The sequence below is a fragment of the Sus scrofa genome, chromosome 8 (assembly GCF_054392235.1).
Source record: "Sus scrofa isolate SSC_HxYL_T2T_F1_AM1 chromosome 8, Sscrofa_HxYL_maternal_Yorkshire_Landrace_v2.0, whole genome shotgun sequence".
NCBI lineage: Eukaryota > Metazoa > Chordata > Mammalia > Artiodactyla > Suidae > Sus > Sus scrofa.
In genome coordinates, this window is record NC_139390.1 from 14695397 (window position 1) to 15116784 (window position 421388).

General features: G+C 38.5%; 1 protein-coding gene, 3 long non-coding RNA genes and 1 other non-coding gene across 10 annotated transcripts; 3 read left to right on the forward strand and 2 right to left on the reverse strand.

The window, feature by feature from the left end:
• Positions 1-4609: 4609 nt before the first annotated feature.
• Positions 4610-388890, forward strand: SLIT2 (slit guidance ligand 2). Of its 6 annotated transcripts, XM_084971629.1 has the most exons (37): positions 4610-6707; positions 9460-9531; positions 10665-10736; positions 26275-26346; positions 240711-240782; positions 254229-254300; positions 259918-259989; positions 263291-263454; positions 265762-265900; positions 281993-282064; positions 282550-282621; positions 287798-287869; positions 292203-292346; positions 292459-292622; positions 293742-293765; positions 297523-297673; positions 301716-301790; positions 303352-303495; positions 307530-307673; positions 309517-309683; positions 310539-310671; positions 313270-313338; positions 316173-316244; positions 316695-316766; positions 319653-319724; positions 322873-323036; positions 334843-334967; positions 335100-335197; positions 336719-336858; positions 356645-356738; positions 361351-361488; positions 361600-361840; positions 364114-364244; positions 379052-379206; positions 384891-385182; positions 385389-385600; positions 387110-388890. In XM_084971629.1, exons 1-37 carry the CDS (start codon positions 6529-6531, stop codon positions 387349-387351), a joined length of 4593 nt encoding a protein of 1530 aa, XP_084827755.1. In that variant the 5' UTR covers positions 4610-6528; the 3' UTR covers positions 387352-388890. The 6 variants fall into 6 exon arrangements, with proteins under 6 accessions (XP_084827755.1, XP_084827756.1, XP_084827759.1 ...); XM_084971630.1 differs by lacking the exon at positions 293742-293765; XM_084971633.1 differs by lacking the exons at positions 356645-356738; positions 361351-361488; positions 361600-361840; ... (3 more) ...; positions 385389-385600; positions 387110-388890 and adding an exon at positions 340955-344854.
• LOC146400335 (uncharacterized) lies at positions 61363-66234 on the reverse strand. The gene is made up of 2 exons (XR_014812213.1): positions 63045-66234; positions 61363-62765 (listed from the first exon to the last, which is right to left on the reverse strand). It is a non-coding gene; the product is annotated as an uncharacterized LOC146400335 (long non-coding RNA).
• LOC146400336 (uncharacterized) lies at positions 195756-200971 on the reverse strand. The gene is made up of 3 exons (XR_014812214.1): positions 200760-200971; positions 198475-200550; positions 195756-197598 (listed from the first exon to the last, which is right to left on the reverse strand). It is a non-coding gene; the product is annotated as an uncharacterized LOC146400336 (long non-coding RNA).
• LOC146400337 (uncharacterized) lies at positions 206093-214289 on the forward strand. The gene is made up of 2 exons (XR_014812215.1): positions 206093-207049; positions 210568-214289. It is a non-coding gene; the product is annotated as an uncharacterized LOC146400337 (long non-coding RNA).
• Positions 296854-296937, forward strand: MIR218-1 (microRNA mir-218-1). Its single transcript, NR_038588.1, has one exon. It is a non-coding gene; the product is annotated as a microRNA mir-218-1 (primary transcript).
• Positions 388891-421388: the final 32498 nt, after the last annotated feature.

Consider the following 421388-nt stretch of genomic DNA (forward strand, 5'->3'; position numbering starts at 1 on the left):
TCACTTTACCCCACCTTTACCTCCCTAAATACATTTTTGTATTAATTGTATAGAGAACGAATCATTGCACAAAGTATTCAAATTACAGAATTTGAGAAAACGTTTATTTGATGTTTATAAAATGGGATTTGGTGTCAGACCAGAATACTTATTCCTACTTTGCCAGTTACTAACTGTATGAACCTGACCAGTAAATGAATTCCTTTGAGTCCCAGGTTTTTACTTAACAATGGGAGATTTAAAAAAAAAAAAAAAAGCCTCTAACTCAGAAAATTGTTGTGAGAATTAAAGGAGCTGAAAAATACAAGGTAAGGAGCCCAGTATTTACAATACAGCTATTACTTAACAAATACAGCTACATTATTATTGAAAACTAGATAGCATTATAGTTCATCTGGTTTAATTGCAACATTATATGAATCAGAAAAGCTAAGGCCACAAAATCTAAGTTACATATCCAAAGCATCCCAAGCATTTGCACTTAACAGGATACCCAGATTTTAGACTTTTCATTTTAATTTCACTAAACCACCAACAAGTATTTATTGTAACAGTGGAAAACCAACTTCATTTTTTTCAAAACAGTATTGTGGGACATAATTATCACAATGCTAATTGTATTCATCTCACCTCTTTTGTTCTTTATCTTTATTCCACTCTTAAAGTAAAGCCCCCAGCTCACACTTCCTAGGTTTTCCCAGAGCTCAGTACAGGAAATTCATCATAATAGTTATTGAGAATATCTTACCTATTCTCACAACACAAATAAAAAATATTTTTAAGTATTCTAATTATGAAAATAGACTTCCCTTTATTTAATAAGCACCTAGCTCTATGCTAGGTACTGTGCCATTAATTTGACAGATATTAATCTTCACAATAATCATGAAAAGTAGGCATTGTTATTCCCATAATATTAAACTGGAAAAAAAAAACATAGTGTACTGAACTTTGTAACTATTTGAGACATAACAGAGTGGTTTTACTGAGATGGAAGCTCTTTCCACTTCTCGAGGCCATTTCTTAGGAAAATGAGCCTAGTGCTTGTTACCGCTGTGGCTCCGTACACGGAAACATTTTGGCGCCCCCTAGAGGTCGTCAGGAATGTACTCGTCAAATGCCAGAGCATGAGAAGCTGAAGGGCTACTGATCACTCACTGCGCCCAATTCACCTAAAGTGACTAAAGCACAGCCACGGAGGACCTCTACAGAACAGTGATTTTCAAGCTTCAGTGAGTATCAAAACCACTTGGAGGCTTATACCTCAGGTTTCTGGCCTCCACACCCAAAGTTTCTGATTTTGTGCTGAGGTGAGGCCTGCAAATTTGCATTTCTAGCCACAGCCACTGGTGTTTCAGATGCTGCCAGTCCAGGAACCACACTCTGAAAACCATTGCCCTAGAGAAACATCTCAGAGTTTCAGCTAGCTCCAGACACTGGTCTGGTTTCAGTAACGGGGGCCCTGGTGCTGTGGATCCTAGTTCTCTCCTGCTCCCTTCAAATGTTGACAGATGTGAACATCTCCTGTGTGAAGGCGACAGTTCCTGATGAACCACAGATTCCTTGATCCCTGGGCGATCCAAAGACTAGAGGTACAGTTGGGTGTAGGAGAACTAACTGAAGTATGAGATCAGAGAACTCAGGTTTTGGTTTTCACTGTGCCAGGTAATCAGACTTGGCTGAAGGCCAGGGTCCTCACCTGAACACAAATAAAATAGCAACCATCTAGAATTACACTGTGGTTTTAACTCTTCCAAATAGCCTGGAACCTCGGAGGCATGTAACCAATTTTAATTAAATCTTAAATCTCAGGACATTACGGTTCCATATTTACACTTCCAATACAAACATATTATGAGAAAAAATATGTAATCAACGGGAGCACGTTTTGCAACAATGGAAAACAGTAGATGAAATCAGTAAAATCCACAGAATTATTCTGTAAGTTTCATGAATTGGATCAATGCTATTACTGTTATCTAACTTTGTTTTTTATTAATATTTACCTTTTTTCATCAGTTCTTTTTCATTCCTTTTCCCCATATATCCCAATTTCACAAAATTTTCCTCCATTAAAAATACAAATTGAGAGACTACTTTCTCATGTTTTTGTTTCTGTTTTATTTTTATTTCTTCCTTTATGTCTAAATTGTTTTCTAAGTTATTCCAGCAACTGGATTTTTTTTCTCAAGGTAATAGGTGACTTGAATGGTGACTCTAGTAAAGTCTACCACTTTTTATCCAGGTCAGGATTTATGGAGACCTCATGTGGTGACAAGTGGCACCACAGAAGGGCTTTCTTCAAGATGGGTGTAATAGAGTCAAAGAGAAAATCAGAACTCATTGGGGAGCAACGTAATCTGGAAAGAACCAAGACATAGAAGTCAATGGTACTGAAGCATACAAGGCCTCCAAAAACCTCCTGCAATAATACTGAAGGAATAATATGACGATTTTTTAAATGAGAAGGCTGGTCACTCATGTATAAATTTCCTTTTATTAACTGAAAACTTGTTGACACAAAGAAATCAATGTGCCATGTCTCTCAGGAATTAGTTGCAATCTCCCCCCCCCTTTTTTCTCTTAATGGAATCTACCAGACATATCTTCTCCTTTAAATTTGCATCAAGTTATAAAATATGTTTCTGGAGGCATGTTGCTGTGAATGTTATTTTTCAGCTGTTTTCTGGGTTTTTACACAGAATGGAAAGTGAGCCAGAGAAAGCATCAGACTTGAACTTATGTCTATGACTTGCATCGTGTGATGATATAAATAGCATAACTTAGGCATAGTTGGCATGTGGAATATGTTTTTGCAGTTAAGATACAGAACAATGATTCTATGTGGTAGATAAAGTTGAATATAAATACTCCTATCACAGACAGGGTATTAAAGTTGTGGAATTAAGTTAATTAGTGTGGTAGCAAACATATTTCAACCATATAATTTCCTAGTACAGACCAAAGAAAATTCCCTGGGGGTAGGAGGTGGGGGGGGAGGCTGAGGTGGGAGGAAAGAGTCCTTCATCAATGACAGGTATTTGTTCTTTATCTCATTTTCCTCCCAGGGAAGTGTGACTCCTGCTTCCACTTTCTCCTTCTTCAGGAAGTTACATAACAGACCTTTACGCTAAAATCTGGAAGGACAAATGAGTTAATGAACGTTAAACGTTTTTAAGTATTTAAAAGAACAGAGGAATGTAAGTCTATGGCATTAAAATCCTAAGAGTTCCAATTCAGTTACCTAATGGGTACCCTGTCTTTGGAGGTTTCCTCAAACTGGCTTTAAGTTTTTCAGGGCAGGCAAAATGACATAGGAGAAGCAGCCTTCATGCAAAGATATTTTGGAGAACGAAAATGTAGGTAGGAAAAAAGTTGCAGGAGATATTGTAGAAATTTCAGGTGGAGTACATTCTTGTGTTGAAGAAGTCTGTCGATTTTCAGGGAACCTCCTGTGTGTCAGGCATATTGCTAGATGCTGGAAATAGAAAAATGAATGGGATAGGTCCTCTTGCCTTCAAGGGGGTAGCAGATAATTACACAAATCATTATCACACTGTGAGGCCAGCATTAGGCTGGGGGCTTGCACAAATCCCTGTGAAAGCTGTGTAAGGTGGAATGAGGTGAAGCATTTTTTAATTCAAGCTAAATTGTTGACTCATGTAGATGTCATTTCAAACCAATAGTGGCACTGGTTTTTGCTGGAGGATCGGGTGGGGTGGGGGTGGGAAGTGAGAGAGTGGTAGCAGTTGCCACATATACATCACACTAAGAAGAAACAAGGAAATTCTCTTCCAAGACGTAGTGGGGAAAAAATATCCAGAACTTCTCTGAAATAAAGGAAACATTCTGGTTACAACGTGCGTTGCTAGGGATTTATTTTCTCCCTCCTTTCCTAAGAAAGTAAAATCACACAGACACATTCAAGCCGTAAGAGTTTTGTGAGCAAATCGTCTATTCAAGACGTTCACCAAGCAGGGTGTTAAGTGCATGGCTACAAAGAAAGGGTTAAACGGAAGGGGTGGCTTGGTAATGGGAAGGCTGGCGAGAAGGTTCAAAACCACCATTTTCCAACTTGCAAAAACTCTGAACTTTTAAGCACCCAAAATATACATGTGCGCCTGGGAACGCAGGCAGATCTATTTCGGTAGAATTTTTTTTTTTAAATTTAAAATCATAATCTCTCTCTTGCTGCGCTTCAAACACTGAGCAGCCCCCTTAGGATCGCATGGCAAAAGCTGCAGCGGAGGGGCTGGCAGCGCTATTTATGAGCCCCGTTCAAAGCCGCGCTATCGTCATCCCCTCGCTGCAAACGACCATCTTCGAGCCTGGGTCACCTCTGGGTCCCTGGAGCTGGGGGCGGGGGCTGGGGAACCTCCTTCCATCACCAAACTTTGTCGGGGCGTGGGAGCAAGGACGCGAGCCCGTGCGCACGGGAACGCGCGCCCGCCGCCGCCTCAGCCTGGCGCTCGCAGCCGGGGCCTCACCTCTCCCCGGCGAGGTGCGGGCTCCCCGCCCGCAGCCAGTGGGCGGCGCCCGACCGCGCGGGGCGGGGCCGAGGGGGTGGGGGCTCCGCCGAGTATATAAAGCCGGCGCCGGCTTAACTTCTGACTTGGGGTTATTTATTTGGGGAGCGCGCGGACGGCGGAGGCTGGCGGCGGCAGTGGCTGCCGCAGACGTTGGTTAAAAAAAGGCGGCGGCGGCAGCGGCAGCGGCAGCGGCGGCAGCGGCGGCGAGTAATGGGAGCGCCGTGGCTCCCGGGCGCAGGCGGGAGCTGCCGAGCTTTCTGGGCAAGGCGGGAGTGCTGAGGAGAAAGGGGAGCGTCGAGGGCCCCGCAGCCCGCTCCCGAGGCGCGGGCCGGGTTTTTGTTCGGCTGCGCGGAGCGCCAGGCAGCCCGAACCAACAACTCCAGTTACAACAACAACCCACCTTCCAGCTGCCGAGCGAGAATAGGGCTGCTGCGTCCGTCCTATTGTTTAGACACTTGCCAGGAGCTCGGGAGTCCGCAGAGCCACATAGTCCCCGCTCCTGTCGCCGCCTTCCCTCTCCCCCTCATCACTCCCCAGAGAAGGAGGCGCGGAAAGCCGCCGGGAGAGGGGAAGGGGCTGGAAGGAGACCGGCTGCTCTGGACTGCGGCCGCCAAGTCAGGTGCAGCGCCCGGAGCCGGGCGGCGTCGCGACGTCGGCAGCAGGACCCTCACGGTGGCTGTGGGACTGGATTCAAAGCCTGGGAAAAGTTCCTGCACTTTGAGAAGGAGGACCCACTTGTGGGCAGCTGTTGGGGGGGAGACCTAGGGGCTGCGCCCACCCAAGAGCCCGGTCTTGTCTCTTCCACCTTTGCCATCAGGTGTCTGTTGCGGAGCTGCGGCGTATCCGGGAGACGAGAGGGGCTGACACACGCACGCACACAGGACTGCCGTTCACTGCATCTTGGGGTCTTTTAGGATCAGCAGATTCCACCGACCCAACTGCCACCTCGCCACCCTCCGGAACACCCCGGGAGGACCCAGGACGCGAACACCTCCAGCTTGGCCTTTCCACTCTTTGCGGTCGGCCTGCCAGCCATTCCCTGCTCAATCACAGCAAGAGCTCTCATCCTCAACTTGGCCTCTGGGATTTTCTCTGCCTGGGTTGTCACTAGTGGATATTCCTGCCTGCTGCGGCGGCCCGATTGCCCTTTTGTCTTTTCTGCGTGACCTCGGGGAAGGCCCTGGTGCGGAGCGTCGCCAAGGACGCCGGGCAGAAGGTGGAATTGCCCAGACGTCCTTCGGCGGAGTGCATGTGTGTTTGCAAACCGCCATCGGCTGTCGGTAGACGACGAGGTTCGGTCAGGGCTGCGGAGGAGCCGCAGGCTGTGGGGAGACCGCGTGAGTGAGACACGCCAGGAACCCCGCAGCGACGTCCCGCTCCCCCTAGGCTGCGCGCCAGCCGTGTGCGCCCCCGCACGCCATGTCCGGTAGTCCAGCGCGCTCCACTGCAGCCCCGCGGGGCCCCTGCGCCTTCTAGTTTTGGAGAGCCCACTTCGATCAAGGCCACCGTTCCTACTGAGCCTCCCTCCTCTGTCTCCTACCATCCCCACTGGAATTGGATTTGCTGAGGGGGTCCGTGGAATCCGAGTACTCCTGTTCCACGCGCAACCGGCCCCTGCATCTTCAGAATCTTCACTGCTGTTGGGAGTCCCAGGTCTTTTACTGGCAAGTTGATATCTGCGAGAATAGACGACGCGTGATCTCCTCCCCCGCTCCTCTGGGGTCTCCCGGTAGCCTTGACCAGGGCAGTTGATCTTAAAGTTGCCCAAGGAGCGCCTGCCGAGCTGGAGGAGGGTGAGGGGAGCTGAGAGGCGCGTACCTGTGTCAGCTCTACTGCTTTGAAAATTACTATTACTTTCGTATTATTTTGTGCACATTATCCGGACACTGGATTGCTAGCCTCGCGCTAGGCACTGGGCCTCAGGCGCAGCGTGGTTTGAGAGGAGCAGCGAGCTAAAAGAAACCCCCGGCGCCCACGAGCTAGGAGGCGGCGGGGGAAGATGCGCGGCGTCGGCTGGCAGACGCTGTCCCTGTCGCTGGGGTTAGTGCTGGCGATCCTGAAGGAGGTGACGCCGCAGGCGTGTCCGGCGCAGTGCTCCTGCTCCGGGAGCACAGTGGACTGTCACGGGCTGGCGCTGCGCAGTGTGCCCAGGAATATCCCCCGCAACACGGAGAGACTGTGAGTATGGGTTCTTCCTCCCCCTTCCTCCCCACCATCGCGGTCGCTCAGCCTATAGATTGGAGGGGTCATCGGCACAGTAGGAGGGGTGCTAAGGGTAGCCCTCACTAGCTTTCCAGAACGCGCATCCTGGGTTTGAACTCTCCGGGAGGGCGCTGCCCAGGGAGGGGCCACTGCCCAAAGGAGGGGCGGGCCCGCTGGCAGCTCTGCTTGGTCCCTTCCTCCCGCTCTAGACCCGCCACTCGCAGCCCTTTGCGGGCGAGTTCTCTGAGGCTGAGGAGGCGGGTAGATGGGCGACAAGTAGTCGCGGATGCCCAGAGCAAGGGAGACACGACTTTGTTCCTCGGACTCTGTAAACGGAGTCACCTTGCGGTTGGGAACTCTCACGGGTCGGTTCAGGGCTGAGTCCCTGCTCTTGTCACCGCGGGGTGGCGCGAAGAGGGGGGCTACCGGAGGTGGCATTCAAAAAAGAGTAACCTCAGCTCCTTGGCTTTGTGTTGTCCTCCTGGGGACGGAGGGAGAGGAGAAGGGGTCCTGGGGCGGCAGAATCCACCCGGGGGCACCTCTACAGGCCACAGAAGGAAAGATGCGCCGGGACGGCCGCAGCTCCCTCGGTGGCAGCGCTCCAACCCCCACGACTCTTCCCCCGCCTCCCACTTCCCCCGGGAGGAGGCGAAGGCGGCGGCGAGCCCCAAGGGACCTGCCCAGAGGGAGACTCTGGAGGAAGACCGCATCTTACCAACTAGGCGAAGTTAGGGCTGGCTCTCCAACCGGAACCAGCCAACTTAGGTCTGATCGTTTTGGTGACCCCCGCGGCCCTCCGCTGCCCCCTCCCCGGCCCTTCCTGCTGAGCCCCAGTGCCCCCTTTCCACCCTTCTGGCAGTTTCTGCATCCCTTCTCGTGGCAGCAGCTCCCCTTCCTTCCTCCCTTTGCGCTCTGCTGCCCGCAGATATCCCCGCCTCCCTGTCTCTACGAGTCTCTAATGAAGAAGTAATCGCAGACCCGGGGTTGACGGCCCACGCGCTCCTTGGGGCGCTTCCCGAGTTCAGGGAAGTGGAGCATGGAGGCCGTTCTCTTTGTGAACGCGGAGGCCGCCACCCCGCGCTGCCCGAGCGCCCGGGACGCGCTCCGCTCGCCGTCGCGCGTGGGTCCAGCGGGGCGAGGCAGCCGGGGCCAGCGCTCCCAGGTTGCGCTCCGCCAGCCTCTGCGCCCCGCCAGCCTCTGCGCCCTCGGGGTGTGAGCGTGGCAGGCCGTGGTGGGGACCCGCTCGGACTGGCACCTCTCCACCCGCGCGGCCCTCAGCGCTTGGAGTCGCTCTTCTTATCCAACCCATTGCCCTCGCCCTCAGTCTAAAGGCCTGAGTTGAGCCATCTCTTTCTTTGCAAATGGCTCCCCCATCCCGAGCCTCACTGGACCGCCCCCCGCTACTCCTTCTGCTCCCTCTTTCCCAGGCCCGCAGCGCTGGGCAATTTGGGGCCCTGTTAAGGGCGTCTTGTCAAAGTGTGATCTACCGAGTTTGTCTGCGATGGGGGGACGGGATTCGTGTTATGTCAAGTACCCCGAAGAAAAAGACCCCAGCCACTTTCGGAACAATTCTGTGGTGCTTTTTGCTCAGCACGGAAAGTGGGTTGAGGAGGAAGCAATGCAGAATTCTGTTTTAGCACTTATCATTTCATGCTCTTCCGAATAATTTAAAGTTTAAGCGCAAGAATGTCCTATTAAACAAAAAGGGAATAAATGCATTTAGGAGGATATCAAGTGAATTTTAGGTACTTGAAAAAAATTATCCTTATGAAGGATCTATAAAGAGTTATCAGAAAAGAGTTTACTTAGTGTTGGCTCTATAAAATTCTATCATGGACAACATAAACACATTAAATACGGTTTTGAAACATGATGTTTTAAAGTCAAGGTAAGGTTTACTTCCGTGAAGGAGAACATTTAAACCGCTGTAAAACCTGGTTTTACTTGAAATGATTGGAACCAGGGCAAGTTTAGATCTTGACCTGAGATTCCAGAAAAGGGGGTAGTGAAGGAAACGTGGTGCTGAAATCTGAACAAAAATGTCAGGGCCTGAATGCTCTCTCCCTTATTGCCTCAGCTAGTAGTTTTCACTTTACAGTCACGGCGAGGGGTGGGGTGGGGGGTCCCTGAGCTGCAAATGAAAAGTTTAGTTTTCATACAAACATACAATTGTTGGAAGGTAAATGCCTATAAATACAAGTCTTTGAAGTGCAGTTCTTTTGATGGTACTCTAACTTTATTCTTTGCTTTAGGAAGTTTAGCCACCGTGCCACCTAAGGATAGGGTTCTGAATTTTAAAATTTCTTCCTGAATAGTATTAGAAAATTGTGCATTTAACTTCCTGCAGGTTAACTTTTTGGGAGTATGCCAAACAATAATAGTAAATAGCTAAATACCTGTGAAATTAATATGCACATCCTTAGAAAAACAAAAAATTGGACACACTCCCATACACACAAGAGAACTTTTCTTGATAACATAATCACTTCATTTTCTTGTCATATGCCAGCAAGCATGGACTATGTAAGCTTGTTAAGGATCATTTAAAATTTTTTCTCTGAAAGACTACTTCCTTCTCTCTCTTTTTCTTTTACTTTGTAAACTACTTTAGTAATTGGAACTGATCTTTTATCTCAAAGATCTTATTTAGCTTACTTTTTTTGTTTGTTTAAGCAGGTATTGATAGAAATTAAATGGAACTTTCATATTCTTATTTATTTTCTCCTAGGGATTTGAATGGAAATAACATCACACGGATTACCAAGACAGATTTTGCTGGTCTTCGACACCTAAGAGTTCTGTAAGTATGTTCTGTGTTTTGGAGAATTTTCTTTTGTTTTTTAAGGTTGCGTATTTTGAATTGTTATTGATCTCATTGTTGAAAACTGTCACAATGACAGAAACATAAAAATTTAAAAGGTCTTGGTTTCTATTCTTTTTCACTTATCAGTACTACAATTTTTTTTAAAACCCTAGGCTTTTATTTTTAGGGTGGATGCAGGCCATGGAGACAGTGTTATGGAAATGACCTCAAATGTTAGCTATACCCTAAATGCCCTATGCATATAAAAATGTAGCATAATTGCTTTCACAATATGAGTAATGTGGGACATTTGTTATACTTTTAGGATTTCAGATTAACTAGGAAGAATTTAAGTGGGCCTGCATTTAATTATTGCTAATATAAAAAGGTTCAGACTTTTCTAGCAGAGAACATTTAAATGTAATTTCTAACATTAAAATCAGTTAATCCAGGTTTTCACAGAGTTTTTGGTGAAAATGTTTCTCTATAAAAATATGTTGGTCATATTTTGAATTGTTTTTTGTGTTTTATATCTTACCTTTTACAAAGTTGTCGCACTGTGATTACATCTTTAATGCTTTAAGTTAGTTATGAGTGAATCATCATTTAAGATTCAATGCAATGTAAAATTGTTTTTACCTACAGATTTGTAAATATTTACGTCATAGTAAACTTATACTTTTGATCATTGTGTGTTCACTGTTCATTTTTTAAAAACACTTTTTGGCCTTTATCAGTTCTTCTAAATTCTGACATTTATCCATCAGTGAATTGAAGTATATGTAGGAGGAATTATTGTGTATTGATTCTTGCAGTTAAGAACTCAGTGGAAAAGCAGCCATCACAACTGTAGTGTCATGGATTGCTCTGCAGAATATACTGTAGTTGAAGGTTCAGGACTTCGTCTAAATTTTGTGAGAAACCAAATTAGTATTTTTCCATGGAAGTTTTGGGATGTAGATGCTATTTTCCCTCCCTGGTTTTTCTCAAATATATCCTCATTAGATTTGATATCTCACACCAGAGCAATATTTAACTTTATAAACAGGTCAAGTTTTCAGTTGCTGAACTGAAATTTTTTCAGGTGCTGAGTGGTAACATTAAGACTCCTCTTATACTTTGCATTTCAGTCAGCTTATGGAGAATAAGATCAGCACCATTGAAAGAGGAGCGTTCCAGGATCTCAAAGAACTGGAGAGACTGTAAGTATTTTCAGTTCCAAACTTATGATGACATAACTGTATTTTTAAAAATACTCGAATTTCAAGGATTATCTCTTCAATTTCATGTCTTAGTTTTTGTAAGATTACAGAAACAAGAGGCTGAATAAGTGATTTTCAGACTAATTTACAATTAGAAACTGTAGAGTTTTTGCATAAATAGGATTAACTTGTAATAAAGTTGAAAAATACAGACTTTAACTTTCCTAGACATTTACTTCCTTGAGAACCATTGCTTTGGTACTTTAGTGATGTACATATTTTTCTTATTGTTCACCTAGTTTGTTTTATTTGCTTATGTAGGAAAAAAGGTGGTAATTTTATTTGCATTTATGGTGCATAATGGAAAACTTTTGCTAATGGGTGTTGTAGCTTCCATCCTGTTGCTGTGTGTATCATCAGTGACATTTGAAGAAATATTTAAAATTCTTAGTGATAGATTTGCTTTCTGATATTTAACACTTGTGAACATTGTTGATAATTGCTCTTCATAGTTTTATTTTGTTATTTTATGGTAACTTTTTAAATATTTTTTGCTGGTAAAAACATCTAAAGATTAGTAGAAATGGAAGTAAGAATTATGTTATCAAAGCATCTCACTTAACACTGATTCTTTTTTTCCAAGAAGATCAAATGTGGACTTCAGAATTTAAAATATATTTTTATTTTTGCATACACAGAATCTTATGAATTGATATATATTTCTTGAGGGCATTATTATTTCATGTCTACAGTGTATATCTACAAAAGACAAAATTTCTGTCTGAAGTAATTAGGATAAAATGCACACTTTGTAATTTTGAAATGTAAATTCCATGACTCATATGTCTTGATAATTTAAGTTTAGTGGCTTTGTATTTTTAAGGGCAAATAATAGCTCTATTAAAAGTAGCAGCAATTATTTTAATAAGTTTCCATGCCTACTTTAAGAGGCGCTCTAGGTAAAAATAAAAATTTTATTTAAAATAGTGAAATATGAAGTTCATTTTAGGCATAGCACATACTCAGATTCACTGGGCCCAAGGGCAAAAGTTAATTCTGTGTACCTATAAGTGCAAAAATGGCTTGTCAACTTCTAAGATATTTATAAATATAGGTTACATTTTTACAACCTCGAGTAAAATTAAACACACAAATATCAATTTATTTTGCTGTAAAATTGTATCCGTGATTAATATTACAATATAGGGAATATCATTGTGGAATGCAAAATAAATTTAAAACTACTGCTTAGAGCTAGTTTTGGGAAGGGGATAAAAATAAGGTAAATATTTGGTTAAGTTCATAACAAAGTTCACAAGTTCATAACCTATCTCTTAATATATAAAAATACCCGGAAAGTATTTATTCTTTAATATCTTTCATGAATAGCTAATTTCTGATGAGTATTTGGCAAAAGTATTTTTAATTTATCCATTAAAAAACTAAGTATGAATTTAATTTAAATGTTTGGAAAGATGGATAGATAATTTAAAGTTATCATTAAACATTAGTAGTTTTCCCATGAATAACTTTTAGTTCTTCACATGTATGTGTGTGTTTAGTATTCACATATATACGTGTTTCCATGTGAGACGTGTATATATGTCTATTTTTTCTTAAATGATTTCAACGTCATTGAAGGAATCTTAGCAGCTTTTCATGAATTCTCTATTTTGTTTATATGGTAGTTTTAAATATTTTAAGAATGACTGAGACAAAACACTTTTAATTTTTCAAACTACTTTGGATTATCTCTTTAACTTTCTTATTGAATAAATTAACTTTTCTAAAGATTATTAATCAGATGCCTTATGATCTCCAAGGGATTCAAGTTGCAAGAAGGTACTGTTTTTTGACTTTTGCTTCCCCTGGGAATGCCACTTCATCTCAGCACAACTTTTCTATTCTACTAAGATGCAGTCAGATGTTTCAGAGTGGGAGAAGGATTTGTAAATTTTCAGTGAAAACTAATATATATGCAGGACCTCTTTAAATCACCCCAGCTGTTGGCTGGGAGCAAATATTTCATATTTGTGAGGAAAAGCTGAGAAAATTCCTTTTGTTTACAACTGCCAAGGCCATCTGATGGAAGCACATTGTTATCTGACAGCCAATTCATCTCCTTGGGACTCTGGAATTCAAAACCATTTCTTAGGAACATTGCAGATACACTTTTCAAATATTTATTTTTTTTTTAAATACATTAAATGGCCAGCAGTTTTGCTTAAGAATGTGTTCAAGTTATTCTGGAACAAACTATTTTAAATTTTGTTCATTATATTAATTGAAAAATAAAAATTAGAAAAAGCTTCCCAGAAGGTTCTGCAATCGAATTGCCGTGGCCTTTATAATAATAGTATTATGGTATATATGCTTATTGCAGTAGGTGATGTCGTTAACATCACACAAATTGCCTTTTTTTTTTCCAAAAAGCTGCAGGAGACTGTAAGAAACATGAAGTAATCAATGAATTAACTTTTAAATAATTCCGTCTTGTGTGTGCTTACATGCTTTTTAACAATTTAGATGTGAATTCTAAATTCAAACTCCAAATTATGAAAAGGTGTATATATGCAGGTTAATGTTGTAAATGACAGTTAACAACAGTTATTATAACAACTTAATTTTCATTCCTTGTATGAAGAACACAAAATAAAAACATTAACTTTATTCCTGTGCAATTTATGGTTCTTAGGTTTTTTTTTTCATTTTAAAATGATAAAATCAAAATAATTCCAAGTGATATTGTGACTATTTCAAAATTATAGTTTTTTTCTTTTTCTTTACTTTACTTTCTTTGGTTTTTTTTTTTTTTTTTTAGGGCTGTACCCTGGGCATATGGAGGTTCCCAGGCTTGGGGTTGAATTGGAGCTACAGCTGCAGGCCTAAGCCACAGCAATGCCAGTTTCCAGCCATGTCTGCCACCTACACTGCAGCTCCTGGCAATGCTGGATCCTTAACCCACTGGGCGAGGGCAGGGATTGAACTGGCGTCCTCCTGGATACTAGTCAGGTGCATTACCACTGTGCCACAATGGGAACTCCTCTTTTTATTTTATATTGATAGTGTCTTTACTTGATCTAGAGAAAGAAGACATCTGAAAACAAAAGATAAGATCTGTGCCTTTTAGAAATCCAACTTTTAATCTCTAAGAAACAGGGTCATGTTATTAGGTTGAATTTAATTTTAGCATAGGGTGAGAAAATCATTATTAGTAAATCAGAGCATTATAGCTACAAAAGAAACAGTTTTTCCACTTCAAAGAATTGATGAAATACATGTCAAAATGTAAAGAAGTAGTTGGATATTAAAATCCTCTCTCGAAGTTCCCGTTGTGGCTCAGCAGTAACAAACCCGACTAGTAACCATGAGCATGTGGGTTCGATCCCTGGCCTCGCTCAGTAGGTTAAGGATCTGGCGTTGCTGTGGCTGTGGTGTAGGCCGGCAGCTGTAGCTGTAGACTCCACCTCTAGCCTGGAAGCTCCTTATGCCACCAGTGCAGCCCTAAAAAGCCAAAAAAAAAAAAAAAAAAATCCCCCCTCCCACCCTTTTGCCCTTCCCTTCTTTTCCTTTCATTCTCTTCTATGTATTGGTTGGAAAACAACATCAGATGATGTGATGATCAGAATGTGGTTATGGATCATTATAAAAGGAATATGTTTTAGTCATGCCTGCACACTCTGAGCACACAGAACTTCCTGTTATGACAGTTTGTCATTACACTCCCAGACCTAACATGTGCAGTGGCAGATCCCCATGGATGCTTCGTGTTGCCAGTAGTTCCTGCTTGTCTGGGATGAGAAAGAAGCTTTGAGAATGTGCCTCATATAGATTGTATTAACAGGTCTCATATTGTTTAATCTAATGTTCAAATGAAATCTAATGTAGTTAAGTGACTGGATATTCAGTGGAAATTAAGGGAAAACAAACTACAAGTAAACTTTAGTAAAGAATTGGAACATTTAGAAGTTCCCATTGTGGCGCAGCAGAAATGAATCCGACTAGGAACCATGAGGTTGTGGCGTGGATCCCTGGCCTCACTCAGTGGGTTAAGGATCCGGTGTTGCCATGAGCTGTGGTGTAGGTCTCAGACGCACCTCGGATCTGGTGTTGCTGTGGCTATGGTGTAGGCCAGTGGCCACAGTGCCTATTGGACCCTTAGCACCCTATTGGACCCTTGGCACCCTCCATATACCATGGGTGCGGCCCTAAAAAAGCAAAAAAAAAAGGGGGGGGAGAATTGGAACATTTAAGAATTAAACATCTTTATAGTTCTTGGAAGGTACCTGTGTATGTCTTTAATAAAGTCTATGCAAAATTATTAACTCAGGATTATCTTGGCTAGTGCATAATATGTTAGAAGGTTTAAAAAAACACACTGGGACCCAGAAATTTGGTGTGCTGGGGTAGAGGTCTGTTGTTCACTTATGAGATTAAGCTGCAGTCCTTAAAGATCAATTTTATGGCCTTTTAAAGAGACCCAGGCTGCTTCGGTACTTCACTACTGAAAATCATCTGCTCTTGGAAATTGCTTGATAACACCCAATACAAGAGTATGAGAACATTTTAAAAATTTTTTAAGGTTGTCCAAAAACTTGTCAGGGCATTTTGTTTTAAATGCAATGAAATTCTCCTAATGCAAAATAAAATGCATGTATGCCTAGGTTACATTAATGAGAACCTATAGCCTTCCGTGTAAACCTTGGATATTAGGTTTTCCATTAACTTCACACTCTCTATACTCTTACAATAAGAACATTGCAGAAGTGATAAAGGCGAGGGCTTGGACTGCTTTTTTCCCCCCTACCAATGAAGTGTAAAGGCATTCTTTTACAGCAGTACTGCTTTACACACTCTCAATTTTGGTGTCTTTGGATTTCAGAGTGCATTTTTTCCTATTAACTTTGTCATTGGATATTCATTTTTGCTTGAAAAAAGAATCCTGAAAATATTATTCTAATGAAGCTGTGCAAAACCTTATTCACGTAGCTATTTTAAAGTGTGTGTCAAGTAGATATAAAGACAATTCTCGTTTTAATTTAGAAACGTCTTTACAGTTAAGCCTAAATTTGACCACACACCACTCTGTCCTGAAAGGATATCCAAAAGGCACATGTATTTTTTGAAGATGGTGCAGCGCTAGTTCTCCTGACTTGCTGCATTCGCGTGTGACAGCCAGTGTGAGCCTTAGGAACTAGGGTGCTCTAGAATTTTTATTGTAGATGGCTACACATGAGTTCAAGTAGAGAATATGCTGTGGAACAGGTCTGAGGGAGGCTCCTCTTATCCCCTGTTCATTGAGGATATAGAGAATCCCTCTTCTGACTTACCCTGCAAGTTTACAGGCAACACATAACACATCCTTTTTCTTAAAGTGAAGGCAAGCTAACAGCGCTAATCTCCTTGGAAAAGAATGCCAGCTCATCTCAAAAGAATTGTGCTCTGGCATCTTTGCACCCAAGTTTAAAATCACAGCGGTTATTTTGTTGAGAAAAGAGTCTTTAAAGAACATATCAAACTCAGTAAAGAAGCTCAGTATGTACCTTGCATGAGATAAATCATGGACTTAGGTGATCAAGTGTGTATCCCCTTATCTGTGACATCCATTAAAGGTCACATTATTCTTGCCTGTTTATAAGTGATTTGAACTATTTCAAATTACATTTACTGACTCTGGTCTTATAAGGCTTTAATGCCAGTACACTGTTAGACGTTTAGCAGAACAGTGACTCTATCCGAGAGGGTTTCTCATGCAACGTTTTTTATGGGCTTTGGGAGTTGAACGATGGTGAGAAGGCCTGTTTGCTCTTTGTGGATCGTTTTATAAATTCTGAAGCAGCAAGGCTGTTTATTTTTCCCACATCTGTTTTGGGCTCATCCTTTGTGACAGTGTTTGCTGGATGCTGTGTCCTTTATACCTCCCCTTGAAATGAGTAGTTTAGTTTGCACTGTTACAATGTATTTGTGGAGGCAACGAATGTCAAATATTTTACATTGAACTCTGTCTTTTATTCCTGTTGGCTACCTTTCTAGTTGAATTATGCCTTCTAGACTGAATTACACAATTTTACATGGAATGAGAGACCTTTCTGCATGGATTTTACATATATGTATATTGCTCTTATCTGTTTTCAAAAGCAGTTTATATCTGCCAGACTGGAGGAAATATTGGTGAAAACACTTTCAGAATGAAAGTTTGATAACAATAGGGCTGATCTGTTTTAATGCAATTGGAATATTATTTTAAGGTCACATTTACAAAACATTATTTGACTGTCCTCTTGGCAGTAGCCTGTCCACCCTGGCTGTGGGTGGGATTCCAGCTCTCTGCTGCTGTTCTAAGTTCTGGGAAGGGGCATAGGTGCAGATGATCTAGACTCCACTCTGTAAAGGCACCTTGTACTTTTTTGTTGTTGTTGGATTTTTATTTTTTATTTTTTCCGTTATAGTTGATTTATAATGTTCTGTCGATTTCTACTGTACAGCAAAGTGACCCAGTCATAAATATTTATTCTTCTTCTCACATTATCCTTCATCATGTTCCATTACAAGTGACTGTATATAGTTCCCTGTGCTATACAGCAGGATCTCATTGCTTATCCACCCCAAATGCAATAGTTTGCATCTATTAACCCCAGACTCCAAGTCCATCCCACATCCTCCCCCTCCCTCTTGGCAACCACAAGTCTGTTCTCCAAGTTCATGAGATTTTTTTTCCTGAGGAAAGGTTCTTTTGTGCTGCATATTAGATTCCAGATATAAATGATATCATATGGTATTTGCCTTTTTCTTTCTGACTTCACTTAATATGAGAGGCTCTAGTTCCATCCATGTTGCTGCAAATGGCATTATTTTGTTCTTTTTGTGGCTGAGCAGTATTCCATTGTGCATATATACTCTGTCTTCTTAGTCCATTCATCTGTTGATGGACATTTAGGTTGTTTCCATGTCTTGGCTATTGTGAATAGTGCTGCAATGAACAGTGAACATACAGGTGCATGTATCTTTTTCAGTGAAAGTTTTGTCTGTATATATGCCCAAGAGTGGGATTGCTGGGTCATATGGTAGTTCTATGTATAGTTTTCTAAGGTACCTCCATATTGTTTTCCATAGTGGTTGTACCAATTTACATTCCCACCAACAGTGTAGAAGTGTTCCCTTTTCTCCACACTCTCTCCAGCATTTGTTATTTGTTGACTTGTTAATGATGGCCATTCTGACACTTATAATCAATTAATCTTTGACAAAGGAGGCTAGAATATAAGATGGGAAAAAGACAATCTTGTCAGCAAGTGGTGCTGGGAAACCTGGACAGCCACCGTGTAAATCAGTGAAACTGGAACACACCCTCACACCATGCACAAAAATAAACTCAGAATGGCTTAAAGACTTAAACGTAAGACAAGACACCATCAAACTCCCAGAGGAGAACATAGGCAAAACATTCTCTGACATCAACCATACAAATGTTTTCTTAGGTTAGTCTCCTAAGGCAACAGAAATAAAAGCAAAAATAAACCAATGGGACCTAATCAAACTGACAAGATTTTGCACAGCAAATGAATCTATTAAAAAAAAAAAAAAAAAGACAACCTACAGAATGGGTGAAAATGGCTTAATATCTAAATCATACAACCAACTTAATAGCAAAAAACCAACAACCCAATTGAAAAATGGGCAAAAGACCTGAATAGACATTTCTCCAAAGAAGATATACAGATAGCCAACAAGCACATGAAAAAATGCTCACCATCACTGATTATTAAAGAAATGCAAATCAAAATTACTATGAGGTACCACCTTGTACTTTTGTATGCTTCTGCCTGGTGTCTTATGGAACATCGACAAACATTCAGTTCTACTGGTGATTGTACTGTTGATTATGCTTTCTAAACAGATACAAACTTCTCTCCCTGGTTTTAAAATCAGAAATATTAGTTATGAGGGACTTCAGAAAACCCTTGGTTTAAATTCCATTATGAGATCCTGACCAAACTGCATCATCTTTTAAAACCACAATGTTTTCATCACTAAAACAGAGACATTTTATCTCATGTTGGTGGTACATGATTTGAAAAGATAAAGTACATCATTTCACAAAATGCTTAACATTTAAAGCATATAAATTATAAAATACATTATAATAATAGTTCTTTAAGTTGGCATTTAAAGAACTATTATTATATTTTAACATCTTTCTTGTTTTTCAAAAGCTGTTTAGGTATTATTTTCTTCTACTGAGCTAATAAAATATCTGTAATAAATTTTAGCTTTTCAGTATGCATATTGGGAGTTCCTATTGTGGCTCAGTGGTAATGAGCCCAACTAGTATCCATGAGGACATGGGTTTGATCTCTGGCCCTGCTCAGTGGGCTAAGGATCCACTATTGCTGGGAGGTCAGTGTAGGTCACAGCTTCAGCTCGGATCTGGTGTTGCTGTGGCAGTGACATAGGCTGGTGCCTCAGCTCCTATTTGACCCCTAGTCTGGGAACTTCCATATGCCCCAGGTGAGGCCCTAGAAAAACAATAAGTAAATAAATAAATAATGAATAAATTTCCATATCAACTGTCATTTTCATTCTGATTTTCTTCTTATAGCATATAATTAATAGAAGAGATTTGAAGAAGGTAAAAAACCTTCTCCAAATTGTTTTTCAGAGTATTTGTCATATTCTCTCTGAATATATAGAGAAATAGAAAAAAGTAAGGGGAATGGGAATTCCCATCTTGGCTCAGTAGAAATGAATCTGACTAGCATCCATGAGGATGCAGGTTCAATCCCTGGCTTCACTCAGTGGGTTAAGGATCTGGCATTGCCGTGAGCTGTGGTGTAGGTCACAGATACAGCTCAGATCTGGCATTGCTGTGGCGTAGGCCAGCGGCTATAGCTCCGATTCCACCCCTAGCCTGGGAACCTCCATATGCTGCAGGTGTGGCCCTGAAAAAAAAAAACAAGGGGAGTGAAGAGGAGGCAACACTTTTATTAATGTTTTGACCTTACTACCATGGACTATAAAGGGTGAAAATACTGCCGAAAATATAAAATTTATCTAATACCAACTAAATGTTAAAATATTTTACTTTAAAAATGTTGGAATAGGAGTTCCTATCTTGGCTCAGTGGTTAACAAATCTGACTAGGAACCATGAGGTTGTGGGTTTGATCCCTGGCCTTGCTCAGTGGGTTAAGGATCTGGCATTGCCGTGAGCTGTGGTGTGGATCACAGACACGACTCGGACCTGGCGTTGCTGTGGCTGTGGCGTAGGCTGGCAGCTACAGCTCCGATTTGACCCTCAGTCTGGGAACCTCCACGTGTTGTGGGTGTGGCCTTAGAATAGGCAAAAAGACAAAAAAAAAAAAGTTAGAATAAAAGACAAGTGGAAATTTACCTGAGAAGAAGACAATTACGTGTGAGAAACAGGAGACTGTGAAAGATAGACCTTTTAAGGCAGCTTTTAATCAAATTTGTTACAGACCAGTTGCCTTGTAAGTACCTTGCATTTACAATGACAGGTAAATATGAGACATACATTTTTTACTAGCTTTGGTAAAATTGTATTCATTTTACATTTTGGACTGAGGTGAAGGTTGCAAATATTAACTGAATTGAGGTGAAAGCTGAGATGTAATATTTGTCTAGCAATGAACAAGTTACAGGAGGAGGCAGCAGATAATAATACATGTCAGTAAACTTAGGCTGCCCTTCAAGTTGAGGTTGTTAGGAATCAGCATTTCAGAGGCCAGGGGTGTTTGGTGTGATACAGAAAGATCCTTCGCCCCACCGAAGGTCACACTCAAAATTAACCCATAGCGGATGGGAGACACTTACTGGGATTTCTCTCCTCTTTATCTTAAAAAAATGTGTCTCAGAGACACACATTATGGCCTTTCTGAAACCACGAATTTCCATCTAGAGAATTTTCAGTCAGCCCTGAGATCTTGTGGGCAGACTCCATCCATCTGGTGATGACACAGGACCTGGATATCACTAAATCTCTGTTATCTGTCCTTCCACACAATTGATCATCCTTGCTGGGAACAATTGGTAATTGACCCCCCTGTTCTGCTTAATGCAGCTGAGTTATGTTGGTTCCCATAAATCCTCCTCTAAGATGCACAGATTTTCCTACGTGCTGTTTATCTGTTCTTAGACGATCAGGTTTTAACTTTAACAAATTCATCCTAATTATTATTAGGACACTCTCCTCTTCGAGCCACTAGGAACTATTCTATGGTCTTATAAGAAGTTAGATTACTTTTCCTCCAGCTCTATTTAGAAACGGCTATGCATCTTTATAATCTTTAACTTAATTCCAGCTTTTAAAAAAATCCTCTTTAGTTTAAATATTTAATTTCTAGTCATTGTACAGAAACTCGGATTTCAGTCTTTTTTCCTTCACCGAATGTTTTGGAAGAGTTTCACTTTTTATTTTAATGTTTGTGTTTCCCTTTATTCTTAGTACTGATGGAAGGGGTAATAGAAGAACAGGAGTCAAAAATGTACGGATAGTCTTTTAAAGAAAAAAAATAAAATCATACTATTTTTCCATGCATCTTACCATGTTACCTGTTTTTTTAAGTGTAGTTGATTTACAGTGTGCCAATTTCTACTGTACAGCAAAGTGACCCAGTCATACATATGCACACATTCTTTTTTTTTTTTAATGTTCTTTTCCATCATGTTCTATCCCAGGAGACTGCATATAGTTCCCTGTGCTACACACCAGGACCTTATTGTCAGTCCATTTCAAAATGTAATAGTTTTCATCTGTTAACCCCAAACTCCCAGTCCATCCCACTCCCTCCCCCGTCCCCTTGGCAACCACAAGTCTGTTCTCTATGCCCATGAGTCTCTTTCTGTTTTGTAGATAAGTTCATTTTGTGCCATATTTTAAATTCCGCATATAAGTGATATCATATGGTATTTGCCTTTCTCTTTATGACTTAGTTCACTTAGTATAATAATCCCTAGTTTGTCCGTATTGCTGCAGATGGCATTATTTTTTTCTTTTTATTGCTGAGTTGTATTCCACTGCATGTATGTACCACATCTTCTTAATCTAGTCATCTGTTGATGGACTTTTAGGTCGTTTCCATACCTTGGCTATTGTGAATAGTGCTGAAGTGAACGCAGGGATGCATGGATCTTTCTGAAATATAGTTTTGTCTGGATACACGCCCAGGAATAGGATTACTGGATCATATGGTAGTTTTTTATATTTAGTTTTCTGTGAAACTTCCATACTATATTCCATAGTTGTTGTACCAATGAACATTCCCACGAACCATGTAGGAGAGTTCCCTTTTCTGCACAACCTCTCCAGCATTTGTTATTTGTAGACTTATTAGTGATGGTCATTCTGACCAGTATGAGGTGGTGCCTCACTGCAGTTTTGATTTGCATTTCTCTAATAGTGATGTTAAGCATCTTTTTCACGTGCCTACTGGCCATTTGTATGTCTTCTTTGGAGAAAGGTCTGTTTAGGTCTTCTGCCCGTGTTTCAACTGGATTGTTTTTTTTGTTGTTGTTGTTGTTGTTAACTTATATGAGTTTTTCTTTTTTTGTATATTTTGGAGATTAAGCCTTTGTCGGTTGCATCATTTGCAACTATTTTCTCCCGTTCCATAGACTGTCTGTTTGGTTTTGTTTTTTTATGGTTTCCTTTGTCGTGCAAAAAGCTGATAAGTTTAATTAGGTCCCATTTTTTTATTTTTGTTTTTATTTCTATTGCTTTGGGAGTCCGACCTAATAAAACATTTGTACAGTTTATGTCAGACAATCACATTACCCATTATCTACCTTTTTTGGTATGGTACTACATTGTCTTATTCACATGGATGGTTTAGACACAGTAAGGTCATTCGTAGTAATTTTCATGAAATAGTGGTAAATTACTTGAATCCTGATAAAAATATTTTATACGTATTCTCATTCTTTCTCTCAACTTTAGGTATTTTAAATATATCTTTAAAATAGTGAGCTGACTATAAAACTAGTTTTCTTTTTAATGAAATTTGGTATTTTATTTTCAGGTGATTCATTCATAGATACTGAAGAAGTGGGCTATATAAAACTCTGTTTTTCCCCCTCAAAAAGAGGATGAAAAGGAAAGTTCAGGATTACATCATTTTGATTTATCGTTTAGCAATGTTTAGAGTGTGTCTCTTAGAAAGCAGTGATTCAGAGGGTATGTTCTGGAGTCGCCCCACCTGAATTCGAATTCTAGCTTCATAGTTTCTTTGAGTTGTATGCCTCCCTCCAGAATGGCAATAATAATAGCACCTACTCATGGGGTAGAATGAATGAGATAATTTATGTGAGAATGAATAGGATAATTCATGGAACCTCTCACAACAGTGACTATCACCTAGTAAGCTTAATATATGTTAGTTATTACTTTGGGAATGAATTAAGTACCACTGAGAATATGAACAAAAATTGAGAAAATACACTGACTACACCCTATCCAAATTACCTGCTTTCTTACAATATGTGAAACGATACAATGTAGACCCATTCACAAGAAATCCAGTAGAAGGGAGTTCCTGTTGTGGCTCAGTGGTAAATGAATCCGACTAGGAACCATGAGGTTGTGGGTTCAATCCCTGGCCTTGCTCAGTGGGTTAGGGATCTGGCGTTGCTGTGAGCTGTGTTGTAGGTTGCAGATGTGGCTCGGATCCCACGTTGCTGTGGCTGTGGTGTAGGCCGGTGGCTACAGCTCCGATTAGACCCCTAGCTTGGGAACCTCCATATGCCGCGGGAGAGGGCCTAGAAAAGGCAAAAAGACAAAAAAAAAAAAAAAAAAAAAAAAAAAAAGAAAGAAAGAAAAGAAATCTAGTAGAAGCTCTCAGTCATTTAGATATCTGAATATGTTTCAACACATCAAATGCTTTCCAATTTCTAAATGGCACGGCTGGGGGAGGTGGAAGCAGGGAAAGGAGGCTGTGTAGGGCACACAAAATCAGGTTTGGTGATGGGATCCTAGTTATCTGGAGGGGGAGTAAAACCTAAGGCAGTTTCCTTAGGGAGCATGCCTGGAGAAAGTTGGCGGAACATAAAATGCAAATGCTAGGGTTTGGCTGAACTGTATCAAAATGCAAAGAACAGTTTGTTCTCATTCAGCACTTCCTAAGAACCTGACAAGTGCAAGGGAAGAAGGAAGGGGATACATAGGTAGGACTTTTGCCCTCGAAGAGCTTAACAGCCTAGTGGGAATAAGACCAGTACGTGACTAAATATAATACAGTGTGAGGGACTCGACTGGTACCGGGATAAGGGGGCACAGGCAAGGGAGGAACCAACTTGATGTAGGAGAATCAGAACATTACACAGAGGATGTAAGAAAGCATCCCTTGGAGAAAGGGAAAGGCTCCATACAGAGAGTTGCCTGAAGGACCGTGCGTGTTTTGGCTGGAGAATCCTGGATGATGTTTATTAGTGCATTTGGATCAGATGATGAAAGCACATCTCTGTCATTTTGAAAACTGGGATCGGCTCTTTGGACAATGGGGAGTCTTCCCTAGAAGAATTCTCATGGCCGCTCTTGTGAATATCTGTAATCTGTTTTTTTGGACACAAAGGTAACAAAGTCATAATTAAGTTCTATTTTCTTGAAATTGTATAGCAGTAGAATCTGAAAGTACTCTTTCCTCAGAGTTATGATCGGCAAAAAAAAAAAAAATAAAAGCTTTTGGTTTCACTTTAAATTTGACCTTTATTCATAATTTTATGCTGTATTCATAAAAAGTAGTGTAAGTAAAAAGTAAGCCCACCTTTTCACTGCAAATTTTACTATTTTCCCTCTAATTGTCTGCATATACATTTTTATGAACATGCATTTTTTAAGTGCTTAGATTTTTTTCTGTAAATGATCAACTTCTTAATAATATAAGTTGTGTAACAAAAGTCACACTTATCATCCTCTCCTCATGGCATTTTAGAGCTAGACAGGTTCTGAGGTTCACCTGGTCCAATTTTTCATCTAATATAGGATTTGTCTTTGTTCCATCTGTTGCAGAAAAAAAAAAAAAAAGCGTATGGGCTCTGGTTGAATGTATGTGCAGTAAGAATTTGAGGGTTTCTTACAGCTGATTATTCCATGTCTCTACATCTTTTATACTTTGAAAGATCATCTTTATGATATACTTTCTTAAGACGAGTGCCATTTCTTAATGACTAGTGCCACTGCTGCCCTCCAGATACTAAAGTGTAATGCTGCTCCCATTGATGACCGTTTACAAGTGTCAAGATTGATGTGCCCTCTTTTCCTGTCCCCATAACCTTCTTTAAGACAAGAAACACTTCAAGGAGTTCCCATCGTGGCTCAGTGGTTAACGAATCCGACTAGGAACCATGAGGTTGCGGGTTCGATCCCTGGCCTTGCTCAGTGGGTTAAGGATCCAGCATTGCCGAGAGTTGTGGTGTAGGTTGCAGACTTGACTCGGATCCCACGTTGCTGTGGCTCTGGCGTAGGCCGGTGGCTACAGCTCAGATTAGACCCCTAGCCTGGGAACCTCCGTATGCCGCAGGAGTGGCTCATGTAGAAGGCCAAAAGACCAAAAAAAAAAAAAAGAAACACTTCAACTTTCTTCAGCGTGACATTCATTTCCGGACATCTTTACCCTCTTGTAGAGTTCTAGCAGTTTATACATCATTTAAATGTGTATTCTGCTTCAGCTTGCCATCATTTTATTTAAATTTTGGAAAAATGGAGAGGTCGACATTTATTTTTTACTGAAATGTTAAAGTGGACACTTAAAATGAATGGCATTAGGGGTATTGGTCCATAGAGGCTAGAATGTGTCACTCTTTAGCTAGTGTTCATAGGCCAAAAGAGCTTAGTTACATAGCACCAGGGTTTCCCTTGAATTAGAGTTGCAATCAGATTCTTTTCTAAAATATTTAAAACACCCCAATATCAGTTAAACATTAAAAGAATTACTTAAACATTTTTGCCGTCACTGTTAGTTATAACTCAGCCTTACTCAGTTAAGAGTCAAGAACTGTGGGTTGCAGTTTTCTTCTGATTTTTGCCTAGAGGGACAAATCATACTGATGCTTTCGCACACATTTTTCTGAAACTAAATGAAAAGTGGAAAAAAAATATGAAATTTCCATCTCCCCTCAGTGCCTTGGCTGAAAATTTAGGTCATTTTGAAACAGCATATAAATTATTTTAGGGCACCATTTAATATAGTATTTCTGCTGTACGTTGAATTTGCCTAACCTTGACACCGGAGTCTGAGTCCAGAAATTCTTTTTTATTGCGTCTGTACTGGTTGACTGATGTTGCATGGGATGTGCATTTAGAGTTCAGGCCCCAGTAATCATCATCGGGGTAAGCCTAATGGAAAGTTGCCTTAAAGAGTCCTGTAACAAAAGATGTAACCAACTTTTGATTTGCAATGCTCGGATTCTCCTGAATGTCATTTCATCCTTACCTGAAATACAGGATGAGGCATGACACGACCCAATCACAGACTCTTTGTCGGGTTCTTTCTGTGTAACGTGTGCTTTATTTTTGTTTTTCTCGAAAGGCGTTTAAACAGAAATCACCTTCAGCTGTTTCCTGAGTTGCTGTTTCTTGGGACTTCGAAGCTCTACAGGCTGTAAGTAGACAGAAATAGTTATTGTTGCTTTGGGTAGTATCTTGTGTTTTATTAAATGTATTTTTGGACCTGTTTCCTTGTGCTTTCCTGGAATCTCTTCACCAGTAGATTAATGGATTAAAAGTTTGCCTTTCTTTCTTTCTGTCTTTCTTTTCGGTTTTGGAAATTTATGATTGGTTTTCCAGTGGTTCCGTTTCTTTTATTTCGTTAGCATTTACTGGTTCGTGGATGTGTTATTGCAATTGTATTATTCTTTTCTGGTCCTGATGGAGAGATGTACCTAACTTCTTTCTGGAAACTTTTGATTACGTTTTGAAAGGAAAGGTAGCCTTTTCAGAGGAAGTTGGCAGTGTTTTCTTATAAAGTTGGGGTTCTTCATGTCAGCTTTTTTGATATTGTTTCTGCGCTCAAGTAGGGTTTATTAGTCTGGAAATATTATTATAAGGTATTTAAGGAGGGCTGTAAATTTCCTCTTAAATGTTCCTTTCAAAGCCAGGATTCCAAACTCTGCAATATGAATGACTGTAAGGGTTTCATATCAAATACGTCATCGACTGTTAACGGAAGTACTTCTTTGGAAGGAACATAATGTAAGTTTTAGGCAGAATTAGTTTTTCCTCCCTGGGAATGCTTGTTTGCTGACCTAATGTGCAATAGTGAAAACACATTTTCAAAGCTTTTAAAATTAGATTTTCAGCTGTATGAATAATTTTGTGCAGATGGGAGATAAGCTACAAAGTGCTGGGAAAATAAATAGCAATGATTATTGATGTTCGTGGATGTCATGAAAACATTATTGAGATATATAGAATATATTGCTGAGCTTGGCTCCCACCTGGAGAGTGGGGAAGTCCCCTGTGGTCATGCTTGTGGAAAAAAGCAAGGAGATTGCTTTTCGTCTGTACTTGACTTTGTAGCCAAGCCTTTGTAGCCTGCTTGTTCCATATTGTTGTCAATTAGAGAAGTAGAAAGGCTCTCTTCCCACAGCCCTCCCCTGCATTGTATCTCTGTTAGGATGTGTGCTAGGTCTTCCAGACACCTTAGTTCACTGTACAGAGAATTTTCCGGGTAGTCAAAGGTGTAGCCAGCTACACACCAGGTCTTCATTCTAGAGTCTGTCCTGCCTGATTCTGTTCCTCGAAGGCCTAGCAGTGTTTCTCCTCTGTTTTGCATTCCTTGCTGGTTAATTGGCCCAATTTAAGTAAATTTAAAAGAATCAAATAAAGAAACCTTAAGACCACCTTTTTTAACAGAAATTCTCTAAGGACTCTTTTTACCAAGGAAACGGGATATAGGCTGCTATGAAGATTATATGTATGAATATAAATTGATACTTATTTTGTGCTTTATCTCCAAGAAGGGCTGCAGAGATGTTTTTAATAATATTCTACTTTCTTCTTTAACTTTTTTTTTTGATTGAGGGGATTTTGAAGAATTGACTTCAAAGCTAGTATACAATGAGTGTTGTTAAACTGTTACTTTGCTAATAGTGTGCATATAAAACAATCCATATTGTCTAAAAAATTGTCCACTTTCCACGCGGTTGTGAAAATATAATTTAAATCGGAATGACCATTAGAGCTAGAATTAAAATGATTAAGCTGAAGAGGGGAAAATGTAGGAAGCAATTTTAACACTATCTCTGAGAAACTAGAATGTCTGATTTTCAGTCTAGAAGTACGCAGATGAATTTTCTTAGGGGAATTCAGGCAGTATAATCTAGCGCAGAATCCCCTATTAGCAAATTATATTCTGTTTAACATTTTCCCCCTTTGGCAATATCATAGAGTGGACCACAGTATTTTCCCTTATGTTTTTGTTATGATTTCATAACCTTATGAAGCTGCTGTATGAAAGAAGACTTGAGATCCCTAAGTGAATTGAAGAAACAGAGCCTTATAAAAAACTATAAGGCAGTGTTTTCTAGTTAATTAAAAGCACATTGAAAATGGGAAAATGGGCAGCTAGAAAATGTGTTCATAGGGGTTCTAATCTGCTTGTTTGTCTAAAAGGATTTTCCTAGGAAGTAATGGAAGATTGGACTTGAATGCTTTGATTTTCCTGAAGTTACAGCTTAATGTTTAATACTGACTGGGATTTGACACCTGACCTAGGCACTGGATACACATAGAATCATAGAGTTGTGATTTTTTTTCCCCCGGTGTTAGGAACCTTACGAACCAGGAAGCTTCTTTTGAGTGGAGGCACCGTTGTTTCACCTGAATTAGATTTAGTGGATTCTTACCAATGCTCTTTCTCTTGAGAGGAAAATTATAAGCTACGTATGATCAGTTTTTTATGATGCTGATCACTCATTGAATTAAACAACCACCACTAAGTATCTTCAAGAAATAAAGGAACAAAAGCTTGTGAAGCTGACTGCTTGGCTAGTCTGATTTCCAAGAGAAAGGATGCAAGTTCAAGTTTTCTTCATATGACACAGGTGCCTAGTAGCTAACCTGAAACAAATGTTCTGACAGATGGAAAAATATGCACAAATCTACATACAGAAATGTCCTTTAAAATGTTCATTGAGAAATGAACTTTTATCTCACAAGAAAGATAAGTGACAGGACAAAGGATACAGGATTTTGGATAAATAGCAGGGACAATATGTCATGACGGAGAAAATCGGACTGGCTATTGTATTTGCATACTAAATAATCTACAGTTGCCCTGTTACATAATTTAGTAGAGGCACACACATCAAAAACTCATGAAAGAAACAAATTTAAAATGTATTTTCTCTTTATAAATTGTTTCGTAATGCTACTTAGTATCTCTATTTCTTTTGCGAACTTATTTTATCTTTTACCTTCCTTAATACTATTCTTTCCTGCTAACATAATCAGTGGAAATGCTTACTTGTTTTCATGTATAGTTCTTACACTGATTTTTTTTTATCATTGTTTGCTTAGATTAAATCTTGTCTGATCTACTGGCCATTATACAGAATTTCTTTGTGCTTTTGTAATGAATAATCACCATTTGCCTCTTGGCTGAAAATGAGATGCCAGGTGAAGAATCACACATGCTTTTTTTTAAAACTCTAAATGCAGTATAAAAGAAAAGAGGGTACACTGTATATGAATTATGATTCGACACGGTTGGTTGCTGCTAGCGGCCAAATATGCTTTTCCTTTGCTGTCTGCTCCAATTTCTCTTTGGACGGGTTAGGAGAGAGCACTACATGTTCAGGTCAAGATGTTTGCTCAGAAATAGTAGTACAGTTGCAGCTGTGTTTGTTGGAGCAGGAGACTAGTTTAAATAGCATTACCATTTATCCAGTCCATTAACAGAACTCTGTAAAATAATACCAACTCTGCACAAACTACAGGACAGTGTAATAAAATTACAAGCACTTGTTGACAGATGGAAAGTGTAAGTAAAGAGAAAAGTCAAGTGAAGGGCTGTAGGTTGGAGGTTAAAAGTGCCGGCACATACTTTTCTTATGTCCAGACTCCAACTACCTCTTTGCTTCTCCTTCAAAACCGAGGTTGCATTTTTTATTATCAGTGTTAAGAGTGGAGAACATGATTTTCAGAGCAATTAGGAGCTGGTTAATTAAGAGAAGTTTCAGTGACTTTTGAAATGGTCGATGATAATCGAAACTTATGAGTAGCATATACACATCGTCCTGAAACATGTAACTTAAAGGTGGTTTACCAGTGAGTGATTCACACTCTTCAGCTTGGGTTTGCAGCTACTCATCTGGCTCATTAGAGAGGAATTTCATTGGTAGGATCGTGGTTAGACATTTGGTTATAAATATTTGTTTTGCGGTTTTTAGTTTATTTCTTTGAGTGTTATTATATTTACCCAGACTTCTAACATAAGCTTAAGTAGCCAAACTATGTTGCAGAAACTCGTTTTTCACTTCTATGTACTGAAACAGAACAAACAAAAATAAATATGTAAGTCCTAGTGATTCATTTTCTTTACTTCTTTGAATAAAAGCTCTTTATTTCTGGTTAGCAAGTGGTATTTTTTATTCCCCAGTGAGCTTTGGAGGCACTAAATTATCTAACATTGTAAGTAGTAGTTTTACAAGAACCAAGGACTCTTTTTATGGCCTAGTGACTCCTTACCTGAGACAAATAGATTCTGAGTGCTTAATTCAATTAGTCAGGTTACAATTCATTTACTGTCAGATAGGATCTCAGGTTCTCCAAATTGTTTTTGATAATAATTGTTGAGATTCTTTAGGCAGGAAACTTAATTTTTGTTCTATTAAGGTAAAATTAATTTGTAAAGCATAGCAAATATCATAGTGAAGCTGTTATTTCCTTTTTTTCATAGACGAAGAGCCTTAGTTTTTTATTTTGGTTTTTAATGCATGCTTATTTTAAAAAGGTTTAGATAACTCAGAAAAATAGAAAAGTGGGAGTATAAATTATTCATTATCTCACCACCCAGATATAACCTCTAATATACTTGTCAGTTATTTGTTGATGAGTTTTCTATAATTATGCATATAAATGCTGGTGTACGTGTATTACAAAAACATTTTTTTTTTTAATATCCCCAGGGTTTAGTGTAAGGCTTGACCTTTAGAAAGCTCTCAGTAAGTGTTTGATGTATTGAATTAAATCTCCATCAGGTTCAGAGTTTGTAACTTGAATGAGCAAACAGTAACACAGGGAAGGCATTATGAATAATGGAGAACAAATTAAATTTAAAGGATATCTTGGCTAATTAAATGTTTAATCCCCTTAGGTTTTCTAAACATCGAAGGGTATTGATGGACATAGCAAAATCACAATGATCCATTTTTCACCTAATCAACATATACCTTCATTTAATATGATGCTACCGCTCCCCTGCCTCCCCCCACCCCCCCACCCCCTCAGTTCTCTGATGCCAATTTAGTCTCAGGATTCTTGTATTCAGGGATGAAAGCCGAATACAACCGTGATGCCTATGTCAGAAGTCCTCTTGAATTAAATTCTGCCAGCTCTGATTAAAGGGTGGGCTCCTAGAGGTGTCAGGTGCGTAGTTTCCTGCTTCATTTTACTCTTGGCCTGTTTGGCCCCTGCCACAATAAATCCCACAGTGGTAGTGCAGGAATTGCAGGTTACAGTTGCCACGGTTACCGCCACATCTACATCCTTACTCATGGAGAAAGCTGCCATGATAGCTGCTGCTGATCTCTCTTGCTGAAAATGCCCTGCCAGAGAGCTTCGGGTGCAGAGAATAAAAGTTCTTCAGAAGTGATGTGTCTGTGTTATCATAGGATACATGATTTGTGTCGTTAATACAGATCCCTTGCTAAGGGGAACAGATTGACCCCTTATCTTTAAAAACACAGATCCAGTAAGAGAGATAACCCTTGGGAAAGTGTTAACTGTCAGTGATTAAAACGCCAAGTCTCTTATTATTTATTAAGGAACTTATTAATTACTTATTATTGCGCCCAAGGGACTCTGTTCTTGCCATTTCACAAACAGAGATCTATGAGGAGTTTTTAATTTTAGGAGTTGACTGTCACATAACCAAAGGTTTGTTTTTAAGTAAGCAGACAAAAGACTTGATACACTGATATCTGGACACATTGCACAGTGTCCATAGCCACTTGCCATGGAGGAAGAGAAAAAAAAAGACAAGCCATTGGCAGGATTTATTTTTGATTTTGTTTATAAATCAACATGCAGTACTATGATTTTATAAAAGTAATGAAGATTAAGATTGTACTTGAAATTTTTGCCAGGCCTCCTGTGGATAGTTTTTACCTTCAAGGGATCACTAATAGAAACCTTGTTGCTGGAGGAAGTCAGAAGCTGGCAGGTTTCTGCTGTAGCCAGTCTGCCAAGTAGACTCTCTGAGTATGAAATCCACAGCATAGTTCCTGGCATAGGAAAGTCAAGTGTAGGAAGGCCTTTCCCACTCAAGTGCACTTGTTCTAATGGTTGCTTCCCCAAATGTAAACGTTTCTATCTCCACCAACAAGTACTCACAGTTTGCCAACTTGAATTTGTAATACTGTGATAGATGCTGGGGAGAAGAGCTGCCATGGTATGTGGCCTCACAGAGTATGTGGCATTTGTGGACCTTGGCCATTGCTAAGTATGCATGTAAATTGAAGCCTACAGAGTATGTGGCGAGTGATTGTGCTTTTTTGAAAGATGAATTTAAGTGTATGGTTTTCATGTCAAAATGATATTATCGAATACACATGATCAGGGAATATTGTAAAATATGACTGTCAGTCATAAAATTGCCACTGCCATCTCAAGATTAGAATTTGGTGACTGAAGTTTATACGAATATGAATTCTAGGAATAAGTACCCATGGGGTGTTAGTTCTATTTAATTAATTTTAATATATTTATTTTATGTTTTAAGACACGGAAATCAATTAAATTATTATCGCGAGGGGCGGTATAAAATACTAGTGTTTAAATATCTACTCAGATATTAGTGGCTTTGCTGTCTTTGTAAATCAGTGGACACCTCTGGAGCCAAGTTTTCTTATCGGTAAAGTGGGAATGATATTTACCTCTTGAGAAATTTTCAATTCACAACATAGATTTCGTGTTCAAAGGGTCATTGTCACCTTTCAGGTTTGATAGAAATGATACTTGCAGGATTATCATTCTGTCATTACAAGAGAGGATGAAATAATAATCACACAAATATCCTTGCAAATTGCCCAGAGTCAGCAAATCTCTTGGTTTTCTTTAATGTCTCTGTTGCATTTATTCTCAGTGTAGTAGCACATACATAAGCATAACCACATTAATTTTTTAACACTGCAAATTAACATAAAATGTGCATTTGCACCATTCCATTTCTCCTTACTTGGCAACACAAGGTACATTAAGGCCAGAATGTTCTTAATGAGGTCTCTTACCCTCTCCCAGTTATGATTCATTTAATTTTAAAATTCTTATATAAAATGAATTAAGGGCAGAAAAAAAGACTGTGACTCAGGAACTATTCATGTTAGTCTGCATATTAAATGGTCGTTTTAATGATGTGTTGTCCTGCATAACAAAAGGAAGGAAAAATACAGCTTAGAAGATACTGAGGGAAAAAAAAAGAAAATGCCAAGTAAACTCCTAAAGCTATAGGTAAACTATTCTGAGAGTTATTCAGGAGATTTATATGTGTTGCTAAAGAGCATATTTATCAGTAATTAAAATTTTAGTTTTAAAAACAAGATAAGACAATTATTCCATCCAACTTTTAATATCAAATACAATTTGATCTGTGGGACATTGACACTTCTGCCTCAGCTACATGTATGATTTTCAGTGCATTTTTAGACTATAAACATTTTATCAAAATGCAGTTCAAATTACACACCATTTAGCTTTAGGATTTAAACAGTGATTGATAATGAAATACGTTTGAGTCAGAAGTTGTTTTGTTTTGTTTTTATAACTCCAATATGTACATAAGCTTTGCATTCAGATGAATGTGGCATATGCCCTTTTCTTTACCACTTACCGCCAGGTTAATTGCGATCATGCAGTTATTTACTTGATAAATTGTGACCTAAGAAACTTGGGGCAAGAGTTTAAAAAAAACCCTAAACTCTAGAAAAGGAAGCAACGAAGAGTAAAAAAGCCAATCTTTGGCAATACCCAGGATCTAGGGTATGACATGACTGTGTGAAATGTTTTTAAGAGAACATCTGTGCCTCTTGAAATGCCCCCCGAGTGAATGTGAACAGCTAAGTCTGGCAACTTGATTTAAGTGTTAAAAAAAAAAAAAGAAAGAAAACCTTAAAGAGAAATAAATAAGTCTGGAAACAGAATGGGAAAAGATAGCTTTGCCCCGTCATGATAGGTTTCTTCTACTAGTGAGAGATTAAAGCTTGAAGTATGTGAATAGCTGAGAACAGCACAGAGAAAGGTTGATTGCTTCCCCTCCAACAGTTCCAATGGATTGAAAAAAGCCTAATTTAAAGTTCTGTTTGTTCTGTGTCTTAAACCATCAGAATTCTCTTTTAGGACCAGAGGAATGCTCTGGAGGAAAAGAATCCAGGGATAAAAAGTCATTGCAAGCCAACAATTGTTTCTAATCCTCACAAAATGCTGGAGAAATTAAATTTATTCTTTATTGCTCAAAGTGTTACCTAGGTCACTGGGCGATGGGAAAATTGCACTGGAAGTAGAGTAGGCACAGGCTTTGTTTTGTGTCTAGATGCTTAACCTTAGACACGACAAGGCATCTTAGAGTGTTGTGGGAACTTGGTTCCGAGTGTTAACACCAAGACTTTTATTACCCTGGATTTATAATAGGCTGTGCTGTCAGGAGATGAAAATGTTGTGTTTACATTTCAGTGTTAAATGATCATTTAATTAACACCTAAGGAAAAAAAAGTTGTGAGATTCTTAGCAGCTTTTATTGTTGGTTTCCTGGGAGGTTTTAATATCCAAGTTTCATTGAGATTTCTTTTTGTTAGTAGAGACACAAAAGACATTATAAACTTTTTAAGGAAGACAAACAGTTTAACCTTGACCCTCTTTTCCTAAAATAGTAATTTAAATTACATTCGAAATCTGGTGAGCTTATTTAAAAGGTTTCTAGATTTGTATCTTCAAAATATGTCTTAATTAAACACTTATTTTTGTGCGAACATTTAAATATTATTTAATTTACCTTCTAAGTTTTCTGCTATAAAACATTTGAAGTTGCCAGTTAAAGGACTTTATAATACCGATTATTATATGTATTTTACATCTTTTAAACTACCGCTGTAGTTACATTGTTTTAAGAATCAGGGTCAAAATAAGTAATATTATTTTCAAGCAAATTCTATGGGAAAAAAATTGCTGTTATATTATCATCATCATTATTTAATGAGAGATTGTTACTATTGTGTGATGAAAGATGTTTGTATATGGACAGTAGGAAGAATGATGCCATTAAGAAGAAAATTCAAATTCACTTCATTAATTACTGAAAAATTCAATGCTATCAAATGCCTTCACTTATTCTTGATCTTTTATAAAAAGAGTTACCTAAAAAAGAATGGTCTTGAAACAGATTGATAACATTTGGAAAACATAATATGTACGTACTATCAAGGGCTGCTGCACAATCAGTAACACTTTCTTTTTCTAAAAGTATTATTAAAATTTGTCAGTTATTTGTCTCATTTTATCCAGATATATAATTTCCTATTCCAATATATGAACGATTAAGAGATATTTACTAAGCTACTTACTGTTCAAGTAAAATCTTTCTTAGCTTTTCCAGAAATGAGTATATCATTATAGTGTAGTTTTTTTTATTCATATTGAAACTAAAAATGTTTATCCCCTTTTTTAAGTTTAGGTTCAAATGCCTCAGGATAAAACCTCCTTTCTGTATTATTCATGGTAAAAGACTGCAAGGAGGATTGAATGTTATTAAAATCTCTTAATAGAAAGCCCTGCTTTGAACCAAGAATTACGTTCTAGTTCACAAAATACTGCTGAGCTTTACATAGGCACTTAGTACAATGTTATATGCTCTCCTTACTTCTATCAAGTTTCAGTACTTCTCTAAAACTTTTTTTTAAAACCCACATTGAGTTTTTTTCTTCCAAAGCTGTTTCTCCATCCAGAGGATAGTAACAACAACAAAAAAAACCCAAGTAGGAATATTGCTTTAAGTGTTACCTCCTTTACATAAGTATCCATCTTTTGATTGAGGTACTTACAAGACACAAAATGCTCAGAAGTTAAAATGTATGAAAGAGAAAGGACAAAAAAAAAAAAAAAAAAAAAAGGAGTGGCAATATCTGGTTACCTAACATACTGGATAACTAGTATATTCTAAATGATGTAGTGCATTATACCAGTTGAAATTCCAAGCCAACCAGGTGTGTGTGTGTGTGTGTGTAGGTGTGTGGTTGGTTGGAGATGGGGATTCTGAAAGCTACAGAAACATAAATATTTTGTGAATGTTCAAAATGTTTGAGGAATAAATATTTAGGGAAATTATAGGACATTTCTTTTAACATAGATTAAATATGTTGCTTTGATACTAAGAAAGCCGCTGATATGTTGCTCTTATATTGAGAAAGTCATTGTTAAAATTTCATGCATTAATTGTTTGGAATCTCTAACTGGAAATGAAAGAGAAAGATTTCAAGATTTGTTTTAGATAAAGTTTCCAGGTTTGCATCTTTAAAAAATGGGAATAACTCTTCTAAATATGAACAATTATACTGTAGCAAATATCTTTGACAGTTATTCTATTGAAACGGTTGCCTATCAGGAGATCAGAAGACATGATGTCTAGAGATAGTCTAGTCCACTTTCCAGGGATTAGGTAGTTAAAATTAACTTCCCTTTTTGCACAAAATCCCATTTGCCTGACTTAAAAATACCCACTATCACCAAGTTCTGCATTAGCGCTTTAACTTTCTCATTGCTAGCACATTTATGCTATATCCCAGGCCAGCAGGTTTCCCTGTTGCTGATTAGAAATTCCTAGCACATTCTGAACTCCTTCCTTGCTTCCAATTAGGAGTAGCATAGTTTACTGTCCTCTTGTAAGCCTCACTTCCTCTACCACATTTTTCTCAACTGCTTTAATTACCTCCAAATGATCATCCATTATAATGTAATGGTTCCTAGTACAGGACTGTTGAATCAGACTGCCAGGGTCTGAATCACTTAATGGGTCAACTTAGGAATGTCACTCAGTTGCCTGCTTTGTGTCTAGATTCTCCCTCCTGTAAGAAAGAGGATGATGGTAGAACTTACCTCAGGGAGGTGTTGTGTAAATTAGTCTCTAAAGGACAGTAGTAAGTGCTAAGCATTTTTTTTTGTTTTGTTTTGTTTTTCATTAACTACCGTGATTATTATCTATCTCATGTTAAGTATCATTTTCTATTCATAATGTACGTTAATTTTGCCAAGACTCTTGCTTACATTTGTCTTTGTTTTACATATAGCATCTAGTCTAGTGCAGGTTGCTTAATAAATACTTTGAAACTGATTGCTTGACAGAAATTAAGCTCAGAGAAGTCCATAGTTTGCATTTGGAATAAGATATCTTTGTGTCGCTCAAGAGTCAAAAGACATACTCCTTGTTGTGTTCCTAACTCTGCTGGTCCCTAGCTGCTGATGCTAAGCAAAAGTACTTGATTTAAGGACCAGTTTATTGGTTTATAAAAGTATATAATAGGTCAGGTAAGAGAGGGGCAGTAATTTAGCATAAGGCCTCCTGGTGTCTAGGGAATACTCAAACATAATGGAAGGAAGGAGAGGAAATAAAAATATATCAAAAATTTGCTCTAGCTCTCTTTCAAGAATTTATAGGGAACTCTTCACAGGATTTGCAGGAATTATAGTGGAATTATTCATGGTAATAAACTGGGAATTAGATAATTAGATTGTGGATGAATGATTTTGAGATTTTCTTCTTTCCTATTGACAATCTAAAAAAAAAAAAATAAAAGCAGTTTCAGTATTAGATAAATATAGCCTGCCTACATTTTACATGGCTTTGCTATTAAATATAAATTGTTTGAAGAATTAGCTTAAAAAAAAATTGGAGGAGGTTTGATGGTTACACAGTATTAAGTGGTTATCCTGATACTTGATAATCCCTCACTACGAAGTAAGTGGTGTATAATTGAAGTAGTTTCAATAATCACCTGCCTCTCAAACATCGCTAATGGTAGCATGAAAAATGAGTTATAAACCAAACAAGGCAAATCAAGGGAGAATAATGGTCGACACAGGATTTTATGTTTGTGTCTGTGCTACCACCTTTTGATTTTAATAGGACTGTGAACGGGGACCTTCATTTTCTGTAATTCACTCTACTAAATGCATGGCCCACCCAGGACAGTTAATTTTTCTGACCTTTAAAGGAGAATAGAATGCATAGAACCTGAAAACCCTGAAGGCAACTGAAATCTGGAATCTGTTTCTAAAAGATGGGGGCTCCCTCTCTGAGTTGGTGTGGTTTTTTTTCCCTCTCTTTGAGGAACTGGATTCCAAACCTAATGAATAGTTTCAAGGAAAGTTGTTAATCAGGTACTACAAGTGACCACCCTGGATTCTTATTTTATTACAGAGGAACGTGATGGGATGAAAAAGCGACATAGTTACATTTGATAAAAGGAAATACCTTTTTTCCTCTCCCCACCCACCATGTAATCCTCTGGAATTTAGCTGACGCGGGAAATTACTGCAGCAAATAGTGTGTTTGAAAAAGCTAAGTTGGATGAACAAGACTAATGCATGTAGCTTACAATAATTACATTAAAAATCACCAAGTGTATCAGTCATCAGATTTTAGGGCAAGAGTTTTCACCTGAGAGGGTCTGGAAAAACTTTTTCTTTTATTCTTGTCAATCTTACGCAAAGTATTACACAATGGGCAGTGCCAATATTATCAACATGTTGTTTTGTCATTTTCCGAGTTATCAGATATCCTTCTGTTGCCTAGAATGGGATACTAGATCAAAATCGGATGAAGAATTTGAACTAAATATAACAGAGGGGCAAAAAAAGCTGTAAATATAACAGAATGTTATTTAAATGGTTAAGTGTTATTCTTCATCCATTTCCCATTCAAAAACAGTACTCTAATTTAAAGGAAAGAATAATTTAAATCAATAATAATAGAGTCCAGATATTGCTTTATTTTCTAAATAAAGTTATCTAGTTGAATAATACTATTAAAGTTATGAATAGTTTTTCTACACATTTATAGTGTAGATAAACTTGTTTTGCTAGACTTAGTTATTTCCAGATAAAAGTTTTCTCCATACCATTCATGTGATATCTGTTGCAAGGTACTTACTTTCATTGTATTTTTATAAGATGATTCAGATTTAAATTTTTTTAAGTATAGTTCTTCCCCCCAGTTCTCAACCACAAGTTATTTTAGTGCCTTGAATTTATTGTTATGCTGATTATTTTAGATGCACTGTGTTTCAAAGCAGTGGTTCCTTAAAGTGTGCTCTCCAGGGATCCAAGAGACAAGCATTGTGTGGTCAGATGTGTTGGGAAGTAATGAAAGTCATATTCTCTGCGGCGACTGCAATGCACACTTGTGTGTCCATCTCCAAGTCATCTTGCAGTAAAAAAATCTGTTTAAAATTTTGTCTCTCAAAGTTATTTGACTATACAGCGCCCCCCTCTCTCCTAACCCCTGCCAACACCAGTTAATCCAAAAAAGCAAGAGCAGCCTTTTGCTGTTCCAAAAAAGTAGCTACTTTTCATTAATGCTGCTTGAGGTTTAAAAAATAGAAATTATTTTAGGTATGAGGGGGTCGAGGTTTAATACTATCTTTCTCATATTGACATCATCAGGTTAACAGCTTTTTCAGTGTATTGGACTGATCCATCTGGTCTTTTCAGCCTACCTTAGAAACTAAACTTGGGAATCTTTTGGTAACGCTAGGGATGGAGAAACTTAGATCCTCGTGTGAGAATTTTGGTACTTTAGCTTTGATATTTACATACATATGTGTGTGTATATATACACACATATACGCAGATATTGGTGCTAAGTAAGATACTGAAATTCTTACAAAGGGATCTAAATTTCTCTCTCACACACAGTACCACTCAGCTCTATCCTACTGACTGAGAACATTATATCACTTAACCCTTTCTCCCTCCCCTGCTTCTGGAATTGTAGCACCTGAGGCCTGCTGTGCACCACATGCTTTAGCTACACAGGCAAGTCTGTGTTGTCTCCACTGAGTGTGAACCTGCAGGGATCTTTCCCACTCTACAGAGAGTGTTGAGGCCAGAAGTGTTTTAGGTGTAATTTGGAGATGGGTAATGGCTTTGAGGTCAACGTAGCGTTGCCTGTTTTCAGTTTTTTTTTGTTTTTGTTTTTTTGTTTTTTTTTTTTTGTTGTTGTTGTTGTTGTCAAAACCCATGTCTCTGGGACTCAGTGGCAAAATAACTTAGATATGATGGGGTTAGGGACAGGGGGAAGGGAAAAGAAACCAGTAGTACTAAAATCTCCTAAGACACTTTTTTTTTTTCTTTTTTCGTATACCGATAGGTGCTTCTCAACACAATACGGATACTGATCATTACTGAAAATTGTGGTGCCTTCTGTTACTTGTCCCAGAAGGTTGCTTTGACTGCCAATTCTTATTTATATTGAATATCAAATATCAAGAGAAAATATCAAATAAAACACCAGGTTATGGCTAAAACAAAACTGCTTCAAAGCCTGATGAAATGGGCTTAATAGAAATAATTCACTTCAGATGATCTAATATTTACAGGTATAGTCTTTGGATTTTATTAAAAGCATTAAAAATAATCCATTGTGTCATAGTTGGGGTTCTTTTCTGTGGGTTCCAACCCTCTGTTCCCACTTTCCTGTTTCCTTTTTCTCTTTAGGCTCCATCACCATCGATTCTATTTTGTATTTTATTTATTTATCTGGATGTCTGTCCCTCTCAATTAAAATGTAAGTTTTATGAAGGCAGAGCATAGTCATATGTGCACAAGAAATAAATATTTATTGAATGAATGAATATAGGTTTTGTAGCAAGCTGCCAGGATTTGAATCCTAGCTCCCAAGCTTCCTAACTGTGTAACTTGGAGCATATTACTTAACCTCTCCACTTCAGTATCATCTTCGTTGAGATCAATGTCACAGAGTCATGGAGAAGGACGGAAGATGAAATGCATCTGCCACAGAGTTCAGGTGATGTTAAATATTTTTCATAAGTCAAACCACTCTTAAATGGATTGAGGAAAACAAAACATTTACCACCATTTATTAAAATCATTTGTTATTGTTTTCTAGTTTTTGGCTGTCCCCCTCAATCCCCCCCACCCCAGACCAGGAAGCCTAACTCTTCAGAGTCACATTACAAGCTATCCTTTCCTTTTTCTTCCTGCATGTTTCAGAAGTTCTCCCTTTTCATGGAATTCTCTATCTTCCCCCTCCTGCTTCTGGAATGTTGAAATTTCACCTGGCTTTGCTACTCACCAGTACTGCTTTACTTCCTGTCCATAGAGACTGCTGTCAGTCAGAGGGTGCTACCACCCCACCTGGCAAGTGGGGTTCTTCTTTTGTGTCCCTATGTCATACCAGACAATAGATACCTTTCAATATGCAGAATTTTTAATTACTTTTTAACATGATTAATCCATACACCTCAAGCCTAGGAAGTTAAAGATATTTGACTAAGTAAGTATATTGCAGAAAAGGTTTAATTTTGTTATTAGTTTGTTAATAAACCCCTGGAGGGCTTGGGCATTTTCATCTCTATTCACCATAGAGCCATATTCACATAGAGTGGACTCGCAGATAATTGTAAGCTGAAGTAAAAGTGTAGGCAGTGCAAAAGATCCATAGTCATCTTTCATGGCAGATGCTCTACAGAAAGCATTTGAAGCTTTAACTTCTTAATATCTTTCCATTTGTTCTCCCTTGATAGTGTTTAAGTTTAAAGAGATTGGCAATTAGTAAACTTGTTCAATTAGCATCTCTTATATGAGAATAAGATATGCACTTGTACATAAGTGGCTTTTCATACCAATTTCCTCACTGTGATATTGAGTGTCTAGAAAAGGCTATTCTACAGTGGCTTCGATACTATTTATAAATTTCCGAGTAATATTTTTATACATTTGTGTGTGCAATTTTGTCTAATTTGCAAATAAAGCCATAGGGCTACAAAATTACTACAAAATTAAAATTGTTAAAGTGATACAAAGCAATTGGGGCCGCTAGATTCATCTCATCATTTTTGTATCCTTACTTGAGTTGCTAAGGCACAACCGACATGTTTAGTGTGCTTCCACAATTCTTTGCCATTCTAGAGCATGTACTTCTGACATTTTTATTAGGCTTTTGTGTTTGGTCACTGTATTAAATCCAGCAATTTATTCCTTTCCACTTAAATTGTCTTCCCTGAGCAAGGGGTGGAGAGGAATTCACAGTGCTTGCACATAAAAGGCCATTATCTTATCTTAGCAAATCCAGCCCTACAGAGACAGTGTGAATCATGACAGCTCAGCTGGGAAGCTGGGAGGGAAGTGTATCAAGGAGAGCGAGATAGCGAGCTTGAGTCAGTGATGCGGCTTGTGGCTGGGGTGGTGGTGGGTCCATCAGCAGCAACAAAGGTTAGCATCCCTCTGCCGATCCTGGCCTGATAGACCGTTTAACAGGCAGACTGAAATTTGTACCCAGGGAGTGTGCTCTGCCTATAATCTTGATTCAGTTGTAGCTTGTACAAACTACTCAGGAGACCATACTACACTGTGATTTTTCTTACTTCGAATCAAAACACCATTTTTTTCCCCCATGGGATAAGCACACTGACAGTTCCTGTGTATGGCTGGAGGCAGGCTGTAGAACAACTCTGTAGAAACTTCGATGCTTTACTCTAGCCTTCATCACACGAAGAGGAATACTTTCTGATTGAAGGAGGTGATGTGATGAGGGGGAAATGTTGGGGTCAGCTGAGCAGCTTTCATAGATTCAGTGTACCACACGGGAGATTTATTCGTATTCACTGTCACTCATTTGCTTTTCAGCAATATGAAGGTGAACCAAATTGCAGATGAGAACACTGATCCCAGAGAGATGATGTAATTTGCCCAAGTAGCAGGCTGGCATTTGACTACAGTGCAATGCTTGTTGTCACGTGTATTAACTGGACTGGAGTCAAGCATTTCTTTTAATTAGATAAAAATACTGCAAAAGCCATGATCCTTATAATCTAGTTAAAATCCTCACTGTGTTTGATGCATTGTTAACTGTGCATAGGTGCTTATAGGAAGCTTGTCCCCCTCTGTCTCCCATTCGTCCTGTCACTTATCCAAAGCTGAAGCTTAGTGTCACCTTGATTCATTTCCTCCTTCTTTATCCCCACTCTCAAGTTCCCTTGATTCTGCCTTCTGACAACCACACCCATTCACCCTCTCCTTTCCCTGTCTTTTTTTTTTTTTTTGACTTAATAAAGATTTTATTTTTTTAACTCAATGAATTGTATTACATTTATAGTTGTACAATGGTCATCACAACCCAATTTTATAGCATTTCCATCCCAAACCCCCAGCCCATCCCCCCACCCACAACCTGTCTCCTTTGGAAACCATAAGATTTTCAAAGTCTGTGAGTCACTATCTGTTCTGCAAAGAAGTTTGTTGTGTCCTTTTTTTAGACCCCACATTGTAAGTGATAACATTGGTGTCTCACTGTCTAACTTCACTTAGCATGATAATTTCCAGGTCCATCCATGTGGCTGCAAATGCCATTATTTCTTTCCTTTTAATGGCTGAGTAATATTCCATTGTATATATGTACCACATCTTTATCCACTCCTCTGTCACTGGACATTTAGGTTGTTTCCATGTCTTGACTATTGTATATAGTGCTGCAGTGAGCATTGGAGTACATGTATTCCCTGTCTTTAGTTTACTTCCTAACTAGGGTTACCAGAGGTATCTTCTTAAAGCGCAGTTTGGATTATATCCTTTCCCCAGTCAAAAACTGTTTGGTCTATAAGGAGAGCAGTTTAGATTTAGCAAAGCATTTTCCCATTATATCCAAAGGGACTCAAATACATACCACTGCCTCACTGCCTACATAGATGAAAAAACCATAGCCTAAAATGGTTAACTGAATTACTAGCCCACTGTAATAAGGCTAGTGAATAATAGAACTGTTATTTTTCTCTAAACTTTTACTAATACCAGTGTCTGCACCTTCAAGTTTCCTCAGTAGTCCCACCTTATCCCTATTCCCTGATGGCTTTTTATTTTTATTTTCTTTTGGTGAGTGTGTGTATTTAGGGCCGCACCCACAGTGTATGGAAGATCCCAGGCCAGGAGTCGAATCCGAGCTATAGCTGCTGGACTATGCCATAGCCTCAGCAATGCCAGATCCGGGCTGCACCTTCAACCTATGCCATAGTTCACCGCAATGCTGGATCCTTAACCCACTGGGTGTGGCCAGGGATTCAACTCGAGTCCTCATGGATACTATTTGGGTTCATTGCCGCTGAGCCACAACAGGAACCCCAGATGTTTTCTTATTATACCCTGCACTTGAAGAGTTGCACAGGTTGTTAGCCACTTTGGAGCTTGTGGACTTTTTGCTTTTGTTATTTCTTCTACCTTCTTCACTAAGCAGATTTCTATTTACTCTCCGAGATCCAGACCATGCCTCCTCCACCTGGAAGGCCTCTTTGATTTCACTCGGGAAAATGTGATCCTGTTAACTCAGTGCTGCAGGCAAACAGCGCTCTCCATTTAGAAGTCACAGCAGCCTCACAAGACTATCCCTCTTCCTCCTTCTTTGTTTTTTTTTTTGATAACAATATGCCTTATGTCTCAAGAGTCTGCCATATTTTATTTATCTCCCTATCACCTTAGGTTCTGGCCCCAAATTGGGACTGCTTTGTTGACTAAATGAGCTTACATGAAGACTGTTCATAATGAATTCAAATGAATTCTTCTCTGAGGCTTTTTTGGGAGAGCTTAATCTGAGCCTGCTCCCTTTGCAGCCCTGCTTCACAGTCTTTCTTAGGCCTCTGTTAGTTTTATGTAACAGTTGCCTTTTAACATAGTGCATTTGTTCCTCTTTCTCCTAGAATCCAAGCTTCTGCTGGCAGGTTCAAAGTCATTTTTATTTTTATGCCTCCCAAAACACCTGCCATATAACTCAGCCTGTGGCAGGGGTTTGGTAAATGCTTATTAAATATATTTAATAAGGATTTTACAGTCTTCCTCCAAGTCATATTTCTGTCATTGAAACAGAAGACTCTGGTCAGAAAAAAAAAATTTTTTTTTAAATCAGTAACATTGTATCTGATTTTTAAGCCCTTTGTTTTTGACAAAACCAGAGCATGTTTATGTGTGCAGATTGTTAAATCAATGTCCAGGCAAACAATCCTTACAGTTGTTCTATTTCATTATGTTTATTATGGGAATGTGTTATGTGAATGTATTTTAGGATTTTTAAAAAATGGCACTTGAATCAGCATGCGGTGGTAGAGAAAGCCAAGATTTTGTGGGGTGGGCTTCAAACTCTAGTTTCAGAGCGTACTGGGTGGGAAACACTCACCTTACCTGGTTCCCTTACCTATTAAGTGAAGATAATATACTACCTATGTTGCTGGGTTGCTGTGAAGAGTTTGTGGTGCCAGCAAAGTGCTTATGCTCAGTCAAGTCTCAGTAAATATCACCAATTATTAGGAACGCGAACACTTGCCTAAATTCATGGGCTCTCCACATGTGCTTGGAAATTTGAATATTTCACTTTATTATCTTTAGTTTTTGAAATGCCAGGATGAGGCTCTCTAACCAGGATACTATTTCATGTCAGCCGGCTTATTGTGGATGCTTTCAGAAAAGCTCTTCAATTTTCAAGTGCTGTTCAATTTCTCAATAAGATGTAAACTATTTAAATACAGGAAATGGGTGGTTGTGGTTAGCAGGTTAGTTATATGCGTTTGGTGGCAGGTAACTGACACCTGTCTCAATCTGGCTTCAATAATAAGGAAAACTACGATCACACGGAGCAAGATGTTCAGATAGCTTTTCATTTCTATCTCTTCATTTTTTCCATCTTCAAGAACAGCTTGTCCTAAAGCTTTGCTCCTGGGTTCAAAAATTGCCATGGTTTATGGCTTCATGTTGAAGTCCTACTGGTTCATATGCAGTGAGAAAAAGAGTCAAAAAGAAGAAGGGAGAGACAAATAGAAGGAAAAGAGGGACAGCGAGAAGGGAGGAAATACTTCCCCTTGCCCAATGGATTCTAAATCCCTTCCTTCAATCAACTGAAACCATTTAGGTGAAGTATATAACTTTAGACCAAGAGTTGCCAAAAGAATGGCATATAGTGATTGATTTAAACTGGTTAAGGTATCTCTCTGGTCTTTCAGATGGATGGGTCAGTGAATCAGATTAAAATTCTATCAGGAAAAAGAAAGGGGCACTGATTGATGTGAGGAAATAATCGGCAGTGTCCACTACAGTTAAGAACTTAGATTTTAATTTTTCATTCTATTCTGCTGTAGAAATTTTGTTAAGTTTTTGTTATAACAACTTTTAGTTTAGGTGCATAAAACCTCTTAGAGTTGTTGATTTCTTTGTTGCATTTTCACATGCAGGGATAATAAAACCTACCTTCCAGGTTTTTGAGATGATTAAAAATAAAATCTGTGTAAAGCCCCGCACATAATACAGGCTTGCTTTGAGTAGTTGCACTTAACTGTATTTTCTTGGTCAGAATTTCTTTATTTCATCTTTGCTTCATCTATATTCTGTTTTCTCCTTCCAAATATTTACATTATGAATCCACATGGGTGCTTTATTGCCATATCTAAGTTCATAAACCCAAGAAAAAAACTCATAAAGGTTTTTTTCTTAACTGGATGGTTTACATTGCATAAACTGTATAATCATGCAGTCTCCTGTGATCCTTACAGCAGCCCTGCGATGTAGATATCACTTAGGCCATTTGACAGATCTCATGACCCGCCCCCTCCTCTAAAATGTGAGCTTCATGAGAACAGAGACGCTTTCATCTCCTCTGTTGTATCTGCAGCATCCGAAATAGTGCATCATGCATGTCGTCGGTGAGATGCTCCCCTGGTGTTTGCTGAAGGAAAGGAGAGAGGGAGGCAGGGGTTAAACATGACTTACTGAGAGTAAAGGACTTTCTTAGTTCATGACTTTGCACTGAAGATATGAATCCCCATCTTGGTGGGCCTGACACCTGCATACCCAACCCTCATGCTTGTGCTTCATCTTGCTTTCTTCACCCTCCTCCTCTCTTTCTGTGCTCAGCTCCATAGGCCTGTTCAGTTTCCAAGATAACCCCTGCTTTTCACTTCCACAGGGCCTTTGCATATGCAGATTCCTAGGCCTGTCGGTGGTCTACCTACTCAGCTCCCTGCTGTCTTCCTCTACCTGGTCATTGTCTCATGGTCTCTGTTTAGAGCCTTCGTATCCCAGTTCAAACACCACTTCCTCTGGGAAGCCTTCCACGATCCTCTAGGTTTAATCACCTTCTCTTGACACATCTCCATACTCTAAGGATATAGTTTGTAAATGCGTGAGTATTTGTATGGTTATTTTATGAATGTTCTTTCTTCATTAGAGCTTCTTGAAAGCAGAGCATGGGTTTTTACTCACTATTGGTTCCCTAAAGCCTGAGTAGTGTCTGGCATATCCTAGGTACTCAGTAAATACATGTTGAGTGAATGTCACCAAACATGGTCTTATCAGCCTATTTTCATGTGTTTCTAATAAATTATACTTACAGTTTGCAGAAGAAGGGTTAGTGTTTTGTAGTAATCCCTCATTTTCTTTCATGTATCTTTTTTCACAATAACCCTAATACTGATAAATGATCAAGTCTTCAGGATCAGCCACTGCTTCCCTGCCTCAAATCTGTATCTTCGTTTCCTTCTCTTATTTTAGGGCTCAGCTTAGAATTTACTTTAACTTGGGTTCACATCACTGAAGGCTCTATGATGTGTCCCTCATCTGTGACCTCAGCACCATCCTCCCACCCTTCCCCCCTGTTAATGGTTCGTGCAGTTATCGCTTATCTGTTCTTCTCATCTGTCTCTCTGACGAGCTGAAAATTAGACTGAATCTAGTCTAAGATGTTTGCCCTTTGCTTAGCATGGTAGTTGGCATAGTACACACCACACATAGTCTTCCAGATGATTGAGTGCTTGTCTTGCATGTGTATGATATTCCCCAGATATCAAAATTATTCCTGGAAAAAGCATTCAGTAAACAGTTGTAATTTAATTCAATGTCTTCAGTGTGGCATATGCACCCTTCAAAGATTGCTTAAAATAATCCACTTTTTAGTGATCTTAAAAAGTGCAGTGTGTGTTGGATGCTGCATGCAAGTGCCTGGCTGGGGAGAAGGGTAGGAGATGAAATCCAGCCACCTCTTTCCTCATTAGGCTCTTTCTGCTCCTGAGAGGCCACCTTTAAATTTTTTTTTTTTTTTTCACAGAGATGCTGTGTTTGATAGTATGGCCTTAGATATAGGAAGAAAATGTTAGGATTTTCTTTTCTTTTTTTTTTTTTTTTTTTGGTCACATCCCATGACATGTGGAATTTCCCACCATAGCAGTGACCCAAGCCGCTGCAGTGACACCAAATTCTTAACCGCCCCCCCCCCCCCCCCCCCGCCGCTTCACAAGGGAACATCGGAGACATATCTATTTAAATTTTTATTTAAGTTTTTCTCTTGACTTTGAAAACTCTCTACTTTTTTTCTATATTTGAAATACTCATAGTATAGTGATACTGTAATACTATTTTATAAATACATGAGTAAATTATAAATGGTGGGTACATATGCTCAAAAAACCTGTGCTGCTGGTGATACACAGTGGAAACAATTATGAAGCGCTTCGATTTAACTTGTAAATTCCAATGTCATGGTAGTTTCCAAGTTGATTTGTAGCTTCTTCTTGATGTCATTTTCAGATGCCCTAAGATAGGTGTGCTTAGGGTCATGGCATCCTGGACCTCCCCCACACCACTGCGGGGGGCGGGGGGGCATGTGTGCATTCTTGTGAATTGTGTCTACTCCTTGTTCCATGCTTCTGCTGAAGAGGAGCCTGGAGGGGCTGTGGTTAAGTTTGCCCTCAGCCTTTGTTCAGATCCATCCCAGTACCTTCCTTTGGGGAAAACATACACCCTAATGTGAAAATTCAGTTCCCCTTTCAGAGGAGTAGTTTATGATGAGCCCTCTTTTCCCCATGTGTTGGCATTCTCTAAATCGTTAGATATCAAGCAGTTATTTCATTTCTTTTCTGCCTCTGGGATAGGATAGTAATGAATGAATGGTCGGATTCTGGTCACAAAATAGACAAATATGCCTAGATTCAGGATATCTTAACTGGAATCATGGCCCGGCCACTTTGGACAAAATAATTAACCACTCTGAGCTTCTGTTTCTTTTTCTGTTAGATGGAAATAATAACTAACTCACAGATTTGTTGGAGGAGTAAATAAGCATATGTGAAAGTGGCTGGCAGAGTATGCAATAGACACTTTATAGATTTTTTGAATTTTGAACGTGGTAACTGCAGAATCCTTTTTCATATTTATTCACAGTACTAAAATTGCAGATGCTTATTTGTGAGGTCTGATATGATGGTTGCTTTAAATAAGTGTGTCCCTTCTCCATATTAAACTGGTTATAATGTGACTATTTGGTTGCATGGTTGGCTAATGGATTAATCTGTTTTCTGAGGACATTACAACAACCTCCCAGCCTTTTTTTTTGCTACTCTCAGCAGCCATGATTAGAGGGATGGGGTTTCCATCATTGCCCTGGATATTGGTGAGTTGCATAGGTGCTCTAGAGGAGTAAAAATCACTCTGACTGCAGTATCTAAGAAAGTGACATGGAGATTGCATTTTAAGGGAATTTCTGAAGTTTCCCAAAGCCTAGGAGAGAGAGAGAAAAAAAAATTCACATGGAGAGAATAACATTTGTTGAAATTGTTAAAAGGTATGTTTATTGACTCAGAAAAATTTCATATGTTTGTGGTATTGAATGAAGAAGAAACACTCAAGGAATTTAAATTGAGACCATTTTAAAGGCTCCGAAATGCTAGGCTAGGAACTTCAGATTTTATTTGACAGGCAGGAGTCATCTGATCAAGATAATCTCTGAGGCAATTATGACTGTAAAATGAAGTAAAGAGAGACTTGAAGCCTGGAGATCCGTCACAGAAATAATGCCATGGTCCAAAGTTCTCATTCAGGGTGATATCATTAGGAAAAGAAAAGGACGTATAAAGAGATATTTGGAGTGAAATTGCATAGGTGTTGTGTAGCATGTGGTTTTTGGTAGAGAACAGAATTTTAAACCTTTAAGCAAAGCCTATACATATAGCAAAGAAAGCCAATTTCCAAAGCATTTTGATTAAGTAAGGTACTAAGGATTATCGGAGTTCCTGTCGTGGCTCATTGGAAACGAATCTGACTAGTATCCCTGACGATGCAGGTTCAATCCCTGGCCTTGCTCAGTAGGTTAAGGATCCGGCGTCGCCATGAGCTGTGGTGTAGGTCGCAGACGTGGCTGGGATCCTGTGTTGCTGTGTCTGTGGTGTAGGCCAGCAGCTACAGCTCCACTTTGACCCCTAGCCTGGGTCTCCCCCCATATTGCCTTTGGTGCAGCCCTAAAAATACAAAAACAAAAGGTACTAGTGACTGTCCAGTGAATGAATGTCTTAACCAACAGTAGCGTGAAATAGAACTATGCAAGGGAGAGGGCTACTTTTGGTTCAGGGTTCGGAATACTTCTTACCTTTTTCCCTGGCACATATGCCTTGGTTCCTTTATTCACTTGTTTGAAGAAGTAGAGGCATAGATGTATTAATGTGGCCTTCAGTTTTCATATTAGAATATAGGGATATATGCACAAGTCCATGCTGGAAAGGACCTTAGAAACTTAAGTGAAGAATCAGGTGCCAGAGATGTTACATGACCTGCCCAAGGTTACTCAGCCTGTGGAGGAGGCGTCACTGTGGCTCATGGTTCCAGGCTCCCCGTGTAGAGGTCCTCCTAAGACTCTGTACTGCCTGGTCTACACCGGCTCCAGGAACCTGGATCCTTCTTCCTTCTTTTTCTTACCATTTCACACTGTTTGCATTTGTGCTATTTAAAGGTACTTACCTGAAATTCACAAAAATGTACACAATGCTTATTATTATTATTGTTATTATTATTATTATTGTCTTTTTAGAAAGTACTCACATGTTAAGGATGTTACGCTAGGCTCTGTATAAAGCCGGGTAAATATACACAGCCCTTAGCACCCACTCTGTCTCATATTTCATACATGGGAGTGTGAGTAAATGCCTTAGGTTACTGGAGTAAATGTTTAAGTATCAGTTTTCTCCTAAATTCTCCATTCTCACTTCCATGGTTATTTGCTTTGTTTTGATTTTAATTCTGACTAATAGTTTGTGTTCTAAGGAGGAGGGAAAGGAAATTCACATGTTTTTCTTTTGCAAGAAGCTATATACATATATATTTTTTTAATTTGTATGCATTAACATTCTTTCTAGAAGAGCTGTTCGTTTGTATACCTTACCTTAGTTTACACGTGAGAAAGCTGAAAATTGAGTACCCTAGGTAATAAAAGGTAAAGTCATGATTGGGTTTCATATCTTCTCAGGCCCATCAAATAGGCCATCTCTTATTAGAGGTGACATCTTCATACTGACATTGGCAAATCGAAAGACCCTCAGAGAAAAACACTGAGGATATTAAAAGGCCCGGATGGTGTATCAGAGAAGAATCATTTGAAGAAACTTGAGAGGTTTAGAAGAAAGAGATAGTTAGTCTAGGTGCTACTTAATCAGACTTTCTAAAACATCTGAGCTATCACCCTTTCAAAAAAGTTCTAAACACTAAATAGCTCAAAAGGACCAGGGTTATTTGGCAACAGAATTGTTTGTTTCAAAGTCTTTGCAAAAGGCTTGGGGCCAGATATCCAGTACTACCACTGTTAGGTGGTTGCACAAGAACCTGTCTTAAATGTGTATAATTTTAATTTTTCTGTCACTGAATTCCATTTAAAAGTGAGTTTGATTGAAAATCATGATATAGAACAGAGATTAAGCGTAATTTCTCTGCGTCAAGGATAATAAGATGTCCCCTACTTGGCTCCCCAAAAGCCTTCTCGGAAACACTGCTCTGCTCGTATGCAATACTCTTAATTTGAAAATCCCTGGAGTGAATACTTCCCAATTTCCAGTTTAATATTAATTTAACTTCAGTTTAGAGGAAGATCAGTTTGTGTGCTTGATTCCTGATTTGTACATGAGTTTTGGGGGGGGGGAAAATTCTCACACAGGTTTACATTTGGGCAGAAGACCTATCAGTATCTTAATAGCCAGTCAATCCAACTCAGTGTATTCACTACCAATTAAATCCAGCCCTTGCTCCACCCCTCTTGAAAGGTATATGAGCTGCCTGAGAAGCTATTTAACCCAATAAAATAAAATAGAACCAAACAAAATCTTAAATATTTTCAGAATTTGAAGGAGGTATCTTTAAACACTCTTTCTGTACTCAGTGATCTTTTTCTAAACATCTTAAATCTATGTTCAGTTGAGAAAGCATAATTATGAGTACATCTCCTTAAATTTATAGACTTGATTTTTCTTAACCTGATCACTTTTGAGAAGAATGGAGACTCAGGAAGGACAGATGTTATAAAATAATGCACTAGCAGAGTTACATATTCAGATTATCATGTTCTTTGATACAGAATGCTCTAGGGTAAAACTACATTTTCCCTTTATATGAGCGTCTGTTTCACACTTGAAATCTCTTTAAGAAAATGTCTAAGAAACAGTTGTATGTTCAAACAAGTTTTCTACTGATTGTTGTCTACTAAACTTTTACATACTGTAGACATTCTAGAAATACTGGCAGATCAAACAACTGTCAGTGAATTACTTATGAGAAGTAAGAAAGTTCATAGTCTCTCACTTTGAACTCAGAGATGTTAGTTAAGTTATTGCTTATTTTATTACTCCACCTACTTATAATAATGCCAAGTGTTAAAAAAGATCTAGAGAGTAGAATTTGGCATTAAACAAAGAGAATAAAACCAAAAATAAAAAAGTAACCTGTGCTGTAAACAAGTTAAAAAAAATGTAATTTATTGGTTGCACAAAAGTTACCATGGCATTACCTTTCCTTTTGTGTCTGCTGGTGATTTAATTTAGTAGTTTTAGAAAAAGTGTCTATTGCTGTGTTTAAAAATTCTAATTACTGCAATTGGTAAAGAAATTTGCAAGTACAAGGGGTATTTGTAGAGAATGGGTGAAACTGACAAGTGATTGACATGTAAACAACCCCACTGTGCCCTTATATTCCAGTCTGTGATACTAGACTATAGATACTGAGTAAGCCTCAGGAAGTTACCTCCATCCAATTTTTATTAAATGCTTGGCTCCGTGAATGTAAACAGTATTGGGAGTTAGCTGCCTAAATAAGCCACTTTGGTGCTGCCGCACCACCCTTCCTCAGTGTGGTGGGACAGCTGTGAAATGAACAAATGAAACTTCCCTGTAGTATGGTGAACTAAATTTAAACTCTGAGAAGGAAAAGTCCAAGCGCAGATTTCATCAAATAGATTGAACCCATCTAAATGTGAATGGAAGGATAGCATTTCCAACTTGAAGTTTTCTGTTTGTGACGTACCAGTGTCCAAGTGAAATTACCCTTCTCTACTAATGCAAAGATGACAGCTCAGCATGTACACACAGCATAATGTTACAGGTGCAGTCAGAAGCTCTCGTAATTGTCCTTGAATGTGGCTGACTGTTCATATACCTGGATTTTCTGAGTGTCACTTTTTTCTCTCTTGGATCCAGGCTTTCTTTTCCTGTTTCCTTATGCAGTTTTCTTTTTTCTTTTCTTTTCTTTTTGCTTTGTAGGGCCACACCTGAGGCATATGGAGGTTTCCAGGCTAGGGGTCTAATTGGAGCTACTACAGCTGCCAGCCTACACCACAGCTCAGAGCAACAAAGGATCCAAGCTGCGTCTTCGACCCACACCATAGCTCACAGCAATGCTGGATCCTTAACCCACTGAGCAGAGCCAGGGATCGAACCTGCAACCTCATGGTTCCTAGTCGGATTCGTTTCTACTGAGCCACGACGGGAACTCCATTACGCAGTTTTCTTAATTCACATGCCTTTCTTAATGTACTTCTTAGTTCCCATTTCTTTTTGAAAAATCTTTATTACAGCCTGCTTTGATAAAATATTTTGAAATAGTGAGTAAAAATAGATGAGTGCTATTATAAGTTATGATTCTTTTAAAATGGCTCCCAGCTCTTGTAGTAAATTCAAAAGTAAAGGATTTATCTGAAGTAAAACTGGATGTTTTCCTGATTTTTAAAGTTTGGAAGAAATTCTTCTGTTTGTAACCATCTTATATTTCTAAAATGTTCAAATGATTGCCTCGGAGTTTGGAGACAAAATATTCTTTTTTTTTTTCCCCCTTGAACTTGAATGCTGAGAACTTGGATGTTTTAAATGAGCAATTTGCCAGCAGATGACGATTCATTCCAGATAAAAGAGATACCAAGTACAGTAAAATCTGTGTTTGCTAACCAGCAAAATCTGGAAAATCGCATTTTTGAGATTCCCCAGACAAAATTTCAATCTAATAAATGCCAGTAGGACTAACTGAAATAGGGTAGGGCGAATATGGTAAAATTAGATTAAGGTTGCTAGATATTTAGTACGTATTCTTCTGCTAATTTTAAGAATCCCATAGAGTTTTTGCAGACAAAAATTATATACCTGTATAAATCATGGCATTTTCCTTCCTTTACCAGACTGTGAAGGGAAAGTGGGAGATTTAAAAAAAAAAAAAAATCAACATGAATTGACTCTAAGTCAACTGTAATTTATATACTGTCTTCCTAATATATCTCGTAAGGAAAAAAAATTATATCATTATTTTCCAAACGTTTGTCAAGTTATTTAGGATTTGGGACATGTTTTCCCATAGAAACAATGTTATAAATACTGGTTCGGTTCCCAGGCCAGTACATACAGCCTGTTTAATCCCTGTGTATCTAAGACAAGTACCAAGGCTTGCTTGAGTATTGGGTTTTAAAGGCATATGTGCGGGCAAGGGTGTGGTGATAGATATCTTCTATCCATTTTCTGGAAAAAAATGGTTCGTAGAGTTTTCAGAAGGAACTCTTTTTAGTATTTGTCCCTTTTACTCTGCTTATGCAGTATCCCAGGGCCCTCCTGTGCACTGATAGTGAAGGCCAGGGCCACAGAGGTTATCTCACCTGACCTTTGTAAGGAAAGCAGTCGCATCAACAGATTCACGGTAGGTAATGCAATATTGACTGTTTTATTGTTCTGGAGTTTTGATAAGACTTATTAACCTCAACTTTCTAAATGACCAAATACTAAGACAAATAACAAGGTAACATTATAAAAATTATGAAGGAAGAAAAAAGACAATTAGGGTATGACAGCAGTATCTTGATGTGGTTGCTTTTGCTGAGGATATTTGAGCTTGGTTGTGACTTTTAAGTGTTTTCCATTCTGTCACCCTTCAAAGCCATATTTATGTCAAACTTTGCCTCCCCCCACCCGCCGCTTTGGCCATACCTGGGGTATGTGGAAGTTCTTGGGCCAGGGATCAAATCAAAGCCGTAGGAGTGACAACTGCCAAATCCTTAACCACTAGGCCACCAGGGAACTCCTAAACTTGGTAGTTTTTTTACAGTAGCTCTCAGAACCTGTGTTGAGGTGAGACAGTATCATGGGGAGGTGGATAATGAATTCTTAGATTGCAAACAGGGGATCATAATTTATTGCATTATTTTTCAATTATGTAAAATTGCTGTTATTCATAGTTGTAATTTTACATTTATTTCAGTGGCTTTGTGTATTGGGTTTTCCCTAGTATCCTACATGATAATGAAGTAGAGATTTTATTGTTTTTGTTTTCTTTGCTCTGTATTAATTCCCACCCTTGTCACTCCATTTGTTCTCGGACAGACCTGTTGGGGCAAGCAGGTTAAAGACAACCCACGCAAGGGCTGAATCTTAACAGTGATTCTCAAGAGATATAGGTGTTTCTTAAGAGGTATAAACCTCTGCATTGCTCTGAGCAATAAGAACATATACACTTCAAAACAAAACAAAACCCAACATGTTCTTTCTAATGCATGTATGTATCAAGGGAAAAAATACATTTTATTACCAGAACATTCTTTCTGATAAAACTTTTAGTGAAGCCCAACAGTGGTTTTATTTTCTGTGTGTTCAGTTGAACAGACAATGTGTGTTTTCTAGCTGAGAAAAGAAGACCGTGGCATTCATGAGATTATATACCTTGTTTACGCATTTTACCTGTTTCACGAAATTGAAAATTAATTTCAGTGTTCTCCGATGACTGTGTGCTGATTTTCATGGTTTCTTTTTATCCAGAAAAATGAAAAAAATAAAATAAAATATGAAAATAAAATCTGTAAACAAGTATAGATTTCCAATATGCTCGTAGGTCTTCAATTTTGTTTACATTATTCATGCTGTTCATTTTGGCTTTTTTTTTTTTTTATTTTCCCACTGTACAGCAAGGGGGTCGGACTTCCCGTGTGGCTCACAACATTTTGGCTTTTTTTAAAGGATCTGTTATGTGATCATCCAAAATGTGGACTTTTCAGGCCCAATAGGGGGAGCCAGTTCCATATTCTACTGAAGTTGCTGGACATAATTGCTGTTACCTATTTGTTTAAGCCAAAAATATTTTAGCATTTCCTTGGTCATCTACAGGGCCCCATAACAGATAATCATTAAAGATGATGCAGTATTTTGTGCTGATTATCTTTTAGTCTGTAATACTAAATTTATTAATCTATTATAGTCATACCTAGAAAACTGTGAAACGAAGGTCATTATTTTCAAGTGTATGATATTTTTATTCAAGATAAAGGTAATTTTATACTCTTTTCACAGTAGCAGTCACTGTGGAAAATAGAAACATTTTAATGCTCACAAAAGTCCTGTGGCTACAGTATATTATAGTTAGGTTAATAAAGATGGGAAGTATCTTTTCTGCTTTTTAAGCTAATCAAATTTATAAAAATAGTTGACATCGAATGACTCTATTATATGGAGGTTTAGAAAAACTACATACCTTGCTTTCTTTATTTTTATTTCCTTCTTTCTTTATTCATTTATTTATTTATTTTGTCTTTTTAGGGCCGCACCTGTGGCGTGTCGAAGTTCCCAGGTTAGGGGTCCAATTGGAACTGCAGCTGCCGGCCTGCACCACAGCCACAGCAATGTGGGATCCGAGCTGAGTTTGTGACCTACACCACAGTTCACAGCAGGGCCGGATCCTTAACACGCTGAGCAGGGCCAGTAATAAAACCCTCATTCCCATGAATACTAGTTGGGTTTGTTGCCACTGAGCCACAACGGGAACTCCTTGCTTTCCTTAAAATAAAGAGTTTTGACTAAATGCAAGGTCTACCACAATGAATCATTTAGGGTAGTATTGAATTTCCATAATTGTTTGGTTCTGTGGTCTCTTCTCAAGGAAGGAAGTGGCATGGCTTTGCTTACATTTGTATTGCTATAAAGCGATATTTTGTCATAAGACATTCTCAGAGATTATACAACTTTTCAGTCTGATAGTTACACGTATCTTGACAAAAGCAAGGAGTTATGTTGTGCAAGGACATTGTTTACACAGCTTAGAATACATATTATTTCATAGTTTTCTGTGCAATTTTTTTGACATTTTCAGTCATGAGCTAATTATAATATAATATATGGTTATAATATTTGATGAATGTATTTGTTTATCTCACATTTCGATGGCTGCAGGCACACACACACACACACACACACACACACACACACACACCCTTTGTGTTCTCAACTATAACAGGCTTTGGTCTTTATTTTCCCATATATTTAGTGACTAACATAGTGATGGGCGTATATTTTGTACTTAATACCTAATTAATGACTAATTTTGCTTATTTTATATTTCAAGAGGAGGACATCTCCAGCTTTAAATTTCCAGCTTATTGATTGATTTTAACAAAAGAGAAACTTTACATATTTTTTTTTTCCTCTGCGAAACTCTCCCTTTACTTTTTCTTTGAACTTAACTTCCGTGATGCCTAGAGCTTCACTAGAATATCATTATGCCACTAGGAACCGAAAATACCATAGCACTTAGTGAATTTGGAGTTTTAAAAAATTAGATCTGCTCTATATAATTTTCTAATTAAAACACTGAGCTCACTAATCTTTGTGTTTCCTCAACACGTAGTACAGTGCTTGCCACATAGTAGATGCTTTATAAAAATGTGGATAAATGAATGAATGAATGAGCGGGTGAATCCTTACTGGATGTAAGACCTTGAAGAGTATGTGTGTGTGTGTGTGTGTGTGTGTGTGTGTGTGTGTGTGTGTATAATCTGCTTTCTCCGATGTGGAATTATATGCTCACTGCCCTGTTTGTTCACAGGGTTTTTGAGAGAATCAGAAGAGGTATGGAAGAGCTTTAAAAATCGCACTTTATTATTATGAACTTATGAATAATGATTAACACTGCACTTTTATGATTTAGAATATTGACTCTTTTGGATACATCTTTCTTAGAATCTTACGCAAGTTTCAGTATGAGAATGTCTCCTGTTTTGCAGGACTGCAGTGAATCCTGCTCATAGGCGCATGGCCAAGTAGATTCATGTTTGCTGAAATGAGATCCCTGTTATATCCAATTACCCTTTTGTTCTTCATGCCTCAGACTGTCATTTTACCCCAATAGCCAGACATTAATGGGGCATGCGGACTCTACTGTGCCTGCTCCTTAGGTAGCATTAGTTCCAGACTCCCTGCTTTTAATTGAAGTGCTACATGGTTAAGCTCTCGTGTCATGAATTCTAATTCCCTAGTAGAGCTAAGGAAGAGAACCCTGCCGAAACAGCTCCCAAATAACATTTCTTTCGAATTGCTGAGAGTATTTTGATTAATGAGACATTAGTAGGGATGATGTATTTTCATTTGTAAATAAGTGCTGAGATTTTTAAAAAATTTGTTAAAGAAGACTATTTTAGAATAATCCTATCCCTCATGAGAAAAGTTGTCTTGACAACAGTACCATTTATAATTAGAAGTGATGAATATTTTATTTCTCAAAGGAAAATTCTCCCTCAATACGCGTGACAGTGATTGGGCTAAATGTTCATCAGGCTCAATCATTTCCAGGCAAAAAAAAAAAAAAATACACTGAATATCAGCTTTTAGACTCAATAATACTAAAGCTTTATGGCTCAGCTTAGGGAAAGGTTTTTCAAATGCATATTCATATTAGTATTCTGTGAGGTAAGAGGAGATATTATTGACCTCATTTTACAGAAAGATTTCATGTCTAGTAAGTGGCAGAAATAGAACTAGAGAAAGTTTGTTTCTTTTCATCGTTTTGCCAGAGGGTGCAGAAGCATATGACACATTTCAGAATTGTGCTATCACTCACATTGTAATCAACTTTTTTATATCCTAGAATTCGTAGCTTTTCCATTTGTAATATTTTATTCCGAAGTGTATGAATGAAGACTTAGCTCAAATTAAAATACCCAGTACAAATGTCAGTTGTTTTGTTGAGTGTGCAAGACTTAAGAAAGGAAAAGATTCTGGCCTCACTTTGGGTAGTCCTTTGCTGTATCAGTCTTCAAGCATTTATCCAGTGCCTACTGCATGCCAAGCAAAGCAGAATGTTCAAGTTTAATAGAACACAGTCCCTGTTGGCAGGATGGAAGGACATACCCATGCAAAGCAGGGGCCAGCCTCAGAGTATGGGAATAGAAATTGCTCTATGATGTCAAAGATAGCGTGTTCACGTCCAAAAAGGACCCTTTTTATGAAGGGAGCTTAAGTTGGGGGTGTAACACCCACTAGAGGAAGTGACATGTGTATCCAGTGGGGTGAGAGAACAAGGGAGAAGAGTAGGTGATGGGGAACAAGACGGAATGTTAACAGGACCTGACTCTAAAAGACCTTGTGGTTTTAAAGCAAACATTCATCTCTCAATAAGGTTTGTTGCTGTGAATTTGATGGCTTATTGAATTATGCAACTGTTTGTATCTGATTACATGTAATATGGTTCTTACATGACATAAATTCACAATTGGCATTCTGGTTTGTTTTTTGTTTTGTTTTTTTTTTTTTTTTTGCTTTTTAGGGCCACACCTGGGGCATATGGAGGTTCCCAGGCTAGGGGTCAAATCGGAGCTGTAGCTGCTGGCCTGTGCCACAGCTGCAGCAACGCAGGATCTGAGCCAGGTCTGCGACCCACACCACAGCTCACGGCAACGCCAGATCCTTAACCCACTGAGCAAGGCCAGGGATTGAACCTGCGTCCTCATGGATGCTAGTCAGATTCGTAACCACTGAGCCACAATGGGAACTCCACATTCTGTCATCGTCTATTTGATTATGTTAAAAATCCACCCACTCACTGAAATCTTATAACTACATTATGATTAAAGTTTAATATGAAGCATATTTTGTCATGAGTTCAAATATTATACTTGCAAAAAATTCAGTGGATATATCCTCATGATAAATTTTAAATGGAAGTACTGTTATATGGAATACTTTAGTTTTATACTGTGCAAGATTTACTTTTAATACAGCTTCACTATTTAGATCAGATTCATAAAGATGCAGGATTTCATTCGAAGACTTGGGTGGTCTGTACACCCTACCTCTTACCAGCATCCTTGGAAAGCAGGCATCTTGTTTATTCTAAGGCATTGAAACAAGAATTGAACTAAAGAGTAGTGGCTCTTTATATTCATTTCATTTATTTCTTTATTTTTCATAGGGGAAAAGTTTCTTTATAAGCCCCCATTTCTCACTAGAGCATATTTTATCTTGGAGAAGCTCTGATGTCTGAAATTCAATATGTAATTACAACTGTGATATTTTTCTTTCAAAGACAGTACACAAAAGACAGCCCGTTTCATAGAAATGAAAGAAATTGTATGAGAGGCCTCTTCCTCTCTTTCCTCCTAGGTACCAAGCTGTATTAGGACTGGCAAATGCCAGATTGCGTAACCATAAACATGGTGCCCACAGGGAGCCTACCATCCATTGAAAGGACAACCACACAAACCACAGTGGGATGATTGCAGTCTGTAGAAGCGTATGTGTGTGATTCCTTCTTTCCGTCTTTAGGGAGACCTTGTAGGAAAGTAGTTGAATGTGACTCTGAAAAGAAAATTACACATCCCTGGAGCTGAGGGCTGGGAAAGAACACTGGCTAGATGGTAAGGGCGGGGATAAAGACACAGAGCCACAAAAGAGAATGAGAGGTAAATTAGGGGAAGTGGACCATGAACCTGGCAAGTCTGGCTTGAGTTACCTTAAAGGAAGGGCTGCAGAATTTGAATCTCATCTGGTGCTCAGGGGCAAACACTGAACATGTTTAAGCAGAGTTGTGACATGTTGAAATCTGTAAGCTAGAAAAAGAATTAGAATTAGGAGGGTAGGTCTGTGGCACTTGGGACATATTTTTCTTTATTTTTCCCTGCAGTATTTGAGCTCTCAGGGCAGAGGAAGTATCTTGTTCAGCCATGTGTCACACTCAGTTCTAACTGCAGTGTATTCCTCAGGACTTCTCAAGACATGTTTATCCATTGAGTAAATGCCACTCTTCCTCCCCTCCCCCTTAATTAAAAACCAGCCAGGTATTTACCCAAAAAGAAAGAAAATAAAGTGAAAGAGAACTAATGATTGAAATGAGTAATATAAGTGTATTTGGGGAATATTTCAAAGGAGAACTCAAAGGAACTTGCTTGTGAAGGAAGGAGGATTGAGGCAGACTGTTCATGGGCCGGTGTGTAGCCCCTTTGGTTAAATCTCCATTTGGCCTTGTGGCTGATACTAGTTAATGAGACATTGGTAAGTGAGATGCAAGCAGAGGTTTGATAAATGTTGGCATATTGGTGATCATCCTCCTGGAGTGTTTGCAGTTAGAGTGTACCTTCTTGGAACCGCTTCCGGGCCATGCGGAAGCCCAGGAAGTGCCGTAGAGACTGTGTGGAGTGAATCCAAGATCAGCAGCCAACAGTCCTATCTTTGCTCCCAGCCAATCCCGAATGTTAGGTCATTTCATAACCTCTAGCCAGCTCAGCAGCCCAGCTTTATTTACGTGTGAAGGATAAAAACTTCCCACTCAAACCACAGAATTTTCAGATAGTGATTGTCATTTTAGGTCACAAAGTGCGAGAGTGCTTTGTAACATAGCAGAGTGTAGTTCAAACAGGAATCAAGAATAGCCTTCATATATCTGGGCTGAGTTAGTTAGCAAAGATAGGAAATGCAAGGGGAGTAGTCCCTTGCTAGTGCATGAAACTGAACACCTGAAATGAGGAATAAATATTTTTCCTGCATTTTAGTTCATAAAAGTTACTTGAAAGGGTTTGCTGAATTCAGTGTTAAGAGAAAACCATACTTCAGGTTAATGACGGGACATTTGATCACTGTTAGGTGGAGAACTTTCCAGATGGCTTTCTTTATTTTGCTATTTTTTTTTTCTTTCTTTTTTTTTGGCTGCTCTGCAACATGGGGAGTTCCTGGTCTAGGGATCGTATCTGAGCTGCAGTTGTGACCTAAGACAGCTGCAGCAATGCTGGATCCTCATGCACTGTGCCGGACTGGGAATCAAACCTGTGTCCCAGTGCTCCTAAGACGCCATGGATCCTATTGTGCCACAGAGGGAGCTGCAGTGGCTTTCTTTTTTATTTTTTGCTTTTTCGTTATCATAGAACCTGTGACCTAACATACTGAATGGTAACGGGAGGTATAAACACACACACGTCCAAAGGAAAAGACAATAATTATTCAACTGGAACTGCTTAGATCAAAACCCATGAGAAAAAATTTAAAGTCTATACCATATGTTAAAAAAACACTGAAGGAGTTCCCATCGTGGCGCAGTGGTTAATGAATCCGACTAGGAACCATGAGGTTGCGGGTTCGATCCCTGCCCTTGCTCGGTGGGTTAACGATCCGGCGTTGCCGTGAGCTGCGGTGTAGGTTGCAGACGCGGCTCGGATCCCGCGTTGCTGTGGCTCTGGTGTAGGCCAGCGACTACAGCTCCGATAAGACCCCTAGCCTGGGAATCTCCATATGCCGCGGGAGCGGCCCAAAGAAATAGCAAAAAGACAAAAAAAAAAAAAAAAAAAAACACTGAAGTTAATGAACAAATTTTAGTAACACAGGATAAGCCAGGCTTATCCTTTATATTGCATTTAATCTATCATATACAGAATACCATGCATGGGAAGCCTCTAATTATACAGGTAGCTTGTATACTTGGGTTAGAAAGTTTGGGTTTCCATCTGAATGAGAGGGAAATGATACCTTTAAGGGATTGGTTACTACTTCCTAGGGAACATGTACAGCTCGGAAATCTTAAGCTATGATAGCCAATAGGATTGCCTAACGGTGTAGATTTTCAAAGCTGTGATTTACTCCTACAGAGTTTTGCGTAATTCTTATGTCTTCATTGCTATCAAAATTTCATTGGGCCAAGGAATAAACCCTAGGCCTTTTGGTCATCCTGGAAGAAAAGAAAAATGGTGGAATCAGTTACATCAGTGAAGAATGGTCAAAAGATTTTTTTTTTTAAAGCTTCTGAAACTTAAAACAGCAGGGGGCAGTAGAACATTTGCACAGGGACCCAGTGAAAGGAGGACTGGTCAGTGGAAGACACTGGCATCTCTGAGGAAGTTGTTAATTTTTTTTTTTATTTTAAAAACTTTGTATGCAAGACACTTTTTTTTTATCATTACTCATATTTCCTATTCTCCACATCCTGCAAGCTGGGGATGAATAGCCAGATATAGTTCAGCATTAATAGGAAATGAAACTACTCCTTTAGAAAAAAATAAAGTTTGCTCCTTTCTCAACTACATCAATAAATAGAATTCATTTCCGTGCACAATGTATAAAACCAATTGGTGTTTGAATTCCCTTTTCCTCTTGTGTATAACTTTGAAAGTCGTACTAAGTAGGGGAGAGGGACTCAAACTAGGAAACATGAGGATTACAAACCAGATAGTGAATTGTGTTTGATTTTTCAGTAGGTGTGCAGGGTTCTTTTCTCTGGAGTTTGAGGTCTTTATCCCACTGTACTTTCTCTTGCTTCTTGGGCACTAGCAAGTCATATCCATCCAGTCTTTATTCCTAGAGAAGTCCTTTGTTCTCCTGCCTCTGTGCCTTTGCTCATACTGAACCTTTTGCCTAGGTTTCTTGTATATGCATGACTCCAACTTATAACCAGTTCTTCAAAACAAAATATTCCAGATATTTGGTGACCATTTCTGATATTTCCCCAACCAAAGTAGCTGCACCCTCCACTGTGTTCCTCCAGTGATAGCCATGCATAATTGATAGTACCTGATTTTCTACCTTATTTTCAAAAAAATCATTACTTGCCTAACATTTGTATTTTCCTCACGGGATCCTCAACTTCCCTCTGAGTGCAGATGTTCATCTGGTTTCTTATTCTTGTGGAACATTTGAGTAATATTTGTTCAAATCAGTAAATGCACTTATTTTTGTTCAACCTTACCTCCGCTGCTTTCGGGCATTCAAGAAGGTAGGGGTTGGACTTCCTGTCGTGGCTCAGTGGTTTACGAATCTGACTGGGAACCATGAGGTTGCAGGTTCGATCCCTGGCCTTGCTTAGTGGGTTAAGGATCCGGCGTTGCCATGAGCTGTGGTGTAGGTTGCAGACACGCTTGGATCCCGAGTTGCTGTGGCTGTGGTGTAGGCTGGCGGCTACAGCTCCAATACACCCCTAGCCTGGAAACCTCCATATGCCACGGGAGCGTCCCTAGAAAAGGCAAAAAAAAAAAAAGACAAAAAAAGAAAAAAAGAAGGTGGGGTGAAAAATAGGGAGCCAACATTTATTAAGTACTTAAATGTGTGCCAGGGACTCTAATTTTGGGGGTCAGTTCTCTTGAGATCTTTCTAGCAACTTTTAAGCGGGGCAAGGTGTCCAGGAAGATGAGAACATGGAGCCCACAAGCTATGACCTGCCCAAGCTCACACAGATGGTGTGGGATAGAATTGGAATTTAAGGACACCTCCCCCCAATCTCACTCCACAGCCTTCAAAGCCCATGGTGTTTTTACTACACAGCAAAAAGTTATTACCTACTGTGTGCTACACACTGCTTTATGAACTATTGACTCTCCATTGAATAAAATACTATCCCTGTCTTTGAAAAGCTCACTCCAGCTGGGGAGAGATTAATTATGCTTCTGGTGATAAGTGCTTGAAGCCTGTCCTGTGGGTCCATGGCGAGGGGACAGTCATCTGCCTGGAGAGAGATGCACCTTGTAGAATACAGATTGGAGAGGTGGTGGGGCCTTGGAGGATTAGCAGTTCCCTAAGGAAAAGAGAGAAGGGCTCCTCCAGCAAGGAAGGAGTATAAGGTTAAGAAACAAGAAGGTGGAGTCCAAATAATATCCCTTCATTGGGTGGGAGTGACCAGAAGAGAGTATGAGAGGCTGTCATCTCATTGCAGGGTCCCTGGAGCCCTCTGAGGTCCCAGCAGGTAACCTGATGTGTTAAGCCACAGAAACAGATCCATAGGTTAGATATGATAGAGTAGATGGAGAATGTGGAGTAGATATGAAAGCAGAGTAGATATGACCCTATGACCAAGTCTATAAGGTCAGATTGGAAATACATGAGAGGAACCAAGGTGGTGAAAGAAACAAGAACTTTGAGGTCAAATAGAAGCAGCTTGGAACCCCAGCTCTGACACTCTTTAGCTTTGTGACATGGACCTGACTTCTTTGAGCTTTAGTCAGTCCTTCTGTAAAATGGGGATCTAACCCTCTGGAAGACTAGCGGTGGGGACTAGAGAATGGGTATAGCATCTAGTAGACGGTGGTGGTGCTTGGTAAACACAGGCTTCTCTATGGGCATCATTTCTCTGCATATGCATGTACTGATAAAAATGTTGGTAAAGCACTGTTTCTAAAATTACACACTTTTATATTTTGTATGAAGTAGTGTCAAGATTCTGATTATAGGAATTCCCGTTGTGACTCAGAGGATTAAGAACCCGATATAGTGTCCGTGAGGATGCCTGTTCCATCTTTGGCCTCTCTCAGTGGGTTAAGGATCCAGCAGTGCAGCAAGCTGTGGCATAGGTTGAAGATGCGGTTTGGATCCAGTGTTGGTGTGGCTGTGGTGTAGGCTGACAGCTGCGCTCAGATTCATCCCCTAGCCTGGGAACTTCATATGCTGCAGGTGTGTCAATAAAAGGAAGAAGAAAAAAAAAAAAGATTCTAACTATATACTTATATGTGTGCATGTGTAGGTATATAAAGGCAAACATGTATATTTATTTTTATGTAATATAATGAATACCTGATGCTATAAAGGCATGCTTTTCATTTTCTTTTATTTACTAACATGAAACAAAAATGATTTTGTCATTTTTCAGTAAGTCTTATTTTGGGGAGTTTTGAGAATAAGTCTGAATCGTGCCATTCCTAAGACACTTTAGGCTTGTAACATCATTATTAATTCAGAATTCTAAATGATATTCTTCCAGTTTATAAACCAGTTTCCTTGGTTTTTAGGTTTAGACATTTAACACGAGTGTTGCACCTGTAACTGAAATAATGTTTGCCAAAAATCCTATTATAGTTATTTTTGTTAAAAGAATAAATGTTCTATGTACAATATAGTTATTCTCAAGTATTTCACCAGCAGCAGTGAAAAGGTTTATAGTAAGAATACCAAGGAATGCATGAAGGACCTCTAGCTAGACTCCCCTGGGCTAGAAATTTCTCACATCCCTACTTAACAGTCTTAGAATGAGTCAGCGATCTTCTTGTTTTTATCTAATCTCTTTATTTTTTTTCTGGATCCCCCTCAGTTTATTTTTCACCAATTATTTCCACTTCTCCTATATTTTAGCTTATTGCTTTTTGTTAACCCTTTTCCTCTGTCTGTAAATATCATCAAGATTTACTTGTCCTTAAAAGAAAAAAGGAAGCAACAAATTGAATCTCCTCTTGCTTCTCTGCATGTTGAAATCCTATAGCTCTTCTCTCGTTTCTAAACAGCGAGACATTTTGTTGTTATTATCTATTTGCTACTGAATGTGTCATATCTCAGTCCACTGTGATAACCTCCACCCTTCGCCACACCCCTAAAGATATTTTTACTGAACTTACTGGGAATGGTCTGAATCCCCTTTAACCCAGCGCAGGGGCCAGGCTTAGTCTCCATTGGCTCCACTGAACTGCGTTTGGCACCATCCTTTCTTTGAGCACCAACATGTCCTCAGATTTTTTTTTTCTCTTTCTCTTTTTTTTCTCATTCTATACATGTTTTCTGGATAAACTCACCAAGTTTCCTGTTTTAAACCACACCACCCCCTATCACCCCTCACATTTAGATCTCTATCCCAGAACTTCAGATTCACGGCAGAAAATACCGGCTACCCTGCAAACTTGGTTGAAAAACTAGCAACTCAGACTTACCAGCACAAAAATTTCTCTTTCTTTCTCTACTCCTTCACCCCCCTCAAGTTTTAATTGCTAACACCGCCATCCCGATACAGTATATTCATCAGTATTTTATCACATTTTTAAAAAGTTAATGGAATGGAATGGGTCCTCTTCCCTTTATGTTTTTTTTGAAGTTCCCAGCGTCATCATTTCCTGAGTCATCTAGGATACAGACCTGGTGTCCGACTCGGACGTTCCTCTCATCCTCACATCCAGTAAACCTGGATCCCTGGCCATTTGGACTCCCAAGTATTTCTTGAATCTTTCTCTTCCTTTCCTAGCCTGTTTCCCATGGCCCTGGATTATTACATTAGTCTAAAATGGTCTTGCTGGCTGGAGACACGTTTCCTTCCCATCATGGCTTTGCCCCAATTACTGCAGAATACTCTGTCCCAAACCTAAGTCTCCCCATGTAATTATGCTGAAAGCTCTTTTAATGGTTCTTGGACTCATTCTCTAACTTAGTTTCAAGTTAGCTTTTATTTATAAATCTTCAGAAGAAGGGAATGTGTTTATTATTATCTGTATTCTCAGACCTCTTACAGGAGAGGGAGTCCATACGTCCCTGTGAACTGGACTCGATATTTGATACTTAAAATCATTTTGATAAAAAATGTATATGTGTAGGAAAATTTAGGGAATAAGACAAGTTTTGAAGTTTCAACTGTACATCCCAAATGTTATAAGATTATCCCTCAGATGTTTATGTTTACAGGTAAATATGACATTAACTCATTAACTTTTTAAAAATGAGATAAAATACTGGGGAATATATTGTATTAAGATGGCAATGTTAGAAATTAAAAATGAGGTAGTAGGCTTAGATAGCACATGGTGCATTGTAGATGGGCATTTTGATTGTATTTCCAGTACAGGTTAGTATGGAAACCAATTTATAAAGTTAAAACATTTTTACTAAATTTTTCTCAAACTTATATTACATTCTGTTACTGACAGTGAAGAGTACTAGTTTGGTTGGAGAGTTTTCTTTGTTGTGTTTTACTGTTTATAATTGAAATGGACTGTTCTTTATAGAATATTTAGAAAATTATACAGAATATTGAGGCTTGATTGCTTGCAAAATTAATGTCATTTTGTTTCAAATATACTCTATTAAGCCACTATAAATGTGTATCCAATAAGTTATTTGATGAATTAGTATTCAGACAAAACATATTGAGTTTCTCAGGGCTTTTAATATCAGTTCTATTTCTGTAAGCACTTTAGCTTTCCAATACAAGGAATGCAATTTGAATTGTTTACTGCCGTAAGCCACTGGTTATTTTCAGACGTAATGGAATAATGGTGTTTAGCCGCGATGTGGTATTTTCTAAAAGCACACGAAATATTTCGCGAATAAGATTAGCTAAAGAATTTAGTCTCATTTTTATGACCATGACAGTTTAGGTGTGCAACATGAGAAGTTTGTATTTTCAGAACAGTTTCTCAGAGTGTTATTTTAAAGAAAATGAAACTCTTTCTTATAGGATCAGATATTGGGTTTCCACTGGCTGTGGTAAATATCTGGTTTTAAGTTACAGTATGGAAAATTTAGGTTACTCACTTCTTTAGGTATTTTAATGTGAACCAAGAAGAGTTGAATACTTATCATGGAAAACTGTGGTGCGTATCTGACGGTGTGATGGTAAATGTATTCTTTAGTGAAACACTGAGCATTTTATAATTTCTTCTTCGTCAGATCATCCTGGGCCTTTTTTGTTTCTTGCCATCCGCTCTCCTCTCTCTTCTGTCCCCACCGCACACAGTTTGCTGTGTGGGCGGCTGGGTCAGAAAGTTGGCAGGGATGGCAGAGGAGGGGGCAGTTCTAGGGCGGCTGGACCAAAGGCGAGACTGGAATATTCCCTCCTCTTTTGAGGCAAAAAGAAAACTAACGCCCGGAGGAGCTAAGTTTGATGTTTCCTATCATGATTGGATTTTAGAAATGGCATGTTTGGCTCCATTTAAGTTCTTAACGTCTGTAAAATAAACGTCTTGGTTGTTTTGAAGATCTTTTAAGAACACAAAGAAAGAAACAAAGGACTTGGGTAAAACACATTCTTAAAACTTCTAGAAATAGCTCCTGGGAAAGAATGTTACAGTTATAAGTCACTTCAGGAGTTTATTGAATTGACACTATTTCATGAAAATCAAATGTCATTGTGATAAAACATTAGAATGAAGTTATAAGAAATTATTTATTGTATAATACCAGATAAGCATTTCTTTTCATGATTAAATCATATTGTGAGTTCCTCATCAGGAAAAGGAAAATTCCCTTTAGCTGTTCTCATACAGATTTCCTAACTTTACATTGCAGAGTTATAAAAATGTTGTGGCTGTGTATAATGTCTTTTGAAAATAGAAATGTGTTTGTCTCAGAAAAGTACAATTTTTTTAGATTATCACTTTAACATTCTCCAGATATTTTCATGAGTGATTACCATCCATAGAATGTTATAGAAATTATATGCTATAGTTTTAGATAAATATATATTAAGAGAAAAAAATTCTAAACTATTATTTAGAGTAGGATTTATAATTAATATTTTCATCTCTCTTCAAATGACAAAGGTACAGCAAATTTATTTTGTTTTAATAGTTAACTATCATTCTAGTAATTTTCATGGGTTTCTGTCTATACGAAATTGATAATTGTTGGTGATTCTTAACTTTCAGTAGAGAGGCTATTATTATTTAGCTATCTAAAATATGTTGGGTCACCAACCTGTAAGCTAAGCTTTCTTGTCTTATAAGAATGTTCTCTCACAGATTGACAGAAAAAAAAGAAAATTCTAACCCTAATCATAGAATAATACCAAAGGCTTTAGATTGCCACAGCAAACTATGTGGCTTTTGGGTAGGAGGATTTTCCTTCAGTACTATTAGCCAACTTAGTCTGTGGCAATATTGCCTTCTCCCAGTAATTGAATCTATTAACCCCCAAGCATGATGATGGTATATTAGCTAATAGTTTGTTATTTGTGTCTTTGCTTGCCTTTATCAAATTCTTAGCTGAGAGCTTTGTATTTTGATCTAATTTACAGTGAAAACATACCATGTTAAGTCTGAATGTTAAAAAAAAAAAAATCCAACATTTTTGCCTGAGAATTTTTTTTTTTATCATATCCTCTAATTATAAACACCTAGGTGAACTTGTGATAACCAATCACTAATAATCCCTGGCAGTTTTTATGAGAAATAGCACTTAAAAAATGAAAGAAGAAAAAAAAGCTTCCACTGCATGAATAAGAACATTCTGGAGTTATAGAATACAGTCAAATCAATGCTAATCACATGTTATTCAGTAGAAATGACTAAACTATGTCATTTAACAGCTTAGAAGTGTGTATACATGCATGCACACACACACACACACACACCCCTCCCTAGACAATTGTCCCTTCAAAGAAATGAGGTTTAATTTACAGCTCAACCTCATGTCTAAACACAACACAAACTTGGTTAATAAAGTTTACCTCTTTCTTACTTAAAGTTATTATTAAATTTATTTTGTAGCCTGAAATGCTTTTATGCTTTTATTGTTAAACATTTGTCTTTGACAATCTTTATATGATTGTATTAGAATTTGACATAACTGAGAGACCCTTTGTTTCTGTGATTGGTATAGGTGCTTCTAGACCAGTTGTAAGATGTTGTTCAAAAACCACATTGATTTAGTTAATCATATTCTCCTGTAGTCTCTCGGCAGAATATTTGGCTTTTTTTTAGAAAGTTGCCTTCTTACTGCTTTCTGCTTCCTATTATTTTTTTCTTTTAAAATTTATCCACGTCACTGCCTAAGCGTTTTTAGAGTCCATGTTTTTAGCTATTTTTTGAGTCACAAAAATAAATATTTTAGGTCTGATTAAAATCTGCAAACCAAGAACAGTGAATAGAATGATATTCTTGGTGTGTAGACCTTAGGTTGTTTCTCAGTCCTGGGACAGTGAATGATGGTAAGCATATTTCTGCCAACCCAGGTCAGATATACATTCTGCTAGGCAGGATGACATAGTAGAAAGTGTGGTGTCAGAAAAACCTGGATTTATATCCCAGCTCTCTATTTTTCAGTTGTGTTATCTTGGACAACTTTCCCGGTCTTGGTTTTCTCATCCTTTTTTTTTTTTTTTTTTTTTTTTTTTGTCTTTTTGCTATTTCTTGGGCCGCTCCCATGGCATATGGAGGTTCCCAGGCTAGGGGTCTAATCGGAGCTGTAGCCACCGGCCTACGCCAGGGCCACAGCAACTCGGGATCTGAGCCGCGTCTGCAACCTACATCACAGCTCACGGCAACGCCGGATCGTTAACCCACTGAGCAAGGGCAGGGACCGAACCCGCAACCTCATGGTTCCTAGTCAGATTCGTTGACCACTGTGCCACGACGGGAACTCCCGGTTTTTCATCCTTAATACGAAGTAACAGTATCTGCCTCTCAGGTTTAAATGAAATGTTAAGATGTGCTAATGATTAGGAACACTACTTAATGACAGAGGGCGAACAACTTCCATCCCACTTGGAAAGGAAGTTTTATACATTTATTTTAAAATGTTCTATATCAAATAAATATATAAGTAGATAATTACCAAGTTCCTAGTGTTTGCAAGCCTTTTTTCTTTTTTCTTTTTTTCTTTTTTTGTCTTTTTAGGGCCTCAGCCGGGGCATATGGAAATTTCCAGGCTACGGGTTGAATTGGAGCTGTAGTTGCCCACCTGCAGCACAGCCACAGACATGCAGGATCTAAGCCGCATCTGTCTTTCACCACAGCTCATGGCAATGCCGGATCCTTAACCCATTGAATGGGGCCAGGGATTGAACCTGCGTCCCTATAGATACTAGTCGGCTCGGTTACCCCTGAGCTGTGATGGGAAATACTGCCAGGCTCTCAAGATACATGAATTAACAAAACAAAAACCTCAGACATTGTGCAGCTTAATAATTTAGACAGCGAACATTGAAAACTTTCTTTCAGTGTCACTCATGTTTTAAACCAGTCCAACAAGGTGGGCTGTCCGTTTATTTAGCTTGCTCTCTGTTCATATTCCCATGAAGTAATGGAAAGAAGAAAGAGTAGAACAGGTTAGGGGGTATTTATTTTTCATGTAAAAAGAGGTCTTATGAATTGATTAAAAAAGACAAAGAATATAAAGGAAAGTGAGTAAATTATATTAACAAGTAATTCACAAAAGAACTGAAAATGCTAATAAATTCATGGAAGGCAGCCCAAAGTCACCGGTAAATAAAAAAATATCTGGGGAGCTCCCGTTGTGGCTCATCAGAAATGAATCTGACTAGTAACCATGAGGATGCCGGTTGGATCCCTGGTCTTGCTCAGTGGGTTAAGGATCTGGCATTGCCATGAGCTGTGGTGTTGGTCACAGACGCATCTGGATTCTGGCGTTGCCGTGGCTGTGGCGTAGGCCAGCAGCTATAGTTCTGATTCGACCCCTGACCTGGGAACCTCCATATGCCGTGGGTATGGCCCTAAAAAGACAAAAAAAAAAAAAAAATTGGCAAAAGGGAGAAGTATTGCTTTTGGTGAAGGTATGGGGAAAAGAAGCAAATTTCTATGTAGTGTGTAGTGATAAGAATTGTAACTTTTTTTTGGAAAGCCAAATGTATTACCTAATAAAATTTAAAAAATAAAAATAAATGTGATCATATCCCCTATTTATCTGTTTCACTTTTAGTGATCTATCTTGGAGAAATAAATTTACAAATATGCAGAACCATATATTCAGCACTGTACTACATTACTATGTGTAATAACAAAAAGCTAAGAAAAAAAAAATCAAGTCTCAATAAAGGAACATTCAACACAAATGCACTAACATTTGAAATCCATCTTCAAAGCTGTTCTTCATCAATGTTTGTGAGAACAAAGATCTTGGGAAATCATGAATTTTCATTCATAACAGAGTAATTCAATCAAGTATGGTGAATCCAAAATGTGCTACATTACCTAGATATTAAAAGTGATGGAATAAGGAATTCCCGTCATGGCTCAGTGGAAGCGAATCTGACTAGTATCCATGAAGATGCGAGTTCAATCCCTGGCCCTGCTCAGTGGGTTAAGGATCTGGCTTTGCAGTGAGCTGTGGTGTAGGTCACAGACCTGAGTCGGATCCCTAGTTGCTGTGGCTGTGGTGTCGGCTGGCAGCTGTAGCTCCAGTTCGACTCCTAGCCTGGGAACTTCCATGTGCCATGAGTGTGGCCTTAAAAAGATGACAAAAAAAAAAAAAAAAATATATATATATATATATATGAGTTAGAGCTATCAGCATTAAACTTGATGCATGTCTATGATACATTATTAAGTGAAAACAGGTGGGCTTGCGATGAACTTAGGATCTACATTTTTGTTTCAGTAATTCTGTGTACTGGTTATTTCAAGTTTGAAGATGTTTTGCGAACATGGAGAAAGGGAGGAAAGTACCTGAAGCTCTTACCTCACTGAGGGGATACTTGATGGGAGATGATGGGAAGTCATAGCACTTGACCTTCTCTCTGATTTGTTTTGGGTTATTACAGTTGTCATGCATAATGTGAAAGAAACACAAAATAGAAAAATTAGAATTTTAAGCCATTACAAATTTAGGATATTTAGAATTTCATTGGTATATCCCTTATCAGTGTGGAGGTCAATACAGAATCTACTGTAATGCTTTACATTATAGTAGGTGTTTAGTAAATATATCAGTCATTCATTAATTGAAATGTGCTGAGAACTCTATATTCAAGGACTTTTCACACCTGCATATGTGTGTATGTGTATCTCCCTCTTTCTTTCTCTCTCTATGTGTATGTTTAATATTTACTTATTAATTATGATATATATGTATATATATATACACACACTTTGAGAGCTGTTGTATGCAAGGTGCTTTTGTCTAGAAATGACTTTCCTGCTTAGCATGGACTTCTGTTTTTTTGGTAGTAGAAGTGAGCCAAGCATGGATAGTAACAGAGTCCATGATAAAGTCACCTCCCTCCAACTTCCTCCCAGTCCCCAAAAATGCGAGCTGAGCAAGGCCTAATGAACTTTATGCATTCATTCTCTGGTATTCCAGGGTTTATTGCTTGCTAAGCCTTACGTGGGAAACAAAGATTTATTCGTGAGTCTTTTGCCTACAAGGGGTTTATAGTTCTGCAGGTTCTAAACTTGTCATCAATTCCATGTCACTTTTTTTCTTTTCAGCATAGATTATGGTTTTATTACATACTTATTATCAATGTTTATCCTGAAATAAAAAACCCTTCTATTCCTAACCTTTAAATACATACTTAATATAAGGAGGTGAAGCAGCAAGGGTGTGATTTTGCTGAGGGACCAGAGAAAATGTTGCTTAGGTATGTTTATACATGACTTTTTTATGTATGAAAAACAATGACTAAGATACAGAGGGCAGTTTAGATGTACTACAAAAATGACTACCATGGAAATTATGCTTGATGGACTAAATATTCTAGTTTAACAAGCCTCAGTTACAGTTATCTGCTAAAAAAAACTCTAATAAAACTTCCATGCTTTAAGCCCAGAATGCTGAGCAGAAAAAAGTCATCTAGTAGACCTTTATTCCCAGGACTCTCATTGTGAAAGTGTTAGGTCTTATTATATTTATGTATTTAAATGAAATCTATCTTTAAATATTTAATGATCAAACATAAAATTATATATTTTACATAGTATATTTATTTAAATAATAGATATATTATTTTATATGTTTATACATGTATCATATATTCTCTTTTAATAAATCTACTAGAATAACTGCTGTGCATATTTTTTACCTACATATTGGTATCCATTGGTGTACTGTGCATTTTTAATTCTCGTGAATATTTTTAGGTAGCATTATTCCATTTTGAGCCTCAGTTTCTACATCTGTAAGATGGGCTGTCTGTCACGCACTTCTGAATTTGCTGTGGAAAATAGTACTTAGCAAGTACATGCAGCTTCTGGCCAGGGCCTGTTCCTGTCAGTAACTGAGGGGTTAGCACTCAGTTACCACATACCAGTTTTGTTTGTAATGAATTTCTTCCTCGAAGTGTAAACTATGACACGGGCTGGGAGAATGTATTTTTCAAAGTCATTCTTTTTCTTCTCGTTAGAAGATGAAAGAACAAATGGTGAGACAGTCCTAAAAATGTTCTTCTCCACATCGTGACTGATTCTCCACAAAAGGAAAAAGACATTTAAATAAAGGATTTCTGTTGGATTTCTAACTACAGAGAAGGAGCATTTTCCGAAATGCTGATACGTTATAATTTAATGATGCGTTCTTTGGGGAGATGGTCCATTTTTTTGCACATTCATCATGGCTCTAAAACTGAGTAAGGATGAAAAGCATGTAGTGCTTGCCTTGTTCTTACATCAGACGAATTTTTTCTTTTGTCCATTTTATGCTTGTTTCCAAAGGCTTAAAATGAAAGCTTTGTTTCTGCAATAATGGCTTAGTGTAGGCTTACATTGTTGATCCCCTCAGTAGATGCAATGTAATCCACTTTGGTAATGTGAATTTTTAAACAATCGTCGGCCTTTGCCATTAACCCTTCTCTACTAATGATAATACTCTACAAAAACTACAAAGGAACCCTGGCCCAGCTTAACATTAGACTTGGAGCGCACTTAGCTGAATTTGCATTTCTTATTTTAGCAGCAGTGAATTGCTGAGCATATGTTGAACTTCATCAATACCAAATGTAGAATAGGTGATTGGGAAACTAATGTTCAAGTGCAAGCATTCAAATACAAACACGGGGAACTAGGAGCAAATAATGATGAAACGAAGCAAAAGGGCTTTCCAGTCCAAAATTCCCCTTGAAGGGGCTTCGGCCGCTCTTGCTTTATTGCAATATTTTTTAACTTGACCTGTTGCTTTGCTTAGTTCATTGTAGTGCAAATGTCTCGGATAGAGCTGTACATGAGTCATTTTTTTTTTTTTCTCCTCAGTTCAGTCTACTTGGATAATAGCGTACTTTGAACACAAGCATGGGAACCTATTGAATGTTTCCTGCATAAAGCTTTAGAGCTTGGCTCCGCAGCTTGACATGTTTCTTTAGGAGAGAGAAATGGTAAATTAGCTAAGAGTAATTTTATTCCATGACATATTTCCAAACTCACTTTGAGAACACATGTCCACTCAGTGTTTGGATTCCACTTTGGGGACTTTGAAAAGGTTTTCTGCATTTGGTTAAGGAATATAGTTGGTGGACTGCTAAATTAAGATGTTCTTCAGGGATTTGTAGATATTTAGTTTTACCTAAAGGAGAGAGGACTTCACTGCAATTCGTATTGAAGTGGCGGTACTGTATGCCTTCAGGGCTGTGGATTTAATAAACAAAAGATCTGTCACTGAGCTTGGTGCACAGTAGGGGGTAGATGTAATTATATACTTTGAAGGGGAAAAGGCTGTTGTTATTATTTTACGTTTATTGAGTGCCAACATTTCGCAATGTGCTGTACCTAATATAGAATTAGACACAGTCCTTGCCCAATGGACTATCTATTTAAATTAGACACAATCTAAATATTTCTCTTAAGTAGTTCCTGTGTTTTCCGATTTGTTACACAATCCATTGTACTCGTACAGAAATATTATTGTACTTGCAAATGTTATTTAAAACTAGGAAGGCTCTCCAAGACAGGTGGTAAAATGAGATGTGATTATTAGACTATAAAATTGCTCATGTTTTTCAGGTCTTTTCCTTTCACTCTTATTATAGATCTAACTTGAAATGAGAAGCGGGAGAGGTTAGTACATTAAAAAAAGGATGGATGTATCCTTTTGATTTTCACTTTGGAAAAAAAATGGCTGTTTAACAGTAATAATGCCACTAATTTCTTTCACTGTGTTTGGAGTTATATTTATTTGTACGTTTTAAAATTTTTTATTTGTTTGTTTATTTTGCCTGTGATTTTTAGCTAATTGCAATCTGAAATTCCGCCAGCATCACATTGTCCAGCCCAGGGCTTTCTTTGCACATTTTAGTCACTCACTAAAGATTGTTGAAGAGTTGAATAAAATGGGTTTGCAAATGGATTTTCATGTAAGCCACTCTTTTCTCATGACTCTCTTTTCTGCTTTTCATGTAAGTCACCCTTTTCTCATGACACCCTTTTCTCATGACCAACCCCTCAGGGGTTAGTACTGTACTGCCTTCGGGCCAGCACTAAACAAACAAACAACAACAAACCTGAAAACCCTTCCTGGAAATACCTTCCTGGGAGAGCCCTTGGTTTGGAGTGTCTTCCTTGATAAAGATGTTTCTGTCTCTCAGCAAAGCTTGGCCATGATGGTCCAGCAGATCTTTGAGGGCTTCAAGGGTCCTCAGAGATGTTTGGATCCCCACCAGTGATCAAAGAGCCCTTTCACATCAGATGTCTGGGCTCAAGGAAGGTTGTCACCGAGAACATCAGTCAGCTTATTGGTCAGTTGTGTGGACCCACACCATTTCTCTCCACTGTCTCGTGAGTCAGGCTGGTAATAGGGAACGTGTGGAGGTAAACGTAGAGAAGGAGGTGGAAGTTGGTCTGTTTATGTCTTTGTCCTGTTCATCGTGAGAGAAGTTGGTCTGTTTATGTCTTTGTCCTGTTCATCGTGACTCCCGCCTCCAGCTGCTGCATCCTCAGCTCCTGCACCTCTCTTCAGCTCCTTCCTGCGTTGGCACAGGGCACATCAATTCTCAGGTGCAAGATGTAGCTGGTCTCCCAATGAACAGATGAACAGAAATGAGGATCCACGGTATCATAGTGGAATTATCCAGCCCTGAGTTTGTATCCCTGGCGTGCCATTTACTATCCTTATAACCTAAATCACGTTAACATTGTAGCATTTCTAAGCTCTTGGCTCTTTATACCTAAAAGGGTCATAGTGATGGTACTGAGTTCTTTGTGTGTAAAAATTAATCTAAGCTAGGTACTTGGCACATAATTTGTTATTGTTACCACAATTCCCATTATTATAAATTATAGTCTGTTGATCTTGTAGTGTCTTGGTCAAGTACATATATCGAGAAGTCTGTTGCATATATATTTATTATTTTAATTTAAGATACAAAATATTGGTATTGCAAAGCAATTTTCATAAGCAGTTATCATTCTGATCTAACAGCAGTATAAATGTAAAGCCTAGGAAATAGGGGGATGTCTGGTTTTAACCACAGCACCCATGCCCTCTTCCTTATGCTCACGCACCTGTTCCTTATGCTCCTTATGACTCTGTCCCTTTCCCTTTTCTTCCTATTCTAGTTCTTCTTGCCCTTAAGTCACCTTTTGACCCAGCTAAACCTTAACACTTTTCCACTTAAGCCTTGACTTCTTACTTCAGCAATGGTCTGACTTTCTACTTTGCTAGGCAGCCGACCTAATTTCCTGAAATATTTTATCTGTGTTCCTCAAAATTTCTTCTATTTACCTCTCGACCTTTCTCCTCCCCTCCTGTTGCAGAACACAAGTGTTTCTGTAACACCTGAGATCAGTGAATACATCTTACCCTCTCTATTCTGCCAGTTACTCCTCCAATCTTTGCATAACCTCCATCTTTATTCCCCACCCCCCCTTTTTGCTGGTTTTCTCCTTTTTGTCCCTCAAGGTACTCTTGATCTTCTGTCTTCCACTCAGTGTACACACACATTCTTCTCCCTTCCTCCTGGGTGAGGCTGAGTCCTGAATATTCACTTGCCATGCGTTCTTATCCCCAAATCTGATAGTCTTTTTAATTGCTTGCCTGAATTCCCCTCCTGCTCCCTTTTCCTCGTCCTGTTTTTGTGAACTAATGGAAGGATTTTTTCCTTCTGTGTAGAGCTTCTTCCTCACCCTCCTTTACTAACACCGAGGCCTTCTGTCAGATACTACATTTTGTAAGTGATGCACAGATGTTTTTATCTCATTCCAATCTGTAACTCAGGTTCCCTGCCATTTATCTCTGACTCTGTGCCCCCCATGCTTATCTGTCTCTTTGAGGCAACTCTAGTCAACCATCTAAAACCCAACTCGTCACCTTTCCTCTAGCTTCTCCTCATGTTTTTCCTCTTTCTGTTCATGATCCCCAAGTTCTCCTTAGATGCCCAGGCTACACATCACTGAGACATTTGATAACCAATTAATTTCCAATATTCTGCTGATTTTGCCGTTGTCTCTGTCTTTCAGATCTGCCACTTCTCTTGCTTCCTCTGTGCCTGGCTTGCACAGAGACCTCTTGCCTCAGTTGATAGCAGGAAATTCCTCCCTGGCTACGCCATTCCTAGTCTTCGTAGAAAGAAGTCATGAAATCCAAATGCCTTTCCCAGCCATTCAGGGTGTTGGCTCACAGAGACTGGATTCTGACCCACTGGCCAAAAGACATAAATACATAGAGACCTAGGGCCCAATGAGGCTGCGTAGATGAGATAGCTTTCTGAGAGAATCCACCAGAAACACTGGATAACACTTGATGTCCATTTATGGTTGGAGTCATGAGGGAAGAGCCACAAAACATGGAGTACGTAGACGCAGCCCCCTCTGCAAGGCCAATGAGATGCCAGTTTCATGCTTCCTCTTTTCCTCTTTTCCCTGAACTCTCTCCTTCACAGCTTAGCCTTTTATGATCCCAGGGCCCTCTGGGCATCTCTTAATTGTTCATCATTTTTTTTTCCATTTGTTTAATCCAACCATGTCTCACAGTCTAGGTTTTGGTCTCACTCACATGAAATTCCACCACAAGGAAAACTTAGGGTTGATTTCAGTGGCAATAGCTATTTGCTTAAGAGTGATCATGCATTATTCTCTTTAATCATTATATTTCAGGCCTTCTGCCCCCAAATAAGCTCTTGAAAAAGAAAGTCAATGTCTAAGACCCATTTTAATTCCCCATAGTGTCTAGCCTGGGGCTTCTTTATAGTCTTTGATGGTGAATTTTCTGGACTCCACACACTAATGGTATTGAACACCCTCAAAACTTTATTACCCCCTGTCCATATGACATTGGCTTCTAACCACTGCTCTCAGGGGACAGTGTTTGTAAGAGGAATCTTCTGCATCAGTGGATTAAGTAAATAAGTACCATTTTAAAGATGATTCACAGTTTTGCAAAGTACTTTCATAGAGACGTGTCTCCAGATCCTTATCAAAATTCTGTGATGTAGGTACTTTCATTCTTTCCATTTTGCAGATAAAAGGACTAAATATCTTCCTGTTTGAGAGGAGTCTTCTTCTATGTGAAAGACTGGCCATTAGAGTGGGAATCTCCCATACGGACAACAATACCAACAATTTAATTTTCTCTGTAGAAGATTTAAAAATATATTGTGACCTTGGATTTCCAGAGTATTTACGCATATCAAGATCCTGATATTGTGCTTTTCAGGCAAGAGTCACCTAACCTTTTCAGTCAAATGGAGTTGAAGAGAGTAGTACAGACGGAGAAGAGAATGGATTCTGTGTTGAATGAAGACATTAACATTTAAAGGATTGGAAACAATTATCAGGATAAATGTTTATCTGTATACACATTCATATTCAAAGTGATAAAGTTAGAGCTTTAACTGTATACATTGAATAAACAAGATGAAAAACGTTTTTTGGTACATTACGGCACATACGCAGTGGATTTAAGTCTAAATTTTGTTTCTTTGTTCTGAGTTTTTCTGCAACAGAAGCAGAAGAGGGAAATAATCCCGTATATATATGTAGGTAGTTGAGTTCAGCTAAAATGGAACCTGCCCTCAACATTCTGTGGAGAAGAATATTCCAATTTAGTTAGTTGTTAGAACCCTGCTGGTTATAGAAAAAAAATATCTGGTTGGGCAGAGTCAAGATTATTATAGGAAAAGCAGGTAGACAGAAACTTTTATAAGCTAAATCCAATTACTGTTTCACTTGAATTACCACAAGTTGGTGTACTGTTGATGTTTCCTCTTTAATCCATCCATTGTGTTTTGCACAGTGTGTTGTGTATAGCATGTGTTCCGTTTGTATTTACTGAATCATTTACTTTATACATAAAACAATTCATTGTTAATTTGTAAATTCATGCCATGACCCTTAGGCACTTTGGAGAACTTTTGGTTAATGATAACTAATTTTTGCAAGAGGGGGGAAGAAATAATAAGATGTGGGCAGTGAGACAAAAGGTAAAGTGAGTGAGAAGCACAAGAACAGTGAAATAAAACTCGCTAAAAATATCTAAGGCTGGCCAGTCATGAGGGCACAGGCAAACCAGTCTGAGGCCCAGCCATCTGGTATTTGAGACCCTTGGAGTAGAAGACCAGGTTACTGTCCGGGCTTTATGTTTTTGGTTTCTGCTTTTGCTGCTTCCTTGTTCCCAGTGCATTATGGCAACTTGGATGAACTAGAATGTTGAAACACTGCTCACCCACCCTCATTAGACATTTCCCTCCCTGCTCTTCTTTCTTTTTTCTTTTTTGTCTTTTTAGAGCTGCTCCTGAGGTATGTGGAGGTTCCAAGCGAGGGGTCCAGTCCGAGCCGCCCCGGCCTACGCCACAGCCACAGCAAGGAGGGATCTGAACCACATCTGTGACCTACACCACAGCTCACAGCAATGCCAGATCCTTAACCCACTGAGCGAGGTCTGGGATTGAACCTGCGTCCTCATGGACAGATTTGTTTCTGCTGACCCACAATGGGAACTCCTTCCTGCTTCTCCTGCATTAGTGTTTAAGTAGAGGCAGTGATTACAGTTACATATTTTTTTAAAAGCTTCTTTAAAATAGTGAAAGATGTAAAAAGCACAAAAACAAAACAAAACAGCAAACCTGCATGTCCTCAATAAGCCCTGAAAATAGACTCAAGAATTAAACCAGGCAGCCCAACTCTCTTTTTCTTTCTCCCTCTAAATTCTTCTCCCTCCTCTCTCTCTCCCCCTTTTCGTCTCCTTTTCCCTTTCTTTCCTCTCCTTCTTAAGCTCTTTTCCCCTCCTACTTCCTTCACTTTTCTGCCCTTTTTCTTCCTCCCCCCCTTCTTTCCTTCCTTCCTTCCTCCTTTCCCCTCTTCCTCCATTTTTTTTTTTTTTTCACCAACTGCAAAGAGAAGCAGTGGTAGAAGATGGCTTTGTAACTGCGCTCCAGTTTATCTCCCTATTGTTTAAAGGAACAGCCTAAACTCAATGAGAGAATTTCCGAACAATGTTGCGGTTTTTTTTTTTTTTTTAAAAAGCATCCATTGTATAGGAGCCCTTTTGTCTGCTGTCCACCTCTGTTCCAGTTAACTGTGGCCAGTGGCACAGGGTCATGAAATACAAACCCACCTCTGCATATTGGAGAAGACAGGGGCAAGGTGAGTCAGATTAGAAAGAGAAAGAGGAGACAGAAAAAAAGAAAAAAAAGAGAGAGAAAAGAAAATGTTACTTTCGGCTCAGCAAATAGCCTGAAAAGTATTTGCAACACCATTCTTCCAAATTAGTCCATTAGAGTGCCGAAATGGAGCTTACCTATATTATTTGCTTTTATATAAGTATAACCAAATATGTCGTCCTCAGCTGGATCAGGCTTTATTATAAGCCTTAAGGAGAACATTTACTGTTGTAATTTTGCTAGAAAGGACACTATTCATGCTTTCTAATTTCAGTATCAGATCATTAAAATGGAGCATACTTGCATTATTCATTTTAAAGCATTGCCTTTACATAATATTTATAGTATTTTGCCTTCAGTCTCATCAACGTTTGTTCTAAGAACTAGCCCTAAGTAGAACATTTACAGTTTTTGTAATTTTGACAGAAGGGATACCATTCCTCTTCCTTATGCTGATTGGTATGTCTTGTTTAAATGTCAGACAAAGAATTCCTTTTTAAATTCAAAACTAGAAAAAAATTTAGTTCTTGAAGAACTTGTCTTTTTTTTTTTTTTACATTTGACCGTAATTTTATACATGTTACATTATCAATAAAATTTGCTTCATGATGGCATACATAAAGGAGTGAAAGAATTCACCTGACTTTGCTTTTGCTTTGGCTACCAGAAATTCAGTGTTCAGCTTGCTGTTAAATGGCAGTAGCTTTTCTTAGTTAAGTGTTCCTGCTATATTCTTGCTCACCCTCATTTACTATTTTCATGTTCTTTTATGATTTTACTCTATCTGTGCCCTTCAAAAATCTGTTTTGGAAGTAGCTGGCATATAAATAGCATTAAAAAAAATAAACTACATATTCTGACATTTACAGTTGTAAGGATAATTCCATGTTACGGATGATTCAGTCTGCAAGTAAAGTTATTTGGATATATGTCTAAATATATTTTAGAATTATTTTGATCATCGCATAGCTTTTCTAAGATGCTAGTGTTTCTTGTTTTGTTGTTTTTCCTCCCATCAAAACATTTCTCTCTCTATCCAAAAATGTGTCGTGAGTCAGTTTGGCTAATTTTATCAGTGTTTGGAAGGGCATTTAACTGTCTTGAATCCTCTCATAGGCCCTAAATTTTCTTAACTGTACTAACCCCAATATGGATTTCTACACCCCAGAAAGCATAGCTACTCATCTTGTTCGTTTATATCCGTAAGCTTTTGTTCTTTCTGTATTTCTCTGCATTTACAAGCTTTTTCCTTTTTCTTTTCTTTTGTTTCCTTTTTGACGATTCCACTTCCCTCTTGTCTTTCAAAACCGGGCTGGAGTATAACCTCTTTGGGTATGATTTACTTAATGACCTCTAGATGACTCTTACTCCATGTCTCCTTGGAATTATCTACTCAGTTTTTACTCTGTTAATTTGCTCTTATTTTTATGACATATTGAAAGCATTCTGAAGCCTTTTTTAAAGTGTGGGAATGAGTTCTGGCGCTCCATTTAGGAAATTTTGCTAATCGTTTCTCAGATTGTGTCTTCTTTTCTTTTTACTTTTGGCCTCAAACCCCATAGTTCAATGGGATGAAGTTCTGTGGGATGAAGGAATGTTCATTAAATGATGTTGGCTTTTAGCTTCTCAGATTAAAACATGGAATGTTGATGATGTTTGTCTTTTACAAACATTTTATTAAGATGGTAATTGTTTCGAGGAAATTTAAATATAGAAAAGTGCAGCACAATTTTTGACATAGTTGTACATTCAGCTGTTTCAGACAACAGGTTTCTAAGCTAGTTTCTTTGTTTCTCCTCCTATTATTCATATTCTTTCCAGATTGATGGAGGCATATGGCTTTAATTATCAAGTATATGCTGAGTACATGGAGAGCTACAGCTTTTTCCTGACTTTTCTAATGAAGCAAGTTCCTAACAGTAACATTTGCCAGATTATTTTATTGTATTGTGACATTAAACATGGACCAGCAGAAATCTAGCTAATTGGGAATGATACCTTTTCCCCTAACTGCTTATTTATTTTCCAGGAAGCTAATTTAGTTGGGTTATAAAATGAAACCTCATAACTCAGTATAAATGATTTTGGTCATATAATATCAATAGCAAGGCTGAGAGAAATCCTATAAATAAATAAACAAAACTTCTGAAAAACTTTATTTTAAAATGAATAAATTCAGCTTTATTGCTATCATCCATAACCTTTAAGGCTGGAAGTAACATTAAATACTTGTGTTTGTTCCTTCCTTTGATGAATTGGCAAGCATTATTTGTAATTAGTGAGTTAATTGTTTATAGGCAAAGACTGTTACCAAAGTGCTTTAAAATTAAAAGCAGTTTATTTCATTTCCCTGGAAAAAAGGTAAAACTCACTCCTTATGCTTAAGTGGTATAATTTTAAAAGTATTTGTGTAACTCAAACTTAAATAAAAAATATCCCAAGTATAATTTATAGTTATTATATGTTTAAAAACTTTAAAATTGTATGAAATCATACAGCATTTTCACCAGAAGGCCACTCCCCTAATAAACATCGTCTATCTTATTTGAATCATGGCAGCCTGATTTCTGTCAAAGAATCATCTGTGTTGCTTTTTTCATATATGTTGAAATTTTTAAATGAACGATATTAGCCTGAAAGATGTTTACAAATTTGGAACTTAAGTTTTAATCTTATGACCACCTGTTAATTTTAAAAACCATCTCAATGACTGCCTGGAACATGATGCATCTGGCTTTAGTCCCCAAGATTAGTGAGTGCAGTGGTAATGAAAGTGTGTTTCAGGGAACCTGAAGATTCAATGAAACTACTCGGAATTTCCAGGGAGAAGAAAAGGGGTCGGTGGTCAGGTCGGAATGTCTGCTTTAGTTCTTTGAATGGTTTTTAATAGAGGTGAAGAATTCAACTCATAAATTTTCAACACTGCGAGCCCCCTAGCTTCTTTTGTAGATGAGAAACTATCCAGACAAGTGACGTTACGTGATGAATGGAAGATGAATATATTTTGCTAACTCTTGAATTTGAACCCAGTACTATGAACTCTTAGATGGTTTCTCTTTCACTGAAGTACATTAAAACCCTTTACATAAAGTGGAGGACTCTATTTTTACTATTTTTAATATTAAACAAAGAGTTAATTTTTGAAATTAAAACATGGGAAATACCAGGCTTCTAAAGTCTGCTGTAAGGTCCAGAAACATTAATTAATAAATTGCATTTTCTGTTTGCAACTTAAATATTTTGTCTCTTTATCTAATTCTGATTGACAGTTTTGCCATAATTAATAGGATAGCCTAAAAGGTTTAAAGTCACTTTTGAAAAATTGAGTTTGGGTGTGTAGAATTTTAAGGAAAAAACGACCAAAAAAAAAAAGGCTATTAACTTTCAGTTATTACACTTGGCACTCCAGTAGAAAGTGTGGATTCAAAGACAAAGAGCCAAACATGCACTCTAGGATGAAGGGATTCACAATTCAACAGAAAAAACAACCTGAAAATGGACTGTGACAGAGTGATGGTGATACTTTAATAAGTAAATGACTTTGAGCTAGGCCTTGAACTGATGATGAGAGTGTTCCAGGGAGAAGAATGCCCGTGGACGTGGGCGAGAGCAAGGAGGGGAAAAGAGAAAGATAGAAAGTAGACAGATGGATTCACCAAGTTGTTGATTGGTTGCTTCATGATGGTGTTGCTAAACCAAATTTGGGAAACTGGAGAATAGGGCAGAATATGGGGAACAGATGTGCCCAGTCCCAGATGTCTGCTCCCGGAAACATCCAGCAGAGAAAATAGCTTAGCATTCAGGCAAGAGTCTAAGGCTGGAGGTTTCACTCACCCCCTCATCCATTGATTGATTGATTCATTTATTCATTGAGTAAATATTGGCTGTTTGTGGTGCCTCGGACTTTGTAATAGGCACTATGTTAGAGAAGGGAATACAAGGACAAAAAGACATGGACTATTTTTACTCATGAAATATGTAGTCCATCAGGCAAACTGATATTAAACAAGCTTTATAGTTTAATTATTTTTTGTATATTTCGTTTTCTTTTTTTGGCCACCTCGAGGCATGGAGTTGCCCCGCTAGGGAGCAGATCTGAGCTTTAGTTGCGACCTATGCAGCAGCTGCAGCAATGTAGATCCTTGACCCCCTGCACTGGGCTGGGATCGAACCTGTGTCCCAATGCTCCAGAGATGCCGCAGATCCCATTGTGTCACAGCACGAATTCCTCTAATTCAATTATTAAGAGAATTTTAATGAACTATTTTGTGCAGTAGAGATGTAATTAAAATCTACGATGTCCAATTATGGTAAAATAATTACAATGATTTCTAATTGCATATAACAAAATTATGTTGCATTATAATTCAATAAATGTTTATTGCACAGGAGAAAGAGCAGCTTAGACTGTAAAGCTTCACTGTGGAGGTAACATTTGTACTGAAAATTCGCAGATGGTATCAGAAGTCACTTTGAGCATATTAGTAAAATCGTGGGAGAAAATTTGATCTAAATAAACCAAGTATGTAGATCTGAAAAAATGGATTTTGCTTATACCTTGGAAAGTCAGCTTTTGAAGCCAGCAGATAAAATATCTTTATGGTTCCTGTAACAGTCTGAGCTGGCTTAATAGTACTTGGACAAAACTGCTTCTTGTTTTCATTTGCAATGAAAATAATCAGGCAGACACTAATTGTTTGCCTGTGAATAATGTGCTTAGGGTCATAATTAATTCCACAAGTTGACATTTTTTTCACTGCATCGCATCCATATCCATCGTGAGAAATGACATGAGCTGCCTTACAGATAGACAGGCTTTTCTTGGCTTACCGACTTCTTAAGGTTCTGTCAAGTTCTGTGGCTACTCTAATTTTGTCACTTTTTAATTTTCTCTTCTGCATCTTGCTTTTCCTTTTCTCACTTAGGTTTTTATTTTGTTTTGTTTCCCTTTAAACCTTACACTGTTAACGCTGCTGGACAGACTTTCTCACTTTATACCTCTGTGACCACAACTTTAGCAGTATTGACTGTGCAAATCTAGCTGAAGGATCAGTTTATTTTGTGATGATTTTCTCATCAACTGTTTGCTGTATAGATTTTTCTTTTCAACTAGTTTAGAGTAAATTAATATTCCAGGATACCACATTGGCTTGAGTTCGATGGGCCTACCAAATTCCTCTCCTCATAGAACTTGATGTCAATTCGAGGCCTCCAAATGCCCCTGAAATCTCAAATGTAATTGTGCAAAGCATGAATAAAAGCAAGATACTTGGTGATAATGATGTGGTTGGTGTTAGGTAGCACTTTTGTGAATTATTACTCATTTATAACACTGAGTCAGCTTGGTTTTTGAGAAACGGGTTATTCTTTTCACATGGGTTTCGTCCTAGAAGATTGGGTGAATAGTAACTTACTGTTTTCGCAGCAGTTTGAAGTAAAAGAGTTAATTAATAACTTTAATGCATGTAGAATGCACGATGTGTTATATACATGATTATGTAATCCCTCTATTTTTTGCGTTTTAGAGACAAAACACAGCATGTGGAGGGTCCTGGTTAAGGGTCTAGTGGGAGCTACAGCTGTGGGCCTATGCCACAGCCACAGCAACACGGGATCTGGCTACCATAGTTTTTGTGTTTGTTAGCATTTTCCTACCAATTGTCATTTCTCATACTTGGTTTGGGGATGTCTTCGAATTGGGAAGGGTATTTTTTTCCTTTCTTCAGAAAAATGACCCAGGAACATGTATGGTATTGCAGATCAGTCATTCTTAAAAATCATCATTCAGAAATGAAGATGTCAGATCATGACCTTATGGTGTTAAAAGAATCTGTCAGATTATGTTGTTTAATTTTGGACAGGAAAACAGAAGTACAGGTAAATTTATAAAGTCACAGGGTCAAGACTGATTCCCATACTTACATTAAAACTTGGTCTCCAGTTGCAGCTGTCTTTGAAGTAAGCCTGTAACAAAGTCAGCAAAAACAAGCAAATAAACAAAACTTGCTATAGATAATTAAATTCCTAATATGTAAGAAAATCCAGCCTCTTACTGAGGATAGACATATGACACTGTGTTGTAAATTGGTTCTGCCTTTCTGCAAAAAGCACCATTAGAGTCTGTGGTTGTTTAGCTGTTACTCAATATCTTTTGTGACACCAGGCATGTTTTTTAATGTGTAATTTTCAGTAAAATTCCATGTGGATTTTTGTACATTAACATTAAGGAGTGTCATAGAGAGAGGAAATTATGATGATAGAGGAAAAAAACAATGTTATTTGGAGACAAAAAATTGTGTCAGAAGATAGCACTTTCTAGATATAAAACTAATGAAATCTATTTTACATTTATTGCAATAAATTATATTTATTTACAAAAGCAATATTATGGATTTTCAAGAGTAACTTAGGCAGTGGGGTAAGAATAGTGCATTCATCTTGGAAAATTAAATGTTCTAACTTAAGTTATCATAATTTAAAAATCAATTTTGAAAAATATGTTTGTTTTCAAATAGGAATTACAGCTAATTATAGCTAACATTCCTGGAATGCTATGAGGCCCATCTCTGTACTGAGGATTTCTTAGTGAGTTTTTTCATTAATTTTTTCTTACATCAATCTTTAGCACTAGATTTTTTATAAGAATTTGGTTGAGTATAATTCACATACTATTCTATTTAATTTTTTTAAAATTGTGGTACTCACTTTATTATGGTGGTCTGAAATTGAACCCACAATATCTCCAAGGTATGCCTGTCTTATTATAGTTAGAATAACATCTACTTTGTTGCTGTTTTCTGTTATTTGCTACTCTTCTTCATTCTTTTTTTAAAATGATTTTTATTTTTTTCCAGTAGAGTTGGTTTACAGTGTTCTGTCAGTTTTCAACTGTACAGAAAGAGAAGGATAAATACCATATGCTATCACTTCTATCTGGAATCTAATACACGGCACAAACGAACCTTTGCAATTTAATTTTTAAGGGGTGTAATTCAGTTGTTTTAACATATTTGCAGAGTTGTTCAGTCATCACCACTAATTGTAGAACATTATCTCACCCTTCCAAAAGATACCTCGCATCCATTAGCAGCCACATCCCACTGTCCCTAACCCCATGCTCCTGGCAGTTACTTTCTGGTCCATGTATTTATTGATTCTAGGCATGTTATATTAAATGAAATCATGTAACATGTGACCTTTTGTGACTGGCTTCTTTCATTTAGCATATTTCTTCAAAGTTCTTGCATGGCATAGCATATATGTTATTACTCTTTATTACAAAATAATATTCCATTGCATGGTTACACCATGTTTTGTGTATTCATTCATCAGTTAATGGGCTTTAGGATTATATCCACTTTTTGGTTTTTATGAACAATGCTGTAATACACATTTGTCTATGAGTTTCGTGTGCATCATTGCTTTCCAGTCTCTGTGTATGTACTTAGGAGTATGATTAGTGGGTCATATGTTAACTCTGTGTTTAACATATTGAGGAACTGTTTAACTGTTTTCCAAAGTGGCTGCCCTATTCTACCATCCAACCAGAAATGCATGAGGCTTCCAATTGATCCATATCCTTGTCAGCACTTGTTATCATCTCTCTTTCTGATTTTAGCTACCCTACTCACAGTGAAGTGATATGGCTCTGGGATTTTGACTTGCTTTTCCCCAATGACTAATGATATTGAGAACCTTTCAGGTGATTATTGATTATTTGCATATCTTCTTTGGAGAAACGTCTATACTAATCTTTTTCCCCCTATTCTTTCACTTGGGTTATTTGCCTTTTTTGTGTATTATAGATACAAGTCCCTTATTGGATATATAATTTACAAATAGTTTCTCCCATTCTGTATGCTGTATTTTTATTTTATTGATGGTATATTTTGTAGAACAAATGTTTTAAATTTACATGAAGTCCAATTTATGAGTTCTTTTGGTGTTGCTCGTAGTTTTATTTTCATGTCTGAGACACCATTACCTAATCCAAAGTCAAAATAATTACTTCCATGTACTTTTAAAATGTATAGTTTTAGCTCTTCCATATAAGTCTGTGATCTGCTTTATTTTTGTTTATGGTGAGAAGAGGGATCAAGCTTTATTTCTCTGCTTGTGGAGAGCAAGTTACCCAACACTATTTATTGAAAAGTTGTATTCCATAACTTAATTTTCTTGGCACCCTTATTGAAATCAATTGCCCTTAAACATAAGGGTTTATTTTTGGACTTTCAGTTCTGTGCAATTGATATATGTGTCTACCCTTATGCCAGTACTACACTGTCTTGATTTCTGTGGCTTTGAAGTCATTTTAAAATCAGAAAAGCATAAGTCCTTCAACTTTGCTCTTCTTTTTCAGTATTATTTTGGGTATTCTCGATCCCTGGTGTATCCACAGAAATTTTAGGATCAGTTTGTCAATTTTTCCTCCCCCCAAAAAAAGGAAGCCGGGATTTTGATCAGGATTATATTTAATCTGTAGTTCGTTCAATTTGGGGAATATTGGCATCTTTATAATATTAAGCCTTCTGACCCATTGGACATGGGGTATCACCTCTCCATTTATTCAGGTTTCTTTAGTTTTGTGCAGTGGATGTTTTATTACTTCTAATGCATAAGCTTTTGCACTTCTCCTGTTAAATTTATTCTGAAGCATTTTGTTATTGCGAGTTGAATTTTTTTCTTAATTTCATTTCAGATTGCTTATAGCTAGTGTGTATAAATACAGTTCATTTTCATATATTGATTTATAGCCTGGAACCTTGCTGAATGAATTTGTTAGTTCTAATTGTGTGTGTGTTTGTGTGTGTATTCTGTAGGATTTTCTGTATGCAAGATATTGCATCTGTTAATAGAACTAGATTTCTTTCTTATTTATTTATTTATTTATTTATTGTTTTTTGTCTTTTTAGGGCTGCACTCTCGGCATATGGAGGTTCCCAGGGTAGGGGTCCAATCGGAGCGTATAGCTGCCAGCCGAGGCCACAGCCACAGCCACAGCAACATGAGATCTGCGTCTGTAACCTGTACCACAGCTCACAGCTACGCCAGAACCCACTGAGTGAGGCCAGCAATTGAACCCACCTCCTCATGGATACTAGCTAATCAGATTCGTTAATGACTGAGCCATGGCAAGAACTCCTCTTTCTTTTTGATTTCTTCTATGCTTTCTTCTTGCCTCACTGCCCTGCCTAGCAAACATCTTCAGTACAATTGTCAAGAGAAATGATGAGAGCAGACGTCTTTGCCTTGATCTTGATTGTTTCATAACTACTATAGATGTGAGGCTGCTAGTTTCCAAGCCTGTTAAGGAGATAGGGAGAGGGAGGTAGTAATAAACCGGCTGAAACACTGCAAATCATGTTACTTTTAACAAAATTTAGCTGCTTTTTAAAATAAAGGTTTCAAACTTTTGGTCGATTTTCAAAATTCTCAAAAAGTTGGAGTTCCCGTCGTGGCGCAGTGGTTAACGAATCCGACTAGGAACCATGAGGTTGCGGGTTCGGTCCCTGCCCTTGCTCAGTGGGTTAAGGATCCGGTGTTTCCGTGAGCTGTGGTGTAGGTTGCACGCTCGGCTCGGATCCCGCGTTGCTGTGGCTCTGGTATAGGCCGGTGGCTACAGCTCCGATTAGACCCCTAGCCTGGGAACCTCCATATGCCACAGGAGCAGCCCAAGAAATAGCAAAAAGACAAAACAAACAAACAAACAAAATTATCAAAAAGTTGATCTTAATCATTTTTGCCATAACTTTTTTGCTTTTATTGCATAGTGGATTTCCAGAAGTTTTGACTCCATTATTCTAGAAGTGGCCCTAGGTTTTTTTTGTGGGGCGTATTTAGGGGCAATAAAGGGGAAATTTAGTATAATGCAAGGTCCAACATAAGTATTCTTTCCTATTTTTAAAAGATAGGGAATATTATTTTCCCCCAGAAATATTTCTTAAAATATGATATTTATTAATAAGATAGCTAATTTTTTGAAAATATCGATTTATTTAAGAGTATCTATCAGTTTCTAGTTATAACAGGATTTAATGACTTTTAGAAATCATCATTTTGTTCGAAACAAAAAATATTTACAGGAGAATTTCCTTACTCATATTCATATTAATTTAAAATGAAAGCTGTTATACTTTACAGTGTGCTCTTAAATTCTTCTAGGAAAAATGAAGCTTTTGATGTATTGATAATTGTCTGAGATACCTTTTATGTTTTATTTTGTAAGCTGAGAACTTGGATATGTGCAAACTTTTTGATTATCAGCACACTCTATTTTTAGACAATTGAGTTTCTTTGGGTGGAATAAACCTGAAGATAAAACGCAGTTTTTAACTGTTAATCCAGAGTATACTCTTGAATCATTCCTTAAACAGCTGTTCTTAAGTCATTGTATAATTACGTACTTTTTCACATCTCTTTCTTTTCCCCTCCCTCTATTAAGAACAGATTGACTTAGAAACTCTCTACAGTTTGCTTTTCTAATCACATTCCACAAGATGAGAAACTTACTTTGTTCTGAGTGTATATGAACCAAGAGTGTATGTAGCCTGTTCTCAGAATGTGCTCATGGACAGATATCTCTCAGTAGTCCGCTGCTGCCACATTGGACAAAGAGAAAAGATGCTTTGGCTAGTTGAAGTTGCCAAGAAATTGATTTCTCAATATTTGTTTCAAGCTTTGAGCCACAGAGAGTCCATTTTTCAGTTTGTTTTGAAAAATAATATGGGTCCATTAGTGATAGGTAATGAGCCTTTAGGAGAAGACGTTATGAAGAATGGGTTCAGAAGAGAACTTGATGAGGAACTAATAAAAATATTTAATCAGTTGCATTTATGTTGAAATGTTGCTTAAGAGATAATAAGAAATGGGTGCCTGTTCCAAAGATTGGTGCCAATTGCCCTAATTTATTGCACTTTTGAAATATCATTCGGTTGGTTTTTCTAAATTCATTGATTGGCTTGATAAAAGGAAGAGAGAACTTAGAATTTATATATTGCATGTATGTTTTCCACATGTCTATTTTCAACCATTTTTTTCCTTTGTTAACGCTGCCCAAGGAGAAAAATTATGCTAAATATAATTCTAACTGACTAGAGAAGTTATATAACTAAGGTAAAATATTTTGTTGCATTGCATTGAGGTTTGTAGAGGCATGGATCTCTGTAATGTTCAAGACTTCCACAGCCCCCCAAACCCAATTGCTGTCCCTGTATGGGTGACATTGTCCCCTGGATTATGTATGTCCTATATTCTCTTTATGTAAACTATATATAAAAATTTTTTTATTTAATTCATCCAAACTTTACCTGAATTCAGTTTATGTCACTTCAACTGAAACTTTTTTTAAAATTCACAAACATTTCAGATTTAAAAATAAAGGTAATATATCGGGAGTTCCTGTCGTGGCGCAGTGGTTAACGAATCCGACTAGGAACCATGAGGTTGCGGGTTCGATCCCTGCCCTTGCTCAGTGGGTTAAGGATCCGGCGTTGCTGTGAGCTGTGGTGTAGGTTGCAGACGCGGCTCGGATCCTGCGTTGCTGTGGATCTGGCGTAGGCCAGAGGCTACAGCTCCGATTCGACCCCTAGCATGAGAACCTCCATATGCCGTGGGAGCGGCCCAAGAAATAGCAAAAAAGACAAAAAAAAAAAAAAGTAAATAAATAAAAAAATAAAGGTAATATAGTGTGTGTGTGTGTGTGTCTACATGCAAATATATATTGGGAATTTCTCCTGTACCCAAGGTTGCTGAATTCCATTAAAGATATATTTTGTGCAAACATTTTATCATGGTTATTGAAAATTAATCTTAAGAAACTATCAGTCCTGTTTCTGATCTTACCTCTTTCAAGTCGTATTCCACTTATTTTATTTTATAGTGCTATCAAAATACTAGTACCTTAAAAAGATTTTATGAGGGATGTGTTATGTTCTTAATTTTTATTTATTATTATTATTATTATATATTTTTTTTGTGTGTCTTTTCTTGGGCCGCTTCCGCGGCATATGGAGATTCCCAGGCTAGGGGTCTAATGGGAGCCGTAGCCACGGGCCTAAGCCAGAGCCACAGCAACGTGGGATCAGAGCCGTGTCTTCGACCTACACCACAGCTCACAGCAACGCCAGATCCTTAACCCACTGAGCAAGGCCAGGGATCGAACCCGCAACCTCGTGGTTCCTAGTCGGATTTGTTAACCACTGCGCCACATAGGAACTCCTATTATTATTATTTTTTAATGGTTTTATTTTGTGCAGATGTTCAAGTCCTTGGTACATTTTTGTTTGTTTGTTTATTTTGCTTTTTGGGGCCGCATCCATGGCATATGGACGTTCCCAGCTAGGGGGTTCCAGTTGGAGCTACAGCTGCCAGCCTATGCCACAGCCACAGCAACGTGGAATCTGAGCCTCATCTGCTACCTACACCACAGCTCACGGCAACGCCAGATCCTTACACCACTTAGCAAGGCCAGGAATAAAACCCGCAACCTCATGGTCCCTAGTTGGATACCTTTCCCCTGCACCACGATGAGAACTCCAGGTTCTTAATTTTTAGAGATTCTTGTTTGATAACACAAGGAGCAAAAAAAAAAAAAAAAATGCTTAGCTTTTACATAAAATATGACGGTACTGGCAATGATTAGGAAATTCGTATATAAAAAATAGATATTCTGAATTCTCAAAATCAGAGCAAATAGGGACATTTTCAAATTTAAAGGAAAACAAACTTGATATTCAACCAGTTTGACATGGGTCGCTCTAGATCAGATTGCAGGATGTTGCCAGTGAGGATGGTTGTACCTAGTACCTTCCTGCTACACAGCAACCCTGGATACCCATTGATGATATATATTTATATCCGGTGTATACTTACCTTTACAAGTACATAATAATCCACAAGCAAAAGCAGTCAGCCATTTTAATACCATTTTTAATATTATCTTTAGTCTGTCAAAAACTTACCAGTACCAGGCATGTTCTAAGCCTGAGAGATAAAATGTGAGTAAAACACGGCCCCTTCCCTCAAAAGCTTACCTAGTACAGTGCAATTCACACACACAGTCATCAAAGCGAAGCTCATTTTGGGACAAAGAGAATCAGGAAGAAAACTTTGCCAGAGTGATTATTTAAAAATAATTTTTTCAAGAAAGATCAGGAGGTTACAGAAGACAAACCATAGCATGTATCTCAGCTGAAAATCGCTAACTGAACATTTAAATTTGTGTATCTGATGATGCCTTCTTATTGGTGAATTCTGAATTTATTCATTTCCTGCAAGATTTTTACTATCTACTTTGTTTAAAAAAGCATTGCTTGAGTGTGCTGGATTCTCTGCCAACACATCACATGTATAACTTCATTTAATCCTCCCAACCACTCTGTGAGGTTTTGTTATCCTAATTCTACACATGAGGAAACTGAAGTTCCTAAGGATTTAATTGACTTGCCACATTAACCAGGATTCAAACCCAGGTGGTCTCATTCACAGGATACAACCATTACAAGGAAGAAGAGTGCCCAGGACTCCAAAGATGAATTTGACACAGACCCTTCCCTCAAGGAGTTTCAGTGAATTCAAGGAAGATGACATTTGGTGGACAAAGCAGAAGTGATTTAATGCCTGGAGAAGGATTATCTGTTTTCTCATAACTCAGAGCTTGTAGAGTTAGAACAGGAACAACCAAGTTAAGGTCAAATTTATCTCTTAAACAATTTTAAAGTTAGTTTTATTTTATACTTTCTTGTTCTTCCAAAGCACCTTTTCAGATAGGAGGGTGAGAAGAAAGAACTAAGCCATGAAATATCAAAAGGGTTTATGCTTTCTTGTTTCTGCCGTATGCACACAATACAGCTTCCATTCTCTTCAGATTAATCACTATGGCAAACAAGGAAGAAAAAAGGGCCAATATCAGAGTGCCTAGGAGACTGCTCTGTCCTGATCCTAGTAGAATTAATATGACCAGTTAAAAGGAGCCTGCAAGACTAATCTCACACGATCCTGGGATTCCTTTCTCTCCAGGTATCAGAAATGGGAAAGTCTGAATTGATAGGTTTACCTTCACCTAGAGTCTGCAAAAGATATGGGTATTCTAAAAGAGCTCATCCATGAAAAAAAAAAAGTAAAGTTGACCCTGGAACAACATGGGTTCTTTTATATGCACAGTTTTTTTGAGTAGCAAATTCTACAGTACCACATGATGCAAGGTTGGTTGAACCTGCTGATCGAGAGGAACCATGGATACAGTGGCCCATTTATAAGTTTTACTTGGATTTTCAACTGTGCAAAAGATTAAGGCCAGGAACCTTTGTGTTGTTCGAGGGTCAACTGTATATGCAAATGTAGGGAATTTAACAATTTTGGTAGATGATTAGAACATGTCATTTTGATTTGATTTCTTCTATGTTTTGTAAGATGCCAGTGAAATCCATTAAAATGGTTTCTAGCCTTTGGAAAGGACACATTGAGTTTTAGAATTTTCTGTATTGCTATGTAGACAGCTAACAGTTTATGAAGAGAGGTTTGAATAAATATGAATTGAAATATTAGTGCATTTGTTGCGCCCCAGGCTGCCAAGCTATTCTCAAGGTGAAACACAAGGAAGAAAGACGGATCGTTATAACACAGTTCAGGAGTCTAAGAACCAGCATTGGCTCACCAAATTTCAAATCCGAAAAATAGTGGTTTGTGGCTAAGTATACCAGAGAGGAATAGCAAGACTGCTTAATGATGTCTAGTCTCAGGGCAAAATAGATTTGGATCTGTAGATTGAGGTAAACCAGCAGGTGGGAAAATCAAATAAATATTATTGTCTCAGGACTCCTACTCTGTAGTAGTATTAGTGGTAGAGTAATAAAATCAATAATAACTGTCATTAATGGTGGGCTCACTACATGCCAGGCATGATGCTAGATACTGTGTAATTTAGATCTGGAATTTTTATTTATTTTTTGGCCACCCCTCAGCATATGGAGTTCCTGGACCAGGCATCGGATCCGAACCACAGTTTCAACCTGTGTCACAGCTGTAGCAACACTGGATCCTTGATCCACTATGCCCAGCCAGGGATCGAACCTGTGTCCCAGTGCTGCAGAGATGCCATCAATCCCATTGTGCCACATCGGGAACTCCTAGATCTGGAATTTTTAATTGAGTTTCCCATCCAATCTGGAAAAGAAATTATGTCATTTTCACTATTGCATAGGATAGTAATCAGAGGCTCTGAATAGTTAAGTAACTTCTCTACAACCATACAGTTAGTAAGTGGATGTCAATAAGTCTATCCTGCATCATCTCTGGATATTGTGTTCTCCCTGATGTGCTGTACCTCTTTCTACCTCTTGCAGGCCAGTGAGCTATTATCTTCCTCCTTTCCCAGTTGATTATTTCACTTTTACTGTCAAATCCTACGTGTCCACTTAACACCCCTGCAGTCACTGATCCATTGTAGACTGTCAGGCTATAACTCATGTGCTCAATTATGCTTATCACCTTGAGAAACTCTGTTGCCTATAATTAGAATTAAGGCATTCATTCATTAATCCCAGTATTGATTGATCCTCTCCTGTGCGTTAAGGACGGAAGCTCTGGGCACATTAGATACAGAATATACCAAGCAGAACACTTCTTGCCATGGTGTAGAGGGGTCAGACAGTAAAAAGCAAACAAGTATAAAACAATGTCAGGGAGTGGAATGTATTATTAAGAAAAAAGAAAACAGGGAAGAATACAGATTCGCTGGAGATGCACTTTTGGATAGACAGACGCTGTTCTTCACTGACGGTTTCTTCTCAAGAAGTAATATTTGAGAAGAGAAAGTAAGTAAATATCAGGGGAATATATCAAGGAGCTTTTGAGTGAGGGTGAACAGAAAATGTAAAGGCCTTACTTAGTGTAGGATTTGCTTGCTTTCTTTGCTCATCCTTCAAGGTAGGCCAGCACTGTTCCGGTGCATAGGCACCATGCCCCTAATAACTGACAGGTGGAGAAAGAGATAGAAGACTGAGGTGAGCTAACAACATGTCTTTTGTGATGGCTAGGATAGAGATTATCTGAAAAATCCAGCCAGTTGTACTTCAAGTGCATAGGATGACGGTGTGTAACTTCTCGTCCATCGTGACATTTAGGCATATCATTTTGCACAAAGCTCAAACACAGTCACCAGCATAATGCGGTTTTTGTTGTTGTTGTTGTTTGTGTCTCTAACTCCCACTTTCCTCTGCCAATGAACTGAAATTCATTTCTCCTTTAAAATTTGAAGATGCAGACTTATTTTTTTTAAGCAGTTTTAAGCACAGTTGAGGGATTGTTTTCACACATTCACAGTTGGAAAAGGGTTGCCTGCACCTCATTAACCTTTCAACTACTCGATGCCCCTCCACATTCATGACTGCAGTTATTTGATCAAATCCACAGCATTGTTAATTCAAAGGTATTGCTACCATATAGGATTTTTACATCATTTTCTTCTTAAACAATTAGCACCTTATAAATATTTGTTTTCGTTGAAGTCTTGATAAAGCAGTTAAAGAATTTTGCACAATTTTTCCAGGGGTCTAAGTGCTTTCCTATTTCTTCCGTGAGAGTTTTCAAAGTATTTTATTAGAATCCTTCCAATAAGCTTCTACAATAGGATGTATTGGTATTATGATTGCGTTTGAACACAGAGCAGGTTAACAGCAAAGCTTTTAAGTAATAGCCACTAGATCAGTTGGGTAGTTAGTTGTAGAGTCAGGATTGAAACCTAGACAACTTGACATTTATTTCAGTTGTTCCTCTAGAGCTTAATGCTAAAAGATGATAATGGTACCTCCACATAAACAAGCCAAAAATGGACTACTGGAGTTCCCTTTGTGGCTCAGTGGTTAACGAATCCGAATAGGAACCATGAGGTTGTGAGTTCCATCCCTGGCCTCGCTAAGTGGGTTAAGGATCCAGTGTTGCCATGAGCTGTGGTGTAGGTTGCAGATGCGACTCAGATCCCGTGTTGCTGTGGCTGTGGTGTAGGCCGGCAGCTACAGCTCCGATTTGACCCCAAACCTGGGAACCTCCATATGCCATGGATGGGGCCCTAAAAAGACCAAAAAAAAAAAAATTGGACTACGATACTGAAATTTTTAGGCTATTATATATTTGAGTTGGGGAAGAAGCAAAGACTGATTTCAGGCAGCAAATGGATACCGTATTCTTTTTTCAACTGATCAAACTTTGATTTTTTCCTTCTTTGCTTCTCCTGTGGGTTAAAAAGGACCAAAGACTGTAAAAGGTATGAGTCAGGTATGTTTTAAAAGAAATAAAAGATGCCACTAAATATGCTAGATTTTTTGGTGGATCAAAAACTCTAAGTTCAGACCAATGAATTGAAACCTGCTTGATAAATTAGTTGTTAATGCAAGGGACATGCAAAGCCCTTCCAGATGCCACTCATTTGAAAAGGGATGCTCATTTTGGATAAATTATTAGGTACTTTTTCAAGGATGTCGTTCACAAGTACGGATTGTTTGGTGTATTTAAATGATTCATTTTTTGTCTCATAAATTTAAAAAATTTTCTCATTCACATTGTCACAGCTTGACAGGGTTGCTCATAAGGATTTGTCTGCCTTTGTGTTAAAATTACAGAGGATGGAAGCATTTTTAAATATCTATTGCTCAAGAGGGGCAGGTGCTTTCCTGTCTACAATGGTCCATTTTCCTCCATCAATACATTGTTGGTCACAATGACTCCCTTTCTGATGGCAAAAATGACTTCCATGTTATTAGAGTGAATTAAGCGGGTGCTGCAGTCTGTCCCTAAAAGATTCTGAACATGACCCTTTGATGTCAGCTTTGGAGCAGGATATTCCCAGCATCACATTTAGTCAGAAATATGGAGGGTATGTGTTAACGGGATGTACGTATCTCACTCCTCCGGCGTCTCCTGGTAAATAATAGAAATGAGCAGGGAGCCCCGCATCAAGGCAAATTCACATTATTTCCTGACACACACAGTGAAGCTTATTTTAGGATAATGGCTACATATGTTCCGGAAAATTGGACTCATGAGTCCACTGCCTGAACATTTTCCAGGAAAAAAAAAAAAAAGTATTATGAGAAAACATCAGGGAGGGGGGGAGGGGGCCCCCTGTTATTTATATAATCCCTTTTTATGAAAACAAATTCCAGCCATCTATAGTTCCCTTGATCAATAAATGGACTATTGTGGTTAACTGAATATTTTGACAAAACAACATCCATTATGTATTCCATATGGATTGCAAGTGTTCTTAATATTGAAAAAATAATAACTCTTTAACATGACAATGCAAATGAAGCTTTTTTGTGTGGGGGGGAAAGTAGAATTTCTGAAAAGTCAACTCAGGATTTTAGAGTTTCTCAGGCGTTGACTTGTTCACTTACTCAAGAAATATTTGCTAAAAGCCATTGTATGCTAGAAATCATCTTCACGCCAGAGATGTGAGCAATAATTGAACATGTTCCCTGCTTTCTGGTGGCTCAGAATTTAATAGCAAGACAGGCACATAAATAAGGGTTTCAGGAGAAAAGGGCCATGATGCTACTTCTCCTTGGGTTGTTTGAAGGAATCCTCAGAGAAAATGTTTAAAAGGAGTCTTGGGGGATGAATTTGTGTATAGTTTTCATATGGACTCTGGGACAGAGGGCATTCTAAGAAGGAGCCACAACAAGTATATTATTAAAGAGGCATGAAATGTCATTCCCCTTTTTAGGTGCCACAAGGGATTGGGTGTGGCTAGAGCACAGATTATTTTGAAGAAAGTGACGTGATCTGAACCTCCAGTCTAATGACAGGCCAGGACACTGCCCTAAAAATGGTTTGTATGCGCTGCCAGGGTCTTGGGTTTTTATCCTAAAGTGCTTAAGTCATTGGGAAACTTAGCAGTCAGTGTAAAAATAACTAATTGAGGTTCAGAAATAGCATTCCGTCCCTGGACTTTCTCAGTGGGTTAAGGATCCGGTGTTGCCATGAGCTGTGGAATAGGCCACAGACATGGCTCTCATTCCACGTTGCTATTGCTGTGACTGTGGTGTAGGCCAGCAGGTAAAGCTCCAATTCAACCCATAGGCTGGGAACTTCCATATGCTGGAGGTGCGGCCCTAAAGAGACAAAAACAAACAAACAAAAAAAAAACACAAACACCAAAAATAGAAAACCAGAAATAGTGGTTCTGGTTCTTACATGTCTTTCTAGGGCCCCAGTATCTTTCTAAGACTCTGTTACATATCTTTCTAGGGCTTTAATGGTTGCTAACACATTGTCAAATGAATCTAAGATTGTTAGAATTATACCTGGGTATTGAATACCCTGCCCATCAATCTTGCCTTCTCCAGAGACTTTGCTCCTTTATCCTCTCTCTCTATGTGAGTTCGTCCCTCTCTTGCTCTGTTCTTTCTTTCCTGCTCTTCCAATCCTGAAAGACATAGTAGGAAATGACAACCCCAAAACCCAGAAGCCCTTGACACATTCCACTGTGTGTTACAGTTATGCATTCTTCTGTTATCATCTCTGTTAAGCCAAGGGAGTATCTGTATCTTATTCATTAAAAATTTATTGAAACATTTCCAGTACTGCTTCTTTTCTGGGTGCTTAGGGTATAATATTGAATAAAATAACCAAAAGATTGCCCAGACTCAAAGAATTTACTTCCTGGACAGAGAAGATAGAAAATAAACAGTACATAATTTGTAAGTAAATGTATAATATATGCAAAAAAGAAAGAATCAGGAGGATTGGAAGGTTTGGTTTCATTTTCAAATAAGGTGGCTGGATAGCCCCACTTAGAAGGTAAGATAAAGACAGACACTTGAAGGAGAGCAAAGTCTGTATACAGACACCTGAGGATGGACAGAAAAGCCAGTGGAGAGAAGGGGTCACCCATGGGACCCCAGGTGGTGAAGGCCAGAAGGTGCTTTTGCAAAGTGTATTGAAAGAGCCCGGGGCCCGGGGGGAGCCAGAAAGACAGTGTCCTTCTCAGAGGCATAGAGTTTTGCAAAGGGAAAGTAAAGGAATTGCTTTCCTCTTGGACACCCAGAGAGAATTTGTCCTCTGTTGGGTACAAAAGAATTGGATGAAGCATTAATACTGAGTCAGAGTGTGAATCTACACCCTTTCTTTTCCCGCAAGCTAGCCATAAACTAGCTGCTAGAGCTGCTGCTCGCACAGCTCCACCTGTTGTTCTGTTTATTGTAACTTTTGGTGTTTCCTAAACACATTTTCATGTGCATTTTAATCGGCTTGTTTTCAAAGAAAGGAAATTTCCTTGAGGCATTTGTCATTCCTTATTCAACGGGAACCTGGAGCAGCAGCGCAGGAGGGAGTGGATAAATCCATCTGCAGGTTAATCTAGTGGAACACCACTGAGCATGCTCCTTTGACAGAAGTCATTAGAGCAAGGGGAAGTGCTCGGGCCTCCTCTTTACCCTAAAAACACTGCCCTTTTAAGATTGCGTGAGTTGGAAAAAAATAACACCATCATCAAAAAATTCGCTCCAGTAAATAATTAACTCTTTACTGACAGGTCCACATTTTTAGAGATGAATTGCTATTCACTAATTATAGCACATGCCCCCACTGAATGTTTGAAATAGTTGTAGCCTCTCTTAACGTAAAGTAGGTTTTCTAATGTGTGCTTTTACTCCAAATGTTTTAATGTCTTTTCAAGGTACTGATTTTACATACTGTTCTAGTTAATATTGGTCAAATAGGGTGTTGTAAAATTTGGGGTAACGTTGTATTTTTGTCCAGATGGCTTAATTCCTAGAGCTTGTTTCTAGGAGTCATAATCAAAGATAACTTTATTAGGAAAAATATTAGGTTAAAAAGGCCATAGAACATATTTTGTGTTCTGTGGGTTGAGTACAATTGCTAGATTTCTTTGTGTAAATGGACCAACTGAAACATTATTTTTAGAAATGTGTACAATTTGGGATTACTAATGATTAATCACATTTCTAGGAAATTAGTGTTTTCCCTTAAGTTTTTGTCCCACTGAGCTTTTAAATTATATGAACATCTGCGTAACACTTGTGTGCCAAAATCTGTGGTTAATAATGTAGATTGCATAAGCACCTTTTTCTGTTTAGCAGAAATATATTAAAAATGATGGGAATTAAGGTAAATTTTACGATATTTCATAATCGACAGCTCATGATAACCCAGCAAAATGAAGAGTTACAGTGCCATTTATTTCAGCGTTGATATCAGGAATAATCAGGACCCATCACACATGTTAACAAGTTTGTACCACATCATTCTCCCTTCATAGAGCCTCCACATAGCTTTAGAATGAGGGCGGCGTAGGTATGGAGTTTGAGCCATGCTGTATCTAAATCTGTGCTATGTTTCATAATAAAGTTTTACCACTTAGCACAAGCCTCATAAACCTAGGACCAGAATCTAAATTTAAATATGCTGCTTTAAAATGAAACCATTGATTTCATGGATCCGTGTGTTCCTTTTTGAACCTTTTAAAATAAGTGTCTTATGGACATTCGAGTTGATCCTGCCATTTACCCAGTCATTCAACAAATCTTTATTGAGCACCTGCGATTCATCACTGTTCCAGGTGCTGGATATACAGGCATTATCCACAGCATGGTCGTCTAGCTGTGGAAAGACTGATTTATGATTAGAAGCCTAAATGTTTATGTCAGGAACCCATCAACCCTCTATTTCTGATAATGATTTTGACCTTCAGAACCATAAAGCTTTTTCAACAACTTTTCATTTATATGCTTCAGTGTTTTGTTTGTTTAGGACCTAGTGTATGCAAAGTATCTTTTTTTTTAATAAAAAAAAAATTTATTTTGGGCTGTGCCCTTGGCATTTGGGAGTTCCTGAGCCAGAGATCAAACCTATGGCACAGCAGTGACTTGAGCCACAGCAGTACAACACTGGATCCTTAACCCACTGAGCCACCAAGGAACTCTCAAAGTATCTTTTTTAATACAGTCAAAAACCACAAAATAGAAACACATGATCTTTTTGCCATCATAGCTTACAGTCTAGCAGGCAGAGGATACAGACACATGGGGACACTCCTCTGATCAAGGTGACAGTGATACAAGTGCTATAAAGAGAAAATTAAGAAACCTGCTGGGGGTTCCCAATGTGGTGCAGCGGAAACAAATCCGATTATCATCCATGAGGGTATGGGTTCAATTCTTAGCCTCTCTCAGTGGGTCGAGGATCCGGTGTTGCTGTGGCTGTGGTGTAGGCCACCAGCTGCAGCTCTGATTTGACCCCTAGCCTGGGAACTTCCATATGCCATGGGTGCAGCCTTAAAAAGGAAAAAAAACAAAAAACAAAAACCCATGAGGTTGGGTGGGGGGCAGATAATGCATTCTCATTAGGGTGATCTGGGAAGATTTCTTGGAGAAATTTTCTTAAATAGTATCCACCTTTGCTTTGTCTTCAGTATTTTGATAATATTCTCCTTCCCACACTCCTGCAGTGCAGCATTACTAGTGAAACGTTTGACATTACCTTGGCATACGAGGGTTTAAATGAATAGACCAGGGAGAGTGGGTCTGTAGTCAGCATTTCCTCTTTCTTTTCCTTTTCCTGCCCACACATGGTTTGTATCCTCCCCTTGTTTCCCTCCTTGACGCCCTGGGGATTTTAATTCCTTTCACTCTAGTGAACCATTTTCTGAATGGTCGCCCTTGACCTCCATCTAACCAAATAGAGGCTCCTTTAATCTTACTAATCCTGCTTAACCTGTGGGTTAGGAGGCATTCCTGATAAGCCCTAACTTCCTAAAACCTTTTTCTCTCTTAGGAGGTTATCTTTCACGTGTCTTTTACTTTCGTTTAAACACAAGAGCCTTTTTTCTCCTCTGCTATGATACATTTTTGGAAGGAGTCATGGTTAATTTTATTTCCTGTAATACCTACCTTGCCAGGAGTATAAGAGATGCTCTATAAATACATGCCAGATTCATTTAGGGAGAATTTATATTGGTGGCACCCACCATTAGTTATTGCTTATGTAATGTGTAAAGAATGTAGATAAGGTTACGATAATTTTATGTAAGAAAAAGCCCACTATCTTTTAAATAAAATTAAGTTAGATTTTTAAATTCATATTCCACAGGGCAGATAGGAACTTAAATCTCAGGCGTGATGACATCTGCCAGGACCCTGTAAGGATTGAAAGTGTTAGGTCTCACCCAGAAGATAATGGTGGAACCTCTCTCTTTAGTTCATCTTTGTCAGTGTTGATGTATTTACTTCCCAAATCCCCATGGGTCCTTGAAAACCTGTGGCTCTTTGGCTCTGTGCCTTAATTAGGGCACAGGAATTTTTGCCGAGGCAGACCTGGAGAGTCCTGGGCCAGCATCCCTTTGCAAACTTGGACCTTTTCCCTGCAGAGGTCCTGCTACTCCCAATGGGTGCTTTAAGGACCCTTTCTTCAACTGAAATAAATTCTTCCTGTGTGACTCCTCTTGATCCTATTTCTCCTTTCTTGGTGGAGCCAGCTTCCTGGAAAGAGATAAACCTAGTAGCAAGAGGTCTCTGAATTCTGCCTTTGCTCCTGTGACTAAAAGTTTCTCAATGTCAGCACTGTTGACATTTTGGACCAGATAATTCCTTGACCTGAGCAGCTGTCCTGTTTATTGTAGGAGGTCTAGCGTATCTTTACCAAATAGATGCCAGAATCATCTCCCACTTGTAATAATCAAAAATGTCTCCAGACACTGACAACTATCCCCTGCGGAGGCAAAATCACCTTTGGTTATGAGTCACTGTTAAAATTCGAACTTAACTGAGATATCAAAAGTTCTGTATAAACTATACTGTAACAAATATAAATCTAGGAGTCGTTAGTTCTCCTTCAGGAAAAAAATGAGAAAAATAGTCGGATTAGTAGTCAGGTAGGGAATGGTAATGAAAAGGAAGGGGATGGCACTTATGTGTCAGCAGTTTTTCACATTTTACTGAACACTAAGAAACTATCTCAGAACTGCTTAAATTAGGCAGAAGAGGCAAGTTTTAAGCCCATATGCGTCCAGCCTCAGATTTCAAGTACTTATCGTGATAATGAATACAGTTCTAGCTATGCAGTTCACTTTGCCAAACATTTTAGTGCCAGACATTTTAGTGCATACTTAAGAAGACGGAATTCTTTGCCTTACGTTGCAATGTGGCATTTTGTATTGGACTCCAGGTTACAGGCATAAACATAGTTCACCAAAAATGAGTCAAAATGTGAAATACCCATCAGCTCATTCAAATTTGAGTAGCAGATGTACCTAGAGCTCTTTTTTAAAATTTTATTTATTTGTTTATTTTTTTGGTTGCACCTTTGGCATGTGGAATTTCCTGGGCCTGAGATTGAATGTGGCCACCAAATTCTTAACTGCTAGGCCACCAGAGAACTCCTATCTAGAGTCCTTGCATGTTCTGCCTGTTGTAGACTATCTGCATAAGAAACATCATGATTAACTCAATGGGATTAAACAGGCTATGCTCTTTACTATTTTGCCAGACTCTGGTTATTTTAGGACAAGTACAACAACTAAATGGAATGTGAGAGAATTAAGTCAACAAAGGTGGGAGGGGAAGACTTCTAAAGAAAGAGAAAGAATGGCATAGAGAGATGAAGCAGAGTGTATAGATGCAAGTTTATAATAAGGCAGATGCAACAAATGCAAAGGATAAATGAGGAGAAATGAACCTGTAGATAGTTGGGTATTTGTGGTGAGGTCTTTTTTATACTCTTTTGAGTTTTTACTCTCTAAGCATTTGGACAGGGACATTGAAAAATTTCAAGCAGTAGCATTTCATGAACACATTTATGTTTTAAGGGGAAAAAAACTACTGCTGTTATGTACATTGGATTTTAATAGGCACAAGCTCTCTGAAAGAAAAGAGTTAAGATGCCGTGGCTATAATCCAATCAAGAAAATGGGGTCCAATAAATAAAATAAAAAAATAATAATAAAAAAAAAGAAAATGGGGTCCTACACTAAAATAGGTGACTTTTTATTTATTCATTCATTTTTTATTGTTTTATTTCTATTTATTAAGTTTTTTTTCCTAATTCACAACTTTTCAAACTTTCATGTGCATCCAAATCACCTGTTAAAATGCAGATTCTCATTCATTAGGTTTAGATGAGGTCCAAGATTTTGCGTTTCTTATAAGCTTCCTGATGGTGCCAATGATTCTAGTTCATAGACAGTATTGTGGGTGACCAGGTTCTCGATGGCATCCACTGTGTTGGTTGCTGGAAGAACAAGGTCATGCAACATTGTGTTAAATATGTGATCCCAGGTGACTGCTATGTAAATGCTCCAACTCTGTCATTAGGAGTCGATTTGCCTTCCTCTCCAGCTTTTATCTTCCTATGTTGGTTTCATTTTCTGGCTTCACAAAGTATCCTTCTGCATCTCTGGGAGCTCATCCTCCTGGGTTCAAGTTTGATAGAAATAAATTACTCACCTCTTTTCCAACAGCCCCAGTGAAAAGTCTGACGGCATTGCCTTGGCTCCAGTTAAGTCCTATGTCTGCTTCTGAACAAATCACTGGGTCAGGAGGATTGTCATAGTCCAGTGATCCTGGCCCAGGTGTGTCCATTCTTGGAATCAGTAATAGAGTCAACTCTCTCTGATGTGCTCAGACTACAAATGGGGAAAGTGTGTCATCCCCAAGGAAAATTATCAATCAGGATACTGAGATGAAAAAGTGATTATATTTATCCTGTATATGGTGAGTGGATGTACGCCAGAGGTTTCCAAATGTTCTTGATTTCTTAGGAATTTTTTCATGGGGCTAGAGTCCAAAGAAATTTCTAAAGTTAATTTATTTAGTAGTTAAGTCCTAATAACTTAATAAGGTCGTATGTTCTAACAATATACTGGAATTCTGTTTAGTAAGTAGTTAAGTCCAAACAATTTAAGGTTGATATCCTAACTGTGAAGTAGCTGTCTGATAAAATACCACATATACATTAAGAGAAAAATACTATTCTATTTCATTCTTAAGTAACTACAATTCCTTCCTAAGAGGAATATGCACCTGATGGGCCCCACACAATTTCTTGATCTCAGGTTTAAGTTTGGATACCGCCACCCCCATTTCTTGTTCTACTTTGATTTTTGTACCGTGATTCTGTTTTTGTTGTTGTTTTCTAATAGCAATCCCTAAATCCCAGCTCTGCAAAAGTATGACGTCATCAGAAAGGAATGTAGTGTGAGAATATATTTCTCGAGACTTTGAACTACCTGAAGCTAGTCGTCAGTGTGGTCTCGAAGAGGTTAAATATCATTGTCTTGCTCTAGACAAACAGTATCACAACAGCCCCTGTGAATTCCCCAAGTTGTCTCAGTGCACAGATTGGAAACCATGGTCTTAGAAATTTTATAGTTGAATTTCCTATTAGACATCCATGTAGAAATGGAGCCTCAAATGCTGACTTTTGAGGTTGAGTGTAGATGCAAGTCTCAGCATAGAGATCTGATTCCTTCTGCACTTGACCCAGAGAGCTCTGGGATGATAGTGCCCTTCTTTTCCTTGTCCTCAAGAGTGAAATGACAGATGTCTATCCCGCTACCACATAGCTTCACAGGACACTGAGGTATTCTTTGATCTTGTGAGTCCTGAATCTGTCTAATTAATGTCCTCTAAGGAGGAGCTCATCTCAGCATTTACATTTTATTTTTCGTTTGTATTTAAAATAAACTTCACCAATAATGATGTTTTGTCCTCTAAGCTCTGGATTGTTCCAACATTGGCTTAAATAACCAGGGTGGTGGGGATTCATGCATTTTTCATTCAGATCGTAAACCCTCTGAAGTTTTTGACTTTGTTCCTTTACACTTAACCATGTGTAACAAGGCTTAATAAGGACTGAGCAGAACGTGCCTTTGATCTTGGAGTGATTTTTTTTTTCCCCCTTAAAGTAGTTGATAGAGTATTTTCTCATTGATTATGCTTTTCTCATAGCTTATTTGTCGTTTTAATAGTTTAGAGTTAATGTCTTCCAAACCAACTTTTTAAGTAACTTAAATGTAATCTGGAACCGGTAGATTTCCCAAAGTGTGTGCAAGTTTTGTTTTCCTAGAGTCAGTAATCTTTATGTCTCCCTAGGCCACGTGTGGGATATGACGGGTCATCATTCTATAATCATTGTATCACTGTAGCTCATCTCATAACATTACTCACCATCTTATGAAACTATCAGTCCAACTGTGCAGAATAACTTCTGTCTCAATCTCTTCGCATAGTCCACAAAATAAAATGTCTTAAGAATATTAGGTACACCACTGTTATGTGTTTGTTTATTTATTTATTTATTTATTTTTGTCTTTTTGCTATTTCTTGGGCCGCTCCCATGGCATATGGAGGTTCCCAGGCTAGGGGTCTAATCGGAGCTGTAGCCACCGGCCTACGCCAGAGCCACAGCAACGCGGGATCCGAGCCGCATCTGCAACCTACACCACAGCTCACGGCAACTCCGGATCGTTAACCCACTGAGCAAGGGCAGGGACTGAACCCGCAACCTCATGGTTCCTAGTCGGATTCGTTAACCACTGAGCCACGACGGGAACTCCTATTTAATTTTTTAAATTAAAAAGGAAAAGCTGTTAACAAGTATTCAGTTTCCTCAGTTAAGTGTTTCTCTTTGCATATCCAAGTAATTTCAACTTTTATTTGTAAGAACAGCACGATGTTAGATTGCTTTTTTTCCTGTTAGGTTCTTTTTCTTTCTTTAACTTTATGTTTTCTTTTTTTAATTGGAGTATAGTTGATTTACAATGTTGGTTCTCCTTTTAACATCCTTTAATACTAAAAATGAAATATTTGAAACTGTTAGCACAACCTTGTAATTGTTTACAGCAGTAGACTTTCAACACAGCATAGTTGTACATGTTTATTTTTTGAGGTTTGATGTAGTTTGCTTCTTAAATGGCATAAACATGGCTTGGCTATGATGTGCGTTTCTGACTCTATGATATTTTAGGAAATGTGTTAGTAATGAGTGTCTGTTATATAAACAATGGTGCTTGAATGAGGTGTTGAGCAATACTCCTTCCCTGGTGGCTGAGCTTGTGATCATGAGTGTCAACAGAGTTCCATAAGTGATAATGAAGTTTGTGTTGTGATGACTGTCTTCTTGATGCAGACCCTCAATAGCTTTGCTTAGTTCTTGTCTCAGCAATAATTTATGATGACTGACATGTGACAGTCACATTCCTGGATATAATTTGTATTTTTTTTATCATGCAGATATTCAAATGTCTTTTATAGAGGAGAATGGCATTGTATCTGCTGCTTGTTGAATAGACTCTTGCTCTAGGCTGGCAAAATGTCAGTGCTGTATGCCTCTCTGTATGTGATTTTTTTTTTTTTTTTGTACAATCATTTTCTCTTTGCAGTCTAATGATTGATTGAATGACTGTGTAACATGCTGCTTACTGAACTTAAAACCATCACCATAGCTCCCTGCATACCTCTGCTCATGGTCCACTGATCTGTCACACCTGCTAATTGTGCAGAATAGAAGCTACTTCTCACCTTTTCTTTTTTCTTGTATTTCCTCCCATGTCTTAACTGGCATTTTGTTATCATTTCTCTGGTGTTTATTATTAGGAATTAAGATATTTTTTCACCCTGATTAATATAAGCTAAAAAGTAGAGTGCTTTGTTAATGCACCTAACAAGGCTAGAGATTTGGGGCTTATACATATGCTATCTTGGGTCAACAATACTTAATGTTTTAGCTGTTGGAAAGGAAAAATTAATTTGGGTCTTCAAATTTACTAATTCTCAAAGCATATTAATTTCCTGGCAGATGGTCAACATTTTGCCTTTTATTCTTATTAAGTTCTTATTGTGGCTCAGTGGTAACAAGCCTGACTAGTATCCATGAGGACTTGGGTTCCATTCCTGGCCTCTTTCAGTGGGTTAAAGGATCCAGCATTGCTGTGAGCTGTGTTGTAGGTCACAGACATGGCTCAGATCCCAAGTTGCTGTGACTGTGGAATAGGCCGGCAGCTGTGGCTCAGATTCGACTCCTAGCCTGGGAACTTCCATATGCTGTGGGTGTGGCCCTAAAAAAAAAAATAAATAGTAAATAAAAAGACACACACACACACACACACACACACACACACACACAAAACCCAACCAGGTGCAAAATTTAAAAAAAAGAAAAGAAATATTAGACTTGGTAAACATTTACAGTAATACAGAAAAATACTACTGTTGTGAATACCTTTATGAAATCCACCGTGGTATAATTAGGAGATGCCATTTGAATGTAGAAGTGTAACACGGAGAGTATCAGGTGGATTCTGAGAGTATGTCTCATCTTGCTTTCATTGTAGATCAGAGCCTATTTTTGACTAGAGGTGTTAGAGTAGGAAAAGTAGGTTTATATTGATTCAGATTTGAGGTGCATTTGTAGCAGGTGTAAAATTACATGCCTTCTGGCAGGGAATTAACACCTGGAAAAGGTAAAACTTTAAGCCTTTGTGAAAATTGAAGTTTTAACTTTCTAGGAAAAAAAACTTTTAAAGTATGACAAAATTGTGAAATTCATGCATAACTCAATTATTTCACCTTCAACTTAAAGGTGATATATTCTTTTTGAAAAAATTTTATTGGAGTGTTGTTGACTTACAATATTGTGTTAGTTTCAGGCATACAGCAAAGTGAATTAGCCATATATATATATATATATATACATGTATATATACACACACATATATACACATATTTACATATACATACATATATGTATTCTTTTTTTTTTTTTCCATATAGGAAGATGGGACTAACTACTGTAAAGACGATGTTTTCAAAAGTCGTCTTAAAAGTCCAAGGATTATGACAATTGAAGTAAGCTTGTGATACAATAAGACTTCTTTTTTTTTTTTTTTTGTCTTGTCTTTTTGCTATTTCTTGGGCCGCTCCCGCGGCATATGGAGGTTCCCAGGCTAGGGGTCCAATCAGAGCTGTAGCCACCGGCCTACGCCAGAGCCACAGCAACGCGGGATCCGAGCCGCGTCTGCAACCTACACCACAGCTCACGGCAACTCCGGATCTTTAACCCATTGAGCAAGGGCAGGGATCGAACCCGCAACCTCATGGTTCCTAGTCGGATTCGTTAACCACTGAGCCACGACGGGAACTCCCAATAAGACTTCTTAACCGTATCCAGACATGTTGTAATTTATTTTTTTAATAAATTGCATAACCACAAAGGCAGGAGCTAATGCAAATAATGTACAACATTTAACAACAAAAAAAAGCGTTTTTATTGGGAACAGGCCCATTCATCATTTACTGCACGGAATACAAAATACTTTACAACTCTTTATTATTGACCTTTTTTCCTTGCATTTGGAGAGCAACGCAGGTAAGAACATCAGAACCTTATGGAGCCTGAAAGCAGCTGCAAGTAGTGTCCCTTAAAAGAGTGTGCAGCTGGTCTCCCAGTCCTTTTTGTGCCAGACAAGGAAGTGACTTTCCTTAGAGAAGAGGATTACAGTCATATCCTCAAATGAGGAAACTAGAACCAGATTTCTTTTTAGAACTTGCAGTGGGGATTCTGAAGAATCATTGCACTGAACTTTAGCTTAGTCAAAACTCAAGTTACTAAAATTTTGGTAACGCTGCACATTCAACTTCGGAAGTAGATGGGACCACAGAATAATGTGTACTTTTCGTAACTTAAAAATAATCCACTTCCTTGCATAGGATTAAATGGTTAGTTATTCTAAAACCAGACGACATGGCAAAGAAAAGTGAGCACTGCATTAGCAGTTACTCAAATATCCTCTCAAACGTTTCTTTAATTTTGTAATGAATTTTTGCATTTGTCTTCAAATTAAATACCAGGCAAACATGATTTTCTCATTTTCATACCTTGTATAAAGGCATTTAATACTAAATTAAGATGGAAAGGTAGTTTTACCTTCTCTTTCTTGAAAAAAAAATCAAATATTTATTAACTGCTTTCTGTTGTTGTCTTTCACTTTCAAAAGTAATTTGTGGTCAGTGGAGCCCAGTAGGGAAGCTCCTTTTCCTCCAGATGGCTGTGACATTTGAGAAAACCTTGGAGGATTAAAGGCACTCTAGTGAGCACTCACTGCAAAGTCCTGACACAATTTGACAGTACTAATCTGGAGCCCAAACTGATTGGATGACCAAGGGCACAAAATTCTCATCCAACTGTGTAATCACCACGCACATTTTTAAGGGCACTAAAATCGTCCCAAAGTTTTGGTGACTGTTTAGACAAAAATCTATAAACTTTTTCTTTCTGGCATGTGCTTGGAAAGGCACATGGGGGTACCTTGTATATCTCACCAAAAAAACCCTGGGGATATTTTTGCGTGAATGAGCACAGCATGCTATAAATGTCTTTACTCTTTATTAAGTAGGGTTTGCAAACAATCTAAATGGTTAAATGGTAAAGGAAACTGTAGAAATTGATCTCAGTGAGGAAAGCCTACCAAATCTAATTATATATTGTCACCGTCTGCTGAAATATGATAACAGAATTAATACAATTACCATCAGAATTTCAAAGAAGAAACTTTGGAAAAAAGTTGCATGTGGGTTGTGTGTGTCGTGGGGGTTGGGAGGGAGAGGATAGCAAAAGGAAGAAAAAAATAGCATTGTATATTTTCTGTTTTACTCTCCTTATTTTGTCAGCTATTTAAAATAATCAAAGACTTTTTCTTAATTTTTGTGTTGATTAAAGTTATCAGGTTTTGTGAAGGTGATTTTATTCTTTTGGAATTTTAATTATATCCATGGCAGCTTCCAAAATTACCATGGCAACAGGTGTGTAATTATCAACGTTGCACATAGCTTCAATGTGTAACGCTTTTCTTCCGGCTGAATGAATATTAAATCATACTGCTCACACCTCCTCTACAGTACACAGATAAAGCTTCGGCCATGGCCTGTAAATTGATCCTGCTTCTATAGATTTCTTTGACTACAAAGCCATTGAATGGGGTAATTTGCGCCTTTGAGGGTTTTCTGAATTTGTTAGAGCTTGACAGAAAGCTAGTTTTATTTCATTTAGTGAAAAAGAAGTGATGTTTAATTACTACTCATGTTTCCTTTTGCAGCATTCTCTCCAAAAGGATATACTGCTATATACTGCAGTTGTTTTTGGTTGCAAGGTGTGTGTTCATGATCAGTGACTTTTTTTTTTAAGGAACTTTTTAAAGACGCCTTGAGTTTTAATTGCTGCTCTTTGTAACAAGTGTAGGTGGGCTTTGTATGAAGCACATAATGAAATGAAATCTTTAAATGAAGACATAAATATAGTCTTCTAATATAGTCTAAGAAGATAGTATAGTCCATAATGTTTAGTGAGGTCTAGACTTTACACTGTTTCTAATATTCCAGGTGATTCTTTCAATACTGAGTTCCACCTGTAAATAGGCAAGAGAGTGAATGATTATCAGATATTATCCTTTATCTGTCTCTGAATGTTATAAAACTCAAAATCTTCCTTAAATATCTAATGATAGAAATAATACTTTACTTTTATTATTATTGCTGTTATTTTGGGTCATCCATTATCATTTAATTTATAAACCAATATACACCTTTGACTGCTGGAATTAAAGCTTTTAAGGGGCTAGCATTACAAGAAATCTGTTTATGTTAAAAATACACAAATCAGGTAGTGCCGTAAATAATCTTGTTAAATAGGAATCCAGCTAAATGATTACAAAGTTATATTGATCTTTCCAATATTCATTCTCTGTTTTAATGGGCATTTTATTCTGGAGTGACATTCAGTAAATGAAACAAAAACTCAAGTTAATCTATGTTAGAACAAAAACTAGCATAAGAGGGTATATTTTAAAACTTGGTGTCTAGACACTTGAATTTCCCAGACGGATGATTCTTTCTACAAAAGATTAGAGAAAGGCTATATATGTCTACTCTATTTCTCTCTCTCCATTCCACCCAAATAGCCTACAATATGATATCATTTAAGTATCATCAATTTTAATTTATGTGTTTCCATTTCAAACTAAAGTGGTACAAGATCAGATTGCCTTGTTATGTGTTGGTGCATCATAAAATATTGCATAACAGGTCATAATCATAATATGAATCGGCAACTGAGAAAAAGGTACATGCTTTATTCACACGAATAGGTTAACATTCCTAAACTAGTGTCCATGACATTGAAAACCATGGAAAGAACATGGAGAATATACATCTTTTCTCTAGATTGGATTCTCTGGTATTTCTCTCTTTATTGTTTACTCTCGCTCATGTTTAAACTGTGTGTGTTTTTTAAAGAAAGGATAACACACACACACACACACACACACACACACACTCGCTCAGTGTATTTCTGTAGACTCTCCTTTAATGGATGTCTGCCAGTGTCAGCCATTGTTTCTGTTGCTTGTGGCTGCTCCACTGTTCAAGGTTGCCTGGAAACGCTCCTTCTTCAGTGCAAAGCTCTCCAGCCACTTTCCATACCTCCCAGTCCAGGGCTTAAAGATTCAGGAAATCCAGCTACTGCTCTTTCTTTTTGAAATCTCCTTAGTAAAATAAGCATCTTGTAAATGTAGAAAATAGGAAAATAGCTTCACAGTTGATTGGGCATGTGTGTTTAAAACAAAAAAGTTTCAAAAATTTTTTTAATTATTGTTAGAAGTTAAAACAGAGTGAAAATTTTCTTCTGGATTGAACTTGATATAAAATTTTGTTAAATCCAAGTATTTTGTAGTGTGTGATATTTTTAAGATATTTTTAAAATTACCATCCACCGCAGTGTCTCAGTCTAGAAATTTGGTTCTTTTTCTATCAAGGTTGCATCATATTCCCATGAACCCTTCAAGTTGGGAAAAGCTGAAAGTCAGATATCTTGATTTGCAATTTTGGTGCACAGGTTGTGATCATTATTTACCTTTTTTCTTAGTTTTTGTAAACCTTGAGAGGTTTTTGGAATATAACATTGGTATGATCTTTAATAACGCTGATGCAACTGGTCTTACTTGACTTTGCAATAAAATCATTTTCTCTTTAAAGCATAACTCAGTCATTTTAACATCAAATTAAGAGTTGAATATATCTCTGAGAATAATTTTTTCACTATTAGTCCAAATTCCTAATTTTGAATGGGAATATTGTATCATCATGTGTGAGTTAAATATGTCACTCCGTAATACTCATATACCATTGCTAGCTTTTATAAGAAAGATTCTTTTTAGAAGCAGCACGAGGTGGTTTCAGTCCTTTTCTTTTGTTATAAGTAGGAGGAAATTATTGGCTTGTGATAGAGAACAAGGGGGAAAAAAACGTGTTCTACAGTATTAGAAAGGCATACTGTCCTCAGACATGGCTTACCTACATTAAGATTTGTTAGGCTTTGCTCTCCTAACAGTCTTCTCTTTTCCCAGTTTAATTTTCAAGCTCAGATTGTCAGTAATTCTAATTGTATCACATTAATATTGCCAACAACACACTCTTTATTGGTAGATTACATAGGTTAAGTTGGCTATTAGATATTACAATTTCTTATATCATGGACATCCAAATTTATTCAAATACTTTTGTCTCCTTTATTTTAATAATTGCTTCAACGATTTTGAATCGTTGCTGCAGCAGCATATTTTAAGGTTACCTCTCATGTTAATTTTTGGTTTTAGTTCCCTATATGGCCTGTGGTTGGCCTGCTGATTTAGATTCGTTTATCATGCTGTTGCTGAAGTTAAGAATTTCAATCATTGGTCAGAAAAATCAGATACATTCCTTCTCATTTACTTCCCTTCTATATCTCCTCAGCCCGAGTGTTCCTCAGGAAGGGTCATGGGATCTGCTCGTCAACTGCTGATGACATATTTTAGTAAGATACTTTATATACGGGCATCGTAAAGTGATCAGATTGGTTTGATTACATGGAGTATTGGGAGCAAAACACAAGGATAAAGCAGAGGCATGTTGCTACCAGTCTAACCATGCCTCCACTGTATTGTTAACCCAGAAGAGTTAATAGTGGGCCACGAATTACTGCAGTGACTAGAAGGCTGATGTTCTCCTTGTCATTCAGGGTGAGAGTCTGATTTTCACATGCGTTTAAATTGGTAAGGCAGGTAGAATATCAAAAGAAGCTTATTGTGGTGATTTTGAAATAATTATCAAGGCAAGAATGAAAGAATGAGTTCAAGTACTTACTCCACGTGAGCCAATGTATCCATGGTGCTTTGCATACTTTGCATCACTCAGTCCTAGGAAAGGCCCTATGACTTAGGTAGCTTTTTAGGCCCTATAAATTGAGGAACTCAGGCTTTTTAAAGCCAATTAAACTCGTATTTCTCCCAGTCATTTCTAATGTCAGAGAAAATGCTTTCTTGCTATACTTGTAACTTCCTCATTAATATGGGAACAGATGATGTCTTGTGGCATGTCCCCACCTTGAGAATGGATAAGCATCACTGCCAGGGATTCGATTATTCGCATCAATAATGTACTAAAGAATAATATATTCACTATGTGAAAACAACCACCACTCCCACTAGAGCACCATTAAAGTTTCTATAAAGTTGGGCCGTGTGTTTTGAGCTCTTCATATAAATAGATAAGGATTAAATAGGTTTGCTGATAGTTCCATAGAATCCAGGAAAAACACTCTGGATGTTTAAGGACCATTATGTGCCAAGCCCACAGTAAGAGATGTAAAAAATAAGCTCAGATGAGGTCTCTGACCCCTTGTAACTCCTGCCCATGAAAAATCATAACCATACAAAGTCATCATAGTCCACTGTGGTAATTGTGAAGCCTGTGAGCCCTGGGCTCATGGAGGGCTTCCCTGAGATGTGATGTTGGAGTAGGGTCTGGAAGGACGTGTTCACTCAGGAGGGAAGAAAGGAGAGGGATTTCAGGCTGGTGGAATGGTGAAGATAGGTTGGTGAGCAGCTCCACGTGGCTAATCAAGGAATGTGTTTTGGTGAGTCAGAAGAAGGTTCTGGACCCAGTTTCACAAAATCCCTTTCATGGCGTGCTAAGGAATCCACATGCCACCTTACTGGATAAAGAGGAGATCTATAAATCTTTTTTTTTTTTTTTTTTTTGTCTTTTTACAGCCATACCCACAGCATATATAAATTCCCAGGCTAGGGGTTGAATTGGAGCTACAGCTGCCAGCCTGCACACAGCCACAGCAACACGGAATCCGAGCTGCATGTGTGACCTACACCATAGCTCACGGCAATGCTGAATCCTTAACCCACGGCACAAGGCCAGGGATCAAACCTGCATCCTCTTGGTTACTAAGTGAGTTCATTACCCCTGAGCCACAATGGGAACTCCCTATGAATCAGGTATTAATTATAAACTAGAAAACTAGATTCATATATTGAGAAGATTGTATTTATGGTATTCAAGAGGATATGGTCCAGGAAGAGGGATTATAGTCAATAACATCGGCAGGGACATTACCTTTGTCTAAAGATCTCAGGTTCCAGGCAACCAGTGCTAAGGGCTTGAATCAAAGAGGAGAGACTCAGAGATCTTGAGTCAATCTTTCATATATTTTTAAAAAACATCTCCAAGTCTTGCTTTTAATTCTTTTAGATATATACTTAGGAATGGAATTGCTGGATCATATGGTAATTTGGTTTAGCATTTTGACAAAACTCCAAACTCATTGCCTTTTATAATGGGAAATGAGAGAGCACTAATAAAATACTCACATGTATTTCTCTCTCAAAAAAAAAAAAAAAAGTCTTAGGAACCCAGTCCTCGCTATAGAAGGCACTCAGCTTTTATTTATTTAATTTTATTTTTTAATGAGTTGCATGCATTTGTGGAGGCAGTGAGGAAAAGTCAGCTGTGACATGCCTGGCACTTAGCTAGCCTCGTGTTTAGCAGACTTACAAAGACTTCAAGCACGAAGTAGATTTAACTTGTAGGATGGAGGTGGCTTGATAGGATGAGCAAGGGAAATGGGATGGCTCTTCCCAAGGTTAGGAATTAGCTTTAGAGAGGATATAAAGATGAGGTAATCTGTGAAAGAAAAGAGTATTCAGTGAATAGCACTGCGGAGAAAAGCTGTAATACTTAGGTGTGAAAAGGAGTGAAAGATTCTTCATTTTCTCCTCCAGCTCTGGTCCCCTGACATACTCTGTGCATCCCCTACACAACCTTAAATCAAGCTCCACTGAAAGAGAGCTATAGGAGAGGAAAATTTTATTAACTCTTCACTTTCTCTCTGCATTGTCATCTACATATATGTATATATATACACATATATATATACACACACACATATATATATATATATATATAAAATAACTATTAGTTGTATTCCTCCCCCATTGAGCTGAATAGAGGAGCCACCATGCATTAGTGAGAGGTTAAGATGTGTCTGAAAGTGGAAGAGAACGCATTTCACACTTCAGCTCTTTCTTCCCTCTTGGAATTTCTAAATGGTTTCACCACCTCATTTCTTCCCAGACAAACATGGGGTGGGGGGTAGGGGACATTAGTATGAGGAGATCCTCAGGACTCCAAATTATGGATATAAGCCTTCCTTTTGACAGGTTACTTTTTAAAAGGAAAGAGAGAGGAAAGAAGGGAGAGAAGGAAATAAGGAAGGAGACAAAAAAGGAAATACTTGAATGGCATAACTTTAAAAAAATTAATGTGTCTTCAATGAAAGTAAATCCCAGAATTCTGAGTATTCTATGACCTTCGGTAGCTTAATTAAACTCTCAGGACCTCAGGACCCTCTTTTATAAAATGGGGGTAACAGATTTTGTTCCTATTTTGTAAAATGGGATTTTTCGACTCAATGTGAAGTTCTCAGTGTGAAAATACTTTGTAAATTTTAATGTTCTTAGCCAATGACTTTTCCTTATATAGTGAATCCTTAAGGACTGTAACTTACACTTCTTTGTCATCTACTTTACAGGAAACATAGTTCGCAAAGCAGCCGAAGTCAGCAAAATTGTAAAAATTGTGTAAATTAGATAAGAGTATCAACATTTGTTGAATGTGTAAGTTAGATTTATTAGTGTAAATTAATATGAACTGTGCATGGTAAATTCTATGCCCTTTGAAGCAATCACTGTTGTAAGGGATGCTGTCTTTTCTTATTTTAAATAGGTACCATTTATTTAGTGCCCATTCAATGCTAATCACTGTTATAAACACATAGCATATATGAACGCTAATTCTTACAGTCAGATGTGAGCTAATGTCCCCATTTTATAAACAAAGTAATTGAGGGATCAAGAGTTTAAGACACTTGCCCAACTCATTATGCAAAAATAAATCTATAATCTCATTTTGAATCAACCAAAGATCTCAATAATTGCTAATCAGAGCTGATTAACAAATAGTAGTTGATATGTTGAGTATTTGACATTTTATCTACTTTAGGAGGCTATTCTTAATTTTTATAGATGATTATTTATTTTAGCCTACAGTAGATTTATTATTGTAAAGCCTCCTTAGGTGAGTGGTTTTCAAACTGTGCTTCAAGGATGCCAGGAATTTCTTGAAGACCATCACATCCTTTTAATCCACATTCACTACAGGAATATCTGTTTTATATATTAGGTTTCATTAGTAGAGCCTGCCCTTCCTCCACACCTCCCTCCCTCCCTCCTCCTTCCTTCCTTCCATCCTTCCTTTCTCCCTCCCTCTCTTTTTCCCTCCCACACTCTTTCCTTTCATCCATCCACCTATCCGTCCATGCCCCCGTTTTTCTGTCTATACAAATACCCACCCAAACAACCAACCGGCTAATCAACAGCTAGGTACTGGACTCTCATTATGGATCAAGCACTGTGGGTGGTAGCAGTTGTGCTCTTACAAAAGAAGGCTCTACAAGATTTTTTCTCACTTTCAAAAATCACAGAGTGAGTTTAAAATACAATTTTGCTTACTAAAACTAAGTCCATATGAAACATTTTGGAAAAAAATAGTATTTACGTCTTATGTTATCCTTTCTCTTAGGATCAATGATGTTTCTCTCTTTAGGGGGGGTTGTTAAGTTGTGTCCAACTTTGAGGAGTTACCTGGACTTTGGCTGTGGGAATGCAGATGCACTTTCCTGTATAGTACAAATGATTATTCCCTTTTTAATTTTTTATGAACTTCAAGCCGAAAAGGGTAAAGTTTTTGCAAACATCAGGCCTCGATGGTTTGATTGGCGTGATCTGAGCTCACAACTAATCAATCGGAATTGACATGTGGTAGTAAGGTCATTGTTCAAAATGGAAACACTTTCTGAAAAGGAAAAAGAAATCGATTAACTGTATTTTTACTCTTAAATATCAAAACTACTTAGTATTAAAAACAACAAAACTCCAATAAAAGAACAGGTTATTTAAAATTTTAGATTTCAGGATCTTTCTAGAGCTTGTGCAAACCACTTCATTAATGTCAGCAATATTATTAAATCCAGATTATAAGCCAGCCTGTTAGCGACTAAGTATCAGTACATTAAAACCTGTTGTCTTTCCTGATCCAATGTATAGCGCATTAAAAGGCAATACTTAATTTTAAACTAGATCATATATACCTTTAAAGATTCTGCAACAGAAAAATAATTTCGAGTCATGTTAGATATCATTAAATGATTTTTTTAATAAGTGTGTTCAGAAATTTTAAAGTGATTTCGATGTTGACTGTTGTCTCCCTTCAATTCCAATTCTGCTCCACGATACTAAGAAAGAAATATCGAATAAATGGCTGGTTGCTCCTGATTAAAAGTGCTTCCCAAGGGGCAGCCGAATTAGCTCATGGTTCTCCCTCCCTGTCCCCTCTCCCACACTAGAGGATGTGCTCCCTGAGGTCGGTGAGAGAGCCTGAAACTACACTCAGTGAGATTATAAAGCCAGAACAAGGGACATGTGATTTCTTTTTTTTTTTTTTTTTTTTTTTGTCTTTTTTTTGTTGTTGTTGTTGCTATTTCTTGGGCCGCTCCCGCAGCATATGGAGGTTCCCAGGCTAGGGGTTGAATCGGAGCTGTAGCCACCGGCCTACGCCAGAGCCACAGCAACGCGGGATCCGAGCCGCGTCTGCAACCTACACCACAGCTCACGGCAACGCCAGATCGTTAACCCACTGAGCAAGGGCAGGGACCGAACCCGCAACCTCATGGTTCCTAGTCGGATTCGTTAACCACTGCGCCACGACGGGAACTCCCACATGTGATTTCTCTTCAAGGTTTAAACTCTGAAAGCTGGTTCTCTTCACCTAACTTAAAATTTATGGTGGGGCTTGGAGTCCAGGACTGGTGAAGGGGTAAAGGCAGAGGGCGAGTAACAAGGACACAGAAAAAATCTCAAGGGGATGGAATGAGGATGTGGATGCTTGAGAAATGGTGGCCCCTAATTGAGTGCCTTTACTGAGGATTTGGGGGTAAAATGAGGAACAGCTTATTTTTCATGGTTTAATTTTCTAAGCACATTTACAGATTGTCCTAATTTTGACATGGGTTATGTACATTTCAGTTATATCCTGAGAGTGGGGCATTTTAATTCTTTGTATTTTTGTGTTTTGTAAACTTTTGTATATTTTTGTCCCCAGAAATGCATATATTGTCTTTTTTTTTCCATTTTTTTATTACTCAGATGAATTTATCACATCTGTAGTTGTATAATGATCATAACATATTTTGTCTTTAAAACAGATATTTTAAATATTTAAAACTACATCTAAAATACGCTCTTAAAAATAGGTTTTTAAATATTTAAAACTACCTTTAAAATACATATGCACATATTTTTCCTGAAACTCAATCCTGAAGATTTTACTTCTCCATTTGTAAACTAATATGTTTTAACCACATAATTCTGCTATAAAACCTAAATATCAACAGTATTTTTTAATATTAAATGTTTCCTTTAAAAATTCACTTTCCAAGAGGAATGAAAATCCTTAAATGAGAGATTTTAATGTTTAGAAATTGCTTTGAGACTTGGCCTGTAAGTTAAATATACCTTCAAATACTGAAAAAATAACAGCACTTGTAGTCAGTGAAACCTTGTTAATAAAAACAATAAAAAAGAAATAAACCCTAGAACTAGAGTCTTCTTCCTGTGTATAACTAAAATATATCTGTTATTAAGTGAAACTTAAGAAAAAGTAAATATAGAGTGAATAATCAGGACATTAAAATAAGAGAATACAGATATTTGGGATTTATGTCATTTTCTTAATCTGAAACATGTGCATTATCTTTAACATATATAGCAGAAAATAAAAATATGATTAAGCCATTTTGAATACCATTTTGAAAACAAAACAAAAATATATTCCATTAATCTGCAGTGATAATTTAAACTACAGGACTGTGTCTTCCTTACCGTAATTATTTCTGCAGACAAGAAGAATATGAAGAGAATTTGCTTTACTTTTGCTAATTTTGTTTCTGTCATGGGGTTTCGCTTCTGTTCCATAGTAACATGTAAAAGTAAGACCACCTGTTTTCCACTGGGTTTTCAGTTTGGGTAAATTCTTACAGCACAGAAACCTATTTCTAATCAGAGGTCTGGAAATCTGAGGTAAGTTCATGTTAACAATAATAATAGTATAAAGCTACAGTCAGTAAAATGTAAGTTCTTCCAGAAAGACTGCACCCATTGAAAAAAAAAAAAAAAATCTGCGAACAGACACGCAAACTTCCTGTCCCATCTTAAAAGCTTTATGAATCAAATTTATGAATAGGGAAATCAGCTCACTTTCTGAAGGATCCAGAAAGGGGATATTTAAACATAAATCCTGATAGATAAAATCTAGGCAGCATTATTTTCCTACAACAAATTATAAGAAAACAGATCATTATAATGTTTTTAATGAGCTGAAAAGATTTCTGTCTTTGAAAAGATTTCTGTGAATTGGAGAAGACAGAGTAAAAACTGTTTTTGCTTGAAATTTTGCAAAAGTGTTTTGAATTAGTGTTTCCCTATTTCTATTTTAAGTTAGCAATGGAGAAAGTTATTTTCTTGTATATGTGTCCAAAAAAAAATCAGATCAGAAAAGGCCATCTTCCATTGATTTTTCAACTTGAAAGAAACAAGGAAGGGAAAGTTGGTCTTTGCGCTTGTCCGTCAGGGTATTACGGGTATTATGCCTGTCAGCTTGGGCACAAATGATTTATTCTGAAAAGCAGACTTTATGTTTAGAGAAAATTCCAAGAGGGAGAATTTGTGCCCTGTGGAGTGTTTGCAAACGCAATAATGCATTAAGGAAGCCAGCTTCATGTATCCTGTCTGCTTGAACTTATGCATGTATAAGTAAGTGTTCATTATCAATCATAATTCAGATAATTGAAAAATAAAGGGTGTGTATTTCAGAATAACTGGACTATTCGCTCACTAGCTGTCCATTGCAAAGAGGAGAAGAAAGCTTAACAGCTCAGTGGATCATGTTAGCAGAAGATTAAAAATAAGAAAATCTAAAAAAAAAATTCTTGAATCCAAAATCGTATAACCTAAAATTCAGACAGTAACCGTCTTACTAAAGTTTTCTTTCTAGTTTCCATTTTTCTTCAATTGCAAAATTTTCATGTTTAATATCTTAACTGTCATTTTGTGTAATTATATTTAAAATCGTTTTATGTAAGACATTTGCTTATTCTGAAGGTTATTTTGAGAAATTTTTGAACTTCCTTTTCTCTCGTTCACATATGTAAATTAACCAATGCAAGCAAAGAGGTTCTAGTAGAAGCCAGGTGTTTTCAATGATCTAATAACTAATTCCAGGCTATGTATTTTATAACCCAAATACGCTTAAGTTTTAAAATAAACTTTTCAGGGGTGAGTTGAGGTACTAGGAAGTCACTGACTCAGACTGTTCATTGCAGAATACTGTGAAGTTTCTCCTGGTTTGCATGCTAGGAGAACTAAGAGCTCTTCTCAATATTGCACGTAAAATTAACTCATTGCTGTAGCATATTTCGTCTATATATGTATGTGTAATTTTATATATTCTCTACTAAATAAAGTTGCTCTCCTCTGGGTGCTATTCCAGGTCCTCCAAAATTTAGTCCAAGTGCAATCCTGGTCCTAGTGATGTTTCCACCTTGAACTCTGCCTGCTTCGTACCCCTCATTTGACTAAACATTTCGTTATTCTGAGGGGTCATTCATTCTCAAGTTCTTTAATGACCAGTTCCGCATGGGTACCATCTATTCAGAACATACATGCCTCTGCCCTGCAGTGTTTACCTGCTGGATATCAGCTCTAATGTTTTTCTTCTATGTTCTGTAATTTCCTAACATCCCTGTATCAGTTAAGAAGGATTCATATAACAGAACATACAACTGCTTTCTTAAACCGACTGTTGGTATTTATATAAGAAAATTCCAGAGGGAAGCAGGCAGTTCAGGGCTAGTGTAGCTCCTCAGCAGGGACTTAAGAGACCCAGGCTCTTTCCACATCTCTGCTGTACCATTTTTTGCATATTGCCTTTTGTCCTCATGATTATAGGCTCATATTTACAATGTGGCTCCAACTTTTCATCCATATTCCAGGCAAGGAAAATTTTTAAGTGGAAAGGGGCAGTAGTAAAGGGTTGTGTCAACTTGTATTTTTTTGGTTGTTTCAGTAAGGTAGAAGCCCTACCCAGCAATCTTGGGCTCACATTTTCTTAGCCAGCACTATCATGGCTGCTCCTACCTGGAAGACGGCTGAAGAGAATTCAAGAGGGGAATGGGTCATCGAATGAATACTCTACCACCATGCCTTTCGCTCACACTGATCCCTCCAGTTGGAATGCTCTGCCGTCTCTCCTATGCCTTTCATCCACAGCTTTTGTACAGGTTTCCTGTTTCTGACTGAGGGCGTACCAGATCTTCTTTGTATTTTCTTATGGAATATATAATATCTCTTTTTAACCTTCATAATACAAGCCAAAATGCCTGTGCCTGGCTGGGTGCAGCTGTGTCTTAATCTTGAAGTGGAAGACTATATGACTCAGATGCAAGTGTCAAAAAGAATTTAAACTGGTTTATTCCATAATTTATTGGTTTGTTTAACATAGATGTCCAGGGATTTGCTAGCTTCAGGTATGTCTGGATCCAGAGGTTGAAATAATGTGCCCATTATTATCCTCTATGTCTATTCTCATTCTCAAACCCATCTGTCTTCCCTCCTTCCTCTTTCTATTCCCCTGTTCTCTGTCGCCTACCTTCGCTCTTTCTCTCATTCTTTATTCGACTTTCTTCCACGTTGCTTCATTCTGAAACAGGTTCTCAACACCTTGTGTAAAAGAAGGTGTTTCTGGCTCTTAACTTACCTGGCTTTTCATTATGACAGAGTCAGGGAGCCTCATTTTCTCCCCAATGCATTAGTTAAATGTTTCTGGAAGAAATATGCCACCCTTTAACGAATCACTGCAGAGGAGAATAGAACATTAAGACAGGCTAAGCCGAAGTCCTGTGACCGTTCTGGTGGTCCAGAGGTTGCGAGAACTGTAACCGATGGTCCCACCACAACCATATGTACTGTTGGGGGAAAATGCTGTGCAGGCAAAATACTAGCTGTTGTTTTTCCTATGATTTTTTTCGCTCCACGTGTATGCCTTTAACAAAATATGTAGGTCTCCGTATGTATTTGAAGAAGTGAATGGAAAAATAGGAAAGGAGAACTGAACTGATCCGTAAGCAAGAGGAGAAAACCAGGTAGCTTTTTAGTGTTTCACCAGCTCTATTTAGACCATGCAATACCATTTTGTATTTTAAATTCATATGAATTTTTAGTGGGTAAGTCATTCAGATTTTTTTGAGAATTAGATATTTCAGTGCAGAATGACGGCCAAAAAAATATGTTATCTTACCTATCGCTCTTTCAGCAAATACTTATTGAATGCCTATTCTCTGCCAAGGCACAAAGTGAAGGCGTTTTATTCTTTTAGTGAAGGCAATTGAGATGTTATTCTCTATCCTAAATGAAAATATTAATCTGATAAAGAAAGTAATGGGAGATGACATAGTCAGCAAGTAAAATATATTCTAGGAACAACTGACTTCCTTAAAACTTCTTGTACAACTGTATAGTGCTATATTCAACTCTTTTTTATGAAGATATAAGCTTAAAAAGTGAATTCAGATATTTAATCCCATTTATTTTAAATGAAACGAAGGGATATTTAATACATTTTTAAGTCTCTCATAAAAGCATCCTAAACATAAGCATATAACTCCAAATGAAATACATTTATATTTGCACTTTTTATTTCCCTGCTACCCTGTTGACTGATTCAGAAGATTTCTAGGGTGAAAGATTATAGCATTTATTTCTCCTGACTTTTTTTTCCATGTGCCTTGAGTAACTCAGTTCATTAAAGACTTCTGAAAAGTTCAGTGCTTTTGTCCCCTATCTCTTGACATCAGTATTTGGGATGCGGAAAGGGTGAACTTGAAGCTTGGTTGCCTCTTTGTCACTGCTGCACCTAGCCATTATCTGTCCAGAGAGCAGGCTGGAGCTTCCTAAGGCTGGATCCTTTCAGTCTATTCTCACAGGGGTAATAAGGCTTGGAACTTATTTCTGCGGGCCTTCCCTGGAACAGCATTCTTTTTAGTTTTCTTTTAAAGATTGATTGGTTTGCAAAGGAAGACAGATAACACTACTCTTTTTCTCTCTTTTTCCCATTCTTGAAAACTTGATAGCCATAGACAGTAAGAAGTCTTACTTGACAGATTTTGTCTCCCTGCTTTATGTAGTTCTCTAAACCTGATTCTTGAAGCTGAGGAACTTTTAATGGGACTCTGTAGCTAACCTCAAATCACTTATATAATCCAGCTGTGTATTGTAGTTTTTCTGAGTTTTGGAATGGTGTGATGAGATAGAAAAAGATAGAGCAGGCAGGGGGTGGGGTGGAGGGAGAGATCCAAGAGCATTTCTGAAACTAGTCATTTAACGGACTGACTCAGATTAAAGTTCTCAGTCACATGGTGGAAAGAGAAATTCCGAAACGCAATTTTTGGCCTTTTTTAAAAAAGGTAATTGAAAATAATTATATGTGTTTGTGGTAAACCACAACAATCTCTCTATAGTATGGTGCTCAAAATATACCACTGGAGCAAGTTAATGAAGATGTGTCACAGCAATACCTTTAATTCTAGTCAAGTAAAAATCAATTCTGATACATTCAACAAAACTTAAACACCTCCTCTGTGCTCTGGGTTTTTTCTGGGATCTGGAAACCTCCTTTTAAGTAATTTTTAAAATTGAGGCATTTGTTCTAGTAGTAGGAATTCTAAAAAGTAAAAAAAAAAAATGCTCATAATAAAATTTGACAGGTGCTCAGAGAACAGTAAATCTGAGGAATTAAGGGAATCTTTACTTTTGACATCATATGCTCTAAGGAGGTGTTTTAGATCCTGACTCCGATTTTAGGTGGTCCCCTGTGAGCCTCTTGGATGACAGAAATGTTTTTTTCGTTCTGTGATGGGATATTTACACATCACACTCAGATATACAAAAACAATAATCTGCTTTATTATTTGTCAATGACTCCATCCTGCCCACAGAAATGGAGAGAGAAGGTAACTTTACTAAACAAAGTTATTTCATCTGTGTTTATATTGGTCTCTTTCAGATGAATTCAATTTCAATTGACTAAATTCTCAGACAATTTGAAGTTCCTATTCCATGTCAGGAATGTGCCTTCTCTCAGAGAGTCCACACCCCTTCTGTTTTCTTCCCAAAATGGCACCGGGAGAAGGGCGAAATCCCCATATCCCATAATAAGAGAGCAAGGTGCTTCTGGTGTACACAGTGTCTTTGTCCTCATTGATCCTGGGTCAGAGGCATTGTCAGGTATTTTTAGACATGATGCCTTATATTGTTCCCCAATACCTTGTGTTCTTGTCCACCAAGGTTCAACCATTTGGAGATGATAATGCTTATACAGACTGTGAAAGGAGGTCCCTTTACTACTGGGTTTTGAGATTCTCATCATTTATAGCGGGGGTTGGCAAACGATGGCATGCAAACAAAATCCAGCTGCCGTGGGCCAAATCCAGCCACGCTTGATCCATGTATGCATTGTCTATGTCTGTTTTAGTTTTGCAACAGCATAGGTTAGCTGTTCTACAAAGATTGCCTAAAACCTTTCCTAACTGTCCTTTTTTTTTAGAAAAAGTTTGACTAAAGGAAGGTCAATATCATGGCAGTAGGAGATGCTCTCTTTATCTCTCCCTTTCAATCTACCACTATTTTACATCCATATTTCAACAAAGGCTCCTCTGCCCAAGACACCAGGATGATGGAGAGATCCACACATCTTTATATCTGAAGGTGGGTGGACTGGAACACAAAGAGGAAGCAGAAGCGGGGGAGCATCTGAGGCACTGCCTGTGATCCCAGTCCCCCAGCTGTGGTATCAACAGCCACAGAGAATCCAGTAGTAAGTAGCAAGGGAGGCAGTGCACAAGATTCTGAATTCCTAGCCTCAGAACATCTCTGGCTAAAGGAACCAGTCATCAGGGATGGTGGGGACTATAATCCCAGTTTTTCCAGCCGCAGCAACACCCACAACTCTAGTCCTTCTGCGGTCAGCAGCAGCAGCACCCACCAACCCAGCAATCCCGAAGCATCTGCAATCCTGACTCTGCCCCGTTCTACCCCTTCCCCTATTGTGGTGGAAGCACCTGCTGTCCCCCTGGGCCCAGCAGCAATGCCAGTGACAGCAGCAACACTGGCAGTAGATAACAGCAAAAGTCCAGTGACCCTAAAGGCACAGGCAGCGATAAGGAGGGCACTAGCAACACCTCAACACCTCTGTCAGAGGCAGAAGAGGGTGGAAAGTAAAGATTCTCCAATATAGCCAGAGGCTGCTTAGGTAGGAGAAAAAAAACCAAAAAACAAAAAAACTTGTGCTATAGCGCCACCTACTGAAAAAAGACCTCTTATTACCAACCTGTTAGATTGTTAGAATCCAAAAAAGCTTTACCTAGGTAATAAAGACATTTGCTGCTTCAGATATACTGGCAGAGGAATAACTCGTCAAGCACCATAAAAAAACACAGGAACATAGTATCACAAAGTGATAATAACAGTTCTCCAGGAATCTAACTTAAAGACATGGAATATTGCAGTCTGGTGGAGAATTCAAAAGAGCTGTCATGGAAAAACTCAACAAGCTACAGGAAAATTCAGAAAGGAAGTTAGTTCAACGAGTGCAGGAATAAAATTGATGAACAGAAAGAATATTTTCCCAAAAGATATAAACTATCAGAATGTACCAAACAGAAATTTGGAGCTGAAGAATTCAATAAATGAGATGGAGAAAACACTAGAAAGCATTGTAAATAGAGCAGATCTTATGGAAGAGAGAATTAGGGAGCTCGAAGATAAAAATACAGAAATGATTCAGGTAGAGGAGGAGAGAGAACTGAGTTTTTTTTTAATGAAGAAATCTTGTAAGAACTATTCTAATCCATTGGGAAAGGCAACATAAGGATAAAGAGTATTCCAGAAGAAGGGAGGGAGAAAGGAACAGTGAGTTTATTTAAACAAATAGTAGCTGAGAACTTCCCAAACCTGGGGGAGAAACTGAGTTATACAAGTGCATGAAGCTAAGAAAACACCTGATTACGTCCATGCAAATAGACGTTCTCCAAGACAGAGTATTAAAACTGTCAAAAAGTAATAACAAAGAAAGAATTTTAAAGACAGACAGAAAAAAAAGACAGTAATCTAAAAAGCACCCTCCTTAAGCTATCAGCATATTTTCAACAGTTTTCTCTATAGACCGAGAAAGTCTACTCAGCAAAGTTACTCTTCTGATGTTAAGAAAAAAAAAAAAATGAAGTCTTTCCCAGAAGAACAAAATAAAAAGTTTACCAAATGGGAGAAGATATTTGCAAATCATATATTTAATAAGGGGTTAATATCCAAAAAGAACTCATACAACTCAACGATAGTAAAACCCAAACAATTCAACTGAAAAATTGGCTTGGAAACTAAATAGACATTTTTCCAAAGAAGGAATACACATGTGGAAAAATGTTCAACATCCCTAATTGTTAGGGAAATGCAAATCAAAACCACAGTAAGATATCACCTCATGCTCTTTAGAATGACTTATCAAAAAAAAAAAAAAAACAAGAAATAGTAAGTGTTGGAGAAAATGTGGAAAAAAGTGAACCTTTATACACTGTACGTGGGAAGGTACATTGGTGCAGCCATTGTGGGAAATAGTATGGAGAGTCCTCAAAAAATTAAGAATAGAAGGACATGTGATATAGCTATTCCATTTCTGGGTATTTATTTGATGAATACAAAAACAGTAATTCAAAATGACACATGCACTCCTAATGTTCATTTCAGCATTATTTACAATAGTCAAGATAAGGAAACAGCCTAAGTGCCCATCTATAGCCAAAAAGATAAAAAGAGATATGGTGTGTGTGTGTGTGTGTGTGTATACTTATATGTATACACATACATACATATGTGTATACGTACGCACGTACACACAATGGGATACTCCTCAGCTGTAGAAAAGTTGAATTTCTGCCATTTTTGACAACACGACTGGGTCTTGTGGTATTATGCTAAGTGAAATGACTCAGACAAGAAAGACAAATACCATGTAATTTTACTCATGTGTGGAATATAAAATAAAGCAAACAAACCACCAACAAGAAACAAAACAAACACATAGATACAGAGAACAAATTAGTGGTTCCCAGAGGGAAAGGAGGGTGGGGAGGGAGGTATCAGTAAAGGACGTCAGCTGCCTGGTGGTGATGGATGGAAACTAGACCTTTGGTGATGAGCTTGCTGTCGTGTTCAGCAGAGTCAAAATCTGATGTCCTACACGTGGAACGTATAATATGATAAATCAGTGTTACTGCAGTTTAAACGTGTTCGTCAGCCCCTGATCTCTAATTTATTTGAGTTTACCATTCTTTGCCTGTCCTTCTTGATATGCTTCATCTTCTCCAGCACACAGAAGTGATTGGGTCTCAGGCACCGCAACCCCAAATTGGTGTTGTCAGGGGGATTTGTGTGGAGACCTCCCTCTCCCTCTCCCTGCCCTGTTTCACTGCTTTTGCATCACACTGGGTGTAAAAAGGAAGCAAAGCACCCATCCAGTCGCAGCCTGCCCTTATCACTCATCTTGCCTGTAGGTATTGCAAATGGCTTATTTTAAGATTCCGCGCCCTTAGCTGAAGAACTTTGGTCTCTTTTTAGAGACTCATGCATCATTTTTCCCTTAGTTATTTCCCTTCTAAATCTCTGTTTTTCTTCATTTCATGAAAAGTTTTTTACTTTGTACTGGCTGGGTCCAGGGCAGGGGTGGGTGCTTTCCTTACAGGAGTGATTTTCAGGGCACTCTGTGCCAGCACTGCCACATCATATGAGAAGTTGCGAGGAATGCAGTCTCCAGCCCCACCCCTGTCCACAGAATCAGGACATGTGGGGGGACGTGGGAGGAGGGAGACACAGCAGGCCAGCTGCATTTTAAGTCCTCTAGGTGACTGGGACGTCTGCCAGCGTCTGAGAACCATTGCCGTATATCGCATCTATAGCTCAAACTGGATGATCTGTGTTAACCAGATTTCGTTTTTGGTATGTGACAGAGAACTTTCAAAATGTAGAAAACTTTCTCTCTGAGTAGACTCAAAAATTCTGTTTTGAAAATTGAAACAGATTTCTTCTTGCTTTTCTGGTCTAGTAATTCTCATCTTTCCTGAGGCCCTCAACGCCTCTAGTTAAATAGGGATGCACACACGGGGAAGAATAGACATCTTAGGAGGGTAACGTTTTTCTGGATCCTCCTCTTCTCTGCACTCATGATACACATTTATCTAGATGGTGCAGTGCATGGGGACCAGCAATATGATTGGCTAAGTCAGAAAGGCTGCCCCTAAGTGTAGCAATGGCTCCAAGGTTGGAATCTTCAGCTTGCCTGGACTATTTCCTTTCGACCTGCTGTGGGCATCCCAAACTTGGCAGAGGTGAAAAGTAATTCCTTTTCTTTCCCCTCAGACCACCCTCCATTTCCCACATCTGCAACTGTGGTGACTTGCTATGGGGCAGTGATTACAAGCCTCTGTTTTGGTGATCGAGTGGTCTGGATTCAAATACTAATTTTCTCATTTATTACTGTTGTGATGTTGGACAACTGCCCTTTCTGCATTTCACCTCTAACGTGGAAGTCCCAACTCCCAAGGGTAATTTTGGAGACGTGAAGAAAACATATGCCTGATAAACGGTATTTGTTATCCTAAACTCATCACCTCCTCACCATCCTCTTAATCACCAAGTCACTAGGCAGCACTTCAATAAGTAAATACCTTTTGAATAATACTGCTTTCCTTTCAACAAATCACCACCACTGGCAAAGACCGCCTTCAGTTATTTTAAGGATGACATGATTTTTTTTGTTTGTTCTTCCTTTCTCTTGTTGGTTCACCTCTTAGGGCTGCCACTTAATAGTTTTACAGGCTCCAGAATGTGTAAGACACCCATCCAAGGGGCTCCATTCATATGTCAGGGAGACCTCCCACTCACACACAAACACACTCTCACATAGCCATGCACACACACACACACACTGACATAGACCTTCAAACACACACACACTCACACAAACTCAGAGATCACCTGCCCTATACAACGCTCATTACATTCACACTCATGTATATATAATGGCTGCACCTGTGGCATATGGCATATGGAAGCTCCCAGGGGTTAAATCAGGGCTGCAGCCACCAGCCTGCACCTCAGACACAGCAATGCTGGATCTGAGGTACATCTGCAACATGTGCTGCAGCTCAGAGTAATGCCAGATCCTTAACTCACATCCTGATGGACACTATGTCTAGTTCTTAACCTGCTGAGCCACATTGGGAACTCCCATTTATATCTTTATTATGAAAGGAGAGCAAAACTTTTTTTTCCAGCAGAACACACCTTTCAGTAACTGTATGGAGAAAGGAACACTTTCTGTTATCCACATGGAGGTATCACAGAACAGTTCCGATGTCTCTGTCGTCTTTTCTTCGAGAGCTGCTGGAGTGATTCTGTAAGATGCCCTCACCCTTTCAAGTTCCCTGTACCACCTCCCACAGCAGTTTACGCATCCTGCTCTCTCAGACATGCATCGTTATTCATTGTTCTGGCAGGTTGAAAAGTCCTGTGAGATTATTATTGGTACCCAACATTGTCCCTCAACAAAAGGAGAGGTAGAACAAATTATTTTTCATCCACAGAATGAGCAGTGGGTGCTTTAGGGGGCTCATTTTCGATATAGATAGATGTAGTCACAAAAATACTGTAAGATTTCTTGACTTACCTGGTGACTGCATATTTATGTATTGTAATTATGAGGAAAAAATCTGATTGAACATGCCTAGCTACATTTCATTAATAACTATTCTGTCATACATTTTTTAACAAAGAGAGAAAATCCAGTTCTCTATCGCTGTTCTCATCACCCTTGTCCTTTGAGTGGGCTAAATGGTTCTGGCTGCCTTACTCTTAAACCACTTTTAGAGTCCTGATATCTGACACTTATCGCGAACCGTTTATATGTTCTTCTCACTATGCCGGATACGTTCAATCCTAATTTCATTTAGTCTTCACATCAAGCCTGGGGTGGGGTAATTTTTATTCCCATTCTACATATGCGGGAAATATATGTTGAGAGGAATTTGCTTGATGTCAAATGGTGCAGAAAGGGCAGAACGTGGCCTCCAACCCAAATTTATCAGCTTTCATGGTTTGAGATTTTTATAATGATCACTTGGCTTTTCTAGGGTTCATTAAATTTTATAAAAATGAAAGAGGAAAAGGAGCTCAAAGAGGAAAAGGGGAAATACAGTTTAACCAGACTTTAAATAAACTATTTTTCTTACCTATACTGTATAAAATATACTCACATTTCTATATGAATTGTCTAATTTCCAAAGTTAACAGTATTCTGTTTGTAAATGTAAATGATCGTTGCTAGTTTTTATAGTTTACTCTGATCTGTAGCATGAATCTTGCTAAATTTTGACTTTTACACTGGGGAAAATCTGTGTTTTTCCATTTTTATGACTGATCCTTGTTGGTGTATTTACTCTCAGTTTTACGCATTGCTTCCCCAAATACTGGGTAGGATAAAGCAAAGCATAGATAAGGAGACGTTTAAGGCCGTTCACAGCTTCAAGCATCATGAAACCCAAAGTGAAGGCAATCGTATTTATGTTGGGTAGTGTATCTCCCTAGGGTTTGAAACCATCTCGCAGATTGTATCTCCTATTATGAAGCACCGTTTTGTTTTTAATGTATCTACAATAAGATAAGTTTCTCATTTCATCAACCTAACAGAGAGGAGACGTTGCCTTTGAAGAAACCACCAGCTATGGATGTACTGTCGAGTGTGTTTGCATATACAAATATCATTTCCCCATTGCCTACTCAGTTCCTTGTAAATAATAAGTGTTGGATGCTAAATGTCATTATATGTATATGTGAGGCAACATTTCTAATCTTAAATCACTTCTTTCAACTAACACATCTGTCTCTGACCTCTCTCCCTGTGGCATTTTAGAGTCGCTAGAGAATTTATAATCAAAATGAGTTTGGCAGCATTTTGAAAGATAGAACCAAATGTTCCTGGCTGGAGGAAAAATATCCACTTATTCTGCCTCTATTCTCACACTCAAGAAAGAAAAAAAAAAAAAAAACACTTTTTGCCATTGAGTTTAACTCAGTTTTTGACTTCTGTTGGATTGGATCTCAACAGATTTTAATTTCCAATGATGTGTAACATGAATCTCAATATTTGAAACACTTAACTCATTGATGTATACAACGTTTCATAGTCTGTTTCATTTCTTTGAAGGAAAGTTTTAAAGAACGTCAAGTGTGTACCTTTTCAAAATATAAATTGAATGATAACCAGTATTAAAGTCTTTATGTCATTCGTTCTAAAATCTTATCTGTCCTTTAATATAGCAAAGATGTATGTATATGTGATACACATGGGTGTATGCGTGTAAGTGTAATGAAGTTAGCTCCTCCAGCGCAGAATCCCTTAGGGCTTCTTTTAGCATTAATTTACTCATTTGACAAATACGTATGAATTCTTTTGATGTGCTAGGCTTGCTTCTAGGAACCACAGATATAAAAATGACCAAGTGTGACCCCATTCAGTTCCGCCAGGGGCTCAGATTCTACGGGAGAAACGAGCAATTGAATAGCAATTAAAATACGGTATAGTTAGTGCTTCTCTGGAGTAACATATAAAAGAGGCACAGCCCATTCCAGGAGCGGTTATGAAATAAGGACAGGTTGGCTGGAACCATCTGGGGCAAGAGGGATTTTGGCAGGGGGAACAGCGAGCAGCGTCTAGAAGAAAGAGTAGCAAAAGATGGCAAGAGTTTGTCTCCTAGAAATTGTTCTCCTCTGTGAGAGGCCATGGATGCGGAGGTTAAACCCATGTACTCCAAGGTAAACTGCCTTGGTTTGGACCTTGGCTCTGACCCTGTGGCATGTGAGTCATTAAGCATCACTTCTGTGTGTCTCAGCTTCCCCAGTTGTGTAAAAGTTGGCTTTAGAATAATACCTACCCTGGAGTTCCCATTGTGGCGCAGTGGTTAACGAATCCGACTAGGAACCATGAGGTTGCGGGTTCGATCCCTGGCCTTGCTCAGTGTGTTAAGGATCCGGTGTTGCCATGAGCTGTGGTGTAGGTCATGGATGCGACTCGGATCTGGCATTGCTGTGGCATTGGTGTAGGCCAGCAGCTGTAGCTCTGATTAGACCCCTAGCCTGGGAACTCCATATGCCGTGAGTGCCGCCCTGGAAAAGGTAAAAAAAAAAAAAAAAGAATAATACCTACCCTGTGGAGGTACCATGGGGATTGTATGTGGTGAGGTAGGCAGAGTGCTTCAAGGATTGGGCAGCAGGTACTTTGAGAGTATTTTATTGGTTTGCTCGGGCTGAGTATCAGAGAGTGGCACAGACTGGCTGGATTAAACAACAGCGATGTATTACCTCACAGTTCTGGAGGCCAGAAGTCTGAAATCAAGGTGCTTACAGGGTTGGTTCTTTCTGGGGACTTTGAGGGAAGGATTTGTTCCTGGTATGTCACCTTGGCCATTCTTCTCCCTGAGTCTCTTTGTGTGTCATTCCTCTCTGCATGTCTATGTGCCCAGATTCCCACCCACCATCTTTTCTTTTTAAACAAGGACCCCAGTCATATTGGATCAGGGCCCACCCTAAAGACCTCATCTTAGCTAATTACATCTGCGACAATGCTATTTCCAAATAAGGTCACATTCAGAGGTCCTTGAGGGTTAGACTTCCACAAATGAATTGGAGAGGGCAGGATTCAACCCATAGTAGTGCCTGGTTTTAAAAAGTGCTCCTTTTCTGTTGCATAAAATGTTTGGACAAGATGCGTGGAAAGGGAGGACATTGGTGGGGAAGCAGCTTCCGCTTTGGAAGCTAACAGTCATTGCCCAGCATTACAGAGGTCTATTTGGCATAATTTTTGATACTTAAGAGAAAAAAATGCCAAAGTCCATTTTTTTTTTAATCATGTGTTAGTTAATCTTTTTACTTCTTAAAGTGAAGATGCATTTCTACTCTTGGTGGTTTGCTCTTACTGATCATCACAGCCATATGTTTCTGAGCTGTAATGGACCTTGGAGATAAACAACTCCAACCACCTCACTTACAGAGATAAAAGAAAGTGGCTAAGGTCTCCTTTATTACCAGCTGCTCAGCCCCAACTATCTTTCCCTCTGGCCTCTAAGCCCCTTGAGGGTAAGAGGACATTCATGGCACCTGCCTTCCTTGTGCATCACAGGCACTCAGTTGCTTTTGGCTATATTTACTCTCCTAACCTGCTTATTATTTGTGTGAACAGAAAGATTGCTTACTGAATAACTGGACCAAATTGTGCTCTGATCTACTGCTTTCAGTTTTATCCTAACTACACTTCGTATTTGGACTTTCAATCTAGATTGCTGTGTCTCTGTTCTTTAGTGCTGAAATAGCCTCATCTTAAGCAGTTCAGTCCTTTTATGACCTAAGAGTCAGTTATTTCCTGCTGTCCCTCCAGCCGATAAATGGCGTCTTTTGCTAACTGAAGCCTCCTCTCCCATTCTGATTGCTCCCTTCCTGTCCTGCCTCTCACAGCTTCATTCTTTCCTCTCTTCTCCCACTTTTCTCTCTCCCTCCTTCCTTCCCTTCCCTTCCCTTTCCTTTCTGCCCCATCCCCCTTGTCCTTTACATCTTCATCCTTTATTTTCCTAGTTTCTTTTCCTACAGACAGTAAATAGAAAACATAGTTTCAATTGTGACTGAATTTTCATATATTAATACCTTGGAAGAAATTATTTATGGTTTCTTAGCTGTGACAATATAAACTCAAGAGTTTATGTTCACGCAATACATAGATCACTTTTCTCCCAACTCTAAAATTTGCAAGTGCCAATAAGACAGAGCTGAAATCGGTTAGCATTTTAGACATCAACATGGCTTTGTCAAATGTGAGATCTAGCTTTTTCTTCTACTGCTTTTTCTTTTTCTTACAGAATCATCGACGTTCTAGTTAGGAAGAATTGAATGACAGTACATGGAGAAACAATTGTTACAGGAATAATGTGCATGTGTATATGTGGATATTAAACAATTAGTCATAATTAGTTGTGATTTCTCTTCCTGTGCAGATTTTAGGTGAATTAATAGTAGAACATACATTCACGCATTTTATAATTGTTGAAATAAGAGTGGCATCATCATTTCTTTGGAAGAATTTTGTTCTTCGAGTTCTGCTGTCTCATCACATATGATGGTAAAAAATGTCAACAAAATGGAGGAATAATTAAAATATGCAAATTTTATGAAAATAAACAGGTACAGGTGTGCCTAAATTTTTTTACTGATTTCCTTTTTTTCTGGTATATAAAGACTTGAAAAAATATTCACACTATAAAAATATTTTAATATGATGATTTAGTTTATTTTTCATGTTTTTAATGACCTGGTCCTTACAATTGCTATAACATCTGCATACTAACCCAGAAAAGGGTCTGGTTTTAGAGTTTCATTTTATATTGTGTAGATTTCTGAGGAAGAAATGTGACAGTGGCAAGGATTAAGAAGTCAGACATGCTGTCATTCTTCATATTCTGTGTCACTGTCTCCAACTCTAAGGTAGCAGGATCCCATAAACTCTTAAGACTTACTGATGACCACAGAGAACTTGTGATTGTGTGAAATAGATACACATAGAGCTTTATAAATTAAAATGGAAAATGTTAAGATGTTTATTTTGTGAATTATTTTAAAAAGAATAAACCCAGGTGTTCTCACTGTGGCACAGCAGGTTAAGGATCCAGGGTTGTTTCTGAGGTGGCGTGGGTTCCATCCCCAGTCTGGAGCACTGACTGAAGGATCCAGCATCGCTGCAGCTGTAATGTAGGTCAGAGCTGCAGGTCAGATTCAGTCCCTGGCCCGGGAACGTCAATATGCCATGGGTGTGGCCAAAAAAGCAAAATAAATAAATAAATACACCCATAAATATTATTTATAAAGGAACATACTTTTCAAAACCAAAAAAAAAAATAGTGTGAAGATGATCATTGTTTTACATTTTTATAAATCTCTTTAGCACCTGGCTTATTGGAAGACACCTGGATTCTTCTCCCTAATTATTTAAACTGTTGTGATATCATATAGCAGGTAGCCTTCTGGAAGCTCCACCATATACTCATGAAATATTGAGAATGAAAAAGCCATGACATCCTGGTATTTTTATGAAAATAGTTTGACCTCAGAGACTCACTGAGAAGTACCTCAGTGACCTCTGAAAGTCCCCGGAATATTCTTTGAGAGCTACTATTCTAGTTTTTTTTTTTTTTTTTTTTTTTTTTTAATGTGAGGTAATTTTGTTGTAGGAAATGTGACTTCAAAATTTGGAATTTGGGAGTTCCCATTGTGGCACAGTGGTTAACGAATCCGACTGGGAACCATGAGGTTGTGGGTTCGATCCCTGCCCTTGCTCAGTGGGTCAAGGATCCAGCGTTGCCATGAGCTGTGGTGTAGGTCATTGCTGTGGCTCTGGCGTAGGCCAGTGGCTACGGCTCCGATTAGACCTGGGAACCTCCATATGCGGCCGGAGTAGCCCTAGAAAAGGCAAAAAGACCCAAAAAGAAAAAAAAAATTGGAATTTGATGTATCATTCAATTATGCAAAATTTTGGTTTGACTTTTAATGCTGCAAATCTCTTGCCTATGCATCAGATTTTCCTACTGCCTATATTTATGATGGTTAAAAACATGAGTGAGAAATTCTTTAAATAATTTTCTTCCCTTTTAGCTCATTTAAAAAATCTTATTTCTTTATATATTTGTATCCTTCACTTGACCATAAGCTCCAAAAGGGGAGGGAGTAGTTAATGCTATATCCTATGCACATACTTGCTCAAAAAAGTATACATTAAATGACTGAAAAATTGGAAAAAAAAAAAGGGTAGGAAGGAACAAATGAAGGTATCAACAAAACTTGGATAAAATGCCAAGCCTTTATCTGAGAAAATTAGTTCTTAAAATGTCTCAATCATTCCCAAAGGGGAAAAAAGTAATCAAATTTTAATTTACAGTAAGAATATTTTCTAGTTTCTCAGGTAAATTGAAGAAGCCCACTAAAAGTGAATGTATCTATTAAGAAATTTTAAATAGAGTGAAGGAAAAAACCTCTAACAATGCACAAGTATATGGACTTGCCTAAAATGCTGGGAATATTTATTACATATATTAAGTAAGAGGTATTAGTAGTAGTATACACTACAGAGATTGTAACAAGGGATCCATAAAAAGCAAATTAAGAACTCTCACACCACTCACAATCAGATCTCCTGGATTTTGGTGCTGATGGCACCTTTCAGTCTCATCATAAACTCCTTGTTCCGCCTGGACTTATAGATCCTCCCACAGAAAAATATGAACAGTGGGAACACTTTAAGATGCAACAGCTCCTTGGGAGGTCGTGAATTCCTTAACTGCTGGGTGTTTCAAGTCCAAGGAGGTAGACCAGATTTCCAGCATCTTGTTGACAACATGTAGGGATCCATGCAAGTCTGATCGCTTCAAAGTCCATAGACACAGTTTCTCCCCTTTAGGGCAATAGCCAGGGTATCTACATTCTATAACAGAGAACACATGAATTGGAAAGCCAATCCATGGGAAGTAAGCCTCTTGAAGTGAAGCTTCGATTGAAAGGAAAGGAAAATAGTGTGTCAGCCCAATGAAAGTAGTGTGTGATTTTAATTTTTTTTTCAAGTTTTATAGAATGAGGTAATAGTAAAGGCTGTGCATGTGTGTGTCCAACCAGGAGGGTATAGGAAATCTCTGTGCTTTCTGTTCAGTTTTGCTGTGAGCCTAAAACTGTTCTAAAAATTAAAGTCTATTTTAAAAAAAGAAAAGCTCTCCACCGGACAAAACACAAACAAAAACTCCAAAGCCAGATGTCTTCACTGACAAATTCTACCAACCTCTATTGAAGAAATAATGTCAAATTTATATAGACTTTTTTTCTGAAAATAGGAGAGGAGAGAATACTTCCCAGAACATCATATGATAACAAAATCAGACAGTTGCATTACAAAAAAGAAAACTGCAATCTGAACATATATCCAGAATTACTTTTAAAAAATGTAATTGGTACAGCAATAAATAAAAAGGTTAATAAATCATGACCAAGTGGATTTTATCCTAGAAATGCAAGGTAGCTTTAAATTTTGAAAACTCATTCATTGCAATTGACATATTAATAGATTTTTTTAAAAGAGAAAGCATTTAACATTAAGCACTCACTCATGTTAAAAACTCTCAGCAAACCATAAATAGAAAGGAACTTTTGCAAACTGATTAAGGATATCATTTAAAAATCTTATAGTTAACATCCTCCAGTATGCTAAAATGCCTTTTCTCTAAGTTCAGGAGCAAAGCGGGTATGTCCACTCCACCACTCCTATTTGATGCTATTTGACATTGACTAGAATATCAATGTCAAATAAGTCTTTTTAAAAAATATACAGCTTGGTAAAGAAGTGGAACTAATGTATTAAGGTTTTTTTTATAGAAAATCTTGAGGCATTATCAAAAAAACCTGTCACTTATTAATGTGAGTTTAAATCATTGAAATATGCAAATTGCCGACATTCTTGGATATTTTTCCAAGAGAAATGAAATTTTGTCCAAATAAATTTATATTTGGATATTCAGAGTAGCTTAAGTAGTCAAGATGCAGAAAATAATGAATTCTTTATCATCTGTAACTGTAGTTAAACAAATGCAGTACCCATGGACAATGGAGTTATACTATTCAGCAATAAAAAGGACTGAGTTATTGATACATATGACAACTCTCAAAAGCCTCATTCTCAGTGAAAAAAGCTAGACCTAAAAGACTCCATGCTGCAATTTTATTTATATGATATTCTAGGAGAGGAAAAATTATAGTTAGTATAAATAGATCAGGATTCCAAACAAGATTGTGGAGCAGAAGGACTGGAGCTCACCTTCTCTCACAAAAACACAACTAACAGCCATCAACACAATAGAATGGATTAGAGATCAGCAACTTAACCACAAACCAAAAACGATAGCCTATACTCAATGACAAAAAAAAAAGAAGCCACAGTGAGATGGTAGGGGGGACACTATTGGGATATAAGCAATTTCATTCCTCCTAGTGGGCAACCCACATACTAGAAAATAACTATCTTGTAGAGGCTCACCTACAGGAGTGAGAGTTGTGAACCTCATGCTAGGTTTCCCAGCCTGGGGGTCTGGCATTGGGAGGAGAAGCCCCTGGAGCATTTGGTGCTGAAGCTGGTGGCACTTGACTGCAAGAGCTCCACAGAACTGTGCAAAACAGAGACTCCACTCTTGAAGGGTACAAACAGCGTTTCATGTGCACTAGGTTAAGGATATGGCATTTTCAGTGGTTCAGTTCACTGCTATGGTGTGGGTTTGATCCCTGGCCTGAGAACTTCCACATACTATGGGTATGGCCAAAAAGAAACCAAAGAGAGATCAGCAACTTAACCGCAAACCAAAAATCCATAATAGATACACACACAAATAAGAAAAAGCAATCTAAATGCAACACTAAAGATAGTCATCAAATCGTGGGAGAAGAGAGCAAAAGAAGAGGGGGAAAAGAACAACAAAAGCAAATCCAAAACAGTTAACAAAATGGCAATAAGGACATACATATCAATAATTACCTTAAATGAATTCCTGTTGGGAATTCCTGTGGTGGCTCAGTGGGTTAAAACACAACTAGTATCCATGAGGATCCCTGGCCTTGCTCAGTGGGTTAAGGATCCAGCATTGCTGCAATCTATGGTGTAGTTTGTATGTATGGCTCCGATCTGGTGTAGCTCTGGCTGTGGTGTAGGCCAGCAGCTGCAGCTTCGATACAACCCATAGCCTGGGAACTTCCATGTACTGCAGATGCAGCTGTAAAAAGACCCCCCCACCCAAAAAAAAATCACCATAAATGAAAATGGATTAATGCTCCAACCAAAAAACATATATTGGTTGAATGGCTATAAAAAGAAGACCCATATATATGCTGTCTCCAAGAAACCCACTTCAGTTGTAGAGACACATACAGACTGAAATGAGAGGTTGGAAAAAGGTATTCCATGTAAATGGAAATCAAAAGAAAGCTAGAGTAGCATATGTATATCAGACAAAAGAGATTTTAAAATAGAGTTACAAGAGAAAAAGAGAGATGTTACGTAATGATCAAAGGACCAATCTAAGAAGAAAGTAGAAAAATTGTAAATATATATGAACACAACATAGGAGTACTTCAATATATGAGGCAACTACTAAAAGCCATAAAAGGAGAAATCAACAATAATACAATAATAGTAGGGGATTTTAACACCCCACTTACAGCAATTGACAGATCATCTAGACAGAAAATCAACAAGGAAACATAGGCCTTAAATGATGCCTTAGACTAGATGGACTTGATATTTATAGAGCTTTGCATCAGAAGGCAACAGAATACATTCTTCACCAGTGCACACGGAACATTCTCCAGGATAGATCACATTCTGGGCCACTGTCAAGACTTGTTAAATTTAAGAAAATTGAAGTCAATCAATCGTCTTTCCCAATAACAGCACAATAAGACTAGAAATCAACGATAAGGAAAAAAACTGCAAAAATAAAAAACTTAAAACAAAAAAACCCTGCAAAAAACACAAACATTTAGAGACTAAGCAATATGCTACTAAACAACCAATGGATCACTGAAGAAATCAAAGAGAAAAATCAAAAAATGCCTGGAGACTTATGACAATGAGTATACAAGGATCCAACACCTATGGGACATGACAAAAGCAGTTCTAAGAGGGAAGTTTTATAGCTATCAAGCCTACCTTAGGAATAAGAAAAATCTCAAATAAACAGCCTAACCTTACACCTAAAGCAACTAGAGAAAGGAAAACAAACAAAGCGCAAAGTTAGTAGAAGGAAGGAAAGAAATCATAAAGATCAGAGCAGAAATAAATGAAATAGAGATGAAGAAAACAATAGAAAAACTCAATGAAACTGAAAACTGGTACTTTGAAAAGATCTACAAAATTGTTAAACCCTTGGCCAGTTTCACAAATTAGTTGTAAATTAGCACAACCACTATGTAAAACGGTATGGAGGTACCTCAGTAAACTAAATATAGGCCTACTATAAAATCCAGCAGTTCCACTCCTGGGCATATATCTAGACAAAACTTTCATTGAAAAAGACACATGAACCCCTGTGTTCACTGTAGCACTGTTCACAATAGCCAAGATACAGAAACAACCTAAATGTTCATCAACAGATGAATGAATTAAGATGTGGTACATATACACAATGGAATACTACTCAGCCATTAAAAAGAACAAAATAATGCCATTTGCAGCAACGTGGATGGAACTAGAGACTCTCATACTAAGTGAAGTAAGTCAGAAATAAAAAAATACTATATGCTATCACTTATATCTGAAATCTTATATATGGCACAAATGAACCTACCGACAAAAAATAAACTCATGGAGGCAAGAACATAAAATGGGAAAAAGAAAGTCTATTCAGCAAGCATTGCTGGGAAACCTGGACAGCTGCATGCAGAGCAATGAAGCTAGAACACACCCTCACACCATGCACAAAAATAAACTCCAAATGGCTGAAAGACTTAAATATACGACAGGACACCATCAAACTCCTAGAAGAAAACATAGGCAAAACACTCTCTGACATCAACATCATGAATATTTTCTCAGGTCAGTCTCCCAAAGCAATAGAAATTAGAGCAAAAATAAACCCATGGGACCTCATCAAACTGAAAAGCTTTTGCACAGCAAAGGAAACCAAAAAGAAAACAAAAAGACAACTTACAGAATGGGAGAAAATAGTTTCAAATGATGCAACGGACAAGAGCTTAATCTCTAGAATATATAAGCAACTTATACAACTCAACAGCAAAAAAACCAATCAATCAATGGAAAAATGGGCAAAAGACCTGAATAGACATTTCTCCAAAGAAGATACACAGATGGCCAGCAAACACATGAAAAAATGCTCAACATCGCTGATTATAAGAGAAATGCAAATCAAAACTACCATGAGATACCACCTCACACCAGTCAGAATGGCCATCATTAATAAATCCACAAATAACAAGTGCTGGAGGGGCTGTGGAGAAAAGGGAACCCTCCTGCACTGCTGGTGGGAATGTAAACTGGTACAGCCACTATGGAGAACAGTTTGGAGATACCTTAGAAATCTATACATAGAACTTCCATATGACCCTGCAATCCCACTCTTGGGCATCTATCCGGACAAAGCTCTACTTAAAAGAGACACATGCACCCGCATGTTCATTGCAGCAATATTCACAATAGCCAGGACATGGAAACAATCCAAATGTCCATCGACAGATGATTGGATTTGGAAGATGTGGTATATATACACAATGGAATACTACTCAGCCATAAAAAAGGATGACATCATGCCATTTGCAGCAACATGGATGGAACTAGAGAATCTCATACTGAGTGAAATGAGCCAGAAAGACAAAGACAAATACCATATGATATCACTTATAACTGGAATCTAATATCCAGCACAAATGAACATCTCCTCAGAAAAGAACATCATGGACTTGGAGAAGAGACTTGTGGTTGCCTGATGGGAGGGGGAGGGAGTGGGAGGGATCTGGAGCTTGGGCTTATCAGACACAACCTAGAATAGATTTACAAGGAGATCCCGCTGAATAGCATTGAGAACTATGTCTAGATACTCATGTTGCAACAGAAGAAATAGTGGGGGAAAAACTGTAATTGTAATGTATACATGTAAGGATAACCTGACCCCCTTGCTGTACAGTGGGAAAATAAAATAAAAAAAAAATAAATAAATAAACTCATGGACATGGAGAATAGACTTGTGGTTGCCAAGGGAGGGTAGTGTGATGGACCGGGAGTTAGATAGTAGATGCAAACTATGGCATTTGGAGTGGATGAACAACGAGATCCTGCTGTATAGCACAGGGGACTATATCCAATCACTCTGATGGAGCATGATGGAGGATAATGTGAGAAAAAGAATATATGTATTTGTATAACTGGGTCACCTTGCTGTACAGCAGAAATTGAGAAAACATTGTAAATCAACTGTAATAAAAATTTAAAATACAATATTAAATTTAAAAAGAATGTACAATGGAGAAACGACAGTCTATTAAATAAGTGGTACTGCTGGGAAAGCTGGACAGCTGCATGTAAAAGAATTAAATTAACACTCTCTAACACCATGCACAAAAATAAACTCAAAGTGGATTAAAGACCTACTTGTAAGCATAGACAGAATTCTCTCTGACGTAAAGTGCAGCAATTATCTCTTCATATCCACTTCCTAGAGTAATGAAAATGAAAAAGAAAACAAATAGAACCTAAACTTGAAAGTTTTTGCACAGCAAAATAAATCATAAACAAAACAAAACAAAAAAACAACTCACAGAATGAGAGAAAATATTTGCAAATGAAGCAACTGAAAAAGGATTAATATACAAAATATACAGATAGGACTTCCCATTGTAGCTCAGCAGTAATAAACCTGACTGGTATCCATGAGCATGCAGATTTAATCCCTGGCCCTGCTCAGTGGGTTAAAGATCTGGCATTGCTGTGAGCTGTGGTGTAAGTCACAGACATGGCCCAGATCCCTGTGTTGATGTGGCTGTGGCATAGGCCCACAGCTGCAGCTCCGATTTGACCCCTAGCCTGGGAACTTCCCTATGCCACTGGTGCAGCCCTAAAAAGCAAAATAAATAAATAAATAAATAAATAAATAAATAAGTAAGATGTAAACAACTCTTTCAGCTCAATATCAAGAAAACAAACAACCCAATCAAAAAAAAATGAGCAGAAGATCTAAATAGATGTTTCTTCAAAGAAAATACACAGATGGGCCAACCCCCCCCCCCACACACACACACACAAAAAAAAGATGCTTAACATAGCTAATTACTAGAGAAATGCAAATCGAAACTACAATGGTTACCACCTTATACCGGTCAGAATGGCCATCATCAAAAAGTCTAGGAAGTTCCCATTGTGGCTCAGCAGTAACAAACCCAACTAGTAACCATGAGCATGTGGGTTCTATCCCTGGCCTCGCTCAGTGGGTTAAGGATTCAGCATTGCCGTGAGCTGTGGTAGAGGGCACAGACATAGCTCTAATCCTGTGTGGCTGTGGCGTGGGCCAAAGCTGTAGCTCTGATTTGACCCCCTACCCTGGGAACTTCCATGTGCCTCATGTGACCCTTAAAAAGAAAGAAAAGAAAAATCTACAAGCAATAAATACTGGTACAGAGAAAAGACGACCCTCCTTCACTGTTAGTGGAAGTGTAACTTGGTACAACCACTATGAAAAACAGTTTGGAGTTTCCTCAAAAACTAAAAATAGAACTACCGTCTGATCCAGCAGCCCCACTCCTGGGCGTCCATCCAGAGAAAACCATAATGCAAAAAGATACACGCACCCCTGTGTTCATTGCAGCCCTATTTACAACAGCCAAAACATGGGAGAAACCTAAATGTACCCTGACAGAGGACTAGATAAAGAAGAAGGGGTACAAACATATAATGGAATATTACTCAGCTACAAAAAAGAATAAAATAATGCCGTTTGCAGCCACCTGGAGGGACCTCGAGATTATCATACTAAGTGAAGTTAGTCATAAAGTGAAAGACAAACATCATATGATATCACTTATATGTGAAATCTGAAAAAAAGATACTAATGAACTTATTTGCATAATGAAAACAGAATCACAGACTTTGAAAACAGCTTATAGCTACCAAAGAGGACGGATAGGAGCAGGGATAGACGGGGAGTTTGGGATTGGTGTATGCACACTGGTGTATGAAATGACTGGCCAATGGGGACCCGATGTGTAGCACAGGGAACTCTACTCAAGATTCTCTGATAATCTATATGGGAAAATAATGGGTGTGTATGTGTATAACTGAATCACTTTGTTGTATGGCAGAAATTATCACAACATTGTACATCAGCTATATGTCAATAAAACTTTTTGAAAAGAAATAGATTAGTGGTTGCCAGTGGTTAAGGCCTGGGAGGGACTGACATCAAATGGTCATGAGGGAACTTTTGGGGGCGATGGAATAATTCTACACCCTGATAGGTTTACAAGACTGCATACATTTGTTTAAGACTCTTCGAATTGAGTCCTTAAAATTAGTTAATTTTTATTTCTCATAAATTATACTTCTGTAAAGCTGACTAAAAATAAGATAAGGCTCTATCTTCAGAGAGCTCTTAACAATTGTACTTAGAGAAGTGTCACTTTTCAGTAATTGGTTTAGAATTGTGGGCTGATAAATGGATTAAAGCAAAGCAAAAAAAAATTTAGCTTAATATTATTTTAGAAGCCAACTGTCAAAAGATAACCTTGGAACATGGCCCCTTAAGGAAATCAGGAAATCCTAGCCAAATGTTTAAATTCCATTACTTAATGAACGTGGGCCAAGCTGTAGCACTTGTTAATAATTATAAAGGTGGTGACAAATTGCATGTGTATATGCGTTACCATTTTGAAAGCAAGTTGAAATCTATGACTGTGTTACCTGAACGATCTTAAAGCCTGAGACATTCTGGCCATGAGAGCAAGAAAATATGTCCATGGGTATAAGGAGGCACAATCAAAAATCGCAATGCTGTTCAGAACGCAAAAGAACTCGCCGAGTCTTTACAGCCATTCTGCTAGCCTGTCTGCTTCTGTTGCTCCTGCTTTCTGAGGATCTCTTTTTGGACTTCCCACATTCCAGCTTGCTCAGATGGGATTTGATTTGACTGAATCATCTCCAAGCTGGTGGATACCTACTGAGAAGATCCTCTGGTATCAAATCCATCCATTGCCCCATTTCATCTGATCCCTATGACAGACATGTTATACTTCTTTTTACAGATGAGTCTTTTCTGTTCCTGGTCCAGTGAGTGGCTCTTAGAAGGCACTCAGTAAATATTTGTTGAAAGAATTCATGAAAAAATTAATAAATGGATTGACGAAGAGATGAATGAATCAGTGAGGTCCACAGAAGTTATGTAACTTGGCCAAGGTTACAGGGCCTGGCACACGTTGAAGGAAAGCAGTAGAATGCAGTGAGTAATTAATTGCACAGGCTTTGCAGTCAGATCTGGACCTTAATATGCTTAGCCTCGATTTTTGCATGTGTGAAATAAAGACAAAGATTGCACTTACCCTCCAAGATCTTAAGAAGCTCTGAGTGAGAAAATGTTTGCAGATGCAAGAGCACATGCCAGGCACTTAGGAACTACCAAATAAAATTCAGGATCTCCCATTATAATTTCTGTGGTTCTTGTCATTACATCACACTTGTGAAATTTTTTATTATGCCTACTCAGCAGAAATAAGGCCATATAATTTCTTTATCTTTCTTCTGCAAGTTCTACTTACCGCTGTATATCTATTTGTGTTCTTTTATGTTTTTTGGTCACAATTGGAGAGCATATTTCTCATATTTAATTAATATGGAAACTACTTTTCACTAATTGCAATTCTTGTTAACATGGCCAAGTCTGAGAAGCTTAAAAAAAAAAAGAAAAAAGTAACCAAAAGAGTATATTGACCTCCCTCCAAGTAAATGCCGTAATATGTGTGATGTATGTGTAAGTGTTTAAAAGCTCACAGATTTGACTCATAGGAGAATAATTTGCGGCTTATTCAAAGTTTCTTGACCATTTTTGAATATAATTCTCTTAAGCTGAATTTTCTGATTTTCTCACACAGAGCTGATTGAAACTAGCTAATTAAAATAAGGCGGGAGTTCCTGTCGTGACTCGGTGGAAGTGAATCAGACTAGGAACCATGAGGTTGTGGGTTCGATCCCTGGCCTCGCTCAGTGGGTTAAGGATCTGGTGTTGCCATGAGCTGTGGTGTAGGTTGCAGACACAGCTCAGATCTGGCATTGCTGTGGCTGGCGTAGGCCAGCAGCTGTAGCTCCTATTCAACCCCTAGCCTGGGAACCTCCATATGTCGTGAGTGCAGCCCTAAAAAGCAAAAATAAATAAATAAATGAGACAGGAAAACTGACAATAGTAGGAATTATTCTCAGTTTGTACTCTTCACTAACCTCTCTAATACAATGTTTATAGCTGCATCTGAGACATAAATATCATTCGTGCTAAACCTTTTTCTTTGATAAAGGATTATATTTCTATTAAGCAATGCAAATCTTTACAAAACTTCGCAAACATGAATAACTTAGAAAATATTTCTTCATTAAACAACATTTAAAGTTTTACAAATTGAATTTAACTTACTGAAATGTGGATGATGATGAGCCTGCGATAGAAGAAACTTAGTATGGTCTGCAAACCTCATTTTTCCATGTTTAAGCATAATATCAAAAATCCATTCTCTTGAATTCTCAGACACTGAATTATTGAGAATAATTTATATATATATATTACATAATCATATCTCTCCTAAACAAGTATTGGGATAGAATGATACTGGGCATAATCTGGAAATGTGAAAATAGAATGTTTAAGGGAATAATCTGAGATTTATCACCAACAAGGACCCAGAGAGCAGAACAGAGCGTTGTCAAGCAGTGTGAGTGATACATCGTGACATCTCTTGCGTGCAGACAGTTTTAAGCACTTTGCTGTAATTGGAGCTACTGAAAGGTGGTATATCAAAGCACATTTAGATGAACCCACAGAGTAAATGGTGGGCTTTTGTGATAGTTTCAGCTTCCCAGCCTCTTGCATACTTTTCCTTCAGGGGAAAGAAGTGAGCCTTGGTGGAGGCAGGGTGTACTTTTGTGGTAGTCATCAATATTCTCTTATTATTTCCAGCTCTCTAGCCTATAAGATAGAATTTCTTGGCTGCCCTCTGGTAGGATGGGTCTGTTACTGCTGCTGGCCAGTCAGGAGTGAGCAGCAATGATGAGAGCTTCTGAATCAGCTCATTTCTCTGCTGGGTGAGAGTCACCAGAGTCATTCTTAAACTTTAATTTTTTTTTTTTGCCTCAAGACACCTTTACAGTCACAGAAAATTCTGAAGGTTGTAAACAGATTTGGGTTATGTTGATTATCTATAGCTGTACATTATCTATATGTTATGTTTTTACCCTTATATCTATATTTACTCTGTTAGAACTTGAAAATGAAAAATTTTAATGTGTATTAAATCATTTAAAATAGCAAAACAAATCCATTATATATTACCATATGTATTATGTGTATAGATAGTACATATACTACTATAGTATACTATAGTATACTAAACACATATACATAGATATACTATGTATAGTATTTTCACCAAAAATGTGAAAAGTTGCATTGTTTTATATTTTTGCAAATCTTATTTTTTTGTCTCAGAAGAGGACAGCTAGATGCTCACGTCAGCTTCTGGATTCAATCTGTTGAAATATCACAATGTCATGTAGCCTCTGGAAACCCTCCACTGTATATTAATTATAAGGAAATAAGAGTGCAAAAGGAAAATACTAGGCACAACAGATCAAGAGGAGGCAGAGGAAATATGGCAGCATGGAAAAGAACCCATGTGCCATTGCTGATGCTGAGATCCATCTGCAAGATCTAGAGAGGCCTCTGTGAGCCACAAGCGCCCCCAGCTGACACAGCAAGGAAATGAAACCTCAGCCCTAGAACCACATGTAAGTGAATTCAGCCAGCAGTTGGAAGAAGCCTAGAAGTGCATTCTCCCCTAGTGCCAACTAAATGGAATTCAGCTCTGCTGACACCTTGATTTTGACCCTGAAAGACTTGAAGTTCACTGCACTTAGGCTTAGAGTTAGTGTTTTTAGGTCACCACTCCCCCCACCAAAAAAGTCAATGACTGTAATTCATCATAGTAACAAACTAAAAAATAAAGACCATATCTTTCTATATCTTGACAAAATCCAATATCCTTTCCTGATAAAAATCTCCCTAAAACTAAGAAACAAAGGGGATTTCCTCAAGCTGATGCATGGAACCTGCGAAAAATCCATAGCATGACACTTTTTCAGTCTTTGGACTGAAAATTATGTACAATATCAAAAGCACAGTCCTAAAAGACGGCGTTTAAACAGTGGACTCAATTAAAATTTAAAACTTTTGTTCTTTGAATGACAGTGTTAGAGAATGAAAAGACAAGCCACAGGCTAAGAGAACAGATTTGCAAACCTTACATCTGATGATAAACTTGTATCCAGAATATATGAAGCATTTGCAAAACTCAAAAATAAGAAAATGAATAACCCAATGAACGAAAATGACTTTTGAGCTAGAATTTAAAATACATTTAGGTCATTGTCAAAAAAAACCAGGCTGAAAAAAAGGTAAGTAAATTCCTAGATAGAGGAGCAGCATTAAAATATTGTGGTGATATGAACAAAATGAAAGTTTTAAAAAATGTAATTAGCTCGTTATAGCTTGCACTTAAAATATCTATTCTTGGTGTCCCAGTTGTTAAAGTTTGTGTGTGTGTGTGTGTGTGTGTGTGTGTGCGTGTGTGTGTGCGCTTGCGGTGGGTAGCTATTAATACTTATCTTTCAAGAATATGGTAATCAAGTGAGATCATTTCTGTGATTATAATTTATAACTGTAAATTGCCATAAGAGGTATTATTACATCATTAATATGTTTTAATTATTATTATGGGGGTATTAGCATCATCAATATATTATTGTAATTGGTATTATTAAAGATGAATTTCTATATCATCAAAAGGAAAAAAAAGTAGGAAAATAACATCTTAATCTTATAAGTTTTGAACTTGCAGATCCCCAGGAATCCTTGCACTTCTCTTGATAATCATTATTCTTCCTCTTCTCTGACGTGGCAACTAGATCAAGCGACTGTCCTCATTTGGGTGAGCCCAGCATGTAGCAGTATTCTTGGCTAATGAGTAATGGCACATGTAAAGAGTGAGAAATAAAGGTTTTATTTTAGCCACTGAGATCCTGAGAATGTTTTTTTATTATAACATAATCTAGCTCATCCCAATTACTACACTTTCCAAGACAGAAGTGGAAAGGTCCAGTCACTCACTTTGGTGAAGCTCTAGCAACTAGAGGTAGCACAAGCCTTCTTTGCAGCCTATTAGCTCTTCCTGTCTTGTATTTTGAATCTAGAACAGATTTGTAATAGAAGAGGTACAGGTGAGTTTATTCCGCTGAGGAGCTGGCAGAGACCATTGGCAGCAAAGCCTAGTGGTACCTGAAGCCTTTTTCATACCTCATTGTTCAGCCATGGTGATTTCTTTGACAAGTACTTAGGGATGTAGGACTGTCTTCTTACCTGCTCATGAGCTTGGTTCTCCAGTCTTCTATTAAATGTCCTCCCTGCTTAAATTACCCAGAAGAGTTCTTTTCTATCCGTTGCATGTAAGAGCATCAGCTAGCTTTGCACAATCAGATAAATAAGGTTCTCTGTCAGAACTTAGAACTCAGAACTCTCTGGGAGTCTCCAAACTTCTTTGATCATATCACAAATCAGAAAAAAATGTAAGCCTCTAACCCCAGTATACCTCCCTGCCAGAAAGTTAGATTGCTTTTATAGGCCAGAGAGATCTTGCTTGTCAGAATTCATTATTCTAAAATTTAACCTCACTATTCTAATGAAGTACAAAGTCAGCTTTCTAATAGAAATGCAAAATTTTCTAGGGCCCCATTGATCTTCTCTTCACCAATAAGCATCTTTAAATATAATATACTAACATGGTTGTTGCATATACTGTCACAGAACTTTCCAGGCTAATGCTTTTTGGTGGACTATAGGAAAAATGATACAGTGATAGAGTTAGGATGCAAGTTTTGTAGGCTTTGATATCTTTTGATAGAGGTGTTCCAGGGCATGGATTGAGTTCCCCAAACCACCTAGCAGGTTGAGTTGAAAAGTCTTCTGAAAAATACATCGTAAAGTTACTATGGCACTATAGGCCTCCTTCTGCCTTGAAGAATGAACTAGTTTAGGTTTTTGTGCTATTCTCCATTCTAGAAATCCTGCCTCTTTAATTGACATTTTAAGATTAAAATTTATTAAATTTAAGCATAATTATAACAACTTTGAAAATATCAGCTCATAATTGTTGAGCATTTTGAAAAAGATCTATGTTTCTAGAGTATAGTAATTTAATTGCACTACTCCTAAAATACCTTAAGATAGTGCTTTTGTTTTTGTTATTTCATTGAAAATTGCCAAAACTCATTACTTAGGTATATGCCACGAAATTCTTCCAATAGTACCTGATCACTTTCAAGCTAATTTTCAAGTGAATTGAGACAAAAAGCTCACATTCCCAGAATATGTAATCTTCCATAATTTTGATTCCAGAATTGTAATTTTATAGTACCCCTAAATAATCCATTTAAGGATAAAAAATACACTGTGCCTCGGGGAGTGTCTAGACAAGTTGCTTTTATCACAAATATCTGTTTGGTTCTAAAGGCCAAAAAGCCTTTTTGTAAAATCTATTAGTTTGAGTTGTTGGTACAGTTTTATATATATATATATATATATATATATATATATATATATATATATATATATATATATATATAAATTAAGCCACAGAACTTGTTATGAAAGCATGCATGCGATTCTCCAGGCTTCTCATGTTGGTAATAATCTGGTAGTTTTCTAAAGTGCCTCAGCCGCAATGCTCACAACCCATCTCAGAAGCATCACGGTATTCCTGATGCACGAAATGACTCTGGAGCAATAGGCAAAGTGTGTGAGATGAAAATATGACAGGCGGGGAAGTAACACATGCTCAGAGACCACCAAGAGAACTGCTAGGAATTTCATTGCACCAAATGTTTATTTAACTGTGGAAAAAGTCTTATTTGGTGTAGAGAGTACATTCTTTAGAGAATCTGACTGCATTGTTCAGCAGATAAACTGCTTTTATGGCTGATGCATTAGACAAGCTGGAATTTTTATGCAGCAATTCATTTGTTGAAACTATATTGTTGAAAACCTCAATACTTTAAAGTCTGTTGTTAAAACTATGTTTCAACATGATATACGGTTTATCAACTGCCTAGTACTGATGATAGAATATTTGAATACATGATTAATGACTCGATTATCTTTCTGAATTGTGGGTTCTGATAATTCCTCAGCTGATACTTGTTGTCAGGAGAGGTTTCTGGATGTGGTTATTTTAAAAGTTAGACTCAGTAAAGCTCTCTTGGCATCTTTGTACTTCTTTTCTTCCCTTTAATTGTTTTGAAGACAACTTAATTCCTCTTATAAAAGTAAGTTTGAAACAGGTTATCACTGACAGCACTGGTGTGCTGACCCCTACAGGAAGGAACAGGGTACTGAATTCAGAGATAGGGATGCAAGGTAATACCAGATACTAGCCAGCTCTCACCAGTCAGTCCAATGAGGATTATAAACCTGTGTTCTTCAGGTGACATTGACAGTGTGCCATTTGTCAGCAGGAGAGAAGTTTATCTAGGAATTAAGAAACGAATGCTTCCTTGCTCGTACTGTTTGAATTTCTTCTGATTTCTTCCATTTTTGAGAATCCACAGAAGAAGTAGAAACCTGATTAGATTCCTTTGCTTCTGGTCCCCTCAGAATCCTGAATCTTGGGAGGGAGCTTCAAGGCCAGTGGGGACATTAGCCAGATTATGGGTATAGTCATCTTCTGGCAAGCAAAGTGTTGGTATTATTACCTGCACTTAGCAAGTGTTTTCCCATAGGTTACATTTTTGCTCTTGAATCTTGAAAATCTTTAAAACCCTGCCTGTTTGATTCTCTTTGTGCATTTGTGCCTTCTGGGTTGATTTACAAAAGCCATCCTGGTTTGTTTGGGGTCTCCCCTGACTCAACTTCATATAGTTGGCGTGTGTGCCTATGTTCCTAGGAATGTAAAATAAACGACTGAGCCATTTGAGTTAGGCAGTTTCTAGACCCTGCAGTTTAAGCTTGCATGCTTTCATCATGCTTCTCCGCCTTTCATAGTTTTCTTTTTGCAAGAGCTTTCTACCTAAGAGAATGAAGCCGTCTTCATTTTTTATACTTTGAAAGCTTATGCTCATTACTGACCGTTCATGGGTTGTCAGGGTGAACCAGTATGAGCTGTTCTGCCTTGTCAGACCCATATATTAACATTTGCTATAGTGGTGATCACAAGGACGAGGACCCAAAGCAGCACTCTCTGCTAGGACAGCCAGTGGAGACAAGGCAATCCCATCCCGTTCTGCTTGGATCTGTATGCAGATTGCCTTTGCATGGTGCGACTTAATAAAAGATGGTCAGTCGTGGTGGTATTATTTTATTCTAATTATGATAACTTTTTCTCAGTTGCATTAGCATCAGCCTCAAACTGCACAATAAAATAATTCCTGGTGACTGCCTAGGAAGTGTGACAATTGCCATCATTTGACTACTTCCAATGGTGTATTAACAAACCTTGACTTGAAATTAGGCAGGTATAAAGCGTTTTCAATGAAAAAACATAAACATAAATTTGAAAATATATAACTAGTGAGGGAAAAAAAAACTGACTATCTTACTGGATAAAACCCATTTTTAAGATAGATTTAAATTTTTTAAAATGTGTCTCTCAGTCTTCCGTTAGAAAGAACACAACTGAGTTTAAAAATGTCCTCAAGAAATTTGAAATTCTATAAAATCTCTGTTTAGAGTCTTTGTTGGGTTATTATTTCAAAATGACAAGGTTTTACCCCTGTGGGTATGTTCTGTAGCATTATACCTCTCCAAGCAACCTAATCTTGCCATTCAAATGGGAATTTTTTTAAAAGAACTAAGTTCCCTTATAAATAGAAAACTACTGTACACATATTCTGCTTTTCTTCAAACTGTAGGACCACATGGAGAGAGAGAGAGATCCAAATCCTACCAGGCACTTTAGTTTCCATCTTTTTCATGCTTCTAGAAATTGAATCCATTAGAAGCCAACAAAGCCCGCATGCGTTCCTGTCCCTTCTGACTGTCAGTGCACCTTGTTTCGATAATTCAGCCAGAAGGCATTCTTATGAAAACAGCCTTCAAGATCTATTCTTGAAAAGGCATTTGTATACTCATTATACAATTCTATCATTTGTTAATAGGGAGTTCTATAAATAAAGCACTGAGATCTAAACTGTAGTAGCTGATGGCGGTAATCTTGGACAGAGCAATTTCTTTTTCTTTATATATCTTAATAGTTCACAGCTGATCTTGAAATAATGATCTTAAGGCTTTGTTACTGTTGGTGGCGGTTGAATAGTTGAACAGTAAACCATAATGGCTCAGAGAGTCTCTAGTAAAAACTGTTGGTTTTTATTTGTATAACGACCTCTCCAACTGTCCTGAGCATTTTTTACTCTAAAATGAACAGTATGGAAATCTTTTTACCTTAGATTTATAACTATGCTGTCATATAACGTCATAATTACAATTTCTTTATATCCTCTAAACATTAAACATTTATTAGTGGGTATTTTGCTAGATAATATAATTAGAATGTAATTCCTGAGCTGGAACTTGAAGTACGAGTAGAAATTTGTTGGCTCATCCCAGCATAAGGACACACACACACACACACACACACACACACACACACACACACACAAGCACACGGATTTGGAGGATGGGGGAACATGTATTTGGGGAAATGAGTCATACTTCAGAAGGCTGTTTTTTGGCAGGTGCCTGTAGTGGGCAGTGTTTCTGAAGATAAAGATGCACAGGCAGAAACCTGACTGAGGGCCTGGACCAAAAAATTTTAGATTTTATTTTGGAGGGATCTGAGGCCTTTGAGGGATTTTTTTTAGGAGGTAAATGATGCGATCCAAATTTTCCTATTAGGCAGAACAGTACGGCAACAATATGAGGATGAACCATTATTTTATTCTCTTGCTCGGCTGGTTTAAATAATCATAGCCTCATTGGTCAGATTGCAGATAAAAATGCCTATTGTTCCCTTTATAAGTAGCTGCATACTAGCCCTTGGAATAGAGTATTACATTTTTAAAATTTTAACTGCTTAACTGCTCTCATACGGTCCAAACTTAAACTGTTGAAAATATGAATCTCTTGATAAGTTAAACCCTGATGTTATACCTTCATTAAAACCCAGTTATAAAAACTTTTTAGGAGAAAGCTAGCCACAACAAAACCCCGCACTTTTTAAAACAATTTATTTTATGAAGCTGGAATTCTTGAAACAGCCTAAATGATAATTGTTTTGATTTTTTTAATGTTAAGCATTGTACTATAATTAACTGATAAAAGTAAAATAATACTTTTGAAAGGTGAATATAACAATAAACTATCTATAGAAAATACTTTAAAGTACTCTTGAACTGCGTTTTATTATTCTTACATCCACATGCACACTTTTTAAATAATTTGACCTAGAACATATAATGATAAAAACAAAAGTGGGTCATGACTTTGTTCTATTTTTAGATTCCTGACCTTGAATATAGCAGGTATTTAATAAATGTTTTACTTAATATAAATAGTATAGCAAATACTATGTAGACATGTTTCTGTGTAAGATACTGTTCCAGTACTTATTAAAATTATTCATTAATTTAATTAAATTAATGAAGGAATAGAAATGAGTACAATGTTTTGCTTAAGTGTGATAGAAGGGGTCAAAGTGTTTTACAATTGGTTCTTTTCACATGCAGGTCATAGCATCCTCATAACAATCCTGGGTCTGGATGATGTTGTTACTGGTGAGGTTAATAGAAAAGAAACGCAAGTGAGAGAAGGAACTTTTTCTACTGAAACCTAATCTTTTTACCTTTCTTGTTTCAAGAACGCAGCATGAAATCTACTCTTTTAACCAATTTTTAATTATCCAATATCCAGTACTATTTTGTTGATAGAAGATGCAATTTTGTGCAGTGGATCTCTAGAATTTACTCAACCTGCTTAACTGAAACTTTTTACACCTTTCGGCTAGTAGTTCCCACTGTCCTCTCCTTCGAGCTCCTGGCAAACACCATCCCACTTTTGATCCTATGAATTTGACTATTGTATGTATATACCACATTTTATTTTTTTTTAATTTTTATTTGAGTTGGTTTACAATGTTCTGTCAATTTCTGCTGTACAACAAGGTGACCCAGATATATATATATATTCTTTTCCTCTTATCTTCCATCATGTTCCATCACAAGTGATTGGCTATATAGTTCCCTCTACTAGACAGCGGGACCTCATTACACATTTCTTTAATCCAGTCATTTGTCAATTGACATTCAGGTTGTTTCTCCATCTTGGCTATTAAGAATAATGCTGAAGTGAATTTAGGGGGTGGTGGCTAATACCTCTTTGAGAGCCTGATTTCAGGTATTTTTTGACTAAATACCCAGAAAAAGATCGTTGGATCATAGGTTGTTCTATTTTAAATTGTTTTGAGGAACGTCCCTACTGTTTTCCATAACAACTGCACCATTTTGCATTCTCAGCAACAATGTTGTAAGGTTTCCTTTGTTCATATCCTCACCAAAACCTGTCCTTATTTTTGCTAATAGCCATCCTGACAGGTGTAAGGTGATATGTCATTGTTGTTTTGCTTTGCATTTACCTGCTGATTAGTGATGTCATTTTTTCAGGAACCTTTGGCCATTTGCATGTCTTGTTTGGTGAAATGGCTGTTCAGTTCCTTAGCACATTAGGCTACTAGATATTTTAGTCACTTTTTTAGTGTTTTCGCTCTTGACTTATAGGAATTCCTTATATATTTTGGAGATTAATCTCCTATCAAATATATGGTAGCAAATGTTTTCTCCCAGTTCATACGTTGCCTTTTCATTCTATCAGTTGTTTTCCTTTGCTGCTTAAAAGCCTTTTAGTTTGATGTAGTCTCACTTCCATTGTTGCTGTTCTTGCTGCCTGTGTTTTTGGTGTCACATTCATGACATTATTGCCAAGACCAGTATCATGACATCTTTCTCCTATGCTTTCTTCTGGGAGTTTTGTGGTTTCAGGTCTTATGTTTAAAAATCAATCCATTTTTATTTGATTTTACTTATAGTATAAGAAAGGGGCTCAGTTTTACTCTATTGCATATGAATGTCCAGTTTTCAATAAGTACCACTTATTGAAGAAACTGTCCTTTCTTGATTGTATATTCTTGGCACAATTTGCCGTACACATATGGTTTTATTTCACTCTCTCTGTGTTCTTTTGATCTGTATATCTTTCTTTTTGCCAGTACAGTACTGTTTTGATTACTATACCTTTGTAATAGATTTTGAAATCAAGAGTTGTGATGTCTCCTGGTTAGTTCTTTCTCAAGATTGTTTGGCTATTCATGGTCTTCTATGGTTCCATATCAATTGTTAAATTATATTTTTTATTTATGTAAAAATGCCATTGGGGTTTTGATAAGGATTACATTGACTCTATAGATTTTGAGGGGTATGAACATTTTAACAACATTGTCTTCTGATACATGAACATGAGTTATTTTTCTATTTTTGTGTGTCTTTTTTATTCCTTTTACATTTATTGTATCTAAGGGAGAAAGATGGCCAAAAAAAGACCAGTTTAGGACCATCTAAAGGTGCTCTTTATGAGACTACTTCCAACATACTACTTCCTACTTCCTTTTTTTCTCCTTTCTGTATTCTACACATATTCCATAGGGACAGTTTTTAATATCATATATCTGGCCAAACCATCTGTAGCTTTCTCTCTCTTCTAAACCCTTCATACATGTTTCTGTTGTTTGTTTTCCATATTATTAGTCACTTAATTATACTCACTCTTTGTTAAGACTTAAAAGGAATGGAATTAAACTTTAGATTTATTTATCCATTAGATGGATCAATTAATTTATTTTTTTAAATCATATTTTCTGAATACATTTTGTATGCTAGTGGGTGGCCCCAGGAATAGAAAATCTGTTAGTTAAGCTGCCACTGTGTAGTAACAATTATTTTTAGGTGCTGTATGCAAGGACTTACCTGACTAACTTTGGCCAAATCATGCCACTGTCCAAAGGCTCTTTGTCTTCATTTCCTGTTGATAAAATGAGGAAATAATATTTATCCCCCTACCTAGAAACATAATTTGAGTAGTAATTTAAGAGGATAACAGATAAGGAAAAAATCACTTCCTAAAATAGCGTTGTGTTGAACAAATTATTTAGTAGCTCACTGTTTCTCAGAGTTTTTTGTTTACTAGTTTGTTCTTTTCTAAGAATCTGAAAGCTGCTTCTCTGCAGTTTCTCCTAGTGAATGCTGCTTTGTTTTTATGGCGTCAACTGAATATATCTTCCTTTTTCCTCTACAGTTTTGTAAGGTAGCTACCATGACTTTTCTTAATTTTCTCCATGAAGGTAAATATTTCATGTGTGTATGCCTTTTAAAATTTTTATATAGATAGTTTTAAATCTTGTGCTATTGGCACTCTCTCAAGTGTTTTTTTTAATTAATAGATTTTAATTTTTTCAGAGCAGTCTTACATGTTTAAGACATTGAACAGGAAACTCAGAGAGTTGCCACATTTCCATTCTCCTCTTGCACACAGTTTCAAGTTAAACTTTTCTATCACATGTGGTGTCAGAATTGGACACATTATTCCAGGTGTGATTAAGAACTCAGTTTACATGGAGACTAAGGAGGGAGAGGCCTCAAGCATGGCACTCAGATTTCTGGCTTGTATAACTAAGTGGGCGGTGCAATCATTTATTCGTATGAATCTCTGGGGGGAAAATATCAGAGTGAAGAGGGTAAAGATGAATTCAATTTCTGATCTTATCTTTGACGCATTTGTGAAATACCCATGAAGACATACCCATGAGACAATTGGGTTAGGATAATGGAGCCCATGGGGGAAAAGAGATAGCATGGAAGTAGCTAAGACCCCTGAAGGAATATGGTGAGGGAGGAGAGCAAAGAGGTGCTAGTAGAGGACCTAGAAAAGACTGAAAGAGAGGCTAAGGGGATGAATGTTTCCAGGAAAAAAAAACAGGCCCTTGTTGGATTTGTTATACTTTCTTGCAGAGAGGCCAAAGGAGATAAAGGGTCTTTGCATTAGATATGGCTGTGTTGGCTTCTATAGATGCAGTTGAGCTTTTGCAGCACAGTTTTAAGTGTGTTCAATAGTTATTAAAAGTAAAGAAGTTGAAGGGAAGGTACAGATGGTTCTAGAATTTTGGATTTGAAAAGGAGAACAGAGGATTCAGTGTTTGAAAATATCATGGAAAAATCAAAGAGGTAGAAGTAGCAATATGGCCAGGATGCTTTGTATACTTTAAGTTGGACTATATTTTATCGCCTAGACCTCTGCAGGGGACTTTATTATATAGCTGCCATCCAGTATTCTCTGATTTTTTACCCAAGTATATATCCCATTTCCTAACATAAATAGTGTACTGTTCATTTGCATGTTGATTATGGGTTTCAGTTTTGCTGTATTTATATATATATTCCATTCTGCTAGTCTGTGGATTCTTGTGTCAGTTGTCAATTGTAATGTCCAGAAATCCTAGAACCAAGTATACTTCATTATATTTTGTATAACATCTAGCATATATTTTAATCATATTTATGTATAGCTCAAGCAGTAATATCCATCATTTGTATAATACAAAATCCTAATCATATTATAAATTGATTTAGTTATATTTTAAATTAATTGAAAATTTTAGCCCTGGTAAGATTATCACTGAGTCAAAATACAGAACATTAAGTAAAGGGTTAATTTTAGGATAATACAAACATACTTTGTGGCATAAGTACAATCTTGCAGAAATAATAAGCAGCTTAATGTTAAGCTAAGACTAGTAGGAAAAATATTCAATATGGTAAAACATTATAAGATATGTGTTCTCTATATTAACTGTTTCCTTAATGGGGAAGTTAAACATTATACTCTTCATACTACGGCTGGATTATAAAAGAACAGAAGTAGCAGGCTATCGGTTTTAAATATTATGCTAATGGTCTTAAAAAATATCCTGTTCAAATTGTGGAATACTATTAGTCATCGGAATACTATTAATTGTGGGACTATTATAATGAGGGTACCCTCACAGTCCTAAGTTGAAGCCAGATAGGACAGTCTGGGCTTAAGTCCTGGCTTTGCCATTTATGAGCTGATAAATCCTAAGCAAATTACTAAACTCTCTGACCCTCACTTTTTAAGAGGGGTTAACAGTGGTATCTGCCTCAAAGGAAGTTGTGATTTTTGAGTAGATTAATATATGTAAAATAATCCTGACAGTAATTGAACATGGAAGTGCATTGTGATTGTTTGCCAGCATCATAATCCATTTGCGTCTATACCGAGCTGTTATCAGTGTGCATACAATTATGTAAATATCTTTGGGAATGCCATTTTATCCTTCGGTGGTGCTATTTTCATGATAGGTAGCTCCAACTTAGGTTTAGATGACAGAACTGTTTTACCAAATAGAATAGTGAAATTGAAGATGGAGTTAAGAATAGATCAGGTCCTATTTAAAGCCTATACGAAGTACGTCTCATGTAGGATGTTGACAGTGGACATGCATTATTTGAGTCTAATTTCTTCCTCACTTGTCTTTTTAGGGACTCAGTCAATCAGGGTTCCTTGGGTGTCTAATATATATCAAATAATATACTGTGATTTTTTTGTTTGTTTTTAGTTTTGTTTTTGTCTTGCTTTTTAGGGCCGCACCCACAGCATTTGAAAATTCCCAGGCTAGGGGTCCAATCAGAGCTACAGCTGCCACCACAGCCACCGCAACATGGGATCCGAGCTGCATCTGTGACCTATACCACAGCTCACGGCAATGCTGGATCCCTGACCCACTGAGCAAGGCCAGGGATTGAACCTGCATCGTCAGGGATACCAGTCGGATTCATTTCTGCTGTGCCACAACGGGAACTCCTATACGATGATTTTAATTCTTAAGACAGGTGCAGTTTTTGCCTTAGGGCAGCTTATACATTGGAGGGGGAGAGTTATATCGAATGGATAAATATTACAAAGAAAAAGTTGCAATGATGTCAGCCTCTAAAAGAGGGTGTCTCCCCTGGTACTGAGTTGCAAAAGCCACCCTAATGGAAGTGCTATAATCAGCTGAGATCAAAGAATGAAAATTTTAGCTATCTGAGGAGGAAAATTATTGGACAGAAACCACAGTATATAGGAATTTACGTTGACGTGTGTGCCGATGACAGTGACATACAGGTGTGAGGAAGTGGCGGGGACTGAAAGACAAGCCAGAACTCATAGAACTCAGTGTTCCTGGTAAGGATAGGGACTTGATGCACCCTGAGTCTTTTTGTCTATGTTTTTGTTTTCTTATTAGCATGAAAGTGAAATTATTAGGGTTATATTTTTAAGGAAGTGGCTCACGTTAACAGCATTAAAATTGTATTTTTTTTTCTCTTCCAGTTAGTTCTTAACTACTGTGGAGGAAAGGAAATGTTGAGATGGGTATGTGGTTCTAGGGTGCAGAAGAAAGCTGTTGATCACAATATAAATCAACAAGTCATAAACACAGGGGCAGAAATTGAAGATATAGAAGTAGATTGGGTTACCATGGAGGAAAGGAAATGGAATAATGAAGAAGAGTGCCTAGGAGCACTTTCAGGAAAATAAACAACAACAAAAAGCCAGCATTTAATGATCATTAAAGGAGGAGGAACTGGGAGTTCCTGCTGTGGCACAGTGGATTAAGAATCCACCTGCAGTGGCTCGGGTTGCTGGTGAGGCTCAGGTTTTGTCCCTGACACAGTGGGTTAAGGATCTGGCATTACCACAGCTGTGGCGTAGGTCACAGCTGCAGCTCAGATTCAATCCCTGGCTGGGAATTTCCATATGCCGTGGGTGTGACCACTAAAAAAAAAATAAATAAAAGGAGGAGGAACAAATAAAGGAAACTAAAAAGAGAAAAATGGGAATAAGGTGCCTTGGATATCTAGGAAAGAGAGTTTTGAAAACAGAGGAAATGTCCCACAGGGTGCAGTGCTGCTCTTAGGTTAAGTAAAATGAGAGCTAAGTATGTCTCATTATATTTAGTGAACTGAGTTTTGAGGCCAAATTAACTTTAGTGTGAACAGATTAGGTGAAATGGTAAGAGTAGAATAAATATTAGAATAAGCAGGAGGTGAAGAAACAAAGAGTAAATAGCCCTTGTTTGATATTTGACTTTGGAGGAAATGAGCAAATGTGATGATCTAGAAGAGAAAAGGGAATTGATTTCATTTATTTTATGTGCTTTTGTTTTCGTTATAAGATAGGAGGTAAAGCTTGCTTCCTTAGTAGGGAAAGGAGTCAGTAAAGAGTGGGTGACAAAGTAAGGGAGAAATCTGTGATAGACATCTCCAGGGTCCTGCAGAGGTAAGAGAAAAAAAAGGTGCCATGCAGAAGCAGGTAGATTCATAGATTGATAGATTCTGATGTTGGACATCAAGGGAGTTTCTGTTTAACACCTCTCCATTTCCTTGGTGAAGAAAAGGCAGTAGCTTTTGTAGAGTGTGAGGAAAGACAGTAGAGTGGGGACCAGGAGTTGGGGAAGAGTTGAGAGTTTCAGAGCAGTAGAACCAGAGAATGAGAGAGAGCTGGCTAAACCAGCATGTGAATTGCCACACACTGGTAAATCCTGCTCAGAGGTGGTGGCTAGATATTTTATATGGATGCTCACTGACTCTGAGATTGTTCCATGAGCACTTAGGAGCTAACATGCAAGAATAGAGAAAGGAACAGTTGAATTCGTACAGGGTTGGGGATTTTAGGGCATGTGCAGTAAAATCCCCCAAGTAAGATGAATTCAGGTTACTGGTGAGGGGATATGATTGCAAGGATGAACTGCTGTGAAACCAAAGTGGATGGGCTTCATCTTTGTCGTCATTATCTTCACCCATGATCATCTTCTGAATAAGGATGGAATTGAAGTCATAAAGTCCTGATACAAAGGAAGAATATAGAAGTGGTTGGTAAAGGATGAATGATTCACCATCTCGTCATGCCTCTATTGCCCCAAAGACACTGTCTTGAGAGAACATTGTCTCTCCATCCTATTCTTGGGAAGGACTCTAGTTAATCAACTTGGTCATTTGTTGAAACAAGTCTTGCTTGCAAGCCAGGATTTTGTACCTCAAAAGCCAGAGCCAGTCTGGCTGATTTCTTTGTGACTGTCTGCTGTCTGGCTTTTTCCTACATTTGCTCGCTCTCCTGTTTGGTCAAGCTCTCATGCATCCTGCTTCAGAGTGAGAGGCAGAGCTGAAAGGGAATGAACCTCAGCTGGAAGGCTTCCTCTCTGCAACCTGAGCCTAACCCACTTGTCTAGCAGATCTGCATCCTCTTTTGTGCAGCTGGGGGTGTGGGGTCACTTCACAACCAGCTCTGTGATCTCTCTACAGACATACCCCAGGGAGCAGTTCCAAGATCTAGATTTAGAGTGGAAGGTGAAAGATACCTTGTAGCCTCAAGTCTAACCTGTATTCTCCCATCTGATATAATGGAGAGGTTATGAGTAGAGATTGTTGTTTGCATTTGTCCCTAACTATGAGTTTTTGACCAGTTACTTAAACTCCTGATTTTTCATCTAAAAGTGAGGCAGTAACTACCCATCTTGCAAGTTAGTAGTGAAGACTGAACAAGTTAATGCATGTGAAACATTTACGCAGTGCCTTAAAACATCATATTAAATAAATACTGGTTTTTAAAAATGAATTGCTGTTTTATCAGTGGGTTCTTAATGGTGGGTTAGCAGATGCTTAGATTTATTTTTAATTTAAAATTTTTTTTCTTTTAAAATGCTTGTTTTACTCTTTTCTCATTTGGTTGGTAATCTTAGAATATGTACCTCTTTTTCACTTGGGAGGGGAAGAGGAGAAGTGCGAAGCTGGGGACACTGAGTCTAAAAGCGCAGCAGAAAAACAAACCTTCTGGAGGTAACTGAGTGGAGAAAAGGAAGACATAGGCAAATGGGCCATGAAGAATGGTCATGTGGATAAATAAAATGCTTAGAGTCACATGTCTGGGAAGATGTGGGACCCACAATTCGAATCAGAGCCTCATAAGTCTCCCAAAGCTTAAATCATCCCCTAACGCTATTACCAAGCTGTTTTCATTGCACCTAAGAAAATTGAGTAACAGTTATTGCCCAAGTCAGGGGTGAAAACTAGGGTTAAGTTATTCATATAAAACTTGACTTGTTTATTATATACATGTTATATCACAATATAAGTGGCTATGTGTATTAGAGAAAGCGCAAAGATATGAACACAATAATTCTGCTTCTCATTAAAAAACTAGCATTTAAATATTTCATACTTATTCATTTTTTATTGTTATGTAGTGCATTTGTAGTTATCTGTATGTTCAGTTTATACACTGAATGTGTGTTATACATCGAGTCAAGAAATAAGAGGAATATAGCGTTACTGTTATACTGAGGAAAAAACTGTTTATCAGTTTACAGTGAATAACAGGGATGTTAGTTTTAGCAAATGATTGCCCAACTGATTACCTTCTCCCCAAACTTCCATACTTGCTACACTACCCATTTCACCTTGAGCACCCAGAACAATTCCACACATGCTGGTTTGCTCATTAGAGGGTTAGTACACCTCAATGATTCAAGTAGGATTCTAGAACTGAGAGGGTGCAGGTTTACTCACGCTTTGCCAGTCATCAATAAAGGCCATTTCTCATTGTGGTTTCCCAGTTCTCTTAGGTAAAATAAGGACAATAGCACTGATCCATTTTCACAGTCTTGTAAAAAAAAAAAAAAGGAAAAAGAAAAGAAAAAGAAAGAAATTAAACGCCTACATGAAAAGATGTTAGTATTTTTTTTAAACTTTTAAATAAAGATTTAAATGTGGAGAAATCATAAGAGAGCATCCTTTTTAAGTTAAAATGTGGTGAAGGATTTGACTTAGAGATACATTTTTAGTTTTAAAACAACAAAATACTGAGATATGAAAAATGGTGATACAAGGAGAACTGCTTTGTAAGTGCTAAATAGTCCATAAATGTACAATGGTGTTGTTATGACAGACATAATCATATAAAATTCTTAAATTTCTTGAGACGTCTGTAATTTTCATTATAATAATGGTCTTAATAATTGTTCATGCTAAATTCCATTTAGTTGTAAAATGAGTTGTTTTGTATACATACAGATTTTTTTTAAAATAGTTGAGCTTGTTAAAAATGAAGGCTCTTAGGAGTTCCCGTCGTGGCACAGTGGTTAACGAATCCGACTAGGAACCATGAGGTTGCGGGTTCGGTCCCTGGCCTTGCTCAGTGGGTTAAGGATCTGGCATTGTTGTGAGCTGTGGTGTAGATCACAGATGCAGCTCAGATCCTGCATTGCTGTGGCTGTGGTGTAGGCCGGTGGCTACAGCTCGGATTAGACCCCGAGTCTCGGAACCTCCACATGCCACGGGAGCGGCTCTAGAATAGGCAGGAAAAAAAAAAAAAAAAGAAGGCTTTTAGCTATATTTTATCTTTGGGAGTTTAATATACAACTGGAAAACTGAATTCCAATTGATAGGCAATTGGAAAACTGGAGAAACCATAGTAATTTAAAATATTGGCATTTCATTCCACTTTTGCTTAAGTTGACCCAAGAAATACAAGTAAGTGCCACTTAAAAATATGTATAGATGGTAAGTATATTAATGTGCATATGCAGTGATGCAATGATATTTCTATTTGACTTAACATGGATCTTTGCTTTGTATCATATATTAAAATATCACTGACAAACCACACAACAATTTCTAGGAATTCCACTGGAAACAGTGTTCCAAGAGGCCATGGAGCTTTACTTTTTTGAACCTTTGTTATTGGGGTATTGGTTTCTGGATTGCTATTCTTTTAGCACGATGAACTAATTGACCTAGCAGGACTCCCTATAATAACAGCAACTTCTGCTTAGTTCATCAGGACAATTTGTTGTTTCATTTCCTCTTCTAGTCCCATTGGGGAAGTTGAATTGTGAAAAGACTACCTACTGGGAGCATTCCATGCTCATGACTGAATAAGTAACTATATTTATCTTTATTTTTTGTGTACTGTCTTAATTAGCAAGGAAAGAATGACTTTATTTAGGTAAGAGGGCGTCGTGGTTTTGATACAACAGAGCATTTGATTCACAAAGCTTTCTCGAAGTCAGGGCCTTTTGCAGGTGCAAAACCTATATAAAATTTTAATTTGCAGTGCTAGAACCGTTTGGCATTTTAGTAATTGTTAGTCATCCCTGTACAGAAATTGAAGACAAGTCAATAGCGTTTAAAAGAACAACCCACAGTTGTGAAATTTGGAAGATGTCGTCTTTGGGCCACACACACTTTTAAATTAAAAAGTTTTAATTTTTTTCTCCAGTAAAGATTGTTTGTCCAAACATGGGCTTGAACAACTTACCCTTACTTTTTAAAATGTTCACAACTTTCTAGTTGCAACATTTTTTAAATTAATGTACACACTCTTAAGCAACAACAGAGATCATGAGCTCTAAATACAATGATGAATGAGTTGGGTAACATCCATTTGACAACTTTCTTAGAATTGAGTACTAGTTTCGACTGCATCTTAGCAAGCTCAAGTGTAATAAGGACATTTCCTAAGATATGATTTAAATATCCACTAATTGAAGCCTCAGATGTTTTCTAGAGCTTTCTAGAGCAGTTAATAAGCTGCTTGTCCTAAGAGTAGAGGCAGAGTAGTGTAGCAATTATAGACTCTGGCTCTGGAACAAGACAGCCTTGATTCACATCTCTGCTCTGTCCCTTCCTAGCTTTGTGACCTGGGGCAAACAACTTAATTCTCTGAATTGCATAAGGTTAACTTAATAGGGATAATGAGAGTTGATATAAGGGAAGCTCTTAGAAGAGCTCTTGGCAGAGTGCCCAACACATAAGAATTGCTCAGTGGGTGTTAGCAGTTACTATATAGATTTCTTGATAATCTGGCACTAGTGCAAGTCATGTGCTCAATGAAGAATTCATAAATGAATTCTTTAATGAGTGAATGGACAAGAGGAAGATGTTGTCCAGGAAACTTAGAATCATTTTTAACCCGTATTCATCCTAGGCTTTTAAATGAAACAGCGTAGTTCTCTATAGTTATAAAATTATAGCCAAATGTGGGAAAGGTTCCGAAGAGCTTAAAATCTAAATTTAGGTGTTCCCACTGTGACACAGTGGTTTAAGAATGAGACTGCAGTGGCTCGAGTCACCGCAGAGGCATGGTTTTGACCCCAGGTCCAGTGCAGTGGGTTAAGGATCTAGCATTGCCGCACCAGTGGCTTAGGTCACAACTGCCTCTCGGATTTGAGCCCTGGCCAGGGAATTGCCGTGTGCTGCAAGTGAGGCCATTAAAAAAAAAAAAAAAAAAAAAAAAAAAAAAAAAAAACTCGAATAATAGATCCTTAATATCCTCACATCATTATTACAATTTTTAAAATATTTGAACATTAATTTGCAGTATTCTATGAGTCTAGATGACTAGAATTTAAATAATTCATCAATAAAATACTGTGAAAAACTTGCAAGGATTTGTCAAAAATATGTCCTATAACCTTTGTAAAACAATTTGTATACAGTTCAGTGATGTCTAAATGGGACACCTCATGGTCTGAGTTCCTTATGTTCTGCAGTAGTTACAATGAATCCTCAAAAGCAAAACAACACAAGAAAACTAGGTCATGATCCCTACTCCCAGGGAAGATATAATCAATCTACTTGTGTAGATAGTTGTAGCACATGATAATCTGAATTATACATATTTTACACATACTGTTACTTTACATACGTATGATATGGGTAACACCTATATATACTACCTATTACATATAAAAGCAAATACTCAGTAATAAAATAATACTCTAAGTCTGTGTTCTAGAAGTTTAAGAAAATAAGAACATTTCCTTTGATGGTTAAGAATGTTGTGCTTCCCTTTGAAACCGATTTATGTCAGATTGCTGAAGTAAGAGAATTGTCTCAATCATTTTTAGAACTTTCAGAAAGTTTTGAAGTCTAGGATAAAAGTGAAAATGTCAAATTTTCATTTTGGAAGTTGGTTCTTTTGGGTTACACTAAGAAATATAAACAAGATACAGATATTGCTAGCGATATATATGTTTTTATTTCACAAGCATAATAATTTATGGCAGTGTGGAAGGGATTTTTTTTTCCCCCGTGATTGTTCCCATGTGTGGGAATGCAAAGCAGCAGGCCTGGTATATTATTTTCTTCATACGTGTCTATCTGTTTCTTTGGCTCTCCTTCACTCCTTTTCAAATTATTCTGTGATCATCAACAAGAAAACCTTCAGACGCCTGTTAGTAAATTCAACATGAATGGAAGACGGTATCGATGTCTAAGTAGTACATAAGGGCCATAATCAAACTGTCCATATGATTTCCATTTGGAAACCAACGACTTAGCAAGTTATTCCTGCCTATAGCTAATCCTTAAAAATCCGTCTCTGCTGGGCTCTTTCTTATAAAGGAATATGTTATTGTTTACTCTCTCCAGTGCATTAATGGCAAAATTATTCAGAAAGTATATTTTCATGTGATAGAAGAGTGATCATTGTTTTGGCAAATATTATAGCAACAATAATATTCACCAGTGTTTCATTTTCATCTACCAGTGCTCTTGCCATATGTGACTAGGTCAGGAAATAGCATGTGGTGTATGTTGCTTCTGGGTTGACTCAGCCCATGTGTAATAGTGTGGTCTTTCTTCACTTGCCATAAGGAAACAATTGTCTTTTTAATAGTCATAAGCTAATTGGTTTTCAAAGGAAAACAACTGCCTATTACCCTTTATCTCAGAAATACACAAAAATTAATTTCAGGTAGACTGAAGATTGAAATGGGAAATGCCCAACAATAATATTGCTTGAAAATATCATAGAATATTTTCAAAATCTTTGGTTAGGCACATTTTAAAAAAACATGAGACACATAAAGCACAAACCTTAAATGAGAAGAATGAGAATTTAAACTTTATTTAAAAGCATAATTTATCAGAGACACTATTTTATTAATAAGAACAAGGGGAGTCTTTTGTAATATATTTAACCACTGAAGGATTCTTATACAAATTGTATATTTTTAAAAACTTCTATAAATCAATAAGAAAGAGCAGATAACCCAATAAAACAAAAGAGAGAGGACAAAAGTTTTGGAAAGCACTTCAAATGTAAAATGACCTATAAACATTAAAATACTCACATCCTTATTCTTCAGCACAATGATAATCAAAGCCTCAGTAAGATACTATTACTTACCCATTAATATGGCCATTGACAACAAAAAAACCAAAACCTGATGATACCAAGTGTAGGCAAGAGCTGTAGAACTACTGCCACTTAAGACATAAATCAGCACAATCCGTTTAGAAAACTGTTTTGTAATATCCACTGAAATTAAACTTATGCATTCCTTATGGTCCAAGTCCATTTCTAGGTTGACGCTCAGCAGAAGTAAGTAGATTTGTATTTTAAATGAGGTGTTCCAGAATATTCATAACAGCAGTATTTTTAAAACCTCCCATGGACACAACCTAAATTTTCATCACAATTGGACACAAAAAAGGCATTGGAGAATATTCAAACCATGGATATAAATACGGCATGCATAGAAAATAAACAAACCATGGCTACAAACATCGTAGATTCTTACAAAGGTAATATCAAGCAAAAAAAGGTACATAAGAAACAGGCTGCATGATTTCTTTTCTATAAATAGTATTTATAGAAAGTCTGAAAATAGAAAAAACTGGGAGTTCCCATTGTAGCTCAGCAGTAACAAACCTGACTAGTATCCAAGAGGACATGAATTTGATCCCTGGCCTCTCTCAGTGGGTTAAGGATCTGGTGTTGCTGTAGCTGTGGTGTAGGCCTACGGCTCCAGCTCTGATTTGACCCCTAGACCGAGAACATTCATACGCTGGAGGTGTGGCCCTAAAATAAAAAATTAAATTAAACTAAAATTTAAAAATTAAATAAAATAGACAAAATTAATCTACTATTATAAGAAGAGAAATTGCGTTTTCGTTGAAAGAAATAAATGGCTGAGGAGAATCATGTGGAAGGGAGTTACTGGCAGTGTTTTTGTTTCCTTCCTGTTCCCACATGGGTTCGTTTATTTTGTTAAACTTCATCAAGCTATGTTCTTATGACTTGTGCACTTTTAGTTATATTTGTTATATTGCTAAAAAAAAAAAAAAAAAAACCAACACTGAATCTGTAAGCAACTTCTTTTTAAAAAGACCGTTGGCATAATTACACTAGAAACATCTCCTCTCCTCTCAAGTCAGCCAAATCTCATTACTTTTAAAGTCAGATTTTTGTGTAGTCTAACTTGGGTTCACATGCACACTGCTCATATTCCCAGAATGCCACTGTCTTGAAACATACAGGAATGTTTCCCTGAGACTTCAGAGCCAGGCAGTGTATTACATGAACACCAGTGGCCTTTTTCATGATGAGAAAGATTTCTAAAAGCACAGACTGTCAGACTGCCTTCCACATACTGAAATTTAATTCCCCAGTGCCTACTCACCCCTCTTTAATAGCTGTTTTCGGTTCCTTTTGTCTTTGGGGAAAACAAATGAAGGGGTTGCTATGGGAAGAAAATCGATGGACATAACCTACTTAGATATGGTAACAGAATCACCGGTAGTGTGATCTGGGTCACAATATATATTTTTCAACTTGTGAAGAACAAAAGTGGACTAAAAACATTCTAGGAATGTCTGCCTCTTGTTACTTTTTTTTTTGGTTTTAACCAAATAATGTCCATTTGTTCACTGGCTGTGCCATCTCCTCAACTATTCTGATTCAGCCTTCCTATTTGGCAGGCAGTAACGGAGCATTTGACTTCAGAATCCAACAGCTTAGTCCCAAAAAAGCCGGCAAAACATCAGGACCCCCACTTGGCTGGAGCATGAAAGTATCTTCAGGAGGCCAAGAGATGTCATGTGGAATCTCTATTTGTCCACCTTATTTGAGCAATTTGGGCAATGATTTCAGCACAATATGAGATACCTCATGCTCTCAAGCTTTTTTTGACTGAGTTCTGGATGTGGATGGAGCTAGGGAAAACTAAAAATTTCTTTGCAAAGTTCAAGCTCCTACATATCCAATGAAAAAATTAGCATAATGGAGAAGAGCCAAACACCAAAGATTTTATCTACTGCACTGTGAAAGGCCTGTTCTCTGATCAGAAGCAAAAACAAAACAAAGCTTTTTGATTGGCAGTGCTTATGATAGACAAGTCTTTTCAGGCAGATGGTGAGATGGGACTACAGATAAAGAAAAGCAGAGGAAATCTGAGAACAGTGGTGATCAGAAATTGTTCCTTATCTCCACCTGCATCAAAATGGTATGTGATGTAGTAATTTTTTTCGCTCATTTGTTCAACAGAGGCTTGTTAAACAGCTTTTCAATCTCAGTGATTAGCTTGGGACACAATATCCATATGGCATGGCACCTAGTTCTAAGGGCTTGCAGCCAAATTACAGGAGAAACAAGTTGGATAGAAACAAGTTATTGTACCATAAGGTACTAAAAAGAAATATACAAAAATAGAGTAAATCCACCAGGCAAATGTAATCCTCAACTCCAAGCTTCTGAAAGAAACCGTTTTCAGGTCTCAGTTTTGTATTACTTTCTCTGTTTGAACTTTGCAATCCAGTTTTTGTATTCTAGGGGACAATGTGTAAGACTTCCTTCTGTGACTATTTATGCTCAGTTTGTAGCCTAAGCATTGCTTTGCCCCAAAGCTGACCCCGATTCCCCTTTCCCCTACAGGATAAAATTTCAGTTTACTGACCCTCCTCTGTGCTCAACCCAACCCCCCTTTTGTTCATGGATGTGGCACTTGACTTTTAGCATCTTTCTAGTCCTACCAGTTTATAAATTCCCTTAGGGGCAAGGCCATTCCTGTTTCATTCATTGTGGAAATGCAGCTTCTGACTCTGGAATTTAATTTATACTCATTGAGTAAATAGTGAGTGAGCTTCAATCTAGGAAGCCTAGAAGACACAAGAACTCTGTCTGCTTGGTGGAACCGGGGAAAGATCGAGAAGAAACAGAGCTTGCATCATCGTAGCTTATGATGGTTTTCTCATGTAAGTTTTTGTCTTATATAATATGTAATGGAGAAATAAAGAATGCTGTCTACTATTAAACTCTGAGCTCCTGGGGCTTCTTAAATTTGGTCTGTGTCCCACTGGGAAATCAGATAAAATACGTTGACCCTCTTCCCTTCCTTCCCTCCTTTTGCATGCATTTGTGCTCATACATATTTGTATACGATTTCTTAGGATCCCATGGACCTGTCGAAGCCCATTGAGACTTCAGCTCAAAACCTAGTATTTTGGAGTGTTGTCTCTCTCATGTTTGTGTGCCCAAACACAGCTTGTGGAGTCAGGGCTCTCAGCTTCCTTATATCCTTCATTAAACAACAATATTAATAGGCAACACTTAATTGTGCAACCAGCATATTGTTTCATTTAATCATGATAACCCACTTGTGAGATAGGTCAGCTTACCTTTTTCAGTACACAGATGAAGACACTGCATAGGAGAGGTTGCATAACTTGGCCAGACTTTACCTCTTTTAAGGGGTGGAGATGGAATTCAAAGCCAAGCTGACATCCAATGTTCCATACCACCTCTCTAGAATCTTGATGCATAACATCCTCTCACTGTTTTCCCAGGAAGTGAGCATGCTTATATCCATTTTACAGTCCAAGAAACTGAAGTGCAACAAAGTAGAGTGAATTATTTTAGGCCAATTACATATGAGTTTGTAGTAGATTTTGGATATGAATCCAAATGGATCTTACTCCAAAAACCATGACCTTTACACTATCCAACTTCAAAGCATCTGGCATATACTAGGTGTCCAACTCTGATTAGCAAATGTGTTCTCCCATTCTCTAAATTGTCTTTTCACTCTTTTGAAAGTGTCTTTTGAAGCATGACACTTTTTTTTTTTTGAAGAAGAAGTCCAGTTTGTTTATCTTTTGTCAATTGTATATTTGGTGTCATATCTAAAATACTGCTGACTGGTTCAAGGTCACCATGAACTAAGGTTCTTTAGTTTTAGGTCTAATGTTCAGGTCTATGATTTCACTTGAGCTAAATTTTTTTTATGTGGTGTGAGGTAGGGATACAAATTCATTCCACTGCATGTGGATATTTAGTTGTCCTGGCAACAGTGTTTGAAAAGACTATTTTTGTCTTGAGATCTTGTTGAAAACCAATTGACCATGAATGGAAGGGCTTATTCCTATAACTGGTATCTCTTCTCCCTTGATCTATGTGTCTATGTCTGGGTCAATAACACACTGTGATTACTGTAGTTTGGTAGTAAGTTTTGAAATTGGGAAGTGTGAGTCCTCCAATGCTTTTGTAATTCCAGGTACCTTGAATTTATGTATGAATTTTAGTAGCAGTTTGTCAGTTGCTGCAAAAACACTAGCTAGTATTTTGATAGCAATTGTTTGAAACCATGGATCAGTTTGGAGAGTGTCAAAGTATTTTGTCTTCCAATCCCTGAACATGAGATTTTTTTTCATTTTTTAAATTTCCTCCTAAGGGCTGCTTTAGCTGCATGAAATAAGTTTTGTTTACTGTGTTGTGATTTAACTTCATTCGTCTAAAATATTTCATAATTTCCCTTGTTATTCTTCCCTTGAGCCATTGGCTAGTTAAGAGTATGTTGTTCAATTAACACATATTTGTGAATTTCCTAAATTTTTTTCTTATTGATTTCTAATCTCATTCCATCGCGGTAAGAGAACATACCTGTGTGTGATTTCAATACTTTTAAGAAATGTTTTAAGGTGTAATATCTAGTCTATCCTGGAGAAAGTTGCAAGTGCATTTCTATTTTAACTAGGTGTAGTATTCTATAGATGCCAGTTATAGCTAGTCAGTTTATAGTGAGTCTTTATTTCTTACTGCTCTTCGGTTTATGTTTTCTATCCACAATTGAAAATTGAATATTGAAATCTTCAACTACTATTTTTGATTAGTCTCTTTCTTCCTTCAGGTCTGTCTGTTTTTGTTTCATGTATTTTGGATCTCTTTGATTTTATCCAAATTAAAGTACGTTGGAGCTTCTTGGATACATATAATATTTTTTGTCAAAATTTGGAATTTTTCAGCCATTATTTCTTCAAATATTCTTTCTGCCCCTTTCTTTTGCTCTTCTAGTTATTATACTCAATGCAAATTTTGGTACATTAGTGGCATTTCACAGGTCTCAGAGACTGATTAATTTTGACTAAAATGTTTGTTGTTGTTGAATAGCTAACATATTTGTGGTATCTACAGAATCTCTTCTCAATCACCCAGATTAGACACAACATTCTATTTAAGTGTGTATCATATTTGGAGTGGTTATGATAATACAGAATTGATTAAGTATATTTAATAAAGTTTGGCAACTTTGAGGAAAGGAATGTCTACAAGTATGCAGTGAAAGAAATATCTCATTTGAGCTCATGAGAAATCTTTCTCATTATTTAAAATGCTGGGTAATGCAACTAGTTGAAAGAATTATTTCATTCTAGGAGTGTTTCAGCTATTATAATAATAACAACAAGTATCATTAACAACAGGTATCATTTTTTGATTACTAAGTTTTAGTCTTTTTAAAAATATTACCATTTTTAATCATTTACATAGGTATAATTACAGAAATTTTAAAAATAGTTTAAAATCTCTAAAGCAATTTATATAGAAGCCTATTTATCTGAAAGTCCTAAGTTATTTTATTACAGTTACAACCATCACTATCTCTTGCTGGAGAGCAGAATCAATGCACTCTAAAGTATGGAAGTTTGAACCTTTGTAGTTCATATGTAGAGTGATTCTTTATTCCCATTTTACAGATCAGGGGACAGAAGCTCAAAGAGATTAACAGTTTTACTCAATATAACTTTTTGTTATATTTGTATATATCAAGATAGATGAAATTATTTTTAAGAAAAGCAGATTTATGAACACTTTGTTAGCAAGGGTCTTCCTTTTTGTTATTCTTTTTTTAAGTTTTATGGAAGTATAGTTAATTTACAAGGTTGGGATAATTTCTACTGTACTTTATTCAATTCTTATCCTCCATTACAGAAACAGAGTAAACAGTTGATGAAAACCTAGTATTAAAATCAGTTAATTTTATATTCTATCCTGAACCTGTTTAGTTATGTGTTCCCTGAGTTCTCACTTTAGATTTCTAAATCATCAGAAAAAGAAAGAAACATGATGTTTATGTGTTAAAACTGTAAGTCTTGAGGAGTTCCCGTCATGGCGCAGGGGAAATAAATCCAGCCAGGTACCATGAGCTGGCAGGTTTGATCCCTGGCCTCCGTCAGTGGGTTAAGGACCTGGCATTTCTGTGAGCTGTGGTGTAGGTCTCAGACGAAGCTCAGATCGCCCGTTGCTGGAGCTGTGGTGCAGGCCTGCAGCTGTAGCTCCGATTTGACCCCTGGGAACCTCCATATGCCACGGGTGCAGCCCTAAATAGCCAAAAAACAAAACAAAACAAAACAAAAGCAGGTAAGTCGTAATGTATTGCAGTATTCTTCGGTATTAGTCAGCCAGGGGTGCCGTAACAAAACACTACAGACTGGGTGGCTTAAACAATACAGGCTTATTTTCTCACTGTTCTGGAGGCTAGAAGTCCAGAGTCAAGATGTCAGGTGGGTTGGCTTCTGGTAAGGTCTCTTTCCTTGACTTGCAGACAGCCACCTTCTGTCTGTATCCTCATATAGGATTTCCCTCTGTGCAGCCTGGAGGGAGGGAGGAGGGAGAGGGAGAGGGATCTCCTGTCTCTTGGACTTGTTGTAAGAAGCTAGTCACAGAGGATTGGGACCCCATCCTTGGGAGTTCCCGTTGTGGCGCAGTGGTTGACGAATCCGACTAGGAACCATGAGGTTGCGGGTTCGGTCCCTGCCCTTGCTCAGTGGGTTAATGATCCGGCGTTGCCGTGAGCTGTGGTGTTGGTTGCAGACGCGGCTCGGATCCTGCGTTGCTGTGGCTCTGGTGTAGGCCGGTGGCCACGGCTCCGATTCGACCCCTAGCCTGGGAACCTCCATATGCCGCGGGAGCGGCCCAAGAAATAGCAAAAAAAAAAAAAAAAAAGAGGGACCCCATCCTTATGACCTCATCTAACTTTAATTACCTTCTTAAAGGCCTTGTCACCAAATGTAATCACATTGGGAGTTAGAACTTCAACATATGAATTAGGAGTGGACAGTTTGGCATATAATAGTTTCTTTTACATAATGATCCTGAGATTCGGAGGAAAATGGTTTTCTGAAAATATTTACAAATGAAGAATCATATCATATCGTATCACCTCCCCTCATTTAACTTTTAAAGGTGAAATTAATATTACTGGAGTTGCCAGTATGGCTTAGTGGTAACAAAGCTGGCTAGGATGCCAGTTCAATCCCTGGCCTTGCTCAGTGGGTTAAAGGGTCTGGTTTGCCGTGAGCTGTGGTGTAGGTCCCAGATGTGGCTCGGATCCTGTGTTGCTATACCTGTGGCTTAGGCCAGCAGCTCTAGCTCTGATTTGACCTGTAGCCTGAGAACTTCCATATGCTGCACTTACAGCCATAAAAAGCAAAATAATAATAATAATAAATATCACTGCACTATTAGTTTAATAATGTTTATTCTGGCAGGTTTAGAAGAGTAAATCTCATTGCATTTAACACAAGCTTTAAAGCAATTGAGAAATTTCAGAATGCGTAAAATTGTTCTGATAGCAGTTAGAAAAATAGGATTTTGGCTCAGTTCATCTTCCATTCAGTTCTTCATACAACTCACATAAGACCTGTTTGGAAAAATTTCCTCGTTCAGTTAAGTCTGATCTTAAATATAAATGACTTGTCTTTGATGTTGTGAAAGCCACAGGAAATTCCTCCTGCCAGTCATTAAACTTTTATGGAGTCTTTTCTTCACTCAAGTGTAACAAGTTGGAATATGATTACTTGAGCAGGTAAAAACAGAATGGAGCCTTGGGTTCAAATTTGGGCTTTCCTTTTTACTAATCAGCAAGATGAGCAAATTATTTCATCCTGTCCTTCGTTACAACCTCTGTTGATGGACATTTAAGTTGTTTCCATGTCTTGGCTATTGTAAATAATGCTGTAGTGAACATTGGGGTGCATGTATCAGGGTAGTAACGTCTCCCGCGTGTGGCGAATGTGAAGCTTGAAGAAGACCACATGAATGAGAGCCTGTTGCCTTGCTGGACTCATCCTAGTTTTACATAATACTTACTCATGGTTCTTATTTTTTATTTTTAGGGCCACACCTGTTACGTATGGAGGGTCCCAGGCTAGGGGTTGAATCAGAGCTACAGCTGCCGTCCTACGCCACAGCCACAGCAACACCAAATGCAAGCCACATCTGCAACCCATGCCTCTGGTTGCAGCAATGTGGGATCCTTAACCCACTGAGTAAGGCTGGGGATGGAACCTACATCCTCATGGAGACTATGCCAGGTTCTTAACCCACTGAGCCACAGTGGGAACTCTATTGTTCACTGTTGTTTGCTGATCATTTTTATCTTTGTCCTCATGCTTTGGAGATAAGCCTTCCCCTTCTAACTTATTTACTACCTGCACAGCTCACTCCCTCTTCAAGATTTTATATGTCCTTTTCCTTCTATCTTGACTCTTCTTGCTCCAGATTTGGGCAGTCTTCTTCTCATCCCTTTCATCAGTACAAAAATCACCTCTTCTAGTGGTTTAGAATCCATTTGTCCTCAGAGGCCACATAGCATTCTTCCACCCTGAACCCTAGTCTCAGTAACTCTTGATCCTTCCCCTCCTTTAATTTCCAGCACTTGTCACTAAAGGACACGATCTTAAGTGTTTGTTGCGTCTCTTTTACAATAGAATATGTTACTGGAAGGGACCAAGACATTTTCTGTCTTAACTCAATATTCTACACATAATAGGGTTTAACAATAAATATCTATTGAAGTATATATGAATGAAAGAATCTATACATATAAAGCCAAGTAAATAATAACTTAGGTGCTTTTATCTGACGTAGGAGCATATTTTATCCCTTGAGCTGTTATTAGATGTAGTTCTTTGAAGTCGCACATGGTAGATAAAGTGGTCCAGAAAAGTTCAAGGTGATGATAGAAACTGAGACAAGGAGATTTACCAGGTAGGTAAAACACACATAGTTGGTTAAGACTTGTTATCTGCTGTCTTATGGATATATCCATGTAAGAAAATATTTTTCTCTATTTTGCTGAAAATTTGGTAATGTAACATATTGCTGTCATTCTCATTCCAAAAGTCTAGTTATAGGTTAAGGGTAGCAATTAGATCTACTATGGGATATATTGAATGTTTAGTTTCCTTTTGATATAAGATGTCAGAAGATCCTTTGACAAACAGTAGTGAAAGCTTGAGGATAATTCCACTAACTCAAACCTAATATTAAGTGTTGCACAAACTAAGACATCAAAGACTTTTTAAACACTGGTGAAATTCCTGGGAGAAGTACCTGCCTATTAGCCTTAAGAACAATTCCTCTAACTTGTCACAAACTTGAAATTTGTTTTTAATTGTTAAGTTATCAAATGTTAATAATTAAATATTAATTTTAAAAGTCCCTTTCTCTTAGTTCTGACTCAAGTAAAAAATAATTAACACACACACACACACCCAGAAATGACATCGAATTAAAAGGGAGAAAACAAATGTGAGAGAACTGTAATGGGAACTTTTTGCTTTCCAGGAAACTAACTATACCCTTTAATACCTCCCTCCTGAGTTGAGAAAAAAAATCACTAATTAATGGCATTTCCTTCCTGAAAAGAGTATCAGAGTATATTACTTTGTTCCCATTAAATGTGTACAAGGGTAAAATACCTATTTTCATATTCAATAGCTTCCCAGTAGATGGCACCATTGTGACTCAGTGTGGATCCATCTTTGATAAGGAAGTGTTATGAAACACGTTCAATGTCAAAGCTTTTGTAAATAGTGAGATATAGTAACACTTGCAGTGTTGCCTTGGAAAACATAAACTCCTACAATATCTAGAAAATAAGGCAACTGTTGAAAACCAATAAATGCCACAAGAACTCCCACCATGTGTAACTTCATATCTGATGATTTTTGTCAGCTTAAATTGAAAGTATTAAAATTATTTTTATAAAGGATGTGAATACAAACACAGACTCTCTTCCATCTTGTAAATTCTGAAACCTTCCACAAGGATTTCTGTAACCTCTCACATTTGTGCATAGTTTCCACGTATGCTATAGCCAAGCTTGGGTTGAGAGTATGAGGATAGCTAAAGGTATTTTCCGTGACAGCTGAACTTCCCTCCATTCTGGTTAATTTAACTTTGTCCTACCTGGGTACTTGATGGATTTTCTAGAGTAAAGAAGACTCCCAGACCTGCAAATCTATGAATCTCTAAAAGTTACCAGACGTTATATTTGGTTTTCCATGCTCTCAATTCCCATGGTAATACCCATTCAAACTTTGCTGGTAACTTAAAAGCAATTCCCACGTTTTATGTCTTAAAGATTTATGTGCGAGATTTCTATTTAAAACTGGGAATGTGTTTTTCTCTAGGAACGGTGTTTTTAATGATTGTTAGGTTGTCTGGGTAATCCATCATGACATTTCTCAGCTGTGATCTGATAACTCTGTGACTTTGAGACAACAAGGCACAGTGGTCAGAGCACAAGGACTGGTGTTGAATAAACATCCATGGCTTTTGGTACCTGCCCTGTTAGCTGTTTACTTACTATTTGCAATTATTTACTTACATTATACTTGCTACTAGCATTAAGTATTAAAATCTGGATCAATTGGGGTAATTCATAACTGGTATGGTAACTCAGAGAAACTGAAAATTCTGATGGTCTGCAAGGAATGTGTGGTTCTCGTTCTTGGGAGAAGGGGTTAGAGGATGGTGATTCCAGATCCAAACGTCACTGGTCACCGACCCAGCTCTTCTCCTCGCTACCTGTAAAACCTGAAGCAGTTGATATAACATCTGAGATGCAGTTTTCTCATCTTCAAAATGGGAAAAATGGCCCTATGTGGCAGTGTTGCTGTAAGGATACGGATCCAAGATTTGTGTGTGTCTGTGTGTCTGTGTGTATAAATATCTATCTGTCTGCCTATCTATCTATCTACATGTGTGTACACAAACACATATCACAAATATTTACATGAAGCTTCATTAGTATACTAATTGTATTGAAGTTAAGTGTTAAAAACAGACTGATTACGGTATATTTTATGAGCTCACACAGATGTCTACATTTTAGAATAAGTGCAAGCTTTCAGGGATTTCCTCTGGCCTGTGCTTCTGCTCTTTAAGGAAAACTTTAATCCTGGGAAGCTCCACAGCTTGAAAGTAACTCAATATAACACATAAACATGACTCCTGGAGGTTCTGGTAAGAGTCTGTATGGATCCTTTGAATGAAGTAGGGCCAATCAGGCACTTTGAACAGATTATTCCAACACTAATGAATAACCTCTCTCTCTAATGTCCAAAATTTTCCTGCTCATCCCTCTCCACTAGGCTCACAATTCATTATACTCCCTCCATGTGCTGCAGCAACTGTGGGTGGATGACCAGGCTGAGTTCTAACTTGGCCCCATAGGGTTAAGGCAGACGTAGTTCTGAGGGGCCTTCGGGGACCATACTATGCTTATGGAAGCTCTCATCTATTTCCCTCTCCAAATGACTAGTCTTTCTTTCATTAATTCATTCAACACATATTGATGGAGCATTGTGTATACCAGTTACCACACTAGGCACTATGTTTACCCTCGTGGCCCTTCAACTTTCTAAAAATATTATCCATCATGTAGTGAACACATACTGGGTGTTAAGTGCTTGACAAACATTGCCCAGTTTCCTCTTTGTACAGCTCTGTGAACTAAAGTTTATAGATTACAGAAGTGGAAACTAAGATCTAGAGGATGAGAAGTTACCAAAAAAATGAAGAAAGGGGAAAGGAAGAGAGGAAGGGAGGGAAGTAGGAAGGAGAAATTTAAAAAAAAAAAGTTAAGTAGCGAACTCCCATTTCAGCGGAGGCTCCTCTGCGAGCAAAGCCTCATTTCCTGTGTGGTTGGCGCACTATCAGGTGCTGGCCAGTCAGCCCTTCTGATATTAAATAGGGGGGATAAGCCGTGTTAAATAATAATTAGACATGATACACCATATACATACATAGATAGCCGCAAAGGCATTCCTGAGCCAAGTGTATTAACCATATAAGCTTAAATGTAGTTAGAGAAGTTACAGGAGCTTTTGAAAGTAGTGATTAGGGATGAATAAGCTAATAAATACATAAATCCAAATGATTTGAAAGTTATGTTAGTAAACTGCTGTTGAAAGTTGTAATGCAGGGCCTCATTTTTAATCAGCCAAATTCATTCTCAACATTTCAAGTTAAGTTTTTTGGGGGTGGCAGGGCAAGTTTGAAGGAGAGACAGTATTGAATAAGATATGGGAAAATCACCAAATGGTTCAAGTTAACTGTGTGAACTTTTAGATATTTTGCTTAGCTGGATTCCTTGTGTTAGATAACTCCCTTCGTGACAATGCTGGCTCCTCACACTGTTCTTTTTTTTTTTTTTTTTTACTTTCAGTGGGAGGGATAGAGTTTTCTTTTTTTTTCCTTTTTTTTTATTACTCAAATGAATTTATCACGTCTGTAGTTGTATAATGATCATAACAATCTGATTTCACAGGATTTCTATCCCACAGCCCAAGCACATCCCCCCACTCCCCAAACTGTCTCCCCCGGAGACCATAAGTTTTTCAATGTCTGTGAGTCAGCATCTGTTCTGCAAAGAAGTTCCGTCTGTCCTTTTTTCAGATTCCACATGTCAGTGAAAGCATTTGATGTTGGTGTCTCATTGTATGACTGACTTCACTTAGCATGATAGTTTCTAGGTCTATCCATGTTGCTAAAAATGCTGGTATTTCGTTCTTTTTGATGGCTGAGTAATATTCCATTGTGTATATGTACCACATCTTCTGGATCCATTCCTCTGTCGATGGACATTTAGGTTGTTTCCATGTCTTGGCTATTGTAAATAGTGCTGCAATGAACATTGGAGTACATGTGTTCTGATAAGTCTGAATTTCAAGAAGAAAGCAATGTTTGAGTAGCTTTTTAGAAAAGGAAAAAAAAAAAAAACAACTTTGTATCTGGAGATAGTTGTCATTTTTAAGGTGTGTATTTCAGAATTCCAAAAGAGTGTTACTGGGGAGTTAAGAAATGATGGTCAAGAAACCTGTGATAAAAGGCAGTTACTGTGAAACTTCTTGACTCACTGTTCTTCAATGGCTCTTTGCAGGTCGTGCCAGCACATTCTACCTGCATGGAGGTGATTCTGGCCTCTGCTGAGCTTTTATCTGGTAGCTTCTCATAAATCACAGATCATAAATACTCCACAGTGATGGAATAGAAGCCAATAAAGACATGAGGGCCATTTTTTTACCAGTATTATTTACCATTATCAACTCCTTACCGGACGGATGGTGTATCAGACTACATATTTTACTTTGTTTATTTGACTTCAAGCATCTTAAACTTCCAGGGCCTCAGTTTTCTCATCTGTAGAACAGGGTAAATAAAAGCTTTACTTCACAGAACGATTTTGAAGTATGCATGAACTAATCTAGGTCATAAATAGCTCCATAGCATAATCAATAAATAGCTTCATTCTCTTTCTTTTTTTTTTTTTTTTCCTTTTTAGGGCTGCACCTGTGGCCTGTGGAAGTTCTCAGGTTAGGAGTCAAATCAGAGCTGTAGCTGCTGACCTATGCCACAGCAGTGCCAGATCCAAGTTGCATCTGCGACCTACACCACAGCTCATGGCAATGCCTGATCCTTAATGCAATGATCGAGGCCAGGGATGGAACCCACATTCTCACGGATGCTAGTCAGCTTCTTTACCTGCTGAGTTACACTGGGGAGTCCCACTGCATTCTTGCTCTTGGTGTTTTTGTTGGTGTTTTTTATAAAGTGAATGCCTTGGTCACATTATATTTCTGTGCTCTGGAGTACTTGCAAATCTGAGTTCTTAGAGCCTAACCATATTAATATGTCTGTTTATTTCAGTAAACCTTAAGTAAAATTTCAAGGGCAGTGCAAAGAGTACTTACACCGTGAGCAAACATTGGACATCATAAATCTAAGAAGATTCTTTTTTCCTTTTCATCCTGAGTGGAACTTTTTGCATGAGATTTTTCGTTTCTCCTTTTCAGTGATTCTATACAGCAGAGTGGTTTATGGTACAGATTCTAGTGCCAGACTGCCTGTGTGTGGAGCCCAACTGTGCGTTTGCCAGCCATGTGTCCTTGGGCAAGTTACTGGAAGTCACTGTTCCTCAGTTTCTTGGTCTGGAAAATAAGGGATATAATAGAACATACCTCTAAGGGTTGTGGTAGCAAAAAGTAATTTGCTTAGTACAACACATGGTTAGTATTATAAGTAGGTTAACCATTGTTATTATTTTCTTCTTTTATCTTCTAAGAGTGGTTTATTTTATTGTTTCTCTTAAAAATTCTTTCTGGAACACAGTAAAAATCTATGTTGCTCATAAATGTATCCAGACATTTCAAAGTATTGCCTATCATACATTGTAACTATTATATAATGCTGTTATAAAATTCCCTGTAAGTGTGTGCAAGTCAGATTTTTAAATTTACATGACCAACAGACAGCAAGGTGAATAAGATTCCAGGCTAGAACAGCATTAGCATGAAGATTTCATTTAGCTCTAAGAAAGGGCAGGGATGACTAATCTCTGGGTAAAGACAAAACGGAAATAACAGCATTTTTCGAGGTTGAAGATAAAGTCAATCAAAGCAGAAAGCTGCTAAACAGGTGGCAATTTGGTGTTGAGTCACTATTTCAAAGAATCACCATTTGCCATTATGAAGAATGGCCGGATGCCAGGAGCAGCTTCTAGGTTACATGTTGAAAAATGAAAGCCGAGGGGATGTTTTAGATTGGGTTCCTCTGAAGCATGCTCTGACACGAAGATTTATGTGAAATAATTTGTAGGAGGTGTTTCTAAGAGGGGATGAGGATATGGGAACAGGAAGGATGACATGTCAAGCGAAGTTTAGCAGAGGATCACATTGGCTCAGTCCCAAAGATGAGCAAGTCCTGGGGACATCATAGGTCCAACTAAGACTTGTTCTAGCAGGGACTAGGGAGCAACAGCTCCAAGTCAGTCTCTGGTTAGAGGCCAGCTGTTAGAGATCAGGGGACCCCAGTTCACAGGCACTTCCTGTTCCCTTCTCACAGGCAAAATACATTCTGAAATGTATTTTGAAATGTATTTTGAAATACAGTCTGTTGGAAACAAGGCTGTTGGTTATGGAGAGTGAAAGCATATTGAAGGCTGGAATAAAGAAAAGTGATAAAAGAGTCCATGCAAGGAGACATGGCAGAGCACTAGTAGCTTCTGCTACAGAAGGGGTGGCAATTTATATCTAAGTTTGAGAAGAAAAGCTGGAAAGTACTAAGGAGTCCATTGCTACTGCATTGACCTTTTTAAAAACTGACTTTGGCAACTTTTGTGATGCTGTTTTTATTCCTAGTGCATTACGCGTTCTTCCAATTCTTAAAGTTCCATGGGTTTTTTTTAAGATTTTTATTTTTTCTATTATAGTTGACTTACAATGTTCTGTCAACTTCTGCTGTATGGCAAAGTCACCCAGTCATATGTATACATACACACATACATTCTTTTTCTGCCATTATGCTCCATCATGTTCCATCACAAGCAATTAGATATGTAGGTCTTTGTGCTCTAGAGCAGGATCTCGTTGCCTGTCCACTTCAAATGCAAGACTTTTCATCCACTAACCCCAGAGTCCCAAACTATCCCACTCCCCACGCTCCCCCCAGCAAACACAAGTCTGTCCTACATGTCCATGATCTTTCCTGTTTTGTAGATGGATCATTTGTGCCATATTTTAGACTGCACATGTAAGTGATATCCTATGGTGTCTGTCTTTCTCTTTCTGACTTAGTTCACTCAGTATGAGAGTCTCTAGTTCCATCCATGTTGCTGCAAATGGCATTATTTTTTCCTTTTTAATGGCTGAGTAGTATTCCATTGTACATATATGTACCACATCTTCCTAATCCATTCATCTGCCAATGGGCATTTAGGTTGTTTCCATGTCTTGGATATTGTGAATAGTGCTGCAGTGAAAATACAGATGCATGTATCTTTTTCAATGAAATTTTTTTCTGAATATATGCCCATGAGTGGGTTTGCTGGGTCATATGGTAGTTCTATATTTAGTTTTCTGAGGTATTTCCATACTATTTTCCACAGTGGTTGTACCAATTTCCATTCCCACCAACAGTGCAGGAGGGTTTTCCCTTTTCTCCACATCCTCTTCAGCATTTATTATTTGTTGACTTATTAATGATGGCCATTCTGACGGGTGTGAGGTGGTACCCCACTGTCGTTTTGATTTGCATTTCTCTAATAATTAGTGATGTTGAGCATTTTTTCATGTGCCTGCTGGCCATCTGTATGTAGATCTTATTTTTTACCAGTATTCCCTCTCCCAGAACATTTGGTGTCATTTATGTAACTCTGCAGGTTGCAGAAAAATTTTGTTTTCCCAGGAGGTTTAAATCTACTAGAGAAATCTGTATATTTTGATTGTTAATGATAATGAAAATGTTAACTAAGAGTGTTTAGCATAGACTCTGATAGTCCAACCCCCTTAGGGCAATTGACAAAAGCCATGATTCTGCTAGAAACCAATCACTCAGTAGTAATGTCAACACTTAGGTTTAACAGTAACTTTTCTCAACCAACCAAAAGAGAGGGTAAGGTGTATTTTCCACAAACCTTGCTATAGCTGCCTTTTTAACTGGTTCTTTTCTTAAATCTGTCTTTCTTAAAATTTATGATTTTCGTAGTTTCCTTCAGTCTCTCTCCCCCCAAATTTATATATTGAAACCCTAACCCCCAAGGTGACAAATTAGGAGATGGGGCCTTGAGAGTGATCAGGTTTAGGTGAGGTCGTAAGGGTGGGATTAGAAGACACACAGGAAAGCTGGCTTTCCCACTCTAGCATATGAAGACATAGGGGGAAGATGGTCACCTGCAGGTCAGAAATAGAGCTTCACTGGAAGCCAACCATGTTGGCACCTTGATCTTGGACTTCTCATCTCTAGAAATGTGAGGAGAAATGTTTTTGTTGTTTAAGCCCCTCAGTCTATGGCATTGTATTATGGCAGTCCAAGTAGGCTAGGACAGTTTCCTTGCTCTTCTGGAACGAGTTCCTGGGACTAGAAGAAACTGAAAGTGAAACATCACCAGTGCTTAATCAAGATATTAAAATGGAAGCAGCATTCAGTTCCCTCCACTTGATGAAGAATCTGATGAATACCATTGTACTGAAATATTCATCTGACTTTTGCCTTTTCCACGAAGTCAGGCACAACTTTCAAACAAAGTATGTTTTGAAAGTGACTATGGACTTATCTTCACAGGCAGCTCTCAATTCCCAGTCTTGCTGTTGGAACATATTGGAGTAACATTTAAAAATATAAACATTGTATTTTTCTCCTTCAGTGAAGAGAGCTGATTCATGATGAGTTCCTCTGTCCTTCTCCTCACCATATGTCCTCTCCTTGGTGTTGGTTTCCTGTTGACATTAAAAGGAGCAACATGTATTAAGGAGTTAGGATGAAAGCTTTAGAGTTAACGATGAATTTTTTTGAAAGCATGGGTCAGATTTTCTCACACAGCCATTTAAAATCCCTTGGGAACCATTGCATTCATATTTTGTAGACGGTTATTGTGTTGGAAGCATCAATATTCCCTTTTCCTCAAAAGGCTAAGAAAAGAATCGTAAATAGATTTATTTCTGCAATGTAATGAGAGGAGGGGGATCCTGTGAGAAGCTGATAAGAGTCTTATGATTCAATAACACACAGCCTATCAAATCCAGCTAGGATGTCAAGAGGCTCTAAGCATTTTCTAATTCCTGATGGAATGTTTCCCTTGCAGTCCTCCTTCCTTGTTCTCCATTTGACAGCGTTTATGCACGCCCATGCGGGATGATTTGGCACATCTGTGCTTTGGTTTTATGTTCATTTTTGTTAGATTATTCAGCCTGCATTTATCAGAGATCTACAGGAATTGTTTCAGAGTGGTACTAATGGATCCATGGATGGGATACCATCACCGTGTGTTTCTGCCACCCCTGTGCTTTGTCATGAGGAAATACTCAGATTTCAAAGTTCATTTCTTGGCTCGTTTTTTATCTTCCTTATTCCACTTCTTACCTTGTAATACATTTTGAATTGTCATTTCTAATGAGAGGGTCTAAATTTATGTATCAGTATGTCTGTATCACACAAAGATCTCACAAATGGGATGCTTTTTTCCATTGGGAATTACAGATAACCAAGTGTAAGAAACTTCAAAAAACTTTCTAGTTTCTCCACCTTTCAGTCAGAACATCAGCATGAGATCAGAGGTTAGTCTAGGTGTGTGTTAACATGGTTTGGATATTTAGCATAGCATTTCGTCTTTGCCTATTTTGGGGAAAAATACATGTTAAAGGGAAAATTAGCAGAGGAACTTCTTATCAGTGATGTGTTTTTACTCTGCTACATACATGAGAATATTAGTTTTTTATTGAAGTATAATTGATTTACAATATTGTGTTACTTTATTGTATACAGCAAAATGATTGTTATACATATATATGTGTGTATATATATACATATATTCTATTTAATATTCTTTTTTATTATAGATTATTACAGAATATTAAATACAGTTCCCTTTGCTGTACAATAGGACCTTGCTTATTGATTTTACATATAGTAGTTTCTATTGCTAATCCCAAACTTCTAATTTATCCCTCCCCCCTTTCCCCTTTCATAACTGTAAGTTTGTTTTCTGTGTCTATGTTTTGTTTCATAAATTCATTTGTATCATATGTTAGATTCCAGATATAAGTGATATCATGATATTTGCCTTTCTATGTCTGACTTCACTTAGTATGATAATCTTTAGGTCCATCCATGTTGCTTGAAATGGCATCATTTCTTTCTTTTTCATGGCTGAGTAATACTCTGCTGAGCATGAGAGTGTGTGTGTGTGTGTGTATCACATTCTTCATCCATTCATTTGTCAATGGAAATTTAGATCACTTCTATATCTTGGCTATTGTAAATAGTCTGCTATGGACATTGGGGTGCATGTATCTTTTTGAATTAGAGTTTTCTCTGGGTATATGCCCAGGAGTGGGATTGCTGAGTTATACAGAAGATCTATTTTTAGTTTTTTAAGGAACTTTCATACATTTTCCATAGTGGCTCTACCCATATACAGTCTCACCCACAGTGTAGGAGGGTTCCCTTTTTGAGAATATTAGTTTTAACAGTGGGAAGTTCCCAATGTTTGAGCATTTCAATCTACGAAAACACTTCACAATTTCAAATAGTTTGATATAATGTATGATACCATTTTAAATGTAATTGTTGTGTATGCTCTCATCAGGCTATTTGAATTTTGATATATACCTTTTCTATATACAACACTCATCTTCAATGTTTTGGTTGCTGAAAGTCTCCAATTATAGGAGAATGCATAATTAAAGGTTCTGCAGACTATATGATAGAAATTTAGAAAGGAAGACTGCTGTTGACATGAGTCAATGAAAGCTCTATTTAGTGAATAACTCAAAGAATAATGTAAATATTGATGAGATTTTTGCATCTAACATTAGAAATCATCGGTCCTACCTATTGATTTTTGAGTATTGTTCTTGTTGCTAAAGGAATGTTGAAGATTCCTCTATTTTATTTAGTTTCTTCTCTGTAGAGGTGTAAAAGCATTTGTTTCAATGCAAATAGTATGCATAAAAATCACTATTTTTCTGTGTTTAGTTCTTTATGCCTTCATTCTTATTGTGTTTCAGGCACTACTCCGTCTAAGCACTTAGGGTCCTTGGCACAAGTAGATCACACAGGGTGCCTACTCCCAGGAGACTTACATTCTAATGTAAACAGCCAAATGTATGCATCAGATGGTTTCAGTGTCACGAAAGGTGGTGACATGAAGTGGGTAGAAGAGGCTTTTTCAGATGGACCAGCCTGGGCAGGCCTCTCTACGGAGGAGACAGTGACCTGCATGAGACAAAGCTCAACTGCTGCAGAAGTGACTTTACCTCTAAGGGATCTCAGCCAGGCACAAGACGGGATGTGGGGGAAACAGAAGGAAAGCCAGTGTCTGTGAAACAAAAGAGTGAGAAATGAGGTTGGAGTAGGAAGTTGCAATGAAGTAGGTATACAGAATAGTCAAAATCTTTCTGACTTTGTTGTTGTTGTTCATTTGGATCTGGTAACTCCAGCAATTCTACTTCAAATTATCTGGAGGGCTATAAATAATGTTTATATAATCTACCCCCATGGCTTTTCCTTTCCCCTAAATTTCTTTATGCTTTCTAAGATACTGTTGTCTGAGAATAACAATAGACTCAACTATTGCTCAGCCATCTAGTCACCTCATGTTCCTTTTGTGTCTCCCCACCCCCTAGCCCAGGCCCCCATCATAGGAGTGACTCGCAATTTGCATATAAGACAACCAAATTTAAAAGTACATCTGACGTATATTCACCTGTAGACTCAACAGAACATATTGAAATTGGAGGGATCTTTATTTTGTTAAATTTCTCCAAAACCAACTTAATTGGGATAGAGGGAGGATATCTAAAAACCAGGAAAAAAGACTTGGGGCAATATACACATCCATAGCAAGCACAGCACGGGGCTCATTCTCTACATTTTTTGCAATACTCTTGAATAGGTGCCAAAGTGAAGAACCTAGAAAGTAGCTGTCTTACAATTCATTATTTTAGTGTGACTAGATCCAGAATTTGATAAATACAGTGTTTACTGTGTTTATACAGATTTGTCCTTTGGAATTTAAATTGTATTTCAAGGTAGAAAAAGAGAGCACTTTTCTGATAATAAATGGTTAATGGTAGAATTCTTGCTGACCCATGAGTCTGTATTTGCTTCTCCCTGGCTGCAGTTTCACAGAGGACTTCTCTCTTAAGCCTTCAGTACTGTGATTGGCATTTAATATACATAGTCAGCATTCATTTATGAATAAACAAATAAAATAGGGAAGATAGACCTATTATGTATAAACCTAATACAGAATAAATGTTTAGTTATCATGCTAGATGTTAAAATTATTTTCATGAGTAAGGCAAGTTGTAAGCTTGATATTTATTTATATCGCTAACAAATAATGATTATGAGTTCATTTAAAGATTTGAGTTTTAACTATGGCTTCCTATTACATGTCTTTTCTGAAAGGAATGTAATCTTGGCTCATGGGTTGTTTTGTTTTACCTCTCGTATGGTTAAAGGATCTGTCTCTTTATTGGCGATATCTGTCTTTCTCTTTATGGGTTAACTTTATCAGACAAAGGTAATATTTTTGCATTGCTTCATGGAATTGATAAATTAAATAAATAAATGAAGCGATTTGCTTAATGTCAGGTTACCATAGCTCACATAGAAGTAAGATGCCTGGGACTAATGTTTTTATTAGCACTTTTTCCATTGACTACTGACGTTTTCCAGAAATGTTAAATTGAATCAAGTAAGTACAAACTAGCCATAAAACATTTTTATCTGCTTATCAATTTCAGGGCACCTTAACTTCATGAAAATGACAAAGGCTCATTGTTCTCTGACAGTTCTTGTTTTGAATTAGATTACTTCTCCATTATGATATCTATGGAATTCCAGAATAAAAGTCTAGTAGAGAAAAATATTGAAAAATAATGACAAAGTAAGTCATGAAGTTAAAAAGATTCAAAAGGCCCATGAAATTTGTCATAGCTTTAAAAATACCAACCACACACACTATAGCCATCTTCTGTAATAAAAATTTCAGGAGTTCCCGTCGTGGCGCAGTGGTTAACGAATCCGACTAGGAACCATGAGGTTGTGGGTTTGGTCCCTGCACTTGCTCAGTAGGTTGACAACCCAGCGTTGCCGTGGGCTGTGGTGTAGGTTGCAGGAGCGGCCCAAGAAATAGCAAAAAGACCAAAAAAAAAAAAAAAAATTCACATGTATGAGTTTTTTCAAATATTATAGTGTCCATTTTTTTCACAAACAAGACTTAAAATAGTTAACTATTATCCACATGTACATTATCTTATAAACTGATATTTTAAAATCATCAATGGCATGCTTCATTCTACTTGAAGGTCTGTTCATTTTATTATTTCAGATTCATAGTGGATTTCAGTCTTTCAAATATCCAAATAATTTAAATAACAATGTTAAGTATTTTAGGACAGTTTACTCTTTACAATTTCATGTCATATTATTAGCTACATTTATTAAAATACTTAAGATTAAGAATAAAAATTCAGTAATCCAATATGATTCTATAGAACTCAGTTTTCTAGTTGCCATGGTTTTAATGCAGTATTTGTCACTAAGAAGCATTTAAAGTTAATGTCCACGTCCCCTTTCTGGGGATTTTTTTTTTTTTTAAATAAATAGTCATAGAAACATTGGTTAGGCTTCTGTGAGATGCCTTCCACTTTCAGAGATTTATCAGGTGGTCACTGTCCTTTGTTTCCCATCTCCAGATATTCCTTAACCCCTAATTTCATATCCATCAATCCTCATTTGCTGCAGTTCCATAGTAACTCAAATTTTAAAGTACCAGCAAGTGAGACTGCTAACATGAATTCTGTAAGTTCAAATAAGTTAGGTCTATGTATTTCCCCTTGTTGGCATACTTCTTTATTCTTGCTGAGTACTTTAAGTTGATCAATAAAGTGTGATTTGACTGAGGAAAACCTTTGTCCATTTCCCAAGAAATTGTGTTTGCTTATTTTCCCCGAATTGCCTGTGTATTTTAAACACTGTTTGAAGTTCATTGTAAGTGTTCCATGAAGTTTTGTTTTAGCTCCAGTTATTTCTAGGTTGTTTTTGACCTTCAGACTTTATGGACTTGGGAAAATTTTATGTTTTTAATAGATGGCTTTTCTTTTTATAGAAAAGGATTTTTTATTTTGTCACAAAGTTTGATGCTTCCTTCAATTTATTGTATTTTTGAAGGCTTTTTTGTTATTGCTTTGAGGTTTCTTTAATGTCATTTTTAAGAACCTATGGCTTATTTTTTTTCCCTGAACTTTCAGTACATTTTTTGTTTTCGTTTTGTTTTTAATAAATGTGGTGCAAGCTTCTGATGGCTTTTATTTATATAAATGAAATAGTCTCAGGAGGAAAAAAAAAAGTCTATGGATGTGTGTGTGGGGGGGCATCTATTGTAGAGAGTACACTCCCATTTAAAAACTTAGCATAGTGGTTAGCTACGATCAAAATTTATCAGAAGTTGTTTTGTTTTCTAAATGTATATTTCCTAATTCTTCCTGCACATAAATCAATTTGACAGAAGAAGAAAAAAAAAAAAAAAGCCATCCTCCACCAATAGAGATTCCTTTAGTAAGTTCAATTTTAAGGTCCTAGGAAATGCTTCAAGTCTTATTAAAAAAATCAGAAAAGATAATGTTTTATATGGATACTTTATGTTGGAAAGTACCTGTTTAGCAGAAAGCTTTAGGTAGAAGATGAAGGAAACTCAAGTTTGGGTTAATTTCCAGCTGCACTAAACGACTTGCATTCCCCAGCTGCCTGCCACACTTTTTCATACGTGGCTTCCTTTGCCTGCCAGTCCCTCAGATCCCAGGCTTGTTCACAACTACGTGTTTTTCAGGACTCTTTGGTTAACATCCTTGGCCCCTGAACTGGGTTTTGATATCCCCTTGGGTGCTTCTCTAGGAACTTGTGTTTTTCTCTCTCACACGAATGTGGGAATGAGTGTTCTTGGGTAATGCTCCTTTCTAGACTGTCAGCTTCTTCGGGGCACAGATACAGCCTGCTTGCCCTTGCATTCTCAGTGCCTGATGTGGTAACCAACCGTGCCAGCTGCCAGTGGCTCAACCAACACCTGTGTTAGGTGAAGCAGTTCTGGCCTCCAAATGCAGAGGTGTAGGAGGAAAGGACTTCGCCAGGACTGCTGACAGATGAGAATAGCATTGACTAAAACGTTCACTGTGTAGGAAGCTGGATGGAAGGGGAGGATGTGTAGAATGCTCTATAGGACCACAAAGTGGAGCTAGAAAAAGAAGGAACATGGCGACTGGGAATCCACTTCTTTAGAGAATAAGGAGTTTAGCATAAAGGAAGATGGTAAAAAGAAAAAAAATAGTTTTCTAAAAATCATATTTCATTTGATTTGGCTATGGGTTATCTGATCAGAGATAACTTGGAGAAAATTCACTGTGTAATGTTATATTAATGGGAAAAGACACTGGAGTTTGACAGGTAGGGTTATTTGTATGCTGGTGATAACTAAAACTGTAAGGAACATGTAATTATTGTAGCTTCAATTTTCAGAAATTTGTTGAAGAAGAAAGAAAAAGAGAGCCTTAAGCCTTTAACTTAAGAAAGAAGAGCTGGAGCTTAGAAAGCAGGAAACGAGACTTGGCTGAAATTGACTTAGATAGATAGATAGATAGATAGATAGATAGATAGATAGATAGATAGATAGATAAATAGAGATAGATAGATATAGATAGATAGATAGATAGATAGATAGATAGATAGATAGATAGATAGATAGATATAAAATGATAAATAATGCATAGCAGGGACCAGGTTTACATTACTTCATTTAAACCTTAGCCCAGTCATCTGGAAAGATTTCATTATTATTTCTGAAGGAGTCAATACTGACTGAGAGGTGGGTAACTTGCCCAGGGTCCCCAACCAGTATGTTTTTAGTGTTGGAGATGGAACCCATTTAGAAGGTCTTACTTTTCACCCTCTAGTCTAAGTTTTAACCAGACTCTATGCAATAGTTGTTAAGATAGCTGTCCAGGGTTTAAGAATTATGTTTCTTTTATCACATTTGATCCTTGGAAAGTCTAAAATAAACAGGGAATGTGTTACCATCTTTAAGTAATAGGCAAAGAAACTGGCTCAAAGAGAAACAGACATGTGCCCGGCTGTGTATAGCCTGTGAATAGTAGTGATCCAGCCTAAACCCATAGCTTTTAGTTCTAATAACATCTCCGTTTCCACCAAACTATGCTTCCATTAGGAAAAGGCTTCAAGTCTAGATTTTTATCATAGTACAGGAATGTATGGTGCCCACGCAGGTACACGTACTTCGGCTAGACCCTACTGGATACCATCTCACCAACACCAAAGGTCATAGGAAAGGTTGTATTCTTACAGAGTGGGTCTGTACATCTAGAGAAGCAAAAGGTATTTTGTGCACATTTCATCATGGCGGATTCTAAAAGCTGAAAGCAGATGGCTGCATTTTTAAAACTTCTCTGCATAAGGTACTTGTGAGTATGGCATTTGTGTCCTAAGTTAGTTAAGAACAGCTGCAGGCCAGAGTTCTTGTAGGAACTGCTGGTGTGTTTCAGTACTGACGGTGTCTTTGAACAAGCGAAGGAAAGCTACATGGGGGAAAAGCTATGAGTTTGCATTCTTCTTTTTAAGTGAAGCCTTGCAGCAATGTCAGAGTAACAACAGTCTCTCAAAATTTACCAGTAGTGATTAGATGTGATCAGCAAATTATTATTGCTTTTTCTCTCCAATTCTTTCCCACCCCCAACCACATGTAGAATGTTATCTAAAATCACTTCCCCCAAGCATACATTTCTCTACCATTTTTAAGACGTCTGACTTCAATTACTAACATGAAGGAGTTAAAGAAGCTGCGGTGGGAGGAAGGAAGAAAACCCATTTTGAAGCCATTCCATGATGCATACTGTGCTAATTGCCTTCACGCTCAAATCCACACCACAGCCCTGCAAAGTCAGGATTTTTATATCCACTTATACGGTAAAAAAAAAAAAAAAGCAACGCTAGAAAAATGGAATAACTTATGCAGAATCTCCCAAGGAGTAAGGGAGGGAGGTTGAAATTCATGTTCGACTCTTTAGGCCACGCTTCTTATCTCTGTACCAAAAGACTCTTACATTCAAATTCAGTGTTAGTACATATGTGTAAAGTTCTATAATGAAATGAATGTGATGGTGGTCAGAAGTAAATAATGTCTTGTGAAATACACACATGCACACACACAGAGGATCATACAGAAACACACAGAAAAAATTAAAGCAAGTGCCTAAATACCTGCCATTCAAGGCAGAGACAGAACCTTGTCACATACCACACATATCCCCTCACGTCTTTTCCTCTCGCACCTGCTTCTCGCCCACTTAGAGAAAATACCTTCCTAATTCATGGTAATCACTGCCTGGCTTTTCTTTTCCTTGAAAAGTGTTCTGAAGGTTGTTGTTGTTGTTGTTGTTGTTGTTGTTGTTGTTGTTGCCTAATTAAGGAAACACAGTTGCATCCAGGTTATTAGCACTGATACTCAGTAGGAAGGTAGGCAGAAATAAGCTTCTGATACTTTGCTGTTCTCACGTTGAAGATCACCAGTCTTGAAATTTGGGCTCAGGTGGCCATTTCTCAGGCTTCGAGTGCCCCTAAGTGGCCAAAACAGAAAATACAGCATTTGACATCTGGGACTATCCTTCCTGCCAACAGCTAGACTTTCCTTTGGGTTCCTGGCCTCGCTCCTCCTGCCTTCTGCATCCTCCCTCGTTTTTTTTGTTTTTTTTTTTTTTGTTTTTTTTTTGTTTTTTTTTTTTCGGTTACGCAAGTGTTCCGCCTACTTGAATATGACTCTGCCCACAGAAGGGCATTTGTGCCGTGTTGCAATTAAGTGAGAAATCACCAACGGCTGAAATGACTGTCTGTCCTTTCTCCCCACTCAGGACTCCGCATCACTGCAGTCGTATCAGTTTGGAACTAGGTGGGGGCCGTGATCCTGGACCTGCTGGTCCACAGATATGCCTTGCTTTTCCTTCCCGTTCACAGAGTTTGTGTCTTACAAACAAGTCCCTTCGCTGCGGTTTTGTTCTGAGCTGCCGGGTCCTTGAATGGCATGGATGCACTTTGGATTTTTTCTCTCTTTTGAAGGTACTTCATGGAGGGCAGGCAGCCTCTAGAACACATGAGGTTTGTGGACCTTTACTGGGCATGGGGAGGTACTTCTAATAGAGGAAAGATGGTAACTTAAGAATGTTTTTAAGACTTATCCTTGCTGGGAGTTTATTTGTTCCTCTGCTTCCTAATCAAAGCAGACATTCTTTTTTTCATGTGTTTCCATGAAGTCCCAGAGGCAACCCTACTTTTTCTAAATCTTGAAAGAATGGACCTTAATTTAAATGATTAGCCTCTATTCTGAAAGACACAGTCTTCCCCAGTGGAAAATTAGGTTTATTCACATATTCAGCAAATATTTTTGGAAGGACCTATTAGGTGCCCAAATTATCAGCACCAGTAAGGTGAAAAGATTCCTATTTTCATGACCCATTTTCTAGAGCAGAGAATTAGAGGTGATGATTAAGTTAAGTGAATAAGTTTAAAAAATAAATGAGATGAGACCTCCCGTCGTGGCACAGCAGAAATGAATCCTACTAGTATCCATGAGAATGCGGGTTCGAGCCCTGGCCTTGCGCAGTGGGTCAGTGATCTGATGTTGCTGTGAGCTTCAGTGTAGATCCCAGATGCGGCTCAGATCCCCGTTGCTGGGTCTGTGGTATAGGCTGGCAGCCGTGGTTCAGATTTGACCCCTAGCCTGGGAACTTCCATATGCCAGGCTGGGAACTTCCACATGCCAGGTGTGGCCCTAAAAGCAAAATGAATAAATAAATAAATAAAATGATTTCAGAAGATAATAAGAATTATGCAGAAAATAAAAAGGTTCTTTGGAGAATGCTTGGAAGAGGGAAGAACTGTTTCAGATGAAAGAGTCAGGGAAAGCTTCTCTGAGAAACAAGACCTTTGAGTTTAGGGGTCAGTGCAAGAGGGAATCAAGAACCAGATAGCATTTGAGACAGAGACCAGAAAATACAGAAACCTAGCAGCATAGACATAGATCTGAGAAACAGAAAGATGGTTAGTGGAAGAAGAGAGTAGTCCGAACGAAGTTGGCCGGTGATGAGGGTTCAGGCCCAGCCCCTTCGCACCGTGTGTGGATTTGTTCTGTAAATATCAGCCATTGCTGAAAATGGTGATAACAAGGTACATTTATTTGCATGTAGCTTTTTTAAAAAAGAAAAGCTAAAATCAAATTACCAGGAGGTTTATGAGTTTTTAAAATTGCATCGGTTGTAGAAGGTTGCTTATATCATAATGAACTGGAAAGAAACCAATTGAGAAAGTCCAGCAGAAGAATTATTGTTTTCAGATTAGTTTACAATTTCTCAAAGTTCTTGTTTTTCCCTTGTTTCTTCCATGTGTTCTTTATGGACACCGACTCAATTTCTGAGATTTAGATAGTATTACAAGCTAACCTACTGCCAAGTCACACGCCCATTGTGTTTGGTTCCAGCGTAACTCTTGCCACGATGCCCTTGACTTTCTGGGGGGGGAATGTTGTGGGCAGCTGCTCTTACCCTCACTCTTGTATTTATGCACAAATGGTTTTGAGGCCATTAGGCACCATCTCATTGTGTGACTCTCAGGTAGATGTGTCCCCTGCTGCAGGATCAAGGAAAATAAATGTGTTTTTCCTGGAGAGCTGGAATGCTTTTAATCACAATGACGGGGTGTCTTTTCCTCTTTCCTAGGAACACAGAACTAAGTCCACCTCTTATTTGGGACAAGGGTTTCCATGAATAACACCTCTTAACGTACACTTCACCACAAGGTACTTATCTATTTCTGCATCCTCTTGTATCAAATACATTTCTGAAAACTGCCTGGAATCCTTTCTGCATCAGATAACAGAATATATATATATATTAAAACTTGCTCACCTCACTCTTGTAACTAACCCTCCCCTGACCCCCCAGCCACTCCCAGGCCTGAGTTCTCATTATTTTCAAACTGCTGCTCACAGGTACTTGGCACTTTGATTAACTCCTTTAACTTCCCCAGAGCAGCAGGCCTGGATAGGCGTGTGTACCCTTCCTTTTCATCAGCACCTGCACCTCCTTCTCTGTTCACTGACATCCGTTTGGACCCACCGTGGACGCACACATCCACCTGCACTAATTCTTTTCCTTATGCCAAGAGACTGACCAGGAGAAACCCACCTTCTGCATCTTAACAGACTCTATTGGCTACAAAGATGGCAATACAGTGAATATAGTCAGTTCGTGCCGGAAATTTGTTAGGTTGACAGTCTTGTATCCTTGCCTGAGGAGTCTGCACTTGTCGCTTGATTGTAATATTTTTCTCAGACCCCAGAAAGATAGTAAAGCGGGGACTGTCCCTTACCACATACTGCAGTGTCTTCAAGATCATTCCCAAAGCCCTCCTTGCCTGTGCTACCAAGAAAAAAAGAATGCACGGGGAGACGCACTATTTCATTATTGTACAAACATTGACTTTATATGCCGAGGACATTGATATTCTTTGTAGGCAAGGAAGAGGGGCCTAGGAAGGCTGGGTCCTCAGAGGGAGCATCGTGCCTCTATGTTTAAAGCCAATCTTTGGGGTTTTTTCCTAAGACAGAGCAGCCGACCCAGAGCAGCCTGCCTGGCAAAAGCAGAGCGGGAAGGGCAGAACACATCTTTTCTGGAAGTCAGATACGTTTCATGCTCTTTAACATTGCCTCTGACTGCAGGCCTTTCACCGCCGTCTGGCTCCTTCCCCAGCGGGAACAAAAAAGGAAAAGTGATTAAAGTTCTTTCAGTAATAGACAGCAGGAGGCCACGGTCTTGGCGTCTTCTACAGAGGCAGAGAGAGTCCTTTAACAAGACTTGTGAGCGGCCTTTGAAGAAAAGAAGTTAAGACTCACAGGGCTGGTAGAGGTCTGTCGTAACATTTGTTCATTTCCTCCTCTTCCTATGGCTGCTTTGACTTCCTGGAATAGCGTCACCCTCTTCATTAAAACGTTCCAGATAAAAGAAGGGAAGTGAAGTCGAGCTCCTGGCTGGGGCCAGGGTTCACGGTGCTCTACTGTGTGAGTAGGAGTGTTCAGAACTTGACTTTTACAAGGCAAGCAAAGAGATCGAGGTGATTACTAAATCCTGTGTGTGTGTGTGTGTGTGTGTGTGTGTGTGTGCGCATGTAAATGACAGAGAGATTACAAATGAATGAATGAATGAGTGCAAGAGAGGGTTGTTTGTTTGTTTTCTATGCTTAAGTGGCCCGGCATTTTTGGATGGCCAGAATTGTCTTTGCCTCGATCCAGTGAACTGGCCAGAATCCCCTTCTCCAGGACCAAACCTCTGGACCTTTCTCTCTTTTTCAAAACAAAGGGAGCAAAAAAAAAGAAAACAGGTTTGCAATCAGTATTCAGACATTCTTATAACTAATAGGATTAGGGGCGTTACAAAGGGATTTGAACAAGATAATGAGTTTACTGCTTAGTCGACAGTGGAGCAAGCAAAATCCTTCTGAGAAAAGGCAGACGAAATAGGTCAGAAAATGTGTGGGAAATGAGGTAAGACCTCTCAACGAGGATCCCGATGGGCTTGAATATTATGAAAGGACTCCAGGGCCTTCATTCACTGCCCCAGACTGCTGGCCTTTTTCACCCCCTCAGCTTGGCCACCAGAGGTGTGAAGAAAAGTGACTTAGTGTTAGAGTTAACGGGTGTTGTTCCTGGACCCAGAGTATTCCGTTCTAAGTGCATAATTGCTGCCTTCAAAGGATTTCTCACAACGTGATACAAAGGGAATGTTTGGAACATCTGAAGAGCTCTTATCAGGCATTTTACAAGCTGGAAAAAAGTATACAATTAGGAAACATTTTTTTTAAATCCTTATGTTCTTGAATAGATTCATTACTTTAACTGCAAAAAAAAAAAATCTTGTAAACAGAAATTTGAGAGACATGTTCGATGCCTAATTAAGTACCTGTGCCCTAATATCAACAGTTTTTGCTATGGTAAAATATTAAGGACCACTTAATTTTTTTTGATTACAAAAAGTAAATGTTTAACTTTTTAAACCATAATACCTTCTCTCATCTCTGCCCAACTTCATAGAAACCTGTTATCAACTCTATGAATTAAAGAATACTTCCAAAATAGTAGGGAGAAAATATGTCTTCAGATTATCTGTGTATGTGCATACCATTTACTTTATTTTAAGTTTCTGAATCTTGGTGCCACATCAAAACCATCAGTAGTTGTTAGAAAGCCTTTTTGTCTGGCTTTGGTACAGCCCTGACTTAAGACATGCAGAGGAAACAACAGGCGTTTCTGCCTAATGAACCGTCCAGTGGACCCACAGAAGTGGAACTTTCAACATCTATCTAGAGGTGGAGGAAGGCTAATTAACAAAGAACATGCTGGACAAGAAGAGCAATGAAACCCTCCTAATGACACATTGTTGAAATGTGACATAATAATGAAGTAAGCCCAAACATGGTTTTTTATATCCCCAGAGACTGGTTTGTTTATATTCCTTTCTCCTGTTTAGACAAAATACACTATATATTCTTTTCATGTCACAATAAAACTGGCATGTGATTTCCCCCCACCCCTACCTCAGTAAATGAAGCTGGTTTTTTGCCATTGGATCTTCGGTTTGGGTTCCGTTTTAGGACGATGTGCGAAATGAATCTCCTAGAAGAAGAGCAGTGATTCAGGGCCATTTTGTATGTCTGGGCAAGTGACTCTCTGAACAAGGATACAAAATTGGCTAGAAGGTTTTTTTTTTGGTTTTTTTTTTGTCTTTTTGCTATTTCTTTGGGCCGCTCCCGCAGCACATGGAGGTTCCAAGGCTAGGGGTCAAATCGGAGCTGCAGCCACTGGCCTACGCCAGAGCCACAGCAACGCGGGATCTGAGCCGTGTCTGCAACCTACACCACAGCTCACGGCAACGCTGGATCCTTGACCCACTGAGCAAGAGCAGGGACCAAACCTGCAACCTCATGGTTCCTAGTCGGATTCGTTAACCACTGCGCCACAACGGGAACTCCGCTAGAAGGTTTTTAATGCCAGCTTTCCTGGCAGAAGGAGAGCCTTCATAATTTATCTATAATTTATTTGCTTCTTCCTAGTTTATTCAAAGATGCTTTGTATAGTGTGATGGCTTTTAAATGATGAGAACTCACCTTTGCTTACTGTGTGTGATATGTGTTTGGAGGCTAAAATTCCTTGAATAACTGATTCTGACCAAAAAAAATCATTATTCTGATAGGTAGTTTCAGGCAAAAGTTCTCTTAACTTCACTTAGTAAGAATTTAGGATATCAAATACCTACCTAAAATTTAAATTGATGGTTAGAAAGAGTTTCAGACTCTCTTGTATATACTGCTCTGTTTTGAACTTGGGGAATTACCAATATGAAAAATACTAGCGTTCCTGAACTCCAGAGCATGGCCATCTGGAAGAGGCCGATATTGACTCTGAAAAGAATGGCATGGAGCAGACTGGGCAGCAGGCAGAGAGTTGGGAGGAAGTGGAATGGGGAAATAGGAGAAGAAAGGGCTCTTGAAAGAGGTGGGATTTCAGATCATTGGATTTCACCCTTCAAATAAGAAAAGAGCCTTGCAACTAGGGGTGAATGGATAGGACTTGGGAAGTGTTGAGAGGAAGGCATAGTCAGTAAATGGTTGGATTGGGTCATGGAAGTATGAAAGCTGGTGGGATGTAAGTGACAAGGTAAGATGAATAATTAGAGCAGGGACCTTATCGTCAGGATGTTACTCTCTTTGCATCAGAGAACCACGTAACAGAGTTGGAGAAAGAAGTAATTATACGAGGTCCATGTTAGAAAAAAAAAGTGGTGTCACAATCTATTAGATGCTTTGATTGTGGGGTGGGGGGAGATTGGAAGGAATAAACTGGAGCTGCCTGTTTAGGAAGTTAACACTAAGGTTTAGATGAAAAGTGGTAAAGCCTGACTGAAAGTAATAATGGTGGAAATGGAAAGAAGATTATAGACACAAGGAACATTTTGAGGTTATCCAAATTCTAGAAATTGAGAGCATATATATCACCTGTGGAATTTTGTCTCCATATATTCACTTAACATCTCAAAATGAACATATCCTCATATTACTAATTATTCTTGGAATGTATAACCTTAATTATTTTCTGATAGTGTGAACTAGATTTATATATCCTGCCACGTATGTTATCTCGTATTAAGCATTTAAATCATAGAAGTCCCTCTGAAGTGGTGAAACTTCATACTGTGAACGACCATTTTCTGGAATAAAGGATTAAGTATGTAAATAAACAGAATGACCTCATAGCACAAAATGCCCATTAGTTTCCCCAAAGTCATACTCTCTCCTCAACGATCTAAGTAACAACTGTGTGGTTGCTAAGGCAATTGATACTTCAATGCATGTAGCTGTCCTTCTTCCTTCCATCATATTTCCATCCCTAGAACACAGCTTGTAGAAAATCTGGAGCCCTCTCCGGTGAGGCCCACAAGGTCACCTTTTTTTTTTTTTTGGATGCACTTGCAGCATGTGGGAGTTCCCTCACCTCAGCAGCAACCTGAGCCCCTGCGATGACAATGCTGGATCCTTAACCCACTGTGCCCCAAGGGAACTCCCTGGTCACCTTTTCTAATGAAATTTCCTGGGTGTTGGGATACTCTGAATCTCAAGACCACTGCAATATGAAATCTGAAAGTGTGGTATTATTGAGAGTGCCTTGCTCACTGGGAGATTGTGCACTCCTTCTCTGAATAGTTGTCTTCTGATTTTTGTCAACATGCACCATCACATTACTTCAAATGATTTGTTTAGGAGTTCCCGTCGTGGCTCAGTGGTTAATGAATCCAACTAGGAACCATGAGGTTTCAGGTTCGATCCCTGCCCTTGCTCAGTGGGTTAAGGATCCGGTGTTGCCGTGAGCTGTGGTGTAGGTTGCAGACTCGGCTCGGATCCCGTGTTGCTGTGGCTCTGGTGTAGGCTGGCAGCTGCAGGTCCAATTTGACCCCTAGCCTTGGAACCTCCATATGCCATGGGAGCTGCCCAAGAAATGGCAAAAAGACCAAAAAAAAAAAAAAAAAAAAAACAAACAAACAAACCAAAAAAAACCAGATGATTTGTTTAGATCAAGGTTCTGCAAACTACAGGCTGTAAGACAAATCCTGCCCTTTTCCAGGTTTTATAAATAAACTCTCATTGGACCACAGCCACGCCCATTGTAGTATGTATAGTCTAAGGTTGCTTTCTCACTGCAATCACAGAATTGTAACAGAGACCATATGGCCTGCACAGTCTAAAATATTTACTGTCTGGCCTTTCCAGAGGAACTTTGCTGACCCTTGATTTAGCTGCACAATAATTGTGTTGCACTCTGTTGCTATGATCAGCAATATTTAAAATGATGAAAAACAGCTTTCTTTGTAAAAGTGGACAAAGCCTAAAAATTAGAGAGAATGTAAAATGCAAGCTATTGAATCACCTTAGCGTTAGCTACAGGGATTAATGAGGTAACATATGTAAAACATTTAGAAAATCATCTGGAATGCAGTAAGCACTTAATAAATGTTAGTGTTTTTTGTCAAGTTCACTTAGTGACCTCATGGAATTTCTTGAATTTAAATCCTCTAAGGACTCCCAAATTTATATCTCTAGCCAGCCTCTGGTCTCCAAAATCTAGACTCATTTCCCATTGCCTACCTTCACCTCCATTTGGGTGTCTGATCGACAGATTCTCTGTCTTACCGTGTGCAAAACTGGGTTCCTGGTCCTGTTTCTCAAGCCAGCTTCTCCTCCCATTTTCTCTTCTCATTAATAGCATCTTCTCCTTGCTCAAGTCCAACAACCAGGGTCATACTTGACTTCCCTCTTGAGCACATACTCCATATTCAGTCCTCGAGCAAATCCTATTAGGTCTACATTCAAAATATATCCAGAATCTCGCCACTTTTCATTATCTCCATTGCTTGGTTCAAGCTGCCTACATCACTCACTTGGTTATCAGAATAACCTCTTAACTGGCTTTTCAGTTTCCACTTTACTTCTTTTCTGATGCAAGCAGCTGCCTGAATGATCCTGTTTAAATATAAGTTAGACCACATCATCTCCTCTGCAGTGGTCAGCGCTGCAGTGGCCTCCAGGAAGCTTCGTGGCTTAATCATGGGTCTACTAGTCCCTACCTTATCTTGACTCCCACAGCCTCTCGGGGATCTCCTTCCTACACTTCTTACCTGCTCAGTCTGCTCAGAAGCACCTGCCTGCTTGTTGTTACGATGGTATGTCAGGGGTATTTCCACCTCAGGGCCTTTGCACTTGCTGCTCTCTCTGCCTGGTGTCTTCTTCCCCCAGTTAGCCACACAGCTTGCTGCCTCCTTCGTATCCTATATAAATCTTTTTCTGATTTCATTGATGCAGGCAAGAGTATATAACATTTTATTCCGTCATCCCTTACTTCATAGTTTGCTTCCCGTCTCTGTTTTCCCCCAGAGTTTCTTATCATCTGACATAGTGTATTGTTTACTCATCTGCCATCATCTGTCTTCTTTCACTAGGATGTTAGCTCTGTGAGCATTAAGTCTTAGTAATAGCTATTACCCATAAGCTAAGCCCAGCTGCACATAAAAGGTGCTTAAGGTATACTGTTGAATGAAGTGTTATTTTCCTCCTCATTTACAAAGCTACCATATACTGAGTACTAACTGTGTGTGAGGCACAGTGCTGAGGTATTATTTCTATCTTATAGGTGAGGCTCACGGAGGCTTAAATGACTTGTTTGAGGTCAACGTATTAATTTGCTAGAACTGCTGTAGCAAAATATAACAAATGGTATGGCTTAAACAGCAGAAGTGCATTGTCTTCCAGATCTGGAAGCCTAAAGTTGCAGGTGTCAGCAGGGCTGGTTCCTTCTGAGGGCTGTGCCTCTTGCCCTAGTTTCTGGTGCTGGCGATCCTTGATCCTCTAAGTCCTTGGCTTGTAGGAGCATCATCCCATCTCTGCCTTCACCATGTGACATTCTGTGTGCAGCTGTCTCAGTGCCCAAACTTCCACCTTTTCTAAGGACCCCAGTTGTATCGGATGAGGGCCCATCCTCACAATCTCCTTTTGACTCCATCACTTCTGTAAAAATCCTAACTCCAAATAAGGTCACATTCTGAGGTCCTGGGAATTAGGACTTCAACATAGGAAGAGGAACACAGTTCAACCCCTAACAGCCATTCATTTCACTAATAGAGGGGCTTTGATTCAAACTTGCATTACAAAGCTCACCATGTACCAATAACTACATCCATTTACGTGCATATTTATATAATCCCAACTTTGTGCTGTGGACTCTGCTAGGCACTGTAGATAAATAGAGTTCAGCCCCTGCCCTTGAGAAACTCACCGCAAAGCAGGAGAGAAAGGTGTAAAGTTAAGACCTATGGCTTAAAAACTCACAGAAAACAGCTCACCTGCCATTTTTTATTATATGGAGCTTTCCATCTATTAGCTTTATTTTGCCAAAGCCTTCTAATGAAATAGTTTTACCATTTAATTTAATTGTCAGTGGGGTTGCCAGCCGTGCAATTAATTGATAAAAGTTCCAGCGATGAAATTTCGCTTTGGAAAGCAGTCTGCTATATCTTTATATACCATTAAATTCAATCATATGCTTGTCATCCTGGCAGAACATCTTGATATCCTGGAAGAAACATGGTTGGGGAGGTTAAAAAAAAATATTGTCAGTACCACACCGTAGGGTTTCCAAATACAAATGTTAGCATGATGGGGTTACGCCGATACATCATTTGGTTGCATCTCCCTGGAGTTGAAACTACATCTGGGCTTGGCAAGGATGCATTATCACCAGTCAGAGGGCAAACTGTATGTCAGTCTCCCAAAGAAGATATATAGTCTTGTGTCCTATTAGGATTGGATATGCTTATGTTGCAGACTTTAAATCAATTTCTGAGACCTTTCTACAGATGTTGACTGCTGCGGGTTGGTAAATAGCATAGTGTATTGTGAACTTCAGCTGAGGCGTCCAGCCTAAGAAAACACAGAAATATGGGGCAGTAGAAAACAACACAAAGAATAAAACAGGGACTGCGCAAAATTCACCCAAATGGTCTCACGGTTAATGACATCTTTTAAATAATCTTCCCGCTGAGGTTGAAGTTGCCGTTTTCTCAGATTGATGCAGAATCTTTGCGACTTTTTTTTTCTTTTCTTTTTTTGGTCTTCTTAGTCCCGTATCCGTGGCATATGGAGGTTTCAGAGTAGGGGTCGAATCTGAGCTGTAGCTGCTGGCCTGCACCACAGCCACAGCAACATGGGATCTGAGCTATGTCTGCAGCCTACACCACAGCTCATGGCAACACCAGATCCCCGACCCACTGAGTGAGGCCAGGGATCAAACCTGTGTCCTCATGGATGGCAGTCAGGTTCATTAACTGCTGAGCCACAATGGGAACTCCAGAATCTTTGTGACTTTTAAATTCTCCAAGTTTCTTATGTGGCCTTTATCATTTGATGTGGACTGGATTTATTTGTAAAGTGCATTGTATGCCAATATTGAGAAATCTTTTGTTTCTTCAGTGTTCAACTAAAACACATTTAATTATTCTCTAATGTTTGGGGAAGTGGGTAGGCATAATTTTTAGCAAATTGACCAGTGAAGGGGTTAGAATGAAACAGACAAAGCCAGACCTTTACAGTACATTTTAGCTTCTCTGAACACCTGAGCACAGATGTTTCCCTACACTTAAAATGCTGTTGCACCCTTGACTAAAACATCTAACTTTAACAAGATTTTTACCTAGGGCCGCAACAGGATTGATTGGAAATGGTGACGCTTCTGTATGAAAAAAAATGCTCTTCCTAAAAAACAAATGTTTAATTAGTAGGCAATATGATTTATTTTATTTTATTTTACTTTTTGCTTTTTAGGGCCATACATGCAGCATATGGAAGTTCCCAGCCTAGGGGTTGAATTGGAGCTACAGCTGCTGACCTACGCCACAGCCATAGCAATGCCAGATCTGAGCCGCATCTGTGACCTACACCACAGCTCACGGCAATGCCGAATCCTTAACTCACTGAGCAAGGCCAGGGATCGAACCCTCATCCTCATGGATGCTAATCGGGTTCGTTAACCACTGAGCCATGAAGGGAACTCCCGGCAGTATGATTTTAATTTGGACTTTAAATCCCCTCTTCTCCGTGAGGAGCTGGTAAAAACCTGTGGTGGTCAGTGCAGCAGAGGGTGGGCTGTCCTGGTCCATGTGGATGCTCTTCTTTTCGGTCTGGGTTTGATATCCTTCACTGATGCCTTTTTCACTGATAGGTTTTGTGCCTTATACACAAGTGACCATTACCTTACATCAGGTCTCTATACCTCTTGCAAAGAATATTCAATCTTTTGTTTAAACTTGGCTCAAATGCAGTTTGTTTGTTTGTTTTTGGGGTTGCATTCCCCCGCCCCTGCATGCAGAAGTTCCAGGGTTAGGGATGGAACCCAAGTCACAGCAGTGACAATGCCAGATCCTTAACCACTAGGCCACTAGGGAACTCCCCAAATGCAGTTTTAATACAGCCAACAGCATAAAAGTTGATTTTATGCTGCTGATAACTGAGGACCCTGCTGCTTCATCCAAATTTACATATTTATTTCCTCTCTCTCTCTCTACCCCTCCCTTCTCTCTCACACACACATACAAACAGGCACTCACACAAATACACAACATGCGCACATACACATCCATATGTGTTCTTCATGTCTCAAGTTAGAGATGCTATAGCAGCTGAGTGTTGCTTAAAAGAGAGGGTGTTCCAAGGTGCAGGAAGAGCTTCTTAACAGGGTGGCCTCCCTGCCACGAGTCGCTGTGATCATTCCTTTATAGTTTATCAAATACTCCATCACCTATTGCTCAGCTCAGAATTTTACTTGTTAACCAGTTTGTTTCCACGCTCTGTTAAGGACCATAAAGTACTTTACTGAGAAACATATTTCCTAGGTAATTATTATGTCCTGGTCATAATTTAGCCTCGTTAGAGAATCCAACTCATACTTTAAGATCATTTTAATAAAATGAGACCATAATAATAATAATACTGTCAAGCCAAGGATTCCATCCAGGTATGCAGACATCACTCTGCACAAACAGAGAAAGAAAACTGCAAACGTGATAGTTGTGGGTGGGGAGGAGGATGGTTGGGAAAAGGCAAAGTGGGTGGAGACGGGGGTCTTAATGAGCTCATGGTTCCTCAGTGGAGAAAGGAGGTGTGTGCAGGGTGGGGGGGCCCAGGGAGACAGGGCGGTTGTACAGAGGCACCCAGACAAGTGGGGGGAGGCAGAGTGTGTTAGGAAGGGGGATCAGTTTCATGGAAAGTGTGGAGTTTGGATGACATGAACCTGGAAAAGTAGGAAGATCACGTCACAGATTTCAAAAGCTCTGCACGGTAGAAAGAGGTGCCTCCCTTTGTGTTTTAAAAAAGTTAAGGATCCATTGGAGAGAGTATTAGGCTGTTAGCAGCATCTTCATGTTCACTGTGAGATCTGTCTTGAAAGTGGAGAAGAAACCTTAGGAAGCTTTGCTGTATTCCCAAAGAACGCCATGAAATTTCCTCTTGGGCTTCATGTCGACTTCATATTTTTCTAGGGCATGTTTAGGCAGGTTACAGATTGAGGGTTTTTCAGATGTGAGAAGGCTGAGGGAAATAAATGAAAGGGAACGTTTTGCTAATAACATATCGAAATAGAAAAAGGCTACTTTTCTTTGCTCCAGTAGTTTAGAAGTGACTAAAATAAGTCACGTGAATACGAGTCTTAGAAGTGAATAGAATTTTGTGTCTCATAGGTCATATCATGCCTGGGAAATCTTCAAGTTCCTTATAGCAATATATCAGAGAATGCAGTGGCATTTTCCCTGTACTCTGTTCCCATTATTTGTGCATGCACATACACAGCTTCGGTGATTAGAAAGTCTTTTATTAAAAGATGAACCATCAAAAAGGGCTCAGAGGATTCACTTGGATGTTTTTTTAAAGAGCTACTGAAATTTTGACTTGCATTTTACTGTGTGCAGACACAAACAGATAAGATTTAATTTCTTTCCACGTGAGAGATAGCTGCCTTTTTGGAAAAGGCCTAAAATATTTCTCGAGGACAGAACCTTGAAGACTCAAGGTTCAAGAGATTGGTGCTTTAGGGGACAAAGGCATGGAAGTGATACATTTTCTCATAACGTTTAAATGCATTTTGGTCCAAGCCGATAACTTTTTGCTCAAGGCGCTTGCATGGATCAGTCATTCATTCATTCATCACACGTTTATTCAACCATGGCTAAAATATCAGCTCTTGGGGAAGGACAGGAGACAAGCTAAAAAAGAAACTAAAAATGTATTTTGGAACTAGATTACCAAGTGTTTGTTGAACACTTACTATGTCTTGGTGATGGAAGTAGTGTGTTCTAGAAGTCATCCTGGAATATATGAAAGCTTATGTATTCATATTATATATTCCTGAAATTTTGAAAGTAGATGACTTTGGGGGGAGGCATAAATTAGGAGGATGGGGTTAACGTATACACACTACTGTGTGTAAAATAGATGACCAACAAGGACCTACTGTTTAGCAGAGGGAGGTCTGCTCGATGTTCTATAATAACCTATATGGGAAAAGAATCAGATAAATGTTATATATTAGTTTATATAAAACTAAATCACTATGCTATACACCTGAATCTAATACAACATTGTAAATCAACTATACTTCCATTCAACAAAGAAAGTAGAACTCCTGGAGTTCCCGTTGGGCACAGTGGTTAACGAATCCAACTAAGAACCATGAGGTTGTGGGTTCAAGCCCTGCCCTTGCTCAGTGGGTTAAGGATCCGGCGTTGCCGTGAGCTGTGATGTGGGTCACAGACGTGGCTCGGATCCCATGTTGCTGTGGCTCTGGCATAGGCCGGTGGCTACAGCTCCGATTCGACCCCTAGCCTGGGAACCTCCATGTGCCGCAGAAGCGGCCCTAGAAAAGGTAAAAAGACAAAAAAAAAAAAAAAAAAAAAAGAAAGAAAGAAAAGAAAATAGAACTCCCACGTCATTATGTAATGGTTTCTCTGGAGAAGAATAAAACGTGAGGTTGAGATGGAGTACTCAATGTGGCAAGAGAGGACCAGGGGACACAGATATTTAAGGAGGACAGAAAAGTCAAAAATGGCAGATGCTGGGCTGAAGCATCTTTTTTTTGGTGGGGGGCTTTTTAGGGCTGCACTCATGGCATGTGGAAGTTCCCAGGCTAGGGATCAAATTGGAGCTACAGCTGCCAGCCTATGCCACAGCCACAGCAATGCGGGATCCAAGCCCCGTCTGTGACCCACACACCAGCTCATAGTAACACCAGATCCCCAACCCACTGAGCAAGGCCAGGGATCAAACCCACATCCTCATGGATACCAGTAGGATTCATTTCCACTGGGCCACAATGGTAATGCCCCTGAAGCATCCATTGGTTTGACAGTGACAACACCATTTGACTCTCAATAAGAAGGCGGGTTCAGCACAGCTGGGAAAGGTCTGTATTGAAGTGAGACACGGGATGTTATCCTCAGAAATGAGGAGAAATTGGGCAAGGACCACTGTGGGCACAGCTACATTGATCAGTGTGGAAAGAGAAGGAAGGGAACATTCTCCAGAGGGCTCAGCGAATTAGAAGACAAACTTACTTTCCTAGATTCAGGAGGCTAAGTGTAGGGTGGGAAATGAAAAGAATGATCAAGTGGCCTAGTCCTGCCAAGTGCCATTGTGACAAATGGAAAAGGACAGAATGAGCTCAGGTCAGAAGGACTGAGGGGGTGGGGGGTGGGGACACTGAAAGTGAAAATATAAATGTGCAGTGATCCACGTTTTACTGTTTTATTCTTATTCCTCTGTTTTCCCTAAAAGTTGACTTTAAAAAATAAAATTTCAACTCAACTGAATGTATTTAGATATTTAAATGTAACCGTCATGTGGGTTTTCCTGCAGCTATAATACCTTTCCTCATAGGTGGGGTTCCTTGTACCTAGGCTCTGGGTCAGACACACCTATGTTAGAATCCTAGCATCAGCTATATAACTCAGGAGGGTTCATGCATCACTGTATTTTTTAGAATAAGCAATAATATAGCAGAGGATAGTCCAGCACCACTTGAGTATATAAATGCTTGCTATTGTCATTGTCATTTTTATCACTATTTTTAATAATGTTATTTGGGATTAGCAAAAACAAACTTCTGTATATAAAATAGATAAACAGCAAGGTCCTACTATGTATATAGCACAGTGAGCTATAGTCAATATCCTATAATAAATCATAATGGAAAAGAATATGAAAAATACTGTGTATATATATATATATGTGTAACTTTACACCAGAAACTAGCACAACATTGTAAATCAACTATGCTTCAATTAAAAAAAAATAGAGCCATTCCCATTGTGGCTCAGTGGGTTAAGAACCTGGCATAGTGTCCGTGAGGATGCATGTTTTCCTTTTTTTTTTTTTTCTTTTTTTAATGATTTTTATTTTTTCCATTTCAGTTGATTTACAGTGTTCTGTCAATGCAAGTTTGATCCCTAGCCTCACTCAGTGGGTTAAGAATCTGGCATTGCTGCAAAAAGCTGCGACATAGATCACAAATGTGTCTCAGATCTGGTGTGGCCATGGCTGTGGCCAATGCCTGCAGCTGCAGCTCCAATTCAACCCCCAGCCTGGGAACTTCCATATGCCACAAGTGTGGCCCTAAAAAGAAAAAAAAAAATAGAACTTGCTTTTTAATTTTATATTTAAGAGAAAACTTCTTTAAAGTCTCTTAGCCGGCCAGTTTCTCAGTTCTATGCCTTGACCTTCTGCTGCATCCAAACACCTTGTTAATTGTCAGCCCCACGTCTCCCCTGACGCTCCCTCTAATGCTCTGAGGCTACCCACCTCTGCACTTGCATGTCTCCATAACATCCTTTCAGTTTACTTGCATTCTCTCCAGATATCCTAACCTTGCTTTCTTTGTATTTCCCATAGCATCAGCCCTATTATTTGGGCACAAAATAAGGGTCCCATCCATATCCAGTGCCTCAGAGGGAGCTGGGCTGGGGTTATCGACTAATGCGCTGGCAACACTGGTGAACCTCAGCCTGCTCATGGTCACATCGCTTTCCTCCATCCTCCTTGCCCCTCTCCTGGCCATTAATGCAGCAAGCTCTGTGCCCAACCCTATTATTCAATTATCTGCTATTAAAATGATAAATTGGTTTCTGCTTCAATAATTCAAAGTGCCTGAAGACTACTCTTTTCAGAATGTTATTTTTATATGGAGGTGTTACTTTAAAAGGAGATATTTCTTACCTAAGCATCCTGGTTTCAAGAATGTACTGTTTATTTCTCTTACTAATTTGGATCTTTTTAAAAAAGGTATTTTATACAATGTTTAAAATTAAGGGTATTTTCCACAAGTAAGAGCTGTGGGGATGTTTATTGATCATTATCAAACATGTTAAAAAAGGATTTACATAGAATCAAGAGACTGAAAGGGGCTTATGCCAACTCTTCTCATTGTGATATTGACATTTCTTCTCCAGGTTATTGTTTTCATCCTGTTACAACGTCCTCTTTTTACTGCTATTCTGTTAGCAGCAACACACTTTACCACAGAGGATTTATTAGGGTCTGTACTTCATGCACCAGCTACAAACATGTGGATGACCTTGAGGTTGTGCCTATGTGTATTTTTCCAGGATCAGGTCCACAGATTTTGTGAGCGTTTCCAAGGGTTCTGAGTTCCTTTTCCCCCCTAAAATATAAGTGGGAAGGACCCCTCACTTCTCTAAAATTAGTTTCAAACACAAGTTCTACCACTTACTTGCTTTGCAGTCTTGGATGAGTGGAGCAACTCTCTAACCTCAGTTTCCTTAAGGATGCCAAGTGGGCTAAAGGAAACAAAATATGCAAAGCCCCAGCCCATTGTGGTTGCTTCCTGCGTGCTGTGGAGACTTCTTCCTTCTTGTCTAAAAGTCATCATTCCCACTGTAGCATGGCTCTAACTCATTCATCATCAGAGACAGAAACCAGCTGCTCACGTCTCCGTGCATAACAACTGTCTGTGTGCTTAAAGTACTTAAGCAAACCCTTGCCTCCTTAACCACGGGTTAATTCCCTTGACCCTTCTTCGTAGCCAGTTGTCAGATGGGAATTTTCTCCGTGGTTTGCCCACTTAAGGCATGTGTCTCTGGAGGCGAGCGGTTGAAGGGGGAAGCCGGTGTTATAAACAGCAGGGCTGAGCCTTGAGCTTGGGTTCTTGTGTTTCTGGGGTAGCCCCAATTGTTTCTGCAATAAAGGAAGGATCAACCCAATAGGATGTTGCATGGTTCCCATCAGCCCTGCACACCACTTCCACCTGGAAATGGGGAGTGTGCATGAGGAAGTGCTACTTTTTAATGGATGGATAATGAAGAAGAAAGAATGTAGCAGTGATAGTGGAAGAGGTCTGGAAAAAGTGTTTGAAATTGTATCCAGGACTTCCAGCCAGTCTGGAGCCAAGAAAAGCCAAAACTCAGTATGCAAAACGAACCATTCAAATCTCCCTTTCCTTCCTGTCAGAAATGCATCAGGCAGCTTTTAAAAGCGAGGGCTTTACAATTGCAAATTGCAAATTAAGAACAGATAAGATATGTTATTTAAATGAATCGATGATGCTTCAAAAAGGCCCCTTGGCATGTTTATCTGATCAAATAGTTAACTAAATTCTAGATGCAAAATATTACAATCTTGAATTTAAGATCAGCTACTCATATTATTAAAACTGTAAGTACAGAGGGTAAATAGGTAATTCCTTCCAATAAATGGTGTTCAGAACATCCAGCCGACGCCCAGCTCTTTTACTGTATCAAAGGAGATAACGTAGATGAAAATATCTTATACATTTTTAGGTTTTGGTCTGATGTGTTGTTAATAATTTTCCCAGAACAAAGGCAGTAGAAAAGTTAGAGACAGAACCTGGGAGCCCATGATGTATGAGAATTGCTACAGGACAGAATCAGAGGTGGCCCTCCTGAAAGCTTGCTCAAAGGAGGTGGCTTTGCAGAAAGAAACGCTATTCTTCGGCAGGTCATCCTTTGGACACAAAATATTGATCTCCTTTTGTTAGTCACATATTATCTATAAGATTCTGACTTCTATGACCATTAATAAAGCCCCCAGGTTTCTTGGCAACACCTTTTAAGCCCAGCAGTTTTCCTTGTCAGATGGGAAGACAGCACATTCTATAAGGAGCCAGAGCCCACAGAGAGAGAGAGATCTGCTCCTCTTGTGAGCAAGGGAGAAGGGGCCAGGCAGATGCAGCGGTCCAAGAAAGATCCAGAGGTTCTTGCTGGGCGCACTGGTGATCAGTTGTGAGTTGCATCATGGGTAACATGAGTCAGAGCAGCTGGAGTAGCTTTAATTCACAAGATCCCATTTTTAAAATCTACTTAAGGTTATCTTTATCGTAACATGACTCTTGTTGGAATCCCAACATTCTTTTTTGATTTGGGGAGAAAAGTTGGTGCTAATCTATAAGACATTCTCGTGGGAGGGTGCCGTCTCCTGTGTTTCATGGGAAGAAGTGGTTGCAAACGGCTGATGAAAGCCAACAGGTACGTGCTCGTCTTGCAGGAGAGAGAGCCAGAAGAAGGGTCTCTCCCTCTCTCTCTCCTCTCTCTCTTTCTCCCTCTCTCCCCCCAACCTCCACACACACTCTCTCTCTCACACACTCATGATCAGTAAAACAGAAAATGAATTCAGAAGCAATTATTTCACAATAGCAATAAAGTGAGAATTGTTTTTTTAGCCACTCGACTCACTAGATAAAAGAAGGGAGTGGGAAATAGTATTGGAGGAATCCACAAATATCTCCCAAAGAAAAGATGTTAAGAATGAATCTGAAGAAAGAGAAAAAAGAAATGGAAATTTTATAGGCTGGGATTTTACCAAGCCTATACCCACACGGTCACATTTTGGAGCCCAGAAATAACACGAGTAAATCTATATCTACTTAACTGGCCATCTGTTGTCTTTCTGAGAGACTTGAGAAACCTATGTCTTTCCTGTTCTTTCAAAAATAGTCACTGATATTGATGTGCTAATAATGCATTAGTTTAATGGCACTAAATATCCTGGTTGTGTGTTAAATAGTCTGTACTTTTATGTGATCCAATAGCCATAGTTGTTTAAGCAACCTAGAGTGTGATTTTTTAAGGACTGCTTTTTCTTTGGGAGGCACAGGAAAAGAATATTCCAGTTATCCCTAGGAGGGATTTCTGTTTTGATTTATGTATTGGATTATGAAGATTCACTGCTTTTCTTGAATATTACTTCAGTTGCTTTTCATTGTTATTATTAGTAGCAGTGACAATAGTGATAGTCTATATGCTAAAGGACTGAAAGAAATCTAGGTAGGAGCATTTGGAAGCTTAGTTTTGTTTTTGACTCATTCTTGCTATTTTTTTTATTTTTTGGGAAACTTTGTTCATAGGGGATTGTTAAATATTTCCATCCAGTCACATTACTTGAAAAGGAGAGACAATGTATGTTTCATTCTACTGTACTGTTTTCTAATATACAGAGAGAAAACGTTTTTTAATTTTGATTTTCTTTAAAAAAAAAAGGAGTACATCAATAATACAAATATTATCTAGACTATTAAGGAATTAAAAATAATTGATAAACAGAAACTAGACATGTTACAAGGAAAAACAAAAGAGGTATGACTGTATTTAACTTTAAAAATAAAATTATCGATGCTGTTTATAACTAATGCTAAAAAAATTAAAAAACAATCTGGAGCCCACTGCTCTGATTTATTTTAGGATTGACAGCTTAATGTTTTTATCTGAATTCCTGAAAACATCACTTGAAATGTTTCACCTACCAAGAATATAGTCAGTAACTGAGAACCTGTAACCTTTTTTTCAGAATCATCAACTTAAGTTTTCCTGGGAGAAGAAAAGTATCTTTGATATATTCTAAACTTGATCATAATGGTTGGGCCACTGGATCTTCACCATATGTCACTACTACTTGTTTTTATCTCTAGCAGACCATTAGAGACTCATGCCACTTTAGTCACTCTGTACATAAAATGCAAGTGATCTTACTTTCCTTTTCTAAGTGATGCTACAAGAATGAATATAAAATCCCATCAAGCTGACTGAGCCATGTGGACGCTCTATAGCATTGGGCTACATTTCATACAATGGGACATTAAAAACCGAGCATCACAAAATCATTTTATATTTTGGAATTTCATATTTTACACCATCTTTTAGATACTTACAGCTTGATTCTCTTTTGTTCTACCTGAATTTCTTAGAGCACGCATCCCTCTACTTAATCAGAAAGAGCAAATGATAACCATTAGGATGGGAGGAACCTGGAAGTGTCATTTCATCCCAACCCCTAAGGAACTGTCAGAAAACATACAGCTCATTCCAGATGGAGGAGACCAAATCCTATTTTCAAAGATCTGCTCTACAGAAAAACATGTACCTATATTTCTGATGAGGGAAAACTTTGTTCCAGCTAGATTTGAAAATTTCATTAATTATACAAATATACAAGTATGATTTTTTACTCCTTTCTAATTTTAGCATACTTCTCTGCTGAGTCAAAATGTTATGAAGAATTGCTCTAAAGTACTTGCTCATTAAGTGTTCAGAAAAGTCATATTCTAATATTTGAATTAGAATTTTACATCTTCTGGTAACAAGTGAAAACTGTGCTGTGTATTTTCACAATTTATATCTAGTCAATTACAGTTCCTGAATCCATATTTGGGGAGAAGTTAACTTGGGTAACAAAAGAAAAAGAAAAAAGAGAGACTCCAGTGTTTGTCTAACAATATTATATTCCAGAAAAAAGTTAAAAATTCATATTCAGCCAAAACAGAAGAATGAGAATATTAAAATATTACTCACCCATAAAAAGAATGCATTTCTGCCATTTCCCACGACATGGATGACCCTAGAGAATATTATGCTTGGGAAAGAAAGTCACAGATAAAAACAAATACTGCATTATATCATTTATATGTGAAATCTAAAAAATAATGCAAATGAATGTATATGCAAAACTGAAACACACTCATAGTTACAGAAAACAAACTAGTGGTTACCAAAGGGAAGAGGGAAGGGGGATAAGAAAAAAATAGGAGTTGGGCTTAAGAGATATAAACTACTATACATAAAATAGATAAGCGACAGGAATGTATTGTATAGCACAGAGAATTATAGCCATTATCTTGTAATAACTTTTAATGGAGGAAAATATAAAAATAGTGAATACTATGTGGTACACCTGAAAGTAATATATCGCAAATCATCTATACTTCAAAAAAGAATATTAAAATAATTCAGGTTTGTGGGTATGTCTACAAATACACATCTTTTTAAAACCTCCACAGAAGTTATGTTTTTCTTTAATTTTAAGTCACCTAGCAGCGTTAGCCTAGACATAGGTCACTGGTGTGACATAGGTCACAGTGCCAGCTTTGCTGCTCACTCACCCATCCCAGAGGAACTTCACCTCTGTTACATTCCTGAAGTTCAGCCCACTGTCAGCAACCTGTCACTCTGTCCCGCTTTCCAATATGACACATGTGACTTTCTCTGTGGGGGATAAATCAAACCCCCACATTTTTTTCCCAAATTTTGAGGTAATGGTTTCTTTGGAATTAATCCATCATCTTTTATTTTTTTTAAATCTCAGGTAGTGCAGACAGTGCTTCCTTTGCAAATGGTCCCTTTGTTCCCTGCTAATGTAATGCAACTAAAAGAAATTCTACAATCAGAAAAGGATATATTGAATTTAATTAAGATGTATAAAAATTTCCAAGATCTTGTAAATAGAAAACTATTCATACTTGGTAGGTTAAATTTCCTGCCAATGCACACACAAATGATATGTGTGTTGGAACTATTTTATCAATGAATTTTCATCACAAAGATACACTATGAGACTAAGAACTGCACCCATATGTGAGCCCTGAATCTTCTGTGGCTAATTCTCTGTGTATAATAACTAAGCTGAGTGTAGGCATATATCATTTTATGCAGCGCTTTTGTAGCAAATTGATTTAAGTGCCTTTTTGGAGCAGTTGTGGGCAGAATTGATTCAGTGGCCAATAGATTGACTTACACAGCACAATTGTGTCTGGGTTTATTCTGGCATCTAAATAGTTTTAAGCAAGTGGATCGGTCAGTAGTGTTGGAGTAAGTTCTCCATCAGCTTAGACTGTGAAATGCCGTTGACGTACATTATTAAAAGAGATTCAGTGAAGTACTGTGGGTTCAAATGCCCGTTGACAGCTGGCAAAGGAAAAACAAACAAACAAACCAAGTGTTTGAGATGCATTAGAAATTTTGAAGTAAATGTTGTCTCCTTGTAAAGGTGTAACCTGACATGGTCAAAGTAGAATTGACCAGAAGATCTAATTGCCAAACTTTGCGTCCCAAGATAAAGCCACGACGTTACAAAGTGGATAGGTGTGGATGGTGTGTCAAATGTGCATATTAGATGCCTTGTACTTTCTCACCCACACTCCTCACATCTCTCCAACCTCAGAATCAATCCAGCCTGTTTCATTTTCAGGCAGGAATTTTCTGTTAACTTCGGAGCCCCCAACGCACATTACACGTGGGGGGGTAAGTTCCTTCAATATCTAAGGCTCCGTTTCCTCAACTGTGTGTTGGTGATAACAACACTTGCTTCTTAGTGTGGGAATATTAAGTGTGTGGTGTTTAAAACAATAGAATGATGTCTAAGTAGAAACACAATCCTACAAGTATTTAAAAGGAATAAGTTGTGTGTCTTAAAACTATTCAGCTCTGATACTTCTTTTCCCTGCGTTGCTGCTGACTTGCCGTTTTGCCCTACCCGATTTAGCGTTTTTTCCTCTCAATCCCATCCTCTCTTATTTTGGTCCCCTCTGTCACCCCTTCTTTCTCTGCCCTGTTCTTTTCTCCCTCTTCTTACTTCAACACAGTTCTGAACTGTTTCTTTGATTTTCCATATCTCGTTTCATTCCCTCTGCACTATGACACTTTCCTTTCTGCCCCATGAACATGGTTTGCCATAGGGAAAGTGGGCATCAACAGGGAGACACACCCATCCCTCTGCTCCTGAATTGAGGCCATTCTCTGGCAGATTAGGTACCAGGGGTAATGGGGGTCCCGGTTCTCCCCTAACTCCCTTGCTTTATGAGTCCCCACCCGCAGTAGCTCACCTAGTTGAAGATCAGAAGAAGTCGCTTTTCAGATTCTTTTTTTTTTGGCTTTTTAGGGCCTCACTCACGGCATATGGAAGTTCCCAGGCTAGAGGTTGAATCAGAGCTACAGCTGCCAGCCTACACCACCGCTACAGCAACACAGGATCCAAGCCTCATCTTCGACCTACACCACAGCTCACTGCAATGCCAAATCCTTACCCCACTGAGCGAGGTCAAGGATCCAACCCATATCCTTATGGCTACTAGTCAGGTTCGTTTCCACTGTGCCACAGCGGGAACTCCCATGCTTTTCAGATTTTATATCTGTAGTTAGTCCTTTTTTAGATACAGTTCAGAAATAATGGTATCTTGAAAATGTGGCTTTGGATATCCTTAAAATGTCTGCTACCTGCATAATCAAGGGTGGTTTGTGCATTAAATGGAAACATTAGTTTAAGATTGCCTTTCAAAAATTATAAAATGGCTTTTTTACATTCAGAACATTATGACATACTCGGATGTGGGTTATGAACCTCTTATCCTTCTTTGTAATTCAGAAACTGTACTTGATGAATTTAAATTCCCTGAATTTAAAATGTACCTTAAAATAGCTCAGAGCTTACCGAGATTGTTTTAAGTATTTATTGATAATGACAGCAATATAATTCACAGATACTATGTTTAACTGTGAAAAAGGCTTTTCTATTTTATGCTAAATTGTACTTTTATAGATATAACTGGTACACTAAAATTTTACCTAACTTATAGGACATCTTCCAAAACACTTTTTTTGGTCTATATTTCCACACTAAAATGATAATATGTAACATTTACTGAATATGGTAAAGTCCTATGTTAAATATTTCATATATTCTTCCCAATAGCCCTATGAAGTGTGTTCTAAATATTAGCCTTAATTTAAAGATGAGGAAATTAAAGCTTAGAGGAGTTATAAAAAACCAGCACAAGGTCACAGAACTAATGAAGGGCATATCCAGGATAATACTCTTCAGTGATGAAGGCAGAGACCAAGTCCTCAGGTTCACCCTGCAGTGGAGGGAACAGACGGAAACAGGCAGAGTTGCACACGGCTGTCCGGCACTTGCTCTGTGCCGAGAACATCACCAAGCATTGCCCAAGTTTTATCCCAGCTGTGTCCAGCAACAGCCTCATGAAGTAGGTGGTTTTATTATCCCCATTTTGCAGATGAAGGGGTGAAGGTTTAGCGAGCTGGAATGGCTGGTCTGCCTAACAAAGCTAGGAAGCAGCAGGACCTGAATGCAGGTCCAGACCTTCTGGTCCTTAAACACGTGCTGTATGCTTCTCTCTCTTCACAGGAAGACAAAGGATTGTTCTCATCTGCTGTGTGTAACTCTTAAGTCTAAAATGTACTTTCACCCGTGACAACCATGTTTCCTTTCTGCTCCCTTGAGAATAGTTACCCTGTGGGGAATTCTGAGGGAGGAGAGAAAACACCGACCTGAAACCCTGTTCCTGCACCTCCAACCTCTTCCCAGACTTGCACGAGTTCCTTGGAATGTGGCCCTTGAGATACTCTAAGGTACCAGATATTTCTAGGAATATGGAGTGCAAGACATTACTACATATAAACTAGTCTTTCTCTTGAACAAATGCAAAATCTCTCTCTTACATGAAACTCCTTTTTTTTTCCTTATCCACACACAGCCGTTTGGATCTTCAGATGCATAAAAAGACTTATCTTCCACGCAGTGTGTTATGTGATTATATATTAGAGTAAAAAGTTTCACTGCATACACTATACCTTTTAACAAATAAAGAATTTAAGCTGTGATGACTTTTCCAGGTTGGCGTCATTATTTCCTACCCACATTTATATTTATTTGCTTTTCTAAGTTAAAATCTGGGCAAATACTAATTTATCATTCCTGAGTAGTTTCCAAAGTAGCCCATGGACATACAGATTTATGATATTCCCGGTCAGATTCTAAGAGAGGTTAAACTGTGGAGGAAAATAAAATTACCAGTAATTAAATTTACAGGCAGGTTTGCCATCTAAAGCAAATTTATAGCTTCAGAGTGAAAGATAGTTTAGACACTTGCACATAAGCGAATCCATTTTTACATGATATAAGTATTATACATTGCTGTTTCAATTTATATAATTAAAATGATATCATGGCACTCCGAGGTTAATGGGATACTCAACTGGAAACCATACGTTGTGGGCAATAAAATAGCAACATTGCAGTATCGGCTCTTTTGTTAAAAGCTGATGCAGTATTTCAGCACCATTAGATTACAGTCTACTTTTGAAAAATCTTTAGAACAAGTAAGAAAGATATGCTGATTAAAAAGAGCAAACTCTTGAAAGTTGCCTTGATTTTTCTAGAATAGAGGATTAAATTAGGATCTATAAAGAGTGCTAGGATAGATGTATTTGCCAACTATTTTCATTCTGCCTCTTTTCTAAAATAAATTTTCTGGAGAATATTCCAGAAATGCTTCAAGTGAAGCTTCTAAAATTTTCATTAGGAATTAAAATATAGAATTCTTTTAAACTGAAAATCATTTAAATCGATTTAAATATGGAAAGAAAAACTTTCTTAGATCATAATATTTTACATTTTTGTAACTAAATTACAGGTAGTGAGATTAAGATATCTATATATATATATACCTATATACCCATGTTTTTAGACAGTGAGCTTTTCTCTCTGTATCTTTCTTTTTCTTTCTTATGTCTCTTTGTCTATCACACATGTACATACATTTAGAAAAAAACATATAACAGCATTTATTCAGATATCATATGGATATGGATATGGGGATAAAAAGCATCTATTTCCATTTAAAAAAAATTTTGTTTATGGCCACACCTGCAACATACGGAAATTCCCAGGCTAGGGGTCGAATTGGAGCTGCAGCTGCTGGCCTGTGCCAAAGCCACAGCAACACCAGACCTGAGCTGCATCTGCAAACTTTGCCTCAGCTTAGTGCAATGCCAGATCCTTAACCCAATGAGTAAGGCCAAGGATCAAACCTACATCCTCACAGACACTATGTTGGGTTCTTAACCCACTGAACCACAGTGGAAGCTCCTCTTTTTATTCTTTTTCTTTTTTTTTTTTTTTTTTTTTTTTTGTCTTTTTAGGGCCGCACGCACGTCATATGGAAGTTCCCAAGCTAGGGGTTGAATCAGAGCTACAGCTGCCAGCCTACACCACAGCCACAACAATGCCAGATCCGAACTGAGCAGGGCCAGGGATCGAACCTGCATCTTCATGGATACTAGTCAGGTTCATTACTGCTAAGCTACCATGGGAACATTCTCATTTTTAAGTACAGTTTTATCCCAAACTCAAATAAAAAAGGTTTTGTAGCCTCTGAAAATTCTGTGAGCATGATCAAAAGACTATATCATGTATTGTAGAGCTGTTGTGTGTATCTGGAAATAAAATTAGAGGAAGATGTATAGAGTTGAACCAAAACAAGTTTCTAAGAGAGAATGGCTTGTGAAAGGGTTCAAGACGGTCTAAAGTAGTAACCACTTCTCGATGGCCATAGCCCCAAAATTAAGCTTCTGTTATATTAAAAATGTATCAAACCAAGTACAAAATTATCACAAAGGACCAGAGAGCATATTAAATATACTAGTCCCCAGCACAAGCAGTGATTGCTTTACAATGTCTATTGCATCTATCAACTAAAGAATGGATAAGCAAGTGTGGTATATCCATACAACGGAATATTATTTGACAATAAATAATGAACTGTGGATACATGCTACAATATGGGGAAGGGAAAGGAGAGTGACTGCTCATAAATACAAGGTTTCTTTGGGGGGGTAATGAAAAATGTTCTAAAATTAGATTATGATGATTGTTACTGCAATTCTCTAAATAATCTAAAAAACATTGAATTGTACAGTTTAGACTAGCAAACTTGTAGGTATGTAAATTTTGTCTCAGGAGAGCCGTTAAAGTCTATTTGCAAATTTTTCTTTTTGGTTGGATCCTAATTTATTGAGATTTGATGTTTACCAGTTTTAGTTATCAGTTGTTGATTTCTAAGTGTGTTTCAACTGAACCTTGTCTTCCACTGAATATGTTTTCATAATTATCAAGAATCACTTTTTAGTTGAAATCTGTAAATTCTGGAAGGAAAGCTGATGGTTAGCCAGCTTCATAGAGCAGAAATTTTTAGAAAGTCAGAATTGAGGATACACATTGACAGTGACTTTTCATTGACAAATGTACCTTTGAGAACTATTGGGGAGGAGAAAAGAGCACCAAATATTTCTGCTCTGAATTAGTTAGATGTTGTGCTCCAGTCGTTCTTGCATGAAGATTCCTGAAGCCTTTGTTTCATCTTGTTTTATTACTTTTTCATCTTGTTTCTTACTGCAAAGAAGATTAACTGAAAACTCCTCAGACATCTTATTTCAGTGTTCTGAAATCCCAACACAGCTTCTCTTGCCTTCTAATTAATTGTTCAATACAGCAAAATTCTGTCTTCTTACCATTCACTTCCAGTAATGTTACATTTACTATACCTGTGTGTTTCTGGTCTTTTCATTCTGATCTTTTCTTTAGAAACAGCTTCCCAGTTCTTCTTACTAAACCAACTCCATCACTTTTCCTAAGACTCAAATGCCTTCCCCTTGCAAAAGTATTTCCTGATTTATATGTCACCTCATTGTTGTGTCTCATTATTTAGTCTTCTCATGCATGTCCTGAGTTTATGTTTGCTCCTTATTCATATATATATATGATCTTCCTTACTGTCTTGCAGTGATTTTGATGAGAAAATATCATCACATTTTTAATGTCTCAATACATGAATAGTGCAATTCCTGACACAAACACATGGAGTTATAATTAGGAAATTATTATTTATCGGTTGGCATCCATGTTTTATTGACTAAATTATGAAACTCACACATATTCCTGGGCCTATTACTGAGAGAATTGAAGAGCTTTAAAGCCTGTCAGCTGAGACTGAGATTATTATTTAGGCTGAATAAAATTTTCTAGCAACTATTTCCCACTTCAAATATGTGTTTATATTAACACAGTCATTCTAACTTTGTTATAACCTTTATCTTACTGATCTCAGTAAAGATATTTAAAGCACAGAAAGAATATTTTTACCATAGCTTTGAGGAGCAAAGAATCCATACATCATGGTATTAAATTACCAGAATAGATGATGGATGACATTTTCATATAGTATATCCTAAGGAAAAAAAAATCAATTACCTACTAAATATGTAATTTGCTTGAGAACCTAAATGTCAGTAAGTATAATACTAATTTGCTAATCAATTATGGACATTTGTATTTATGCTTTATTGACCACAGCCAGGCACTGTGTTAGGCACTGAGGGTGCAATGATGAATTATTCAGTATCTCTTCTCAGGAGTTTTTAGCTCTCATGGGATGTGTCAACAAGTAAAATAGCAGTTATAATCCAGTATATCATCAATTGAGTATAACAAGTTATAGGACCATGAGGTAGGGAGTCTATGCCAGTATTAGAATATGTCTGAAATGATTTTTAGAAGAGAGACTATTTAAACCTTTTTACAAAGGATGAGTAGGAGAATTAACCACATAAACCAAGGACTAACATGTGAATATTCCAGGCACAGGGAAATGGATATACAAAGACCCGACTGGAATCCATGCATGTATATTACATAGTGTGTGCATTTACAGCCAACCCCCCATGTCTGCGGGTTCCACATACACACATATGGAGGGCTGACTGTATATTTATTGAAAAAAATCTTCATATAAGTGTCCTGTGCCATTGAAATCCATCTTGTTCAAAGATCAACTATATAGTCTGTGAATCCGTATGTGAACCTAAACAACTCCATCTTTTCACAATATTTGCAAATATCAAATCATCACATTGTGCTCTTGAAACTAATCTAATCATGTATGTCCATTGTATCATAATAAAAATTTAAAAGAAACTCCATAGCAAAGTTTTTCTTAATTTTGTTTTCTTTGTTTTTACTACCATCTACCACCCCAACACATCCATCAATGACAAAAGTGATAAAGGGAAGTATCTCCAATTGAGGACAAAATTAAAATATTTCTCCCTTTCAGAAACTGCTCCTTTTATCAGTTCAGAAATACAGTGATCACCTCACCTGCCTGCTTTCTTGTTCTGAATCTGAGCTTCTTGAGAGCAGACCCATGTTATTTATGTATTTTATCTCGAAGGACTAGCAGTATATTCAACACACAATTCCCTCAATAAATAATTCTTGAAGTGAACTGAATTGCTAATCAAAGTGCAGGAAAGTAACATATGTAAGGGCCTTTGTGTGCTAAGACCTGGCTCGCACTTCATCTTTTCACCATATTCGCATGGAATGATCGCATGGAATGAATCGGATCCTGCAGTCCTTGCAGTGTCTCCAACATAGCAATGCTTGCTACTTTTTTTTTTTTTTTTTTTTTTTTTTTTGTAGAATTAAAGTGAGTAGATCATGGTTCAAAAATCGTGGTAACTTAACCAAGGTCACCGGGTCACATAGTTTAATGAAGTGGAGCCAAAGATTTCTATCCAAAATCTGCTCACAATCCTGTCTCAGTACAGGACCCTCTGGGATAGCTCTGCAGGCATCTGGGGGTGTTTTCCAGCTGTTGTGGTTATCTATGTGTTTAGGTGTGCCAAAAAAATCAAACATGGGTTATCATAAAACATGGGTTATTAGCTCAGGGGCCTTCTCATAAAATGTACACTGGGAGGTTATTTTTAAAAATTTGTTGTCATGCACTGTTTTTAGAATCTCTGATTACCTGATGACTCTACCCAATTATATATGTCCTCTTTAAATGTATTTAATTAGTGTGCTTACAGGCCCAGAATGCGACTTAAAATCGCTTGGAAAGATCAGTATTAATATGAGGCAATTTTATGATACTATTTTGAAGGGAGAAAGAGAAAAGATAAAAATTATTTACATTGTGAATTATTTATTATTTCAAGATTGGTGTCCTGGTTGTAAGATCTTACATTATGCAAAAAAAGTCTTTAAAATGTCCTCTCTGAACATTCTGGAAACGGGTAGTGATGATGGTTTCATAGCAATGTGTGCAAGTACTTACTGCCGGTGACCTCTACACTTCAAATAGTAAATTTTATGCTGTGTATGTTTCACCGTAATGAAAAAATTGGCCTCTTATCCAGCCCTCCTCTTCGGTCAGAGAACTATATAGATCCTTTTTTTAATGGAATTTCCTATTTATTATTTGCTGGTGGCATTCACAACTTCCAGCTGGATGCACATAAACAAATGCCATACTTATAAACCACAGAAAAGCTAGAAGATAGTTTATCAGAGATATTCCAAAGGGCTACTAACATGGGGTTCAAAGACAGTGGGGATACTGGTTACCCAGCAGACTTGTTAAAAACACAGATTCCTGGACCTCTTCCCAAGAGATTCTGCCTGGCATCTCTGGTGAAACTCAGCATCATGTTTTTTAAACCACCTCCCCAGAGGATTCTTATGGATGCTCCTAGAACGACACTTTGAAACCACAGTTCCAGGGTCATACAATGCTGGAGAGCCAGACCTCTCAGAAGCCACTTCCTGTGAGAGGCAGGGCAGCAGTAGTTAAGTACATGAGGTTTGGAGAACAGCAGAGCCAAGTTCAAGTTCCTGTTTTGCTTAGTAGCTACATGACTGCAGTTACAGTTTGTAACCTCTATAAACATCAGTTCCTTGCCTCCAAATGGAATAAGAGTACATTCTGATAGGATTATAGGAACAATTATATAAACCAATCTGTCACCTGGCAGTTAATAATTGCCCAATACATGTTAGCTTTTAGTATTATCCTTTTTATCAATTCTAAATTGAACATATTTTTACATTTAAGTATCTATTTTACAGTAAGTATGACAACTGCTGTCAGTAAGCTGTGTAAAAATCTATTGAAACTTTGTATTAAGTGTAAGAAAACACTTATCAAATTAGAGAATAGAAGAAAAATAGATGTAGATGTGTCTTATTACTTCTGTGTTCAATAAAGCTTTGGGTGCTGAGGACTAGATGTCACTCTCGGTGCCCAGTGACAAAACAGTTTTAGTGGAGGAACAATGCTGACTTCCCCTCAAAAGACACGATTCATACATCAGACAGAGAACGATTAAGAAAAAAAGTCTATTTCGTATATTACAACCTGGAAGAGAAAGGGTATATGTAGAAGAGACAGCCCTGGTGGGCAAGTTGTTGGTTAAAAACATACTATAAAAAACAGAATTATCACATAGCAGTGAGTACTTCGGATTTTGTGCTGTAAGTAAATACTTCTAAATGGATGAATGAGAAAGTAGCGGTGAGAGAGAAAACATAGCTGGCTTTCCCACCTTCAGATATTAATATCTTTGAGTACATCAAACCTTGGTTCTTAAGGACAATGTGAAATTCGCCAGTGTGTAGCACTTGAAAGAAGATTTCTATGTTCAGTGCATCGTTCAATTCTCACTATGGTACAAAGACTCATTAATCTGTATTTCTCTTTCTGATCTCTGTATTGAGCTCTGGTTTAATATCGCCAAGGTTTTCTGAAACATGGACACTTACCTCTCCTGTAAATGGCTTGATACCAATATATTTAAAAGTCTTTTCAGGAGTCCAGTTTTCTTCCCCGATTTTCCCTCATTGTATCTTTAATACTGGATTTTACTAATAATAATAAGTAGATTTTGGAGTTCCTGTTGTGGCTCAGTGGTTAAAGGATCCAGTGTTGCTGCAAGCTGTGGCAAAGGTCATGGATGTGGCTTGGATCCAGTGTGGCTGTGGCTATGGCTGTGGCTCTGGCGGAGGCCAGCAGCTGCAGCTCTGATTCAACCCCTAACCTGAGAACTTCCTTATGGGTGCGGCCATAAAAAGAGAAAAAAAAAAAAAAAAAAGGTTTTATTACTTTTAAGGACCCCAACCACAGGCTTATACATATCATCCCTCATCCTTACTCATGCACATCCAGCAAGGTGCCATGTTGTATAAGATTTTTCTTTAGAATTTCTTTTACTTTTGCTCCCTCCTTTCCATAAACCTTTGTTCATTAAAGGCCTCTTATATGCCTAGAATGCTACAGTAACAAGGTGAACTAAAATCTCTGCCTTCAGTTATCACATTGTCTAGCAGGAGACACAGTTGTTTAAGAAAAGGATTCAACTAAAATTTTTGGATTGTTACAATAAATATGTGCACAACTTACCGTAAGAACACAGAAGATGGGAACAATTAACTCCCCAATAATAGATTATATTTTATAATTAATGTGTAATTATGTAATACCTTATTGATATTGGATTATTTGAATATTAAATTTCATTAATAATAAGATTGTTATTTGGACCAGGCAAAAGAGCCCATTTTACAGACACGCAAATGCAGAAAGAAGGTAGGTGACCTGCACAGCATCATGTAGCTAATAGGTTACAGAGATCTTAGCCCAAGGCTCATCTGGTGACTTGGAGGACTGTGTTGAAGGAGGTATTATTTGCTCAGTACGTTGCACAGTGTTTGATCCTTCATTTCATAGAGATAGGACCTAAATGCTTAAGACAAGATAAAATGTGGATAAACTGAGACATTTGGATACATGATTTTATAAAAGGTGAATTAAGAGAATAGAATTAATGAATGAAGGTTTGAGATGGACGTGGAAGCACAGCTGGTATCAAGGAAGGCCTACAAGTGAGATACCGTCTGAAGAGTTCAAGACATTTCAAAAAGGCCAGCATGGCTGGAGAAGAGTGGGCACGATGGAGAGTAGAAAGAAATGAGGTCGAAAGTGTTGACCAGTGTATTTGGGAGACTTGTAGACCTTGTAATGCTTTAAGTGTTTCCCCTGTTGTAAAATGTGACATCAAGGATGAATTTTGATAAGATAGTGGCAAGATATGATTATAGGAAGGCAAAGGGAGAATCAGAGAGATGGTTGGGAAGTTATTAAAATAACCCAGCAAAGAGGGGGATGGTGGCATTGTTAGGGGAGCGGAGGTGGAGGTAGGTCAGATTCTGGATATATTTTGAAGATCACTGCAATATATTTTGTTAACATTTATTACCTCATGTAGTTAAATACTTTCTCGTGATAAGGACTTTTAAGAGTTACCCTCTTAACATCTTCAAATAAACAATACATTATTAAATGCAGACACTATGCTATACTTTACATTCTCGGAACATAGTAATAGTAATCTTTTTTTTTCCTTTTTTAAAATTTTATTGAAGTGTAGTTGATTTACAATGTCATACTGGTTTCAAGTGTACAGCACACACTGATCTCATTCATTCTTTTTTAAATTTTTTTTATATAATGATTTTTATTTTTTTCCATTATAGCTGGTTTACTGTGTTCTGTCAGTTTTCTACTGAACAGCATGGTGACCCAGTTACACATACATGTCTACATTCTATTTTCTCACATTATCATGCTCCATCGTAAATGACTAGACATAGTTCCCAGTGCTACACAGCAGGATCTCATTGCTAATCCATTCCAAAGGCAGTAGTTTTTGTTTTGTTTTGTTTTTTGTCACCTGTGGTATGCAGAAGTTTCTTGGACCTGGGATCATCCCACACCACTAACGTAACCAGAGCCACAGCAATGACAATACTAGATCCTTAATGTAAGAGAATTCCAACATAGTAATCTAACTGGAAGTTTCTACCTTTTGACCCCTGTCACCCATTTCTCCCATCCCCCACTTCCTATCTCTGGCAACCACCAATCTGTTCATTCTATGAGTTACAATTTTATTTGATTCCACATGAAAGTGAGATCATACAGTATTTGTCTTTCTATGTTTGACTTATTGCCCTTAGAAGGTGCCCTTAGGATCTATCCATGTCATGACAGAGAGCAGGATATCCTTCTTTATCATGGCTAAACAATATTCCACACATCTTCTCTATCCATTCTTCCACTGCTGAACACTTTGGTTGCTTCAGTGTCTTGGCTATTGTAAACAATGCTTCAGTGAATACGGAGGTTCAGGTAACCTTTCAAGAGAGTGATTTTTTCCCCCTCTGAATATTTACCCAGAAGTAGGATTGCTCGATCATATGGTAGTTCTGTTTTTAATCTTTTGAGGACTTTCTATACTGTTTTCCATAGTGCCTGCGTCAATTTATATTTCCACCACGAGTGTAAAAGTATTCCTTTTTCTCCACATCCTTGCCAATGCATGGTATCTGTTGTCTTTTTGATGATAGCCATTCTGACAGGTGTGAGGTGATATCTCATTGTGGTTTTGATTTGCATTTTCCTAATGATTAGTAGTGTTGAACTTCTTTTTGAATGTCTGTATCTCTTTGGAAAATGTCTATTCAGGTCCTCTGCCCATTTTTAAATTGGGTTGTTTTGTTTTTGGTGTTTAGTTACATGAGTTTTTTGTGTGTTACAGATATTAACCCCTTACCAGATATATGTTTTGCAAATATCTTACATCGTATGGGTTACCTTTTCATTTTTGATGATTTTATTTGTTGTGCAGAAGCTTTCTAGTTTGATGTAGTCCCACCTGTTTATTTTTGCATTTCAGTGCTTCCTACCTATGTTTTCTGCTAGGGGTTTTAGGGTTTCAGGACTTACGTTGAAGTCTAGAATCCATCCTGAATTTAGTTTCTATGTTAGGTAGTTGCCCAGTTTCATTCCTTTGCATGTGGTAGTCCAGTTTTTCCAAAACTGTTTATCCAAGTGACTATCTTTGTCCATTATGTATACTTTTCCCCTTTTTCATAAATTAATTTTCCATATACATGTGACTTAATTTCTGGGCTTTCAATTCTGGCCCATTGATCTGTCTGTTTTTCTGCCAGTACCATGCTGTTTTTATTACTATGGCTTTGTAATATAGCTTGAAATCAGAAAACATGATGCCTCTGGTTTCATTCTTCTTTCTCAAGATCGATTTGGCTATTCAGGTTCTTTGGTAGGACCAAATAAATTTTTAATTATTTGTCCTATTTCTGTTAAAAAATACCATTGGGTTTTGTGTTTTTTGGGGTTTTTTGTTGTTTTTCTTTTTTGTCTTTTTGCCTTTTCTTGAGCTGCTCCCGTGGCATATGGAGGTTCTAAGGCTAGGGATCTAACCAGAGCTGTAGCAACCAGCCTACACCAGAGTCACAGCAACTCCAAATCCAAGCCGCATCTTCGACCCAAACCATAGCTCACAGCAATGCCGGATCCTTAACCCACTGAGCAAGGCCAGGGAACGAACCTGCAACCTCATGGTTCCTAGTCAGATTCGTTAACCATTGTGCCACGATAGGAACTCCCCATTGGGTTTTTTTTTTAATGATTTTTATTTTTTCCATTATAGCTGGTTTACAGTGTTCTGTCAATTTTCTACTGTACAGCAAAGTGACCCAGTCACACATACATATATACATTCTTTTTCTCACATTATCCTCCACCATGCTCCATCACCAGTGACTAGATATAGTTCCCTGTGCCATACAGCGGGAGCTAATTGCTTATCCATTCCAAATGCAATAGTTTGCATCTGTTAACCCCAGATTTCCAGGTAATTCCACTCCCTCCCCCTCCCCCTCCCGCTCGGCAACCCACAAGTCTGTTCTCCAAGTCCATGAGTTGCTTTTCTGTAGAAAGGTTCATCTGTGCCGTCTATTAGATTCCAGATATAAGTGATATCATATGGTATTTGTCTTTCTCTTTCTGACCATTGGGACTTTGATAAGGAATATATTGAATCTGTAGATCACCATGGGCATTTTAGCAATATTAGTTCTTCTAACCCATGAGCATGTAATATCTTTCCATTTATTTGTATCCAAAAATTTACAAAGCCAATTTAATATCCTTATCTTCCATCCCAGCTTCTCAATTACCACACTTGCTTCCCCCAAACACTTTTTGCATTTTATTATTCCTTTACTCAGAAAACTTGAGTGGTTCTAAACTCTCCCTAAGATGACAAGCCCCTTAACTTACATCAGATATCTTATAGTCGGACTTAAGCCCAGCTCTCTCTTTTATTATTTGATCTCCCCAAAAATAATTGCCTAGTTCACTGGAGACCCACCATTTCTCTACAACACTGCCCGATGGCACTCTCTGCCCATTGTCCCTGCCTGCTCTGAAATTCAATTTCCAAATTAATCTTCCTAAAAATCAACTCCAATCAAGCCATTTTCCTCCTCTGAAGCACATTTTTACACTCTATTGCCTAGTGATATAATTACAAACTCTTCCCTTGGCAGCCCCATCCTGCTAACTCAGTAGTTCTGACTCATTTTTCTCCTATCACATAGTTCACAGAGCAGTGCACTCCCATCAGTAATATCTCACACTGCCTACAGACTCTGTTCTCAAGGAACAGAGCAGACACACTTAGGGGCACATAGCAAAGTAGACTAATCATAACATGTATGTGGCCAACACCTCCATAGTAGTGACTGCGTGCCAGACACTTTTTGAGCACATTAATCAAAGTATGATTTCACTGAATCTACCTAACAGCCCTATGACATAGGCACTGTTATTGTTTCATTTTACAGATGAAGAAACCAGGGTACAGAAAACTTGCAGTTTTCCCAAGGTCACAAGGTTAATAATGGCAAAGCTAAAGAATTCATTCTCAGTCTCAGTCTGCTGTCTGTCCTCTTAATTCTCCTGGCATGCTTCCTCTCTCTTTGGATTACTGCCACCAACCCCTTACCAACACTAGAGGATGAAGAATATTGATCTCAATCATTTTTATCAACTTTAAAAAAAAAAAAGGCCCTTTTTATTTTGAAAATGGCCTGAATCAGTCAAGGCTCCAATAACTGTAACTTCTCTAATGTCCTGGATCACTTTTCTCAGATGCCACTTATGCTTTTCTTATCCTATACGATCTTTGTGGTCACCAAACTGTAAGATATCAATCACGTCTCTCTAACTAGACAGAAAAATTTCCACAAGCAACCTCATAACAGACACTGCAAATTTCGATTTCTCTATTTTGTTAATGGTTCCTCTAATCTAAGTTCAAAGTGACATCTCTCTCCTCTCTCTTCTTTGCCTAATCCATATCCATACACAGTTCACTTCTAAATGTTGGTTCTGTTCTTCCTGCATCCCTCATACAGTTCTAATCTTCTGCTCCTTTTCTATCTAAAGAGTGGGAGATGTTTCAGCCATTGACTATCCCAGGGAAAAAAGTAATGCATTGATGGTTATTATATTGCTTGATATTCTCATTACTCTTTTCCTCCAACTATCATAAAAGTCTTGTATCTGGTTATCCAAACTTGAATCTTTGACCCCAAGTATTCATCCTACATTCTGTTGCCAGTTTAATCTAAGGAAGAGCATCTGGCCTCCTCCCATCTCTCATTCTTCCCTCCCAACCATTGTCTGCTGAAATAAGACACTCCCTAATCAGTACCAAAATGTGTCCTAACCCCACCACAGACTTTTCCTTCCAACCTCATCTCTTACTACTCCACTGCATATTATACCTTCTAAGCAAACCAGACCAAAAGCTGTTGCCATAAAAAGTTCTGGTTTCCCACCTCCATACAAAAATGCAGATGACCTAAGGCAGAGGCTATGATGAGGTTTTTTTAAAAAAAATCTCCTAAATTTTAAGCCAGAGGAAGGTCATACTGAGATGGATTAAGCAATCCCCAAGTCATCTTTTGAAATCTCCACATCTTGACTCAATGTTTATCTGGATTTCTCCTACATCCACATTAACACCTTGCGTCATTGGTTAGCACTAATACCTGACATCTCTGAAGCCTGATGTCTTTAATAATAATCATAAGTAATAACAATACATACTTCACAAGATGGCTATGTGGATTGAAAAATAAAAATTTGATATTATTTCTGAAAATTTAAGCTTGCGTACAGTAGGTACTGAAAACTTTCTAAATTTCTTCCTTCTGTTGAGGGTAAACATTGCCCACTTAACTAAAGGGACCTGGGATCCATAACTGAATTTAGTTGCCAGAGTGAGCTGGACACAAGAGCAGAGACCCTATAGACGAATCTATTCAGGGGGGCAGTGACATAATAAACCACTGACTTTAGGGAGGCTCTGAGCCTGACGGTTTCTCACTCTTATATAAAAAGATGGTAAGTGTTAGAATCAAACTCTTCTAAGCCCTAGATTTCTGCCTGAAGCCTTCAAAAGGACCAAAAGCAAATTCAGAAGGAAAGGTGTTCTGACTGTGTGTCTCAGTGACCTTCAGCGGTGTCTCTATGGCCCATCTAAACTCATCCTCCTGACTTTCCTGCCCATATGTGAGACCCTAATCATATAAAAACTGTGCCTAGAAACCGAGAAGAGCTGCATCTGCAGGTGACAAATATAAATGACCCCAGCTGGCAGAAGGCGAAGGCTGCAGAGCTGGGAAGCAGGCAGAGCCTGAAGCAAACATTTCTGCCAGTTTTATGCACCTTCACAGTCTCTAAAGAAGACTTTGTTCTAGAAGAAGCGGAAAAAAAATAATAAGTGATGAGAAAATATTGAATCAACAGGGGCACAGCACTAAAAAAACTGTTGGTTTTTAAGGAGTGATGCAGATTTAAAGTTGCTGAAATTCATTTTTTCCCCTCCACATTTCTGATTACTTTCTGATTTTTCTTTCTCCAAAATTTCTCTTTACCTTCTAACTTAGTAGTGTTCTTTGAGCATTATTCTGTAGCATCAAGCCTTTTGAATATGTGCCATTAAACATTCGTAACTCAATGTAATTAAACAAAGGAAGGAAGTCAGTCTGAATCAATGGCAGGCTGGAGAAATAAGCAATTTTTTAAGGAAATGCAGTTTTATTACTTTTAAGGATATACCGAAGCTATTGAAAACAGTTCAGTTAGGACGTGAATGGCTTCCTTAACTCCTGCATAAGCACTTATTGCATATTTACCATTTGGAATAAAATATGTATGTGTGTTTCTTTTTTATTTTGCTAAAGATCTTTACTCTTTAAATAGAATACATTTATTTCTCTACAAATTGCTTAGCAAACCTTTTTTTTATTATTTGAACATTGCAGTTATTGAGATATAAATGAACATCTCAATTGCTTAAAACTTGGTGCTAATGAGGTCAAAACCACACACTAAATCTCTGTGTCTGTCAGTTGTCTTTATTGTGTGGCCATAAGTGTGTGAGCAACCAGCTCTGGTCATAAGAAGCACTGGGGGAGAAGAGGTGAATGAATCCGCCTCAAATGCCTCCACATAATTGGCAAATGGCTCTGTTTCATCCGCCATGCATCCGTGGTCAGTAGCTTCATCTTTCTTTGTGACCGTTCAGTTATTTCAAAATTTAAAAATAACTTTAGTACCTTCATTGTTACTTTAATAATTTGTTTTTTCATCCTCCTGCTATGTGGTAGTATTACTTAAAATTTTGTCTTTTCAGTGACATTTCTTGTGTGTGTATTTATATCCTACTTGTTGAGGGCAGTAAGTGAGCTCATAGAATTGCATCTAAACTCTGAAGGAAACATCATGATCCATTTCCTGAGATAAGTGATTTTTATAAACTCTCACTTCAACTCAGAGAGTGCTTCCCCCCGTGATTAAAATGTATTTCTCAATTAAATTAAAATGCAAATATAGACAGTCTGTGTTTATGGTTATAATAGAATTATTTAAAGAAGGTTCTAAATCAGCCTGCTGGTAATATTTCATGCAAGAACTGTGGATTTTATTGTTAGGCCAATATACTGCTATATTCCATTTTCAAAATTACTCAAAGTGCTGTGGAAACTTAATCACATTGCCCAGGTTTTGTCAGGTTTTGCCCGGTCTTCTCGAGGATGTTAAATGGGACTCTTTTCCTATATACTTCTAAAGTTATGTCAGTGACGTGGGAAAAATATCAAGTGCTAAAACTTTAGAATGCCTTGAAGTTGAGTTACAAAACAATGTACTATTTGTTTTAAAGCAATAGTCTATTGTACAGAAATAAATCAACCCTTAAATTTGAGAACTATGTTTATAATTTATAATGAAATTACAGATCTGAAAAATTACTTCAAGAAATAATTTAACTTTTTAATTTATATTAGAAGTATAAAGTATTTGTATTAGAAATTGCATTTAATGTGATGGAATTAATTGTGATCCTTTAGTATTCATTTTAGCTTTTTTTTTTTAAGAAGTATCCTATCATTTCTCAAACACATTGATTAAAATAATTCTTAAATACTATTTATAACTTGATCTCTTTTTTAATTATTTTTTAGTGACCTCAGCGAAAACCAAATTCAGGCAATTCCAAGGAAGGCTTTCCGTGGGGCAGTTGATATTAAAAATCTGTAAGTATTTTTCCGAATTTATTCTGTTTTGTTAAGTTATTCATTTTCCACATTTAATTGACACTAAATAAAATGTCAGGAAAAAAAGGGTGAAAGCCTACACATCTGGATGCTTCCTTAGAAGAGCTTGTAACAATAAGTTTTAAATTTTTTGCACAGGCTATCTGAAGAGATTTAGACACTGTCTTGAAACTGAAGTTGTTATTGAATTCATAGTTCCAACCTTGTGTTCTGGAACTTGTGTGAAATCTAAAGAAACGATTTGATTAAAATGTGTTTACAATGCATTTTCTCCCCTCTTCCTGTCAGCTGATTTCAATAACTCCTTTTTCATTTGTTATTGGTGTTTATTAGAAATGAAGAATATAGACCTTTTTTTGCCGAAAGAGTAGATAATAGTTTCTTGTTAGCAATACCTGCGGCCTAGAGCTACTGCTTTTTAAAATGGCTTTTAGATCATCATTTTCGATAAATGCCAACAGTATGAGAAAGAGAAAATCGTCTTTTCCTTTGTGTGGATGCTACTTCTTACATCTTTCCCTTCTTATATATTTATGAAAAATATATGTGTATATATATAGCCTTCTTTAAAAAGCAGAAAAAAAAACCCAAAAACTTTGTTTCTGAATTTCCCCTTGATGAATCTTTAATCTATCGTCTTCTGTAAATGTGTTTTTATAAGTGTACATAGCTCTTTACATATCAGATTTAAGACCGCAGTGGCAAACTTAATATTGTAGATATATATATATTAATGAATTTTAAAATACTGTATTAGCCTTTAAAAATGACAATTTTTAACTGGCCGTGAGTCTGGGATGTAAAGCTTTTTCCTTAGCTTTTAACATTAGTTTGGAATGTAGGGGGGAAAAGTCCCTATGTGCTGAGATTAACTCTCAGGAATTCAATATTTCTTAGCTAGTAATAAACAGGGCAGGAGCTTTTTCAGGAATTAGCTTATATTCGGAATTCTTCATGGTGGGATCCAACGCTATTTCTCCAGTAGTGAAAGTGAGACAGATGTTTTCATTCATCAAAGAAGATGACTGTTTATAAAGCTGCAAGTAAATTTGTAATAACCTGTATGGGAAAAAAGAATGAAGATATATATATATATATTTCACTTTACTGTACAGTTGAAACTAATTCAGCATTGTGTGTCAACTATACTCCAATAAAGTTTAAAAAAGAAGAATGGAACCAGAAAAAAAAAAAAAAAAGCTGCAAGTTATGGCCTCCACATCTTATCCTCAGTGTAAATGGTTTTTGTTTTAAAATTGTACTTTCTAAGTATGCAGGTAAAAATGGAAAAATACAGATGTCTAAGTGTAAGTGTGTAAAGCCATCAAAATCCTGGCTCTAGGTTTTTATGAGCGTATACATGTTAAAGAGATCTTATTTGGAGTTTTCTTTCTTTTTATCTTTCTCTTTTTTTTTTTTTTTTTTTTTTTGGTAATCTCTAATGAAAACAGGGTAGGGAAGTCTTCAGATAGATTCAGACATATAAGGTGTTCAAAACTGCCTCTGGGAGTCCCCGTTGTGGCTCAGCGGAAACAAATCTGACCAACATCCGTGAGGACATAGGTTCGATCCCTGGCCTTGCTCAGTGGGTTAAGGATCTGGCATTGCTGTGAGCTGTGGTGTAGGTAGGTCACAGACGTGGCTCGGATCCCGCGTTGCTATAGTGTAGGCCAGTGGCTACAGCTCCAATTCGACCCCTAACCTGGGAACCTCCATATGCCGTGAGTATGGCCCTAAAAAAAAGACAAAAAAAAAAAAAAAAAAAAAAAAAAGCTGCCTCTGTATGTCTGTATGTCATGTGTCAGAACAACATAAAGATCCTCATGCAGCACCTACTCCAGTTGTCTATATGTCTCTATAAAAGGATAGTAATGGCCAAAGGTGACCACCCTTTGGGAATGCCACTTGCAATCTTATGATAGTATTATCTCTAAATCCTTAAAAACAGGTGGCTTTTAATCTTGGTAAAGATACTTAGGGAATCCAAGTGTATAAGTCATCCTTCTCCCATATTTAAGAATAGATTTGGGAATGAGATACCAGTCATGGTGGGATTCTTCCTTAATTCCTCTTCACTTATTCTTTAAAAATGGGATTTCAAAGTTTAGAGATAAAAAGAAAAGGGAGATGCTAGCCAGTGTATTTTGAGGAGTACAGTGTGGATTTAGTAGGATTTTTGAAATATTTTTTCCCCACATGCATCATTTCTACCCTCCCCCCCAATTTAAAGGCAGTTATTACATATACTGTGAGATGAGATTAGGACTAGAGTCTCAGAATCTTTTGCTATTTTGGGGGGTTTATAGACTTGACAAATCAGTATACTTCACTGAGCCCTAATTTTTGCTTTTGTGAGATCAATAAAATCATTGCTTTCATTTGTTGTGTTTATTAGAGAAAGAAGATATGTGAGAAATCTTAAAACAGTAAAATGCTATGAAATATAGCATATTTTCATCTGCAAGTATCTGCTAATCAACTGCTAGAAGTTAGCACTGAAAAAGGTATAGTAAAGGAAGGGGCAAGTAGAATATGAACTAATTCGCAACATTAGGAGCCGATGAGATAGACCCATGTGTATGATGGCTCAATTAGACGTGGAGCTACGAAATGGAAAATATATATATATATATATGTATATGTATCAGAAAATACTAAATGAATATACACAAGGCCCTGATTTTAAACAAATTATCGAGTGCTACAGGTACTGAAGAAAGGAGAAGATAAAAGTATTGCTTAAAGTTATCAGGGGATATGATAGAATAGAATTGCTGAAAGAAAATACAGGGGAATCTTCAAGGAGGTTGGTTCATACTGTATATTGCTGAGTAATGGACAGTAACAATGGATTGAGAAAGCTAGAATTTATTAAGAGCTGTGCAAGGCCCCATTTCAGGGTTTTGATTGGTTTAGAGATTAAAATACTGTGGAGTGTGTGTATGTGTGAGAGAGAGAGAACAAAAGAGAGTGAAAGCCAGAGCAAGAGAGAGGGAAGGGAAAGGACAGAGAGATGTAAGGACTTTGACCCTTTTTTAAAGGCAAAGTGATACTGATCCAGAATAGCTGTGGTAGGAAGCAGAGCAACCAGGAGACAGAGGAAGCTCCGTAGAACGGCATCCAAATGATTTTAACTTTGGAGGTTTCTGTTCCTTCGGAGGAAAGGGGGCTTAAGAAATGATGTGGATCCTGAATGATGATGGTCCAAAGAACAGTTTATCTCCCTACCCTCACTGCCAGTGTACAAAACCACGAGTGCAACACTGAGCAACACAAATGCAGGTGCAGGTTTATTTAATTAAATAGGATCATGCCTGCAATTTTCTACAATTTTGCAGTTGAAAGGCATTTTTGCTATAATTTAAAAATAGTTCAAACTACCTTTCTCAAAAGAAAAAAGTTTAATTTCATGCGACTTTGTGTGAAGTTTAATGATTAAAAGTTAAGAAAGCTATTGTAAAATATATTAGAACTGATAGTAAATTTTAATTCATATTATTATTAAAAGTAAACCATAGGTCATGAAGTAATGATTCAATAAAAGCCTGTAAATATATGTATGTATATGTATGTATGTGTGTATGTATATATACGTAGAGTCTTTTTAGGGCTGCACCCGTGGCATGTGGAAGTTCCCAGGCTAGGGGTCAAATCAGAGCTATAGCTGCTGGCCTACACCACAGTCACAGCAGCAGGGGATTTGAGCCGCATCTTCAGCCTACACCGCAGGTGTAGCAATGCCTTATCCTTAACCCACCAAGCAAGGCCAGTGATCGAACCCATGTCCTCATGGATACTAGTCGGATTCATCACCTCTGAGCCATGACAGGAACTCGCCAAGTCTATAAATACTGACACTTTAGTATTCAATATGGCAAGGAAAGGCATACTGCTTTGCCCTATTTGTCATTCCAGTGGGTGCACTTACAATTTGGACAACCCTGTATGGTGCCATGATAGCTAGTGTTTCAAGTCATTCAGAGAGGAAAAGAAAAAGAAAAGTCTGCACAGAGGGAATATGTACTTTAGTTGCATCAAGCCAAAATTTTGCATGGCATTGTCTGAAAGACTGGTCTGGTGCACTCTACTGAGTGTATTGTATTTACCACACATTCAGGCCTTATTTTGAGCAAATTCCAGTTAATCTATCTGAAGACTTTCACTGGAAGTACTTGCCTTAATCTTGTGGATTGGCTAAATACGCTCAAGGCAGCATCCTGACAATATGAAATTGATGCTCTGGAAATTTTGCAAATTAGCTGATCTTATTCGTCTTCCTCCAGGCAAGCCACAGTAGAACTCTTCTAGACAGATGGACATTTATCTTGCTCTTAAACGTCTCTCAGGAGGACTTCCCGTAACTTTTTTGCTTACCTCTGTTAATTTCCAAACTGGATTAAACCGCTTTATAGTTTATTCTGTTACTGAATTTTCTCCAGCTGTAACTTAAGCCATTTTCTTTTCTCTGGCATTTTCAACAGTAAGATCTGAGAATAACAGGATGGTATTAAAATATCAGCTAAATTATAGTGTTTATAATAGTCACTGGCAGCGCTTTTCCATAGGATTTACATCTGTGTTTTTCAACTCTCCAATCAAGTATAAATTCAACTATCAATACCATATCATTACCAAATGATGCCTCACCAGAATTATAAATCAATGTTTGTATGATTTTTCTTGATAAACTTTGTATGTATAGTTAATGTATTTAACACTGATTCATGAAGACTTAGCTGCCTCCTGATCAGTTCTTGAACAAAGATATGTTAGATTGTGCCATTGTTTTGTTTACAAGCATGTATGAAGCATTTCCATTTAATTGAATAATTTAAGAGAATATTCAAATTAAACATTGCTTTAGTGCTGGGACTTGCAAGCGTATTCTCCAAGTATATATTTTATGAGTACAAAAAAGTTCTAAGTCTCTTGCTTTTATAAGAAAACATTTCTAGTCATGTTATCCCAGGATATAAGCCAAAAAGGTACAAATATATGAACTTAAGGTTTTTTTTTTAATTGCTGGTAGTTATTCACATCACCAAAAGCCTCTAATATACCTTATCATTATGTGCTTTAGTAAGTTCAAACCGAATACTTAAAATAATTAAGTTCCAACAAGCATTATTTCAGATAAGCTCTTTAAAGTACATCATACCTGGGTTTTTTTTTCTTCTTTCATGTTGCTTTACATCTTCAAAAGGTACTCTATGTTCCCAACTTTACTATTTGCTGTTCATAAATACATTCCTTTTTCTGTTCGCTTGAATTATAACAATTTCTTTAAGTTGTCATCTGTTATAAGTTACCTTTCTTTCCCAAAGAAGCTGCTGGTTGGTAAAAACACTTTTTAAAGTAGGAAAAATATATTTATTCTTTTTTAAACATAAAAATTAACTTATGGGCAAGGGTTTAAGTTATAAGGTGATTTACCTTGGTTTTCTTTGAGTAAGTCATGATATCGTTTGGGAAACAAGAATGCATGGCCATGATGTTTTAGGAAACAGTTCACCCAATTTGGGATGCAATAATTGTTAATGATAAGATTTGGCAAACAGGAAGTTGAGTTAATCTGTATGTCATTTCACAGCTATTTATATTATTTAATTTTTGTTTTGTCTTTTTAGAGCTGCCCCATGGCATATGGAGGTCTCAGACTAGGGGTTGAATTGGAGCTACAGCTCCAGCCTACACCGCAGCCACAACCACGCAGGATCCAAGCCGAGTCTGAAACCTACACCACAGCTCACGGCAACGCCGGATCCTTAACCCACTGAGCAAGACAAGGGATCAAACCTGCGTCCTCATGGATGCTAGTCAGATTCATTTCTGCTGAGAATGATGGGAATGCCTATGTTATTTAAAATTTTCATTTTTTTTTCTGGAACTCTGTCATCTTTAATTTATTTTATTGGTGGATCAATTAAAACCCATAGGAGGAAAATTCACAGTTCTGTCCTAGATACAGGGAAAGGTTTATCTTTTGCTATTTTTTCATATTTCTCTAGTTTTAAATATCACTCTACTGGTTTCTTTTTCACTATCATTTGTATACTTTATGATGATAAGGGATCAAGTGGTGTTCATATAACATACAATCAATTTTTGATGATCAGAAGAATGTATTATGTATTTTACCATTCAAAAGCAAGATTTACTTCAGTTTTGTCCTAAAAGTTGTCATATTTACATACTGTCTGCTATATCAGCTACTTTTCATGTTTAGTTCATTATATTCCTTTTTAAAAAAAATTTATTGGAGTATAGTTGATTTACAGTGTTGTATTAATTGCAGGCATATAGTAAAATCAGATATATATCCATTATTTTTCCCCATATAAGCTATTACAAACTATTGAGTAGACTTGCATGTGCTATACAGAATGTTCTTTTTAATTATCTATGTTATAAAGTAGTGTGTCTATATTACTCCTATCCTCCTAATTCTTCCCCCTCCCCCACAGTTTCCCCTATGGTAACCATAAGATTGGCTTTGAAATCTGTGAGTTTGTTTCGGTTTCATGAATAAGTTCTTTTGTAACATTTTTATTAGATTCCACATATTAATGCTATTGTATGATACTTGTCTTCCTCTGTCTGACTTCCTTCACCATTACATTTCTTGCCATACCTACTTATATACTTTTTTACTTAATTATCCTAAGAATAAAATCTATTGCTCTCCAATTGAAATTGCAATTTGTAGTACCCCTAACTCTTTCCTAGCATATTTTCAGTAATCCTGAGGCTGAAGAGACTTTAGGGAAGTTTGGTTTCTCACTCAGCGGGTCTGCTGTCTTTAGTGTTAGATTAAATACAGGTCTCTACCAGAACATAGAACCTTCTGAACAAACCTGTAGAGATAGCTCTACATTTATAGAGATAGCAAATGAAGTTGAGTTGTGTGGTGTGAGGACAGAGCCCATCTAGAGTGCCACCTGTGGATGCAGGGAGACAGCCAGCAACCAGAGGTTCTTAGATGTGAAATGTATCGGGAACTCAGCAGGTGCCACAATCAGTACCATAGGAACTGTCCATGGTCCTGTAATTTGCCTGGTTTGAACTGGTTCTAAAAAAAAGCAGATTGAATTGTAATCATCCCCAATAACTATAGTCAAGTTCGCTACCCACAACCTCTCTTAACTTTGCATTTTGCTTTGTCTCCAGGGTGCCTTAGCACTTTTTCTTCACAGATAACATTCTTTCATGTAAACATGAATCTATGTAACCTGTCTTCATAAACGTTTTCCAAAACAAGTCAAAACGAAACAAAAACACAGGAAAATTGGATGGAATACTGAGGAATCTCATTCACATAGGTATAAAATAGTAATTGTCATGATCTCTGTGTGGCTGAATGTTGTCCTTGAGAAAGAATGGAGTTTAAGTTCTCTTGTTTCGCCAACCCTGGGCAGCCACACTTTTCTATCTCTGATCAAACTGAATTTTGATCTCTAGTTTCTTTTCTCATTAGATAATTTTAACATTGCAGCCAGATTTGATTTCATAAAGCATTGCTTTTCATCCCGTCACTACCTGGTTCAAAATCATTGCATTTATTGAAACAGAAATGCTTTGCTGTCAACATGATGGCAAAGCCTTGGGGCTTGAGCAGAGGATTGTCTGCAGTAACGCTGCAGGATGGGTGGGACTCTAGCCTCCTCCTTGAGAGAGCAGGACTTGACTGGCATGACACTTGGTCTTTTTAGGTATTTCTACGAGTTCCGACATTCTGACTTCTAAGCAGCCCCCTCTCCTATGGAATCGACACACAAATCCTTTGCCCCAGTCAGAATGGCCTCTCTCTTGCAGGCATTTACTGTGAACCTTGTAGAGCCTCTGCTCACAACTGTTCTTTGAACTATTCCCCGCAGGAAGGAATACCTACTGTTATTTTCTGTCTTACTGGATTCTACCCACTTTTTTTTTAAGCGATCGGGGAATTTTTTCCTCCTTCACACAACTATTTCCACCTAGGGTAATCTTTTCCTTCTCTGAAATTCTGTAACATTCTTCATCTATGGCATCTTCCTTGAAATGTGGCCATTAGAAATTCATCTGGGAAATAGACTCACAGACACAGAAAACAAAATTATAGTTACCAAAGGGGAAAAGGGGGAGGGTTAATTTAGGAGTTTGGGATTAATAGATACATACTACTGTATATAAAATAGATAACCAAGGACCTACTATATATCACAGGGAACTATACTTAGTATTTTATAGTAAACTATAATGGAAAAGAATCTTAAAAAGAAGATATATTTCTATAGATATGTAGATCTATAAAAGTGAACCACCTGAAACTAACATGACATTTTAAATAAACTGTATTTCAATAAAAAATTTTTTTAAAAAGAAAAAAAAAAGAAATTCAGCTGGGAATTCCCATTCTCAGCTCCTAAATCACTTTTCCTAGCCACCTGTGTATCTGATGAGGGCTTCAGTAATATGTAGATTTAAATTGGAGTCAAGGTTTCACTAAATATTTACTACCTATTTTGCAAAACTCAATGAACTTCTCTTAGTTTCATTTTCTTATCTATAAAATCAGAATGATGGTAATGCTTACTTTTTCAAGTTTTTGTGAGGGATAATGAGACAGGTGTATCTCGAGACCCTGCCATTTGCTATGCATTCAATAAATGCTAGCGATTATTATTGTCAGTTTCAATTTCTACCTCCCTTGATGTGTTGGCTTATTCTGACTAGAACATGAAGGTCAACTTACTTGTCTTTCTTCCAAAGTTTATTACCATCTCTCTTAGTGTTACCTTTAGGTTCTTCCTAATATATTATCAAATGGATGTAGCTTTATACCATAGATTACTCCAATAAAACTGAGATTCTTTTCTCCTGTAAGAAATACAAAATGTTACTTGAAACATTGCACAGGGTTATATTTTCAAATAACATAAATTATTTTGGGTTCCTCAGAACAATTATTTCCTTGGTTATTTTCTTCGCTATTGCCCAGGCTAAATAACACAGATGTGCTTTTATGCCCAGGCAAATAATATTGTTGCTGAAACTTCTGGGATGTTCATTTATAAGATTGAATTTAAAGTATTCTTATGCCATCTATATGTTATAACTTAAATTTTGGGCTGCTTCTTAAACAATCACTATTGGCAAACAATCACTATTGGCACAATCCCTTGAATTCTATACACACAAGGGAAGAAACAGAACAGATTCTTTTTCATATCCTGAACATTTCTTCTTGTTCTCTCATTTGATATTTTATCAGGTTTCTTTTCCAATAGTGAAACCTTATTATTCCCTCGTATTGTTCCTAGTCACTTTGATTTTTTTAATTATAGTTGATTTACAATGTTATGCCACTGTGACATGTTTTAAGTCAACTACTTTTTGGAATTTACCATCTTACGGTAGTGATATGAATATGAGCAAAACTTCTATTTCCCTTACCTAAAAACCTAGAAAACTTGAGCAGAGTCATAACAATATTGTTCAGATATTGAGAGACCCTGCCTAGGTTAGAAATTATTAAAGGTTTTTTATGTTAGGTATTGTTTCAGAATTAAAAATGTTTTATGGCATTCCAATTCTTACAAAAAGAAAATCAATTAGTAATAAGATCTTATTACTTGGACAGTGCATTGAAAGATGAATTTTCCATGGGTAAGGACAAAACCAACTAAAGTTCACGCAGGAAGTTAATTTTTTATGTGTAATTCAAGCCGTATGGTATCTATATCTTTTAAAATAAAAACAGGAAATCTCAAAAAAAAAAAAAAAAAGCTTAAAAGTAGCAGAATGCAATATCTCCAGTTATTTTTCAGGATGCCAAGCAAGCAAAGGTTCAACTTTTTTTGTCATTTAATACACCTCTTTTTAAAATTTATATTTAGCAGTGTTATATATTGTCTCTCATACCGAGAATTAATCAACATCTGAAACTAGGCTAAATTATTTTTAGTGTTCAAGTCAGATCAGCTTTAGAAATTTTATGTGCATGAGGCGCAGAGTGATCTCTTTTAATAAAGACACAATGTATTATCTTAGACTAAATTTACCAGCGCTGGGAAAAAATAAAACAGGTACCCTCGAGTTCTTCAAGAGCATCCAAAGAGGAGTAGTAACCACCAAAAAAGGAACCGTAGAACGTTAATGCTGAGATAAACCTTGAAGACGATCTATTTTTTTTAACAACATCATTTTCCTGAAATTAAAGATAAAGCAGCTGCTTCAGAACACACACTTACAAACTAGGACAGTGGAGGATCAGAGGGAGGTGGGATTTGGAATTTGAACAGAAGCAGGAGGAGGGTTGGAAGTAGGAAATGAGGAGTACAAGACACAGCAGTCTGTGGGAGGAGAGGCAGGCAAAAAGTGTGAAAGAAAACCACCAGTGCTGGTATCTATACCGTTCTTTCTCCCTGGAAAATAAGAAAAGCGCTAGCTTGCCTCCGCCTGGAAAGTAGCCCCTGGGTCAGGAAAGAATCCTAAAACTGTCTCTCATCTACCTAGTGTCCTTGTCATCCAGAGATCAACACATTTATTTTATGTCTGGGTAAATAGTTGCAATAATTACTTTTTGGAGAAGTGGGGGAAAAAAAGTTCCTCTTAGTAATTCTTTAATTCAGAATAATGTCATGGCACAATTTGTAATTTAGGGTCGGTGTTTCTCTAAACTCATGGCTAAGAACAGATCCTTTCCTGTTTACAGAAAGCCAAGTGCCCAGGGTTTGAAAGGTAGTGGAAAAGGAAGTGAACAGCATGAGGGAAGAAACAAGGTGCAGAAAAATAGTCCAGAAACCCTGAAATAAATTACACTTGTGCATAGTTTTGACATTGTTTATCTTGAACCACATGCAGACAAATGGAGGTTTGTGCAGAAAGATTTTTCCCGTGAGCAGTCATGCGCGGACAACACTTTCCATAAACATTCCTTTGATTTTGACAAAATCAACCCATTGATGAAAGCATTATTGACTTCGATTTTCATTGTCCTTTCAAATGAATAGCCTTTTCATAAAATACCTTCCTTCTCAGAAGACATTCGAACTCCAGTAGGACGGCACTCAGAAAACTTTTAGAGAAAACTTGGGTCCTAGGAGAGCCGAATATTCTTAATGTTTCAGTGTCCATGAGGGCTTAGATTTCTGTTAAGCATCAGAAGAAGCATGCAACCCTGAGCAAAGTTAAAGACGGGTGAAATGAGGAAAGTTTCCTGCAGCGTCTCACCTTCTGCTGGTATACAGAAAGTAATCTGCCTTTCAATACTTGTAGGACAAGATTTGCTTGAGTGCTTTCTGGCAAGCTAGGGCTTCCTCTTTGTGTATAGTATGCATGATTTAAAAGAAGCTGTGTCAGCACTGATTTATACATTGACAGCTCAGGATAATAAGATATGGGCAAACATACAGCTCACCCTTTTACAGATTAACCTGGAGACTGCATTAGGCAAATTTGATAGCATTAAAAGATTTTGCCAATTTGTCTGGAAACAATTTTTCTTTTGTAGTGTGTCAAGGGTAACACTTCATGCCATTGTGCTAATTTAAATGGCTTTGATAAATTGTTCAAGAGGTTAGAGAATAGTAGTGTAGATATATATTTAGCACTTTAAAATAAAAAAAGCTATTAACTTAATTGTTAAATGAATTTAATCCACAAAAATCAAAAGTGCTCAAGAGTGTAAGCGTTTCCTTGGAACCGTAGCAATCATATTACATCATAAGTCTTTAAAAGTCTTCTTAGAAAATAAAATTATACTTCTGCATACTTCCTAATAAGCAAAAATGCTTTTGGCTGTTACAGTAGCATGAGTGGTAGCTGTATTTGGGGAAAGCCTTAGTTTATACAAGCAATAAAATTGTATCTTCTCCAGGGCTCACCTTTTTTATATTGCATGTCTTAGAGTGTCCCATTTACATAGCATCAAGGTAGCCGCCTGTATGATTATGTCCCCTAGAGACCTTCTTAAAAATGAGATGTATATTTCATGAGACATTCCCTATGTTCATTTCTAAAGTAAGGACTCTGAAGAGGCCCCTCTGAAAGTCACTGGATTAAATCATTGTGCCTGTATTCAGTAGTCTTATGGGAGAAGCAGCCATTTAAACAGTCTCTTAAGAACAGACCTCAAAGGTGAATTAGCCCTTCCAGTGAATTCTTAAAACAAGGACAAGATTCATTTGTATTATGGTCATAGTCTTACCCTGTACATGTGTATTCCTTCCCAGTGTACTTAGAGCTGACAACTCACCTATTTCATCAAACATTTTGTTTCTATCTCAAGTGAAGCATTAAAAAAAAAAAATGTCTTCTTTACTAGAATAATAATATGGCTAAGCATCAAGCTGCTAGATGTAAATAAAAACTGCTTCTTTTTTTTTTTTTTTTTTAAAGGATAGTGTAGTGAGGTGAAGTACAGTTTTCCATTTCACCGAAATAATTCCTTAGCATGAGTAAGGAAGTTTTAATTCCCAAAGCAAGTTTTTTTTTTTTTTTTCCTCTTGATCTTTGAATTTTAACAAATGAGTACTTAATCTGCTGGAGAAGATTTATTTATTTGAATTCAGTCTTATTTAGAATGAACGGATACAGCTTTTAAATATTTAACTGTGGACATATGTATTGTTTTAACAATGTTGCTGCTGTGTATATTTCTTAGTGTTTGGGGCTTAAATTCATATCCTTGAGAAAAGCAAATATTTTTCCATGTCTTAATACTTTAAAAACATATTTTCTGGAGAGTGATATAGTTTGGGAAGTTCCTTATCTGAAAAATCTGTAATAGTTACAGTGCCGAGAATTTGTGTTTAATGGTAACAGTGCAAGCTATGGAAATAGTGACGCTTAATATAAAACAACCGATAGCTTTCAAAGTGTTATGCCTGGTGAGGAATGGCAAGGAGATAGCTAGGACATCATTTCTCTTTCTCGATTTGGAGTTCTTGAAGGAAAACTGCTTTTAAAAGAAGAAAACCTAAAAGTAGTCTTGCTGTTTCTTGCCAAGGATAGTGAAATTAACATGCAGCTGGGCTTCTCTGATAAATGGATTCTGTTAGGTCACTGAGGGGGTGCGTGTGACATTAAGTGATTTACAGTCCTTTACCTTAATGAAATTGTTTCAGCAAGATGACGCTGAAAGCTCTTAATGGATAGCTTTTCTTGATGTAATGAAATTGCATTCCTATGGCATTTAATATAAGGTGCAGTTATTATTTACTGGAGCTTTCCAAGGGCTGCTATTTGCACAGACAGTTCAGAACAAAAAGAGATTTCAGTGGCGGCACTGAGGCCAGAATGTGACATTCTTAAGCAGATGAGTGTATTTGGGAGAGCATTTCAGTTAGTGCAGCCAGGGCTCCAGAGACCCTTCAGGAGACTTCCCTTCACCTAGCCCTGCTAGTGACCAGTCTTTTACATATATTCTTCTAATCTATTTAACAGGCAGCTGGATTACAACCAGATCAGCTGTATTGAAGATGGGGCATTCCGGGCTCTCCGGGACCTGGAGGTGCTGTAAGTATTGCTTATTTCCTTACTCTTGTGACGGGAGCTTTGTGTCTGGGGAGTGCTAATGTGGACGCTTATCTGTTGGCTAGAAACCTTGTGTCAAAACGGTTTCCTAAAGAAGCCCTGAAATAAAGCACAGTGAATACAGAGACGGGTCGAACCAGTGTGTGTGAAAAAGCTGGCTTATCGGATCTGTATGCTTAGGGAACATTGTCTAATCTAGGAAAGACACCTAGGGTATCCACACATCTTGTCTTTTAAGTGTGTCTCCTTATAATAAAATAGTCTCATGCACAGGATTTGTGAGCATTCTCAGAATTGCTATGTATTAATTTATATTGCTATAAAATGACCACAAGAAATAAACCTTAGTAGCTGGTATGTTGGTATTGTTGACTTGCCGTGCAAAGGAAAGACGTTCCCCATTTTAAAATGTCACTGTAACTAGATAGCTTATCATCTTTGTAAGGGTATTTTGAAATGTATTTTCTAATTTGAATAAGTCGCGCATTAAGTCCATTTTAAAGTCTTCACTACTGACTTTGTAAAGCTCCACACAGAGATTTCAGTTACAATTGGCATCCTCTGATGTTCCTGCCTGGGTAGACATGGCTGACAAAACTGGTTAGAGGCAACCGAGTCATCTCTACAGACCTCTGACTCTGTAATTTTAATAACATTGCTAATTATAATCAAAGTAATTTTAATGAAAATTAGAATCACTAAAACTCTTTAAGCCGCTTACACATATCTGTAAATTCTCCATAGAGATTCACTTTTCTAACTTTTTAAATATACTTACACATTTCTCCCCCAATAAAATATTTTCTATGCTGTAATTCATCCATGACTCAATTTGTTCAGAAATCCAAAATTGCATTAAATGTAAAGAAGTTTTGAATTTTTAGCCCATGTGTTAGAAGTTATCCAGAAATCATGAAATCTTCCTTAAAAAAAAAAAAAATCCCATTGCTTTGCTTTATACATTGAGTTTGGAGAGCAGAATGTAATTCTGAAAAAAAAAAAAAGTTGATTGTTTCAACTGGAATGTCTTATTTTAGCAACATTTTCTGTATGATTTTGGTTTGAATTGCAAGTCAGTGAATAGACTTTCTAGCTGTGTCATGTCATGTGCTGCTAAGGTATTAATTATTTTTTAAATAATTCTGTAAGAATGAGTTGATTGAGATAAATTGTTCTGAGAATACATACTGCTCTCTAACCACATGAGAGAGCTTGCTTTGTTTCTGTTGAAAACAGTCTAACTTATTCTAAAGAAAAGACATTCAAAGTGCTTATCCTACACATTGCTGTTATAAGGCCACTTTTTAAATTGTATGCCAGAGCCATTTTTAACATAGGAAGCTTATGGATGCTATTTCAGAGTCAGAATAATTGGGATACAATTACGATTTCCCGATTTTGGTCAGATGTCAAAACTATAGTCAGGATCACTAAACTTTATATGTGAAGACTACCACATGGATTATTTTTTTTGTTTGATTTGATTTGACGGTTTTTACCACAGGTGTTATTTAATTGAGCGGAGCAGATCAAGTCAAATAATTTGTTACTAAGTCAGTCCTCCTAAGTAGGAATATGAATGATACCAAACATTTTATGGAAAATTGGCTATTTTGAATGGATTAAAATCCCATAAACTATTGTGTTATTAGATGCATGGTATTTCTTATTACTACTTGTTAGATGTAGAATAACTAATATATATGTAATATATGGAAGGTTTATTGAGGTTCTCTCTCTATCACCTTAATATATATATATTATTTTTAATTATTACATATATTAATTTTGTGTGTGTGTATATATATTAAGGAGAGAGAAAATACCTGCTTTGTGCCAAGCACTGTGGTAGGCATTGAAAACGCTTTTTTGCTATAAGTTAATGTCATTGCTTAAGTAGTAAGTTCAAGAAAACACAGTCACCTCATGAATTTTGTCATGTTAGCAAAATATCTAAAAGGTAACTTTTCTAAGACCCACTGTCATGAAACACACCAAAGAATGATGAACGTTTTCTGGTGTATGGAATTAAAATCAAATTCCAAAACATTAGGAACTCTTGAGGACCTTAATATATAGGTCTCAAAGAGAGGTCTAATGGTCAGAGTTTGTTTGCTAAAGAAAATAATTGAGCACATAATGTAAGAAAATGTGAATTTTTTTGAAAGAATTTTAATGCTTTATATTCAAATATTATAAAGCCAAGCAGTCATTCTTTTAATATATGTTCATTTTTAAGTGCTCGTAATATATGCTGCTTTACAGAAACTAGTTATTGAAGAAAGTAAGGCCAAATTGGACAGAATACTGGAGACTGGGATTTGTTAAGCCCAAATTTTTGTCAAAGGAATCGGAAGTTCACGTATTATAAATGTTTGGTCTGGAGTTTTTTGAAAATAGAGAGTTACCGTTTGAAGAGTCCCAGAAAGAAAGTTGCCTGTTTTGCTTATCATTTGTAACTCTTTAGAATATATCTTTTTATTATGTGGAAATAATGAAAAAGCATTAATTTGAACCTCACTTTAAATTTCAGATTTCTAATGTTTTAGATTTCTTAAAAAATTTAATTCTATGAATCATTTGTAAATGTATGAATATATTGAGACCAAACAAGAGAAGATGAGAATAATCATACTGGGTCATTGGTGAAGATTTGTTAAATATATATATTAAAGGAAAGAGTGAATAATGTTCAGGAAGAAAAAAAGCCAAGGTAGACGAAAGCAAGGAGACAGTTTAGTACTTGTATGTTCATAGCAAACTGACTTTTTGTGGAATTCCCACCAAGATTTAGAATTAACTTTATTTTCTTAATACGAAGATACTATCTCAAAAATAGCATTGGCGCCTAAATGTAGATCAATATTTTCGTTTTCTTTGGACGCTAGATTCAGGAATGAAATATATCCCTTGAGTTACCAGTTTTATGTAGTTTATTTCTTTTCTTTTCTGTAGAATGGACATAATTTAATTGACTTGAAACAGTGATTCATATCCATTCAATATCAGACTCTCTGCCAAATCCTACGCTTAGCACTAGGGAATAAGAAAGAATAAATCGAGATCTTAGTCTGAGTGAGCCGACATGATAACCAAGACTAACATTTCTTATTTACACACCAGGATGTGCAAGAATACATTAATACATCCGCATTACAAAGAGAAACGCTTGAGGTTGAACATACAGACTTTCATACAGGAAAAAGCATTCACACTTGAAGAAGTACCGTATATAAATTCACATTGTTTCAGAATAGGAATTGACCATAACGCATACATGTCATCATACCTCATCAACAATTACATTGTCAATTTCAAAATAACTTAATTTCGCTGCTTACACATATTGTTCAGTTGCTAAGTGCTAGCTAGCATCAGCATTGCTTTGCCAGCAACAATACTGAATCAAAATACTAAGATCATTTATTGCGCTAGTGACAGTAAGTGAATTAACATTTTGAGAAAAGTCTTCATTGATAGCCACCAGTGTCAGCAGGCAATGAAAACTTTCTTTTGTGTGGGATTATAAGAAACCATAGTTCAGTATTAATGCATGTCTGCTGAGTGTGAATTAGTTTAAGAAAACGTTATCCCCAAAGTCACATTTCAGTATGCTGTGTACTCTGAAGATTTTAGCCATATAAAGTCAGCATAAATTTTGAGGGTGAGAAAAGGGGTCACGTGAAAGCAAATCCCTTTGAGAAGTGAAACCTTTTAGTTCAAACATCAGGATATGGTTTAATGGTGTTTGAAAAAAAAAAAATCTCATTTCACTTGAGTGAAGGAAAATGCTAGAGGCTTTTAGATATAACATGAGCCAACCAATTCAGGGCTTTATAGGTCCTTCATAAAAAGGTGTTTTTTCTACGTGACTTAATTCAGATCACTTGGATTGGTTCTTACATCATTCAATACATTGCAAAGCTGGATATTAAAAAGAGTCAGTGCATGTTCTAGATCTGCAGCTGTAGTGCCCTGCCTTACTGAGAAGTCTAAGCTAATCCCTCAGCTTCTGAACCCCCCCTTGTCCCCGTTGATATCCAGTCACCAGCTGGCCTAAAATGACCTGGCAAATGTATCTTGCTTAGCCCCAACAAACTTGGCCCACAGACTTTTTGAAAGTATTTGAGTTAGTTGCCAGTACTTAAAAATTAAGAGAATCGAGCTCGAAATTTCCATTTCTAGCTTCTCTGGAGAAAACCATTTAGTTTGGCAGCCTTCCATTACAGCAGAGCAACAGTCCATTGGAGCTGGATGTTAGCTGCTACAACAGAGAACATCATCACTGTCACCAAGGTCCTCTTTGTCCCCAGCTGTCTGCCTGCTCTTCTTTGTCTCTCTTCCCATTGCATTTCTTTACATAGAGGCTGCTACTCTCATGGATGTTTCCCGCCTGGCCTCTGTAGGCAAGCGAATTTGCAAGCTCTAATTCAAGCCCTTCTCGAGTATCAGACATCATCCACCTGTGCCAAAATCTCACCTTTATTGCCTCTTTGAGCAACTTGACCTGTTTAGTCTCCACCCTACAGGACCTTCTATGGAGGGGAATCATTGGCCGTCTCCTTACAGTACTCACACATCCCGGGAATAATTCTCTTCTCCCTGTCTTGTCATATCAGACATCTCCAAAGGGAGCGATAAGAGATCTCTCTGCTAAATCTTACTAGGTTTTTGCGATTTGTATAAGGAGGTCTCCCCAGTTGGACTATATGCTATTTTAGGGCAGGATTTATGCCAGATTTATTTTTAGAAATTGCATGTTGCCATAAAAATAAGAGCCATTCAGGAAATAGTTCATGAGTGAATGAGTAGTAGTTGTAGAAATAGTTGTCGTAATACAATGAATGATGTTTACGTTAGAGGGAAAGTAGGAAAAATTTGAACTAAGCAAAAATATGCTTATTTTCACTCTATCTCCTTTGACCACTGTCTTTTTTGACTCTGGTTTCGTGACACCATGGTCACTACCACACAGTAATGAACAAAGAATAGGACTTGGAACTGCAAGTAAAAACCGCTCTAACACATTATGCTTTTACTGCGCTGCTACAGCGTGTCGCTTCATTCCTACCCAATGCAAATACCAAATACAGGTATTGTTCTTCCTACTCAAGTTTCAACAGCGGCTGCTGTCCACAGTAAAAATCAATGAACAGGACTCTGTTCCAGGACCTGACAGAACTGATTCTGTGGCATTGCTATGAGATTTCACTCAAAGAATTCAAATGGATTTATTTACTCGTGAACACTAATTATACATAACACCCCTCGAAGGAAACGTCACTGTTCCAGCTGTGAGTCTCATGTTCATTCCTTAACCAGCGTCCAAAATAGGCGTGTATGAACATAGTATGTAAAGCAATGTGGTCAAAGATAGTACAGCTGAAGTCATAAATTTGTACTAAATATTTGATGAATGCATGGTAATAAGTTAAAATCTGAAATGTATTGTCTCGTGTGTAACATAGTGCATTCTTGAGGCCACCTCTACCAGGTTTTTGTCCTGCGTCGACAAAAATCACAAGTTTTCCCTGTGTTAATATATGAAGTGATCAATGCATTTTCATATCTAAAATGTCTAACTTTTTTTATTCTACAGCACTCTCAACAATAACAACATCACTAGACTTTCTGTGGCAAGTTTCAACCATATGCCTAAACTTAGGACTTTGTAAGTAGCTGCAAAATATATAAAGTCAATTTAATCAATTAAAGATTCCTTTAAAGTACTATTTTTAATAAGCAGAACCCATGATCACTAATTCATCATGGGGTAGACAAGGGAAACACCATTTTTTAAAAAGTTCTAGACATGGTATTGGAGTAAATGAACTATGATTCTGAAAACTTGAAAGCTTTCTTTTAAAGGATATGTGCTATGGGAAGTTCGGGGGTGGGGAGAAAAACATTTACTTTGAGCTCTCCTGAAGGTCACATTTCATTAAGAAATGGAAGACTCCTTGATTGGCTGTCAGAAATGATAAATGGTAAATCTTTATGATTTTATTACTGTATGGCAAGCAAGCCTAATAAAGCCAAACTGGTTCCCCAACATTCTTTGTAACATAAAATTACAACATCACCCTTTAGTGCTTCTATAATTAAGGTTGTGTCAGCATTTATACTTTAAAATATCTTTTCAGGGGTTACAGATGAACATTAAAATATTTTAGATCGGAGTCCCCATCGTGGCACGCAGGAAATGAATCTGACTAGGAACCATGAGGTTGCGGGTTCAGTCCCTGGCCTCACTCAGTGGGTTAGGGATCCAGTGTTGCCATGAACTGTGACGTAGGTCGCAGACATGGCTCGGATCCCGCATTGCTCTGTCTGTGGCATAGGCCGGCAGCAACAGCTCCGATTAGACCCCTGGCCTGGGAATCTCCATATGCCGTGGGTGCGGTCCTAAAAGAACAAAAAAGACAGAAATATGTATGTATATTTTTTAAATGAAGCATTTCCCACTGTGGTGCAGTGGGTTAAGAATCTGGCGTTGCCCCAGCTGTGGTGTAGGTCACAGCTGTGACTCAGATTTGATCCCTGGCCTGGGAATTTACATATGCCGTGAGTGTGTCAAAAAAAAAAAAAAAAAAAAAAGAGAGAGAGAGAAAGAAATATTTTAGGTGAATAAAATGATTCTTTAATAAAATATTTGCTACAGCTATTTTTTTTCTCTTAGGAAAAAAACTCAATCCTCAAAGCCCAGGGTGGGGTTTTAGTTAAAGCATTTTTCAGAGATAAATCTCATTTGAACTGGGTTTCAGATCACCTTGACCTAAAAAATATATTACATTAAATTAAACATGTGAGAAATGGTAAGAAGCATAACCAGAGCATTGGACTTCTTGGGAAAAATGTGTTTTTAAGTAGGGTAAATATATTTTAATAGGGTATTGAAAATATTTTTCTTTTAGCAATAGTTTATAACTGAAAATATTCCATTTGTTTTCTTTATTTAATAAAACATCAGTTGAGTTGCCACTTTTTAAGGAATTAGAGAATACCTATATTAATGTCATTTTTCCTCACTAAAATTTAGCTCTAAATGAGATATCATTATAATTTCATTGAAATATAATTTAGCAAAATAAAATCATTCTAAAAGTAAGCAGACATAACTAAATTTTGTTTTCTTGGGCTGTCAGACTGAGACTAGTCTGGCTAAATGAACAACCACTTCTCTCAAACTATATGTGATGAAATTGTTTTCTCATTAGTTATAATTTTTAAAAAAGACCAAATTGATCAAACTTTCAATCTTTGAAAAACTAAAGTCACTAAGACTGTTAGAAACACCTATCATCAGAGTTCCCTTCGTGGCTCAGAGGAAAGGAATCTATCATCCATGAGTTCACAGGTTCGATCCCTGGCCTCACTCAGTGGGTTAAAGATCTGGTGTTGCCGTGAGCTGTGGTGTAGGTCGCAGACATGGCTTGAATCTGGTGCTGCTGTGGTTGTGGTATAGCCCAGCAGCTACAGGTCTGATTCCACCCCTAAGCCTGGGAACCTCTCTGTGCCACGGGTGCAGCCCTTAAAAAAGGACAAAAAAAAAAAAAAAAACCTGTCATCTGCAATTTTGATGGTGAGTCTTATTTTCCTGTAGAAATCCACTACAATTTGTCTTACTAATCAGGTTTTTAAATTTTCATGTTCTTTTCTCATTTCATAGGTGTGCACATCTAATTGAATCATCGTAATGTGCCGGGCTTAGATAGAAATATTTAGAGGGCAGTGCTATGGGATGGATTTTGTGGCTTCCAAAGGATGCCACTCTGACCTCCAAGCACACTTCGCCAGAGGTCACCCAGCCTTCCCCAAATGCACTTTTTTGTCCTATGGCGTACCGTCTAGTTTTGATGCAAGACAATCTGTTCCCTATCTCCAGGCTCAAGGAGAATGTCAAACAGCCATCTAACTTTAAATTCTGTTGCTTTGGTTGTTTCATTATTCTCTATTATCATTGCTACTTAAAAATTCCATTTTTATGGTCCAATTATCTTTCTGGACTGAGTTCCAGGTTTTAATATCCATTACTGTTATTGGGTTAGAATTGAGCACCTCGGCTAAGGAGGGCTAAAATGGTATTACTGTGTCATAGATAATTCTGGGAATGATGCTTTGATTTATAGCATTGGATGTCCTTTTCTTTAGTTTGAGAAAACATAAAAGCCAGTTCGAAGTCATTTACCTAATTTAGTGGATACATTTGTCTGATATTTTATTAATGGAAAAGTGCTATTTGCCACTTGGAAGGGGTCCATGATCGGCTGTGGATCCCTGCCAGCATGGAGGGGCCTCGCTTGATTCCTTCACTCCCAGCCATTTATGTCTTTTAATTTCAGTTCCTGCTCTTTGAGGCTATGTCCCCAAGAGCCCAAAGCAGCTTAATCCCTTTTACTGAGATTAAACAAAAAGAAGGAAATCAGAAGAGGGATGTGAAAAGAAGTGGTTTATATTGAATTATTATTCTGTCTGGTTCAGCAAAAAACGAAAGTGACCTGCTAAAAAGGTTTTGCAAGCAGTTTCTACTGAGCCTAATAATGACAAGGCTAACTGCTATTTCAAACCGGGAGCCACAACTTTGATTAACGTACCTCCTACCCCAGCCTGACCCCTGACGCTCCCATTCCCCCACCCACCCCAATTGGCGGTCAGTACGTTGGGACTGCAGAGCAACTGGCCTTGGGTTTATTTGTGGCTCTTTGCCCCTTTGAAGAGACGTAGGCAAAAGATCTCTATGGTCATGTGCAAGCTTCTGTGTATTTGCTTAGCTCAGAGATAGATGAAGAGGGGCTTGAGTCTGTGCTTGGGAACCAGTTTCATTTTTAGGAAAAAAATCAGATTGGCATTTACTCAACTTGCCCTGTTTACGTGTTGAGCCGTCTCGTGTATGTTATCATGAATGAATTTTCCAAGTTTTGAATGTAACTCTTTTCTGTTTTCTTGCTTTAAACGTCTTTGCCCTCATTTAGTCGACTCCATTCGAACAACCTGTATTGTGACTGCCACCTGGCCTGGCTCTCTGACTGGCTGCGCCAAAGGCCTCGGGTGGGCCTCTACACTCAGTGTATGGGGCCGTCCCACCTGAGGGGCCATAATGTAGCTGAGGTTCAAAAACGGGAGTTTGTCTGCAGTGGTAAGGGAGAAAGAACCTTTCTGTTTTCCTATCCCCGTGTGCTGTGATGTCAGGAACCGTGGAGGATGCATGCGCACTAACACGTGCAACTGAGCACTAATCACTGTGGAAATCCCCTGCGTCGGTGGTGACACTCACACTCCCTAAGACGCTGGTGCATGGTTGGCAATTACTGTTGACTTGTACCTACGTTACGATGAAAGATGTTTCAGTGTGCATGCCAAGGGGAAAAGAAGAAATTCCTAGATGATAGTTCTACTTGCTACTCCTTATGTCCCCTGGAAGTAATAATTTATACGTACTTCAGTGTTAACAATTGGAAGAATGATGAACTAGGCTTGGATCCCAGCTGGAAAATTGAAAAAGTAACAGATCTTTAATTGTGAAGTGACAAAACTCTTTTAAGGTGTACGTATATACGAGTGGTTCAGTTCTACCTAAAAGAGATAAATGACTCGCTCTAGTAACAAAAATCTGAAAACAGAAATAAGACACAGGTTATGTAAAGTATCAATAGGCGACATTCAGGTAATTCCTTCTATGTGTTTGAGCGTCAATCTAAGTATTTTGCACACGTTTACTTCATTTTTACCTCCCTCAGAACATCCGTAGAGAAATGTAACATTGTCTTTATATTAGAGATTAAAATGCTGAGAATAAGAAATGGTAAGTAACCGTGTCCAAGGTTATAGAGTTGAGTTCAAGGATCTCAACCTAGGCCATCTGATTCCCAATCTAAATAAATTATATGTTAATATAACATAATTCATTAACATGTAATTTATAAACACAGGGCGGTTTCTGCTTGAGAAGCATCTGTTCAAAATAACAACAAAACAAAATTTTGAAATATTTATAATGCATCATAAATAGCAGTTTTTTCGTAAAGGCAGGGTGAGAGGATTCTATTTTACTGCTGTCTTTTAGAACTTTACTGTATTTTCCCACACTTTGTGTAACCCAAACAAAATTTCCGTATCATGTCGTGGAATGTTCTCGCTAAGTCTTGATTGCTTTTTAAGAAGTTAAATAATGAAATGACTAACAATTTGTTACTAACCACGTTTTTCTCTCTTCACTTTTTTCCTTCCTGTTTTCTAGATGAGGAAGAAGGCAAGTTCACGTTTCTTGTTTAGACCGAGACTATTTTTTGTAGAGTGTGAGAGCTTGTTGCGAGGGATCCGGGTAGTAATTAGCCTGCAGCCTCTTCCCTGGGTAGCGCTATCACTGACGCCCTTTCTCTGCAGCTCAGAGAGGGCTGTCCCGGGTGCGGGGACAAACCAGTGTGTGCAGATTCCCACTTGCTACAACATGCCTGAGAGTCTTGTGCCTCATTCGAACAGCAAAACTTTGGTACTGGAGTTCCCATCGTGGCTCAGAGATAATGAACCCGACTAGTGTCCATGAGGATGCGGGTTTGATCCCTGGTCCCGCTCAGTGGGTTAAGGATCTGGCGTTGCCTTGAGCTGTGGTGTAGGTCACAGACGAGGCTCAGATCCCGAGTTGCTGTGGCTGTGGTGTAGGCCAGTGGCTACAGCTCCGATTGGACCCCTCGCCTGGGAACCTCCATATGCCAAGGATGCAGCCCTAAAAAGGAAAAAAAAATTTTTTTGGTACTGAGTAGTGAAAGTATACACCTGCAGGTAACTACTTAGACTAAAATTTTAAGCTGTATCAAAGTCAAAAAGGAACCCTCTAGATTACAACTAACAGAACGACATGAGACAAATCATTATAACAACTTCAAAGAAAGCGGTAATTTTGAACCTACCCAGACGTCAATCTTAGCATCATCTGTTTTCCCTATATTTATTGGTACATGATTACTTATTTAGCGTCAACAGTTATGACTACCAAGAGGGAAGTTGCACTATTTTCTTTTTTGAGATACTAAGTTAAGCTACTTAAATTTAATAAAGATCAAGCTCTGTCTAAGCTTATTAGAAATGAAACCGAGATTAGTCTGAAATTGCTGCTTTTTTTGGAACTCATAATAGTTTTGAATAGAATTCTAATTTCAAATAAGAATTTAGCCTTTCTCACACGTATGTCAGTTTTTTAAAATTAGCATTTTTGTAATTAGTTTTAAAAATCTCATTTGCTTTATCTATGTTGATCCCCAAACAATAACGCATGCTTCCTAAAATACACTTTAGAAATACGGTATCATTTTAAAATCAGGAATTTAGAGACATTCATTTTGTTTTAACATCGTGTCGTGCTTTGTTATTCGAAATAAGTTTGCATGTTTCACAATTATCAAATTCAGGAGGGAAACAACCTGACTTCTGTTTGTTTCTTTTCCAGGTCACCAGTCATTTATGGCTCCTTCTTGCAGTGTTTTGCACTGTCCAGCTGCTTGTACCTGTAGCAACAATATCGTAGACTGCCGTGGGAAAGGTCTCACTGAGATCCCCACGAACCTGCCAGAGACCATCACAGAAATGTACGTGCCCTGAATTCCTTCTTAGCCCTCCACTTCCCCAGTGACTCAGGACGTGGCTTTCTTTAGGAGATTCTGGGCTTATCAAAGGCCCATCTGATCAATTAGCTTAGACAAATGTTCCTTTCAGAATTGTATTGACCCTCACTCTGTTTAATTACATATCTTGTTGAAATGGCTAGGATTTTTTTTTGTTTTTCTAGCACGGGTAGAATTGAAAAGCATGAATGTGAAGGATAAATGGTTCTTTCCCTTTTCTTCTGAAGGGGTTATCAGGCTCTTTAGGAAGAATGAGAGTGTGTGTAACTCATCTGTCCCTTGGGGTCTGGAGATCTCTTCTAGTCCATTTCTAGCTTGGAATCGGGGGAAATCAAAGAAAAACTGAGCTGGGATAATAAATCATAGGTACAAGGTGACTGAGATGTCTCCCTCCTCAAGACCTCCTGTTTTAAAATGCGGTTTCACTGTTTTGTTTGAACTGTTGTATAGTCCACCACAAAGTGTAAAAAAGATAAAAATCATCAGGTCAAAATATATAAGCATTTGAAGGGAGTGAGCATTTTAGCTTGTTTGAGCCAATGACTACATCAAAAGTTAAATTCTCTTGACAAAATATCTCATATCTATTTTCTGTGCAGCTGCTAGGTTCATTTTTATGTCCTTGCCAAATATATGTCAAGTGGATAAAACAAGGTAACATAAGATGTAAAGTGGACAGCTTTTGCCACCTTGGAAAGTAGGCATTAGGGAAAGTCTTTATCATTAGTGCCCATTAACTAAGAAAGCACCTCTTAACCGCTCAGACTATCATATATTGTTTCAGAAGTTAATCCTCAATTTGAATTAAATAACTATGTTGGGATATATTTGGTTAAAATAATAGCATAGAATCAACTTCTTGTGATAGGCCCACATAGTAGTCACCAAAAAATATAGTTTCAAAAACTATTATTTTTTTTCCAATTAACTGCCCTCATTCACAAAACCCACTAACATTATTTTAAAGTATTTAATATATGCTTAAGATGTACTTAGAGCTTTGCAATGTAAGTCATGATCCTTGTAGGAACTTTTGAATCTGTGGATATTTATAAAAGACATGGAATAATGTATGTACATAATAGTAATATACTCATCAAATTTTTCACTGATGGAACACTACCTTGCCCACAAAAGACATTTGTATTTTTCAGTGGAACCTTGAAAAGAGAACAATATTTGACTTGAGAAGACATAGGTAGCATTCCGCAAAAGGGAAACATTGGGATCAAAGGGCAACTGTGGCAGTGAGCATTTTGTTTTATCGATTGTTCACATGAACCCAATTAGAGTAATGGGTCCATGTTGAGGCATCGTGGACAGTAATGCCCCCACATGCCATCTCCATCTAACTTGAATGCCACAGATACTCAGGGGCTTCATCTTAGAAGATACACTATATGATGGGGTAGAAAGTAGAAAGACATAGCAAGTGTTCACGTAGGGAAATAGTGTATCTGTCTATTCAGGAACAAGCGTTTATTAAGTAAACATATATAAAGGTAGCGTGAATTCTCCAGACATCTCCGTCAAGTGACATGCAAATTAAAAGCTATGAAAAGAGGTACAAAGTAATACATACACATTGCAAGAGAGGAAAAAATAAAGTTCGCAGTATTTATTGCAGAGGCTGTAAAGTGGAGGTCAGGTTACAGTGGTCAGAAAGCTTTAGTCAGAGCTTTACTAGAGTAAAGTTTTACTAGAGTCAGAAAGCTTTAGTCAGAACCCCAGGTCTGCCCACTTTTTACTAACTGCGAGACCACAGGCAAGTTAGTTACCCTCTGTGGAATTGCCTCCTCATATGAACTAACCATCGTTGATACTTTGGAGCAGAATAATGAACACATGTAGAACTTTATGTGTTTGTAATCATTCAGTGAATGATACCTCAATCCTTGAAACCTTCACATTAGGAGGTAACATGTGAGATAGGCTTGGAAGGATAATTAGTGAAAGGAATTGCAAAGAAGATAAAAGAGCTTTCAGGAGTAATGAACATCATGAGCATAGGCAATAAGACTGGAAACCCAAGATCCTGCTAAACAGGAACTCAGTTTGACTGGTAGTTGGTACCTGGGAGAGTTCAGGAAGATTAAGTTGAAACATTGGTTAGAGCTAATCCATGGAAAACCTTTGTAGTATAAGCAGCTAAGTCTTTTTCTGGAATACATTTGAACACAGGAACTTGAATCTGACAGCTCTGCACCAGGAGTTTAGCAAAAGGAGAGAAAACAGAGTTCTCTTAGGAGACTATTCTGTGTCTAGAATAGCAGAATTAAATGGAGTTGGCATTTGATGAGATGAGACAAGAAGGGGGGGAAAGATGAATAAGAGATGATGCCAAAATTTCAAATTGAGGGATGGAGAAATGCTGGTTATTTCTCACTGTGGATGAGAAGCTGAGGAGCAGGACCAAAACTGGGAAGGAAGAGGGTGGTGAGCAAAGTGGGTGCTACGCTTAGAGATACTAAAATAATACCAACTGTAGTAATTTAGAACAAGACAGGATTTGAGGCAAAGAGTTAGGAGTTATTAATATTATAAAAAAACAAAGTAGATGGTTAAAGCCATCAAGTGGCCATTTGAAAGGAGACAAAAGAGAAAGAAAAAAAAAAAAAAAACCTGAGGGAACTAAATACAAACAGCAGAGGGCCATAATAGGTAAGGGAGCAAGTGTCTTCTAGGAAAAATGATCCGTAGGGTCAGATACTCTGGCCAATGATCAAAAGGAGATCTAAGAAAGGGTCTTAGAATCTGACCCGCATAATGTTCTTGGAGGATTTAAAACAGAATGATAGGTAAGTAAGCCGCTCTGATTCAGAGTGTTAAGAAAAATAGGAGGTGCTAAATATTGGAGAGAGGAGACATGGAGTAGTTTGAAGAGATTGGCTGATAAAGGATTTTTTAAGACAGTTGCCACTATATGAAGGACAGGCTTTTATTTATGTCAAGATACGGAAACCTGCCATGATTAGAAAGTCAAAAAAGAAAGAATAGATTTAGAGAGACAAGAGAGTGTGAGGGGCAGTTAAGATACATGTGGGGAACAAGATTATTCTGGACCCAGGAGGAGACTGACCAAGTCCTGTTCATAGGGCAGGAGGCAAAACGCTGTTGGCTGTTTGACAGAGAAGAGTGAGTGGTAGACATAACAGATTGCAAGGAATATAAAACATTATGGTTTATCACATAGTCTATTTTCTTTTGGGTCACAGAGCTTTTCTTCCATTTTGCATGCTCTATAGATTTTGTATGATGGTGGAATTCAGTAGCATAAAAGTGGTGCTAAATAATATGTCCCATCGGGTTTGTCTACATTGAGAAGGTGGTTTATCAGGTAAAGCTGTAAAAAATTAAATTTATAAGTAGAGATCAAAACATATGTGAAGCTCTAGGTGAATTTTACTTCTCTGATTATTACGTTATCAGCTTTATCAGTAGAGCATCTAGTAATAAATCATATTGATCTTCGATGCCGACAAAATACCTCCATAACCATTCATTACAGTGGCACAACTTACTAGCTTAGTGACTCATTTCCTTTATTACTCTTTTATTTTATATTAAAGAATCAGTAAGCTTCTTAAAATGAGGGAATAAAACCAGGCAACATCTTTTTAAAAAATTTTTTGTAGATTCCATGTTTTTAATGCATGATGAACTGAAAATTGTAAAACTCCCTTCATATTTTTCAAGTATTTTTTAAAATCTGGGTTTGACCATAAATTATCAGTAAAATTTCTTTTTTGCAAGTTATCAGGCATTTCATTCAACAATGTTGGCTGCCTACTGTGTAGTATGTCTTTATTCTTGGCTCATATTCTGACAAAAAGGAAGTGTATATGTGTGACCCTTAGGGGTGATCAACCCTATAAATCTGGGTGGAAAAACTTGCCTCGTCCTTTTCTTTTTTCTGCTTTGAGCTGGCAACTATAACTTCACATTTGTAGTATTTGCTCAAATAATTATTTAAGATATAAGAGGGGGAGCTCCCATCATGGCACAGCGGAAACGAATCCAACTAGCAACCATGAGGTTGTGGGTTTGATCCCTGGCCTCACTCAGTGGGATAAGGATTCGGCGTTGCCATGAGCTGTGGTGTAGGTCAAAGACGTGGCTTGGATCTGGCGTGGCTGTGGCTGTGGTGTAGGCTGGCAGCTACAGCTCCAATTCGACCCCTAGCCTGGGAACCTCCATATGCCTTGGGTGCGGCCCCAAACAAAAAGATATAAGAGGGAGGTACTATTTTAGAGTCAGAATTATAATATAATTTGGAGAAGAAGGAATAGACAGAGATGAGCATTTATCTAATACCTGCAGCGTTGTATGCGCAGTGTAGGATTTGGTCATCCAACTGACATTTGATGGGGGTGCTAAGGCAATTTAAATAAAATAGGAAAACTAATGCAGAGCCATATGTTAGATACAAGTTGGTTGCATTTCTCTAAGACGCCTCATTATTCTGATGATTTTACCATGTTCCAGATCTGCCCTCCTATTTGCAGACTGGAATCTGACTTTGACTGTAATTATTACATTCTGTAATTATATATATGCATATTTGTGTGTTTATTTGTTCAAAAATCTGCCTTCCCTGCTAAAGTAGCAGCTCTGTGAAGGCAGGAACTGGTTCTGTTCTAATCACTGATGGACACCTAGCAACAAATCTAGTAACTGGCTCAGAGTAGGCCTTTGACAAATATACAAAATGCATATTTATTGAATGAACAGATAATTTAAAAATTTAACATTCTGGAAGGGTGAAGCTATATTAAACACGATTACAAAAATAAAATCTGAAGGAGGAGTCTGTTCTCTCCTTGTAGGAAAAAAAAAATGTTTTTTTAAACATAAAATCAGTGAGAGAAAATTTAATGGAAAAAATCCAATGAATAGAATGCTTAATGAAATGGGCTAAAATGAGGTTATAATACTGAATATTATTTTGTTAAATTTCCCTGTTCCCTGTCCTGGCTTGGGTTTCATTCTATACATGTGCCTGAGAAATTCTTTTTTTTTTTTTTCTTCTGTAGACTGATCAACCCATTTTCTAATTGGTACCCTCCTTCTTTAGATCTAAGACTTAATTCAGTCTTCTTACAGATGTCTTAGACATCTTTCTCTAAGGTCATGTTTTCTCTGTAATGAAGCCTATAGATGTTTACCTGAAATCCCTCAAAGGCTGACAGTTTCATTTTACTACTTTAAAAAAGATCAGTCTCAAAAAAGTTAAGAAATATTGTCAAAAAAAAATTATTCAATTGTGAAGTGACTAAACTGGCCTCAATCTTGGATTTATTTAACACCAAGCCTACGTTCCTTCCTCCACCGAGCTGCAAAAGAAAGACAGACACGGCTTAGCTTGTTGGGTTATCACTGAAGAGATAATTCTTCTGCAAAGAAAAGATAGGCACAGCTTAGCCTGTTGGGTTATCACTGAAGATATAGTTTAAAAAAAATCACAAGAGGCTGATGCTCAGAAAAACAAGACACGTTAAGAACCTTATGTATGAAGGGAATATAGAAGGATGGTAGAGAAAGATAAGTCATTAAGATGTTTTGAGAATGTTTGCAAATCTAAGAACTGTTCACATTATATCTAGATCTGTCTTCTTCCCTCTTCTGTTAAGTATCCTCGTATCTCCCTGGATATTGTCTGAGGTGAGCTGAATTTCCCTCAACTCGACATGATGTTCTGATTAATGTCAAACTATCCTATTAGACTGCAAGATTAATGAGGAAAAGACCATGTCGTTTTTCTACTCACCATTATTTTTCCCAACACTTAGCATAGTGCACCTCCAAAATAAGTACTGTAAGTTATTATAACTCAGTGGGGGGGAACAGTATTGAGGGTAGGGGGAGAAGTCTAGGACACACAATCTGGAGAGCCTCTGAGCCCCCATTCCTCATTAAAAAAAAAAAAAAAAGATGTAGCAAAGGAACATGGACTAGTGAAGATAGATGGGTCGGGGGTAAGTAGACTGTTAATATCAGGTAAAGTTAGGTTTAGAAGGAAGAACTTGTTGCTGCCCCAGAATCTTTCCAGTATGTTGCTGCTTTGAACGCTGCTGGTTGAGTACCTTGTTTCCATACAGATGGAATGCCCAGGCAAGTCTACGCACAGTCTGACGCACGGCAACAACATCATTAATAGCACATCGATTTTCTATATATCAAATCCTCAGAATTAATTTCTTAAATCTTGTCTTGAGGTATACTATTTTGAATGCAATGTGATGGATTGCTATAAGGTAGGCATTTAGTTCTCTTCAATCCAGTTATAGATTTTCTGTGGCATCTTACCTGTTCAAGCCATTGTACAGAAATTCCATAAATCATGGGGAATGGTTAGTAAAAACAGGGGTTGTAACAATTTAGTATGTCTTGTTCACACTTAGGTCCCATTGCTTTTTACTCTTGGTTAGGTTTTGCAGGGCTTCAAAGTAGAGAGCTAAACAATTCTTCCTTTTATTTGCTTGAGAGAAGATCAGGAAAGTGTTCAGATTCTAAGAAGGAAAAGTATGGAAGCAAAGTTCTCAGGCCAGGTCTTCTGAGAGTTGTCTCAGAGTTTTCTAAGATATATTGCAAATTCTCAGAAGTTATAGTACTTATTTAGGAGTGCATTATGTAAAATGGAAAAAGGAAACTCCCTGAGCTATTTTTTACTCTGCTCGTAGTAAAGAAGGCATCACTTTGTCTTCCATTCTGTTTGAGAGGCAGTCTTCCTGTACTTAACCCTTTTGCATACGATTTCTGCATTTGCCCTTTCCAAAATTTCGAATCCCTATTTCTATTAAATAATACTTGTCAAATTTTGAATCTGCGTATTTCAACGTTACTGAGATTCTGTTGGTAGGGGTATGCAAATTAGATTTGATCAACCTTTTTTTTTTTTTTTTTTTTTTGTCTGTGCCCATGGCATGTGGAAGTTCCTGGGCCAGGGATTGAACCCGTGCCATGGCAGCAACCTGAGCAGCTGCAGTGACAACACCAGATCCTTAACCTACGGTGCCACAAGGGAACTCCCAGCATGTTTTTAAAAACCCCATTCTATACTAGTTTTTATTCAGAGAATTAGAGGCACTCATGAAAACAAGCATGACTTTTTGATTATTTATCATGCACTCAGTAAGGTCTCAGCTGATACCACAGCTGTCATGCTGTGTAATTGGTTGGTTCATTGTATTTGATTATGCCCAAATTTTGAAAATAAATTTTAAAAATATAATATTCAGTTTGACTAATTTTTATGGTACATGTAAATTACCTTGACTTTAATATATAGACAATATGGATAAAAGATCTAAATAAAGCAAATGGTGCTTTTGGGGAGGGGGGCTCACCCACAGCATATGGAAGTTCCCAGGCTAGGGGTCGAATCAGAGCTACAGCTGCCATCCTACACTACAGCCACAACAATGCCAGATCCTTAACCCACTGAATGAGGCCCAGGGATCGAACCCACATCCTCATGGATACTAGTGAGGTTCGCTCCTGCTGCACCACAATGGGAACTCCAGATGATGCCTTTTTAAATGTAATTTGGTGTGAAAGTACTAAATGCTCCATAATCTGAGTTTGCTTTGACAAATAAAAATAGGTTGATAACTTCAATGTGAAACTGTTTTCACTCTGAATGTATTTAGTTGCTTCACTTATGAAAGTATGTAAAAATGGAGATATAGTCATGTAAGGTTTATGAAAACCAATAGAAAAGAGGCAGGATGAAGAAAATGTTACAAAAGCAAAAAATTGATCAATTCTACTTTAGTTCACAGGGTAACTGGAGCAATTGTTAGCATTTTGTAATTTTACACATTCCTAATATTTTTGTTACTTCAGATCTGCTCACAGAATTCCCTCGCCTGTAACATGAGCTTTAGCTTTGCATTTTAAATTTTTACAATTTTGTGTTCTTCAGGCTCACTAACCTGACAGCACTCTCAATATTTCATGTATTAGAAATATGTATGACATGTTTTTTTTAAAAAAATCATAACTAACACTTTTTATTATAAATGAAATTTGCAAAACAATTTTGAAATTGTTTATTTTACTTTGGCCCTACTAAAACTTTCTGGACTGTAGAAAGCTATGTGTTCTCTAAAGGTTATGTGCTAATATTGTGATGATTAGAAAAGCAAAATAGGGAGTTCCCATCATGGTGCAGCAGAAACGAATCCGACTAGGAACCATGAGGTTGCAGGTTTGATCCCTGGCCTTGCTCAGTGGGTGAAGGATTCGGCGTTGCCGTGAGCTGTGGTGTAGGTTGCAGACGCAGCTTGGATTCCGCGTTGCTGTGTCTGTGGTATAGGCTGGCAGCTACAGCTCCGATTAGACCCCTAGCCTGAGAACCTCCATATGCCTCAGGAGCAGCCCAAGAAATGGCAAAAAAAGACAAAAAGAAAAAAAAAAAAGAGAGAGAGTATGGGTTTATGGTAAGAAAAGTACTTGTTCCTCTTTCCCTCAACTTACTTCCTTTTTTCCAGTTTTACTGAGGAATAATAAACACAACTGTATATATTTAAAACATACAACATGATGATTTGATGTACCCCTTCCCTGTGAAATGATTACCAAGATCAAGATAATTAACACGCATCACCTCACATAGTTAACTCTTTGTGTGTTGTGGTGAGAATGATTAAGTTCTACTCTCAGCCAGTTTCAAGTATACGGTATTTAAAATACAGAATTAGCTATAGTCACCATGCTGTACGTTAGACTCTAAGGACTTCTTTAAACTGAAAATTTGCACCTGTTGACCTCCATCAGCCACTCCCACCATCCTCGGCCAACAACTCCTCTATTGTGTTTTTATGAAATTAGCTTTAAAAAAAAAAAATCAGAGAATGCTTTGGAGGAAAAGAGTCCACCATGAATGTGATAGCAGCAGTCTCTATAAGGCATGATGGAGGTAGGCTTAGCAGCCGACAGTGATGCAAAGTTATTCTAAGAAGTGACTGAAGTGCTATTGTGGTTGAGTCATTAAAAACTTTTAGAGGACAGAAATGGAGACCCATCAGATGTAAATTAAGACCTATGTAGACTTTAACATAGAAATGAAAACAGTTGAGGCACAGTCAAAGTATTACCCATTCTCAGATGTATGAAATTATCATTTTTTAAAGAATTAAGGTATTTAATTATGGTTGTATAATCAGCTGGAAAGAGTATAAGTCGAAAATTTGTGTAGCTCAAATTCTACTAGGGATCACAATGTTATCTGAACTTGAGGGCAAGATGACAGATAACTTACAGTAACTCAGTGCAGGCTTCGAGGAAAAGGCTAATTGCTATCTACTCAGTGAGTAATACTGTTAAAACACGTGATGTATAATGATAATTTGCATAAGGTTTTTAAAGCTAAAATTATTACCAAATGGGGAACTTTGCTCAGTGCCTGACTCATAATAAGTGTTCAAAAGGTTTTAGTTATTAATGCAAAACAAAGCAGCATAACTTCCATGTGTCTTTCTTGGATGGCTAAAGAAAAGTTATGTATGAAAACTGAGTGTTACTGACATCATGAATCTGTACTGTGTCCCCCTGAAATTGGTGAGCCATGTGTCTATTTTTTTCCCTCTAAATCTAAGTTATGTGAGTGTACTTTTGTTTGTATTTGAGCATATGTCTATATAAATGCATACATAAAAAAATTAACACCCATTCAGAAAGTCATCACCTAAAATATGAAGTCAATAAGAACTCACACACACACACACACACACACACACACACACACAAACACACACACACACATTTTGGTCTTACTTTAAATGCTTAAAGACAAAATGGAAAAAGAGTTATTTTTAATATGAAAACATCAATAGAATTTACACTCAGGGAAATGTACCCAGAATGACATCACAAGAAATAAAATAAGATTAAGGAAATGGACAATTTTCAGGAACAAGTCATCCCAAGGCAGGGATCACTGATAATCAATTAGGATGGATACAGTCTTGAGGCAGAAATGCTGGCTATATGCAATGTATGTCCCTCTAGAGGCCAATATTCACTCAGCTGTTAAAGATATTTGTTAAACTTAAAAAGTTCTGGAAACAGCCATTACATAACAGCAATAACATTCTATCTAAAACAATCTTGGGTCATGTTATGTATGGACATATAAAGGATTTCAATGGCATGCATTTACTGCTGAAGTTACAAGGAGGATTCCAGAAATATAAAGTACTTACTTTAGAATTATTATGTAACAGGAGGATCACTAAGGTCAAAGTTGTATTGCTGCTTCCTCCTTTATGCTGGACGCCTGTTACCTATGATGAGAACCTTTGGCTGTACTGAAGCAATCCATGAGGCAGAAGCTAGAGTCAATTCTGCAACCCCAGCCCTCACCCCATTAAATCTGTTCTTTTCTCTGGCAGCTGTTTTTGCCATTTACATTAAAAGCAGATGGGGAAAAGGCAAAGAACTGTCAGTTTTATTGCCATGTATAATCAGCATCTGGGCTGTATGTTACAGAAACGATCAATCCAAACTCACACTTTACCAGTGGTGTAAAAACTCTTGAGTTTCTAAGACAGTTTTCACATTAGAAAAAGTGCGATATTTTAATCCTGTTGCTCATAGATACTGTGTATTTTTTTCAGCCTCCATGTGAATGATGCATGTGTGTATGTGTTTAATATACAGTTATGAGTTCTCTGCAAAACTATTCTGATAACCTGTTTAAAAAATGTGTTGTGGAACCATAAATTTTTATCTCACATTGGAGATCAAACCATGTATCAGATTTATTCCTTTATATAATTGGTGTGTGACTAATATATACCACAATTTATTATAAATGCCATATATGTTACATATGTACACATATGCATCATTTTAATTTTTTCCACTATTTTTTGAGCAGGGAAAAAACATACCATATATATTCTTTACATCTCATAATTTTTACCAAAACGTTTATCATAGGTTTTCTCATTTTTCACAAAGAGAAACAAGACACGGGAAATAGTAACTTTTGCAAGGTCCACAAAACTAATCGGCGGTAGATCCAGGATTTAACTTAAGTCTATATAAAGCTCATGCTTCTAATCACTAAACTGTGTGTTTTTATCTTTAGGTGGATAATTACAAAACATAAATACCTCTTGGGGCATGTGGATGTTATTTTTATAGTTTGTCAAAATACTTGAATTTGAAAAGTACTGAACATTAATGCCCGAGTATTGACAGCTAGTGAGCTGAGAGTATCATTTAAAATAAACCAATATTGTTTCACATCATGTAAATGTCTTCAGAACTGGTTGGAATTTTTAATTACCCAATTACAGTGTGTGTTGTTTACTTTCCTGATGTTGGATCTGCTCATTGATGACCATCCTAGAGTATTTATATGCCCCAGAACCACTTGCACCTGCACAGCATTTCCATGTTCGAAGGTATTACGGAAGAGTTACTGACAATTTTCCATTTCCTATCATATTTGAAATAGGCACCAGAATCTGACATATTTTGGCAGCAGTTCATTCTTTAAGAACTCAAAAAGTGTGAAGACATGTACTTAAAAAAAAAAAGTCGTGGAGAGGAAAGGTCTTCATTGGTTCAACATATTTTTGAATTTTTTGATTGGAGCAGTTAGAAGCCTGTCTTCTAACTAAGAGTTCCCTCTGGTTTCAATGAAGTAGTCACAGCAAATTGCTTTGAGATATACAAACACGCAGTGATGAAATGTTTTGGAATTATTCGCATACGTTCTGTAGAGAAAAAGTTTCTGGCTTTTATATGAAAAAGTCTTTCTTACACTATAGTATGTGGTTTATACAGTTTTCTCCCTCTTTATTCCATTTTCTAAATCTATTTTTACTTTGAAATTCAAAATACTAAATTTCCTTTCTTTGTCTAGCATTTGGAAGGCTCTTGTTTGTGGTGGAGTTTATCTTTGGTATGCAAATATATCTCAGCCATTACACTATCTGTTTTTGTAACCCTGTAATGTTTTTAATTAGATTCTTCATGGAACAATGGATTCAAATTTGCCCTCTATAAAATTCAGCAGATTCTATGCTATCAAGTAGAAGATTAGAGGATAGCAAAGCTAGAAAATGTAAATTTCATTTCATTTTTTTAACCTTCACCTGAAAACTCTGATATTTTTCTTCCTTTTTTTATAATCTGGTTTTAATACTTCCCCACTTAGGGAAGAGAAAAGGCAACATTTGATAAGTCTGATGTTTGTAGTTTGTCATATATGTTATAATGGCCTTGTAATGAAAAAATAAAAATTCTTTTTCCTAGAAACCTAAAAGTTTACAGGAAGTACATATTAGTTTATTTGTCCACTGAAGGCAAGAAAGTAAATATTTTTAAATGTTTTAAAATTTATTGTTTGACATCTGTCAGTGGTAGAATATTTTCTTGCTTGAGAGTCTCATTGAATGAAGAACTCTTTAATGAACTGCTTAGACAGTGCCATAAAAGCCAATTAGCTGCTGAGTCAGTGTAATTAACCACATAAGCTTTGTTTCAAATACTTTTTTTAAACAAGGTTGGAAATAAGTAGATAAGTAAAGAAAAGCAGGCAAATCCATTGTGCGTCATTGATCAGCTTTCTGTCACGTATGTTGTAAATGGAATGGTTTGCAATGTGATGATTAAATCATGGTACATTGCAATAAAGAACAATACATGCAGCAATGCTATATTATATTTGAGTTATTATTTTTGCATATAAAATTAAATACTGTTTCACATGAATTCTCTTTGTTTAATAACTTTTTGAGCATTTTCTAAAAAAAAAAAGATATCGCCCCAATTATTATATCTTTTTGTTTGCTTTAGCAGGAATATTTATCAGTAAAATTAATTGCAGATTCAACACGTAAACTAAGTTACAATAAAATGTATTTGAATAATGTTAGAACATTAAGGTTCTAACTTTAAAATAATAGGTTCTGGGACTTTAAGATAATAAGTGAATTTTTAAATTTCTAAAGAAGTTCTTCAGTTATATTAAATGATAGAATCAGTTTGGCCACATCTGCGAGTTAATATTATTGACATTTCAGGAGTATCAGTGGTGAATATTGCATTTAAAAAAACATTTATTGAACAAATTAATTGGAAATATAACTTCAAAATTAGGCACTTTATCAATAAAACTTCCATGAGGGTATAAACATATCTGCTTTCCATCACTGTTGAATTCCAATTATGTAATATAGTATCTTGCACAAAGTAAGTAATTAAATATTTGCAGGCTGAATGAATGAATGAATAATTGCTGTATTTCCTTGTTTTTAAGAACCTGAAATTATATTTATAAAAAGTAATTGTATGATCTAGTTTTACATTAATGTTAAAAGAGATCTGCTAAACACTAAGAATTTTCGTATTTCCTCATCAAAACTTGATACTGTTTTGAGCACATCTTTAAGAAAATGAAATGAGGTTTCATTGGCTTAGATTTGAAGAAAGTCCTCTAATCAGTTGTATTCCATCTAAAGCTTGTTTTCACTGATTACATTTTATACTTTTAAAAATCCAACTATAAGAATGAATCCCAACAAAAAGGTGTCTCTAAACTATCAATTAATAATGTACTAGTCAATAATGTAACAGTGAAATGATTAAAGTATCTTTTGCTATATTTAGAGCTTTTGGGAAAAGTACCCTTTCTTAAGACCTAGATAAATAATCTAGATGCCAAATCCATATTTTCTTCATAGGATTTATTTCTTGTCTTCTAAGGTAAATCTGCCCCTTAGGAGAGAGGATATGTGAAAAAATGAATAAAGTGCAATGAGATGAGAGCAGAGGAGTTTAGAAGAGAATGCCCTTGGATAGAAAGATACAATCAACCATACCTAAGAAAATAAACGAAGGCTTCAAAAGGAGGCCATGCTTCAGTCATCTCTAAATAACTAATGATACGAAAGCATTATTAGCTTAAATGGCTAACAATAAGGAATGATTAGAAAATATGGCCCATTTTGACAATTGGATGTTCTGAAAACATTAAGAACGATGTCTCCCAAAATTGTTAATGCTACAGGAGAACATGGATGATATATTTAGAGAAAAGGATTCAACTCAAAATTCTCTGTACAGTAAGATTTCAGCTTCAACATGCATGCAGTGATATTCACTGATCTAAGTACTATATTATGAGCGATTTTAACTTTCTTCCTTACATATTTCATAAATAGCTTAAGCTTAAGTTTCATTTTAATGTGGACAAAATAACTTCCGTCTTTTGGAGGGGGAGAATCATGACTAACATTGCAGGTTAGGGAAGGACTGTACCTTTTGTGATAGTAAAAGACAGAAACTTGAAGAATAACTCAGTTCAGAGGACTAGAGAATAATAACACAAATTGAGAAAGAAAAAAGTAGACCGAGAACCAAGAACATGTAGTGTCACATTTAAGGGAAGAAGGATTGTTCACAGAATCGAGTGCTACAGTGAGTTCAAGAGTAATGAAGATTGAGGAAACCCATTGCCTGTAGAGACAGGAGGTGAGAGTCTTATAATGAACCCTGAGACAGTTAAAGAAAACGTGGTATTGTAATGAGGGCTTTGGAATCAGAAATGATGAAGATTTAAGCGATTGGACTGAACTTCCTAGCAATATTTTATTAATCTTGATGGGATGTTCATTCAATGTTTGTAATATATATATGTCAGAGTATGACCAACATTCAATAAAAATTAATCAGTGTATATGACACATATATAGCCTGTTTATATTCTATTCATATATAGTAGATTTATATAAATATACAAATATAAATGGATATACATATGTATGTATATATATTATATGTATATATAAATAGAGCTCTTGGCAGGTATTTCAGCAGAGGAATTTAATATGACGAATAAGTTTAATAGCTGTAGAAAGTGACATAGAGTTTAGAAACATGCTTCCCCCTCCCCCCCGCCATGGACACAAAGAACTAAGAAGGTGATATTATACAAAGTCAAGAGCTGGCCCTTAGCAGGAGCTGAAATTAAAGAGATGAGTCCACTGCTAAGGACATCCTGTGAGACAGAAAAGGGGATAAATACTCTGGTTTCTCCCCTCTTCCTGCCTTCATTCCGTCTAACACCAGTGCCTCCCACTGACCATCTCTCAAAGGCCACTGGGCAAGAAGGCCGAGGGTATATGGTTCACAGAAGTCAGCTCTCTGGGATACAGAGCAGAAGAGAAAAGAGGACAGGAAATATGTCTATATATATTAGGACATGGAAGAGAAAAGAGGGTGGGAAATGAATATTAGGATATTTATATAGGTAGAAATGGGGCAGAAAGGTAACATTTTTTGATGGACTAAACTATTTACCAGAACACTTAATGAAATATGTTATTTTGTGTCTTTCATAACTAGGTTTCATAACTAGAGGGTTATTTTCAATTCTCAGATTTTAGTGTGTCGTAAAAATAACTTCAATTGTGTTTAAAGTTAAAACCACTTTGCTGAAGTGGTTTTCACATGAAATTTTCACATAATGGATTGACAGAGTCCAGGCAGTTTTACTGAAAATACCTGTAGCACTTACGGATTTAGAATTTAAGATTTTTGCCTCAGAATAAGATTCAAAATTAATTTTCTGCATGTAACAGTTTTTCCGACCTACAGTATGCTTTCTGGAGAGGAAATGGTTTATAAAATTTAATATTCAACAATGTCTTTTATGGAAGAGTTATAATTATCTCTAAATATGTTCTACATCTATTCATTGCTGCAACATATTTCTCTTACTGATGGTGAAGTTGGTAAAATGTACTCCCAACTTAGGTATTCTCTCTTTTATGCAAAGTCCATACTTAAATATTAATGGGTCTATAATGCCTAAAAATCAGACTATTTTTATTGTTTTTACACTTGCTTTGTTTTGGCTCCCAATCTTACTCTGCATTCAGGGTATAACACAGTTAATTTTAATAGTCTTTTTTGAGAAAAAAAAAAAGAAAATATCACTCATGGAGTGCATCACCTTTGTTTCTTGACATGGCTTGAATTAAACATATCTGAGCACTCACATTTCTATTTAAAAATTGGATTTTTTTTTCGTTGCAGACGTTTGGAACAGAACTCAATCAAGGTCATCCCTCCTGGAGCTTTCTCACCATATAAAAAGCTTAGAAGAATGTGAGTGCAAAAAATATTCTGAAATCAATGTGATTTTAAACAATTATACAGGTCATGACCATGCAAAGACATCCATTTAAGCATGAATATTTAAGTGTTTGACAGCCTAGTTAAGTGATGTGACTCTCTGATTGCTTGTTCTATAATATGATAATGTTAAAAGCTAATCTATTAATTTTTTAAGTTCTCTGTAATTTAATATATTCATTCACACTAGTGTGAATGGATGCGGTCAACATGTTATGCAGTCAAATTCTGAAAAAAAAAGACATGGCACCTTGAATAATAATTTAGGAAGATAGGCAATAATTGATTAAAAGCTGATTTTTTTTTAAATTTAGGATGCTTCAGATGTTTCATGTCACACATTTAATACAGTATTGATAAGTGCAAAACTGACATGTAAAGGCAATAAATAGCTTTCTCCTGCAGTAAATCTCACTGACATTCTATTAAATTTAACCTAACCCTATTTTTAATCTTAGCGACCTGAGCAATAATCAGATCTCTGAGCTTGCACCAGATGCTTTCCAAGGACTACGCTCTCTGAATTCCCTGTAAGTATTGACCACGTCACTGAAGGAAAGCAGAATGCACAGCAAATAGAGACTCTCTCTTTTACATTTGGATTTAAGAAATATATTCTCAAGAGTTTTTTAATTATGAATTATTAACGATATTAATTATTAGGATCACTAAGGAATTCCATCATTTTTATGGAGGACTACTACCTGTCACTAGAATCAGCCACATTTTAGGGGTATATATTTTAGGATTTGATCATTTTGCTGTTGAGAGAGCAGAGTGTGAGCCTCTTTTTTGACAATGTTGTCCTTCTGAAGTAAAGAGAAAACGTTTATCTGGGAGTTCTCCGTCAGTGTTGTGTTTATAATCTGTAAGCCACTGTCTCTGGGGACAATGTCTGTCCCCTTTGGAATGATGCTGAACGAAGGATGACCAGTAAGAGACCTCCAGCCCCCTGCTTCATCACCTTAAGACTTTCCCGAAAGAACCAGCTTTAATTTCTCAGAAAGCAAAGATAAGAAAATATGACAGCTTTTTAATGTCAAAAGCACTTCCAGGGTGATAGCTATGTAAATTAAAGTGGTACTAACATGAATTTATAAAAGCTGTTATTCCTTCAAACTTGTACAGAATCTTCAGAAGCTCACCAAGTAGAATAACTGTTACTTCAAATTTTAATTTTAAAAATTGAAACGTTTTCTGTTGTCGCTGTCATTTAGTTGATGCTTAGAGAAGGGTTCTTATTGATGTAAATCATTATAGGGCACTTAGGAATTTCAGAATTCGATGGCAACCAGTGAGAATTTCAGGATACACATATGTGAGACCCGGATGAGCACTGTATTTTTTTGTTTGTTTGTTTGTTGTTTGTTTGTTTGTCTTTTTGTCTTTTTTCTTTTTAGAGCCACACCCGCAGCATGCAGAGGTTCCCAGGCTAGGAGTCCAATCAGAGCTATAGCTGCCGGCCTACACCACAGCGACAGCAATACCAGATCCGAGCCACATCTGCAACCTACACCACAGCTCACAGTAACACCAGGTCCTTAACCCACTGAGCAAGGACAGGGATCAAACCCGCAACCTCATGGTTCCTAGTCGGATTTGTTTCCGCTGCACCATGACAGGAGCTCCAACACCTGAGGTTTTTATAGCAGTTTACACTCCTACCAAAGAGAGGACATGGACACTCTCCTCTGGGCATATGCTGGTCTGCTCAGAAAACTGCAGTTTTCTTTGAAGAAAAAAAAAATGGAAAACTATCACTTCCCCTGTAGTATCTACTTAGGTTCATTTTTGTTTCTTGTTTAGGATTTTTTTTTTTTTTTTTGATAGATGAAGTCCAAGATCAAGGGAACAAATATTGGCAGAAAATGCTAGAGCTAGATGTGGCTCAGTGGGTTACACACTGGTATCCCTGAGGGTTGAATGCGAGTTTGATCCCTGACCTGGCTTAGTGGGTTGAGGATCTCACCCGCTGTGAGCTGGTTGCGTTGCTGTGAGCTGGTCGCAGACCCAGCTAGTTAGAAAATTCCGTTTACATTAGCACAATAAGAAGTGTTGTATTAGTGTAGCATAGTGGCTAAGCACATAACCTTTAGGGCACTGGATGGCTTGTATTCCAATGTTGGCTCTAACTTACTAGGTAAGTAGACCTAATTATTAATTTCCCTGTGCTTCAGTTATCTAAAATGAGGACAAGACTTTCCTTCTCCTGGCTTTGTTAAAAGCACAGAGTAAACTTTCAAGAGATACTCTACATGACCACAGCAAATCCTTCTCCTGAGACTTAGCAATTTGTGTGTTTCTGGATTTGAATGATCTCAGGGAATTTTGATGCCCGAGATCTTCAGTTCATGGTTTTCCTCTTTTCTCACTTTTTCATTAACATTTTGCAAACCCTTGTAGTTCACTAATTCTAATGTCCTCTCTTCAGTAACCAGCTCACACATTCCACAAGGGTCTGCAGTGAAAAGCTTGATTGCTCTATTTTTCCTCTTCGGTGGGATTTCTTTCTCCTGCCATCTTTCAACAAGGGCAAGAGAAGCCAAAGACTGGCCACAAGTGTTGGGCATTTCTTACTGTCACAATATTGAAACTTATCAGAAGGAATCTGGGTATAGCATCTTAGCCTTCCTTCTAATAGCAGGCTCACAAGCTGCCTCAAGATTTTCCCATTGTTTAAAAGGACTATATAAAAAAAAAATCCTCTGTCAGCATAATTGTACCCTGTATATAGTAGTTGTGTATAACTCATGTATAAGGAATCTGAGGAAAGTCTGTGCAATTTGTCATTCTTGGGTTTTGGATATTCTCTGTATCACTCATATATTGATTTTCTTTGCATCTAAATTCATTTTAATCTTGATTTTTTTTAATTTATTCCCCTCATATGAATATAGCAAGAGTCTCACTGGTTTTCTTGCACTTTGCATCTTTATGTGATGACATGCCTTTCCCTCATTTTTAATGATTTTGGCCCTATTTTCTTGGATGCCATCCAATTTTTCTGTCCTGGTCTTTGGATTTTTGATATATTAAACTCCTTTTTTCATCCTCCCATTTTCTTTCTTCCATTTTCACTGTGCATAAGAAGCTTGTATCCAGCCGAGTATTGCTGTATCTTTTTGTAGAGAAATCTCACCTCCATCATATCCTGTACTTCTTTGTTATAATATTTTTGATAGTCCATATACCCAGTAATGTTGGTACTTACAGATTTTCTACGTCCTTTTGTGATTTCCATTTTTTTCCACCATGTACCCAAATTGTCTTATTAATAGCAAACATCTACTTTTTTAACATGATCTTAAAGAAAGCAGAATGCTTTGTTGAAAAAGAAAATATTTCCTCAATATAAGTATGGCACATTGCCTAGCTAGTCCTCCTTTCATGCTATTTGAACCAACCTTTGAAACAAAAGTCCCAAGTGAACAACCTACTGAATTATTCACCCCTGATTCTAATGTGAGCCCCCCCACAATTTACATGCATCCTGTTTTCTTTTTAGATCTCAATGAGTTCAAAATATGAAACTCCTTCAGTGTTCAAGACAGCCCTTTGGGGTGGCTCTTTGAAGCCATACCTTTTATTCATCTCCGTTGTATCAGTGGCTGGCACATGGGCAAATGGTGAACACTGAACAAGTAACAGTTGGATTCAGTTTAATTGGGCACCAAGCTTAGAACCTGGCAAAGTTACTTGCCCGTAATGAGTATACGGTATCTATTGCTGAATGCAGGAATGGAATGATACTGAATTGAAAATCCTGAATTGGTGCCACCTGGATCTGACCATTTGTTTCCTAAAGCCCTCTGTTCTCTTATTCTTAACTTTAAGACCTAATATTATTGCTTTATCCTGTCTTAATTCCTTTATTTCCTTGAACCCAACTATATAGAATTCTCTCTTGTGTTCTTAGATTTTTTAAAGTCTTTCTTCTCTAATTGATACTTTTTAAAAAGCATCTATATTCTACACAAATGAATTTTTATGTTATACTGTAGAACTATATACCTCTGGAATCTATACAGATGGAATGTGTCTTTACACAATATAACACCCGGCTTTATTTATTCCCTTGAGAATTTTCTTCATATTTTGTAACATCTCCCACCTCTCACAGACATCTTAAAAGGAAAGAGCTTTCTCCTCACTCTGATTCATCTCTCTTGTATTGTTAGTTTCCTCCCTTCCAAACAGAAGGTATGTACAGCCGCCAAACATATTCTTTTGACTCTCATTTCAGCTTTTTCCTTTCCATTTTATGACATCCATTTATTTATTTTCCAAAAGAATAATTCTGAGTTTTTAAAGTAATATATGCCCATCATAGGGAATATTTTAAAATAAGGAAACTATATGTAGATGAAAATTCAAATGACCTCTGAATGGCAAAGCCTCTGCCATCCAGAGATTTTCCACTTTTTTTCTATATATGTGTGTATATTTTTCTAAACAAAATTAAAATTATACTATAATATATTCTTTTGTGTTGTGCTTTTTAAAGATTAATATTATATCATGAACACTTTCATGTCACTAAATATCTTCAAAACATGATTTTTATCAATGTGAAATATATATTTAGCTATTCCTCTTTGGGGGGACTTGGGTACCTTTTATTTGTATTTAATTTTTTGCTGTTATAAATTATGATTCAGTTGATACATAAAATATTGTTTGTCTCTGGTTATTTTTTTAAAGTTCTGAGAGAAACTACTAAGTTAAAATTCATATAAACATCTTTATGACTCACAATGTATGTTGCCAAATTGTCCTTCCAAAAATATAATTTCTATATTTTCCTTCACATAATCATGGTTTTCTACTTTGGGGGGCTGAAAATAGATGGTCGTCATTGCTGATTTGTTGTCAATAGCCAATATGATGAATCAACCCTTCACAATTTTGCTGTTGAAATCACCTCATTTAACCCTTTTGGTGAATAAATGTATTTCTTAATGAGGTCCTTTAATAATTTATTCCTTCATTTTACTCTTCAAACTATGTGCACTCATCAAGTCAATGTTAGAACAGGACTGTGTGCCAAAATCTAGGTGCCAGGTGTGCTGAAGTAATTAAGCCATGATCCTTGTACTTCATGTCTACACTTAGTGGCTGATCAGAGCTGGAGACATGAGGATGCATTCCTAGTCATATTTCTTTGGGGAACATATATTTAAAAATTCTCCAGTATCAATATCAATTATCACTGTCTTCATAAATCTTGCATCCCTTAAGCATCTTCGTTATATGCTTAAAAGAAAAATTTTACTCTTAATGGATTCCTTTCACCGTTTACCATTACAATAATCCTAAACCTCGTCCCTTTAAGGAACAGTGGGCCCCATATTTAGTGTTCTCCTTTATCATGTACTGTGTGCTCTCTTTATGAACTGTGTGTGTATGTGTGTAGAAAAACATGAAAATTTAACAGTGGACATGTCTATTCAAGGGCAATGAAATTATGAAGGGTGTTAATTTTTGTTCATTTTTTTGTTATGTTTTCCAAACTTTCCACCATAAGAATACATCTAATCTATAATTAGGGACAAGACATTTGCAAATTGAAGTTTGTTTACTCCACTATTGCTTTTATGATGTTTCGGCTTACTAACCCGTTATATACCTGAATACATATGCTTTGGTTGAATTCGTTTTGCTGGTTGTTGTCTGATTTTTTTTTTCATTTAAATCATGTTTTTCCAGTGTTCTCTATGGAAATAAAATCACAGAACTCCCAAAAAGTTTATTTGAAGGACTGTTTTCCCTACAGCTACTGTAAGTATTTGATTGTTTCTGATCTGTTGAACCTAAATATTATATACTAGTCAGTGTACCATCTTGTATCTTTGTGGACACTTCAGAAAAATTCTACCCTAATGACATAGTTTAATGAAATGGAAAAGATTAGTCTAGTGGAGCAAGATTAACCATTGATGATGGGTTGTTTATTTGAAGACACAACTTCAAAATAGTTCCCAAATCCTTCAAAATAGTTCCCAAATCCTTCTTTCCACAGTGTCATAAATGTGAGCATCCTGGCTGTTCTTTCATTTAAAGTTCGTGTAGTCCTTGCCCTTTATGAAACGTCTGTGTTTTAATTTAATAATAGTTTAAAAAGAGAAAGACATAGCGATATGTGTATTTGTGCCTTTGTCCAAAGAATCTGTAAGAGTGACAATGCTAGAATAACAGCACAACACAGAGCTGGTGTGCAGTCGTGTAGGACAGAGTCATAGCACTTACACTAATCTTAGTGAGAATTGCCTATCAGTTTCCTGGATTTTCATCTTTAAAGACCACTCTGCTTAGAGAATAGCTACTGCTCATTTGTCTCAAAAAAAGTACTTATGATAGATATTTATAAGAATGTTTATATGAAAACAAGATCGAAAAAATATGCTAATAGTAAGATTGTTGGTGTTGCATCATCAAGTGGTACGCAAATCACCAAACACTTACAGAGTGCCTCATTTGGGGTACACACTTACCTAGATGCTGTGGATAAGAAGACAAGTATGATATAATTTATTCTCTCAAACTAACTCATGGTCAGTCTACCTAAAATGTTTAAGTTTAGAATGCTATTTTCTCTTTGGGGGTGTGTGCATTTGTTGGTGTTGGGTTTTTTTTATCATTTATTTGGTAAAAATTTATTCCTAATCCCATTAACTTCATGAATATAGATTTTTTTCCTTGCTTGATAAATGTATGTTTATATTTACATCCCATTATCCATGAATTAAACTTTTCATTGTTATGCGGAAACATACATTTTTATCATAGCCCCATTCATACATGTACACACACACACACACAAATTGTTAACAAAACAGTATTTAAACCTCACTATAGATAGTACTGTGAATTCTGTTCCATTCTCTCTCTTCTTAATGCCACATAATCCAATAAATTGATTTTACAACAAACCAATCAGTCATGAGAAATACTGGCCTTTGTGACCCAGTGACTTTATTTGAGCATCAAATTATTTTTTAACCCTTGCAATGAGGTTAGTAAATATTGTTTCTGATCTTGAATAGGATGACTCTTTGCACATTAGAGGTATAGTGCTGCCTATTTTTATTTATGTCTCTCTCTTCTTCCACATTTTTTGTGTTTTTCTCCTTGTCATTTACTTGCAGTCTCTTTTGGTCCCACTGGCCTGCCTAGTACCAACCCTTAAAGCAATACCTTCTTTTTCTTTTCATACACACTTACTGGTGGTTGATAAAAACAAGTTAATAAATCTTGGGAGTCTGTGCATAGATAAACCTTATTTAAAAAGCCGGCTTTGTCCCTCTGCTTAAAGTCCTATCTCCAGACAAAGGCCCCCTCTTAAGCCTGCCGGGGCTAAAGCAACACAAATGTCTCTTTACATCTAATTGAAAATTTGTTCAGGTTAAGCATCGTAAATCTGCTTGAACAGAAGAGATATTGAAAGGAAAAAAAATAAGTAAATGGAAGGAACAAAAGAAAGTGGTGTTAGATATCCCCCCCAATCTCTGTACCAACTAAATGTAGAGTAAAAGCAAAATGCAAAAAATAAAATAAAATAAAGGCATTCCCGTCATGGCACAGCAGAAACGAATCCAACTAGGAACCATGAGGTTAAGGGTTCGATCCCTGGCCTCACTCAGTGGGTTAAGGATCTGGCATTGCCCGTGAGCTGTGGTGTAGGTCGCAGATGAGGCTCAGATCCTGCGTTGCTGTGGCCGTGGTGTAGGCCGGCAGCTGCAGCTCCAGTTCGACCCCTAGCCTGGAAACCTCCATATGACGCGGGTACGGCCCTAAAAGCAAAACAAAAAAATAAAACAAAAAAAAAGCTCAGAACTTCGCTTTCTTCAGTTGTCTTCCAGGCTCCCCACCTTGTCCTTGACCTTAGTGTTGGTCGTTCTGCTCTCTAACTCCTTTCGCAGTTGAACGACAAGTTAGGGAACATGGTCAGTGCGCCGTGTGTTGTGGCTCCAAGCAGGGAGGTGTAGAATTAACCAGTCCAGACCTCAAACCAGACCTCTAAGCTCCTAGGAAAGCATCATATAGACCACAGAGAAGGCCAAAATTTCAGCTCCTGAAGGAGGGTTAAAAAGACTGCAGCAGAGAGAGCCACCAGGAGGAAGTCATGGCGTTGCCCGAACGTAGAGTTGAGATCTTAGAAAAGCAGGCAAAACAGAAATACCCCAAGTTAATTGCAGAAATGGATGCTGGTGGACAAATGGGAAAACATTTTTCAGTGTGTGAAATAAGAAGGCCTTACAGCCAAACCACAGAGCACATATTTTTTGAGCTATTGCATGTTTAAGTCCTAAATATCAAAGTTCTGAACTAAATGGTGACAGAGAAAAAGAAGTCTCAAAAAAATTTTCTACCTGTAGAGAGCAAAACTCTCTTTGGGCAAACACGTGGGTCTGTGTGAGACAGGTGAGAAGACTACATAGCACTAACTTCCTTTGGGGGAAGGAACCTGTGAGTTGGGTGGCAGTTATGTTCTGGAAAAGTCTTGTTCTGGAAAAGTTGGGCCTTCTCTGTAGCCTTGTTGAGCCAGAAGTTTCAAGAACATGAAGAACAGGGAAAGTAGGAGTTCCCGTCGTGGCGCAGTGGTTAACGAATCCGACTAGGAACCATGAGGTTGCGGGTTCGGTCCCTGCCCTTGCTCAGTGGGTTAACGATCCGGCGTTGCCGTGAGCTGTGGTGTAGGTTGCAGACGCGGCTCGGATCCCGCGTTGCTGTGGCTCTGGCGTAGGCTGGTGGCTACAGCTCCAATTAGACCCCTAGCCTGGGAACCTCCATATGCCACGGGAGCGGCCCAAGAAATAGCAACAACAACAACGACAAAAGACAAAAGACAGAAAAAAAAAAAAAAGAACAGGGAAAGTATATCCCCAAAGGTGAGCCAAGCCTGAATAAAAGCACAAAACCAATGACATTTAACCCAACAGAGTGATGTTTGCCCAAATAGACCTGTACTCTATCTCAATTGATATAGAGTATTGATAAGATCTATGGGAAAAAAACCAGTTATGGGCTATTGTGCTACACCAAGTGACATCAATATCCATAATGCAGAATGAGGGGCGGTCTATGTGGTAATGCCACTCTCCAACAGACTAATAAATTAGTCATTCAACAATAAATATGTATTGAGTGTCTGGCACATGCTAAGCACCTAAAAAAACATCCAGAAACAAACTAGACTAATATGCCTGCTGTTGGGAGCTTATACCCCTGGGCCTGGGGGCGGGGGGGGGGGGGGCAGTGTCACACAAATGGCAGTCTGCAAGAACATAATCAATAAGCAAATCACACATAACAGAAGTGTGTATTTTAGAAAAGGTAGATCAAAGGAAAGAACTAAGAGTGTTCTTAGGGCAAAGACAGGCTGACTTCATTGGAAAGAGAGGCTGACTTCATTGGAAAGAGTGGTCAGGGAGGCTGAAGGGAGAAGGTAAGATTCCAGCAGACACAAAGAAGCCACAGAGTTAAGCAGACAGATGTCTGGGAGAAGAGCCTTCTGAGCAGAGGAGAGTGTCTGACAAGGAGACTTTTGTGTCTGGAGCTGAAACAGCCAAAAAGAGAAAACGTGGAGGTTGTAGAGTTCAGAAAAGGGAGCCAACAATCCTATTGGGATCTTGGGTTCCATTCAGAGCAGATTGGGAGTTGCTGCATGGTTTTGAGAAAGGGGTGATGTGACCTGATTGTGTTTTGACATCTCATCCCGCTGATGTCTTGAAAATGGTTTGAACTTCTTTCTCATAGCGCAGTTCCAGAGACTCATGTTTTATGGAAACTTTGTTGTGTCCTTGACAGCAGAAGCTGGATCTCACTCACCTTTGTCTGCTGTGCTTCTACATCATCCAGAGAATATAGTTAATAATTTTTGTTGAATAAATGTATAAGCACCTCTAGATTTAGGCAATCCAACCATTAGACCTGACCCTTGCTTGATCTGTCATGATCCCAAAACTTCAGCCTGTGAGACCTCACTGATTAGAGTTAAAATCTTAGTGTGGAGGGTAAAAGAAATGAATTTCTCGACTGGGTTTTCTCAACAGTCTTGAAGGTGGGTTAATGAGATGCTGCACTTTAATTCTGCAACTATTTGATCAAACAGATTATTGAATGCCAACAAGATAAACTGCCTTCGGGTAGATGCTTTTCAGGATCTGCACAACCTGAACCTTCTCTCCTTATATGACAACAAGCTTCAGACCATTGCCAAGGGGACCTTCTCACCTCTCCGGGCCATTCAAACTATGTACGTATATAGAATTTGGACTGCATTTGAGGACTGTTGCTTTCGCTCTGAATCTGAGAGTTGAGTTCATGGGAGGTCATGAATAAAAGTGTTCCGTCTGTGTTTCTGAAAGGCATTTGGCCCAGAACCCCTTTATTTGTGACTGCCATCTCAAGTGGCTGGCCGATTACCTCCATACCAACCCAATTGAGACCAGTGGCGCGCGCTGCACCAGCCCCCGGCGTCTGGCCAACAAAAGAATCGGACAGATCAAAAGCAAGAAGTTCCGTTGTTCAGGTAATTTCTTGCTTTGTGTGACATTTCCCCTGTGTTCCCGAAAACGGTAGTTATGTGGGATGTGGAGACAGCTGGCCGTCGGCAGAATTACCGCACATTGCAGAATCATATTTCTTTTTCTTCTGAAGAAAAATATAAAGAGAACGGCAGACACGCTTCATATAGCACTCTTCCATGTAACCTTTTAAACACAATATCCAGCAGAAAAAAATAAAGAGAAAAAGATGCCTGGCTACTTCATACTGTAACCCCTGGGTTTGAATTTAACAGGGGCCTTCCAGCTAAGTCAGAGTGCCCTTCCAGGCTGTAAAGTCTCATGTTTGCTGATTGTTTTCCATTGAGCAATGTAATGTAATGAACCATGCTTTCAATTCTTAAGAAAGTGAGCTGAGGCTTGATTAGTTGATTTGCTCAGGCTCAGAAGTAGGAGGGAAAAAAACCCTCTGGATCCCTTGCTTCTCACAGGAAATGCCGTTACCTCATTTGGCAGTCTCTCATTTTGCATAAGACTGTGAGGATACATTTTTTTTTTTTTTCCAAAAAGCCATCTTTGAACATTTTGGGAATATTACTTTTACTTATGTGAAATATAGGTAGTTCTCTGGTGGCAGAGAGTGTTAAGGATCTGGTGTTGTCATTGCTATGACATGGGTTTGATCCCTGGCCCAGAAACTTCTGCATGCTGTGGGCACAGCCAAAAAAATAAAAACAAAAATAAAATGAAAACTATAGATGCATTGTTTTAATATGAAAGGGAAAGCTTACTTCGTTGAAATGTGCTGTTTACATTGGTATAATCTTTTCTATTTTTTTTATAATAAAATGCATTCGATATGTTTTGGGTAGTATGCTACCTAACTACCCCAGGCGTTATTTCACATTCGGCAGTTAATTCATACTAAAAAGCTAATGGCAAAACAAGAAATGTTTTTTGCCCATGGTTTTAGATGCATTTCCTACTCACTATCCATGATTATACCTCAGCCACTGCTGTGAATATACATTTTTCACTTAATTATCTATGGTAACTTTAGTCCATTCTTAATCTAATATAACTCATATCTCTGCTTGCTGACATTCAGGTGCATCTTCTATTTTTTTTTCTCTTTTTTTATTTAGCTAAAGAACAGTATTTCATTCCAGGTAGGTTTTGCTTGGTAGTAGGACTAACTGCAGACACCCCTTCCTCACCTTATAAAACATAGCTTCTAAAACTTTGATATGCATGCTTTTGAAAGTACAGTAGATACTCTGTAGCTAGATTTACTTCTGCATCGATCACTTATAGCTGTTTCCTGAAAACCTGACCTTTGCATGCAGCTTCTGATGTTAAATATATATACTATTAAACTCCCACCTTTTTTCTCTCTCACTTGGGCACATTACCTGAAATTTCTCACAGTAGCTAAAATGTTTGAACCTATAGCTTTCTAGTTGAATCATTTTCTTTCTTTACATTGTATATCTGACCTTTCAACCTGTTTTTAAAATATAGCTTCTCGAGCTGGTTTTAAAGACAGAGACCTTTCTGTTGTCAAAGAACTAGTTCTACCTGAAATCAGTTGCAAACACACAGAATTGTGTTTTCAATCATGAGTTTTACTTTTTCATAGAGATCTTTATACTAAAAATGAAAAAAAAATCCTTTACTTTTTGCTTTATTTTTGCTCGCTGTTGCTTCTTTACACCAAAAGCAGTAGCTTCCTGCTGATTTATGTGCAGTTGTACTTTGTTTGTGACTTTAATTCTTGCATCCCTGGACTCTCAGTATAATAACTCCACAAAAACAATATTGACATCCATCCTGAAAGCATCAGAAGTTCAAGGGCACCAAGTTCCTTGAATAACTTATGCGAATGAATGGACCATTTCTTAGAAAAATAATTGAAATGTTTTACCCCTACAATCTTAGCATTATCAAGGCTGATGATTCTAGAACTAGCTCTTTGAAATATGTTCCTTTACTTACTTTTTCTTTGCCTGCCAATTGTGTAAAATGCCTCCTGACTTGTTTGTTTTAAATCATTATAGAAAAATATATGTTAGTAATTCATTGGCCACATTTATGATCTCCTGGGTGTATTTTAGACTCTAATATATCTTAAGAGTTATACATAAAAAGCTATTTCTGAAATGTTAGTATAAAGACAAATACTTTTTTTTAAGAAGAGCTCTGAATTTCGACTCTGTTTTCAGGAGATATATGTTGCTTGCCCTTGTCGAATTATAATATGTGTAATTTTATGCATTCAACAGATTTTGTTTTATTGCTTATTTTGACTTGAATGATGGGTAATATTTTATATATTACATTGGCTGCATAAGAAGTTACATATGAAAATGAACAGTCGATTGGCCTTCATTACCAATTAAAATTCATTATTTTTACCCAATTATTAGGTAGAAAGTCAGCTGATAGCTATTACCCAGAAAAATCCATATTGAAAAACAGAACCCCTATCAGACAAAACATTGATATTACTTAAATTCCCAAACTAGATAAGTTAATATAATTATTATCAAATCATTCAGTCTATTACATTTAAATATGCTTTATCAATAATTTGGAAATTAATATTTCAAATTCACCCAATAAAGAACAAAAGTCAGGTTGTTTTTATAAATTCTCATACAGTTTTGCCATTTAATTAACAGCAGCCAAACAGGTTTTGAAAAAAATCTTAATCCTGGTTTAATCATCAATTTCTGATCATTCAATTTACATAATTTAAAATAATAATTATAGAAGTCAGGACTCAGAAGAATTTCGGGGGTCTCCACTCCCTTTTTTTTCCCCCATATTTTAATTAACATCTGAGCCTACCTAAAGAACAACCATAAAATAAGCACTATTGTCATTGTATTGAAAGCAGACAATTTTCAGTGGAAAATACCACATATATCTGTCATTTAGACATTGTTCCCATTATTTCCTCATTTCAGTTTTTAAATGAATGCTTAAATCACAATACAACAGATCCTCAATAAATGCCATGGCATTAATTGCCAAATGTAATGAAACTATTATATCCAGCTCTGCAAACTTCGTCCGAGAGCATGATTCCATTTCACTTAAGTGACATATAAGTTGTAAAGGTCGTTAAAACGCATGTAAGGACTTCCAGCTGTGGCACAGTGGGTTGGGAATCCCACTGCAGTGGCTCTGGTCGCTGCAGAGGTGTGGGTTTGATCCCTGGCTGGATGCAGTGGGTTAAAGGACCTGGCATAGGTCACAGCTACAGCTCGGATTCAGTCCTTGGTCCAAGAACTTCCACTTTATGCCAAGGGTGCTGCCATAGAAAAGCATTTTAAGAATAAAAAATGCCAATTAAAAAAGAGCACGTAAGCCACAACCTAAGGTTTACTTTGGATGTTCCAGTGATAGTCCTTGAAGATCTCACCATTAGTTTTTCACATAATTTTGCATGTCCACTTGCCCACCATCATTTTGGAGGGCACCTAGATATCATAGTGATGACACAAAAGAAAATTTACCTTGTGAAGACTTCATCTTTTAAAGGAATCGACCACTACTTCATTTGTGCTATGCATCTTGTATGCTGTTGCTTTTCCTGTAACACCACTGTGCTTCAAAATATTATCATAAACATTTACAAAGCATGACCATTCCTGTCACATCAGGCCATCCCCCCCCATAATTGCCATGCTAACAGAAGAAGGAAGAGAGCCTAGTGAGTTTTATATATATAAATATATGTATATGCATCTTCATTGGGTTTACTCTGTCTTTCTTTCCTTCTTGGTGATCTTTACTTTTGCAGGAATTCACCATGTTGGCTGTAAGTAAAAGTGTCTGATCTGAAACACAATGTCCTCCCTTTTCCATCCCGATGTACCTTCTTTTAGTATCACTCTTTTGCGCCTCCCCCTGTTCCCCCGCGAGAAGAAACCACAGATCTTTTGAGCTTCTCTGTTGTCCTTGTAGCTCACCTTCAACTTCTTCCTGGATGTTGTTCCCGAAAGCTGTTGTTTCCATTCTGCAGTTCTGAGGAACGTTGGAGCCACCTTTCAGTATAGCCCCTTCTTTGTGTTTCCAGGAAATCTTCGGTAGTAATACTCTTACTATGGGCATAAACATTCTGCGGGACGAATGCATGTCATGTAAACAGTATTACGTTTCCAGAACGTCTGTAGCTTTTCTCCTGCTTCCCTTCATCTTTCCTCTTGGTCTTACCCTTGGCCTAGTGGATGGTGTAGTGGTTATGTAGCGAGATTTTCTGTTGTGCTTGATCTAACCATGTGGTTGCCAGGTATGAGTAAAACATGGTTCTGTCAAGCACCATGGAACGTCACGCAGCTTTCTACAGCATGACAAGCTGCTGAGGCTTAAATCAGGATTGACTTGTCTCTTTTTAGAAAATCAAAATAAAAAAAAAGAGGGCTTTTTAAGCATTTCTGAAGATTATGTGAGAGGGAGAGAATAATAAAAGACCATGGAAAATGGAAAAACCTACCTGAGTCCATCTATTTGCCTTGAAAGCCCTGATTGAAAATGACATATAGGCATATGTTTATTACTGGATACATTTTAAATTCTCGACTCAGAGGAAAAAAATAAACTTTGTTAACGATTAGTAGCCATTGTGTGATTAGCTGTCAAATAGGCTAGAAATGGCTCATAACTGGATCAGCAGAAAGTACAGCTGTGAAAAGCTCCACTCTGTTAATGTTTTCCTGTCCTGTGAATCTGGTTACTCTTTTTTCCAGCAAATTCCAAGCCCTTGTTTTAACCCTCTCCTGACATCCATTGACCAAAATTCCCCAAGTTGTCTCCCTGCTGCATAATCTATAGTTATCTTACTTTTTTTCTTCCTACAAATCAACACATATTCTAACCTTCAGATTCAGTATCTTCTTTTTTGGCTTGAATCCTCCATAGGTACGGAAGATTATCGATCAAAATTAAGTGGAGACTGCTTTGCCGATTTGGCCTGCCCTGAAAAGTGCCGCTGTGAGGGGACCACGGTAGATTGCTCCAATCAAAAACTCTCCAAAATCCCAGACCACATTCCCCAGTACACTGCAGAGCTGTAAGTTCATCTTCTAACGAAATCTGGTGTGGGAGGAAGGGAATGAAAGCATCAAAGTATTAGAATTTTTATCTTGCCCATTTGTTTATTTGCTTTTTTAGGGCCTCACTCACAGCCTATGGAGGTTCCCAGGCTAGGGGTCAAATCGAAGCTATAACTGCCAGCCTACATCACAGCCACAGCAACAGAGGATCCAAGCCGTATCTGCGACCTACACGGCATCTCCGGATCCTTAACTCACTGAGCAAGGCCAGGGATTGAACCTGCAACCTCATGGTTCCTAGTCAGATTTGTTTCTGCTGCGCCACAACGGGAACTGCTTATCGTGCCATTTTATTCTCAGTAATCCCCACTGGGAGTTCCCTTTGTGGCTTGGTAGAAACAAACCCAACTAATATTCATGAGGATGCAGGTTCAATCCCTGGCCCTGCTCAGAGGGTTAAGGATCTAGAATTGCTGTGGCTGTTGTGTAGGCCTGCAGCTGTAGCTCTGTTTCAACCCCTAGGCTGAAAAAAACATTAATTTTAATTGACGCACATTGGGATAACTCTTCTTTGTACAACTGTATATGCAGCAGAAGCTATCATACTCCATTTTTCTGGCCCAAGATGCAACTACAGAAATGAATTCACCTTCAAAAATGCTCTTTTGGGGAGGGGGCGGGAGAACTTTGGGTTCGTTTTATTTTTTGGTCCTCCGAATACAACTGTTATGAACATTCAAGTACAAGTCTGCGTACATAAGTTTTCATTTTCCTTAGACATCAGCATGAAGCATTGCTGGGTCACATTGTAAGCTAACATATAACTGTAAAGAAGCTACCAAACTCTTTGCCAAAGTGTTTGTTCTGTTTTGCACTCCCGTGAGCAATGGAGAGTTCCAGTTGCTTAACATTCTCATCAGCACCCATGCCCATCAGTCTTTTTAAGTTTAGCGAGTTGACAGTTCTTGCTGTAGTGCAGAAGGTCAAGAATTTGGCTCTCTCTCCACGGGGGCGCGGGTTTGATCCCCAGCCTGGTGAAGTAGGTCAGTTAGCTCTCAATAAGGCTAATAATAATAATAGCATTCATTTGCCCTTTATTCCTTGGGTATTACTTATACCCAAACCCATTTTTAAGCATATTAATAGGTTTATAACATATTTAGTCTTTACAACAACCAAATGAAGTATTTTGGAGTCACCATTTTAAACCTATGAATTAGGAAGTCAATTAGTCCTTTCGTACCAGCTTTTACTGTTTCACTGACTCACAAAGGGAAAGATTCAGTGACTACCAAGTAGGAAGCACCATAGATAGGTTTTTTCCCCTTAAGCAATGAACATCGTAGCAGAAAAGGCTGAGGACAGTCTGATCAGATTCACATTTGTGACGCTAACATAGGGCCTGGCACATACAAGGCTCTAAAATATGTTTGTTGAACTGTTTATAGATACTGTGCTTGTGTATAATTGGCCTTCACTGGCTTTATTTATAAAAATAGGACATGTAATGTTGGGGTTTCTACAAAACCAAGAAAAACCTAGTGAAATCTCATCACTTTTGGAACAAGTTAGCAATGTTTATGTATAGCACCATCTGGGATTTGTCATTAACTATTTTACAAAGTTGGTTGTCTTTTTGTGTGTGTGTACAATTCTTTTGTCTTCAACTAGATTATAGACCCATGATGACAGGGAGTGTGTTTTACAGTTTCTCTCCCACTGGTGCCTATATTCATGCCTGTGACTTCATGAATTTTAAGCAATTTGAATAATTAAAAATAATATGATAGAAACTAGTGGTTATACTCATGCTTTTTAAAAATGTGTTAGTTCATGAAGCTACTTCCTAGGTCCAGGACTTTAGAAATGCAAGGAGATGGTGCAATAAAAGCCCTGAACTCTGTACTTACTGTCATGTAAGGAGTTATACTTATTTCCAGTAATACTCTAAATGGTAATTCAAATTATAGCTTTCAGCATGGTAACATTTTGAATAAGCTTACTTGTCAATCAAGAATTTAGAAATTAGTATCTAATTTATCTTTCAGCAAAGGTTGTGTGTGTTAAGAAATTAGGATTATTTTTAATTAAATTTTAAAAAAATAAATACTGGGAATAAAACATTAGCAAAATATATATCTGTTAAGGAACTAATATCCAGAATACACAAAGAGCCCTTAAAATCAACAACTAAAAGTGGTCAAGGAGTTCTCACTGTGGCACAGCGGAAATAAATCCAACTAGTATCCATGAGGATGTGGGTTCAACCCCTGGCCTCCCTCAGTGGGTCAGGTATCTGGCATTGCCATGAGCTGTGGTGTAGGTTGCAGATGCAGCTTGCATCCCACATTGCTGTGGCTGTGGCGTAGACCGGCAGCTGTAGCTCCAGTTCAACCCCTAGCCTGGGAACCTCCATATGCCATGAGTGCAGCCGTATAAAGAAAAAAAAAGGGGGGGGTCAAATTATTTGTATGGACATTTCTCCAAATAAGATTTACGAATGCTTAATATGCACATGAAAAAATAGTATCATTCGGCATGAAGAAAACACCAATCAAAATCACAATGAGGTCGGAGTTTTCTCGTGGTTCAGTGGGTTAAGGACCCAGCGTTGTCATTTTGCAGCTCTGGATGGAACTGTGGCACAGGTTCAACCCCTGGCCCAGGAACTTCCCCACGCCACGAGCACAGCCGAGGGAAAAAAAAATCACAATGAGGTAGCACACCACATCCACTAGAATGGCGTAGGAGAAATTCGGCCCCTCATACACTGCTGGTGGGAATGTAAAATGAAAGTTTTTGAAAAACAGTTTGGCTGTTCTTCAAGGAGTTAAACATAGAAATATCATGTGACCTAACAATTTCACACCTGTGTATATATCCAAAAGAATTGAAAACATATATCCATACAAAATCTTGTACACCCATGTTCCTGGCGGCATTACTTATGATAATCAAGAAACGGGAACAGTTCAGATATCCATCAGCTGATGAATGGATAAACAAAGTGGTATGTCCATACAATGGAATATAATTTGACCATAAAACAGAATGATGCACTGATAGATGCTAAACAGGGAAGAACCTTGTAAACATTACGTAAATTGAAAAAAGACCAGACACAAGGGCCACACTGTGTGTGATTCTATTAATATGAAATGTTCAAAACAGGAAAATCCATAGAGACAGAAAGTAGGTCAGTAGTTGCCAAAGATGGAGGCAGTGGGGGGGCAGCAACTTGAGAGTGACTGCTGATAGGTATGGAGGTCTTTTGGGGGGGTAAGGGATACCTCCTGGAATTAGGAAGCAAAGACGGTTGCACACGTTTGTGAGTATGTTAAAGACCAATGGATTGTACATGGTAAAAGAGTACACTTTATGGCGAGAAAATTCCATATCAATAAAGTTGTTGATAAAAATATTTATGGAGCAAGGTACTAGGAAAAAATGGTCTAAAATGCTTTGCAGGGAAGAGGTCACAGTAAAAGATAGTTTGGGAAATTTTGTTCTGCACATCACTAAATGAGAGTTGGTTTTGATTTTTGGTTATTGGTTTTCTTTACTACATGCTTCTTCTTTTTTTTTTTTTTTTTTGTCTTTTTTTTTTGCTATTTCTTTGGGCCGCTCCCGCGGCATATCGAGATTCCCAGGCTAGGGGTCCAATCAGAGCTGTAGCCACCAGCCTACGCCAGAGCCACAGCAACGTGGGATCCGATCCGCGTCTGCAACCTACACCACAGCTCACGGCAATGCCAGATCCTGAACCCACTGAGCAAGGGCAGGGACCGAACCCGCAACCTCATGGTTCCTAGTAGGATTCGTTAACCACCTGCGCCACGACGGGAACTCCTACTACATGCTTCTTGACATGTTTTATTTTGATCACTAAAATTGGGGTAAATTAGAAAAAAATCTGTACTTCCCAAACTCTCTGTGATAAATGTCCTATATTTTGCTTTAGGATAATCATTAAATAATATTATAATTCTGTATGAGAAATAAAATTTGATATCTTCCTGACGGTTGGGAATGAAACTTTTCTGTTTCTTCTTTCCCTAGGCGCCTGAATAATAATGAATTTACAGTATTGGAAGCTACAGGAATCTTCAAGAAACTTCCTCAATTACGTAAAATGTAAGCCGTATATTAGCCATCTTTTATCATTTCTGTAGTGTTGTGTTTTCTTATCCCTTTGCAGTTTTATTTAGATTTCTTTGAAAATTGGAAAAATATAAAAGATCCAGAGAAATTTCTTTACAGGGACCACCAGTGACATGGGTTTAGGGTAATCTCTTAGAGGAACCAGTAATTGGCCCTTCTCTTTGTATCCCAGTAATGCCAACCACATTTTCTATAGCAGAGCTCTAGCATCTGATTTTAACTCAGAAGGCTAGTCTGTTATGTGGCCACAGCAGGAATCCAGCAATCTAAGTGCATTAGAGATGAGTTTGGTAATGTTTTGTAACTTCCTTTACCATTCCCCAAACCATGCTGCGATTTCTCTTTCAGCACATTGATGTCAACTATTTGACTTCTTGCTTCATTAAACTTTCATTAGAAGATAGTCAAAATTAATGATTGGTAAACTGGCCTGCTAGCTCATCTGTGTTACTACATGGTCGCAACTCATATTTTAAAAGAAGCTTATAAGCTCAGCAATTTCAACAACACTCAGACAGTAATCCACCCCCCCTGAAGAGGACAGAAGGAGGAATGGACAAAGACCGTGGAGCACCCTCCACTTAACAGGAAACATCAGGAGGAGGGAAGAAGCCCTCCTCCGTGATAACTATGCTTGTGTGTGTGTAGCTGGTCCACAGTCACAGGCTGTAAGTGGCAGAGCAGACTGAAGGGACTTCCTGTGCACTTGACCCTCAAACAGCCTCCCCCGGAGTTTCTGATTTCTTAGCTGTCCTCGTTTTTCACTGACACTGACTGCTTTTTTAGCCGAAAGCTACTTTTCAATTTAATGGGTACTTATTGAGCGGCTGCTATGTGAAATGCTCTGAAAGGAATAAAATGGCAATTAAAAACGATCCCGGTGCTGTGGGCATACCTAGTCTTGGAGTGAACCTTGAGAAAAAAAAAGATAAAACCTATAGGAAGGTGTAACCTCAACTGGATGTCCCTGCCCTCTGGGCAAGCATGGTACTGATACATGCATGGTACAAAATGCTGATAAGTTCGTTGTTTGGGCACATTATTCACATGAGAAGTTTAACTGGGAACAATCCCATACCCAATTACATTTTGATGCTATTTAAATGCAAACACATTTTAGCCTTTCTTTTTTTTCTCTATCCAGTTGCCTTCTTTTAGTCGTTCATTTGCTCAACAGTTTTAATCAGGGGCGCTTCTTTGAAAAGTTTCTTAATAATTGTTGTGGCAAATGTAAAAGTTTATGCAACTCTACAGCTGACCTCAAGATTTTTATGCTCCTGGGGACCCTAGAAGGTCACTGAGCAGACTGGTATGTTTCAGCATAGATACTTCCCTCTGCACTACTATCACTTTGCCTTCACGGAGTTGGGAAGTGGTGACTTTTCAGAGCCTCGGGAGTACCAGGCAGTGAAGAGCTTGGAGTTTTTGTGGAAGACTTTTTGTTCAGTAGAAGAAAATGATCAAACATGCTGTCTCAGTGGCCTCATTGTTAGAGAAAGTGTTTCAAATATTTGTTTCAACCCTTTTTCTTTAGAAATTTTAGCAACAATAAGATCACAGACATTGAAGAGGGAGCGTTTGAAGGAGCATCTGGTGTAAATGAAATACTTCTCACGAGTAATCGTTTGGAAAATGTTCAGTATAAGATGTTCAAGGGATTGGAAAGCCTCAAAACTTTGTAAGTGTTCTTACTCTCATCGTGATTCTTACACCGCAGGATTGTAATCATCGGCCCTTACATTCCTGGGAGGGGAAGTAGCTTCAGCTCTTCCTCGTCCCCACCTCTGTCTCTGTCTCTCTGTCTGACTGTTTCTCTCTCGCTCCCTGTCTGTCTCTGTCTCTGCCCTGTCTCTTTCTCTCTGTCTCTCTGTGTCTGTCTCTCGTGTGTCTCTCTGTCTCTCTCTCTCTCTCTCTCTGTCTCTGTGTGTCTGTCTTTCTGTGTGTCTCTCTGTCTCTCTCCCTATCTCTGTCTCTGTCTGTCTGTCTCTCTCTCTATGTCTCCGTCAGCCTGTCTGTCTGTCTCTGTCTCTCTCTCACAGACATACACACACACACACACACACACACACACACATTTTGTAAAGACAAATAGCCCCTAGCTCCAATACCCCTGACTTCACTATGTTGCTTGCAAATGATCAAGAGTGGAACCAGTCTGTTGAATCTCCATTAAAGAGATCATCTTTGCTCCATTGTTTGTATGGATTTAACTCCCCTGCCCTTCCTCAGAATGCTCATTCTTTTTACTTATCCTTAAATACCTCCTTTGAATACTCTCTCTTGGCCCAAGGTTGTCGGCCTCAGAGCCCATTCCAACACTTGTGGCATAACAACACTCTGGAGGCTGCCTTTGTCTGCCCCCACAAGGTCTTATTGAAAAAGAGAGAAATTGGCGGGTGGTCTATCTTTTACTGTCTGTTTCAAAGATGACATGCTAAGAGTACATCTGCTTAATCAGGGGTAGGGAGGTTGAGAAAAAGACATTCTATATGTTTCTAAAAGTTTGTTGGCCAAAAAGGAGGGGGCTTTGATTGATTAGTAAGAACAGCACTTTGAGGTATTTGAATTTTCGTTTTTTGGCCTCACCCTGCAGAAGTTCCCAGGCCCGGGATGGAACCCCTGCTGTGGCAGTGGCAATGACAGATCCTTAACCTCCTGAGCCACTAGGGAACTCTGAGTTATTTAAATTTTCTTCTGTGTGTGCATGTAGTTTTTATAATCTCTAAAGCATATAATTATGTTTGACAAAAGTGCTGGCCTAAAAATTGGAAGAGACACAAACAAAACTCAGAAGCCTTTGGAAGACACGAAGGAAACTATTTGTAATCCAGATGCAGCCCTTGGGGGTTGCAGTGGAGAGAGGCCAGATTCCACTGTCTCCCCCAAACCCTCACTCTGCCCCATGAAGCCCCTGAGAGCCCAGCTGACCACAAAGGAAGTTCATTGCCTGCCCTTTATCAGGTGCAGAGAAGAGGGCATTTCCCCAGCCAGTAAGAATGTGCTGATAGCATCCCCAATTCACATCCTACTTTTAAACAAAATTTTGCACAGGAAAGTACAAGTGTGCCCCTTGAGCCTGGAGCCCAACCATCCAACACAGCAGCTGGAGATCTGCTGGCCCCTCCCGTGGGCTAACACGCAGTCCCTTCAAAATGCCTAATGTAATGCAAATAGGGCTCAGGCTGTTTATGGAGGGGTTACTGAGGAGTGTGCAGAAGGAGGGCAGAGAAGATATAGCACAAGTGGCTGCCTCCACTCCTGCCCCGCTCCCCTGGCTGCCTCAGGTAACTCAGCAGAACATAAACCCTGCAAGAGGCAGAAGCCTCCCTTCTTAGGCTGAGCGACTATTGTTACTAGAGCCTTCTCCTTAAGGGGCCTGGGGTGGGGGGAGGGGGACTCTCTGTGCATTTTCAGCCTTGGGCTGCCATACAAGATACCGCAAGCTGGGTGACTTAAACAACGGGAATTTGTTTTCTCACAACTCTGGAGGCTAGAAGTCCAAGATCCAGGTGCTGGGAGGATGGGTTTCTGGTGACCTCGGGTTTCTTGGCTTTAGTTGATCAACTTCGCTCTGTGTCCCCAAATAGGCTTCTCCTCTGTGTGCAGGAAAAGAGAGCTAAGGACACCAGGCCTAACATATAGGGGCCCCCCCTTACCTCCTTTCGCCTTAATTGCCTCCCAAAAGGCTCTGTCCCCAAAGACAGTCACACTTGGGGTTAGGGCTTTAATGTTTGATTTTTAGGGAGACACCATTCGGTCCATTGCACTGCTCCAAAGAGTTTATCAAGTATTTATTTTCTTTCTGAGTAGGTCCATTCATACCACCTTCCCTGAGAGAAGTTCTCTAAATTCAACTTTCTCCTTCACTGTATTTCTAGGGATATTTTTGTGCCTCTAACTTAGGTTTTGACATCTTAGATAGATGCTAGTAGCTGTCTGCCTAAATCTCCCTGTGCTCAGTATAACAGAGCATTTAGAACAAAGCCAGGGTTATTGAAAGACCTGTTTATTAGAACATAACTATTGCTTTAAGTGGTATTGTTCAGCTTGAAGCTGTAAAGATTTTGACAAGACCTCCTCACTGTCTGTAGACTTCTTTAGGACTAGTAAACCTTTTAGTAGTACATCTGCATATTTCAGTGGGTCTTTGAACCCCCGATGTTGCCAGCGAAATGTGGTGCATATGTGTGCTTATGGATTTTTTCCAGCGACAGAAAGCAAAACTTTTTTCAACTTTTCCCAGGGGTCTGTGACTACAACAAGATTAAGACCAAATGTTCTTTATTATTTATGACAAAGGATCGTGCTGATAGGAATACTTTTCTGTTGTGCATTTGTTTCCTAATATAAAATGATTCCTTGATAAGGAGGGCATTATTTGTTCTTGCTATCTGCAACTTAGCAGAATGCAAAAGCTGATCTCTCTTGTAGGACAACCTAGAATGTTAAAGGAACGCTGTTATTTTTGCAGCCTTCTAGCAGGGTGGTCAAGCCATGTCTAGAAAAACTAAGGAAACCGTTAACTTGTTGACAATTCTGAATGAAATTTATGGCAACTATTCATTTGTACATGGGATTTTAAGAAGGTTTTCATTCCTTTTCTAAGCCCCACAAATAAACAGTTTGGGAAAAGAATTGAGAACCAGCCAAAACTTTAGCAATGATCAGGAAATGGCAAAAGTGTTAATCCTGCTAATGAGAATAACTCAACAAAAAATGGTCAGAATTTTTTCAAGAGATACCTATTTAAACATTATTGTGAATGACTGGAATCTCTTAACTATAGCCTCCTTTTAAGTTCTAAACTCAAAACAAATGAAATAACTTGTGCAGTCTTTGTGGAAGCTCAGTCAAGTTTGGCTCTGCCAGCCCTTGTTGACATTGTCTTGCTAATAAGTCCTGAAATGCCCTCAATTCTTCATCTGCTGTGGCTGTTGATTCTTTTCTGCCACCTTTCTGTTCAGCAGCAAGTGTGATGCCCCTGTGAATGCACAAGCAAAGGGCTTCAAGGGCTTAGAGAGCTGTAGGTGAACTCAGTAGGTAATTATGCACACTTGGAGTACCCGTCATGGCGCAGTGGTTATTGAATCCAAGAACCATGAGGTTGCAGGTTCGATCCCTGGCCTTGCTCAGTGGGTCGAGGATCTGGCCTTGCTCAGCGGCTCGGATCCCGCGTTGCTGTGGCTCTGGTATAGGCCGGGGGTTACAGCTCCGATTCGACCCCTAGCCTTGGAAATCCATATGCCGCGGGAGCGGCCCAAGAAATGGCAAAAAGACAAAAAAAAAAAAAAAAACATGCAAGCCTAATTATAGCATCAAAGGAAGACATTCTCCCCCCCTTAGATGGGGTTGTGAGTCCATGCTGAAACTCATGAGTTTTTGTAACTGAGTGTTATCCTTGACAACTCTAAGCATTTCATTCTTCACAAAGTTCTCGGTACCGTTGGCTTCCGTATCCGCAAATACGGTGAAAGCCAAAATCACAGGTAGAGAGGGCCACAGATTCTGGTACCTGTGGGAGGTCCTGGGATAAATCCCCCAGGGATACTGAGAGATGGCTACTGTCACAGCAGTTCCTAATGACAAGAGAACATTCAGAAAGAAGTAATGAGTGCTACGTGTTTGCAAAGAGGGGTTATTTTGGTCTTCAGAGAGGCAGGATTGATTGCCTGATATTTTATCTCCATAACAATGTTGTATTTTTCCCCTCAGGATGTTGAGAAGTAACCGCATAAGCTGTGTAGGGAACGACAGTTTCATAGGACTCAGCTCTGTGCGTTTGCTTTCTTTATATGATAATCAAATTACTACGATTGCACCAGGAGCTTTTGATACTCTCCATTCTTTGTCTACTCTGTAAGTATGAAAAAGTCTTCCTTTATGTATGAACTGAGCCAGTGCACTTATATGTACTACTTTTATCAATAAAAATTTAATGCATTAAGCCTTTCGTAAAAAAAATGTGATCGGAGTTCCCATCATGGCGCAGTGGTTAACAAATCCGACTAGGAACCATGAGGTTGCGGGTTCAATCCCAGGCCTCACTCAGTAGGTCGAGGATCTGGCGTTGCCCTGAGCTGTGGTGTAGGTTGCAGGCTCGGATCCCACATTGCTGTGGCTCTGGCGGAGGCCGGTGGCTATGGCTCTGATGAGACCCCTAGCCTGGGAATGTCCATATGCTACGGGAGCAGCCCTAGAAAAGCCCCTCCCCCCCAAAAAAAAGACCAAAAAAAAAAAAAATGTGATCAAGGGCTTAGGTATTTTTTTAAAAGTAAAGATTTGTTGATGTTAAACTTAGTTTTTTCTAAAAATATTACCCACTACCCTGTATTAAAATTTAACAAAAACTATAGTGTTTTTTTAGTCTGTTATTTATGTAACAGTGTGATGTGGCTTATTTTATAAAAGGATAATCTTCTTATAATTTGGTTGCATTGCAAATAAAAGAAATGTAGTTTGTTTTTTTTGTTTTTTTCCCAGTGTTCTCACTTTGGAGTCTTTGCAGTATAAGTATCATTAAAAAAAAAAAAAAAGGTTGATAGGGTTATTGCCAACGAACTGTGCTCAAAAGGATCATTCACAATGACAGGAGATATATTAGGATGGCCAGGCCAACAATAAAAGCTCACTAGAGGGCATTTACTGTGATAGTAGGAAGATATTAAAGAAATAGGCTGAACCTATCCAAGAGGACATTTTATGTAGACAGTTGGAGAATAAAGAATATTTGTAGGTCTATAGGCAAAACGCAAGAAATGTCAACAAACAAACCAACTCTCCAAGTATTTCAGGCTCCTGTATGTCAGTATCTAAAAAGCAGTATTTGAAATGCCACATCTTCTAACGCTTCGGATTTCCTGGTCATAGTGGCAACTAAATCTACTAATCTAACTGAAAAGGTAGTTAGAAGGAGAAAAAAATCATGTTTAACATAGCTAAAGTCCCTGAAGAAATAATTTGAAGGAAGCAGCCATCCATCAGTAAAGTACTTAATCCTCTTTCCACATAAAATGTGACAGTTTACATCGAGTGACTAATGTGTGCATATTCAAGATGGCATGTTTATAAATAATGGGATTGTCAATAGGTTTGTGCTGAAGTGGTGAGATGCCCAAAGTATTGAGATTTGTAGAAGTAAATTCATTTTTATAACTGGCATTTAATCAACTCAGCTGTCAGTTTAGATGGGAAACCTATTCTCTGGAGCAAATAAGAGATGGAAATCTTGAAATGACAAATTAATGAAATAGCTGTTGTCAGGTTAAACTCAATAATATAAGGTAATCAGCCTTCATCTTTATATTAAATTACTGCATTATCAGTGTAGGGACGTTTGACAGACAGTCAGATCTCTGACACGTTTAAATTATCTCTAAATGAGATATCTATCGGGATCCACTGAATAAACTCTGCATTGCTGCCTTCACTTTATTTTTCATATGAAGTTATTAGAAGAACTCTTATAGGAAAATAGTGTTTTTATTTTTTAATTTCCAAACAAATATTTCAGCCAAAGAAGGCATCCCATTTGCTGTGTTTGTGTGTGTGATGGAGCGTGAATTGGGGGTGGGGTGAAGGCAAAGACCTAGAAGGCATCATTCCAACAGATGAGTGTGGGAAGATGGTAGCATGGGGTTTGGAGAAGTTAGAAAGGGAACCCCCTCAACTCAACTCTGCATTGTTTGCCTGTGGCACTTAGAAACCTCTTGGCCAATCCTTTTAACTGTAACTGCTACCTGGCTTGGTTGGGAGAATGGCTCAGGAAGAAAAGGATTGTAACGGGAAATCCTCGATGTCAGAAACCCTACTTCCTCAAAGAAATCCCCATCCAGGACGTCGCCATTCAAGACTTCACTTGTGATGATGGTAAGAAGGCCTGTCCAGGTCTTTGGTGACCATTGCCTGATTGTTCTGATGCTACGGGGCATTACTAGACAGGACGTCCGAGTTCGGGCAATGCATAGTTACCCGTGTCCTGCTGTTGGGTTGTTTTGTTGTCTTTTAGCAACAGGGCGCTACTTGCTCAGACTACTTTCACATCTGACTTCTTGATTTGTGCTTCCGAATGTTTTCTCACTTCCAGCTTGTGATCGATACTATTTATATAGTTTCATTTCTACTTGTATGTATTATTCAAAGCATCTCTTAAGAATTACCATTTTAAATGATAAAAGCAATTGACTTATAACGAAAATTCTAGTAAACCTAACAAAAATAATAGTTTTCAATTTTTTGCACTGTCATCATATTTGATTCTCATAATAGCCCTGTGAGGTAGGTAGTGTACAGGTTCTCTTATTGCAAACAAGTGAAGAGCTTGTGTGAAGCCGTATATTTTCAAATAAGGGGCCCACACACTTTTTGCTAAACCTCTTAAAGTAATCTATCCCTTTTTGTCCCTTTCTGTCTGTCTCCTTACAATTTCTCCACAGTTCGGTTTACATATATACATGCTAATTAAAATTATAAATTGTGTAAATAACTGAACAAAGAACATAACATTATAATTTTAGTGCTAGTAGAAACTGGGAATTGTTTTCTGGAGTTCTGCCATAGGCAGTCTGAAAATGGTCCTACACAAAATTGTAAACGCTGAATGCACTTTACATCAGTCATCCTATGGCTCAAGACTCATGGTTGTTTGGCTAAAGGTATCCAATCCCTTCAAGCATCTTTAAAGCCACAAAGCTGGGTTTTCCTGTGTTTCTTTTGGCCATTTAGGAAATGATGACAATAGTTGTTCCCCACTCTCTCGCTGTCCTACGGAGTGTACCTGCTTGGACACAGTCGTCCGATGTAGCAACAAAGCCTTGAAGGTCTTGCCCAAAGGTATTCCAAGAGACGTCACAGAATTGTAAGTAGAGCTTGTCTTTCCCTTTCCTAAACAACGTGTGTTTCACACACCACGAAAATAGAGACCCAAAATCTTTTGAGTCCTTTTTGCAAATTGCATATATTCTACAGGCCATTAAGAAGTATCATTTAAAACCCTAAGTAGATAATATAAAAGCTAGTTCAGGTACCCTTGGGAAATATTGGTTGTGTGCATTTTCTGTTTTTTTGTTTTTTTGTTTTTTTTTTTTTTCGTTTTAGGATTTCTCAGTGTCTTTATTATGCTAAGGTGTACTGTGAAGCTCCAGGAGAGAATGTCAACTGTAAGGGAGCTCCCACACTCAGGTGTCACCACAGCCCTTTTCTCATGAAGTATCTCACAAGACTAACTTGCACCTTGAGAAATGCTGTACATTTAGTTTAGCTGCAATGTCAGGGATATGTCATATGGTTAATTATTCTTTACCTCGGGTCCCTTTGGAAAATAGCTCACTGCAGAGGATGCATAAATATGCAGGATGTGGAAGAGGCTGACATAGCCTTTATCTTTAAAAGGAGATACTGCCCTTTGAACTTAACTCAAAGCCTTTTAGATCGTGAAAGTGTGGGTCGAGTTACCCCTAACATTTTCAAAACTGATATTTAGCCACAAGTTACATGGCCGGTGTACACACATCAAGATACTAAGTGCCATTCACACTTCCTCAGCCACCTCATGCTTTATCTGTGGAATGGAATAAATCAAAGAATTACTCCTTGAGCCGTGGTACACGCAGGCTCCCTTCCATTCCCTTATCTGTATACTAAGGACCGGGAACAACTGCTTGCCAGGTCACTGAGTCACTTTGCTCTGTTTACCTGACTGTGTGAAACCATGTATCAAAAACGTAAATGCAGGTGCATACCTGTAATTCATGCACAAATGTACAAGCATCGCAAATGAGCAGCTTTAATAAAGTTTCAGCAACCTAGAACATAGGCAGTGAGGTTCAAGAAGATATCACTTCAGTGATCAAAGACCTTAATTTTCAAATCATGTATGACTCTACAAATTCTAATTTGGTCCTGAATTGACACTTTGAGAAAAAGTGTGTGATCTTCTCTCTTGGGTCGGTTTTTCTCTCTTGCTACCACTCACGGTTGTTAATTAATTATAAAACACTGCTTTATATGTGTGTGTAAATTCTTAATTCTTATATTTATATGTATTTATTTCAGGAGATTGCCCTCCCCCCACTGTTGGAAACCTAGATACATGTGGAGGATTCTGTATGCAGACCGTAGATTCTAAAAACTCCCCAGCCGAGAACTTAATATGCAGCATAGCCTTAACATCATCCTTGATGCTAAATCCTTTCTTCTACCATTTTAACTGACCCATGCCTTAGACCTTTTACCTGATTCCCATCAAATAATTTTAAACATCTTTTAACTTCCTTATTAAACTACATCTGAGAACGTGCTAGATTCGTTTATGCCGTCTCTGTGTTTCTTCTGTCAGATAGTTGAATCTTTCATCTATTCCTCTACAAATTATTAAAAAGTAATTCTTTTTTTTAAAGAAAACATGTTTTAGAGATGAGGAAGGTATGAACTCATCTCTTATGAATTCTAGTTTTACCTCCTCAAGACTTCATTCCTAGAACCACACAAGCCATCAGGATCACTCTCTCCAGTAACATATATGCATGTATTAGAAAATTTCCATGTGCATATTATATCATTAAAGAATTTGGCAAAAATAAGTATGTAGTCATGGACAGTTTTGAACAAGTGGTATCCATTAGTTTTAATCAATCCCATGCAGTCATCCTCTTAGATTCTTTGACATGGAACCATCTATACATAGTGCACAGTCTGAATCTTTTTAGCTCTGTGTTTCCACGTTTTCTGGAATAAATGGAAAGAGCTGAAGGATATGGGATTATGCTTCCCTCTAGCGGTACTAAGAAATTACTTTTCTCTTAGCTGGAGAAAAGGGAGAGTGGAAATACAAAGTCAGAAAATTTGAATAGGCATAAGAAGGCATAACAAAAGCCTGACTCCTAAACGAGTATTTATTGTACGAAGGTAAAAATAATTTTTAAGATTTTTAAACTGAAATCTAATTACATTCAAATTCCCAAATATATCCTTTGAGCCATCTGTTGTTATTTATTAAGTGTATTAATGCATATTAAGGCCACGAAGATCAGTCTTGCCAGCGGTAGCAAGTTTCTGCCAGTAATGCATTTCATGGTATTGTTTCCACATACACACAATCAGACTGAAGGCTGACTAAGAGTGTGGTTGACTGAATGACCCTTCTTGCTGACACACAAATGGTTGGATAGAAGCCTTGCCTTCTCAGATAAACCACCAAGAACTGGACTCCCCCGTCTGTCTATCCTTGGTTTTATAATTTAGCTGAAGTAATCCACAAAAGAATTCTACTGGATTGGGAAACTGTGCTTTTTTTTTTTTTTCCTGTTGGATAGCAGTCCCAACTAGGAATATGACATCTTAAAGCCCAAATTGCCAAGTGCTTCCTTGCTTCAATTAAAAGTGAGATATTGTTCAACCATGTTAATGATTCACTATTGTTACTTTTAAACAGATAATGCTGTTTCCTTGTTTGTAGGTATCTGGATGGGAACCAATTTACCCTGGTTCCTAAGGAACTGTCTAACTACAAACATTTAACGCTGATGTGAGTAATGTATTGTATTTTTCCATCTTGGCCTTCTTATTCTATTTCGTGAAAATGGGGATCACAGGGGGCAGGGGATTTAGTGAACCTTTCAGATAATATAAATCATTTTCAGGTAGATGCTCCTCTTCCTGCTCATTGTGGTTCTGGATCACTGGCTCCATGTTCATTGACTATCAATCAGGCAATGGTGCATCTTGGAAAAAGTCCTCCACTATTCAAAGTACAAATACGATTAAGTCTAAGTATCAGAGAATTATAGGAATGCAATCAGTCAGATGTTTCTGTTGAAGGTGGAGATGGGCTATTTGATAACAATCCAAGGAAAGAACAATGGAAAGCACTATTTTTAATTCTCAACTTTAACCAAAACACAGCAGATGGTAATAGCTTTACTGAAAATTTGTTATAAGCCTAGTTAATTAGGCTTGATTCTCTTTTATAGTATGTTATGAATTGAGGTATGGGTGTCCAGGGTTAAAATTTATTTTATAAAATCCATATTTACTTACATGGTGTTTATGTGAACTTGACAAAGACACTGACATTGAGTAAAAATGTCAAAACATGAAATTGTTTTTATCATTTTGGTTTGATGTCTTCCTAAAGTAGCGTCTCTTTCTTTCATAAATGTGTGCAAACAATTTTTATAGTCATTAAGTTGTAACTATAAGATTATATTTAAACATACAGACATTTCAGTTAGTTATGTGTACAGTATTTTTAAAAAGATATAATTTACTATCTATAATATCACACTTAGAATAGCTTTGCTGGTAATTGATAAAGCTTGTCACAAAACAAACAAAAAAAAATCAGTGATAGATATAAAGGGAAATACTTTAAGTCTATCTGATTTTAGAGTAAATATGATTGAGATTTCTACTATTCCTAGAAGGGTTTTTATTCCTAATTAGTGAATTCTAGAAACCTAGGTGGCAGAAAATGTTGTTTCTCATTGCAAACTTTCCCTAAGCCCATGGAGGCTGGTTAAAATGCTGTTGATCACTTTCAGGTTTTCTTAAAAGTATGTGAAAATAAAACACTTTGTAGGAAGTATACAGGGCTGTTTAAATGGCAAAGGACTAAATTAAGAAAAAAGTATATCTTTTAAGATGCTTGTTCTGCCTCTAGTTATTTATTTAATAGCAGCAAGAACTGATTACATACATTTGTTCTGTTAAATAAACCATTAAATTGCTGCAATTTCCAAAGGGTCACTTCAGCAGAATTGGGTCATTTGCGGGACAGCATGTGATTATTTAAAACCAGTTTGGAAACGAAATGTGGGACAGAATGTGATTATTTAAAACCAGTTTGGAAATGAAAAACAAGAACAGATAGATCCAGAAATGGTTTTACCAATGACTCATTATACAACTCTAGGCAAGGAACTTCTGCTAGTTTTGATGTATTTATTTTTTTCAAAAAATTAGCTATAGGACTTCAGCAACTGAGAAGATGGATTATAAAGCTCCTGTAACATTCCTACCATTTTCACAATTTCAGTGATACATTTTACTGATTTTTGGAATTTTAATAAAGGAATGGATAATCAGCAACAGCTTTTCTGAATCTTACATTAATTCATATAGTTTGTTTTAGAAAAATAGAATGACATAAATACACACAGAGACATAAACAAACATAAATTATAACACACCATCTTCCATTTATTCACAAATCTTCCTTTAGTCGTATATTCAGCATGTTTCTTTAGATAAAAATTAATGAACATTCCCTAATATGTGTGTCGCAGTGTCATGTATGTGGAGTGTATGTATGTATATATTCACTAATGTTTTCTAAAGCAAACTGCAAAATGTATCTATCATTTTGAATGTTATATATTATATTATGTATTATTTAATATAATTAAATTACTACCTGTAGTACAAAGTACATTTTTTAAATGCCCATTTGGCCTCGGGGGGAAAAAAAACTGCATCTCTTTCTCATTTACTTATTATTTATTTATGTATTTATTTAGGGCCTAACCTGCAGCATATGGAAGTTCCTAGGCTAGGGGTAGAATCGACGCTGCAGCTGCCAGCCTCTGCCACAGCCACAGCAACACGGGCTGCAAGCCACATCTGAGACCTACACCACAGCTCACAGCAACGCCAGATCCACTGACCCATGGAACCTTCATCCTCATAGATACTAGTTGAGTTTGTTACGTCTAAGCCACAATGGGAACTCCCACTTACCATTCATTAATCATTTACCATGGACCAACTATGTGCCAGTGACTTTGCCAGAGGAAAAGGTTTTAATTATGCTGATGTCTTAATGACGGCATTGTCAAGGTAATCAAATGAGGGATTCTTTCAGGTATCCAATTTGAGTATCTGTATGCATTGATGAAGGTAAAGTATGTGTGACTAATGGGACTTTCTAGAACAAAGGTTTGTTTCTCACCCATCACATGTGTCTGTTGTGAGTGGCCTCCACCTGTCTTTGCTCTGGGACCAGGCAGGACCTCTCTGTGAACATCACATACCTTGTAGAGGAGCGAACAGAGGGATCTGGGCAAAGTGACCTTTCGCTCTAAAGCTTCTGTTGTGAAGTGAAAATAGCGCTGGTGCCCACACGTCACTGGCCAAAGCAAGGCACGTGGTCACTGCTAAATTTGTCAGACTGGGCATAAATAATCATGAGTAACATGACAGTCTACCCCAGGGGACTGCCCAACATTCTGTTATTTTTGGAGAAAAGCTGAGCCCTAGCAATGCTACTATGACTATGAGCAAGAAGAACCCTCTTTCTGAGAATGCTAATGTGTCCATGTCTATGGTAGCAGGAGACGCCATTTCTTTCTTTTTCTCTTTTAGAGACTTAAGTAACAACCGAATAAGCACCCTTTCTAATCAGAGCTTCAGTAACATGACCCAGCTCCTCACCTTGTGAGTATAAACGTGTAGGACTATTTCTTTTTTTTATTTTTTTTATTATAGTTGATTTACAATGTTTTGTCCATTTCTGCTGCACAGCAAAGTGACCCAGTTATTGTTAATTCACTGGACATTTAAGGGTTGGGTTCTACAAAAGAGACAAATAACTGACATTTGTGGTGAGGATGGGAAAGACTCTTAACACAGCCTTCAGGAGAAAGTCACCTTAGGGAGGACACAATTGAGGCATCAGAGACAGCAAGGGTAACAAGCATTCTAGACTGTGTTTTGAAACAAATACATCGTATTAGCAAAATAGCACAAAGATTAAAAAGTATGTGTCTATATTCTCAATTTATAAGATGATAAAATAGCCATTTCTTACTGCTTTATTAAAAAAAAATGACATTTGGCCATTTGGGAATACTTGAATAAAGCAAATTGGTTTCTGTGTGCTTGCAGAATTCTTAGCTACAACCGTTTGCGATGTCTTCCTCCTCGAACCTTCGATGGACTGAAGTCTCTTCGATTGCTGTAAGCATCATAGGTTTAACAAAAGACTACTCTTCTCAGGGATCTGGGTTTGGGGTTGTCTTTTGAATGATTTTGGGGTATTTTTGGTTGAATGCATTAGGATTTACTACACATTTGGAAATGGGAAAATTATATATTACTCATTTTTTTGGAATATTTTTTAATATTTATTTCCCCAATACAATTTTTTTTTTCTGCTGTACAGTACGGTGACCCAGTTACACGTGCATGTATACAAAGGATTATCTTACTCTGTTGTTGCTCAACAGCTCTTACTTGGACAACGTAATTTTCTCTTTAGTAACACGTTGTTGCTGTAGTCATGGATATGCTAATATGTGATATTAAGATGTAGTTTTATACAGATCCAGCTGCTTTTGAAAGAAATACAGGAAAAATTTTTTTAAGGTTGCATGATACAACACAGCATATTTTTACTACACAAAATTCACCTTGAAGTATATGAAAGAACATGATCCTCCATCTGAATCCCCTCCCTCAAATTGACAAACACTTTAATGTTCTCTTCCAGTCCGTTTGATGTTTCTTTTTATATATTGTGATATATGTATGCCCATAGCTGTATAAGTTAAAAACCATAAATAGGGTTTTTCTTTTTGTTTGTTTGTTTGCAATAGATTATATTTTTATTTATGAAATATTAGGTCCCCTAGGTTGAGAATCTATAGAACTGAAGTTTTGGAGGGTTTTTTTTTGTTTTATTATAGTTGATTTACAATGTTTTGATAATTTCTGCTGTCCAACAAAATGAGTCCGTTACATACATACACACACATCCATTGTCTCTCAGATTCTTGTCCCACATAGATTATCACAGAATATTGGGTAGCGTTCTCTATGCTAGACAACAGGTCCCCACTGACCATTCATTCCCTGTACCTCAGTGTGCATATGCCAATCCCAAACCCCCAGTCCATCCCTCCCCCCACCAACCTGTCCCCTTCAATAACAATATGTTTTCAAGGTCTGTGAGTCATTTTCTGTTCTGCAAATAAGTTCCTTTGTATCCTTCTCTTAGATTCCACATACAAGTGATATCATATGATGTTCATCTTTCACTGTCTGATTAACTTCACTTAGTGTGATAATTTCTAGGTCCACCCATGTTGTTGCAGATGGCATTATTTCATTCTTTTTATGGCCGAGTAATATTCCATCGTATATATGTACCACATCTTCTTTATCCACTCCTCTGTTGATGGACATTTAAGCTGCTTCTGTATCTTGGCTATTGTAAATAGTGCTGCAGTTAACTTGGGGTGCATGTATCTTTTCTAATTACAGTTTTCTCCAGATAGATGCCCAAGAGTGGGGTTGCTGGATCATATGGTATCCTATTTTTAGTTTTTTGAGGAACCTCCATACTGTTTTTCATAGGGGTTATACCAATTTGCATTCCCACCAACAGTGTAAGAGGGTTCCCTTTTCTGTGCACCCTCTCCAGCATTTATTGTTTGCGGACTTTTTGATGAAGGCCATTCTGGCTGGTATAAGGTGGTACCTCACAGTAGTTTTGATTTGTGTTTCTCTAATAATTAGCAATGTTGAGCATCCTTTCAAGTGTTTTTTGGCCATCTATGTGTCTTCTTTGGAAAAATGTCTTTTTAGATCTTATTATTCCACTTATTGTTGACATCTTACTATTCTATGAGATCTGTTTTTATTTAACAATAAGGTTTAGACTATTTCCGTTCCATCATATATAAAATTCCTCAACTCTTTAACTGGTACAGAGTGTTCCATAGACTGAAGATACCATGACTCATTTAGGCATCCTCATCGTTGCTATCATTTGGTTTGATTCCAAATACAACACTGGAATGAACATCCTATACATTCATCTTTCTATCAAGCATATTAGGAGAATACCAAAAGTAACCATCTTAGAGTCCCCCCCAAAATTTACAGATTTATTTTGCACCAACTCTATTTTCATAGGGTATTTATTTCAAAGCACTATTGCAAATAGTGAATATTATTTATCTTTTCTTTTTGTCACATGACAGGGGAATATTCCTTTCCATTTCTGTTTTGATTTGCAATTCCAATCCTTGGAGCATTAGAGTGTCTTTGTTTATCGAGCATTTGTGTTTCTTATTCTGTATCGCCAGATCACATCATGTCCCATTTTCTAACGTGTACTTTGTCTTTTCTTTAATGCCATACTTACTTTTATGCACCTACTTCTTGACTCTAAATTTACATGTCTTTTTACAAGGGAATGAATCCTTATAGCTTATATATGTTGCACATATTTCCTGTTCTGTTCTTTAAATCAATCTTTTTAAAAAAATTGAAATATAGTTGATTTATAATGTGTTAATTTCTGGCTTGCAGCAGCAAAGTGATTTAATTTTAGGTATATTTATCTACATATGAACACACATGTATATTTTTTCACATTCTTTCCCATTATGGTTTATTACAATATATTGAATATAGTTCCCTCTATGATACAGTAGGAACTGGTTGTTATGTAATCTTTTATATTATTGATAGATTTTACATTGTCAAAAATGTATTACTCTTTTCCATATGATTTTTGAGTTTATAAAGCCTTCCATGTCCCATGTTTATAAAAAGGAGCACTCCTTATTTTCTTTTAATACATTTTTAGTTTTAGTTTTACATTTAACTCCTCAAATTAGAATTTTTTCTATGCATATGATCTAGGGTGGGAACTAACTTTTTGCTTTTCCAAGTAGATACCCAGTTGTAAAAAGACTGTTTATTGAATAGACCATCATTTATAAATACACTCATTTATAAAGCTGGTTATACAGTAAAATTTCATATATGCGTGGGGATTTTTCCAAATTCCCTGAACTAAGAGAAATTTAATTTTGCTTTTTTTCTTGCTTTTAGTTCTTTACATGGAAATGACATTTCTGTTGTGCCTGAAGGTGCTTTCAATGATCTTTCTGCATTATCACACCTGTGAGTATCTGGTTCATGAATGGAGGTTTAGGGTCAGACTGCCTGACAAGTGAGTTTGGAACAAATAGTCCGCTGCTACCTTTTTTATTGTTACTTCAGAAGATATGATTGGTTCCATCTTTAAAATAGTTGCAAGGATTTTCAGTCTAGACATGGTGCCCTCTACAAGATAGCCTTCATTTACCCTTCTGACCCTAACTCCCCATTAGTTGAGTTCTCTTTACTTCTAAAAATGTGTCTACTTATGAACCTGGCTCCCCAGATTTCTAGTCTACATCTTTTCTCTTAATGTTCTCTGATTATAAGTATCAGCTCCCCTTCACTTCAGTCTGCCCAAACCCTGCTTTTCCAAGTCATATCCTAAATATCACCTCCTCCAGGAAGCCTGTCGTGATTTGCTCAAACTGGATTAATCTATTTAGCACATATCACTCAGCCTTGACTCTGGCTGCAAAAATGAATTAGACAAGGTTTAGGACAATTTGTACAGTAGAGAGAAACAGCCAAATCCTCATATTGGGTGAATTTGTTTTCCTTTGCATTCTCTCTGCTAGCAGTCTGTTTGTACCTCTGTATTTCTTGGAAGTGCAATAAAATAATTTAATAATGAGGTCCCAAAAATTCAGTTGGGTAAATTCCATGTTCGTTATTTTTAGTTGTACTGTTAAGACCGTGGCACACCTGGAAGGAAGTTCAGAGAACAGCGCCAAAATCCAAAGCTCCTTAGGTCAGGCTGAGTTTGCCATCACCTGGGGGCAGTTTTTTGCTTCAGCTTGAATATCAATGTCAGTTGGCTGCTGGTTCTCCAGAAGACATTGCTTGCCATGTTTTTTTGTGGGTTTGCTTTCCTCTCCAAAACCTACCAAAGCCCCAAGTTTGGAAAATTGAGGGGCGGAGATGGGCAGAGGATAGGAGCCAGCAGTTAATCCTGCCATGTCTGCATTTGGCTTATGGGGACTGTGTTAGCAGCATATGTTTTGGTCCATCTGACTGTGTGATGCTTACTGCTACTATCCCTTCCGTTAGACTGTTAGGTTCCTGGAGGCAAGACCTCCGTTTTCTCATGTGTGAGCCCCAGTGCCCACCTCAAAGTCGAGGTCAGGGCCACTCCTACAAACTCCATGGAGGTCTCTTGCCTGAGAGCCCATGTGAAGGGGACCCCTTCTGAGGGGTGCAGGGCTGCAGTGCCTGGCGGGGAATATGCAGCATAAAGAAGGAAGTAGCCACTCTGTTAGAGTCAGGGCAATGGATGAGAAAAGCCTATGGAGGGAAGGTGCTGCTTGAACTAAGCAGAGCTGTCCTTTCTGTGACGCCCTTCCCTACACTGAGAGCAATTTGAATCTTCTTTGTCATGCGTCCTGTTTGTCATGTATTTCATTTACGCTTTTGTCTTTTATTTCCTAGATCACAGAGAGTTCTAAACCATGTGCTTTTTTATTGTGTCTCCTGACATAGTAAGGACTTAGCAAATGTCAATAGAAATAGGATCTAATGACTCAAAAACATTGTTTTCCTCTTTTTTTTTTTCTTTTTTTCTTTTTCTATTTTTGGTTGTACCAGTGGCATGCAGAAGTTCTGGGTCAGGGATCAAATCTGTGCCGCAGCAGCAACCTGAGCTGCTGCAGTGACAACACCTGATCCTTAACCTGCTGAACCACAAGGGAACTCCTCATTTTTAATTTAGAAGAAAGGTTTGAATCTGACCTACATATGAGCATAATATTTGCTGCACTTTAGTTCTTGGCTAGAGTTGGGCATTAAAACAGCGACAGTATAAAGTATTACGGTTTTATAAGTATATTTTGAAAGTTTCTTCATAAGAGAATGATTTTGCTTAGACTATATACCTAGAAACCATACTAACCTGAAGTTGATTAAAAATCAAAATTAAACCAGTTTTTAAGTGCTGCTTTATGCAAATACTATTTTTACCCATGCTTGGCAAATTTGTGAACCCATTGGATAACTTCTCTGGCCTCAGTTTTTTTAATCTGGTAAAATGGGTTTTTAGTGTTGATCTCATAGAGTTTCTATTTAGGATAAAATGAAGCAATTCATATAAATGGCTTAGCACAGTTCCTATATATCATGATGATGCAATAACTGCTGGCTGTTATTGTGATTATAGTTTTCCTGTCGTTTGCACTGCTTATGTTAGAGTGGGAATCAAAGTTCTAAAATGAAAAAACTTTAAAGGGACAGACAGCCACTGAATTTCCAGGTCACCTCTGGGAAACTAACGTTATGTGTCTTTATTACTTTATGTTCTTTCTTATCTTCTTGCCTTCCTACTAGCCCTTTACTCTGAAACATCCTTTCCAACCTTTTACACCAACTTAAATCAAAATGTCTAAAAGTTTAGACTTCTTTAAACCACCAGTCTTGGAGAAAAGTGACCCTCTCCTCACAGTTACCTTGTAAATTCTTCTACTCTACTGCTTGTAATGAAAATTTTCATATGTATGAGTATATGTGAATATCCTTTGCAGAAGGAGTTTTGGGTGTTAAGATTAATGTATTATTCATATTTGGGTCCCTAAAAACTGACATAATGGTTGGGTTCTCATTCATTGGTGAATGAAGGAAAAAATTTATTTATTTATTTATTTATTTATTTATTTTGCTTTTTAGGGCTGCACAGGTGGCATGTGGAGGTTCCCAGGTTAAAGGTCAAACCAGAGCTACAGCCACTGGCCTATGCCACAGCCACAGCAACTTGGGATCTGAGCCACATCTGCAACCTTCACCACAGCTCATGGCAACACCAGATCCTTAACCCACTGAGCAAGGCTGGAGATAGGTCCTGCATCCTCATGGATGCTGTTTGGGCTCATTACTGCTGAGCCACAATAGAACTTCAGAAGGAAATGTCAATACACATTTTGCTTGTGCTTGCACCCAATATGCACCATTCTGCAAATACAAGCAGACCTTGTAAAGTCAGGAAGGTGTTATCACTGGTGACATCTCACTAAATCCCAGCTGCATATAATTCAGGAAAGTGGGGAATCCTCAAAGTCTCTGTGTCTTCTAATTTTTTATTAGCAAATCCATGGGGATTTTCACTTTGTGTTATAATCCCTTAGGAAATAATAATACTTCCATACCTGTGTGTATGTGTGTGTGCTTTTGTGGTGTTGTTTTCCAGAGCAATTGGAGCCAACCCTCTTTACTGTGATTGTAACATGCAGTGGTTATCCGACTGGGTCAAGTCGGAATACAAGGAGCCAGGAATCGCTCGCTGTGCTGGTCCTGGAGAAATGGCAGACAAACTATTACTCACAACTCCCTCCAAAAAATTTACATGTCAAGGTATGGTTTTTAACTGTCTGTACTTCTGTAAATAAAAATCCATTGCATGAAGCTAAAAAGAAAGAGAAAGCATATGCTGCTAGATTTCAGAAGTATAGCAGAAAAACTCCAGTAATTACGGTTTCCCCCTGCACTTGGAGAGGACAGAGCAGGTACCTGAGGAGGCCAAGTAAAGACTGAGGCTTTTCGAATAAATTGCAGAAATAATTCACGGGAAGTGACTAACTTTTCTTTAAAATGAGGGAAGAAATGAAGAGTGCACAATTTCTGGAGATTCTTCTCACAGCCTCTAACACGTAAAATATCTTGCTTTTGCTTTGTTAAACCTGCCTCTAGGGCTGCCAGGGCCCTGTGGCTTCGTGATGCCAGGTAAGAAATGAGCCCTCCCCAGTGTTCAGGCCAGACCATCTGACTCACCTCCTGTGGTGCTCTCTGCCCGTGTTGATGGTGCCCTTTCTTGCTTGTTTGAATCCCTTTCTTTTCCCTTTGTTTTATGTATTTGTGAATTCTAAATCATGTCTTATTAACAGGTATTTGCTTCTCTTCTGACAGAAATCATCTATTCCATCCCCATAGAAAATCCAAATAGGAAGATGTCCACAATAAGAAACTAAAGAAGTCAATTTAACCATTACTGATAGTACCATAAGATAACCACTTTTAAATTTGTTTTGTGTGTCTTCCCACTTTTTCTAGTCAAATATATGGACTTAAGTTCCTGACAAAAATGGGATAGAAAGTTACTATTATCCTTAATTTTAGATACATGGATTACTTTTTTTTTTTTTTTTGGCGGTGCCCATGGCTTGTGGAAGTTCCCAGGCTAGGGACTGAACCCACACCACAAGAGTGACCCCAGCCACTGCAGTGACAACACTGGATCCTTAACCGACTGTGCCATAAAGGAACTCCTACTCTTAATTCTTAGATGGAGGAGAGAAATTTTGAGAAATTCTAAATGTATAATCAGCGAATGGTTATTAATCATGCCTTATGTGTAAAACGAAATCCTGGATATTGTGGAGCATAGGGAAGTTCGCAAACCTAGCTGAAAAGACACGCTTTGAACACTTGAACATTTAGGTGGGAAAAAAAGCACAGCTAAAAGTAGGTAATTCTGTGCAGTGGCTCACAGAATGGAGCGCAGCCTGGCTTCCCTGGGGCTAAATCCCAGCCTTACTGTTCAACAACTATGTATCTTTAGCTTAATAGCTTAACCAGCCTGTGCCTCAGTTTCCTGCTGTGCAGTCAGAGATGATAATAGTACACACATGAGAGGGTTTTATTAAGATTAAGTGAATTATTATATGTGGAATCTAAAAAAGGAAAGGAAAGAAAATGCGGGTTTCACAGATACAGAGAATAGGATAGTAGTTTCCATGATGGGGGTGGGGGGTGAGGGGTAGGGTGGGGAATGTAGGTCAAAGGGTAGAAACTTTCAGGTATAAGAGTAATAATTTCTGGGATCTAAAGTACAGCATGGTGACAGTAGTTAACAACATAACATGCATTACTTAAACGTTACCAAGAGCAACTCGTAAGCATTCTGCCCCTACATACACCAAAGTTAACTATATGAGGTGGTGAGTGTATTAATTATCTTGCTCTTGTTAATCACTCCACAATATATATGTATGTCAAATCATCGGGTTGTCCATTTTATTTATTTTTTTTATTTTATTTTCCCACTGTACAGCAAGGGGATCAAGTTATCCTTACATGTATACATTACATTTTTTTTCCCCACCCTTTGTTCTGTTGCAACATGAGTATCTAGACATAGTTCTCAATGCTATTCAGCAGGATCTCCTTGCAAATCTATTCTAAGGTTGTCCATTTTAAATACGTACAATTATATTTGTCAATTATTTCTTAATGAAGTTAGGGAAAGGGATTAGTTTATTTAATATGTATAAAACACACTGCTTTATACACAATAAGCACTCACTATAGGTTAGATGCCATTTTTATTATTATAACATTTCAAAAAAATCAACGAAAAGATGATGTGGGACATGCCCCGATTTATTGATAAAAACAGGAATTTTCAAAAACTATATTCCCTCCTCCAAACATTTTTTAGGTAGGCTTCTGATGTTTCTTTCATAACTTAGGTGGTTACAAGAGATGTAAATAATGACATTTTAAAACAAAACCCTTCCGTTATTCTTTTAAATGTATTTGGTAGAATCTAAATATCACGCTAATTTTAAAAGAAACAAAAGCAAGAGCCTCAACATTTTCCATTGTTCTTTTTCCTCAAACTTCTATTTTTCTCCTTGAATTTCTATCTCCAGTACCTCAGAGATTGTATCATTCTCTGCTATATAAAAAAAAAGTTTGTAATTTGAATTTTTAAAATTTCCTACCACTGAAGACCTGTGAGTTCTTAAAATTTTTCTTAGAATTAATCGATGCCGGTAACACCTGTGCAACATTGACTGGAACAGCATCATTTATCAATTTGTTAATATTTATATGACAAGTTGAAATTAAAATTGTATTGGAAATGCCTCTCTGGGATTATGTGCAGTGATGGCAAGGGCCTTTGCAAATAGCCAGTGTTTAAAATTATTCTTTTGTAACCTCAGATGTTTCCTTGGGGTGGTGCCCCAATGGTAAATTTCGGGCGGGCTGAGAAGTATGTTATTTATTTAATTGTTTTTTTGTAAAGTGGAGATGATTGTCAAAGGGGAGATAGAGAAGGAGAAACTGGCATAAAAACATTCTCGTAGGCATAGGGAAGGCATGTTATTGGGCAGATTGATTCTGAAAAGATTATTTGGGCAAGTTGAGCAAGTGCGGACTGATTTCTTGACACTTCTTTATACCCAAGGATGCTCATACCGCCCTTGGGAAAATGTTGGTGTTTATGTGTAATTCTTCAAGCTCAGAGTTCCATGAATATGTTTCTTGAAAAAAAAATATTTCATGATAATGTAGATTTGAGAAAATCTACTTAGCTATATTCAATTCTTTGAGCATCATAATTTACAGTAATTTATTAAATGTTCTCATAAGTCCAGCAAATACAAACGTACATACATATACACATAAATGTCAGTTTAACTCAAGATTTATCTAACTGATTTGACCTTCTTTTATTAATAGCATCTTTTGTTCTTAGTATAGCAGGTATGGAACTATGCTTAAGGGAACATTAGTCTGAATCAGTAGAACTTTCTGCCATGATAGAAATGTTCTCTCTATGTGCTACCCAATACGGCAGCCACAAGCCACCTGGGGTTGCTAGAATGTAGCTAAGGCAACTGAGCAAACAGATTTTTAATTTTATTTAAATTTATACTTAAATAGTCGTATGTAGCTAGCGGCTACTCTATTGGTTAGTGCTGTCGCTGCAGGGGTGAGGGGAAGAAATCCTGCCAAGGAGTGGCTGTGAAAAGTTTCATGCAAGAGTGTCTAGGTCAGTTGTTTGGACAAGCAGGCAAGTGTAAGGACAGTGCAACAGGTGGGTGGGACTGCAGGAGCCCAGCTGTGATACGGGAAGTGACTGGAACTGTGGCAGTTTAGTTTAATAGTCACCGATTTATCAGATTAGTGTATCACATGCATTTCAAGGTATAGCCTGAACTGCCTAGCAGACAGCATAAGTGTAGACCAGTTGGCAAGAAGTATGCACATTCAGAACTCAACAAATAGAGTGTAATTGCATTTAGCAAACTTTAAGACTTACTCACTTCTATAACTTAACATCATGGTAGGGAGATAGCAAACACTGAAACTTATAATGTTCATTGCCAGCATTCCTTGTTATTTGTCAAAATATTGTAAACCACTCGCACAAGCTTTGCTAGAAATATTTACTCATAATAAATGGATGAGTAGAGGCAAAGTATTCTAATCCATTCATTAAAATTATTAACTCTGGGAAATCTGAGTACTATGTTTTTGAGTTTATATGCTTTATGAGCTTAAGAGCCATAAAATGATGCTTCTTTAAATATTTTATAATTCAAGTTTTCTATATTGTAATTTAACTTTTCCCTTAGTTGTGCCAGTTTGATGTGTTTTATTTATTCATGAAAATCATGTAAGTACATACTCCTAAGATTAAAGTTTATAAATATGTAATTTCAAATTACAGCAGAAGATGAATAGTCTTTATTTGAAAACATGTTTACATAGAAATATTTAAATATAATTTAAATGATTTCTCTGCTAGAAAAGTCTATACTATTATTTTGAGTAATTGATTTTTCCTGTTTTCATCTTACATTTATAGAGTATTTTCTTTGTAGCATAATCTCATAATTTCAGTGCACAACAGAAATAAATTAACTGGATGAAATAGATTATCAGAGTATGTTTTAATTAATACCCAGATTAGGGCATTCTTGAATGGGAAGCAGATGGTCATGACTTGTTTTTATAACCCAAATGTCCTGTCTTCATTTTTCAAATATCAGGTGAAAGTAGAATACTCAAACAGTCTGCAATAGAAGTGGAGGGGCGTTTTTGTTTTGTTTTGTTTTGCCCTCTCCAGGCTTTCATTGAAAACTTCAGCATAGAATATAGAATATTGTTAATTTCTAATACTCCCTTTGTTGCTCTAGATATACAGGAAGCTTTAGATATACAGATAAATAAATTCTTCATTTTCAATGTGACACATTTATTGAATGCTTAAATGTGCTAAGGCGTGAACAGTCTAATGGAAAGAAATGTGACATTCTCTCTTTCATTCAACAAATCTTATGTGGGTTCCTGTTACACACCAGGCACAATTCCAATGTATTAAGAACACAATACTAAATAGGACAGAGAAACCCCTGCCTTCATGGAGCTTATGTTCTACTGATAGTTACCTTTAAATAGATTATTAGAAAACACTGTGGAATCTTGGTGATAGAAATGTATAACAATGTATATCCAAACCAAACAACTGTGGAATTGTAACCAATACCACCAGGTTCCTCAGGGAATCAGGAGACTCCAATGTGAGTCAGGTGGAACTGAGCCTGGAACACAGAGTAAGGGAAGCAGCTCCAGTAGACAGGAGTCCAGTAGCTAGGAACCCACATCGTGAGGCTCAACATACGTCATTATTTATCTATAAAGATCAGCTAAGCGGCCAGGAACCCTAAGACCTTTACATGTCCCGAAGTGTGCAACATTCTAGCACCACATGGTTGATCTCCTCTGCTAATTTTATAGTTAAGAATCTCCTAGATTCTGGAGTTTCTGGGGAAAATTCCACCCCTCTCAGTAATTACGTTGAATTATTGTCATTTTTTTCAGTAGGATCAGCATCTTGCTTTTAGGGGTGTTCTTGACAAGTTTAAGGTCTTTTGTGTCTTGGAATTTTTGGTTAGTATTGTCCTTAGTCATTGAATTAGAGTATGAAGGTCATTAAGTAATTTAACCCAAACTAATGAAAAACTTACTAGTTAGATCAGTTTTGAAGTAGTATTTAGAACTTGGTCAAATCCATTTTTCGCTTTCAGATTTAGTATCACTAGGACGTAATCATAACGTTGAAATAATCTTAACTCTAGAGGATTATGATTTTTTCACTGGCTAAAGAAAATATTCAGGTTTGTACATAATTATTTGCCAAAATCACCATCTTTAAAAAACAGACAAGGGCTATTAATTTTTATTACGTCTTTTAAAGACCTTAAAATACTGAGAAATTTTTAACAGACTTTTTTTAAATTTTAAAAACTCTATTGACATATAGTTGATTTATAGTGTTATGTTAATTTCTGCTGTATAGCAAAGTAATTCAGCTATACACACACACACACACACACACACACACACACACACACACACACCTATCCCCATATAGTTATCACAGATTATTGAGTAGATTTCCCTGTGCTATACCGCAGGTCAAACAGACATTTATTTTAATAGGTGATGAGAACTAATTATTTGTATTCCATTCTTAAATATTGTACATCTGTATTCTCTCTGGTACAATTCCATAAAATAATTGCTGCTTTTTAAAACTTAAGTATAACACAAGAAGTTCATTTATTGGCCTCAGTTCACATGTGTAGGTAACAAACGGCCATGCCTGAGGACCCCAGAGTTGTGATACCCATCTTTGATTTTACCGCTGTCCCCGCCATCACCTAGGGACCGTCTCTACCTTGCACTTAAACTATACAGATACCAGTGAGTTTCCTCTTGCCAGTTTCAATAGCTTCTTTTTTTTTTTTTCACCCACACCCACAGCATATGGAAGTTCCCAGGCCAGGGATCAAATCTGAGCCACAACTGTGACCTATACCACAGCTGCGGCAATATTGGATCCTTGACCCTTTGTGCCGCAGGGGAACTCCCAATAGCTTCTTTTTGGCTTCTTTATTTGATCTCCTTTCATCTTAGACAGTGGCAGCCATTGCTCCTTCTTGTACATTCTTGCTGCCTCTTTCTTCGTTCCTTGGCTGACATCTCTTTCTTATCCACCCTTTAATAATGACACAGGGAGGGTTCTCTCCTTAGCGCTATGCATGTAATTGATTTCAGTCCCAGTGGCTTCAAATATCTAGCTATGACTTTTCTTATAAACTTCAGATTCCTATGTTTTCCACATTCTCTTGCAGCTGGGTTCTGTAGTTGATACATTTGTGTCTCTATTACTGAACTACTAGTTATGCCCAATATCAAATATCCCCTATGGTTTTCCTGAGTTGTCTTTGATGTTCATCTGACTTTATACAAGGACAGTACTGGAGGATTCTACTATTTGACTCATGCGTCTGAGGGATGCCAACATGAAGGCAGACTCTGGGATATAGTAAGAAATTTGTGTTTGAAACTTTTAGTTATAAATCAAAGCGAGATGCCATTCTCAGTGGGTGGCTTTATTGATGTCAGGCGCATAGCTGGTGATTTGAGCCAAGTAAGCAAGTCTGCCTACAAGTTTTAATGGATTTGAGGTCCAGCCGTTCCTCCATTAAAGATTAAAGTAACTGACAAAGACAAATTGTTAACCAAACTTTCCGTTCCTTTTTCCTTTTGAATCATTAAGCTAAACACACCTCCAATCCACATAGTTGATGCTAGAGGACTTAAAAAAAAGTCCAGACCTAAACTTAAATTAATCTAGGTGTCCCAGACTCGCCTCCTTCATTTCAGCAACTTTAGTAAACTTTTGTATTTGTGAAGCTAGATTTCTTTTCTCTTCTAAGCACACATCTTCTGAGGGCTCCTGTGTTGGCAGTAATTTACATTTCTTGGAACCAGTTGACTTTGGGAAGGAGGAAAGTTTGAAGACCAGTGAAATTGTATCAGCAAGCAACTTGTAGTTCCTTGTTGAGCAGCATTGCAAGAACAAAAAGGACTTCTTAATTTTGTGCTGTTATTTCTGAGGGGTGTGCATGCCAGATTTACAAATCCCAGTTGCAGTCCTTTAAAGCAAAAAGTCATTAACACTGGGTGTTGGTACCCAAGGGGAAATTAGCAGTCAGTGCTCATTTTCACTCTGCCATGTTTTTGATAGTAATAGCTCCTACAGTTTTCCCAAATTTCAAAAGTTCCTGGCATAGACAGAAGGTACTCAGTGACCTTGTAATAAATGAATAAATGGCAAGCTCTAATTTGCCTCTTTGCTAAAATTAAAACAAAATACAGAGGAAGACTTCCTTTTCTTTCTCCATTTCAGTAAACCACTATGTCCCTCCCAACCCCCTACTTTATTTGGAAGTCTAAGCTTTAAAAACCGGGAGTTCTGCTGTGGTGCCACAGGATTGGCAGGCATCTCTGCAGTGCTAGGATGCAGGCTTGATCCTCCCCCTGGCACAGTGAGTTAAGGATCCAACCAGCGTTGTTGGTTGCAACTGAGGCTCAGATCTGATCCCTGGTGGATCTGATCCCTGGCCTCAGAACTCCATGTGCCATGGGGCAGCCAAAAAAGAAAAAATTGTAAAATAAGATAAAAGTAAAAAGTGCCAGAACTCGCTATGGCTTTTGTGCTTCCTCTGTGTTCAGAATTCATTAGCATCTCATTTAATGCTTAAAAAAACCCCATCAAGATGACTGTCATTGCTTTCCTAACTTCGCACACTAGGTCATGAACTTGACCTGACTGACTTCTGATTTTCTCCCTAAGATTACTATGCATTATGTTAAGAGACTTGACTAATTCTTGTTCCTGGATGTCTTCTTTACATCTGGGACTAGTCAAGTATGCCAAATTCTACAAGGGTTGGTTTGCTCCTAGAGGGCTATGCTAACTCTTCTACCATTTTATCTTGACTTTATTTAGCATCTCCCTTTGGCTCTGACATCATTCCCTTGTCAAAGAAACAGATTAAAAATGTGATTATTACCCTTGGAGAAGAACTTTGCAGGAAAGGATCTCAGAGAAAGTGTCCAAGATGGAAAATAAATCACAAATCGAAGACAGAGAAGAAAAGAGATAGACTTAAAGAGAGGCAAAATGTGAATGGGAAGGTGAATGAGAGAAGAGAACCAGATATAAGGGGTATAGCCAAGGGGTTAAAATACCGAAGTAAGATTTAGATAAGCCAGGTGGATGTAAAAACCTTATTTTAAGGACATTTAGTTAGGTGGAATTATAATCTAAATAAACTGGAAAAAGGAATCCTATCATTTTAAGACATTTGGACATTGACGATGCTGCTATTTGGAATTTCTGTAGTTCACAAACATCTGTTGGATTACCCTTCGCTCAAACTCAAGTGGTAGAAACTTATGGTTGCCAAGGAGATGGGACTTATGGTTGCCAAGGAGAAGGTGGGATGAACTGGGAGTTTAGGGTTAGTAGATGCAAAGTATTGCATCTGGATTGGATAAGCAATGAGATCCTGCTGTATAGCACAGGGAACTCTATCTAGTCACTTGTGATGGAACAGGATGGAGGATAATGGGAGGAAAAGAATGTGTGTATGTATGTGTGTATATATATGCACACACACATATGTATATAAATGTATGTATATGTATAATTGGGTCACTTTGCTGTACAGCATAAATTGAAAGAACATTGAAAAAAGAGCATTGTAAATTAACTATAATAAACAAAGAAATCATCTTTGAAGAATTTATTTTCAAAGAGGAATTTGAAAAAAAAAAAAAGAAGCAACTAGAATGGCAGCTATTGTCGTCACCTTCACTAAGCTGAAGAAATTAGAAGTCAGTATTTTATATGTTCCTAATTCTAATGCCACCAAAACAGTTTGTGAGTTTAAGAAATCCTCAGAAGAAGCCTGTGCATGTGGAAAGCTTGTTATTTTGATTCCTGTAGCTAAACTGAACATGTATGGGAGAGCAACAATCTCCCTTCATATACCCATAAGAAACCACAGAAACTGAAAACAATTGAGCAGAATTTGCTACGTAAAAAAAAAAAAAAAAAAACAAATTTGGTCCAGGAATAAAAGAGAGAAATTAGTTAGTGCTTATTAATTAGATATGATTCAGTGGATATTTATGAAACAGATCTTGACAGTGCTGGGAACTGAACAGAGACCACTTCAGCCTGGCAATTTCAATATCTGCATACTCTATGAAAATAATTCTTCAAAACCTATCCAGGTTTTTTTTAATCTCTAGCTTCTGGTCTAATCAAATGTAATTTGTGGAAAATGTTACATTCTGCAGAATAAACCTCAAAACTGCCAACTCTGAACCCCTCCATTCAAACCACACGCAGCCTTACAAGGTTGAAAGGCCAGAAATAGACTGAAAGACAGTTTTTTCCTCAAGGTCTTGGGATGTGGCCAGGTGAACATTTACCGTCCTTGCATTTGCTGATGTGCTGTTTGGCTGCTGTATGTTCTTAGCTGCTTCCTCCTACGCCTTCGTTTCAAGAGCCTTCTCTCTTCTACCCTGGCCAAGGCACCCGTGACCGTTTCGATATTTCCTTGCCTAGTGCCCGTGCTAAGTGTGGTTACTTTAGTAAACACAGAGCCAGGTATTGTGGGGTTTGACATTAATTTCACATATTGCTCTAACTGCCACCATTCACCTCTCCTGTGTGCTGAATAGCTAAACTCATTGGATAAATAAGTTGAGGGGGTCGAAAAATTAAGTGTCTATGAGGCTCACTTCAGTGTTAATCCCAGTGATTTCCCAAGTGTAATTTGATACCGCAGCTGTATTCATTATCAGGTACAGAGAAAAAATGAAGGGGTCACTGGCAAGGCCAACCCCTAGTGACTCAGGTGCCACTTGAAGTGAACACCACCCCTTCCTGTTAATACAGTGGTCCCCAGAACTGTCATTTATTGCCACATAGTCAAAAAGAAGCAAGAGTGTCTAGGTAAATATATTTCAGGGTTTTGTTGATTAAAAAAAAAAAAAAAAAAAAAAAAACAAAAACAAAAACCTGAACAGAGTACTGTCCTCTTGGGAACTATACTGCAAAACCACTATATGAATATGTATTTCCCAGGGTAAGGGAATAGTTAAGATATGAAGAGTTTTCATGGTCACTGTGTTACATTCACATTTTCTTCCCTACCTGAGTTTCTGTCAGTAGACTGATAGCTTACCAACTGAAAAACTCTGATCTGTAGGAAAAAATTGATTAAAGGAAATTTCTGCTAGCAGAAGTCACACAGATTTGGGGGTGGAGTTACCTTAGAAGGTTGGAGCAGTGATAGAGTGGGGGGTGGAACTTATGCAGCTGACTCAGATAACTTTGCTAAAAATTATGTGGGGAAACCTGCCCTTGGAATTCTTATGGCTATTTCCAACGAGGATAAGGAACTGCAGAGAGACTGGGGGCGAAAGCAAAAACATAATATCTATGTTCTGAAATTTCTGTATTTTCAATATAAAAATGTCACTCTGACAGAGTGTCCTCATCAGGCAGTGGCCACAAGGCAGTCTAGCGAGCCCTCAAGTAGCATGAATGGAACCTAATTTTATTGAGGGCAGCACACTATCCATGCACCATTTTAGCCTTTACGGAACAAATACGTGCAGCCAAAGGACAGTGACTGCAACTGAATCTGTGTTTAATCTATTCCTTTCCTGGATCACAAGATGTTTTAAATGTGTATCCCCAAACATGAGATTGCAAGCCGCGGTGTATCTTCTCAGTGAGGAAGAGACAGAAATGGTACCCATCAAGTGGCTGTGCTAATGTGCTAATGTGCTAACGCACTAAACCCAAGCAACACGGGGGAGGATATAATGGTGATTTCTTTTTTCAACTATTTTCCTATGCGTAAAAATGGCACTGTGTTGTCTCTCCTGTATGAACATGACAGTGCTGAACTAATATCATCAGGGCAGGTGTGTACTGTTGCATTTCAATTGCACTGATGAATTTCTGCTCGTTAATAAAATTTGGCTGTCCGTCCCCCAGCGCACGCGCGCACACACACACACACACACACACACACACAGATACACACACATAGGCATATATACACTCACAGAGATACACACACACACACACAGAGTCCTCTTTGGGATCCATGGCATAGCTTCCATGCCAGCTGGCTGCAGAGTTAGGTTATAGGCGCAGGCCATGGAAAGCATACACATAAGCTAGTCCATGAATGAGACCAACCCTGTGACACTGCCCTCGCTACCATCAGGTCCTAACTACCTAAGCTTACAACCCAGAGTCCCGCTCTGCCATCCGAGTGTCTCGCCATTACCTCCCAAAGAGATGGCCTCCTGTTGCATTCTTAATAGGATGATGCTGATTTCTGCGGCTGTCATGAAAGAGAAACACATGTTGATAGGTGACCCAGAATAATTGTATACAAAATGTACTTTTCCATGAAGGCATTGGAATACTTTTAAGTGAACTGAAAACTGCATCCACTTCTCATAGTTTTCAATTAATTTTTAGGTCCTGTGGATGTCAGTATTCTAGCTAAGTGTAATCCCTGCTTATCGAATCCATGCAAAAATGATGGCACCTGTAACAATGATCCAGTTGACTTTTATCGCTGCACCTGTCCTTATGGTTTCAAGGTAAGTAGAAGCTGTTGTAGGAACCAAGATCTAAAATGCAGCTCTCTTTGGTGGGTCTTCATTATCTGCTGTGCTTTCTTTCTGTGCTGAGAACTGCTTTATTTACACTCTACTTGGCCATTCCTTCTCCAGGGGCAGGACTGTGATGTCCCAATTCATGCATGCATCAGTAACCCATGTAAGCATGGAGGAACTTGCCACTTAAAAGAAGGAGAAAAAGATGGATTCTGGTAGGTCATTAGTCTGTGATCTTCTGTGTCTGAAGTATTGGAGCAAGGATAACTAAGCAAACATGCATTTTTTTCCTTTTTAAAATCCAAGGGCATTATTTTAAAAAGAAAGCCAGAAGTCTGTTCCTAAGGAAAGTATGTATTAGTCCCTCTCAGAGACATTTCAGTTTAAAAACAAATAGAGACATTAGAGTATTCTCAGCTCAAGATGGTACAAAGCCAAGAAATTTTAAAATGCTCACATGCATACATTATGATTAATCAAGTGAGATTAGGTCAACACAAAGTAGTGGCTCTATTATGCTAATTAATAGCCATCTAATCCCCTACTGCAAGGCACATATTCATCTGTTGTTTTGTGCATTAGTTTAGCAGACAGTATGTAATGATAAGATGTAGGGTCCCACTGAAAGAGAAAAGTGATGGTTCATTTCCAAGCCACAATATGAGTAGACACACATGCTGTGAACATTTTTAATCTGGAGTTATTTAATCACACAGTACAATTACTTCAGATGTACTCCATGAATCATGAAACAGTTCCTATAATGACACTAATAATTTCACATAAGAATGCTAATCTACTACTAAAGCTTGTAAGAAATATCACTTTTAAAAGTAAATATACTTCATTTCTGCATACTGTTATAAAATTGCCTCTTTTCATCAAGACTTTACTCAAAGATTATTCTGATACCTATCAAGAGGAACTGTATAATGTTTTCTTCTGGGGGAAAAAATGTATTTGTTGAAATGTAAAGAGAATATTCAGGAGTTCCCTTTGTGGCTCAGCAGAAACAAATCTGACTAGTATCCATGAGGATGCAGGTTCGATCCCTGGCTTTGCTCAGTGGGATCCGGCATTGCCGTGAGCTGTGGTGTAGGTCGCAGATGCAGCTCTGATCTGGCATTGCTGTGGCTGTAGCCTAGGCCAATGGCTATAGCTCAGACTCGACCCCTAGTCTGGGAACCTCTATATGCCGCAAGTGTGGCCAGCAAAAAGAAAAGAGAGAGAGAGAATATTCACAGGTTATAATTGCAAGGAAGACAAGGTTTTATTTTCATATATCCTTCTTGCTTTGAGACATCAAGCATTTTATATATAAGGTCGTAGGTGTTGTAATTTTTTTAAAAAATCAGAACCATTCCTCCTCATTTATGAGAAAAGAAGCATGGACTATTTTATTAGAGCACAACTCAAGATTAAGAATCTAGGGTTGTAGAGTAAACTTTACTCATGTTTGAGAACTGCAAATACATTGGATTTATTGATTTGCAGGACTGTGGGGCATTTGCCATCTTGCAGCCAGCATAAATTTTCTTTCTCAAATTGTTTCTGATTTGAGGGATATTATCTTAAATTGATGCTTACAACATGTCATTTAAAAGCATTTTAAAAATCAATTTCTTGTCGTTAAAAGCTCTGTAATTGATGAATGCATTTATTTTTTTCAGTATTCAGACCATATGGTTTGAAAATGCAGGAAGACGTTTTTTGTCTTTTCTCTCCCTGGCATTCAGGTGTATTTGTGCTGATGGATTTGAAGGAGAAAATTGTGAAATCAATGTTGATGACTGCGAAGATAATGACTGTGAAAATAACTCTACGTGTGTCGATGGAATTAATAACTACACGTGCCTTTGCCCACCTGAGTACACAGGTAGGAAGCCTAGGAAATGCTGTGCCATCAATCTGTGTATCTGTTTGAAAGCACCATTGGCCCTTTGCTGCATGTGTTTAGTAAACCAATGTATTATTCAATAACTGATGGGTGTTATGGAAATTAGGAATAATGCAGTGATAGAAGGATGGTTTCAGCCAACCAAATAAAAGTTCTGGCGAGCTCAGTTAGAACACAGGCATCCATCATAAAGTAATGCTATCCAGCACAAAGGAAGTTATCATAATGAAGCTTTTAGTTCCACAACTGAATGACATTTTTATGCAAAGCGTTTTTTTCCTGGGCGGACCAGCCCATCAATACATATGTGAAAAGAGGGCATTTCTTTACATAGTCAAAACATAATTAAGCATTTGAGACTCTTCATGTCCATATTTGTGGACAATGGGTGTTTGCCTCTAGCAACCCAGCTTCAAAATAAATTACAATCGGGAAGATATTGATCACTGGGAATATCTTATGCAGTCATTTACCCCTTTCTTGTATCCTGATAACAAATTTTAGGGAAAAAGGTGATACATCTCATAAGATTATCCAAACTGCTCCCCTTCTTCTCTGGATAAACCAATTTGCTGTAAAGTCAACACCAAGTTTATGACTTACCTATTATAAAGGATTATCTATTTTGATTGATTTTTGTGGTTATGAATGAGAAACTTCATAGTTACAGTCTTGTGTCCTTAAGAAACGATTTAGTTTTAAAATTGATAAGAGTCACACATATTTGTTAGAAAAAATGAGGAAGGAGATTCTCCAGTCACTCAATTCAAAGTTATCATTTTCATTTAGCCGGATGTTTTTCATGAATTGTATTTATTTGCATATACATAGTTAAGAACAGCAGAGGGTAAAATAGCTACTTAGATGACTGACAGTATTATCTCTAACCAGGCAAACTGCAAGCACATCTGTATGGTTAACTTTTACAGAGATTTGGTAGAAAAGCATTGAAGTTTAAGCTTTTATGGAATACTCAAACTTTGCATTTTCAGAGGTACTTTTCTTAATGGGAAAATGCTAAATAGAATAATCTGTTTGTGAAATTCTGCAGCTCCTTTTTCCATGGTAAACGATTTTTTTTTTTTTACACCAGTGAAGCACCTGATGCTATTGGAAGCAATACACTAAGTTTCCAGTAGAAATTTGAATATGTTGTACAATCAGTTGCTCCATTACATATATAACAGCCCTTGGACTCCTCAGTGGCCAGAATTTGAATTCCTTGTTATTTTGCATTAATTCAGGATAGCAAGTATGTCTAACATGCACCCATTCTAACACAGCAGGAAGAATTTAGCTTTGAGGTTCACCCCAGTAGTACCTGTGTCACACCTCAGATACTTTCCATTAGTCTAAGTGCACAGATCCTGGAGCCCCTTGGAGCTGCCCTGAGAGTCTGCGTTTTTATAGGATGGGCTAACTGAGACTTGTGCATGCAAGCAGCCCAGTACTTGCACTAAAATCTGTACCTATTACCTTCTTAAAATAGAATAGTACTCTTATCCCATCGTTCCAATCATTACTGAAAGAACTTAATTCAAAGGCTTCTTTAAGCTAACCCACTTTGACCAGGACAAATTGGACAGTTTGGTTAGCCAATGTATCTGAGCACAGAAGCTAGGGATTTTTCTATAGCCCCTTACTGATGAAACCTAGCCTTGAGAGCACTGCTGTTTTTTGGGGTTCTTACATGCCTTTTTTATGGTAATTTACATAAGGCGGCAGTTTCTTTTGAGTTACTTGGGAGGGGTCCCACTTTGACTTTAGATTTGCTATTCCTCAGTCCTTATCCATTTCTTTGAGTCTCTGTCTTACCTTCTCTCCCTTCAATTTCCAAGCTCCTGTCCTACACCTAACCTTCTTGAACACACGTTTTCTCCCTCCTTAAGTGATTCAGTTCAATGCAGCTTCCTTTGAGAAATGTGATGTAGCTTCATTTCCCTGTGTCAGATCTCTTTCTTGGAAATATATCCAAAGAACTCAAAAGCCTAGCACAACCACTTTTTAGCCAAAACGTGAAATCTATAAAAGCTATCATGTGGGAACCTGCCATGACATGTTTGCCAAGAGCCCTTTCGTTCCCAACAAGAACTGAGACTCTTCTAGTCTTTTTAATCACATTTATTGCAAATAGCAGTTTGCCTTAATTTGGGCTAAGGATAAACAAAAATATTGCACTCAATAGAAAGTTCATAGCATTCAAAACATGAAGATATCATCAGAATAACTATGGGTTGGGTTTTGTGAGCAGTGACGAGTTTGACAATTTGGCATTAGAGGAGACATCAAACCACGCATGTCAGTAACTCATCTATTAACTGTAGCATTTTTGTTCATATGTGAAATGAGCTCATTTACAAAATGTCCAACAACCATCAGCAGATTTTGAAATCTGTATTACATAAGTGGCCTTTCATTCTAGGGAGGTATACATTGGACTCTAGAGTTTTATATCCTGTTTCATCCAGGGCTGCAGTTAGGGAGGCATTTTCTTATGCTATGGGTGTTTTCTTTTAGATCTGATTAATGAGCATGAGATCTTGGAACAGAAACCCTACCGTGCTCGGGGAATATAATGATGTTGTCCTTGTTTAAACACCATTCGAGTCACAAGTTGATTTTCTGTTTGGAGATTTTTTTTACTCTATACCTCTGAGGCGTTCAATGAGAAAATGAACTCTTCAGTGGGAGCAAATAAGACTTCATAGGAAAAGCTTGTAAATTATTATGGTGAAAGTTTTTACATTTGGCACTCATGTCAAGCATCAGAGTGGATATGGTCTGTTAATAGAGAAAATTCAGAGAGCTGAAAGCAGTCTGAAAGAGAGGTCATGATATGATGCACAGGCTATAAAACATAGCTACACATTTTCAAAATAAAATGCACCGCCAATGTGAAATTTATTCAACTTATTTAAGCCCACATAACCAGAACGTCACAGTAAATAGTTACTGATTTATTAAAGGAAAAAAACCCTGTCCTTTTTTCCTGCGGGAATTGGCAACATAAATTTTAAGGATCAGTCTTATTTTTCTGTTAGGTAATCCTTGCTATATCCTCCCCCAAGTCATTCAGACTATTCATTTCTGCCTAATTCAGTTCATACTCTGTCCTGTATATAACATGCAATTGTGGATTGCTAGTATTCTTCAGGCAATATTAATTTTTGAAAAGATTAATTCACTATGATTCTAAGTTAAAATCACTATGCTAAAGATTAAGTAAGACGCTGAAATTGCTAAAAAAATCATATAAAAATCTACTTTAGGGTTTTAATTTAGTTTAAGAGACTGTGGTTTTGGTTATAGTTGATCTTTTTTTAAAAAAATCATCATATTCTTTCTAAAAACAAGGCATAAGGCGTGTCTTGAAAGTAAATTTTCAAGGAATACATCATATTGCACTAGCTCAAAACTTGTAAAACTGAACATTATAAACATGGCACCCCTGCAACATTGAAAAACTTGACACCTTTTAAACTCTGATATGAACTTAGGTGTTGCATTGGAAAATGTGGTTTTGCATGTTTCTTAGGAGTCAGAACCCCGGATCTGCTCTGCCAAGACTGTTTCTTAATGAACCCTCTCCTCACAGGACCACATACAACGATGCTACAAAATTGATCACATCTTAACTATGGGTATTGCTTAATGGGTGGCGCAAAATCACTTAATGAAAGTTTCCATATAAGTTGGGTGTGTAAGACTGTATTTTGTGGGAAAAAATTCAGAACATTTTAATTTTTCCATGTGGCTCCATGATCTCTGTTTCCCAACCTCCAACACCCACCCACAAACCATTGTGTGCCTATCTGACAAAGTGAAGCTGCCCCTTGTTAAATCACCTGATTTAGCCACAGACCACTTGCTTCCTGTGATGGCGTCTGCCTTTTGCCTCATTTTCTCCTTGTCTGTGCGTTTGGCCCGGCTGTAGGTAAGAAATCTAAGCCTTGCTTCGGTTTGCTCTCTCCCCCTGGGCTTCTCTGTTGTTAATGCTGTGCTTTGGCTTTCTGTGCTCTGCTGTTGTACCGCAATGTAAAAAGTCTTTTGTCTCTTCTGTCTTTGTTGCTGCCAGCTGCTAATCTGAATGAGGTGGAAAAAGGTCAGTTGCCTTTTAAGTCTATTATGATTTTATTTTAGTTTCCCTCTTTCTTTTAAAGCTACGTAGGTTTCATGGTGTGTACAAGGTAAAAGGAATGTTGACAAAAACGAAGTCGGAAATCAATATGTCAAATCAGTCATTCAGATCCCTGATATGTGGGATAGCTATGCCAAACACTATCAAAAGAGGATCTGAAATGCACTTTACCAGTTTCTGGAAGGCGGTGAAAGAAACTCTCTGAGAAGACAGAAAGAGTGGCTAAAAAGAAAGACTAATCTTTTCTCCTTTCTCCTTGTCTGTATGCTTGTCCTTTTTTAGAGCTATCACAAACATGTATCATTTTTATAATGAAAAACATGTCATTTAGTACAGGAGATAGGCCGTAGCTAGAAAAAAATTAAATAGTGACAGTTTCCCATAACTTGAATTGCTGTAGTAATTTGAATCATTACAAAATATTAAAAGATGTGTGCATTTACTAAAACATTTTATAAAAGAAAAGTCACAGAGCCCAAGAGCTTGATTTCCTAAATGGCATTGTCAAACTCACAGAATGTCATGGGTACTAGACAGTATTTTTAAAGCATAAAAAGAACCGCATCTAACCATGGGCATATTATGGCTTTCCAAATAAGTCACGGTTCAGGAAAGGAAGTCCTGGAGTGCTTAGGGTGACCAGCACGTCTGGAGAGTCATCATGGGATCTTTGTAAAATTGTTACCATAAAGATTCAGAATTATACCTCGTAACATTGCCTTTGGACTCATTCAGCTTACCAAAAGTCTTCAAGTGCCAAGTTCAGGCACAGTGTCCTAAAAGGGTGCTGTTCTGAACAGCTCCCACTGTATCTAAGGCTTTAGCAGTAAGATTATAGGGCTAACATGAGCTGTATAGAGAGCAGCTCTACCTCCTCTTGCTAAGGACTTCATTTTTTTTCCCTGTTGAGTTGTTCAGATGGTTTACTGTGTTTGGTCACTTACTCTTACTGTGTGCAGAGTTAAGGTAAAAAACTTGCAAAAAATTACTTCCTATTTGAGAAAGTAAAAAATATAGCCTGTAAATTCCCTGTGGATTAATGCATCCAATACTTGGTCAAATGCCATCTTTTCTTTTTACACGTCCTGAAGCAATGGGTGGTTGGGGCAGAGTTGTCCGAGGTCTAGTTCTATCTCAGAAAACACAATGGCAATTATTCTGTCACAGGAATATGTCCTTAAATAGTTATTTATACTCTCAGGAACAAGTTTGGCAGTATGATAGTGTTTTAAATGACCACATGGCTTCATGTGTTGACTAAATCTCATGCTTATGTTTATGAAAGATGCCTCTTATTTCCAAGAATTTGCTGCTGACCGAATTTGCTTCTAAAAGCAGTCAAACCATCTTCTATTTTTTTAACCCCAAACTTAACTCGAAATGGAATTTCAGCTTCTTTATAGCACAAAGGGTAACTTTTTAAATAAAAAGAAGCTCTTTTATCAGCCAACATAGAGTTAATTTAAAGGAACACTGTAGCTAGAAGCAATAAATATTTGAGCAATAACTTGCATAAAACAGTGACAAAGCACTTACCCAATGACACATACCTTGTAAGCAGGAGTCCAGATGCAAACCAATGTGCTCACTCTCATTTGGGGGCCTTCCCCTGGACCCAGTCCCTTCTTATTTGCTGCCATCTCCCAGGCTTGGCATCTTTTCACATTCCACAGTGGCTCTGACTAATCCTTTGTGCCAAACAGGCTTTTCTTCTGCTGCCTCTTCAGCATGCTATACATAATTGACCGTTGTGTACATTTGAAAAGAGTAAAGCCATAGCCACAAAATTTATGTGCAGGCAAGCAATCTACTTTATCCACACATGAAAAAAAACAAAGTGAGTAATCAGTGCCTGCACAGTTAATTAATTGATTCCCCTGATGACACGGCTGCCTTTCCATCGCACAGGGCAGGTGGGATGCCTATGAATTTGTGAAGCTAATGGGAAAAGCTCAAATTTCTTATCCTAAAATGTATCAACTCTGGGGCTTCTCACAGTCTCTAATGATATCTGTGCCACCTCATTGAGATGTTTGAGGAAAACATGGAAGAATGTGTAGGAAAACACTCAAAAATGTTAAATGTCTATACTCCAGAAGTATCAAGGGCCGCTATAGAGGACAAATTTAAGTTTTGCATCTTTAATTCAAACCATGACCACGGCAGTGATGTGGTTAGATGATTTGCTGCCATTCCCAATGGCAGAAGAATTCTGATGGAATTTTGATAGAGAGAATTCTACCCAAAATAAGTTATATGCATGAAGGAAATTTCTCTCCCTCTAGTTTTCAGGAGTATCTCTTTTTAATTATTGTCTCGTCATCGTATTTGCCGTGCTCACTTCCAAAGGAAAGACTTAATTTAGGAATAATTCATGGGTTCTCTTTACCCTCTTACTCTACGTTGAAATATAAGGAAATATTAAATATGTTAAACTGTTAAATGTGGCTGTATTTTTTTAGGTTATGTGTGTATTTTTTTAATTTTCATGATCTCTTAATAGTTGTGACTCTGTTAGTGATTCTGCCTAGAGACAGGTAAGGTCTTTATATCAAAGTCTCTATAGTTGTAGTCACACTTGCAGTCTGCTTTAACTAGAGAGAGTGCTTTGGCAGCCTAATTACACTGTGTGGTTTGCATTCATCATCCAACCTCTCAAAGCCTTCTTAAATGCATTTGAATCTCAGAAAATATTTTAAAGATCCTGTTGGCTCTTTAGTTAATAGACAGAGCCCACTGACCCCAGAACAGCCGTTTAGCTTAACCAAACCTTCTTCAATCTAATTTGGATTTATTTATTTTTGAAAATGGAGTTAAATATTTCTGTAGTTTCAGTAGCTGTTGGAATTGGCTACATTATTTAGCCGCAGTGTTCCAGTGAGGAAGTACTAAAAAAAACACCTCCTTTTTTGTTTATTTATCTGGGGAGGTAAGTTTTTTACATTTTAAAAATTCAGGAGGTATTTACTGAGAAAATACCTTATGCAGGACACTCTGCTGAGCATCAAAAGTGATGTGAAAATGCATCAAACTTTACCTTTGTCTACAGGCAGACTCTTTGGCTTTGATCCTTCCTTGCAAGTTCAGATTAGGTCAGTTATTTCACCAGTACAGAGCCATTACTTCTCATATTCCAAGAAAGTTACCAGCAAAGTATAGCTCCTTGACTAGTTCTTAAATAAAGAGAAAGGATTTTTTTTATGAATACAAAGATTAATCATACTTTCTAGCCAACAAGCATTACAAAGCGACCCATTTCCTATCAGTTAGAACAAAAATGAGACCATGAGATGATTCCCTTTTTGGACATAGCCTAATATTTACCTTTATAGCACATTTCTTTGAGCCTCTTTTGAATGATGCTAAGCTTTATCTCATAAGGTTACACGTTGGTGATGTCCCTTATGCACATTTGGTAGTGTCCCATTTTGCACACCCTTTGCACCAAGAGGACATTTCTCTGTGGCTAATGTGTCCTCCAAAATTCATGATCCCTCAAGATCAGTTCCCTACATTCCTACACTAACTGCTGGATTTAATTAAGTTTAGAGAAGGGGGTATGATCTGGATAGTTTATTGATCATATTGTGAAGGTCAGTTAACTATTGGTGATTGATAGTACAAATTTTAGGATATCACAAATAAGAAAGCATTGGAGAACAGACTGTGGTTGCCAAGGGTTAGGGGGAGGGAGCGAGATGGACTGGGAGTCTAGGGTTAATAGATGCCAACTATTGCATTTTTGGAGTGGATAAGCAGTGAGATCTTGCTGTATAGCACAGGGAACTATATCTAGTCACTTGTGATGGAACATGATGGAGGATAATGTGAGAAAAATTATATACATATATATGAACTTGCTGTACAGTAGAAATTGACAGAACACTGTAGACCAACTATAATGGAAAAAATAAAAATCATTAAAAATAAAAAAATAAAAAATAAAGCATTGGATTATCATTGATAGGAATCTTCAGGAAGAGTTAACTCTTTAAAAAAAAATAAGAAGCAGAAATATGCTATTCATAAGTCATCCTTTACTTACTGATGGAAATAAATCCTATTATTGTCATCACCACTGATAAGGATAGTAAATATTCAGATTGGAGACTGGACATCTTCTCATGTTGTGTTCATATACTCTGGCGCCTGGGATTACAACCTGGAGCAGAGTATAGAACAAACAGGACTGGCTTGGCTCAGCAAAAGAGGAAGAAACAGAAATACTTTGCTTTCAGGTCCAATTCAACTAACCTGTCCTGGGCTGACTCCTGTAATCCCAACAGATGTGTTCACCCTCTAATACAGTTCACCCATCTCCCTGCTACATCGTGAAGTCTGTGAGAGGAGAGCGGATGGTATTCTTTATATGAAAAAGGACCAAATGGGAAATGCACAATTTTTCGAGGAATTGTACAGAATTTTAAAAATTAGGTAATGAGAAACATTCAGGTCCATTTATCTTAATCCTTCTCAAACTTACCATTTACACTCACACTTCCTCTTGATTCCAGAATTCATCCTTTGTATTTCCAATTGGGATAGTCACTGTTTGGCAGACAAAATTGCCAGGATACCAGTCAACTCTAGTCCAGCCTGCCGGAGTGTATCTGAGGCTGGGATCTCAGAACACAAATCTGCTACCAGTAATCCTTATTTTCTCTGCTTCCTTCCATTACCCCTGATGCCATCTGGGTCTCCTTCATTAACACTTATGAGGTATTTTATTTTGAAAAGCAATCACATGCCTTCTATCTTTCACGTTTTTCAACAGCCATTGAGTATCTGATTTGTGCCAGATAATTCTCTAGTAAATGCATTGGCAGTGAAGAGATTCGAAGATGTAGATAAAGGGGTCTATCCCTTGCCCTCTAGTAGTGTACTTTCAAGAAATTAAATCTTATTTCTAATAGATTACGGAGTTGTTTTTTTTGTTTTGTTTTGTTTTGGTTTTTTTTGTTTTTTTTGTTTTTTTTTTGATACCTTCCCTTTCTCTGCCGATTCAAATAGAGTAAAATTAGGACCGTTTTTCCAGGCTCTTCTTGAGCCCAACAAGAGCTCGACATGTAAATATTTGAAGCATGATGCATTTGACCCTCCAAAAATCTGTGCCCTGGGGTTGCTGTGAGGAATTCCACAGACTTCCTCCCTTGTCGTAAGCATATTTGAAAATGTCATAACAGATTAAATTTAACACTAGTATATGGTTCAGGTATTCAGATTGCTGTCGGAAGTTCCCTTTCCGTGATTATCAACATTAATGATAATTTCATATTAAGGGGGGGAAAAAAAAAAGCACTGGCTTGGTTCGATTTATGAAGAGGGATAAGAACAGGCTGCAGTGTCAGCCCAGGATCCTCGCCACCCCCTACGTGAATCCATGAACCCCAGAATGGGCTCTGAGATTCTTTCTGTTTCAGGGAATACAGAAACCTATCTGGTTACCTCAGCAAAACTAGTGACAGTTCAGTGTTCTAACAATGCCATGTACCCATAACTTAAATTGTTTCTGTAGCCACAGACACAATGGCCAACCTGAATTTTCAGGGCCAACTTTTGATGAAATATAAATGAGATACTTATTCATGCAAACCCATGCTTTTCTATTGCTCTCCTAGTATAAAACAATGAATATTTTAAACAAAATAGTTTGAATTGGAAAATTCCCGAAATACTGATTCAAGGACAGTGACCAGCCTCTACTGCTAAGCAGGCTTTGAGAACTGAATAAGCCTCAGCAAGACATGCCGTTGCCCAGATTTTTTGGTAAATAGAAAGCAACTAATTGTCCACCCAATAACTCTTCAAAAATATCTTCTCTCTGAATAGCACAGTTTACCTTCCAAGAGAAGAAGTCTCTTTAGGGGTAATAATGAACTTTGCATCTGTGTAATGTAATTTTCAGTAATAAAAAAATAACGATAGTCATTCAGCCAGTTTGTAGGGCATGATGCTGTCTACATTCCAATCACTAAATGAAACTTAAGGGATCTAGAAAATTAAACATCTGTCTTATTTCTCTATTTTTTCCAGATTATAACTTCCCCAGAGAAGGACTTTGTCATTCACATTCTTTAATTATTTGCTGGGTCTAGCCCAGTATATTTTCTGCCCAACATTTTATTATGAAAATTGTTAGACTAGAGTAGCTTTGTATTTTGGTCAAATAAAAAATGCTCACTCCAGATTACATGTAAATTCATCTTACTATATAAGTGTCTAATTTCTTTTTATACTATTCTAATTAGTTCCAGGAAACATTTGATATTAACTCTCACATATGATATAACATCTTCCTTAGTCATTGATTTGTCAAAGAATCACTGTAGTTCAAGAATTTTCAACAATGCTATAAGTTAAACCAATGTATTTTTAAGAAAAAGCATGGTTGAGAAATTTGAGTGTGTGTATAGAAAATGTAAATTATTTTCAGTGACAAGATTCAACTCAAATGTCATGCACTTATCATGAGCTTTTGATGTCTTTGACATAAGTTAATAAAACACCTTCAGGATTATAATTTTATAATAAACGATAGCAGAGATGTTGGTAGTTATTTTTGATTGCAACTATCAAAGTCCAGGCCAATCTCCAGATTTATTATAAAGTAGATAAAACAGATGCTGGACTCACTTTTCTCCCCTTCTTCTAAACACAGTGGTTTGTGATTCTCTTGCCTTTGTCTCCTTTAATACCCTAAAGAGAGGTGAATCTTCATTCCTCTTTGGGTAGACTGTCCTGAAAAGCTCACTTGTTAACACCAACTCCCCGTGGAGAGAGGGACAAGGGTTGATCAGTCCAAATCACCCAAGACTCACAGTGCTGGAGTTCTCATCATGGCGCCGTGGAAACGAATCCGACTAGGAGCCATGAGGTTGAGACTTCAATCCCTGGTCTTGCTCAGTGGGTTAAGGATCTGTGTTGCTGTAGTGTAGACCACAGATGCAGCTTGGATCCTGCATTGCTGTGGCTGTGGAGTAGGCCAGCAGCTACAGCTCTGATTCAACCCCTAGCCTGGGAACCTCTATATGCTGTGGGCACAGCCTAAAAAGCAAAAAAAAAAAAAAAAAGACTCACAGTGCTTGACAGAGAGGCACCTGGCCCTGGCAGCAAATATAGGGCTCAACTATGGTCACATGCTATGACCTTTGACTCTTTTGAAGTGCAAAGGTCATAGCCAGGGACCATGTCCTCTCCTTATGCATTGCTTGTTACAAACTCTGTTAGAGAAGCATTAGAGAAGTTCAGGAGTTCCTGCTGTGGCTCAGCAGTAACGAACCTGATTAGTATCCATAAGGATGTGGGTTCAATCCCTGGCCTCCATCAGTGGGCCAAGGATCCTGCATTGCCTCGAGCTGCGGTGTAGTTTGCAGATGCAGCTCAGACTTGGCATTGCTGTGGCTGTGGTGTAGGTAGGCAGCCACAGCTCTGATTCAATCCCTAGTCTGAGAACTTCCATATGCCACGGGTACAGCCCTCGAAGGAAAAAAAAAAAAAGGAGAAGGTCAAAAACCTGAAAGAAAATTTCAGATGGGCACTTGCCATCTGCCACTACACGAATTGAATCTTAAGCCACTGCAGCTGCTGACCCTCAGCACCCCCTGAGAGGAGCTCTGGGGGGAGATCAGGAGTGAGGCGCTCTGTGCTCTGGAAAAACTGGCAGAACAGGTCTTCGGATAGTTAGATATTGTCAGAAGAAGATTTTCCGAGCCCAATTCTTGCATCTCCTCGTATCTAGACACCAAAATCCTTCATGGTGGCAGCTCTTCTCCGGAATACTCGTAACCTTCCTGAGACTAGCAGCAACCTTCTGTAAAATGCGTGCTTGGTTGCATGTGCCTTCCCCCTTCCCCAAAATCTCATAAATACTCACCTCTTTGGAGCAGTTCTTCAGAGCTGTCTGAAATGCTGCGTCCTGGGCTAGAGTCCTCATTTTCCCCAGATGAAACTTAACTCTCAACTTTTAGGTTGTGTGTATTTCTTAAGTTGACAAATGAAATAAGGAAAGAAAGAGGAAGGAAAGAAGGAAGGAACGAAGGAAGGAAAGAAAGGGGAAAGAGAGAAAGAAATTCGGAGGGAGGAAAGGAAAGAAAGCAAGGGAGAGAGAGAAAAGAGAAGAAAAAAGTAGTGGCATAAGTGGAAAGGTGTGGTCCCCACTATAAACCACCAGTAATTTAGAATTCACCGCCTGTACTGGTTTGCTGGTGTCCTGTAACAAAGTACCATAAACTGGGTGGCTTAAACCGCAGAGGTCTCTGGTCTCACAGTTCCGGAGGGTTGCGGTCTGAAGCTGAGGTCTCAGCAGGGTGGGTTCTGTTGAGGGCCTTGAGGGAAGGATCCGTCTGGTCTGAAGATGGTGATTTTCTCCTTCTGTCTCCGGTGGGCTGCCCTCTGTGCTAAAGTGACGTGACCTCTCCCTCTACGGGCATCAGCCATACCAGCTTGAGGCCCACTCTAATGACCTCATCTTAACTTGATCACGCCGGTTAAAAAAACACAAAAACAAAAACCTGTCCCCAAATAAGGTCACATTCTGAGGCCCTGGAAGATGCTACCATATCCTTTGAGGGTGTGCAGTGGGCGGAGGGGAGAGGGGGAGTGTACGGATCAACCTATGACACCACATGACTATAATTTAAAGCCTTGGGTTTTGTTCCTGGAAACCTAGTCGTTTCGGTGTTCTCTAGGTCACTGAAGGGTACTTCCAAATATTCATACCACAAACCTAGAATTCCCAGACAGCCTTCCCTCTCTCCCCTACCCTCACCCAATCCATCGCAAATTCTCATTTATTTTGCTTCCTAAACACCTCTCCAGGCCATCCGTATCTCCTCTGCCACCACCTGAGTACAAACTAAGTCACCACTCATATCCATCTCTATCTGCTTCTGTGGGATCCTTCCTCCGCTAGAGTCAGAATGTTCTTTTCGAAGGGCAGATGACCAGCCTCCTTCTTAAAACCCTTCAGTGGCACCCATTTGCTCACCCAGTGAAGACATTGTACCACGTGCCCCCTGCCAACCTCTGTGGCCTTCTCTGTCACCGTGCTCTCCCAGGCTCACTCCCAGGCTGGCTCTCAGAATTCAGATTCTCCATGTCCCTCCAGCACAGCGGATGCTCTATATTCCCCCCTCACTCTCAATCCAAGTTCTAGTTCTTCAGCAAAAGCTCCCTCACAGTCAGTCCCCCTTGTAGAGCATCAGAACATTTATTGGCATTCATCTCTCCAGCAGTTTACAGTTACTTATGAAATGATTGCTTCAATATCTTTCTCCACCTCCTCTCAGATGTGAGCTCCATGACAACACAGATGTGTTTTTTGTTAATACACTCCTGGCATTAACATAAGTCCTCATACATAGTTTGCTCTCAGAATGTATGATAATGTTAAAAATCTAATGGTTTGCTACCAGAATCCTTTAAAAAAAATCCATAGGCAGGAGTTCCCATTATGGCTCAGCAGTAACGAGCCCAACTAATATCCGTGAGGATGCAGGTTCCATCCCTGGCCTTGGTCAGTGGGCTAAGGATCCGACGTTGCCATGAGCTGTGGTGTAGGTCACAGACACAGCTCGGATCTAGTGTGGCTGTGGCTGTGGCTGTGGCTGTGAAGCTACGACTCCAATTTGACCCCTAGCCTGGGAACTTCCATTTGCCGTGAGTGTGGCCCTAGAAAAGGCAAAAAGACAAAAAAAAAAAAAGAAGAAGAAGGAAGGAACATTAAAATTAGGCCCATGGACCTAAAATGAAGCAGGAGGCCAACAGTTTCAGGTGCTGTTTCCCTTAAGAACCATCAAGGTGCTTATGGGAACTGATGTTCGCAGTGCTGGTACCTTGGTGGGATCAGGACAGATCCTGACACTATTTTTTTGTTGTTGTTTTTGTTTTGTTTTGTTTTGTCTTTTTTTGCTATTTCTTTGGCCGCTCCCTCGGCATATGCAAGTTCCCAGGCTAGGGGTTGAATCGGAGCTGTAGCCAGAGCAACGCGGGATCCGAGCCGCGTCTGCAACCTACACCACAGCTCACAGCAATGCTGGATCCCTAACCCACTGAGCAAGGCCAGGGATCGAACCTGCAACGTCATGGTTCGTAGTCGGATTCGTTAACCACTGCACCACGACGGGAACTCCCCTGACACTATTTTTATCACTGAATACGGTACTGTCGCTTTGTTCAGCTGCATCATGACACTCCTTTTCTTAACTTACTAGCTGCATTACTCATCTCTTCAGAAGCATTTTCCCTTGTTTTTTAAGATTTTTATAGCCACAGTTAACTTTGCACAACTTCGATTCCAGAACCTCATTTTACTCATGACAAATTGGGGCCCAGAGCAATAAAACGGTTCACTACCCTGCAACCAGTCCCCTCTTTAATACTGAGTAAGTTGCAAAAAGTCATTCCAACCAATAGCTTGTAAACCCAAATGTCATTTCACCCACTTAAGAGTAGTTTCTCCCTAGAATCTCTTTATGCTGATTCACTCTTCAAAGAGACAGTTGACTCTGATGATCCAGCATTTACTACTCTACCCACAAGGGGACCAGAGCCTTTGTCTTCCAAATCTGGGCCTCTGTGTGAGTGCCTGGGGACACTATTGAAAATCACTCAGGGACAGCCGGTCTACAGCCAGACTGTCCCAAGGAAGCCAGGATGTAGGGTCGCATTACCACATTTCTTCAGAACGGTCACACCTAGAGAAGCTCAGTAAGCACTGAGTTACATCTTCTCCTGGCCTCGAGGAATCGCCTCTGCTGAGGGAAATGGGCAGCACTCCTGCTTGGTTCCTTATGGCTCTCACCAGTGCAGCTGCTGAACTTGGCCGTTTCCAGTCCCGCTCTGCACCGTGCTTACCTGGCAGACACAAACAGGAAGAGGTGATCTAAAAACTGACATCAGGGAGTTCCTGTCATGGCTCAATGGTTAATGAACCCGCCCAGCATCCATGAGGGTGCGGGTTCAATCCCTGGCCTTGCTCAATGGGTTAAGGATCCAGAGGTGCAGTGAGCTGTGGTGTAGGTCTCGGGACATGGCTCTGAACCCACATTGCTGTGGCTGTGGTGTAGGCTGGCAGCTACAGCTCTGATCCCACCCCTGGCCTGGGAATCTCCGTATGCTGTGGGTGCAGCCCTAAAAATAAATAAATAAATAATAAATAAATACATACATACATACATACTGACATCAGTTTAAGAAAAAAAAAAAGATGCTTCTGTTGAGGACCTGGGGTGCTTTTTCCTCACAAGTTATGGTTAATCTTTGCTAACTTCTGTTATCCTGAAGAAGTAACACTATGCTTCCTGCTTGATCCTTCTGTTTCTTCTCCAGAACACAATCAATGCACTCATGCACACACACACACACACACACACACACACACACACACACACACACATGCACTGAAAACTAGAAGCTTGAGAAAAATTAATTTGCTCATCTGGTCAAAAGTGAAATCACACATGCCAGGGAAGCATTGTGTTCCATCCTGTTGCTTTGTCATTGGGAACTTTTAAGGGTCCAGGCTGAAAGCAAATAAATAGGATTTCCTGGAATTTTGTGGAGTAGGTTAGAGCCAAATTGTGAAGTCAAAGTTTGTCTAGACTCCTGGTTCTTTAGGGAATCACATGCACTGAAATTTAACCCGGATTCAACCACATTGCCTTTAACCACTCCAGTGGGCTGACTTACCTTTCCTGATGACGTGTTAAAAATATTAAGACCTGGGAGTTCCCTGATGGCCTAGCACTTAAGGATCTGGCATTGTCCCTACTGTGATCTAGTTCAGTCCCTGGCAAAGGAGGTTCCTCGTGCCATGGGTGCAGCCAAATATATATGTGTGAGTGTGTGTGTGTGTGTGTATGTATATATATGAACCTGCTTAAAAGTTCATAGATTTCAACACTGTGTAGTAGAATAAAGAGTATTTCCACTTTTCCATTCTGTAACCTCATACACTAGCCGTTGATGGTATTATTTCAGGCAAGCCCTAGACCATCAAAAAATCAAATTCGGTTGCTTTATTTGCCCTTGTTTTTTTCCACTAACTCAGTACTAGCTCTGACTACACAGATACCAAAAATAAAAACCAAAGAAAAAGTGTACAATGTCCTCTCAATACTGTGAGGTTTGGGAGAAATCATTCAATAGTAACTAAAAGCATGGGAGCGCATTATTGTTAGTGCCTTGTATTTCCATTCTTCCCAGAAAACTAATGCAGCTATCAAATGTCTGACTTTCCTCTGCTGGTTGAGGAAAGATATACCAGCCTGCATTTGTCTCTGGCGTTGCCGAATTTCCCATCCTATGTTGAGCGCCCATGTCTTAGCACAGTGAGACACTACTTGAACTTTAAAAGCAGCCTTTGCTCAAATACAGCAGAACCCAATATTACTAGAACAAATTAAATAAACAGTTCAGTGCAAACATTTATTTTTAATATTTGGTCAGGAAAATGTTAATGTGATGGTTTAAAGGAAAAATCATATGCTAGTTATTATTAATGATACATGATTAATTATTATGTAAAAATTAAGCAGAAAAATATCTAAAGACACGAATAAAATTCAGGTTGTATATAGGCCAACAAGATAGAGTTCTTGCTTTAAAGCTCTTGTTTTAAAGCTCTTTAAAGCATGAATCTTTCTTTAAATAATGAGATTTTTAATGTGTTACCATTACCATACTATAGAAAGGTATAAAGACGAATATTCTAAGCATTCTGCTCTCAATGATCTTAAGAAGAAAATGAATGAGATAAACACTAATAAATATTCAATGCTTCCAAAACAGGGCAACCCTGCAACCTTACCATATATGGTTGTCATAAACTTAATGACTACTTATTTGTACAATGTTTGAAACAGATACATAGTAGTAGGCATTAAATATATGTTTATTAGACTTCAATAAATAAATACATACAATGTATGTGCCATAAGAAAGGTATAAGCAAACATGACATATGAAAGGGAAACAAAGACATATAAAAATGATTGAAACAAATTGATGTATAACATCGTCAAGAAATTGACATGTAGCAGATGGTTGAAAAGATGCAGGAAGATTTCATAAAGAAGGGGCTATAAAATGAATGGGAAAATCAACAACAGAACTTATTCAAGTTACTACAGCAAAAGGAAACACCATTACCCCAGGCACACAGAGTTGAGATAAATTCATCAAATAGTGAATAGACACAGATGACAAGAGTATAGGGTAGAATATTGAGTTTTAAAAGTGAGTCAGGTAGTAGTGAGATGCAGAGAATGTTTTTGCAATGCTTGTTAGTACTATAATATTTGATGATACTTAAATGGAGATAAATCCTTTAGACGTAATCAGTCAGTCAGCTATCAGAGTCAAATGTATAGCTATATAATGGTCACTATGAATTATCACACACAACTTCAGCAATTAGTATTGCTTGTACTGAATGATAAAGCAATTAGTATAGCTATTAATATTGATTAATGTTGCTGCTATGATATTCTCATAAAATTGATCCCCTGGAAGATAAGGAATGTTTGACATTGATGTAGCTTTCACATTCAAGTTGGCATGCTTAGTCTTAAAGCTGTTGGTTACAGAATTGTCAGTCAAGAGTTTCTTAGAACCATCTCCTTTCTCACTCCTTCCCACATTACATTTATGGAGAAATACCTCCTGGAGAATAGTCAACTCTGTTTTCTTCTCTTAGCAATGAAATTTTATGTTTCACATCTTTACGTTCCATCTCAAGGCCAGACTGTCTCTACTGGTGGGTTGAGAACTGATTGAGAGCAAAGTCCATCGTGTTCATTCTTGTAAGCTCTAGCATCTAGCACAGCATTGTATGGTAAATCCTTTTGAACTATGATTTGGATGGGATTGGATTGGATTGGATTGATCAAAATAAATAAGACATAAACCAATCCTCCCTTTCGTATTTTAAAACTATTTCTTATTTGGATAAAAAGTGAAAAATACATAGAATGATATTTAAACTGCCTTGGACATAGGCTACTGTAAACAACCTATATTTAACCAGATAGAGGTGATTAGAAAACTGAAAATGATTTCATCATCATTGGCTGATAATTTATAATGAATACATTCCATCAAGGTGTATTACTGAAAGTAACATTAATTGAAAGTAAAAAGCTTTAAATAAGCCCTGTTTAAAAATAGCTCATCATGTATATGTTGAAAAAAACTCTTTGTATCACAGGTTTAGAGACATAGAAAGGCTTCATCGAAAATATATGAGACTTTTAGTACAATTAGCTCTCTTTAAGAAACAGGATTAAAAAACAACCTAACTTATCATATATCATGTTGATGTAATGCCTAGCAGAGTACATTTATTTAAACAATGGGAAAAGATCCTTGAAGTGTAAATGATATGCCACATTTGGTTATTAAACAAAAATTTCTACCAGTTAGCAAAGTATTACCTTAAAAGGACAAACTGTAACATAGGGATTTGCAGCAAACTCCTGACTTTTTTTTAACCAATGTGGCTTTAAATCCAAACACTTTGAGCAAATGGAAGTTCTAATAGTTTCTTGGACATGAACAGCTACCTATACATGTATTCCTTTATTCATTAATTTATTGACTGTAAAATGATTAAAAAGTAATTTAAAGGTAAGGTAAAAAAGAGAAAGAACTTCTTAATTTTATATCTTTCCAGTCACCTTAAAATCTCACACAATGACTGGCAAAGTCTTCTCACTGAAAATCATATTTGGCCTAATATATGTGAAAATAAAGTATATCCGTGTTATTTGTATATGAAGACATTTTGTAAAAGGTAATCAGACATGCAATTCAACAAAGAGTGCCTAGAATTTGCATGGTTATGCTTGCAGCTCTCATTTATGGATGACAATTATTCTTTATAAACTAGTTGATAGAAGTGTACATTCTCTAGGTTGATTCTCCTTTTGCTGTTTTAACTTGATGGATGTGGCTAAGGAGTATTCTGTCGAGCTGTTGTAATAAGTCACAGAAGAGAAACAAAGCCTTTTTCTTCTAAACTTATAAGGCCTTGGAGACTGTGAAGATTTGAGAATTATTTTTCTCAAACATAAAGCAACAGAATAAGCCAGACATTAAGGGATGCATACTGAATGCTTCTATTTACGTCAAGCTCAAAAACAGGCACAACTAATCTCTGGTCCTGTCGGGGTAGTGATTACTTAACCTTGTAGTCAGACCTCTGGAATGACGGCAAATGGTGTGTTTTAGATGTGCATGCTGGTTACATGAGTGGGTTCAGTTTGTGACTATTTATTACCTGTTCGTTTATCTTTTGGGTATATGTTATTCGGCTGTAAGATGTACACAATTCAAGAATAATAATAAAGGAATAAAAATGAAAAGCATTCAGATTTCCTTTTCCTATAGTATACAGTTGCCAATATTATGCTCTAAGGGGCTCTTCTTAGTCACAGATAACAATAGTTGTGTTGTCTCAAAGACTGTTTAGCAGCAGAACCAGCCTTTTGGATCTTTTGCTTCTCTATTTCCTGATTTTTATTTTTTCAATCACACATTAAGCAAACCTCTCAGGCCCATGACACAGCCTGCTGGTAGGAAGCCTGTTAACCTTTCTCGATGACCTAACACCATATGCCATGTTAACAGGTGAGTTGTGTGAGGAGAAACTGGACTTCTGTGCCCAGGACCTGAACCCCTGCCAGCACGACTCCAAGTGCATCCTGACGCCGAAGGGATTCAAGTAAGTCTGAGGCGGCCTTGGGGCTCCCAGTCCTGGGAGGAGGGCCTTTCTTTAAGGAACCCCTTCTTTCAGGACCCAGCTTCACACCTTTGCCCCGGATTAATAGGATATAACTCTCCAGTGTCTGTGGCATTTTTATAAATGTTTATATACAGCGTGGAGTCTTTTCAGTACACTAAAGAAAATGAAAGAAAATATTTCCTTTTGTTTTGTGACTCTTCCTGGGAACTCATGTATGAAATAAAATAGCCTTCGGATATGTTTACTTAGATTTATTTGAAGGCCAACTACATTTATAATATCCCCTGGGTGTTCTTTTATCTGAATGGAAGTCTGTGGTAAAATAGAGAGGTTAATTTAATATAAGTGAAAATGTTTTGGCTGCAATAACACTTTAAGTAGCCAAGCAGAAGAAGACAGAGTGACCTTATGTCCCCCAATGTCCCAGTATCCGTTTATGCCTGTTGTCTCAGTATAATTATTACTGGTGTCCCCTTTGCCTCACCTGCGTCTTGTGTGGGATGAGAAAGCATGCAGTCACTCCAGGTAGCAGTCTCCTGAAATATATTTGGTATCCAGTGAAATCCCTTTGCCACAAGCAATTCTGATTCCCTAAAATATTCTGAAATATTTTAAGGGTCTATCACCAACAGCTTCTTAGAGAGTAGTTTAAAAATCATCTGGTCAAAATTCTCTTTTTTTTTTTTTCTTTTTGCTTTTCAGGGCCATACCCACAGCATGTGGAAGGTGAAAGTTCCCAGGCTAGGGATCGAACTGGAGCTGTAGCGTCTGACCAATACCACAGCCACAGCAACACAGGATCTGAGCCACATCTGCGACCTACATCATAGCTCATGGCAACGCTGGATTCTTAACCCACTGAGCAAGGCCAGGAATCGAACCTGCCTCCTTATGGATACTCTTTGGGTCTGTTACCACTGAGCCACAACGGGAATTCCCTAGAGAATATTTTGATTCAATTCTATTTAAAATTCATTATTTTAAAATATACAGATATAGTTGCAACACCTGCTAATGTTGTTTGATGCCTTTTTGAAAAAGAAAAGCATATATTTGATTCTTTCATTGTATTTTACTTCACAACCCATTGTGGAAAAAACAAAAGGCTTACTGAAATCTTTATTTTATGCAAAATTCTGCATTGCATTTTATATGTAATTTATTTTTCACTCCTGATGTCTTTGATCTGCTCACAAGTTTGGGAAATTGAACATCCATCACTTACATAGCAGATATTATCATTTCTTAGAGAAATTAGTCAATAAAGCAGATGGTTTTCCAGAACTGTTTATCTACTCTGCTGGTTTCACAGGGCTCTTACAGTGTAATTATAAGATAAAGTAGTAGTAGGACAATGGAAATCATTAAAAAATTAGGAACTCATCCTCAAAATGACTAACTTATAATTCAGTATCTTCTGTTGCTGGAAGTTCCTGTTGTGGTTCAGCAGTAAGAGCCCCACTAGTATCATAAGGATTCACGTTCAATCCCTGGCCTTGTTCAGTAGGTTAAGGATCCGGTGTTGCTGTGAGCTGTGATATAGGTCATAGCTGCGGCTGGGATCACGCACTGCTGCCGGCAGTTGTAGCTCCAATTTGACCCCTAGCCTGAGAACTTCCATATGCCGCGGGTGCAGTCCTAAAAAGCCACCCCTCCCCCCCCCAAAAAAAACCCAACTTCTATTGCTATCCATTAGATTACACACTCTTTATAATACATCCTACTGGATTATGGGTTACCATTGTTTTCAGCAGTTATTTGGGAGCTTGTATGTAGTTTAACAGAAAACAGATTAAGTCATAGTGTATGCTCTTACTCCTATTTTATACATTATTGCATGTCATGGGAATGGGAGTTGCAAAAACTTAAAAACCAAAACTATATATGAAGCTGCTAAGGAAAATTTCTGCTGACAGATATTGTTTGGACCATTTGTACTGTTACTTCAACTACATTTTCTTATTACTAAGCTAACGTAGCTGGTTTTACGCTTCTAGCTTTATTATATATCTCGTACATCTCCTAAATTGCTTTGAGATATTTTTAGACCATGATCTGCCATAAGCAGTATTTTCAAGCATGCATCTTACTTAGGCAACTTTGGGGCTTCTAAACAGTATAGTTTATTTTCTTTTCTTGCTTCCTCACTCCTTGTCAGATAATAGAGTTCAGAGAATGTGATACGTTTTATGGAGAATACAAACTTTAAGGAATTCTTAATTCGATATTTTCGTCCTCTTTTGAAACTCGGTCTGAGGAGCCAAAGACCAAAATGTTTGTCATAATGTGACTCCAAGTTCTAATGGGCTTGAAAAATAGTATCTGTAGAGCAAAGAATATAAAATAGCTCTTAGATAGCCGCTATGGTGAATATGTGGTTCTCTTTCACTTTGATTTCTTTTCTCAGATAAATAATTCAGAGTGTTTCAAAGCATTTCTTCTTTCTTTTAATGCTCTGTACTTGAGCAGCTCTGCTCACATTAACACTGATGGAAGCCCTTTTCTCAAGCCCTGTCCATCTCGTTGAGAATGTCATCGGCCACTTAGAATCCATTTAACTTCAGACTTGTTTACTTTGCTTTGTTACCATGTAGCATTAAAACCACTGGCTCTAGAGCGGGCATGTTTATGCAGGGAGCTCATTTTATTCCTTAATTCATATACACAGAGCTAAAAGTCTGTGGTACCCTTAGAGGGTATATACGCCCGTATGTTTTAATTCATCAGCTCTCTAGTAACTCTTAAATCTTTATTTAGCATTTTCAGACAAAACCCTTGGTATTCAATAAGATCTGAATTCACTAGGGTGTTTTTAAGTATTCTCATTCACTTAAATCCTAATAGGTTTGAAATAGAAAAGTGGATAATTAGTACTGTCTAAACCATAAAGACTCTTTAGAATTATGAAGACTCGCATAGAATTATTTTTTTAAAAACCTACTATTTATTGATCATGCATTATGTATCAAACACTGTACTAATTATTTTGCAGAGGGTGTTTTTATTTAATCTTGTAACAAACCTGTGAGATGGAAGTTATTATATACTTATTACAGATGAGGAAAGAGACATCTGAGAGATTAAGTAATGTAGTCAAGATTACATACACTTAAGGATGAAACCAGAATGCAAAAATAGTTCTGCCTAACTGCATAGTCCAAATTCTTTGGCCAAAACATCACTTCCTGGTTTATTTGTTTTTTTTAAAGTCAGTGAACCCTTTCTTAAACCCCAAACAGAAACCCGCATTGGAAGCTCCACAAAGCATAGTGTCATAGCCGCTAAACACGTGCCATATTGCTTCCTTGGACACCGTTAAAGTCTTGCATTGCTGGTGTCATAGCTAGAGACTCCAGTCATCAGCATGGGTGAAAGGCTGGTTTTAAAGGGAACCCCTAGTAATTCACTGGCGAATGGCCTAGGGCGATGGTTAGAAATTCAGGCTTGGGTTCAGTTCCTGGCTATGGCACTTATGCATTGGCTCTCCTTGGGTGAGGCTTTTAACCTGTGTGTCCCTTGTTTCCTTACTACAGAATAGAGTCATGGTATTACTGCTCTCACAAGGCTGAGAATTCACTGGAGAGAATCCAGTGAATTCATATATGCCAAGTGATCAGAACAGGGCCCAAAACAGAGAAAGTACCCAAAGAAAACGTCAGCTGTTATTATCCTTGGTTCTTCAACATCAGCACAGCCAAGACCCCTTCAGCCCTGCGCCACCAGAGTGAAGAGGCTTCAAAGCTGTCCTGAGATGGGCCCCAGGAGTTTTGTGGCAGCTCCCCTGCTGTACCCAATTAGGTCTGCCCCCATACTGCCAAAATGACGATCTGGATTCATGGTGAATTAGATATCCAGTGTTCGCATATGTGCTTCTCACAAAATTAGTTTTTACTCAAATGTATCCAGTCTCTCCTGGGAAATGTAAAATGTGAATAGTTCCAAAAAATAGGCTTGGCATTCCTGTCCTGGCTCAGTGGTAACGAACCGGACTAGTATCCGTAAGGACACCAATTCCATCCCTGGCCTTGCTCAGTGGGTTAAAAATCCTATCTGGCATTGCTGAGAGCTGTGGTGTAGGTCGCAGACATGGCTCAGCTCCTGCATTGCTGTGGCTGTGGTGTAGGCCGGCAGCTACAGCTGCAAGTCAACCCCTAGCCTAGGAACTTCTATATGCCGTGGGTGCGGCCCTGAAAAGACAAAAAAAATAAAAAATAAAAGCTTAATATTCTAGTAAATTTTACAGCACAGCACTTTTAACATATCAGCAGCTCAGATGAATTAGACAGCTGAGAAGAAAGCGGAAGAAAGGAGGGAGGAACCCTGGTGAGATTGTTCTGCTCCCACCTGGATGGTGGGCACTCACCGTCATCAGAGAGGGAACATGGCTGTTCTTCTGATCGATCACAGCGAGAAACACCATGGAATACTTTGCAGATCCAGTACTGTTTTCCAGGCATCTGTTAATTTTTCGACTTTACGAGGCTGTGACTTTTCAAAGATGGTGCTGGTTGTTTGCTATAGATGAAATACAACTGTTTCACTTGTCTGGGCTCAGTTGGGTTTGAAATGATTTACCTGCTTGTACAAACAGATGCGACTGCACACCAGGCTACATAGGTGAACACTGTGACATTGACTTTGACGACTGCCAAGATAACAAGTGTAAAAATGGAGCCCACTGCACCGACGCAGTGAACGGCTATACATGCATCTGCCCTGAAGGTTACAGGTAAAAAGCACAATTACACCTGGGTATTTAGAATTGTCTTACAAGACACAATTAGTATTGTCAATTAAGTAACATCTAACCAAGCTATTTTTTTTCCTATTTATTCTTTAGTGGCTTGTTTTGTGAGTTTTCTCCACCCATGGTCCTCCCTCGTACCAGTCCCTGTGATAATTTTGATTGTCAGAATGGAGCTCAGTGCATCATCCGACTAAATGAGCCAATATGTCAATGTTTACCTGGATACCAGGGCGAGAAGTGTGAAAAATTGGTCAGTGTGAATTTTGTAAACAAGGAGTCTTATCTTCAAATCCCTTCCGCCAAGGTTCGGCCTCAAACAAACATCACTCTTCAGGTAAGGTTTCCCCACAACCAAGAGATGATCAGCCTCAGAGCATAAACATAGGTGGTGGTTTGTGAGTGATATTATTTCTTAAATAGATCATTACAGACGGCATTGCCACAATGACAGAGAATGCTGCTTGGCTGAAAAAAGCTTTTGTTTCTGTTCTTCTCCCTAACATTTGTACCTTTCAAATCTCAATGGGAACCAGGTATTTTTATTCACTGCTTGATCATATAAAGCTGACACAGAGAGCAATAAAGTATATCTCTTTGTTTTGTGCTCAGGTAGTGGCATTTTATTCATGTATTTTTGTGATGGGGGGAGGGATGGGGTGAGCTTTCCTCAGGAAACCTGCAGGCGAGAGGAGCACAGGTGGGACAGAACACACCTCGGCAGAATATTCAGCCAAGTGTCTTTTAACCCAACTTGAAATTAACAAACTCAAATTTCATCCTAAGTCTTTTCACCAAGTCACCGTGTACCTTTGAGCAAGTCATTCAAACCACAAAGACTAGGTTAGCCTAGAATAGGGGTCATAAATTTAGGGTACCTAGGGCAAATGGGGGCTGCATATTTGTTTCATCAGGTAAGGCAGATATTTCAATATGTCTTGAATTCAAATGAGTGTAGCCAATTTCCTGTAGACCCCACTTCTTATTTTATTTTGTTTGCGCTGGCACTCCAGTGAGGTCTAGGGGCTTCTTGAGAAGTCAGGAGCCTGGGGGGCTGATAGGACTTCTTATTTTTTCTTTCTTTCTTTCCTTTTTTTTTCTTTTTTTTTTTTTTTGGCTGCCGCACAGCCTATGGAGTTCTGGGGCCAGGGATCAGATCCGAGCCACAGTTGTGACCTAGGTCCCTATGGCACAGCACAAGCAACACCAGATCCCTAACCCACTGTGCCTGGCTAGGGATCAAACCCCATCCCAAAGCACCTCTGTGGGAACTCCTAGACCTTCTTTAAAAAGCCTGTCTCCTTGGAGTTTCCAGTGTGGTGCAGCAGGTTAAGCATCCGGTGTTATCTCTGTGGCGAGGGTTTGATCCCTGGTCCCGGGCAGTGAGTTAAGGATCCTGTGTTGCCAAAGCTGTGGTGTAGGTCACTGGGTTTTGATCCCTGGCTGGGGAACTTCCATATGCGGTGGATGCAGCCAAAAAAAAAAAGAAGAAGAAGCCTGTCTCTGTACTTTCCAGCATTGGCTACTGAGGTTGCTATGAAAAATACCCAGTGGTGTTCAAGCTTAAGTTCTAACTTTTACTGACCTGTTCTTTCAAAAGCCCCCAAAAATCAGAAAGTAGGATAAAAATAGACTTCCTCCTAATCATGCTATAATTATAAAGAATTTTTTTCCTAACATGGAATATGAAAATCCATCTTGGTCAGTGCTGGCCAGTTTTAGATATGCCGTAAAAAATGCCCATAACAGGAGCAAAAGAGTAGGTAAGTGAAACTCTCCAGCAAAGGATGCTCTGAGCACATTCAGTGATGTTAACTTAAGTATTTGTTATTGTTCTTTTTAACAGAACAGATACATGATCATTTTATTCTTAACTAGATTTTGTCATTCTCTACTGTGACAATACAGCTTGATATCTAAAGGGGGAAGCTTGATTGAGTTTAAATTCTGTGAACTCTAATGATATGGAAAATATTTTTCAATTTTAATTTTCTGAAGTATAAATTATGCAATTTCTTGGTTTGGGCATATTTCATAGGAAATGAATTTTAAGCTTTATCATTGCCAATATGTACAGAAAGAGAATAAATATATGTTTATGGATGTAAGAAAAACTTTTTGAAGTTCTTTATGAATTTATTTGCAACCAAGTAATAATGAACAGGTCCTCTTTCAAGAAATCATTTCAGGGATTCCCATAGTGACTTAGCAATTAACACACCCGGCTAGCATCCATGAGGACACAGGTTCAATCCCTGGCCTTAGGTTGACCCCTCAGTGGGTCAGGGACCCGGCGTTTCCGTAAGCTGTGGTATAGGTCTCAGATGCGGCTCAGATCTCGTGTTGCTGTGGCTGTGGTGTAGGCTGGCGGCTGAAGCTCCCGCCACTTTGACTCCTGGCCAGGGAACTTCCATATGGCATGGGTGTGGCCCTAAAAAGACCAAAAAAAAAAAAAAAAAAAACCATTTCAACATGCATTAGTATTTTCTCATAGCCATTAAAGAAAAAATAAACCGCAGTAAAAATTCTCCACTAAGCAGTCCTGTTCCTGCTTAGTGAAATGTTTGGATGACTGTATATCCTGCTAATGGCAAGGTTCCTTCCCACTAGATTGCCACAGATGAGGACAGTGGGATCCTCCTGTACAAGGGTGACAAAGACCATATCGCCGTTGAGCTCTACCGGGGACGTGTCCGAGCCAGCTACGACACCGGTTCCCACCCGGCCTCTGCCATTTACAGGTGAAGATTTCTCAGTTACTGGTAAAGGTGAAAACAATTGCTTAATGAAGAACTGCTTCTCCTCTCTTATTGTGTAAAGGGTGGCGGGTGTGGGGAGGGAAATTTGATGACCATGGACATGACACTGAGTGTGTTAGAGGCCTGGCCATAAGAGGCGGTATTCTCAAGCTGGATAATTGAGAAGAGATTTATAAGAGGACTATTTGTAAGGGCCACTTGGGAAAGTATAACAATCTGGATGGAGCTAGTGACTAAGGATGCTGCTGCTGGCCATGAGCTTGAAAGGGAGGGGAGGCAGCAACTATGGAAGTCGGTGCTCAGAAAAGGGGTTGTGGTTGAAGACGCTGGGAACCAGGCTCAGAGATGGAACCAGGCCTTTAAATACCTCCTTTCTGGGAGTTCCCATCATGGCTCAGCGGAAATGAATCTGACTAGCATCCATGAGGATGTAGGTTCGATCTCTGGCCTGGCTCAATGGGTTAAGGATCTGGTGTTGTTGCCATGAGCTATGGTGTAGGTCGCAGATGCAGCTCAGATCACAAGTTGCTGTGGCTCTGGTGTAGGCCAGCAGCTACAGCTTCAATTCCACTGCTAGCCTGGAACCTCCATATGCTGCAGGTACGGCCCTAAAAAGACAAAAAAAAAAAAAAAAAACTGCTTTCCTACTTCCTAACAGTCTCCTGCCCATGCTTCCCTTTGGCCAAATCAGATGCCAGAAAACAAGGAACCCACTGATCCCAGGAATGTAATGTAGCTCCTACATGAGCTTCTGAGGGCTGAGAGGGGGTGAAGACAGATGGAAAGTAGCTCGAGGGTACAGCCTCAGGGTACTCAGCATGGGAACTAATTTAAAGTTACTATTCATGCAACCCATATTTATAGAGCACCTACTGTGTGCCAGGCCTTGTTCTGAGTTGCCTGCATCAAAACCCTTACCCTTAGGAAGCTTACACATAATAAGCCAATGGACGCCTACAAGATGTGTATAATCTGATTCATTTTGGAAGTTTTCTAATAATGATATAGATGCTATACTGAAGATGTAAATGGGGTAGAATTCATAGGACATATGTTTTGCTGAATGTGTGTTGTTTGCATAAGACTATCCTGCAGGAGTTCCCGTCATGACACAGTGGTTAATGAACCCAACTAGTTATCTATGAGGACCTGGGTTCAATCCCTGGCCCTGCTCAGTGGGTTAAGGATCCAGCGTTGCCTCGAGCCATGGTGTAGGTCACAGACACAGCTTGGATCCCACGTTGCTGTGGCTGTGGCATAGGCCAGCAATTATATCTCAGATTCAACCCCTAAACTGGGAATCTCCATAAGCCGCAGGTGCAGCCCTAAAAAGACAAAAGACAAAAAAAAAAAAGGACTAACCTGCAGAGTCCCTCTATTGGGTCTCAACACCCATCATACCGCAGACAAGTTACTTAGTTCATTTCTTCACATGGAGAAATAACTGCCACCGTTTAGAGCAGGGCCACAGAGTCATAGGCAGTGAGTTTTTCCAGGCATATAAATGAACTGAGCAGGCCAATTGCAAGAAAAGAATATGCTCTCATCCTTTTATTCTTGAAAAGAGTTTAACTTTTTAAGAAACATTCCTCTATTATGAATAGCCTTGGTGCTGGAAACATAATAGGAGTGGTTGTAACCAGAATGAACCAAAAGCAAGTCTCTGTCAAAACAAGACGAGTCTCTATCTACTCACTTCTCCCTGAATGCTGCCATGTGAAAATGTGTGCCCAGGTTTTGCTGGAACTTAAGATTTTTCAAGAAAAGGTAGAGATTTGGCTTATTTAAGTATATTTTTTTCCTCCTTAAATATGGTTTCACTTTTTTAAAAAATACCATAAATGGTGAACAAAACACATTTGCAGGCTAAACATAGTGGGCAACAAGTTTGTGAGTATTGACTGAGACATAGGTGGAGCTACTGGCCTCTTTTTTATTTTTTTGGCTGCACCCATGGCGTGTGGAAGTGCCCAGGCCAGGGATCGAACCCTCACCACAGCAGCAACCTGAGCTTGTCCTTAACCCACTGAGCCACCAGGAAACTCCTCCATATTGTTAATATTATGTGTACATCTATCGATGTGCTTCACATGTTATTTCATCTTTCAGAATGGTTCTGGGAAATTTGATGCCAATTGTCGTCATGAATGAAATTTGATAAGTCCTTCTGGTGGTGAAACAAACATGCAATTATTGGTTTCCAAGTAGAATAGAATAGTTATTTCATCTATAAATGGTGATGAATTAGTGCCAACATTTTAAATGTTGCTAGGCTTTACATTTTATAGCCTCCATAAAAAAAGATTTGGGAATAGCAATTTTACGTTTCATTTTTGGGTTTTTGTTTGTTCGTGTTGTTTTTTTTTATGCAATGAAACAGCATAGAACTCTCAGAAACCATAATAAACGTTCTTGGGGTTGGCTCATTAAAGCTAGTGTTCACATAAAATATACTTGAAGTATTTCTAGATAGTTATAAAAACCCAGGTGATTATATCCAAATGAGGACTTAACTAAAGAGCTTACTTTGAGTTTATGTTCATTTCCATTTTCCCTCACTAACGATAGAGTGTACCCCTAACATCTGTAAAAAAGTATAGTATCACATTACACACTTTTTGTTATGAACCACAAGCAGTCGTTTCTGTTTGTAGATCATCGAATGGAGACATCTATTATGAGGTCTAAAGAAAACACAACTTTCATTTATTTCATGCTCTTTAGTTTATGGCACAACAATCAAAAATGATTGCATTATTGTTAAATCAAAGAAGCAAAGAAGTATTTAACAAGTAATACTCATCGAGGCTAAGATGTATGTTCAGATCTAGACTTGACCTACCTACTGTATGTATATAAACTTAAGCAAGGTATTTAATTTTTCTGTGCTAGAATTCAGATAGACAGATGATAGATGAATTAAGTAATCATTTGATATGGATACAATATATGAATATATGAAGTATTCCAATTGAGGAGTTCCTGTCTTGTGGCTCCGCAGAAACAAATCTGACTAGTAACCATGAGGACACAGGTTCGATCCCTAGCCTCGCTCAGTGGGTTAAGGATCTGGTGTGGCAGCAAGCTGTGGTGTAGGTCGAAGATGTGGCTCAGATCTGGTGTTGCTGTGGCTGTGGTGTAAGGCAGCAGCTGCAGCTCCGATTTGACCCCTAGCCTGGGAACCTCCATATGCTGCAGGTGCAGCCCTAAAAAGACAGAAAATAAATAAATAAATAAACTAATCTAATTGAAATAGAAAAATGTTTTTGGGAAACAGAGACTACTGAGAACATTAAATAATCTCAACACACTCGGATAAGCTAGTTTTTAACAAGTAATACTCATCGAGGCTAAGATGTATGTTCAGATCTAGCCTTGACCTACCTACTGTATGTATATAAACTTAAGCAAGGTATTTAATTTTTCTGTGCTTCAGAATCCATATCTATAAGTAATAACAAAGCACCTATCCCATAACTATATGTAAACATATTTACAACTTCTCTAAAGGGAAACTTGGAAATTTCTTTCCAACTTCTGGGAATTTATCCTGAAGATATACCTGAAGACATAGAAATGATATGTATACACAGTAATTCACTGTGACAGTGGTTGTAAAAACAAAACTTAGGAAGCAACCCAAGTTTCTAACTGAATACACTGTGAGGCATCCACACAACAAAATGTACCATTAAAAAGAAAAAGGTCGGGGAGAGGAGACGATGAAGTTCTCTATGTGTGATATTGAAGGATTTCCAAGTTCAAAAAAAAAAAAAAAGAAAGAAAAGTAAGGCAGAGCAGTGTCAAATATGTGTATTTTTATTTCCATGTTCTTGCATAAAGGAAAAACTAGGGATAGAGAGGAAAGCGTGGAGCTGAGGCATAACTTGTGTATGAATGCCATTTTATATCACTTTGATTTTTGAACCATTTGAATGTCATTACAATTCAAAACTAAAATTGAAGTAATAGAGGAGTTCCCTAATGGCTCAGCGGGTTGAGGATCCAGTGTTGTCACTGCTGTGGCGCAGGTTTGATCCCTGGCCCCCCCGGAACTTCTGCTTACCCTGGGTCCTCTAAAGACAGTCTGCCTTGATTCAAGTTCCAGCTCTGCCATCTATTAACTGTGTGTCTTGGGCAGATTGCATACATTCTCTAGTTCTCACCTAGTCCATGGGCATAATAGATCATAGTTGCTTCTTTGTAGGATTGTAGTAAGAATTTTCTGATTTGATACATGATTTCATACATGCATTGGATACATTTGAAGTATTTAGAAGAATGCGTGCCAAATAGGGAACAATGATAGCTGTTGGGATCATAAATTCAGAATGCCCAAAACTAAATTCATTTCCTTTACTCCATCCTGGTACATTCCTCATTTCATTGAGAGGCATCCGCATCTTCTAGGTCATCTTAGGTGTCATGAAGTCTTAATTCTGCTCTAATTTTCTGGCCTTTATCCAAACGCCTCTGTCCTTGCTCAGACCTTGTTAGAATGTATACTCTGATGAAAAGTGCTACTTCTCCATCGTTACAGCAAAGCCCATCAATAATGCCATTGCCATAAGCTTTCCCATAAGTTGCTTAATGAGTATTTTGTTTGGTTGACGTAAATTGTCAAATTTTGATGTTTCCATTTTATGTGACTTTATTAAAAATACATTACATTAATGGTTTAAAAGGGGATGTTTTTACGTATCCTTACCTTAGAGAATTTGTTTGAGCTCATTTAATTGCATGATTTTACTTATGTAAGATTTACCTTGGTAAAATTTTGTTTTCCAAGTTATGCCTTCTTTTTTTTTTTTTTTTTTCTTTTTAGGGCCATACCCTCGGCATATGAAGGTTCCCAGGCTAGGGGTCTAGTTGGAGCTACAGCTTCCAGCCTACACCACAGCCACAGCAACAGTAGATCTAAGCCACGTCTGCAACCTACACCACAGCTCACGGCAACTCCAGATCCTTAACCCACTGAGCGAGGACAGGGATTGAACCTGCAACCTCATGATTCCCAGTTGGACTTGTTTCTGCTGCTCCATGACGAGAACTCCCAAATTATGCATTATTTAATGTGCCATTGGAACTTTTCATATAGGGATAATTCCATATGTAGGGTGCATCTTTTCAGTTATCTTACTAATTTTCAACATTGATGGGAATGAATTTTGTTTATTTTAGTGAAATGAAATCTGTTAAATAGGGGAAATTTTTATCCACTAATATTTTTCCAATTGTATTTTTTATTTAAAATGTTTGATCTTAGATGTCAATTATTGTGTCAAGTGAGTTGATATGAGAACCATTATTTCATGGAATTACATCTAGAGGGAGTAGTTAACAAGGATTTATGTTTAAGAAAACCCAAGATGTAGTAGTAATTTCTTTTCCGGGGAGCTAAAGTGCCATGCACATTTAACTTCTTACATCTGAGCAAAGATTGTGGTTTCCTATAGACACATATATACTGCCAACAGGGCCAGGCATACAGGCAGTGGTGTGGAGCAGTTGTTTTCACATAGCCTGCACCAGAGTCACCTGAAAGGTGTGTTAAAATACAGATTTCTGGGCTCCACCTCTACTCTGTGATTCAGATCTTGACTAAGCCCCTAGATTTTCATTTCTGCAAGCTTCCCAGTGATGCTCTGGTCCAGGGACCACAATTTGAGAACCACTTTTTGTGAGAGGAATACATTTGAGCTGTGCTCTGAGAGCTGACAGGGTGCATCGCTTCTTATATCCAAATTCCAAGACCTCATGCTTGATGTCTTCTTGTTGGGAGTATTTCCACCCCAGTAATGAGCAAATGGTACAAATCTAGACGTGTTCTTTTTTCAGGCAGCCAGCTGTTAAGCATTTGCCTGCACCCTGCTAAGAAATCTATAATCAGTAGCAATAGAGATGACATAAGCTGCCCAACTGAAGTAGCGAATGTAGACTGTGGCACACATGCTAATTGTTACAGTGCTTGGAGAATAGCATAAAGAGGGACTTGGTAGTAGTGCTAGGAATGAACGAATGAGTGAATGAATGACTGCCCAAACTGAGAGCCAACATGAGAGTAATCCCTCAGACAGAGATGGAGTAACACATTGTTTTTTTCTAAAGTAGGCTGATAATTGATTGCCCTTCCAAATGACTTTCTTTTCATCTAGGTAAGCAGAAACTTTAGAACATATTGTTGATAACAATTGCATGCTTCTTTCTTTACTTTCAAATTGATGTCATTTTCCAAACCAGAGAGCATCTTTGGAAACATAGTCAACTACCATTTAAAAATGAGGAAATAAGATGCCCATATTACAAAGGCACAGGCCTATACCATGCATTTATCCATTTCAGAATTCAGGGAACCTGCACGACTTCAGGGGACTTTTCCCTGCAGAATGTTAGGCTTGGTTGGCCACAGAGCTTCTGGGTTATGCAATTTATGGGCTTACATTAAGAAGAAGAAAAAAAAAGCATGTGTCTCATTGGAAAGACAGACAGTTGACAATCTATATAGTCTTCTCATTTCCAAGATACACATTCAGCCATGATTGACCTGCTGTGTGGGCAGGCAGCACTTTTATCAGCATTACCTATAACTGAGCCATTCACCTCACCACTTTGTGCTTCCATTCTGCAGGGAGACTTGGAACTAACGTAAAGTGCTTCATATAGGACTAGGTACAGAGTACATTATTGGTAATGCTGAGGTTTATGGATATTCTTCACACTCAGACACCCAGATACTGAAGAATAAATACCCAAGCACAAATATTATTGCCTTCCATGTGACTCTTACAGGATGTTCAAAGGTAGAAGTCTCTTCCTATTTTGGTGCATTTTAATTTAAATTACATACAGACAGTCCCCAACTTCCCACCATTCCAGGTAGGATTTTTCAGCTTTATGATGGTGCAAAAGCGATACACATTCAGTGGAAATCATACTTAGAATTTTGAATTTTGGTCTTTTCCCAGGCTAGCTGCATGGGGTGCAATAGTCTCTCATGATGCTGGGCAGTGGCAGCAAGCCAGTCCAGGCTCCAGGTCAGCTGTGAGATCACGGGTGTAAACAACCCATACGCTTACAACCATTCTGCTTTTCACTTTCTGTCGAGTATTCAATAAATGACACAAGATAGCCAACACTTTATTATAAAATAGGCTCTGTGTTAGATGATTTAGGCCAGCTGCATAAGTGTTTTGAACGTGCTTAAATCAGGCTAGGCTAAACTATGAGGTTCATTAGATTAGGTGTATTAAGTACATTTTCGGCTCACCGTATCTTCAATTTACACTGGGTTTATGAGGCTTAAGCCCATCGTAAGTTGAGGAAGATCTGTAATTTGCTTCAAAAGCACTGATTAAAATACAGCTTTACTCAATACGTTATTTTATAAAACATTCTTCTGAAAACTCTGATGCAAATACATAAACACCTTTAATCCCATTCCTTTCCTTTCCACTTGAGGAAGTGAGCAGGGAAATCTTTTATTAGTCTCTCGCCTTCACCAGTGAAGCATCTGTAGCCTAGAGATATATCAAAATGGGATGATTAGTTGAACTTGTCTGGTTTCTGATTCCTATTCCATTGCCTTGAATATGCCAACAAATACTTTTAAGTTTTTAGGGCAAAAGACAGGAGTTTACATAAGCAAAGTGAGCTAGTTCTCTTTACACCACAGCTGAAATACCTTAAGATTTACCATTGAGATAGAAATAGAATCATGTCATTGTTAATATGTCCTACAGATATAAAGACAGTCAAAGACAATTTAGAGCCCCTCTTCTTATAAGCTCTTTTTCTGTAGCAAACCACAAGACACTTGAGGAATGGCTTTGTTTCCACACAGCCATTTAGAAATTCAAGAAAACAAAATCTCAGGTAATAGATGAGTGTAGTAAAACTAAATTACATGAGAATGGTAGTAAACGCAGTTTATGTTCCCAGTGGAAAAGCTCGCTGTTAAGTGGTTCGCTTTTGTGAGTCATGAAGCGTATAAGTCCCTAGAGAGGGGTGAAAAAGATTCGTCAATATGTGTCAGAACCTAAAAGGATGTTACCCATCTCAGGTGGATAGGTAGGAGATGACAGTAATAAACTGTGGGATGGATGGGGGCTCAGCTTTGTTCTGCAACAACTGGTGTGTCAGTCACTGCTTTTATTTTAAAAGGGGTTATGACAAAGGGCTCCTGAACATCCCCCAAATCCCATGCTTTAAGAGACAGCATGAAACACCAACTTAGAATCCCCTGAGCCCCAGCATCGTCCCTTCAGGCCCCATACACACAGTATCTTCTTTTTTTTTTTTTTTTTTTTTGCTTTTCAGGGCCACACCTGTGGCATGTGGAAGTTCCCAGGTTAGGGGTGGAATCAGACCTGCAGATGCCAGCCTACACCACAGCCACAGCAATGCCAGATCCAAGCCGCATTTGCAACCTATGGCATAGCTCATGGCAATGCTGGAGCCTTAACCCACTGAGTGAGGCCAGGGATTGAGCCTGCATCCTCATGGATACTAGTCAGGTTCATACCCCACTGAGCCACAATGGGAACTCCCCACAATATCATTTTACATCAAAGAATCCAAAAATATCAGAGTTCCCATCATGGCTCAGTGGTTAACGAATCCGACTAGGAACCATGAGGTTTCGGGTTCGATCCCTGCCCTTGCTCAGTGGGTTAAGGATCCGACGTTGCCATGAGCTGTGGTGTAGGTTGCAGACGCAGCTCAGATCCCGAGTTGCTGTAGCTCTGGCGTAGGCCCGCGTAGGCCGGTGGCTACAGCTGCGATTCAACCCCTAGCCTGGGAACCTCCATATGCTGCGGGAGCAGCCCAAGAAATGGCAAAAAGACAAAAAAAAAAAAAGAGTCCAAAAATATTAATTTCACGGTACTTTTCTGTTAAAAGTCTGGGGGAGGCCTCACTAAAACTCCTGGTAAATATAAATGGAATTAAGCTCGGGGTAACTCTTAGCAAGTTGTGGAATCATCAGATTAGACATTTAAGGGTTTGGGGAGGAGAAAAAAATCTAGTCTGTCTGAATTTCACTTATAATTGGGAAAATCGAATCCAAAAAACAAGTTTTAAATCTACATATCTCAGAGTTCCCATTGTTGCTCAGCCAGTTAAGAACTCACTGTAGTCTCTGTGAGTCTACGTTCGCTCAGATCCCTGGCCTTGCCCAGTGGGTTAAGGATTCAGCCGTGCCACAAGGTGCAGTATAGGTCTCAGACATAGCTCTAATTCAGCCTCTAGCCTGGGAAATTCCATATGCTGCAGGAGTGATGTAAAAAAAAAAAAAAAAAAAAAAAAAAAAAAAAAAACAAAAAACTACATATCTCATATGCATTCTCATATCTTCAAACACTCATAAGATTATTACATGTTTTTCCAATTCAAAAATGTACCAAGTTGTGTAACTGTCATATAAGATTATTTTCCAAAGAGCTTTATTCCTAGGCTATTTGGGAGAGAAATCATCTATTAAAGGCTTGTTAGGGATGAGAACACATGCCATTTGTATAGTAAGAAGTATCTATAGGATTTTGTTTTTTTTTATTATTATAAAAGTGATGAACAGTAATTAAAAGCAAAACCTCTAGAACCAGGCATCCTGGCTTCAAATGTGTGTAGCCACTGGCCCTGCCACCTTGGGTAGCCTAAGTGCCCAAATTTAGGGTTGTTGTCAAATCTTAAATTAGCTAATACATGTAAATTTGGCCCTGTAATTCTTTGATCTTATTATCTGCTTTTCCCTGGTAGGGAAAAGAAAGCAGAGAAAAATTACCTGGCGTCACAGTAACTCTTTTTTTCTTTTTTTGAGAATTTTTAAGATTTACTCTTAGCAATTTTGAAATATGCACTAATAGTATTAACAATAATCATTGTGCTGTATCTCCATGTCACACATCTAACAGGTGCTAGGACACGCCGAGCGGAATTTGTCTCCCAGCATTATCTTTCAGGATATCACCACTGAAAATTCCAAAGTTTTTAATAAAATACGTCTTTTAAAATGCATCCTGTTCTCTAAGCGTGCCTGAAAGATCTTGGCCATCTAGAACTGTAATCCATTTAGTATTACTAAATCAACTCTATATGCTATTCTTAATGCAACTCCCTTATGTTTTTTATAATTTTATTTATTTATTTTCGATTTTATTGGGATGTAGTTGGCTTACAATGTTGTGCTAGTTTCAGGCGTACAGCAAAGTGAATCAGTTATACATATGCATATATTCACTCCTTTTCAGGTTCTCTTCCCACATAGGTCACTACAGAGTATTGAGTAGATTTCCTTCTGTGCTCTGTAGTAGGTCCTTGTTAACTCATCCATTCTGTATATAGTACTGTGAATATGTCGATCCCAACCTCCCATTCTGTCCTGCCCCCCATTTCCTCTTTGGTAACGATAAGTTTGGTTTTGAAATCTTTGAGTCTGTTTCTGTTTTGTGACTAAGTTCCCCAGTATCATTCTTTACTACATTCCACGGATTAGTGATCTCATATATTTGTCTTCTCTGTCTGACTTGCTTCACTAAATGTGATAATCTCTAGGTCCACCCATGTTGCCACAGATAGCATTATTTTGTTCTTTTTTATGGCTAATATTTCATTGTATATATGTACCACATCTTCTTTATCCACTTTTCTGTTGATGGACATTTAGGTTGCTTCCACATCTTGGCTATTATAAATAGTTCTGCAGTGAACATCGGGGTGCACGTGTCTTTTCAAATTATGGTTTTCTCCAGATAGATGCCTAGGAGTGGAATTGCTCCTATAGTAGTTTTATATGTAGTTTTTATATATTTACATATATATTTTATATATTTACATATATATTTATTGAGCATCTACTGTCTACCAGACACTCTACTCGATACATTAAGGAAGAAACAAATAATATGTGGCCCCTGACTTAAAATAGCTACAATTAGGGGGAATTAAACACATACACTACAGAGAGAGAGAGAGAGAGAGAGAGAAAGGAAGGAAGGAAGGAAGAAAGAAAGAGAAAGAAAGAAAGGAAGAAAGAAGAAAGAAAGAAGGAAGGAAAGCAAGCTGGGGAGGGAAGAAGGAAGGAAGAAAGAACAGAAGAAAGAGGGAGGAAGGAAGGAAACAAAAGAAAAGAAAGGAAGAAAAGGAACAAGGAAGAGAATGAAGGAGTAGTAAGTAAAATGAGTTAAAGATGAAAATGCCTACCCCCAGCTTCCCAGCTGAAACACTGCTTTAGAGTGTACAAAACTGCAAAGGTATTGAACATTCCAGTTGTACCGCACCAAATACCATCATTGATGACGTACCTAGATTGATTGTCTAAGGCTAATGTGTGACCAAGAAACCATACCCTGGTACAAATGAGTCTTTCTTTGCAAGGAGGCCCCATTATTAATATTTATAGCTGAATTAAAATTATTGTTCACAGAGCATTCATATAAAACCACATATAGTGTTGTATACGATCACAGAGGAAACAAAATTCACCGTCAACTTCTCTGTGTATATTTTATATTAATGTCTTATGTAAAACTTCTAATAATTTAAATATGTCCCCAAAGAGCTATTCTGTTTCTGCTGGTCTTTAGCATTATCTTACAATTAATACTAAAAATAAAGCGGGACTAATTTCTTCCTGAAGAAGTTTCTGAAATAGTATTAGATTATTTTTATGATGGTGGTAGTGGTGGTGCTGATGGTGATACGAATATCTAACGTTTAACTTTGCACTTTTTATATGCTAGACATGTTGCTCTGTATGAAAAAAAATCATTTCACATAGGTAAACCTCACATTAATCATAGGAGGGGGAAAATATTTATTAGCATTTACTAAAGAGAAAACAGATGTTTATTAGTAATTAAGTAACTTCTCTAAGGTCAAGCATTTAATAACTGCAAGACCAGAATTCAAATCCGAGTTTGTTTAACTCCAAAATCTGTGTGGTATTACTACTTAGCATGTCCCCTTAAAAGACAGTCATATTTAAAACCACAATAGTTACTATGCTGCTTTATTTAGAAAGTGTTTTCCTTGTTTATTGTTTCCTGTCTTGATTTTAGTGCTATCAAGTGTTACAATAATTAAATATGTAAAAGGAAAAAGTATTGATTGTTACATCTAATTTTTTTGTTTGTTTGTTTTTTAGGTCCTTACTTGGCAGCATATGGAAGTTCCCAGGCCAGGGGTCGATTTAGAGCTGCAGCTGCCTGCCTACACCACCGCCATGGCAACAGGGATCCGAACCACATCTGCAACCTACACCACAGCTCACTGCAATCCTTAACCCACTGAGCCAGGGATCGAACCCCCATCCTCATGGATACTAGCAGGGTTCATCACCACTGAGCCACAATGGGAACTCCCTTTAATGTGCATTTTTTTTTTTGTCTTTTTTTTTTGTTGTTGTTGTTGTTGTTGCCATTTCTTGGGCCGCTCCTGCGGCATATGGAGGTTCCCAGGCTAGGGGTCGAATCGGAGCTGTAGCCACTGGCCTACGCCAGAGCCACAGCAACGCGGGATCCGAGCCGCGTCTGCAACCTACACCACAGCTCACGGCAACGCTGGATCGTTAACCCACTGAGCAAGGGCAGGGACCAAACCCGCAACCTCGTGGTTCCTAGTCGGATTCGTTAACCACTGCGCCACGACGGGAACTCCTAATGTGTATTTTTTAAAAGATGTTATCTGAAACAGGCTATCAAAGATCCTGGCACACGTGGACACTTTGAACTTAAGACCAGAGAACTTCAAGTGTTTTCACAGCTCTGTAGTAAGGTTTTTATTGTCAAATCACAAGAACACTTTATTCTATATTGGCAAACAGTGGAATGTGATTAGACTCCTGTGGTGAGAAGCATGCAGATATGTCAATACATATTCTGTTATTTTCCAGACTTGACCTATTTGCAAGTTCAAATAGCAGTGCCTGGAAATGTAAGCAATCATCTTGCCTAGGGAGTATTAGGTATTCACAATCCTCCCTATCATACCCTCCTAAGTTTCCATTTTTGAGTCTTTTCCGCAGTCTTTCCAGTCAATATCTTAGTATATTAGTTCTTTAATATTCACTATTGATCCTGTTTTCTCTGTTGGTCCTGTTTGCATCGCTGCCTGATGTAACACTCATGTGAAATTGATAGCCGTCCCTTAAAACCATAGAGCACTAATTGCCTCCAGTATCTTTTTTTTTTTTTTTGCTTTTTAGGGCCGAACCTGAGGCATGTGGAAGTTCCCAGGCTAGGGGTCGAACTGGAGCTGCAGCTGCTGGCCTACACCACAGCCACAGCAATGCAGGATCCGAGCCATGTCTGCAACCTACACCACAGCTCGTGGCAATGCCAGATCCCTGACCCACTGATCAAGGCCAGGAATCAAACCCACATCCTCATGCATCACAACAGAAACTCCCAACTTCATTTTCAGTTATCATTTTCCACTTACCTAAGATTCTTAATCTTTTTGGTTTTGATTATTTTATTAATTTCCATAAGCCTTCTCTAATTTTATAGCAGGCAGTAGTAATAATTGTAAGGCCTGGCCTTTTTTTTTTTTTTTTGTCTTTTTACCTTTTCTAGGGCCGCTCCCAAGGCACATGGAGGTTCCCAGGCTAGGGGTCGAATCGGAGTTATAGCCGCCGGCCTACACCAGAGCCACAGCAACGCGGGACCCAAGCCGCGTCTGCAACCTACACCACAGCTCACGCAACACCGGATCCTTAACCCACTGAGCAAGGGCAGGGATTGAACCCAAAACCTCATGGTTCCTAGTCGGATTCATTAACCACTGAGCCATGGCGGGAACTCCAGGCCTGGCCTTTTAAATGTACAGAAGGGAAACTAAAGAACCATTGCTATCCCCGGACTCCCTGGCTATGACTGTGTCAAGAATTCTATTTAATCTGTTATTCCCATATCTCCACTGAGCATAGTCGTCTTCACAGTAATATCATGCACTGGACAGCCTTCTGAAAAATGCAAAGAAAGTGAGGGCATATGACCAGTTAACAAATTTCAGAAAGTGCAGTGATCCTACCAAGTTGTTTTTTCCTGTATCTGTGTGTGTTTGATTCTGGCAGGTGTTACTGTGTAGCACTCAGGAGTGCAGAGACCAGTGATCGCTAACACAGGGTCTGTTGAGTATATTTGGTACGAGCATAGGTTCCTTGTCTTTCGAATACAATTTGGAGTCGCAGTATCTGAGTAAATGGAACTTTAGCGGCATTTAAAAGCAAAGGCATAAATTATGCTTTGGGATTTCTACATACCAGGAGGATGTTACTGGGTAATGATAAAAAGTACTCATTTCTAGTTCTCCAGTGAGAGAACAAACTTGTTTTGTATTTATTTCTAAGAAGTAGAAAATGACTGTATCTCCTTGAAAATATCTTTTATTTTTTAAATCAACTGCTGACCTTTATCCTTATGAATGTTGGATGAGAGCATCTTTTCCCAAAAAAGAGCTTATTTGAGTTTTAATTGTAATTCCTTTTCTTTAATAAATATAAAATTGGATAGTTGCCATTGTGGCTCAGCAGTAACGAACCCGACTAGGTTGTGGGTTCGATCCCTGGCCTCACTCAGTGAGTTTAGGATCTGCCATTGCTGTGGCTGTGGTGTAGACCAACATTTGCAGCTCCAATTCAACCCCTAGCCTGGGAACTTCCATATGCCACAGGTGCTGCCCTTAAAAAAAAAAAAAAAAAAAAAAAAAAAAAAAAAAAAAAAAAAAAAAATTGGAATGATTGGCTAAGTTGGTTTTTTGTTGTTTTTGTTGTTGTTTTGTTTTGTTTAAAATAGCGTGGAGACGATCAACGATGGAAATTTTCACATTGTGGAACTACTCGCCCTGGATCAAAGTCTCTCCCTCTCTGTGGATGGAGGGAGCCCCAAGATCATTACCAACCTGTCCAAACAGTCCACTCTGAACTTTGACTCCCCACTTTATGTTGGAGGTAAGCTCTTTTCCACATTCCATGCATTCCCAAATCCTGGGGCTCTCATCACAGACTAATCCTGAAGTTGTGGATGCCTGGCATTGTGGTTATTGATCGGTCATTGAAAGAGGGACAGCAAGGATAGAAAAGAAAGAGCTCTAAATGGATGCTAGGAGACCGTTTTGTAATCCTGCCTCTGGGTCTAACTAAGTGTGTGGGTGGGGTGGAAAAGGACACTAATGTTTCTTTTGTGTCTATCACTTGCTAGGTGAGTTACACATCGTCTAACCTAATCTTATTATTTGATGTGGTGTTCAGGAAATGAAAGCTTGTTAGAGGTCAAATCAGACAACAAAAAGATGAGGAAACAAGTTCAGTGCAAACCAAGGAGTCCATGACCCACCCCAGCTGCCTGCAGCTTCAGTCAAATGTTGCTATGCTGGAACGCCTCTACTACCAGTTGCCAACACATGTACATGATAGAGAGATTATGAATGAAATCAAATGAATGAATGGGCAAATTAAATGTCCAAGTTATATTGGGCACAGCAGGAAGTACCTTTGTTTCGCTAAGACCTTAAGGTAAATGAATAGGAGAGAAAGTTGAAAAGGTAGGTTAGGGCTTGGAATGACAGAGCGAAGACTGGACTTTATTTGTAAGCAACAAGAAGACAGATAAGTCATTAGACGAGAGCGAAGGGTAGGAACAAAGTTCTGAAAGAGCGCAGAGGAGAAGACCCACAAAGGAGAGAGCTCACATGTTTGCCTTTATCTGGAGAAGTAATATAAACGGGAGACAGAATTTCAAATTGCAGTCAGAGGAGCAAGAAAGCACGTGATGTTGAATTGAGTTGCATTGAATTAAATTACGTTGAATTAAGGCGAGTTGATTAATAAAATTAACTCATTTTACAGATAAATAAGCTAAAGTTTCTGAACAGGCCAGTGTAACTGATTTCTTCACCGTGACAAGTATTTTCATGAACTTCACATTGTTTTCACGATAGCAACCTTGGGAGGCTACATAATTCTCTTAACCCCTCAAAGCCTTCCCTGAATGCATTTTCAGAATTTTCCAGAAATCCCAGAGCACTTCTCTTTTTAATAATTCCAGCAGTAGAAAATCTGAACACTTTGAAAGAGTTTTGATTTTTTTCAAAGCAGTTAAAAGTCTTAGGTTCAGTTCCGTAAATATTTAGCGAGCACCTCCCATATGCTGAGAGCTGAGTTAATAGATGCATGAAGAATACAAAACGGAAAAAGGACTACTCCTCGGTGCCTAGGGCAGTGGGGAAGGCAGACATGTCTTCCTGAAGCCATAATGCATTGTGATAAAAGTATCTCCTATTTAGTCTATGCAAGTCGACTGGTCTGTTTTCTTCATGGGAATCACACCAGGGGATTCATTACCAGGCAAAGCCTTCTATTCTCGCCTGAGCTACACGGAAAGGCAGTTGCTTTGGGATGTGGGAAGCAAGTCACAGATGTTACCTGTGGTTGGAGAGGAAAGAAATTATATTTACTAAGCACATGCTATGTGCTCAGCACAAGGCTTCTTTTACAGTCTTAGCCCTCAGAGACTTTAGGAAGTAGGTGTGATTTTTTGTATTTTAGACTCTCAAAGGGACAGTCTCAGGGACTTCATAAAACATATCCAAGTTCACAAAGCCATGAAGTGATGGAGACCTTATTTGAGTTCAGGTCTGTCTGACCCCAAAGCCACCTGCATTGCCACTCACTTCTTAATACGGAGCAGAAAGGGAAGCAATCTAATTTCTGGACTTTTTGTTTATTTCTGGACTTGTCCTTAACTTGATTTTATTATGCTTTCATTAGAAACCATTTCATTCAATCGTTTAAGACCCCTTTAAAATGCAGTGGGGAAAAAAGCACAGAATGGGAGCACTGGGGCCAGAGCATTTTTGCAAAAAGGGAAAAATGTTTTAAATTAGCACTGGAAAGTGGTAATCCCTCTCAGGGTAGAGAGCCTGGAAGAATCCAGACGGTCCTCTGTCCATCCAGGCCCAAAGGAAACCACTTCCAGCCCAGCCCCGCTGCCAGAGAACACACTGGGCTCATTTCCTTCCCACGCAGAGGACCGTCTCAAGGGTAATTCGGATTTTAAAAACACATAAGACCGCAGCCCTGAATTCTTTACGGCAAAGGCAAGAGAACCTGAACTGGCAAAGGAGAGCAAGGGAAACAAGCTCTCCTTTTTCTCCAAGTCTGCAAACAGAAACACTCCCCAGGGAGGATGGCCTGAAGGGGATGCCTCCTGTGCCCTTGGCCCTTGCAGTAGTATTTTCTAGCAAAACCTGGAGGAAGCTTTCCCTGCCCTTGGGTTTTCAACTACCCGTGATATAGGCTTTACTACAAAGCAAGCATCTTTGTGCTTTTCTGTGTAGTAGTCCAACCAGGACATGTAATACTTAATGGGACTTTTTTTTTGGTGGAGAGAGGTAAAGGAGAAAAAGATAGCTTTATTGCTTTGCCAGGCAAAGGAGGCCACAGCATGCTAATGCCTTAAAGACTGTGCCCCTATCCCTTGGAAGGGGTTAGGAGGTGGTTTTATAGTTTGGGGGGTGGAATAAGGATCAGGGCCATAGATTAGGATCAGGGTAGAGGCAAGCTTTCTTTGTTTCTCAAAGCTGTTTAGTGGCTCTGGGACTGGTTCTGGTGGTCCTCCTTCTTCCCTTCCTGGAATGAAGAATGCTTCATCAAGTAGTTCTCCCATTTGCTGGGGGTTTTAGTTCTATGCCAACTAAAGGACTGTGTTCAGCATGTTGGAGGCAGGACTGTGTTTAGCATGTTGGAGGTTAAAATCCCAACAACACTCTTACATAGGGTTAATTCTCATTTCACTTTGAAGCTCAGAGAAGTCAAGCTTCTTTCCCAAGGTCACACAGCTCAGATCCCACTCCACACAACCCCTTTGGGGGAGACACCTGGCTGGAGAGGCCTTGGTGAGGTTCAGGTAGGTTCTCCATGCCTCCTCGCAGAAGGAATTTAGCAAGAGACAAAGTGAGAGGCAAGAAATCTGAGAAATTTTTTAAAAACTTATGACCTACGTATAGAACCCCTCCAAGTATCACAAATCCTCTCCTAATGTCCCCATTGGACAGAAGACTTCCGTGTTGACACTTGGTCCCTTTATTGTCATTTTGAAACATGGAGAGCTTGTTAAGGCTGAAAACCATCTCCTAAATTATATGTTGATTGATAGATTGAATCCCAGCTATAATCCGTGGTATGGAGGAAAGATTAAAGGGGAAAAAAAAACATGGATCTGCTTCTGTTTTTCAGTCAAGACTAGTCTGAAATGTACCAAGCAGCTGAAAAGGTTGAGTTACAGTAGTTCTTGACTTTATGACTTCCTACTGACAGTAACTAAATGTGTGATGTATCAACATTTTTATTTACAAATTATTGCAGTCAAATCTAGACCTTGATCCTTGTTAGCTTTGGGAATAGAAGGAACACATTTACTGTTTGCTCCTCCATGCGTGGAACTTCATCATCATTGGTCTGTATTTAGTCTTGACGTGTGCACGTATGTGTGTTGTGTGAGCTACTGAAAATAGTTTTGGAAGAAGTTCTTTTTTAACCTCTGAAGAAAGGGCTGTAAATGTGTAGACACTAAAGTCCACATGTTTTTGCTGAAGGGATATGATTACATTAGAAAAACTTATCCCTCGGGAGTTCCCATCACAGCTTAGTGGTAACAAACCTGACTAGTATCCATGAGCATGTGGGTTAGATCGCTGGCCTTGCTCAGTGGGTTAAGGATCCCGCATTGCCATGAGCTGTGGTGTAGGTTGCAGATGTGGCTCAGATCCCACATTGCTATGGCTGTGATATAGGCCAGCAGCTGCAGCTCCAATTTGACCCCTAACCTGGGAATTTCCATTTGCCCCAGATGCAGCCGTAAAAAGACAAAAAAAAAAAAAAAAAAAAAGAAAGAAAGTAAAACTTATCCCTAAACAAGGAATTTCCTGTCACTAGTCCTCTCTGGTAATGGAACCTTTCCTCCTTTGGAACCTGCTCTACAAAGCAACCCAGTTACCAAGGCCAGACAAACACAGACGAAAAACCTGAACTCATGACTTTCAAATCCAAGACACCTAATCCAGTACCTGTCAGTATGACCAGGACTGCCTGCATCAGAATGACCTGAGCTGAGCTGCCTGTTAACATTTAGACTTCTGTGCCCCACACCTTCCTCCAAGGTTGGGCCAGAAGGGGGCCTGGGAAGCATCTTCTGAACAGCGCCCCTCTGGTGGCTTTTAAGTATGACAAGCTTGGAAACAGCGGCTCTGGTTCAAATGAGGAACCCATCATCCAAATGAGGAATCTAAGCCCCAGAGAGGAGAAAACAACGACCGGCCCAAATGTACACATACCAAAAATACAGACTTTGACCTCTAGCCTAGTGGTTTTGTCTAACCAGCCATTTGACTGTGGTGCCTGATAGACCTTGAATGGGGTTCCTTTGAATGAAAAAGGAGACAGGGCCCAGAGAATACTGTGGTTCATGGTCTTTAGAACCAACAAACCCCCTAGAGAGTGAGAGCCAAGGTCTTTTCCAGCCTCAACCCTCCAATCAGTAGCTCACAGTCCAGGTGCAGGGACAGTATAGGTACCCAGGGCCAGGGGCCAGGGGGGTAGGTTGGTCAGCTTCCCTGAAGGTTGCCTCATGTAGGATCCCATCCAGGAACTATTTCAGGGTCTGGCTTAGGCCGTGGAAAGATTCCCTAGTTTTGCCAAATGAGGGTTACCAGATGACTATCACTTGTGGAATATCTACAAAGGCTGCAAATTCCGGGTTTGGAGCAATTTCTTTTTTATTCCCAATTTCTTGGAATATGAAGTGTTCACTCTCAATCAGCAAGGGGGGAAAAAAGATATGAATGAGGTGCTGTCCTGATAGGAAGCAGGGGTGAGTTTTTCGGGCAGTGACATTCTTGGAACTTGGGACATTGCCATGGTGAGCTCAACTAGCTGCCAGCTTAGAATTTGGCAGGGCTGGGGTGAATGGTCCCTGTGACCCCCAGCACTTACCAGCTGAAACCCAGTGCACTGAACCATGAGTAGAGATTGTGAAAGTTTGTCTCATCAGCTGATTCTAAGCCAGTCTTCCTGGTGACAAGGAGCATGTTGCCTGAGCTCTCTGGGCCCCGTGCCCTTCCCCTTTAAGGGGTGGGTATGGAAATAGAACAGAGCACGTATCCTTCCCCCATTCCCAATCTTGCTTTTGTGGCCCTGATTTTAGGTTTCATCTATGTATGCTTCTGTATAAGGTGTTTGTTTTGCTTTGTTTTGTTTTGAAGCAGAAGTTTAAAATTAAAGATTGACCACCAATGAACTAGGTTCTTTATTCTAGTTTTGCATTGGAATTGCCCAGAGCATATTCCAAAAAACAAAAACAAAGAAACACACATCTCTTCACCCTCCCCCACTGCCTTCAGATAATCTGATCAGATTGGTTCCGGCCGAGGTCCCGAGCATCAGTATTTCTTTAAAGATCCGGTTGTGACCCTGATGTGCAGACAGGCTGGAAACCACAGGACGGGATGCGTGTGCTCTCTGGTTCTCCTAAAGACGTGTCACGCAGACTCCCGCTCTGCTGGGAGAGCTGAGAGGGTCTGGGTGGCCACTGGGGAGCCCCCGGAGGGCCTGCCCTGTGACTTGGTGTCCCTCCACAGGCATGCCAGGGAAGAACAACGTGGCAGCAGCTCTGCGCCAGGCCCCTGGGCACAACGGCACCAGCTTCCATGGCTGTATCCGGAACCTTTACATCAACAGCGAGCTGCAGGACTTCCGGAAGGTGCCCATGCAGACAGGCATCCTGCCTGGCTGTGAGCCATGCCACAAGAAGGTGTGTGCCCATGGCACCTGCCAGCCCAGCAGCCAGTCCGGCTTTACCTGCGAATGCGAGGAAGGATGGACGGGGCCCCTCTGTGACCAGAGGACCAACGACCCCTGTCTTGGAAATAAGTAAGTCTTGGAAGTATATAAGTTTGGGCTGCTTGGTGGTTAAACACACACACACCACCCCTCAAAGCAAAACCCAAGAAGAGAAAGAAGAAAGGGGGAGGGAAGAGAAAGAAGTCGGTCCAATAGCACGGCCTTCCTTAGATTCCATTGATCCTCCTCCCGCGGTTCTGATTCCCTCTGCCTGACGCGATCCTCCTGTGCTGTAGGTGCGTCCATGGCACCTGCCTGCCCATCAACGCCTTCTCCTACAGCTGCAAGTGCCTGGAGGGCCATGGGGGTGTCCTCTGTGATGAAGAGGAGGATCTGTTTAACCCCTGCCAGGCGATCAATTGTAAGCATGGGAAATGCAGGCTCTCAGGACTGGGGCAGCCGTACTGTGAATGCAGCAGTGGATACACTGGGGACAGCTGTGATCGAGGTAAGTAAGCCAGCCCAGCTAGGCACCTCCTGCTCTCTTGGCAAAGCAAGAGGGACCCCCCATCTTTGAAAAGAGAGAGAAAAATGTAGACACTCAGAGAGGGGAGTGTGATGAGGAATGCCAGGTCTTTGCACTATTTTTAGTTGCTGCTGTTGATTTATTTTCCAGTGTTTCTAAGACACCAGATGGGAAATGTCCTAAACCTCCATCGTGAGATTTTACGCCTTCACTTGATTTGCTGTGAAAATACTCCTTTTCCCTTACATAGAAGCACATTCACTCTCCTTCCTTCCTACCTTTACCTGCAGTTCTCATCCATATAGATGACTCATTCATCCTCTGGTACAGGGAAGAGGATGCTAATAATTCTACTCTAGTTTTAGGACAAAATCATCTTTGACCATAAAATCAGCTGATTTATCACAGCAGCTTATGCAGGTGAGAGGGATGAAAACGGGCTGACTTTTTAGCCCCATCTACTTCCTTCCCCTGGGTCGGCGTGATCAGAATGTGCTTTGCCTCCAGCTGGCACAGATTTTGTTGTGTGTATCAGAAACATGAGGCACGAGGAACGTGCCCAGGGAAGCTTTTAGCGGATGTCTCTTTTTGAACTAGTTCATACTCGGGTTATTTATGAAGTTAGTGGAATGTTCCTTGTATTAAGTAACAGATTGAATGATATTAAGCTCCAGGTCTAATAAATTAAATTGCATACTCTCTGCAACGGCTCCCTGTGGTAAACAAAACCAGCTGTTAGTGGTGTAAAAACAGAAAATGTCTATTTTTACTATCAAAGAAAAAGACTTAGGAATCCAATTTTCTTGTCAGTCCAAAAGCATAGTATTTATAGGCCCCATATATAGGATTCACTTTGCTCAAAAGATGGGCCCAAAAGAAGTATTTTCCAAAGGACAGCAGGTTGTGCCACCAGCCTGTAAGATGGGATATGATTGGAACACTGAAAATAGCATTTACAGGAGTTCCCACTGTGGCTCAGTGAAACGAACCTGACTAGTATCCATGAGGATACAGGTTCGATCCCTGGCCCCCGCAGTGGGTTCAGGATCTGGTGTTGTAGGTCACAGATGCGGCTTGGGCCTGACATTTCTGTTGCTGTGGCTGTGGTGTAGTCCAGTAGCTACAGCTTAGCTTTGCCCCCTATCCTGGGAATGTCCATGGCCCTGATGAAAAAGAAAGAAAGAAAGGATGGAAGGAAGGAAGGAAGGAAAAAGGAAGGAAGAAAAGAAAAGAAAGAAAGAAGGACGGAAGGAAGGAAAGAAAGAAAGAAAGAAAGAAGGAAGGAAAGAAAGGAAGGAAGGAAGAAAGAAAAAGAAAGAAAGAAAGAAGGAAAGAAAGAGAAGAAAGAAAAGGAAAGAAAGAAAGTAACAGTTCCAGGCAGGCAGCAAAAACAGCCTCTCTCGAGATGCAGATTCACAGCCACCCCCACCCCCCACCCCCACTGACTTAGCCACTGCCCTTAAACATTTCATGCTCTTTGTTCCTTTCTAGAAATCTCTTGTCGAGGGGAACGGATAAGAGATTACTACCAAAAGCAGCAGGGCTATGCCGCTTGCCAAACCACCAAGAAGGTCTCCAGGTTGGAGTGCAGGGGCGGGTGCGCCGGAGGGCAGTGCTGCCGGCCGCTGAGGAGCAAGCGCAGGAAATACTCTTTCGAGTGCACGGATGGGTCGTCGTTTGTGGACGAGGTTGAGAAGGTGGTGAAGTGCGGCTGTAGCCACTGCACCTCCTAAGCGAACCCCTGGCGGCTCTGGTCCTTGGAGAATGTCGTTATCCTTCTTGACCCTGTCGGACTCATGAATGCTTCATAGTGGAAATATTTGAAATATATTGTAAAATACAGAACAGACTTATTTTTATTATGAGAATGAAGACTTTTTTTTTCTGCATTGAGGAAAAAAAGAAAAAAAAAAAAAATGCTCGAACTCACAAAGCTTCCCGGAGGCTGGAGAAGTAGGAAGAAAGATAGACCTGAAGGCGTTAGAGCAACGATGTAACATGCTGAAGACCAGCAGAAGCACAGACACAGGGAGAGACGAGGGCCCCTGTGCGGACGTGACGTTGCCCAGAGCCCAACGCTGCTCTGGTTCACGTCCACGAGGTCCACGAGGTCCACGGGGCCAGACCAAGCACATGACTGGGAGGGAGGGTGCCCCGCAGAGGACTGGAACTCCAGAATCCACAGCCAGAATGAATGGATGGGAAATATTTTGTGCAAAAGAAAAAGTGTCCTGAAGACCTGGGTTCCATTCGTGAGAGAAGACAGTGCTGAAATCCATGTTATCTTCTTTTTCAATGTCAGCATGTTAACAGGAGAAGCACACAAAAGTGTTTATCTACCGTTTTCCAGTATTAATTTTTTTGTAATATAAATGACAAAGGAGATGATAAAGAACCGATAGATTATTGATAAATAAATTAGTAATAATATGAATTTTTGTTTCTATGAGTTCTAAACAGCCCTATACAGTATTCGGTTTCAATGAGAAATATTTATTGTATCAAAGTACATTGTACTTAACCTCTTAGGCCATCCTTTTGCTGTTTCTCAATGCTTTAATATATATTAATTTATAATTGTCCTGATATTTTTGTACATTTTTCAAATTTAAAAATCAGGATTCTTTTTTTTTTTTTTTTTTTTTGGACAATAGGACTAACATAGGGTGTTATCTTGGGACAAATATGTGTTGATCTGTTTGTTTACCTTGACATCTGACCCCCGGTGTCACTGACCTACTGGCCTCATTCAGGACACCTGCAGAGGGTACTATAGTCTATGTGTGAGACGGTCATTGTACAGAAAGAAGTGTCCCTCTGCAGCATGTCCTCACAGGACAGAAATGGTGTGTAGCCATCGACACTAGAAAAGTAGCTCTTTTACAAATTAATATTTCCTTGATGATTTTTTTTGCCCTCTTAACAGGGGGTGGAATGGGGAGAGAAAAAGCTGTAATGTCAAGAACTGTGATTTTTTTTTTTTGTCCCAAACAATAAAGCTCCTTTATTACCTTAACGTTCCCATGTTAACATGTTTGCTGCTAAATGACAATGTAGAATTGATAATGATTTATAGTGGACTGTGCTCTTCCTTCATTAAAATCCCAGGGTACCCTAAAGATACATGTAAAGATGCAGATGTTTCTTTCCGAAAACTTTTTTTACAAAGAAAACTAGACGTTCATGTATAATTCAGTGTGCTTTGTCTTTCTCCAGACTAATATCAGTTACACTACTGATGTTTGTAAATTAAACAGATATTTACTTCATTAGCAGTTTGTTGGTTTTCTTAGAAATTGCATGCTATTTAGCGTCCCCTCCTTAAGAATTCTTTCATCCAAGTGATTGCAAAAGACAAGGGCGGGAAACCTATACCTTTTTGTTGCCAGAAATTCTTTTGAGATTAGCACCCCTTCCCACTGACTTTGCAAGGGCCATGTGAAAGAGATGGAGGGAAGAATACATTCTAGGCTGAGAAAAAAAGTGTGTTTAATTAATTTCTAGCCAAAAAATATTGTAAGATGAAATCTAACTAAGCCAAAATGGTAATTTAGTTTGCTTTTGTTGATCCCTCCCCCTCAATTAAAACCAGATAGAAAATAACAAAAGACAAAGAGAGCCTTTCACCCCAGGTGAGGTTTGGAACTACCAAGGTGTGGTACCCAGAACAGGGAAGCAACACTGGCTGGTTGGAATTTTAATCCTCACCCTCTAACCTAAGAGTTCTTCATCTACCTGTAAGAAAATCTCTCTCCTACACACACACACACACACTGCCTCTTTCACAGACACAAATGCCCAATCATTTATTCACTCTTGCTTAAAAAAAATCTACATTTTAATGACATAAATATTATATAGTCATAGTAAAACATTTGTTTCTTCCCATTGGTTGTTTCTCTTCAAGGATATGTTATCTTTTTTTTAATGTGCTGAAGATTTTATTTTTTTAATTTTTTATTGTAGTTGATTTACAATGATCTGTCCATTTCTGCTGCACAGCAAAGTGACCCAGCCATACATCCATATATATTCTTTTTTTCACATTATCCTCCATCCTGTTCCTCCACAAGTGATCAGATATAATTCCCTGTGCTATACAGCAGAATCTTAATGCTTATCCATTCCAAAGGCAATAATTTGCATCTACTAACCCCAAACTCCCAGTCCCTCCCTCTCCCTCTTGGCAAGAAAGATACGTTATCTTAATAGTCATTGCTTTTTGAGGGCTTCTTATGTGACAAGTGCTATGCCAAGGGCTTTATATGAAATATCTCATTCTTTCCCTCTCTTTGCCTCTATACACAGGCATAAAGAGCTTGAAAACAGAGGAGCTAAATTCCAGCTCAGGCCCTGCAGGCCACAGGGTCTACGTTCAAGAGAGAAAGGCGGCAGCTTCGTAATTACTACCCTCTGATAAGGGACATTTCAGCCTCAAGCCTTATTTCCACAGCTTATTTCTATACTGATCATGTCAACCTAAGTAATCTACATTGGAGACTTTATTTTGTTTTTGTTTTTTAAGGGGAAAAAGTGAAATAGTAGTAGTTTCCAGAATGTTATTCTTTCTCCTTCCTGCTTATAAAGGCACAAAACGGAATTATGTTTGACCAAAATTTGGGCTGATTTAGCAAGTTTCTTAAGGGGTTTATTTGCCTCATGATGGGACTACTTTCTGCGAAAGCCCCTCTTTGAGAAAATTCAATAGACAAATAATTACTAGTAAAGGAGACAAATTAAGGGCCATTATTCATGTCATAAAAGGCTGCTTACTTTTAAAGCCTTGATCGTAGGAATAATTTCTTTCATAGGAAATTATTTTGGAGCATTTCCAACTGAATTCAATATGGTAAAACAAAAAACATTTCACATATTTCAGAATCAAGGCTACTGCACAGAATAATGTGCATTTTTAATCTGAAAAGATAAAGTAATTAAATGCTCTTAATGTATTTACTTTAAATTCTCCCATGAATGAGGAAGTACCATCAGGCTATGCCATGGAGATTTGACATGTGTTCAATTTAAGATGCGTTCATTGAATAATAACCATCTCAATCTTCAGAATTTGTTTTCACCACAGATTTCCTGAAATTATTTCTAAGCAGTAATAGACTAACCTCGGTTTTAGAATTGCTCTGAGCATTTTCTTTTTGGATGGCTTGCTTTGTCAGCAGCCGTTCTTTCTGGAAAAATGATAGAAAGACTGTGGAAATCAATTCAGGTTTTAAAGATCTTGACTGTTAGGGTGTCATTTGCCTCATAGAGTGACCATTAGTTCAAAAGTAATGTTTGTGAAAATAGACAAGCTATAAAAGTATGTGAAGCTTTATATAAAGGATATAAAGCTATATAAAATACATTAGCCATTTTCATTCTTAATCCTTTCTTGCGTACCCAAAAGTGACTTAACAAATATTTCCTCTCTCTTATGTGCAATAAGCTATGCTAAACTTTTGCTATATAGTTTTTTAAGTAAAACACATTGCTTCGACCATTTTAGAGCATCCACTCAATGCATGTGAAGTTGATGTTAAAATGGAGAATAGATAATTTACAAATGACTAAACTAATATATAATTTCAGATTGAGATAATCTCCTTGAAAGAAATAATGAGATACTAGAAAAACACATAGCAGAGAGATCCAAGCAAATACATATTGGGAAGTTAGGGAATGACTCTTGTGAAGAAGTGATATTTAAGCCAAGTTATGAAGGATGAAGCAGGATGGAGATACACGGAAATACATGTAAGGGTCAAGGGCATGGGGTCCATTCAAAGAGAGCAGCCTGTTTATAAGCCTGAGGAGGGCACAAATTCTTATGTGATCAAGGAAACAAAAGAAGCTAATGTGGCCAGAGTGAGGCATATACTTATTTCTCAAGTTTAAGACAACAATGACCATTTTCTGGCTCTATTACCTCATTTCGTGCTAACTATATTTTTCTTTTGAGTGTCCATTTACAGTAAGCTTTTAAATTGCCAACAAAATGGATTTCCATTTTAAAATAGCAATGAGTTAGTTGTATTTAATGCAGTTCCAAATGAAATACCCCTGAAGATACAGAAAATGGGAACACTTACAACAGCACTGGAAATTAATAATATTTCTGGAATCTCAAAGGAATTTTCATGAACTCAAAAGCTGATGAGGCTGGATTAAAAGAAACAATTGCTGGGAGTTCCCCATCGTGGCACAGCAGAAATGAATCCGACTAGGAACCATGAGGCTGCGAGTTCGATCCCTGGCCTCACTCAGTGGGTTAAGGATCTGGCATTGCTGTGAGATGTGGTGTAGGCCAGCAGCTCTAGCTCCAATTCGACCCCTAGCCTGGGAACCTCCATATGCCATGGGTAGGGCCCTAAAAAGCAAATAAATAAGTAAATATAACAGAAACAACGACTGACTAACCCATGATTTGAAACTTATGAGCATCCTTTGTTCTGGACACCAAAACCAGAGACTCAGGAGAGGGGTCAGCTGGAAAACCAGCAAAAAATAGCTTCACAATAAGGGTGTCACATTGTGAGGATGCCAGAGGGCCTGTTCTTCCAGCCAATGCGGTAAAATTGACCTTCATCTGCCAGATGCTTCGGTTGTCATTAAAGAAACCAAAGCAGTACAAGAAACATAGGGAAGACCAGCAGTGTTACACTAACCCTTGAGAGATGTAGCCTCTATAAATAAATCATTGAAGATGTGGACTGGGCTTGGGAGACCCATGGTAGCAATAGACTGATGGGAAAGGAAAGTACTTTATCAATTCAGAAAATCAGAGAACAACTGCCTTCTATGAATTCACTATTAAATATACAGAATGATTTGAAAAAAACCTTGGTGGTGGAAATACACAGGCAGTATTTGGGGGTGAGGGCTCGGAAGTTCAGATTTCTTTTTTGGCCAAAAGAAATTTATTAAGGTTGCCTGAGTAAGAGAATGATTTGTTGAGACCTGAAGCATAGGAATTACAGATGGACAGCAGGATGTAAAATCAGTTGATCAGGTGGCTATTTCTCAAGTATGAGGAAAAAAAAAAAAAAAAAGGTAAGTGCCAGGAATAGAAAAGGGGAAAATAGCAAATGCATTAGAAGAGACCACACAGAGTGTATTGTTACAGTGAAAGAATTAAGACTTCATGATGAGATTGGGTATGTTTGTCAAGGAAGAAGAGAAAATCAAGCCTAACTTCTTGTGAGCTTATCTGTTGGCTTCTGCCATTTCTAAAGTAAAAGAATTTAAATTTAGGGTTAGTAGCAGCACAGCGACCTCCTAAGGCTGGGAATAGCTTGAGGATCAGTTAGTGACTTGGAAAACCCCACCTTTCTCCTCTTAACCCATCTTCCTTTCCCTTGAATGAAAACAATACTTTACTCTAGATCAACTCCCTCTGTAGGATAAAAGCCAAACTCTTTGGTATGGTAGTTTAGATTCTTCACAAAGTGATCTCCTCAAGCCTTTAACAAAGGCTCTTAAATTGACAAATTGTAGGAGAGAGTATTTTAAAAGAGATGATGGGCTGGGATGTCTAAAACCATAGGTATAAGATTCGTTCACCTAGGAGTGATAGTTGAAGCCTAGAAAAATGGATGAGCTAATTTAGATACACAATAGAACAAACTTGACCAAAAGAGTAAGGCTCAACTTTAGATAATGCTCACATTTCTACAATGAAGTCCCAGGACGAAGATGAAGAACAGTTTAATAGAGTAATGGGGTAGCAGCTGGATAGCAATGGTGGGGCACGGAAGTTATGAGGAATGGACTTCCTTCTCAGTAACTCTGAGAGCAAAGGAAGAAGTCAGTCAGGATAGCGACTGGAAGAGTTGGTGAGGTCACAGCCTCTCATTTGATGGGTCAGTAAGTACTGGTTTATTCCCTGGAGTCCCAGTTTGTGAAGGTGTAGAGCAAACACGTGAGGTAGGTACTGAAGGGAATACTGAGGTCCAAGCTGGAGGAACAAGACCACACCAGGTCATCACTTAATGACCTCCTTGAATAAGGGAAGGAAAAGTGGATCTCGGTTACAGTGGGGTTAAAGAAACAGGAGTCTCAAGACAGCAAGACGCTACAAAATTACTGAAATGGAGTGAAGAGAGTATATATATGCAACAGTTCTTTTCCCAATGGATTTCTCAGTTTGCTGCTTCCTTCCCCAAAGGGGACATATAGGACACTTGCAAGTGCTGTGTCCAGAGAGACAAAATTCAGCCCAGAGGAGGCGCCCCCATCTTGCATTTGGAACTACCTTTGTCTGTGTCAAGATGTGGGTGGCTGAATTTGGACGCCAAAGAAAATCAAACATAATAAAACACACACACAATGAGGGAGTGGGAGAAACAGCCAGAGACAATCATCCAGAATACTTGCTGTCATTAATCTTACTATCCCTTCTTGAAGTGGATAGAATTATTTTTAGTTTGTTCTCATAGATTGTGGCAGGGAGATGAAGTGACTTGCCCAAGGTCACCCAGCCCAGTTCTCCTGACTCATACTGTAATGCGATATCGATTTTACTGGAATTGATAGGCAAAGTCTGTGACTGTCCTCCCGAGGTAATGCTGGAGGAATGAATATTTCTCAGAGTCGTCATTTTGCTTTTTTAAAAAAGTCAGTGGATAGCATTCACGTTCCCAATAAAAACACACTAAAATCTTCTTTTTTTATTATCTCTCATTCGATAAAGGAAAATAAATAGGAACTTTTTTTTTTTTTTTAACAGGAATTGTCTTTCAGGAACTGAGCCCAGAAAGAAGGAATGAGTTTTACATGGCTGCTTAAGTATTTCTGGTCAGCCTGGTCAGGTTAGGTGTGCCTTGATTGAGTGGGCCAACCGGGAGCAATTGAATTCTGTTGCTAATATAGTCACAAGGTCAGGATGGAACATGCCCTAGTCCAGTTATATCAGCCACAAAATCACAGCCTTGGATGCATTCCAGGTCTTAGGACATTCTCCAGAAGGAAACTAAGAAGACATGGAAAAGGGCTAGGGAGAAACTTTCTTTTTGAAATGCCTGATAATATTTCTGTCCATGATTTCAAAGGTCCACAGCATCCCAGAGAGGAGAAAAGTGCCCATCAGGGAACTGCCTCATCTTACAGTCCCTGGATCCTGTTTGGTGCATGCTCACAATATTACCCTTCAGTTGCCTTAACCACCAGTTCTTACTTTAATTACATCTCCACATTGATTTTTTTCATTCCTATTATTATTAAATTACTGACAATTCTTCTCTTCTGATGCCTGTCAACTCCTTTTTGGACCTGTGACATGGACAAGAACACATTTCTGAATGATATGCACCATACTCCGTTTGATGAGGAAATGGCATCTCTGATCATTTGACAGAAAAAGCACTGGGGGTCTCATAGTGACCTCGAAAGTGGAAACCCCTATAACAATCTCCTCGTTTTACCTCATTTTCCTCCCCCCCTTTCTTCTAAAGTCTTCCATATTTTAGAACATGAACACAGGCCTTGAGGAAAGTCTTGAGTCGTGGTTAAAAGAGGAGGTCTGGATGAAGACAGCCAAGTTCAAATTCTGGTTTCCCCATTTTCCAACTGTGTGAATTTATTAGGTTCGGTACCTAAAAGAGGTTGAGACAGAGATTTAGATGCACACAGTTTAGTTGAAGGGTAATCCCATGAGGCATATGAGGAAAGAGGGGAGTGAGAAGAAGCATGACAGAGCACTAATAAAGGATGGGTCCATGAGCATTTCCTGCTGTGGACCATTGAGAGTCACAGTGGGGTCCCTAAGCCTCTGTGGACCACCTCTCAGAATTGTGCCACAGAGGGGACAGAGCGTGTTAGGTAACCACTCACTCTTGCATCTCATTGCTCATTCTGGGACTTTTGAATCTATGAGCTATCCAACTCGATTCCCATGGCTGGAAATCTCTCTCAGACAGAAATTCCAGGAAAGTGGTACAAGAATGATCTGGGAGAATTATGTCTGTGGAGATAGTATAGACAGCATGCCCTATGGTGATTTAAATGCTCCAAGCCTGTCCCACCCCATAAAACTGAGTGAATAATTCTTTGCCTGTACCAGCTATATTTCCTGCAATGTGTGTAACTCCTAGTGCCTGTTGAAATCAATTCTTTTCTTCATCCATAGAAGAGACTCGTGCCCAGCTAGACTGCATTTCCCAACTTCTCTTGGTTTTACCTCTGTCCATGTGATTAAGTTCTGACCAACGGAATGTAGTGGGAGGATGTGAGCCTCTTTCAGACCTGAGAATTAACGTGTTGGGTTTATCTTCTCCATGCCCTTTATTCCCGCCCAGACAGCTGAAACACAGACATGGCAGAGATCCAGCTTTGATCATACAGATGATAACAATGCCCTGAGAATGACTGAGAAGCCCAGATGGAAGGAACTGGATCTCTGAAAGGCCACATGGGGCAGAGCTGATCCAGCCAGCCTGGACCTCTTTAATCTGTACTACTACAGAAGAGAAAAATGAGCTTCTGTCTTTTGGGTCACATTATTCTGGGGTCCTATGTAATAGCACCTTCTCTTATCTTCACCAGTGCGTTCTTTCATAGGGTGGTGATGGAGGGTTAATGAGACAATCCATAGGAAGTGCTTAGAACAATGCTTGGCACCTTGTGAAGGTCTTCAGAGTAATTCGTTGTTATTATCATTACTGTTTGTGAGGGTAGAATCGTCTCAATATGAAACAAACTCAGAGTGGGGGAGGAATGGGAACCCACCCCCCCCAAAATTGGAGATGTTGTAAGAACTACACATACTGGATTCAGTTGTAGGAATTAGATTCTGGATAGACCAGAACAAATGTCCCTCACACACAATAATGATAACAATGTCTACCATATTGATAAACTTCATATCCTTTAGATATGCTAGGCCCTTCACTAGAAAGTTCACTAAAAGTTCATTCTATTCATTCTTCCAGCATGCTTACGGTATAAGTATCTATACCCATATTTTTCCCTCTGAGAAACAAAGACCCATGGAATGGAGCATCATCTTAAAGGCAAGCATGATTTGGGAGAAAGAAAGAAAAGAAACCCAACCCCAATCAAGATTCTCACTAAACTTGCAGATATTTGAAAATGCCACTGACTTTTAAGAGGACATAACAAATGACAAACGTGCAGGGAGTTTCTGAGCCACCTGAGGGGAGGTTAGGTAACATGCAACATTTTAATTCTATTTTGTCTGGCTCTTCCGCAGCTCACTCAGAAGGGATCCTAATCATTAATCACCCAAAGACTTTATGTCTACACTCAGGCTGCTGGGGAAATGATACATCCTGAATTTTAAAGCCACAGTAATGATCCCCAAATGAGACCAGAGTACTGATTTTTACCATTACCCACACAATCAGCATGTCTAGACCTACAGGACATCAGTGGCTTTCTCTCCTGGGTTATGACTTTGTATAACTACGCATGCAAACAGAACAGGACTTTGCAGGGAAAAACAGTCTCAGAACCACGACACACACTCTGCATTTTCATTAAAAAGATAACCTGGGAGAGAGAAGGCAGCCCTCCAATCTGTGGAGTAAATTCCCTGATATTCAGAACTCAGGAAGCATTTTCTCAGGGAAAAAAAAAATGATAGCACATGGGTAAATTTCCAGTCAATCCTCCCCTCTCCCTGACCACATCAACCATCTCTAGGCCCATTCCCCTTCCACTTTTCCACTAATCCTCTTTTCTCTGGCCTTCAACCAGCCGGGGACAAATGAGCAGCTACCAAAGGAAATGTTTACTCCAGGTTGCAGACTTCTCAGTTTCTAAGAGGAATGGCTATGAAAAGGGGGGAAAGCAAGAAGGGTCCAGGAGCCATTAGGACCTCATGGCAGTGGCCATGTCAATGACTCCTTCTTTGACAAAACTTCAGTCAGACTCCTTCTTGCCTAGGTCTTGTCCTTTGCCTGCTGATCTCAGTTTTACCAAAGAATCCTATTAAGTCAGTTTGTCAAGAATCCCTACAACTTTAATAGTCCTTAAGCTCCTATTCCCAGATATTTGATCTTTAATTAGGTTTCTTTTACCACACACCCCTTAACACCTAACAAAATTCCTTTTAGCAATTTTCCATTTAATCCTTCACTCTGTCCATTGGCTATAAATCCCACTTGGCTCCTGTTATATTTGGATCAGTGTTCTATCCCTCTCTCCTATTGCAATAGTCTTAAATAAAGTCTTCCTTGCCATTTTTAGCAAGTGTCCAGGCAAAATTTTTTCTTTTACTGCCTTGGCAAGTCAAGCTGGAAATATCAGAGTATTCTGTGCTACCATAGTGATATGCAGATCATGTATAAACCATCTAGATATGTATCCTGGATGGACACTCTCATACACAGGTTTTCAAACAACTTGAGGAGATTCCCAGGCTTTCCTGTTCTCCCTTATTGACCTTCTATTACCCTTACGCAAGTGTTCAACCTGAACAAGTGTTTGGACCTTGTTAAATTTACATTTGTTAAGTGGGGCACAGGCTGGCAGATGTTATCTGCATTCAACAATGGATCACAAGAAAAAATGAAATAGAGAATTTTATTATTCACAGGTCCGGGGGAACACAGCATGATAAAATGGGCCATGTAGGTCAAAGCAGGGTGCAACAGAAAGAAGCAGGACCTGGAGCATATACCTTTATGAGGGCCCATGGGTGAAATGCTTTGGGATTCCAGGGCTAAGGTCAGATGGGTTGGTTCCAACCTCCCAAAAAAGTAGGTTTTGGTAAGCTCCATGGAAGTCTCATGTATAGGACACTCAAGAGGAAGACTATTGCTCACAAGGGCTGTTGGGAAAGTCCTATCAGGAACTTTCATTTGCTTGTAACTCTCTGGGCTATTGTCTAGAGCATGAACTTGCATGTGGTGGCTAGTGTCAGTTTTAAGCCCCCAAAGATGGCTTGGCCAAAAAAAACATGGATTCCTAGGCTGCAACACCATGGAGTCTTGAGCTAAACTCTCAACAGCAGACCTAAGTTTCTTCATCAGTTAGGCTAGGTAAGAATAGCTGCCCCTCCCAAGTTGAAGAGGTTACCCCAAAGCTCAGTGAGGAAACCAAGACAGGATGCTTTGTCAAAGGCCAAGATATACAATGGGAACCTTTACTATGGCGGGAATCTAACATTCAGATGATACTGAGACATTTAGAGAGATGCTCACAATATATGAAGTAGAAAATAAAAAATCAGGTCACAGAGTAGATAGCAGTATTATCCTAATTCTGAACTATAACATGCGAAGATAAATTAGGAAGAAAAAATTGTAAAATGTAAAAAGTGATTATTTAGATAATGGGTCTATTTTATACCAGCATGCATTTTCCATATTTTGTTCATGGAACATTTATACTTTGGTAATTTAAAAAAAATTTTTTTGCGTGAATTTTTGGAGTCTGTAGTTGGAAATCTGTTAAGAGACACTTTGCTATGGACACTAGGACTCCAAAAATAAGGTTATGTTACAGAACTGCCCTATAGTGATCCCCCTACCTACCCTTCTCCCCCCCCAGCAGTTTTGACTCTTTTTCTGTTCTTCCTCCCTGCCTCTCTCTCCCTCTCTTTTAAGAGAAAGCATATGTTTCTTTGTCTGATGCAAAACTGTTTCAGCCACAGCCAGGCTCTTTCTCTGGCTCATCTTCTAAATCAGTCTCTTTCCTTTCCATAATCCAGTGTCCTTCAAAAGATGAATTCTATTGAATAAATTATTCTTCATCTTATTATACATGGATATTAATCCATGCCCTCCACACTTCATTGCTATTTTCTTGCATGCAAATATTAAAAAGAATCTAGCATTAGTTCACTGTGTGAACGACTAATCACTATGGAAGTAAAAATTAGCTATTCCCTGTAATTCTCAGGTACTCTTTTTGTAGTACTTGTTATACTGCATACATTATAAGAGCTAGAAGTTTGTCTTCTGTTTCAGACCAGTTCTGTGAGAGCCAAGGGTATTTTCTTCTCTGTGATATGTTCAAGGTCTGGCATGGGGTAAGTGTTCAAAATATTTGTCAATTGTAGGAATTAGCATATTTGATGAAAATTGGGAATTTAATCAGAAGATCATTTCCTTAGAAATGGGATTGTGAAGCAGGTCAAAAGCTATTCAGACAGGGTTCAAATCCTAGGTCTTCCCATGCTAATAATGTCTTGACCTTGGGCATGTGACTCAAGCTCTCTGCACTTCAGTTTTCTCATTTGTAAACTGAAGAGAAGGATACCAGTTGCCACCCAGGTCCCTGCATGATCATTGGTGAAAATACTTGAAGTGCTTAGAACAGTTCTGGGCACCCCAGTAAGTTTTCATTAGGCGGCTTTTATTTGTATGATTATATTTAAGATGCTTGTACTTGCCCAGATCAGAGACACAGAGACTCAGACCTGCCTTTGCCATCCCCCTTCCATTCCCAGCCTGGAAGTCTTCCGCAGAAACCAAAAACATAGAAGGGAAATAGAAGAATAATATGTAATTTCCCAGTGGCTTGAATAACTTTCTTTTTTCCAGGGCTCTTACTAAGGTACAGCATCGTCTCCTCTACCAGAGGATCAATGCAGCAGAGGTGGGTTTTACATCTGATTTCTATTTATGTTGCCAAAAGCATTTAGCTCAGTGCTTCACATATAGTGGATTTTCAAGGCTGCATGATAAATGAAGAAAGGGGCAATAACAGCGCTGATTTGGAAACTGAAGGAAAGGTAGAAGTAGTTTAAGACTATCCAGTAGGGGAGTTCCCGTCGTGGCGCAGTGGTTAACGAATCCGACTAGGAACCATGAGGTTGCGGGTTCGGTCCCTGCCCTTGCTCAGTGGGTTAACGATCCAGCGTTGCCGTGAGCTGTGGTGTAGGTTGCAGATGCGGCTCGGATCCCGCGTTGCTGTGGCTCTGGCGTAGGCCGGTGGCTACAGCTCCGATTGGACCCCTAGCCTGGGAATCTCCATATGCCGCGGGAGCGGCCCAAGAAATAGCAACAACAACAACAACAACAAAAGACAAAAAGACCAAAAAAAAAAAAAAAAAAAAAAAAAAAAAAAAAAAAAGACTATCCAGTAGGGACCCACAAGTTGATGCAGGTCAGTAGTTTTTTAAAAAACTGTGGCAGTGGAAGTGTGTGATACTGTGATTCCTTCCTTCCTTCCTTCTCTTTCCTAATCTTTCCTTCTTTCTTCTTCCTTCCTTCTTTCTTTTTTCCTACATACATGCATATATACATATATATAGGGTCTTCCTCTTTTTCTCCTGGCATTGAACTCCTAAAACCCTTGGAATTTCCTAAGTGGTGAGAGCCATAAAGTTGTCTTTTCTTATGTTAATGAGTTGACTTTAGAACCTCCCCCCCAAGTTTAAGGGCTGGTTACCAGGGGAACTAACCTTGTGACTAGAAAGTTGGAACCTTCAGTCCCACCCCCCTGATATCCAGGGATGAGAGAAGGGCTGGAGGTTGAATCAGTTGACAAGGCCAAAGATTTCATCAATTGGCTAATGCGATGAAACCTCAATAAAAACGCAAAAGGATGAAAAGCTTCTGGTTTGGTGAACATGTGGTGACTGGGGAGAGTGGTGAGCTGGAAGAGGGCATAGAAGCTGAGTGCCATCTCCCCACACCTTGCCCTTTGCATCTCTTCATCTGACAGTTGATGGCCTCCTTTAATATCCTTTGTAATAAACCAGTCATCCAGCGAATAGATGGATTTCCTGAGTTCTGTGAGTCATTTAGCAAGTTAATCAAACACAAGGAGGGGGCTGCGGAAATCTCTGACTCATAGCCGTTTGGCCAGAGGCACAGGCGACAACCTGGACCTGAGATGGGCATCTGAAGTGGGGTGGGGGAGAAGGGGGTGTCAGTCCTGTGGGACTGAGCCCCTAACCTGTGGGACCTGATGCTGTCTGTATCTGTATCAGAATGGAGCTGAACTGTAGATGCCCAGCTGGGGTTGGAGAATTGCTTGACGGTGTGGAATCCTTCTCTGCTTCCGGCCCCCTCCTTTCCCCGCCTCTTCTTCCCCACCCCTGCCCACACCCACACATTGGAACTGGGTGCTAGAATCTTTAAGATGTCAAAAGGGATGGAGGTGGAACTAAAAAGAAGCACAAAAAATTAGGAGTCCAGCATATCACCCCACCCTCCTAACTTGAGTGTGGGAAATCTCACTTTATTTCCTCTATACCCATCTCTAAAGACTTCACATGTGCATATATGTCTTCTGTTTAAAAAGAAAAAAGAGCGATAATTATCACACCATGACTATTCAAGCACTGACTCAATTAGATAATGTGATGCTTGGGTGTCACTTCAAGTCCCCATTGCTTCCTGTGTTGACTTCAGAATGCTGTAAGCACTTATTATAAAGGCCCAGATTTAAGGGTGACATGTTTCCAAGAGGAGCATTTTTGATGAATTCACTGTAGACCATTCATTACAGCTATAGCAATAAATTGCAAAAAGGTAAATGCAAGTCTCTCATATAAATGTAAAATGAACATAATAGCAAAGACTTTATTTAGCATATTCATTAATGAGGGAATCTATAAGATACTAAAAACAGCGCATTTCAAGTGCTCCATGGCCACCTGCGACTTGTGGCTACCTTATTGGTCAGTACAGATAAAGAGCCTCCTTACCACTAGAGAAAATTCTATTGCAGAGCCCTGCTCTAGATAATGGTAGGATGATGGTGCGGCAGAGTGAGGTGAGACAGATTGAAGGAGCTGTTTGTGGTTGGGGGTTTTGGGTGTGGGGGAGCAGCCTTTGGGCTGAAGGACAAAGAGTTCTGTTAAATCTGAGGGATTGTTTAGGTGATAGTTTGTGTCAAAACTCCGAGTCAAGAAGGACAAGAGAGCTGGGGAAAAAGAAAGAAGGCTGGACAGAGGGACGAAAGAACGATTCTGAAGGTGCATGGAATCTGCTTGTGCCTTTAAGAGGAGAAGCCAAGTTTTTCTTTCCTTTTTTTCTAGAAGGGCTCATTCTGGCAGACCCTGCTGTCACGCTCATGTACATCAGGGGTCTGTTCTTTCACTTTTTGGGAGCCCTGCATGTCGATGATAAAACCCGCATGCAGATACTGCAAGCCACAAGGTCAGTTATCAAGTCTTCTGAAAGGTTGTGAGGGCAGACCAGGGCACTAGTGGCTCTGGTTATTGCAGGTTTTTCTGTTCAGAGAGATTTGTGATGATTTTTAAGATATTTCTAAGCTTTTCGGTGGAGGTCTGGGAAGGAACTGGAGGGATTGGCGCCTCTGATTTGAGTGGGGCTGCTCTCAGGGTTCTAGAGATAGAAATGGCCCAGAGGAAATCTGTGAGATGGAACCTGACTGAGAAACTTCCAGAGAAGTGAGGTCCAACAGTCAGCTTCAAGTTGTCTTTCTGTGCTGTGATTCCTTTATCTACTCCATTCTGAAGTCTCCAGACATACCCATCAGCTCTGTTAGTGTTGCCTTTTGCATAAAGTGTGGGGTGATGCAAAGTAAGGGGGCCAGAGCACCAAGCCGTGAAGTAAGGATGTGACCAGAGGAATCAGGAAGAAATCTAGGACACTTCTCAGAAAATGCTTTTCTCCTAGGGACACTTAGCAATCTCAAGAAGAGGCTGGAATTCCTGAAAGTTGGAGGCCCATTTAGAGGGCTCGTAACTTGACAAGTTATATAATAATCACCTCCATAATTACAACAGCTAATGGTGCTCCTGTTATATGCTAGACACTATATGTACATGAATTATCTCATTTAGTCCCCACAATAACTCTGCAGAATCAATATTATTGATACCACAGTTTATAGAAAAGTAAATTGGGAGTTCCCATTGCAGCTTGGTGGTAATGAACCTGACTAGTATCCATGAGGATACAGGTTCCATCTTTGGCCTCACTCAGTGGCCATGAGTTGTGGTGTAGATTGCAGATTCGGCTGTGATCCCGAGTTGCTGTGGTGCAGGCCAGCATCTACAGCTCCAATTGGACCCCTAGCCGGGGAACCTCCATATGCCAGGCATGTGGCCCTAAAAAGAAAAAGAAGTAACCTCAAATATCAGAAGTTTCAAAATAGAGGTTAATTTCCCCCTCAAGTAATTTCTTCATGAGCATGGAGTTCTCCTTCAAGGGATAGAGAGTCAAGAACCCGGACTTGGGAGTTCCCATCGTGGCACAGTGGTTAACGAATCCGACTAGGAACCATGAGGTTGCGGGTTCAATCCCTGCCCTTGCTCAGTGGGTTAACGATCCGGCATTGCCGTGAGCTGTGGTGTAGGTCGCAGACGCGGCTCGAATCCTGCATTGCTGTGGCTCTGGCCTAGGCTGGCAGCTACAGCTCCGATTCGACCCCTAGCCTGGGAACCTCCATATGCCGTGGGAGCGGCCCAAAGAAATAGCAAAAAAAAAGACAAAAAAAAAAAGAACCCGGACTCCTTCTGCCTTGTGACTCGGCCATGGTCGACAAGACTGTGGTGAGAACCTACATCTCCAAGGAAGAAGGGAAGTGAGCATTGCCAGGGAGGGTGTTGTGTGTCTGCTCTGGAAGCAATCACTGCCCGTCTCTTCTGATGCCATCCTATTGGCCAGAAGGAGCATCATGGCCACCCCTGCCTTTGCTGGGGCTGGGAAAGGAAGACTACCTGTTTCCTCCGAAAAAGAGGAAATGAATTTGGAAACAGGTCGCCAGTCCCTCCAACATCAGGAATGTCAGAAAAGGGATTTGAAATGAGATTTTTTTTTTCTAGCTTCCAGACAACACTGCTTATACACATAAGTTTAGAATTTGGGAGTTGTTCAGTTTGTCCTCATTGATTTATTGATTTCGAAGCCTCAGTTTCTAAAAGACTTGAGGTATGTTACCAAATTACATACACAACAAAAATGGGGAGAGCACACCAGCTTCGGAGCAAAGAAATCTGGTTTTCCCCATCTGTAAACTGTGGAGAAGAGTATTTGCTTTCCTGTGTAATTGTTACAAATACATAATGCATATAAAGTCCCCCCAGTTATGTCTGGCATGTAGTAAAAGCTCAATGAATAGTAGCTGTTCTGATGTGATTTTCTTAATAAGATAAATAAATGAGACCAAGATCCAATGAGGTTTGACCAATAAGAGAGAGTCAAAGTATCTACTACAGGAGTGTCTCAAAGCTTTGAAAAATTGTAAAGAGGCTGGGCCATTAGATTCTGAGTAAGCTAGTGACCAAAACAGTGGGAAACATGATCACAGCCCATGGGCAGAGCTGTGAATCAGTTGTCTGGAGAAAACCAGCATTTCCTGACACTGAAGCTTGAGAAAAATTTTAGGAAAGGGGTAATGGTTTAGGAAATGGGTCACATTCTCCACCAAAGACCTCAAATGAATAACAAATGTTCTAGAACCACCTCTTATTGTCATAATTTCCCTCAGGCACATACTACCAAAACCAAATTAGGAAAAAAAAGGAAAAAAAAAAAAAACAATCCTATCAGGATCAACCAAGTCAAATCCAAGTAAGTGGTATTCTAATTATTGAACTTGACCCAGGAACAACCCTCACAGGTCCGCAGGATTGAATGAACATATCCTATATGCCTTTATTCCCCCAAAAGGGGTACAAACACCCCAGGATGTGTGCAAAAACAATCCAAGGGGTAGGGGAAGAAAATATTGCAACTTTTCGTTGGACCTCAAAGCCGCTAAAAGGAGACAGAACTCAAAGCCTCTGGCCAAGAATTACCAGACCCTCATCATCAACCCGCCCACCTCACTGGACTGCCCCTCCCCCACCTTGAGCCACCTGGCCTACTCCTTCCTGCCCCCTACTAGGAAAGTTATGTGGCCCACTCCTCATCCCCCAATAGGGGCCTAATATACCCCCAACCAGCAAGTGTGTCCTAAGACCCCTCTTTCCCCAACCCATCAGCAGGTCAGCAGGTGTATCTTAAGACCTCTCCGCCCCCTGGGCTATAAAAACAGACATGACCACAGGCTCCAGGTTGGCTCTCCCTGATTGTCAGGAAGCTGTCCTTCTGTGCTAACAGCATCTCTTCTCTTACCTCAATAAACTCTACGCTTCACCTCCCTATGCTGGAAAATTCCTTTTTCAACCTGCATGCATGGACCACAACAGTTTCAGCTATATTTATTTTTATCCCATTCTATTCTGTTTTTATTTCTTCCACAAAATATATATTTTCCTAGTACTACATGCCTATAATCTATTAATAAATGAATATACCCATACTGGTCAAATATGCTTAACCTTTTTTTTAAAGTTATATGATCAAAGAACTTCTGTTTTATTTGATTATCTGTGAACACTGAATTTATTTTTTTGTCATAGTTCATCTTTTGATGAGAACTGTGGGTCAGGCTCCTAAGGTTATGTACTCTGACCAAAGCCTGTAAGGTTTTCATTTTCTGAGTTATCCTTGCCATTTGGAGGCACTACGATAAATGGAAAGGATGGCAATAATTGAGTAAATTACAGTGTTCAAGTTCAAATACCACCAAGGTCAAATACAGCTGAGCTGTAGGGAATGATGATGCCATCCCAGTTCTGTTTTCCTCAAGGAGTGGATGGAGGTCATAGATGGCATTTCTATTAACGTGGATAGTGCCCTCATCTGGGCGCTCGATGCACAGTAGGTGCTCAGGACACTTTACTTGCTTCTCCTTAATGTGTCTCCTTTAAGGGCTCACCTGCTTTGTCCCAGCCTCTGGGTTTCCAGTTTATTCATCACTGGTGCAGATTCTCCCCGGGAGATCAAATATGTTGTCAAATTTAGCTAACACCTTTCCCTTAAGACAATCACATCATCAGGACATAAATTTTATGTTTTAGGAGTAACTCCACGCCAGGGAAAAATGAAACATTATGATAAGGGACTATTCAATTCCCTTCCTCACCCTGGAGTGAAAGTCTCCAAATCTCTTGGAAGGAATGCCCATTGAGCAGAAGCAGTCTGAATATAGCATTGTTCTAATATGTGGTGTGAGCCATTGTAACATGGTGGTTGGTAGGTGACCTCTGATGTCCAATGTCTGGTTTTCAACCCCAGCTCCTGTATTCAACCCCTGTGTGACCTTGGGAAAGTCAAATTTACCTCTAGTGCCTCAGTTTCTACATCTGTGTGTAGCATCCACCTTAAAGGGTTGTCCTGAGGGGTAAAATGACTTAGCTATACTGAGTACTTAAAATAATATTAGCTGTTATTCTCAGTGCCTCTCATTCGCTTTGTGGGGTGTTTATACTGAGAGTATATTTTTTTGGGGGGGGGAAATAGATGGTCAGAAGGGAGACTCCAAACCCAACCGGAACATGTGAGCGCATCCTCATCCAGTGCTTTGGTTACTCTGCTGGTACCACCTCAGCTCACTGGTTTCCTCCTGAATCATAACCCTAAACCACCCTCCTATATTTCAGAATTTCTGGTCAACTAAGTTGTACCACTGACCACATAGAAGTCTTTTTCCTGTCTAATCAGTCCTTCTAAGCCTGGTCTCTAGCACATGTGCTGTCAAGGATGACATGGTGCAGGGAGGGGTAGGGACCACAATCCCCAGCCCACATGGACAGGCTTCCTTTCTTTCCAAACCTCACCTCAAACTTTCCATTTGGCTCCGCATAATGATGGTAGCTCAACGCTGCCCATTTGGACTCTCTAACTATCTTCAGTTTCTTGATTCTTCTTGGAATCAGACTGAATGCCTATTTTTCTACTCTTTTATGGTTTTTCTTTTGGTTGGTTTGACAGTATTTAGAGCCAGTTATATTTAAAAGCTTCCAAGTAACACTTTGTCTTTTTCTATTGGGACCAGCATTAGAAAAGACTTTCAATATGAAATAAGAATTAAACTTAACAGCCCATTAAATGTGTTGCTGCTGGCTTTCCTGGGCCCCCTAAGTGGGAAATCCACTGGGCATTCACATCTAGGTCAAGACCACAGTATTCAATGAGGTCTCTTTATCTGCCAAATTTGAAAGCCTGTTAAAAATATGGCTTTTTTTTTTTAATGCTGTAATAGCAGTTCCTGCATCAAAGTCTTCCCAGTCTGAATTCTCAAATCCTAATATCCTAACAAGATAATTAATAAAACTCCAGAAACATGGGAAAAGGACTTAAGATTCAAATCCAATTACTAGCTGAGGGAGATGTTTTTCCCCCCTTTCTGAGTCTTTGGTTCTGAATCTGCAGAATGGGGATAAAAATGTCTATGTCACAGGACCCGGGAAAGATTCATGATAAGATAAATAAGATGCCCAGAGCCACAACTGGCATATAAAAGGTGCTTAACACAGAGTTATGATTATTTTCAATCTTTCAGGACAGGAAAATTTATGTTCCGGCAATGAGTCTGCACTTCCTTCCCTTTTGATTGGGAATTTATGAGCCCAGTGTCCTGACGCTGGTTAGCTCATGCTGACCAAAAGCTATGATCAGCAGTTATAGATGTCTGTATTTGAAATCAAGAAAATAAATTATTGGGGGTGTAGAGTGGAGCAAATCTTTCACACGATGAAGCCCATAGGTGAAAAATTACAGCAGTGAGCGATGACAAGTGGGTATTACTAAAGAGCTGGAGTTTGGGAGTCTCTGTCTGACCACAGCAAGCTTTTGAGCTGCTCTGCGATTTGGGTTCAGCCTCTGAGAATGTTGATAATATACGGCCTCTTCCCTGGGGTTATTGTGATGATGAAAACTGATCACTGATACTATGTAAAGTTCCTAGCACAGGCCTAAGACCCAGTAGGCTCCCCGCAAATGTTCATTTTCAACTTTCGTTTTGTGGCAAAACGGTGGGAACCACCACTTTATCCCTGCATCCACTCACCCATGCACACATGCCAGGGAAGGAGTTTAATTCCCGAGAATGACAGCACCGTATATCATTAATAGCAGGTGATTAGGTTAGATTGCCAGCCTGACTGTAGGAGATTCAGTGCCTGCTCCCATTCATCTAATTAATCTCACAGCTATGCCCTGATTTCCTAAATGGAGGCTGCTTTCAACATTCCTTCTGAATACGTATTTCTTTTTTCCCCCCTCACCCACACTTTTAACTTTCAAAATGGACTTTGTTCTAGCTGAGTTAATCTCAGCATCCTCAGCTGGGCACTACCTCACCTCTTATTCCGATGGGCTCCTTAAATCCTCATGACGCTTTTTGTGTGTGTCCATCAGCAGCCAAAATCTCCCCTTCCTCTCCTTGAGAGAAAAGCATCTCTAAGAGCTGGGGGGGTGGCAGGGGGCGGAGGAGGAGTGTGCTGGGGAAAAGCCTCAGAATTATCCTGGCTGAATTTGGTATTTGCTTCAATCTTTGATCTTGGCTGCAGTAAAGTGTCAGCCAGACCAAAGTCATTTTATATATAGTCCTGCCTAAGTGAAGTGGAGGGACTTCATGGTTAATTGATTAAAACGTTCCATAGAAGGTGCAAGATCAAAGGGCCACTGGCTGGTTTTATATTTCTCTGGGGTCCTGCAGGCGGTGAGGTGACACAAATGACCTTGGGCGTGAAAGTATTCAAAGGCTGATGTTTGTTTGTTTTATTCCAAAATGCAATTTGTGATTCCCAGGGCTGCCTGGTGACAGGTTGCATTGTGGGTTCCCCACGTCCCAAGCCTGTGTTTAAGGGGGGGCCTTCCCTGCCACAGCAGCAGTAGGGAAGAGGGCATGACCCTGTCATGTTGCTACCAGCACCTCTTTCTGCCAAACCCCAAGGAAATAGACTCCATTATATTACTGGAAGGCAAAGACCACAGTCTTCTCTCTCTCTCTCTCTTTTTTTTCTTATTTCCAGTAAGAGTCAAGGAGAGGTTCACAAAGTGCAGGGTCAGTCCCTGGAACGAAGACAGAAGAGAAACCAGAAAACTTCCCATTGTCTCAACTTTCCTGATAAGAGGGGCAGGAATCTGCCGGGCAGGCATTTTTATCAAGGTCCTCCAGTTACGGGAAACTTAGCAGAGGAGGTGGAAGTTGCGGGAGAGGATCTACTGGCCAGAGAAGCATCATCGACTGCCTCTGGTGACAGGAAGCCTGAGCCAGAGCATAGCTGCCATTTATCAAGTAGCTTCTCTTTGCCAGGCACCTGCTCTAATTGCAGCCCACCCCTTGCAAAGTCTCATTCGTCCTCCTGCCTGATGGACATAGTGGAGGCCAGAGTGTGGAGGTAACTCCCTGAGTAAAGGGTAAAAGGAGAAATGTGCAGAGCGAGGAAGGAAGACCACTAACAGAGGGTTCTGTCAAGAAAGGGGGATGTGGGGTGTCTGCGGTGACTCAGCGGGTTAAGGACCCAACATAGTGTCTGAGAGGGTTTGATCCCTGGTCTTGCTCAGTGGGTTAAGGATCTGGCATGGCCACAAGCTGTGGTGTAGGTCCCAGATGTGGCTCAGATCTGGTGTTGCCATGACTGTGGTGTATACCAGCAGCTTCAGCTCTGATTTCTGCCCCTGGCCTGGGAACTTCCATATGCCTTAGGTGTGGCCCTAGAAAGGAATATAGTAGGAAAGAAGGAAGGAAAGAAAGAAGGAAGGAAGGAAGAAAGAAGAAAGAAAGGAAGATGCTTAGGTCAAGGAATGGAGGAAGACGAGATGAAAAATAATGCAGTTGGTTGAGTATTCCCACAAAATTCATGTCCACCCAGATCTCATAATGTAACCTTATTAAGAAGAAGACCCTTTGCAAATTTAATTTGTTAAGATTAGGTCATATTGGGAGTTCCCATCTTGTATCAGCGGTAATGAACCTGACTAGCATCCTTGAGGATGCAGGTTTGACCCCTGGCCTTGCTCAGTGGGTTAAGGATACGGTGTTGCTGGCAGCTGCAGCTCCTATTTGACCCCTGGCCTGGAAACTTCCATATGCACAAAAAAAAAAGACAAAAACAAAAAAAGATTAGATCATACTGGACTAGGGTAAGCCTTTAATCCGAGGAGTGGTATTCATATAAAAGAGGAGAGAACATACAGAGAGACACAGGGAAGCAGGCCCTGTGAAGATGGGGGCATGGATTGAATGGTGGGTCTACAAGGCAAGGAAGGCCAAGGATTGATGGCTCCCACCGGAAAGTAGGAAGAGTCAAGGAGATAGTCTTCCTTCAAGTCTTCAGACAGAGCTTGGCCCTCAGAACTTCTTGATCCTAATCTCTGGAACTGTGGCAAAATTAATTTCCCTTGTTTTAAGCCATTGGTTTGAGGTAACTTTTTATGGACACCCTAGGGAATGAATAAGGTTAGTTTAGCACAGATTAAGATTCTCACTGTGGAGTCAGGCATACCTGGGGCCACATCCCAGGTCTGCAGTTTCCTAGCTGAAAGACTTTAACCAAGTCCATTTTAATTCTTCAAATTTTAACTCCTTAGCTATAATATGGATAGGTAATAATACCTACCACTTACGGCTTCTCTGAGGAGATAAAATAGGTAATGTATTTAGCCTGGTACCTGACACAGGGTAAGCACCCAGACTACATCTCTTATGTTCACCATTATTTTAATATTCAGTGCTCTCAATATTCAAAGGATTGTAAGAGATGATTCAAGGAATATGAAGTTCTTATCCTTAAATTATTGTCTTGGTCAGCTCGGGCTACTATAACAAATAACACAGACCTGGTGACTTAAACAACAGACTTATTTCTCACAGTTCTGGAACCTAGAAAGTCTGCTTTATGGTGAGGGCTCATCTCGTGCTTGCAGACAGCCACTTTCTTGCTGTGTTCTCACAGAGCCATTTCTCTGTGCATTCATGTTGAGAGAAAGAGATATTTTTCTTCTCTTTCCAAGGGCACTAAACCCATCATGAGGTCCCCATCCTTCTGACCTCATCTAATCCTACTTACCACCCAAAGACTCCACCTGCAAGTATCAGCACATTGGGGGTCAGAGCTTCAACCTAGGCATTTAGAAGGACACACACATTCAGCCCTTAAGAGATACCACAACTAAAAAGAATTATATCATTTATACCTAAACAGAGTAATACCGTGTGAACCTCAATATACTATCATCTATCCATCTTTTACTAAAACATTAGATTTTCTAAAATAGAATAGAACACACACAAAATGATACTTTCCTTTTCCCAACATTTTCACTTCCACTTGGTGTCAGAGGCAATAGCAGCAGTAGGAGGCACATTAGAGACCTACTGTCTTGGGAAGTGCAGGATTACATGGCGATGATAAGACTAGTTACACTGGCAAAGAGAGAGCCCATTGTCTTCTTTTAATTTTAATTTTTTTGTCTTTTTAGGGCCACACCCATGGCATATGGAATTTCCCAGGCTAGGGGTCTAATCACAGCTGTAGCCACCAGCCTATGCCACAGCCACAGCAATGCGGGATCCGAGCTACATCTTCAACCTACACCACAGCTCATGGCAATGCCGGATCTTTAACCCACTGAGCGAGGCCAGGGATCAAACTTGTGTCCTCATGGATGCTAGTCGGGTTCGTTAACCATGACGGGAACTCTGAGAGAGCCAATTGAAACATAGCAGAATATTTCAGTTAAAAAAAAAAAATGTTTGCCAGACCAGCAATACCCATACTGTCAAAAATTTTGATCCGTGTCCTGGATTAATTGTTTAACTCTTTCCAGACTGTGCCATTGTGGGCAAAATCCTAAACTGAAGATTTTAACAAGTGGTTAAGAAATTGAATTTTAAAATCTGTTAAGTCATTGTCTCTTCCCAATTGGGAGACGAGGAGACAGCTCTCTTGTCAAAGGCTTGCTGGTGAATTCCTCGGGGTTGATCTTACAGCTCACAGAGCGATTCATCATTTTAGCGAGCATCCTCGGAGGGGGCCTCTGGTGATTTACATGCTCTCGATAAATTATGATGCTTCTCATGATGTTATCATCATTTCGGCTCACGGATTCGACCACTTTCTGGGAAAGGGCTTTTTTCACCCTTTCTTAAATGATGAACAACTCCCAGACAGATTATATTGTAGTTGTCAAGAAAAAAGATATAGGAATGTTTTCTCAAAGATAAACAACTCGGCCACCACAGCTAGTTGGCTCAGCAACAGGAAAACATTGTCCGCTGAGAATTCACTGTTTATCCCACCTGGAAAAGATCATCAAACTTGCTTGGTCTTTTATTCCTATTCTACTTAATGATGAATTTTCTCCTGTAGTTTTACCAGGCTATTTGATCTCTAACAGGGGATAACCTCAATCAGGTAAAAATATGCTTCTCAATTCCAATAAATCTGCAAGGTGTCAATGCTCAGCTTTGACCTTGTTTGATCTTGAATGGATTGGGCTTAGCATTTTGCCCTACCCACAGACCAGGTGATGGAACGTGCGTGCATTTTCCTTTCCTCAAGTCTGTCTTGTAAGATTCACGTGCCTTCTTTTGGTGGTAACCTCACCAAAAGCTGTTAATTGTAGACCATGAACTTTGAAGATGAGTATAGGCAGAATAATGCCCTTCCCAAAGTGTCCATGTCTTAATTCCTGGGACCTGTGGATGTGTTATTTTTTATAACGAGGGAGAATTCAGGTTGCAGGTAAAATCAGCCGATATTTAAATGGGAAGAGGACCTTGGATTAACCAGGTGGGCCCAATGTAATTATAGGGGTCCCTAAAAATGGCAAAAGGAGGGAATATTCTCTAGAGAGATGTAATGTGAGAGAGATGTGACTGGCTGTTGTTGGCTTTGAAGATGATATGGCAGCCACAAGCCAAAGGAAGCAGGTGGAGTTTAAAAGCTGGAAAGAGCAAGAAAACTTTTTTTCCCCCCTCAAGTCTTCAGAAGGAAATGCAGCCCTGACAACACCTGATTGTAGTCCAATGGGATACAAAATGGGCTTCCAACCTCCAGAACTGTGAGATAATAATGTGTTTTGTTCTAAATCATCATTCATGGCAATTTGTTAAAGCATCAATTGGAAACTGATAAAAGGAGACATATTTCAGTTGTCTTCCACTCTGAACACCCAGCCTGGTGCTGGCATATACAGTTGCTACTTAACAAATGTGGGATGGGAGTTCCCGTCGTGGTGCAGTGGTTAATGAATCCAACTAGGAATCAGGAGGTTTCGGGTTCAATCCCTGGCCTTGCTCAGTGGGGTGAGGATCTGGCATTGCCGTGAGCTGTGGTGTAGGTTGCTGATGCGGCTCAGATGGCTATGGCTCCGATTCGACCCCTAGCCTGGGAATCTCCATATGCTGCGGGAGCGGCCCCAGAAAAGACAAACAAAACAAAACAAAACAAAAAATGTTGGGTGAATGAATGAATGAATGATGTCCAAAAGTCACAAAGAAAAAGCTCCTCGCTTTCAAAATCGCTGATCCCTCCCTGAGTTCTTAGTTCCATTCTGCAGGTGCTTCTTCTTCTCCTTTCACCTGCACAGCTGTTGGGGACTGTTCCTTGGGCTGCAATGAGCCAATCTGCTCCCTTTGACAGCCAAACCGCTGCTCCTGGATTTTCTTAGATGATCCATCATTACTTCAAAGGGAAGTTTCAATGTCTTTATCACCTCTGTAGCCTCAGTCTTAATCTTTTCTTCGAACTGGTTTTCAAACCTTCTAAAATACCTGGATTTCCCCAACGGACCACGTATTTCATGCCTCCAAGATACAGGTGCTGTTTTTGTTTTGCTTTCTGTTCTAGGCTTTGTGTGTGTGTGTGTGTGTGTGTGTGTGTGTGTGTGTGTTCTAGGCTTTGTGTGTGTGTGTTATGTTTATATCTCTTGTTCTCTTGGTTCAGGTGATAAGCTCATATTTGTCCTCCCAAAATTACATCATATGGTACTTCCAGGAGACTTCTTTGCCTCCTTAGATATAAGTATTTAAAACTTCCTGTTCACCTTCCTTTTAAATTTCCTTATTATGGTTACTGATGCAAGTGGTTTTTCCTGTTAAACTTGGCTGCTGCTGCTTCTTTCCTCTCATTTTAGTGTCGGAGAGCTCGTATGCAGTAACAGTATCTTTTACACAATAGGCTTTCAAATCCTATGTAATGATTTAGTGAATATGTGTTAGTTAGGAATTTAACTTTTGAAATTTTAAAGTAAGACGATATTTACATCTACATTAGGAAGAACATACAGAGTTTTCACCTAGGAGAAAAGAAACCTCTACCGTCATGTGCCTGAGATTTAGGAACGTGAACCATTTAACTTTTTTTAATAGTATATTTTTTTCCTTAATACAAATCCCCACTATACTTTTATTTTTTTAATTTTTAATTTTTGTCTTTTGTCTTTTTAGGGCCTCACTCGCAGTACATGGATGTTCCCAGGCTAGGGGTCCAGTTGGAGCTGTAGCCACTGGCCTACACAAGAGCCACAGCAATGTGGGATCCAAGCCGTGTCTGTGACCTGCACCACAGCTCACAGCAGTGCCGGATCCTTAGCCCGCTGAGCGAGGCCTCATGGTTGCTAGTTGGGTTCATTAACCACGGAGCCACGAAGGGAACTCCAAATCACCACTATACTTTTAGAAGGAATTCTGTTGAAGCATTTGAGGTTGTGAAGTTGGAGCTAAATTGCTTAGTTCTGGTATTCAATTCAGAGCTGACATTTTATGCGATTAAGATTGTATAGTGTGCGTTTCTTGCTTGGTGTAAAGGAAAATAAGAGGATAAACAAAAGGATTCCTAAAGCTAGTAAACTGTGTTTAATGGAATCAGTTAAAACTATCGGTTTGTCCACTGGCATATTCTGAGAAAAACACTACCTCCATAACTTTCTTTTTTCTCATATCTGTTGAAGCCTCTTTGAAATGAACATAGGTTGAGAGGAAGAGGTGAAGGTCAAGTTTATATAACTGAATCAACTGACTTGATGATTATTTTGGCTGTCCTCATGATTGATTTCTCTGTGTCATTCAGAATTAATCAAGAGAAAACTCAGGTAATCAACTCAGCTGAGCCTGAGTCTGGTTCGATGACCATATGTGACATGGCTAAAGAGTTATTTTCTTCACATGCCATGTCCACTGATCATCAACCAAAAGGGGAATCGTTGGGTTTTCCCCATGGAACTGTGATGAAGGAGGGAGAGGGGGGCTGGGTTTCAGTTGCATTCAGGCATAAAAGAAACAGCAACGCTGTACTTTGCAAATGGTCGATATTACAGAGCCTATTTTCAAGATTCTGTGGGTCCATAATTTGAAACTAGAATTCATGGCTGCATTATTTTCAGGGATGGATATATTCCTATGGATTTTAATTATTTTAGGAGTATCCCTGCATTAGAAGAAGAGTCTATGAATCACAAAAGATAGAGTAAGAAAAGAAAAAGTTAGAAAAGTATTCTTACTAATATCACTTAAAAATGAATTCTGCATTTCAAAGGTGTAGGCCCTTGGCAGACAATTGAGGGGATGGTCAGATTAGCAAATTAACATACAGAACATCCAGTTAAACTTGCATTTCAGATAAACATAAAATGTTCCATACAAGTATGTCTCACATATTGCAAGGGACACACTTACATTGAAAAAAATTGGTTTTTTGGTACTTAAATTTAACTGAACCTCTCTATTTTATCTGGCAGACTTCACAGCTACTCTCTGGGATATACAAATGCAATGTTAGCAGCAGTAAGTGAACCCAACTAAATGTCCTTTTAATGACCATCTTTAATTATCTGATTAGTGGAGTTATAATTTAAAGGATGATAAATAAGGATAAGGGCTCTAACGTGTTTACTAAAAAGTTAGTAAGTCTAGTTTGGAAAGAGGATGACACTAAGTAATGACTCTGGGAATTGTGCTGGGAAAATTTATGACAGTCACAGAGTACTTTGTATTCCATTTGATATATTAGATGGGATTACTGCCATACACAGGGAAGAAAAATATACCTCTTGGATATTTTGGTAGCTAAGATGATGGAGTGAACTTGTTCAAGGAAGTGTGGGAGTAGAGGAAGAAGCTTAAGGTTGGAGTTCATCAGAATCGCAATTACCCAAGTGGGTCAATTTTTTTTTGTAAGAAAATAGATTTTGATAATTGAAGTCCAGGAGGAAACCACCTGGTTTGTCCAAAATGACCTTCAAAATGCAAATACCCAAGTGATTTGTATCATTTTTAAACACTCTATCTCCAGTTAATAGCTACTCTCTGGATTATTTGGGAAAAAACCAGCTGGCTCTTATAATGATTATTATGGGATTTGAATTGATGTAAAGAAGACACTGTTCCTTTAAACATGTCTTATGCACCTTCATAAACAACCTGCCTTCAGCCCCAGTGCTCCAACTATCACATCCCTACCCTACTTTTAATTGTAGGCTCTGTCTCTACAACTCTAAAAAAAAAAATCCAGCCAAAGAGCCAGTCATCCGGATATTCTGTCTACAGAATTCCAGATGTCATTAAAAAAAAAAACAACATCTGGGTCTTTGGCCATGATTAAGCCAGTTGTATCTTTTTTCATTGAGAATTCTTGGCTTTGTATAGACAAAGAAATTCATTCCCAAGACCAAAGGTGCCTGAAAAGATTATCTGAGGAATCCCTTGCTTCTAAGCAGGTTAATGCCTAAACCAGAGTTTCAGAATAGCAGAGTTTATGGCATTTTTGACCAGATAATTCTGTGGGTTTTTTGGGAGGTGGGGGAGGCGGAGAGCAGAGAGGCACTGTCTTGCATGCTGTTCAATGTTAGCAGCACCCCTGGCTTCTACCCACTAATGTCAGGAGGCCCTTCACCCTCCCAGTCATGACAACCTAAAAAGTCATGGGACATTGCCAGATGTCCCTTGGGGTGGTCAGTTGAGAAACACTAACCTGAACTATCCAATATTGATAGCTTTATTCTGTACCAACTAGCGCAGTGGCAGGGCGGGGATGGCGGAGGCAGCGCAAGCAAACTCAGTTTAATCCAGGAAAGGTAATCGAGTGACAGGGATGGGAAGGGGAGAGGGTGGTGGAGAGCAGGGGGATGAGAGCTGAGAGCTGGAGAGTGGTAGTAGCCATTGCTATTTCATTTCTGCACGTACGCCTTCACGCATTTGGCATTCTTCAATTTTTTTTTTTTTTTTTGGTCTTTTCTAGGGCTGCTCCCGCGGCACATGGAGGTTCCCAGGCTAGGGGTCGAATCGGAGCTGTAGCCACCGGCCCACACCAGAGCCACAGCAACACGGGATCTGAGCTGCGTCTGCGACCTACACCACAGCTCATGGCAACGCCGGGTCCTTAACCTACTGAGCAAGGGTAGGGATGGAACCCGCAACCTCATGGTTCCTAGTCGGGTTCGTTAACCACTGCGCCACGACGGGAACTCCTTTCCATTCATTTATTTGTTCATTCAACAAATGTGTAGCGAGGGTTTACTAAGTAGAAAGAACTGTTCTGAGGGCTGGGGGTTCAGTAGGAAAGCAAATACAAATTCTCTGCTCTGAAGGAGCTTCTATTCAAATGGAATGTAGGGGACAATGAATAAGGTCACTGATGAAAGGGGGAAGATGTTAGTCCCGGTCTGGTTAGGAAAACAGAAAACACACCAGCAATCTTATCAGCGAAAATGTCATAGGGAGAATGAGTTGAGAAGGTACTGGAGGACAACAAAGCCCCGCAAAAATGAAAAGAGGACACAGAGCTTGCATAGAGATAGAAAGCTGCCGCCGCCTTCCTCCCCGCTCCCCAAGCAAAGGGAACAGGATGGAGTGACCAGAAGCTGGAAATTTAAGAAAAGATTTTGGTGGAGGTGGGATTCAGGCCACTGAGAAGGCTGGCCCTGGCGGCTGCTGGGGTTAAATGTCGACGGGAACTTGAGGCTAGGTGACTGGGGATAGTGACTCTGAGGGATGTGTGAAAGCTGCTTCTGAAAATAGGGACCAAATCTGTTCACCAAAACCAGCTGCAGAGCTGGCCTGACACTGAGGGGAACAGCAAACCGCCTGAAAGGGACAGGTGGCCTCCTTTACCTCGATGCCCTCTCTGGCGCCCCCTATTGGCAGAGTTTAATAGGGAGCCGGCCGGCGCAAGGAGAGTGCAGTCTGCAAAGGCCCAGCCCACATGCACAGGAGGGTGTGGATGGGAGGGTTGAAACTGAGTTAGAACCACAGAACCAGTGTGGGAAGGCTCATACTTTGCATAAGAGGTCCTTGGAGCCTACAGCACCCTGCTTCAGAGAATGCCCTGTGCATGGATGTGCCAGGAGAATCATCCACTGCTACTATATGACCCCTCCAAGGCAGAAGCAGCCTATTACTTATCTCAACACAAAATGTTTATTAAGTGAATGAATAAATGAGTAGATGATGCTTTTAACATAATGGTATTACTATTTTTTCTAAATTATTTCATTTAACTTCAAATTCTAGTTTATAAATTATGTTTAGGGCATTCCCATTGCAGTGTAGCAGAAAGAATTGAGCAAGTAACTAGTATCCATAAGGATGAAGGTTAAGGAACCTTCCTCCATGAGCTGTGCTGTAGGTCTTAGACTCAGCTCGGATCCCGTGTTGCTGTGACTGTGGTATAGGCTGACAGGTACAACTCCAATTAGACCCCTAGCCTCGGAACTTCCATATGCCACAGGTGTGCCCCTAAAAAGCAAAATAATAATAATAAAAGAAAAAAGAAAAAAATAAATTATATTTAAAATTGAACACAGATGTCCTGGAAATTAAGCAACTAGAGCTGCAATAGCACTCATCCAGATCTGATAAGATTATAGCATTAGCAGCATTTTCAGCTTCTATTCCACTGATTACCAGCCCTGTGTGTGCATCTGTGTGCTATGTGTATGTGTGGTGTGTGTAGTGTGTTCGTGTGTGTGTGTGTGTGTGTGTGTGCACTTGTGCTCAGTTCAATCTGATTCAAAAAGTATTAACGAGGTACCCAGTAAGTGCAAATCTCCGTGTCATATGGCTACACGGGACCTGAAAGAATTAAACCAGTCCCTGAAGGACTCAGAATATTGATTTCTATGTGTGCCATCTGGCGCTTATCACTATTTTTAAAAGGTCTTTTCTTTGATTTATTGAGGTCCCTTGAATCCTATTCTTTTCTGTTTTTAAAGATATTAACAATGCACGTCTGCCCCCACTGCACTTCAGCCTCCAGCTTCGTCCCTTTTATGAACAGAATAATACAGATTTCCTCCCAGAAGTAACCCTTCTGTAGTAATTGTCTAAAGAGAGAATTTAACTCTTTCAGACTCCCAGGGCACCATTGCTAAATGTTCTGGAAAACTCCTTCCTAATTTTCTACCTGGAGAGAGCCTTGGCATCTGGGGAAGAGCATCCACTGTGTATACACTTATTTCCTTCATTGTGATGTCAAAGAGGAGCATGCGTTCATCACTCTGAAGAGGAGACGCCTCAGAGAGGCTTATTCATACATAAGAATAGGACTGGCCTGTTGGCTGGGGGATTATAGTCCTCCAACATATTTTGAAAGTTTGGCTCCTTAGATAATCCAAGTATTTGTTATAGAACTGGTCTATCAGACCTGCGCCAGGATCCTAGCCCATCCCCAAACCATTTCTCTTCACGTCTCTAGGTTCTTTTTAAATTGGATTCACACAGTTAGTAAGAAAACTGATGCTGAGACTGAACAGCACAATTTTTATTCAATGGCCAAAAAAAAAGGAGAAGCTGGAACCTAGTTAGCAAGTCAACTTCCCAACCCAAGGTGGGTGGAGACAGCACATATATAGGAAGGTGGAAGTAAAAGAGAGGGATTTGGAAAGAGTGGGAAGAATATTCATGAATTATCTGAGAACAGCAATGTGGTTTGGACCTGGAACTGATGCAATTCTCCTTTTCATTCCATGTGTGGGCTTGCTTTTCCGGTTGTTGTCATGGCAATTGTCAACTGTCATGGCGCTGGTGGATGTGTCATTTAGCTAATGTATTACAATGAGCCTATAAGGAAGCTCGAGGTTTACTGGAAGTCAACTTTTCCATGTGTTGGGCCCAGTTTGTTCTAACTGGTCTTTGTTTGTTTGTTTGTTTGTTTGTTTTTTCTCTCTTGGCAGCTTCCTTCTGAAATTTAGATAACAGTAGTTACTTTCTATTTGAGGGAGGGGCAGAAGTATGATTCTGGGGCAAAAGCCTTGGTAACAGGTTGAAGCCAGAGAAGGCTGAAGGGGTGAGGGCTGCCCTAACTAGGGCTATTATGCTAACTTTGGTTCTTAAAGGTGATCTTCCTTAGCCTGTTCTTCAGATGCTGTTAAATTTAACCTCATGTTTTGTCTCTTTCCCTTTAGGAAAAGCACTCTGTTGAATGTTAATAGTTCCTTTCCCTGTTATTTGAACATGATTTTAAGGCCTGATAATACCTTGCTTGACATTTGTGATGTTTTGTTTTGTTTTGTTTTTAAGTCTGCACCTGCAGCATATGGAAGTTCCCATGCTAGGGGTTGAATGGGAGCTACAGCTACGGGCCACAGCCACAGCAACTCGGGATCTGAGCCACGTCTGTGACCTACACCACAGCTCAAGGCAATACCAGATTCTCAACCCACTGAGGGAGGCCAGAGATTGAAACCTCATTCTCATGGATCCTAGTTGGGTTTGTTAACCGCTGAGCCACAACAGGGCCTCTCCATTTGTGATTTTTAATATTCCCCAGTCTAGGCTTTCAGGGAGGGAGGTCTACATTGTTCTTTGGATTGCTTCATTATTGATATTCTCCAAATCCTCAGCCCTTACTTTATTAAAGATCTTGGTGCATTTTAAACTCAGAATGTTGCCTCTGAAAATGTTTTAAAAACTAGTAGGTGTATTATTCGTGTCTCACCTGATTCCTCATCTTAGCTCTACTTTGTACTCAGAGCATCACTGAAATTTTAGATCACACTGAATATTTTATATAGGCAGACATGTCTATGGGTAAGAATAATCCAAAGGGACAAGCAGT

Excerpts from the sequence above, each read along its gene's own strand:
- SLIT2 (XM_084971629.1), top strand. The coding sequence starts at position 6,529 with ATGCGCGGCGTCGGCTGGCAGACGCTGTCCCTGTCGCTGGGGTTAGTG. Across the intron at positions 297,674-301,715 it reads CCCCAGTACACTGCAGAGCT|GCGCCTGAATAATAATGAAT; the intron begins GTAAGTTCATCT and ends TTCTTTCCCTAG. Across the intron at positions 361,489-361,599 it reads ATCTGCCCTGAAGGTTACAG|TGGCTTGTTTTGTGAGTTTT; the intron begins GTAAAAAGCACA and ends TTTATTCTTTAG.